At 41.2% G+C, this 547,466-nt stretch overlaps 9 protein-coding genes across 13 annotated transcripts; 4 read left to right on the forward strand and 5 right to left on the reverse strand.

The window, feature by feature from the left end:
- Nucleotides 1–50,430: 50,430 nt before the first annotated feature.
- Nucleotides 50,431–251,874, reverse strand: MSH3 (mutS homolog 3). Its single transcript, XM_067569218.1, has 24 exons — nt 251,698–251,874; nt 246,774–246,897; nt 244,235–244,455; nt 242,778–242,993; nt 239,613–239,729; nt 238,711–238,830; nt 237,734–237,877; nt 232,159–232,325; nt 182,922–183,034; nt 181,729–181,843; nt 167,044–167,128; nt 166,275–166,384; nt 153,537–153,669; nt 142,071–142,258; nt 129,093–129,261; nt 120,144–120,208; nt 118,574–118,690; nt 116,643–116,750; nt 111,723–111,837; nt 107,479–107,636; nt 66,945–67,131; nt 66,603–66,732; nt 60,760–60,934; nt 50,431–50,900 (listed from the first exon to the last, which is right to left on the reverse strand). The coding sequence occupies exons 1-24, from the start codon at nt 251,830–251,832 to the stop codon at nt 50,807–50,809; spliced, it is 3,306 nt and encodes a 1,101-aa protein (XP_067425319.1). The 5' UTR covers nt 251,833–251,874; the 3' UTR covers nt 50,431–50,806.
- Nucleotides 251,875–252,120: 246 nt separating this feature from the next.
- On the forward strand, nt 252,121–298,729 carry DHFR (dihydrofolate reductase). 2 transcript variants are annotated; one of them, XM_067569219.1, is made up of 6 exons: nt 252,121–252,329; nt 252,959–253,008; nt 266,971–267,076; nt 275,982–276,108; nt 294,515–294,630; nt 298,313–298,729. In XM_067569219.1, exons 1-6 carry the CDS (start codon nt 252,244–252,246, stop codon nt 298,389–298,391), a joined length of 564 nt encoding a protein of 187 aa, XP_067425320.1. In that variant the 5' UTR covers nt 252,121–252,243; the 3' UTR covers nt 298,392–298,729. The 2 variants fall into 2 exon arrangements, with proteins under 2 accessions (XP_067425320.1, XP_067425321.1); XM_067569220.1 differs by lacking the exons at nt 252,121–252,329; nt 252,959–253,008 and adding an exon at nt 261,212–261,249.
- Nucleotides 298,730–326,510: 27,781 nt separating this feature from the next.
- Nucleotides 326,511–334,273, forward strand: ANKRD34B (ankyrin repeat domain 34B). Its single transcript, XM_067568685.1, has 3 exons — nt 326,511–326,657; nt 331,125–331,263; nt 331,895–334,273. The coding sequence occupies exon 3, from the start codon at nt 331,941–331,943 to the stop codon at nt 333,495–333,497; it is 1,557 nt and encodes a 518-aa protein (XP_067424786.1). The 5' UTR covers nt 326,511–326,657; nt 331,125–331,263; nt 331,895–331,940; the 3' UTR covers nt 333,498–334,273.
- Nucleotides 334,274–358,410: 24,137 nt separating this feature from the next.
- FAM151B (family with sequence similarity 151 member B) lies at nt 358,411–388,998 on the reverse strand. The gene is made up of 6 exons (XM_067569008.1): nt 388,914–388,998; nt 376,779–376,904; nt 373,691–373,856; nt 366,227–366,444; nt 362,367–362,502; nt 358,411–358,620 (listed from the first exon to the last, which is right to left on the reverse strand). The coding sequence occupies exons 1-6, from the start codon at nt 388,996–388,998 to the stop codon at nt 358,467–358,469; spliced, it is 885 nt and encodes a 294-aa protein (XP_067425109.1). The 3' UTR covers nt 358,411–358,466.
- Nucleotides 388,802–449,985, reverse strand: ZFYVE16 (zinc finger FYVE-type containing 16). Its single transcript, XM_067569217.1, has 18 exons — nt 449,849–449,985; nt 431,484–431,592; nt 428,792–431,046; nt 415,544–415,640; nt 414,199–414,375; nt 412,952–413,094; nt 406,595–406,976; nt 405,010–405,129; nt 403,746–403,901; nt 402,688–402,912; nt 401,716–401,798; nt 399,605–399,709; nt 398,322–398,469; nt 393,536–393,616; nt 392,805–392,967; nt 391,117–391,222; nt 390,298–390,462; nt 388,802–389,654 (listed from the first exon to the last, which is right to left on the reverse strand). Exons 2-18 carry the CDS (start codon nt 431,551–431,553, stop codon nt 389,493–389,495), a joined length of 4,638 nt encoding a protein of 1,545 aa, XP_067425318.1. The 5' UTR covers nt 431,554–431,592; nt 449,849–449,985; the 3' UTR covers nt 388,802–389,492.
- Nucleotides 449,986–462,048: 12,063 nt separating this feature from the next.
- On the reverse strand, nt 462,049–496,709 carry CCDC125 (coiled-coil domain containing 125). 2 transcript variants are annotated; one of them, XM_067568906.1, is made up of 12 exons: nt 496,225–496,709; nt 492,761–493,118; nt 490,917–490,975; nt 489,102–489,188; nt 483,762–483,839; nt 480,877–480,962; nt 478,423–478,505; nt 476,163–476,278; nt 474,388–474,495; nt 471,572–471,746; nt 465,667–465,800; nt 462,049–465,510 (listed from the first exon to the last, which is right to left on the reverse strand). In XM_067568906.1, the coding sequence occupies exons 2-12, from the start codon at nt 493,077–493,079 to the stop codon at nt 465,124–465,126; spliced, it is 1,632 nt and encodes a 543-aa protein (XP_067425007.1). In that variant the 5' UTR covers nt 493,080–493,118; nt 496,225–496,709; the 3' UTR covers nt 462,049–465,123. The 2 variants fall into 2 exon arrangements, with proteins under 2 accessions (XP_067425007.1, XP_067425008.1); XM_067568907.1 differs by lacking the exon at nt 496,225–496,709 and adding an exon at nt 493,309–493,338.
- A 349-nt stretch (nt 496,710–497,058) lies between these two features.
- Nucleotides 497,059–503,833, reverse strand: AK6 (adenylate kinase 6). The gene is made up of 5 exons (XM_067568894.1): nt 503,747–503,833; nt 502,711–502,803; nt 499,694–499,752; nt 499,440–499,585; nt 497,059–499,288 (listed from the first exon to the last, which is right to left on the reverse strand). The coding sequence occupies exons 1-5, from the start codon at nt 503,772–503,774 to the stop codon at nt 499,099–499,101; spliced, it is 516 nt and encodes a 171-aa protein (XP_067424995.1). The 5' UTR covers nt 503,775–503,833; the 3' UTR covers nt 497,059–499,098.
- Nucleotides 503,834–504,002: 169 nt separating this feature from the next.
- Nucleotides 504,003–529,397, forward strand: RAD17 (RAD17 checkpoint clamp loader component). 2 transcript variants are annotated; one of them, XM_067569185.1, is made up of 17 exons: nt 504,003–504,021; nt 504,844–504,943; nt 506,867–507,136; nt 508,448–508,531; nt 511,565–511,721; nt 512,232–512,368; nt 515,043–515,095; nt 515,191–515,316; nt 515,408–515,477; nt 515,877–515,988; nt 519,039–519,233; nt 520,862–520,947; nt 521,171–521,317; nt 521,827–521,973; nt 522,892–523,012; nt 524,915–524,972; nt 527,663–529,397. In XM_067569185.1, exons 2-17 carry the CDS (start codon nt 504,902–504,904, stop codon nt 527,928–527,930), a joined length of 2,073 nt encoding a protein of 690 aa, XP_067425286.1. In that variant the 5' UTR covers nt 504,003–504,021; nt 504,844–504,901; the 3' UTR covers nt 527,931–529,397. The 2 variants fall into 2 exon arrangements, with proteins under 2 accessions (XP_067425286.1, XP_067425285.1); XM_067569184.1 differs by having other exon boundaries at nt 504,009–504,111.
- Nucleotides 529,398–529,600: 203 nt separating this feature from the next.
- Nucleotides 529,601–542,833, forward strand: MARVELD2 (MARVEL domain containing 2). Of its 2 annotated transcripts, XM_067569187.1 has the most exons (7): nt 529,601–529,977; nt 530,764–531,933; nt 534,859–534,891; nt 539,172–539,308; nt 539,910–540,081; nt 540,547–540,597; nt 541,679–542,833. In XM_067569187.1, the coding sequence occupies exons 2-7, from the start codon at nt 530,791–530,793 to the stop codon at nt 541,793–541,795; spliced, it is 1,653 nt and encodes a 550-aa protein (XP_067425288.1). In that variant the 5' UTR covers nt 529,601–529,977; nt 530,764–530,790; the 3' UTR covers nt 541,796–542,833. The 2 variants fall into 2 exon arrangements, with proteins under 2 accessions (XP_067425288.1, XP_067425287.1); XM_067569186.1 differs by lacking the exon at nt 529,601–529,977 and having other exon boundaries at nt 530,301–531,933.
- The last annotated feature ends 4,633 nt before the right edge of the window (nt 542,834–547,466 follow it).

Consider the following 547,466-nt stretch of genomic DNA (forward strand, 5'->3'; position numbering starts at 1 on the left):
CAGATTCTATGAACCAGTTAAATTGATTTGTCATTTAATTGAATGTGGTTCTGATATCTTACACAACTGAAAAGTCATTAATTAACTAAGGGTCAAAACCTGACATTTGGGGGGGGAAAAAACTGTGAAATGTGAAAATATCAGCATATAGCAGCTGGATTTATACAATATTGTAAATGTTTACATTTGTCTTTCAATTGGTGCAAATTTGTCTGCAGGAAAGTTTCTTCTTTGGGTGCTGTTGCCAATCCAGAACAAATACAATCTCACCCACATTTTCCCTTATGTTTTTCATACATTCTACAGACATAGTATGCCTTGTTCATCATCACCAACCGTTGCTGTTTTTTGTTTGTTATTTTAAGGGGGGGAACCTCTGGGCATCACAAAAAAACCTAAAGCCAAAGCCGGATTTAGGGGCAGGCGACCCAGACAACTGCCTGGCGTGCTGAGCTTGGTGTGCTGTTTTTATTATTAGCGACAAAAGGGAATATAGAATGTTTGAAGTAAAATGTTTCAGTATTCCATATGTGGATTAATTTTTCACTAACCTACTAGAAATGTTCTAGACCTTTGTAGAATCTCATGGAACCGTCCAGACTTTCTGAGAACTACATTTTCTACAAACCTCCTAAAATGTTGTCAGCCATGCCCTCACAGGTATATAAATGGCAGGTTGTCACCAGTCAGTCAATGAGATGCAAGAACGAACTGAAATGAAGTGAAAGCCCAGCTGCGATATTGTGAACCTTGTTTCATTGTGAAAGTGTACTTGTGTTTTAAGACTTGAAGAGTACAAGTAGTGACTAATATCTTTGGCTGTCTGTCATACTTGACTATGACTGTGGAGAAGGGAAATTTAGCACTTGTTAGCTCAGTGGTGAGAAGCAAGTCCAGCATTTGAAATAAAGCCTCTGACAGTTTGAGCAGGAGAAACTGGAAAGCTTGATATTATGCCATTGAAGATAGTGCTATTGATACGCTGCCTCTCTGTGCACGTCAACTGCCTGGATAGAATCATACATTACAGATCTCATTTACATCTCTCTGGCAACTTCTTCCCAGTTCTCTGTTTGCTTTTTTCAAATTGCGTTTCAAAATGTCCTTATAGCGCAGCTTTTGCCCTCTGTCATGTTTCCCTTCCTTGAGCTCACCATAGAGGAGAATAAGATGGTTACTTACCTTGTAACTGCTGTTTTTCGAAATGTGTTGGTTATGTCTAGTCCATTCTAGTTGTGTGCATGCCTCCATGCATGGTTACTGGAATTTTTTTCCCTTAGCAGTATTCATAGGGCTGGCTCTGGTGCCCTCTGGAAACCTGCACACGTTGCAGTATATCAGGCATCACTGGCCCTAACGCCTCCTCAGTTCTTTCTTGCCATCAACTCCAACAACGGGGACGGGAGGTGGGTAATGGAATAGACATGAGTAAACGCATGTCAAAGAACAGCAGTTACAAGGTGAGTAACCATCTTTTCTTCTTCAAGTGCTTGTTCATGTCGATTCCATTCTAGGTGATTCACAAGCAGTACCTTGGAGATGGGCCCAGAGCTCACAAATGAGCCGTTCGCAGCACCGCTCTGCTGAAGTTGGCGTTGTCCCATGTCTGTTGAACGATGGCATAGTGGGACATGAAGGTGTGCACCGATGACCAAGTAGAGGCCGTACAGATGTACTGCACAAGTACCTGGACCAGAAAGGCCTCTGAGGAAGCCTGCGCTCTGGTGGAATGGGCTGTGACAATCCCCAGAAGAGGCACATTTGCCTGCTAGTAACACAACTTGAAGCAGGAAGTAATCCAAGAGGAAAATTCGCTGGGATTCCTATCCGTCACCACAACAAAAAATTGTGAGGTCTTTCAGAACAATTTAGTTCGTTTGATGTAGAATGCTAAGGCACGCCTAACATTAAGCGTGTGCCACCTCTGTTCCTCTTCTGAGCCACGTGGTTTGGGAAAGAACACTGGAAGAAATGTATCCTGGTTGTTATGAAATTGAGACACTACCTTGGGTAAGAAAGCAGGATTAGGCTGCAACTGAACCTTGTCCTTATAGAAGATCATATAACGGTGGTCCTGAGGTGAGTGCCCTAATTTCAGATATCCTTCTTGCTGAGGTAATTGCTACTAGAAAGGATGTCTTCCAGGAGACCAACAGCAATGGACAGGTAGCTAAAGGTTTGAAGGGAGGGCCTGTGAACCTGGACAGAACTAGGTTCAGTTCCCAAGGGGGTATCAGGTCTCAAACTTGGGGATAGATCCTCTCTACTCCTCTCAGGAACCTGATTGATACAAGGGAAATCAGTTTTTTCCTACTATATGACAGAGGGTAAAATGCGGAGATGGCCACCGGGTGAACCTTCAATGAAGCAATAGCTAGGCCTTGAAGTTTAAGGTGCAGCAAGTAATCTGAAATGGCCTGAATCTATGACAGTTTGGGCAGAGTTCCTTGAGACACTGACCAAGAGGTGAACCTTCTCCACTTCACAAGGTACGAAGCCCTAGTGGAAGTTTTTCTGCTGCCCATCAGGATCTGCTGAACCTGCAACGAACATGCCTGTTGTTCAGAGTTCAGCCATGCAGTCTCCATGCCATCAGATGCAGAGACTCCAGATCTGGATGCAGGAGCTGACCCCAGTCCTGGGAGAGGAGATCATGCCAACAGGGCAACTCTGGGGGGTTGGGGGGAGCGCGATTGACAGTTCCAGCAGCGTGCTGAACCAATGTTGGCGGGGCCACACCGGTGCAGTCAGGGTAATATCTGCCTGTCCCTCTTGATCTTCAGCAGGACTTTGTGGATTAATGGAATGGGCAGGAATGCATACATCAGAGCTCCCGTCCATTGTAAGAGAAAGGCGTCTGACAGCAACTCCTCATTGACCCTGTGAATCGAATAGAACTGATGGCACTTCTTGCTCAGCTTGGATGCAAAAAGATCTACTTGGGAAGTACCCCACCTCTAGAAGCTAAAACTGGCCACCCTCAGGTGGAGCGACCACTCGTGGTGGGGTCAGAAGGACCTGCTGAGGCGGTCTGCTGTGTCGTTCTTGATGCCCGGGAGGTGGGAGGCTATGAGGTGAAAATCGTGGCTCACTGCAAGGTTCTCAAGACACACAGCCTCCAAGCAGAGAGCCAGTGAGTAAGCCCCCCCTTGCCTGTTATAGTACATAGTGCGGGTTTTGACAGACAATATTGCCACAACCTGTCCCAAGATGAAGGGAAGGAACACCCAGCAAGTTAGGCGTATCGCCTTTAGCTCTCATGTTTATGTGCATCTTCCGCTCTTCCTGCAATCAAATCCCTTGAGTGCTGAGGTTGGAATTGATATGGGCTCTCCATCCCAAGTCTGAAATATCGGACACCAAAGTGATCAAGGGAGCTAGCTGCTCGAACAGCATACCCTGCAGTTCTGAGTAAGGGTCTAGCCACCATTCCAGGAAGGACAACCACTCAGTCCAGAGAGGGCCCTAGGCCTTGATGCCACCCATGTCTAGAATGGTCTGAGCCCTAGGCATGTGAACTTCACCACGTATGTACAAGCCGCCATGTGGCCCAGCAGCTGCAGACAAGTTCTGGCTGTTGTGAGGGGACATACGTGAAGGCGCGTAATGAAGCCGGACGTGGCTTTGAAATGAGGCTGGGGTAGGAAAGCCTTGGCCCAAGTGGAGTCAAGAACCGCTCCAATAAACTCTATCTGCTGTACCGGCATTAACATTGATTTTTTTTTTCTTTTTATTAACAACAGTCCCAGACAGCAGCAGGTGACACATACCAGATCTAGGCTGCTCCGGACCTGAGACTGGGACCTGCCTTTGATCAGCCAGTCATCCAGATATGGATAGATCTGCTTGCCTTGGCACCTTAGGTGCGCAGCCACCACTGCCATGCACTTCTGTAAACACACTCAGGGCAGAAGAGAGACCAAAGGGTAAAGCCGCAGACTGGTAGTGGGAACGAGCCACCACAAAGCAGAGAAAACATCTGTGGCCAGGAAAGATAGCGATGTGGAAGTACACGTCCTTTAGGTCAAGAGCAGCATGCCAGTCTCCTGGATCCAAGAAAGGGATGATGGAAGCTAGGGAGACCATGTGGAATGTCAGTCTCTTGTGATATTTGTTGAGACAACACAGGTACAGAATGGGCCTGAACTGCCCTTTTTCCTTGGATGAGGCAGTACCGGGAGTGAAACCCTTTCCCCCTCATGTCTGGTGAAATTTCCTCTATTGCCCTCAGTCCGAAAAGACTTTCCACTTCCTGCACGAGAAGCTGCTTGTGAGAGGGGTTCCTGAAGAAGGACAGGGAGGGAAGGTTGTGAGGAGGGGGGAAGAAAATTGCAGGACATATCCCACTGAGATAATGCCAAGGACCCAACAGTCTGATGTTATTCTGGCCCATTCGGATAGGAAGGGAGCAAGTCAGTTGAAGAATGGAAGGGAGGGAGGATCCTGCTCCAAGACTGAAATGCTGTCCTCAGGCGCACCTTCAAAAGGATTGGCGCTGACCGTTCAAGCACCTTGACGGCCCCGGTTGGGTAGTGAAGCAGAAGCCGCAGTCGATCGGTGCCTCCTAAACCCTCTATCTTTGCCCTTTCTTCTGAAGGGGCAAAGTGTGGGGGCTGGTACCTTGGCAGCCCCTGCTGTTGAGGATGGAACTGCTGCCTCGAGGCCTAAGGTGTATAAAGGCCCAAGGAGCACAGCATGGCCCTCGAATCCTTCAGACCTTGGAGCTTAGCATCAGTTTAATCTGAAAACAGAGCATTCCCGTATAAGGGGAGGTCCTGTATGGACTGTTGTACTTCTTGGGGCAGACCGGAAGACTGCAGCCATGAGCCTCAGTCCATGCAGATAGCAGAGGTCATGGATCTCCCAGCTGAATCCTGCTTGTAGAGCAGCTCTGGCCACTGTCTTACCTTCCTCCAGGATGGCGGCAAAGTCAGGTGCCTGCTCCTGGGGCAGGGTCTCCCCAAAGCACTTGAGGGAGTCCCAAAGATTGCAATTGTACCTGCCTAGTAGCACTTGTTGGTTTGCAATACAAAATTGCAGGCTCACCATCGAATAAACTTTTCTCCCAAATAAGTCCAGTTTCTTGTTGTCCTTATTTTTGGGAGTTGAGCTAGGCTGGCCTTGTCTGACCTGCTCATTGGTGGCCACCACTACTAGGGAACCTGGAGGAGGGTGAGCGAACAAGTACTCGAAGCCCTTGGTGGGAACATACTTTTTTTCCCGCCCTCTTTGAAGTCAGTGGCAAGGAAGATGGCATCTGCCACAGGGCTTTAATCACCCCTTTGTGTACTGGAAGGGTGACTGGTGCCGCAGCTGCCAGTACATTGAAGAGGTTGTCCAGGGCCTCCTTGAGCTCTTCTGCCTCCAAGCCTAAATTTGAGGCCACCCTCTTAAGGAGCTCCTGGTGAACCTGAAAATCATCCAGAGGCATGGATGGCCTTGTTGCGACCACTTCGTTTGGGGATGACGACGAAGACTGTGCTGGTATGGGAGGTGGTGGCATGCCCTCCTGCTATCAGGTAACTGACGTAGATGTCCCCTCTTGGGGGTCAGAATCCTCTTCTGATGCCAAATTCTGAGCCCTGGAGTGGACTGCCTGCCACAGGACCTGTTAGAGTACGGTGCTGGGGCCACCAGAAACCCCCAGGGTCCCCAATACAGTCACTGTGCCAGCCACTGGCCCTGAGGCCAACCACGAGTAGAAGGGCAAGGACTTTGCTCCTGTGCCTTTGGGGGATGGCACTGCCCAGAGTGGATGGTAGTGTCTGTCCTCCCCTGAGGAAAACAACTTGCTGCCCAATGACCATGGGGGAGCAATGGCTGGCTTGCTTGCTGCGGTGTAGTGCCATGGAGAGGGGGACCAGTGCCCTGACACCTGAGTCCCTTGGCACTCCAATGAATGCTGTCTTGGCATCAGGGACAGAGACGACCAGCAGTGTTGCTCCCCCTATCAGTGTCAGGTCGACGAGGACCTGTGCCTGGAGGATGAGCAGGATAGGTGCTGTGTTGAAAATGGGCAACCCAGTGCCAGAGACCAATGGCATCACTGATCCTTTCTAGGCAAAAATTCTTGCACCAGCAACTGGGTTCTGTGCTGTGCAGGGACGGGTGAACGCCTCAGTGCCGGGGAATGGGAATGGTGCCAACTCCTTTCCAGTGAACGCTTGCAAGATGAGGAGCAGGATCGGTGCCATTCCTCTGAATATGAAGCCCTCCGTGCTGGATACCGTCTCTGTTGATGACACGGCCACCGTGGAACACATCCTCGGGGACCTGTGCCACAATGAGGACTCCCTCCGTGACAATTTGGTCTGAGGGGATATATCTGATTGAGGGAGTGGTGCAGCCATTGAGGAGGATCCTCGTGGGCGTCCCACAAGAGACTGGAGCCTTCTCCTTTGCCAGCACCAAGAGAGGCTTAGGAGTAGGAGGCAAAGGCAGATGTTGATACTGGACACTTAGTGCTCAGTGTGAATACCAGTGAGACGCAGTATGCCCGATTTGCAGATCAGTAAAGTTTAATGTGCAAGGTTTTCTATATATATACTAGTTGAATACAAAGCCTAAAATTAACTACAATATATCATACTCACTAAGCCTGGAGAACTAAGCAGTCACTCAGAAGGCTGTATACAGGAACAGCTTTCTTCAGGGGCCCCGCCAGGGAGTCAGTGGAGTCAGGTGTTGATGGGGTGTGCCCCTTTGTCTAAGTAGTGACTTCTTATACCATTTTATAAACAATTTTCACCTAATTAACTCTACTCATTATCATATATACTAATTACCTACATTGGGTTTTCATCCTTAACTGTATGTAAGAGAGCACTATGATTGCTCTGAGATCCAGTATGAAACTGGAGATAAGTCAGTTGAGTGTCTCTGGGTTAAGCTTAGAAGCAAGAACAATAAAGGTGATGTCATGGTGAGTGTCTGTTATAGACCACCAGACCAGGAGGATGAGGTAGATGAGGCTTTCTTTACTCAACTAGGGAAAGTTTCCAGTTCACAGCACCTGGTTCTCATGGGGGACTTCAATCACCCTGACATCTGCTGAAAGAGCAATACAGCAGAGCACAAACAATCCAGGAAGTTTTTGGAGAGCGTCACAGACAATTTCCTGGTGCAAGTGCTGGAGCAACCAACTAGGGGCCGTGCTTCTCTTGACCTGCTGCTCACAAACAGGGAAGATTTGGTAGGGGAAGTAGAAGTGGGTGGCAACCGAGGCAGCATTGACCATGAGATGGTCGAGTTCAGAATCCTGACAAAAGGAAGAAAGCAGAAGTGTAGGATATGGACCATGGACTTCAGAAAAGTGGACTTTGACTCCCTCAGGGAACTGATGGGCAGGATTCCCTGGGAGGCTAATATGAGGGGGAAAGGAATCCAAGAGAGCTGGCTGTATTTTAAAGAGACCTTATTGAGGGCACAGGAGCAAACCATCCCGATGTGCAGAAAGAATAGCAAATATGGTAGGTGTCCAGCTTGGCTTAACAAAGAAGTCTTTGGTGAACTTAAACACAAAAAAGAATCTTACAAGAAGTGGAAGCTTGGTCAGATGACTAGGGAGGATTATAAAAACACTGCTCGAACATGCAGGAATGAAATCAGGAAGGCCAAAGCACAATTGGAGTTGCAGCTAGCAAAGGACGTGAAGCGGAACAAGAAGGGTTTCTACAGGTATGTTGCCAACAAGAGGAAGATTAGGGAAAGTGTGGGCCCCTTACAGAATGGGGGAGGCAACCTAGTGACAGAGGATGTGGAGAAAGCTGAGGTACTCAATGCCTTTTTTGTCTCTGTCTTCACAGACAAGGTCAGCTCCCAGAATACTGTACTGGGTGGCACAGAATGGGAAGGAGGTGAACATCCCGCAGTGCTGAAGGAACAGGTCCAAGACTATTTAGAAGGATTGGACATACACAAGTCCATGGGGCCGGATACAATGCACCCGAGGGTGCTGAGGGAATTAGCTGAGGTGATTTCAGAGCCATTGGCTATTATCTTTGAAAGCTCATGGCAACAGGGGGAGGTCCCTGAGGACTGGAAAAAAGCAAATATAGTGCCCATCTTCAAAAAAAGGAGGAAAGAGGATCCAGGGAACTACAGACCGGTCAGCCTCACTTCAATCCCTAGAAAAATCATGGAGCAGGTCCTTAAGAAATCCATTTTAAGGCACTTGGAAGAGAGGAAGGTGATCAGGAACAGTCAACACGGATTCACCAAGGGAAAGCCATGCCTGACCAACCTGATTGCTTTCTATGATGAGGTGACTGGCTCTGTGATGTAGGGAAGGCAGTGGATGTGATATACCTTGACTTTAGCAAGCTTTTGATACTGTCTCTCACAGTATTCTTATCAGCAAGTTAAAGAAGTATCGGCTGGATGAATGGACTATAAAATGGATAGAGAACTGGCTAGAGCATAGGGCTCAACGAGTAGTGATCAATGGCTCCATGTCTAGCTGGCAACCGGTCACAAGCGGAGTTCCCCAGGGGTCGGTCCTGGGGCCGGTTTTGTTCAACATCTTCATTAATGATCTGGAGGATGGGGTAGATTGCACCCTCAGCAAGTTTGCGGATGACACTAAGCTGGGGGGAGTGGTAGATACCCTGGAAGGTAGGGATAGGATACAGAAGGACCTAAACAAACTGGAGGATTGGGCCAAAAGAAATCTAATGAGGTTCAACAAAGAAAAGTGCAGAGTCCTCCACTTAGGAAGGAAGAATCCCATGCACAGCTATAGACTGGGGACCGATGAGCTAGGCAGCAGTTCTACAGAAAAGGACCTGGGGGTAACAGTGGATAAAAAGCTGGATATGAGTCAGCAGTGTGCCCTGGTTGTCAAGAAGGCTAATAGCATATTGGGCTGCATTAGGAGGGGCATTGCCAGCAGGACGCGGGAAGTGATTATTCCCCTATATTCGGCATTGGTGAGGCTGCATTTAGAGTATTGTGTCCAGTTTTGGGCCCCCCACTTCAAAAAGGATGAAGACAAGTTGGAGAGAGTACAGTGGAGGGCGACAAAAATGGTTAGGGGGCTGGAGCACAGGACTTATGAGGAGAGGCTAAGGGAACTACGCTTGTTTAGTCTGCAAAAGAGAAGAATCAGGGGGGATTTGATAGCAGCCTTTAATTACCTGAAAGGGGGGGTCCAGGGAGGATGGGGCTAGGCTGTTCTCGGTGGTGGCAGATGACAGAACAAGGAGCAACGGTCTCAAGTTGCAGTGGGGGAGGTCCAGGTTGGACATTAGGAAAAAGTTTTTCACTAGGAGGGTGATGAAGCACTGGAATGGGTTACCTAGGAAGGTGGTGGAATCCCCATCTTTAGAGATTTTTAAGCTGAGGCTTGACAAAGCCCTGGGTGGGATGATATAGCTGAGGTTAGTCCTGCTTTGAGCAGTGGGTTGGACTAGATGACCTCCTGAGGTCCCTTCCAACTCTAATATTCTATGATTCTATAACTACATTCCAGTCTCACCATGATAATGCAGGTTGTCAAAACAACATCTGGTGATAGGAGGGGCAGTGTAAAAATATGCCCCTTGGCCATGAAAAAGCATACCCCCACATGTTCAAAGATTACTTCATGTTCCCATCACCGTTCTCTATGTGCAGCTGCAAGCATACATGTTGTGTATTTTGTCTTATGTGCCATGGTATGCAGAAACTGAGACATCTGCAAGGTTACTCAGTAATCCTATTCTTCCCTGCCAACTGCAAGATGTCATGCTACAGGGGTCAATATAGCCAAGCAAGCAACTGAAGCTATGCTAGGCCTCTAGGACAGGGGTTGTAGTGGGCCTCCAACATTCCCCTCCTTGGTGGTTGCCATAGCTTAATACATACCTCCAATTATGGCTCAAGGCACCCCATCTGGGGTCTGAACAATTAGCGTCTTCTCGTCGGCAGGGTATATTGCAGAGCACCACCTCACTCTTATATGGGGGTCTTTTAGTCCCTTGAGTTGCTTTAGGGATCTTCTAGTCCACCAAAAGAGTCCCACTGCAGCCATTATAGAAACTATCTGTAACACACACACAAGCACAAAGGGCTGCAATGCTAAGTTTAAAATCCCAGTAGCAGTGGAGGACCATTCCAGTAGGATTTCCTACCAACTGGGCTTTGTGGCAGCTTTTGCAACACCTAGGACTTCGATTATTTTAGTCCCATCATGTTTGACTATCAAATTTATGGTCTTCAAATTGTTCCTGAATGTGTGTAAGCAAGGTTATCATATTTGAATGTGTTAGCATGCGTTGTACCAAATCAGTATTGACTCCCAATATCACAACTTGAACGTACTCTACAACATTAATATCTACTACTAACTGAAATATATTATTTGATACTTCATAAACTACATCACACAACTCCAATACAACAACATTGCACTAACATTTGTTTTGGGCAAAATTAACATCTTTTTTATAAATTGCATCAATCACAATTTGGGTACATTGGGTGCATACATAAACACAACCTTGTCCAATGTACAAAATGGTAGAATTAATGCTATTATCGGGTAATGAAGCATATTGACAATTCCATATTCTTATAAGAAAGATGAATTGGATGTATGTAAATTGTGTCAGTGGTTCTTCACAAATATATCCCAATTCTGATCCCAAAATGGCTTCACGTGTGCAGCTTTGTAAACTAACCAATCGAGTTTAATTTCCTTCTTTCAATCCCCATGTCAGGTGTTCAATAAGCCATAACACTCCAGTTTTTACACTGAGGCCTAGGGAGACTATTCTGTTTATGTCTATGATGCGAACATCAGATATTGTCATTACATACACTGTAATCACTTGAGCCTAGGCATCTACTGTGAAATTTAACATCTTCCACCCATGACTTAAGGCCCTTTCTTGGGTGGTGGCATCATCCCAAATCAATTTCTTTATTTCCTCAGGTAGGAGTCCCCTAAGTCCTTGGCAGATGATACCTTGGCCTATTCTTGAGCCCAAAGCTGTGCTTGTATGCAACCAAAAGCTTTGGAGGTAGCATTTACCATAATTTTTGTGAGGCTTAATAGGCTCAGGCATGCTTTTTCATTGTTCATTTCCCAGACTACCAATATATCTCCAAGTTACTTTTTTCCATATCCCAAGGCTGAATGTATGTGTACTATGGGATCTGATAGGGATCCAAGGCTTCTGCCTAGGATATTTATTTGTCAAAACTTCTTCATTAATTGCATTCCTGCTGATGCTCCTATACCTCCCAAAATATCTCCTCCTATGTCTCGCTTGGGACATGCATGTGTGTTAGCGTTGTGTGTTACCCAGGTGTCCATGCAGTGCAGCCATTCTCGTACTAGGGGTGTTACAAACAGTGCGCAATGGGAATGTAGGTGGGATATGTTAATATTTTGTATGCCTACATGTACTTTCACACCATGTACCTTTGGGGGCTCCAGTACGTGGCTCTTATAACTTTCTTTTAACACCAAGTCCCCAACATTGTATTCTCTGGGCTTAGGAGCACAACATATAACTACTCTCAGATAGGTGTTTATGTATATCACTACACTTGCAGAGGGATTCACTAAAACCCGTTGTGGATAGTATACCTTCAGATCAGTAACAGTGTCTTTCGCTTTATTAGGTGGAATATCCCCAGGTAGTAATAGCTAAAATCAGCTTTGTTGTAAATTACTTTCAGACCGATTTTGACACCATAATAGTGTGTTGCTCTGTTCCTCTCGGGTCCAATTCACTTTGTGTAAATAAATCAAATCATCTGGGCCGGCTTCTTCTTAGGGGATACTCATTTTGGTGACATTAATTGAGAGTTGCCCCTCAAAATTACAGAAAGCCATTATCTTAAGCTCCAAAGCATCTTCCCCCAGCCACACGGTAGTGGGCAGGGGTACCACCCTGCAACATCTATCTGAGATTGCACCATCTTTCTCGTTCACACCAGCATAGCACAGCAAACACACACAGTAAAACAATAGCAAGAACACCATACAACTCTCCTTCTTATTGCATATCTTGACTTGTGCTTCCATGTGCTGGCATGGATCTGTATGATAACTATCTACAACCAAAACAAAAGCAGGATCTATAGACCCCATTATCAATTATTTACAACATATATTTAATTTCCATATCTGTTGTTATCCAGTGGCCTATCAAATCATATAGCATAACAGAGGAATTGTACTGTGGTATTCTATAATTCCCCTCACCTATAAACTCTATTGGTCCAGCTGAAAACCACGAGTTAACCATCATCACACTCACTTTGCCATTCGGATATGCAGCGGTCACTTTGCAAATAAATAAATCAAAATGGGCTGTGGCAAAAGGCTAGATATATTATAATAATGGGTTCTCCGAATTCAGGGTGGTTATCTATGGCATAATCAACAACATGATTCAAAAATATCAATAACAGGCGCTTTAAAGAATGCATCATAGGCCACAGGCTTCATCATCTTTGCCCATAATTTAGGTATTGCCTTTCCATGCCTTGAGCTGTGACGAATGAAACCAATACAATGTTTTCTTCTTTTTATTTTTAATCTCCACCTGATACACAGTGGGGCTGGCTTTATCCACTGTGAACACAGGTCTCATCCATTGTGGGCTCAAAGCATATGCAAAATTCTTTGCAACTCTGTACAGCACTCTATCTCCAATTTGCCATTCTTGGGGTTTTAATATGGGACCAAATTGCTGATCCATTTTCCTAATATTTGTACCAAGTGCATTAGCCACTTGCTGATGTATGCACGTAATATTTTGTAGCAACTGCAACACATACTGATCAGCTAACAATTTCGGTTGGAGCTCATCTGGGGGACCATTTGTCCACCAGTGCTCCAAGGATCTCATCTTATGTCCTGTCATAACTTCGAAGTGGGAATACCCATGGGCTGCTTCTGTTACTCTCAGAACCATGAGTATCAAGGGCAATTTGGCATCCCAATCTCTGCTGTGAGCATTGATTATTTTTTTCAAAGCCAATTTCAAAGTTCAATTAGTGTGTTCTACTGCTCCCAAACTTTGAGGATGGTATGGTATATGCCATCTTCATTTTATGCCTTAGGCTTCACAGGTGTATTTCAAAACTCCAGTAATGTGAGGACTATTATCACTATCAATCTCCTTTGGGAGCCCCCATCTGGAGAAGATGTGGTCTACCAGTATCTTAGCTGTGGTATGAGCAGTGTTGTTTCAAGTGGGAAAGGCCTCGACCCATTTGGTAAACAGATCAATAATCACTCATGTGGAAGATGGCTGGCTTCACCCTAGTGGGTCTCATGCTTTTTCCTCTCATAGTGGGCCAGGGCATCACCAGCTACCCGGTCTCCCCAGGGAGGGGAGTAGGGACCCAGGCCCACCCGCTCCTCTGGGTCCCAGCCCAGGGGCCCTATGAGCAGCTGCTATGTGCTGCTGGCACCCTGTACTCACAGCTGCAGTCTTTTCCCTGGTCTAATTTCCCCCCTCGGTCCTTCTGGCTTCTTGGGCTCAGTACCTTCCTCAGCACTCCTTCCTGCTCTTTCACACAATTCGACACTCCTACTCCTCCAGCTTGCGCACTGTCTGTCTGGCACAGAGGGGTTTTTATCAAGCACCTTGCTGGGCCTTAATTGGCCTCAGCTGCTCCTAATTGCCCCCTAATGACTTCTAGCTAGTCTGCAGGCAACAGAGCCCTGAGCATTCGGGGGCTTACATACCTCCCTTCGAGCACTCTCCTACTGCCCTCTGCCCTTGCTAGATCACACTAAACAGTAGTGATGGCCTGTTTTACTAGTGGGTAACTCAATGTAATCCATCTGGAGGCGACTCCAGGGTCCTTCAAGCCTTTGGTGGCCTAATGGGCTTTTCCTTTTAGAAATATCTGGGTTGTTTACTGCACAGGCTAGGCAATTATTTACCCAGGTTCCACCTCTCATTTCATCTCAGGCCACCATCCTACTGTTTTTAAGCAGCTGAGTTTTTTCTATACCAAAATGGCCATTTTCATGCACCGCTTGTATTTAAATAATCTGTTTTGGGAGATTGTTGTAAGAGGATCCATCCACAAACCAAACCTCTGGCTTTCCAGGTAGAGTTTCTATGGCTTCCCAGCCACTTCCAGGCTGAAAAGGATGGGAAAGGGCTGGTTCTATCGAAGGGAGAGGGTAATTATGCTCAGCACCCTCAATTATCAGGGCATAGGGGGCCTGCCAGGTGGCTGGATTTCCACATTTCTATTAATTAAAGCTATGATCCATTTAGCCAATCTACAGCTGGATACATGCCCTTCTTTGATTTTCCCAGACACTATGTACTTAAGAGGGTGTGGGTCATTCACAAAGTAATTGGGGCAGAACCAGTAAGGTATTGCCAGTTCCCCAAGGCCCATACCGAATCCAGCATTTCCTTTTCACAAGGGGTAAAGGTGATCTCTGGCCCTTCCAGTACTTGGGAAAAAAATGCCACTAGCTTTTGACCAGAGGGCCTCTCCTGGCTTAAAATAGCTCCTATTCCCTTGGGGGAATGAACTAACTGCAACACAAATAGTTTAGTGTTATCGGGGTATGCTAGTGCAGGGGCGGAGATTACCACTTGCTTCTGTTCTAATAGGGCCTAATCATGTTCTGGGCCCCAATTCCAGGGTACTCCAAAGATGCTCCTTGCTTGGGATGCCATTTGGTCTAGGGCCGGGCCCTCCTCAGAGGAGCCGTCCCCCACTGACATCTCCAACTGCTCCACCTCCCATCCTCTCTGGTCCCATCCTGGGTGCAAGGATAGAGCTGCGGGGATCCCAGCCACGCAGGGGCCAGGCAGCGAAAGATGGAGCTCCCATCATGCTCATGCAGAGCCCATCATGCTCCCACCCTGCCGCCGGGTGGCTTCCTCATATTTAAATTTGTGCTCCCCCCATTGGTGGCAGCAGTGGCAGTGCTCTGTGGGGGGAAGGGAGGTCTGCGGGCCCATTTCCTGCCCTCCCCCATTCCTGATCCCCGCTGCACTCGCTGCCCCCACAGTAGGGTATGGGGGAGTGTGGGAAATGGGCCCACAGACACCGCTCCCGTGGGGTGCCACTGCCGCTGACAGAGGCGGCACAAACGTAAGTACTGGGGCACCTGATACCCACGGTGTGCCATTGCAGACTACACTAAAAGTGCTCTTCCTCCTAGAGAAACCATCAAACAAAGTGATACTTACGCAGCACTGGAGGAATATCTTATGCTCCTGTTCATAGTAGCTTGAGAAGTTCTTTTCCTTCTTGCAATCCCCAGAGCTAGAGAAATTACTTTAGTCTCAAGATGTGAAAATGGATTTTTTTATCCCAAGAGAACGGAGCCTTTTCATTCTGCTTTATTTTACTCTCAAATAAAAAGAAAAGACAACAAGACTTTCAATAATGCCCATAACAAAATGGATTAAACTTCTCATTATTCAAACATTTTAGTTGATGGTGTATCCCATGTCCTCATAGGAGTAAGGACTCATTTATGGTGTGGAAAAAGAACTTTTTACTAATGTAAAAATCTGTAAAGCAATGGAATAAAGTACCTGACATGATTTTATTTTTCCAATCCAACAGAAGAGAAGCTATTTGAATCCTATTATATGAAGAATCCTATTGTGTACAGGGCCCTTTAAATAGTATTTTCATCATTTAAATGTTTTTTCTTCACTGATGATATGTTGCTGCTTTGCAAGTTCTTGAGACCATATCTGCACATTTGGTTTCAGCATGCCAACCAATCTGGATATTCTTCCCAAATTACTTTGTCTGGGAAGATGATACAGGAGTTATTTTCCTTTGCACTTTTAGGCTTCAGTTAAACACATCTAGGATTAAAACTAAGAAAAGAGATTTCACTGAGCATGTTTCAGCACAAAAATTGCATGAGATATACTGGTTCCTCCTGCCATAAACACACAGCAGCAGAAGGCAAATCCTGGAGTCTGGATTGGTAGAGTCAATCTGAAGAAAGAACTGGAAATGCCATTTCTTTATCTGAATTTTTATTAATCATGACTAGCTACTACATCCTCAATTCACTTTATCCTTTTATATTCCTTAGTTTTTGGTTAGAAGATGTTAAAAGAGAGACAGACTAGGACAAAACTGAAAGTCAGGGAGTCTGACTTGATGTTTCTTCACATCATTACAGTGCAGACTATGTTGTTCTCTATAATCCCATGCCACTCTTCTAAGACTGGTTTTTAGTCTTGGAGAAGAATATTTGTCCTCTAGGCTGCTAGATTGTGTAGCCATTGTGTATTGTAGCTGTTATACTTACAGGCAAAGAAAAAAGGAGAGAGGTTCTAACAGACCACATCATAATTCAAATTGAAGGAGACAGCATAAGCTAAAGAATCATTTTTGGATACCCGAGTCTTGGCCTTCCAGCAAGGGGGGCCTCATTGGCATAAACCTACACTTGGGTGGCTAGGGCTCCCACTACAATTATCATTCAGTACACAAATAATTCTGACATTGGAAAAATCAGACATCGGATAAAGATTTCCCTTAAATGATGCACAAAATATTCTGTGAAACATGTTCTTAACTAATCTAGTCTTAGCCTGAGATGTTCACCTGCTAATCCACTTCTTCAGAGAGAGAGACACACAGTTATCTTTATATAATAATATTTTTGCCTTTCATCTGAGGTTCTGAAAGCATTCTATCAACATTAACATATTAAGTATCATAACACCAATGTGAGGTAGGAAAGCATCATCATCTCTATTTTGTTGATGAGGAAACTAAAGCACAGCGAGGCCAAATATAACAGCAAGTCAAGGGCAGAGCTGAGAAGAGAATCCAGATTTCTGACTGTAACTTCTAGTTCTGGATTCTAAACAGTCTATATTTGCTCTTCATATTGATGTTTGAAACATTCATAGTATGTGGCTGAAAGAGTTACCCTGACAAGTTTGCACAAACATAAAATAGTGACCACTGCAATCCAAACAATATCTGCTGTTAAAGCAGATGATTGACAGAGATTGTTACCTATTATATATGTGTAAGGTGAAGGATTCTGCAAACTATTAACTTTTATTAAGCTGCAGACTATACAAATAACACTCTCCCCTATTACGAGTAAGATGCATTGGTTTTATAATTCTGTGAAGGTTACACTGAAGTGTCCTTATAAGAGCTCTCTTTGTGAATATAGCAACAGACTGCTGGCCATTCAGAGTGGAAGTTTCCAGAAGTATATTTCATTTACAGTGCAGTAAAGATTTCTGATGAATGGGAAAAATAGCATCCTTGGCAACAATCAAAACAAACAGCCAACCTTTCAGTGGGTATTATCGTTAGTCTTATTTCAGATGCAGCAGGGACCTTGGGCCTGTAAAGCCAAGGAATGAATATTGTCCATGATGGTGCTTAAAGCAGACAGCCTTGTTAAAAAATATTGTGCACCTGTGTACCATACACAGACACTGCTTAACAGTTTAAACAAGTGGTTTTCAACCTGTGTTCCTCAGACCCCTGCAGGTCCACAGACTAGGTCTAAGATTTCCACACCTCTGTTTGAAATTTCTTAGGGGTTTGCAAATGAAAAAAGGTTGAAAATTACTGGTTTAAACAGATAGTGATAAAGTTAATATGGTACCAAATTTGATTATTTGGGGGATGTTAAGTATTAACTGGGTACAGACCCTTCTGCCCCATCTCCTCCATGGTGACCCTATCCCAGTCCTCTCTCTTTCCCACCCCTTGGTTCCCTATCCTACTTCCATTCTCCTCACCTAATCAGTCCTAATCTCCACTCCTCTGGCTCACAGTTTCCTTCTCCGACTTCCACATCCAATCTTCCGTGTCCCAGTATCCTTGCCCAGCCAGTCCCAGTTCTCCCTCTGCATCCTGACTTCTCAGCAGTTGTCTCCTTTTCCCTGCTCCACTTGTTCAGTCCCAGTTTCCTTGCCCAGCCAGTCAATTTCCTTTCCATCTTGCCAGCCTCCAGTCCCAATTTATCATCATCTTGCAACCCCTCCATGTTCACTCCTTGTCCCAATCTGTTCTCCCCGCAGATCCAGCTCTTGCTGCCTCTGTATTGGGCATACTCCAGCAAGGGGCTGAACAGACGTTCCCTGCAATTGCAGTTCTGAGTAGCTGTGGACTATGCTTGATCCAGGCATCTGACCCTGAGCATCTGAACTCAGAGCAGGGAGACTGTCTCTCCTGTGTTGTCAGGGAGCCCCCTACTGGGCCGGACAGCATGGAGACACCTTCCCTCCCCCCGACTTCTCTCATATAGATCCCCATGGCAGAATCCAAGTTGGGCTCCAAACCTGGCCCATCCTGTGACAAACTCATCCCACTGAAGGATGGCCACAGCAGATCCTTTTCTGCCTGGGTGAATCCCACATCCCTAGAAGATGCTCTGTCTGTTTGCTATTCTCAGCTTGGACCGGGAAATTGTGCGACACACGACTCAGGCTCCCTTTCTTAGAACAGTTGATGAGAGCGGTGTCTTACCCAGAAAGTCTGGGACAAAGCACTCCAGTACTGCTGAGATCAACATCAGACACTTCATCATCGAGCAGAAGGGCTACATCCAAAATGGCATTGGGGAAGTCGGCACTGAGCAAACCACCCTCTGCCTCCACACCTGCTCTGGCACTAGAATTGCCTCAGCCATCCACACCAAGAGCAGCTGCTCAAGTACCACAGCAGGCTGAAAGGGAATCATCAGAGCACCAGCACCACGGCTCTGTGAAAAGGTCAGTGTTCTCCTATGCTGGAAAACATGGAAAGACCACTAAGGAGAAGTCCTCCAAGATGTGCCAGACCTCTTAAAGCAAGAAGGAGCAGTCTGTAATGTAGCACACTCCACCAGTACGATCACCAGAAGCATCGTCACTGATGACCATTTCAACCTCTGCACCAGCACTGGCCTTTGAAACAGTGCAAGCATTAGGGTTGATGGGCAGGCTATGGAAATAGCTTTGGCAGAGAGGTGTCTACCGGTACCGAGGAGGGCCCTGGTGCCTATGGAGGAGCCTCCATTGGCACTGCCTAAATAAGAGATATATCCCTCATCTCCATGGGGCACATTTTTTTTCTTGACATCCATCAGGGAACCATTTCCCATATGGTTCCTGGCCAGCACTAGATAACTGGAAGAATTCCTTGGCCCGCAGACACAAGAATGGCAATGGCCAGGCCAACACGCATACCCGCATGGGATGCCACTGTTGTCCTTTTGGGGGTACTTGTGGAACACAGGCTAAAGCTCTCGGGAACTGTGCAACCCCCAACAAGGGCAGCTGAGGCTCTACAGAAGGGTATGCACACCCGAGAGGTGGGAGTGGGGAGGATAAAGAGCAGCAGGAGCTGCAGCCACACAGAGTGCTGCAGGGATTTTCAGTTTGTTATATCATTTTAGTATACTATAGGGAGGCACGGTCATTTTTTTCATAGCTCCGGGAGGCTCACTATGACAAAGTTTGAGAACCCCTGGTAAAAGGGACTCAAACTTAGCAATCATGATTGGAATGTACTTTAATAAAAGCGATGACTATTAAATCTCCTCCACCTCTGGCTGATGTGACATATCACAACACCAGAACAAAGCTTAAGAGGCTGCTGGAATGAAAATGTGTTTTTAATATGTAACAAGTCCATCAATACAACATAATGTCATTTGTCACCTTTTGCACAAATATCCCCAGGCATTTTAAAAGATACATGAGCATTGCTAAAAGCAGCACTGGAAAGGAAAGTCAATCCTAAAGACATTTTGTAAGGGCTTCCTTGCATTTGTGTTCTAGAAGTAGCAGTGTGTGAATACTATATTTCCGTATTATAAAGGAAAGCCTTGGGGAACATAATATAAAACCTAGATCTAGAAGGCATAAGAGGTCTATTGGAAAGGGTGGTCTATTAAAGTGATATACAAAGAACATGACAGAAAAGGGTCAAAAGTTTAATAAAGCAAACAGACAATGCAAAGAGTGAAACACAGTGGAGAGATGATCAGAGAATCTAGCACTAACCAGGAAACTGGCTATCATCTTTTTTGCATCTGCTGAAATGGATTCAAAGCAGCTGCAAGAAGGCCGAGCTAGATAGTTTCTGTAATGTTAGAAAAGTTTTAAACATTAATTTAAAATTTGGTCTCATGTGAATAGGATAAAACTTTGTTGTTTTTTTTTTTAAATGTTCTTAAGACTAGTTAGTAACTTAAGAAGGGATTTAGTCTTAAGAATCTTTTTTTTTCCCCCCTAAAAAACCCAAACATGCCATCTCTACAACAATCAACACGTTTCCAGAAAACATTTCTCAGGGGGGAAATGTAGCATAAATGGGTCCATGAAGTCAAGTAGCTTGCTTATGTTGAATGAATAAATGAATGTCACAACATTGACCTGAGCAGGAGAATGCCATAGCCTGGCATGATTTATAAGGTGATAGAAAGCTGATGAAGATTTAACAGCAATCACTGTTTAAAAGAAATTTTGATTTCAAAAATGCAAAATCTTGCACACAGTATTAAAGACAAAGAGCCTAATTCTTATCTCAGTTACACCAACTTTACACCAGTATTATTCCATATATTTCAGTTGAATCACTCTAGACTTGCAAAGGTGTAAAATCATAGAATCATAGGCGTGTAGGACTGGAAGGGACCTCGAAAGATCATCTAGTCCAGTCCTTGACACTCAAGGCAGGACTAAGTATTACCTAGACCATCCCTGCCAAGTGTTTGTCTAACCTACTCCTAAAAATCTACAATGACGATAATTCTACGACCTCCCTAGGCAATTTATTCCAGTGCTTAACTACCCTGACAGTTAGGAAATTCTTCCTAATGTCCAACCTAAATCTCCCTTGTTGCAATTTAAACCCATTGCTTCTTATCCTTGTCGCTGCACCAATTCTGCCATGACTACCCCTCACCCCCCGCCACCCATTCGGTGCTAACAGTCAACCCACGACCTGGCCTTATTAGGATATGCCTATGCGATCAGCTGTGCCTTCGGCTCCCACGTCATATATGGGAAACGAAACTTAACTGACCATTATATGGGAAACGAAACTTAACATCAACCAGGAAACGAAACCTATTGCAAGTATCCCCCGGCCAATCTGGTGCTGGGCCGAAGCCCATAAAAGGGATCTTATCCAAGCCCCTGGTTGAGAGCCTTCCCAAACTACCAGCCTGATCACCTGGTCCGGACTCTCCCGCTCCCGCCCCCCCCCCCCCCCCCCCCCCCGAGCGCGAATCGTCTGTTAGCCAGCCGAGTTCAAGTATTTACATTTATTATGCTGTGTGTCTTTCTCGCCTGGACGGTAAGGAGTTAACTGTCCGTCTGTGTTGCAGCTTTACATTCCTTCCTCCGTATCAGTCTGTAACTTGCAGTTAACTGTTTGTTGTCTTTTTAAAATTAGTTTGTACCTGGCAGTTAACTGTCTGTTTAAAATCATTCTGTGTCTTGCAATTAACTGTCAGTTCAAATTCAGTTTATATTGTATAGTAATTGTCTGTTTCATATTCTATTGTATTAGTCTAGAAATGGTTAAAAATCTATATTATTCCTGTTGTTTTATAATACAATTCATTTAGTCATTAATCGACTCATTATTGACTCTCGGGGATCATTAACCTGTCGGAACAATCCTGTTCTCAGAGGTTAAGAAGAAGAATTTTTCTCCTTCCTCCTTGTAACAACCCTTTGTGTACTTGAAAACTGTTATGTCCCTCCTCAGTCTTCTCATCTCCAGACTAAACAAACCCAATTTTTCCATCTTCCCTCATAAGTCTTGTTTTCTAAACCTTTAATCATTTTTGTTGCTCTTCTGGACTTTCTCCAATTGTCCAGATCTTTCCTGAAAAGTGGCACCCAGAACTGACACAATATTCCAATTGAGGCCTAAACAACGCAGAGTAGAGTGGAAGAATTACGTCTCGCGTCTTGCTTACAACACTCCTGCTAATACATCCCAGAATTATGTTTGCTGTTTTTACAACAATGTTACACTGGTGATTCATATTTAGCTTGCGATTCACTATGACCCCCACATCCCTTTCCGCAATACTTCTTCCTAGGTGGTCATTTCCCATTTTGTATGTGTGGGAACTGCTTGTTCCTTCCTAAGTGGACTTTGCATTTGTACTTATTGAATTTCATCCTGTTTACTTCTGACCATTTCTCCAGTTTGTCCAGATCATTTTGATTTTTAATCCTATCCTCTAAAGCACTTGCAACCACTCCCAGTTTTGTATTGTCTGCAAACTTTATAAGTGTACTGTCTATGCCATTATCTAAATCATTGATGAAGATATTGAACAAAACCAACCTAGAAGTGATCCCTGCAGGACCCTACTCAATATGCCTTTGAATATGAACCACTGATAACTATTCTCTGGAAACGGTTTTCCCAACCAGTTGTGTACTCACCTTATAGTATCTCCATCTAGGTTGTATTTCCCTAGTTTGTTTATGAGAAGGTCATGTGAGACAGTATCAAAAGCCTTACTAAAGTCAAGATATACCACATCTACCACGTCCCGCCATCCACAAGGCTTGTTACTCTGTCAAAGAAAGCTATTAGGTTGGTTCTCATGAATTGTTTTCAACAAATCCATGCTGACTGTTACTTATCACTTTATTATCTTCTACATGTTTGCAAATTGATTGCTTAATTATTTCTTAATGAATTATTTCATAATTAGTTCATCTTTATTTAAATACCAGCTTCTTTATGAGGACAAAATGTGGGCCAGAGTAATTAAAAGTCAGTTACAGTTCTGCTAGTCAAAAATCCATAGCCCTCAGTTTCTAAAACAGAAGTGCAGTTAGCCCCCCAAAACCTCCAAACTGTGGGCAGTGACCAGGATCACTTCACTGTGTCTAAAAAATAAAATAGAAATAGAAATAAATATAAATATAAATGCAACTTCTTGCATTGAAACCTTCAAGAATTTAATGAAATCAGCTGTGAGCTACTGATGTATGGATCTCATCTTACCTTGATTCTAACAAATAACGAAACTGATTCTGAAGACCTCATTCAAAGGCTAATTTATTCATTTTTCTAAAATGTATGGTCTTTCCCTATTAGAAAAATGAAAAGAGGCACCTGCACAATCTGGGGAAGCCTCCATACCAGGAAAGGAATAAGGGCATCAGTACTATTTTGTCCAGTTAAATACTGCCAATACTCCCAGCAGCACTCTGCACTTTCTTCCAAAATCTCCCATCCAAACACTGGCCAGATCTAACCCTACTTAGCTTGTAACACACAGCCCAAGCTATTATGGCTGCAGGTACAACATCAATCCTTGAATCTGATTTGTCTGATATCTCTGTGTACTGTTATAGCATCTGCGTATAACCCCTCAATCAGGTGTTGTCAGTAACAACAAGGGTCAGGTTCAAATGAACAAACATCACAAGCTCAAGCCCCTACCCAGCAACCTGGGAAAAATTAAATACCTTCCCTGGGTGCCCTTAACAGGTAATACTTTCCTGTTCACAGTCATTGACTCTGGGTATAAAAGAAGGGAAGACTTTATTGGGGATACAGCATTAACATAGGAAAATTCAGCAATATATATAAATGAAAAAGTTAAATAGACGTACCTCACAGTATCTGGCAGTAGTCTTTTAACTCAGTTCCCCACCTGCCAGTGTGAACAGCCAATAAGCAAATGTCCTTTTAAGACGTGATTTCACCCTTTCATCTTCGGTACACCCCACTCACAGTTAGGGGTCAGAGGTTAGTGTAGTTGAAGGAGAGATGTTGGGCAGGCCTGTCTCTGGAAATTAAAAATGGGGGACTCAGAACTGTTGATAGCTAATAGAGACTTGTGAAACAGGCTAGGCAGAAGTAAACAGTTTCTGTGATATATTGTACCACTGACCATCAACAGTAATCCTGCCCTAAGAGTTCACAAATCTGAAACTGAGAGACCAATAGGACTGAGGCAAAAACAGAAATTCAATATTAAAAAGGAAGTTGCTCAAAGTGGGAGTCAGGGACTAAGTGAAATAGGAGCTGAACTATTTCTGACATTCAGATACCATGGTGATGAGCCCAATATAAATGACTACAGTAGAAAAATTGAACTGGAACCAAAAAAAGAACAGAAGAGAAGTGGGAAGCTACTAGAGGTGTGAATTAAAAATAAAAACTAAACAAACAACAGTAGCTTAGTTCTCAGTGAAGAGTTGGGAAAGTAAACAGCCAATCAGTAAATTAGTGTCAAAACAAAAAAACAAAAACAAAAAAGCAAGCAATTCCTACTGAAGTCAATAAAAATCTTTCCACTAACTTTAATGGGAGCTGTAACAGACCTTCAGAAACCATGTGGTGTTAGGAAAGATGCACATGGGCAGAAGCCTATACTTGTGGGAAGGAAATTCAGGCCCAGTCCAGCTTTATTGCATTTGCCACACTGCAGAAGAGAGCTTCAAACACTAACATGACTGATTCTATCAGTGTTGGATCTTATTCCGAGGCAAGTAGACAGCCAATTGTAGAAAGTTATGGGGAGAGTATTTGGTGATGGTACATACTGATACAAATGACATAAGGAACTGCAGAATACAAGACAGGTCCTAGACAGCATATTTAGATTAGAGTATTACGAATAAGGAAACTAGATCCTCTCCAGCAACTTTTTTGGAAATGTTCTCAATTCCACAGATAGTTTAGCTAGCAGAGAATTTAAGAGACTCAAGGAGTGGATGCGAAACTGGCATTCAGCAGGTAAGTTTAAGTTCCTTAGGGAAATTTTTTGAAGAAGAAATCTTTTACAGAAGGGAGGATCTCCACCTTTCCAAAAAAGGGAACCAAAATCAGAGATAAGGTTTTAGAGAATATAAGATGAAGAACAACTGGCAGATCATGAATTCTGCCAGAGACATCACAATGACAAGTGAAACTACATATACAGGAGTAGGATATAAAACAATGAGAGACTATTACTGAGGCAACAGGTAGCTTGGGGGAGATTGAAAGGAGGAGTAATTATCTGTAAAAATAAAAAGACAATGTATGGTTATATCTGGCAGGTTACAATGGTGAGAGCCATCAAGCCTCATGCACAAAATGATAACCAGCTAGGGATTAGGTGGTAATATCCTCCAATCATGCTGCAAAATGCATTTTTAGGCTTGCTGGCTTTGGCTACTTTTGCTGACAGGATACTGTATAAGACCAGATGGATTATTGGACTGGGCTAGTATGTTCAGGCCTATAGGTTATTTGTTTCTCAAAAATGTGTAAGAGGCTTATGTTTTAGCTAGCAAATTTAATGATAAACAAAAGGATTGAGAGTTTTGGTTCCTGTTTAAAAGCTTTCAAGAATAGGAATTTGAATGTATAGAGAAGTATGTCATTTAGCATAGTTATTCACTATATAAATATGGTATTTGATTAAATACAAACAAGATTTGCTTAAACTATATATGGAAATATTTGCACAGTGAGCCATCTGCAGTGAAATTAGATTCTTATTAATACAGGACATGTACAATTGTACATCTGGTGACAAAAAGGACACCACAAATACCAGCTGGGGGGGGGTAGCATAGTCAAAAGTAGTGAGTCTAAGAAAAAACAAGAGTTGTTGATGGATATTAAACCTCTTGTAAGTGTGATGGCAAAGGAAAAATAGCCTGTGAAATTCTCTGATACACAGGGAAGTTGCACATAAAACAAGGGAGGGTACAAGTGCCCCTGTAGATAGGTAACACTAGAAAACACTACAGTTACATTCTTAAGACCCTTTTCTCAAGGGACAACAATTATGCATTATTTATTAATTTGTCAAGATGCTGGTGCTGATAATGTGCTTGTTGGATAAGTCAACATAAAAGTCCCTCTCAGCCCCCAGCTCAAGAGGATTGCTGTCTGACCTCCTCAGATGTGCTCTCTTCCATCCTAACCCCACTGGGCTTTCTACTTTAAATTAGCTTTCCAGTTATTAACAGTGAGATGTTTTATACTTCAGGGCTGGCCAGTTACCCATGTTAAATCTGGGGAGCTAGGGGATGCTGTTCTTTAAACAATCAAAAGCAAATGGATGGGATCTCCCATCACTGTGATGGGATGAGTGTTCAGTTAGTATCAACTTGAGTTCTGGATTTATTTATTTTTATGGTTTCTCACAAGGGAAATGAGTCTGATCCTGGATTTGCAATTTTGGTTACATATCTTGCAAGTGTAGTTATTGTTGGGGAGAGGATTTGAGCCGTTGGCCTTACGATGTGCTTTCTCAAGCCACTCCTCAAAAGTGGATATGGCCTCATGGAACATACCTCTTCATCTGGGTCTGTCCAGTGCCATGAGTTCCCAGGTTTTAATTGCTATCTTGCATGCTTTGAAGTTAGCTTTCAAGGTGTCTTTAGAGCTTAGGGTGGATTGACCCCTAAAGTGGTACTCAGTTGTCTGTAGAGCACTGCGTTTGGTATAGAGGACCACATGTCCAACCCAGTAAAATTGAGCCCCAATGAGTACGCTCTCAGTGGCAAGAATTTGGCACCTCTCAAGGACTTCAGTGTTGGGGATCCTATCCTGCCACTTGATGTTGCAGACAGATCATAGGCAGTGAAGGTGGAAGCTCTCCAAGCTTTTTGAGGTGACATGGGTAGAGTGTCCATATCTCACAGCCGTAGAGGAGTGAGGTGAGTACAACAGTTTTTTTTATCTGATTTCCAAGATTTTTATCTTGGTTCTGAGGCAGACTTCACACTCCCTGCAGAGCTTGTGGGCCAGGCATCATCACATTGCTGAAAAGTATGCTAGCCATGTAGCAGGATTTCCTGACCAAGCTGAGGGGGAGTGTTGTCAGTTGTGATGATGGGAACATGTTGCTCATGATACTGATCTGGTGCTGGCTGGTACCATCTTTCTCAGGCTGATTGTGAAACCAAAGCATTTTGAGGCATAGGCAAAACAATCCACAATAAGGTGACTGTCTTTGAATGTGTGTGCAATGAGGGCACAGTCAGCAAACAGGAACTCTCTTAGTAGCTGTTTGATTACTTTGGTGGGGACCTTGAGTCACCGTAGACTGAACAGACCCCCATTCAATCTAAACTAGATGTGTTCACCTCTGTCAAAGTCCTGGAATGTGAACAAGAGCATGGCAGAAATGATAATGGCAAAAAGGCCTGGAGCCATTATGCATTCTTGTTTGGTGCCATTAGTGACAGTTGAGGCTTTTGATGAACCACCATACTCCATCTCCCTGGCCATCATGCCATCACAAAATGAGCGGATGACAGCAAATATCTTCTGTGGCCACCAAATTTATGAAGGGGTTGCCATATGCCCTTGTGATTCACCTTATTGAAGGCCTTGGTCAGGTCAACAAACATCACATACAGGTTCTTGTTCTGTTCACAAGCTCTCTCTCTTGTATTTGTTAGGCTGCAAAAATCGTGTCCATGATGCCACAGCCAGCATGAGAGCCACACTGTGGCTCTGGATACACCAAGTCCACTAGGTGAGAGATGAGCCTGTTGAAGACAACCCATGCATGGATCTTCCCCTCTACAGACAGAAGTAAAATACCATGATGGTTGTCATAGCTAGATATACTCCCCTTCCTTTTGTATAGATGGACTATGAAAGCATCCTTATACCCTGGGGACACAGTACCCTGTTCCTATATAGTCTTGAGAAGGCTTGTGAGTTTCCTGACCAGGTAGGCATCTTCACATTTGTACACTTCAGGTGGAATGCTGTTGAAGACTTTCTGTAGACAGCTGCTTGATGGCCTTAGCTACCTTGTCTAAAGAAGGGTCTACGGACAGCTCTTCCAGGACAGGATGATGCGGGAGTGAGTTGATGGCTTCATCAAACTTAGTAGATTGGTGGTTCAGGAGACTATTAAAGTGCTCTGCCCAAAGAGAGATAATATCACCTTTGTCCGTAAGCAGTCAGTAGCCATCTATTGTGATGTCAGGGGACATACTACTGGATTTTGGGCTATACACAGCACGGACACCTTTGTGAAAGGCCTTAATGTCATGCTTGTCAGCCACTTCATGCAGTTCTGCAGCCTTCTACTCCCACCAAAAGTTCTTCAAGGGCCTTAATTGGGTTTGTAGTGTATGTTTGACCTGATGGTACCTGGCCTTCCTCATTGCTGATTTCTTGTCCATGATGTAGGACTTGTGTGTGGTATGCATGTTCTCCAGTAACCAGTGTATCTTAGAGTCACTCTCATTGAACCAGTCTTGGTGTTTCTGCCTTACAAAGCCAAGAACTTTGGATGCCATATTACACATGACATCTCTGAGCTTCTGCAAGTTTGCCTCAATGTCTGTGGAGTTCTCTGGGACTGAGATCTCCATAAAAACTTCCTTGACCTCATCTGTCTGAGCCATTGTTGGCACATATTCACCGATAATGATGGTGGTACTGGGCTGTGGACAAGTTTTTGCAGAGCACCATAAGTTGGTCATTGAGTCCCTTGGGGAGTGAGACAATCTTGTGGGAAATGTCAGACCATATGACAAACCCTACCTGATTGTCTTGGTTCATCCTTAGCGTTGCCAATCCAGTAGTAGGTTGAGGCAAGGTCAGGGGCTGTACTATTGGGCCATACACAGAACCGAGACCGTTCCATCTCCTCAAGGTGGGACTTATCAGCAAGTCTGGTTTCACTGACTGGGCAGCAATGTCTATGTTATACCCCTTCAGTGTTTTGGTGATAGGACTGTTCTTCATTCCAGTCTTTGGTCATTGTCAAGAAGAGTTCTGATATGCCATGATCCACATGTCAGTCTGTGAATCTTTGTTTTATTTTGACCACTGAGTTGGATAACCAGCTAGGAGAAGTAGCCTGATAGGTATGGAAAAGGCAGGCTGTACATAGGGTTTCTTTTCAGTCCCTAGAGCAGCACTATTCCTAAAAAGGCCTGCTGTGTCACCTCAAGAGGATACAAGCTCCATATCTGCCCTGTCTGTGGGAACTGCCATCACCCTAAAGCCTCCTGTGTGCAGGGTTGTGACTAAGAACTGCCAGCAGCATATTTTGCCTGTTCCCGTCACCACAGGACTCTGGTAAGTTGATTGGGTTAAATGTTAAATGAATTGAGGCTGAACAATCTGCACTATGAATGTATTTAAGTGATTGTGGTTTGTGCAGAGCCTTTCCTACTCTTGCCCAAGCAGCTGAGCAGTAGTAGACCTGACGTGTCTGTACTGGAAGAGTGAGATGTTCCCACCGTCCAGTAGCCTTGGGTCACATCTTGGGTAAGTGTAAGTAACTCCTAAACCTCCCTACCAAAGTCATGATGAAGTCTTCAGTGGCAGATGATGTTGAAGAACACATTAGTGTCTTTGGAGAGGATGGTGATGACACATATGCCTTGTGATGACATATAAAGGCAACCTGCATTATATACACAGTCGTTGGCCAATCACTTCACCCATGGACAGATGAAGCTCTTTAGCTCCAGTCGGCAGCTCATCTAGGAGAAAGACAACTCTTAATGTAAATCTTGCACTCAGGTCAGCTGCTGTGCCTGTAGCATCTATTGCACCAGCACAATAATAGCTGCTTGGGTGAGAGAATAGGATAGGCTCTGCATCAACCTCTCTCATTTAAATCCATTCATAGTGCAGATTGTGACGCTTCAGTTCATTTTAAACAAGTATAAGTGGTATGAACAAATTCACTCTCACTTCAAGGCCACCTGAACCTGCCCAATTTTTCTTTCCTATGACTTAACCCAGTCAGTGGATCAATCCAAGCTAACTAGGGAATAGGTCTTTCTTTTTTTCCTCTCATCATCTCCACCCCACTGGGGATGACACCTGACTGACCAGGCACATCAAACCTTTCTGTAGGAGTGCTCCAGTCCCTCCATCTGCCAGGATCCTGCAACATCACAGTGCCCTTAGTCTAGCGAATAGTAGTGATCTTCTCTTTAAGAGTAGCACAGATCTCTATTATCACTAACAACACTACCTACTTGTGCCAGGCTGAGGAACTAGACACCTTTTTGGGGATTCAGACCCAGATTTCCTGCACAGCCATGTAAAGGCAACCACTGGACCATCATGCTGACAACCACTGGAGTGAAATGATGTTTAGTATATCTCTTGCCTCTGGTGATTTCTATTATGGCACAGTATAATTTTTGTCCTGTATGGGAAGAGCTATTAATAGGCTCTCAGACAGTATTTGAACTATTCTGAATGCTCCAAGATTATAGCAGTTTTCTAATGCTTCATGTGTAGAGGAGTAAATCTACTTCAATATGTAGGCAGAAGAAAAGGCTGAGCACTTCTCTGAAACTTTATTTTGTGTTACATAAGACTGGTAGATATTTATATCTAGTTATCTCTTGGGTATTGAAAATGCTATGAGTTTTAAGTCTTCCTAGATATTTGGATTATTACAAGGAAAAGCAACAATGATTTTGCTTCCTTATTAACAATTGCACATCTAGAATTTGATAAGCATTTATTTTTTCTGAGATTTTTCTTTTACAGGGGTTTTCACTTTTCTTGTAGAATTTGCAGATAGACGTAATAAATTGTTTGGTTCTTTAAAAATAAGTGTTTAACCTTTATACAACAAGATGATCTTCATTTACAGTTCTTTTAGGATATAACCATATTGCTGATCATAAAAAAATTGCTTCTGCTTTTTAACAGCTTTCACTTATTTTAACTATGATTAGCCACATGCTCCTAGAAAGAGGGGTCAGAATATAGGACAGTTCACCAACAGACTTCTTTAGCAACATAACACTATACGTGTGAATTTTTTAGAAACAAATATTTCTCCTAGAAACTGGTCTATATAATTGGTATTAACAAGATTAGCTAACTTCTAAGATCTACATTTATGGACTAATCTAGATTTTTACTGAACTTGTGTATGTGTGGGTCGGTGTGTGTGTGTGAAGGGACAGAAGTGAGGGTTCACCAAATCTTTTTCCCCTTAGTAATGAGTTATGGCAAAATACCTCTGTAGGACACACAGGTGGACTGGGAGTTGTGGTCAGGTAACTTGCCATCCTGCACACTATATTCCCAAGCAGGTGTGATGTGCAGGTTAGGAGGCATCTGGCCATCTATTGGGTTCTTGTGTTTACTAGCAAGTACTAACAGAGGGAGAATGCAAACAGTGGCTCCTATTTGGAGTGATGCCAAGTGTGCTGCTTAGTTCACCCCACAAAAGACTGCCTTGCAATGACAAGATTCCTATTCCAGGGAGTGCACCAGCTAACATCTTTGTTCTCCCTCACTGCACCAGGAGGCTCTCCTGGATCACATTTTCTAATGAAATATCTTGTATATATGATCTGAGTGATCTGCATGCAAGCTTGATGTTCAAAAACAATATATAATCTTAGCTTTGACAAACTCTTATTTCCCTGTATGTCCCCCATCTGCAGAGGAACAGAAAAAGTTAAGTAGTTTAGAATCTGCATATTTTTTCACTGTTATAAGACTTCCTGTTATAAGACCCTGGTTTCAGTTGCTTATAGCTTTATTTAATTTGGGCTGAAATCTTTTATGTTGGGTGTCTAACCCCATGCTGAATTTTTTTGAAAACTTCAGCTGAAACAGTTCAGCTGTTTTTGAAAATGAGGCTAAGAAACAAATGTTGTTTGCCCATGTTAAAAATTTCTGGCGACCTCTTCTTTGAGCAGCTCTAGTGCCCCCATGCTCTAGAGCAGGGACGTGAAATTTGGCCAGGGCAGCCTTTGTATCATGGATGTGCCTTTGCCATCCCTGTGAAAATCCATCCACATTTGTCCAAGTTATAAACCTCTGAAAAATTGAAGTTAGCACATGCTCAGCAGAAATTTGCTAGAGATTTACAACTAAATTCCCCAAAGATTCAAGCCTCGCTGAGGAAGACTTCCCCTGCAATTGTAGCTCTGGGCTAGTGCAGATTGGACTGGGGCCAGGCACTGGAACCAAAAGCAAGGAGTCTCTTTCTTCTGCCCTTTCAATGACACCCTTACCCCCAATGGGTGAAGGCAACGTGATGGAGGAAGGCATTTGATTCAAATGAAGCAGAGGCAAGTTCAGACTGGAGGTTGGCTCTTAGGGAGTAGATTGAGACAAGGAGCGTGGGGGTTGGGAGAGATGGGGAATGGTAGTTGGCAGAACAGATGGAGAAAGGGAAACAGGGAGTTGGGGTTTGAGGGGAGACTGGAACTAGCTGGACAAAGAGAATGGGAGCTGGGGTGGGGGAAAGACTGAGATTGGATGAGGAGCTGAGAGACCATGGGACTGACTGGGCAAGAAGACAGGTGTAAGAACCAGTAGGGGGTGAGGGGAAGAGGTGGTGGGGAGAGACATCTGACAAGGAGCTGGAGTACAGTGGGAAAATTGGGACTGGGGACCTGGAGCCAGGAGAATGGAGAGGAAACTGGAAATGACTGGGCAAGGAGTCTAGGACAAGGAGATGGGACATGGAGTGGGGAGAAAATAGACAGGACTGGGACACAGAGAGGTTGGAGACACACGGCAGAACGGGACAAGCCTATGTGCTGCTCATTGTCCCATAAGGCCATTCTGGTAGCTGGGTCATAGGAATGTGTCCTTTCTTCTGAGACTGTCCCTTGCCTTGGGAACTAAGAGGAATAGTAATGTTATATTTGCTACACTAATTCCATATTAACCAAGGATTTCTTTATGGATAACAATCCTAAGTGGGCTGATTAAGACAGCTTTACGGCTATTTTATGTCCCTTGAGCAACAGAGAGCACCAAAGGCAGTGTCCAGGATCAGAACCAGCAATAATGTCCTAATGCAACAAATAAGCAACAACTCTAGCAAAACCTGAGAAATGGAGTAGTTCATCAGACAGCAGCATCTTAGAGTCACAAATACACACAGAATGGATTGCAAATGTACATTCAAAGGAAGAAAATCATTGTAAGTCCACCAGTTTCTAGTTCTCCATCCTCAGGCAACAATTCAGAAACAGCAGCTGGGCCTCCAGTTTTCTTTGTTAAATAAACACCTTCATTATCTGCTGAAATTCACTTTCAGCTTTTGCTCTGTGTAACATAATACTATTCGTTCTTAACCCTCACAGTAGTTTCTAACCATGCAAAATGTTGGCATCACTTCATAGAAGGTGAAAATAATCTGGGAATATTCCATCTTTGGCAATCAGTACCTCTTGCAACAGTGAAAATTTTGTTTCTGATACCTAGTGATTCACACAATATGAGTGTAGTTCAGAAGCAGTAAATTTTCCCCCAATTAATGTTCCAGCTGAGAAAAATGTAATTGGTGCCCCTGATGGGGTATATAAACCCCACACTGGACCAGAAGGGGTTAAAGGCCAGTAACCCTGCCCCTCCAACTGGAGAAGGGGTTGAAAAGGGAGAAACCCAGATCAGAAGGGAGAATGCTGGGGGGGGAGGGCGACAGACCTACCCTGAAGGCTCCTGACAAAGGTGCTGCAGAAGCATCCCTGAGGGAAGTGAGACTATATGGTGAGCCCAGTTGAGGCTGATGGTTTGGTTACCTTTTCTTTTTCCCTTATCTGGGACTGAAAGCAGGAAGAGAAAAACAGCCATAGGAAGAGACCCAGGGAGGGTAACCCAGGGAGGCACCTTCAGGGGTCAGATACTGTTGACTCTCTAGGGTCCTGGGACAGAGCCCAGTGGAGGGAGCAGGCCCAGGCTCCCCACCTCTGTCCCTGCTACAAGAGAGACTAGTACTACCTGTACTCCTTGTCGCACCTCAGAGTAAAGGAGGACCAGGACTAAAAGACTGAACCACCAAAGGGGAGGTGGGGGGACTAGCTGAGCTAACCACTTAGCCACCTAACCCACCAAGGACTCTATACATTTGTTGGAAAATGGGGGCCCCAAAGTGTCTCAGGCTTGATAGTAAGCCAAGGGGGAAAAAACAGGGATGGATGTTGAGAAACTCCTAAAATGGGTTCTTAAGAAACAACAGCAGCAGGCCACCCAGAAACAGCAATAGCAGCAGATAATAGATAGATAACAGTGCAACAACAAGAACAGCAGCAGCAACTCATTCAACATATGACAATACTTCAACCACCTGGGGCGACCTCAAGCCTAACCCAGGAAGGGGAAACACCAATCCATGCCCACCCATTCTGGTAAAGTTGACCAAAATGGGGCCCACGGACAATCCTCAGGTGTCCCTTGTCACTTTTGAGATGGTGACAATCCTGGCCCAATGACCCAAGGAGAGCTATGCCACCCTACTGGCCCTCTACCTGACTGTACAGCCCTCAGCAACATATCAGGGACTCAGTGTGATGACTGCCCAAGACTACACGCAAAGCAGCCATCTTAGATGCCTTCAGCATCTCTCTGGAAATTTACCAATAACAGTTCCGCCTTAAGAAATTTCCTCTCAGCACGTGGTCTCAGGCAGTCACCCAGAGCATGAAGGAGCACTGATGGTGGTGGCCAGAGGGATGTACTGGGATTCAGATAGCTGAAAAGACAGTCATAGAACAATACAACCAAATCCTTCAGGGGGGAGGGGGCACAAGCGGGTAGTGAGACATCGACCAGAAAATTTGGCAGAGGCAGTGTCATTGGCAGAGAACTACCTGATGTCCCTTTGATGGGAGGCTTAAACACTGAAAGTTAATCCTGTGTGCCTCTTGTCCCTGCAGAGTGCTGATGTCCAAACCCCACCAAGGGTAACTAGTGGAGTTTGGACACCCAACTCTAATGGAGGGGGGTAGAAGGCCAAGCAAAGAACCTGGAAATCCACCCTCCACTGTCTAAGAGGGTTCACCAGGCCTGGCCAAATGACCTTATCTAATGGGATTTTCCCCTTGTGAGAACCAACCAAGAAACCCACTCCTCCCATCAGGAGCTGTTTCGTTTATGGTCAGCAAGGACATTTCAGAAAGGACTGCCTGTTCCTGGACTGTAGTTACAGGCAGGCCTGGACAGTCAATAATAGGGCTCAGAAGAAGGGTTCTGGGAAGATGTTGGTCCCAGTATAAGTGGATGAAGTAGCAGTAGAAGTCTTTAAATCATTATTTGAGGACTTCACTAACTTAGCCAGAGGTTATGGATCTATTACAGGAGTGAGTGGGTGTGGTTCTGTGGCCTGCAATGTGCAGGAGATCAGACTATATGATCATGATGGTCCCTTCCGGCCTTAAAGTCTGTGAGTCTACATGGGCTGATAGACTCAGGATCTGGCCAGATCCTAGTCCAGAAGCTGGTGGAGCAGGAGGTAAAGCTAGGGATATACTCTACCTCTGCATGACACAGGCCATAAGACTTCCCTGTATTAATTCCTTCAAGTCCAAGAACCATGATTGAACTACTAGACCATATATTTTAGAAAAACATCCAATCTTGATTTAAAAGTTTCCAGTGGTGGAGAATCAACCATAACACTTGCTAAATTGTTCCAATGATCAATCACCTTCACTATTAAAAATGTACCCCTTCTTTCTAGTCTCAATTTATCTAGTTTCAACTTCCAGCCATTAGATCTTGTTATACCTTTGTGTGCTAGACTGAAGTGCCCTTTATCATCAAATTATGTTCCTCATTTAGGTACTTACAGACTGTGATCAAGTCAAGTCTTTAACCTTCTCTTTGATAAGCTAAATAGATTGATCTCTAAGTCTTTCACAATATGGCATGATTTCCAATTCTTTAATTGCGTTCGTGGCTCTTCTCTGAACCCTCTCCAATTTTTAAGCATCCTTCTTGAAGTGTGGACACCAGACCTGGACACATTATACAATAGCAGTCACACCTGTGCCAAATACAGAAATAATGTAACATCTCTACTCCTATTCACCATTGCATTGTTTATAATCTTCATTCAATAGAACCAGGGGCAACATGTAGAAAAGTTCCTGCTCTTTTTTCAGGAAAGGAATTTAGTACTGATGCTAGCATCTACCTGCCTTTGGATCACAACCATAGTCAAGCATGTTATCCCTGTTGGGAAAGGACTTAATTGGTATTTACCCCACTTGTAGAAAAACACAAGAAGGAGCACTTGATGGAGTACTTGTACTGCTGAGTGAGAACTGTTCTCAAAGAGTCCGTCAATACCTCATCTTTCCCTAGATGAAACATTGGATCCATTCAGTCAGGTTACTAAACTTTAAAAACAGGAAATTTCTCTGAGAGAGAGATATGTGTAAACAGACACATGTGTGTCCAAGGCACAGAAGGGGGAGTATTACTGGAACTTTTAGAGATTAGAAAGAGCTCTGTCTCTGGAACCCAAAAGGTATGTACAATGTCTCTCAGAGTGTAGTACAGTCAGATAGTATTTGGCAGTCCTACTGTCCACATTGTATGACAAGTGGCAAACCTCAATTCACATTGTGCCAAGAAAATAAAGTTAATACACCATTAAGTGAAGGTGATCAATGTCTCAACCCTTATGTTAGTTGCTTCCAAGGTGGGACCTCAGAATCGATAGAGCTAAGGTGAGTGTAGTACTCTCACAACCTAAGGGAGTCTCTAATCCAGGAATCAGTTCTTAGCCTGTTAGAGCCTCAGCAACTCTATTCTTATAAATTTGGTCCCAGGCAGCTGAATTTCTGTTAGACTGCTAAGCCCAAGCGTAGCAAGGTGCTGTGGCCTTCCTTGGAGCCTGGGTCCGAGGAAGGGTTGCGATGCTCCTGCTGGGCAGAACAAGGCCCTACAGGCCAAACTACCTGGAAACAGAGGGGCAGAGCCAGGGCAGGAAAGGGAACTATAAAAGGCAGGCCTAGCAGCTCAGTAAGGGGGAAGCTGCCGCCGGAGGCACACGTGTCTTCCCAGAGACTGTGGCCTAGGCCTGACCCAGGCCCAGCGGCTGTTTGGAGAACCACCCCACTGACCGGAGCTTCCAAAGCATGCCCAGATTGCCGGGCCCGAGTCACTGGGGAGGGCCGCCGGGCCCGAGACTACTGGGTGAGAAAAACCCCGAGGCCGGCCCTGACTTGGAAGAGCTGCCTGACATCAGGGACCCCCTGGAACTGACTGAACCTTGTGGACAGGAGGAACCCCTGGAACCCTGTGACCTGGAGGAGCTGCCCTCTACTGACGACCCCGGGGAGTTTCTGGACCTGCCACTGGTTGACGGTGAGGGACTCATGGGACGCCCGCTCGCCAACTGCCCCAGCGATCCAGAGGGAGACGAGTGGAGACAGGTACCTGGGGAAAGGGTGGGAGGAATTAGCTCAGGGACAGCCAACTAGAGTGGCTGAGTCTAAGGCTAAACCCATCAGCGTGTTGTGACTGGATCCCCACTGATCCAGTGGCAAACTGCTTTGCCACTGATAGGGCCCTGGCCTGGGACGCAGTGGAGTTGGGTGGGCCTGCGTCCCCCTCCCCCCTTCCCTAACCATCCCAGGAGTGCCGGACACTGCTTTCCAGGTTGTTCCAGAGGGTCATGGCAGAGCATGCAGAGGCCACACATCAACTAAGTGCCAAGTATTCTCGGGGAGGCAGAGAAGGAGCATTCTTTCTTATGGATGTTCTGAAGAACTGAGCAGGATTTTGAAGTGGATACTCCCCAGGACATCATACATATATTCATGTAGAGTGCAAGAGTATGCAAGTTTGTCCAAAGCGCCATGGCTTGGAAGATAAAACATTTCTATTCCTGAAATAAAACTATGGTAAACTTTATTGATAAATTGTATACTCAATTGCTTAACCACACTTTTGAGTATATTTCATAACAAAATAATGAATCAGAGACCAAATAACCAAGGTCAGTCTTAATATGGTACAGGAAAAAGGTTCTATACAATACCAGCGTGAGGCAAACCCACAGCCAAACCAGGGCTGCTCGCTCAGCTGCTCCTCCAATAGAGCTGCAGTGAGTCACCTCTCAGGCATGTGGCAACAACTTATAGCTGCACTAATTTACTCTTCCCATGGGGCCTGCAATGACTCAGCCTTCAGGCATGTGGCAGCAGCCTATCCTGGAATAGAGCCTGGGTTCAGATGACCTCCAGGTTTAGGAATTTCTCTAACCCTGCCAGAAATGCAGATCAGTCTGTGCAGCAGAACTACCCAGCCAGGAATCCTCCTGTTGTCTTGCAGCATATCAAAGTCTCAAGACTCCCAGTCTTCTCTTAATCCTGTTCATGTTCCTGACTCAGCCTTGACCAAGCCCTACTCTGACCTTGCTCCAGCTTTGGCTCTGCTTCCTGATCCTCCCTGCACCCTAGGACTCTGAATACCCAGCTTTGACTTTTGTCCTGTATCTGGACCCCGGCTTGTCCCTGGACTTTGACCACCTGGCTTCCACCCGTGGCTTGCACCTGGACTTCAGCTATGGTACTGATGCTGGCTTGCCTTGATTCCAGTGCCACATTTGACCCAGTCCTGACCTGATATCCAGCTCCCACCTCCATTCCAACCACTAGGCCTGACTACTTGGAGGAAGCACCTGACAACCAGTCTCTGAAGAGCAGTTCCATGCAGTAATTACTAGTTACTTTTACCTTATGCAGAAGATGTGCTCCTCAAAGTTACATCCTTAAAGCCATTTTTTTATACCCTGCTTGTTTATCAGTAAAAAGTACTAAATACATCACATGAAACTGGACTCAATCAGCTTTTTACCTTGTTTGTTTCTGGTACCATGGTGTATCTATCCCTTTATCTTTTGTTCTGAATCCATGCATTCTACATTCTGATGCACCCTTATATTCTGAGCACATGCATTCCAGGTATTAAGGGGTGTGAAGACATCTCCTAGGCTGTAGTAGGATAAATAGGTTTGTGAGGGTAACTCCCATTCTGTTACAATGAGGAAACAATTATATGTCCTAATCCCACGAGTTTTCCTATTTACTTAAGGCAAAATTTACCTCAGCCAATACAAGGTGTTATGGCATAAGTAAACAGGATTATAATAAAAATACAGGCCAGTTGGGCTATATAACTGCTTAATAGTATGTATACTTAAATGCCTGGAATATATATTGCAGATAATATTATCAGCATAATACATATGTATGCTAGCCAGCATATATTAGTCAACAACTTAAAGCTCTGATAACAGGACCCTATTGCTGGATGTCTAAACACAACCATATATGAAAATTTTCTGAAATCCTGCATTTTGTCTTCCTAAAAGATGCATTCTGTTCAATATTTCTATTTTCCCTAAAATGCTTGCTTTTCATATCTGAGCTCTATCAGGCAGAAATTAAGAAAAATAATAAACATTTTTACTGTATTGTACATAGAGTGAAAATACTTGATGAGTTACTTTACAATAAATTTCAGCAAATAAATGTCACCTCCATTACAATGAATGTTCCTACAGCAGTAGCTAACTTTTCAACACTGTATTCTCTGCAGGCACTCAACTGTAAAATGTATAGGTTTTCAAGAAGATGGTATCCTTAATATGTGCACAAGGGTATTTTCCTAATGTTTCACAACTAAATACAGTAGAACCTCAGAGTTATGAACATCAGTGTTACAAACTGACCAGTCAACCACACACCTCATTTGGAACTAGAAGTATGCAACCAGGCAGCAGCAGAGACAAAAAAGAAAATCCCAAAACCAGTACAGTACTGTGTTAAACATAAACTACTAATAAAAAAAAGGCATTGTGGCGAGGGCCGCCTGTTCTGCTCTTTCGTGGGTCCTGCGCCCTCTTCGCCTATGCCAGCAATATTCCTGGGTGGGAACAGGGGGCGGCCCGGTCCTACCCTCTGCCCCAGGCCCCAACCCAGGGACCCTGTGTGGAGTAGTCTCAAAACTGCTCAGTCCGTGACTTACTCCCTTGCCTGGGTCGCCTGTCCTTGGCCCCATTGCTCGCGGTCCACTTCCTGGAACTGGGTGGGGAGGGGTTCTCCCTCAGGCCTGTGTGCCTTGGATCCCTGGCCGTGCCCGGACGGGCACCCCCTTGTCTCTGGTACCTTTTGGGGTTGTGGTAGCAACAGTGTTTGCTCCAAGTCCTGTAGCAACTCTCCTCCACTTCTCCTCTTAACTCCATTCCAGCTTCCCCCGTCTGCCTGACACGGAGGCTTTTGACTGCTGGGGCAAGCTCCTTGATCGGCCTCAGCTGGCCTAATTGCCCTGGAGTAGCCCCAGCTGGATCACCCAGGGAACAGGGATTTGTTGATCCTGGGGCTAATATAGATACCCTCCACTACTCTCCTGTAGCCATCCAAGTCTGGTCCTGTCACAGCATGTTTAAAAAAAGATTTGACAAGGTAAGGAAACTGTTTCTGTGCTTGTTTCATTTAAATTAGGATTGTTAAAAGCAGCATTTTTCTTCTGCATAGTAAAGTTTCAAAGCTGTATTAAGTCAATGTTCAGTTGTAAACTTTTGAAAGAACAATCATGTTTTGTTCAGAGTTATGAACATTTAAGAGGTATGAACAACCTCCATTCCCGAGGTATTTGACTCCGATGTTCTACTGTATCACATTGTATGAACTTTAATAGAATACCTTTGATACACATAGGCCACCTCCCTAGGCCAAGACTACCATAAAGAAAGTAAAATGTGGATACTCTCAAAAGATAAATTACAGATTTAGACAGCTTTCTTGGGGGCAAGCCCAATGCTGTGGAATGAATTCCTGCAGGAATTAAGGACCATTACAAACCTTACCACCTTCTGCTCCAAGTATAAAGTGCATTTCTTTGACCTTGCCTTCCCTAACAAACAAACAGCAACATTTGTGGGTGTGTACTGTTGCGACAATTGGTCTATAACTTTTGCCTGGTTAGGAATTTACCACAGAAAGTAGGTCAAGTTATTTTCAATAAAAAATGTTATAAAGAGATACAAGAGAACCAGACAGAGATACTAAATTAGTCCAAACAAAAAGGCATGTTGCTATAATTCAAGAACTAAGTTGAAATCATGCTTGGTAAAAACAGAAGATGTGGAAATTAAAGAACCAAAATTGGTGTGTCAAATATTAGGCCTAATTAGTGGACAAAATAATGAGGGGGTGAGCTATTCCACCCATCACTCCAATATTGATCCATAGAGAAAGAGACTTTGGGGAGAAAGAAAGAACAGATGGAGGCTACAGGAGAAAGCTTCACCATCATGACTGCCACCCCCACCATCTCCTGGGACCCCAGCCCTTGTTTGTCGTAGTCCTGAAAGATGTCCTGACCAGCTCAGTTTAGAGAGAGAGAGAGATCCAAATGACATCGCCACCTCTACCAGCTCAAGCTGAATCCCAAATACCACCTGAGATGAAATGTGATCAAACTTCAACAGCAGCTCCAACCCATCTCAACTCACTTTTTCTCTTTTCCCCAAAAGGACAGTTATTACCATCTTTGGTACCACCTGAGAGACTGTCAAACAAGGGGGTTTTCCTTCTAAAACTCTGTCCTGCTAAAGGGAAAGGGAACAAAACATTTTGTTAAGATAAAAGCCTTAATATTTTACATTTCAAATGCTTTAACTGTTTTTCCTTCTTTTCTCTATCTTTAATAAAAGGTTAAAAGGATTTTTAACGGTATGTTTGCCATGGTATAAGCACGCTGAGATCTCTGTACCAAACCCCAGACCTTGTTTAGCACAATTTAATGTTGGACAATGTCATACTGTCTGGAGTAGCTCATATGCGAGAATACCAACCTTGGGGCAGATTGTTAAGAAGCAGTTCACAAAGTCCAAACTGGTTGTGAGTTCTATAATTAAATATCACCAACCAAGTAACAAGAGTAAACTCCTCAGGCACTATACAGCCTTACCCTGGAGTTTCAGATAGACCTCTCCAATCTATCTTGCTACCCATACACGCTTGACTCTGTGATAGATGGTCACTTTACACCAAAGATCACAACATATTCAGATTAGTCCTAGCCTCAAGGGAGCTGTCACTTACCCCAGGTCAATTTTCACCTTAGATCTCACACCAAAGACAATGCTAACAGCCAATCCTTTAACAAACTAACAGTTTATTAAGTAGGAAAAAAATTGAGAGTTATTTACTAGATCAAAGTAGGTAAGCATACACAAAGATGAGATTCATTCTTAAGTTCAAAAGGAAATAAAAGTTTCTATAATAAGCAAGCTCTTATGTACTTTGAGGCTAAGCCAAGCCAAGCAGCTTGGCTATCTCATGCTTATGTTAAGGAATCTTTCCCCATTTAGAGTCCATACAGCATAAAAATACCCCAATTCCTTCTGGTGAGGGATTTTTATCACCACCTCCCTAGACTCCAAGATGATGGGATGGGCACTTCTGCATGTAACCTCTTCATGGGGGGTAGGTAGAGCAATCTACAAACTCTTTGTTCCACAATGACCCATTTGAATTCAATAGTCTTTCCTGATGGGCAGCAGATAACACCATCTGTAGGAATCCAGCATTTTGCATTAGTCAAAGTTGTTTTTCCTGTATGGTGAGTTAGAGAGTTTCAGAACAAACATTTTACAGTTATAGAGCAAACACTTAAGTATTACCTTATAGCACGGGATACAGATATTATAAGTAGAATTAATACATGCTGCATCATACAAGAATTCTATAAAGTCTAAACACATTCTTATAATGCTAATATATATTTTAAATATACTAATCCAGAGATAAACCAGACTGATTTCCGCTATGCATTTGTCAACGTTCAGTGAGGTCCGGGGCCTTGGCACGAGCTGGCACCTGGTTTGCCAGCATCACAGACAGTGACTGGGTAATGTTAACATCCTTGACCCATTCATTCCATCTAAATTAATACAACAGTACACACGCGCGCGCACACAAATATCCAAAACACTCCACTCCACACACTTCTCCTGGGGGGAGAGGATGAAAGAACAAACGTGACAGATGTTAGACTTGTTGCTTAATGCACTACTGCACAGCACTCAGATACTGTGAGGATGAGAGCAGTATAAGAAGCTAAAACAGAATAGGTATTCAACCCCTCTCCTCTGTTAATCCTCAAATCAAGAACTCAAATTGCAGATTCTATTTACAGTTCTTTAAGACTTAGCTTCCTGTCCCAGAAAGAGGTAGGGGCAGCTTTTCATCTTTTTTACTTAAAAAAGAATATAACTTAAATCAGTGTATTGTCTTTTATTGAAATTTTATTTTAATTTGTATTTAAAATTAAAATTGGTGAAGTGTACAGGGACTCAATGAATTGAAAATGCAAGTCCTGTGCATATCCTTAAAGCCTCTCCTCACTCAATCACTTGTAAAGGCTCCTGCCATGAGAACCACATCAGCCAAGTGTCTATGTCACCCAAACATTTTATCAAAGGAAAGGAAATAAACTCACTCATTCTAAATTAACACCTTCCTCTTTGTCTCCCAGTGTATCTGGTTTCTTTATCTGTCCTTTAGATTGTAAATTCTCAAAGGAAAGGGACAGGAAAATTCCTTACCCAATAATTGCCTGTCTGCTAGAAGTGTCTTCCATAATTCTGCTGCATATAAGCTATTCCTCACTGCCTGTAGTTTCCGGAGGCACTTCAAAGCTGTAGCACAGCTGTGCTAACCACACCGTCTCCTGCCTACTGCCAGATGATTCATTCCAAAACTGTGTAAAAACCTGCAGAAAATAATTAGTAACCAATTCCAATGCCAACCAAGTGGCCATATACAGTAGTTCTTGCTTTTATGGTAACTATTCAAATAAAGATATTGACCCTTGGCTGGAAAGCAGTCTAGGATGAACAGAATTGTAGAAGACACTGCTAGCAGACAGAAAATTACTGGATAAGAAATTTTCCATTTTGCAGCCCAGCATCTCCAACAATTCTGCTGTCTATGGGAAGTAGTGAGCAGGGGGACAAGAATAGAGAAGGATAAGAGAACAAACAGAAAGAAAAAGGAACCACTGGACCACCAACTGCAGCACCATCCTTCTGAAGGAAATCAGAAAGTCCACTCTGCAGAAATCAGAAAGTCCACTCCATGATGTCTCAGAAAGGTATTAGCCAATATCCATATTGCTGCTCTAAAGATCTCTGCAGCAGAAGCACATGCTCTTTCAGCCCATGACGTTGCCAAGGATCTTGTGGAATATACTTTGATTCCTTCTGATACAAACACACCAGATGCCTTCTGAGCCATCTAGCCAGTGGGGCAAAGCTCTTCCTCTATCTTGGTGGGTCCAGCACGTCCTTCACCCTTTAGTGTTCTTCCACCCTCTAGTGGAAGGGGAGGGTAATACAGCCTCTCTCAGATGGCTGCTTCCTGCCTGCTCCCAGTCCTGTCTCTGGTTCTCACAGGCCCTTGTCTCTTCTCTGGGGCTATTGCCCCTCCAGTGAATGGCTGGTACGGGGTGGGCAGGGGGCCCCAGTCACACCCTCAACAATGGGCCCAACCCAGGGACCCTACAAGTAGCAGCCCCGCACTGTGGCTTCAGGAAAGCTGCTAGCTTCCCTGGGTTACTTCCTCATGCCCTTTGACTTAATGTCTGTACCCTGCTCGGACAGGGGTCATTTCTGGCCTCCTTGCCAGGGAAGGCTCTTGACCCGACAGTTCCACTGGGCATGGTAGTGCCCAAACCAAATGTCCAGTTCAATCTTTCCCTTCTGGCAGGGTCTCTTCCCTTAGGCCTCCAGGCCTAGGAAAGGTCCTTTGCCCTCTTCGGGCAGGGTTTTTCTCTCCCTCAGTCTTTGTACCTGCAGGGTTCTCTCCTGCCAGCATTCTGCTCCTTCTCCTAAACCCTCCTGGCTCTTGACAGTGTACTGCCTGCTCAAACACTCTGATAGCTCACCCCACTCTCACAACTCCAGCCACACCCTTTCTCTGGAGGGGAGGCTTTTAACAAGTCCTAGGCGGGGCCTTGATTGGCTCCAGGTATGTTAATTAACCTGGAGTAACCCCTGCTTAGCTACCAGGGGAAAAGGGACTTGCTGAGCCTGGGGCTGATATATTGACTTTCTAGCACTCTCCGGTAGCCATCCGGTCTGACCCTGTCACACCAGGGATATTAGCTTGAATACTCGAAGGCCTGATAGCTTGGGTAAAACAAAATGAACGGAAAGCCATATCTCCTTGTGGATTCAGTATACTTAATATGTCTTTAGTGCTTTTCTGACATCCACTTCTCAATCAGTTGCTATGGCTTTGGACAGAATGAAGGGAGAACAATCTTCTGCCAGGCACAGAAACGAGAATTTACCTTAGGCAAGAATGTTTCTGGAGTTTTAAGCATCATTTTGTCCTCACTGAACACAGAGTAACGTTCCTGCATAAAAAGAGTGCCAGTTCTGAAACTTGTCTGGTGGACATAATAGCAACCAGAAAACAGATTTGACGGAGAGGTAAAATGGTGATCTAGATATCAGAAGTTCGAGGGGGTGGGTGGTTAAGGATTTCAACACCATTGGTAGGTCCACTTATGAAAGAACCATCTGACTGCTGGTCTGGCCAATCTAACTGCTCTGAGGAACCTGGATACCTGATGGTTCTCAGCCAGGGAACCCAAGGATCCTGCAATCAGTACACTATTGAGGGCAGACACCTTGAGTGCTATGTTGCTTGGCTGAAATTCCTTATCCATTCCTTCTTGAAAGAAGTCCAGAATAATTGGACTCCCAGGATCTCTTGGATTTTCGCTATGCTCTTGACACCAAACACTGAATTTGGTCCAGATGGAGGAATAAGCTTTTAGTGTGAAAGTTCTCCTAGAAGAGAGCAGAGTCCATAACACTTTGGAAGATACGTTAAATGCAGTTAATGTTTCCCTTTCAGCAGTCAGGTTTTAAAGATGAAGATGGTTTGGGCTTAGATGGAGGAATGGTCTTTGATAAAGGATGTATGGCCTTGCCAGTAGCTACAATGGTGGTTTCAGCTTCAGTGCTGTCAAGTTGAGAACCAGGGTCTCCTTGGCAATGAGGAGTTGGCACTATCACCCTTTACTTGCTTCTTCTCATCTTATCCTTTGAATCACTTTCCCTATGAGAGGGAAGAATGGAAACACATATACCAGCCCTTGAGATCACCTGTATGACAAAGCATCTGTCCCCATAGAGTTGGGGTCTATTTCCCTGGTGAAGTATTTTGGCTGCTTTTCATTCTTGTGATTGGCAAACAGGCTGACTGAAGGGAGACCAAATGTCTATGCAATCAGGTTGAAGACCTCTTGGTTTAGGTGCCATTCTGAGTTGTTGATGTTGCAACAGCTGAGCCAGGCTGCCATTTGGTTCAGCTCCCCTTTTATATAGATTGCCTTTAGGGAAGGGAGAGTCTTTTCTGTCCACTCTTCTATCTCCATGTCTTCTGCATGTAAAGATGTGCTCTTAGTCCCTCCCTAGTTGTTTATGTATGCAGCCATTGTTGTGTTGTTTGACTGGACCAGAATGTGATTGCCTTCCAAGTGGCTCTAGAATCTCAGAAGAGCTATTTTGACTGCTCTGAGCTGCAAGAAATTGATGCTGTGTTTCCTTTCCTTGGGGCTCCAGATGTGATCCTCATGCCTTTAGACTATCATCAGTAGTGAGAACCTGAGTAGTGAGAACCTGAAAGGCATATAGAGAGACCCTTGGGATTTTCCACCAAGGGAGTCAGTGATCTGATTTGGGACCAGTTCCTGATTTTGCATGCACCCAAGGGAGTGGTCCCATACCTTCAGAAGAAATACCTGGAGGCACCTGATGTGTGACATCACTCTTATTTTTACCTTTTATCCTTACCCAGAGACTTTCAACAGATCTGTCTCCCACTTCTATCTCACCCTCAGTACAAGCATATGCATCTTTGATATACAAGGCAACACCTCCCTTTTTTCCCTGCTTGTCCTTCTTGAACAAGCTGAACCCTTCTATACCAATATTCCAGTTACATGAATTATCCCGTTTCTGTGATGCCAATTCTGTCATATTTGTGATTTTTCACTAGTATTTCTAGTTGTTCTTTTTTATTCCCCATACTTCTTGCATTAGTATACAGACATCTAAAATGTTTGTTAGATTTCCCCTCTTTATTTCCTCGTCTCTGCTTTGTTCATGCTGAAATTTCCTATGTTCACCCCAGATTCCAACCCTTCACCCAGGTCTCCATGTTTTGGACTTATTTGTCAGCTTTTCTCTTCTGCCCCAGTTGAACCTAGTTTAAAGCCCACTTCACTTGGTCAGCCAATCTGTACCTAAAGATACTTTTCCTCTTCCTTGACAGGTGGACCTCATCTCTGCTCAGCAGTCCTCAGAATAGGAGCTCGTGGCTGAGGAAGCCAAAGCTCTCCTGGGAACACCATCCACACAGCTATGTAGTTACTTCCAGGATGTGTCTGTTTCTGTCTGGACCCCTCCCCTTAACTGGAATGATTGATGAGAACACCATCCGTGCCCCCAGCTCCTTCACCCTCAATCCCAGAACCTTATACTCACTTCTGATCTACCCAGGGTCATAATTTGCAGTATCATTAGTGCCCATGGATGAGCAGCATGGGGAAGTAGTCAGAGAGACGGATGATCCTCGGCAATCCTTCCATAATGTTTCAGATATGGGCTCCTGGCAGGCAGCACACCTCCCAAGAAGCCAGGTCAGACCTGCATCTAGATGCCTCATTCCCCCTTAGAATGGAGTCACCGATCACCACTACCCTTTGTTTCCTCTTGGAAGTGGTGGCTGCAATCCTCCCAGCCTTGGGGTACATGGTTTCTTGTCCTCCACCTTTGGGGAAGATTCCTCATCCCTTGTTGCAAAAGTGCACCATACTGTCTTTTATCTCTATGGACAATTAGGAGTAGGGGTGGAGCACTGCCTGCTGCAGAAGTAGCTAGCAACCAGATTCCTCCCTGTAAAGAAGCCATTTCCTCCTCCCCTGGTGGTGCTACTGCAGTCACTTGAGCTGGATTTCTTCCTCAGACTTGGGGGTCTCCATACACATTTTTCTCAATAAATTATTTTTGTGCATGGATGCTTTTTAGCCTAGCTACCTCCTCCTGTGGCATTTCCACCTGTCTCTTGAGAGTTCTACCAGTAGGCACCTATCACAACGGATGGTCCCCCTGCCTGGCTTTCTATAATGGGGAAATGCAGGCCACAGTCTCTGCAAATCCACAGTCAACTGCAAATGCCAGTCAACATTGTTTTATGGAAAACCGATTACAAGTTTTGGCTGACAGAGGTAACTGCACAGATGTAATACACTTAGACTTTGTAAGGCATTTGACTTTGTTCAGCACGACATTCTGATTAAAAAGTTAGCACCACATAATATTAATAAAGCGCACATTTAATGGATTAAGAAATGGCTTCATGAAAGATCTCAAAAAGTAGTCACCAATGAGGAATCATCCTCAAATAGGGGAGTTTCTAGTGGGGTTGCGCAGGGATCGATACTAGGCCTGAAGCTATTCAACATTTTCGTCAGTGATCTGGAGGTAAATATAAAATCACTGCTGATAAAATTTGAAAATGGGCACAGATTGCAGAATAGTAAATAATGATGAAGACAGGGCAGTCACACAGAGTAATCTAGACCACTTGGAAGCTGGGTCCATTCAAACAAAATGTGTTTTGATACAGTCAAATGCAAAGTTATATGTCTGGAATGCCACGTACAGTTCTGGTGTCCACATTTTTAAAATGATGTCGAAAAGTTGGTGAAGGTGCAGAAGAGAGCCACAAAAATGATTTGAGGGCTGGAGAAAATGCCTTACAGCGAAAGACTTTAAAAGTTCAATTTGTTTATCAAAAAGGAGGTTAAGGGGTGACTTGATTACTGTATACAAGTACCTTCAGAGGGAGAAAATAATAGATACTAAAAGGCTCTAATCTAATTGAGAAAGACATAAGAACCAATGGCTGGAAGCTGAAGCCAGGCAAATTCAAATTATAACTAAGTTACGCATTTAGCACTGAGGGTGAATAACGACTAGAAAAAAATATCATGAGAAGTGATGGGTTCTTTTGATATCTTCTAACAAGACCTGATGTCTTTTTGGAAGACATGCTTTAGCCAAATACAAGTTAGAGGACTCAACATGGGGGTAACTGGGTAAAATTTAATGGCCTGTGAGAAACAGGAGGTCAGACTAGATATCTAATTGTCCCTGCTGGCCCTGAACTCTATGAACAAGCTATTGATCCCAAGCACCTTCCTATGGCAAAAAGAGAGTATGTGGGCTGGTAGCAATCATTGCAAGGCTTCTATTCTGTGGTTCCTGAGATAGTCTACTCAGGGAGAACCACACCTTTCAATTCTCCTGTTCTATTTGGCCTTCTCTGCCACAATGGGGGACAAATAGAGAGAAGGATATTGATAGGTGGTGCTATTTGGGGACTGAAATTTCAGTCTTCTAAAGGAGAGAGGAATGAGAAAAATGGCTTTGCTCACTACTGCCCCTAAATCATCTCTGTTGGTAGGGTATGCCACAGTCCTGAGTCTGCTATTCAGAAGGTTGTTTTTCTGGCTTCCTGAAGTTTTTATCTCAATGCTATTAGTCAGTGTGTGCCCAATGATTTTAACTGTCATGATGGGTCCTAGATGGAGAAATGATCTTCGACATAGTATGAGTCTATCCATAAATCAGAATCCTGAAGTGGATCAAGAAGCCAAAAGGGAATCATGTACAGATTGCGGAACACTGGCACAAAGATACTTTCTTCAGCTCATACTGTTTCAAAGATGGGCTATAGTTCATGCTGTTATGCAACGCATGTAGCTTCCTTGTGAACAGCTTTATCCAGACCCAGGTAAAGTAATAAACAAACATGCCAATGTGGAAGTGATAAGTGAATGAACTATTGTAGCAATTGTTCATGAGCAAGGGATGGAATCTCCTTGTTAGCCAGAGATGAGAGTAGAAACTTATGTTGACTGCTTCTATTTCAGTAAGTAGACTCAGAAATGCTTTTGTAATATCTTTGGAGGATGCTTTGTAAGCTGCAGAATGATGGTGTATGCTGAAAAAAATCTTTCATGAATAAAGGTTGACAGTTGCTTTTAAATGTAAAAAAATATTTGTGCCATTCGGGATTATAGTCATTCTTCACACTGGAAAGGCCACAATGTTCATTGGCAAGATGTTACAATTTCAGTAATTTTAAGATCCATTTAAAATGTATTACTTAAAAAAAAAACTGAAATTTTTATTCTTATGAATATAATCAAGCAGGTTCTCATCAGCTGTTTCCTCAATAAAATGACCAAATGCATTTTGTTCTTTCCATCTCCAGCAAATGTCCAAAATAATGAGATGTCTAACAAAATGAGTAGAGGTTTATAAAAATAACATGGTTCTTCTGTAAGCATGATAAACATTTTACTAAATGTAAACACATATCAACTTTATCTGGATTATGCACTTTATTCTCATAGCTGCAATAAAACAAATTTTAAAAGGGACACCAATTCAAATCACATCTGCAAATTTATACTTGTACTAGAAACATCTAAGATCACTGAAACTCAAAAAAATTAAAGAAAATACTACTGAATCAAAGGTAAATATGAAATAATATCATGTGTGAATTTGAACAGCTGCATATCACTAATTCACAAATCCCTTAAATGAATCATTCAATAAAAATTTCCCAGCATAACACACACAAAGCAATATTTAATTTCTTCAGAAATCAAAGTACAATAATCTTTAAAGCCATTTTATTTTTAATAAAAGGATTGTCTAACAATTTACAGACATAATTATTCATATTTTCTAATCACACTGCAAACTTCATTGAATGGAAATAGTCACCTTGCATTTATTTATTTATTTAATAAACTAAGACAGTAGGGTAGAGAGATGCCATAAAATGAGCCTGCCTTTAGAAACTAAATATGGAGTATATTATAATGTTCCTTATTTTCAAAAAGTAAACTCCCAAGATGGTCCACTTAATGTACATGAAATTGTATATTATTCAAATACATTACTCTGTACAGTAGTATATTTTGAATTGCTCATATTCTGTAAATTACTGCAGTCTTCAATTAGGCAGGATCTGAAGCATTAAAAATGGTCTATTCATTCATCTACAGTTTCACACACACTACTCCATTTTTGTAGTTCCTGAGAATCATTTATATTCCATATTTTGGCAAAAGATTTTAGCCTTTTTCTGAAAAACAAAACCACAAAAATCAAAATTAGGACATTCATATATTTATAAATTAAATACATTAGCCATTGAAAACACTCAACTTGTTTTAAAATATTTTGCATTCAGCAAAAAAGGAGCAAGACTTATGAGCTCAAAGTAAAATCTTTAATAAGTCAAAAGCTATGTTAACTATGCCCACTATATGTGGGTGACATTTTCTACAATTATATTTAATATTTTGGTCACTATGATAAGCTCATGAAATGCAACAAATTATTTTCATGAGGTTGGTAAAGTACAGAAAGTAAACAAATTGAACAAAAGACTGTCTGAGCACAATATAAGTCAATGAAAAGATGAGAAATAGGAAAGTGATTTACCTAGACAAGAATATTAAAACAATACCAACATTAATTAATTCAATAACAGTACTACAAGTACATATTTTGGTAATGGAAGAGACTGGAAGAAATTTGAGATATTGGCTCATTTTGTATGTAAATGCACACATCCAATTCCCTTTTTGAGACCCAAGAAAGCTAGTTAGTTAGAGAAACTGATAAGCAGAAGCAAGATATTTAAAATGAGTTAGAACATATAATCTGATATTTCAAATGAATATGAAAAGCTAGTGAAGTCTTCAGTGCAAGGTCTGGATAGACATATCTAATTAATTTTCCCATATAACATGCAACGAGGTACAGAAAAAACTGACAAGTCAGCTAGCCTTGTAGGTCTAGGGGTAGCACAATATATTGGCTAAGTAAGGATCTAATTTTGATCCTCAAGATCACATTCACATTTCCAAATGGGAAGCAGCTGAGAGCATACTAAATTCCAGTTGGAAGGAGGCACTTTTTGTCAATTGCCCAGGACCCTATCTGGCAGGTAGGAGTCATGTTAATATAAGATGACGCATCTAGCAGCAAATAATAGATGCATATTACTAACTCACCATATTGCACTATTTTAATAAATCTTTCTATCTCAAACAGGAGTGCTTGTCTTTGATTACACATTTCATTTTAAAATGTTGTGAGGCAATGTAAATATTCACATATATTATTATTAAAACCGTTTGGGAATTTTTTGTCAGAAAATGCTGATTCATCAAAAGGTCTGATGATTTTGGTTCTGATGCAGAACCAGAAAAATTCTGAAATCTCAAAAATTCTCATAGGACAGGAAAACCATTTCCTATGCCCTAAATAAAGATGCTGCAGATTAATGGCATTTAATAGTAAATCAAATGCCATTAATCTGATAGCAATTTAATTTACTATTAATGCTGTAGATTAAAGAAATAGGGATATTTCAACGGGAAAGGTTTCTCAACTCCGACCAATAACCTGAACCTGGGTTTCTCACATCCTAGGTATATGCCCTAACAACTACGCTATAGAGTCAGTTGCTTTCTTTTTCTGGCCCAATTCATATTTAATTATTTATACAAACAAGGAACAGATCCAACAGGAGACACTGAGATACACCCATTCCAGAATGGCCAACAGTCTGGTAGTCAGGGCCATCAACCTAGGAAATCCTCAACATTTTTCATGGAATAGAAAAACCATTTCCCATGCTGTACTAATTACTATCAGTACAACAAAGCTTTTGTCTTTGACAAAGAGTATATCACAAATGAATGCTGCAGATTAAAGAAATGGGAATATTCTAGTGAATCACCAACTTTCTTAGAATTATAAGAGTCAAATACAAAGCAACATAACTAATTGTTATTTAAAAATGGAGAATGTCTCATTCTTTGGGCAGTAGCACCTGCAATATACTAGGATAGTAGTAAGATTGTAAAACTGAAATGAATGTCACTGAACTGATATATCTGGAATAACATGTTTTTATCAAAAGGTAAACAAAAACTGGAAGAAAGAATTAGGAGCTATACAGATGGAAAACTTCTTATGGTATGCAATCAAATGACATGTTTGATACTTTTGGACTAGATTACATACACAATACCTTCAGGCCCAGATTCTTGAAGGAATTGTGAATAAAAATAAGTTATCTGTCCCTATGGATTGTAGCAGGGCTTTGACATTTATCAGGGGAACAGTTCTGGAGTCAAGAAGGTGTCTTTTGCTGGCACCATGTAATTCCATACAGATAAGGCAGAGTGGTGAACTGTTGAAAATCACTATTTTCTATCTGTGGTTCCCATGGTCGACCTTGTTTTTGGCACCATGCCAAAATCCCATACTATTATGGTAGTATGCATGCAGTACCCTATTGTCTCACTTCAGCAATTACAGTTACTACAAAATCCAAACAGGGTGCTGGTGCTCATTTAAATACTCTTTGGCTTACAGGGGTGGGCACAGCACCTGAAGGCTCTCAGTTCAAGACTGACTACTGCTGATAATTTTGTACCCTTCACAATTCTTATTACACAAAACTTCATCCTCTACTGAACTGTTTCACAAGCTGGGAGCAGAAGCCTGATCTCTAATATGGGAACCCAACTTCCATCTACTTAGCCACATTATTAAGGGCACAACAGCAAACTATCCCACTGCAAAGGAAAGATAGGAGTCTGGCAAGAAACCACCTTGGCTTAACCAGGATTTCTTCATTGATCTGAAACTCAAAGAGTCCTATAAAAAGTGGAAAATAGGTCTAATTACAAAGGATGAATATAACCAAATAACACAAGTATGTAGGGACAAAATTAAAAAGGCCAAGGCACAAAATTAGATTAAATTAATTATGTTAGAGAAATAAAGGGTAACGAGAATACATTCTACAAATACATTAGAAGCAAGAGAAAGATCAAAGACAGTGTAGGCCTTCTACTCAACGTGGGCGAAAACAATAACAGAAAATGTGGAAATGGCAGAAGTGCCAAATGACTTTTTTTGTTTCAGTGTTCACCAAAAAGGTTAGTAGTGACTGGACATCTAACATAGTGAATGTCAGTGAAAATGAGAGAGGATCAGAGACTAAAATAGGGAAAGAACAAGTTCAAAAATACTTTGACAAGTTAGATGTCTTTAAGTCACCAGGGCCTGATGAAATACATCCTAGAATATTCAGGGAGCTAACTGAGGAGATATCTGAGTCATTAGCAATTATCTTTGAAAAGTCATGGAAGATGGGAGAGATTCCAGGGGACTGGAAAAGGTCAAATATAGTGTCAATCTATAAAAAAAGGGAATAAGGACAACTCAAAGAATTACAAACCGGTCAGCTTAATTTCAGTACCTGGAAAAATAATGGAGCAAATAATTAGGCAATCAATTTGCAAACACCTAGAAGATAAGAAGATGATAAATAACAGTCAGCATGGATCTGTCAAGAACAAATCATGTCAAACCAACACCTGATAGCTTTCTTTAACAGGGTAATAAGCCTTGTGAATGGGGGGAAGCGGTAGATGTAGTACATCTTGACTTTAGTAAAGCTTTTGGTACTGTCTCACATGACCTTCTCCTGAACAAATTAGGGAAATACTGATTGGAAAACCATTCCCAGATAGTGATCATCAGTTGTTCAGAGTCAAGTTAGAAGGGCATATTGAGTGGGGTTCTATAAGGATCAGTTCTGGGTCTGGTTCTATTCAATATCTCATCAATGATTTAGAAATTGGCATAGAGAGTATACTTATAAAGTTTGCACACAATACCAAACCGAAAAGGGTTGCGAGTGCTTTGGAGGATAGGATTAAAATTCAAATGATCTGGACAAACTGGAGGAATGGTCTTAAGTAAACAGGATGAAATTCAATAAGGACAAATGCAAAGTACTCCACTTAGGAAAGAATAATCAACTGCACACATACAATATAGCAAATGACTGCATAGAAGGGAATACTGTAGAAACCAATCTGGAGCTCACAGTGAATCACAAGCTAACTATGAGTCGATGGTGTAACACTGTTGCAAAAAAAGCAAAAATCATTCTGGGATGTATTAGCAGGAATGTTGTAAGCAAGACATGAGATACAATTCTTCCACTTTACTCCACGCTGATCAAGCCTCAATTGGAGTATTATGTAAAATTCTGGGCACTACATTTCAGGGGAGATGTGGACAAACTGGACAAAGTCCAGAGAAGAGCAACAAAAATTATTAAAGGTCTAAAAAACATGACCTATGAGGGAAGATTGAAAAAATTGGGTTTGTTTAGTCTGGAGAAGAGAAGACTGAGGGGGGAACATGATAACAGTTTTCCAGTACATAAAAGGTTGTTCCAAGGAGGGGGAAGAAAAATTGTTCTGTTTAACCTCTGAGGATAGGAGAAGAAAGAATGGGCTTAAATTGTAGCAAGGAAGGTTTAGGTTGTACATTAGGAAAAGCTTCCTAACTGTCAGGGTAGTTAAGCACTGGAATAAATTGCCTAGGGAGGCTGTGGAATATCCATCACTGGTGATTTTTAAGAGCAGGTTAGACAAACAACTGTCAGGGATGGTCTAGATAATGCTTGGTCCTGCCATAAGTGTAGGGGACTAGACTAGACCACAACCTGTGGTACACATACTCCTGGGGATACGCAAGACACAGGCAGGGGGTACCTGGGGAAAAACAGAGCAAAGGGGAGGCGAGCGGCAGCTGCCATCTTCTGGGGAAGCTGGGCGGCGGCAGCAGCCCACTTCCCATCTGGTCCCAGCTGTCAGCTGGGAAGTGAGTGGCAGCCACCAGCTCTTGGGGGAAGCAGGTGGCAGCTGCCCGTTTCCTGCCAGGTCCCAGCTCTGAGCTGGGAGGCAGGCGGCAGCCGCTAGATTCTGGGGAAATCAGGCAGCAGCCCCCCACTTTCTGCCAGGTCCCAGCTCCCAGGTAGGAGCCTAGTGGCAGCCTCCTGCGCCTTGTGAGCTCGGCTCACAGCTGGGTGGCAGCCACCCATGCCCTGGCTCCAAGCCGAGGGACAGACTCCAGCGCTCTGGCTTGAAGATGGGCAGCAGCCGCCTGCCCACATACCTGGGTCCCAGCCAACACGGAAGCCTCCTCTGCCCCAGCTCGGATTAGGTGGCAGTCGCCCACCTTCTGGGTTAGCAGCCAGGTGGCAGCTGCCTGCAACTTGCCCAGGTGGTGGCCCCCCTCCCTGGCTCAAAGCCCAGTGCCCAGAAAACTTGTCAGTTTCACTGCTCTATGACAGCCCCAGATTTTACCAGTTATCTTCTTTTCCTGTCTCTCTCTCACCCTCTTTCCCTGTCTCTTTCTCACCCCTTCCTCCTCTCAAAACTACGGCAAAACATTTGGCATGGCGCTTTATATTCTCCAGCATTGGCATGCCGCTCAAAGCCCGTAGCTTTGGCCAACATCACTTCTAGCCCAGGTACATACTTGAGTTGTGCACCTCTGGTGTAAAGGTGGTAACCCTACCTACACTATACTGACATCTGTCATATCATGGCCTTATATACTCAGCCCTTCTTCCAACATATGGCTCACATTAGTCTGTTAATATAAAATCCTATGAAAAATTGAGTGTTGGGGTACTTATTAAAATTTTCAGATGTTAGGGGGTACTTGCTTCTTAAAAGATTGAGAAACACTGATTAGATGACCTTTCGATGTTCCTTCCATTCCTACAATTCTATTATTGCCTCTTAGAAAGCACGAACCATGATTTTCTCTTCGTTTATGTTGTCTGTAAAAGAGGACACTCAAATATTTCAGTTTCTGATGTATTGTCTTCTAGTGGCTGGTCCTGCTGACAGCTAATGTAGTTAGTTCTGTAGCTCAGGTGGTAGCACCTGGTTCAAATCTTGGGGATGATTCATGGTGAGGAGTTTACTAAAGTTGCAGACAAATGAATTTTCTTTTGCAATTTCCCTTTTAAAAAAACCTAGAAAACTACATATAAAAAGCTATCTTAAAGAATGACTGTGTTAGCTTAAGAAGAACTGAAAAATTCAGACATGCCAAAATTAACATTACCTACTCTACCTTAGTTCTACCCCTTTGTGTGTTTGTAGTATGATCCAGTCTTTAATTACATGTTCACATACTATTTTATTCTACTTTGTTTTTGTATGTAATGAGCTTTATTTTTAAGAGTGGAATACATATTAGAATTCTGTATTTACCCTAGCAAAGTGATGTACTATCTTCCTTTGATCTGACAAAATATAATATTTTTTCTAAAGAGAAAAATCAAATTGTTATTTTTATTAGTCTACATAATCATTTATTAGATTAGGTTCTAACTCTGTCTTGCTAGTTTAAATTGTCTTCTCTTTGCAAAGTAAATTTTATTGACTTTAGAATGTCACACAGTAGACGACAGAATTAAGACATTTATAAGCACCTTCTGGTTTTACTTTTAGTGAATTATGAGCCAAATAATACTGACAAGTGTAAATTACTGTGTTTCTACAACCCATTATATATCCTCTATTTATATATTAAGGTTTTATTGTTTTATCTTTTAAAGAGGATAAGAATAGGTTTAATCTCTGTAGCCTGCTTAGCGTCAAAGGAATCATTTGTACGTAAAAATAATTACGACCTAAAAAATTTGCCCTGGAAATCCTTTTGCCAATATTATTTATGATCATCAAAAGCTTTTGATATGGTCTCTCACAGTATCCTTGTCAGCAAGTTAAAGAAGTATAGGTTGAATGAATGGACTATAAGGTGGACAGAAAGCTGCCTAGATCATCGGGCTTAACAGGTAGTGATCAATAGCTCAATGTCTAGTTGGCAGCCAGTAAAAAGCAGAGTACCCCAGGGTTCAGTACTGGAGCTGGTTTTGTTCAACGTCTTCATTAATGATCTCGAGGATGGGGTGGATTGCATCCTCAGCAAGTTTGCATATAACACTAAACTGGAGAGAGTGGTAGATACGCTGGAGAGTAGGGATAGGATACAGAGTGATCTAGACAAATTGGAAGACTGGGCCAAAAGAAATCTGATGAGGTTCAACAAGGACAAATGCAGAGTCCTGCACTTAGGACGGAAGAATCCCATGCACTGCTACAGATTGAGGACCAACTGGCTAGGCAACGGTTCTTCAGAAAAGGACCTGAGGGTTACAGAAGCTGGGTATGAGTCAACAGTGTGCCCTTATTTCCAAGAAGGCTAACCGCATATTGGGCTGCATTAGTGGGAGCATTGCCAGCAGATCGAGGGAGGAGATTATTCCCCTCTATTCAATATTGGTGAAGCCTCATTTGAAGTACTGTGTCCAGTTTTGGTTCCCCACTTCAAGAAGGATGTGGACAAATTGGAAAGAGTCCAGCAGAGGGCAACAAAAATTATTAGGGGACTGGAGCACATGACTTATGAGGAGAGGTTGAGGTAACTAGGCTAAGTTATTCTACTGAACAGAAGAGTGAGGGAGGATTTGATAGCAGCCTTCAACTACCTGAAGGGGGATTCCAGGGAGTATAAAGATAGGCTGTTCTCAGTGGTGGCACATAACAGAACAAGGAGTAATGGTCTTAAGTTGCAGTGGGGAGGTCTAGGTTGGATATTAGGATAAACTTTTTCACTAGGAGGGTGGTAAAGAACTGAATGGATTACCTAAGGATGTGGTGGAATCGCCATCCTTAGAGGTTTTTAAGGCCTGGCTTGACAAAGCCCTTCCTGGGATGATTTAGCTGGGGTTGGCCCTGCTTTGATCAGAGGGTTGGACTAGACGACCTCCTGAGGTCCCTTCCAACCCTAATCTTCTATGATTCTATGAAAAGAGCTTTACCTATATTACACTGTTAAGAGATGGTTTGAGTTGAAATTGCAGATGAGTCTCATGGAAAAAATCATTAATGTTAGCAGAAGTCATCTTACAGTGCAGATCTATTATGTACAAACCATCATAAACAGAAGAATCCTTCACAGACTTCAATATTTTATGAGTCTTTACACCAGACACAGAAATAAATGTTTACAGTACCTAGCTATACTTCTGCCTAAACTGTTTACATACAGTTGCTAAAATGTTATAAGATCGATAAGAAGTTATGCCAGCCCATACACTAGAGAATCCTCCATCACCTATTGGGACAGGACAGCCTCGACTGGGGCATCCTGTAGTGGCAGAATGGAGCATGAACAGCATGCCGTCCTCCGTTTACCTGCTTCAGAGGCCCCAGTAACTCCAGGCCAGATTTTCTTGCCTTAGTAATACTCTACTTTGGAACCAGTTTATTACCAAAACAGTGCAAAACATTCAATAAAAAAGACCCCCCACAGTCCATTTATCACGCCCTGTGCACATACTCCTTAAAATCACACATTCTCTTGTCCCTCAACATAACACATACCAAATTCTAACATCTTCCAACACACTTGGACTTCTTATCAGTCCTTTTCTGTCTTTCTCCCAGAACAGCCATCCCAGCCCTTCTAGCTGTTGCAGTGCAACCCGCTCTTCCCACTGGGAACCTCCACAGACCCTCCGCTGGGAGATCCTCCTCACCAAGGGAGCATTCCTCACTGTTCCACTGGGTCTCCTTTCCAACACGAAGGCATCAGTGTGTAAGCCCCTTTGTAGCTCCCCTGCTTTCAGCCCTCTCTGGCCTTTAGCTCCAGATTTTCATTTTAGCAGTCAGCAGACAACTCCCTCTGCTCCTCCCTGGTCTTCAGCCCTCTCTGACTTGGGGAAGTCAGCCAGCAAATCTCTCTTGCTGTTGTCCTGCCTTTGGCCTTCCCCCAGGAACCATGTATAGCAGTGATACTCATATCTCAGTGATTCAGGAGCCAAATTAGCAATCAGCATTATCCAAAAGAGCCATAGTAGTGTTAATTCATTGTTACATTTGCTATTTATATATATATATTATTCTCACAGTTATTCTCTCAGTAAAATGACTGACCAAGTATTATTTTATCAGCTACAATTGGTTAATGACATAGTAAAAGCATCCTGATTGATTAGTAACTAAATCTCACAGTGTTTTAATATGTGCTGCAAAGAGCTGCAGGAGACACATTAAAGAGCCACTTGTGGCTCCTGAGCCTCAGTCTGAGTATCACTGATGTACAGCTTCCTTCAGGAACTTCTTACAGTCTCCTAGACTCTGGCAGCTCTCCCCATCCAATCTCTCACTCCCAGGTAGTTCTCCCCTGCCTGTCACCTGACTGACTCCTCCATTGTCTGTCTATTCCCAATTATATGGCCCAGGTGCCTTCTCCTGAGCCTAATTGCGAAGCAGATGATTAGTCACAGGTGTACTGGCTTCTTCCTTCTTAAAGGGCCAGTGTCATGCTTTGACACCAACGTACAGTATAGTATACATAAGCACATATCTGAAGCTCAATATCAGTAAAAACCTTACATTTTTTCTGAAATTTAGGGATTTTAATTTGATCAAAGCTAATACAAAGTTTTATTCTTAATTAAATCGGAAACAAAACTTTCAAGGTCCTTCTCTATTCTTATAAATAGCTAGCAAACATAACTCTAAAGTCTTAAGTAAATAAGTTGAAATTACTTTCTAAATTAAATATATCTGTGCTAGGCATTTTAAGACATTAACTGATTAACTATTAATAAATAAAAAGTTATGTAAATAGACATCACATTTATATTTATTTTCTTCCAAAATATATATATTTTAGAAGAACAAATTAGCTTACTAAAAGTTGCTGTAAAAGGTTCAAAATTATTTCTGCTCACACTAGTTCATATTTAAAAAAAAAACCCAAACATACCACATATTTTAGTTTAAAACTCTGATACAGTGACTGATTATAAAACTAATTTCAATTATTTAATTTATAAAGCTTTGATTAAAAAGGACAGCATGATTTCATACACTTTTTCAAGAGCAGTTTTCATTTCATCTTAATTAAGTGTTTAAGTGTGTCTGGTATAGCTCTTAATGCTCTTTCGATACCTCATTTACTGGGAAAAGCTCTTCTAACTCGCATCTAAAAGTTTCACTACAAACAGAAAAATGCATCACAATTACTCTGACCTTTTCATGTTCACTAATCCCTCAAGCTCCTTTGATTTGTGAGCTGCCTTCTTTAAGATTTCTTCAGGAACATGTGCTAGTTTAGCAACATTTAATCCATAACTCCTTGCAGCAACTCCTCTAGTTATTTGATAAAGAAAAGTGATAAATTCAGGATTCTCTTCATCTTCAGATCCTAGAGAATAAATTAACAGATTAAGTTGACAGAACAACAACATATCATCACTACAATTCATGTTTCTTCCTTAATAACTATACCCTACAATAAACATTAAGCCAAAAAAAGAAGATAGATTATCTCAAGTGCCAAAATGCCTCCTAACTAGCTAATATACATTGCATAACCTCTTTCCAATAGCTTTATTCTCATCTGGGGCCTGATCATGGAGAAGTTGTGTGTGTGTGTGTACAGGATTGGGCCATATCTCTTTGTAAGACTGGCAAGGTTACTGACAATAACTACGCTACGTTTACACTGTATGGCGACATGTAGGGTAGGTTTGCAATGAAAAGCAGGCTTCATCCCTCTGTGATTTCTCTCTGCACACATAAGTGAAAGGCTGTGGCAGGGGGAAAGCAGTGGGAAAAGGCTCCAGCAGCAGGAAGCTGCCGGAGTTATTCTCCACTGCCTCCCCCATGCCAGAGCTTCTCCCAGCTGCCAGAGTCCTTTTCATATGGCAGAGAAAGGCTCCAGAAGTGAGGAGGCAGTGGGACACCACATTGCTAAAATAGCAGTGTAGATAGGGGATGCAATGTTTGGGCATGTAGAGAGTGGTGTACAATATGTATTCTAAAGGGTCAGGTGTGTTTTCACTCTTCTCAGTTAAGCAGTACCTCACCAGCTACACTGCTATATATACCCTGTTAGTTGGTGGGCAATGCATGTACTCTACACACTGCCATAAGGAGTAAGCAGTGTAGACATACCCTTAGTGTACAGTTTAAATATATAAAACTAATTAGTTTGCCAGAACCGTAATATCATGTCTCTCCAATATTCCTATACAGACATGGAGAAGTGGAGAAAGTGCCAGGACCCCTGCACATAGGGGTCTGCACACCTAGCACACCAAAAGGCTCTCTTGCCACCAGTGAATTAGTGCCTGGGCTTGATTTGAAAAAGAGCAGAGGGTGGAGGTGGTGGAGCTACAATTACAGTTAGAAGTTTCAAATAAGGGCTGTCTTCCTAAAGGTTCAGGTGGGAGCCTTTCAAGTGGGATATTGCAACCATGATGATTCCCTTCCTCTGTCTCTGTGGAGATCCCCAGTTCATACTCCACTTATTTAGTTTTTGCATTGAGAACAGACAAGAGAAATTAACTCCAATCATTGCCACTCAATCGACAAGCCTCTTTTCTTTGGAAAACAATGAGGAGCTCTCAGTGGTGAGGCTCAGGTTGACTCAGCATTTGAGTGCTGTTTTGAACTCAATGCAATGGCTTCAAGCCAGTGGAGCTGGCCTGTGCCATCCCAAAGCATGACAAAAAAAGGGACCCATGAACAAAGCAGGAGAGGCTAAAAAGAGCATAAAATATAAGCTGAGCCAAGCCAAAACTTCGCAAAATATACCAAAAAGGTCTAACTCTGCTGAAGTTATTTAAACCTGAAGATAAACAAAAGAAAGAGATATACAGGTAGCACTGCTGAGCTCCTATGCCTATGGTAGTGATGGGGAAATAGGACTGCACCCCTTGTATGTCCTCAGGAGAGGAAGAATTAAGATAGAGGCAGGGTGCATACTCAGACCAACTAACACTGCTATCTAGAAAGTTAATAGAGCATGCACACCATAGGGGTCTATGTTCAAAGAAGGGGAAACATTTAATATTAATTTTCTTCTCATCGCATTTACATAATGAGAATATCTCAAGCAGCCTGATTACCAGACTATTCCATTTAAATATGGACTTTTTTGTGATGAGATAGTTTGGTGGTCAGGGTGATTCCCTTCATTTGGAATGTCAGCATAGGTATAGCATCATAAAAAACATCAGTTAATTAGAGAATGACTTTAGAAAATCAAAGCTCAAAATGTTGTGATGGAGAGACTTGTGTGTCCCAATGACCCTGAGACTATGTCGTCTGGAGTTCTGTACTCCTGGTAGGGTCACCCATGGTGAATAGTTCTGAGGTGAGGTTCCAGATGAAGCACAGTCCAAACTTCTCAAGACCCCAATGGTGGAACAGGTGTATTTGAGGACATGTCAGTGCTCTGCAGGTGGATGAGGGCTGCAGCAGGATGGAGAACTCTGATTGTCTTGGACTTCCCTGCCACTTGGTCCAGGGCGCCTTTCTGTCAAGTGTCGTAAAGTTGCTCCCTGCACATGGCTTCCCCACGTTAGAAGATACCATGCATTGATCTCTGCCAAGGGTGTTAACATCTCCCACTAACAAAGTCCTATGGTGATGGATGAGTGGTGGTGGGGACAGAGGCAGTGATCTCTGGGAGACCCTAGTCACAAATCTGCATGCAGGCAGCAGGCATGCGTTGGTCATCTTGCACTTGGACTTGTGAGATGGAAGTGCAACTCGGCAGCTGTGGCCACGACGCAGCAGTCCTTTTCAAGATCCCGTCTGCTCACCCTGAATGGGGAAGGGGTTAGAAAAGGTGCCATAAACATAGGCTGTCTCAACCTCCCCTCCTCGACTGGATGGCCATGTCCAGTAGGATCACTCTACCTACGGTCAGAACATACGAAGAAATGAAGTTTGCCACTTGGAATGTTCGCATTCTCATGGATTTCCTGAACAGTGACAGTCCTGAAAGAAGACCTGCCATAATAGCTAGAGAACTTGCAAGATATGACATTGATATTGCTGCTCTAAATGAGACCTGTCGGGCAGATGAAGATTAACTGAAAGACGATGGAAGTGGCTACCCTTCTTTTGGGAAGGAAAGCCATCTGAAGAGAGGTGTATTCATGGGGTTGGTTTTGCCAACAAGAACAAGCTTTTAGAATTCCCTATGAATATTAAAGAATGTCTCATGGCTCTGTGTTGTAAGCTTAATAACAACCAGTTTGCCACAGTCCTTAGTGCATATGCTCCCACACTTGATGATGACCAAGACAATGAGGAGCAGTTTTACTGTGCTCTTGATGCAGTTCTCACTGTCACAGAAGACAAGCTTATCCTCATGGGTGACTTCAGTGCAAGAGATGGGCAACATCCCAAACTGTGGAAAGGCACCACTGGGAAACGAGGAGCGGGGAAAGTTAAGTCTAACGGCATTCTTCGCCTCCGTAAATGTGTGGAACATGATTTGCTTATCACAAATACCATTTTTAGACAGAAGGACAAATATAAGACCACTTGGAAACATCAATGTTCCGAACACTGGCATCTTCTTGACTATGTCATTGTCAGAGCCTGTGATCGTACTGATATCCATATTACATGAGCCATGAGAGGTTTGGATGACTGCTGGATAGACCAACATTTAGTCAAATCAATCAGAACATTTGGTTTGAATCTCAACACTGTAAACAACTAAAAGGAATTCAGAAGGGATTTAACATCAAGGCACTTCAAAATCACGCAAGTCAGGAGACTCTTCAACAATACATCATTGAAAGGCTCTCTGACCTACCTGACATCAATGACATCCAAACACATTGGGAGGTTGTAACGGGTCACTTTCCTCACTGCTGGACTGGCGCCTCCTGCTGGTCATTTGGGGATTAGCTCTAGGCATAGCCCATATGCATTGTCTATACGTGCTCACTCACTGCCGTTGGCCTGTAGCCCTTTCCACAGCCATTCAGGACCACAGCATCCTCTTCCTGACTCTGCCCTCTGGCTGACTCACAATCTATGTTCCCCCTTCTGGGGAAGGTTTGGCTCCTCAGGAGTCTGGCCACTTTCCTGGCATGTGCAGTCTCTTGTGAGCTGCCACCATCAAGTCCATTCCTTAGCATCCAGTACTAGAACCTCCTACCAATCCCTCAGCTTCTGAGGAAGTTTGGCATGCCATCACTCATACTAGAAACAAGATGCCAGGCCCAGTTGGCATCCCTGTGAGGTCTTCAAAGCTGATGGAATAGCACTCATGCAAAAACTTCATCAACTTCTGGTTAGAATTTGGGTTAATGAGGAAATTCCACCTGAATGCTAATACCGTAACCATTTTTAAGAAATGGGACAAGTCAATGTGTGGGAATTACTGAGGTATTGCCCTTCTCACCATTGCCAGGAAGATCCTTTCTTGCATCCTTTTGAACCATCTCCTTCCTCTTGCAAAGACGTACTTCTGCAATCCCAATGTGTTTTCAGACCATCTTGGGGCAACACAGACATGATTTTTGTTACACGACAGATCCAGGAGTAGTGTAGAGAATAACACCAGCCATTGTTTATGGCATTTATTTGTCTAATTAAGGCCTTTGATTCCATCAATTGGGAAGCATTATGGAAAGTGCTCTCTAGATTTGGTTGTCCATTGAAATTAATTTGGGTTCTCAGGCTACCTCATGATGGAATGACTGCCACCATCCTCTGTAATAGGTTAGAGATGGACCTGTTCACCATCCATACTGGTGTTAAGCAGGGCTGTGTTATTTCCCCAACTCTTTTCTCCATCTATCTTGCCGTAATCTTGATTCTTATTCATGACCGTATTTACTGACAGAGATCTGTGGATAGAAACTAAGATCCTGATCTATAATGTAGTAGTTATCCCAACTCTTTATGGGTGCGAGACATGGGTGACATATCAAAATCATCTTAAGGATCTGGAGTAGTACCAAGAGTGCTACCTTAGGAAGATTCTCTGTATCAGAGGGAAGACCATCACACCAATGCCAGCATTCTCTCTGCAGCTAACATCAGCGGTGTTGAGGTGAAGATTATGAAACATCAAGTTTGCTGGGCTGGTCATTGTGTGCGGATGGCTGATACTCATCTTCCGAAACCTGTCCTCTTTCTTCAACTTAGTTATGGTAAGAGGACCTGGGGGGACAGAGGAAACTCTACAAGGACACATTGAAAATACATTTTAAGAAGGGAGGCATTGACCCCACAAATTGGGAAGAGGTGGTTGGCAATAGACTGCAATGGGTCACATCATACTTCAAGCCTTAGACTGTTTTGAAGAGAATCGCCTTGCTCAAGAGGCTAAGAAACAACAGAGGAGGAAGGAAAGGGTACAGCATCCTGGTCAGCAGTTGTGCTCTCTCCAAGCAACCACCTGTCATATATGTGGAAAAATCTGTAGAGCACAAATTGGACTCCACAACCATCTTAAGTCTCATCAATGACTTTCCCCCTGGCAGACACCATCCTCATATTGAGGGATAGCTGACACTGCTGCTCAAAATGCATATATCCTCATTTCCTGTTATTTAAATTAAATACAGCACTAAAGCCAAATTCTCCCGATATGTGGGTTGATGGCTCCCACTGAAAGAAATGAAAGTTATGTGCATATATGCTAGTGTAAGTATTTGAAGTAATTACAATTATTTAAGCACATTTTAAACCAGTTAGCTTGAAAACACCATGTAAACAAAAATACATATTTTTAAACCTACTGTTCAAGGTGTGCTAGGTGCTGTATATACTGTACAAATAAGGAGACTGTTCTGTTGTATTTAAATATTTAAATTTAATGTATTTAAATGTTTAAATAAACAACAATATACCCTAAGGCTAATTAATCATGAAAAGAAATAAACATTTTTCAGTTTTCAAGCAAACAAGAGATTTAAGATATAGATTGAGACTCTTAAAGTAGTCTAGTGGATTCAGACATACATTTTCCTCATATTTTTATTTAAATACCCAAATCTCAATCTATATCTTTATATCTGTAATACTAATAATCTCAGACAAATTTCATACTGTACCTTTTTGTTGTTCACTTCCTTCTTCATTTACCAAGAAGGCCATGTGGTAGTTCCCAACCTGTTCTGGGTATATCTTTTCTAGATCACACACTGAGGGGTAGTGAGTGACAAACAGTGTCAACGATTCCACCTACAGCAACAACATACACATGTATGACTATTTTTTAAAACACACATTTAGTATTGATTTCCTCTCTTTCATAGTTCTTCACTCTGTGAAGCTGAACACATGCACACTGCTCCACAAAATATCCTTGCAGATGTGCTTAGTATAGCATGCAGAGTTCCCATGTAATGCAAATAAAAATACATTTGGAAATGTATGTCAGATTAAACACTTACATCTTTAATAAAATGTTCAAGTGTAGCATAAGCAATAGCGATTCCATCATGCGTGCTAGTTCCTCTTCCCAGTTCATCCAATATTACTAGTGAACACGAGGTCACTTTTCTTATGATCTCCGCTGTATCTTTCAGTTCCTCCATGAAAGTACTCCGACCTTTGTATATGTTGTCTGCAGCACCCATTCTGCAGCAGAAAACAAGACAATTTGTTTAGTTTATTAAATGCAAACTAAAACACCTTGGGCTTTGGAAAACAAGCATAAAAAATCAATACTTTTGAAAATCAGATCAGCTTCCAACAAAACGTTTCTTGTTGTTCCAAGTACATAGACACATGACTTGAATTATTATTGAACACCTGCAAAAACACAGCAAAGTCCATTTCAAACAATTCTAAACCTCTTGAAAAAAGTTACAATACACAGATCCAAAAGTAAAGATATATTAAAAGAAAGAAATATCCTTCATTATAATAATATGTAACTAACAAATGTGCCCTAAAGCGATGAGATGTATTCCCTACAGGATTCTGGAGAAGAACCTTTCCAGGTCAGCAGTAATCTGGCTGGTTCAAAGGCAGTCCCTGGAAAGTAAACCCATTATCCCTGTATCTGCTTCAGCGGTTCTATAAAACCAGCAAGGCTTTATTTAAACAAGTGAGTTTGCTTGGCATGTGATCCTTGTTGTTTTGTCAATAAACCATGCTGGAAGAGTATTATCTGCTTACTATCCCTTGAAAAGGCCCTGGGAACTCAAGAGACCATCTAGTCCACAATAAGGACACTAGCAAAGCTAAGCTGCAATGAAGACTGATTCTTCTATGCTTTGGACGGTTTGTTTCTCTTTCTTGTAAGCACTTTTATTAATGTCAAACAGAAGCAGCAGAGCTAGGACATGAGGTAGAGAGGTCTCTGATGGTGCTTTTTGGTTTTGTTTGTTCTGTTTTGCTAAGTGACTAAATTAAATGTCGCATTCCAGGAAAGGGAGAAGACTTCTTTAAGCAAAGTGTCTGAGTGCCTCATTTATAGCAGGGAAATCTAGGCTTTGTTACAGATCTTAATACTCAGAATAGAAGAGGAATCAAGGCATAACTGACAATGGCAGGTATTGGCATTCCCAAATGTAGGTGTAGAATCAATTTATGGTCTCTGGAATTTGTGCACCCAAGCAGTGTTTCACTCTGAAGAGCCCTCTGTTTGTTCTTGCAGTAACAGTAATACTTGGAGAATGGTAACTGATGTAGTAATTTCTCTCAGTTAAAAAAGCAATCTTGCTGATATCCTTTAAATCATTAGGAAAAAAAATTAACAAGCAAACGCTGTAGGGTACTGAAGAGCAGTCTCCCAGTATCTAGCATAAATTGATTGCCTAGGAAGGAGTACTGCAGAAAGGGAGCTGGGGGTCATAGTGGATCACAAGCAGTAAAAGTCAATAATGTAACACTGTTGCAAAAATAAATACAAAAAAAAAAAAAAGGCAAGCAAACATCATTCTGGGATGTATTAAAAGAAGTATAAGCAAGACAGGAAAAGAAATTCTTCTGCTATACTCCACACTGATTAGGCCCCAATTGGAGTATTGTGTCCTGTTCTGGGTGCCACATTTCAGGAAAGATGGGGATAGGACAAGAAGCAGTGGGCTTAAATTGCAGTGCTTTAGGTTGGACATTAAGAAAAACTTCCTAACTGTCAGGGTAGTTAAGCACTGAAATAAATTGCCTAGGGAGGTTGTGGAGTCTCCATCATTGGAGATTTTTAAGAGCAGGTTAGAGAAACACCTGGCAGGGATGGTCTAGATCAGCGGTTCTCAACCTTTTTTTCCCCGAGTACCACTTGGGGGAAAAAAAAAGGGGGGGGGGGGAGACTTGCGGCCGCAGCGGGGTTACATGGGGGGAACAACGCCCTCCGCCGAAATCCTGCCGCCGTTGGTGGGGGGGACTTTCGGCGGCAGTGGGGGTTTCGCGGCCGCGGTGGGGGGGGGGGGGGGGGGGGGGGCCGGGACTTTCAGCAGCAGATTCGGTGGCGCAGTACGGCTCACATACCACCCAGCCTTCTTCGAAGTACCACCGATGGTACACGTACCACCGGTTGAGAACCGCTGGTCTAGATAATACTTAGTCCTGCCTTGAGTGCAGGGGACTACACTAGAAGACCTCTTGAGGTCCTTGCAGTCCTGCAAGTCTGTGATTCTATGATGTCTCTCCATCCTGCCACACAACTGTTTCAGAACTGCTCACTTGTAACCAAGCATACCAGAATGGCCCCAATGAACTCTATTTTTTGTGTCGGGATCAGTATTGACTTGTGTTTGTTAATTTTCAGACATAATTGGGAGAATAGAAACAGAATCTTCAGGACAAAGTCTGCTACCTATTGCTACCAAGACTTCCCACAAATCATCCAGTCATGTCAGAATGGGAACACTAGGATTCCCAGCTTCCTGAGGTAAGCTGTCACTACTGCATGACATTTTGTGAACACAGCTGTGGACAGGCCGAATGGCAGTGCTCTATAATGGTAGTGGCAGCCTCCAGGAAAGGTGGAAGCTTAGATACCTGCTGTGGGCTGGGTGAATTGCAGTATGAAAAGAGGCATCCTGGAGACTAAAAGTGGTATACTAATTGTTGGGATCAAGGGACAGTAAAATAGACATAAATGACACTATCCTGAATTGCATTTTTTGATGAAGGTAATTAGCTATCTTAGTCCAGGATAGATCCTGGCTGTCCTCTCTTTTTGGGAATGAGAAAGTAATGCAAATAAAATCACTTTCCCCTGTACTGAAGCTGGATATCCTCTCCTGCTGCAAGAGTGAGAAGAAATTGTACCTCTTGATGTAGGACAGTCTCATGAATAAGGACAGGGAAGGCGGTTGAGGGTGGGGAAAAGAATGGAACTGGTTGGTATATCCAATCTCCACTATACCCAGAATTGATAAGTCAGTGGTGATGGTGTTCCAGAAATTGTGAAAATGGTATAATCAATTCCCAAAAGGATGGGATGGAAAGATCTGTAGGGATTGGTATCTTTTCTCAAGAAGTAGTCAAATCCACTGTCTGGAAGTTTAAGAAGACTGGTCAGTTGACACAACAGTAAAAGTGGAGGATTTCCTCCTAGGAAACTTGTCACTTTGTTGGTGGATCCAGCTGTTTCTGCTGTTGACAGAGGGAATGCCATTGGTAAGACTTTGGCTTATATTGCTTTCCTTTGGGAGAAGGCGTATAAACTTTCAAAAACCTCAATTTTGACCATTAGTCCTTAAAGGATGCAGTACCCCATGAGTCTTTGCACTGAACAAGTTACATCCCTTAAAGAGAAGGTCTCTGACTGTAATTTATATCTCTTTAGGAATTCTGAAGAAGAGGACCTTTGCATTATTATGGAGGTAGCCACTGACTTGGAGGCTCTCTGTGCCGCAGCAAAGGCTACCTGCAGAGATGTTACAGCCATAAACTGACCCTCGGCAATGATGGACTTGAACTCATCTAATTTCCAGTGGAATCTTTTCAGTGAATTTTGTCAAAGAACTCTAATTAATAAAAATCATATTTTACCAACAAGGCTTGGGAGTTGATCATTCTCATATGCAAACTAAAGTCAGAATAGCTTTTCCCGTGTAACAAGTCCAGTTTCCTGGGCTCTTTGTCTTTAGGTGTTGACCTTTGTTGCCCCATGAGTCTTCTTATTGGCTGCTGCACTATCAGTGAACCTAGTATGAATCAGCATAAAATTGTTTGAATCATTGAGAGAGGACCTGATAGCAGAATTCTTCTCTTTAAGATGTTGGAGCCAATGAGGCGGGGGTTTGCCACTGTAGTTGGGGGGCTTAATAAGTCTTCATTTATTGGGAATGCCAAATGACCTGATATAGAGGTATGGAGAATATCAAGAAGTTTGTCAGGTTTTGTCTTTGACTACCTTGACAGGAATCTTTAGGACAGAAGTGACTCTCTCAAGGTCTTGGAATGCTTTACAGTTCTGCTTGTAACCCCTCATCTGATCATGTGTTGGTGATATCTGGTTGTACCACTGAGGAGAGTGAGGAGAAAGTAATTTGGGACTGACGTGCAATACTGAAGCAGTTCTGAGCATAAGGAATGCTTCCTGTAGCTCTGGAGGTCAAGGGTATACATAAGCATAGGGGGCTGGTGGCTAATGGAGGGGCTACCAAGGATCTGTGTCCTTTCCTAGGCTCCTGTATCTTTGATAATCAGAATCCACCCTAGAAATCCTGCCCAGTGTGGGATATCCTGAATATCCTAACCCAAGGTATCTTGCTGGGGAAGCTTCCCTACTGTCCCTGGATTCAGCAGAGGAAAAAGAATATTCCTCATGCAGAGGAAGGGCTATACCAGTTGGTGCCTGCACTGACTGAGATTTAGTGGGTACCAAGGATGTATGAGGTACTGATGTACCAATGGAGATATTTTAAGGTTGCCAGCAGAGTTGAGTCTGAAGATATAAATAGGTCCTTAGCTGCTAAGCAAACCCTTGGCATTGCACATGTCAAAGTCTGTGATATTTACTGTCAATGATGATACGGATGAAGATGGTTGCAGACAACATGATCTTGAAAGAGTCGGTACCATCAGTACTGTAGTCATTGATACCAAGAGCCTCAACATCACAGGACCAATACCTGACAATCTCTGAGGCAACAGGGTATCAGTTCCTGAGGCACAGTGTCTGGAGCCTTAATGGACACCACAAGAAACCTTATTTGATCGTGAGCTATTAGACTCAGTCAGTTGAGAGGATTTATAGATCTTGGAAGTTGAAGGGCATGGAGAAGGAGACCTATGTCTCTTCTGTCTTAGTCAAATGCAATTTTTTCCCTCTCTCAAAAGTATTTCCCAGAGGTAGATAATAGGTACGCCTACAGTTTGAGCTGGGAGTGTGATTTCCAACTGGAGGACACTTAACTGTGCTAGCTCTGATCAGCAGTGTGAGTGCCAGGAGGTGCTAACTGCCCTCAGCAGATGCTCGTCAGAGATATTAGGTATGTACTTGGGATCGTTAGCTTCTCCTGCCACTCATATGGCCTCTCACAAAAGGCAGAAGATTTATGGCAGGAACATGAATTTTGGAGATTTATGTTCAGTCATGTCTACTAAAGTGGTACTGAGAGTATCACCCAGGTAAACAAAGAACAAGACAGTTTCCTCACAAAAGAAAAAGGAAACTACAGAAATTCCTAACAAGATTCTAAATTAATCTAATCAAAGGAATCCTGACCAAAAGAATCCGTCTCAAGATCACTGGGCACACACACACCGAAAGTGAAATGTATTAAATATGGACAAGCACTTTACTCAGGAAAAAAAAGGATATTTCTTCAGCTATCTTTGTCCCTTGGTGAATCTCCTATGTTTAAACTCAATTTCCAAATCTGGGATTATTTTTGATTTTTCCTTCTAATTATTTGGACTTTTCTTACTCGATTGGACACACGTGTCCTAAGTGTGTGATTTTTAACTAGGAAGACTCAATTCAAAACTCTCAGCTCTACTTATTAGTCTCTCTACCATTGTTTATGTAGTTTTCATGGAGCCAGCAAATTCATCTAGCAATTTTTAATCTAATCTACATCCACAGAAATAGAGATTTTTAGAATTTCCTGATTTGTGCTTGTATCTTCAGCTACAAGCAGAAGTGAAGGGGACATTATTTTTCCCCTCATTCTTAGCAATGGCAGTCAAAACATTGAAGTCTACCTCAACCAAATCCAACAGATGAAACAAAAACCTGATAAAGTTTAAAAATTCCATAAAAACTATCAATGTTACCAACAAAGCAGTATGGAGCTAATTTTCTGCAACTGTCCATGAACATAATACTTTTGGAACTCTTTAAGCTCATTAACAATCAGTAAAATCTCAAGAATGTTTAGAAACTAGTGTTATAAAAATGTTTGTGTTGGCAACCATTCATAATACTAAATGTTGGTATGTAAAATAAATCAAATAAAGCGTTGGTCCCTTAATGGAGACCTGGTCTACGCTGACTGGGAAATTCAGTGGCAGTGGACGGGAAAGTAATTTGCATATCTCCCGTATACATAGCATTATTCTTTTTTCAAGGGTGGATTTATTAAATCGACTTCTGGATCGATTGAGCAGGTCTCCACTTCCGCTCAATTGATCCCAAAGAATCGATCTGACAGCAGTGAATTTGCCACCGTCAGTGAAGACATACCCCTAGATTAAGTTAGTTTTGTAGTGTCACAAGAAGTTTAGTGTTGGGATAGTTGTCATATAAATTATTAATTTTAAATCAAATTTAGGTTAGTGATAAACTTTTTTTCAACTGAATCAAGTTCTAAAAGGCTCTATGTACAATCATTTTGATTTAATTTTTGAATCTGTTTTATCCCTTGTAAATTGTTCATTAAGCCATAAAATTATGCCTCTTTTGCATAGATTTAACTAATCTCTTTAATTAGAATCCAAATACCTCTAGCACAGTTGAGAGCAGTAGTAAATATTGGCTGGGCTACTATCATTATACAGGTTATGCACAGGAGAAATGTTACAGATATTCATTCAGGTCCTGATCCTGCAAAAATTTACACACGTTTACTACTGTGAGCAGTCCCATTAAAAGTTAGGCTTTTCTAGTTATTTTTATCTGGGTGCCCACAGCATTTTTATATTTAATAAGCAGAAAAACAATAAATACATCCAGCTATATGTTTATATACAAACTGCACCCATTACTGTGGTAGAAAATACTAGATAGACAGAAAGAAAAATGTTGTATGACTGAAGGGAACAATAGTGATATCAGAATTGAGGAGTCCAGATATCCTAAGGACTATCTAGAGTGGCCTTTACTTGAAGCCAGAGGCAGAGAAAGACCACCATGGTCAAATGATAGGAGAACACACAAAGGAAATACATTAAAGAGCAGGATGTAATATTCCAGAATACAATACAAACCTTACCAGCTCCATTTAGTTGCTGTTGGCAGGAGTATCACATTAATGTTAAACTTCCAATTCTGTAGAATTTGTTATTAAAAATATTTATAATATATAAACCCAGTAGTATTGTTATATTTTGTAAATGATATTGTGTAAACTTGTAATGTGATCATGAGCTCCTCTTAAGTGCTGGTGAGAGATTCATCAGTGCAGAGCAAATGTTTTTTGTCTAGAAACAAATTACTAGATAAGATCTGAGACAACCAAACAAAATAAAGCAATTTTTGTACAATTAAAAGCTCTTCATCTTGCTATATTCAATGTACAATGTAAGACTTTTTCAGTGGTTATTACTTTTTTGTCAGAAGTTTCAAATGGTAAAGATCTTAAGACACAGTCTGTAGCAGAAGAAAGAATATTTCAGAATATATTAGCTGATGTGCAATAGTTTGCAGTTCCACGTAAATCATTAGCACTGTGTGTTTAACTATGTGCTCTCCACCCAGCTAATAGATACCTGGAAGCCTACTGGAAGTATGATGTCCTTAAGACCAGGACTACATTCAGAACTTAAGTCAACCCAGCTACGATTCTCAGGGATGTGAGAATGGGGAACGGGGCGCATTCATAACTCAGGTTAGCTAAATGAACCCAGATTTTAACCCAGGTTAGTAGCTTCTCTCCAGGCTTTAACCTGAGCTGCTAATCTGAGTTAAAAGCCAAGTGGCCATTTCTTCATTATTATTTTAATCTGGGCTAGCTAACATGTGTTAAGAATTCTTTGTGTATTTGTCTTTTTGTGGTGAAAACATACCCTCAGGGTACATCTAGATGGCAATAAAGTGCTTGCGGCTGGCCTACGTTAGCTGACACAGGCTTGTGGGCTCAGGCTGGAGCCCAAGCTCTGGGATTCTCCCCGCCTTGCAGAGTTTCAGAACCTGGGCTCCCGCCTGAGCCCAAATATTTACACAGCAATTGTGTAGCCCCACAGCCTGAGCAAGCTGACAGAGGCCAGCTGTGGGTGTTTTATTACAGTGTAGACATACCCTTAGAGACAAACTGGTGGCTGCAGTCACATCTCGTTAATGAGAGTTTTCTCAGGACTAGTCTACACTTAAAATTTGCAGTGTAAGAGTGCTTGTGTAGCCACATTATGTCAACAGGAGAGCTCTCCTGCCAACATAATACAACTACCTAAACAAGTGATGGTAACTATGTTGGAGGGAGATGTTCTCCTTGTAATACTTGTACAACTTGTAATACAACAAGGGAATACCTTTCCTTGTCCCCTTTCTGGACGTTGTCCAATTATGCTGACCTCTGGGTGCCAGTCCTTCCCCAAAGAGTTCATTAGCTCAGTTATTTCCCTATAGGGAGGAGAGCAACCGTCTACCCAGAAGACTCTTCTCCCTGCAGGCACTAGCCCTGCTGCAGCTTCTCTCTTACCTCTCCTCTCTCTCTCTCTTACTTGAAGAGGGTTTTTTAAAGGTTACAGGCAGTCCTTAATTGGACTCAGGTGTCCCTAGTTGACCTGAGATAACCCCTTTTTCAGCTCATATGGAAAAGGGCCTGTAGCATTCTGTGGCTAGTATATCTGTCTTCAACCACTCTCTGGTGACTGTCCAGTCTGACTTTGTCAAACCAGGTTTTTTCTTGATGATTTAGGTCATCATTTATGTCCTTGGGCAGTTTTAACATTGTATACTCAGCAACATTATTCATCAGCAATGATTAGTATCGAAATAAATACTTTTCACCCTAAACACATCACCAATGTGATGTGCAGAGTTAATATTAAAGCCATGAAAAAAGAAAATGAGATCCTTTCCATGATCCAAAACAGGGAAATTGAGAAAAATGTACATAAAATACCCTTCTAAAGTAACCTAGCAATTCCTAGCCTTCCCCCACAAAAAAACCCCACCAGTGGAATAAAATGTCATTTCAAAAATCAATTTACTAAGGTAAATATAGGAAGTTACACTAAAATAACAGAATTAGTGAAGTAAACAAGGTGGATGAGGTGGTATCTTTAATTTGATCAACTTCTATTGGTGGAAGGGACAAGCTTTCGAGCTTCAGAGAGCTCTTCCTCAGGTCTGGAGAAGGTAACCGGAGTGTTCAAGCTAAATACAAGGTAGGACAGATTGTTTGAGACCACTGAAAATGAAGTAGCCAATCAACACCTCTGGAGCTGTAGGACAATGGTATCTTACAAATTGTTGTAATGAGCCATAAAACCTGTGTCTCAGTTACATCCATGGTTTTTAGTATCCAACCAAGTTATGAAATAAATTCCCAGGCTTGTCTTTTGAAGGTGTGCAGGTTTCTGTTGAAAACAAGGACTGAAAGGTCAGCTATGGAATGATCACTTTGTGAAAAGTGTTTGTCCATATGGATGATAGGGTGTTTTTTAAATCTTTTCTCATTTTTCTGTGAGAGTTCATTTGAGAGTGTAGTGATTGGCAGTATTCACTCATACAGATGCTGGAGCATTTGATGCACTGAATGAGGTACACCACATGTTGTGACAGGCATGTGTAGGACCCCCTAATCTCTGAGTCCCCATTATGCTATGTGAACACTTAGATACTGTGGTAGCCCTACAACACTCCCAACTTTCCCTTACAACAACAAAAGGAAAAATATGCTCCTCTCCATACATAAAACAATACATACTCAGACTCCCATTTCCAGTGGATATGCCAATTGGAAGGCTGAATTATTAACCTAACTGCCAAAAAAGTGATGCTCACCTGCCAAAAAAAGAACGATCTGGCAGTCCAGAGAAACAAAGTTGGAATCTAGGTATCCTAAACATTCCGCATCCTCTCCTACTGCCACCATAAATATCTGAGCACTACATTTATTTAAACAGAATTAGTCTTACTACTTTGTCCACAAAGGGGAGATGGAAGCTAGCATATATTAGGACATTTATATCTGATAGTTAACATGAATTTTTAAGAGTTTAAAATTAGGCGACCAGATGTGAAACTTCTTAGCCTCAGATAATTTTTAATATATAATGAACAATTATCAAGTTGGTAGCTGATTACAAAAGCCATCTCAAGAAATGAATACGTAATACCTCTCAAAAAATAAAGCAATACTTTAAACGAAAGATAAAGCATCTACAATTCAGTAAGTATTGCACTAATTATTCAATGGCAGAAAACACAAACTCCCTTGTACAGTACTGATAATTCAGCTACTTTATTTTCACTAAGCAATTTCTTCGCTGATTCAAATCCATACATTCATTACAAGAAAAACAGTTTACACAAGCAGAAAGTATAGAATTACAAAAATAATCCTTATCTTAAATATGACAGAATGCACTACTGTATTTTGAACAACACACTGTCAAAAGGTTTGTTATTTTTCTGTTATTCATGAACATGTCCTAACTATAAACATTTTTAGGTTACATAGATATGCACTCAAAGCAGACTTTCAATAAAACTGAAGAAAATCCCATTTATGAAAAACAAAGTTAACTGATGCTCATGTCATCAAAACTATTTATATGACTGCACTGAATCTGCAAATTCTAACTGAAGAAATATACAGCAAAGTAACTATTCTAAATGAATGGAGGTTCAGTGCAGCATAAGAGTTTCAACTTTCAATCTTTCACTGAAGTATTGTGGGCTTGTGCTAGTCTCAAGGACTGATGGTTTGATGTTACTCTTTTTATTATCTGAAATCATAAACCGCCAGCCAGCTAGATTTTGTATGCAATGTGCCCATGTCATTTTAACACCCACTCTTCTATTCCTATCTTTCAGTAAGTTTCTCTCATACCGCACAGATAAATTGAAATGGCAAGTGGAAGTCACTGCTTAAATTTATTACTCTATAGGTCTGGTCAAAAGAAACATACTAAAAAAGTGCAATATATCAGGTAAATTACAAGAAACTTATCTAATGATAAGCTGTAACCTTCAGGATGTGAATTACATTGATTTTTGCTGCAAACTACTGCTTCCTCTGTCTGTGGTCAAAATCCAGTATTTAAAAACCACAACGTAAATTGATAGACCTGGACAGGATTCTGTTACAAAACTGTAATACCATTCTAGTCAGTACAGTCACTGAATGAGAAGAGGTGCTAACTTTACAACATTCCTAGTTTTTTACATGGCAACAAAAAAGATTACAGTTCTCCCACCAGTACATCGACAACTTAAAAATACCTCATATCAACTACTCAAGGAAGCATAAGACTGAGTTCAAGTTTCCACATCTCAACAAAGGTAACTCAATAGCACAAACACAGCTTAAAATATTTGTTGCATCAACTTTGTGCAAATACATCACTTGTCATTAAAACAACGCTGTTGGAGCCCCATTCCTTTCAAAATTCAGTTCAAAATCATCCTCTGTTTTTTAAAACTCTGCATGGATTTGCTTAACTCTACATCCCAGACCACATCTCTTGCTATTCTCCTCTGAACTCTAGCTGGCCACCAACACCACCATGGGTGTGTGAAGACCCAAAAGCATGGACGCAAGACCAAAGGGAAAAAACAAGGACCAAGGGTACAGCTACACTGACGGTGGCAAAGTCGCCGCCATGAGCTCGACCCTATCTGGATCAATTGAGCGGTCAGTGAAGACCCGCTCAACTGATCCAGAAGTTGACACTGTTAATCCACCCCCTCAACTGGCGTAGCACTGCATCGATGGGAACACTGTTCCCATTGGTGCAGTGCAGTGAAGACGGCGCACAGAAGGGAAGCACAGCAGTCTACAGCTACTCTGCGTAGCTTGCGTAACTCCCATCGACTGCTGCCGAATCGCCGGGTAAGGGTACACCAAGCCGAAGTAGTCATAGGAATCCTTGCCCCCCCCCAGGAGAGAATGGAACAACAGCCCTTTTTTTCCTAAGCAATCATAAACCTCCCTGTCCCGAACTACAAATATCTCAGCACACTACAGCCAATCAGTGAAATGAAAGCAAATGTGGAAGGAATGAGCCACGAGATAAGCAAAACAGAAGAGATGTGAGTACCTGTCTGCTGAAGTGTGTTGGCCTAAAGTCCCGGTGGCCACAGGGACTCCCTCTTTCTTTGGCTCTAGTCATGGAAAACCTAAAGTGTGGCACTCCAACTCTAAGTTTTAGAGTTGTTCAACAATTGCAGCCCCCTTTCCTGTGTAAACATATGTAGAAAAAGTGACTTTAATGTGACCCAAAAGATTCTCTCTGTTGAGATTGTTTGAACAAAGAATCTAGCAAATACTGTTCAGTAGCACTAACCATAGTCACTAATCAAAGAAGTCACTATGCTTAGTGCTATTATATTTCTGTCAAAATGGACAGCCCACTTCAAAGTTTTCTGGAATGTTCAGGAATGAAAGAGTCTGATTGGCTACAAGTTCTTTGAGGTTTTAAAATATTTTAAATATTCACCAAGTTTTCAGAAACTTGACAGGACTAAATGCAATGATTTATAGACACAAGCAAAATTATAATAGGCACTTACAAGAACATTTCTGAGAACACTGCTTTTTATGCATATATGCATAGTTATCCAATATTGTCTTTTATTTTTAAGATTTTTAGCAGTATTTATAACTTGAAAATGATTTGATTAGAACAAATTAATCTGCATTCCTTCATCCTATTTCACAAAAATTGTGGACAGCAATTCAAGGATTTGAGATATATTCAGCTTACTTGGATTCTGCGTTAAAACAATTTTATAAGGCTATGTAACTAAAATGTGGATGGATTGCTTTATAACACTGTTTTGGTTTACATTTTATATTTATTTTGAAATTAAACACAAATTAAACATTTTTCTTTCTTGCCTCAGTGAAAAACTTATGATTTTTCTCTGTACAATACTGCTGGGCTTGAGTAATATTTTCACTGCAGTTCCTTGTCCTGGATGCTAGAGGTGTCAATTTGTGTACAATGTGTATATAAAAAAAAGTATGAGATGCAAGGGATGTTTTATGAAGTCTATATTAAGCTGTAGTTTTGGAGTTATGCTATCATCACCCTGATTTTCTATTTAAAAAGTGAATGACTAAATAAGCCATATAAATTGTGTAGATAGTATTGAAAAATAACTAATTAATATACAATTATCTTGCTATTTTTAAAGTTTTGGGTAATTGAATGTTTTTGCTGAGGAAATTACAATAAGCAAAAAAAATATTGCTTAGCTCCCAAATGAAAATTTTACTCTACTGAGTAAAATGTAGTTATTCTGACTAAGGTAGTGTCAAGGAAGAATGAAGCCATATTTTAGTAACGGAGTTCATTCGTCTAGAGTATAGTAACATTTTTATCCTAGAAGCATACTTAAAATAATGTTAAATTGAAAGGAAAGTTAAATAAAGGGTATGGTTCCAAACTGGATCAACTGAAGGAAGCTGTTCACTCTGGTATCCATCTGGCAGACCAGCAGCACCACTCTGGGTATGTCTACATTGCAATTAAAAACCCACAGCTGGCCTGTGCCATTTGATTGGGCTCCCAGGGTTCAAGCTAAGGAGCTGTTTAACTGTGGTGTAGATATTTGGTCTTGGGCTACAGCCCGAGTGTTAGGACACGGGCGAGCCAGAACATCTATATTGCAATTATCACAGCCCCTTAATTCGAGCCCCATGAGCCTGAATGAGCAGGACCAGGCCAGATATGGGTTTTTAATGGTAATGTAGACTTACCCTCTGAGAAAGCTGATTAACTTTATTACCATGAGTAGTCTCATAGAAGTCAGTATGACCAGTCCTGGCAATAAAGTTCAGTATGTGCTTAAGTGTCCAAGAACAAAGAAAGGATTAAAATACAGCAGCAGGGAGATAATTGGAATTTTCAGCATGAGAGATGAACCTTTCCCCTTTAAACTGGGCAAAGTGGTGGACTGTCAGAGAAGCCTAGTCCAAATGGTGGTTAGGTTAAATCAAGGATGAAAGAATTTCTGAAGACTGGGAAAAGGAAGGAGCATCACTTTAAGTGACTATTTCAAACGTATTGCAAATAAATTAATAAATAAATGTTAGCTCCCTAAGCAAGCATTTCTCTGCCTTAATGTTCTTCTCAACCCTCCTTTCCAGACACAGACCAACATATAGTAGGGTATTTTGTTATAAACTCACTGTACCTTGTGATAGCTGTGCACTTTCTGTGTATTATTCCTAATTCTAGTAACTAGTTTTTCAAGAATTTTTAAATATCTGGTTCTCTGGAGATACGATAAAAGATTTTATTTACACATTTCATCAAGTGCCTCATGTACTGTGCAACTTATAAGATGACCCAAGATTGTATAATTAAATATTACTTACGCTGTGCCAGCATCACTTTAATGCTGACTCCTGTTCCTTTTGAATGCAGCAGTGACAGTCAAACAAACATTAACAGTTGGACCCAATAGGAATATTCGAAACACTGCCACTTTGTGACCAAGTAGAAATATAATTGTGAGTACAATTTATTGTGTTTATATTACTGTGGGAATACCAGAAACAGCTACAGTTGAGATTGCCAAAACATTTCCATTATATAACCCTCTGTTTTTAGTCATTCATGACTTTCTGAAAAGGAAAGCACACTGAGCATGTGTGAACAATTAATCCAGCTTCACAGTGAAAATAAATATCTTGTAAGATATGTAATGAAGAGCTCTATATTCACTGCACAGTAAAGTGCACGTACAGCCTTACACTTAGCCCTTTATGTGTATGCATAATGACCTAAGTGGAGTTTCCAAGACTGAAAATGAAAAACAGATTGGCAGCACAAAGCAGTCTATTGCTTGCCAATCATTTAGGGACTGCCCAATGTAATAGTGATACTCAGGGCAGACATATCGCCTATATCATATACAGTTTGAAAAAATAAATTAAGAACAAAAACATGTAATGCTACTACAAATAAAATACTACAAGTGCCTTTGGTTTAAAATTCTGTGCAAATACTCTTTTGACTAAAACTATCTAAACTGAACACACAAATCTAAGAAAAACAGGGTTACTTACCAGTAACTGTTGTTCTTCAAGATGTGTTGCTCATATCCATTCCAGTATAGGTGTGTGCGCGCTCCGTGCACAGATTCCTGGAACTTTTTCCCTTAGCTAGCTCCGTAAGGCCGGCTCAGACGCCGCCTGGAGTACCGCGTTCATGCCGCGGTACATACGGCGCTGCTGACCCTGCAGCCCCTCAGTCCCTTCTTTCTGCCGACTCCGACAGTTGGGCGGAGGGTGGGTTTGGAATGGATATGAGCAACACATCTTGAAGAACAACAGTTACTGGTAAGTAACCCTGTTTTCTCTCTTCGAGTGATTGCTCATATCCATTCCAGTATAGGTGATTAAATAGCCATACCTTGGAGGTGGGTAGGAGTCAGCGTTGAGCTACTCTCACCAGTACTGCTCTGCCGAATCCTGCGTCCACTCTCGCCTGCTGCATGATGGTGTAGTGGGACGTGAAGGTGTGGACCGATGACCAGGTCGCTGCTCTGCAGATGTCCTGCAGGGGCACTCCTCCCAGGAAGGCCGCAGATGAGGCCTGGGCTCTGGTTGAATGCGCTGTCACAGCTCCTGGAAGCGGCACCTTCGCCCACTCATAGCAGGTTTTAATACAGGCGGTGATCCAGATGGAGATGCGCTGGGTGGAGACAGGTGAGCCCTTCATCCGGTCCGCCACTGCCACAAACAGCTGCGTTGACTTCCGGAACGGCCTGGTCCGCTCGATGTAGAAGGCCAGGGCTCGTCTGACGTCCAGCGAGTGCCATCTCCGCTCCTCCTCTGAACTGTGTGGTTTGGGGAAAAACATGGGGAGGAAGATATTCTGGTTATAGTGGAACTGAGACACCACCTTAGGCAGGAAGGCTGGGTGGGGCCTCATTTGGACCTTATCTTTATAGAAAACCGTGTATGGAGGCTCCGAGGTTAAAGCTCTGAGCTCGGAGACCCTCCTAGCCGATGTAATGGCCACGAGAAAGGCTACCTTCCAAGAGAGGACGAGCAGCGGACATGTTCTGTCAACATGGTGAGGACCAGGTTCAAATCCCAGGGAGGCACCGAGTCACGGACCTGGGGGTACAGCCTCTCCACCCCTTTGAGGAACCTGACTGACATGGGGTGGGAGAACAGGGAATGCCCTTCCATCGGCTGGTGGAAAGCCGAGATAGCTGCCAGGTGCACTTTCAGGGAAGCCAGTGCTAAACCCTGGAGCTTTAGATGGAGTAGGTACTCCAATATCGGCTGTATGGGCGAGCCGGACGGGACTCCGCCCAACAAGTAAAACGCTTCCACTTGGCCCAGTACACAACCTGGGTGGAAGGTTTTCTGCTGCCCAGCAGAATCTGTTGGACCTGCGCCGAGCAGGCTCTCTCTCCCTCCATCAGCCACAGAATCTCCATGCCGTCAGGTGGAGGGAGTCCAGGTCCGGGTGAAGCAGGCGACCCTGGGTCCTGTGAGAGCAGGTCATAGTGCCTCGGGAGCGGAAGCGGCGTATCGATTGACAGATCGAGCAGCATACTGTACCAGTGCTGCCATGGCCAAGCTGGCGCAATCAGTATCATATCCGCTCTGTCCCTCTTGATTTTCAAGAGGATCTTGGGTAGGAGCGGAATGGGGGGAAACACATACATGAGTGTCCCCGTCCAGTCTAGAAGGAACGCGTCGGAGAGGGAGCCCGGCTCGCGACCTCGGAGAGAACAGAACCTCGGGCACTTCCTGTTCGAGGACGACGCAAACAGGTCCAGTTGGGGAACCCCCCACTTCCGGAAGATTGAAGTCACCACCTCCAGGTGCAGTGACCAGTTGTGGCGGGGTAAGAACGACCTGCTGAGGCCGTCTGCCTCATCGTTCCTGACCCCTGGGAGGTGAGAGGCAGATATGTGGAAATTGTGCCTCCCGGCAAAGTCCCAAAGACACGTGGCCTCCTGGCAAAGGGCTGAGGAGCGCGCTCCCCCCTGTCTGTTTATATAAAACATGGCCACCGTGTTGTCTGTAAGGACCTGAATCGTCCTGCCCCTCAGGAATTTGATGAAGACTTTGCAGGCCAAGCGGACTGCCCTGAGCTCTCTGACATTTATATGGAGAGCCCTCTCGTCTAGTGACCATAGCCCCTGGATGCTCAGGTCCTTGCTGATGTGGGCCCCCCAACCCTCATCTGAGGCGTCTGTTATCAGGGTCACTGAGGGAGCCGAGTATCTGAAGGGAACGCCCCTCAGAACCTCCCCTGGGTCCCTCCACCAGAGAGGACAGTATCTGGGTGGGAACCGTGACCATCTTGTTCAGCCGGTGTCTGGCCGGTACATAGACTGAGGCCAGACACCCTTGGAGAGGCCTTAGCTTGAGGCGAGCCAGCCTCACCACATAAGTACATGCCACCATGTGTCCCAACAGCTGAAGGCAGTACCTGGCTGTCGTCGTGGGGGACCTGTGCAGATCGCTGATTATGGCGGTCATGGTCTCGAACCGAGTCTGAGGAAGGAAGGCTCTGGCCTGGGTGGCATCCAAGGTGGCCCCTATGAACTCTATGCGCTGCACCGGGGTGAGAGTGGACTTCTGCTCGTTGATGAGCAGCCCCAGTCTGGTGCATGTGGCACAGGTAAGAGCCAGGCTGTTCCTCACATGGACCCTGGACTTGCCCCGGATCACCCAGTCATCCAGGTATGGGAATATCTGAACCCCTCTGCAGCGCAGGTGGGCCTCTACCACTGCCATACATTTTGTAAATACCCTTGGTGCGAACGAACGGCCAAAGGGCAGGGCAGAAAACTGGTAGTGGTATCCAGCTACCATAAACCTTAAGAACCTTCGGTGACCTGGAAGGATAGTGATATGAAAGTACGCATCCTTCAGGTCGAGGGCAGCATACCAGTCCCCTGGATCTAGAGCAGGAATGATGGAGGCTAGGGAAACCATATGAAACCTGGTGCGCCTGACAAACTTGTTCAGGCAGTGGAAGTCCAGAATTGGCCTCAGACCCCCGTTGGCCTTGGGGATTAGGAAGTACCATGAGTAGAATCCCTTTCCCCGTTTCTGTGGAGGAACCTCCTCTATTGCACCGAGCGTGAGGAGGGAGTTGACCTCTTGTGTAAGGAGTTGGTCGTGAGAGGGGTCCCTGAAGAGGGACTGGGTAAGGGGAGAGTTGGGGGGGAAGGCCGTAAGCTATAAGGCATAGCCCTTGCGGACTATGCTAAGGACCCATTGGTCTATGGTAATGGCTTCCCATTCGGCGTGGTATGGCCGAAGCCTGTGGGAGAAAATTTTGGAGTGATCCAGTGGGAAGGGAGGAGTGCCACCCTCGTGCACCCCGTCGAAACCTCTTATGGGGCGCATTGCCCTTGTTAGTGCCTTGCTGTGACCCCGAAGGGGGCCCTTGCTGGTCGCGGCGGCTGGGCGCCTGGTACCTGTCCCTACGCATCCTGGGCTGAGTGGGTCTGGGGGGCAGCCTCAATGGAGGTTGCGGCTGCCTCTGTGCCTGAGACCGGGTCTGGCGCCTCAAGGCCTGAGGGGTGTATAGCCCTAGGGATCTCAAGGTAGCCCGTGAGTCCTTTAGGGCATGCAACTTCTCGACCGTCCTCTCAGAGAAGAGGCCAGTGTAGTCAAAGGGAAGGTCCTGAATTGACTGTTGGACCTCCTGAGACAGACCAGAAGCTTGGAGCCAGGAGCAGCGGCGCATGACGATGGCCGAAGCGATCGCCCTGATGGCTGCATCCGCTGCGTCGCTGGCCGACTGGAGTGCCGCCTTAGCCACCGCCACGCCCTCTTATGACACAGTGGCAAAGTCTGAGGCCTGGTCCGGGGGTAACCCCGAGGAGAACCTCTGCAGAGAGGACCAAAGGTTCAGGTTATATTTTCCCCATGAAGGCCTGATGATTCGCGACCCTCAGCTGCAGGGCCACAGTAGAGTACATCTTGCGCCCAAAAAGGTCCAGCTTCTTGCTGTCCTTATCTTTAGGAGTGTTGCCCTGGCCACCCTGGCGGTCCCGCTGGTTCACTGCGTCCACTACGAGTGAACCTGGGGCGGGATGCGTATATAAAAATTCAAACCCCTCCTTCGGTACATAGTATTTGCGCTCAGCGCCTTTCGAGGTGGGGGCCACTGAGGAGGGGGTTTGCCAGAGGGTTTTACCTATCTTCATAACCCTCTCATGAACAGGCAGGGCCAGGTGTGATGGGCCTGCTGCCTCAGAGACCCCAAAGAGGGGGTCCTCTTCCTCCGACAGCTCCTTAATCTCTAGACTGAGATTGTCAGCCACTTTCCTCAGAAGGTCCTGGTGGCCCCGGAAGTCAAAGAGGGGGGCCCTATTGTCCCTGGCCGCCGCCTCATCCAGAGAGGAGGAGGACGACTGTGGAAGGGCCCCTACAGAAGAGCCTTCCTCTGGGTCAGACCCCTCCTCAGAGTGGTGACCCTCCTGTGGACCAGTTGGTGGGGGCATTGGTTGGGCCACCGAAGAGTGAATAGAGGTGGTCCCTTGGCCCACCTCAGTACCTCATGGCCCTAATCTGGGTATTGTCCCTCATGGCCCCCAATATGGCCACTGCCAGGGAATAATCACTTCCCGTGACCTGCTGGGGGCAGCTGTGGCAGGCCATAGCTGTGCATGGCAGTTGCAGCTGTGGAGACCTGCTGGGTCTGGGGAATTTCTGGACAGGCATTCGTGAGCCCCTTGGATGCCTGTGAGCCACTTGACCGGCCTTCCCCACATCCACAGAGCCAGCTCATAGAAAGCAATCAGGTTGGTCAGGCATGACTTTCCCTTGGTGAATCCGTGACCTTCCTCTCTTCCAAGTGCCTTAAAATGGATTCCTTAAGGACCTGCTCCATGATCTTTCCAGGGATTGAGGTGAGGCTGACCGGTCTGTAGTTCCCCGGATCTTCTTTCCTCCCTTTTTTGAAGATGGGCACTATATTTGCTTTTTTCCAGTCCTCAGGGACCTCCCCCTGTTGCCACGAGCTTTCAAAGATAATAGCCAATGGCTCTGAAATCACCTCAGCCAACTCCCTCAGCACCCTCGGGTGCATTGCATCCGGCCCCATGGACTTGTGAATGTCCAATCCTTCTAAATAGTCTTGAACCTGTTCCTTCAGCACTGCGGGATGTTTGCCTCCTTCCCATTCTGTGCCACCCAGTACAGCAGTCTGGGAGCTGATCTTGTCTGTGAAGACAGAGGCAAAAAAGGCATTGAGTACCTCAGCTTTCTCCACATCCTCCGTCACTAGGTCGCCTCCCTCTTTCTTTAAGGGGCCTACACTTTCCCGAATCTTCCTCTTGTTGGCAACATGCCTGTAGAAACCCTTTTTGTTCCCCTTCACGTCCCTTGCTAGCTGCAACTCCAATTGTGCTTTGGCCTTCCTCATTTCATTCCTGCACGTTCGAGCAGTGTTTATATAATCCTCCCTAGTCATCTGACCAAGCTTCCACTTCTTGTAAGCTTCTTTTTTGCGTTTAAGTTTGCACATCGGGACCATATTAGCCTCCTCTGGGTCAGACCCCTCAGAGTGGTGTGCGAAGAGTGAATAGAGGTGGTCCCTTGGCCCATCTGAGTACCTCATGGCCCCCTGGCCACTGCCAGGGGCCTTGGGGCCATGCAGTTGAGCTGTGGAGCTGCTGGGTCTGGACGATGAAGACCTTCAGTGCTGACGCCTGCGGTGCCGATGAGGAGAGGAGCTGCTGGAGGAGCTATAGCTGGAACGACTCCTCCCTCTAAATGACTTGCGGAGACACTTCCCAGATCTAGAGCGGGAGCGGTGACGCCTGTGACGTTGCAACGCTGACCTGGAGTGCGACGTGTCACGCAGTGCCAAGGCGCTCGGTGCCGAGGCGGGCGGCGCTGAGGCGCTCGGTGGGAAGCTCAGCGCCGAGGCAGGCAGCGTCGGGGATTGGCGTTGAGCTTGGCTCCGCACCGGGGTGCCGGAGCGCACACTTAGGTTCCCACTCGAGGCGGAACTGTAGCGCCTTCGCCTTGAGCGTTTGTCCCTGGACCGCCCTTGGTGCCGGGGAGCTCAACGACCCGGAGTCGGAGCTAGGAGGGGAGCCCACACTCTCTACCCTCCTTGGCCGTCTGGGGGGAGACCTCGACTCCTGTCTCTTCCACCCAGTGGGGTAACCCAACGTGGGTTTACCCCGAGACACGGGTCCTGGAACCCTCAGCTGAGGGGGGGACGGAGGCATAGGCAGGCCCATGAGGGCGCGTGCCGCAGCGAAAGCCACCGGTGTCGACGGCCCTTGCAGAGGCGCTCCCCCACCCCCAGGAGTCGGGGGAGGCTCTCTGCGAGGAGATGCCCGTGCCCGAGTACTCTCCACGGCACGTGGCTGGGGCATCTCCTGTTGCACCCCCTGCTTTCCCGGTAGCAAGGGGGAGTCCATATGTGTGGCCTCATGCCGCTTCTTCTTTTTCGGTGCCGATGGTGCCAGTGCTGGCGCCGGTGCCGATGTCGGCGCCGGTGAAGCGCTCTGCACTAAGGAGACACTCAGTGCTGCAAGGGAACACGATGGCTCGGAGTCCGGGCAAAGCGCGGACTCCATCAGGATAGCTTTTAGTCTTGCCTCCCTCTCCTTCTGGGTCCTTGGTTTGAAGGACCTACAGATCTTATATTTTTCTTTCCTGTGTTGCTCCCCGAGGCATCAGAGGCAACGGTCGTGAGGGTCACTCACCGGAAAGGATTTTGCACACGCAGTGCAGGCTTTAAAGCCTGTGGAGCTGGGCATGGCTCCGCTCTAGCCCCTAAGGGCACTATTTACTTAACTACTTGCTAATTCTACTATTAGAAAACAATAAACTTGAACAATAAAGCTAACACTAAGGGATGCTACTTGCACTTGTATGCAAGAGGCAGACGTTCCGGTAACCGTCACAGGCGGAAAGAAGGAACTGAGGGGCCGCAGGGTCGGCAGCGCCCTATGTACCGCGGCATGAGCGCGGTACTCCAGGGGGTGCCTGAGTCAGCCCTACGGAGCTAGCTAAGGGAAAAAGTTCCAGGAATCTGTGCACGGAGCGCGCACACACCTATACTGCAATGGATATGAGCAATCACTCGAAGAGAGAATCTAATTTTCTATAAAATAAAAACCTGCAGCTCTTAACTGTAAGGTTTGGTTTTCAAAAGTTCACACAAACCTTAAAAGACAATAATCTATGTTCTGGCCAAAGATGTAAAACTTTCAGACAAATCATCTTATTAAAATAATAAAACTTAAGATATAAACACTTTTTTTCCTGCATGATCTCAAAATGATTTACATATGTACAATATGTATAAAGATCACCTCACCCACCAATGAAAGGTGGAAACCTGTGGAATGGCGTTATAGCACCTTAGATGTTATGATAAAGATTTGGAAAAGTTGGCTAGCTGAAGCTACGTGGCAGGTAAAAGTTGTACACATTTTTAAAAATTATATTTTTAGAACAGAAAGGCAGACTAAATCCTTATAATCCTCCTTTGTAGCTCCCAAAGACGTCAGCAAAGCTTAATAGTGCAATATATGGAACCAATGAATGTATTAGTTTCTGAACTGGTCTTTCTCGTTAAATTCATAAATAATATATAAACGTCAGTTTCTAAACTATTCTGGGAGAACAGTGCAGAGATTGTTCCCATACAGAAAGTGTGTTAATAACTGATGACCATTTCAAATTCTCTAAGAGAATCTGTTTCTGAACTAATTCTTTTTTTCCCCTTTGACACCTTCTATGCTAGCCCAGATGAAGATTATGGTTTTCCCATTAGCAGATGGAAACAGTACACTGAGGACTTTTGGTAAAGTCATTTCCTACTCATAGAGGGTTTGCCATTTTCCTGAACACAGCTAAATTTTCAAAAGCAATTTATATAATGTTTATCAACCTAGGAATATTCATACCAGATCAAACAAATGGTTCATCTAGACCACTACCCTGTCTACAGAACCAGATGATTCAAAGGAAGGCACAAGAAACCCTGGAATAAGAAATTATGGAATAACTGGAAGAACCAAGTAGGGGCTGTGCTCCTCTTGACCTGCTGCTCACAAACAGGGAAGAAATAGTAAGAGAAGTAGAAGTGGGTGGCAACCTGGGCAGTAAAGACCATGAAAATAGCAGAATACAAACCCTGGACTTCAGAAAAGCAGACTTTGACTTCCTCAGCGAGCTGATGGGCAGGGTCCCCTGGGAAGCTAATATGAGGAGGAAAGGAGTCTAAGAGAGCTGGCTGTATTTTAAAAAAAACCTTATTGAGGATGCAGAAATAAACCATTCCAATGTGCAGAAAGAATAGCAAATATGGCAGGCGACCAGCTTGACTTAAAAGAAAATTTTTTGGTGAGCCTAAACACAAAAAACACAGTTACTTACCAGTAACTGTTGTTCTTCGAGATGTGTTGCTCATATCCATTCCAATATAGGTGAGTGCGCGCCCCATGCACTGGTTCCTGGAAGTTTTTTGCCCTTAGCAAGCCCCGTAGGGCTGGCTCAGGCACCCCCTGGAGTGCCGCGCTCATGCCATGGTATATCAGGCGCCGCCGGCCCTGAGGGCCCCCAGTCCCTTCTTTCTGCCGACTCCGACAGTGGGGACGGAGGGTGGGTGTGGAATGGATATGAGCAACACATCTCTAAGAACAACAGTTACTGGTAAGTAACCGTGTTTTCCACTTCAAGTGATTGCTCATATCCATTCCAATATAGGTGATTAAATAGCCACACCTTGGAGGCGGGTAGGAGTCAGCGTCGAGCTACTCTCATCAAGACGGCCCTGCTAACTGCCGCATCCTCTCTCGCCTGCTGCACGATGGCATAGTGAGACATGAAGGTGTGGACCGACGACCAGGTCGCTGCTTTGCAGATGTCCTGCAGGGGCACTCTCTCCAGGAAGGCCGCTGACGAGGCCTGCGCTCTGGTTGAGTGTGCTGACACAGCTCCTGGAAGCGGCACCTTCGCCTGCTCGTAGCAGTACCTGATGCAGGCGGTGATCCAGGCAGAGATGCTCTGGGTGGAGACAGGTGAGCCCTTCATCCGGCCACGAACAGCTGCGTTGACTTCCGGAACGGCTTTGTATGCTCGATGTAGTAGGCCAGGGCTCGTCTCACATCCAGCGAGTACCATCTCCCTTCCTCCTCCAAGCCGTGCGGTTTCGGAAAAAACACTGTGAGGAAGATATCCTGGTTATAATGAACCTGGGACACCACCTTAGGCAGGAAGGCTGGGTGGGGTCGCAGTCGCACCTTGTTTTTATAAAAGACGGAGTAGGGGGGCTCCAAGGTCAAAGCTCTCAACTCAGAGACCCTCCTAGCCAATGTAATGGCCACGAGGAAGGCTACCTTCCACGACAGGACAAGCAGTGGGCATGCAGCCATGGGCTCGAAGGGCGGTCCCGTCAATCTGGCGAGGACCAGGTTCAAGTCCCAGGGAGACACCGGGTCACGGACTTGCGGGTACAGCCTCTCCATCCCCTTGAGGAACCTATCTGACATGGGGTGGGAAAATAGAGACCTCCCTTCCATCGGCTGGTGGAAAGCTGAAATGGCCACCAGGTGCACCTTCAGGGAGGCCAGTGCCAAACCTTGCAGCTTCAGATGGAGCAAGTACTCCAAAATCGCCTGTATGGGCAAACAGCTCGGTGGGATACCCCAGGACTTTGCCCAGCAGGAAAAACGCTTCCACTTGGCCCAGTACACCACCTGAGTGGAAGGTTTTCTGCTACCCAGCAGAACCCGTTGGACCTGCACCGAGCAAGCTCTCCCTCCCTCCGTCAGCCACGAAGTCTCCATGCTGTCAGGTGGAGGGAGTCCAGGTCTGGGTGCAGCAGGCAACCCTGGTCCTGGGAGAGCAGGTTGTAACGCCTCGGAAGTGGTATTGTCGTGGCGACAGACAGGTCCAGCATCACACTGAACCAATGCTGCCTCGGCCAGGCCGGGGCAATCAGTATCACATCCGCTTTGTCCCTCTTGATTTTCAAGAGGACTTTGGGCAGTAGCGGAATGGGGGGGAAACGCGTACATGAGAGTCCCTGTCCAATCCATGAGGAACGTATCAGAAATGGAGCCCGGCTCACGACCCCAGAGCGAGGAGAACCTCGGGCATTTCCTGTTCCAGGAGTGTTCCACTTGTGGAAGAGGAAAGTCATCACCTCTGGGTGCAACGACCAGTCGTGGTGGGGTAGAAAGAACCTGCTGAAGCGGTACACCTCGTCGTTCCTGACCCCCGGGAGGTGAGAGGCAGATATGTGGAAGTCATGCCTCACTGCAAAGCCCCAAAATCGAATGGCCTCCTGGCAAAGGGCCAAGAAGCGCGCTCCCCCAAGTCTGTACATATAAAAAATGGCTGCTGTGTTGTCCATGAGGACCTGCACCATCTGGCCCCTCAGAAATCTGAGGAACATCTTGCAAGCCAGGCGGACTGCCCTGAGCTCCCGGACGTTGATGTGAAGACCCCTCTCGTCGGCTGACCAGAGTCCCTGGGTACTCAGGTCACTGCTGATGTGGGCCCCCCCTCCCACATCTGAAGCGTCCGAGATAAGGGTGACCAAAGGGGCCAAGTCTCTGAAAGGGACTCCCCTCAATACCTCCCCGGGGGTCCTCCACCAGTTCAGGGAGATCAGGAGTTGTATGAGGACCGTGACCACCCTGTTCAAGGAGTGCCAGGCCGGCGCATACACCGAGGCTAACAACTCCTGGAGAGGCCTGAGCTTGAGGCGAGCCAGCCTCACCACGTACGTGCAAGCCGCCATGTATCCCAATAGCTGCAGGCAATGCCTGGCTGTCGTCGTGGGGGACCTCTGGAGGTCTTTGATCATAGCAGCCATCGCCTCAAAGCGAGGCTGTGGGAGGAAGGCCCTGGCTTGGTTGGCATCCAGGGTATCCCCAATGAAGTCTATGCGCTGCACCGGGGTGAGAGTGGACTTCTGCTCGTTGATAAGCAGCCCCAGTCTGGTGCATGTCGTGCAGGTAAGCTCCAGGCTGTTCCTCACATGAGCCCTAGACCTGCCCCAGATCAGCCAGTCATCCAGGTAGGCGAAGATCTGAATCCCTCTGAGGCGCAGGTGTGGTGCCACCACCGCCATACACTTCGCCAATAACCTGGGGGTGGACGAGAGGCCAAAGGGGAGGGCCGAGAACTGGTAGTGGCAGCCAGCTATCACAAACCGGAGGAACCGTCTGTGACCGCGAAGGATAGTAATATGAAAATAAGCATCCTTCAAGTCGAGGGTAGCGAACCAGTCCCATGAATCTAGAGCCGGAATGATGGAGGCTAGGGAAACCATACGGAACCTGAGGCGTCTGATGAACTTGTTCAGATGGCGGAGGACTAATATGGGCCTCAGACCGCCCTTTGACTTGGGAATGAGGAAATATCTTGAGTAGAATCCCTTTCCCCTTTCCTGTGGAGGAACCTCTTTCACAGCTCTGAGGAGGAGGAGAGAATCTACCTCCTATATGAGGAGGTGTCGTGAGAAGGGTCCCTGAAGAAAGACGGGGAGGAGAAGTTGGAGGGCGTAACCCCTGCAGACTACACCGAGGACCCAGTGGTCTGAGATGATATTTCGCCACTTGGTGTAGTACGGCCTGAGCCTGTGGGCAAATGATAGGGTCAGATCCATGGGGACGGGGAAAGTGCCACCCTCGGGCGCACCATCAAAATTGCCGCTTGGAATTATTCCCCTTGGCTTGGCCTTGCTGGGGACCTGCTGAGGGCCCCTGGCGGTCGCAGCGGTGAGGCGATCTGTATCTATCCCGACCCCTCTGGGGTGGAGCGAGTCTGGGAGGCGGCTGAGGGGCAGGCTGAGATTGGCATTGACCTTGTGGCCGAGACTGACGCTTCAAGGCCTGAGGGGTGTATAGCCCTAAGGATCTCAATGTAGCCCTGGAGTCCTTCAGGGCGTGCAGTTTGTCATTGGTCCTGTTCCGGAGAACAGGCCAGTGCCATCAAAAGGCAGGTCCCGGATGGACTGCTGGACCTCTTGTGAAAGTCCCGATGACTGTAGCCATGCCCAGCGCCGCCTCACAATGCCCGATGCCATGGCTCTGCTAGCGGCGTCTGCCACATCGCTGGCTGTTTCTAGGGCCGCTACTGCAGCGCCCTCTTCAATAACTGTATTGAAGTCCGCCGCTTGGTCCTGTGGCACCCCTTGTGCAAACCTCTGCAATGAGGACCAGAGGTTCAGGTTGTAGCGGCCGAGGAGCACCTGGTGGTTGGCGATCCTCAGCTGCAGGGCCCCTGTGGAGTAGACCTTGCGGCCGAAAAGGTCTAACTTTTTTCCATCCTTATTTTTAGGGGTATTGCTCTGGACCCCCTGCCTAGCTCGCTGGTTGGCGGCATCAACCACGAGAGTCCCGGGAGCTGGGTGGTTGTAGAGGAAATCAAACCCCTCCGCGGGAACATCATATTTCCTTTCGGCGCCCTTGGACGTAGGGGCCACCGATGCAGGGATTTGCCAGAGGGTCTTGGCCAGCTTCAAAACCCTCTCATGCACCGGCAGGCCGATTCTGGATGGCCCCGCTGACCCCGACACACCAAAGAGGGGGTCCTCCTCCTCAGAAAGCTCCTTGAGCTCCAAGTTCAAGTTGCTAGCCACCCTCTTAAGTAGTTCCTGATAAACCTTAAAGTCAGGAAGGGGTGCTCTACGGTCTCTGGTGGCCGCATCATCAGGGGAAGAGGAGGAGGACTGCGGGAGGGGTCCCATGGAGGGGCCCTCCTGAGGGTCCGATTCCTCCTCCGAGGAATGGCCCTTGTCTGGCTGGCTCGGAGGGGGAGCCGCTGGTTGTGCCCCTGAGGACTGGATCGACACCGTACACTGGCCCATCTGGGCACCCCAAAGCCCCTAGTAAGGCCACTGCCATGGACCTTGAGGCCCCGCCGGTGCCTGCCATGGTGCCGACTGGGAAGCCTCCTGAGGGGGGCGGGACCCGGAGCCGCTGGAGTGGTGCTCACGGTACTTGTGGCCCCGGCCAGCCCTTGACGACGACCTGCTCTGACAGGAGGAGGAACGGCAGTGCCGATGTCTGTGGTGCCGGCGGGGGGGGCGAGCGGCTGGAGGAGCTAGAATGTGATCTCCGCCTTGGCGCCAAGGTCTTAACAAAGGCGCTTGTCCCGAGGCAATCGGGAGCGGTGCCGGCTGTGACGTCTCCGCCCCTGCACCAACTGTGATCGGTGGCATGGTGTCAAGTCCCTCGGTACTGGGATCCTTGCCGGGCTACAGCCCGGGGATCAGGACTGGTGCCGCTGAGTCTCCGCTGGTGCCGGTAGTTGGCCGGGGATCGGGACCGGTGTCGCCTGACCTCATCACCCGGCACCGGGATCCACTCTGGGCTGTGACCCAGGGATCTGGACCTGCGCCACGCACCTTTGGTCTCCCTCGGTGATGGGACCCGCACTGGGCTGCGGGACCGGGATCATGATCGGTGCCAAGTGTCTTCCGGCACCAGGATTCGTGCTGGGCTGTGTGCCGGGGATCGAGACCAGTGCCAAGCGCGTTGGGTCTGGTCAGGCGCCGGGATCCACACCAGGCTGCGTGCCAGGGATCTGGACCAGTGCCAAGCGTGTCAGGTCTCGTCGGGCACCAGGATCTGCACCGGGAATCGAGACCCGTGCTGCACTGGGCTCGGTGCCGGGGTGCAAGATCCCAAAGTGCGATCCCCATAGGAAGCAGAACTGTAGTGATGTCGCCTCGCGTGTGAGCCTCTAGACCGCCCTCAGTGCCATGGTGTCAAGAAGCCCGACGACTCAGAATCGGAGCTGGGAGGAGAGCCCGCACACTCTACCCTCTGCGACCGTCTGGGGGAAGACCTGGACTCCTGCCTCAACCACCCACCGGGGCAACCCAGCACGGGTTTACCCCGAGACATTGGTCCCCGCGCCCTCGGCCAAGGGGGGGAAGGAGACGTGGGCATGCCCATCAGGGCCCGTGCCGCAGTGAACGCCTCCGGTGTCGACGGCCCATGCAGGGGCACTCCCCCACCCCCAGGAGTCGGGAGAGGTTCCCTGCAAGGAGATGCCGGTGCTGGAGTACTCTCCACGGCATGTGGCTGGGGCATCTCCTGAGTGGCCCCTGGTCCTACCGGCGCCGCGGGGGCAGTCCTTGTGGGCGGCCTCCTACCGCTTCTTCTTCCTCAGCACCGAAGTTTGCTGACCAGATGATGCCGGTGCCGGCAATGCGCTCCGCACCGAGGAGACACTCTGTGCTGCAGGTATCGTGTCGTTTCGGAGTCCGGCCGAAGCACCGACTCCATCAGGATGGCCTTCAAGCGGGCGTCTCTCTCCTTCGGGGTCTGCGGCCTGAAGGCCGTGCAAATTTTACATTTGTCCTTTCTGTGCTGCTCCCTGAGACAACGGAGGCAGTGGTCGTGAGGATCGCTCACAGAGAAGGCCTTGCCGCAAGTGGCGCAGGCCTTAAAACCGGTTGAGCCAGGCATGGCCCAACCTTAGACCCCTGAGGGCTAACTATCTATTGTTCTCTAACACTAATTAACTATTCAACTAAACTACTATACTTAACACTATCTCTAACAACAAACAACGATGAAACAGGGATTGCTACTTGCTGTTCAGCAAGGGGCAGACAAGCGGAAAGAAGGAACTGGGGGCCCTCAGGGCCGGCGGCACCTGATATACCGCGGCATGAGTATGGCACTGCAGGGGGGTGCCTGAGCTGGCCCTACGGGGCTTACTAAGGGCAAAAAAGTTCCAGGAACCAGTGCACAGGGCGCGCACTCACTTATATTGGAATGGATATAAGCAATCACTCGAAGTAGAAAGGAAGCTTACAAGAAGTGGAAGCTGGGTCAGATGACCAGGGAGGAGTATAAAGACACTGCTCAAGCATGCAGGAATGGAATCAGGAAGGCCAAAGCATAATTGGAGTTGCAGCTAGCAAGGGATGTGAAGGGTAACAAGAAGGGTTTCTACAGGTATGTTAGCAACAAGAAGGTCAGAGAAAGTGTGGGCTCCTTACAGAATGAGGAAGGTAACCCAGCGACAGATGATGTGGAAAAAGCTGAAGTACGCAATGCTTTTTTTGCCTCTGTCTTCACAGACAAGGTCAGCTCCCAGACTACTGCACAGGGCAGCACAGAATGGGGAAAAGGTGAGCAACCCTCAGTGCTAAAAGAACAGGTTCATTTCTATTTAGAAAGGTTGGACATGGACAAATCGATGGGGCTGGACGCAATGCATCCGAGGTTGCTGAGAGAGTTGGCTGATGTGATTGCAGAGCCATTGACCATTATCTTTGAAAACTCGTGGCAATGGGGGCGGTCCCGGATGATTGGAAAAAGGCAAATATAGTGCCCATCTTCAAAAAAGAAAAGGAGGAGGATCCAGGGAGCTACAGACCAGTCAGCCTCACCTCAGACCCTGTAGAAATCATGGATCAGGTCCTCAAGGAATCTATTTTGAATCACTTGGAAGAGAGGAAGGTGATCAAGAACAGCCAGCATGGATTCACAAAGGGCAAGTCATGTCTGACCAACCTGTTTGCCTTCTATGATGAGATAAAAGGCTTTGTGGATGTGGAGAAAGCAGTGGACGTGATATATCTTCACTTTAACAAAGCTTTTGATACGGTCTCCCACAGTATTCTTGTCAGCAAGTTAAAGAAGTATAGATTGGATGAATGGACTATAAAGTGGATAAAAAGCTGGCTAGATCATCGGGCTCAACGGATAGTGATTAATGGCTCCATGTCTAGTTGGCAACCGGTAACAAGCGGAGAGCCTCAGGCCTGGGGCCATTTTTGTTCAACATCTTCATTAATGATCTGGAGAATGGAGTGGATTGCATCCTCAGCAAGTTTGCAGATGACACTAAGCTGGAGGGAGTGGTAGATACTCTGGAGGGTAGGCATAGGATACAGAGTGACTTAGACAATGGAGGATTGGGCCAAAAGAAATCTGATGAGGTTCAACAAGGACAAGTGCAGAGTCCAGCACTGAGGATGGAAGAATCCTATGCACTACTACAGACTGGGGACTGACTGACTAGGCAGCAGTTCAGCAGAAAAGGACCTGAGGGTTACAGTGGACAAGAAGCTGGATATAAGTCACCTTATTGCCAGGAAGGCTAATGGCACATTGGGCTGCATTAGTAGGAACATTGCCAGCAGATCAAGGAAAGTGATTATTCCCTTTTGTTCAGTACTCGTGAGGCCACATCTGGAGTATTATGTCCAGTTTTGGGCACCCCACTACAGGAAGGATGTGGACAAATTGGAAAGAGTCCAGCAGAGGGCAACAAAAAGGATTAGGGGGCTGGAGCACATGATTTATGAGGAGAGGTTGAGGGAAGTAGGCTTGTTTAGTCTTGTAAAGTATGAAGGATTATTTCTTAAGAATCAGGCATCACAGATGGGATTGAAGAAGTTTATTCACGGTATCGGGAAGTCTGATAAATCAGCTTCAACTTCATGGTATTACAAAGATCACTTATATATGTTTTTTTTCTCACTTAAACAATTCATTTACATTTCTTTTATCTATTTATTTACAAATACAGACCTTGTTCTTCTCAGTAAGAACAGGGGTGATAAAGACAGACAGAACAGGATTTCTGACTATCCTTGGGGGGCAGGGGAGGAGGGGGGAATGGGTGGAATCTTTGCAGATAAGAGGGTACACCACAAGAGGGGTGAGTGGAGGTGTATGGAATGTGCTGTTCTCATGAAAAGGCAGAATCACTAAGTGGGCATCTGGTCTTCGAGTTATCAGGCATTTACACTAGCCATTGTCCTTGAGGTTTTGTTATGCATGCCTGTTAATTACTGTGGGTTTCGGTTGGGTTGAAAACTGCTTTCAGGTCTAACAGTTTGAAAGATTATAGACCGGGATTTTCAAACACACCTAAGGGATTTAAGCACTCACCTCTCATTGATATCAATGGAAGTTGGGCACCTAAATTTCCTGAGACCTCTCTGAAAATCTTACACCTAATACAACAGGTAGAGTTTTAAATTATGATCACTTTAAGGTATTCTCCTTTGCACTGCACAAGTGGAAAATTAAAAAGGAAATCAGTCATTAAAATATCCTGAAATTTTCATTTATTCACCTCCCCTCGGCAATAATAAAGCTATGTTAACTAATTCAGTAAAAATTAAAGTCATTGAAACTACATTTTAAATGTATCCTCATACTTTGGCTCATAAGCAAGTTGTGTGGGCATCCAAGTGAAGGCTGCTTTACACATGCACTTTAATAAATGTAAGACATAAAAGTCATATGTTCTATAAATAGTTTTAATATATAAGAAATGGTTTCTTTTTGAGGTCTCACTTCATGCAACCACTGATGCATAACCAGTAAGGTAAGTACACTAAAATATTGAGTATTCTTTCTGATCTGCACTTTCTGAGGCAAATGCTGCATCCTCCTCTGAGAACGAGGACCACACGATAGTAGTGGCAGTGGCACAGTTTTACTGCACAAAAGAAGGGAAAAGATTTTCAGAGACTACAAGGGGCATTTTCTCAGGGTGTTCCAGAACAGACATCTAAAAGAATAGATTATGGGTGAGGTAAAGCAGGGGAACTGAGGATATGCCAACTGGCTCTTGCTGACTGTGTTGAACAGCTTTACTCCTGATGTATGACCTGGAGGAAGGATTATTTCCCCTCCCCCTTCCAATGTGGAAATTCCCAGGATTTGTGTCTATACGCCTAATAATGCAGAAGAACTGCTCATATTTCCACCATACCTACAAATAAAATGTTTGCTTTATTGTATAATCCTCCCTCTACAGATTTACAATTTTGAATATAATGCAGTATTTAAAGTAAATTTAGAGAAGCTATAATACATAACTGCTAAATATAACTAAAAGAATAACTGTAGTAGCAACCTTTCAATTTCCATGGAAACACCACTTAGAATACAAGACAGGAAATCTAGGAATATGTTAATGTAATAAACCTGTATAAATTCACACATTGAAATTGAAGTCTACAAAAGGGATTATAATAAAAAGCACTGATTTTTAAGGATAGCTAAAGGCAGCAGTGTTGGTCCTCTTCTTGTATATTAATCTTCATAAAGTCATCCCACAAACAACGCCTCCCCCCAAAATTAGTTAATTTTTTCTAGCAGCATCACCTATTAAAGCAGACTAAACTAAGGCAGTCTCAAAAATAAATTTGAAACTGATATATTCCTATGGCAACAATTTTTCCTCCAAAAGATTAAAAATCTACCTAGTTAGCAAAATGACAAATTATATTTTCACTTTCCAGCTAATTTACTTTCTGTGGTTCAGTCGGTGATAGTGCAGACATAGGTTATGGATAGCAGCATTCTATGAGAAAACAGCTTAATGAGGAACAACAGAAGATCTGAGGCTGAACTAAAACAGAAAGACCGAAGGTGAGGTAGGGAAAGAAGATGGATCGAAATCTCTGACCCTTTCAACCAACCAATCCTTGTGAAGGCAGACCTTCTTGTGGAAGCCCAGTTCTAAGAAATTTGTTCTTACGTGATGTGTCCACAAATGCTTGCATGTTCAGTCACAATAATGCCTAATGAAAGAATGCAAGGAACACCAGGTGGCAGCTTTGCAAAGCCTGTCTGCCAATGGTTCCTCAAAATTGCAAACAACTGTTGGGAAGCATATCAGTCTCAACACTGACTCCTGCTAACATTTCAGGAAGTCAGTTGACACAGGCAACATTTTTTTTTTAGCTTAGCACTTCTAAAAACACTACCTGTGTAGCATAATAAGTAATAAGCCCAATTTTCAAACATATCCAAAGCTGCCTACAGGACATATTTAGAACACAGTTAAACCCCATCCACACTACAAATTGTAGCAGTATTGTACAAGATGATGAAACAACCATGTTTCTATTATTTAGCATTTATATTGTAGTAGGACCATAATCAGGTTAGGCCACATTGTGACAAGCACCATACCAACACATCATAAATGGACAGTCCTTGTCCTAAAAAGCTAACAGTATAACTGAGGGGTTTGGTTTGTGGAATATTGATCTACCTTCTATACTGGGAGAGAGGGCTGTACAGTTTGGATGGCCTCCCTCTCAGTAAAAGGGGAACAGGCTGACTAGGGTAGTCAGGAAGATGCTAACTAAATAATAACAAATGGCGAAGGTAAAAAAAGAAGAGATATGAGCACTCAGCACAGAATCAAGATGTTGAGAACAAAATTAATCAAGGAACCAAAGCACATGAAGAAAAGAAATTCTTTGTCATTACACCTATGCGTGGAGCCTGGATAAAAAACAAGAGGAATTGGAATTGCTCATTTATGAGATAAATCTGATCTAGTTGGCATTATTGAAACCTGGTGAGATGATCTGCACAACTGGAATGTTAAAATCAATGTTATAACCTATTTAGGATGGACTGAGTAGGCAAAAGGGGAGGGAGAGAGTAGCAATCTGTGTCAAAAACGAGAAGGCCTGTTTCTGAATCCTGATAATGCAGAAAAAAATCATCTTGAATTTTTATAGATTCCTAACACACAGAGCACAAGATGGGGTATCTGTTGGTGTCTACTACAGACCAACAAATCATAGTAGGGAACCTGGTGACTGGTTCCTTACACATCCATCTAAAATATATAGGGAAAAAATGCTGTGTGATCATGGGGAATTCAATTTTAGTGACATATGCTGGAGGTCTCATGCTCCCAGCACTAAAATATCCTTGGAATTTCTAAATATTATAGATGACAATTTCTTAACTCAGAAAGTATTGCATCCAACATATGGGAACTCTATATTAGATCTAGTTTTGACAGTTAAAGAGGAACCAATCACAGAACTAAAAATTAATGGCAAATTAGGTACAAGTGATCATGGCTTGATCACAGTTATAATGTGCAAACAGAATAAAGTCCAGACCAGTAATATGCATATTTGCTTTTAAAGACCAATTTCACAAAACTGAAAACAATTATGAGCCACATCAGCTGGGAGAAAGAATGTGAATGATAACTGGGAATTGTTTGAGAACATTTTACTATATGCCCCAAAGAGCCACAAGCCCAGAATCAAGGGAAAAGACTGTATTTGTTAAAAAAACTGACCTCATTTAGAGGGGAAGTGAAGGCAGATATAAAATATAAATATATATATAAATAACAAATGGAAGAAAGAGAAAGTTGATAATAATGAATATAAATTAGAAGTTAGGAAATGTAGAAAACTGACAAGGGAAGCAAAGGAACACAAGAAGAAATCTATGGCCAGTAAAGTTAAAGACAATAAAAAGATTTTTTAAAGTATATTAGGAATAAAAAGAATCCTGATAATAGCATTGTCTTTTATTAGGTGGAAATGGTAGAATTAACAATAAAGATGTAGAAAAGGCAGGAATGTTCAATAAATACTTTTGTTCTGTATTTGGGTAAAAATGATGCAGTCATACCATATGAAAATAATACTCTTCCCATTCCAGGAGGATGTCAAACCACAGCCACTAAAGTTTCATGTTTTAAAATCAGCAGGTCCAGATAACTTGTATCCGAGAGTTTAAAAAGAGCTGGCTAAGGAACTCACTGGGCCGTTAATGTTGATTTTTCAACAAGTCTTAGAAAATTGGGAAATTCCAGATGATTGGAAGAAAACTAATGTTGTGCCAGTATTTTAAAAGTATAAACAGGATGACCCAGATAATTACAGGCCTGTCAGTTAGACAGAGATCCCAGGCAAGATAATGGAGCAGCTGATACAGTACTTGATTAATAAAAAAATTAAAGGAGGGTAATATAAATAATGTCCATCAACATGGGTTTATGGAAAATATATCCTATTTTTTATGAGACTATAAGTTTGGTTGATAAAAGTAATAGCGTTTATATAATATACTTAGAATTCTGTAAGGTGATTACTTAGTACCGCACAACATTTTGATTAAAAAAATAGAACTATATAAAGTTAAGATGCCACACATTAAATGCATTAAAAGCTGGTTAACTGATAGTCTCAGAATATAATCATAATTGGAGAATCATCAAGTGGGTGTCCTTCTAAGAGATCGGTTCTTGGTCCTATGACATTTAACATTTTTATCAATGATATGGAAGAAAACATAAAATCATCACTGATAAAGTCTGCAGGTGACACAAAAATTGGGGGAGTGGTAAATAATGAAGAGGACAGATTGTTAATACAGAGCGATCTGGATCGCTTGGTAAACTGAGTACAAGCAAACAATATGTTTTAATATGGCTAAATGTAAACATATACATCTAGAAACAAAGAATATAAATCATACTTACAGGATTAGGGACTCTTATTCTGAGAAGCACTCACTCTGAAAAGAATTTGGGAATGGTGGTGGATAATCAATTGAACGTGAGATCCCAATCCAATGCTGTGGCCAAAAGGGCTAATGTGATCCTTGAATGCATAAGCAGGTGAATCTTGAGTAGGAACAAGGTTATTTTACTTCTGTTTTACTACTGCTGAAATATTGTGCCCAGTTCTGGCGTCTATAATTCAAGAAGGATGTTGAAAAGTTGGAGAGGGTTCAGAGATGAGCCACAAAAATGATTAAAGGGTTAGAAAACATGTCTTGTAGTAAGAGAATCAAGGAGCTCAATCTGTTTAGCTTAACAACGGGAAAGTGAAGGAGTGACCTGATTACAATCTATAAGTATCTACATGGGGAACAAATACTTAATAATGATACAACATGATCCAATAGCTGGAAGTTGAAAATAGACAAATTCAGAATGGAGATAAGGTATAAATTTTTTACAGCAACAGTTAACACTTAACCACACGTCACTGCAGATTCTCCATCACTGACAATTTTAAATTCAAGACTGCATGTTTTTCTAAGAGAGATGCTCTAGGAATTATTTTGGAGAAGTTTGATGTACTGAGTTATACTGGAGGTCAGACTACATGATCAAAATGGTCCCTTCTGACCTTGGAATCTATGAAACCCAGTCATATACTTTATGTAGTATATAAGGGTTCTAAAGCATATGGAGTCAAAACATTTTCATTCATGGTCTTTTTCAAATTGAAATGTCCACCTTGCAGTTTTGGATTCACAGAGTCTATTAAGCAAGTTTAGCTTTTTTATATGTTATGCTAATGTTAATTTCTTCCTGGGATTATCTGTAATGTTGATTTGTTTTAATGTTTTGCTTGATTAATTTTGACCTAGTTAGCTCTTAATTACCAACACCATGATAAGAACGTGAATAATTCTTTGAATGTATTCATCTGGTGTTCATATATCAGTTTTTGGCAAATTTCACAATAACTGAAGAATGCCATTTCCAACTGAATCTGCAAAACTAATTTAGTTAGGAAGAATATACAGTAATTGCGTGGATGGAATTTGATCAGGACACCAAATGACATCTCTAGTCTTACAAAAAGAGCTATGGAATTTGTAGTGGCTACAACTGGTCAGGACATCAAATGAATGTCTTATGTGAAAGACAGCATCTCCAATACCATGGTGTTCCCTAATACAATAATGGAGAATTGGTTCAGCACTGACTCAAGAGGGAAAAGAGCTACTAGTTCTGTAGCTTACAACATCTAAAGTCTTTCTCGGGGGCTGGCCAGCAAGGGACTGACACAAGTCCAATCCTGCTTAGCTTTAAAGATCTGATAGGAACCCAGCATATGGCATGGTTGGCTTGATTGTAGGTGAAAATTACTATAAAGATCTATGCAAAAACATATATTGTGCTAAAGAAACTATTTAGCGTCAGAGCAATGAATAATAAGAAAAACAGTTGAAACTCAGACACATTGAATGTGAGGAATTCAGACTGTGAAACTAAAGACACACAATATATGGATTCCCTAATGACCACATACCAAACGCTCACTAATAGAAACACTGATGAGATATAAATTTCACAGTAACTGCAGAAAGCTTTCACAATAGCAGCTGAATACAGGTGAAGGGATGGGAGTAAAAAAGCAGAGTAACAGGTGGAAAGTAGGAAAAAGAGAAAACTTTTCTGAACCAGTCTTTCAGTCATTGTCAAATGATAATCCAGTAACCAACCCAAACACACCAAAAGATTTGCTATCTACAGCCAGGCACTCAGTTATCAGAGAACATACTCTGAGGAGAAAGTCCAGCATATACACCTTCACACACTCAAAACTGTCTTCACCAAACAAGGACACTCCACCAGAAGTAGACCACATCATGGAATAGGCCATCAAAATACCCCGAGAGAACCTGTTTCAATACAGAAATAAAATCCCCTCTAACTGCACACCCATAGTCATCTATTACCCCACAATGGAACCCATATAGAGTATCATCAAACACCTACAATTCATACTTGATGGCCTTCAAGCAATCCTCAAACCTCATCATCAGAACAAGCTCCCCACACACCAGGAAACCAACTCAAAGCAGCACCAGATTCTGCAAGAACAGATGCAAAACTTGCAGACACATCTCCATGGCTACAACGATCAACACCTCCCACCACACACCTTTCAGGATCCATGAGTCCTACACATGATTATCACAACATGTGGTGTACCTCATGCAGTGCACTAAATGCCACAGTAACAACTATGTGGGTGAAGCCAGACAACCACTACACTGTCAAATGAACTCACAAAGGAAAATGATAGAAGCTAAAAACACCATATCACTTGCAGGTGAACATTTTCCACAGAGCAATCACTTTGTCTCAGTCCTCATCCTCAAAGGAAACCTGCACAACACTTTCAAAAGACGAGACCGAGAGCTTAAATTTGTAACTTTGTTAGACACTAAAAATTATGGACTGAACAGAGACACTAGATTTATGGCTTATTACAACAATCTATAATCCACTAACAACTCCCTCCCAAACTGTCTTCTCCCCCTCCATCTTCCTTTTCCCCCATGACTGGATGGGTGTTAATAGGCCACTTCACCTTGAATGATCCCTTGAAATATGAGTTAACTACCTATGCTACATAATCTGTTCCAATTTATATTTAGCTGTAACACTCCAGACAGGTCTACACTAGAGTTTTGTCCACAAAAGTCAGCTTTTGTCGACAAAACAGTGAAGATATACAGACTAAAATGCTCGTTCCACTGATGTAATTCCCCAGCTATGCCGACATAATAAAACCACCTCGACGAGAGGTGTAGGGCTTATGTCAGTTTAGTTAGGGTGATGCAGTGTCAATGTAGACACGGTGTCCCTTACACTGGCTGTAGTACTGTCATTCTTGTCAATTTCCACAGTAAAACTGGCAAGAAAGCACCCCTGAGAGCTGAGCAGCTAGTCTCTGCTCCCAGCTTGGAGCCGGACAAGAAGCCTGAGTGACTGGTTTCCACTCCTGGCTGGGAGGGGGGCCAGAAACCTGGCTGGTCTCTGCTTCCAGAAGCTGCAGTGGCTGTAAGTCAACCTATGTTAGGTATGATGTTCTAATGTAGATAAGGCCTCTGAGTACATTTCCCAGACCTGAAGAACAACTCTGAATATGCTCAAAGTTTGTCTCCCTGACCAACAGAAGTTGGTCCAAAAAAAAGAGTCACTTCACCCACCTTGTGTCTCTGATAAAACAGTTGTACATTCAGACACCACTATGCAGAAAACCAAAAATCATCTTTAAAACTTTGTCAAAGTGGAATGTTGTGACCAATGCAATAAATAACATACCTTACAAATCTCCATTTCCCATCAGCAAAGGCTTATTCAATTGATTACTAAAACAATTTGACCATAGGTTTCTAACAATGAGAGAACAGGTAGGAAAAAGACAATTAATAGATATTTTGACATTTCAATTCCAATTAACTTCTAGTAAGGTAACAAATTGTTTTCTAATTCATTAGATTACTTGGCATGAAGTATATTGTGAGGTCCTGCTCTTTCCAACTATGGAAACAATGAGATATAAAAACGCAAACATTTTATACAATAAAAAAATTAACAATGGACAACACATCAGACTCTTTTTTTTTTTTTTAACTCTAAAACTCATTCAAATACCACAGTGATGGGCACAGTAGGAAAATGTATATAGAAGAGATCTCAACCAGAGGAACATGTTCTTTGTGAAATTTAACTTCAAATGGCTTCAGAAATATGACCTTTTTGCAGTGAGGAAAGAGAACCAAAAAGAGAGAAAGAAACATGGGGAGAGAAGGAAAAAATCACAGCAGGATGTTTTCTAGAATCCATTACAGCTACAAAACACAAAACTTTAGGTGTTTGTTAAAATTCTTACAACTTTATTCAGCACTATTCTTTCAAAACAAATCTGTGACATATTGTGCAAACTGAACTGGAATGATTAATTTTTTAAAATGAGGTAAGGTACAGTAACTCAAAATACTCAAAAATAAGGCATAAAATATGGAGGCCAAAATTTTAAAACTTGAGTGTCTACAGTTAGACATCTCTCTACTTGGCGTGATTTTCAGATATACTGAGCATTTCCTGCAGTGCAAGTAGCAAATGCCTGTCACCTTTAAAAATTAAGCCACAAAGACTTTGTCTAAAGATTCAGATGCATAACTTTAGGCATTTAGGTTTAGACATTTTGGCCAGATGTTTATTGAGGGGGTAAGAAATCAGAAAGCCGAGAATTCATTTAAAAATAATAATTTTGAAAAATATAATTATTAAAAAATAAAACTGTACTCAGCCAGGCAAAAACTGTGCTACAGTAATTCTTCCACCTCCAAACATAAAAGAAGTTTTGATAGATTACCTGGTAAAAATGCCATCCACAACACCAACTGTGGACTCCTCTGCAGGCACATAGGAACCAATCTGTGCCATGATCGTGATCAGTGCAACTTGTTTTATGTAGGAGCTCTTTCCACCCATGTTGGGTCCAGTAATTATCATTACCCTTTCTTTGTCCGCCTGGAAAATGCAAAATAGCTGTTAATTATACACTACTGAGATGGAGTGCTTATTTAACCAACAGTGTGTTTTACAATGATGTATATATGAGATGTATGTACAAAGAGTATGTTCTCAGTATTTAATATGCCTTCTACATAATAAAGTTCTTTTCTTGAGGGAAAAAAAAAAGCTTAAAAAGATAATTATTTACTTGTAATAATAATTATTTGAAGAAACCATTTAAAAGGATATCCACTTTTGCTGCTCCATGTCCAGTGTGACACTAGTGGGAATTCCCCTATTCCATAAGAATGTTGACCCTCTGCTTGAAAGAGTTGTATTTTCTAATATGATTAGAAATGTATCCTTCCATCCCACACAAAAGTACTACAGTAATGGTACAAAACACTGTTTTACAAATCACTACTGCAGCGTTAGAATATAAGCACAGCCATAATGGGTCAGACCAATGGTCTTCCAACAGTGGCCAGTGCCAGATGCATCAGAGGAAATGAACAGAACAAGGCAATTATTAAGTGGTCCAGTCCTAGCTTCTGAAAGTCAGAGGTTTGGGGACACCCAGTGCATGGCCCTGACCATCTTAAAAACCACTGATGAATCTATTCTCCATGAACATATCTAAATCTTTTTTGAACCCAATTACACGTTTGGCCTTCACAACATCCCTTGGCAATGAGTTCCACAGGTTGACTGTGTGTTGTGTGAAGTAGTGCTTCCTTTTGTTTGTTTTAAACCTGCTGCCTATTAATTTCATTGGGTGACCTCTGTTTCTTGTTATGCCAAAGGGCAAACACTTCCTTATTCACTTTCTCAACACCATTCATGATTTCATAGACCTCTATCATATCCCCCCTTAATTGTCTACTTTTCAAGCTGAACAGCCCCAGTTTTTTAACTCTCTCCACGTATGGAAGCTGTTCCAAATCCCTAATAATTTTTGTTGCTCTTTTCTGTACCTTTCCCAAGTCTAACTTATCTTTTTTGAGATAGGTGACCAGAACTGCATGTAGTATTCCAGGTGTGGGCATATCATGGATTTATATACTAGCATTATGATATTTTCTGTCTCATTATCTATCCCTATCCTAATGGTTCCTAACGTTCTGTTACAGTTTTTTTGCTGCTACTGCACATTGAGTGGATGTTTTCAAAGAACTATCCACAATGACTCCAAGATCTTTTTCTTCAGTGGTAACAACTAATTTAGAACCCATTATTTTGTATGTACAATTGGGATAATGTTTTCCAATATGCATTACTTTGCACTTAACACTGAATTTTATCTGCTTGTTGTTGCCCAGTCACCCAGTTTTGTGAGATCCTTTTGTAACTCTTCACAGTCAGCTCTAGATTTAACTATCTTGAGTAATTTTGTATCTTCTGCAAACTTTGCCACTTCACTGTTTACCCCTTTTTCCAAATCATTTATGAATATGTTGAACAGCACTGTTCCCAGTACAGATCCTTGAGGACCACACTATTTACCTCTCTACACTATGAAAACTGACTGCTTATTCCTACCCATTGTTTCCAATCTTTTTAAACAGTTACTGATCCATGAGAGGACCTTTTCTCTTTATCCGTGACTGCTTACTTTACTTAACAGCCTTTTGTGTGGAACTTTGTCAAAGGCTTTTTGAAAGTCTACTGGATCCCCATGGTTCACATTCTTATTGACACCTTCAAAGAATTCTAATTAATTGGTGAAGCATAATTTCCCTTTACAAAAGCCATGTCGACTCTTCTCCAATGTATTGTGTTCATCTGGAATTTGTATACAAGCATTTATCAAATTTCTTAGTTGTCTGCCTTCATGTGATATAACTGAAGGGGACCCTTTTTTGTTTAGCAGTTTCTCTTCAGTTCCTACCTGTGCTTCTTCATCAAATTCTATCCTCTCCTCTTTACTAGGCTCTAGAGTATCCCCTTTAATAAACCTTCCACTAAGGAATATTTCTTTCTGATCTATCTACCCACCGGACCTGTCGACTTTCCCTTAGCCCTTAGTTTGGACTGACTATTATATAACACTAATATTTATTTTCTTTCATAAGGACTATCCTGACGACATTTTTATAAACTATTGCAAATGTACTTAATATTAACTGTCAATATTTTAAAGTATTCACAGTTTTCTATAACACTGTCAGTATTTTAAAATGGGTTCAGTGATTAACACTTAGATTTAATTCTTCTCCTCATACAGAGTCTAGAATTCTCACAAGTTCTATTTTTAATTCAGATAATTTAAGTGATATCATTGTTAATGTACATGGAGGAGGAATAAAGCAAATATAATATTTATCCTGGTACCTATAGGACTCCCATCATCATAATATCTGTCCACCATCCAAATATTTAAAAATGGAAATATCTTTATTTCTTACTTCCTGGCCTGTAAAATAAATAGCTTGATTACACAAATATGTTCTGAAGTAATAAAACCAACTTTTATGTTTGAAGTCCTACCAAACTTGATACATAGGAAGAATAGTCCATGAACATTTTTAAGAGGAAAACAAAGGAGAAGGGGAAATGTTCGTGTTATGGCCCTGACAGAAAGGCTCTAGCAAGTTTCAGAAGCTAAAAAAAAATAGTTGAAGACATTTCTGCAGGCTCATTCTTCTGATGATTAAAATTGTTTTATTTGAAACTAGAAGCATTTTGATGAACTAGGTTCCCACCCACCATCCACAGAAAAGAAAAGTGAGAACCGGACACAACACTAGAATCAACTTTGATTATACCAACATTACTTGGACTCTATCTATTGCTTCTCTAATATACGAGTTCTAAATTATAATATTAAACATGGCTAACAGAAAAATGCAAGAAGATTATTGAATAAAATATCAGATTTTTTTTGAAATACCATTTGTAATTAGTTCTGAGTTGCAGAATTTTTTAATGTTCATTTTGCACTGAAGTGATATACAATACTTTTATATCGACATTCTATAATAGCTTTTAAAAATAATTCATATGTTAATGTATGCAATACAAAGTAGAATATACTTTACCATAGCAACAGCTCCATATCAACACCTACAATAACCTTAGAAAAAGAAGGAATGCAAAGGTAGCTGATGTTCAGAAGTAGGCTGAACGTATATTTTTCTGTTTGTATAAAGTAGAAGTGTAATATTACAAAAAAAAATCTAGGTGAATATTTAGTGGCAAAGATTAAAAGACACTGTAATTCATGGGAGAGATTTCAGTGTCCCAGAACAACTTAACACCCCCCCTCCCGTACTCAATCATAATACATATATTTCTCAAAAATATGCATATAAAATAAAAATATGAGGTAATATTTTTCTGCATTAGCTTATGTTTATATAAATCTTTTGTAAGAATGCATATGCCATCTGAAGAATAATTCTGTACTATTACTGAGTGAACAGTAATCACAGCTCCAAGTTTGTAAGATGGGAACAATTAGCGCCATGCATTTTTAAAATACAAAATGCTTCTATTCTGGTAAGAGATAAAAAATTAAAGTAAAAAAAAATATTACCTAAAAGGACTGCCAACAAAATGAGAAAGCTGAGAATTCAATTTCTTTCTTTGTTACCTTTGTTATGTAATCAATGAGATTTTGTATATTGTCCACATTAAGCCTGTAAATAACAGTAATATGGGGAAAAACCCCACATAAACACAGTTTTGAAATGCAGCTACTCCCTCTATGTAGTCACTACTTATCCAATTTAAATACACTTGACTGTCATTAACTTTTAAGATAATTTGCAAATAGCCATCTTATGTTTCTTAGAATAGCCACTTCAGTTCCAGTTTTCCCAACCCTGATCCTATTGTCTTTTGAGGTCACCTATTTTTGATTTGTTTGTGCCACTAGCCTGAACGACGCTGTCAAACTGGCTGTTTGAAATCAGCCTAACATTGATATCAAGCAATACTGCAAAACAGATGTGGACATGGAGTCAAGCAATAGCCTTCTGAAATGCAAGCAAGCAGCCAACTGTATAATTAAATTATTTATTTAATTTCCTGGACCAGAAGCAAATTCTAGAATACTTTCCTAGATTGATATTCAGTCTTCCATTATAGCCCCATACTTACTGATAGGTTGGTGCTGTTTGGAACATACTGATCTTGTTCTCCTAGCAGTACATCTATCACAGGGTGTCTGCCATTTTTTATAATTATATTTTTCCCTTTATCTTGCACAAGTGGTCTGCACAAAGAAGTAGAAGTCAATACATTGACTAGTACATTTAATTATTTAGGCATATTACAATGAAATCTTAGGGAAGGCATTCTAAACAGCATACAGATATCCTTTTAATAAATCAAACAGATGAAAAATGAATTCTTAAGCTTTAAGGTTTTCATATAGAAATTTCCTCAAGACAGTGTGATGTATAAATGTAACTTTTTTATATAAAATAATTATTTTGTAGTCTTTCCTGCCTTTTTCCTTGGGATGAGGAAATGCCTTGGTCTGTATTATGCAATTTTATAAATACAGAAAGGACTTTAAAAAAACAACATGGGCCACAAGGGAGGAGAGCTCAAGTTTCATTTTCCAATCCACACATAGGCTCTGCAATGTTCCATGGTTTACTGCTTCATATAACATTTTTCTTATTAGCCTTAATTTTCAGGATGACCCATTTGATGAACAGGTCAATCTGTCACGAAGTGAAGGTCTGAGTAATAAGGAAAACAGCAAAAAAAATCATGACTGAGGTGCTCACACTTACACATACAAATCAGAGACTACAGTAAAACAATTTTGCTCCTAATATAAAAATTAGTAGTGGACATAGCTGAAAGCAGTTTCCAAACAGGTTTAATATTCATTATAACAAATAACTTTCTACCTATACAGGGAACTATGGTGATTATTTGAAAGGTCACTGTCAAAGGTAAGAAACCCTGAAACAAAATAAAAAAATATATAACCAAAACTCCCCAATCTATTTCTTTATGTTCTTTTTAACCTGGGGAGGCTTTTTTTTTTTTTTTTTTAAATAAAACAAGGTAATATATTTTATTGGACCAACTTCTGTTGGTGAAAAGGACAAGCTTTGGAGCTTACATAAAGCTCTCCTTCAGATCTAGGAAAGTTACTCTGCCCTGGTCTACGGTACAGAGCTAGCATAACACAGTTTACGTCAACCTAACTCTGTAAGTGTCTACACTAAAATATCACTCCCACCAATGTAACTTGTCCACTACACTGACTTAATAACTCCACCTCCGGAAGAGGCATAGTGCTTAGGTCGACACAGTATCAGTGTAGACACTGTGTTACTTACATTGATTTTAGTGTCCTGCAATGGCCCACCATGACCACTCTGGTCATCATTTTGAATTCCACTGCCCAGCAGCCAGGTGCACAGATATGCTCCCCTCTAAATGTCAGTCAAACGTCCCCAGTGATCCACCAGTGCTTGCAACACCATAGAAAAGTAGCCCTTTTTGTTGATGGACTCTGTGGCAAGGTGGTCTTGTGCCAAAATAGCAATCTGCACACCATCTATCGGCCCACTGTAATTTGGGAACTCTATTGTTGCAAAACCATCCACTATGACCTGCACACTGCCCAGATTCATAGTCCTTTTTAGCAGGATGTGATTAATGGCCCTGCACACTTGCATCACAGCAATCCCCACAATGGATTTCCCAACTCCAAATTGATTCCCAACAGATCGGTAGCAATCTGACACTGCAAGTTTCCATTCCGTGATTGCCACTCGCTTCTCCACTGTGTGCAGCTCCACTGCGTTGGAGGGCTGGGACAAGCGCCGCACATCCAGGAATGTGGCCTTGCATATCCGAAAATTTTGCAGCCACTGCTCGTCATCCACATCTGCATAACAATGTGATCCCACCAGTCACTGCATCTTTCCCAAGCCCAGAACCAGTGCTCCACCATCTGCAGCTGTCCATGAATGCCAATAAACACCTTGAATTGTTTCTTTTTATGTCCCACAGCAAGCTAGCCTCCAAGAAATCATTATGTTCCCCACAGCTCCACTGGTAGCTCTGCAAATACTGCAGGATAAAGTGGGCCATGCTCACAAAACTCATCACAATAGTCCAAAGATGTGCAGGATCCATGCTTCTCACACAGATGGTGAATGCACGGGTTTGCAGGGCTTTTGAAAAGAGTGCAAAACATGGGATGCAGATAAAGTTGTGGGATGGAGAAAACTGCATCATGGGATAATGAAATCATGTTCCCAGTGACCCCTGCGCGACTCATTTGCAATGAGGCATTGCTAACCCTTCTCAAAACACCTTGCATTAGATGGTGGCAGGCTTCCCAATAACCCACAGTGCACTGCCCTCTGCATCAATGGAAGCGCTGCTAGTGGGGATGTGCACCACTGACAAAAGGAGTGTAGTGTGGAAGTGCAAAAGTGATTTAATTACTGTGATGGCTGTTTGTCAACATAACCTAGGCCTGGTCTACCCTACGGAATTAGGTTAACATAAGGCAGCTAATGTTGACTTAACTCTGTAAGCGTCTACACTAAAATGTCTCTCCCGCTGATGTGAGTTGCCCACTACACTGACTTAATAATGCCACCTCCGAAAGAAGCATAGCGCTTAAGTCGATGTAGTTAGGTCAACATAGTGTCTGTGTCGACACTGCGTTGCTTACATCTCGTCTTGCCACCCAGTGTTGACAGCTGGGTGGTGGTGTTCCTACTGTCAGTGCCCCACGGTGACGGAGCTTCGGCTGTCAGTGCCCCACAATGCCCCACTTCTCAATGCAAGTGCTCCTGGTAAGGATGCACACCACCAACAGAAGGAGTGTAGTGTGGACACGAAGAGCTGATTTAATTTCTGCAGTGGCTGTATGTCGACCTAATTTAAGTCGACTTAATTTTATAGTGTAGACATGCCCTGATCAGAGTGTCACAGCTAAATACAATGTGGAACAGATGGTTTAGCATAAGGAGTTAATATGTTGTAAATGACTATTCAAGGTGAAGTGGACAGTTAACACCTCTGCAGTCATAAGAAAAAGGACATTCACATACATCTAATGAAATATTAACAGCTCAAAGTATACCATAGCAGCATTCAATGTCAAGAAAAGTTCACAGAGAACAGTGATAGGCTTGTCTATTATGCTAGATGTTTTCAGAGATTATTCATAAATGCTGATTCCCAGCTTGACAATGTACATTCAAATTACCATAACATTTTTAAATTTAAAAAAGTGTAAATCTGCCTAACAAACTGGAATTGGCTGAGATACTATGATACATTATTTTAGAAAAATTAATTCACTTCCTATACTTTTCTAGTCATTTTTTTTCACTTCTCTGTTAAACACAAAAATAAATAATATTACAAATCCATTGTAACAATTAGAAAATTATGATGCAGTTTTTAATAATTTGCAATGGAATGCAATATAATACCTTTATACCAACACTTATTAGAATTCTGAAAATTGACAGTCCCTGAAAATTGATATAGAAACACGAGATACATTATACCCAAAATATTCAAACTCAGAAATGCTAACGTGAATTGATGTGAAAGTCCAAATTCCAAACTTTCTGTTATAGTAGCCCTCAAAAATTAATTATTGACATTTTCCCTCTTGGTTAACACATTAGAGAATTGTCATAATTCCTTCTGAAGCTTAACTGATAGGCCTGCTCCCTGCCAGTTTAAAAGTTGTAGCCACTGTTTAATATTTGATGAATTATTTAAATTTCCCATAGTGAATTAATCAGATTTCAGTTTGTTTTCTCATCTGAGTATACAAGAGTAAGATATCAATTCTCTGTAGACCTTGACAGAGATGAGCAAAGTTCTCAAGGTCCAAAAGTGATCAACATATGAGAGAGAGAGAGAGAGAGTTGGCTTCACTTACACCACAAATATTTAAATACGCTTCCAAAGGATTCTACTTTGTTCTCAAGCAATTTTCTGATACCTTGTAGGTGAAGCCAACTCACAATTTATCCATTTAGCTATAATTCATTGCAGTCTAATAATATTAAGTAAAATATATCTTAATTGTTTAATATTTCCAACTGTTACAATATTTCCCAAAACCATTATTATTTATTCCCTCAGTATGACTTTGGAAATGTATTCTATTAATTAGTAGATTAGTAACCTTTAGTAAATTTGTAGAATATGTTTAGAATATTTTGCAAATCAAGACAAATTATGTAACGATAGAAAATGATTTAGCTAAATACATTTTTGTTTTACTGTTATTGTTTCCACTAAGCTTTGTATTTACTTGTGCATAGGAAAGGCATTTGAGAAAAACTTTACGTGACTATACAAACAACAAGCCATCAATGGAAGGGAAAATATGTGGGGTGATAAATATTAGGACTAACAGGTTGAACCACTTAAAGCTCTCATATAGTTTGTGGAAAAACAGATACTAAAGGATCATCTGCAAAGATTAATTTCTTTTTGTAGAAATTTTAGTACCTAAAAGGGAAAACACAATATCCGTGTATTCTAAACATAATAAAATAGTCTTATCAGAACAAGTGAACAAAAATTCTCTCTCTCCATATTTACTCAGCTTTACACCAATATCGAGAGTTTTACCAGAGGTGTTATTTGGTAGGTTAGCTGAGAACTACTAAATTGAAACAGACTGAAAATTGATCAGCACTGCAGACATTTCAGACCTACTTCCTGGAAGCACAAAGCTTTGGCCCCATCCTGCACAGATTTACACACGTTTAATTTAAAACACAGTAAGCAGTCCCTTTGAAGACAAAGGAAGACATGTATGTGTATGATTTACAAAATACAAGTTTTTCTAAAAACTTGTTTTTGTCTTTGTATTATGTAACTTTGATTGTAATCTCATCAGGGTTGAGACCCTGCCTTAATCTATATTTGTAAAGCAATGCTGAAATTTACAGTACTATCAACATATTTAACAATATATTTTATTGTACTAAGTACATCAAATCAAAGCTTATTTTAATATTTTGCCTTTTAAATCAGTAAACAAAACCATTTAAAACTGATTACCTGCAATAGTCTCCTTGTTTAGCAACCTTGGCCAATGAGAAAATGCAGTCAACCGTTGCTAGGTGACCAATCGCCTTCAACACAGAGTGATAATATTCACTAAAATGACTATATATGTATAGAAGGGGGAAAATAACGAATAAATAAATAAATAACTTCATATGGATCTACATGTATTGTCAAATGTAGCCTTTGCTTGGCTGTGACAGGGCTCTTATGGTATTCAAATTACACTGGGTTCAAACCTCCCAACAGTTTGTCAAATTTATAATGTGAGAACTTAATCTTAATTATGATAGACTTCATATTCACAGGGCAGCCCCATCTTTTTTTCTGCACATTAAAAGGCAGGCAAAATGAAATTAATTAGCTTGTATATAAAGGGTCTGAGGCTGATCCCAGCTGCCTAATGGGTTCTACACAAATGCCACTGTTTATCACAGTGGCCAGCTGAATCTGACTGTCACTCACTTCAATTATAAGTAAGTTATTGTAAGGAAAATTTCAAAAAAGTGCCCTTACACAGGAACTCTCCATGATCTCTTAAAAAACAGGGCTCTTCACCATGGAAAGATCATAATTTCACTTCCCTTTCTGAGTAATGGTCCCTCAATATGTGTATGAAGTTAACTTTCTTTTTTGCCTATGTTTTCAGCAGACACACTCCCTCAGTCTTAACAAATTTCTTCCCTTTCCTGTTAGTTAATTTAGAATAGGAAAATTGAAAGGTATCTACAATTCTACTTGTAAAATCAGAAACATAAGGGAAATACAAAAAATTCTGAGGGAACAAAACTCAAAAAATGAAAGAGGGTCTCTTACAGAGTACTCTCACTTTCCCTTCCCTACACTGCACTAGCAGCAAAGGTCGGAAATTCACCAAGGTGGAAGACAATTTGAAGGGGAAGAACTCAAAAAATTAAAAATGGGTCATAAAAGAAAATACTTAAAGCAAAGATGAGAACCAAAGTTATTGAATTCAATCACTGTCTAAACAAGTTTAAGCCAGAAAGTTGGGAAAATAACTTTTAAACTGCTATGAAATTCAAAGCCCATTTTTGATAAAGAGCCAAAGAACAATTTGCGTAAATTGTACTTAGACACAAACTTCCACAATATGCAAGTAGTGAGGGGCAATATTACCGAAATAATTTTTCTAATGAAAGCACAGTTATAGATAATAAGATGGTTAACATCCAAGATGTATGCCTGCAGAGAATCTGAACAATTATCTGAGACACTGACTGGATATTCTGAACACCCTCAACACAAAATGTACCAGTATTATTATATATTACAGCAAATTATGCCTTAATTCTTCAGTAATGAAACACTTAATGATGAACTCATACAGTATTTTAATATACTACAATTTTTAAAAGGACATTCAACTTAAAAATCATACATTACAAACGTCTATCTATGTCACTAAAATATTTGACTATTAAAAGTGACAAAATTTTAAAAATTCAATTTGCTTGTTACAATGGATGACCTTTGTTTTCTTGTTCAGTTACTTTGAGCTTAAACAATAAAATCACTGAAGTCAGTCTCACTTTCTTTAATAATTAGTTGCATCTTTCAGGTTATTAGTGCTGTAATATTTCAATTTAAACATAGCTCTCCAGTATTTGATTTGTTTAACAACTGATTTCATTGGAATTTTAAAATAGTGAGGAAACATTCCTGTTGTCTTAGGTTTTATAAAATCTTATTTTTAAGAGCTTTAAATTAAGGACCACATTTTAGTTTTAGTTTCTCATAAGGTAGTCCCACAAGAAATCTAATCAGCAATTTCTTCTTTTCATTTTGATAAACATTTTCTTCTCTTGCTTTCATAGCTAGCAAAAAAACCACACATCCCCAAACCAAACCAAATCAAACCAAACCAAAAAACCCACATCAGATTCTACCTTCCATTGTAAACTCACTCTAAAAATTTTAGCCATTCAGTATTACAGTCAAGGACTAGCTGCTCCCGGAGCTGATTCAGATGTCTGTAATTTTCTACAATAAAAGGAGAGTGGAAACGGCTGACAGCTTTTGTGCTATAAGAGAGAAAAAAGCCAAATAGGAAATCAAGGTTACTAAGCAATCAGTTATGCCATCAACATAGAAAATTAGACTAGTTTTCTTATTCTCTGTGAGCCTTGAAAATAAACAGATGTAAAAAATGAATGTTCTATTATTGTAGTGCTGAACTCTGTTGATTCCAATAATCTTTATTGTAAATGAAGTACTTGGTTACAATGGCACTGTCAGTGCAGAAAGCTTCTGAAATGCATTTCAGAGTGTAATATATATGGCCAAAGAGCATGGCATACAATATTCAACTTAGCAATAGAGGTTTATCATCTTTAAAAATGCACAAACGTGTGACTTTTTGTGACTAATAGGGATTGTGCATAAAACATAAACATCAAATAATTTCACCATGATGACCTCACTGTAGAAGACTTACTGGTAGCTTAAGTTAGTAAACGCAGGCTCTGTCTTGCATGAATGCTAGTTTGGTTTGGGACACTTTTTTTTTTTAATTGAAATCTCTTTTTTGACATTAGTACACATTATCTTGAAATTACAGAGCAATTATAATTTATTGTTTAAGAACTTTGTTATGGGCTACAGTATATACTTTTTTTTTTTTTTTATTGTTGCACTTCCATAAACCAATAGCCAAACAGTTAGTAGCTGGAGCATGCCTTTATTGTGACTATTACTGGGTTAGATTATATTAAAGAATATTATTCCTTTCTCAGTTGCCTTGACCATTCAAGTGCTAAGTGACCTTCCTAGTCATCTGTGCGGTTGTGACCGCATATTAAATTTTTCATTTTTAAGGTGCTCAAAAGACTATTCAAATAATAAATCAGAAGTCAGAGAAGGAAAAAGCCAGTTAGATCATCTAAGTCCATCCTCATTCCATCTACCAGAAAAAAACCCAACAACTCTAAAATATCTAAAGCAATTCTTATGCAACAATCAACAAAGCAAGCAAAGTTTGTATGCATGAGAGTAAAATGACATTCTAATGACAAGACTTTATCCAGCTACAGAAATGTTGCTTTAGATGGCTAAGTTTATAGCCCTAAATAAATAAATAAATATAACAACCATGATTATGTGAGTAGGGTACTGTGTGTGCATGTAAGTTTATACAGACACACAATATATATTATGGAATACAAATTGATTAAGAAAAATAATTTGGACACAAATTTCTATTGAGATTTTTTTCAGGGTCAGTTATAATATTGTAGTTAAGGAAGGATCTATCCTGTTAAACATTTCTTCCAGGAACTCAACTTCTGAATGTTTTACGACTTTACTGTAACAGTATTAATGAGAGGGCTTTTTTGTTTAATTGCTTTTTAAAACTGTTTAAACATTGGGCAAACAGAAAAATATATACTACCTATATTTTAATCATGAAAGAAGAATTATATTATAGTTCTGTCTATGTGCTAGAATAAAACAAAAATTGAAGACATTTTTACATACCCACCAACCTTAACCCAATCAGAGGGTACAGAAGATATAAGCGAATTCTTGACTTCTATCAGAAACTAAAATACACAAAAAACATTACACATTAAGGATGTAATAACTAGATTATAAAATCAAGTTCTTCATACACAAAAAAAAGTCTATGTGCAAGGAACATTATTTGACTCCTGGTAGTATTCACAATATGATAAGCTATGTCCACATGTTTAGGAAGACATAGCCAGCCACAAACACATTCAAACTGTGGAGATTTTGAAGAAAACTTCCTGCATGCCTGTGGTCTGCACAAGCAAATTATCTTTTTTCGTTCTCCTCCCACTACTATGATATATACTGAATATATATTAAGACAGGTGATAGTTGGAAATTAAATAAATGTCCCATGCAGAAAAACCTTTTGGGTTACTTTCCAGTAACAAAATTAATTTCAGTTGTTATACTGATATGGAATTCTCTTAGCCAGAGTGCCAGCTCTGTTTGCAAAGAGCCCATACAGTAAACAGATCCCTTTTCTCTGAACACCTGATGCCTAATGATAAGATTTTGTCACAGTTATGTTTTAACAGAAGTCTCAGACAGGTCGCGGACAATAAATAGAAATTCACAGGAGCCTGTGATCTATCTGTGCCTTTTACTAAAAATAACTGGGAGATGTGGATATGACAGCTGGAGCCCCGCTGCAGGGGGTGAGGGGCACTAACAGCCAGAGCCTAACCGCTACGGAGGGGAGCACAGCTATGGCTCCAGCCTGGCCAAAGCTGCGGGGTGGGAACACATAGCCCTCGCCGCAGCCCAAGCAGCCAGGGGGGAGGTTGCACAGCTACTTTCATAGTCAACAGAAGACAACTTGAATGTATGTCTTCATAGATTCGGAAGCACAAGAGGTCAGTTCAATTAAGGGGTAATGTATCTCAAAACCGGTCTCTGTCTTTGAACTTTGAGGAATAAAGGACAGAAGCAAAAGTCTACTGGGCCTCTGAAGGTCAAGACAGCAAAAACCAGAACTCAGAAAGTTCAGACTCAAGTTGAACCTCGCTAAAAGAAACTCTGTCTTGTCGTAGGGAACAATGGAAGGGTGCATGCTTATCAATTAGAAAAGGTCATCAAGACCTATGATCAATCTCCTTGAGTGAGGACTTGAGGGTAAAGCCTATCTCTGTATCTACTTCACTCATTTTTCAGGACATAATGTTCTGGGAGATGGAACTGAATAAGAGAACTAGGCCCCGGAGAAGATCATGAATGATTAGGTGGGCCCCAACATGTGCTACACTGCAAGAGCTTGGCGTTTGGAGGACAGAGCTTCTGACATCACTTGAGACAACTAGGATGGATCATAGAATATAAACTTCTTCTCCCAGCCCCGGAAGGAATCCTGACAACAGGCTGAAGAGAGAGAATGAAGATGCTTCTCCTCATTGGATTTATGGGGCTTTGGAAGGAACACCGGCAGGAATATGTCCTGGTTGATATGGAAGTGGGAGATGACTTTTGGCAGAAAGGATGGGTGAGGATGAAGCTACACCTTGTCCTTAAAGAAAACTGTGTGTGGCGATCTGAGGTCACGGCTTTTAACTCAGGGACCCTCCATACTGAGGTGATCGCCACCAGGAATGCCACCTTCCAGGACAGACGCACTAGGGAGCAAGAGGCCAACAGCTCAAACCGCAGTGCCGTAAGTCTTGAGAGGATGAGGTTTAGATCTCACTGAGGGAAGGGTCTTGTATCAGCGGAAAAAGCCTCTTCAGGCCCTTGCAGAATCTGGACGCCATCCCATGGGAGAAGACTGACCTGCCCTGGATCGGAGGGTGAAAGGCCGAGATCGCCGCCAGATGCATCTTGTTAAATGAGAAGGCCAGGGTCTCCTGTTTCAGATGAAGTAGATAGTCCAGAATCATCTAAATAGGGGATTTTGTGGGTGAGACGTTTTGAGCCGTTGCCCAGCAGACAAATCATTTCCATTAGGCTAAATAAGATACCCTCATGGACAGCTTCCTGCTCTCCAACAGTATCCTCTGAACTTGGGCCAAGCAGTGATGCTCATCCATGCTCAACCACGAAGCATCCACGCTGTAAGGCACAGAGTGATTAGATCGGGTTGCGGCAGCTGACCTTGGTCTTGAGAGATAAGGTCCAGTTTCAGAGGGGGTGACCATGGCCTGGTCATTGAGAGTTCTGACAGCATCCCGAATCAATGTTGCCTGAACCATGCCGAGGCTTCCAGGATGACCCACACTCTGTCCCGCTTGAGGACTCTGTGTATGAGAGGTATTGGGGAAAAAGCGTACAGTAGATCCTTCAACCATGACAGGAGAAAAGCGTCTGGCAGGGAGGCATCTTCCGCCCCCAAGAGGGAGCAGTATCAGGCGCACTTCCTGTTCTCCCTGGTCACAAATAGGTCCACCTGTAGAGTTACCCACCTCTGGAAAATGCTGTGGGCTACCTCCTGGTGGAGAGACCACTCGTGGTGAGAGCAAAAGGCCCTGCTCAGACGATCTGCCAGAGTATTTTTCAGACCAGTTAGGTACACTGCTTCCACGAGGATGTTGTGGCTCACGCAGAACTCCTAGAATCTCAGGGCCTCATGACAGAGCATTGAAGATCTGGCCCCCCCCTTGCCTGTGGATATAGTACATGGTAGCTGTATTATCCAGGAGGACTCTCACCACTTTGTTGGCGAGGTGCGACAGGAATACCTTGCAGGCCAGGCAAAACACCCTGAGCTCTCTGACACTGATGTGGAGAGATGATTCTTCCCCCTGGACCAGAGACCTTGGGTCCGTACGGAAGCGAGGGGGGCACCCCAGCCCACATCTGAAGCATCTGACACTAACAACAAAGTTGGTCGGGGGGCCACGAAAGGTACCCCTGCCATTACGTGCCAAGTTTGCAGTCACCATGACAGGGAGGTAAGAACATGGGGGGAAAGGAGGGAACTGTAAACACTTTGTCCAAGGCATGTTTGGCCGGGGAGTAAACTGTGGCAAGCCAAGACTGGAGTGGCCGAAGTCACATATTGGCGTGCCGGACCACGTATGTACATGCCACCATGTGCCCCAGGAGACTGAAGCATACTCTTGCTGTGGTGAGGGGGTAGGCCATCAATTGGGCTATGAGCTCTGACATTGTCAAGAATCTGTCCATGGGCAAGAGAACTTTGGTTTGCGTAGAGTCCAAGAGTGCCCCTCTGAACTCGAACCTTTGAACCAGTGTAAAAATCAATTTTCACTCATTTATTAGCAGGCCCGGTGACCAGCATGTGACCATGATTTTGATGCTGCGCTGGACCTGTCCCTGCAACCAACCTCTGATCAGCCAGTAGTCCAGGTAAAAAAAACCTGTACTCCCTTGCGTCTGAGGTGGGCCACCACCACCATGCATTTGGTGAGTACCTGTGGTGCGGTGGAGAGGCCAAATGGGAGGACTACAGACTGGTAGTGCTGGGTGACTACAGTAAATCGCATGAATCTCCTGTGTCCCGGGAAAACTGCAATATGGAAGTAGGCATCCTTTAAATCGAGAGCGGCGTACCAGTCACCCAGATCCAGGGAGGGAATGATAGCTACCAGAGTGACCATACAGAATTTTAGCTATTTGAGGAATTTGTTCAATGCACGCAGATCTAGAATGGGTCTCAGCCCTCCTTTGGCTTTTGGGATCAGAAAGTAGCGGTAATAGAAACCCTTTCCTTTCAATGCTTGAGGGACCTCTTCCACTGCTGCCACATGCAGTAGGGTCTGCATCTCGTGAATGAGAAGTTGCTCATGAGAAGGGTCCTTGAAGAGGGACGGGGAGGGAGGGTGGGAAGGCGGGAGCAAAAGAAACTGGAGGGTATAGCCAAAAGCCACTGTGTTTAGCACCCAATGGTCCACAGTTATGGCCCACCAAGTGGGGAGGAAAGGCCCTAGGCAGGAAGAAAATAACTGTGAATCTGGATCCTGAGTAAAGTCTAGTAGGCCGCTCTTGGGCGCACCTTCAAAAGCCTCGCTTTCCCTTTGAGGGGTGGCAACTGGGCCCTGATCTCAAATTCGAGGCCGGGGAATTGCCCCGACTTCGTTATAGTTTTTATGCCTCCTTCTGTAGGACTCAGTCCAGGTCTGACCCCCAAAGCACTGCTGAGGAGAGGGCCTAAGGTGTCTCCTGGAAGATGATGCGGGGTAGAGGCCCAATGATCTCATAGTGACCTTTGAATCTTTCAGCCAATGCAGCCTGGAGTCAGTCTGATCTTCAAAGAGGGCAGAACCATCCAACAGGAAATAGTGTTATCACTGACAGAAGTGCTGTGAAAGTTTTCAAAAAAATCACCTCAGTGCCTAGAAGTATGTCTCGACAGCACCCTAGATCCAGGTCTGCATGACCCGCTTCTGCAGACTTCACATTTCCAAGCCCATCCACAGTGCATTGGAAACCCAGGCCTCACTGCCTTGCTGGGACATCCATACTGCACTACACAGACCTGAATCAGTCTTCAGCTTCTGTGGGAATGTACCAACATATCCCAGGGTTCCTAGCACCCTTGCCACCAGAAATCACTCTAGGGCTTCATTCATTGTGGGCTGTGGGAAAACTTGTCTGTTCATACCACAGGAGTCGACTAAAACATTTTGGGTCATTTTAGCCACCAACACATCTAATCGAGCCACTGTATGTCCACATGCTCCCAGAAGCCAGCACCATCAACATGGATTCTGAATTAGTAGAACTTCTCCACCTCACACTGTCAGTCCTATTTCAGGAATCAGTCATATCACCTGCAATACACTGGTGGACACTTCATCAGCAGCTTTTAAACTGACAAAGGCGCCTTTCAGAGGGGAATACTGATGTGCCAGCTGCAACCCAGCTAATGCTGCTCAGGCCTGTTGCCTTAGCCACAGATTCCCTACAGGCAGATTAGTGTTTCTGGAGCAGAGCCACAAGCACAGACTGGTCAGATCACATTGTCATCGGGACCTGAGATGACCAACAGTGGGTCCAACACTTTCACTTGAAGAAGTAGATATTCCTGCAGGTTTGTGACCAGCTTGCCCCAATATTCCAGCACCAGGATACCCACACAAGGGAGGCCATACCAGTCCAGGCACGGGTTGCTATAACTATTTGGAAACTGGCTACCCCAGAATGCTACAATTCCATGGCTAACCAGTTTGGAGTTGGCAAATCAACTGAGGACGTTGTTGTGGCAGAGCTTTGTGAGGCAATCAGAACTATGATGTACCCAAGAGGGTGGGCACTATAAGTGTTCCTGAAATAATAGTTTTGAGAGAATGGGCTTTCTAAACTGCATCAGGGACTTTGAGATTCACATGTCTATAGTTTGGCCTCCACAAGGAGCACATAAATCACAAAGGTTATTGCTGCATGATTATGCAGGCTCTGGTTAACCACAGGGGTTGATTCACGGACACTAACATGGGATGCACTGAAAGGGTGAATGATGCAAAGATGTTCCAGTGATCAGGATTTTACCTTCATAGAGAATCTGAGACATTACTCCCACCAAATGACATTGTTATAAATGAAGTCACTGTCCACACTGTTATATTAGATGACCTGCTTACACGGCTTATGAGAACCTGGCAAAAGAAGATTCAACTACATACACAGTGCATTTGGCACTGAAACCCTGTTGGAGCTGCCTTCAAAACCGTTTGGATGCCAGTGTCGTCAATGCAATCTGCATGATTGTGACTTCCTGTATTCTGCATAATGTCTGCAAGGACACTCCTTTCGCCAGGAGTGGACTCAAGATACTGCTGGATTTCTGAACCAGGACACACAGCCAGACAGGGAACCTGTCATGACAGTGCTAGATTCACACGCGCAATAGAAATCAGGGATGCTTTGAGTGTCCATATAATGAGTACCCATGCCTGAAGAGGAATGAATGGTATTTGAGATTGTGCTGCGCAGTTGTGGGATGCTTTTTTAAGTATGTATGGTTTTATGCATTATGAATTTTGTAGACACTTTCATGAAATGTATGGGGATGTGTTACACATTTTATCTATATTGGCCATGTACTGCAACACACAGTTTATGGATTCCCGTGATAACAGTTTGTCTCATTGTTTCCTTGTATTACAGCAAAACATAATATGTTCTGCAAATTCCTAACATGTGCAGGAGACAACTTTCTGATTCAGAAAGTTCAGGAAACAACTAGAGGATCATTCATTTTGACCAACAGGGATGAATTAGTCGCAAACGTGAAGGTGCTTGGGAACTTGAGTGGAAGTGATCGTGATCTGATAGAATTCAAGATCCTATGGAAAGGAGGACATGAAAACAGCAAAACAAAGACACTGGACTTCAGAAAGGTAGATTTCAACCAACTCAAGAGAAGTAGTGGACAAGGTCTCATGGGAAGATCAATTAGGAAGAAACAGAGTTGAATGGGGCTAGCAGTTCCTAAAAGATGTAATACTAGAGGCTCAACATCAAGCAATTCCAATGCAGAAGAAAAATAAGAAAAATTACAGGAGGCCAATGTGGCTGCACAAAGAGCTTTTTAACTATCTAAAACCAAAAAGGAAACAAAGGAATTGGAAAGAGGGGCGTGTCACCAAGGAAGTATACATGGGAATAGTGCAAGCGGGTAGGGATAAAATCAGAAAAGCCAAGGAAAAGAATGAGTTACAGCTGGCAAGGAATGTTAGAGACAAGAAGAAGTTCTTCAAATATGTCAGACAAAAAAAAAACAAGGGCTTGTGTGGGTCCGCTGTGCAATGGAGAAGCTACTCAATGTCTACAACAGGTAACCAGGCGACTAGTGAAGTTACAGACAATAAAGGGGAAGGGATGCAGATTGGGATAAGTAATGTCAGAGATCTTGTGACCAATTTGAATGATACTATTCAAGCCAGGGGGAAGGAATTAACTGAAGAAATCTTGGAGTCACTGGCAATATTATTTGCTAAATCATGGATAACAGGAGAGGTCCCAGAAGACTGGAGAAGAGCTAACATGCCCATCTTTAAAAGGGGGAAAATGAGGATTTGGGGAACCAGAGACTAATGAAGCCTAACTTTGATACCTGGGAAGCTATTAGAGCAATATATAATACATTCAATTTGCGAATATCTGGATGATGAAGAGGTAATCACCAGCAGCCAGCATGGATTTACTAAGAACAAATCATGCCAAACCAGCTTGATTTCCTTCTTTGACAGGGTAACTGGTTCGATGGACAGGGGAATGTGGTGGATATAATACACTTGGACTTCAGCAAGGCTTTTGACACAGTCCCACATTGTATTCTGATAATTTCAACTGCAGAAATTCAGGCTTGGCAGAACTACTATTAAGTGGAAATATAATTAATTAAGCAGCCATAAACAAAGAGTAAGAATTAATCGAATGACATCAGATTGGAGGGAAGTATGAAGTGGGATTCCACAGGGATCTCTTCTGGGTCCGGTGTTGTTTAACATATTTATTAATGATCTGGATATAGGAATAAAAAGCATACTGATAAAATTTTCAATGACACAAACCTGGGGGAGGAGGTTGCCAACACTTTGGAGGACAGAGCTAAAACTGGAGAACTGGGCTATAGACAACAAACTGAAATTCAACATGCTATACTTAAGGAAGAAAAACCAAATGCACAAATGAAAGGGGGATAACTGGCTTGGTAGCAGAACTGCTTAGAAGGATATGGGAGTTGTGGTGGATCACAACTTCAACATGAGTGAGCAATGCAATGCTGCTGCAAAAAAAGCAAAGCAATTTTAGGTTGCATTAACAGAGGCATAGCATGCAAGTCACAGGTGATAGTACCACTCTACTCAGCACTGGTTAGGCCTCTGCTGAAGTACTGTGTCCAATTTTGGTCACCAATTTATAGAAAGGATGTAGAGAAACTGGAAAAATATCAGAGGCGAGCAACAAATATGATCAAAGGGATGAAATGCAAGCCATATGAGCAAAGGCTGAAGGAACTGGGTATGTTTAGTTTGGAAAAACGATTAAGGGGGGATATGATAGCGGTCTTCAAATACTTGAAAGGCTGCCATGAAAAAGTTGGAGAAAAGTTACTCTATCTTGCCACAGAAGGCAGAACAAGGGACTATGGGTTCAAACTACATCATAGCAGATTTAGATTAAATCTCAGGAAAAACTTCCTAACTATAAGATCAGTAGGACAATGGAATAGACTGCCTAGGGCGGTTGTGGAAGCTTCTTCATTGGAGATTTTCAAAAGAAGGCTGGATAGCTATCTGTCTTGGATGGTTTAGACAACAAATCCTGCATCTAGATAACCCTTGCAGTTCCTTCTAACGCTACTCCCCCATTGGTCTGTGTAAATCCCTCTGTTGTCTTCTACTTAGACTGCAGGATCTCTGGATCAGAGATTACCTTTTTGTTCTCTGTTTATACTGCACCTAATACAATGAGGTTCTGGTCCATAGCTAGGACTCCTAAGAACTATAGTAATAGAAATAATAAAGAATAAAGAATGAGAGAAGAGAGGGATAAATTACAAATTTTAACCAGTTCCTTAAAAGATTATTTTTCCTTTCTGTAAAATTATTTTAATGCTGTGTTTCCTGGTTCAATAAAAATATCCCAGAATATAACATCAGAAATATTTTATCAAAAGCCTCAATTCAACCATGTTAACAGTCTCTGGAAGCAAAGTATTGACGGAAGCAAAATATTGATGAACCAAACTGAACTTCACTAAAACAAATTCCAACACCCTTAAAAACCTAAGGAAACTGCACAGACAGATACCCATGGTGAATTAAACAAAAAAGCAGTGAGAACAATATTATTGAAAATAACAAGACAATGCATCCCAGCAGACATCTTCTGAAAGCCAGAACTGTTTTCATCTACTGACATAGTTTAATTAATCTTTCAGGTAAATTTAAGTTATTTTGTTCGTATGCACTGGTAGGCGCATACACAGAAAGACCTAAGTGATATTTATGTTACCTCTTGTCCTGATACTGTAACATACTCTGCATAAGGATTCTTTATCATTCTTCGTATATCTTGCAGATTAAATTGGATCTGGGAAATCACCTTCTGAATCTCATCCTTCTGCTTTCTAATAGTAGGGAAGTCTGTAAGATCCTTGAACAATTGGGTTTTATCTCCAGTTCTATTTATAGTAAACAGAAAAAAGCATATTACATAATTCTACAGTTTCGGTACAAATGTTTATTTCCATCAATAAACACAAGTTATCTGGTGCTCTCATATTTTGTGAGTGTACCATATTACTTATTTGCCTCTCTCTCAAAATGCACAAAACATGTAACTTTACAAGGAGAAAAACATGCATTCCACAGATATGGTCTCACTGAAAGAGTATACTACACTTATAAATTATACACAGAAAAAAAGCCCCCGAGGTTAGTGTTTTTAAGGCAAGCACTCAAAAGTTAGAAAATGCCAGAATTAAGGAAGCTGCCTGTGCAACTTTATTTTGGCCCACTTGTGCATATGCATTATAAGATAGTATGTGATCACATAATCAAAGACTATTTTTCCAACTTAATAATGAGGTACCACCATCCCCACCAATAATACAAATATTTCTATTTTAGAACAAAAATATAACCTTCTGATTATGTCATAGCATAGATGCCATGTTTGTAATTGGGTTAGCAATAGAAACTAACACAATAATTTTATAGACCTAGAAAAGGCATATATAATAAAGTGAACAGAAGGATGCTCAAACCAGTACTGAGGAAATATGGAGTTTCTGAGGATTTAATAACTATGGTGAATGCCCCATACGGATCACCTACAACAGTGATCATCAGGGCCTGCTTTGGGACAACAAACCCCTTTGAAGTGAAAGTCAGACTGCACCAGAGATTGGCGCAATACGGCTGAAGTTCCTTATTCTGGTACCAGCTCCTTATTTGTGGGTCCCAGGTCCTTATTTGAAAGTCAAAATTATTTAAGAGTACATCAATGTAAGATTAAACTTTTAGAAATTTCATCAAATAAATAACTGACACTGATAAAAATTTAATTGGCAATTACATTGTCAATCAAACAAGGGTTTTGACTGGCTATACATGACAAAATAAGTTTCAGATCACCCCAACCCACATCCCTGTGACCATTAGACTGTTCTGAAGAAGCTGGGACATGCCACTCAGCAACCTGAAGTTTTGTTCATTTTTGAGGAGCTGGATTTTGACAGACTGTACAGGACAAAATGTGTCAGGTCACTCCAAGTGATGTATCCCCACAACCAATGAACTGTTATATTTACCTGAGACATGGAACTCCTTTACTGAAACATTTTTCTTTGTAAAAAATTGTGACCCATGTCATCAGCGCCCCTGCTCCCTCGCCCACACACAACCAAACACATACACTCCCATTAGCAAATAACAGAAAACACAAGAGGGGAATTTCAGAGGGTGAAGCTGTGTTTGCAGATAGAGGAACTTAGCGAGTGTTATGTTTGTTCCATCTGTTGTTTGTTCTCCCTGAGTGGTGTGTGGCTGCACCTGGCAGGTCTGTCTGTTTCTCAGTGACAGCCTTGTTGCTGAGAACTTGGGGGCTTTGAACAGAACCAGTTTTTGAAGTCTCTAAGTGGAGTGCATTCCCTGTTTGAAAGGGAGGGAGCTCAGCATTGAGGAGTGGCAAACTGAATGAGTTTCAGTGGGAGTTCATAGAGGGAGTGAGATTCTTATTTTAGGTATGGCTCTACACCAAGCATCAGTTATGGATGATGAGAGAACAACTGCTGTAACCTGCCTTGGATGTGCTATGTTTTCTTTTCAGCTGGACAGAATAAATTTCTCATGTCTGAAATGCAAGCTGGTGGCCATACTGGAAGAGAAGAGATGTGGTCTGGAAGCTTAAGTTGCAACATTGTGTAGCATTTGAGAAAACAAAGACTTTTTGGACATCAGATTTGGAAATCATTCACAGATGCCATATGAGGAAGGACTAGTAATACAGGAATTGGAGAGAGTAGAAACCAAAGAGGCAGACAGGCGATTTGTGACCAAATGAGTAAAGAAAGCCAGGAGACATTTAACTCAACTAAGACTTTCAAAACATGTTCAGATACTCAGGAAGCCAACTATAGAAGACTCTGTCTCTGGAGGAATGGAACAGAAAGCTACAGGGGACATACCTGATGGCTATTCTTGTGGTTTGCAATAAGCAGCAGTCAACATAGGTTCTTCAACCATCCTAAAAACGCAAACAATCATCATTGGTGACTCCATATTAAAAAGTTAGGACTGAAAATTCTGCAAGGGAATAAAGGACAATAGGACAGTGTGCTGTCTTCCTGGAATTAAGATACAAGATGTAATCACAGGATTATGACGTTGTCTGTCAAGCCTCCACTGATGATGATACACATTGGAACCAATGACACAGCATCACATGGACCTATACAGATTATAGAAGACTTCAGGCAGCTTGGGAGGGAGCAGAAGAAAAGGAAAATCCAAGTAATTTTCTCAGAGATCCTACAAGTCCAATGAACAGCAGAAGGTAGAAAATACTGGAGATGAACTATTGGCTGCAAAAATTGTGAGAGTCTGAAGGTTTTGATTTTGTTGGCCACTGGACCATATTCCAGTGGGAGAGAGAGAAACATGACAGCATGCATCTCACAGATAAAGAGAGCTTCTTGGTTGGAGACTAGCTGAAGCAGCTAGGCAGGCATGAAACTAATAATTCTAGAGGATGGTGCTAAGGAGGCAAATGTGGTGTCATGATGTCATGAACAAATTGAACTGATGGGGCAAAAAAATGTGATGACATTTTTCTATTGCTTTTATACCCATGCTAAGAGTCTGGATAACAAGAGGAATCAGAAAGTCTCACTGATGACAAATTTTTTACTGCAGCCTGGTGGGACAATTCCGGATTGGTTATATAACCTGTTTATTGGTTATATAACCTGTTTAGGACACAGTGATTGTCGCCATTCTACAGATCTCTGAGATGGAGACATCTTTAAAGATGTCTCCAAATGAATACATCGATCTTGTGGAACGTGTACGGATTGAATATGGAGGGGTCATGTTATAAATTTGGTAGCACTGCCAGATGCAATTTGAGACCCATTTAGAGAGCCTTTGGGGTGATAATGCTGAGCCCTTAGACCTTTCTGCCATCAAAAGGAACAATCTAGGGGATTTCCTAAAGGTTTTTGTCCTATCAAGGTAGAATGTAAGGGTTCACCTAACATCTAAGGTGTATAGCATGTCCTCCATAATGTCTCAGTGAGGCTTGGGGTAGAAGGCGGGAAGGTGGATAAACTGATTCATGTGAAAGGAAGAGGTTACTTTAGAGGTAAACCTTGCACATGGCCTGAGTGTAACCTTATCTGGAAAGAACACTGCATTTGGGGGATGCACCATCAAAGTTGCTATCTCCTGTATTTGTCTAGTCGAGGTAATTGCTATCAGAAAAACAGCTTTCACTGATAGGTATGTTAATGAACAGGTGGCCATAGGTTTGAAGATGGGCCTGGTCAGCGCTTTCAATACTAGGTTTAGGTCCCACAAGCAGGTAGGAAGCCAAGGTTGGGGAAAGAGGTTTGTTATTTCCTTAAGGAACCTCTTAGTGATTGGGTGCAATAGTACTGAGTACCCCTCTACGGGTTGCTGAAATGCTGTAATAGCTGCTAGGTGGACCAAGAGAGCTCAGGGATAACCCCAATTTTTTAAGGGTCAGAGCACATTCCAGAATATGTGGAAGAGTTGCTGATACCGGAGAGACTTGTTGGGACGTGAACCAAATCTGAAAACTGGACCATTTCTGCAGGTAAGTGCATCGTATGGAGGACTTCCAACAGTGTAGTAGGACCTCTTGCACGTTCTTTGACCATGAGTTTTCCAGGTGCTGGAACCACGTAGGAGCCATGCTTTGAGACAGAGGATCCCCAAGTTGGGATGTATGGTATGTCCCTTTGTCTTGTGAGAGGAGGTGTGGAGTGGCCGGAAGGGAGATCGATGGGCACATTGTGAGCTGCATCAAATAAGAGTACCAGGTCTGTCTCAACCAAGTAGAAGCAATCAGGCAATCCTGATCTCTCTCAGTTTGAGGAGGTTGATGTGTAGGAAATCTCCACAGATGGCCATCTGCCTTGCACTGTGAGACCGTTTACGTGTGCACCCATCCTCTGAGGGATGTGTCAGTGGTAAGGAGCAGCGAAGGTGATCCCATGAAAAGGGGGTCCCCCTTTGCATGCATTGGCTGGGTTCTTCCAGCAGTCAAGGGACTTTGTGATCCTGGTAGGCTAATGATAGGGGTTTCCCCAAATTGTGTCTGTTTGGTCTGTAAACCAAACTGAACCACAGCTGGAGGCATCGCATGTGGAGTTTGGTATGCAGAATCACTGCAATGCTCGCTGCCATATGCCTCAGGAGTTGGAGGCAGATTCTGACTGGCACTTGATGACTGTATTGAGCTGTTTCTATGAGTGAGACCAGGGACAAGAACCTGTCTTGAGGTACGAAGGCCTTGGCCTGTAGCACATCTAGGTTGGCTCCTATGAATTCCAGGCATTGCACTAGTGTGAGGAACAACTTCTGGGAACTCATCTGTGGGCCCAGTTCCATGAACAAGCGTATTGTGGCCTCGGTGTCTCGACAAGCCTCCTGAAGTGATCGGGCTCTGAGGAGACAATTGTCCAGGTAAGGGTAGAACATTGTCCTTTCTGATCGTAGATGAGCAGCCACCACTGAGGGAACTTTGGAAAAAACTCTTGGGGCTGATGAAAGTCTGCAGGGGAGGACTCTGTATTGGTAGTGGTCATGTCCCAGAGGGAGCCTGAGACAATGTCTGTGAGCCGGTAATATTGAAATAGAAAAGCAGGCATCCTGTTGGTTGAGGGCCAAATATCAGGGGCAGACGGCTGCAAAATATGCAACTATTTATGGGTATTCTCCTTCAGGAACTCCACTTGAATACCCAGGGAAACAGCCATGCACCGCAAAAGGTCCTGGTACGCCTTGAAATCCTCCAGTACCAAAGGAAAGGAAGAGCCACTGCAGCAATGTCCGGGGACTAAGATGAAGCAGTTAACCGTGCTATGGCTGAATCCTGCTGACTGATCTATATGGGACAACTCAGGAAGCTCCAGAACGGGCAGGTCCAACAGTTCCTGGGCCTGCGGCGAATTGACAGTCACCGCCACAGGTCTGCTCAGTGATATCACAAGATGGGGAGTGGGACCAAGGAGCACCCCACGGGTTACATGGAAGCCATCGGTATGGATAGGGCATTGGTGGCCAGTAGGCACCGGACCAGGGGCCCCCAGAGCTGACCGTGAGATGAGTACCAAGCCTGGTACCCATTGTGCTCCATGAATGATCCCCTATGCAGATCAGGAGATGGAGAACAGGAGGAGGAAGATCCCGACCTGGATACCGAGGAGTCCCAGGATTCAGGGGATAAATGTGGAGTGAATCCTGATGGTGCAAGCAACCGATCTAACTCATCTGTACCACAGAACGAAGAAGGGACAGGCACCAACTGTGGAAATGGCACCACCGGCACGGAAGATGCCTCCGTCATTTCTGGTTCTGGAAGCGGCATCAATCCCAAAGTCCGCAGGAGTACCGAGCTGACTGCTGGTGCCAAAGTGAAGGGCAGACAGTGCTGCCACAGTAATGTCAGAGGCACCAACAGCAGGGTTGCCGAAGATGTCCCCGGTGCCAAAGAGGTCCCTTGTGCTGAGCCTGACATCAGCCCCATTTCCACTGAAAGTGGAAGGGGAATACTGGGGTTAAGTGCTGAGAGACCCACAGGTTCAGCAGCCCACCCAGCCAACAAGGCTATGAACAATGCAGCCATGGCAAAGTCCTGGATCAAGGGAGAGGTCAGGAAATAAAGGCAGAGGAGGTCCGTTGCCACCTGATATGCTGCCAGCACAGAAACAGCCAATGCCAGATTTATCCTCATCATACCAGACTCAATGGATGCTCCAGGGCCAGAATTGGAGTCGATGGTACAGGGTTTCTGACCTCCCTGCACAGTACCAGAGAGTGGTTGACAGCCTCTGCTCCATCTTGCACCCCAGAATTCACACCATGCCAACCTGCACTCCTCCTGTAGGACTCAGAAGATAGCCCCGTGACCTGTGGCAGCCTCAGTCAGTCTTAGGAGACCTTTTCCTTGGCAAACTCAATGCGGAGGTACTCCTCTATATCTCTGTGGAGAGGTGCCAGCTCCCAGAAGTGAAGTGGCAGCACTCTCAGAATCCGAGGGTGAACTCTGATCCAATGCAGACCTCGGTCCCAAAGCAGGCCACATGGTGTTTTCGAGCATGTGCTGCTTTAGGCAAAGATCCTTCACCATCTGAGTCCATTTTGTGAACAATTTGCAAATTGAATAACACTCCTTGATGTGCCTAATCACAGCAAGCACCCCATGGGGGATTGTTGATGGGAATCGCTCCCCCACACAACAGACAACATTTAAATCACAAGAAAATCTTTAAATTAAAGCTAACACTAAATCTAACTAATAATATATTAACTATATATAATGTACAACTAGGAAAGTCACTACGAAATAAGGAGGAACCACACAGACTTCTGCCTCCAGCCACAGCAGGTAAAAAGGACCTGAGGGGAGGTTGTGGTGGTGCCTCCTCATATAGCTAGGGGAGATGCTGTGGCCACTTCTCTATGGGCCAACTCAGGCAAAATTCTTCAGCTCTGGTGCGCTGGCCGTGCACACACCTAAGTGGAATACACAGCTGCATCTACTCGAAGAAGAAACGGGAGTAACAAGTAGGAGTAGTGAGGTGATTTTACCTCTATTTATGGCATTGGTGAGACTGATAACAGATACTATATCCAGCTCTGGTGTCCACTTTTAAAGAGAATGTTGAAAAATTGGAGAGGGCACAGAAAGGAGAGATAACAATAGTTTGGCAGCTGGAGAATATGCCTTACAGTGAGAGATTTAAAGAGCTCAATGTGGTTAGTTTATTAAAACAAAGATTGAGACATGACTTGATTATAACGTATAAAGGAACTTCATGTGAACAAAACACTGGGTGCTAATGGGCTATTTAATCTAGCAGAGAATGGCAGGACAAGAATCAATAGTTGGAAGCTGAAACTAGAAAAATTCAAGTTAGAAATTAGGCACAAATTTTTAAGTGAGGGTTATTTACCACTGGAATAAACGCTCAAGGGAAGTGATGGATTCTCTTCATGTCTTCAAATCAAGAATTAATGCTATTCTAAAAGAAGTATTTTAGTCAAACAGATGTTGTTACTATGCTCAATACATGGGTAACTAGATAAAATTCTATGGTAATATACAGGAAGTCATACTAGAAGATCTAATGGTCCTCCTTGGCCCGAAAATTTCTGAATCTATGAAACCCTGTTACTGGCCCTGCTGTACACACACCTTTATCAAAGTTTCCCCTCTATATTGGTTTGGTGAGGTAGTTGGTTGTGTCAGGATTACAAACAATAAAAACTTCCTTATGGAGAGGCAAATAGCACCAAATTATTAGCAATTCTATGAAGAAATTTATGAAGAAACTTCTCTTCTGCACAAAGTAGGGCCTTATAAAAAATCCTTAAGAATGCTTAAATATAAGTGTCATCAGTGATCAGCGCTAACAGCAGCAACAATTGCTCAATTAATTAAAATATTTTATTATAATAAATAGCAACTTCTTTACTTATTTTACAATTTCACAGTCAAAGTGAACAAGTGTAACAGATCAATTGATTATGACATTTCATTAAAAGGTGAAGCATGCATCTTTCTATTATACTTGCAATAAAATCTGATTACAGAAAGATTTAAAAATGTGACCTTCCGCTATTTCCATCAAAGATTTCTGTTCACGAGAGAAAGTAAGTTGAAGAAAACAAAATGCATTTTGGTGGATTCATCTCAAAGCAACAAACTCCCTCTTCAACTACCATTCAGTGACTATTCAGGCAAAAGTGTATATTGTATGTTTACTAAACAAGAAAACACAAAATAAAATTGGAGTAATATATCTGTCAGACCAGAAATAAAGATTCACCTGTGCAACTGGCATATCCTCATCTCTTCATAGAGAAATAATGGTTGCAGGGACGTGTCACTGGGGTGACAATAATATTTTGTCACATTCAGATGGTCAAACGGTAGATACTTGTGCATAAAGTTTAAATAATATGGAAGTTGGTGGGGATATGATATTTGGCAGCATATTGCACAGAAACAAAGCTTTGGGCTGGGGAGTGACTTACTCCAGGTCCTTCAGAACAGTCTGAAAGTCACAGGGGCATGTCACTTGGGTTGACCCAAGACGTATTTTATCATGTATTCAGTCAGTCAGTCAAAACAAAGCTCCTTATTCAAACTCCATATACAACAGTGGAAATGCGGTGGTAGAGTGACATGTTGCAGCATATTGCCAAGGAATGAGTTTTGAGCTGGTGAGCAGCATATTCCAACTCTTGCAGAATAGTCTGAGAGTCGCTGGGATGTGTTACTGGGGGGTGACCAAAGACTTATTTTGTCATGTTCAACCAGTCAAAACACAGCGCCTTATTCAAGCCCTATGAACAAAATGGAAATGGGATGAGACAATGACACATGGCGGCATCTTGCTCAAGAATGAAGTTTTGGGTCAGCAAGTGGCATATCCCAGCTCCTTCAGAACAGTCTGATAGTCACAGAGAATGACACTTGGGGTGACCCGAGACTTACTCTGTAATACAAAGTCAGTCAAAACCCAGCTCCTAACTCAATCACCATTTATAAATAATGGCAGTGGAGTGCAAGCATGATATTTAGCAGCATACTGCATAGGAACGAAGCTTTGGGTCGATGAGTGACACATGTACAACCAGCTCCTTCACAACAGTCTGTCAGTTGCAGAGACGTGTCACTTGAGGTGATCTGAAACTCATTTTGTCATGAACAGCCAGTCAAATCCATATTCAAACTCTAAATACCATATGGAAATGGAGTGGGGGCATGACATGCATCAGGATATCACCCAAGACCAAAGCTTCAGGTTGGCAAGTGGCATGTCCCAGCTCCTTCAGAACAGTCTGTTGGTCACACAGACATGTCACTTAGGCTGACCTGAAACTTATTTTGTCATGTACATCTAATCAAAACCCAGCTCTCTATTTGATTATTTAATTAATAAATAAGTAAATACAAGTTAAATTTTCATCAAATACAAGCATATTAATTTGATGAGACGTCTAAAAACTTAATCTTACACATGTATTTTAAAATAATTTTGACCTTTGAATTAAGAACTGGGAAACATAAATAAAGAACAGGTACCAAAAGTAAGGAATTGGGAATAAGGAACAAACTTCAGCCTCATGGTCAGCCCTCAGTACAATCCTGTTTATCATATTGATGGACTATGTCAGCAGAAAGATCTCAAATGGAAAAGGTGAGAAACTTGTATCTGGAGATGACATCAGGCATTCCCAAAAGAAAACCCTAGATGAAACAGTAAATCAGTGGTATGACCAGCTAGATAGGCATGAGAGGAAAATGAGCATGACTCAGATACTGGTCAGTACAGGTGCCACAAGGAAACTGGACATAGAAATTAAGTAGCAAGACTAAATCAGACTGACCAGCTCATGTACCTTGGTGGCTGGGTTATGGAAGATGGTGAGCTAGAAAATGAGATACAGTTCAGACTGGGGAGTGCTGGAAGAGCGTGGAATAATGTCTCAGGTGTTGTGCATGACAAGCATATGCCACTGAGACTTAAAGAACTACTATACAGAACAATGGTGTGCCCCGGAGTGTTGTATGGTGCACTAGCATGGGCGACTAAGAGACAGCAGGTTCAACTCCCACAGGTGTTCAAGATGAGATGTCTTTGTGCCATAAAAGGAGTTATATGAAGAGACAAATTCTGAAATGAAAGTATTAGGATGGAAGCCAAAGTCCCTGATGTAGCTGATAAAATCCAAGAAGTGCAACTTTGCTGGTTTGGATACATAGAGAATGAATGAAGGGGACCTGGTGAAAGCCAGGAGAGAGCCCAAGGAAAGCCAAAGAATTAATGGATGGATTGAATCAAAGAAGATGGGAAGCAGATGGACTTTAGTGACATTGAGGACAAACGAAGATGATGGATGCTTGTATGACAACCTGACTCCAGTCAACAGGATAAGGGGAGGAGAGGATTATGATGTCATAGCTGTGAAATCTGATATCTGAAGAGAAAATAAATCCAGGCATGTTAGAATGCTAAAAGTAAGCAAAATAAAAACCCCTATTTATTGTTTCCAGTCCAACATCCCTTTTCACAGAAACAAAACTTGAACCAGAGCCAGTAGCCAATGGGATAATACTGAGATGAGCTCTCACTCTGAGATCTGAATATAGATATTATACAGTAAAAAGTAAAGTCAGCATTTTATACTACTATATTTTTCAGAAACAATTTTACCACTGATTAGACCTATTTCCAGGGCAATGGTAAGAGAAAGACAGCTGCTAGCTAGCAGCTGACTGTAAAAACTCAGTCATGGCCATGGGCTAGCCACCTACTGAAAACAAAAAGTGCAAATTTCCAAAAACATCAACTGCAGATATTTATGTATTTTTAGGATTTTAAAGTCAGAACTACTTTTCAAAAGAATTGTTATGAATATTCTAATATTAAATAATAATATAAAAATAACACAGCAGCATCTATATATAGTTCATCATGTACACACACACACACACACACACACACACACGATGAACTATGGTAAAATAAGGGTTCACTGACACAAGTATGAAACTCCTGCACAAGTCTGAAATGCATAACAAAGCCATGAGTTAGATATCGTGCTTAACCCAAACAAATTCAAATAAAACATTTACGTTATGGTATGTGGTGATATTTTCTTATATATTTTATTTTAGAGGTAACTTTGAATTTAGAAAAAAATTAGGCTAACATTTTTATTGTTACTATATTTTGTATTACTCCACTTACAACATCAAGTTGTTTTAGTTACCATGTACATAGTGATAGAAAAAAGCCTGTATTTTTATACCGTCTAAAAAGTAGCTGCAGTATCTTTTCCATAAATCAGGTTTCATTATGATAAGGTCTGCTATCTGAAAACCTGCCAGACCTATAAATGGATGCTATATATCAATAGAAAACCTATAATCCCAGTTATCCAACTGGACACAGCAAATGTTTCTAACCTTTCAATGCTCTAATTAAATAGCCCTTAAATCTGTCACTGGTCCAAGAGCAAATATTGGCAGTTCTAGATGTTGGCTCAGTTAATTTTTCAATCCCTGCTAAGGAGAAAGATGAAAACATTTTTCTGTCAATTATTTTAAAATAAATATCTATTTTAAAAGTGCTCAGAAATTTGGAATATAAAATGTAATCCTGTTAAAGATGGATTGGGGAGCAGATTAAGAGACACAAGGTGCAAAATAAATAAAATTAATTTCATGGCAACTGATTTTGTTTGAACAAACAGATTTATTGTGTTACTATTCTGCCCAAATATGGTGTAAATAATTATATAGCACCTTTCATCAGAAGATCTCAAAGCATTTCAAAAGCTAAGTTTCATAACACCCCTACGAAGTAAGTGGTATCATGTCCATTTTACAGATATAGAACCTTTACGAAAAGGTTTAGTGAAACTTGCTCAGGGACACACAGGAAGTTTTGGCAGAGCTGGACACAAAGCCTGAAGGATACACAATTCCAAGCTCATAATATCCATTCTATAAACATATTATACACAAAAAAACAACACGAAGAATATTAAAGTTACAAAGTCAAATTCTCAAAACTGGTGAGGAGCACAAATGGAGAGCATTGAGAACACAGTCCAGACTGTTTCCCTTCTCTCTGTTCCTGTGCCTAGCATCACAGTGCCCTTTGGAAGTCAGAATGAGCAATTCCAGGGAAAATCCTACTTAGTCCCTGCAGCCCTAAACTGGAGCATGCTCAGTTGTTGTATGGGGCTGGTGCATGAACAGTCAGCATACAGGAGCTGTGAAGGGATGCAGCACACTTAGCACAGGCAGTTTTCTTCCAAGAATTTAGCTGCTGCCATAGAAGAACTCCCTACTGAGCACTTATGAACTGAGATTTTTCAAAGGCTGACCTAATTTGGACAGATTTTCACAAGGATGGGAAAAGGCACATCCTTGACTCCATGTCACACTCCCTCCCTCTTTCCCCCCAAAAACTTCAAGTCCCTGCTCTAATGTATGAAGCTTCTCAGCAAAATGGTTGTAAGGATTTTTTTTAAACATGGGCAAACAACATATTTTTCCCTAACCACATTCTCAGAAACAGCTGAACCATTCTAGCTGAAACTTTCCCACAATACGCAGCCTGAAACATTTGCCCAGCATGGAAAATTTCAGCCTGAATGGTGGGTGAGGTGATATCTTTTATTGGACCAACTTCTGTTGGTGAGAGAGACAAGCTTTCGGCTTACACAGAGCTCTTCTTCAGGTCTGGGAAATGTACTCAGAGTGTCCCAGCTCAATGTAAAATGAAACAGATTGTGTAGCATGAGTATTTAACACGTCAATCTGTTCGATCTTGTACTGAGCTGGGACACTCTGAGTACATTTCCCAGACCTGAAGAAGAGCTTGAAAGCTTGTCTCTCTCACCAACAGAAGTTGGTCCAATAAAAGGTATCACCTCACCCAATTTGTCTCTCTACTATGCTGGGACCTACACAGCTACAGCACTGCATATGTAGCCTGAATGGTTTAAGTTTGGCAAAATTATAAGCAACTGAAAACAGGTCTTTTAATGGAAAGTGTCAAGCAACCTTAAATATACGTGAATCTACCCGTGCATCTATAATGTACATTTTGTATTAATGTATTACATAAATAAGATAGATTAACTAACACATACAATTCATATATCAAGTAAATTCATTAAGAAAGGTTACAAGTATGAAAGAGCTGTTTTCTTGACTTACTTGGCTGCTTCTTCATTAAGTATCTTTAAGTAATGTTTCACTGGACAGAGGAGTTCAGGAATTTCCAAGAGGGCCATCTTCAATAAGGGAGCTTTCACTTGGGAACATATAGCTGGAACCAATGCTTGGAGTTCTGTCTCCAACCGAGACAGAGTGCTAACTATCAAGAAGAACTCTTGAGTTGAACACTGAAAGCGAAAAAGGTTTTAGTTTAAATTGTTACAATGCATTGTATGTTCCATGATTCCCATATTACACCCTGCTTACATTAGTCAAAGTACATAATATAATTCTCTCCCTTTCTCTCCTTAAGCAGAGAGATACTAGTGTGAGAAAATGTTACATGATTCAATGTAGATCACAAATCAAATGACTTTATATAGTGGATTCACTTTACCTGCACTACTAAATCTATTGGACAACAGCTAACTTGGAATGTATTTAATCAGTACTAAAATAATTTATGAAATCATCAAAGAATGGGAAGATATTTTCTTATCATTATGCGATGTATCAAATTAGACTTTGTTAAGAAGTATGTAACAGAGTGTGTAATATAAGAAGGAACGTGGAATAGGCAAAGTCAGCAAAGGCAATTACAGCACTGAGGAGAGAAGCTTTGCAAAGAGCTGCAGAGCTACAAATATAAATATTAGAGATACCAGAAGATGATGCTCATAAACTGTCCATAAGTTTCTTAAACAGATAAAATTTCACCAGCAGAACTAGAATATCCCAAGGCATTTGCATGTAAACATTTATGAACTCTGATTTCATAGAGACAACTAACTATACATATAAAACCACAAAAGAAATGCTCTATATTCATATCGTTCTATGAAAAGATGATATATGAGACAACTCATATTCTCATCGGATCATTTGTAGCTCTCTGTATGAAGCAAGGATTACATTCTGATTGGTCCATATCAGCTTTTCAGAAAGGGGAAGCATCAACAGACCTCCCATAAAAATTGCATAAAATAATTCCTAGCGCTTTCAACAAATTGCTTCCTACAAACTAAGCACAGGATGAAAGACAGGATAATCAATATTTTAAGATGGCTTCTGAGGCACATTCCTACTGGAAACAAAAACTTATCACTGAGAACTTCCTTGCTCTTTCTTTTATGTGTTAGTGACACCAGAATGAGATTACAGCTATACCACCACCATGATCTAAAATTATCTTAAAGGAAATTTCTACCTCTCTCTCAAGACCAGTCATTACAAAATGTTATACAGTTCAGTTTATCTATCTATATATTTTTATTTCCGTTTACCCTGAGAGCCATTAGGTCATCCTAAATTAATACTTCTCAAAGTATATATCCAAGTCATAAAACTCTGTAAATTAACTATATGCATAATTTGTACCTATATTTCATTAACAAGTTTCAATTTAACTGTCTACAAAGAATCATTCTTAGTAAGTGAGTAAAAGTGCTGAGACTGGAAAATTCATTATGCTCATTTATCATAAATATGTAATAAGAATCTTTACATGTCACGTAAGAGTGATAGCTTCTTAGACAATGAATATAAGATTGAATTAATAAATAATTAATAGTTCATCTTTTCTTTAATATTTGGTCTATTAGTTATATTTTTACATGATCTTTTTTATTTGATACATTTTCTGAATGTATAGTTTTAATACCCCTTACTATGTGATATATTGTATGTAATTTACACAAGTCATCTTCTTTGGGTTTTTATTCGTTTGTTTTTAAATAACTTCCCAAGTTCCCTCACATCGTTTCCTTTTCTTTAACCTTTCTACATATCTGCATGGCCCAGACAGACAAAATAAAATAAAATTGTATCTATCCACTTGAAATTTGTTCTATCAGGTGAGTCAAAAAAATACAGGATTTCTGTACAGGATACCCCCAAGAGAGGCAGGGGTCTGTTAGATGCTCTCCTTGGGTACATCTACACAGCAATTAAACACCTGCAGCTGGCCTGGGTCAGCAGGCTCAGGTTGAAGGGCTATAAAATTGATTTATAGACTTTTAGGCTCGAGCTCTGGGACCTCCAGCCTGAGCCCAAACATCTACACAGCAATTTTTAGCTCCACAGCCTGAACCCCCTGAGCCTGAGTCAGCTGACCTGGGCCAGTCACGTGAATTTTATTTCATTGTAGACATATCCCTTGCATCTTGATGGTATGGTACAATACAAGTTAGAGATGGAAAAGACCTATTAGATCATCTCCATGCAACTGCCAGATTGCTCTCTGTGGCACATTTCTTAGTGTTTTTGTGTAGTCCTATGTTTTGTCCAGATTTTGTCCAGCCTTGGCATACTAAAAGACCCAAGAAATGGGTGTTTTTGCCAATAACCTTAGAAGCCTAATGCACAGCCTACTAAATCTCACTGAGGCTATGTCTACACTACAGAGTTTAAGTCGACTTTCAGCAGCCAATTTTTAGAAGTCACAGTAGCATGTATACACTATGCTGTTTGCACAAGTCTCCTGCGTTTACACTGACCACTCTTAATTCAAATCGCAAAGCAGTGCAATGTGGGTAGCTATCCCACAGTGCAACTAGCCACAGTGGCTGTTGGGACGAGAATCATCATCCCATAATGCAATGCTGCTTCCCCCTTCCTTCCTTCCCCCTCCCCCTCAATAAACAGGAAAAGTATTTTCAAGCTTTTTTTTTTTTTACAGCGATGCCACCAAGGCTGCCCTACTACAAGCCATCGAGCAGAACAATTCCTGATTGCTGCAGGCTGTAACGAATCATCTGCACTCAGTGATTCAAGTATGCAGAACCATCAATAGAAGCACGAAGGATAGTGTCTTTGGGAAATGTGCAGGACACAGTGGAGGGGTTTGCCATGATGGGGCTCCCAAACTGCGGGGGGGCCACTGATGGGACGCACATCCCTATCTTACTTTCTGTCCACCTAGCAACCAAGTACATAAACCACAAGGGATACTTTTCCATGGTCCTGCAGGGGCTTGTGGATAACACAGGTCGTTTCCCCGACATGTATGTGGGATAGTCTGGGAAGGTGCATGACGTGTGTGTATCTCATAATTCGGGGCTGTTCTCTAATATGCAGGCAGGCACTTTTTTCCCAGACCAAAAAATTCAACTTGGGGGTGTGGAAATGCCCATCGTGATCCTGGAGGATCCTGTTTACCCCTTGCTCCCTTGGCTAACGAAGCTGTACACTGGGCACCTTGACAGCAACAAGGAGTGTTTTAATAACAGGTTAAGCAGTTGCAGAATGGTTATAGAATTTGCCTTTGGGTGTTTAAAGGCTAGATGGAGGAGTCTTCTCACTAGGCTGTACATGACTGAGAAGAACCTCCCTTCTGTGATATCTGGGTGCTGAGTTCTTCATAACGTGTGTGAAGCGAAGGGTGAGAGGTTTCCCCAGGGTTGGGCTGTGGAGGCAGAAACACTGGCAGCCAATTATGAGCAGCCAGATGTCAGCACTACGCGGCGAGCTAACCGCGGAGCGCTTTGCATTAGGGAAGCTTTGAAAACCAGGTTCTGCAATGAGATGCAGAACTGATTTCTGTTCCTGTATGTTGTTTGCCTTTGGTGAACTCCCCTCCCAATCTATATCTGTACCCGCCAAATCCCTCCAGAACAAGATATGATTTAATAAAGAAACATGTTGAAATGATGCAAAAGTTTATTTATGAACATTCAAGTCATGGGGGAAGGAGGGTGTGTTCATTCACTGTCTCAAGGGGTAGGGTAGCTGGGGGCGGCTGGGGGCAAGGAGGGGGCAGGCATCAAAGCCCTTGGTTGAGGAGCATTATGGAGGGGCTGCAGTGGGATTTTTTCCTGCCTCTGCTCATCCTGAAGCTCCACAAGCCTCTGCAGCATGTCTGCCTGGTCCCACGTGATTCGCAGCATCTCATGCACGAGCATGATCATGCACCACCATTTCTCTATGAGTCTCCCCATCCATATCCAAATTCTGGGACAAGGTGAGCCGCCATGTTCTTTGTTCTGCCTCTGTGGCCGCTGAGACGTTCATGAGCTCGATGAACATGTCATCTTTTTTCCCCCCTCTTTGTAATCTGCGATAGTCCTTCTTGACGGTGTGGCCAAGGCAGAGGTTTTCTACAGAAAGAAACAAAAAAATAACAAGGTTGCCACTGTTAGCATAGTGAAGAAAATGATACAAGTGCTACAATGTAGCAAAATGCTCCCCTATCTGCATCAATGTAGCAAAAAAACTATCCTGTCTGCAAGAATGTAGCAAAAGATGTAACAATTTAACCAATAATGTAGCCAATAATCCCCATGCAGTGCACAGGGCAAACGCAGAGCCTCATTCCATTCCTGAGGTCCCAAAAGGGTCTGCTCGCTGTGCCCTTACCGAGGCACTCAGGAGAGGGAGGGGAAGGTGGAATCCCTGCTTGTGTTTGAAACCAGCACACAGACGAACCATGGACAGCGCGCGCGCGCGCGGGGGGGAGAGGGGGGCGGGGGGGGACGACAACGGACGGACGACTCAAGGTTTTTTAAACGTGCAAGGTGTACCCTTACAGAGAGGCACTCAGGAGGGGGGGGGTGGAATCCTTGCTTGAATTTGAAACCAGCACACAGACGAACCGCGGCGAGCGGCCGGGGGGGTGGGGGAGGGGGTGCAGCTTAAAACACAGATTTGCTGCACGCAGCAGGGTACCAGCAGTGTTCCGCCATGATGCAGGCTCCCTTGACTGAAGCAAAGTATCCTACCGTGGGGGGAGGAACAAGGCAACCCTCCCCTGAAAACTTTGGCAAATGATAAGAGATTACATACATGAAAGTTTCTGTGTGATATCACCTAATGATAAACGTAGCATTTTTCATCACAGAAATAAACTGTCCCCTGAATAACACCCCAGTACAGTCACCGAAACGGCTGAAATCCCCTTCCTGATCCCCCCCCTCCCCCTCAATGTAAAAGGACAGAACTGCTAAGAAGAAAAAAAATAAAAAAAACTCACCAGATGTGCCTTCCACGGGATCATTAGTGCTGTCCTGTGTGCTGCTTGACTGCTCTGGGCTCAGGAATATGTCCTGACTTTCAGGGAGAATGGACACCCCACTCTCCGCACTCTGATTTCCTCAACCGCCGCCTCCTCCTCCTTGTCCACGGAGTCCCTTCTCCAGCATGCCCTCTCCAGATTCCTTTGCTGGCTCTGAGTTGAGCCAGAACGGACTCCTCTCCCTACAGACCGATGAGATCTAAGACCTCTGGTTGACTCCATGCTGGAGTGCGTTTGGGCTTTACAGTAGCCATGTGCAATTCAGTGACAAAGCTCTCTCCACGCTGGCAACACAGGAAATGAAAATTCATTCTTCCCGGGGCTTGAGGGGAGGGAACATTTCCTGGTAGTGTGACCACAGAGCAACACGCTGCGACTTCCAGAGCGGTCAAAACGGGTCATTGTGGAATAGGTCCCGGAGGCCAATGAAGTTGAATTAAGAGAATTTGCGTCTACACTGACACTAAATCGAATTAACAAATTCGATTTATGCACTACACCACTTGCAGAGGTGGTCTTAAGTCGATTTACAAGGCGACTTAATTCAAATTAACTGTAGTGCCAGTGTAGACGCAGGTGTACATAGGTCGACTTAAGTGACTTTAAGTCGACCTAAGTCACCAGTGTAGACCAGGCCTGAGTGGAAATGTTGTGTGATATTCAGCCTAAATTTTCCTTTTCTAAAATAAATACTTCTAGTCATGCCCCTTTGCATTCACACTAAATAGCTCCTTTGCCTCCTTGCTGTTCATCTTCAAATACATATAGCCTTATGTCTTCCTCTAGCCATCATTTAACCAAGTTAATAATCTTTTAATCTTTCGTCAAAGCAATCCACCCTGCCTCCTGAAGACATCTGTTGATCTTTGCACTCACTGCAATTTATCAACATCTTTCTGATAACGTGGTATTGTCTTACTCCATCATATAAACACAGTGACAACAAAATAAAACTAACAATGAAATGACCCTTGGTACACTTGGTAAACTGGGTGCAAACACACAATATGCATTTTATTACAGCTAATTGTAAATGTATGCCTCTAGGAACAAAGAATGTAGGTCATTCTCATAGGATGGGAGACAAGGTGGACAAAAAAAAAAGATTTTTTTTTAAATTTAAATCAGATTTTTAAATTTTGTTATTTAAATTATAATTTATTCTTTTACAGAATAAACCCATTTAAAATGAAATCTTAATTTAATTCAAAATATATTAAGTCCTAAACTTATTATAATTTAGCTGTAAATGTGAAACATGTTTATGTATCCAAAATATTTAAGGTTGTTTTGTTTAATAAAAATAAATTTTATAGGCTGTTTTGTTTGTTTAATTAATTTCCAGTTATCATCCTAATGCAGCTTGACACAAACCGTGAGCAAAAAGTTAATTATCTAGTAAATAAAGCAATATATCATTCACCATTTTCTAACATACTAAAAATGTACTAGTAATAAGAATATGAAAATATTAAGCCATACAATTGCTTAAATAAATGTATACAGTTACAGTGTACCCTCCAAGGTAGCAAAAAGATGTATCAAATCAAGTGTAAAGGCTCTATTCAGCTGTAAATCAACATGTTTTCATGGTTATATAAAGCAATGAAAATTCACCTTTCTTTAGAAAATAACTGATATAGAATGAAAAATTATTTAAATTGTGGCTTTCCACTTGGTGATTTAAAGCATGATTAGGACGGCTGTGATTTAAACCAATCCACCCTGATGGAAGAGACTATCTCAGGAAGCAGTGAGACTGAAAAAGATTTGGGGGTTGTGCTGAACATGAGCTTCCAATGTGGCACTGTGGCCAAAAGAGCTAATGCAATTGTGGGATGTATAAATAGGGAACTCTTTAGAAGGAATAAAGTGGTTATTGTATCTCTTTTTGGCACTGGTGCTACTCTGCTTGAATTCTGTGTCCAGTCCTGGTGCCTCCAATTTAAGAAGGATGTTGATAAATTGATGAGGGTTCAGAGAAGAGCCACAAGAATGATAAAAGAATCAGAAAACAAGCCTTATAGTCAGAGACTCAAAGAGCTCAATCTACTTAGTTTAACAAAGAGAAGGTGAAGGGGTTTGTTGATTGCATCTATAAGTATCTACACAGGGGTAACAAATATTTAACAATAGGCCCTTCAATATAACAGAGAAAGGTATAAGATGATACAATGGCTAGAAGTTGAAGCTAGACAAATTCAGACTGAAAATAAGATGTAATTTTTGACAGTGAGGGTAATTAACCATTGGAAAAATTTACCAAGGCCATGGTGGTTTCTCAACACTGACTATTTTTAAATCAAGATTAGATGTTTTTCTAAAAGGTATGCTGTAAGAATTATTTTGGGGAAGTTTTAAGGCCTGTGTTATACGGGAGGTCAGATTACATGGTCACAATGGTCCCTTCTTACCTGGGAATCTATGTAACTAGAGTCCTGCCTGGTCACACACAGTTCAAAAGTGTGAATCCATTGGGATCAGCATATTTGGAGAACTGAGCTTTTAGAGACTATTTGACTGCTAGCCAGCTCATTAAGGGAATAGGTGAATAGTTTCTGAGAGAGAATGAAAATATTCCTTATTTACTTATTCTGGCTATTACTACATGCTCTGGTTTGATTTATCAACAATGCTGAAAACTGACAGCTAAATTTGATATCTTTGAAAAACTGGTTCATTTAGATTATAATTTGGAACAGAAATGTAAAAGTAACACTGGAAAAATTGGGCTCCATGTAAGTGGGATTAAATCTTCAACAGTATTTTTCCATTAAAGATAAGACTTAGCTTTGAAAAACAGTAAAAATAATCATAATTTACATGAAGCAGATTTGGTGGGGGTCAGCGTCTGTTAAAGCTCCTAACTTTGAACCACCTTTAGTATTAACTACAAATCCATTCAACACTAGAACAATAACTCATAGCTGAATGGCAGTGGACAATGGCAACCTCTCCAGCAATGCTGAAAATGATTTGGCTGCTATTGTGCAGGAAGCATGCAAGACACCATATTGATGTGCAAGGTCCAGTGCTCTTTCTTGAATACTGCTGAGAACAATTTGGCTTTGTTTACGCTAGCAGCCAAATTGTTTTCAGCAAACCCTGAAAGGGGGTTAGGGAGATCCATTGCTCACAGCCACTGTCAGCTATAGGTTATCATCCAATAAAAAGCTTTTCAAATGAGAAAATGGGAATTAAAAAATGCTCTTTATGTGACTATACAATATCACCCCTCTTGAATTCTAATTGCCACCTTTGACTCTCTTAATGATGGTGTATTATTTTTGGTTTAGAAAATATGAGGTATTTCATTGTAAGGCCATTGCGTCCAATTTTTTCCCTGTGACTGCTTATGCCGGGCTAGAAGGGAACAATTTATTTAAATCTGTATTTAATAGTGTTGGCCTAAAATCTGTGATGCAAATTCAATTTTAAGAGTGTACTAATACATGTTATTTTCAGTTACTGGTAAAACACCATTAAGCAGCCAAAAAATATCAAGATATACTTTAGCTGAAGCCAAAATTTATTAGGTTATTGGGAGGATGTATTTAAAATACCTACAAAACTGTAATTTTATATATGGACAGTTTTTGATCTCATAAAATACTAACTATATGCAGATTTTATAAAAAAGAATGTTTAAAAACTAAAATTTATTTTTGCCTAATAAGTATTTTATAGAGTAAGCCACTTGGTTGTACTCGATGACATTGCTTTTATGTGACTGTATTTTCTTATACTGTGATAAATATTTACACTACACTATTAGATAAAGGAAGTGGGCCACCTTTTAAATTATTCCTCTTTTTCCTTTGTATGTATCTATGTGTTGGTAATCTCTACTTACTTTATATTTTATTGAGGATTATAGTATAAAGCAGTTGTGGAGGTTCACTATAAAAATATCAATCTATTTCACAGAGTTTTATTTGATGTATTCTAATGGTTTCTGCTGGGTTTTTCGTGTGATTCAATGTGTAGTAAGCTACATGGCAATTTCTTAAACCAATAAATAACATTAAAAATTATTTTACACCCCTTGGGTGTGCTGTTGAAATTTTAAAAAGAAAATATGTTCTTTTGTATTATAAGATTTTGAAATTCAAATACACTTCTACAATCATTACTCTATCTCTTTTAATGTATCAGGAAAAGCTGTTGTGCCATCTATACTGCTTTCTGCTGTTGGGGTACCATTAAAATCACCTAAATATCAAGGCCCTAAAACTTTGAGGTATCTCAAAATGCATTCATAGGAAAATTTCTGAGGAAGTTTCTTTGTAATGATTCACAAACTTAACTGGACTTTGAATGAAAAACCAAATTTAAAGAAAATGGGAAATGTTGACATTAAAGAATCACAATGTGCTCTCCAAACTCCCCTCCCCAAATGATTAAGAGGATAACATATATGACATGAAATATAAAGATGAAGAATTGCTAAATGGTAAGATTAAGCTATATGTTAGTTATGTGTTAATGATTTGTAATTGTGGGTAGTGAATGTGCCCAGATGAAGTAACACTTAGGCCAAGGCCTTGCTGGCATTCATGATTTTGCCAATTCTTCTTTTAAGTAAAATTGTTGATCTGCTTAAAATGATGTTATTCCTGACAGAACAAAGGTAACATATTATGTTGGAAGTTTTGAGGTAAAAACACAAATGTCTATCAACAAAAAAACATTTTTCTGTGAAGACCCAAAGCAGGGTAACATAAAATGACATGACCCAGAAACTGCAAAATTAGCAGGAAAAATACAGAAGTTGGGAAACCTGAGCATTTGTAATGTACAGGGTTACCTAAACCCCAAAGGATTCATGAGTTAAAAGCCAATCGGCTAAAGATTAAGTGATCTGTAATGTAGAAGTGTATAAAAGACCTAAATGAACATGGGCCCAAACTGCAGAAACACCCAGACCAAAAACTAAAGGACAGGACTGAAGGATCAGACCAAGGGATCAGAGAAGGCAATGATTATCATGGAAGGTGGAAGGACATCCCAGTATCCCAAATTGTGATAACTTGGGCCCATTTACCAATTCAATGTTGTCAAAAGTATGTCCAGACTCCATAAGTGACAATAATTCTCTCTGAAATGGTATAAATAAAGGCAAAAATTGATTAAGCCTAAATTAGATGGACTTGTGACTCAGTTTCCCATCTTTTACCCCCCAATACTACCACCGAACTTTTGCAGTTTGAGCCAAAAGTGTCTGTCACTAGCTGGCATATAGACAGATAATTTTAGAGAACTCTGATTCTGAGGGACAGATATTTGATTGATTGGCTTCAAGAATTCTTTTGGTCTACTGAAAATAAGTTCAGTAAGGGCAAATTGTTTCAATACAGAGATAGTACAAAACATTTGTTTTTGCCTTGGATAAATGCAGTTGCTACTCAAACTTCTGCACATTTATAAGAGACTGAGTTAATTTGATCCAAGAACAGCTGGATATGAACTAGCTTTCTCCAGTGAATTAGAAATTTTTCCTGCAATGTATTCAACGAATCTAGAAATAAGAGAAGTGCCTTGCACTCTTATGATTTAGACTCAACCATGCAGAGCACTGCATATGGGTGGTCATCTGCAGTCACCCATTGAAGTCCACTTGTCTCTGCATGGGCATAACACATTGCAGGATTGAGGCATTAAATAGTTATTCAAGTACTATCAAATTTTGAAAAAGACCAATCTTTTTTACCACACCATCTACTAAAATTATAACTTAGTTATCCATCTGACCACCTATTTTTTAATCCAAAACAAATTGCCAACATCTCTAAATATAACTATAACAGGGAAATAAAAGGACATGAAGTACAGCACACGTGCAATTAGCACATTAATCTCCTTCAGCTAAGAATCAGCAGTGTCTCATTACAAGTAATTTTTATTAAAATGTTCAAGCAAGAGCTAAATTACAGAATTTATAAACATATTAACATTCAACTGAAAACATTAACAGTTAACTACAGCAAAGTGGTTTTCATTTATTGATGTGATTTTAGATAAATACACACCATTTAAATGTGTTGCTTTAGGGTACAACAACTGAATATATATCAATCTACATGATTCCTCACCTGCTAATGTACCCGACAGATATTATATGACCAAAGAAATCTATATATTTTGCAACAGTGACATGACCAAAATTTGTGTTATCTAATATTGCTATGGCATTTCTACTTAAAACAATATATTATTGATCCAACTGGTGTCCAACTAGACTCTACGGATCTAAAAAGGAAAGAATGTTTGTTATTTTATCTTTTGTCCTGTTATTATGTGAACCTTAACTTTTGTTAAAGTTAAGAAAAAGCAAATTGAAGTAGATGTGTTTCCTTTAAAACATTTCCTGTAAAACCTATGAAAACACATTGAAATAGACTGATAAATATTTCAAAAACAAGAGTTGGTGACAAAAGATTTGACAGATAACTATTTACCTTTTTGTGATAAATACTACAGAGTCCTCTCTCTATGTCTGGCATCTTACACAGATGATTTTGAATCTGACCAAACACACTGGATTCTGACAGAAGAATTTCAGACACAGCATCAAGTCGGGCATTTATTTCACTGTAAAAACAACAACAATCATGAGATTTGTAACAAAAATTCCAATTTTCTTTAAGGGAGGGAACATGTTTGTCTAACACTTTGGACTATGGCCAAGCCCATGCTACCATATATAAAGTTACATAAAATGTTTAAGACATTACTTTTATGAGCATGATTAAAATTATCAAAAATCTCAAACACATTCTGGAAATAATTTTCTCAGATTGCATTGACAAGGTTGCCTACACACTTCTAGGGCCTTCACTGTTCTTGCTACATTGAATAGTGTAGAATCAGTGGTTCCCATTGGGCTCTCTGTATTCTGATTTGAATTGTGCCATACATTCTTACAACCATGGCAAGCCCCACAGGATACAGTGGTAGAGTTTATAACTTTAGCGAGACCTAAAATCTGGAGTTTACAGACCCTGCAAACCACATAGACTTTATCAATATATCTATCTTATTACTTCAATGAAGCCTCTAATATGGTACTTCTCAAACTGGATAAAAGCTTGTTATCCTCCCCACCACTCAAGAACCACATCTGAGGCTTTCCATGGAAGAGTTAGGTTCCCCCAACAAAACCTACAGAAGTTGTGATTCTCTGTAGTAGTAGCAAAGAAATACAGGTCTCATAGAAGTTACACACAAACTCTGTTCGTACCATTGAGTGTTCAGAGCATGAAAATTTTGTTCATACTTTAACCAACAAGGAAACTCTCAAGAAAAATAAATTTAATACTGACAACTGATTCCCTTACTTATAATTCCCTTTAAAACAATTTTTCTATATGTTTATTTAAAAAAAATGCTAGAAACTAAAGAAAGTTGTTTTCAGGTTTCCAGCTGCAACTCTGTTCCCATATCCTCAACTATTCACCATATTTATGTCATACATCTCATTGCCCTATTCACCCTACCCCATTCACATTTCCAAAACAGATCAGACTGCACCACAATCCATATCCACATTTTATATCAGTGGTGCAGAACCTCTGCAACACCATGGGCACATTGACAACTTGTCAGGATCCTAAAGGTTCCACCTAATTTGCATAAAATCCCGGTCCGATTACGATAAAGGTGTTTAAAAACAAAACAAAAACATGCTAGCTAACATGTTTTAGTTTATTGGTGTTTAAACACTTACTAGCATCTCATCTCTAGGGTTCACCGCAACCAGTGTTCCACAATTATACTATACAGAATAATGATATGGGGGGAGGGAGTTAAGAATGGATGTAAACCTTTATGTTTCATGGCATAAATCTAATTAATGGGGATTAGGGACAAACTTCCCCAGTAGGCAAGATATTCTATATTTATCCACGTTGTGGTTTTTGCATCTTCCTCCAAATCACCTTATACTTGTCATTGTCAGAGATAGAATGGTTACTTACCTCGTAACAGTTATTCTTCGAGATGTGCTGCTCATGTCCATTCTGAATTAGGTTGTGCGCACTGCATGCACAGTGCCAGAAATTTTTCCCCCAGTGACATCCGTAGGGCCGACTCTAGCACCCTTTGTAGTGGCACGCTATGCATTCATACATAAGGCGCTACTGACCCGCCTCCCTCTCAGTTCTTTCTTGCCGGAACTCCCATAAAGAAGAAGGAAGTGGGTTGTGAATGGACTTGAGCAATACATCTCGAAGAACAACAGTTACGAGGTAAGTAGTCGTCGTTCTTTCTTCTTCGAATGCTTGCTCGTGTCCATTCAGAATTAGCTGACATGCCAGCAGTAGCTCTGGAGGCCGGCAGGAGACGTGATGATTGCAGCACCGCTTTGCCAAACCCAGCATCGTTCTGTGCTTCCTGCCTAATGGCATAAGAGGGATTTAAACGTGTATATCAAGGACCACGTAGTGGCTCTACAGACGTCCTGAATAAGTACACGTGCCAGAAAGGCCATTGAAGATGCCTGCACCCTTGTAGAGTGGGCAGACAGGAAAGGCAGGGGAATGACTCCAGCCTGTTTGTAACAGGCCTGAATACATACCGTAATCCAGGAGGAAATTCGCTGAGATGACACCAAACGTCCCTTCATCTGATTGGCAATCGCAGTGAAGAGCTGAGTGGAGCGGCAGAAGGACCTGGTCCTGTCAATGTAAAAGGTCAATGCCTTCTTCACATCGAGAGAGTGAAGACGCCTCTCCTCATTGGATTTTTGGGGCTTAAGAAAGAAAACCGGCAGGAATATGTCCTGATTGACGTGGAAGTGGGAGATTTCTTTTGGCAGAAAGGATGGGTGAGGATGAAGATGTACCTTGTCCTTAAAGAAAACTGTGTATTGGGGCTTGGACTCCAGGGCTTTTAACTCAGAGACCCTCCGTGCCGAGCTGATTGCCACCAGGAATGCTACCTTCCAGGAGAGATGCGTGATGGAGGAAGAGGCCAACGGCTTAAACCACAGTGCCATAAGTCTTGAGAAGATGAAGTTCAGATCACACTGAGGAACCAGGTCTCGTATCAGCAGAAAAAGTCTCTCCTGGCCCTTGAGGAATCTGGATGCCATCAGGTGGGAGAAAACTAACCTGCCTTGGATCAGTGGGTGAAAGTCTGAAATTGCTGCCAGGTGTACCTTGATAGACGAGAAAGCCAAGCCCTCCCACTTCAGATAAATCAGATAGTCCAGGATCATCTGAATAGGGGATTTCATTGGCAAAACGCTTTGAACCATCACCCAACAGGTAAAGCATTTCCATTTGGCTAAATAAGATGCCCCCATGGACGGATTCCTGCTCTCCAACAGGATCCTCTAAACTTGGACCGAGCAGTGGCGCTCATCCCTGCTTAACCATGAAGCAGCCACACCGTCAGGCGCAGAGTGGTCAGATTCGGGTGCAGCAACCAACCCTGGTCTTGAGAGAGGAGGTCCAGTCTCAGCAGTAGTGACCATGGCCTGGCCATCGAGAGTTCCGACAACATCCAAAACCAAAGCTGCCTGAGCCATGCCAGGGCTATCAGGATGACTCTCGCTCTGTCCCACTTGATTTTCACGAGGACTCTGTGTATGAGAAGTATCGGAGGCAAAGCATACAACAGACCCCTTGTCCAGGACAAGAGAAAGGCGTCCAGCAGGGATGCATCCTCCGATCCCAGGATGGAACAGTATTGTGCGCACTTCCTGTTCTCCCTGGTCGCAAATAGGTCTCCCTGGGGAGTTCCCCACATCTGGAAAATGCTGTCAGCTACCTCCTGGTGGAGGGACCACTCGTGGTGAGAGCAAAAGATCCTGCTCAGACAATCTGCCAGAATATTTTTCAGACCAGGTAGGTGAACCGCCTCCAGGAAGACATTGTGGCTCTCGCAAAACTCCCAGAGACACAGGGCTTCGCAACACAACAATGAAGACCCGCACCCCCTTGCCTGTTGATATAGTACATGGTAGCCATGTTGTCCATCAAGACTCTCACCACTTTGTTGGAGAGGTGCGTTAGGAATACCTTGCAGGCCAGGCGAGTCACCCTGAGCTCCCTGAGGTTGATGTGGAGAGACAACTCTTCCCTGGACCAGCGATCTTAGGTCTGTAGGGCACCAACGTGGGCACCCCAGCACACATCAAAGCAGTTGACACTAACGACAGAGTTAGTCTGGGGGCCACAAAAGGCACCCCTGCCATTACATTCCGAGGTTCCAGCTACCATGACAGTGAGGTAAGGACATGGGGAGGGATCGTGACACTCTGTCCAAGGCATGTCTGGCTGGGGAGTAAACTGTGACAAGCCACAACTGTAGTGGCTGAAGTCGCAACCTGGCATGCCGGATCACATATGTAAACGCCACCAGCATACTCTTGCTGTGGTGAGTAGGAAGGCCATTAGTCAGGCTATGAGCCCTGACATTATCAAGAATTTGTCCTTGGGCAAGAGCGCCCTCGCTTGTGTAGAGTCCAGTATTGCCCAAATGAACTCAATCCTTTGAACTGGTGTAAATATTGATTTCTGCTAATTTTTTAGCAGGCCCATTGACTAGCAGGTGGCCTTCATGATTTCGATGCTGCGTTGGACCCACCCCTTTGACTGACCTTGGATCAACCAGTCGCCCAGGTAAGGAAAAACCTGCACTCTGCTGCGCCTGATATGGGCCGCTACCACCACCATGCGTTTAGTGAATATCCACGGCCCAATGGAGAGGCTGAACAGGAGGACTGCAAACTGGTAGTTCTGGGTTCCCACAATAAATCGCAGGAATCTCCTGTTGCCAGGGAAGATTGCAATATGGAAATAAACATCCTTTAAATCAAAAACAGCGTACCAGTTGTCCGGATCCAAGGAGGGAATGATAGTTGCCAGAGTGACCATATGGAATTTTAAATTTTTGAGGAATTTGTTCAAAGTATGCAGGTCTAGAATGGGCCTTAGCCCTCCTTTGGCTTTTGGGATCAGAAACTAACGGGAGTAAAAGCCCTTTCCTTTTAATGCTTGAGGGGCCTCTTCCACCGCTCCCACATGCAGCAGGGCCTGTACCTCTTGAACAAGGAGTTGCTGATGAGAGGGGTCTCTGAAGAGGGACGGGGAGGAAGGTCGGGAAGGCAGGAGCAAAGTAACTGGAGGGTATAGCCAAAAGCCACTGTGTTTAGCACCCAGCGGTCTGTAGTTATGGCCTTCCAACCACGGAGGAAAGGTGCTTGGCGGGAAGAAAATAATCAGGAATGTGGATCCTGACTGGAGTCCAGTAGGCTGCTCTCAGGCACACCTTCAAAAGCCTCGCTTTCCCTTTGAGGGGTGGCGTCTTGGCCCTGATCTTGAGGTCGGAGAATTGCCAGACTGCGCTTATAGTTTTGGTATGTTCTCCTGTAGAGCTCCGTCCGGGTCTGACCCCCAAAGCGCTGATGATGAGAGAGCCTGAAGTGTCTCCTGGACTAAAACAGGGTGTAGAGCTCCAACAATCTCAGAGTGACCCTCGAATCTTTCAGCCAATGCAGACAGGAGTCAATCTGATCTGCAGAGAGGGTGGAACCATCAAACGGGAGGTGCTGGCTGGATTGCTGGACCTCTGTCAAAAGACCGGATGATTACTGCCATGATGCCCTCCTCATCGACATCGCTGAAGCCATCGCTCACGCCGCCAATTCTGCTGCCTCTGATGCCACCTGCCGGGAGGCTCTGGCTACTGCCTTTCCCTCTTTCAGGACTGCTTCAAACTCCTGCTTATAGGACTGTGGGAGGGAGCTGGCAAACTTCTCCAGTGACTGCCAGATGTTATAATGGTAATAGTTTAAGAGTGCTGGCAGATTGGACACTCTCAGCTGCAGGCATGCTGTTCAATAGACCTTGCAGCCAAATAAATCAAATTTTTTTGCTTCTTTATTTTTGGGTATAGAGCTCATTTGTCCCTGCCTGTCATGCTCATTAGCCGCTGCCATGACCAGCAAACCCGGGGATGGGTGCGTGTACAAGTATTCTAACCCCTTGGTGGGCACATAATATTTCTTCTCTGCAGGTTTAGATGTGGGGGACAGGGAGGCCGGGGTCTGCCACAATGCTTTGGTGAGCTACAGCAGCCTTTTGTGCACCAGGAGGGCTACTCTGGAAGGCGCCGCGGATGCCAGGACTCCAAAGAGTTCATCCATTGGCTCAGAAAGCTCCACTATTTTGAGGCCCAAGTTAGCCCCTACCCACTTTAACAGGTCTTGTTATGCCCTATAATCGTCCACAGGGGCGGCGTGAGAGGGGCCCACCACAGCCTCATCCAGCGAGGAGGCAGAAATCTGATGGGTGGCTGGATCTTCCTCTCTGGTCAGGATGATTACCAAAGGGCTGGCCGAAAGAGAATCTTCCCAGTCCGACCTGATAGTTGCCTCTGGTGCTGCGGCCCAGCCTTTAGATGACTGCGCTACCGAGGTGCTCACCGACGACTCAGTGTATGGCTTCATGGCCTGAGGGAACCCCCATCGGTTCCAATATTGCCAGGAACCTGGCCACTGTCCTTGCGGCCAGCCTCTGATCTGCGGCGGCATGAGAAACCCAGTGGGTTGCATGGGGGTTTGTCCTTTCAGGGGGAGGACCACCTCTTACACTATATTGCCAAAATAACTTGGGCTCTTTTGGCATAGAAAAGATAGAAAACTATGTACAGTGGGATGTATTAAACTAGGATCTGCCATATCACAGCCAATTAGAAAAAAATTCAATCAATCAATCAGTACAATTCAATGCACAAGAAGTTCAATACACATAAATTTATAAAACATTGCTTGCTGCTTTCCACAGATGATGACATATTGGTAAAAGACTAGCAATTTTAAAAACAATTCAAGAAAAAACAAAAACTCTTTTTTTTTTTTTTTTTGAAATCACATATTTGAATTAGGCGAAGAAAATACCTGAATTTAAAATCCACTTAACTGAACAGTTAGAAATGAACAGTAAAACAAAAGAAAATATTTCTGTGTGGACATTATGATTTACCGCGTAAAGACTCAGGACTGAGGGTCTGCAGCTGAGCCTGGGATCAGCTAACTAACTGTAGCTGAAATCCCTAACTGACCAGATTGCCTGATTGGCAGTGCAGCATTGCCAGGACTGCTCTTAAACTCAGCAGTAGCAGCTGGCCAGCAGGTACTCAAAACACTTGCCCACAGCTTTGATCTCTCCTGAGTCTGCCTTGTCCCCCACTGCGCTCCTGCCCTGCCTCCACCCTGTCCCAGCCCCTCCCTCTTGGTTCCTGACTCCAGCTCCGACTGCCATTGCTCTAACCATGAGGCCTGGGCCCCCATTATTTCAAACAATAGGCCTGGCCACCAACATTCCATCCGTGACAAAGATGGTCTTAAAGGTTTTCTGTTTTTACATAGACAACAAGTGTTACATTCATTCCCTCTTTCTGGTGAATAAATTAGAAAAATCTAATATTCAGTATCTCATTTCCTTAAAATAGGGGATTGGGAGAGGTGAAATTCAAGTTTTGGTCTTGATCTGTAATTGGTCAGTCTTCCAGTAAAAAGAGCAAAGTCAGGACCTGGTAATTCTAATTCCCTTTTGGGGAGGGCTAAAAAAAAATGGGGTCTTTAAGGCCTTTTTTTTTTTTTTTTTTTAATACATCAGAAAGGAGCACCAAATAACAAAAAATATATATTTAGTTTGTCTGTCCTCAGACTTAGCTTGATTGTAGGAGAACCTGTTTCCTCACTTTGAATCTCTGGTCTTACACACAAAGATTTTCCATATCTTAATTTGTTAGTGACTTAACTTTACAATTTTTTGACTAATTATTTCACATCTTTTTTTCAGCTTACCCTTTGTTTTTTTCTTGACATTTCTTCAGAACATAGTTCACTGATTAAGACAGCATACTAGTTTGTAGGGTTAAAGATAGTGGGATATTAACCTTTCTGTTTCAGAAGGAAATAAGGAAAAAATGTTTCCCAAAAACACATTGTCATAGTGGAAGAAAACTAGTTCAATTGTCCTGCGATTTATTCTGTTTCTGGTTTGCGCAAAATTGGTTTGTTTTTTTCTTGTATGAAGTTTCATTTCTTTCACAAAATGAGTTTGCTTTTCATTTAAGACATAGTTTGAAGTCAAACATCTAAAACATTTTTGGGTGCTATGAGCATAGCAAATAATAATAGATTTATAATACAGTGACTAATTACACTGTAGCTACACAGCAATTCCAATGTAATTACAATGTGATTATGATTTTTGATATTTGTAATTATCACTAATTGAAACAACTAGGTATTTAATCATGTGAGTGAATTGCTATTACCACCTCTCTGGTTTCGTACTTAATACAAGTGTCTTTAGAACTCAGGAACATTCATTATATTGCATTTATGCTGTAATTACTTTAAGTTATTAGCGAACATCTAGATTATATGCATTAGTAACCATGTCAGGTATCAAGAAGTATAACAAAGGTGATATCACATCATAATTACTATGTATCTGAAGTGTAATTACAGTGTAATCAAATAATAAATTTCTCTCTTTCTGATTCTGTTCACCCATTCTTTCTACACAGTAAGACAAACTAATGAATCTCTCAATCTTATAACTATACTTTTTAAAAACACACTTTTACCCTAAATAATTAAAACTTGCAGCCATATAAAATGCAGTATTCTTGAATGGCTCTAAAAATGATTACTAATAATATGCAAGTTTTATGAATTTCTATCTCCACATCTGTTAAAAGAATGTGCAACACATACAAATGATAATCAAGCACTTTTGTTTATATTCAAAAACAATGTATTTCAGCCAGTTGTGCCAAAAAAGGGTATTGTTAGCTGTTAGCTTACATGAATGAATGACTGATTACTGCATTTATATAGAGCTAGAAACAGCGTACAATGGTACCAAAAACACAGCTAGCAAACTGAATAAAGTCATGTTAGTAGAGAAAATGGTTACACCATGCTAAGAGACTTTAAGATCTCAGAAATATGTTATAACTTTCACATATGTATTTAATATTGATAGTGATGCTACAGAATCTATTTATGAAGAGGAAAATTAAGTCCATTAAATCCTATGGCAGGATGGATAGTATTATTCCTAAATCATTCCTGTAGAATGAGAATCTAGTATTGAAATGGGTATCTAGAGAGCTTTGAATTAAGGTGATTCTCAAAGTCCCTGAGATAAGAACAGCTGGGCAGCAGAGCAAGTTATGATGGAGTCATGGGAGCAATGAGGCAGTTAAGCTTGAAAAAATATTTCCATTCTAAATTTGGACTCCCACTTTACCTTCTTCCTTTCTACTCACTCAATAAATGTAGTTTGAAAAGTCTCAGTTTTAGTGTGTTGGATCACGTTGTAATTTTGGGTGGGAGGAATTTGAATTTGATCTGTTAATCAATTTTTGAGCTAGGGAACCTTGAAAACTACAAGGTTTTCCTTTTAGGGAAAATTCTTCTTACCATTTCTACAGTATGTCTCTTCAAATAAAAGTAATCTTGTTTACCAACAAGATTTACCAAATTTGTTCGATGCATTGGTGTTTGATAAAGACTTGTATATATTTCTGATTTTGCTAACCTTCAAAAATCAGGGCATTAGTGTTATCAACACACAAGTAATTTCTCCCTCCAGTCTGGTCACTAGTACCAACAGTATTCAGGTACAGTTCTCATTAATTCCAAAATATCCAGGCAGTATTCTCAACTCAGATGACAAAATTTGTGAATGTCACATTTATGAAATTCAGACACCACAATAATGTATACTTTACAATTTCCATCCACTTATGCCAACATACCCTATGAAACTTGTAAATCTTACAACTACCATAGTGAAAAAAATAGAGGGATCACTACAGATTAAAAACAAAACAAAACAGTGGTTTGGGCCACTGTGAAAACCCCCTATGTGCTTGGTTCCTCACCTAGCTTGCAGTCCAGTTCTGCCAGTCTGAGACCTTGATTCTGATTTAATTCTGGCTACATTAAAGACTGCATTCTCCATCTATTTCCAAATCAAAAACCCAGACCAAAGCACATTATAGTCAAACATAAATCATGCTCAGTCAAGAAGATCCAGATGTGGAACAAACTTCCAAAAGATATTAGACTAATCCAGAGATTCTGGACACCTTGAGTTCATGTAGCAAGATCATCCTCTTTGATGGAGCTTTCCTACCATAACAGAATGGTATTTAAAACAAACCCCAGCACTCCCTCAGAAAAACTCTATCCAAACTTCCTATAACTCAGGCAGAGAGAAGAACCAAAGACTTGACAAAGTCCACTAGGGACCCACCTATGTCAATCTATTAACCTGGTAAGTACTTGGGTGCTATGGTAATGGGCACTAATACAAAACCCTTAGATAAATAATGAGACTATATCTTAGTTATGTTTCTGACATTAATCATACCTATAATTTTCCCACTCTTCATCTACACACCAAACCAGATCTATTCCTCATCCATCATCCTCTTCCACTTTTGCATAAAAATTCTGTTTTTATAACTTCTATAACTATAACTCTATAATCATCACACACATTTATGGTATGGGCCTGAAACCAGCATCTTGCAACTCACCCTCCATTTACATATGAAAGACATTACCTTTCCTCTGCCCATATCCTGGACCACTTTAACATGTACGTAGACTTGATATCCAGAACTCCTTCAATTCTTCCAGAATCAGACCAAACAACCACTTTAATGGAATGCTCTCCACACATATGGGCCAGAGAGTCTATACTACCCCATAAAATAGTCACATAGAGCTAGAAATCACTTGAAAGGGTACGCTTACCTTAATTTCTAGTTTAAGCACATATTCACAACTCTAAGATACATTTAAATTATACAACTACAATAATATAATCACCATATACAATATAATAGACCTCTGCACAAAATATGCCAACTACTTTTGTAGACTTAGAAGAGTATAGTAGCTATAATGGTCAATTACCAAAAAAGCAAAAAGATCACAGTGAGGTACCATGAGGTTCCATTCTAAAACCTGGAAAGGGAGGTAAATTGAAGGAAAATCTTTCAGATAAAATAAAATTATTTAGATTAGCCAAGTCAAAACAGATCAATGAAGGCCACTGTTGAATTTTCAGCTGCAGTCAAAAAAGCATGCAGTATGTTAAGGTTGTATAAATAATGGGATAGAAAATAGTGACATTATATGGATGGTAGGACTTCAGCTGGAATACCAAGTTCACTTCCAATTACCCTACTCTCTCATCAGATATAAAAGAAACAGAAAAGTACAAAGAGAGGCAATGAAAATACTTAAGGCATGGAAAGATTTCGTTATTATTATTTATAGTCCAGTATTGCTATAGAGGCTCCACACAGGATCTATGAAGAGAAATGAGAAAGATCAACATTGTTCAGTTCAAAGAGGAAAGGAATAACAGGTAACACAATAGAGGTATTACAAAAAAATTATTTTCAGAGATGTTAAATCAGGTGTTCCCATTTACTCTGTCATATACTACAAGAACAAGAAAACTTTCAATGAAATTAAAGGCAACAAATTTAAAACAGATAAAAGGAAAAGCTTTTCTATACAACACATGATTTAGAGAGAGAATGAAAATATCCAGTTATATTAAATAGAATAAAATAAATGAGGGATATAAACCTCACATTTTAAGGCATAACCAAGCACTGAGTAGCAGGGCTAGGAAGAAATTTTCCCTGTGAGTAGCTCATTCTTTGAAGCATTTGGTATTGGCCACTGTCAGAGAAAATGATACTGGGCTAGATGGACCAATAATCTGATTCTGTATGCAATTTCTAAATTCCTTCCACTGTTACCAGAACCTTATGTAACCCCCTTCTTTTTCTGGGTTACTTGGGAGCAGGCAACACTCACAGGTGTGCAAGGGCGCCTAAGGTTGCTAACAACAAAGGAGATCCTGAGTATCCCAGTGATGATGTAGGATAGGTGGGAATCCTCTATCCACTCCTCTGCTGCTGTCCCTTTACTCGTAAAGGGATTTAAAATTGGCGGTGCCTCCACCAGGCTGGCCCCTGTACATGCTCAATAGCGTACCTTGGGAGCTTCCAGAACTAAACCTAGTCTAATAATAATAATAATCTGTGACATAGGTCCAACTCAACAATTGCAATTATGCAAAGTAAACATCCAATATACTTAAATTAGAGTTAACACACTTTTACTTAACCAATTAAGGAAATATGGCATAACAGACTGAAATTAAACATCACTACTATTATAAATCCACAGGGGCAGTTGAATAAATCAATTAATAAAAATAGTATACAGTAATACATGAAACTTATCTAGCTGGCATTTACACTGCCATTATTTACCCCACATCCAGAGTGTACACTCCCCTAGAATTTAGAACCCTAAACCCTTGCTTGTGTGGGCGCGCTTGAAGATCTGAAGCAGACAGCACTCTGTTGGTTCCGTGTATCCGTTCAGCCAAGGTACCAAGCTGAAGATTTGGAGTTGGCCTAACCAAATGTCAGCAGTCCTGGCCCTGCTTGAAGGGACTCTCTCTCTGCCTCTTCTCAGGCCCAGTCAAAGTCTCTCTGCTGTGCCCCTTCCTTTACAAGCCCTGCCCCAAACAAAAAAGAAGAGGGGGGGCACTCACGCCACCTTCACTGCAGGCCCACCTCAGTCAGCTCCAGGCTCAGTCCCTGCCCTGGCTTGGACAATGCCACCAACCTCCGAAGCTCCCTGCTTAATCAAAACTTCAGCAGCAGCTTTGGGACCCCAGGAGCAGTCAGCAGCAGCTCTGGGACTCTGACAGCAGGCAGCAGTCAGACAGCAGCTTCCAGCCTTGACCACACTCCACCCCAGCACCAAAATGGAGTCCCCACATGCTTTTCTCTGACTCTCTAGAAGGGGAACAGTCTCTCTCCTTTTTCCCCAAGGCATCATGGGAGTTGTAGTCCCCCAGGATCTTCCCAAATGTAAAACTTCCAATTAAGTCCCAAGACCCCTGAAGTACAGGGTGCCTACATTTATTATGTATGCTGTGGCAAAATAGAAATTGAGATTTATAATGTTCAGAATTTAACATAATATGAAGACCACACTTTTACCACTTAATTACCTGTCCTAAGTTTGCTATGGACCTCAGATCTTATGAAAAAATAAAGCTATGCTTAGCAAGCATTAGGATTCATAAAGTGCAAATTAATTCTAAGATAAAGACTTACTTTACCTGGATTTCATGAGAGGTTGTGTCACCCATTTCTTTAGTTTCCGACGTCCAAAGGAAGTTCTGGTATGATCCAAGACCCAAAATAGGCTGCCTTTTGTTTTCATATCAGTCTAAGTAACAGTAGCAAGACTGGTTTTTATTAATTGAATATTGCACATACACATAAAATAATTACACCAATCCAAGTATTACATAAAAAGCATTAGTCTAGTTTTATAATACTGGAATTAAACAAGATTCTCTATTTTTACTCATATGCAAAAGTGTTATGTAAAATATCTTCAGCAGCAGTGAGTCATAAGATATTTAAGAATTTTTTCCCTCTTTTATCAAGCATGCTTTCTCACAAGACAGCCTCACAAAATGATTGGGATGAATTCTACAAATTAAACGATGTTTGTAAGCATGAGCCAGTGATATAGAGCTAGTGCCAAAAAAAAAAAACCACACACACTAAGATGACCTGAATGAAGTTGCTCAAGAACGTCCAGATTTTGGGGGAGATTTTCAAAGGCACACAAGGCAGTGCGGTCCTTGACTCCCACTGAAAGTCAATGGAAGTTGAGGCCTAACTTCCATTTGTGCCTCTGAAAATTCTCTTCCTTTACTATTTATTCCCATTTAAAAGCATTTAAACTTTCTGGGTGAGATTTTCAAACACACTTAAGTGATTTAGATGCACAACTTACATTAATTTCAATGAATCTAAATCATATTGACAGTTTTGAAAACGTCAGTCTGTGTCAATAAACTATTACATTTTCCTCACCTGATTCTGTAAGATTTCCAGATTTTTCAGTGTTGTCCCATTCATTGTCATGTATTCAGCTTCACTTGATAATTGTTTAAAATTACTGGGGAAAAAACATTTCAGACATCATATTATAAGTGTAGAAAGAGACATCAGTGAAACTCAAACATCAGCTGTGTGGTGCAAAATCAAGTAAAAATAAAAAGCATATCAAATGAACTATACTAATAAAATGACTGCATTTTTAAATAATATCTTTCAAATAAGTATCTCAAGCATTTGGACTGATAGGGAAAATAGGTACAGATCATCTGAGTGCACACAATGATCTAGTGACAGAGCTCGAAATAAACCCAGTTCTCAGATTCCTAGTCCAGCATACTAGCCCCTAGCCAGCAGTTAAAAAGCAATTCACAGAATGAAGCTCAGCTTAAAAAGTAATCAAATAAGATGTGAAAATAATTTCTTATACTCAGGTGCATGTGTGTGGTTGTTGGGACAGAAAAGGAAGTGCAAAGTATTCACTAACGTGTTTTGACAAATGAAGTCACGATTGTCTAGCTTAGTCATACCGCTGACTGCTTGTTGTACAAAATCTAGTCCTTGTTAGTCCTCTTAGTTTGGAGAGAATGACTTTTTGGGTAGGATTTACAAAATAATTGTTCCGTACACACCCATTAGACCATAAGCTCTTTGGGGCAGGAATTGTGTTTTTTAACTTGTCTGTAAAATGCATACCTTTGTGTTAATGCTGCTGAATAAAAAAATTATTACTAATAATCATTATTCTGGACTAGTATGCCTTTCCATTGGTAAAGTCAGGTAAAGTCAACTACCAAAAAAATCTTGTATGCAAAATAACTGCATCCTCCATGAGATATAATATTCTGAGCAGCAAAACAAAACAATGCTATTCTTTTATTATCTTCAACCACAAACTACTGGTATTAGCAAAGCATTAAGTAGGGGCTCTCTTTATTTGGTTCTAAATACCTTTATCCAAAACTGAATCATACTAAACTTTTCAAAAACATCACAGAACATCTCCTTAAGATCCAGTAGGTGAATAACCTACAAACATAATTTTTTATTTCCATTTGATGTGTTCAGATTTGTCATAGTATGCTGTTCAACTCTGTCACCACTCAAGCACATCTGTGCAGGGATTTTGTTTCTTTAATTGTTCCTTAAAACATATAGGATGTATTTGGATATCACATAAATATATTTATAAACAAACAGTTGTAGTACTTTGTTCTCATTTCGGTCACTGGGCCTAGTGTGTAGGTGCTGGGTGGTTGGTATGGGTGACCTGTGACTAGATGACCTGGTGGTCCCTTCTGGTCTTAAACTCTATGACTGAAAATACAAAGTATGTCCAGCCAGCAGTAATAGCAAATTCCAGAACTAACATAACTGAAAGTACCCTGCCTCCACCTCATGAAGTTTAGATCCAGAATCGGCTAGGTCAACCCCCTCCATTGCCTGGGATGAACATGGGAAGGGAGATAATTTGTAAGGCAATCAAGACCTAAAGAATAAAAAGGCTTTAAACAAACTGGAAGTCAGTGCAGACTATGGAGCAAGAGTGCAATATACTCCTTGCAAGAAACTCTATTAAATTGCTGACAGCCATCTTCTGCTCTAATTGAGATGATCATCAAGAGTAGTTCTAACAGAGCACATGGTAGTAATCTATTTTGGAGGTGACAAAGGCATGGATAACTTTGGCAAGTTTTGCACCGAACAGATTTGCAATGTTCTTAAGCAGCATGGCGAGGAGGAGCGGGGGGGCACTAGTTAGTAATGATGATGATGCACCAGCCAGGGTAGAACCTTGCTGTTTGGGCTCTGCACTGTTAACAGAAATAAAACACAAGACAAAATTCTATCACAAAGTAAATGGATATGACTTGGAATAAACATAGGGAGCAGATCTGTTGGGTAAGATGCTGCTATGTTTACATTTATTTTTCAGAAAAGAACTGCACTTTAAAATAAAAGCATGTGAAAATAAGTGTCAAAGGGCAGCTATGATTGCTTAGAGGTACTTGTCAGGATTTGGGTCACCCTTAAAATCATATTTCCATGGTCAGTCCTCACATAAGACACCTAGTGAGTAAAGGACATTTTCCAGATAATGCTCACTGTTCCCTTTCTTCACAGGGACAGTTTTCATGTACTTTTATACTTGCTAACTGTGATAAAGCAGCTTCAGCTGCAGCAACCTCTTGCAGCAAGCCACAGCACAACAGGCACAACTGTCTCAGTTTCCCATTTCAGAGTCCCCAGGAGTAGGCCAAACACCCTTCCCAAGTATAAATTTAGCCCCTATGTGGTTCATTTATTATAAAAGTCCCATAAACATAAACTGTAAGAAAACAAATCCTAACACCAAGTCCCACAACCATAGTCCAGACAGTATATCAAGTAGAGCCCCAGCATTCCTGACCACGACCTAGCTCACCACAGCTTCCCCAGCCTTCAGCCTTCTCTGGCCCTCTAGGTTCAGCTCTCCGCTCTGACAGCCAGTAGGCATCACCCTCTGCTGCTCTCAGCCTGCAGTCCTCTCCAGCCTTCTCTAGTCATGACACTCCAGCTCAGAAAGGACAGCCAGCTATAGCCCCTCTGCTGGCTTCCTGATAAATCTTTTATCTTTCCAGGTAGGGCTTGCAGAGAGCTTTCTGTTTTCTGCAGCCTTTCCTGGAGACCTCGTCCAGTCTCCTGACTCTGGCAGCCCTAACTCACCAGATCTTCCTCCTCAGGAAGGATCCTCAGATCTTCCCTAGCCCTTTCTAGCTCACAGGTGCTGCTCTGCCCTCTTAACTGGCAGACTGGTACTGGTACAAAGGAGCTGGACCCTGCTTCATTTACATAGTTTAAATGTATTTCACATTAATCAGTTTGGTTTAGATAGATGTTGCAGAAGCCATTGTAAACTCTGAGAAAAAAATGGTTCTAATCTGTTCTGTAACTGTTGTTCTTAGAGATGTGCCGCTCATGTCCATATTAAACAAAGGATGGTATAAAGGGGGGAGCCACTCCCTCTCACCCCCCACTGCCCTCTCCCCCCAAAGTTCCTTCTTACCAGACATATTCCAATACACAGAGAAAGAAGGGTGGATCGTGGAATGCTTATGCTAGGCTTATGAGAAGAGGCTGAGGGAACTGGGCTTGTTTAGTCTGCAGAAGAGAAGAATCAGGGGGGATTTGATAGCAGCCTTTAACTACCTGAAAGGAGGTTCCAGGGAAGATGGAGCTAGGCTGTTCTCAATGGTAGTAGATGACAGAACAAGGAGCAACAGTCTCAAGTTGCAGTGGGGGAGATATAGGTTGGATATTAGGAAAAAGTTTTTCACTAGGAGGGTGGTGAAGCATTGGAATAGGTTACCTAGGGAGGTGGTGGAATCTCCACCTTTAGAGGTGTTTAAGCTGTGGCTTGACGAAGCCCTGGCTGGGATGATTTAGCTGAGGTTAGTCCTGCTTTGAGCAGGAGGTTGGACTAGATGACCTCCTGAGGTCCCTTCCAACTCTAATATTCTATGATTCTATGAATGCACGTGTAACACTTCTCAACAAAATCAGTGACAGAACAGGTTAGAAACTATTTCTTCTTCAAGTGACTGCACGTGTCCATTTCACTTGAGGTGACTAACAAGCAGTTCAATCCAGAGGTGGAGTCCAAGTCTACCTAAATAATGACTGAAGAACTACACATCCAAATCTGGCATTCTCTCTAGATATTTTAGAGATGACATAATGAGATGCAGAAGTATGTACTGATGACCAAGCTGCAGCTACAAATGTCCTGTATAGGCACTTGAGCTAGAAATGCTACAGAAGCTGCTTGCTATCTTGTCAAGGGTGCTAACACTCAGCTTGGAGGAATTACACTGGCAATGTCATAGCACATGCATATGCAAGAGGAAATCCATGACGAGATTTTCATACATTCTAAGGCCAGAAGGGACCACTGTGATCCCCTAGTCTGAACTCCTGTGTAACACAGGCCCTAAAACTTTCCCCAAAATAATTCCTCAAGCATCTTTTTGAAGAAACATCCAAACTAGATTTAAAAATTGTCAGTGATAGAGAATCCACCATGACCCATTGTAAACTGTTCCAGTGGTTAATTACTCTCACCATTTTGCATCTCCCTTGAACAGACCTCCTGCTGAGGTGTTAACTATAGCGCATCCAGTTTGTAAGACAAAGAGCAATCAGAAAGGGGAAGGAAGCGACTGTGGTCCTGTGAGATCAGGTTTTGTTCTGGTGCTAATGTCAATGGAGTCCTGGTTGAAAGGCTCAGCAGTGTGGCAAACCTGAGCTGATGAGGCCACGCCGATGCTATGAAAATCACGTGAGCATGATCCTGACTGATTTGTAGCAACAGTCTGGGGAGGAGCAGAACCAGAAGGTAAGCATACATGAGAGTTTGTCTTTCCAGGACAGGAGGAAAACGTCCATCAGACACCTTGGACTGCAACCTGCACATGAACAAAACTGATGACACTTCCTGTTGTGATGAGCTGCAAAAGAGTGGGGGAGACACGGGGATGGGACCCACCCCTCCTCCCCTGTCTTGAAAAATGAGTGACTATAACTGGCCAGAGAGATCACTTGTGATGACTAGTGAAAGTTCTGCTCAATCAGTCTGTCAGATTATTCTGGAGACCCAGAAGGTAATAGGCTTTGAAGTGAATTGTGTTGGCAATGCAACACTCCCAAAGCAGTATTGCTTCCTGGCACAGAAGAGTCCAAAGGGCAGGACTGTAAACTGATGATGGGATTGGTTGACCATCACTCTGAGGAATCTCCTGTAGCTATGACAGATTGCCATGTGGCACATGCGTCTCTCAAATTAGGGGTAGCATATTAGTCACTGGTATGTCCATCGGTTGGTGGTAATATGGATCCAAGAATATAGGAAGTGGGATAACATGTTGGAAAAACAGGAGGAGAAAGAGAAACTGGCATAGCACATACAAGTAAATTATCCTTGACATGGCAATGATACCGACTGCTTGGTATTCCCAGGCTTCAATGCTAGCAGAGGATTGACAGTGAGGAGGTGGATCCTCCTATGAATCTCCTATGCCTAGGCATAAAAAAGCGTTATCACAGGTAAGTCTGAAAGTGGAACTGCTTATTTTTAGGAAGAGAAGCATCGATCCCTAAGGACTTTAACATAGATCTGGAATCTTTAAGACTGGTAAGCTTTTCATCAGTCTGTTGAGGGAAGAGGGACAGACAATACATTCAAAAGGGAGATGCCAGTCAGCCTGTTGGACCTTGAGTAGAAGGCCTGATGACTGAAGCCACAAACACCTACGCATCATAATCGCAGATGCCATAGCTCTAGCTGCTGGATCTGCCCCATCTGACGGCGCTTGGAGAGAAGTTCTAGCAACTAGCTTCCCCTCATCCAACACAACCTGATACTTCTGCCTTGTCTCCTCAGGCAACTTGTCCATGAACTTGTCCCACAGGGAGAAATCTCATGCCAGCAAAGCTTGCTGGTTCGAAAATGCAGGCCAGCAAAAAGGTTGAGTCGTTTTTATTCCTTTCCCTTTGAGATAGACAAGGATTGACCTCGGCATTTCCCACTCATTACCTGCCAAGACAACCAACGAACTGGGGGTGGCAATGGGGGTAGGTATAAAAATGCTCATGACCATGAACGGGAAGATGTATATCCATTTGGTCTTCTTGGCTGTCAGAGACAGAAATGAGGGTGTCTGCCACAATACTTTTGTGGACTCCAGTAAGACCTCATTTACAGGCAGGGCCACCAAGAAAGGTCCTGCCAATTGCAATGTGTCCACCAGTTTATGGGAAGAGTCTTGTGCTACCTCCACTTGAATGTCCAGAGAGGATGCCACCCTCTTTAACAGGTCCTGCATATGCCCTGGAGCCATCCTACACTGGGGAGGACTCCCCAGACATCACCACCTCATCCAGCGACAATGAAGGGGCTCACACTAGTGATTGAGAAGGAGACTCCTGAATCTCTTCCACAGGAGGCTTTAGTGGACTAAACTGGTGTTAGTAGATGCTGACATCAGCACCAGCAGCGACGTCCTGGGTCTCTTCCTAAGAACTATGATGGTGCCTGCTCAAGAATCTAGAGAGAGGAGGAACCGGTGAGGACCTGGAGGTGGGAGGAAACCCCCACAAGTTTCCAGAAGAATATGGGGCTCCATGGGTCCAGGTTTCTAGACCAGTGTGGACCCTCTGATAGGTACCAGGGGCACAACCTTCTCAGTGAAGAAGAACGATGCCTTCTATCTCAAGTGCTAGGGGCACAGGAGCCTATTTCTAATTCCAAGGAAGAATCCGAATCTCCAAACCAGGGATGCACCATATCATTCAGTGCCGAGGTCCAAAGGTGAACCCCGGAGACACAGGCACTTGGGAGAACATGTTGGCTATGCTTCTTAATGGTGCCATGTAAGGTACTGGACAACCTGAAGCACAGTGCAGTACCAGCAATTGAACTACATGCATAGGCTGCCTCATGAACACCAGATGAGTCGACTCCTGCACCACCAGGAAATCCGGCACTGAAAGGCACAAAGGTCTTGAACTGTTGCATATGGCTCTATTGCCACTGGTACCAAGAGGGTCCCCGATACTGCTGTTATTGTATTGAAGGGGGCAGCACCTGGGGCTGGGATGGTACCCCAGCAGCAGTCTGTCTCAATCGTACCAGCCTGGGTGCTGGAGTTGACAACCACATATGAGATTATATTAGCTCTGGGGAATGCCTCCTCTCCGAGGACCTTTTATCCCTTTTTCCAGCATGTTTGCTGGTTGACGGCACTGAAGACTTCAATCTTTCTGAGGAGTTCTTGGAAACCCATTACCGGTTTTTCTTTTGTGACACCAGGGAAGGAGAATGACACCATGACTTTGCAACATCTGGAAGAGCACTCCTAACCAAAGTTAATGGGCTTTATACCCACTCCGAGTGGGAAGGCTCTGAAGACAGGCACAGGGCAGCTTCCATGAGAAAGTGATGAAGTCTGATCCCATCTCTATCCTTCTTTGTTCTGAACTTAATGTCCTTGCAGATCTGACACCTGTCAAAGATGTAACCTTTGTAGTGGCACGTTAAACACAAAGAATGAGGGTCAGTCACTGGCATAGATTTTCAGCAGCCCCTGCAAGGTTTCAAGTCCGGAGACCAAAGCGTTTCCCACTACTGGGCATCAGTACCCAGAACAACCATAAACTGACTGAACTACCAACCATATTAACTAAACTATTAAGATTAGAAAAATACAAAAATAAATACCAACTATATACAAGAAAACAATTTCCCTTTCCTGCTACATGGGGTAGGAATGCAGAGCAGGCTAGATGTACTGCCCTTAAATCCCTGACATTTAAATGTGTCTTGAGATTTTGAGGTGACCAGAGACCCTGAGTCTGCAGGAACCCCAGATGAGCTTCCCAACCCAGGGATGATGCATCTGTGACTAGAGTGAGGGTTAGTAGTGGGGGAATAAAGGAGACCCGCACACAAATTTTCAGAAGGTCAACCCATCAATCCAGAGATGACAAAACTAATGTTGGCACTCGAACCACTTTGCCTACATGATGATGATGATGATTTGGGGCATTCACCATACTAGCCCTACCTGCAGCTTTTTGAGATGCAGTCTGCCATACTGAACTATATAGGTACATGCTGCCATGTGGCCCAGAAGATTGAAGCAGCTGTGAGCATGGTGAGAAGGCATGCTTTCAGCCACAGTACTAGGTCCCACAATGTTTCAAACCTGGTTTGTGGTAGAAAGGCCTTGGCCTTCATGGAGTTTCAGACTGCTCTTATGAACTCTATTGATTGTGCTGGTTTCAGGATTGATTTGTCCCAATTTACTAGAAGCCCCAGTGTGTTGAACAGCAGATACACAGGATAGCACATAGGCCTTGCACCAACCTCTGATCATCTAGGTACATGAACACGTGGACACCTAATTTTTGTAGATGAACTGCCGCCACCACCACCACGCATTTCATGAACACTTTCATGCTGAAACATGCAATGGAAGTTCCATGAACTGATAATGGCACCCATACATCATGAATTTGAGAAACTTCCGATGGCTGTGATGTATTTCAACATGGAAGTAATCATCCTTTAAGTCAAGGGCAGCGTACCAGTCCCCCTGTTACACAGAAGGAATAACCGAAACTAGGATAATGATCCAGAATTTTTTCTTCAGGAATATATTCAACTATCTTTGATCTAAAATAGGCCTGAGACCCACTTTGGCTTTGGGAATAAGGAAGTAGCAGGAATAGAAACCTTTCTCCCTGAGATACAAAGGGACTGACTCTGTGACCCCTGTCTGAAGAAGAGACTAGACTGCCTATTGAAGGGCAATCTTGTGAGAATGGTCCCTGAAGAGGAACAGAGAAGGGAGATGGGAAAGGGGATAGGGATTAATTGGAGAGCATGCTTAAGCATGCAATACCACCTGAGGTTGAAATGAGGGTGCAGCTGAACTTTATCTTTTAAAACACAGTATAGAGAGGTTTCGATGTTAGGGCCTTGATTTCGGAGGAGACTTGCCTCACCAATGTAATTGCCACCAGAAAGGCAACTTTCTACAACAAGTGAAGAAGCAAACAGGTCACCATGGGCTCAAAAGGAAGTCCAGTGAATCTGGACAAAACTAGGCTGAGGTCCCATGGGGGGGAGCGGGTCTCTGACCAGCAGAAAGAGCCTTTCCAAGCCTTTCAGGAATCTGACCATCATCTCATAGGAGAAAACTGATCTGCATTAGATATGTGGGCGAAAGGCCAAGATGGCTGCCAGGTGTATCCTGATTGACAATAACACCAGGCCTTGATGTTTCAAGTGGAGTAAGTACTCCAGAATGGAGTGTAACAGTACCTGAGTCAGGGAGAGGTTTCATTCCACCACCCAGCAGGAGAAGCATTTCCACTTCACCAAGCAAGTCGCTCTAGTAGAGGGTTTTCTGCTTTCCATGAGGACTTTCTGAACCTTAACTGGACCAAGCCTGCTCCTCAAGGCTTAATCATGCAGCATCCATGCCCTCAGATGTAAAGAGGTGAGGTCCAGATATAACAGCTGATTATGATCCTTTGAAATCAAGTCCAAATGGTCTGGGAGTGTCCACGAGGCTTCCACTACCAGGTGCAACAACATGCCGAATCAGTGTTGACGGGGCCATGCCAGAGCGATCATTATGACCCGCGCCTTGTCCCTCTCGATCTGTATGAGGACTTTGTGGATGAGAGGGATCGGTGGAAAAGCATACATCAGGCCTCCCAACCACGGCTAGAGGAATGCATCGGGCAGTGAATCGCTGTCAGTTCCTTGCAGGGAACAGAAACAGTGCCATTTCCTGTTCTGTTTGGTTGAGAATAGTTCCACCTGGGGAGTTTCCCACTTCTGGAAGATACCATGCATCCAGAGGTAGTCAAAGTTAAGAAGAGAAGGACCAGCTGAGGTGATCTACCAACTTGTTCTTGACCCCCAGGAGGTGTGAGGCTTCAAGGTGGATAGCATGTTCCACAAAGAAGTCCCAAAGACTTCCTGACCCAAAAGAATATCTTTTTTATCCAAATCTGCTTCCATTAGATCTATAAACTTCTTAGACTGAAAGTTGTCTCTCACAACAGACATCATGCTCACTGACTCATCAGTATATGCTTCTTGACTTGAATTCTCTCAGCAATTTTAATGTCTGTCAGAAGCATTTAATGTCTGTGGCAGGAGTATTTATTTTATCTGTTTCACATAGAATTGCAGAAAATGACTTAATCTGATACCAGCTGCATAAAATGCTTTCCCTCTCCAGAAATTAACCCTGTCAAATATTTTACTGACCTCTTGAATGGTTATTTTTAATATGACTGAAGTTGTCGTTGGCCCAATATTTCTAAATATGTGACATGTTACAAAAAATGAGCAGAGCTCCAAGATACAAACTGCTACTAGAAGGCAGTCCCCATATCAGATAGTCAAAGGAGTACAGGTTACCAGTATCACTTCTTTCAAAATAAAGTACAACAGAACACAAGTTCCTGAGTACAATATAACCAGTTATCTCAACACTATGCATTTTCTTTGTAGTGTAATACCAGGGTGAGTGAGTCAGTTCAGCTGTTTGATTTTTGGCTGTTGTGTTTTTCTCTTTCGGGTTATTTAAAATTATAGGGTCAGGTGGGATTGTCTGGAGACTGTTTGAGCCTTTGTTCCCTAATAAGACTTGATCATCCTGATCACCCTCAATCAGCCTTGTGCCCTTCCCCCTGTGTGATTAACGAGGGGGAAGTGTTTACCTAGGAGAGAAGGCCTTAAAAACCAAAGGTAAAGCAACCAATGGGAGCTAGCGAACAGGGGAGTTTGTACGAGGGAGTCATAACATAGTCCCTAGGGTTAGGAAGGGCTGCATCGCCAGTGCCAACACTGCTCCTGTCTCCTCCACCTGCACCTGTATCCAGACAGAGAATCTGACCATGGATGCCTCTACCCAGCTCCTGCTGTGGATTTCCAGAGACTGTGGCCTGCATTTCCCACTCTCAGAAAGCCAGGCTGGGGAGACCGTCCAGTGTGAAAGGTGTCTGCTGGTGGAATCTCTCAGGAAGCAGATGGGAGAGCTATCGGAGGAGGTGGCTAGGCAGAAGAGCATCCGTGCCCACAAGGAATTCATTGAGAGTATTGCATATGAAGACGTACACGGCTGAGGACGCTACCAGTTAGAGAGGGCTGAGCTGGGGAGGAGGATATGGCTCTGTCACAGGGAGGACACTTGCTGCTGTTACTTCTGGCAGCGGGCAGTGCTCCACCCTTACACCCAACCCACCCACCATAGTGATGAAGAAGCGTTATGCTGCCCTGGCAACAAGTGATGAGGAATGCCCCCCAAAGGTGGAAGAGGAGAAGTCAGGTACCCCAAAAGCTGGGACGATCACAGCCACCACCCACAAGAGGAAATGTAAGGTAGTGTGATTGGTGACCCTCTTCCGAGGGGGGACGGAGGGACCCATTTGACAGCATGACATGGCATCCTGGGAGATTTGAGACGTTACAGAAGGATGGTCAATGATCATCTGGCCCTCTGATTACTAAACCATGCTACTTATCCATGTAGGCACTAATGATACTGAGAGATATGACCCTAAGCAGATCAGAAGTGACTACAGGACTCTGGGAATAAGGGTGAAGAAGCTGGGGGCGCAGGTAGTGTTCTCTTTGATCCTTCTGGTCCAGGGCAGGGGTCCAGGCAGAGACAGATGCATCCTGGAGGTGAATGCCTGGCTGTGAGGATGGTGTTGCCAGGATGACTTCAGCTTCTTTGATCATGGGATGCTGTTCCAGGAAGAACTGCTAAGCAGAGATGAGATCCATCTATTGAGTAGGGGAAGAGCATACCTGGATACAGACTAGCTACCCTAGTGAGGAGGGCTTCAAACTAGGTTTGATGGGGCAGATGACAAAAGTCCACGGGTAAGTCAAAAACATAGGGAGACCTGGGAGAAGGGTTGAAAACAAAGGGGCAAAGGAGGGAACAAGCATGGGCCAATATAGCAGGGATAAGGGAGGGACAAGAGAGAACACATGGGAGAAATCAAAGCAGTATCTTAGGTGTCTGTATAGTAATGTGACAAGTATGGGGAATAAGCAAGAAGAACCCAAAATGCTAGTTAATAAACACAACTATGACATAGTTACCATCGCAGAGACTTGGTGGGATAATACTCATGACTGGAATATTGATATAGAAGGGTACAGCTTGCTCAGGAAGGACAGGCAGGGAAAAAAGAGGAGGTGTTGCCTTATATATCAAAAACGTATACACTTGGACTGAGGTTGAGATGGTAATAGGCGACAGACTTGTTGAAAGACTCTGGGTGAGGTTAAAAGGGGTTTTAAAAAAAAGGGTGATGTCATGATAGAGATCTATCACAGACCACCTAACCAGGAAGAAGAGGTGGATAAGGCTTTTTTAAAACAACTAACAAAATCATCCAAAGCACAGGATTTAGTGGTGATGGGGGACTTCAACTACGCAGACATATGTTGAAAAATAACACGGCAGGGCACAGATTATCCAAGAAGTTCTTGGAATGTATTGGAGACCACTTTTTATTTCAGAAGGTGGAGAAAGCTACTAGGGAAGAGGCTGTTCTACATTTGATTTTAACAAAGAGGAATGAACTGGTTGAGAATTTGAAAGTGAAAAGCAGCTTGGGTGAAAGTGATCATGAAATGGTAGAGTTCATGATTCTAAGGAAAGGTAGGAAGGAAAACAGCACAATAAAGATAAGATTTCAAGAAGGCCGACTTTAGCAAACTCAGGGAGTTGGTATATAAGATCCCATGAGTAGCAAGTCTAAGGGGAAAAACAGTTCAAGAGAGTTGACAGTTTTTCAGAGAGACATTATTAAGGGCACAAGAGCAGACTATCCCACTGTGTAGGAAATATAAGTCTCTTGCCAAATAAAGCAAGAGACCAGACTGGCTTAATTAGTCAATTTGAACACACATTCAAGTCAGGCCTGTTATGTCACCCTCCAGGAGGCAAGTGTCACCTATTACATTAATACTTTTCCTTCCCATTCTGTAGTTATACTCAATTTGGAAATTGTAGCTAGTGGCAATGTGGCAAGTGGCAGCCCGCTTGTTAAGCAAGGTCTTACATTGAGAGTATACTGCACCTGCATTACTGAATGATTTCTAGGGGAAATTTAAGGTGTTTTAAGTACTAATACATTTGGGTCCCACTATCTCATGCCTGTGTGTGTGTTTCTGAAGCAGTGGAAATCATCCAAGGCACTTCAGCCAACACTGTCCATGGTAATACAACACTTTTCAGGAATGACAGGTCTTTGGCTTTATAATTCATTCTGCTCCCTTGTTTATGAGAACTCATATTTGGTGATCTTCTGCACACAACAAGACCTACCTGTTCACCAGGCTTTTTCCAAGTTAATCTGATTTGTGGGATGGACTGGAGTGCTACAATTGAGGTGCTGCTTGAGGAATTGGCCATATTGGTGTGGGAGATGATGTTTAGAGTTGGGGGGCTATCATAGGAATTTTTTTTTCTTGTAAGATCTACAAGTCTCATTTAGTGTTCCGGTGTTAATATTTTGTTTATTTTTTGGATGGAGGAAAAAGGTGGATTTTATAGAAACAAACCAATTGCCCAAATATGTCCTTCTACTCCAGGTATATTTTATAAGCTTAAGTAGTTTAGAATCAACACAATATTAGAAAAATGTTAGAGACTGACAAACCCCAATATCACCTCTTCTAAAATTTAGTTTTTAAAAATTTTCAGTAATTCATAAAAATTCTAAGTTCTCCAAAACAAGGTCTGCAATAGTGAAAAGGATATTTGTCAGCTGTGGGATCTACCAGCTAACCTAAATATTTTGTGCGTTTTGGTTTATTGTCCACGACTGCTGTCCACCTGCTCAAATCATTTTTACAAGACAGTGAGGTAGTGAAACTAGATTTTTGTAAGAGATCAGAGTTGGCAGGGGGAATGGATAGTCAATGAGGAAAATGCAACCTCAAAGTCACCTGAATGCTCCTTTTAATACATTTGAGTAATCCAGTTAGGTGTTTTCAAATAATGGCATATACAGATCTATAACATAATCCATACACAGGACTTTTTGAAGTGAAATCAAGTAGATTTCAGTAGCCATGTATCTTTTGAGGAACTCTGAAAGATGCATTTAATGTCTTGTTTCCAGGGGAAATAAAACAACATCGGTGAGGCTCATTGCCATGTAAAAATCTTTTAAAAGCAACAGCAGATTTTTGTCCACAAAACAAAACAAAAGTTGAAGTTGAGATAAGATGTCTAGTCTTTATTAACAAGCTTATTCATTTCCCCTGACAGTGTCTGTTTCTGCTGCTTGTTTGTTTTTAATTACATTTGGCTGTAGTACAAGCCAATTTAAATATTGTTAGTACTGACAACAAGTGAATACTTTCCTATTTCTAAAGATTTTTATTGAATATCACTTTATGTTTTGTTAGCGTTAATTGGGAACACAACTGTAGAACATCGTGTTTACAAAGACTAAGTTTCTCACAGAAGCAGATGCATTACTTTGTGGAAGAGAAGTTGCCAGCTAGCGTTTACAAAATGGCAGATGGCTAAAGACTCAACTTCCTTCGCGATATTGAGGAAATTGCAGATCCTGCAATATTAGGCTTCTACCTTAATTTTGATTTTAATTAGCTTACTTTCCACAGTCCCCAATTTTGCATACATTTTGAGTATGCAGTTAGTACTACACTAACATTCAATGCCTGTAAAACGTAAAAAGCTCAAGTGACTGCACTCTATTTCTACAGCACTTGTGTTAACCTTTTAGTCTTCTGAACTTTATATTGTACTTTTTTAAAATAATGCAATATACTTGCAAAAAATGTCTGGTTATCAAAAAATTTGCAGGCATAAAATAATACTTGAAAGTTTATATTGCTCCAGCAAATTTTTCTTAACAAATATGTCTACTCTAGCTTTTCCAAATTATCACTGTTAATTTAATTAAATTAATTCATTTTCTGCAGTTTTCCACGTCTTGTCTGCAACTCAGACGCAATTATTTGAAGATGATTCCGCGATTCAAGTAGGGCCTTACAGATGATACATTTTTATCGTTATTTTGATTTTCTGAGATTTATATAAAATAACTTACCTAGGATTGTAAAGTATCTTTTCCAAATTAAATTCTTGGAGGTACATAATTACTGCTGCCAAAGAGCAAATCACAGGCTTATCCAAGTTTAGGATTAGAGACATTTTTTGAGAACCTGCAAAATATGATTTCTTTTGTTATATAACTGTTTGCCACTCAACCTTTAGAGAAGATTATCTATATTTCAATTCAGCCAAGAAGAAACAGAAGATTTTATTATGAAAGTGTTAAAAATATTGTTTATAAAATAACAAAAATGATCTTTTAAAATAACATTTACAAACTAGAACAATGCAGTTTATGAATTTTTGTGTTGTTCCAATGCAAATAGGGATATAAAATACTGGAATTTGCATTCCGTTCCCCACACCATCCCCTAGAAATTGCTGATTATCAGGCCAGATGATTTATAGATTTACAGACTAAGGTCTCAATCCTGCAGTCTGATAGGTGAAGGTAACACTGGCATCCATAGAGAGCCCTCCTAACTTCAATAGGGCTCTGCATGGGTGCACATGGTTGCCCAAGCAGATCAGGTCTTATTTTGTAAGATTGCTAATGAAGATGGAATTTTTGTTTTTAAACTATCACTCTCTACTATAACCGCTACCCCAGTACCAACAGTATCAAACTTTGCAGTATAATACCTCAACATAAAAAGTAACATATTTACCAGACTTTACTACAGAGAAACTGAAACAAGTACAAGTGCGCTTTTTACACTTTCCTGTTACCAGAGTGTTAGCAAAGAAACATTTTCATAGGTTTTTGCCTAATTTTCTTCATTTTTTACACAATATGTGAGTTTAAGTTTTCAGAATAAATCCCTTCAGATGGGGAAAAATATTAAGAATTCTTTACAACTAGCCTGCTCATTTCTCTTAATCACATCACCATTCTTGAAATTTGTGAAATTCTACATCTCTCATTCTTCTCCAATTTGGTCAGAGGCATAACAGAGGTAACTCCTCAGAAATATCTACATTACTACATAGTCTTTACATTTCTGCCTTTTTCCGGCAACTTTACTTGTTTTGCAACTATGTACCAGTTCAGAGGTCAGTTATTATTAAATATCTGCATTAATCACACCTAGAGGTCCAAGCTTTATTGTATTAGCCACCAATTCCTTATTTGTCTATATAAGAAGCTAACCAGCACTACAAATTTTAAAGCCTTTATGAATCATGTACCTGTGGAATCAAGTATTCCTCTTGCATAAAAATCAGTAATCAGCTGGAAAGCATGGCTGTATTCAAAATAAATGCTTTCCATCCTTTCTATTCGAATTCTGTCATCTTGTAAACTGCAAAGAAAAAACAATGCTCATTGGTTTTCAATTCTTAACTTCCTTTTAGGAACAGGACTAAAGGAGGCTCAGATTTCAGCTCACTGTTTTTTTATTTCCCCTCTTTTCATTGTTAAGAAGCCAGTGGATAATAAATAAAGACATAAATTATGACATCTAATCTAAGAGGGATTGTAAAACAATTTTAACTTTTTTTAAATTTAAAATCCACCTTTTCTCAGTATGACTAACGTGCTAATTCCAAAAGTGACTACATAAAAACACCTTCCTACTCACCAGATCAGTTTTCTGTGTGTTTTCAAAACTGTATCTGCTGATTTTAGGGATAAAACCAATTTTTACTGTTTTTTACAACTCTTAGAGTTGTAAAAACTCTCAGAGTAAACACCGCTAAACGGGAAGGAGCTGATCTCTTCCTGGCTAAGAGCTTCTCTACACATGAAACTTAATGTGGAATAAGTTAAGGTGTGAATTTCAAGCAGATTAGCTATTCCTGACTAACTACATTTGTGGACGCTCATATTCCAGAATAAGAATGCCTTATTCTGAATTAGTTCAATCCACAATTAAACTAATTTGGAATAAACCACTCATTCTGGAGTAAGAGCATCCACACAAAATCAGGAATAGTTAATCAGGAATGGCTATTGTGACACCGTGTACAAACCCTACACCAGGCAAGAAGACGTTCAAGAGCAGTTTTAGGTTCAGGCAACCCTGCTGCATCTGGAAGACATAACAGTTTGGAGAAGGAGCCTTAAAAGGCAGAAGCCCAGTTCAAAAGAACCCATCACTGGGAGATGGACAGACCTCTCCCCATAGTTTCCAGCAAGAAGCACTGTGGAGAATGAAACTGGAAGAGTGCTCTTACATGATAGCCCTTAGGAAAACTGAGTTAGGCTATGGCTCATCAGGTATCTCCCAGAAAGGAGAGAGGCCATTCTCCCCCAACATATTTCTGTTTTGTTCACCTGTTCACTTCTATCTGACATCTATCTGGGGAAGGAAGCATCCTTTTTATTGGTCTGCACCACACCTGGCACAATGGGATCTTGATGCTTCAGTGGAGTTCCTAGGTGTTACAGTACTATAAAATATATATAATAGGAATAGAATGCTTTTCAGACTAATAGGAGGGCCCTTCTTTTTGTGTAGCTAATGGGTCCCATATATTGAAAGAAGGAGGGGTTATTCACCTTGTGCAGCAACTAAAGTTCTCCAAGATGTGTCCCCCTGTGGGTACAACACTTCAGGTACACCTGCGCCCTGCATCTCTGATTAGAGATTTTTGGTAGTGGTGCCCATTCAGCCCGTGCTTGCATCGCACACATCCTCATGCCCGTGTCAAGGCTATATTGGACTACATGGGCAAACCACTCTCAGTTCCTCCTCCACCGCAAAGTCCCACAAGGGAGACTCCAAAGCAGAGGCGAAGGAGCGCAGGTAGTGGAGCATCCACAGGGACAAATATCACAAAAAACTCCAGTTATTGCACAGAATGAGTAATTTCTCCTTCTTCTTGGAGCAATGACCCTGTAGTTGCATAGATTAGTTTGCTTTGTTCATAAACCATCCAAAGCCATCCCTGTAGACTTCAGAAATGTAGTCTGACATGCTGCACCACAAAGACACAAGCCGACATGTGTCCCAGCAGCTGAATGCAACCATAGATGTCTCTGTCTGTCACTGCATCCAGGGAAGCTCATATGAAGTCTAGATGCTGTAGCTGAGTCAGAAAAGACTTTTCAAGGTTGATTTGAAGGCTTAGGTAACTGAGTCAGTGGTGCCAGCTTCTGCGGTGCTGAAACAAAGAAGTACTTAGGCTTAGACAGCACTCTATTCTTAGCCTCATGGCCTAGCTGACTTTGGTGTCGGAGATCTTCCCCTCTCAGCAGTCTGCTTAGAAGTCTTATGCCTCTTCTTAGGCACTGAGGATGGTGAGCAATTTTGGAACTCAAGCATGGTAGGAGGCACACTCCTGACCAACATTGAGGCGCTTGGTGCAGAGACCAACCTAGCTCTAATGGAGGTCTAAAGGCCACCTCCATGAGTAGAAACTTCAGCTTGGCTTCACAGTCTTCCTTTGTGCAAGACTGAAAGTCCCCACAAATTGTCCCCACAAATTTGGCAATGCTCCTGATACGAGCACCCAAGGTACCTGAAGCAATTTGAGTGTGGGTCACTCACAGGCATAGGCTTATTGCAGGAAAATACAGGCTTCAAGCCAAGTGAGCAAGGCATCCCCTGGCACCAGGAATCAGCCAAAACTCTGAGGTGGGATAAAACCCAACTAGATATATCAAAAACAGTAAAAACACTAAACTATTTAAAATAAAATACAAGTATAAACAGTACAAAGAGTCCACTGAGAGTACTTGCAAAAGCAAGAAGAGCAGTTCCAGCAACCATCACAGGTGATAAGAAGGAAACGAGGTGGCTTGGGGCCAGCCAAGCCATTTTTATCAGCACTAATGGCATGTGGCAACAAAGGGCACTCAAGATGCCCTGATGTGTACCACTAAGGGAAAACTGTCTAGCAATACTGCACAGGGCTCATGCACATCAAGAGTGGAATACACATATGCAATTTGATTCCTTTAACATACTTAGCAAACTTGGCTTGAAAAAATTAAATGCTTTTTTCCCCCAGTTTAATTTACACTAGTGTTAGCTTCCATTTGCTTCATCTTTGATTTTTCTTCATTTTTAAACTTATCGAAGGTAGACGTGTGACCTTTAATCTGCAGAAAACAATATTTTTTTAAAAAGATTCACATCATTTAAAACTTCAGCTCAGATAACTAAATATTAGACAAAAAAACTGCACTGACATTGACTAAAAAGCAAAAGCCAGATTCTCAATCAACTCATTGTTTATAATAAAATTAAATATGTATTTTTAAAGTAACTAACAACACTTGTCTGTCATTTTATGCATAGATATATACTAGTGAACATATATTGTAGTGTATCTCTGATATTAGGTTAGAATATTATAAAAATAAAGTGCATACTGTAATATAACACTTCAGGCTTTTTCTCTGCTAAAACCAAATCACATAATGCAAACAGGCAAAACACAAGAAAAGACCTCACTAAGTGAGGAACTATAGTCCACAGCAAAGTAATACAGAAAGAACTGTTACTTACCTCGTAATTGTTGTTCTTCGAAATGTTTTGCTCATATCCATACAGAATTAGGTGTGTGTGCTCTGCATGCACCAGTGCTGGAAATTTTTCTCCTAGCAGTATCCGAAGGTCTGGCTCTAGTGCCCTCTACAGTGGTGTGCTTATGTGCTTGTATATAGGATGCTATCGGTCCGGTCCCCCTCCCTGTCAGTTCCATCTCGCCGGAACTCCGACAAAGAGGAAGGAGGGTGGGTTGTGAATGGACATGAGCAACACATCTCAAAGAACAACAGTTACAAGGTAAGTAATTGTTCTTCTTCTCCGAGTGCTTGCTCATGTCCATTCAGAATTAACTGACTTACCATCAGTGTCTCTGGAGTCAGGCAGGAGTTCATAGACATGATGATTACAGCACTGCTCTGCCAAACCCAGCATCGTCCTGTGCTTGCTTCATGATGGCATAGTGGGACATAAACATGTCTATCGAGGACCACATAGCAGCTCTACGGACGTCCTGAATGGGTACACATACCGGACGCTGAAGACCCCTGTGCCCTTGTGGAGTGGGCGGACAGGGAAGAAAGGGGCGTGACTCCCACTTGCTCATAATAGGTCTGAATACAGGCTGTAATCCAGGAGAAAATCCACAGAGACGACAGCAGACTTCCCTTCATCCAATCGGCGATCGCAATGAAGAGCTGTGGGGAGCAGTGGAAGGGCCAGGTCCTGTCAATGGAAAAAGTCAATGCCCTCTTCACATCGAGAGAGTGAAGACGCTTCTCCTCATTGGATTTGTGAGGCTTCGGAAAGAACAGTGGCAGGAATATGTCCTGATTAACATGGAAGTGAGAGACGACCTTTGGCAGAAAGGATGGATAAGGGCGAAGCTGCACCTTGTCCTTAAAGAAAACTGTATATGGGGACTCTGAGGTCAGGGCTTTTAACTCAGAGACCCTCCGTGCCAAGCTGATTGCCACCAGGAACGCCACCTTCCAGGAGAGATGTGCGAGGGAGCAAGAGGCCAACAACTCAAACTGCAGTGCCGTAAGTCTTGAGAGGATGATGTTCAGGTCCCACTGAGGGGATGGATCTCATATCAGTGGAAAAAGTCTTTCCAGGCCCTTGAGGAATCTGGACGCCATCCTGTGGGGAAAAAAAACAAACTGCCTTCAATCAGAGGGTGAAAGGCTGAAATCGCCGCCAGATGCATCTTCATAGACAAGAAAGCCACGCCCTCCTACTTCAGATGAAGCAGATAGTTCAGAATTATCTGAATAGGGGATTTCATTGGTGAGACTTTTTGAGCCGTCGCCCAGCAGGGAAAGCATTTCCATTTGGCTAAATAAAATGCCCTCGTGGACAGCTTCCTGCTCTCCAACAGGATCCTTTGAAATTGAACCAAGCAGTGGCGCTCATCCCTGCTCAACCACAAAGCATCCACGCTGTCAGGCACAGAATGGTCAGATCTGGATGCAGCACCCGACCTTGGTCTTGAAAAAGAAGGTCCAGTCTCAGCGGGAGTGACCATGGCCTGGCCATTGAGAGTTTCGACAGCATCCCAAACCAATGCTCCCTGGGCCATGCCAGGGCTAACAGGATGACTCATGCTCTGTCCCGCTTGATCTTCACGAGGACTCTGTGTATGAGAGGTATCGGGGGGAAAGTGTACAAAAGACCCCTCGTCCAGGACAGGAGAAAAGCATCCAACAGGGAGGCATCCTTCAATCTCAGGAAAGCAGTAGTATTGGGCGACTTCCTGTTCTCCTTGGTCACAAATAGGTCTACTTGGAGTTCCCCACATCTGGAAAATGCTGTGGGCTACCTCTGGGTGGAGAAACCACTCGTGGTGATAGCAAAAGGTCCTGCTCAGACGATCCACCAGAGTATTTTTCAGACCAGGTAGGTGAACCATTTCCAGGTACATGTTGTGGCTCTCATAAAATTCCCAGAGACGCAAGGCCTCGCGAAATAGCATTGAAGATCTGCCCCCCTCTTGCCTTTTGATATAGTACATGGTAGCTGTGTTGTTCGTCAGGCCTCTCACCACTTTGTTGGAGAGGTGCGGTAGGAATACCTTGCAGGACAAGTAAGTCGCCCTGAGCTCCCTGATGTTGATGTGGAGAGATGAATCTTCCCTCAACCAGAGACGTTGGGTCCATATGGCACCGAGGTGGGCACCCCAGCCCACATCCAAAGTACCTGATACTAATGACAGGGTCGCTCTGGGGGCCACAAAAGACACCCCTGCCATTACATGCCGAGGTTCAAACCACCATGACAGGTAGGTAAGGACATGAGGCGGGGGGGATTGTGAGCACTCTGTCCAACGAATGTCTGGCAAGCCACAACTGAGGTGGCCAAAGTCACATCCTGGCGTGCCAGACCACGTACGTACACACCGCCATGTGCTCCAAGAGACTGAGGCATACTCTTGCCATGGTGAGAGGGTAGGCCATTAGTCGGCTATTAGTCCTGACATTGTCAAGAATCTGTCCTAGGGCAAGAGTGCTCTGGCTTGCGTAGAGTCCAGGATTGCCCCTCTGAACTCGATCCTTTGAACCAGTGTAAGTATCAATTTTTGCTCTTTTATTTGCAGTTGACCCTCACGATTTCGATGCTGTGTTGGACCTGCCCCTGCGACTGACCTTGGATCAGCCAGTCTTCCAGGCAGGAAAAACCTGCACTCTCCTGTGCCTGATGGGGGCTGCTACCACTGCCATGCATTTGGTGAATACCTTAGGCACAGTGGAGAAGCCAAACGGGAGGACCGCAAACTGCTGGTGCTGGGTGCCTACAGTAAATCGCAGGAATCGCCTGTGGCCTGGGAAGACTGCAATATGGAAATAGGCATCCTTTAAATCGAGAGCGGCATACCAGATCCAGGGAGGGAATGATAGCTGCCAGAGTGACCGTACAGAATTTTAGTTTTTTGAAGAATTTGTTCAAAGCACACAGGTGTGGGATGGGCCTCAGCCCTCCTTTGACTTTTCAGATCAGAAAGTAATGGGAGTAAAAGCCCTCTCCTTTCAATGCTTGAGGGACCTCTTCCACCTCTCCCACACAGCAGAATCTGTACGTCCTGAACAAGGAGTTGCTCGTGAGAAGGATCCCGGAAAAGGGATAGAGAGGGAGAGTGGGAAGGTGGGAGCAAAAGAAATTGGAGGGTATAGCCAAAAGCCACTGTGTTTAGCACCCAGTGGTCCGTAGTTATGGCCCTCCAAACGGGGAGGAAAGATGCCAGGTGGGAAGCAATCGGGAATGTGGAACTTGACTGTAGTCCATTAGACTGTTCTTGGGCGCACTTTCAAAAGTCTCGCTTTCCCTTTGAGGAGTGGCAGCATGGCTCTGATCTCAAGGTTGAGACTGGCAAATTGCCCCAACTGCGCTTATAGTTTTTGTGACTCCTTCTGTAGGGTTCATTCCAGGTCTGACCCCCGAAGCGCTGCTGGTCAGAGAGCCTGAAGTGTCTCCTGGACTAAAACACGGAGTAGAGCCCCAATGATCTCAGAGTGACCCTGGAATCGTTCAGCCCATGCAGCCTGGCAACAATCTGGTCTACAAAGAGGGCAGAACCATCAAATAGGAGGTCCTGGATAGATTGCTGGACCTCTCTTGAAGGACTGGACGATTGCAGCCACGATGCTCTTTTCATCCACACCACTGAAGCCATCGCTCGCATCGCCGAATCTGCTGTGTCCGATGCTGTCTGCAAGAAAGCTCTGGCTACTGCCCTCCCCATTTTCAGAAATGCTTCAAACTCCTGTTTGGAGGACTGTGGGAGGGAGCTGGCAAACTTCTCCAGCGACTGCCAGATATTATAGTGGTAATGGCCTATGAGTGCTTGTTAGTTGGACACCCTCAGCTGCAGGATCCCTGTTGAATACACCTTGAGGCCAAATTAATCTAATTTTTTGTCCTCTTTATTCATGGGTGTAGAGCTTTATTCTTGTTAGCCACCGCCATGACCAGCAAACCCGGGGCTGGGTGTGTGTAGAAGTATTCTAACCTGTTGCTGGGCACATACTATTTCTTCTCTGCTCGCTTAGATGTGGGGGACAGGGAGCCCGGGGTCTGCCACAATGCTTTGGCAAGCTTCAACACCCCTTTGTGCACTGGGAGGGCTACTCTGGAAGGTGCCACGGATGCCAGGACTCCAAAGAGTTCATCCACTGGCTCAGAAAGCTCCTCTATTTTGAGGCTCAAGTTAGCCCCTACCTGCTTTAACAGGTCTTGGTGCTCCCTGTAATCATCCAGAGGGGCAGCATGAGAGAAGCCCGCCACAGCCTCGTCCGGCAAGAAGGATGAGGAGACAGAAATCTGAGGGGGGCCGGATCTTCCTCTCTGGCCAGGGTGGATACCGAAGGGCTGGCCAAAGGGGAATCTTCTCGGTCCGACCCGAACATTGTCTCCGATGCAGCAGCCCAGCTGTTAGATGACTGTGGTACCAAGGTGCTCACAGAACACTGAGCATCTGGTATTGTGGCCTGAGGAACCCCGATAGGTTCCAATATTGCCAGGGACCTGGTCATTGTCCTTGTGGCCAACCTCCGATTTGTGGCGGCATGGGAAACCCAGTGAGTTGCTTGGGGCCTTGTCCTTTCGGGGGAAGGACCACCTTTTCTCCTGACTTCAAAGAGCTAAAAGCTGGCGACCAAGGGGGCGCCAACACTGCATGCTTCTCCACACCGCTTCTTGAGCGTCTGGGCTCTGGAGATGGGGAGTGGTGCCGACAGCCCGAGTGCTGTTCACACCTTGACCACGTCTTGTCCTTAGGCTTCCTATAGGGAATTTCACACTGCCGGGGCTCCAGAGATTCCCTGCAGGGGCTTGCGAAGCAGTGCCATGGGCTCGGGGACTGACGGCATTCCAGAGATCGACTCCGGCGTTCTTCGGATTGGTACCGATGATCCGTTGACCGGTGCCTGGTGACCGAAGACTCAACCCCTACACATGCTGATGCGGCACCGGGGAGTGGTGCTGAGATCCTGGTGACCGCTGCGAAGCTGGCGAGGAAGGGAGAGGCTGTGGTGGAACCAGCGCTGGCTTCCCCTTTGACTGACCTCCAGCCTGGGTATCCGAGCTTTGGTGCCCTGCTCTACCCTCTTGCGGTGTATGCAGCACCGGTAGGGCCAATAGGTCTTTCACTGCCTGAAACGTCGCAGGTGTAGAAGGGATCAGTAAATGTTGCAGGCCTCTGCCACTCCCAGGAGTGACTTCAGCTGACTTCAGCTCCTCCTTAGCATGCGCCTTCCTCTTTTTTGGTGCTGGCGATGTTGAACGATGCAATGAGGGCACCAACACTGGAGGAGCATTTCTAATCGATGATGCCATATGGGGCGTCGAGTCCGAGCGCGGCTCCGACACTGGTCTAACTGCTGACTCCATGAGAAGGGCCTTGAGCCTAATGTCCCGGTCCTTCCAACACTTTGCAGATCTTTCACTTCCTGCGAAAGTGGGCTTCCCCCAGGCATTCAAATAGCTCTGGTGTGGGTCACTCAATGACATAGGCTTCTTGCACGAAGTGTAGGGTTTAAACCCCGGGGACCAGGGCATGCTCTGACCCTTGGTAAGCTACTAACTAATCAACTACTAAGTAATAAACACTGCAACAACAACTATGTACACTATATAAAACAAAGAACCACTAGGAATACTAAAGCTTGCAGGAGCAAGAGAGTGTTCCAGCACCGTCACGGACTGTAAGAAGGAACTGAGAGGGAGGGGGGCTGGCAGCGCCCTATATACAAGTGCATACGCGCACCACCACAGAGGGCACTAGAGCTGGCCCTACGATACCACTAGGGGAAAAATTTCCAGCACCAGTGCATGCAGCGCACACACACCTAATTCTGAATGGACATGAGCAAGACTCAAAGAAGAACGATCATTTATGGAAAACAGCCTTTATTCACAAAAGTAATGTGAGGGTCAAAATAAAATGTCTCATTTACACAACTATTTGACAAGTGTGGAACTTACTGCCAGGGGATGTAGTGAAGGCCAAAAGTATATCTGCGTTAAAAAAAAGAACTGGATAAGCTGATGGAGGATACTGGCTATTACCCAAGATGACCACGGATGCAACCCCATGTTCTGGGTGTCCCTAAGCCTCTGACTGCCAGATGCTGGGACTGGACAACAGGGCCCAGTTTGATGATTGCCCTGTTCTGTTCATTCCCCTTAAAGCATATGGCATTAGTAATGTTGGAAGTCAGGATACTGGGCTGACGGACTAGTGGTCTGGCCCAGTATAGCCATTCTTATGTTGTTCATGTTATGTTTGGAAGAGAAAGAAACTGAAAATGCAATCAAGGAATTATATAATCATTTTAATCAGCTTTTGATTTTTTTTCCCCTCAGGGCCAGTTATAACTAATACTAACAGTTAAAAAAAAAAAAAAAAAAGACTTATTACAGAGATTATGTCCTATTGCAAAACACTGTAGGATCAGCTCAATTAGTGAAATTAATAAGAAATGGTCAATATCTCAGTTCCACAGCCATAATATCAACAGTAAACAGTGTCAGCTGTAAATCATATTTTATATTCCTGGTATATTCAGCTCTAGATTTTGAGACAGTTATGTTGTGGTTTGTTAATATAACTGATTCAATATTTTCAAAAGAAATCTTAACACAAAATCAATTCTTAATAAACACAACTAAATCTGTTTACAGGGTGTTTGTAGCTGTGTTGGTCGAGTTTATATAACCTGAAGAAGAGCTCCGTGTAAGCATATAAGCTTATCTATTTCACCAACAGACACTGGTCCAATAAATTATATAATTTATAATATACAATTATATAAGAAGTTATTACCTCATCCACCTTCTCTCACAACTACATCTGTACCAAGTAAGCAAACGGTTTTTAAACAATGCCTCATAATAAGCGACAAAACTGAAAATACAATATAATTTATTTTTATGCAGCATTTTTCACATTAAAAAATGTCAAGCTACTTTAGAAAGCTTAACAGACAAACAGCATTGAAGATGCCTATTAGGACAGAGGAGAAGGAAATATACATCGGCATGGATATAAAATGAGATGTTTAACAGCAACTGGAGATGGGCACTTGGGACCTTTGGTTAATGTCTCATTCAAAGCACAATACCTCTAATACTTCTACATATCCTCACTTCTTGTCCATAGCGCTGCAATGAAGAATCTGCATCAGGTACAAGTCCAAATCTTGGTTTGAAATTTGAACTTACAACTTTTTGGCCCAAAAGACTGAATTATCAGAACATACATGTTTTATTAGACAAGGACCTGAAACTGGCAAAGATCTCTATTAGAAAGGATATCTGAACCAAAAGCAGTTTTCTTTGCCTCTGTTCTTCTATGGTATATTACCCTTATAATTTTTAAAGATGTGTCTCTTGAAAAAAGCTTCCCTCCTGCCAGATCCTGCAGTGAAGCCATAATCATGTGTTTCTGTCACATCACAGTCTGTTGCCATAGAAAGACTGCATCAACAAACTTAGTATTATGACTTAACTGTAGGAAGGAATACACTTCATTCAAATAAACACTTTTGCTACAGTAAATAAACAAGAAAAGGTACACCTAAAACAAGCCCATAAAAGGTGAACAGATTCAATATTTAAGAATGTTTCCCATCCCATACTAAAGTCCCCCTATATAAACAGAGTATAAGTTGATCTCTTGGGTATTTATTGTTATATAAATTATGAAAAATATCATTGGCCCTCAGAACACATTCAAAATTATTTGGAACCTATATGCACATATGAAAAATATTTAATACTTTCTCACAGAAACAAACCTTTTCTTAGGTGAGGCTGCTGAAGTAAAATATGTAAAATTAAACACATAGCTACAAAACACAACATTTTTCTGGAAAGGGTCACAATTTAAGGTGAGTGAACTCCTAGAATCCAAAAGTTAAAGCATACAATGCACAATCTAGTAGCTACAAGTTTTTATACTGAAGCATGGAACCAACATTTTCGAAGGATATGGACAAAAGGAGAGTCTAGACACCTACTCTCAGAACCAGAGGGTAAATGGGAAGCTGCCAGGAGTCTAGTGTCTGCTCCTGAAATGAATGTAATAAGAGAAATACTTTTGATGAGTAAGTAAAAACACAAGTGAAGAGGTTCCTCCATGTCTGTTAAAACTTGGAGTAATTGCCTCCATTCTTTCTGCTTTAATTCCCTACGCTTTGGCTACAATCCTACTCGTCAAGGATTAAATTCCCCATCAAAGACATACATGTTGCTCTTTCATTAACCTGGTCAAATAATAAGAATTCCAAATTCTCAGTTACCCCACTATATAAGTATGCTGTTTGCACAAACAGCAAAACAGAAATTGGATCTCCTGCATGGTGATGTAAATTATCTGTTTACATTGATAGCTCTCAACTGGAGTCCAGGGTCCACAGTGTTTGTGGTCTGTAGAGAGATGGCAGATTATATAATGCTTGAGCCTTCTTGTTTTCAGCTGTTTCTGAGCAGCCAGCCTATCTGCTTCTAATAGGGGGCGCTGCTATGCTAGAGGAGGAAGAGAGAAACTATGAACCCCCAAAAGGGGACAAGAGTCCAGGAGAGCAGCAAATGAGGCAAGCATGGCAGTTTCTCCAGTTGAGCAGATGGTTGTAATTTCCACAGATCCCAAATGAAGGCAAAAGCAGTCTAAGAGGCACTTGGTCTATGTCATCTACAGGAGGAAAACCAATGTTCTAACCACTATTTGGAAATAGATAGTACATTTAAGTAGTAAAAATTAAATGTCATTAATAAAAAATTCTGCACACAGATCCACTAAACTGGGTTAAGGAACAGCAGCAAGCAAACCTACCCTGAAGGACACTGATGGAAAATGGATTTGGACAAAAGGCACATTCCAATTCTGATTTTACTACAAAAGAAATGCCATAGTTAAGAACAAGACCAGCTGTCCAGGAATTTCTCCCACATGTGCCTGGTACAGATTCTATCAGAAGAAACTCAGTCAGTTCTCATAAGTGGCAGATATCACCTTACAAATACTCATCTGAAGCAAAATCTTCTGCTTTAATAATGCTGTTACAAAATGATGGACTCTATTTAGCTGATATTGCATAAGACTGTCTGGGATTCCATGCAAGTCTAAAACAACGAGCTAAACAGAAAAGCTGGAAGGTCAAAATAGTTGATGATCAAAACATCTGATTTTAATTTAAATCTGAAACGAAGGCTTCTGCTTTCAGATTACAGTGACAGGTCATTATGCTTGGCAATCAGGCAGAAAATTTGCAATCATTCTTGAATTTCTTGCTTAAAATAGCTTGTTATTCGAACTAGTTAAAAAGAAAATATAACTGTCGAACATTCAGGTAGGTTTTTTGCATTTTGATGTCTAAATCTTAACATTTCTTATTAAAACCATTACTTCATGTTCTTTTCTTGGCAATTTATATCTCTTGTTGTAAAAAGTTTTCAGAGTTACTTCCTTTGCAAACTGCATGGACACTGAACTTTCTTATTTTCAAAAATCGGTTATTTGTTGAGTGTCAGTTAACAATTTAGCAGCAGTTTTTTTTATGTCAACCATGTTGAAAGCCTGAGAAGTCATCAGTAGCAAGACTAAACTTTAAAAAGCTCTTACTGAAATTTCAATAAGCATATAATATAGCATACTATTTTAGAGATCTGTGTGTAAATTCCCCACAGAAATGTCACACAAATCATTAATGAAAGGTGACAGAAATACACAGTCGACAGTCCAGCTGTGGGGGAAAAGGTATGGCAATATATTAGTGCTGATATACAAGACAAAATTCTACATTAAGAGCCACATAACAGCTTTTGGAACCGACGCTGTTCTTCCTTCACATGTAGGACACCTAATGACATCAGTAAGAATTCTGTAACAAAGAGCAAAATATCAGGAGAGAATTTCACTATGGAAATCTGAAAGCAAAATTTTGTATGATGGGCAAATCCTGCAGCGCCATCTCTGTAGGCGTGAAAATCCACTTATACAGTATAACCAGTTGTAGTTCAGCTGCACTGGGCCACTGAAGGACAAGATTGGTAAGGCCCGCACAGAGGACATATATGCTTGCACTCCATAAAGTACAGTTCCACAGCAGCAACTTTTGTGCTGTTGAAAAAGGTGGGAGAAGAGATACAAAGTGGGCCAGTGGATCCACTGCTACACAGTCCACTAGCAAAATAGGAAATGGAGGTGCTGTTAGGGAAACTGAAGTCTCCACAGCTGTCATTGAGTTTTTGTGCAACCACTTCATAGACTTCCCCACAACACACTTCTCAGGCTGTGCATACCTCATATACTCAGGTTGTGTTCTGGGGGCAGGATTTGTGCCTTAGAAAATGAATTCTGGAGAGGAATTCACCATGCGAGGGTTCTAATGAGAAGTGACTGGTTTATAAAACTTCAGCGGATTAATCAACAGGCTGGGGAAGGGGTAGGACTGCTGATCGTTTGTCCACAGGGAGCTAAGAATCAAATCTGGTTGCCCAGCAAGGAACAATAGTTGTCTGAATTTTTGAGCTGAGATCTCATTCTCTCAAGAAAATGAAATATTCTTGCTGCTGTGATTATCTAATAGCATTTCTCTGTTTAGCACTATCACAAAAATGTCTCATTCTTTGATGTGCCTAACCCTCATCTGATCTTTAACTCAGTTTTATCCTCATTTTAACATAAAATGCCACTGGCAGAACCCGTTTGAGACTGTCAGAACTGAGACTATGTAATGTTTACCTCAAATTCAAGTAAGAATCCAAAAACTTACTTAGTATTATGGACAACTCCGTAAGCGGTTTGGGACAGGAACTGTCTTTGTTTATGTGCATACAGTGCCTGTACTGGGGTGTCTAGGTGCTTTCATAATAAAATATTAAGTAATAAGATGTCATACCTGACAACTTCAGCAACAGTTAAGCCTGCAATTCCAAAAGGCTGTAAAAATAAGCATGAGATGCTATATCCATCCTAAAATCAAATCCTGTTGTGTAGAGCAGAGACATCAAGTAATTAAAGTGTACTTTATTTCACTATGAAGTTAACCCTACCTTGAGGAGAATTTAAAACTAATGCTTGTCTTTTTAGTAAAAACAACAGCCTTTGAACTATGTGGCCTGTATCTCACAACCTTATTCAACCTTTTAAAATAAAATCCAGCTCTTTGTTGCAACAGTAACTGGTTGCAAAGTTCTAAAAATTGTTATACAGTCTTCTCTATCTTGGCTGGAAAATTAAACTATTCCTTGCCTTTTTACAAAGGATAACTGGCACTGAGCTATACAACTTTAGCTAAAAAATCAGACACCCAAACTCTAACTTCTCTTGTCACAATAAGACTCTGACTAGAGCACAGACCAACACATTTAAACTAAGGCTTAGCTTCAAGAATGCTCAAGGAAAAGTTCTTCCTGGACTCATTCCCTCCTTCTAAGTTATTACTCCTGACTGCTGACAATCAGCCAGGGCAGAGGAGACTTAGGTCCCCTCCGCCCTGGCTACTGCTCTGCTTCTACTGGTTCTTGGGCGGAAGTGCTCTCAGTTCTCCCAGTTGCTGTCCAGACCCATCTTGCATTGTTATCCACACCCCACATGTCACACTAACTTTCACAATCACACAATCAAAGTGAGGGAGAGGGTTATGGGATGGAGAGGAGAGGGAAAGTGAAAAGGAAAGAGTGACTGATGAAGAAGAGGCAATAATGAATGTAGGGTATGGAATCAACAAGAACAAAGTGAGTCAAGGGAGAGGAAGCAGAAGTGCATTAAGAGGTAAATTAAGCGACGGAGGGAATGGAAGTGAGAGAGCCTGCACTCATAGCTTCTAAACTTGAACTCTGGCACCCATGCATTACACACACACAAAACTGGATTGATTATTATTAGTTTTAGGTCATTTGAAATCTACAGGCAGCTGTGATACCTTTTTTTTTTTTTTTTTATTGTTACCACAAAATAAAAATACAAAGATGAAAATGGGATAAAAATTGTCAAGACTTCTGCAATTAAAGCTGGGTGGTGCTCCTTCAGAGATGGCCAACATCTGCTGAGTTTCTGGCTAGCGAAAGACAATGACAGAGTCTGGTCACAATGTGTCTTGCAGACTCAACAGGTTGAAAGGGTTGTAGGCCACCTCTTTTCCCTTTGTGGGTTATCAGGAAAACAGTCCTGAAACTGCATATAACGTCTCTAAGACACTAACTTAGTGGTGCTTGATGGTTCCCAGCTAGGTCCTCATTCCATGAAGTCTGAAACAAGAGGTGCTTCCAAGCTTCTCCTTTGCACTTCAGGAAACTAATTTCCAAGTTTTTGGATGAGTACTACAGCCCTATCACAGATGGACAGAACTTTCATATTCTGCCCTTGGAAAGAAAACTTCAGCTCATTAAAGTGCTCAAATATGTCACCTAGACAGTCTAAGTGTGCCACTGGAGGTAAACTACTGAAAGTGTCACTTCAATACAAGCCCATCTATCTCTGTCAGTATGTGGGACAGGATTGGGAGTGAGCCACTCCTGCTTCAGCAGCCATCTCTGAAGTACTCACTGAGAAAGCATTCCTGCTGCAGCTGTGAAGGGAAAAATGCCACCATTCATCAAAACTGGCTTAAGAGTTTTGCACAGTATTTTAAAAACTTAAAACTTTTTGGGGTGGTGGGAAGGGAGAGAAGTACTACCGTTGGGTCCCCAAAAGACACACTCATCTTTAGTTACATAGCACTCCCAACTCCTGGAGCAGGACATTCTGGCTTACTGACTATTGGTGTTATGTTCTAAAGAGACCTCACAGCTAGTTGACAGCTTAGCCTATCTCTATCCTAGACAGAGAAAGGATATGCCCACATGTACTGATTGCCCAGTATGCCTTGGACTGAGAATTTATAATTTAAAACAAACTTGCTTGAGAAGAATCTGGCAAAGGGTGTTTTCAGCTGTTGAAAAAAATGTTTACCTTACATTTATTTTACATGTTTTTAACAGAATTGTCTGGACAGAAACAAGGGGACAGCTGGTGACTCAATTACGGTTCTAATTTATGTTTCCTTTGATAAGCGGATACAGATTTAAAAACCCATTAAATGTGATGAAAATGGACTTGTTGATATTCCAACTAATTATTTTAGGCTTTACTAGAAGATTTACAAAAATAATAAAATATATTGACTTTTCTAATTTAATTATTAAATATTCATAAGAAGTTTTTCAGTAATTGTGCAAATTTATATAACACATTTATATTTTTCCTATAAATAACTCCCATAATTAAAAATACTTTAAATCAAGGTCAAAAGTAGCACATCTTAACAATGACAAGCTACCCAACTTTATTTCAGATTCTATGAATAACTGACACAGTGAAAAGGGGGAGCTTTCACAGCACGTCATTTCTCAAAGTCTAACATAGTGTGCAGCAATCCAGAGACTACAATAGATGTACTTTCCATATTACTGCTTTGCCAATTTATTGATATTTTGTGATTGAAGAGCTGATAGATTTAACTCAGCAGAGAACATTTGAGAAATTATTTCACAAATAAAGAATACATTTCATGTAAGTAGATGAAGGCAGATTCAGCTTGATGGTTTGTTTGGTCGTGCATCATCATAAACATGGACCAAGTTTCAGAATTGACCTGATATTTCTGCCTAGTGCATTTTGAGAAGCTGAGGCCTCACTTAAAAGGAACACTGTCTCTGGCAAGAGATCAGTTCAACTCATATTTCCAACACGTCCTGACGGTGTACCAGAGCTGTAGGGCTTTACATTGGGGAAGGAAGAAAAAATGGTGAAGTGTGAATGGAAAAATCTCATGACCCTCATTCTTGTTTTTAGCCACTTTTCTTCATAGTCATACAAGAAAGATCACTGAAAATCTATACACTGAGTCCTTGAGCTTGCCTGCCCCCAAGTGTGCGGAAGAGGTAGAGGAGAAACAAATGTTAACTATCAATACAAAATATTAATCAATGTCCCTTCTTTCTCACACACCTGCCTTTATTATGTGACTAAGAAAGGAGCTATCATCAGCAAGCTCTAATGCACAGAAAGCATTTTAGTCATCTGTGTTTCCCCACCATGGTTTGAATGTTCATCAAAGTTCAGGAAACCTAACTGAGTGATGGTTCCTAGAAATGATCAAGATTCAGAGTAGGATAAACCACTAGAGAAACATCTGATAGATAAGATAACTCCACTGTTACACATCTGTTTCTTTCCATGATTTTCATTTTAAACGAATATAGCAACAGATTTATGGTTTCTATAGTAATGAGAATCTCTTCTACAACGTTAAACAATTAAGATATCATTTTTAATTAACCAATCAACTTGTTAACAAGTTAACTACACAGTAGATAGTGCAAGTTGGCAGGTCAAATCCAGCTCAGCCTCATAGTGGCTGAAAACTACGATCTAATGATTATTGGTGGCTTAGGCCTGGTCTACACTGGCAGCCGAGGTCAATGTAATGTCACTTATGTCGATCTCCTAAAGCCTGCATCTACACTGGCACAGTAGTTACGTCGACTTAAAGCATGGCAAAAGTCAACATAATAAAAAAACCTCTGCAAGTGGCGTAGCGCATAATTCGAAGTTCATGGGTCGATTTTGCATCACTGTAGACAGAGCGTAACGTAATTCGACGTTAATCGCCTCCGGGAAGTATCCCACAATGCCCCGTTGTGACTGCTCTGGACATTTGCGCTCTGCTGTTACGTGGCCATGCAAACCGGAAATGGCCCCTCCCCTCATGCCCCAGGAAAATTTGAATTTTCATTTCCTGTGCAGCCAGCGTAGAGAGAGCTTTGTAGCTGAACTCGTCATGGCTACTGCAAGGCCCAAATGCGCTCCAGCATGGAGTCGACGAGAGGTCTTAGATCTCATCGGTCTGTGGAGCGAGGAGTCTGTTATGGCTCAGCTCAGAGCCAGCAAAAGAAATTTAGACATTTACAGGAAGATATCCCAGGGCATGTTGGAGAAGGGGCATAACAGGGACGTGCAGCAGTGCCGCGTGAAGATCAAGGAGCTACGGCAGGCATATCAAAAAGTCAGGGAAACGAACAGCTGTTTTGGCTCCTTGCCCAAAACATGCCACTTCTACGAGGAGCTGCATGCAATTCTCGGCAGTGAACCCACCACGGTGCTGCCACGCAGCATCGATACCTCCGCTGCATTCCACTCTAGGGACATTGATGAGGACTCCGTGGACGAGGAGAGTCAGGACCTATTCCTGACTCCAGAGCAATCCAGCAACACACAGGACAGCAATAATGATCCCGGGGAAGGCACATCTGGTGAGGTTTTTTTTCTGTTACTCCCAAAACAGATTATTTATGTGCACTGGTATAGTCCAAGAATCATTCGTTGATATCTCAAGGAAACTTTCATGTAGGTAAGCTGTTATCCTTTGCACAAGGTTTTGGGGGAGGGCAGTCTTGTTTCTTCCTCCATGGTAGGATACTTTGCTGCGCCACACTGCAATCAAGTGAGCCTGAATCAAGGCAGAACACAGCATAGCAGCATAAGGGCCAGCCCAGTATCCCGCTGCATGCAGCAAATCTTTCCTTTCCTCATGCGTTACCCTCAGGAGCCTGATATCGCTCATGGTCACCTAGGGAAGACAGTGCATGTTTAAAGTACCCCAGCTATAAAGCTGATACCCTCTATCTCTCTAGTCCTCTTTGCATTGTCCTACTGAGACACTTAATTATTTTTGAAAGGTATCTGACGAAATTATCAACCCACCCGCACTGTCCTCAGATCCTCATCACAAAACGGTCACCCTAATTAAACCGTGGCGCCCGGTCAGCCCTCTCATACAGGACAGTTTAAATGAGCTTTTTAGAGATAATTAATCCTCTCTATAGCAGAGTAAAGTGCCCCTGGCTTACCATCTCTGTAACGGCACAGCAAGCCGACCCTTCTGAGATTCTCGTAATGGAATGCAGGTCTGGCTTTGCCTTGTGCACACTAAGGGGAGTATTTTATATATTGTTGCAGTTGCTTTAGTTTTCTGGGTCTGCTAACAATGACAACGTTGTGCATTTCTTTTAGTTCTGCAGATACCTCAAGCCTTTGCTCCGCCCCCCAGAAGGGCCACAGAAAGACTATCGCAGACCAAAAAGAGGGGGAAAAAATCACGTGATGACATGTTTCGTGAGCTCATGAATGCCTCTGCGGCCACTGAGACAGAGCTCCAAGCATGGCGGTTGACCTTGTCCCAGAACGTAGACATGGACAGGGAGAATCAAAGAGCCATGCAGGCGCATAATCGCAGTACCCAGCAGGAGATGCTGAGAATCATGCGGGATCAGGTAGACGTGCTCAGGCGACTTGTGGAGCTTCAGGAGAAGCAGTGGCTGGACATGGTCCCACTGCAGCCCCTCCAGAATGCTCCTTCGCCTATGGCTTTGCTGCCCTCCCTCACCGCCACTCCCAAGCAGTCTCGAAGGAGATTGGCCAGGCTGCAGTACCTCGTGCACTCCATCCCGGTGGAGGCAAGCAGAAAGCTGTGGCAGCCCTGCTGACAACTGTCCTGCAAGCAACCATGCTACCCCTTGAGACTGTTAATGAACACTTGACTTCTGCCCCCACTGACTTGAATGTTCATAAATAAAAGTTTGCATCATTTCAATATATGTCTCTTTATTAATTCTTAACTTGTTTGGGGAGGGCTTTGGAGGGTACTGATACTGATGATAGGGGGGATGGAAAGGAAAGGCACAAAACATACAACAGAAAACATTACTGCGTCTCATTGCAGAACCTGATTTTCAATGCTTCCCGAAAGCGAAGTGCTCCGCAGTTGGCATCTGGCTGCTCAAAACTGGCGGCCAGTCTTTCTGCCTCCACAGCCCAACCCTGGGGGAAATTTTCCCCCTTCGCTTCACACCATTATGAAGAACACAGCACACAGATATAACTGATGGGATGTTCTTTTTACTCATGTCCAGCCTAGTAAGGAGACTTCTCCATCTACCCTTTAAACGCCCAAACACAAATTCCACCACTATTCTGCAAGTGCTTAGCCTGTTATTAAAACGCTCTTTGCTGCTGTCAAAGTGCCCGGTGTATGGCTTCATTAGCCAAGGGAGGAAGGGATAAGCAGGATCCCCCAGGATCACTATTGGCATTTCCACATCCCCGATGTGAATTTTTTGGTCTGGGAAGAAAGTGCCCGCCTGTATGTTAGAGAACAGCCCAGAGTTCCTAAATATGTGCGCGTCCAGACCACCCCACATAGATGTCAGTAAACCGACCCCTGTGATCCACAAGGGCCTGCAGCACCATGGAAAAGTAACCCTTGCGGTTAACGTACTCTGTTGCTAAGTGGGCAGGTGCTAAGATAGGGATGTACGTGCCATCAATGGCCCCCCCACAGTTTGGAAACCCCATCGCGGCAAACCCGTCTACTATGTCCTACACATTTCCCAAAGTCACTATCCTTCGTAGCAGAAGTCTATTGATGGCTCTGCACACTTGATCACAGCAGCTCCCACTATAGATTTACCGACTCCAAACTGATTCCCAACCGAGCAGTAACAGCTGGGGGTTGCCAGCTTCCACAGTGCGATGGCCACTCGCTTCTCCACCATCAGAGCTTGTCTCAAGCAAGTATTCACGCACTTCAGGGTCGGGGCCAGCTCCACGCAAAGTCCAAGGAAAGTGGCCTTTCGCACAAGAAAGTTCTGCAGCCACTGGTCGTCATCCCACAGCTGCATAACAATGCGGTCCCATCAGTCTGTGCTTGTTTCCCGGGACCAGAACTGGCGGACTGCAGATGATGCGTAACGGCCTTCAGCAATCAGGAATTGTTCCACTCAATGGCTTGTAGCAGAGCAGCCTCGGGGACATTGCTGTTGCCTGTGCTTTGGGTTCTCCTTTGCAAATACTCCAGGATAAGCCACGATGTACTTGTGATGCTCAAATAATAGTGCAGAGTTGACCTGGCTCCATGTCTCCACAGCAGTGTCAAGTACACAGCATAAACAAACGGCGCGAAAATCGATTTCCTGTTTGTTTGGGGCAAGAAGGGAGGGGGAAGAAGCGTTGCATCATGGGACAATGAAACTCGTCCCAACAGCCCCCGTGGCTAGTTGCACTGTGGGATAGCAACCCACAGTGCACTGCTTTGACTGTCGACACAAGCATGGCGAGTGTGGACACATGAGCCCGATGCAAAGAGCATGGTGTGGACACGCTCCAGCGACTTCTAAAAATCAGCAGGTCAAAATCAATTTTAGGTAAGTTGACTTCACCCTGCAGTGTAGACATAGCTTTAGTCCAACACCCTCAAAATCCCTCCTGAAGATCCATTTCTACTGATCCATTTCATACAAGAAGCGAGACCAAAAAAAAAAAAAAAAAAAATCTAACTTTTGTAATCACTTTAGTTTTATTTATATTTTGAGAACTAGTGTGGACATGCCTTCACCATGTAGCCATGTAATCCTTTAATTATAATTCCTGATTTTCCTCTCATTGTTCCCACTTGTGTTATGTTTAATTTAAACTGTCAGTCCTTCAGGACAGGTACTTTGTCTTTTTATCCGTATTATGAGTAGTCTAGCACACCTCTGGGCATTGTAATACAAAATAATTGTGTACAATATTATTGTAAAATACAATAATATTAATAAGCTAACCAAAACATGCTAGTCACCTTGGTCCACTTCCCAGTAAAGAAGTGACTGCATCAAATACCACCACCACATTTGACCACCTTGCTGCAGCTTCAGCAAACGGACAAAGGACTGAATTGACACGGGTATTTAATTATCCTTCCAAGTAACAGCTGAGAAACTAGTACCATTGTCGCCTTTTCACACCTGTCCAGTACAGAACTTCAGCCTCAAGGGCTCCCTCCAGCATTTTTTACAAGCACTACATTTACACTTGCTTAACGCTACAGAGCTCTATTCTGCATTCTTTGCACACACAAGATTCCCACTAACTTCAAGGTTGCTGCTGAAAACTAGCCCAGTTCAATGGTGACAAAGTTAGCATCTGGTGACTATAAAGAATGCAAGACCACACTGGTAATTAATGTAGATTGTGATCCTACCTAAGTGCACATTTAGAGCACAGCCAAGCCCAGTAAGTGAGGTGCATTTATTTTTTCAACTCTGGAAACCTAAATTGGACTCAAAACAGAGTAACTCTGATAATCTTAGCCAACTGTTGCCTCCATCTATCTGAATCACAAAAACGCCACGTTGTTTGGTATAGTTGCCAGCTTCTACTTTGCCTGCCTCAAGCCAGGGCTATTTGTCACTCACTGTCATAAGCACTAAATCCACTCATAAATTTAATTTAAATAACTCAAAATATATACAGATTCCAAATAATATTTTAACATGATTAAATTATAACTGCATTTTAATATAGCCATTACAATTTATCTGTAGTTAGGCAAGCTCAAGCACCAACAGTCATACTCTGATGCCAGCTATAATTCATGATTTATCCTGGCTGTGTCTGAAATCTATTGGGCCAAATTTAATTCCATAACCAGATTAGACAACTCAAAATTTAAAATACCATGTGTGTATTATTTTTCAGTCCTTTACAGCTCAGGCTTGAAGTCTCATTGTCTACATGTTAATTCTAGAACTTTGTACCAATAATATGGTGCCAAAATTTTACCAAGGAGTGCCCTCAAAACTTTTCTGCACCTGTGGGCAATACATGACTTGATATTGGTAGTCAGTTAGGAAATGTGTCCCTTTTAGTTCTTGAGACGTACAAGCCTCCACTAACTCCTGGCAGTCTCTTCAGGCTGGTATGAGGGGCCACATATGGGGGAGCAAGGCCCCTTGACTTGTGGGAGACGTTGACAGTGGGATAGTACTCTGAACCCCCTGTAAGTACTAGCTCTTCAAAATCCCATGCTAGGGATAGGGGCAGGCAGTCAGGGCTGAAGCTGGCTGCAGGACACACATTTGGCACAGGAGCAGATGATCTATGGCATTTTCAGGTGGCACCGCCATTTCTGTTGCCCATTCCAAACACAACAGTTTCCTCCATAACAGAAACACATCACTGTGCACAAGTCTGGATTTTCAGTGACTCTTTGGGCACACCTTAAGCTTAACCAATTTACTATACATTAAAGAATTGAGTATGGGGAAGCAGGGGTTTCTTCAGATTCACCAGCCTTCTGAAGAAGTGGAATCCAGCTACATGTTCTTTTCAACTGTAGCAATCAATTAACATTGATTTACATAGGTTAATATCTTCCAGGCTCTCTGTGCAAGTCAAAGAGCTAGCAGCTCAGCTTCTTGGTTTGATTTTTTACATAAAAGCTAAGATTTTTCTTCATGGAGACTAAAGGCCATTGCTAACAAGAAACTTACAAAAATTCCCTGAAGCCCATCAGTATATTCCTTGCAGTATACACAAAGTTAAAAACTGTTATATTACCCCTGTATATATGTATGCACCCAGTCTAGCATGGTAATCGGTATCAAGAAAACAGTTGTCATGTCACAAGGTAACAACATTCCACCTAACATCTACGTCAATTCTGAAGCTCTGGATAACGTGAATCACTTCTGCTCTCTTGGATCTATTCTTATCAGCTCACTTAACCTCGATAAGGAACTTGTTGCTAGAATCAGCAAAGCTTCTGTCATTTTTGGTAAACTTACCTCATGTGTTTGGAACAATAAGTTGCTTACCTCGAACATAAAGGTGTCCGTCTATCAGGCTTGTGTCCTTAGTGTCCTCCTTTATGGTCATGTAAGCTGGGTGACGTAACTCCAAGGAGGAGTGGAGACTGAACAGTTTCCACCTCCACTGTCTTAGAAAAATACTTGGAAATACTTGGGACCAACAGATCACCAATATCGAGATCCTTCAGAGAACCAGCCTACAGTCTATGCAGTCTACGCTGGACATTTGCAGGCTTCGCTAGTTGGGACATGTGGAGCGCATGCCTCAAAGGCTGAGCTCTATGGCCAACTTAAGAACTGCCCGTGATGCAGAGGAAGGCCAAAGCTCCATACACTGACAAGGTCAAGCAAGGCCCCAAGAAATTCAGCATTCCCACTGACAACTGGGGAAATCCTGCCCACAATCACTCAATTTGGAGAAGGCGGGTCAAGGCTGGTGCAGTTACTGCAGAGAGCCCAGGCTGAGGCCCCCAGGCGAAGCCAGGAAGCAGAATATGCTTAAACCTCCATCTCATAAGTCTTAAAAAATAAACCAACTATTATTTTGTTAGGGGAATGAGGAAAAATAATTAAGCTGTATATGCATGCATATGTAAAGCATGTTTTACGAAGTATCTTAACTTCTTCAGTTTTGTAAATAATCCATTTGGTATCTATCCAAATCCTTCTGGCCTTCTCAGAAAATTAGAACAGCTTAACACATCAATTCGTGCTGCAAATCTGGGTTTTAGGTATTAACACAATTGATTACATTCTTCGGTTGCCCTTAAATTAAAGGTTTGATTTCTATCAACTTCCTCTTAACCCATATCCTTTTCTCCCCTCTTAAACACAACTAGATTTTATTTTAAATGCACAATTCAACATATACGAATTTGCTCTTTATGGTGTTTTCCTGCTCTGTCCCAATGCTTGGCAAGAGGGTTTTTAGCAGCAAGTGAATCACAAGGCTCAGGAGAAGCAGATCTGGCATGTGAACCCTGCTACCTTGCAAATGTGAGCTGGGGAGTTCAAAACCTGCATGGGACCAAAGCATTGGGAGCCTGGAGGGAGGCTAATGGAGTCCCTTCATTCTCCCAAACCCCTGCAGAAGGTCAAGGAACACTGGGAACCTAAGCTAGATGGGCTGGGAGTCCCCTTCCCTCCCCAAACTTGAGAGTACAAGGGAGCACATGGCAGCAGAGACAGGGGCATAAGAACCGAGGGGAGCTAGAGCTAGACCACTAAAAATAGAATGTAACCACAGCATCACAAGCAGCAGGATGAGCTAGCTGCCCCAAGTACATGACTAGGGTTTTGCACACCTACATACACAAAAGTAATAAGCCCCTCCCACCGCTGGTGCTGCCACAGTTACACTCTGTTATAAGTGCAATAGCTCAATCAGAGGCAGTGCAGGTATGTCTCCTCAAGCTAGGGATTACACCTCTAGATCCAAATGCAGGCAGTTAGGTTCACCAAGCTTTCAGGCTGAAAGGCTCTTAAAAGCAATAGGGAAGCAATAAGACCTTTGTGAAACCATTTTTTGGGGTTTTTTGCATTTAAAAATACTACTGAGCATAGGACTGAAAGAGTACCCTATTAGAATATTGATTATTTTAAATTAGCATGTTAAAAAAATTCAAATGTGTCCCTATAAATATCTGAATTTAGAAGCAAATAACTAATTACACATTTCTAACAGAGGTTCTAAGTTATTATTCTAAATGATGTCCAGAAGGGAAAGTCCACACCTGACAACAGAATTTGCTGAAAGCCTCTTACCATCACCACAGATGGGATACAACAACTTGTAAACTAGAGACAAACATTATAAGCCTGCCAAGGACAAAAATTAATATTACAAAAACTAAACTATTAAGGTGACCTTTCAAAAATAAATAAATAAATAAATAAAGCCCTCATGTTTGTTTACTTTTTTGATTTATGAGATTTGTGGGCCATGAAAACCCACTTCTGCTTTGTATTTGTCAAAACCTATTTTCATGATTTCTTATTAAAAATAATGGATCTGAACTAAAGTGGCAGGTAATCTTCAGCCAACATCAGACAAGTTCGGAGCACATATTAAATGTATTCACAGCAAACAAAACAGACAACCCAGAAATGCCACAACACTTGTTTAGCGCACAAGCTGATGAACCCTGTATTATGTATGGTATTTGCACTGGCTTATCAGCAAAGCAAACTTCATTAGTAAGCATTCACTCCATAGATTTTATAATGGCATGATGTGTACACAGGAGATTAAATTATCAAGGATAGCATCAGGGTAACCAAGCCATTAAGGTTCTTCTTTAATCCTAAAGCAGTGACCTCTCTCAGAAGTTCAAACATTTCTAATATAAAAAAGTTGTGACTCCAAATTATTACTACTGAAGTCAGCATTTATTTCTATTCACTATGAGTCACATAATGGACCACAATTTTACAATTTATGATTACAAAGGGAAAATTACTTAGTAGTTATTCCATTTCTCCCATACCATGATAGCTGATTGGGGATAGAAAGCATTATGGTGCCACCTATTGAAAGCAAGGAGACAAAGAATTCCTAAATCCCAACACCTGCGTACATAAGCCTCAACCTATACACCCTCCCTCAGATTAGAAAAACTTCTAGAGCGAAGTAAACAGTACACAAGATAGCAAAAGTACAACTAAACAAGCAAGCAAGAGCGCATTAGCTAGAAAGGAGGGGGGATGCAGGATGGGAGAAGAGATTACAGCAAACAGAATTATTGGTAAATTATCTTACTTTGTCTCTCACTTCTCCCCTTTCACAATGGATTAATGGACAGATAGCAGGTATAGCAAGCAGTACAATTTACCTTCTTGTGCTGCTAGCAGAAACACAGCAAAAGAAGGTAATCTGAGAAGCAGAGAGGTTAACTGATAATGACAGATAAAGGAGCAAGGAGACACCCACGTTGCCAGTTTACACACCTTGAAAATCAATGTTTCAATGCACACAGTCCATGAAGCAGAGCCTTCTCTGGCCAAATGTCATCTCTCAAACTCAGAACAAGACATCTTGATCACCTTGATCATAGACCACAAGAACATACCATTGAATCCTTCTAGCATAGCGATTTTAGCTGTTGCTTTGCCATTGCTGTAACCCTCAAACCAGACACTCAGTTGCTTTGATTTTCAAAACATTTGAGAACAAGAAAGATAAAACTTGAGAATAAATTTAATATTCAGAAAGTGTAGCTTGTCACATAGTAAGGGGGAATACCAAGTGTGGACTGAAAGATAAAGAACAATGCATTAGCTCAGATAGAATTTGGTATCCACCTTGGGAACAAATTCCAAACGAAGCTGAAAAGCTAACTGTCTTGAAAGAACTGAAGAGGAGATGAGATGGAAGAGAGAAGATACTTTACTCACACGTTAGGCCACTGTAACTGCGATAAAGACCATTCAAATCTGCCCTAAGCACTCAAACAAACAAAGAAAAAACACGTTATGTTAGAATCTTCAAGTTGAACACAAGTCCCACTTAGGGATCCTCAGATCAATCACTAGTTTTTCAGACCCTTCTGGAACACCGACACAAGCAAATTCAAAACCCCTGGGATGTACTGCACTAGGGAGGCCACAAACACAAAAGCTAAGAGGTGAATACTACAGCAGAAAGGCCACTGAGTACACTGCAGAGACCCCTCTGCTGTGAGGGGAAGAGTGCAACACAAAGCACTTGTAGAGAATGGGAAGGGAGAAATGAGCCCCACAAGAAAATAAAGATTCCACTGAACCTATGACTGCCGAGGCTCCCTGACCAATGCAGAAAAATTGAGGGAAAACATGCCACTGGTGAGAGGCAGGGGAAATTAACCTTAACCAGTGACAAAGAAACAGAAGTGCTTGCTAGTGCACTCACTGCTTGGTGAGGGAAGGTAAAGACTGCAGAGCTAGGAAAGGACTGAGGAATGGGTCTTCGATTGTGAAGTGCTTGTGAGATTTTATAGCAGCAGCCAGATCCTTGGTTTTACATCTCAAGGAGGAGCACGGGCAGGATAAGTATTTGCTAAAGGAGGACTTACAAGCAGAGAGATCAACCGAAGATCAGATCCAGGAACCCCTGAACAGCATGGAGAAAGCAAAGCTGGATAGACTGAGGAGCAGAACTGCAAGTCTACGTCTAGTTTAATTATATTTTCTCTGTATATTCAAAAACAACCCTTGCTTATAAAACAGATTCACTTTAAAAAAAAAAAAAAGTCAAAGGATGTGATTTCACTGAAATGTATTTTTCAAAGATTTAACCTTTACTGCCATTCAGCATGCTATCATTTGCTGTCACTACTAGTTCATGTTGGCATAAGCCATCAAAGTTCTCCTAGACAACATTGTAACTAAAAATTTTGTGAAAGGATTTTGTTTCCACTATAAATCAGATAAACTTTATTTTTTCGTAAAATCTCAATATATATATTTGAGAGATGGGACTCAAAAATGTATTAGGTAATACTTCGTATTTCCCCTCCCAGGAGAAGTGATAGTTAACTACACCTTTTTCAGCCCTACAATTACTCAAAGGTTTAACTTTTTTACATATATTCATTCAGACAAATATGTAGCTAAAAGTAACAATTCCATCTAACTTTCTTTCAATTAATATTTCACTTTCAATAAATCTAACTGAAATCCCAAAAAAGGGACAAAATCAGGGCCACAAAATAAGTCATAACATTCCAGGAAGGCAGTTTTTGTAAGGAAAAAGCTAGAAAACACATTTCAATCTATCTGCTCCTTGAAAGTTAGTTTTACTTGAAAGTGAATAGTGGTGGTGGTAATTTGTTTGTTTTTCTTTAAAACACTTATTAACATCCTTTAAAAAAGGAAATAAGCTAATTAAAGTCTATTTTTGAAATTCTCAATATACATTAACTAGAAGAATAGCTTTCCTTTGGGCACAATTTCTGTAAATAGACACACGTTAATCAGATAATATGCTAACTACACTGAAAAATTAAGCCACAGAGGTCTCAAATTGGACACCCAAAATTAGTGGACACTTTGAACTTAATCTCTCTGTGCCTCAGTTCCCCATCTATAAAATGGGGATAATACTCATCTCACAAGAATGTTCCAAAAATAATCTGATTTAATATTTGTGAAGCTCTCTGATACTACAGAGAGAAGAATCACAGAAAAGCCCATGAGGAAATTAATAATAGTGTGCAGTCAATAAGGCATAGGGCCACACATTAAAAAAGAAAAAGAAAACAGAATATTGAAAAGGTCCTCATTCAGTATCCTTCATCCTGTGCATTGGATGAGGCAGGATTCCTTTGGGGGAGGGAAAAGTGTGCAATCATGTAATTAAAAGACTGTATTATAATGCACACATACAAGGGAGCCAAATTTCAAGTTACATAGGCAACCTTAATTCTGGCATTTCCTAATTTGAATGCTTGACTTTGCGACCTTACGAATGTTCTTTTAACTGGTTTTTGTTTTATTTGTATGTATTATAAATACAAATACACACACAGAATTTCAGCTTCTACTGTTTCCTGGAGAACAAAACAGTTAATTACTATGCAACAAAACAGACATTTAAAGCAGCTACAAACAAATTCTTAACTATAATTCACATTATGGAAAGACAGTTGATTAAATAGAATCCACTGAAAAATCATTACAATTATTTCTCTGTAGATCATCCTGTACGTACACACAAACCAGGGTACCAAATTCAGAAACCTAAGTAAAATTGAATGATTTGATGTTAAGTTATTCTCACAGAAACACTTATGCTGTATTTTAAGTGCAAGGTCTGTTGGCATTGATAGAGAAAATGTACTCTGACTTTACAGTTTATAACAATGGTGTGCTTTACTTTCACAGCAGGAGAAAGCTGAAGTTGTCCCTGTCCTGTTCTGCTCCCTTTGTACCACTCAGGAACAACAAAGAGCGGAAATTACTCATGACTTGTTAGTGATTCCCCCAGCTTGGGAAAGTCCAAGAGAAGAATATTGCTGCAATTTAAGCTCACTCCTCACAGATCCTGGCACACGAGGCACATTAAGTGGGTGGGGGGATGAAAAACAGCAGGAAAATCCTGTGTTCTAGCTATTCCCAGATGGTCCTGTGGGAACTGCAGCCAGCTGACACAACAACTAACAGCAATTTCCAGCTGCTCAACCCTGCATTAGGCTGGTGCAGAGAATCATAGAGCCATAACTGGATGTTGATTCTCAGCTTCTTTTTTTTCCTCCTCTTTTGGACTGTCCTGTGTGCAGAGAGGTGCCTCCCTTTGCTAGGTGTTCCTCTAGGCTCAGGCAGAGACAGCCGAACTCTGTCCTGCCCTCCCTGAGGCCTGTGTGGCCCAGCAGGTAAACAGGCTTGTTGATCCTGCTGGCAGGACTGGAAAAAAAAAGAGATGTCTGTGTTTAGTTCTTGCTGAAAGCACTCTGTTACCACAGTGATGGACAACCTTACAAAAACCTAAATAGGTAGTGTGACTCTTCCGTTCCTTGCACTACAGCAGGTGGCCTTAGAAGATCCAGCAGGAAGGTACCAAAAACTGCTCAGAGTTCTCCTTGCTCACATCAGACGTGTTCCTGGGACTGCAAGGATGGTTGTAGAAAGCCATGCTTCTTACCACCTCCCCACATTGACAGGGTGGATTCAAATATTTCAGTTGAACAACCATATGGTGAAGCTCAGGGAACACAACTTCAGTTCGTAATCAAATACAATTTTCCTTTTCAACACTGTCACCGTCAAGGGCCACAAGTTAGACACCAATGCTCTAGTGCATTCTTGGCACAGTGGAAGTTGTGCATCACTTATGATTCACTGAGGAGTATTTAGCTTCTCACATTTAGCAATTAATAGCATTTTAGTTCAGAGTACACAATACTTTTAGTGAAGCTACACACCTCTACTTTTCACAATTCATTCATCCAAGTACTTGCAGTTCCCATTTTAAGGCAGGTAAAATAACAAAATGCTGAGAAAAGAAGAAAAGTTTGTATACAGTACATCTAAATTATTTGAAATGAATCACAAATATGTTTTCTCCTGCCAACTGCTCATGCAGGCATGGATAGATCATTGAGAATGACAAGTGTGCTACCCCAGACCTGCCAACTAGAATTTTTTTTTTTAAATCAACATAATACTCTTATGTGATGTCTCCGGCTCATTCCTTACATTTCCTTTGCTCATGCCAACTTCTACCAGCTGATTGAAACACAGTGTTTGTCATCTACTCCCACACCAGCATTGGGCACCAGCTATTTGCCTCTACTTTCAAGAATAAATTCAAGTAATATCTTCCATTTCTTAAACAAGGTACCTATGAAATCGCATATTTAACAGTGCTGATACTCATCCAATCAGTGCTCCTACTTATGGAAACTCAAGACCTTTAGAGTCACATGTCTGTACACTCAAACCAATATGTTATTTTCAGTAGCACATAGAGAGCCCAAGCAGAACCCCATTCTGCTAGTACACTCACAATTATGAAATAAAAAGCCAGTACTAGCCCCAATGAGTTTTACAATCTTGGTGCTTGGTAAGAAACAAAAGGTGGGAGAAACAAACAGATGAAAAGGAAGGGTACTGGTGAAACAAGCACATTTTGTGTTATAAGCCGTACTCATTGATCACCTCCTACATACTATAGTCACAGGATTTAAAGGGACAGGACAATCTGAAAGCGGTATTTGGGAGAAAACAAAGTAATTGTTTTACTGATTTTTTCCTGAGAGTTTTTCCCATGTTTCAGGGACAGCATGTGCAGAACAAAGAAGGTGTCTGAGAGACTGCCATTGGTGGGAGGTAAAGGCTAAGACGGTTGTTGAAGTGAAGGGGACATTTAGTACTGCAGTGACTGTAACAGGTCTTAAAAAGTAAAGATAACAAGCCTGTGTTTGATGCAATGGAGAAGGAGAAGGAGCTAATGAGAGGTGATTTGGTCAGAGCTATGAGCCATAAAACATGGTCTTAGCAGCTGCATTTTAAATGGATTTGAGTGGGACATGGTTACAGTAGTTCAAGCCAGAGAAGACAAAGATTCAATAGTCAAGACAAGATGACAACGACCTGGATAACACTTTTGGTAATGTGACCAGAGAAAATGTCTCACAGCCTATATGGATACAGAGAGAGGGCTGAGTCAAAGATGACTCCCAGATTACAGACTCAAATAACTAAGAGAATGATGATGGTGTCCAAAGTGATGGAGAAAGGGGGGAAATTTCAGGGCTTAGGCAGAGGAAAAGACCAAGAACTTAGCTTTGGCCTTGTTGAATTTAAGTTGACAGCTGGATATCCACAAGAACGTATCAAAGAAACAGGCCAAGATGTGGGTTTGGACACAATTAGAAAGGCTTGGAGTGAAGAGGCAGACTTATGAGTCATCAGTATAAAATGATAGTTAATGCCATGTGAGGGGGATAGCACATTACTCTGTGATAGAAGGAGAAAAGAAATTAACCAGGGAAGAAGCCCTGCGGGATCCCTACCAAGAGTTGGGGATACCTCTCTTAGGGAAACACTGAAGGTACCATTAAAGAATAATGAGAACGGTGAGAGGAGGGAATCATTAAAGTCAAGGGAGGACAAGATTTCAAGAGGAGCCTCAGATTTGGCCAAAGAGGGTTCACAGACTGTTCAGAGCATAAAACAGTGTCCACATTTCTGCAAAAAGGCTCTCTAGTACAGAAAATTATTTTCTCAGTCTACTGGATCAGAGAAATGAGTCACAGCTCTCTGCTATATCTGAACCAATACAATACTTGTCAGCAGGAACCATGCTCTCATCTGCCCAATGGGAGCAGTATGCTTCTGGTAAAATGGTTCTTTCTGAAGACATTTTTTGTTTGTTTCTTTGAAGAAATGTGTTGCTTTTAAAAGCAAACTGTTCTCATTTCTGACCTTCAGGAAATGCTGTGTTTACCTGATAAAATATTAAAAACAAAACAAAAAAAAACTGCTGGGAAAAAATGAAACCACATTAAATCAATTTTTACATGGATTTCTATATATTTACTGCAGTGAGTTTCTGAGAAATACTAAGGGATATAGTTTACCAAGAAAAAACATTAACCAGTAATGAAAATCTGGGTAGCTAAAGTACTGCACCCAGTAATTCAACAATAAATAGATACCACAATTCAATGAAACTGGATAACTCTTTTGAAGATTGTAGGGTGAAATCCTGTCTTAACTGAAGTCAATGGCAAAACTTCTACTCACTTCAATGGGGTCAGCATTTCACCCCAATATTCCGAAGATGCAACCTTAACTATTTTGCTGCTGTCATGTCCCCATATTAAAACAATCAAGTAACCGTTTCGATAACATACATACTAAGCAACCAAGTAATTTTATTTCTGTAAAACTCTTCTTTCTTTACCCTGCCCACTCATTTACTGTTTGTTACTACCACTGTTTTGTCATGCCTAAATTTACACTTTAAGCTCTTTAGGGCTGGGACCATGTCTTCCTGCTTATTCTGCAGTTTTCACCAGGTTAATGAGGAATTGTAAGAATTTCTTTTTTAAGATGCTCTAGTGCCTCCATGTTTTGGAGCAAGGACTTAATATTTAGCAGGGGCATCATGCTAGAGTCTGAGACATGCCTTTTGCTGTTTCTGTGGGAAAATGTCAAGTTATGAGCCCTCTGAAAAATCTCAATTTGCACATCAGCAGAGATTTCTAGTTTGGCATCTAAATTCTCCAGAGACTTCCTCTGCATTAAGCATGCAGTATCGCCTCAGAGTCTGACCAGACTGCACTGTATCATAATGCCTGAGCATAATGGAGCTCGATTAAGTTTGCACGGGCAAAATTCGGCCTGTCATTTCTTAACTTTTGAGTGCTTGACTTTAAAAAAATCTACATTAAAACTGTGTTAAGATTGTAATGTAATTACTAATAATGCTTAGCTTAAAACAGAAAGAATTTTTAAAATGTAATATAATCAACATTTTTTCTGTTTATCTTTCATACTTCATTCATCTTAGAAAATAAAAAAAGACTAGCCAGTTTAAAGGGAGTTTCATTTTCTGATTTAAATGCACTAACATAGTAATTTAAATTAATGTGTGGAAATGCTTGTTACAACCATGAAACATCAGTCTTCAAACAGTAGTGCTTTTTGCTGATTGTAGGCCAGTCTAAGACTCTAGTAAGAATTTTCAGTGACTTGTTTGTTTGTTTTTTGAGAAACTAACTGTAAAAAAACAAGTACCTCTCTGTACAGTGGCTTTATGTCCTTGTAGAGCATCTTTGCAGTAAATTCAACTGTGATAAAATTTGTGGGTGTAATAGGGTGGCCTGTCCCTTTAAGGCAGGAAGTCCTGTATCTAGCCAGACCTAATAGTACTGAACTATTAGGAAAGGAATAGAAAATAAGACTGAATGTCATAATGCCACTATATAAATCCATATAGCGGAACTGGAAAAGGTTCTGAGAAGGGCAACAAAGATGATCAAGGGTATGGAATGACTTCCATATGAAGAGAGGTGAAAAAGATTAGGGCTGTTCAGTTTGGAAAACGGGCAGGGAGGAATACGAGAGAGGTCTATAAAATCATGAAAGTTATAGAAAAAGTAAATAGAAAAGTGTTATTTATCCTTTCCCACAATAGAAAAAACAGGATCAACCAATGAAATTAATAGGCAGTAAAGTTTACTACAAAGAAAATTCATTGCCAGCTATAACTGGATTCAAAGAAATGCTAGATACATTCACAGAGAATAGGTCCATCAAGGGCTATTAGCCACAGTGATCAGGGATGCAACCCCATGCTCAGGGTGACCCTAAACCTGACTACCAGAAGCCAGAAGGAGAAGATAGGTAGTTCACTCTGACTGCCCTGTACACTCCCCCTGAAGTTTTGGTATGGGCCACTGTTAGAGACAGGACACCGGGCTAGATGGATCATTGATCTGACCCAGTGCGGCAGGCATAAATACTGGGTAAGGAGGAGCTGATTCCTTTATAAAGAGCAGCAAGAAGGTGCAGAAAGGGGATGTTCAAGGGGAGGGGAAGGAGAAGAGAGAGAACACAAAGTCTACCAGGAATGATTAGGCTCCAGTAGATAACCCTGAGTTTTGAGGGAAAAGGCTCTAGGAAAGGAAGGCTTAGAATATTCTCATCAGGAAGACTGGGAGTAGGGACTTGATGGGGATTTGAGAACTTTTATTTTGAATATTTTATTGTTAATAAATCCAGTCCTACGGAGAGGTACTGCTGAAGTTAAGAGTTTATGTGTGGAGTGCTTAAAGGACCTGTGATGCTGGCTGATCAGGTCATGCTACAGTGTATTCAGGTCAATTCACTTGTGTAGATCAAAGTAATCGTTAGATGAATAAGTGTGTATTCAGATGTTTAAACTTCATTAAAGCCAGTGGAATGTTACTTATATTGTTTTCACTTATCTGTTCCTGTCATAATGTAATAGCAAACATTTACATGGTAAATACCCTTGTAACTAAATTACCCATCAAAGAAATCTTGTGAAATGCTAATGAAGAATTTAAGGACTAACAGAAAATGCTAATTTCAAAGCAAATGGCCATTATGTATATGGTGGGAGGTCAAAAGTCTAAGTGCATTCCTCACTAACCATCAAAGGAAAAGCCCATGAGGATAGAAACTCTTGTCAGCTAACTTTCTGCGTGAAGACACTACAAATATGGATTCAAGGAAAGATCCTTTATCTCTGAACTGTTTGGATTCCAACAGGGCAGAATAACTGAATGAGAGGATGGAGATCCCCAGAGTTATTCTGGGTAGTGCCGAAAGACTTTTGGGAAACTGACAGTTTATTAAATCACTGCCACCATTTGGAGTTACCAGTTTGTGATTTACCTGTTATTATATTTTATCTGCTTTAATCTCTCAATAACTATCATTCTTTTTTCTTAGCTAATAAATCTTTATTTAGTTTACTATAGAATTGGCTGCCAGCCTTTTTTTTGGTGTAAGATCAGGAGTACCAACTGATCTGGTTCAAGTGTCTGGTCCCTTGGGACTGGGAGCAACCTAATATAGTGTGATTTTTGGTTTTAATAATCTTATATCACAAAGTTCAGTATGTCTGGGTGGCAAGATAGACTGGAGAGGCTAAGGGGACTGTCTGTGACTCCATGGTAAGACTGGTATAATGATCCAGGAGTTCACATTTGTTACTGGCTTGGTGAAATCTTACTATAGAACATAATACCAGTTTGGGGTGTCTGCCCTTGTTTTATGACAGTCTGCCCTGAGATAGGCACTCTCAGTTGAGAGTCACTCTAGATAGCATGCCAGGGCCCTGAGGAGGGAAATAAACACTGAACGCCACAAAGCCACCCCAGCCATAAAAGGGTATGCAAAAAGTGGCCTGCCCTGTGACAGTGAGCAACATCAAAATTAAATGGGTAGTAAACACTGAGTAGATCAGAACCAAATTGTACAATGGCCTAGAAATATTATAGCTATGATAACTACAGGCAGAAAGGGAAGATGAAGTACTCACCTGCAAAATGAGACATCCTTCATCAAGCAAAGGGGTGGTGGGGGTGGGAAGAGCACATATGCTGCACCCATAACATTAAAGTGAATTTATTTTCATCACTCCAATGTTGTCCTATTTCTTTTTTCATGTATCCAAATAAATAAATAAATAACTTACGCTAAATCAACATTAGCAAGAGTTAGACCAGTTTAGGTGCATCTAAATAAGGGGATTGCATCAGTTTAAGTAGATGAGTCTTTCAGTTTAGTTCCTTAATAAGCGCACTTTTCTCGACAAGTCCTAAATTATATCATCTCGATGCTTCAGTACAGTAGTTTTAACATGAGAAAGCCACAAATTCAGACAGAAGACGTTCATTTGAGTAACAAGAGAAACCAAAGGTCTGGTTCATTCCCTTGTCTCTAAAGCAGCAGCTCTCACAAGAATATTATAATCACTGGACTGATCCTTATCATTGTAATACTGTGTCAGCAAATATAACACACACAGAAAGAGGGATCTCAGGTGGCAGTATAAGAAAAAAAGCACAAGCAGTTCTTAAGGCAAAGGGCAAGTAAATGTGGTAGAGAAAAATCCCTCTCTGAAATTCTCACTCTTATGAATTAACTACCATAAAATAACCCAAATCTGCACTAGTGTAATATGTACATAATATTTAGAGAAGCCTGCAGTGTAAAATTGCCACCTTTCTAATTATTGTTAACCAGAACCCTGGGACCCACCCCCACTCCGCCTCTTCTCCCCAAAGCCTCACCCCTGCTCTGCCTGTTCCTCAAGGCTCCACCTCCATCATTCACTCTTCTCCTTCCTTCCCCCCTCACTTCCTGGATCATCACCACCTTTCTCCACTCCTCTCCCCCCAGTTTGGCTCCCTCTGTTTCAGGGCTGGGATGGGAGCTGCTGCAGCCTGACAAGGAGCCTGCATGCAGGTAGAAGGTGTCCTCAGCTGAGCAGGGGCTGGAGCAGGTTAATGACCTGGCACCTCCCCCACTCCACAGTAGCCACTCTTTTACTGTCCAGTCAGTACATCTGCCGGGTCCCCTTTTTGACTGGACTTTCCAGTTGAAAACCAGATATCTGGCAACCCTAAATAGCACCTGGACATAAAAGCCAAAACCTGGACAGGTGGCAACCCTACTACAGTGTGACCCTTTCCCACACCCTGTCAGCCCCTAACTGGAGAAGCTTCATTTTACCATTCAATAATCTCAGCTCTTTTGCTATATTTTCCTCTCTACCACGTATTCTGTCTGAAAAAGTTCTTATTAGTGGTTTTCATATATTGCGCCACGCAAACATATTTTGGGAGAGTGATCTTCCATAGTATACAAAGGCAAACAGATTGCAGTTTCTATGGCCTACCTACCAAGCAATGATCTTGTACCAAAAAAAAAAAAAGGCAGCATAGGGTGCATGAAAAAGATTGTGTCTCACCAAGGAATATCAGCAAAGCAATAGACATAGAGCATGGCATTGTTAGATATTGCATAACAACATTAAATAAAATGAATGCTTAAAGAATGCTTAAAAAACTATTAAATTACATAAAAAGCTGGAACTTGAGAAAACAAGGGGGCAGCATACTGGAAATATGAACAATAAGGAATACTGTGGGGCCCTCTAGTGATTAAATCCTTAGAATAAGAAAATATTATTGAAATTTGTTTGGTTTTTAAAAAAAGAGGCTGCTGAAATAAACTGAAGCCACGGATTTTATTTCCACCACTCTGAAATAATTAAGTGCACTTAGTCTGGAGAGCTGCCTAGTTAATACTCTTTTAGCTACCAGAAGGTGAAAAATATAATTACCGTCTGTTCATGAAATCAGCCAATGTCAAATTATATGCATTTTTTAAAATATAAACAGTAAGCTATTGACGTCAGATGTGTACATAAAGAAAAATAAAACTGGTTTTATGAAGCCGTCTCCCAGCTTCTTTAATACATTAACTAAGGTCACATTTTTTGTAAAATGCATTTATTTTGCTAATTGATTACTGCTACAAACTCAAAACCAATTTTTAGTTGGCCATCACTTTTGACAAATTCTGTTTAAGCAAGGGGCACTGAACTAGCTTCTTTATTTGCAGTGCCTAAGTGCACTAGACAATTTATAAACAAATAATAAAATAGATACCTTCCCTGTCTCAAAGTGTTTACAGCCTAAAAGTTGACACAACACAAATGCTGTCAACAAGTAAAAAAGAAAGAAATAGATGAGGGGGAAGAAGATCATATTGTTTTTTTTAAATGGATATCATGATCTATTCTATAATTATTTTTATAAATACACACAGTCTCCCTGTCAAAACAAGAAAGAAAATTACCAGTTAAGAATCGAAGAATAGTTGTACAAAAAACGGAATTTACTTTTCTGGCAAGTGGAAATTTCTAGGAATTTGTAAATCACTAATTCTATTTCTCTTAGTCCTAGCAAACCAGTTTTACATCAAGGAACACACTGGCATCAGTTATTGAATACTAAGTGTATTTTTGATTCCCGATTTCTAAACACTTCCTCAAACACACTGTTTTAACTGAAGAATCTAATACATTATAAGACTTCATAATATAGGAAGTATTTGTGTTCAAAATACTTAATACGCTGAAACCCTAATAATCACATTCAACTTCTCAACTTAAAAATGCTGAATGTGCTCTTTAATGAAGCTAAACTTTAAAAAAAAATCCCTAGAACATGAACAGAAGTTTTCAATCTCTGTTCTGAGAATCCTGCTTCTCTAAAGGTATGTCTACACTGCAGCTCAGGGCCTGCTCAAGCTAATGTGCTAAAAACAGCTGTGTAGCCAGGGTAGTACAGGCAGCAGCTAGCTGCCCGAGTACAAACTCGCCTGGAATCCCCAACACCTGTGCTACTCTGGTTACAGCTACACGGCTGTACAACTTAGCTCGAGCAGAACTAGTGCATGTCTTTCTACCCACACCCCAAGCTGCAGTTTAGACATAATGTAACATATTGCCTTTGGAAACCTGATACTTGAGTACAGCATCTTTTGAGCCACTGTCTGAAAACCCATTACCCTGATGGGTCATATTAGATTTTCAAATTTTCTACCGCCCAAGTGAGTTAACTGCCTACCCTGTCTCTCAGACCAATGTAATTTGTGGGGGGGAAGGAGGGGAGATGGAAGGACGCCCCTTTTGGGGTAAAGAAAGAATCATTTCTCTGGCAGATTGATTTTTTTTTTTTAATGGCAGATGTTTGAAGCTCCTTATGGTTTGGAAAGTCAGAATAAGCCATAAGGAGATGTATAAGTAGGCAGAGTTCAGGTGAGGTGGTCAAAAGTGCAAGATAAATGCAATTTACCAGAAAGATATCACCACCATGTATGTAATAGATTTAGGCTAGAAGAGATCAGAGAGATTAAAGAGATATTTCCTTGGTATTTTTTATTTTAATGTAGGTTTCAAAAGGATCTTTAGATTTTTCTGGTTATGTATGTTAGTGTATTTTTGCTTTTTCCTTTTGTATATACAAATGCACACCTCAAGAAAAATTACTAAACATATACAAAAGAAAAGTTTTAATTACAATAAAAATTCAAGTAAAGAACTGGGTTTTTTTGTTTTTGTTTTTTTAAAGCATTCCTCTGCAGAATTTGTGTGACCCAAATACTCTGCTGATACGTGAAAATCTTTAAATGCAACACAGATTTGTTTAACAAATTTAAACTAACCAGCGTGGATACAATTTGATTATTTAAATAAAGGGGGAGATATATTATTAGATTTTTTATATAAATGCATTGTTCTTTTTAAAAATAAATCTGTTTAAAATTAAATTTGAAATTATGACAACCTATGTTAAGGACTAATCTATTAAAATAATTTAAATAAAGAGAATATGCTTCATAAGCGTGACATCGAATTTTAATAAGTTAAATAGTGCTGCTTTTTAATTATATACATAATTATGTAGAGAATATCTAACTTTTCAGGTCAACTAAAGCTTTATAAATACATTACAATGTTATTTACTGCATTAAATATATTATTTTCAGTCTTTACAATGAAGTGAATGCTGGTATTTACATTTTTCTAAATATAAGTATGACAGATCTTTTGGCAAAGGGCCCCTGTTCTTTGCAAACAACTCACCTCAGACCTGACAAACTCACTACACAAAACATGTCTTACAGGAGATTTATCCTTAAATAGCATGTAACATATGTACAGAAATATCACAACTTGTCAAGATTCATGACATGAATGTAAGGAAATATTTATGGAATAATGTATTTATATTGAAAGTATACTTTATGGTCCTGGAGTAAAAATTATTCATCAGGGGCCATATGTCTCAGTAATGACCCATTCAAGGAAGAGGAAGTTGTTTCTCCTCTTTCTTCAGCTGGATAGGTAATACAAAGTTCTCATCTTCCCTTGCCACATCCCAGAACAGTCAATGGAAAACCAACAAAGACAACTGCAAACTATCAAAACCACTTGGAAGTGAGAAGGAACTTTACAGAAGACAGGAGATCACTCTGGCATAAAGCCAAAAGATTGTTTTCAGTACAACAGAGTGTAGGGAAAGGTATTCTGGATCCATTCACTGAGGAAAACTCCTGGTCAAGGAGGGGCTTTCATGAATGTCTGTATCTTGGTTCTTGAGAAACCAGCCAACTCTACAATAGACTGAACTTGTGGGAAGAAATCTACTGTATTAGATAGGAAAGGCAGCGATTGGTAAGTATAGACCCAAGTTCAAGTTTTATGATTTTGTCTTATAACCATTGTAACCTCTCTCATTTCTAGTTAAATCCTTATTCTTTCTTAAAAAAAAGGAGAAGACGAGCAGACCCCAAAGGCTGGAGAAGAGGAACTACCTGACCCGAAGACTGGGAGGCTCACAGCCATCACCCCCAAGAGAAAGAAGTGAAGATGGCAGAAGTCAGGGATTCCCTTCTGCAGGGGTTGGAGGCATCCATCTGCCAACCTGACCTGACATCCTGGGAGGTGTACTGGCACCCATATCCGGAACATTCTGGGAAGGCTACCAATGCTCACCTAACCCTCTGACCACCCCATGCTGCTCATCCACATGGGCACTAATGATACTGGTAGATGTGACCCTGAGTAGGTGTGTGGTGTCTACAGGGCTCTGGGAGTGCAGGTGAAGGGGTCAGGGGCTTACAGTTTCCTCATCCCTCCTGTAGGTTGATGGTACAGGATTGTGCAGGGATAGACACTTCCTAGAGATGAATGCATAGCTGCACAGTTGGTATCAACAGGAGGGCACTGGCATCCTTGAGCATGGGATCTTGTTCATGGAACAGCAACTGCTAAGAAGAGATGGGTTCCACCTCACAAAGAACATCAAGAGCTTCTTGGGACACCTGCTCACCAACTAGTGAGGAAGGCTTTAAAAGGGGGGAGCTGGCAAAAGACCACAGGTAAGTATTTTTTAAAAAGGTGACCTTGGCGAGAGTGCTGGAAGTAGGGGAGAAGAATAGATGGAAAAATTACAACAGGGTCATAGAAGGAATCTGCTCAACATCTTAGATGTCCATACAACAAAAGGAGTATGAGGAATGAACAGAAAGAACTGGGAGTTTTGGTAAACAAGTAAAATTATGACATAATTAGCATCACAGAGATTTAGTCAAATAAATCTCATGACTGGAATATTGGTATAGAGGGGTATAGCTTATTCAGGAAGGCTAGGAAGGGGAAAATATCAAGAATATATGAATTTGTTCTGAGGTTCAGAAATATGAGAGAGGGAGACTAGTTGAAAGTCTCTAGCTGAAGATAAAAGGGAAAAAACAGGGACAACATCATGGTAGGCGTCTACTATGAACCACCAAATCAGGGGATGGAGGTAAATGAAGCATTTCTAGAACAAATAATAAGATCATGAACTACACAGATAGGCAAGGAACGCCTGACAAGCCAGGCATATCACCCTGAGCTCCCTGACATTTATGTGGAGGGAGCAATCCTCCTGCACCCAAAGTCCTTGTGTACTGAGTTTGTTGAAGTGGGCTACCCACCCCAGATCTGAAGCATTGGAGACCAGCTTCACTGAGGGAGAAAGCCCTTCAAAGGACACTCCCGGTAACACCAAGTTAGGGATGACTAGACGTGCAGTGGCACTGTGACCACAAGAATCGCTCCTATGAACTTTATCCGTTGAACAGGGGACAGAATTGATTTTTGCTCATTCACGAGCAAGCCCAGATTTTGACAAGTAGCTCTCATGAGGCTGAGGCCAAGCTAGACCTGAGACTGTGACTTGCCCTTGATGAGCCAGTCATCAAGGTATGGGTAAATCTGCACCTCTCAAGGCCTCAGGTAAGCAGCCACAACTGCCATACATTTTGTGAAAATCCTGGGATGAGAGGCCGAAGGGCAGCGCCATGAATTGGTGGTGTCATTGGCCCACCACAAACCAGAGGAATCTCCTGTGGCCTTGGAAAATGGAAACAGGCATCCTTTAAGTCGAGGACAGCGTACTAGTCCCCTGGATCCAGAGAAGGGATGATGGAGACTAGAGAAACCATGCGGAACGTCTTCTTGAGATATCTGTCAAGGCAATGCAGGTCCAGGATGGGTCTGAGGCCTCTTTTGGCCTTCTGTATAAGGAAGTATCAGGAATAAAACCCTTTCCCTCTCATGTCTTGAGGGACTTCCTCCACAGACCTTACCCATAAGAGGGTTTCCACCTCTTGAACAAGAAGTTGCTCATGATAAGGGTCCCTGAAGAGGCACAGGGGAGGAAGGGTGGGAGGGAGATACTGAAGAAAACTTCAGAGTGTAACTATCTGATATGATATTGAGGACCCACCAGTCCGATATAATCTGGACCCATTCAGAAAGGAAAGGGAAGAGTCAGTTAAAAATAAATGCCAGGGGGTGGATCTTAAGGCCAGACTGGGATCCCATTCTTGGGCGCACCTCAAAACATCTGTTGTGGGCAGCATAGATGGATAGTGTGGGATTATGGCACTTAAATCCTTTATCTCTGTCCCTTCTCTTATAGGTTCCTTGCCGCAGCTGACCCAAATATCCAGGCGATGGCTCTGACAGCTGCAACGTTCTCCAAGACCCCTGCAGTGCATACAGGCCCAGGGATCATAAAGTGGCCCTGGAGTCTTTCAGGCCATGAAACCTGGTATCGGTCTGCTCCAAAAATAGAGCCTTCCCCTCCACTGGGAGGTCCTGTATAGACTACTGCATCTCCTGAGACAATCCTGAGGATTACAGTCAGGAACACTGCCACATAGATACCGCCGAGGTCACTGAACTGTCTGCGAAATCAGCAGTGTCCAGCACCATTTGCAGGGAGACTCTAGCCACCATCTTGCCTTCTTCCATGATGGCTCCCTCATAGGTCCAGTGTGGCCACTATACAGGCCATTGTCCTTGAGGCCAGGAACCCGCTACCGGGTCGGCACTGAACAGTGGTATGCTCACTAACCTACGTTTTTGAGGCTGGTGACTGGGCTCTCCCTCCAATTCTGAGAAGCACAGTTCTTCCCTTGGGGACCCTGGTGGAGCGGCCATGATGGGGCCTGTGATCCATCCATGCCTAGGGTAGCCATCTGAAAATGCCAAGGTCAGGGCAGGCTGTAAAAGGACAGCAGATTCTCCCAGCACTGGTGGGTGACACTGAGGTCAGACTTCCCAACCAGCCACAAACAGTGCTTCTGATTCCCCACACTGGTTATCAAGAACCCAAAATAAAAATATACACAGCCCTCTTTACTGCATTCCAGTCTCTGGCTCCCAATTGGCCACTAGGTCCAGTAAAGAGATCAGTTATTTAAAACTCTATGCTCTTTACCAAAAAGGTTTCTCCTGGCACCAAAGGGTCAGCCACAGTACCACATCAATATCAGTTTAGATTTTACCCAAAATACCACGCTGCCAGCCAATCCTTAGTAAATAAAACTGAAGGTTTATTATAAAAAGAAACAAACTATAAGAGAAATGTTAAAGGATTAAATTAATCAAATACATACAATTGATTTGAAAGTCCATATATATCAGGTTTCTAGTAGAATTGTGGAGTTTGCAGGCTTGTATAGTCCCTCTGGTATACATCCAGTACCTGGATGGGTCTCAGTCCTTTGTTTCACAGCTTCAGTTCAGATCAACTGTAGATGAGTTGATCCAGAGGTAGGTGAAGACAGAAGATAGACTAAAAGACAAAATGGATCTTGGGCAGCTGCCTTTTATGTCCTTTGGTCTTTGCCATGCTGATTGTAGAATTTTACAGGAACAAGATGGAGTCCAGAGTCACATGAGTAAGTCCTAGTGACTCATCGGGTATATCCCTGGCTTCTCCCCCTGGGCCCATTGTACCTGTGAATTTCCTTAATGGGCCATTAAGCAGTGCTGCAGCCATCCTGTCTGGGGTGTCGCCAAGACACAGCACAATTTGAAATACAGATGTATCAAACATATCCGTAACTTCCATTACACATATAACACAGGAACATAAACATCATCATCTTACTTAGCACATTATAGCCTTTCTAACAGTACCTGACATGGCAGATCTCATATGAATTATGATGATTTTGACACACTGATGTTAAATAATATAATAAATCCCCCCCCCAAATCCAGCCGGCATGACAGAGCCGACAGAGGCTCCTCCTGTCAGGGGCAGTACAGAATCAGAGAGGTGCTGGGGAGATGGTGACCGGCAATAGGATTCTCCTAAGTGGTGTCACGTTGGAGAGGAGTGGTGCCAAGATGGCAGCATGCAATGAGGTGTCGGGCCATGGGGTTCTGGGACTCTGATGACCGTTGCCATGCTACCAATGACCAGTGCCTTGAGAGTGATGTATCGAGGAGACCAAGACCAGCAATACATAGCTGGTGAATCCTTCCTCTGGGTCGGAGACCAGGAGTGTGGTGCCAGGGACTGGGATTGAGATGGTAGATATCTTCAACATGGCACTGGAGATCTTGACCGAGGTGTTGTGGACTGGTGCCAAGATGGGGAATGGCACCGGTCGACTGACCACTGTGGTGGCCCCATGGCAGGTTTACCCCTGGAGACAGGTGCCTTTACCAGCTCCGGTGCCAAGTGTAAGGCCAGAGGAGTGGAAGGCACTCCATCAAGTCCCTAGCCCCTTGAAAGGCCTCCAGGTCGAGGGAGCTCCCTCAAAGGGCTTTCAGCCCTGGGTGGAGAGGCTGGCACTAGCCTAGCAGGGGCAGGTGATTGGCCCAACTCAAGTCCTTTGCCCGACCGCACCTTCTTATCCCTCTTTGTCACTGGGGGACAGCCTTCATCGGCACAATGTTTCTTTTACCGCTTCTTCGGCACCGGAGAAGGTAAGTGACATCAAGATGGGCTTGGTGCTGGCGGGCGCTCCACACTGACACTGAAGTACTCGGTGCCGAATCCGAGCAGGAGGGTTCTGAGACCAGTCTGAGTGCCCCCTCCATTAACAGGGCTTTCAGGCAATGTCCCTGTCTTTCTTAGTCCATGGCCTGAAGCCCTTGCAAATCTTGCACTTACCCCTCACATGTTTCCCGTAAACACTTTAAACAACTGTCGTGAGAGTCATTAAGCGGGAAGGGCTTGTGGCAAACAGAATATGGTTTGAAGCCTGGGGACCAGGACATGCCCATTGCTGTGCAAATGTTCCTGACAGGACCACTATCTCTAATTTATTAACTAACTTACTAACTAACCCACTAACAACTATTTACAAGAACTATCAACAACTCTCTATAAAAGAACCACTAGGCGCTTGCGAACTTAAGAGAGAAAGCCATTCCAACAACCATCATGGGCGGAAAGAAGGAACTGAGAGGGCACAGGACCATGGCACCTCATACACCACTGCATGAGTGCGGGGCTCCTGAGGGCACCAGAGCCGGCCCTATGGATACCACTAAGGCAAAAAATATCTGACAGCCATGCACTAGGGTACGCACACGCCTAACATGGAATCGACATAAGCAAGCACTCGAAGAAGAATAGATGTCTGAGATCCTCTTTTGTACTCTCAAAGGCAAAGCTGGAATCTGAGCCAGTTCTACATAGTCCATTGCATTGGGAAGGTTTGAGGATGGGCCAGACTGTGGACATTAAGCACAAAGTTATGTAAATCCAGAGTCCATAAATCCTACCACCTAAGGGATGTGAAGGACTGAGGCCTTTATTTCAGTCTAAGACTTCGAACAGCCAGTGCACTTCTCCTGTGCCCTGCCTGCAATTTGGGGGTGGATTCTATCTCCCAGCTTCCATTAACTTCTCCACACAAAGCCTGTTTATTTTGGCTTTCTACAGGTGAATGTGAATTTTAACCTTCATATTTCTGAAGCAAGCCAGCCATTCTTCGCAGAATATCATCTATTTTACACAACTTTAAAGAGAGTAATATTGTTCATCCTACAGTCTATTACGTGCAGTATCGTCTTCCATACTAGCTATATACATAGCAACAGGTCACACTCAATCTCACAACTGTCTACTTGACACCTCCAACATAAATTATCTTCGAAAAATCTCTGACAAAATAATCAAGTATAATTCCAGCATATTCAATAAAAATGTAAGTACTAAATTACACATGGTTTGGCCAGAAAATCCAATTTATGAGGTATGTATGGCATTTTATTCTATTTTTTATTGTAAAGTACATTTAAAGCTGTCTCCCGCCATGTTTTCTAATTAGCTAACTCTGGCATTGGACATGCCAATTGCAAGTATGTAATACAAGACTCCACAGTAGTCACAGTAGCATTTTTCTACAGTGGCAATGCCTTTGAAGGAAATCCTATATTAATGGTAATACACTGGTATATCTGCAACTCCATCCATGCTGAGCAAGTATATTATACCTTTTGTCAGCATAGGCAATGAACATTCAATCTCCTTTTTTTAAAATGAAAAAGGACCCTATATCAGCAGTCAAATTTGACTCAGTGTCTTTTACTGAATAGGATGGGTGGGTGGGTAGGTAGGTAGGTAGGTAGAGATATATATTAAATCTACCTAATGCTACCCATATGTTTCTAAGCATGAGGAGAAGCAGCATTTTCTCCAATTCATATCTGACTAGTACAAAGGACTATGAGAAGTCTCTCATATCTCTAATCAAATAATAATCAGATGCACTTTGTAAATGTGGAAAATATAATTGGATATGCTGGCTGCCTTAACACACAAGGATGAAATTTTTGCAGATAACATGAAGTATCACTTTCTCTTAGACAGTTCAGTAGCATGCTCCTAAAGAATGACAAGCCTGTTCATTTTAGCTGCCTGCTAAATAATGTTTAGGACACCCTTTTTGCCAAATTATACATATAGGTAACATCCTAAAATAACTATCTGAAAAAAAGTATGGTAACCAAATCTGAATCTGAACACTTCCAAACACATATTGAAACATTTGGAAAAAACCTGAAGACCAACTATCTGCAAAATATAGAGAGTCTTCCTTAATTTTGAAGAATTTTCCTGAGCTTGCATCTCACCTTAACAACTGTGTCAACATTCAGCCAACTGAAGAATTTGCTATCCAAAATATGTAATAAAAGCTTAAAATGTTACTAACGAGACTAGCTTCTGCATTATTTTAAACCAAAAGTATTTTCCCTAGAACAGTAAGTCTATCATTTTACAAATTGGCAGCATGTAAATTGCTAAAAGCTGTCAGTGTCAATAAGCCCTTCTGAAGAGAGAGAGAGAGAAATCAATCAATCAGGATATTGTTTTCAAGATAGAGATATAGATGCAACTGTTTTTCCCCATAGTCAAAGCAATTGCTAATCAATTTTTCCATTTGGATGAAGAGCAAGTCTTGTTGTACCTGGCTGCCAGCAATTCCAAACTCTAAGTTGGCTACTTTGTCATCTAATATTCAGATACACCTCTTTCTCATAATTAGGCAACTGTCATAGGATTTCTGTATTGTCTGGGAATGTAGATTGCATACAAGCAATGATTTTTAAATTTAGAAAAGCAGAGGTACATTTCATATATTCCTATTCCTCCAATTCCTGTATAAATACAGGAGAACTACCGCTATAAACCAGTCAGTTTCAAAATATGGCAGTCCTGCAGGATGAACTTCAGAAACTCATGGGATCTGCCGAATTCCAGCATCGTCTTCACTTCCCTCTGTGAAAGGCAAAAATCCCTATGGCTTTCTTAAAAGCTAAGAAAACAGTTCTTTGAACATCTGTACACTTAATTTAAACAATTACAAAAATTAACACTCTATTCTCGGAGAAAAATGGCAACCATAAAGTGTGAGCAGAACTTCGCAAGCTCATAAGGCACATCTAGAAGGATGAGGCACTCTTGTCCTTTGGCCCTGTAGCTATATAGTTACAACTTTATAGTCTATTTTTATCCCAGAATGAATTCCACAATAAATTTGCTATTGAAAAGGAGCATCCAGCCTTCTTTTGAAGCATCTGTCATTAAAAATATAAGGGAGATGTTGAAATGTAAATGATGGAATGGCCATACTACTTCTAGCCCACTAGTTTTAAAAGAATCCAATAGGACAGGAAATACCAAAACTCTCCAACTCTATTTAATTCTCCATGTCTAATTAACAAAGAGTGCTGTAGAGTAAAATGCCTCACATCATTCAGAGATCTTAAGGGTATAAGATATACAAGCGGCACAACATGACATTCAGATACAACGGAGTTGGGCACATCAGAATGACTTATATTAAACAGATAGATCACGTCAGTTAAGGGGATATTTATGCAAACAGTGTAACAGTGAACTGTGAAAGTTTCACAGGTCTTACTTTAGAAAACTACGTATCACTGCTAGCTTCCCGATCCAAAATTGCAACATAATGTAACAACATACCTTACAGAGGTGATACTGCTGATGAGCCTCTCAGAATGATCTGACAAGTCTGATGGAAGTAGTAGTTCAACTGGCTGCAGGCGCAAAACTCGACTCTCTAATTCTAAGCGAGATGCGGAGTCCTGAAAACTGTCAAAAACGACTTCCCCAGTAGTGGGTTGGACTGCCTGTCAAATACAAAAGAGTTTTTGCCTTGTCATTGACAAACATCGTATTTTGCTAGGGTAGCAGAAGCCAAAATGGATCACTTATGCTTGCTTCTCAAAGTACACGACAATCATTGGACATCTGCCAGCAGGCACATGTAAAGCTCTGAGAATAGTTTTGGTTAGTCAACCATTATTGGTTTTAACAAATTGGCAAGGAAATTTCACACACACTTAAAGGCATGTTACACAAAAATTATGGCTTCACCAGTCCCACAATTTCTTGGTAACAGTGGAAGATTACATAAGTAGTACATATTTCAAATGCAGAAAACATAGGTCCTATCCTAACAATTTTGAAAGCCCAAATGTTAGTCTAAATAGCATGATGTTTTAAAAAATGATAAGATGTTTTAATAGCATTGGTTCATTTTACATGTCACTGCTCAAATTCTGTCACTATTAAGGGGTAATGCAAATCCACCTAATTGAAAACCTATGGAATTTAGATAGAAGTCTCCCTAAATGAGATGTCTTTCTAAAATGCGCTTTTATAATTCAGGGGGGAGGGAGAGGTAAGGGAGGGACACAACAACACCAGGTGGGTGAAATAATATCTTTTATTGGCCCAACTTCTGTTGGTGAGAGACAAGCTTTCGAGCTAATATCTCTCAAATAGCCTCAGATTGACATGGCTACAACACCACTTATAACTGGGACAGATACACAATGGGGTGGTCATACATCACAATGGTAAGTACAGTCAAAAAGCCTATAAATAAAATAGATGAATGAACTATCAGTAGACAGCACGTCAGTTCTCATTTTAGTCATTTCTATTTTCCCAGTTATATAGTTCTTATTTCAGAATCTCCACCAAAGAAAATCGGAAGTTAAAGTCTAAGAAGACTGTGAATCTTTCATTACTAAACTTCAGTGAAGGAAGGGCAGTTTACCGAGGAAACAGATGCAGTCAGCAACAAGTGTAAGTGTTTTGATCACTTACAGGGGATAACATTTTAAATATAATTTACAAAATATACTTTAACACTGTCTTCTTTTTATTTGTTTAAAACACTGCTATGCTTTCAAGCAATTATGCATGAACAAAAGTGATAGCCCTTGTATACCTGATATATAAAACAAGGTTACTTACCAGTAACTCATGTTCTTCAAGATGCGTTGCTCATGTCCATTCCACCATAGGTGAGTGCACGGCTACCGGAACTTTGTTCCCCTTAGCAGATCCCGTAGGGTGGGCTCTGGAGCCCCGTGGAGTCCTGCGCACATGCCGCAGTATATGAGGCACTGCCGGCCCTACGCCCCCTCAGTCCCTTCTTTCTGCCAACTCCGGCGGTGGGGACGGGGGTGGGTTGTGGAATGGACATGAGCAACACATCTCGAAGAACATCAGTTACTGGTAAGTAACCTTGTTTTCTTCTTCGAGTGCTTGCTCATGTCCATTCCACTACAGGTGACTAACAAGCAGTACCTTGGAGGTGGGCCGGAGTTAGCAGTGAGCTGCCTGCAGCCCAGCTTTGCTGAAGCCCATGTCTTCCCGCGCCTGTTGGACAGAGGCGTGGTGGGATATGCAGGTTTGTACTGCCAGCCTGGCAGCTGCTCTGCAGATGCCCTGCCCTGGCACTTCCGCTAGGAAGGCTGTAGATGGAGCTTGAGCTCTGTTGAGTGAGCCGTGGTGGCGCCCGGGAGCGGCACCTTCACCTGCTCATAGCCGAACGTGATGCAGGAAGCTATTCACAAGGAAAATGCACTGGGTGAAGACCAGTGAACCTTTCATCCGGTCAGCTGCTGCACCGAAGAGCTGCATCGCTCACCGGAACGGCTTCATACATCTAATGTAGAAACCAGGGCCACTCATGTTTTCAATGAGTACCGCCTTCTTCTCTCCTCCGAACTGTGTGGTTCGGGGAAACCTAGGGAGACTATATGATTGGTCACAATGAAACTGGGCAACCACCTTGGGCCAGAAGGCCCGGTGCAGTCTCAACTGAACCTTATCTTATAGACTATAGTATGAGGTGGGAGCTCCGAGGTCAGAGCCCTGATCCTGGAGACTTCCTTGTCGAGGGAAACTGCCCCAGGAAGGCCACCTTCCCGGAAGGCCAGAGTAGAGGGCATGACGCCATGGGTGTGCGTGTCTGTGTCCGGCCAGCCGGCCGGCCAGCCAGGAAAGGACCAGGTCGAGATCCCAGGGGGGCACTGGGTCGCGAGCCTACGGATAGGGCCTGCCACCTCCTTCTGGGACCAAACCAACATCAGACAGGAAAACCGCAATCCCCGCTCCCAGCGACAGATGAAGGCTGATATGGCTGCTAGGTGGGCCTTCAGGGAGGCCAGAGCCAGTCCCTGAAGCTTTAACTGTGGCAAGTGTTTCCCGGATCGCCTGCACTGGCGAGAGGCTGGGCAAAATATCCCGGGACTTCTCCCGGCAGGCAATAGCCACTTCCACTTCACACGGTACATGACCTGCATAGAGGGCTTCCTGCTACCAGCAGGACTCACTGCACTTGTTCTGAGTGGCTCACTCATCGTCTCTTAGCCACCGCTCCATCACTCCCTGAGGTGTCGAGGGTCCAGGTTTGGGCACCATAGGAGACAGCGATCCTGGGAGCTGGGTTCACGCTGAATTGGAGGCTCCCGAGGCAGGTGATTGAGAAGTCCAGCGGTATGCTGAACCCATGCTGGCGTGGTCAGGCCAGGACAGTCGAGATGGCATCTGTTTAACCCCTCTTCGTCTTTAGCAGGACCGTATGCAGGAGGGGAAAGGTGGGAAGTGAATATGAAGCTCTCTGACCGCTACAGATGGAAGGCATTGGCGATCGCCCCCACCCCTTGACAACAGAGAGAGCAGCATTGTGGACACCTCATGCTCCAGTCCAATATGGACAGATTTCCCTTGGAGGAACGCCCCTTTCAGACGGTCGTAGACGCCCTCTGTGGCACTGCTGCCTATCGTGGTGAGGGAGAGCGACCCCTTGACGCAGTGTGCCTCGTCGTTCACCCCCGGAAGGTGACCACCGCCAGGTCCTAAGGACCAATAGCCTCCCTTCATAAGGCTGATGAAAAGGCTCCCCCCATCTGTGGATGTAGTACATGGTCACTGCACTGCCTGTTGGCACCTGTATTGCCCTGCCCTCGATAAGGCGGAGGAACATTTTGCAAGCCCTGCGAGCGTTTCGCGGTTCTTTACACTGGTGCGCCGACTCCTCTACTTTCTTGGCTAGACTCCTTGTGAGCTGAGGTCAGCACTGATATGACACCTTACCTTCTGCTCGAGGTTGCCGATATCAGGGTAACTGAAGGAGTCTGTTCCGTGAATGGAACACCCCTTCACACATCCCGAGGAGTCATTTACCAGGCTAGGGCTTGCTGCTGTTGGGGTTATTTATTTTTTTTGTTTGTTTGTTTTTTTTGGGGGGTGGGGGGGGGAGGAGGAGGAGAGGGGACCGTAGTCTCCCGGGGCAGAAGCTACCTGCTTGGACTGTATCCCGCGGCCATGACTGAAGCGGACAAGGCATCGGGCTAGTTAGCCTCACTCCATAGATGCAGGCCCCCTGTGACCTATCAGCTGTTGGCAACATTTGGCTGTTGTCGTAGGGTATTTGTGCAGGTGGGCCATCCTGAGGGACACTGTCTCACAGCACGGCTGGGGCAAGAAGGTCTGGTCCCAGGGCCACTGGTCACGCCGATGCATTCCGTAGGCTGCACCTGAGCTAACATGAACTTTTGTGTGTTTACCAGCAAATGACCGGCTCATACTGCTCTGGACTTGGGACCTGGACCTTCTCGGCTCATTTAGGCATCGGGCTACGGAGGAGAGGGTTTGCTATGAGACCCTGACTACGTTAAGTGCCCCGCTGCAGACCAGGAGGGCTACCACTCTGTGGAGCCCACCAGTAGCATTTTAAGATTGTCTGATGTCCCTTTTGCTCTTTCGCCTCCAGCCCCAAGACAGAGGCCACCTCTTGAGCAGTTCCCAGTATGCCCTAGAATCAACCAGGGCTCAGGAGTGTGCTTCGTCTGGTGGGGAGGAGAGAAAGGAGGGGACGGGGATGAATTCCTCAGTACTGAGACTGTCTCCAGTGAGCAGGATCAGCGCCACGTCCTTGTGGGTGAACTCTTCGTTGTCAGAGCAGCAGGATGGACCTCACACAGTGCCATGGGGGTCGAGACCGGTGTCGGGTGGGTGACTTCGCTCTCCGCCTCGATGCAGGTCAGTCCAGCGACCGCAACCTGGGATGACTTCTAGGGGAGTGTCCCTGCTCTACCCTAGGAAACTGGTCTGCAGGAGATCTTCCTCCCCATACCGGGTATCTCCTGAGCCATTCAGGGGGTCCCAATGCAGGCTTCCCCGTAATGCCAGCCCCTTCTCTCTCATGGAGGTATGGGTGATGGTGGCGTATGCAAGGCCAAAAAGGCTCTTGCTGCCCTTCGGCCACCGAAAACAACGGTGCTGGTAGGTGCCGAGGGGCTCCCCCAGTCCCCCCAAGTCAGGGGAGGCTCCTTGGCTGGAGACACTGGCTCAGCCAGCGGGTCTCCGTGATCCGACCTCAGTGCAGATCGGTGCTCCACCCCGCCTGCTCCGATGATGCGGAGGAGTATCCACGCTCCAAGTGCTGATTCTGTCCTTGCGGTGTCGAGTCGGATCAGTGCCGATGGTACCCTCTGCACCGATGGCACGCTGGGTTCTGCAGCGGAGCGGGTTGGCTCGGAGCCAGCTCGGGGCTCCATGAGCCAGGCTTTCAGGCAGATTTTCTGGAGGTCTGAAAGCCTTAACAATCCATTCTCTTCTCACAAAGGGCTTCAGGCAGCGGGGGGGTCACTTAGTAGGAAAGCCTTCCCACTGGAAGCGCACGTTTTGAAGCCATGACACCAGAACGTACCCGCTCCTTGTAAAGTCTCAGCTAAACTATCTCAAAGTCTCTAATTACCACTACAACAGTTATTAATGTAACTAACTAATTAACACAAAAAATCCTTATTTAAAGTTTAAAACACAGGGAATTAAGTGCAAGCGCAGGCAATTCTAGTAACCATCACGGGCAGAAAGAAGGAACTGAGGGGGCATAGGGTCGGCAGCGCCTCATATACTACGGCATGTGTGCGGGACTCCAGGGGGCACCAGGGCCGGCCCTACGGGATCTGCTAAGGGGAAAAAAGTTCTGGTAGCCATGCACGGAGGCATGCACTCACCTATAGTGGAATGGACATGAGCAAGCACTCGGAGAAGAATTCAGGCTATCAACTCAAGTGTTTCTGAATATTTTTTTAAATATAAAATAAGCTACTCAATTTACAAATTAATTGAAAGACATAAATAGCATTAATTAAAAACTTTGCATTATGTTTAATAAACATCACTATTGGCCTTAGCCATAAACACAGATTCCTCATGGAAGACCACTTACCACTATGCCTATGACAGCATCCCCTTTCTTCTTGCCTCTTAAGCTTTCTTTATTTTCACAGATACAAAGGAGATAGTTATCGGAGACATCAGTTGTTATTTCTTCAACATCTACAGGATCATCTAGCTTCAGCAAAGGGTTCACATTTGATAAATATTAAAAAAAACAACTAATAGTTCATATGGATAAAAAAAAATGAAGCTTGCTGCAACAATTTTCTTTCTAGGATAAACATACTCCACCTAACCAACACAAAAGCCAACTGGACAGAGGACAGCCTCTTTCCTACATCAAACTGACTCAGGTGGTATGATACTGGTCAATTTCAAATTGTTGACAGCACCAAAATCAAAGTCAGTGGTAGCTTTAAGCCCATGCCCAGTCACAGAACCTCAGCCTCACAGCTGTATGCATATACACGATTATCCCAACAGTTCTTATCCCAAGTCTGCAGTCTGCCATTCAAACAATTGAAGGCTGTGGCAGAAATAAAATTCCCTACTGTCTTTGCACTACCCCTGCTCAGTAAGTGGCACTTTGACTCAGTAGCCAACTAGCCTGCTTGTAAAATGTGTGCAATTGACAGTAAAGAGCAAAATTTGCTGATGAGCATCACTGGCCAGCAAACTAGGACCTGATGTAGTAGCAACAGTCTGCAGTGGGGAGCACTAGTGCCCTAGCAGTAGCAGTGGAGTTTTAACATTTCACCATCCTCTTATTTCCCATTCCTATTGAATAAATTTTTGCTGTAAATACAGAAGCAACAACAGGTGCAATGCAACCAGAACCCTCCCAATGCAGAGGAAAAAAAGAGCACTTCCTACCCACCCCCATTACTTAACAGGAACACGCTATCTTATACTGAAGGACTACGGCAAGAAACTTCAAACACACACAACACATACTGAACATTACATAACACAGAGCACCATGAAGGTTAGTATAAAAGCAAAATAATTAATGCATCAAAAAAAGATATCTTCTCCAATAAGTGTAGATTTGGTATACAGAGCAGTCAGTTTTCGAGTAAATAGAGAGTTTTTGTTTTCTCCAGCAGCCTTCAATGCTGCAGTTTCCATTTGTTTTACAACTCCCACCTGTAATATACACAAACAGAAAATATTAACTGATGAATGTAAAAAGGATAACCAAGTTTAACAACAACAACAAACTAATTTAAGAGAGACAAATTTAAATTAAACAATTATGTGTTGGTGAGGTACAAAGGGTTAGAACCAACCTTACTAATTCAGCCCATCAAGTATGACAGAATTGCTCTTCCCTTTTGCCCCTACTGCCTCCCATTCTGTACTGAAACAACTTAGCTTGAGAGATTGCTCACCTATCAGAGAAGAATTGCTGCAGCAATTCTCTTTCACTGCAGACAGTAAAGCTCACCAGAAATATCAGGCAATAAGAGGTACAAAAAAGACTGGCATGAGCAGAAAGGGAAAAGAAAGAGGTTAGCAATGGAGAGATTAACAAGGGGAAAGGAAAGAGAAAAAACCTTGGGCTGGGAAGAAAAAGAGAGGAAAACAGAAAGGAGAGAGAGTGCGATGGAGAAAGTGCTTTCTATCCTACTTCCTAACTCTCACTGACAGGCAGACCTGCTTCCAGAAAAGTCAAATGGACCCTGAAATGTTGTAAGATCAACGGAGGAGGCCTTAATCCACATACCTAAAAATTCCAAGACATTGTATATAGAAAGCACTGAATGAATGGGAGTCTATCATACGTTTTTCTGGTAAAATACTAAAAAGTTCCATATTTTGTATCTTTAAAAAAAATGAGACAACACCCATATGACAGCAACAAATTCTTTCAACAAAGAATGAGACTATTTTGGTTTAAACAATATCTAATTAAAGCCAAAGATGACCTTATATCCTTTTGCTACAAGTCGCCGTACATGAACAAACAGTCTGTGCGTCGGTATACTGGCCGTCATAAAATTGTGATCCTGATGACAGTAAATGTTTAGTTCCCTAGCTGCAATCTACAAAGTACGAAAAGAATAATCAGTCAACAATTCAGGTCACTTTTACATCACATTCCCTCTCTAGCTTCCCTGGTAATTATGACAGCGCCCTGTGAATACAAACTTGCCAAAAAGTGGTAATGGAAACCAGCTATTAACCAAAGCAATGGAAAAACGTTGTGGAATGCTAAGCAACAGAATTGAGGTACTAGAGGACTAAGCCTGGAGCAAGAGCTCAGAATCTCAGTCTCCTAACAGGAACAGAGGGATCCATTCCCAGACACTTTACTTGTCAACTTATCAGGGTGGATAAAAATCAACGATTTTTTTTTTAAATCAGATTATTTTTATTTAAATCAGCTATTTTTATTTACATTAAATGCATTTTTCTGTTTTAAAATAAACCCATTTAAAATTAAATTTGAAATTATAACAGGCTGCATTAAGGCCTAAACTTACTATAATCTATTAAAATAATTTAAATAAAATACAAACAATAATAAGCAGTACATATTTGCTGCTGCAGTTTTAAAGAACATCAAACCACTGACCTGATGGATGTGACCAGCTAAGCACTTGTAACCAGAGTGAGCTGAAGTGCTAAATGAGCTTTTGACAGCAGAAGGAATATTTTCCTCATACTTATTTCACTAATTTCAGTTAAATGACCAGTTCATTTTAAGTTAAGTTGAAAAAAAAGGTAGGAAAGCTTGTTTTCCTCTTCTAATCAATGAATAAAAACTAGGTCTGAGAGGACGAGATCTACTTGTCTTGAAGGACAGTCACCAGAACCTATCAGTTCAATTCACTAAATACAGAAAATACTTGATTTGTTTAATAAATCAGTTAGCTTTAAATGCAAGACATGTTTTGATAAACTCTGCTAAACATTCTTCTGATGTATCCAGTACATTAAGGGTATTTTATTGAACTAATAAAAACAATTTTAAAATGCTTGTGCATTTTAACTGAATTCTAATTTCTACCTAGAGATCTTCACTCAAAACATAATTTAAAAAAATCAATCTACTAACTAAGATATGCATCATTCACTTTTTTACATAATAAAAAAAATTAAAATTAAGAATCTGCATAAATGTATGTTAAACTATATAATTGCTCAAATAAATATGTGAAGATATAATGTATTCTCCTAGTTAACAAAAGGAAGTATCAAATTTAATTGGCTATATTTAGTTGCAAATCAACCTGTTTAAATGGTTACCAACCAAAGAGAATAAACATTTCTTTACAAAGGTAACTAAAAAGTACAGAAGCAAAACAAGATTAAAATTGTTAATTTAAATCAAGGTTTTCTGCTTGCCGATTTAAAATCATGCTGAAAATCAGTGATTGAAACCACTGATTTAAATCAATCCACCCTGCAACTTATCCCATGATACTCTGAATGAATACCAAGTTTCCATTCAAGTCCAATGCAAGAAGGCAATGTAAGTTATGTTACCTTGATAAGCCTAAGTAACTATGTAGCCCTTTAAACTGCACTCTTCACAGTAGCATCCAAGCACCCTCAAAGGAACAGAATCATAGCAGCTGCTAGAAACATGACATTACCCAAAGACTCAAAGACATTTTTCTTTCCAGATGCCTGCCCTGTGTTCTGGACAAGCAAATGGGTGTTAACCAAGCTGAATGGGTAGTTCATGATAGAGACCACAGTCCTACACCTATCAAAGCTCTGAATCACCACACAAGGATAACACATTTCTATTTCAGGACATTAGAGAGACAAGGTGGGTGAGATAGTATCTTTTAGTGGACCAACTAATGTTGGTGAGAGAAACAAGCTTTTGTGCATCCCTAGTATCCTGAGACCAACACAGCTACAAGTACACTGCATATTTCGGGATAGTAAATCTGCTAGCCAATTGATAGACCAAATGCACAGTACAAAGACAACTGGGAAAATGAAGCTTCCAATGGCTAAGCAAAAGTAATAGTCCCTTTGCTCCTAATTAAATATGAAAATGGATCAGAATAAAGGCTAAATCAGTATTAATGATTTAGAAACAGATGAGAAAAAGATTATTTATGGGCCATTTTGTAGTTTGCAGATTTGTAAGACATGTTCCTTTGAAATTTTTGCCTATTCATATAGATTACAGCCATGCAGATAAGGCAACAGATACAATTTCACAACTAATTGCATCAAATATCCCGTTAATTTCTATATAACTACTCCCCTCATTAACAGAGGGCTATCTGCACAAATGTAAGTAATTAGGGCACTTAGACATTGCATTTTTCAAAAATCATCAAGTTTTAATTCTTAGCATTAGTTCTATGCCATAATACGCTGTTCACCCTTAATTTCTTCAGTTTAACTTTAGTAAACAAACTTTAATAAACTACATGTTATTGTAGTATCTAATACAGTAGAACCTCAGAGTTATGAACATGAGAGTTACGAATGGACCCGTCAACCACACACCTCATTTGGAACCAGAAGTACACAATCAGGCAGCAGCAGAGACCCAAAAAATAAAAAAGGCAAATATAGTACAGTACTGTGTTAAAAGTAAACTACTAGAAAAATAAAGGGAAAGTTTTAAAAAAATTTGACAAGGTAAGGAAACTTTCTGTGCTTGTTTCATTTAAATTAAGATGGTTAAAAGCAGCATATTTCTTATGCATAATAAAGCTTCAAAGCTGTATTAAGTCAATGTTAAGTTGTAAACTTTTAAAAGAACAACCGTAACATTTTGTTCAGAGTTACAAACGTTTCAGAGTTCTGAACAGCCTCCATTCCCAAGGTGTTCGTAACTCTGAGGTTCTACTGTATTTGCTAATTTGTTAATATTTCAAATAAGGACTACTGCAAATATTGATGTACCTTTGTTTTGGTCCAGACAACTTGTAATTGACAAAATTACAAATTTATAATTGACTCTTTAAATTAAAAGAGTATAGAACTTCCATATCTTGATTACAAGTGTTAGAAAAAGTTTTTTAAATTGAGGCTATTAATGGTAGTGGCCCTGCACACAATGTAACAAAGTAATGCAAGGTGAGCAACATTAAGTGATCTGGGTAAAAGTTACTTACCTCTGCATCTTCTCCAAAGAATCTATACTTATATCCACATTCCACACACAAAATAGCATCTTTATACTGTTCTTTCATTTCTATGACCTGAAGTTCTAGTGGAGTGTAAATGCTTTTGGTTCTTTTTCTAAAGAGGCTTGTATCAGAAGTATTTTGAGAGCCTTCATAACTCTTAGGTGATACTGAAAATTGACTAAGATTGAAGCATGACTGTTCCTGTAAACAAAAGAGGTATTACAATAATTATGAAGAAGCACTCAATTACTGAATATTTAAATTATGCTTTTAAAAAAAACAAAAACAAAACAAACAAACAAAAAACAGTTTGAGCATCCAGAACAGGCTGTCATACAACTGTGCAGAATATTGAAGCATTATATAAGGCTAAAATAACAATTCTGTACTTACTGTCAACTAGCCCCATATATTTGGATAAACAATAGCCCAACAGAACAGAACAGAGTTCATGAAAGGAAAACAAAGGATAGAAAGGGAATAAATTCTGTGACTGATTACATGACTGCACAATCCCAATCCCATCCACACAATCCCCTTCAAACAGTTCTTAAATTGGCTTCACCCCCTTATAATTTGGTATCTTTCCTTCGGCCAAAAATGCAAGTTAACTGGTCTAAACTGGATAAAATAAATATGGAAGATAACATAGAGGTGCTGGAAGTAACACTCTCCTCTGCTGAACAACAGCCAGCCAATCCATGATAAGCAGCGTATCAACCAAGTAGTTTGGCCCAACTTCAATCAGATTGCAGGATCAGGGCTCAAATACTTAGTGAAAACTCCTATTACAGTCTGTTTTTGAAATCACAGGGACACTACATTCAACAATCTAAACAGTTTAGATGTCATTTCAATGTTTTCTCAATATAAGCCTATCTCCAAAATATGTTCTGGTCTAACCACATCTTCTCCAGGGGAACATGATAGACTGTTCTAACAACCCTGAATTCCGCTGGGATACGTTATATTCCAGTAATAATTTTGTATTAGTTTCTACAGCAGAAAGTGATGAGAATTCTTGCAATCCTTATGATTAAACAACACCTGAAGTGACCAAGAACTCAGCTGGATGTCGCAAGAGAAAGGATGTGTAAGCGAATAAGCTCAACTTGTCCAAAGTACAGGCTACACCGTTTTCTATTTTCTAATCTGTAAGTATTTTTTACTTAAAACAAATTTAATTAAAACTTCAGTTGCATTGTTTAAGAATGTCACTGAAGAATATCAAGAGCTGTTTTGCTTATATTAAGAGTTCAGTAAAATGCCTGACTATGAATGTCAAAATTCTATCATTGGTATGGGTATTGCATAATTTCACATTGCATTCTGTCATATTGAAATGTAAGAGAAATCCAACAACACAGCCTGTACTTTAATCATAAAAAGCAATCCAAACTGCATTATTATTCGATGATCTCTGGAACAGAAGCACTGCTTACCTTTTGACTGATCTGAGAGCCTGTGTCCTGAGAATGAAGAGCACTATTCATTTCCAAGGCTCTTTCCGCAAAACTAGGAGATTTTTCCAAGTGCACAGATCGACTCCCTTGTAAAGTATCCACCTGGACTCTGTTAAATGGGTGCTTTGAATCACTGCAGAATTCTCTCAGTTTGTCTAATGTTTTCACACATATGCGGGGCCTTGCACATTTCTTAGGCTCTTTTTCGTTAGTAAAAATACACAAGGAAAATGTATTAGCAAATTACCTTGTAATTAGGATTTCAATGAGATTGACATCAAAGATGAGAGAAATAAGGTAGATGAGGTAATATATTTTATTCGACCAATTATTGTTGGTGGAAAGTACAAGTTTTTGAGCTACACAGAACTTTACTTCAGATCTGGGGAAGGATGCATAGTGTCTGTACTAAATATACAATGGGACAGATCCTTAAGTAGGTAGACTAATGCATGTTGGAGGCAATCACTTGAAATGAAATAGACAACAGAGTAGATTGTTATGCATAAAGGGTCTGAAGTGGGCAATTAAGGGTACCAGGCAGTGTGGTGCATTACAAAAGAAAACACCCATTACCATATCCAACCTCATTAATCTAGCAATCTAACATAAATAGGCTTCTAAATAACTTGAATTGTAAATTAGAACAATTATTTGTTTAACTGCAGTAAAGATTACACTCACATTAACATTAAACCATAATCATAGTCTAAAACAACTAATATTTACATGGATACGTAAAGAGACAGGATCAACTTAAAAATCACACTTCTGCTTCTTTTTAATCTACTATTTCTACAATTAACATCTATCTGAAGGCTGGTCTATACTGAAAGCTTACATAGGCATAGCTATCTACACTCCTGAGATGCAACTATGCCAACGTAACCTTCTTCAATAGATGAAGTCTTCTGTTGGCCTAGTTACTCACCTCTCCAGGAGATGGATTAATTACAGCAACGGGAGAACCCCTCCTGCTGTTGTAGTGAATATCTTCACGGAAGTGCTACAGTGACACAACTGCATATGTGCCACTATAGCGTTTTAAGTGTAGACACAGCCTTAGGGCAGCAGTTCTCAAACTGTGGGTTGGGACCTCAAAGTGGGTCACGACCCCGTTTTAATGGGGTCACCAAGGCAAGAGTTGGACTTCTAGGGCAAAGCCCAAGAGCTTCAGCCCTGGGTGGCGGAGCTCAGGTTACAGCCCCCGCCAAGGGCTGAAGCCCTCAAGCTTGGGCTTTGGCCCCCCCGCCTGGAGGATGGGGCTCAGGCTTCGGTTCCCCCTCCCAGGGCCACATAGTAATTTTTGTTGTCCGAAGGGGGTTATGGTGCAATGAAGTTTGAGAACTGCTGCCTTAGGCTACAACTGCATCACTGCAGCACTTCAGTGTAGACACTACACATGTTGATAGGAGGAGCTCTCCCATGAGTGTAGGTAATCCACCTCCCTGACAGGTGTAGGTAAGTCAATGGAAGAGCTCCTAGCATAGTCTATGCCAGGGCTTAGGCTGGCTTTTTCATACCCCTAAGTAATGTAGCCAGCTAATTAGCTTTTTAGTTTAGACCAGGCCTTAGGGTTAGTCTGCACTTAAAACTTACAGCAGCACAGCTGTATTGGTACAGCTGTGCTGCTATAAGAGCGTTTGTGTAGCTGCGTTATGTCGATAGGAGTGAGCTCTCCTGCCAACATAATAAAACCACCTAAACAAGCGGTAGTATCTATGTCAGCGGGACAGTGTCTCCTGCCAACATAATGCTGTCTACACAACTGCTTACGCCAGCAAAATTTACGTTGCTCGAGAGGAGGGGGAGGAGGGTGGGCGCATCACACCCATTAGCTACAAAAGTTTTGCCAGAATAAGTGCTAGTGTAGACAAGGCCTTAGATGATGTCTTAAAAGACATTAGAGAAAAAGCTTTCCAATTTATTTTGTGAATGTGACAGAAGCTCATATGTAATCAGCTTCACTATTTCCCCTGTATAATTTGTGAGGCCCAGGTCCACAAAGCGACTAACTTTTAGGCACCTAAAAAATCACTGGAACAACAATGGGATCACAAAGCATGAATTAGGTGCTAGCCTTCCTATACAATGAATGGGGAGAGACAAGCACTATATTTCAAGTTGACATTTTTTCACTCTTATTTCTCATGCATTTTCAAGAACTATGAAAGTGTTGTTTCTCTATAAATACAGTCCCTTTCTATTTTGAAAATAATGATTCTTTCCCCAAAATCTTTAATGGAGTTAATGAACCTTTTTATTCACTGCCTTATTTCTCTACCAACATTAATTTGTTAGTTAAATGTTTGGTGTGGAAACATGGAGCAGTCTTTTTCTTGAATCAGTTCATCATAATTAGCTATGATTTCTCAACAACTAATGGAACTTTCAAATATATATATGGAATTCAAAAGCCAATCCCTAAACTATATGACAATGTAATTTTAACTTTTGATAATTAAAAACTATTTACTCAGTTTAAATGCCTTCAAGTGTTTGTTTACCATGAACTCACCAACATCAAGAATCTTCACTGCATCATGGCCTTCCTTTCTATTACTTTTTGTTGGTGGTGTCCTCTTTTTACTAGGCTCATTGTTTTCAACAGCTCTTCTCTTACTTCTGTCAGACTTAGAAGTCTAAAACATTAATTTTTTAAAAGTTAGTTTATTCTTTTCCCTTGTCATATGCTGGAAGAATGAAAAATAGACACCCAAAGAACAAAACTTTACCTCTGCACAATAAAATAAAAACACCAATTTAATTTACTGTGTAACACTTAGAACTGCTATTTTCACTCTCTGTATACGTATGTATATAAATAGTTTTTATAATTGGCTAGATTTCTTCAAAACAGAAACAAAAATTAGTGTATTCTACAAACAGTAGACAGATCAAGGTATTATCGCAACATAGTTCCAATCTCCAGGTCACTGGCTTGACTATGATCTACATGTTGGACAAAATCCTTATCCCAATAGTATAACCAACAAAACTTCCACTGACTTCAAGGGGATTGGGATTTGATCCTTTGTGACCAATATCACCATTATAAAACTTTTCACAGCCCTACTTGAAATGACTTGGGCCTTCACCCGGCAATGAGTTCTGCACAGGCAAACCCACAGGCTTGCAGAGAGCTCACTGCAGACTGGGACTTTGGTGGCCTAAATTATAGTGCCATAAGTGTTCTTAACACTAACAAGCAGATAAAAAGGTGAAGTCCTTGACACAAACACCCCAAAGCTCACAATGAACAGACATTCACAGTGAATGAATGTCACCACATGTGGTACAATTATTCATTCTTTGGCAGAGAGATCAAGAATTAATACTGCATATAAACTGAACAGATTTGAGGGACGTTAGTTTGGGTGATGTTGCATCTGCTATCTGGAGAGAAAAGGTTTCAGTTACTAGGACTATCCATCTAGGATCTTCCATTTATAACTAATTCACTTACAAAATTATCTTTTCTGTATGCATAGCACTTTGTACATAGAAAGTGTGAAGAATACATATTTCAATGTTAATTTATCCAAAAGGATTTTAACTATTTGTTGTTACTCATACCAATGATTTTCCCTATGCACTCATATTAATATATCTTTAGAAGATATTAGTAACTTTTTTTTTTTGGCGTCTGGACTTTGAGAACTTGCCTAATATATGAAGGCAGAGCTGAAACTTTCAAAAGGCTTATTACCACAGTCTATTTTAGTATGATTTTCTGTTTTTTTCCTTTAAAAAATATTTTTGACTTACTGACTCTTAAATGATGTATTCAGACAAAATGATTATCTTTAACTTTCTGTGGTTGGTAAATAGATCTAATATTATAACTTCATCATTAAAATATTCTGACTGCATGCTCACTGCATGTGTGTACAGCTGTCAGCTATTTCTTTATATTTGACTATTTCTTGTAATATACAACATGTGCATTCAGTCATTCTATATCTAATCCTGCACCTAGTTCAAGGTCTGCTATAAAAAAAAGACACTTGCCCATAATAACTGTGGCTCTATGAAAACATTGCCTGTGTAGGATGTGCCCCTTCTCTCTCTGCAGAGCTGAGCTTCTAGTATTTTTTAATAAGTACTGCCCAGTGAGGCTGCATGAACACCATTTTATGAATTATTCTACGTAAAGGTTATATCACAGCCATATAGCAGTTGCCTCATTTCTTCTTGCTAAATTTCAGAGTCCTATAAGAAAGGAAATCCAAGGAAAGGGGAGAGTGGACTGGTAGTGTCACTTCTGCATATTCACACACTCAAAATAAATTTTTTTCTTCATTAAGTAGAACTCTACATAGTTCCACTAGTGGGAGTCCAGCAAACAAGACAACTCTAAGATAGGTTGAGGGGATCTAGTTAAAAAGATTGTAAAACTGACTTCCCAAACTAAACATTGGTTCTAGGTGTCATGTAAAGAGTACAGCTATGTAAATGTGTATACAACACAAGATAGCAGCCCTGCAAATTTTTATGGTGGAAACATTATGGAGGCAACAATATGGACGCATAAATGTTGTCTTAGCTCTGACATCACTGAGACTCTCAGCACTCACTCTGACACCTTAGCTAATGCATAACATGTCTAAATGGACAGCCTAATCCACTTAGACAGAAGTAGAAATAGCATTCCCCTTACACAGATTTCCTAAATCCCTTAGAATGATCTAAATAAAAAGCCTCTACATGAAGGATAAGGAAATTAGATTCCCCAAGGAAGAATTAAGCATAAGGTTAATGATCTGATTCACATGGAACTTGGATATCACTTTTTATTTAAATTTGGGATCAGAACACAGAACAACATTGTCTCTGTAGAACAAAGCTAAAGAAGGATCACCCATTAAAGCCTGCAACTCACTCACTCTTCTCACAGATGTAACTCAGATTAAAAATGCTGTCTTTAGTGACAAAAAGAATAAAAAATACTTCCTCAAAGGTCAAAAGGTGAATATAAAATCTTGGTAGCAACAGATTGATGTTAATTGTAGAACAAGATGTCTGATTGCTAGGAAGGTGATAACCACATCTTTCAAGAATCTTTTGAGGGCGGGAGGACTAAGAACAGCAGAAAAGCTGACTGGCAGATATGTTGAAAACATTTTGACATATAAGGAAGCTCAAAGACTAAAATACAATAAAGACTCTAAAATACATTATATGGGCATGGAACACTAATGCCCACAAATTAAATATTTTCCCCTGATGAGTAGTGTAAATGTTTTTCTAGACTGCCCCAGAAATCACCTAGACTTCTACAGAGCATGCCACAAGGTAAAGTGATTTTACATCTGAAAACAAGACTTTAGAGAGAGAGTCTTACGATATTTGAAGAAATGGAGAGGGTGAGAGATAGAGAGAGATCTGTACACAAATACAGTCAGGCCCATGTTTGATCAACACCAGTTTACACTAACTTTCTTTTCAATGATAAAGGACCTGCTCTGGTTGTTCCTTAAAAGCCTAAACCTCCCTCTGCATTAGTAAAGTTCCATCTCCATAAGTCTCAATTCTCAGAGCTGATATTGTCATTGCAAGTAAGCCACTGACCCCACTCTATCTGGCACTGACTTGGGTGTTAGGTCATTTCCTGATTTGCCTTAAAGCTGAAAGCAGCCTACTCTGTCCCTTCACAGGGACAGCAAGCTCTTCAGATGTTCTTTCCAAATACTGAGCTTGAAAGGTCTCCTCATCAAGGAAAGCACTGAGCCAGTGCTGTTTGTTGATGCAGGTTTAACAATGCAAAGGTCCTTCAAAATGAACAGCAATCAGAGAAATGGGTAGGGCAAAACAAGAACTCCTGCTTCCAGATACATGGAAAGACAAAATGTTCATCACTTAAATCTGCCTTTCTGTATTCTTGAAGGTCTGATCAGCAATGACCAGAAATGTCCCAGGACAGTGGGTCAAGAACAGAAATATAATTGTGCAGTGGAGCAAACTGTCTAACACTTATTAGCTATAATACAATTAATAAAATTAGGGAAATTTGGATTTATTATTTTTATAGACTCTAAAATCACTCCAGACACAAAGATCCTCATATGCTCACCTGACTCTGGAAAGTGAAAAAAATTAGGCACTTGGGGGCACACAGTGGTTTTATAATCTGAGCTGCAAATATCAGATGCTGCAAAAGATAGTACTTGTGTGGACCCAAAAAGCATTGCTTTCCAAAAAAAAATGTATAAAACTCAGAGGAACTGGAGTAGAGGGATGCAAATCACTGAGTGGAAATATGTAGCCACTGCAAAGACTCTTGAGTTTTACATAGTATAACTTTCAGAAAAAATCCTTAAAACAACCTTGTCAAATCCTGAACACCCACTCAGCCAGGGCAAATCATTTTTCTTAATAGATTTTTTTAAATTATCATTAATCACCAAGATACAGAGCTTGGTAAAAAGATATTTTGCCTAAACTGATGGATTTGCATAATAATTTTGCAAAGATTATTTTAAATTTAGTTCTTTTTAATTTTCAGCTTTATAAAAACTAAATATAAGCAAACACATGACATGGGGTCTCCCAGAAGCTTGAGTTCATCTTACTCTTCAATATTGTGTGTGCACGCAATATCTCAGCACACAAACAAATGGGGATAAAGGTAGACTTTCTACTTAACCACATTTCCTGGCTATTTTGAATTATCTCACAAACCCTGTATTATTTGGATTTAAAAGAGGGAGAAGAGAGTGAGATGTTACTATTTCCTCTGCCCTAGATAATCTTATATACAGAGAGAAGGGAGTTTCAACTATTTTGGGTTCACCAAGTAAATATTGTAAGTGGGGAGCTCAGAAAGAAGTTCAATTCAGGTGACGTCTACACTACAAATTACTTTGGTATAATACATGTCACTCAGCGGTGTGAATAATAGCTAAATTATAGGGACCTAAGGGCCAGTGTGGACACGCTATTTCAGTGGGAGAGGGAGAGTTTCCTGACATATATTAAACCAGTGGGGCGCCCATCAGCCTAGAGCATCTTCACCAGAAGCACTGCAGACAGAAGCTAAGACCATCAGCTGCTGACGGCAACCAGACAGCTCTGGCCGTGAGTGGTGTGGCGGCCGGGATGGGTCAGGGAGTAGCTAGCCCAGCAGTTATAAGGGCAATCACTGGGCATCACAGCTGTTACAGGAGGCGAGGTGCTCTGAGAACAGGGCTCAGATCCGAGGGCTCGGGAGACGCACGGTAGGACAGTGCCCAGCGTGGCGCGGGGACAGGGTTTATTACAACGTGCGCGGTTCTCCACAAGGGAGCGGGGCGGGCTCGGGGCCCCACGCACCGACTCGGTGTCCCACAGCGCGTTAAGAAAAACCAGCCCCAGGACTGCAGCCCCGCACCCTCCCGGAGCCGCCGGCTGAGGCCTCTCCGGCTCCCTACACCCGTCACGCCGGCCGCCTCTTCCCCGCGCACCGTGTGCGAAGCCGCAGCCTGGCACCCCTCCCCATCGCTCCCTGCGGGGCCGGCTACGCGCAGGGATCCCGCCGACGGGAAAAATTTACTCAGCACCGACTGTCCGGGACCGCTGGGCTTCCGCCCCCGCGGCATCAGGAATGCAGGAACCGGCAGCCTAGAGCGGTAACATGCACGCCGAGCATAACAGCGTGTGACGTAATCACGGCACCATCACGTGTAGGCTAGAAAGGGGCGGAGCTAGAGGGAAAAGGCGTTGAATGGTGGCCGGGGGGGAGGCTGAGAGAGGGGCGGGGTTCTAGACTGGCGCTACCGCCTGTCACGTGATACTTTACAAGGCTCGCGCGGGCTGTTATCCCTGTCTTCTTCCCCTTCGTCCGGGAGGCAAGCAAGGCAAAGACAGGCAGGTGCGCTCGTGTGTGTCTCGCTCTGCGCATGCTCACTTTGCTCAGCGCTCTGAGGCTGGCTGTAGTGGCGCGCTAATTCCAAAACCCGAAAGAAGCGGGAAGCTGAGCAGACGGGAGGTGACGGCAGAAAGAAAGCATCATGGTCCGCTCCTTAAACTCCATAGCCGCCGTGTGCCAGAACATGGGCATCGGGAGGAACGGAGACCTCCCTTGGCCCCCACTCAGGTACTGTGACCGAGCCCCTATATTCTCCGCCGGCGAGCGTTGCGCGAGTAGACTACGAATCCCATCATGTAATGCTGCCCATGGCTATGGGTTCATCTCCTCGAGAGGGAGCGTTGCATGCCGGGATGTGTAGTCTGCGTGGGACTGGCGGGGGCTGCGGGCGCCCCGAGGGGCAGTAGGAGGTAGAGGAGGCCGCTGTCGGTGGTTTATCCGGACTGGCCCCTTTGCGGCCTTTCACCCTTAGTGTCTAAATCTCTGAAACCCGTCGGGTTAGTAGTAGCAAAACGGGCCGTCTGAAGGGCTGTGTGGTGTCCTGTAGGAAAGGAGCATGGTGTGTCTCTGGTTTCAGGCACGGAATGGATTGAGGTCGCAAAGGTCAGGTTTCTTTCAGGCATGTTATCTGTACGCAGCCTTGCACTGTTGCTTTCTATGCAGCAAACATCTGTCATAAATAAACCTAGATGAATCGAGGCCTTTTTGGCTCCCGGGCATTTAGCATGGCACCTCAGGAGCAATAAATTGTGCTTACATGTATTTAAAATTCACATTTATGTTATCAACAAAAGAAATCCAAACACATTTTTCCTAGTAAATCTACATTATGATTTCTTTTCTTGTTTTGTTGCTAGGAATGAGTTTAAGTATTTTCAGAGAATGACCATGACAACCACTGTAGAAGGTAATGTACAGATTTTCACTTTGTATGCTTGTACTTATTACAGTTAGTTTCTGTGATGTCACTAAATAGAAAAGATAGTAACTTTCCTCTGTCTTTACTGACTTTTTGTTTTAGTATAAAAATAAGTTGATACATCTTTTCATGTTACTGTTACAAAGCTATTTACATTGGAAGAGCTTTGTTAAGCATGTAAAATCACAAAGTCTGAGTCTGTCTACTCTGTGGCTATGTCTACAGTGCAGACTGAAGTCGATTTATGTTAAATAGACTTTCACCCACCGAATTTTAGAAGCCACAGGAGCATGATCACACCACTCTCCTTGCACTGGGTTCTTCCATCCCCACTCGCCATGCTTGGGTTGATATTGAAGGCAGTGCACTGTGGGCAGCTATCTCACAGTGCAACTAGCCACAGAGGCTTTTGGGAAGCTTGTCGTCCTCCCATGATGCAACGTGCTCCCTCCCCCTCCCTTCTTGTCCCAAACAAACTGCAAACACTTTTTCGTGCCGTTTTTCTATGCCATGCGCACTGTGTTGCCAGAGAGACATGGAGTCCGCTCAGTTCTGCACTATCATTGTGAGCATCACAAATACCTCACAGCTTCTACTGCAGTATTTTCAAAGGCAAGACAGCCACAGCACAGACGTTACTGAGGCCACCCTGCTTCAAGCCATAGAGTGGAACAATTCCCATTTGCTGCAGGCTGTCACGCATCATCTTCAATCCGTGGAGCACCAGCTCTGGTCCCGGGAAACAAGCACAGATTGGTGCAATCGCATCATCATGAAGGTGTGGGAAGATGAGCAGTGGCTGCAGAACTTTCATATGCAAAAGGCCACTTTCTTTGAACTCTGCGCGGAGCTGTCTCCAGCCCTGAAGCGCTTGAATACTTGCTTGAGACCAGCTTTGACAGTGGAAAAGTGAGTGGCCACTGCATTGTGGAACTCCAGATTGCTACCGGTCAGTTGGGAATCAATTCGGAGTCGGTAAATCCACCGTTGGAGCTGCTGTGATGCAAGTGTGCAGGGCCATCAATAGGCTTCTGCTAAGAAGGGAAGTGACTTTGGGAAATGTGCAGGACATAGTGGATGGGTTTGCTGCAGTGGGGTTCCCAAACTGCGGGGTGGGGGGCAATAGATGGCACACACATCCCTATCCTAGCACCTGACCATCTTGCCACAGAGCACATAAACCGGAAAGGATACTTCTCAATGGTGTTGCAGGCCCTTGTGGATCACAGGGGACATTTCACTGACATCAGTGTGGGGTGGTCTGGCAAGGTGCATGATGCGTGCATCTTTAAAAACTCTGGTCTGTTAAATAAGATGCAGGTGGGCACTTTCTTCCCAGACCAAAAAATAAACATTGGTGATGTGGAAATGCCAATAGTGACCCTGGGGGATTCTGCCTACCCCTTGCTCCGTTGGCTAATGAAGTCATACACTGGCCCTGGACAGCAAGAAGGAGCGTTTCAATAACAGGCTCAGCAAGTGCAGAATGGTGGTGGAATGTGCATTTGTCCATTTAAAAGGCAGATGGAGATGTCTACTTACTAGGCTTAACATCAGTGAAAAGAACATCCCATCAGTTATATCTGCGTGCTGTGTGCTCCATAATTTGTGTGAAACAAAGGGGGAAAAGTTCCCCCAGGGCTGGGCCATGGAGGCTGATAGGCTGGCTGCAAATTTTGAGCAGCCAAATTCCAGCACAATGCTCAGCGCCAACGGCGGAGCGCTTTGGCTTTGGGAAGCATTGAAAAACCAGTTTTGCAATGAACTGCAATAATGTATGTCTGTGCTGTGCCTTTCTTTCCCATCCCCCACCCTCGCTCCAGCGGCCCCTGCCCCTTTTCTCCCCGCTCAAGCTATGAATGAATAAAGACAGATGTTTTTTAATGCTACAAAGTTTTATTTGTGACCCATTATAATGGGGGGAAAGGAAGATAACTTTACATTGTAAAGTGTCACTCTGCAAGCAACTGTGGTTGCATGCAGTTCTTAAAGGGTCCGTTGTGTCCTTCTGCTCACCTCCCAGCGTGGAGTGCAGCATGTACTGCACTCCGCTCGGTCTCCTCCTAGATCGCTTGGGAGTGGGGGCTGATAACAAAGCGGTAGGCGGCAGAGTATTTTGGAGGGGCTGCAGAGGGAGTCTGTCCTGCCACTGCTCTTCCTGGAGCTCTACCAGACGCCTCAGCGTGTCAGACTGGTCCTTCGTAATACGCAACATCTCCTGTTGCATATCACGCTCCTGCTTCTGTGCAGATCTTCTTGTCTGAAAAACTAGAGATGGACATGGAACACAGGACATCCTCTAGGCTCTGAGCTCTGTGTCAGAAGCCATGGAGGCATTCATTAGTTCGCTTAACATGTCATCCCGCCTTCTTTTTTCCCCGCTTCCTAATCTGGGAAAGTCTTTCAGCTGGAGTTCAGCAAGGCGGGTCAAAGGCCAAGGTGTCTACTGTAAGATAAACAAAGCACAAAGTTGCCATTGTTAGCTGACCCAAAGTAGTAAAGGAAATGTTACAATGTAAAAAGAACTCCCCTTCATGTTGACAAGGCTAAGCCAGACCTGCATTCCATTCTGTACATCTCGGAAGGGTCGGACTGGCGTTACAGACAGGGTAAGCAAGGGTCCCTTGCACCTGTTAGAGAGAGAGGCTTCATTAGCACAAAAATCCATAGTCCACACTTAAGCAAGGAGAGGGATCACTGGGCTCTCCTGTAACATGCCAAGGACCAGTTTGGGAGGAGGTGGCAGAACAGATTAGAGGACACTGTGCATGATTTGTAGCAGCAGAAAACATAGGGCAACCAGTGTCTGGACCCATAATGCCCATTGCAACAGGACTAGGACTAGTCTTGAGGAGGCACCAAGGGACCCTGTCCAGAACAGAGGAATAAAACAGAGTGACTGTATTGGTCAGGTACTTTAAACTTGCACCATCTTCCCTAGGTGACCATGCGTGATCAGTCCTCTGAGGGTAACGTAAGCAGAAATGGAAGATTTGCTGCAAGCACAGGCCTGGCCCTTATGATGCTCTGTTGTGTTCCACAGTGATGCTTGCTCATTTAACAGCAGAGTAGCGAGGAAAAGTATCCTACCGTGGCGGAAGAAATAAGGCTGCCCTCCCCAGAAACCTTCTGCAAAGGTTAACAGATTACCTACCTGAAAGTTTCCTTGAGATATGCTTCCTTGAGATATGCTCTGTGGATACGTCTGCACAAAAATAGTCTGTTCCAGGAGTAACTCCACTGAAGTTTGCCACCACACTGTAAGACCCTCCCCTCAAAAACATAAACTCCTTTTAAGAAGCTGGACTGGGGACATAACTGCAAAATAAAGATTTGCTACGCACTCACCAGATATGCCTTCCCCTGCATTTTGATCAGTCCCGCTGACTTGTGTGTGGCTGGACTACTCTGGGGTAATGAACAGATCCTTGCTCTCAGGGAGAATGGATACCTCGTTATCCTGCACCCTGCTCACCTCATCTTCATCCTCCTCGTCCACAGAGTCCTCCTCATTCATCCTGGATTGAGATTCTTCGGAGGTATCGATGCCGTGCGGTGGCACAGTGGTGGGGTCACCACTGAGAATTGCATGCAGCTCCTCGTAAAAGCAGCATATTTTGGGCAAGGAGCCAGAATGGCTGTTAGCTTCCCTAGTTTTCTGATATGCCTGCCTCAGCTCTTTGATCTTAATGTGGCACTGCTGCGCATCCCTGTTGTGCCCCTTCTCCAACATGCTGCAAGAGATCTTCTCATAGATATCAAAATTTCTTTTGCTGGCTCGCAACTGAGTCAGGATAGACTCTTCGTCCCACAGACAGATGAAATCCACAACTTCTGGTCAACTCCAAGCTGGAGCGTGTTTGCACTGTGCAGTTGCTATGAGCGGTTCAGCTACAAATCTCTCTCCATGCTGTCTAAATTGGAAATGGAAATGCAAAATTTCCCGGAGCTTGAGTGGAGGAGCTATTTCCTGTTTACGTGGCCATGTTATAGCAGAGCATGAATGTCCAGAGCGGTCTCAGTGGGGCATTATGGGATGCCATTGGCCTCCGGGAGGTGTCTATTTACATTGCACTCTGCCTACACTGACGCAAATTCGACCCATGGAATTAGAATTCAGCGCTACGCCACTTGCAGAGGTGGTTTTTATTAGGTCGACTCTTAACGCACTTTAAATCGACGGAACTTAGGTGCCAGTGGAGATGCATACTTTAGGAGGTTTCCGTAAGCAGCATTACGTTGAACTCCATTGCCAATGTAGACCAGGCCTGTGTCTTGCACTGAACCAAGTATAGTAGAATGTTGGTACTTAACAAATAAGTATGTCTGTCTATTTAGTACACGTTCTGTATTGAGACGTTTTCATAATGGGTTTTTTGGAGAAAGTAATTTGACTGGCTGAGTGAAATTCTAATAATTTGCAAATTATGTAAACACGATTAAGATATAGATATATGTAGCTTTTTTATCTTGCTTTTACCTGTTAAAAGTAGAAATTGAACTATTTAGTTTATTGCAGACAGTAACACTTTCTACTTTGAAAAAGTTGGTTTTATTTTCTCTAAATCAAAGGTAAAACTTTAAATTGAATGTTTAAAAAAGTTCTATTCACCACTGGGGTGAATATCAAACATATGAGTTTCAGAATGAATGCAAACTGCATTATTAAGTTGTGGCACAGCTTTTATTTAAAAAAAAAAAAAAAAAATTTTTTAAGCTTAATTTTAAAAAAGTTCTACTTAGAATCATAGAATATTAGAGTTGGAAGGGACCTCAGGAGGTCATCTAGTCCAACCCTCTGCTCAAAGCAGGACTAACCTCAGCTATATCATCCCAGTCAGGGCTTTGTCAAGCCGCAGCTTAAAAACCTCTAAGGATGGAGATTCCACCACCTCCCTAGGTAACCCATTCCAATGCTTCACCACCCTCCTAGTGAAAAACGTTTTCCTAATGTCCAACCTAGACCTCCCCCCTTGCAACTTGAGACCATTGCTCCTTGTTCTGTCATCTGCCACCACCGAGAACAGCCTAGCCCCATTCTCCCTGGAACCCCCTTTCAGGTAGTTAAAGGCCGCTATCAAATCCCCCCTCACTCTTCTCTTCTGCAGACTAAACAAGCCCAGTTTCCTTAGCCTCTCCTCATAAGTCCTGTGCTCCAGCCCCCTAATCATTTTTGTTGCCCTCCACTGGACTCTCTCTGACTTGTCTACATCCTTTTTGTAGTGGGGGGCCCAAAACTGGACACAATACTCTAAATGCGGCCTCACCAATGCCAAATAGAGGGGAATCATCACTTCCTGCGACCTGCTGGCAATGCTCCTCCTAATGCAGCCCAATATGCTATTAGCCTTCTTGCCAACCAAGGCACACTGCTGACTCATATCCAGCTTCTTATCCACTGTTACCCCCAGGTCCTTTTCTGTAGAACTGCTGCCTAGCTCGTTGGTCCCCAGTCTATAGCTGTGCATGGGATTCTTCCTTCCTAAGTGGAGGACTCTGCACTTTTCTTTGTTGAACCTCATTAGATTTCTTTTGGCCCAATCCTCCAGTTTGTTTAGGTCCTTCTGTATCCTATCCCTACCTTCCAGAGTATCTACCACTCCCCCCAGCTTAGTGTCATCCGTAAACTTGACCCCACTACTCCAGTGTGTCATCACATTTAGGAATGTTGGTTCAGATATGACCTTGAATAACTCTGGCTCTTCTGGAGTATTTATACTAGGACCATATTAGAGGCAGCATTTGTGACTCCTGGAGAGGTTGTGGAAAAATCATATGGCTCTATGAGCAATGCCGGCTATCTTGTTATGGGGCAACTTTCAACCTTAACCTTATTATTTATTTAATATATATTTATTAATATATAAATGTGTTAGCATATGTCTTAACATACACTAGATAATTTTATTGCAGGTCACTTATGTATTTTTGTATTTCTCATAGAAAGTGATTTTGTAGACTACTGTACCCAATCTGACAGTGCAAGTTATGTATGTATATAACCTTTCTTATGAAGTTACAGTTGCATGGCTAAGCTTTCAAAAGTCTGTCATTTAAGCTTTATACTTATACTTATTTCTTTAATTTATAGTCCTAACCACCTTTTTTTTTTAAATGGTTTGGATTGTATGAACAATTGAATGAGAAGTATTTTGCAATTTATCTAATCCCTTTTTTGAAAAAGATCTTATTCCCATAGATCATTTTCCCTTTGAGAGACTTTCTTTTCATCATTGTAATACATTTCCTTCTGGAATAAGGGCTTGTCTACGCAAGGGGGGGTTAATGTGAAGCTTTTGCTGTGCATCTGGTAAAGCACTGTATGAAAACTACACCAATAGCATGCACATGGAAAGCCTGTTCCATTTTAGTTTGCATCATGTGTTCTTATGGTGCATGCTTCTTGCAAACTGAGGTTGTGTTCTCAGAGGGCATCCCATGGTCTATTGCTTCATTGCACAGCAGCAGCAAACATCTTGGGATTGTTTTTGCTGAGTGGTGGGAAGCTTTAAATTTTTGAAAAATCCATTTCTCCGCCCTCTGTTTACTTTATGGATGGGATACCGCCATTTTGAAATTGCTGTTGACAAGCATGGACCCAGCAATGTTCTGCTCCAGTATAGTGGTAGCTACAAATACACAGAGGCTGCTTGGAGTGTATTTCGGCACTCAAAGCCAGACAAATCTGGTTTTGGAGACCACCCATTGCACTGTTAATTATATGATGTGGTGGTGGCAGCAGCTGCTTTGTTACCCGCACACAAGGGCACCCCACCTTTACTCCAATCCGTAGGGTTCAAGGCGTAACTCAGTTAAGACCCCCCCCCCCTTTTCCCAATCCGTAGGGCTCCGGGGGAAAGGCACCTACCCTTACCCAGTTCACACTCTAGGGCTCAGGGTCACCCATTCCCAGTCCATAGGGCTCCGGGTGTAACCTGGTTAATTGAAATACTCCCCCTTTCCCAAATCATAGGGCTCCGGGAGTAATTCTCTGCGGGATTCCAGGATCTTTTACCAGGGAAGGAGCCTTACACAGTAATAGCCTTATTCTCTATTTATTAACAATTGCCAAAACAGAATACACACACTAAGCATACAATGCTCACTACTTCCAATAAGGCAGACAAACTTCTCCTGGTGGCCAATGAAGATTAGATCATTTGGGGACTCCACCTTACCAACCATACTGTACAGAAGCTGTTGAGACCTGGCAGCTCTGATCATCTTGAGCTGTGTCCTGGAGTTAGGTTCCAAAATATTTCCTTTTGGACCTCAGTTTATATAGTTAAAACTTGAGTCCTGCTTAGCTGTACCTTAACCAATCATTTTAAACTAAAGTACTACAAAACACCAACCCTAGCCCATTACGAAACAGTTCTTTAACCAATCATATCCCACCACCTCAATTGATTTAAATAGTACACACTTTGTTTCTGTCTGTTGCATAACTATCAAAGAATCAGACAGAAATCTTTCAGATAAACAATAGAAAAGCGGGTACCATTAAAAAAAACAAGAAGAGTAGGTTTTACAACCACAATTGTTAAGTGATTCCTTTCCAGACAGAATGCTATTTTAAAAAAAAAAAAAAAAGTTTTCTTTAAGCATCTTAAGATTGGTTTCTTTATCTGATGGTGGTAGGTATTATTAGGACAGTATCACCTTCTTAACAGCCTGATATTACGTTGTCTTGAAGTAGTTTCAGGAATGTGAAGATGTGACTACCTGCTACTTAGTTTATGGCTGCTGCCTCTCCTGATATAGCTGCTACTGCTTAGCTCAAGAACAAGGCCTAACCAAAAAAACCAAAGCCTCAGATGTTACAGTTCCAGCAACAGGAGGAGATTCAGTGGTAGTGAAAGTGGGACAAGGGTGAGGAAGCAGCAGAGGACACTGAACAGTTGGTACGAGAGAATCGGTTCCTGGATCACCATGCAATGCTGTTTCTGGACTCAGGAGACCAGCATACATTTGTGGGAAAGGATTATACTACAGACTTGGTATGACCAGCAGTGGCAAGAGCATTTCAGGATGGGAAAAGCTATCTTTCTTGACAGAGGTGCTGAACTGAGCCCAGAGCTGCATCAGCAGCCATACCGACGTGCACTGCCCCTACCCATGGGGAAGCAGGTTACCATTGCCATCTGGAAGATAGCCACACTAGAATGCTGCCAATCAACTTGGCATGGGAAGATCAACCGTTGGGGCCATTGTCATGCCATGGAAAAGGTATTGTTTCATTGGGTCATACAGCAAAGTAATGCTCAGGAAACTGATGGCTTTGCACACATGGTGTTTCTGAACTGTATTGGGGCAATTAATAGGTAAACATGGGTTCCATCATTTGGCCCCCACACCAGGGCACAGAATTTATAAACAGAAAGATGTATTTCTCTTTGGTGCTCCAAGAGCTGTTTGACCATCATGGTCAAGACCTAGGATATTTTGGAACTCTGCTCTATTTGCATTAATGGAGAAAAGAGTGTTTGGCCCCACTATGGACATTAACGGTTTTAAGATTGTTTTGGGAGACCCAGCTTATTGTTGATATTGGATGCTTAGTGATTAGTGTGAATACTAGTGAGACATGGTATGCTTGATTTGCAGATTAATAAGGTTTAATGTATAATGCTTTTTATAGATATTATTTGAATATAAAGCTTAAAATGAATTATAATTATATTTATTAAGCTTGGAGGGCTAAGCAGTTACTTAGAAAGCTGTATACAGGAATGGGGTTTTTTTTAGGGGTTTTGCTAGGGATTTAGTGGATTTTTTTGGTCCGACCAGCAGCATTTTTTGCAGTTAGGTGTTGATGGAATGTGGGGGGTTTTTGTTTTTGTTTAAGTAGCGATTTAAAAAAAAAAAATTTATAAATTTTTATGTAATAAATGTTATTTATATTGGGTTTTTATTTTTTTATTATATTTTATTTATTATGATGATTGGGGTTGTTAAAATATTTGGTGATAGGAGGGTGGTGTAAAACTATGCCCCTTGGCAATAAAAAAAGAGGACCCTCAGACGTTTAAGGATAACTTCTTGTTTTTATTACAGTTATTTATGTGCAGATGCAAGCATACATGTTGTGTATTTTGTTTTATGTGCTGTGGTATGCAGAAACTGAGACATCTGCAGGGTTACTTAGTAGTCCAACTCATTTATGTCAGCCAGAAGATGTCATGCTACAGGGGTCAGAATAGCTAAGTAAGCAACTGAAGCTATGCTAGGCCTGTAGGACAGGGGTCAGGCAACTCAGATTGCACTGGCCCTCCAACATTCCCCTTCTTGGTGGCCGCCATAGCTTAATAGGCCCTACAACGACTTTTTGATACACTTTTGAGTATGACTTAAGGCATCCCAGCCGAGGTTTGAGCAATTAGGGTTTTTTTGCCGGTAGGGTATATTGCAGAGCACTGCCTTACTTGTATGCGGGGGTTTTTTAGTTTTTTGAGTTGCTTTAGGGATCTTTTAGTTCACCAAAAGAGTCCCAGTGTAGCCACTGTAGAAACTATTTTCAACACACACACTAGCATGATGAGATGCAATGCTAGATTTAAAATTTTAGTGACAGTGAGGGATTATTTTAGTAGGGTTTTTTACTAACTGCTTTGTAGCAGCTTTTGCAGCATTTAGTATTTTGATTATTTTAGTTTCATTATGTTTATGGTTTTAATTGTTTTTTTTGAATGTGTGTAAGCAGGCTATAATGTTTGAGTGTTAGCATGCATTGTACTAGATTAGTATTGATTTTTAATATTATGGGTTGAATGTACTTTATAATATTTGTTAACAAATATATTTTGGTATTATAAATTATATTATATAATTTTAATATAGCAACATTAACATTGGTTTTGGGTAGGATTAACTTTTTTTTAATAAATTTTATTTATTACAACTTGGGTACATTGCTTGTGTACACAAACAACTTTGTTCAATGTACACAATGGTAGAAATTAATGCTATTATTGGGTAACAAAGCATATTGACAATTTTATACATTTTTTTTACAAGGGTATGTAAATTGTATTAGTGGTTTTTATAAATATATTTTAATTTTGATTTTTAATATGGCTTTGTGTGCAGCTTTATAAACAAATTGAATTTATTTTTAATTTTTATGTTGGGTGTTTAGTAGGTTATAACATTTTGGTTTTTATATTGAAGCCTAGGGTGATTACTTTGTGTGTTTATAATGCGAACATTATATATGGTTATTACATACGCTGTAATTACTTGAGCCTAGGCATTTACTGTGAAATTTAACATTTTTATTAATGACTTAAGGTTGTGTTTTTTTGGGTTTTTTTGGGTGGTGACATTTTAAATTATTTTATTAGGTAGGACTTTATTAGGAGGAGGTGTACAGTAATGACTCAACCTTTCCAGACTACTGTATCCCTTTCAGGAATCTGATTTGTCTTGCATACCCCCGAGTTTCACCTAATTTAAAAACTACTTGCTTACACAATCAGACATAAATATACAAAAGTGTCACAGCACACTATTACTGAAAAATTGCTTACTTCCTTATTTTCACCATATAATTATAAATCAATTGGAATATAAATATTGTATTTGCATTTCAGTGTATAGTATTTAGAGTAGTATAAACAAGTCATTGTCTATATGAAATTTTAGCTTGTACTGATTTAGCTAGTGCTTTTTATGTGGACTGTTGCAAAACTAGGCAAATATCTAGATGAGTTGATGTACCCCCGGAAGATGTCTGCGTATCCCCAGGGGTATGCATACCCCTGGTTGAGAACCAGAGGCACAGAGACTATGGCTACAGCATGCTGCTGGTTGCCATATTTGAAGCAGTGAATGAAGGTAGGAGGTTCAATAGGAAGAACACCTAAGGGAAGGGGAGAGGCAAGTGGGTGTGTCCCCTCTGGTGTGGGCCTGTCCCCTCTGTGGTGTGGGCCTGAAAGTAGATAATGGTAAGGGCTTTAATGTGTAACAGTGGCCACACAGTGCCTGGAGAGTTCAGCTGCAATTTTGTGAACATGGATAGGGGGCCGAGTGGAGATGGTGGGCAGAAGGAGGGAAGGAAACTCAGAAAGGCTCCTAGCTCACATCTGCGTAAAATGGCTGCTGCTGTGGGTCACCCAGAACAGAAGCTAGCATACTTAACACAATAATAATTAATTAATTCTAAAAATACAAGTTCCCTTCAAGGGGATTTGCCTCTTCAGTGCTGGCTTGAGTTTCTGGCTGGGACTTGGGCTTGGCCAGTACAGGGCAAGAATCAGGTTGGCTTTCAACGTGCTGTGCATCAGAGTCCTGAGTCCCAAACAGATCCTAGCTTTCAAGGGACAACTCTTCTCCAGCCTCGTCCCACTCATCCTTCACTGGGTATTGGCAGTCATCCCTAGGTGGGGGGTGAAGAAGAGAGCTAGTAGCAGGATCCACAAAGTAACTGGGTTGGTAGGTTGTATAATTGTGTGAAATCTTATCCATTCATAAAATTGACACATCAGATGTCCTGTCTAATGTGTTCCTTGCATCCCTCATTTTAATGTAGACCCTCCTGAACTGCTTGCTCTTTATTCAGCACTGGAAGGCACCCTAGTCATGATCCCTCACAGATATCTACGTTGCAATGTCCACCAACAGTTCTTTGTTACAATAGCTGGCCACAAGAGCTTCCAGCACTGATGCTTCTCCCCAGATAGCTGTGCTGGGGCCCTGGATCTCAGCCATAAGCAGCAGCACATTGTTGGCTTTGTGGAATAGAATCACTGTAGTATCACAATAATGCTGAAATACTCGAACCCAGGAGTAAATGGGTAAAATCTGGCCCCATGCATCAGTTTTTAAATGGGGGAGTTGGTTATCCTGGGAATGTCACAGCAGAGCAGGTGGGGGCACACATGTATGCAGACAGATCAGTAACATTAAACCTCAAAGCAATGTGGAATAGCCATTGGAGGCATGCAAAAAGTGATGTGCAGCTGTTGTGTGCACACAAACAATAAACCAAACTGACTCCATTTGCAGCAGACTTACTCCACTTTGCAAGAGGATTCCAGGTGCGGTAAGTGCAGAGTTAATGCACTGTGATGCATTGTGCCACATGTACACTAGTGTTTTAGATGCAGATTAACTAGACTTGAACCAGTGCAAGCAGGGCCGTTTTAAGACCTTCATAGACCCTAGGCACACTTGCCTTCGTAGGACCCCAACCGAAATAACTAATTTGATTTTAAGCTATTATTAAATAGTTTTTTAAATAAAAATAAATAATTATATATGAAAATATTTTTCGTAGGCCCTGAAAGTTTCATAGGCTCTAGGCACTGTGCCTATTGTGCCTAATGGATAATACGGCCCTGAGTGCAAGACTCTCATGTAGTTAAACTCTAATTTACTGCTAATCTACTAATTTACTAAGCTAATACTAATTAAGAGAGGTTTCCCTGATGTAAATCTAATTGAAACATATAGCAACAATTTTTGGGTGTTACAAGAATGAAAGTAAAGTTGCCCAACTATGACAGAATGTTCTTGAACACTGTTCCTTTTAAAGTCATAAATACTTGACCACAAGCCTAAATCCACTCACTTTCACCTCCTCGTGCAATAATTGCACATCTTGGCATGACAATTCAGGTGTATATTGAAATGTATCTCTTTTTATTGTTGTATGGGGAAACCTCGGAAAGTAAAATGAATGGCTTATTAAATGAGATGTCAAAATGAAAGTATTACCTACAAGAACAGGGAATGCAGAATAGTTCAAGAGTTTATAGAAAATAGCATTATTATTTTATAGATGGGGTCCCAGATCTTAAAAAAAGAAGGCTTCCAAAGAAGTAGAAGTTTTATCTTTGCCCGCATTATTGTACCTGTGTGTAGCTTTAATTTACACCAAATTCTATGCATAACTGTCAGCACTTTCACATGTACACTTTGGTTTTACACAATGCATTGTTGAGTGGTGGTGTTCTACTAAACTAGTATATTAAATGGTAGTGTGAATATTCTCATTTTTGCTGCTAACATTTTAAAATGGTGAAGTTAAGTTTGAGACAAAGTCCAGTTTTGTAAAATTGTCCCATTTAGTTTCATGTTGTAGGTGAGTTTGTCTTCTGGATTTGCACTAACTTACTAGAAATATTTGTGGTGGCAAAATTGTTTTTTATACTTTCATGGGTTGTAGGTCCCAAATGTTTAGGGGGAGATTTTAAAATGCTTTTGAGTTTAAATATCACAAATGGAACATGTTGTTGTTGTGTTTCTAGTGAAAAGAACCAGGGTTCCAGGGAGTTAGGGCCAGATCACAGCATCTATGAAGCTGTTCTTTTGGGTAGTATGGATACTCTATTGTAAGTTATGTAGTTATATTTAAAACTTAAGTTTTTGTTTGACTTTTTTAAAAAGTGCATTCCAAGACCCTGATATGGCAAACACTTACGTATGTGTGTTACTTTATTCACATGAGCAATCCCATAATCAGGGCCTAAATTTGGTCTTTTATTTACAGTTAGTCTAGGGGTATGTCTACACTGACAGCGGCAAAGTCGCCACCATCAGATCGACCTTTCTGAATTGATTGAGCCGTCAGTGAAGACCCGCTCAATCGATCCAGAAGTCGACACTGTAAAACCACCCCCTCAAGTGACATAGCGCTGCGTCGATGGGAACATGGTTCCCATTGGCACCGTGCAGTGAAGAAGCCGTGCAGAAGAGAAGCACAGCAGTCGACAGGAGTTACGCAAGCTACTCTGCGTAGCTTACATAACTCACGTCGACTGCCACTGAATTGCCAGGTAAGTGTAGACCAGGCCTAGCTAATGTTTAAAATTTGCACATATTAGCTGGTTAAATAGAATTCAAAGGAGGTTGGGGAGGAGGTAAATCCACTAGATGTCACTAAACCATCACCTCTAATTCTGTACTAAGTTGAAACTTTTTTAAAAAAATGTTTTGTATATTATTCAGGTAAACAGAATGTGGTGATAATGGGTAAGAGGACCTGGTTCTCAATTCCTGAGAAGAATCGGCCTTTAAAAGACAGAATTAATATAGTGCTTAGCACAGAGCTCAAGTAAGTACTAACCCTGATGATTTCATAAGTTTTTAAATTTGATTACTATTTATTTAGTGAGTTAGTGTTTCATAACTTTAGAGTACTATAACTATGAAGCGTCTGTCTTAAATTACCTGGAATCGTTTGTAAAATAACATTTTAGTGGAGGGGGGGGGCGTTTAAATAGAACATGCATCTGTCTCTTATGTCCCTCATAAAACCCACTTTTGCTAAGTTTCCTATAGTCAGTCTTGTTTTGTATAGAAAATCCTTTGTTTGCCTATCTTGTCTGTCCATTCAAAGACTCTGAGCTTCTTGAGGCAGAGACCATCCTTTCTTGTATGTCTGGAAAGAACTTAGTACATGCGGGCACTACTTACTCTATTCTATATAGGTTTTCATACCATAGTAGCTCAGATAAATAACTCTGCCTGATAAAGTAATTTTAAGAATGGTAGTTTTGATATTCAGTTATCCATATGAAAGGAGTTTCTCTGTAGCTGTTGTTGATTCTTAAGTACTATCACTGTGTTCCTGTTCCAAAAGGTGCTAGCAAAAGTTGAAAGATTTCTCCAGTTTTTTGTGTCTAATGACTGAAATTTGTTAAGTGCAAGATTTGATCAAGCTTCAGACTTAGTTTGTTGGTACAATGAGAACAAAATAGCATATCAATATCAAGAGTTTGAAAATCTTACTTGGTCCGTAAAGTTCAACAATATTCCACCACCTGAACCTGACTTGTTTTAAAAATGTGACTCTCATACTTTTCCTTCAATCAGCTTTCTGATATTGGTATTAAGATTAGTTCTTTGAGTGATTGCACATGTCCATTCCACTGTAGCTCTTTAATCTGGTCAGTTTTAAATTTCAGTACTGGAGTCATTTCTCCATCTCTGGGATTTAAATCATGTCATTCATGAAGCAAACTGATAGTGAGTGACGCACACACCAGCTGCCTCAAATACTTGGGGAAATCCCAGGTGAGTGACAAGTATCACATTTGCAAAGGATGTAAGCCTCACTCAGAGAAGGACAGAGTTGCCATCCTTAAGTGTCTTCATATGGAGTCAGTATTCCATCCACCTGTGAAGCTGTGCCATTCAGAGCAGGCACCAGGTACATCAGATTCCATCCAGAGTACCTTGCCTGAGTTGTCTGTCACTGGTGCTGAGAAAGAGACACAAGATTTCTAGGGACTTGGTATTTCTCTCAGCAAGGTCATCAGTACTGAAGCCCCTCTAAAGGCAAGAATTCCTGGAGAGACTCTAAGAGGAGGCACTTCCCAGAATACTCTTGGTCTAAGAAGAAGGGGTCAGTGACTCTGGAACCTGTGCAAGGTCCATTAAAACTGACTCTTGAAGTAGCCTGAAGAAGCTAAAGTGGATATTTTCTGGAGAAACAGCAATTCCAAGAGACCATGCTGGTACCGTCAATACTGCAGTGGCATACAGCTGCTAGAGAGCTACTTAACTTCTCCGTACATGTTTCCTCAGTAGTGCAGGAAGCCTTCCAGCAGGTTTTGGTAATTAGGTTTCCAGCCATTACCGTGGCCCCTCTGGAGCTTGCAGTACTATTGCAATTGACTCTTTCCTTGCTTTAGAAAACGGTACTGTCGAGATAGAAGCCAGCTATGATGTCTCTGGTACTACCATCTCGAGGGTCAGGCTCTCTCTCCGGTGCCAATAGGTTCTGTTCTCCCATTATTAGAGATCAGAGTCTTGTCCTCTTCATACTCCAAAGGTTGAGTCCTGTGTGTCTCAACCTAGGCACAGCGTGCATCCTCTGTCAGAGACGTATGGGCCATGGGTCTCACAGCAGCCTCAGCAGTGGCCACCTGTGAGGGGGCAATGGCCTAGTCAAGAATGGGCCCCAGGACCATGTCAGTCCGCTTTCTGGACCCCATGTGTTTTCCCCCCAACCTGCCAGGTCATCCCCTTCATCCACCTCAGTTTATCAGTGCCAGAGACAATACCTTTCTGTAGTTGATACCACGTCTGATACTGAGCAAGTGGAAGCCATTCCGGCAGTTCCTCCAGCACATGAGATTGATGCTGAGAAAGCATTTGCTCTATCTGCATCCTCTTCCTCCTCACCAGATGAGGCTGTAGAGGCAGTGAGTGACTCTTCCACACCAGAAGATTATAGAGCTCACCAGGACTTATTAAAAAGATTAGACACAGTCCTAGATATCCAGGAGGAAGAGGTCTGTGACAAATCCCACAAACTGATGGATATTTTGGTTTCAGCAGGACCCAACAGGGTAACTGACTGGCTCCAAAATTGCCTCATCAATCAGTAAAGTAGTGTAATAGACCCCATCTTCCCTCCCTGCACCCTAGTGAAGAGGGTGGAGAGGAGATACTGTGTCCCTTCTAAAGGTTTTGAACATCTGTACACATACACCTCTCCAAACGCCTTAGAAGTGCAACACCTAATGTATTGGAAAGGCAAAGATGCCAGGCATTGACACCAAAAGGGAAAGACTCAAAGAGGCTAGACCTTTCTAGTTGAAAACTGTATTCTACAGAGAGTCTGCAGTTTAGGATTGCTAACCAACAGCTTGCCTGGGTGCCAAGATAGTCCCCTTAGACACTTCAGTCTGTGATTCCATTACAAGACTATTGTAGTACTTTGGATGTTCACATTTGGTACTGGGTTGGTGAATTCTAATTATAGAACATACCACCAGTTTGGGGTGTCTGCTCTGCTTTTGACAGTCTGCCCTGATGTAGGCACTTATTGATGTGAGCCACTCCAGAGAGTGTAACTATTTGTTCGCTGGAGCTAAGGGACTGGTATGTTGCCCTCAACTTGAAAGATACTTAATTCCACATAGCAAACCACCAGAAGTCATTCAGGTTAGTGTTACATGTGATCCACTACCAATTTACAGTGCTTCCATATGGTCTATTGGCAGCTCCTTGCATTTTCACAAAATGCATGGAAGTGGTAGCAGCATGCCTTCAAAAGTCAGGGGTCCATGTTTTCCATTACCTGGACAGTTGGCTGGAGAGAGGCTAGTCCAAATTTCAGGTACTGTTCAATGTAGCCATTATCCAGTCTACCTTTGATGCACTGAGGCTCCTAGTCAATGTGGACAAATAAATTCTGTTCTTTGTACTGGATTCAGAATTGATCAGAGGACTCCTGGACTCTACAAAGGCTAAAGCTTGTCTACTGCAATCAGGGTTTGAAACCCAGCTAGCTTCAGTGTATTTCCCCAAGCCGTCATAGCTTAGACATAGTGGTTCTAGTACCACTGCTAATCTTGTCCTCTCCGGATTGGTGGACAGACCCTCTGAAAGTTTGTATCTGGGGGGGTCCCCTTACTCCCTTGCAATCAGCACTTAATTTAGTCAGAAATGCATCATCCCTGGCTTGGGGAGCACACGTGGAGGGAGGTGTCCCTACACATTCAGGGTCTTTGGTCTTCCAAAGACTTGAAGGCTCATATAAAGATAGGAGTATTAGAAGCAGTCCATCTTGCATGTTCAGCCTTCCTTCCACATTTAGAGGGACAAAATCTGCTAGTATTAACAGACAACACAGCAACTATGTTTCATGTGATTAAATGAGGAGCATATTCTACTCTCTTGTGCCAGGAGGTTATCCTCTGGTGGGAGTTTTGCATAGCCAACTCCATTCACCTCTGAGAAGCTTACTTTCCAATACCACAATACGCTTGCAGACCAGATAAGCAGGTCATTCTCCAATCACTGTGAGTGGCCACTACATCTGGACATGGCCAGATCAATCTTCCGACCATATGTGACGCACCAAGTAGACCTGTTTGCAACACAGACCAACAGAAATGTCCATCAGTTCTGTTCCCGTGGTGTGGGGGGAGGGTCATAGCCCAGGTTTATTGATGGGTATATTCCTGCTGCCCAGGAGGAACACCTTACTGTATGCTTTCCTTGTGATCCTGTTACTGCCCAAAGTCTTGTCTGAGATCAAACAGGACCATGCGCGCCTTTACTTATAGCATCAGTGTGGTCTTGGCAGCACTGGTTCTTGATCCTGCTAACCTTGTCAGTCAGAGCTTCATGGTCTCTTCCACTGGATCCAGACATGATTTCCCAAGACCATGGCCACCTCCGCCACCCCAGCCTGCAGGCTCTCCACTTGACAGTATGGATGCTTCATGGCTAACACCTTTAGAAAAGGCTTGCAAGAAATACCTTTAAGCAGTAGAAAGACTTCAACTAGGAGTACTCATCTGTTTAAAAGGAAGCATTTTTCCATCTGGTCCCACCAGAAAAGTGTTTCTCTGGAGCGAGCTGGCACCCATCATGTGTTGGACTATCTTCTTACCTAGGACATCAAGGTCAAGCAGTTAACTCTATCAAGGTTCATCGGGCAGCTATTTCAGCTTTCTATCTCTTAATGAACAACAGATCTTTTTTTTTTTTTCCAATCCCATCGCTATCAGATTTTTGAAAGGGCTGGACAGAATATACCCACAGGTACAAGAATGTATTCCTCCATGGGATCTGAACCTGGTATTAGCAAACTTAATGGGACCATCCTTTAAACCACTCGTGACTCATTCTCTACTCCACCTCTCTGTGAATGTGGTGCTTTTGATCACAATTACCTTGGCAAGAAGAGTGGCCTAGTTGAGAGTTCTGTATTAGAACCTCTTCTATAAGGACAAGATTTACCTTCAGTTTCATGTGTAGCTCCTGACAAAAGTGGTTTCCAACTTTCACATTAGTCAGGCAGTCTATTTGCCAACTTTCTTCTGAAAGCCTCATGCTCATAAAGATGAAGAAAAGTTTCACTCTTTATACATCAGAAGTGTTTTAGCCTTTTAGCTGGACCAGACTAAATCGTTCAGGTCATCACAGTTGTTAATCACAATGGTGGACAGAAGGAAAGGCTAAACTATATCTGCTCAGAGGATTTCCTCCTAGATTTCTTTGTGTATTCATTTGTTTTACCAGTTGGCTAACGTCACTCTGCCAGCTAGAGTGCTAGTCCGTTCAACTAGGTCACATGAAGCATCTGTAGTTTTTCTGGCACAAGTTCCTGTTCGGGGCATTTGCAAAGTGGCAACTTGGTCATCTTTGCTTCTCATTACACTATAGCCCATCAATTCGGGAACAATACTAGATTCTGGCCTGCTGTTCTACAATCTCTGTTCAAATAGGCTGCAGGCCCACCTCCAGATCGATCTGCTTGTGAGTCACTTAAAGTGTGACGAACATGTGTAATCAGTCGAAAAAATGGTTACCTACCTTCCTATAACTGTTGTTCTGTTGAAATATGTTGCACATATCCATTTCATGACCTACCTTCCTTCCCCTGTGTTGGAGTCTATACGGCAAAAAGAAATTGAGGGAGGTTCAGGGCAGCTCTACCCTTTATATCTTCTTGCAGAGATACGCAGCAGCAGAGGGCACTCAAGCCATCCTGATGGGTACCACTGGGGCGGGGAAAAAAAGAAATCTGACAACCATGCAGTGGACACACATTCACCTGGAGTGGAATGGATATGTGCAACACATCTCAAAGAACAACAATTAGTAACCATTTATTACCCCACATAACATCATTACTCTAATTCTAACACACAAGAGTACAGCCTAATTGTTGTCCATAATATTACTTTATATAAAAGAGAGAGGTTAGGGTATTTCTAGGAAACAGGGAAACCGATTTAACTCCCTGTCACCTATGAATCTTCATAATAAAAACTACTGGATTGCTTAATGATATAGAGATTAAATGCTTGCCTATGCCACCAGTTCAAATCCAGCTCAGATCAACTACAAAGGACCCCATGCTGCAGTATGTAATATACAGACAGACCGCTGTACATTGAAATGCTGTACAGTGGATATCCAGATGGGTTCAGCAGTCCATCCTCACACTACAGTACCATCCTGGGGGAATTTTGTGACACTGCGCATGTGCAGAATTCGTGTTCCCCTGCAGAAAATAGATTCTGCTGGAGAGGCACTACAATTACACCTTTTGCCCACTAGGGGTTGCTGTGGCACTAGAAGAGAGGGCAGCCGGCTTACGGGGCTGAAGCAGCCAGCCACGGATAGGGAGGGAGCAGTGGCTATATTCCTCACAGCGTCCTGCCCACAGCGCCTGGAGGGGATGGGCAGAGCGGGGGCACATGAGGCTGCTGAGGGGTCACATAGACTAGGATTCAGAAGGGCTAATTTGGAGGGACAGACGGGGGCAAGGCACAGGAGCTACTGGGTGACAGCATTGAGCCAGGGGCTAAATGGGAGTGGTGGTGCAGGGACACATGGGGGCGGCGGCACATGTGCCTGACTGAATGGGAGAGGCTAGGAAACACAGACTCAAAATCAGAAGGGACCATTATGATCATCTAGTCTGACCTCTTGCACAACACAGGCCACAGAACCTCACCCACCCAATTACTGTAATAGACCACAACCTAAGACTGAGTTACTGAAGCCCTGAAATAATGATTTAAAGACTTCAAGGTAAAGAGAATCCAGCAGCAAGTGACCCATTCCCAATGCTACAGAGGAAGGCGAAAAACCCCTAGGGCCTGCGCCAATCTGCCCTGGGGGAAAATTCCCTCCCGACCCCAAATATGGCAATCAGCTAAACCTTGAACATGTGGGCAAGACTCACCAGCCAGCCACCCATAAAAATTCTCTGTAGTAACTCAGATCCACCCTACCTGAACCTGTTCTGTAGATGACTAAAAGACCTCAATATTCAGGGCAATCAATTCAGTGCTCTTCATATGTGCATTCTTGAATTCACATTAAAATATTTATAGATATGTGTCAAATCTACATGCAGACATTTTGAGCCTTCTCATACTCTCCCTAATTCCTGCATTTAACACATTTCTGTAGTGTCTTTACGGCTTTGTAATTTGATTGTTGCTTTCCGGGTTGTTCCCTTCCCCTCCCCAGTTTAGTTTTGTTTCATTTTGGGTAGTAATAGCCTTTAAAGAAAAAAATTCTTCCAGTTTCTTAGAGTCTTGCTCCATGCTTCTCTTAAGCTACCACACTGCCTAGTCACAAACAATGCTCCTTTTAACAAAAAATGTTAACTTGTAAACATCCATACCAAAAGCCAATAAATGTAAATGTCTTGTAGGTTGGATAATTCTTCATGACTTCCTCTACTCTCCCCACTTTTGAGATATTCTATTAATTTATTCTCCTATCCTGCTCAATAGAGCCAAATAAAAGTAAGCTGTAACATGTCCAAAGACTCTTGAAATTATGCACTTCCACATGCTAAAAGCTATTCATAATAAACTGAAGCCAAATAAAGTAGAAAGGAATCTCACTTGGGAAATGTGTAATGCAGATTAGTGCTTTTCCTAAAGTGAGGAGGATGTTTATTCGTTTTACATATAGCAGTCAGTGAAGTTAATTTTTGCAGCTGCTAGAACCATGCTCTGTTATGCTTTTCTATGCAAGGATTGTTGTTGTTTTGGGGTTTTTAATTCCTAAGGAGACAGGAAGTGCACAAACAAGAAAAGAGTCAGAAATCTTTTCATTCGACCAAAATTGTAAACAGCTCAAGAGACAGGACTGTGTATTAATTTTTGAGAGAACATATTGTGTATAGGAAATCTGGAAGATAGACCACCCAAACTATAAAGAGTAGCAGCAGGGAGAAGTACCTTTTGATCTAATTATAGCTATATTACGCTGTGCTGTCCATAATTGGGTTAAGCAGTGTCACACATCTGCTCCTAGATCTACAGCATTTAAAAATTTCAGCAATCCTCCAAAATTTTAACTTTCCTCAAGAGAATACCCTATTCAGTATTACATCTCCAACAGCCATTGTATCAGTCTACAAAGGGAGTGCTCAATCCTGCTCCTCTTAACAAAACAAGCGCGCACGCACACACACACACACACACAGACAACCCTAGTGTGTTATACATAATACTGTGGAAGATTTGTTTTGTTAATTTGACTAGAACATAAAAACTGGCTAAAAACATTGCAAGAGAATATATTTTACATTGAAATAAATTGTACAAATCTTTTTCCTAAAATAGCCAAAGACTGACCGCTGGTCCATACTCACCTGGAGATTCGGAGGCAGTCGACAGGAGTTACGTAAACTACGCAGAGTAGCTTGCGTAACTCACGTCAACTGCTCTGCTTCCCTTCTGCGCACTGTCTACACTGCGCTGCGCTTTAGGGGGTGGTTTTACTCAGTCAACTTCCTGATTGATTGAGCGGGTCTATGCTGACCGCTCAATCAATCCAGAAAGATCAATCTGGCAGCGGTGAATTTGCTGCCGTCAGTATAGACATGGCCTTAGTTATACATGCCCAGACCTCATTTCAATTAATAGAGTTGCATGCACTGACAGAAGTTTGTAGTACCTAAAGTACTTTAAAAGCTGAATTGTTTAGGCAAGTTTCAAATCTGCAGGTAATGACTGCACATCCAGTCAAATGGAAGTTCAAACTGTCACCTTTGGGGAGTGGGAAAAATTAAAATAACGGGATTTTTGGCAGGAAGTAGAGAGGGAATTGTTGTTTTTCTAGCTTCATTCTGAAAAGCGTTATTTGTAGTAGGAGTCAGGTTGAAACTGAAGTCTGATAGTTTAATTAGATCTATCAATCTTAATCCCTTGTGGTGTTTAAACAAATATCCAATACAAAATTTAAACCCTGTAATTTATAATACAACTTAATTAGTTTGTTTGATAGAATAAAATGCTGATTTGTAATGCAGAATATTCTATTCCACTGTGTGATGGAACTTTTAGTTAGACTTTGTTTTAAATAAGTTTATCTTGTTGCTAAAGATTGTGCTAACCTGAAATGTATTTGGACATGTTTATAAACAGAAATTTAGACAAAATACAGAATATCTACCTATATTACACTGACTATCATGGTGAACACACTCTACAGATATTAAGCAATAAAACTTTTTATTTTTCTAGGGAAACCCCAAAAGGAGCTCATTATCTCACCAAAAGTCTGGATGATGCTTTAGTTCTTCTGGACTCACCAGAGTTAAAAAGTAAGACAGACATGGTTTGGATAGTCGGAGGCAGTTCCGTTTATAAGGTACAGTTGGAACACTAAATTAATACTCTTAAAATGGTATTGTGGAATTCTGATGGGCAGCAGCTAGATGGCTCAGCAGTTATCACACCCACACAATAACATGCAGTTGTAAGTATTGATCACGTAATTATGACAGGACTAGTGCCAGGAATGCTCAATCCCATATTGGCTGGCTCCAACCGGAAAGGCAGGCACTAGCAACAAATTCTCTAAGAGTTGACCCTTTTATACCTTATTTATCAGAACTATGACTATGGCCACTATTTCTTGAATCCTTTTCTTTGCTAAAACTGTTTAGAGCCATCTTCAAAGACTTTCCTAACTTATCAGCCACATTCCAGGGCCAATATTTCTAATCAAGCCACATTCCAAGCTCAGTATTTCCAGTCAAGCATCCCATATTTCAAGACCTTCACATAACTGCTAAGCATCCACACTTTATACAAACTGTAAAGCATATATACATTTTTAGCTAAGCTAATTTAACCCTTTACATATACTTACCTAAGACTACAGCTGGGCTGCAAGAATGACCCTGCAATTGCAGCTCCTGGCCACTAGAACGTACTATGGAGTTGTTTGGGAGCAAAAGGGAATCTGGGAGAAGCAGGAAAGCAGTGGGGTGGCAGCAGCAGCAGCAGCAGCAAGTAGAGGTAGTGGAGACAGAAGTGAGGGGTACCTAGTGTTGGCCCTAAGCTGTACACCTAGCAGCCAGCCATGCCCCCTGCAGAAACTCCCATCCCAAACCACTCAATCTCCCCTCACCCACACAACACTTTCCAGCTGTCCCGACACCATTCCTATCCCCACAAAGCCTCCTTTTTAACCATCCTCAGCTTCCCCTAAACACACACACACTCCACACACACCCATCCTCTGCTTCTCACCAAAGTTATCCAACCACCCCAGTGGACATCCCTGTAAACCTAGCTACTCCATAACCATTGAGCTTTCCCCCTATTTTCTCCCCTCTTCCTTGTCATCCCCTTCCACAAATCTAGCTTTCCCATAACTATTTTATAGCCCCCCCCAACAGCCCTGTTACCCCATTTTTCATCTATCACCCCCACAAATACATCTATCCCAGCTTCCCACCCAAACACCGTTACTCTCCAGATGCCCTTCAGTACCCACCCATTACCTCCTGAGGTCCCTTCCAACCTAATCTTCTATGATTCTATGACAGCTTCCTGGTAAGAATCACAACATCCTTCCCTTTCCCAGCAGCTAAGATTAATGGGGAGCTGGGCTTCCCACAAGGTCTAGGCCTCAGGATTTCTGATAGCTTACAAGCATTTACTTTTTTGTTTTTATGCCTAGCTAGTAGATTAACTCTGGTAATTTTTTCCATGCTCAAAATGTTATGACAGATCATCAATTCTAGATCAATATCTTACCAATTGCAATGTGTACTTTACAAAAATATAATTTACTTGAACCCCGTTGTTATAACTCAAAGTACATTTATATCTTTTCCTGGTAAGGGACAATAAGGTGCATTAAGTTCTTATTCAATCACAAGTTCATTTTATAGTTATGAGAAACAGTTTTTAAAAATATTTTCATCTTTTACCTTATTATCACTAATTTGCAATCCTGAAATCATTTAGTGCAGGTTCTCCCCCCCCCCCCCCCCCCCAAGTTGCTTACCTAGCTTTATGCCCAACTGTCTTGAACAACTAGTAAAGGAAATTGTAGACATAGTAGTTACCCTTCATTATCCAACATCTGAGCCATCTGCTTCTGTTTTTAGAGGGTATACCTTTTTGATGGTGAATTCTCTTCAGATTTGGCATAATTACAAAAAGGGAATGAGATAGTAGACTTGGCTTCTGTCTGCAGTTCAGAGGGAAGGGCAAGCTAAGCAGAAGTAAATTTCTTCTTGCACATCCAGTGGCTCAAAATGTGTATTTTAATGTTCCCTCTTCTTAAAGTGAATTAATTCTGAACTGTAGTCTTCTAACCTAGTTAACTATTTTTATCTTGTGCATTATTTTTGCTGCTTTGCAGACAACAGTGCCATTTGGAACCACAGTACACCTACCCCATTGTTTAGAAAAATAATAAATTGCAAGGTTGATACAATAAGAAGAGTTGATCAAAAGTGGCTTCAGCATCTTGGCTGTACTGATCAGCATAATAGAATTTGATTTTACATTTTGTAACTGTTTCAAGTATCTAATCAAGGCATTTTGTGAAAGCTTGTAACTTACTGGGGAAAATCTGACCGTTTTGTACTGAACTGTGCATTTAAACTAGAATTATAATTTTAATTAGAAGGGTTTGATGAAAAGTTCAGGTAATATTTTTAGTGCTTACATCAGGCATTTACTGTACTTGGGTGATAAGGATTTCTGGAAGATCATCATGTAGAGCTGTGTAGGTAGCAAATTCTGTGGATACTAAATATTTATCCAGCGATAGTAGGTATCTGCTTTTTAAAGCTATATTGTGATCTTTTTACTTTTGTGGGACTCTTCTCTGCCTCTTTTGGTGTAGGGTCACTTAGGTGAGCTCATGGACTACAGTTGTTTCTGTTCTCTGAATGAGTGTGCAAGCAAGAGAGAGGAAGGGTTAGGAGAGGTCTCATGACCAAGGTGGCTTAAAAAACATAGACACCAAAAGAAATATTGTCCAGAGTACTCTGGCTTGCCCCCTCTTCACTTCAGTGGAGCCTTAAAGCAGCAAGATCTTTCACATTACTATAGACACCAGCTCAGCAGTGTACAAAAAAAACAGGGAGGAAGCTGGCAGAATCTGCTTCTGATCCAATCATCTTTGACTTTGTCAGAGAATCACTCTGCAGGAAAAACTATCACCATAAATGAGTTAATTTTACAGCCAGATTCATCCAGATAAGTGGGAATTTCATCCTTTTACTTCATTGATCATACATTACACTTCCTCAGATGCACTTTGTGGCCTTGGCTTCAAAATTACTGTTCAGCAGGTTCAAGGATCTCTGGTTCAAGGATCCCGTTTAATAACTGGACTTTAAACCTGGGGTAAGTGTCCGCTAATGACTTCAGTCCTTTCCAACCCTAATTTCCTGAAATACTGAAAAGACTAGTGTAGCAATAATCAGGATATTTTTGGTATCCCAGACTGACCTTTGCTATCTTGGTATCCAGAACATGGAATGAGTGAACTGGCTTCCCCTTTAATCCTTCCTCTCTGGAATAAGCTGTCACGCTATCTAAGGTTTCTTGAGAAATCTGTTCATCTGTGTCTCGTGGCCTGGCCACCAAGAGATTGAGAGTTGTGTTGGGTTTTTATTTTGTTTTTTATCTCTGGAAAGGGGTTATAGTTGTTAGAATGCAACTGGACATCCAGCAGGCCCCAAAATGTAGGCCTAGTGTCTTCAGAACTTTGTCTTCCTCTCTCTCTGCCAGCAGGATGGGAGGTGTAAACCCACCTTCTAGGTTGGTTCAGGAGTTTTCCAAGAAACTTAATGAAGTCACCGTTATCCCGTAAAATATTTTATAATTCTAGGTTGACTACATCAAGCCTTAAATCCAGTGAGAAATCACCCTATGATTAAAATGTTTTACTGCATGATATATATTATTTTGTTTAGGGGAAGGAATGGGGCAGCTGGGGAAAATGCTGGGTATGGTTTTGTTTTTTTTGTTTTTTTTGGTGAATATACTTCAGAGATGTATTCTGGCTAATGTATATATTGGAGTTTCTGCACTTGTATTTTCCTATACACAAATATACTTTTAATGATGACCTACAGCAAATGTACATTTCTGATGAAACCGCTTCTTAAATGTTATCTTTTCTCGTTAGTCCCAAATACACTAGTTGGTGATAGTTAGTTATTCTGGAGATTCCCAATTTGTTGTCTTCTTTCTTTGTGGAAGGCTCCTGTTCTTGCTGTGAATGAAAAACAGTATAGGGTATATTGTGGAGTCGCTTGTTCTTAGTCAGTTTCACCAGGACCTCTGAAGGAGCAAGATGGTTCAGGTTAAATTTCTTGAAAGTTAAAGCAATTTCTAGAATGGGTTCCATACATGATAAACTGAGAAGTTTTATTTGAAGAGTGGATAACCATTTTTAAAATGAGGACACTGGCACTCTTGTTTGATTTTGTTGAAGACAACAGCAACAATTTGACTCTATTTCAATTATTTTTTAAAAAGCTTCAAATGCTAAATTGCACTGTAAAAGTCTAACTAAATGATTTACACAGTAAGAAACTCGATTTCAGAAGTAAGTATATTTTTTATTGGCAGCAGCTAAAGCCCTGGGCAAAGAGTTCGGGATATACCCTATTCCCACTTATGTTAATCTGTGCATTACCACTAATCACCCCGTCACATATTTTCCCTTATTTTAAGTAACAATATCTGACATTGTTCATGGAGCAGTTTCCTTTCTCAACCTTATGACTGAATCTTATTTGGTACATTTAATTACAAACAGTATTTGGTATAACAGTGGTTCTCAACCTTTGCTGTGCTAGGACCCTCCATTCTTCCAACCACAACCCCCTCCAGTTTAGCAGTGTGGAAAGGGTAGGTCCGTGGCTCATTCAGCTAGAAAAATCCTTGTGTTCTCTGAATTCAAACAAGCAATTCAAAATTTTGCCACATAAAAAAAGTCAAATTTCAGTATGCAAAAGGATCTGTCAATGTTGGGTGTCTGTTTCTTCACCTAAAATGGTGAAGTATTGGTGGCCTTACATAATACTGCAAAAACTGTGACTTTATTAAAGGTATCTTTCAGTTCTGCTGGAATCCACTTTGGGTCCAAAGCTTCCAGGTGGAGTGCATAATGTGCCTAAATGACTTGGGATACAATAGATTGGATTCTAGTGACCTGATCACTGTGTTTTCCTATCATAACTCAGGCATAATCAGTGCAAATACCAATGCAGCAATACCAACCTAATTCAGCTGCAAAAATAGATTGCTAGAAAGCTTCATATCTCTCTCTGAAATTTCCTCCCCCCATAGCACATCTTGTCAGTGGGCTGCAAAAAAACAGGAAGTCTTCACATATGGATCCTTCCCACTTACACTGGGCAAATGATAAAGTTGGTCTGCAGATATCTGTGGTTTCATTCATTTCTATTGAGAAGTGATGGCACTGCTCACCTGAACCCCTATGAACCGCTGTTGTGAACACTGGCAGTCATGTCCTGAATTTGTCAGTTGATTGCATCATTGGAGGGGAATTGCTTTGACTTGACTGACAGCTGCAGATCCCATATTAATTACATTGAGACACAGGGTGCAGTCAATGTTCCCCTCTTTATGCGGCATGGCAGCTTTTTACTATTCAGAATGATACCAAGTCTGATGGTTAAAGGATTTTGTATTTACAGGATAGCCACTTACTAAAACAGTAGTCTGCTTTTGTGAACCCATAAGCTTTCAGTTGAGGAATTCAGTGGATTCTTTTCATGAACATGGATGTTTGATCTCCTCATGGCTCAAGACTCCCTTTTTTTCAATGGCTGTATGCACATCCAGAATCATTTGTCCACTACTATAGCAGACCTTTGAAGCTTATCAGCTACTGTGATACATTCTAGTGTATGCTTTGGTATGTGTCCAATGGAGAAGAATGTCAAGTTGCAAGCAGCACATACATAGAAGGAGGGGGAAATGTCAGAAAAGTGGGGGAGAGGGGAAAGAGGGTGGGGTAAGAGACAACTGCAGATAGCTTTCAGCAGGACACGGAGACAAACTGAAGTGTCAGATACCTGGCTGCAGCAAAATAGCAAATTCTGAGGAAAAATGCTATACCATATTGGTAGAATGCCAGTTTCCAGAACTGCAGAATTTGCAGAGTTCATAGGGCTTTGAACAGAACGTGGCGGTCCACACTTAACGTATTGTTTCAGGCTACCTGCTAATCCAGGAAGGCACTACTGCATCAGTTTGTGTTGTTTTATTGTTGAAGTTCTCATCTATCATGAAAGATAGAAATAAAAACATTTTTAAAATGGAGGAAAAGGTAGGGTGATTGTGATGCCTCTGAAATCTGTTCATGTCCCGTAGGGGTTTGTCACACACATGGTGATAACCCCTAGTTTATGAAGCTACAGTGGTTTTCACAATTTGCTTAGCAGATCATTGGTTAACCAGTAGACCTAAAGACTAAATGGGAGGAGTTGGTCAAGCTTTTTAGGTTGACTGGCTAATAACCATTCAGGTCCCTAAGGGTTCTGAAGCAGTGTTACTTATTGAAAGATACATGACTCCATGTCTTTATAAATTGTATTTAACACACTTAAATCAAAAATAAAATCAAGAAAATATCACCAGAGTTAAAATAATAATAATAAACTAAGACTAAAGCAACATAGTTATCAAATCAAGGTCAAATCAACAAATTAGTCAACATCGGAATGGAATTAAATCATAAAATGAGTTATGTCATCAAATTAGTTTTAGAAATAATCAATCTTTAAGTTCTAAAGGGGATTCTAAGAAGAGGAATAAACATTTGGTTAAAAAACCCAGCTAAAGAATTTTACCAACCTCAGTCAAATCTGTGATTTAAAACTGATTAAAAGCTTAAATACTGAAACCAGATTAGGTAATATCTAAACCACAGCCTCAAAGCCAGTAAAATTTCCTTCTTAGAATTCTGTTTTTTTGTGGTGATTAATCTTTTCCTTCACCTCAAACAGAGATGATAAAATTGTGATGCTTCTGAGTAGTAACCAGGGTTGTGAGGCAGCTCACTACCACTTGCCTTTAGCATGAGGAACCTTGTCTGTGCCTCCTGCAGATCAGCTCCCGAACTCAACCAGCCACAGGCAACACAAGCTCTCCCCTCTATGTCTACACAGGCCTCGCTCTCTCTCTCTCTGCAATTTAGCAATAGGTACGCTCCAACCCTTGAGCCCACGAATCATCTCTCTGGAGCGTCTAGCCCCTGTTCCACTGGACACTGACAGTATTCACAGATTCGCTGCTTCCAATGAAGCAGTACGCACCAGCTTACCAGTTACACATCCAATCACTGCTCTGCTTAACACACAGCACTTAAATAAGTTTATAGTGAAAATAAGTGAAAGTTTATTTAACAAAGTATAGATAGTCAAGTGATAGCAAGTGAAAATATTGGAAACAAATGGTTGCATATGTTTTTATTTCATAACAAGCATTCTAGAGCCAAAACCTAATTAAAAGATACTCTCAAATCTAATAAAGTATTACATACCACAAGAGACTAAAAACCCACTACCCTGCCAAAATATAAAAAATCCAAACATAAAACAACTTTTCAGAAAGCAGACAATCTTCTGTGGGTGAAAGGTCTTATGATGGCATTACATAACCAGTTTATGAAAATTTTGATACAAATATCCTATAAAAATAACTGGTGAGAAAAATCCCTAGCAACAGAATCATTCACTCAACCAATCATTCACCCAGTAACCACACTAAAAACACTGAATATATGACTAACGTCCTCGCTTGTCTTGCATACAAGACTTTAGCCCAGTTTCTATTATTGTATAGGTCAAACAGCTTATCTCCTGAAGTTTTTACCTTGATAGAGGGAAGTTACTTTAAAGCCTTTTAAGATTAAATATTCTGGTTTTTAAGTTTATGTAGGGGTCTGTACTAAGGCTATTTCTCTCACAAAACCACAGCAGCAAACAGTCAAGGTTGTTTCTACACTTAAGCTACATAACTTTCATTATTTATTTGATTACATTTTGGAAAATGAACTATTAGTTTGGCAACAGAATCATAAAATTATAGAATCATAGCACTGGAAGGGACCTCAAGCCTTCCAGTCCCCTGCACTTATGGGAGGACCAAACATTATCTAGACCATCCCTGACAGGTGTTTGTCTAACCTGCTCTTAAAAATCTCAAATGATGGAGTTCCACAGCCTCCCCAGGCAATTTATTCCAGTGCTTAACTACCCTGGCAGTTAGGAAGTTTTTTTCTGATGTCCAACCTAAACTGCCCTTGCTGCAGGTTAAGCTCATTGTGTCTTCTCCTATGCTCAGAGGTTAAGGTGAACAAGTTTTCTCCCTGTAACTACCTTTTTATATAGTTGAAAACGGTTATGTCCCTCCTCATCTTCTCCAGATGAAAATCTAATTTTTTCAATCTTTCTTGATATATCATGTTTTCTAGACCTTTACTAATTTTTGTTGCTGTTCTCTGGACTTTCTCCAATTTGTCCACATCTTTCCTGAAATGTGGTGTGCAGAACTGGACACAATTCTCCAGCTGAGGCCTAATCAGCATGGAGTAGAGTGGAAGAATTACTTCTCATGTCTTGCTTACAACACTCCTGGTAATACATCCCAGAATCATGTTTGCTTTTTTTTGCAGCAGTGTACACTGTTGACTCATATTTAGCTTGTGATCCACTATCAACCCCAGATCCATTTCTGAAGTACTCTTTCCTAGGGAGTCACTTTCCATTTTGTATGTGTGCAGCTGATTGTTCCTTCCTAAGTGGAGTACTTTGCATTTATCCCTATTAAATTTCATCCTATTTACTTAAGCCCATTTCTCCAGTTTGTCCAGATCAAATGCAACCCCTCCCAGCTTGGTGTCATATACAAACTTTATAAGTGTACTTTCTATCTCATTATCTAAATGATAGATGAAGATATTGAACAGAACTGATCCCTGAGGGACCCCACTTAATATGCCCTTCCAGCTTGACTCTGAACCACTGATAACTACTCTCTGGCAACGGTTTTCCAACCAGTTCTGCACCCACTTTATAGTAGTACCATCTAGGTTGTATTTTCCAATTCATTTATGAGAAGGTCATGCGAGACAGTATCAAAAGCCTTCCTAAAAAGTCAAGATATACCACATCTACCATTTTTCTCCAATCCACAAGGCTTGTTATCCTGCCAAAGAAAGCTATCAAGTTGGTTTGACATAATTTGTTCTTGAAAAATCCATGCTGTCTGTTACTTTTCAACTTATTATCTTCTAGGTATTTGCAAACTGATTACTTAATTATTTGCTCCAGTATCTTTCTAAGTACTGAAGTTAAGCTGATTGCTCTGTAATTCCCAGAGTAATTTCCTTATTTCCCTTTTAATAGATGGGCACTATATTTGCCCTTTTATGGTCCTCTGCAATCTCTCCTGCCTTCCATGACTTTTTTAAGATGATCGCTAATGTCGCAGATATCTCCTGTCAGCTCCTTTTAGTATTCTAGGATGTATTTCATCAGGCCCTGGTGACTCGAAGACGTTTAACTTGTTTAACTTGTTCTTTCCCTATTTTAACCTCATATCCTACCTCATTTTCACTGGCATTCACTATGTTAGACATCCAATCGCTACTAATCTTGTTGGTGAAAACGGAAACAAAAGTGTCATTTAACACTTCTGCTATGTCCACATTTTCAGTTGTTGTTTTCCCCCCCTCATTGAGTAACAGACCTACCCTGTACTTCGTCTTCCTTTTGCCTCTAATGTATTCAGAATAAAATAGGAAGGCTTATGATGAGGAGATTTGGTGGGGGGTTTTTTGTTTTTTTTTAATTTGGCTGTGAATAATGGAAAACAAGTGTTTTAGTATATAACACCTTTGGCAACAGTGGATATTTTTCTGCAATGAGCTTTGAACAGGGAAACACTAAATCTCTGCATATTTCTTGTATCTATTTTAGACTAGAAAATGAATCAATTATTTTTGTTTGGTTTTAATTAAAGATTCTCTTTTTGTAATGCTCTAAGGCTTGAGTCCTGTTCACACTCTACAGTGGCTTCTAAAAGGATTTGTTATTACCCAATATTCAGATATCCAGGTGTCTAATGTAAATATTTATGTAATAAGTAATTCACAATGGCGAATATATTCATGTGTTTGCTGTGTCTTTTCTCCTGGTCTTATTTTTCCTTTAATTAAGAAGCATCCATTCACGCTTTCTTATTGTAGCAAGACTCTTGTATATGATTAAATACCCTCTTTAACGGAGCACTTGTTGACTAGCTATACAGGTCGGGAGGTTCTGAAACCCTTGTGTGTTGACATTTAGCAAATGTGGCATTTACAAGTTTCGATATGCAATAAGGCTCTTCTTTCCCTTGGGGGAGAAAAAAGGCTTAATAATCTGCATCACTAGCTTTACAGATACTTTAGAGGGTTTTTTTTCCACTAGCCTACTAAAATTTTAAAATGAACATAAGCTTTTCTTTCTAGGGTTTTATACCACATAGCACCGTAATATCTGAGCATTTTATAGATTTTAAAAGAAATACATAGCATCTCAGTTTCTCTCTCTATTCCCTGTGTAGAGAGAAACTTGTTTAGCCTCTGTGCTTATTGTGAGGGAAAACTAGGTTATAAAAGTGTGGTTTGCCGGTCCCCAAGGTAGGTTGAGCCATTTTCAAAGAGGGCTTCAAAACTCAAGACTGAAGTCTCAGCCTTGACACTACTTAGTGGGGAGCCAGTATAACAAGCAGAGCATTGAGTTGTTGTGTGCTCAATAGACTCTGTTGCTAAGCAGGTGGACTGGTGTAGCTTGAACTCCTTGCATTCTTTTTAAGACTGGCAATTCCATCCTTAGGTATATTGCATTGTAGTAATCAACCCATAGATCATGAATATGTGGTTCACAGTAGACCGTCTGATAAAGGATTTTGCCCTTCTCATCTAGGCATAGATGGAAGAGTGTGTTTTTCATAAGTATGGCTATTTGTGTATCCATCACTGGTGAGGATGGAATTTATATGTTCTGTGTAATACATAACCTATCAGGAAAGATTGAAAAAATTGGATTTGTTTAGTCTGGAGAAGAGAAGACCAAGGGGGGGGGAGACATGTAGCAGTTTTTAAGTACATAGAAAGTTGTTACAAGGAGGAGGGAGAAAACTTGTTCTCCTTAACCTCTGAGGATAGGAGAAGCAACAATTGGCTTAACGTGCAAGCAGGGGCAGTTTAGGCTGGATATAAGGAAAACTTTCCTTACTGCCAGGGGAGTTAAGCATTAGACTAAATTGTCCAGGGAGGTTGTGGACTCTCCACCAGTTGAGATTTTTAAGAGCATCTGTCAGGGATGGTCTAGATAATACTTAGTCCTGCCTTAAGTGTTGGGGACTGGACTAGATGACCTCTCAAGGTCCCTTCCAGTCCTACAATTCTATAACCCCTCCCTGTGTAGTCTGAGAGAAGGGATTGGAGCCATTTTAATGCAACCCCCTTACATTTCTTCTACATAAAGTATGAGCGATTCATTCCAGCTGATGGCATTAAATGCCACAGAGAGATCCAGTATTTTAAGAATGGATTTGTACCCCTAGTCCATACACAAGAGTAGTTCATCTATCAGCATGATTAGTGCCTCAAACTAGATTGGGGGAGGGATTCACAATATTAACAGTGGACAGATGAAGTTATTTATTACTTATTAAAAGCTATATTTTATTTTGTAGGCCAGTTTGTTACAATAGTTGAGATTTGTCTAGTATTCTTTGGTGGTGGGTTTTAGATTAGTAATGGTATCTTTTCACACACTTCAGAGAGACAGTGAAACCTTTCAGTATATTCTTTAAAACAAGGCAGAAAGGCAACATTTTAGCATGGGAAAAAATGATAGAAATAGAAGACTGGAAGGGACCTTGATAAAAATGTATTTATATATTCATGTTAGCCCAGAACAACCTGCCAGTGCTTATTCTTATGAATGAACATATTGGTTTGACATTCTCCTGGAAAAAATGATGAAGGCCAAGGTTAGTATGAGTCAGAGATGCAATCACAAATCATGTAAATATAAAAGGCTTTTTAAGTTCCTTTCAAAGGTGCTTGCTGAGAGGGGGAGTATTTAGAAGACTGTTCTTTGAAGAGTGATGGGGAGAGACTTGAATGAGTAATTGTAGCAATTTTTTTGTTGGGGCAGAATGAGCAGCTTTCTAACAATAGAATTTATAGAATCTTTAGGTGATAGAGCATTGGTTCTTGAACGGGGGGTCACAACATGGTTATATGGGGGTCGTGAGCTGTGAGCCCCGACCCCAGCCAGGTGTGGGACTGTGAGCCTCCCTGCTTCCTCCCAGCAGAGGAATGGGGGGGACACAAATACTGCTCATCCCTTCCTCCCCATTCCTCCGCACCCCCTTAGGGGACTGTGACGGGAGGGAGTGAGGAGCAGTACCAAGGTTCCCTACATCCAGGTCACTTTCCCCACCTGGACAGTGCTGTGAGGCGAGAATCGGGTGCTGCTACTCTCTGCCCTCCCCTTATACAGCCCAGCTGGGGAAAGTGACCTGGATGCAGGAAGCCCTGACACTGCTCCTCACTCCACCCCCCCCCCCACACACACACACACACACACCACCCTTACCGGTGTGCAGAGGAGCAGTGTTTGAGCAGGGTGCAATACCAGCCACGCTGTGCATGCAGATCAGTTTCCCCAGGTAGGCACAGTGGGTAGTGCAGGGGTTAGGGACAAAGGGGGCACAGTGCAGGAGTTGGGGGCAAAGGGAGAGTGACGAGCCCCTGGGGGTCACATTCAGAGGCTTGCTGTGAGAAAGGGGTCACCAATACAAAAAGTTTGAGAACCACTGTGATAGAGGAGTCTAGCTGTTGATGGCATACATTGTGGAACTAGTGCAGGTTTGCTGTGCAGGGTGAGTGGACGAGGGTAAGGCTGGTGTATATGCTACTGTGCACCGTCTTTTTTTGTCCCTAGTGGACCAAACAAAGAGGAGCTAGTGCAGAATTCCACCTCTCACTAAACTCAGTTACTACAACTTGCTGGAAGGATTTTGTGGTGCCAACTCTCACATTTGTTATCACAAGTGTTGTGGTATTGATAGTTTACTAAAAGTTCCAGCTTTTTGCAGACAAATGCTTACATGAGAATCTGAGCTTCCATGTATTTTTTAAAGTTAGTTTCAAGCCCTTATTGGTGCAGAGAACAGCTTGAAAATGTGACCCAACTAGACCTTACAGGCTATAGAGGCAGTTGGGAGTGGAGCCCATGAGGGACCTAGCCTACACCTTTGGAAGAGGCAGTGGAGCCCAGAAGTGAAAAATATAGTCTGGTTCTTAATGCAAAGAGGAAAAAAAAAACCCTCTGCACTGGGGGGAAGATTGTGGGACCCAGGATTAAAGCCAAAAGGAAGTTCTGATACAAAGGTGAAGGATTTTATTGAATAATAATAAACCTAACCCCAGATGGGGAGACTAACTTGGAAAGCTGTTTGTGTAGCTTGCATTTACACCAGTGGTACAGAAAGAGGGGAAACTGAAGCCAAGCAGTGCTTCCAGATGGGGACAGTATCTGACTGGGACACATGGATTGCCTAAAACACATACAGAGGATGATGTACTTTATCTGAAACTTCATTCTTTTATTTTGATGGCCTGCCAATCTCTTCCTACTCCCCTCATACAGCAGTCATTGACAACAAGAGATCCTAACAATTCCTCACTGCCATGTGATCTTTCCAACACCCTCTCTCCTAATATTTGCAAAAAATACACACAACAGCCAAAATAAGTTTAGATTATAAAATTTCATTTTATATTCCAGGGACAATCCATTTCCAGTGAAACATAGCATTAATATACTACAATATTGCCAAATAAGTACAAAAGCCTGTTAGTTACTACACAATATAGTTAAAGATTCAAGATCTACTTACGTTTAGGTGGTGGCCTACACCACCACATAAAATGAAACAATCATCCCAATTCTGTTCATAAAAATAGTCACTTATTCATGACACTGAGAAATTGTTCAGAACTCTGACATGGCTGAGAGTACCCTGGGACTATATTTCCTTTGAAAACTTTACTATATACTAAACTATATTCAATCAACAGTAGGCATCCAACAGCATATTTCCATTACAAAATAAGGAGGTAAAATTAAGGCTATAGCAGGGAGGTAAATTGGCAAGGTGATGGTAATGAGTATATGGAAATGGAAAATGAGTCCCAAAGTTATGTAAAGGTCTCCCAAAAGGGAACTCTGCTCCACAGGTCTTATGATTTCTGCAGATTTTATCAACACCATAAGAACAGGTGTTAGTGGAGGATTTATGCCTGGGTGGGATATGAGAGCAGTGGGTGCTTTTTTCTATCTAGAAAATATTAAGTATTAGAAGTTTTATAATAGGACTGTATTTTTTCCCCCCTTAACTCCTTTGAAACTTTATACTCCCTCCATGTGCTGCCACTTCTGTGTGCCTTCACTCCACATCCTGTCTGACACTGTGAGGATCATGTCTCGTGCCCAGTTTGTGCCTCTTCATTTTCTCCACTCCCTTCCCACCATGCCCCTATATCTGGCTTAGTTCAGCAGCTCCATAAGTGCAGCCTAGATTAAGCAGTTTCAGCCTTATGTGCTGGTAACAGAAAAGGGGGAAAAGCAGGGAATGGGGATGGGGGCAGGAAGGAATGCTTCATCCTGCCACTTTAAGGTCCATGCACCCTAGAGCTTTCCTCTGTCCTGCCCCTGTATACAGCAAGTCAGTAATAGGGCTTTCTCCTTGAACTAAACCCTCCCACCAATAAAGACAAAAAGGAGAGTGTGTTACAGTCCAGGGCAACTGCACCCGTATTTCCAGCTTGTGGCCTAGCAACGGCACCCATGCTAGTCTTCCAGCTCCTCAGCCATCACCTCTTTTGAGCAGAGACACATGTCTCTCTTTTCCTCCTGACCAGGATCTCCTCCAGGGTGCACAGTTCCCTGCCCACACTGCAAGTTCCCCAGCAAATCAGACTGCCTAAGCAGGCCTGCTTTGCCTTCTCCGTAGAGGCTATAAACAGAATAATTTCCCACAGTGCTTCCTAAATAAGTAATTTATTCTTAAGGTGAAAGCATTACTGAGAAAACTTGAAAGACAACAGAACAGGTGGCTCTTTTACAGTTAAAGTGCAGCTCGTGGAGCCCTCAAAGTTATCCCCCCACCTATTCTCTGCCTAATAGATTGGGGTGGGGAGTTCAGGGCTTCTGCCATGCAATAGGGTGGTGGGGCTAGAGGTTTCTGCCCAGCAGGGAAAGGGTCGGAGGGATTCAGCACCAGGGGGCACATCTGTCAGGGCTTAGGGCTTTAGCCCCACGGTGGAGTGATGGAGCTAGGGGCTTCTGCCCCAGGGCGGCGCCTGCCGGGCCTCCGGGCTTCCACCGTGTGGCAGGGTGGTGGTGGGGCTTGGGGTTTCTTCCCTGTGGGGCACTCCTGCCATGCCCTAAGCCCCATCACCACGCCCCAGGGCTGAAGCTTGAAGTCCTGGAAAGCACATCACAGCTCTCAAACTTCTGAAGATTGTTTTATGCGGCTCCAAGGGTCAGTAAGTTTGGCCAGTAGAAGAACCTACATGTTAATAAATTTACTAGAGATCATCCCAACTCCAACAAAAGCTCTGGTAGAGTTAGTCCTTCAAACCCTACCACGGAGTTTTCTATTGTTACAAATTCATAGCCACTCTGGCTCAGAATGAATCTGAGAGTCACTCCTCTATACAGTTTGCATCTCTGATCTCGTCCTCATGTAACAGATGATCAGCAGACAAAGGTCCCTCAGGGCAAAGCTTCAAAAGGCTGAGTTCTTGCATAACCAGACAGGATACATTTGCATACTCCCCATCCCCTAGAGATTTCCAGGCAACCCACTGAACTTTACAAATTCATGCCTGTCTGGCACATTGTTTCAAAGAGTCCTTTGAAGCTCATAACACTTCCCAGAATTTACATTAGTTGTGTCTGCCCCGTAGAGATGTTACATACAGTCCCTCGATAATACATTTGCATTTTAATATAACTAACCCCTAAAATACTTGAATGAATTTTAATACGGTTTGTCTAGGATATTGCAGGAAAATGCCATATCGGTCACAGAGAGTGATAAAGTAGTAGTCCTTCACTTACCAAGTCTCTTGTGAGCCGTAGTGCCTCTGAGCAAGATGGTCAGTTTCCCATTTCCTCCTTCCTTCTAGGCTTGTAAGAAGGGGGAGAAAATCTGTTTTCATTGCCTCCTCTTTATTTCTCTGCTCTAATGATCCCTAGTTAATCCCTTCCCTGCCTAATTAAGTGTGGAATTTGTACACACAAATGATAAACACTATATTAAGTTATTAAATATCTTTGTAATTCCCTGCACACACTAACCAACATAACTTTAAAATTCATCTTATTTCCAGTCGTCCTTCAAAAAGATACTACACTGGGACAAGATATGTCAAATGATGTTTTAGGGTATTAGTTTTTCCTTCAAGAGGTTTCTGGGAGGGGTTGAAAGTTACAATTAAGGTATAGAAGCTATAGACACTCTACAATATGCAATACTAAAAATAAATCCAACATAATTTTGATTTGAGTATGTGTGAGTTCTCTAGGCATTGTTCAGAGCTTCAGTTTCATCACTCACTATCACCCCATCTGATTTACTCTCTCTCTAAATCTTCCATGAGCTGCTTAATAGTTTGCTGTGGAGGAACAGGCTTTATAGCTGATCATTTGAGGCTAGGCTAATAAGGAATTCTAACATTGGTTGGAATTTGCAGTTGAAGAGCCTCTTTTGGAAAATTAAGTAGTAAAAGGCAAGGAGAGAAAAGTTACTGGAATAAGGCTGAAGATTCTCTGTATTCCATGCTGGACTATAAAAGACTTAAGTCACAGTGCAACATTGTCATTTTCCACCAGAGGGTATAAGACTGACAGTGTTTCCAGTGAAACAATAGGACAATCTTTGGGGTAGGCAGATAGTGCTAGTAGGATTTATCTTGGGGATATCCTGAAATAGCGGCAAAACTGCTACTGAGTTAAAACAGGAAGATGACTGATCCCTTTATCTGCGAAACAAAATATATGCAGTGTAGTTGTAGCCATGTCAGTCCCAGGATATTAGATACTACCTCACCCACCTTGTATCTCTAAACAAAATATAAGCAATAGTGTTTATGAAATTAGGTCAATTTTACTAGTGAACCAAACTTCTTGATTTGCACTGGTTTACAACTGAAAAAATGTTATTTCCCCTCCCTCCCCCCTTATTTTTTAAAAACTATTGGTATTTACATAAATCCCAGAAGAATTCCAGCTCACTGTTGATGACTGACAGTGTACTGTGATTTATCCGTTTCACTTTAAGGCATTCACTAGCGATGGAGCGGTTTCTCTAGAAACTAATTCCCCAGCAGTACTACTAGTTAAAAGTAGTGGATTAAATTTGCATAAGCAGGTTAACATAGGCATTTGTAAAAGCCAAAGCACAGTGCAATATGAATGACCTTTAGAAATGGAGTATTGTCCAGTGAAAAGATTAGAAGAGGAAGACAATTGTAAACGTTTAGATATGTATACTGTATCTACGCAATGATGTAGCTTTTAACAGTGTAAGTCCAAGGAAATCAGAAAGATGTAATTTTTCTATATAACCCTCAGGGCAAGTTCATCCTTGGTATAGCTCTAGTTTGTGTGAATTTGTCTGGGATGAATTTGACCCTTTAGGCCTTCTTGTAACCTTGGTCATGCAAGAACCATGACGCTTACAAGAAAAAATTAAAAATCAAATTCTTACTTTATATTCCTTGCACGTTGCTCTGTGGACTATCCTGATGTCACAACCAAAAAGGCTATATTTCTCATTATGATAAATGGCTTAACAACTTGAACACCGGGGTTGGAATAAGGAATACAGAATAGAAATTAAATGCAAATTTTAACAATGAGGGTAATTAACCATTGGAGCAACTTACCTAGAGATAAAACAACGAGATGTGGAGGATTCTCCATAACTTGAAATCTTTATATCAAGTCTGGATGGCTTTCTAAAAGACATGCTCTAGCTCAGCCATAAATTATAGTCTTGATGAAGGAATCATCTAGTGAAATTCAATGATCTGTATTATGCAGGAGGTTGAACTACATGATCACAACAGTCCCTTCTAGCCTTAATCTATAAATACTTTGCACTTCTATAAACACCTATCAGAGGACATAAAAATTCTTAGTAAGCCTGTGAGGTAGGTATTATCATGATTTAAAAGACGAGATTGAGACAAAAATTAAATTACTTGCCCAAGATCACACTATAAATGGGTGGAGCCGGAAATAGAATCAAAATCTCTTGACTACCAGTCACATACGATCATCAAATACATAGAAGATTCTTAACTGTCAGCTGTATACATAATGCCTGAATTTGTCACAATAACTGTATAAGGAACCATAAATGTTGCCATCCTAAAACTTTGCTCTCTTGATTCTTTTTGGACATTACACTGGGAATGTTTGGTGCAGATACTCAGGACAAGAATGTGGGAAAATGGCAAAGAAAAGTTGCATTTGAAATGAGAAATCTATTGGCTACTTTTTTTTTTTGTTTGACTAAAAATATTTCTCAATCTAACTCTCCATGACAAAAATAATCCTCAATTTTGCTTAGTTATGGTGTTGTAAAAAGAAACCAACCAATTTTAACCCTTTGTTTTGATTTTTAAGACTGCGATGGAGAAGCCACTTCACCAGCGACTGTTTCTGACAAGAATTTTGCATGAGTTTGAAAGTGACACATTTTTTCCAGAAATTGATTTAGATAAGTACAAACTTCTCACAGAGTAAGTATCAAGATGAGTTATTAATCTGATATGCTGGGCTGTGGTTTACCTTCAAACAACAGAAAAATGAACCATTTCATAATCAACTTTGAATTATTTTTAATCCCATTTAGGGCCACATTCTGCTCTCATTTACTTCTGTGTAAGTTTTCAAGAAAATTATTTTGATTTGAGAAGTATGGCCCAGAGATATGTCATGTCTTCAATGAAAAAGTAGTTTAATTCAAAAGAATTAATTGAGTCCTCATTCAATGTAGTAAAAAAAAAATGTAAGCCTAATGAGACTACTCACCTGTGTAAAATTACACATGTGTAAATCTTTGCAGAATCAGGACCTTAATTGTTTCATCACATTTGACAGAAAAACACACCTACATTTGTCTCTAAGGATTTGTCTTCACTGCAGTGTTAGCTCCTGCTGTAACTCAGGTTTTGCTCCTTACCCAACTCCTGTCCACAGGCACAAATCTCTAGCTCAAGTTAAGTGGTTCTTTAAGATTGATCTATCTGGCCTGTTTTGGGGTGGGGAGAGGAGCTGGGGAATTGGTTTAAACTCAAATGCTGCTGATGCTGGAGCTAATAATGAGGATGGGATGCAGCATTTTGAATTTATCAGCTGCTAAATCCAATCATTCTTCTGCTAATCAAATCACTCTTTGTAACTTGAGTGTTGTATTACAGTGTGGTGGTTCTCTCTTGAGCTAGGCTATCTTGAGTGGAGAAATTCAAGCTGTTGCAGTTAAAACAACTCCCCTACAGTTCCTACTGTTAGCCTCCAGGAGTGTTGTGGTACTGGTTTTAGAGTCAGCAGCCTACCTCTTCCTCTACTCACTGGTCCCACTTCTACATCCCAGCTAATATAGAGCAGCTGGCAGAGGGAAAAGGATTAACTGCTGTCAACCCCAGTGCCTGCTACCAAAAAGAGGGAGAGGCAGAAGGGGACACAGCAATGAATTGGAGTCAAAAGGGGGACTGAATGGACAGGGACTGAAAGGAGACAAAGATAGAAGGCAGAAACACTAATGGTTTCTTTAGGAGCAAGGTGGAGAGGCTGCCCCATCCTCCCCACTCAAGCTTCTCCAGGTTTTTCTAATCCCTTCTGAATAACTCCACACCCTGAACCAAATGCCAATACTCTCCAACATCCCAGTTTTCTCTGACTCAGTGCAGGCATCTGTTCCCCCTGTCATCTCCCTTGACTGCTTCCCAAGGTGCTGGCAAATAGGTATCTACCTCCTGTCACGCATTCTCCCACCACTCTCTGGATCCTTGGGGGCAAGTTAGTGATTTAGTTCTCTCTAGTGAGAAATGCCATATGCAGACCAGCAAAATATTTGGCAACTAAATAAGTACATTTGCCATGTTTTAACATTTAATGCTTCTGTGGGAAGAAACAGTAGTTTTGTTAACATTAGATCCATGCTCCTTTAAAGAAAATGCATACAGTATGTCAGGTGTTGGGATTCTGTTCAATTCAATTTTGTAGATTTTAATTAGATTTTCTCTTAGAAAATGGTCTAAGTATTTTACCATGATATGCATTTATGTTTTTCTTCAGTCCAAAATAGGTTTACTTTAGTTAGCTTAGTGTCCTAAATGGACAATTAAAGTACTACATGTGACTGATTGCAGAAACTGATTATACTGATGTTAGAATAATTTACAGAGGTGTCATAAAACATACAGAAATTCTATCTTCATATAAATGTAACCAAAAAGCTATTTGGCTAATATTTGCATACCTGTGGGTTTAACCTAGAGAGCAGAAGTACTTAGTTTACTACTAAGAACTCTATTATTGCCCCCTTGCCACAAGAGATACAAACTGCACCCCCTATCCTCCCAGGACTACAGGGGCTGCGGCAGCCCAGGGGAGCACAGGTGGTGCTTCCACAGCTACCTTTCCTTGTGGAGTTTGGTTTAGGAAGCACAGCTTTGAAGTGCAGCTGGGACTCCCTAGGATCCCTCCCAGCAGAGGCCACCCAGGGATGTGATGGATCAGTGCAACAATCATTCCACATCCACTTCCTGTTCAGTAGTGATTATATCTGGGACTGGACTAGCTGCCTATAGGCCCCTTACCAAAAGAAGACGGTTGAAATCACCTTGCACCATTACATTCCCCCCCACCACCACCCTCCTTGAAGACTTTCCACCAGTCCTGCATCCTGAAATACAAAGATCAAAGCTAGCATAAACCAGGGCTGAATGAACCCCAGGTTGTTCAGATATTGGCCTAAATTAAGGACATTTTCTAAACTGTTCTAGTGAAGAGGAGTTTGCACTTTAGTGAAAATTATCTGTTGCAGCAGAGTCTATATCTAGGTTCTGAATAGCATTAATCTGTAACCATGATAAATAATTATCCACTGTTCTGAAAATTATGAAGGAGTTTCACCCTACCAAAATGCTAGTTGGAAAAGATAAACTTGCTGGGGATTAAGACTCAAGTGAACATAACAGATAAAACAAATCTCAGGACACTTCTAAAGTAATGAAAAAGTGTCTCTAATGCCAGTTTGAAAGACTGTAAACTCTGCTTGAGTGAAGAACTGACTTCTTTGGAAGAGATTGTGTTCCTGTGTGTCTGGGACATCATGTGAATTGAAGTCCAAAACAAGAGTGAAGTTTCTGTGGCTATAAAATTAGACACTTTTCTTCAGTAATCCTTGTAAACCACTCCAGCAACAAAGTATGGGATCCTGTACTAGGAATGTTTTTCCAAACATTCTGTATGGTGTAATTTTTAAAAAAAAAAAGGGAAGACCTCACAGAAGGCTGGGATCTCTTTGTTGATTGGAAAACATTAAATACTTTAATTCATTAGTAAATAAAAAATAATCTAAACAACAAATCTTGTTCTCTGCATTGGTATTGAAGACTTGACTGGCTGCAGAAATGGCACAGTCCTGCTGCAGGGAGAAGCAAGATACAGTCTGAATCAGAGGATTCCATCCTCCTGCAAACCTCCCCAGTGTACATCTCTTGCTTTCAAGCTGCACTGTGTGATCAGGGTTTGGCCTTTAAACATGAATTTACAATATAGTGGATTTTTTTCCCCACAGAAATTGTTCTTATTAGAATACTGTCCTAGCAAGTAACATTTAAAAAGGTGTCATCCTTGTTTTATTTTTCTTGAAGATTGATTTTACATTCATGGATGTTCTTTACTCGACTCATGAAGTGTAAAGGCTTAAGCTCACTATGATTATTAATTCCTTAAAAATGGTGGTACAATTAGAATATGGGGGAACATTTTGAAAGATCACAATACCCTCCTGCTATGTTGGAAACTGCCATAAAACTAGTAAAAAATGCAAGAAGCCTTTATAATTGTAATTCTTTCTGACCTTCTGAGTAACTCACAGTGACCCCTGGCTAGGTATCTTCTGCTTTAAAAAAGTGACTTTTAAACAATCAAAATTTGTCAGAATGCGTTTAAAAGCTTGTGAATATAGTCATTTTTAATTGATCCGACTCTTCTTGTGATATGTTTACTTGATAATGACAGACAACTGGGGTTAACTGTTATTGCACACACTTGCTAAAAAATTGATATGAAATCAGCTTTCCCATGTTATGGATGGTGTTTTGGTTTTCACACTTTTCCAATTTGTTAGACATGTTGCAGATGATAATCTATTAAATTATGGGGTTTTGTTCTTTTTCCTCACCTCCCCAGATACCCAGGAGTCCCTGCTGATGTCCAGGAAGAGAATGGCATCCGGTACAAATATGAAGTGTATGAAAAAACTGTTTAGACATAGTTAATATGAGGTTTATTGTACTAATGCATACTGTGGCTATACATTAAAGTTTCATTTTTTATACATTTTGCATAATTACCAGAGAAACCAAAATTATTTCCTAGTCTAGGCAGCTAATCGAAAGCACATTCAAGTTAATGGAAGGACTCCCATTGACCTCAAGGGGCTTTGATCTGGCCCAAAGTATAGGGAAATAATTATGGCATCTCCTACCTTGAGTGGTAACTAAAAATAAATCTTAACTTTTTAAATGGGGGTCACAGTGCTGTTTTACATACTAAAAAAAAAATATACTTTATCTGTTCAAAAACCTTCTGGTCTGGAAAGGGATGCTTTCTGCCATAGCCATATCTTACTTGAAGGTGGCTGCAAGAGGTGGACAATATAACCCTCTATGAATTAGCATTCATCAGCGGAGGAGCAACTGACAATTATCTGTAGTAGCAGTAAATAATTCCATCGTAATACTTTACTGTAGGGTCTGAAAAGACAATTAGGGGTCCTGTGCAGCCCTCCTTACTTTGAAGTTAATGGGAGTTTTGCCTAAGTAAGGAATACTAACTAAAGGCCTGATCCAAAACCCACTAGAGTCTATGGAAAGACTCCATTGATTTCAGTGGACTTTGGCTCAGGTCCTATCACCCTTCGAGATAAAACTTAAATCACAAACACACATGCTAAGTACCATATATATTCCTTGGTAAATAGGATCTTACTATGAAGGTAGTGAGTTCAGGAATGAATTTTTGAGATCTCTGTTTTCCAAGGTGACAGGTCTTTAATGTAGGCGAACATATCTTAGCAGGTGATCAATAGAAAAGCACTGAAAAGACTTGAGTCTGAAAAGAAAATTTACATACCAAAACCAGTATGGGTGACAGTCCCAGAAACTAATTTGAAATTGCCTAATAAAAATATCATTTCACTAGAGGTCTGAATGTAAAGTATGTTAGGAAAGGCTATATTTGTTTTAAAACACTCAAGTCCTTTCTCAGTGACAGAGGTGGCATACATCCTTATCTGTTGTAAGTCAGTTGACAGTGTCTCCAGCTCAATAATGTTATGAACCCTGATAATCTTCAAATATGTGGTGAACATACCACTATCAATTGAAAAAACATGCCCATCTCTATTAGATAGTGGCTTACATATCAACGCCACAGAAGCAATGTGTATACACCATTCTTTTCACTCATGATTTAACTATACTAACATAAGTCCTACCTGTCTCGTGGAGGTGAAGTTATGTTGTTGTAGTAAGACACTTACATTAGCAGGACCAAGGCTGTAGTGTGTACACCAACATAATTAGGCTGACGTAAAATGCCTTACATATACCTAACTTTGTAGTGTAGACGAAGCTTAACTGAACATTTATTCTGGATCACTTGAATTGTGTTTAAAATTTACAAGTATTAAACTTTGAGAACCTATTGAATCAAAAAGGTCAGTTATGAAGTCAAAGTTTCTGAGGTTGATTATGTACATTATATAACTTAAAGATGTGGTGGAGGGAAGTGGGGTAATTTAAGTCTAAAATCATAACATGCTGAGAAAATACAAGCATGCTTAATAAGTCATGCTGATATGTAAGTGGGAGTCCGCAGGAAGCAGCCCAAAAATACAAGGATTCTGCATGAATAGCCTGTGTGCCCCCCTTCCCCAAGCATCATGTGTTTATAGGCTGGAACTGGGTGACAGATGTGCCTCTTCCCCCACACTGAAAAGTTCCAAGGAAACTGCAAGTACCTATCCTGTTGCCCACTCCTTTCCATTTACAGAAGTGATCTGACCCTTTATGTCTTTAATTGAAAGCATAGCAAACCTATACTCATTCATTTTACTGTACTCTGTTGGCTTATTTCCCCCTTAATAGAAAATACTCTACTGTAAATGAAGCTAAGAACGAAGATTATCATTTCCAGTGACTTAACTCGTGTAAATATTTTTGATCATTATTGTTTCTGTAGAAATTGCATTGTCAATTTGCCTCTGATCATTTGGACTTTCCTTAATATTACTAAAAAAAAATCAATTTTTAATAGATGATAAAGTTTAATACTTTGTTTTATGTTCTTGGACCTTGTTTTCATTAATAAATTTGACTTTTGAATTTATTTGACCACTTCAGACTGTTAGTGTGGAACAGAAGTCCTGTCAAAAACAGACACGTATGCTGCTTCTTGTATTAAACATAGATAGTGAGACAACAGTGTGTTATGCCTTAACATTCTAGGATGTAACAGCTTTGCACTGCAGTACGGTTAAGGCCCAATCCTAATACCATTGACTTCCATGGGAAGCAAGATCACCATTAGTCCATTTTACTGCATATACTGAATATTATAGTTGCACAGAAGTGCCTCTCTAAGTCCTCTAAGTGGGATTTCTTTTAATATAATATGGTGCACCAGTAACTGCCCTATAGTTAAGGTTGTGCTACAAAGTTCAGTTTTAACAGCATTAAACAGCATTAAACTTCTTATTTTGTAAAGTCTAATTGAAATGCCAAAAACCAAAATATAGAATATAAACTTTGAGCACTATTTCAATTGTCATGGTGGCTTGATAAAAAAGAATTGATACAGAGAGGAGAAGAGTTTAGGCAATTTTCTCCACTGGATTGTCTTTCTTTTCTTTGTACCTTTTTGCAAGAAGTTTAAAGTACTCTGAGCTCTGTCCTTCGGCCACATTGTTGCTCCTTATGTGCAAATTTCTAGAACCAGTATTTATCTACAGAATATTTTCTAACAGGATGCCTGCATGCCAAGGCAGACCCACTGAAATTTGATTACAAGTCTATCACAGAGCAAACTTCAAGAGTGATATAAAACTGATATAAAACCACACAAGGTCACTGTTAAAAGTTTTGCATTGAAGTGAAAGTTTGAAGTTGGGGCACATATTGCTTTGGGATATTTGTTGGAGATGAAAATGGACTGTGTTATCTGTGTTGTAGTTGATAAGAAGATGGAAAGCAATGCATGAGTGTTCTGCCTTAAACTACTGATTTCCATACTTTAAAGGTTCAGGGTGGATGGGTTGCATTGTGCTGCAACCTTAACAGTCACTAAACCCAGTTTTTGTATGCTATGTAATGGATTATATTATTGCAAAAGAAATAGTTCCAGGACAAAGATAGCAAACTCAAAAGAAAGTTCATCTGTCCCAGACCTAAGCTAGGTCCAGCTTTCCTACACATGGTCTGTCTTTTTTAGCCAACATGCACCCAGGCTCCCTACTTCAGGCCTACCCTCCCTCAAAGAGGCCCTAACTGGCAGTAGTCTGGCTCAACTTTCAGGCTTTTCTCACCAAGCAGGATCTGTATATCTGTTTCTCTTCCTCTCAGCCACCAACTGAGCTAGGTTCAAGCCTCCAGGACTGACATCTTCTGCAGGTGTAGCAGGGCAGGGTTTATTTGAGCCCACAGAGCTTTCATTAACCCCTTCTTGGCCAACATGGGGTTTATATTTTGTGTTTGATTGATTCTGGTAGATTTTACAGTAAAAGGATCACTTACTGATTAATAGATATGAGAGTTTAAAATTTGTATATTTACACATCAAGGAACTGAAAGAAGGCATAGTTATATTTAACTCACACTCAGTTACTTTTCTTATTAAACACCTCCATCTGACCATTGATATGTGATATTAAACCATGTTAGATTCCTTAAACTCATGTGCCAAATTACACATTAAGTGGATGCAAGTCTGTCACTTTTGAGGCAGCCTAAATTAAATGTAACTTCCATATTCTTCCAGTCCTATAAATATTAAGTTACTGTTCCCCGTATATTGATGGAGATTTGCCTTTAAATTGAGCCGAGTAACTACTTTTGTCAAACATCATTCATAACAATAACACAAAGGTTATCAGCAGTTGAGATTTGTCTGAAAAGTTGCACTGTATTCTTCCACACCATATTCATGCTGCTCCACTTAGTTTTGGAGATTCAAAAGCTATGCAAAGATTCTGATGAACCAGATTTAGAACTGGAGAGCGAACATAAGGAGCATAAATCCAGCCTGAACACATGAAAGAAACCAAAGGTGGTTACGCTCAGCAGTCCAATCCAGCATCCACTTAAATAGTACAAGTGATTTGCCATAAGCTTAATTTGAAATCAGGATCAGGCCCTAAATTCTTGAAGCCCACCAATGGAGACACAAGTCCAAATTCACTAAAGTTAATGGGCGTGCAAGGACCTAACTAGGTCAGAATGTGGCATCTAAATATGAAGTCAACCAGCAAATTTCAGAAATTGGAATTTGTGATCTAGCCACTCTTCATTTAAGTTCAAGTGCTGAGAAGATGGAAAAATGGAATGAAACGGGGCTCTGTTCTTCAATTATAGTAATCTCTTAGCAGTGAGTTGCCGACAAATTTACTTTTACTCAGGTAGGACATGGAACATTTTAATTGGCTTTATTTAATTGCCTTATTTTAGTTTCAGTTGACACTGAAGATTGCATATTTAGTCAGCTCTGTAAAAGATAAAGTCAACTCTGTAAAATATAAAGCACATATCTACTAGTATAGCATTAGCAACACTGTCAGAAGCAAATGATAAGCAGTTTTATTCTAGTGACCTCAAGCTGAGGAAAAAACACCTCTTCATTACAAGCAGATCAAGAAATGATAGTTTTATTGTGGCCATTTTTAACTTTGCATTTGTTTTCTATGCTCCACTTAGAAAATTCACCATAGATTGAATAATGCCCATAGGTTTATACTGTTTTAATTGTTTTTAAAATTAAATTACTAAATTTATTTTAAGAAACTGGAAAACATTCTGCCTGACTTTCCAGAGATGCTGAGCACCACAGTTTGCATTGACTTCAGCAGGAGTTATGAGTATTCATAACCTCTGAAAATCAAGCCAGGTTGGTGTGTCTTACTGGACTACTCTGAATGACACTGAAGAAATGTTCGCATTCCTCAGCTCCCTTACCCACATAGTTAAATTCAAAAACCACTAAAAGCTATATCAAATTTGCCCACAGGACAACATGTTAATTATATTTTCATATTCTTACTTAGGTTGAACCAGTATCTCTCATGCAGATCTACAGAATGAACTAAGAAATTAGCATTGAATGCATGACTGTGCAGAGTTAACATTTTGACAATTATTCATCTGACTTAGACCATGTAGAAAATGCTGCCAATCTCAAGGTTAATGTGTTCATCTGTAACCTACTACCTATGAAAATTTGGTAACTGGAACCTATGACTTATGGATGGATTTTTTTTAAAAATAGTTTTAGGGCTAGATTGTACTACCCCTTATTCATGTTGAATAGTATATTAATACAAAAGAAACCAAGGTACTACATAACACAAGTGAGGATGACACAATCTGGCCCTTACTGCTGAAATACATGATGATATTAGTTGTTTCCTCATTGCTGATGGTACACACAGGGAGTTTTTGCTCAGCTGTACTACATAAGGAATTTAAGATTAATATTGGAATGGAGGGGATTTTTTTATCAATTTTTTCTGCCATCATTGCCTTCATGTTTGGATCCATGGGGGAATGGCAGGTGGTTTATGCTTTGTTTGTTAGATTTATGTACTTTGTTAAGAGAACTGAATACCAAGATAATTTCAGGATGGTAGGTAAATGAGGCTAATGTCCAGTTTCTGTATTTGAGAATATTTCTTTACTCTGCTATTTTAATGAAAAATTCCAGACTTCAAAAGTAATTTCCACAATATCCATGCCCTAATGAACCAGGATTTTTCAAATGACAGTATATACAGAGTATTTCATTTTTGGATGTTTTAGTGTTCTTTCCCAGATATTTTAAGAGATTTATCCTCTGGAAATCAGTCTTTAAGACAGGTCTTCTGAACATTTACCATGAACAATTATTTTCTTAGCTACAAGACTGACCAAAAAACCCAAAACCCTGAATGGCTCTTCACCCCATTCCTAGTTTTTTTCAATTTAACGGATTGTTCACAAGCAATTTGCACATCAGATTTCTTGTCCATGTGAATCAGAAGAAATTAAGTGGAAAAAGGCTTTTTTAATTAATTTGTTTTTTTTCCCCAAAAAAATAAGGGGAGAACAGAAAAAAAAGACAAAAGAACAAAAAGGCAAAGGAATATGAAGGGAGGGAAAGGAGAAGGAAGAGGGTTGGGGGAAAAGGAGAATGACATCTCAGTTTCCTTCTGCTACGAATTAATCAAATGTTTCTAAAAATGTAGATCAAATCTTTTCAAATTTGTCTGAGGTCCTTTTTCTCCAAAATATTGCCTGCTTTTCAGATGCCAGGTCAGCATCTTCTATCCATGGAGGCAGTCTGCACTTCCATCTAACTAATAGTCATTTGGATATAAGCACTGCTTTAGCGAACTAAGCTTTCCATGAGTTTGAGAGTTTCCAAGGCAGTAAGATATATCCCAAAACACAGTTCTGGGAAGTAATTTTTAAGGAGGGATCTATTATATTAATCTTCCAATTTACTTCTACTCAAAAGGATTATATCCTGGGACAGGCCCAATACGTGAGCCAGAATGACTCCAGAAGACCCATATCACCAGCAGCAGTTTGTTTTTGGAAGGCCCATGCACTGTAACCTATGCCTAGACCAGTGTGAACAAAATATAATTTTCTGCTGGATCAGCCTTCCCCATAGATCAATAATAGAGGTTTTTTATGATTTACAAGGCACTTCTCCATTGGCTAGGGTTCAGGGATATCCACAAATCTTTGTTTCAAGCCTGGCCCAGGCAATCTAAATTAGAGCGGGTCTTTTTGGGTCAGGAGATTGTAACAAGCTACAACTGATTGGGTGAACCTACAGCATTCGCTCCACATCAGCAACAATTCTGGAGTCTCTGGTGCTTCTACCACATTGGGACCAAATGTATCCTTCAAGAGATGCTTAAAGAAAGAGTGTCATTCTTGTAAAAGTCATTTAAAGTATTCAGGTCTGAACACTCAGTACAACTAAGGGTTTGTGCAATTCCCCTGCTCATGTACACAAATGCTAGAGCTAGCATAAATAAAAATAGCACTATAACCATGGTAGCATTGGTAGCAGCAACAGAGGCATGGCTGAGCCATGCCAAGCACTTACCTGTCTGAAATTGATGGGTATGTACTCAGGACAGCTCAGATATCATTCTGCTGCTATGGCTTTACAGAAATTTATACTCACGCTAGCTCGATTAGAGGTAGCGCAACTATGTTTACACAAGCAGGGGAAATCACACTGAGCTTGCAGTGTAGAGGTAGCCTAGCAGAATAAAATATGGTTTTTTGATCAAAAGAGCAGCCCTTTTGAGAGCTTGGGTAAAATTGGTTGTAGAAAAACATTGTGTATTTACTACCCTGAGGACTGAAAGTACATAACTATAACTACTAAAAAAGAGCGCAACATTTCCATTTTGAACTAATAAGTGTACCATTTTAATTATGTCTTGATAGCTTTAGAACAAATGCAAACAAAAAGTGAAAACAATAGATCCTCTTATAACGAACACGTATTGTTTAAAGCTTGTGCTGTTTAGTCAGCTAATAAAAAAAAAATCAGTAGACTTTAGAAAGCTTACTTTAATGATTTAATCATCAGACTTGCAACATAACCTAGAAATTTCCATTGTGCTTTCAGAAATATATTCTGAAAGCCATGTGTGGTTGCACTTATCTTCCTCCATTTGTTAACTCTACCTCCCAGTGACCATCTGGTGATAAGTGTATACTGGTCACCATGAAAAAGCCAGTTTACTGGAAAGTGATAGCAAAGAGAGCTTGGGTAAAAAGGAGTAAACTTTGGTGTTTACATTTTTTAATGAATTATTATTATAATACGGAAACACAGGAAACTGTCCCAACTCTATCAATGATCTCTCAGCAATTGATAGCTGGCTTCAGCTAATGAACAATAATATTTCATTAAAAACTTCCATCTTAAAGGAATCAGATTCTTAACCTAAATAATTGAAAATAAGGTTATTTTCAAAATGTATATTTTGTCCCAGCTGATTGCAATGCCTGTGCTAACAGCTGTTCTAATAAAATCACTGGGACCAATTCTACACTGGCTGAAGTGAATTATATGAGCTGAGGGAGAGGTAATTGTTGAAACCATACTGTAATTCCCCATTAATAATACATTCAGTAAAGATGATGTTTAATGAGTTTCTCTATTATGTGCCACTCTGCAAAAATATAAAGTTGTTTTAATTAAAAAAAAATTATATTTGGGTAGCACCTTTCATATTAGAGGACCTCTCTGTGTTCTCCAAATCCTTAGTAAGGCTCACAACAGCTCTGTAAGGTAAGTAAGTATCTCCATTTTATAGACTCAGATACAGAGGTTAATGCATTACCGAGGCTCACAAAGTAAATCAGTAGCAGAGCCGAGAATAGAAACCAGGTTTCTTAGACACCTAATGTAATGCTTTAACCATTTAACTATCCTCCCTCATTGTGCTGCTAAGGTTTTGTGTGTGCTGTGTTGTCCTATGCAGCTTTTTCTGCTGTTCACAAAGAACATTTTTAATTTGATATTTTGGTGATGCTTTTTTCTTGTTGACAAAAAATTAGATGTACCAACATATTAAATTAGTAAAATAAGGGATCTTTTGATCATATTTCTTTAATTAATCTTGTGGGAGGAGGGATATGCATGGTTTATGAAAATGTATCCTTCCTGTGAACTGAATTTTAATAATTTGTACATCTGCCTTGTTTATTTCAATTTAGTAGGAGTACTACTTATTTGTATAATGCACTTTAAGTGTAAGTACTCAACAATACCTCAGATAGCTGTCACTTTATGCTGTTCGAACAATGTGTGGTGGGAAAAATGATACATTTGCATTTTAATTGTTTTTAAACAAACATTTAAACTGTAGGTCACCGGGTCCTATCCAACCATTCTCCAACATCAAAGACCATTGTTACACATTCCAAGCAAAGTATAAATTTTACTTCAGATATATTTCACCACTGCAGTCTCCACCTTTCTGGTATAGAAGACTCACTTCAACACACCTGTTTTAATCTGCTCAACATGCTGCTGAAAAATAATAATCTGACCCACTCTTCTGATTACATCTAGCCCCTCTTTCCTTCCCATCACTGGCTTCTCCTTCACTTTGTATCATAGTCTTCAAGTCTTGCTTAGTCTTGCTTCTGCCTCTGTCTTGCCTTGTCTCCTTGACCCCCTTCACTCTGCTTAATGAACACAAACAACTGAATCCTTCGTGATTTCTTTTACTCATCTCCAGGCCTTGTTCCATGCAACCTGGAACATCGTCCCATGAGCTGGTCTGCCTTTCTCTTTTTGAGTCAGCTTTAAAACACACTTCCTAAAGGCCTTGTGATGTTGCCCTCTGCAATCTGGACTGGTGAATCGCTGTGTCACCTCAATCCCCCAGTCCTGGAGCCTGTCTTACTCAGTTTTGCTGTGTGAATTCCCCCTCCTAGGCAGATCACACAGCTTCCAGAAAGCAAGTTGCTCCCAACTCAGTGAGTGAGTGCCTCTAGCCAGCCACTCATAGGATTATGCAATGCTATGACCTCAGCCACTATCCCCAGTCCCAGATGCAATCCTAGGAACTGCCGTTTTACAGTGTTCATTGTTGCCTATTGAACACTGCAAGCTCATATGTTCATCAGTTTGTCAAGGAAATTGATATGCACCAGCCTTATCACTTCAAATGGAGCCTCTAACACACCTTAAACCAAATGCACTGCTTTAGATAAAACAAACAAATGTATTAAGTACAGAAAGATTTTAAGTGATATAAGTCAGAGGAAAAGAAGTCAGATTTGATCAAGAGAAAATAAAAGGTAAATTGCATGCTAACTGAGCTTAACACTTTCAGCAACCTTACAAACTCAGATGATTCTCACCATAGGCTGGCCGGTTTGTCTCCAGCCAAGCCCTGCCCCTGTGATCAGCACTTCAGTTGCTTGATGGTGTTTGTAGGCGGAGGTGGAAGAGAGAGAGAGAGAGCAGCAAAATCTCTCCTTTTTAAAATGTTCCTTCTCCCCTCTTTCAGGGTCAAGTGACAAACAGTGTCCGTGTATGGTTCCCTCCCTTTGTGGCCTGAGTCACTGTGGTCCTTTGTGGATTTGTTTGTTGACATCTAGGCCAGTCCTTTGTTCCTGGAATGTTGTTCTATACAAGTCCTAATGAGGTGTGAACTGCCCCTCTGCTCAGAGTCTTGCTTCAGTATGTTTTAAGCCATGAAACACATCTTTGGGCATATTGCATAGCGAAGCCTCATAGCCATAACATGACATTGCAACAAATATATTACTATAACAATAATGTTCAGTATGCCATGAGCATTCCAAAAACATCCTATATGACCTACTTTGCATTAAACAATACACAATTACACTATAAGGGTAACCATGGTGGGGTGCAGTGTGTCACAGGCCTATATAAGCTTTACTGCCGTCCTGCTACACCCAGAGAGAAATATTGGCTAATCAATCTGAGAACAGATAAGCAAAATGTTATAGCTAGAATAATTACATACACCCAATCAAGAAACTAACAAGACTCATGCGGTGTATGGTGGTAAACTATCTACAGGGCTTTTAAGATGCAGGATTTTAATCTTTTGTGATTAGAACACCATCTTCCTCATCCAGCCAAGGTATGGCATACAATGTGAGAGAGTCTCAAAGTGAAGGATGTGACCTGTCCCGTGCCCAGGGTAGCCACCTGATAATGCCAAGGTCAGGGCAGGCTGTAAAAGGAGAGCAGATTCTCCTAACACTGGTGGGTGACACTGAAGTCAGACTTCCCATCCAGCCACAAACTGCATCTGAATCCACACAGAAACTAGTATACAAATGCACACAGCCCCCTTTACTGAAGTTCAGCCTCTGGCTCCCAGTCAGCCACTAGGTCCAGAAAAGAGACCAGTTATTTAAACTCTATTCTCTTTACTAAATAAATTCCCTCTGACCCCAAGGGGTCAGCCACAGTACCAGTTCAATATAAGTTTGGATCTTACCTAAAATACCATGCTGCCAGCCAATCCTTTAGTAACTAAAACTAAAGGTTTATTGTAAAAACAAAGAAACAAACCATAAGAGAAATGTTAAAGGGTCAAAGCAAATCAGATACATACAAATGATTCAAAGTCCATATACATCAGGTTTCTAGAAGAATTGTGGAGTTGCAGGTTTGTATCGTTCCTTTGGTATACATCCAGTACCTGGATGGGTCTTAGTCCTTCGGTTCAGTTGCAAGTGAATTGATCCAGAGGCAGGTATATGTCTGTAGCTGAACAGGAACAAAGACAAAATGGTTTCTGTGGCTTGGCCTTATATACCCTCTGGCCCTGGCCATGCGGTCTTGTGGAATATTACAAGAATTAAAATGGAGTCCAGAGTCACATGGGCCAATCCTGGTAACTCTTCAGGTATGCCTTTAGTTTCTTTCTGGGCCCCTTGCATCGCTGAGTGTCTTAATGGGCCATTAAGCAGGCTATTGTTCTGCCGCCATCCTATCTGGGGTGTTGCCCAGGCAGCACAATTTGAAATACAGATATCTCAAATATATCTGTAACTTCCATTTCACATATTACACATGAACATAAGTATTATCATCTGACTTAGCATATTATAACCTTTCTAACAGTACCTGACATGGTATATCTCACATGAATTATTATGATTTTGACATATTGATGTCAAACAATATAACAAATGTTCCCCCCCCCCCCCCCCATCTACCAGCATGACAAAGGACACCAGAGTAAAAGATGTACAGAAAATGTCAAATGATTTGTAGATCTTCTTTAACTCCAGCACCCCCTCCTCCATTCATGAATAAAAATTTTATGTAAATAACACACCAATGAAAGGAGCAGAGTTCGTCTGTATGTGATAGGTGAATGCCTATCACAATGAAGGACAGAATGAATAATCTACAAATTTTTCTACTTAACTGTTCAGAGAAGGTGGTTGGGTAAATGTGGGTCTGTTCAAAAAGCCTGTTCAGAGAATAGATAAGTTGCCCAGTTCTTTGACAGATTTCATTTTTAGAGAGTAGGTGCTTCTAAAATCAGGGCCTTTTAAGAAGTCTTAAATAGGTAGCAAAAAAAATCAAGGTACACTAAATTCACAAGTCTCTTTGGAAAATTTGGAAAATGGACTAGCCCATAGTTGGAATTTACATGGGTTAGTCTTCAAGTTTGTACCTGTAGCTACATTTTACTGTTTTCTCCAGAAAGCGATAGAATACAATTGCTACTTTTGTCAGGTACACTCAAGCAGTGCCTTACTCCCATAACTCTCCCATTCCACCAAATTGGGAAACAGTTTTTATTTTGTTGCTTGAAGGAAAAATAACTTATCCCAAATACAACTTTCCCATATTGTTTACTCTTGTATATTATTCTCTGGATTGCTATGTGATGCTGTAAGAAGCCATAGATTTTCATTGTGTTCTAATACATGGGGGGAAAAATTCTTTTCCCCTGAGCTATATGCAGTTAAGTGCAATGAATAGCGTAGCACGGTGATTGACAGTATAATTGCCAGTCACCAAGAACAGTATAGTACAGATATAATTTAATCCCCCTCATTCATGCTTTCCTGAGAACAAAGTGTTCTAAACAGGTTAAAAATTAAATATCAAAGAATAATAATTGCTAGCAAGAGACCTAAAACCCAAGGTGAAAAAAGCAGACCATTGACATTACCGTAACTTGCCTGTTTCTATTAAAACTTTAGAATTGAGTTGTGTGGCAATTTTCACATCCAAAATGGAAAACTAGTCATTTTAAAAAACTTTTTTTTGTGGGTCACAACTTTAATGCACTGCCAACAATCAGACTGCCCTCATGAGCAACATCAGGAACATTCTAACAACAGACTTCCATAAAGTATGTGTGTGTGTGTGAATGAAGGAGATATCTAGACTATATTTTGTATGACTTATAAGTGCCTCAGTTTATCTGCTTGATATTATTCTGTATGACTCCTTGGAGTTAAATCTAAAGAGGCTGTTAGGAGAAAACAAACAGGAAACAAAACAATGACAAAAAAGGTATCTCCAGAGAAAATAACAAGAGTCCTTGGGACCAATAAATGAGCTATTAATTGCAATATACCTAACTGTCTGGCTCTAGCTGGGTTAAGAGGCTGTTTTTTCAAGCCCAAGTCTAAAATAAAAAACATGTTAAAAGCCCTTCCCTGGACAAGGGGTGTGAGTAGGCAACAGCTGCTCAGAGAGGGGGAGAGACTGCAGGAGAGCTGTTGGTTTCTCCCAGCCCAGACATAAAGGTAGGTGGACTAAGTGGTGCTTACTAAAATTTACCAGGAAAGGATTAAATTCAAGTGAGACCAGATGCATATTCTTTGTTATTTTAACCCTTTTCTCTGCTTGCTATGAACCTTTGTTTTGAAGTAGAAAAGTTATAGTATTTGTTAAATTGCATAGGCCTTTTCCATACAAGTATCATCAGAAGCCCAGTAGTAAATTTTTTTAAAAGTTGGTCTTTTAACATGACCACAAAAAAAAACCTTCTGTTTTCTACTCAAATAAAGTATATCAGGCTTCAGGTAGAGGAGTAAAAACATATCAGGAAATTATCTGACAGCACAGTAGTATTAAAGATCTGAGACAAAAGAAATAGCATGCCAGCTGGGCTCCTCTGGGGAAATCTTACTGTAACTCCAGTTTTCATTTGTATCTCTCTCTTTAGAACCTTTCTTTAAAATATTTTTAGAACTAAATTGTACTTTTTGTAAAACTTTTCCACTTTCAACATTTAATTTAAGGAATATGTATTTATGAACCATTAGCAATGACAGTCACAATTTCAAGTAACTAACAAGTGACCAGGCCTGCTGATAGAAGAGTTCAATTCTATTCATCAACTGACTTGTTAGCAATTTAAATTTGAAAAAATTCACTTAAGCATTTTATTTCAAGGATATTCTAGCAAAATAATAGCCACACATCTGTCATACAACAATCTAATACGTGTGAGCCATAATTTCAGGTACTGTAAAAGGGGAAAGAGGAAGAGGGATAGACTAAGGAGCATAAAAATATATACTCTTAATATTAGGTGCCACAGGAACTGAAATAATTGGTTATAAAAGTACCTAAACAATTTAATGACAATATAATTATGACTATCTTTGAGAACTTGTGAAGGATGGGAGTGATACCAGAGGACTGAAAAAGGGCAAACATAATACCTATAAAAAGGGTAATAAGGACAACCCAGGGAATTACAGACCAATCAGCTTAACTTCAGTACCCAGAAAGATAATGGAGCAAATAATCAATTTGTAAGCATCAAGAAGAAAATAAGGTAATAAGTAACAATCAACACAGATTTGTCGAAAACAAATCATGTCAAACCAACCTAATATCTTTCTTTGACAGAGTAAAAAGCTTTGGGGATAGGGGCAAGCAGTAGATGTCATATATCTTGACTTTAGTAAGGCTTTTCATACTGTCTCAAATGACCTTCTCAAACACATTAGATAAATGTAACCTAGAGGAACTACTATAAAGGTAGGTACACAATTGGCTGTAAAACCATACTCAAAAAGTAGTTATCAAGGACTCAGAATTGATCTGGAAGGGCTCATCGAGTGGTGTCCTATATGGATCTATCCTGAGTCTGGTTTTATTCAATATGTTCATAAATGAGTTGGCTCATGGCATAGAGAGTACACTTACAAAGTTTGTGGATGGTACCAAGATCACAGGGGTTATAAGCGCTTTGGAGGACGGGGACTAAAATTCAAAATGAATTTGACAAAGTGAAGACACAGTCTGAAGTAAATAGGATGAAATTCACTATGTACAAATGCAAAGTACTACACTTAGGAAGGAATAATTAATTGCACAAATACAAAATGAGAATTGACTAACTAGGAAGGAGTACTGCAGAAAAGGATCTGGGGTTATAGTAGATCACAAACTAAATATGGGTCAGCAATGGTTCAAAAAAATACTGGTTCCAAAAAAAAAAAAGTGAACATCATTCTGGAATGTATCTTCAGGAGTGTTGTAAGTAAGATACAAGAAGTAATTCTTCCACTCTACTCAGCATTGATAAAGCCTCAACTGGAATATTGCATCCAGGTGTGGGCACCACACTCCAGTAAAGATGTGGACAAATTGGAGAAAGTCCAGAAAAGAGCAACAAAAATTGTTAAAAAACATGTTAGAAATGTTAGAAAACATGACCTATAAGGAAAGATTGGAGAAAAATGGGTTTGTTTAGCCTGGAGAAGGGAAGACTGAGGGGAACACGATAACAGTCTTCAAAATACATATAAGGTTGTTATAAAGAGGAGAGTGATACATTGTTCACCTTAGCCACTGAGGACAGGACCAGAAGTAATGGTCTTAAATTGCAGCAAGCAAGATTTAGGCTAGCTATTAGAAAAACTTCCTAAGTGTAATGGTAGTTAAGCACTGGAACAAGCTCCCTAGAGAGGCTGCAGAATCTCTATTACTGGAGGTTTTTAAGATCAGGTGAGACAAAGACATGCCAAGTATGATTTGGATAATTCTTAGTCCTTCCTCAATGCAGGGCAGACCTCTGCCTAAAAACAAGCTTTTCTAGTGGACTGAGTCTTTCTTCATTACAGTAAGCCTCTGCCTGTGGTAAACTCCCAGTTTAGCCTGAGCCTTTCATAACTACAACAGACCTCCACCAGGCTTTTCAAATGACCTCATCCTTTGAATTCTGGAGCAGGCCTCTTTCTAAACTAAGCGTCTAGACTAGAGTATATCAGCTGAAGCAAACCTCTGATTAAGCTAAGCCCACAATTTAGACAGCCTTTCATGGCTAGAACAAATCCTTCAAAACTGGAGCAGGCCTGTCAACCCTATATTCCCAGAAGTGCTGTAACTAGACATTTTAGCACCTGGGGTGAGCAAGCATATTTGCACCCTGTACTTTTTTTTTCTTTTCTTTTTTTTCCCACCTCTGCAGCTTTGCACCCTGGGAAGCGGCCCTGGTTACAGCCCTGATTCCCAGGCTTGACTGACTCTTTCAAAGCTAAAGTAAACTTTATAGCTTATGACCATGGACCCCCATTATTTAATTGTTTTAAAGCACTTTGGTCTCTGCAGGGATGAGTGTGTTATAAGTGTAAGTAATAGTACTTATTATTATTACTGTTATGTAAACCTCCAAGAGTTGAACTATGAATCCAACCAGAATCTATTGTTTATTAGCTTCATTATTTTATCCAGTTATTGACTATTTTATCCAGTTATTGATGGATCCGTTAAGCTTCAGCCCTACTTCAGGATTAAAAAGGCCTGTCCTCAGTAGTGGCTCCAAGAGTTGTTCAGGAACAATATATGATAATATTAATAATAATTCAAATTGATTTTAGAAACATTTTAATATTCAGGATATCATTTTAGTAGAAGAGATTAATCAAAACAAGAAAAAATTCAACAAATGAGAAAGGAAAATTAACTCAGGTGTGAAGGACTAGATGATGGCACTAGATGCAATGTTTTACTCAGCTTGTACAGTTTTCAAAATATACCAGACATTTTGAAACCACTCTGATAAAAAGTATACAGTAACCAGTAGAATAAGGAGGTTTATTCAGTCAGTCAATAAAGAACAAAACTAATTAGCTATGTTCTATTATTAAAATACATAACTCAGTTACTGAAAGAAGCAGATGTGATTAAAATCCAAAAATATATAGCTAAAATTAATGTTATAATTCACCTCAAAGTAGGAGTTAAGTGGTGCGTAGGCCTTGTATTTTACTCAATGAAATGTGCAATTCATATAGTAAAAGTATGCAAAATTTCTTCCATGACGCATATTTAGCTACTGAATGGCTGTGTAATGACTAGTGTCATGCAGGGGCGATTTGTTTACTTTTCCTGATTGCTACCATCAGAGAGGTTTTTATATACCTACACTTATATACCCTATACCAACCTTTCCCTGACCAAGTGGAAGAATTGTGTTTATGATTGACATGATTAGGATACCTCAATAGATGGACAAACAACTCAAATATTTACAGGATTTATGTTTCTTTTCTTATGTAAAATCTGTAACAAGAGAAATGTATTACTAAGTACAGATTACTTACCACTACCTTTAATAAGGAGTATGTAACACAAGATCTTAAAAATGGTGTATTTGACATGAGCACAGGACTTAAATCATCCTCTGCTTCACAAGACACTTTCAGATGGGGAAAGGTTACATTTAATGATGTACTAGATTCAAAAGGCACAGAACCTGATGCATTGCTATTCACTTAGGAAATGAGCTAATGGCCACACCTTCATACTAGTAAACTATATGTTTTATATATGTACACACACACACACACACACACATACACGTGTGGAAGGAGGTGTAAGTGTGTCCAGAGCCTTGGATGGCAGTCCTGTTGTGTAGCGTCTTTAAAATAAAAAATAAAAAAATTTAAAAAGTAACCTATCTTTTATAACTCTTGTTCTTCGAGATGTGTTGCTCATGTCCATTCCAAGAATGTGTGTACACAGTCATCAGAAGATTTGTTTTTTTTTTCCTTAGTGGTATCCATCAGGTCAGTGCAGGCGCCCCCTGGAGTGGCGCCTCTATGCACTGTATATAGACCCTGCCAACCCACCACCTCCTGCTCCTAGGGTGAAAGCTCCTGTAGATCATGCAGCAATCTGTCTGGTGCAACTCCCCTAAGTACTTTAAGCAGGAGTCGTGGGGCTCGCCCTTGGACATAGGTTTGTGGCAGGATCCGCAGGGCTTGAAACCTTGGGCCTGAGGCATGCCCCAGTACCCCAGGAGGGGAAAGTTCAAAGAAGGGGGAAACTCTGTAGGATTACTCTAACTAAGAATAACTAATCTGTTTATTTCTAACTATTTACAGGAACCGCAGTAAACATCTAAAGGAAGAATGCTTGCAAAAGCAAGACAACTAAAGCTCCAAAAACTGTCACAGGCAGTAAGAGGGAACTGAGGAGGCAGCAGGTCGGCAGGGCCGTATATACAACTCCATAAAAACACCACTCCAGGAAAAACCTTCAGGTGACTGTGCACGTGGCATGCACACACCTACTTGGAATTGACCTGAGCAAGCCCTCAAAGAAGAATCTAAATAAATGGAAGGGAGAGGGTGAAGACCTTCTAAATCTGAGGAACCTGAAGCTAGGTGAGCAAAGTCTGATCCAAACCCATGGTTTCCAGATCATCCTCATAGTATGGCAATCCCTCTGCATGCCCTGGACTATGATATTCCACTTGGCAATATACCCTTGCCCCACTTCTGAGGGGGATAAAATCAATGGTTAATGCTGTTCACCAGAAACCCAGGGTCAAGTACAGAGCGAAGCATGCAGGATCAGATATCACAGCGCTGGGCATGGTATAGAAGTCTTAATATTTAGATAGAGCTGCTGCTCCAACCTCCAGCCAGCCACTCCCCATGAAATCCTGTGGAACCCCAAAAGTGATGGCTACTGGTGGATCAGAGACAATAAGTAGTTCTGTACCTGTGAAATCACAAAAATTCAAACAGGATGCCTTACACTGGAACAGTGATAGAAATCAAGATGCCTTAGACAAACTGGTGATAGAAATGCTAAATTTGGGCAGGATGTCTTAGAACTACAATAGAAATGCAAAATCGTTGGTCTATGTTGTAAGACATTAACTACCTTTGTAACAGCACCCAGCCATACCCTGTCAGATAGATAAGAAGTGACTATATGTGACTGGGGACTCACTGGCACCAAAAGAATTAGTGGGACATGCTGGCACCGTGAGACCCCCACTGTGTGTTATAAGTACCCTGTGTGCGGTAAATGACCTGTTAAGTATCAGAAACTCCACTATACGATCTGTATGTAAAAAGGAATCTTAAAAAACCTATATAAGCCATCTGTATTTTGTACCAAGGTGAAGTTCCAGAGATCAGCACGGGGACGTACTGTCTGGGCTTCCCTATAGCTATAGCTGTCTGTGTGTATGTCACAATTAAAGTTCTGCTCGATCCAACCCTAAAAGAGAAGCTGCGTGATCTTTTCCACGACATACCCTTTCTTCTGAAATTTTCAGATCCCTTCCATATCTTGCAGTAAAGGCAAGAGGAGGGCTACAATATTTATCTTGATCTATCACATCAAAAATAGAAAACAGAAGATTAGAGCAAGAAAGTTCAGTAGAAAATAACAGACATAGAACCACCACTCACTACAGTGGTTTATCCACAGGTGACCCAGACCTCTAACAGGTCAGGCGGGATTGTACTTAGGTGGTGAGCCTGAGCCGTCACCCATACTACCACAGTCACATGGGTGCTTTTAAGCATTAGCTCAAGCAGAGCTAATGTGTATACATCTCCCCAAGCTGTGAATTACACCTCCCAATTGTTATGTAGATATACAGCGATTAAAGAATCTTCCCCTTTTAAGATTACCTTTTTAACTCCACCTTATTAATTAAAACAATGCTTGAAATTTATAGATATTTAGAGGGATTGCTCTGCTTAAACAAACAGAATACAGTAATTTAGACCCCCTACTCAGGAATGTGCTTAACTCTCATTGACTACATTGAATGCAAGCACATGCATGTGCTTGAATGCATTCCTGAATAAAGATGCTTTCCTGAAATGGGAGTAAGTACTTTACTGAACAGAAATTGATTTAAGCATATGCTTAAGTACAGTGCTGAGTTAGGACTGGATTGAAAAGGCAGGTGGCATGCAAAATCTAAAATATGTAAATCAGGATGGAAGAATTTGGAAAGTGCAATGAATGATTTAGCAAAGCATTTTACTTTAGCAATTAAACTTAATGAGCTACTGATACCAAATTAAAGACTTTTTAAAAAACCAAACAAACCATTATTTCAAAACTATTCTGTCTAAAAAGTAGGTCAGTGATTTTCTGTGTTTTCTTCTTTAGTTTTTATTACCAAAGACATTTGTATGAAAACCGGATATTTGATCCTTAGACGTTCATCTATTCTTACTGGTTTTTCTTCCCCTAGAGTCACAAAACCATTTTTCCCCATAGATAAAACTTCTGGTGGGGGAAAAAGGTACTTAAAAATACAAGTGTTAGTTACCTTGAATTGCAGCCTCATGGAAAGAGAACCACAGGAAACTGACACCCTTTCCCATACACCCTCAACCTTTCCAGCTGCTGAACTGTGCTACCACTGATTCCTTAATTGTGCCTTAGCACTGGGGTTCCCTTTTCAGAGAGTAATGTTGTGATGAGGAATTTAATGCTGGTCTGAGTAGCATAAACACCTGTAACAATGTGGTATGGACTTTCTATTTTTAAGTACTTTTTAACAACTGCTGCTTCTCTTTGGCAGTCAACGATCTTCAGTATTCATGGATCTCACAATAGAATACATGCCTAGAGGCTGCTATTGTGTTCAATAGAGTGGAGAGTCACTTCCTCTTACGTGTGGTGCTGGAGTGCACAATTAGAAGATTGGAAGGTGGACCACCATGTTCAGCCATCTAACTACTGCACTAATCTAGATATTGACTTGTAACACATACAAAAAATAAAGGAAGACTCCCTCTCACAGAGTCCTACCAGGGGGTGACTATGTAGAAGGAGGTCCACTATAACATTGGTCCCACAATCCCTTGAATACAATGTTGTAAGCATCTTCTAGCTACTAATAGTGATGTCAGCAAACAAAAGACTAGCTTGTGACTTCAGGTGAAGAAAAAACAGCAGGAGCAGATGAACTCTTAAGAAATTAAACTTCTAGGTAAATGCAAATAGTAATTAAAAACAAAGTGAAAAATATGAACCATGGATATGCACTTCATATAAGCACAGCTGTCTCTAAATAGAATGGACCAGTTTAATCCCTAGACTAACTTAATTCATACCAGTGGAGTTATATTGGGCTAAACTAATCCCCAATGTATGTCAATTGTGAGGCAGCAGCAAGTCCTTAAAATGTTGCCCGGAATCTCCAATAAATTATTTTTGTAAAGCCTGCTTGAAAGAAATTCCCAATTTTGTGAAGTACATGGATACAAGATACAGCAATCTAATCTGTATTGTGGATGATTCCAAGATGGGAGGAGGTGCAAGTGTTTTGGAGAATAGGATTAAAATTCAAAATGATCTGGATAAACTGGAGAAATGGTCTGAAGTAAATAGAATGAAATTCTATAAGGACAAATGCAAAGTATTCCACTGAAGAAGGAACAATCAGCTGCACACATAGAAAATGGGAAATGACTGCCTAGGAAGGAGTATTGCAGAAAGGGATCTGGGGGTCATAGTGGATCACAATTTAATTATGAGTCAACGGTGTAATGCTGTTGCCAAAAAAAAAAGCAAACATGATTTTGGGATGTATTAGCAAGAGTGTTGTAAGCAGGACACAAGAAATAGTTCTTCCGCTCTACTCCACACTGATTAGGCCTCAGCTGGAGTATTGTGTCCAGTTGCAGGTGCCACATTTCAGAAAAGATGTGGACAAATTGGAGAAAGTCCAGAGAAGAGAAACAAAAATTATTAAAGGTCTAGAAAACACGATCTATGAGGGAAGACTGAAAAAATTGAGTTTGTTTAGTCTGGAGAAGAGAAGACAGAGGAAGAGAATGATAACAGTTTTCAAGTACATAAAAAAATCTTACAAGGAGGAGGGAAAAAAATTGTTCTCCTTAACCTCAGATAGGAAAAGCAGCAATGGACTTACATTGCAGCAAGGGTGGTTTCACTTGGACATTAGGAAAAACTTCCTAATTGTAAGGGTAGTTAAGCCCTGGAATAAATTGCCTAGGGAGTTTGTGGAATCTCCATCATTTGAGATTTTTAAGAGCAGGTTAAACAAACACCTTTCAGGGTTGGCCTTGATTATGGTCCTGCCATAAGTGCATAAGTACTGGAGTAGATGATCGTGTGAGGTCCTTTCCAGTTCTACAATTCTATGATTCTCTTTGCTTAGCCTTCTTGTTATTTTTTGCTGTTTAGAAATTCTCAAGTGTAGACCAGCATCCTCTTTCAAGGAAGAGTTCAAGATATCAAGAAAATGCTTATCAGTTTAAAGATATTCCACTTAAAAAGGAACATAGACTCATAGAATATTAGAGTTGGAAGGGACCTCAGGAGGTCATCTAGTCCAACCCCCTGCTCAAAGCAGGACTAACCTCAGCTATATCATCCCAACCAGGGCTTTGTCAAGCCTCAGCTTAAAAACCTCTAAGGATGGAGATTCCACCACCTCCCTAGGTAACCTATTCCAGTGCTTCACCACCCTCCTAGTAAAAAACTTTTTCCTAATGTCCAACCTAGACCTCCCGCCCTGCAACTTGAGACCGTTGCTCCTTGTTCTGTCATCTGCCACCACCGAGAACAGCCTGGCCCCATCCTCCCTGGAACCCCCTTTCAGGTAGTTAAAGGCCGCTATCAAATCCCCCCTCACTCTTCTCTTTTGCAGACTAAACAAGCCTAGTTCCCTCAGCCTCTCCTCATAAGTCCTGTGCTTCAGCCCCCTAATCATTTTTGTTGCCCTCCGCTGCACTCTCTCCAACTTGTCCACATCCTTTTTGTAGTGGGGGGCCCAAAACTGGACACAATATTCTAAATGCGGCCTCACCAATGCCGAATAGAGGGGAACAATCACTTCCCGTGACCTGCTGGCAATGCCCCTCCTAATGCAGCCCAATATGCTATTAGCCTTCTTTGCAATCAGGGCACACTGCTGACTCATATCCAGCTTTTTATCCACCATTACCCCCAGGTCCCTTTCTGCAGAGCTGCTGCCCAGTTCATCGGTCCCCAGTCTATAGCTGTGCATGGGATTCTTCCTTCCTAAGTGGAGGACTCTGCACTTATCTTTGTTGAACCTGAGTGTTTCCAATTTTTGGTTTCTGATTAGATCATTAACCACACAGAGTGTTATCTTGCAACTGACTGATTGTTTTATTAAAAAATACTTTGGGGCTTGCTAGTATTTCAGTCAATTAAATTGACTTGTACACAGTATTGAGACTCAATGTCTTTCATCAAACAATTGTTTTGCTTCAAGTGGGCTCATATACAACTTATTAATTTTCCCTTACTAATTCTATTCTTTTTAATGTTAGCAGTTACACTATCTGTTGCACAATTGATTATTCACTTTTTTACTACACATTTTCAGATTTCTTTAGAAAGTCTTGAAGTGTGCTAAGAGCACAAACAGATGTATTTCTGTTATAATTTAAATAATAATTCCTTTCACTCAATATTTTATTTTCCTTCATATGAAAAAAAAATCCATATCCTTCATTTGTTCATTCAACCATTCAACAAGATGGCTATGGTGGCTGAATGCAGATCAATAAAAATAACTTTTGAGAAAAAACAGCTTTACAATATAATCTTGAGCATGTGTTTGTGTATGAATTTCAATAATGAACCTTTAAACACAGAAGGTAACTGCTGACATCTTGACATAGTATATACACTTTTTATCTTCATCAAAAAACAGAATCCTTTACCAGAATTTATTATCTATGAACAGGTGTTTTATAACATAGGATAGGAGGAGTTCTTTGCTACAGTCTGATTATACCAATATGCCTAGTGCTATAATATCATATTGTCTAGGAATGTATTCTTTCACAATCTTTAGTTTTGGTGCCACTGCACACACGTGAGGGAACAAAAATAAACTCTAGACATTCCTAAACTATATTGGTACCATATGGTTCACTCTACAAGAAGCAAAATGCCGACAAAGAATTAATTAATGCTATGAGCCAGATACTTAACTAGTGTAAAGCCACGTAACTCCAGTGAGCTAGCTTAGGTTCTAGCTCTATCACGACTTATAGAACAAGAAATTTAAATGTAAATTCTACTGATATGTCAATGGAGCAAGATTTTTATTTATTGATTTGTTTGTTTGTGCAACATACTCTATATAATATTGTTTGAAAGACCCATGTGCTCTCACTTGTGGCTATTACTCATGCAAGTAATCCCACTGTCTTCAATAGGACAAGAGATACAAGATGGGTGAGGCATTATCTTTTATTGGACTAACTTCCGTTGATGAGAGACAAACTTTCAAGCTTATACAGAGCTCTTCTTCAGGTCTAGGAAATGTACTCACAGTGGCCTAGTTCTTTAAGTGTTGTAGGCTTGGTTTTGTTTTGTTTTGTTTTGTTTTTATGTAAGCTACAAAAAAAATACACCATACACCAGAGAGAAAATATTGGTCCTGAAAGCCTAAAGTATAAGCTAAAAATGTTACATTTATTTAAAAGACACAGTGGATGAAGTTCATGCCTTGTATTACTCCACTGAAATAAATGAAGTAACACCAGTCTAAATGACAAGAGAATCAGGCCCAAAAGTTTCACTTGATGCAATCAACATTACAAAAACAGTGTAATTAAAGACAGTAGAGCATAGCTACATAAATTACATGGTGAATGGAGAACTATAAATAGACAAATAGAAAGTACCACTATAATTCCATATAGAAGTTCTAATGACTCTGTACTCTAGACAGAGTGGTGGCTTATCAGCAGGACCCCAACAGAGCTTTATTACCTTTTACTATGTTTTGATTCTTTTTGTACAAAATACATCTTTACTCTACTCTGCTACTGCTCTTCTCTGTTTAGCCTTCTCAGTTAGTGTCTATAGTTCTTTAGACATCCTTTCCTTTTAATTTTTTTTAAACAAGCAAGTTAATTCTGTGTAAAAACTGATTACTGAAAATAAAACTGTTTATTAACAGTTTATTGATTCATTACCATCATCAAATTGTTCTATTACAGTAAAATGTGTATATTTATACATAAAATTTTGAAGTGTATTATTCTAAGCAAAAAGTAATTAACCTTCTTTCAATGTTAACTTCAGATCATCTTTTTATTCACCATAACTAAGCCAAAATAAGGAACAGTATTAATAATGTATTTCTTTAAATAAATTATATATGTGTGTTTATATACATGTTTCTAAAGTATGATAAGTGGAAATAATGCAAAAATGACTATTTTTTGTGTAACTTTAATAGTTATTTATAAATTCTTTAACTATACAAAAGAAGAATGGCTCTGCTTTTCCTTTGAAAAAGCTCGTGGTATTGTGTGGGGTAATATTAAAAAGAACTAAAAGAGATAGGCGTGATATGGATCCTCCAAAAGACATAAGTGGAATGGGCTGATAATAAAAATTGACATCACCTTTATAATATGTATACTTACAGTAACTTAACTAATACTTCCTCAGTGCTGATATATTCCCTTTGATATGTCACCCTCTCTAGGTTTTGATATAACAAATAACATCCTGTCAATAATTATGTTTATATTTATTAAAAAGTAGCAAAAAGGAAACAAATATGCAACATGAATTTCTAACAAATCTAACGCTATTCCTAAAAGTTCACTTTTCTGAACTGTTGAGCTAGATTCTTTCTTTCTTTTGAAAAGACTCTGCTATCCTAAGCATACTAATTTAATGAGCAAGGCATACAAGGAAGGACATGAGCCAGAACAAGTGGGTGTGTATAAGAGCTACAGTGGGAAAATGCTACCAGCAGCAGCATTGATGAACCATCCAGAAGTGTACACCGCCCCCGGATCTTACATAATGCACACAATAACAGGTCTGAGAAGAGAAGTAACCTTTCTAAAGAGTGAGCGTTCTGTGCCTATGCTTTTCCCAGCCTGTTCAATAAAGAGGTGGTATTAACAATGGGGGAACAGGTGGGAGGATAGAGAGGAAAAAGTAAGCAGAGATCTTTAAAGAGCCAGCGCACAACAGCAAGCATGTTGTCCTTGGACAGTCTTAAAACTTGGGTTTTCAGATGTCAAGATTACAAAGCAACTAACCTCCCCCCCGCCCAGCCTTGAGATGTTTGTTAGCGCGGTGCGGTATTCACAACAATGCACGCAGGTCTTAGTCATGCGGCTGAACTGACCTCAGCCTGCGCTGTAAAAGGTGACATAACACGATTCTCCTACAAAGCCCTCCTCAAAACTCACCTCCGGCGATGCCTCAGCGGGCGCTTGACATCAGCGGGGCAGCTGGGCGCCGCGCCTGCACCGCTTGTGTCGCTGTTCCCTCGCCTCCCACGTGTGCTTGCTGTATTCACCGGTTGGCTTTCCTCCTCTCCTGGGGCTGTGGCTGCCTTTGCCAGGAAAGAGGCGCCCGGGGCCTCGAGCCCCCGTCGGGCCCCTCCAGTGCCCAGAAATCAGAGCCACGAGAGAGGCCTGACCCAGAGCTCTGCTCTGTGGGAAACAAAGGCTCCCCGTTTGTGTCTCTGTAGCGGGCCACCCGCGAGGTGCCGTGCGGTGCCAGGGTCTGTGGCGGGAGGCCCCGGGGGCTGGAGGAGCTGTTTAGACCGTGGAAGGGAAACCAGGCGCTACCCCGCAGCAGGCCGGGGTAGCCATTAAGTAGGGAGGGGAGGCGGCCAGCAGAAGGGCTGGCAGGTGGCTCTGAGTAGGAAGCGTTGCCAGGTAGTTGCGGGCAGCCTGGCTGGGACAGCGAGGCGGGAGGGGGCAGTTTAACGGAGCAGAGCGGGGGCAGGGAGCGGTGAAGGGTGGCCACGCCGGGGGGCCTTTGCTCACGCCGGGGGCAGCCGCCGCTTCGAAGGCGGCGGGGTGAAAGCTGGGCCTTTAAAATTGGCGGGAGGGTGACAGGAGCCCGCGGGGTCAGTGACGGGCTGGCCCGGCCCGGCCCGGCCCCGAGGCGTTTAGCCGCCAGGGGTGGGTAGGTCACCGGTGCCCCTGTAGCGGCGAAGGGGCGGCCGACGGGTGTTCGTTCAGGGGGCAGGGCCGCTTACCCCGCCGGGGGAGCGGGCAGCGCCCTTAGGACGCTACGGGGGCGGCGATGGTGGCCGGTTCTCTCTGCGCGCTGCCTCCCAGCTCCCCGCCCAGGTCTGAACCTCGGGCCGCTGAGGGGTTAGCACTGCCTCCGGCACCTGCTCGCAGCCCAGCCCAGCACGCAGACAGCGCTCCTGGCTGTGCCCCCGCCACCGGGCGCCTGTGGGGGGGACTCGGCAGCCCGGGCTGGGACGCGCTGCCCCTGGTCCCCTTGCTCAGGGCTGGGCGCGCCGCACACAGCGCGGGGGCGGCAGCCGCGGAGACGGCGAGGGGCAGGGGGAGGGCAACCGGCGGAGCAGCAGCGTGTGGAGTCTCCCGTGCAGGGGCTCTGCCTCCGCAGCGCCGCGCTGAATTCCTATGCACACGGGCTCCTGCAGGAACCGGCGGCTCGGCTCGGCTCATCATCTGCTGTGTCCCGGGGGCTGAGACGCGCCTGCTCCGCAGGTAAGAGCCCTGCTGATGCGCCGCTCCCTCCCTGGGGCCAAGCTCTCCTCTCACCGACCCACTGGCCCGCGCCGGGCGTTGTTGCTCTGCTGCGTACTGGGGGTTGCGGGCACTAAGGGCTGCCTCTGTCTGGGCATTTGACCTGCTGGGACCATTCCCTTCCCCAGCGCATCTGCAGCGCTCGCCCTTTCTCTCCGGTGTCTCAGTTACTCTGCTGGTGGCGCAGGAAGGAAATAGCCGAAAGTTAGTGCACGGCCGCTCCCCCTGCCCAGCTGCGCTGCGGAAAGTGGCTGGGATAAAGCATCAGATTCGAAACTGCTCGGACCGTGAAAGGCTTCCCTCGCCCCCCTCCGTAGCAGCTGTTGGAGACAACTCCCCATTTCCTAGCTGGCCCTTGACATAAGACTCCACCACGTTCATTATTTTGTTCTGCGCCCAAAATGCGTAGCCCTAAGGAATTGCCTCACTATTTGCATTGTCTATTTGTAAATCTAGATGAATCCTACCCTTCAGCTCAAGGCCACTTAATTTGCTGCCCGTATTAGAACCGTGCTCCTCGCTTCGGAGCATCTTTCTCCCCGCCACCGCTTCGCTGACTTTACCAAAAGCATTACGGGTGACAGGATATTTTGTCGTTACTCTTAAAAATAAAATCGGGTTTGTTCCCATGTTAATTACATTGTGTGATCCAGTGGCGAAATGAAGCTAATGCAGGAGTGAAATAAATGAGATGGTTTTTCACACGTTTTAGCTGGGTTTTCAGGCGAAATTCACCTTTACATTTTTCTTCCAGTACCAAGATAGAGGTCTATGCTCTGCGGCTGGGAAGGATATATGTGGAATTTATTCAAAGTAGATCAGTTTGCAATACAATGTGGACGTCCACTCCGGTTGTTTCTGCAGCGTTCTGTTGACTCAAGTGATGAAGAATGGAAATGCTATTCAGGAGCCCACACAGCTACCATTGTAGCCTGCAGGCTCTTATCGAAGAAAGCATGGTACGTTAGTCCAAATATCTCAGTTGCTAAAGGATCTGCAAGTGCATTACCTTTATCTCTTTCAGCATAAGGTAATAGGGAAAAATCAAGAATTGCAACATTATAAAGTAGAAACGCTGTTCTCACACTCCCAAATAAGAAATGTTTTGGTTTGGTTTTTTTGGCGGGGGATACAATTAGTTTTATTTAATACTTCAAAATGTTGTTAGGTATGGTAATTTATAATAAATGTGGTCACAAACCTGAAGAACGGTTCCAGTTAGACTGTACTGATTTTTACCTTGCCTTGTTAGCTCATCTTGCAGCTGCCTGTGTCTAAAGGTTACTGGGATTAAAGAAGCCAGCATGCTTTGGGATGTTTTTGTTGGATCAAGATTGTTAGGCACTTCAAAGATTAAGAGCGAATTCTGATCATTGGCCTTTCAGGGGGGAGGCAAAATATGGTAATGGAAGGATTTAAAATGTGTTTGTTGTTGTAGGCTTGCTTTATACCTTTCAGGCATATTCTCTGTGGCTTTTTAAAGATACATTTAATTTTCTTTGAGTAGGGAGATCTGGAAAAACAGGAAAAGGAGTAAAGTGGTTAGGTCACAAGCCAGGATGCTATGCTACAAGCACAAACCACAGCAAGCATATCATACTGCAGCCCCCCCAGACCACCTACTCTCTCCAGTGCAGATTTTCTCACCCACTGCTCCACTCAACACCCCAACCACCGTTCTCAGAGAATTCATTGCAGTTATATAAAACAAATTCCAGAAAACTCAAGTTGTGACTCAAATTATATACAGAAAACACAAAGATTGTGATGGAGGAGACTCTTCAATAAGATGGCTGGAGCACCCCGAGCTTTCTTAAACAGTAAAAGACAAGCAAACTTTAGGCCTGGTCTTCACAACAGAGTTAGGTTGAACAAGGAAGCTTATGTCAACCTAACTCTGTAAGTGTCTACAGTACAATGGTGCTTCCACTGATGTAAGTTGCCTACTGCATCCACTTGGGCTATGGCTACACTGCAGAGTTTACAGCAGCACCCGGCTGACAGCTCAGGCTGTCAAAGTCGGGGTGGAGGTTCCAGCTGTGAGCCGCACAGTGCCCCCGTTCAGTTGGTGGAAGTCCTTCTTGGGAGGATGTACATCCCCGACAGAAGGAGCATAATGTGGACGTGAACCATTGCTTTAATTACTGTGGTGGCTGTATGTCAAGTTAAATCGACTTACTTTTGTAGTATAGACAAGCCCTTAGACTAGAATGATTAGAAACAAAGAAAATCTTGACTAGCTATGCTGAAATGACTGAAGGAATTCTTATTGGAGGATATGTGTTAAGGGGTTAAGGCCTAGGATTCCCAAATCAGAATTACAACTGAGGACTCCATGAAAGACAACTGTTGTTGCTGTTGGTTCACTGGGCAAATTCTGACATGCATCCTCAAAAAGATAGGATCTAGAGTACATAAAAGCTGCAATTAACAAGATTTAGGAATATTTTATTGTTATGGGATAGGTAATGCCAGTTTAACTTTCCAATATATGATGAATTACAGTATCATGAATTCATCTTTTGGTTTCTTTTGGAAATGTGGTCTTTGGGTACAAACAAACATATTTATACATCTATTCTTGAGCACAGGGCTCCTCGTGGTATGAAATGTACCTAAGAGGGTATAACAGCAACACAAAAATCTCCTCTTTGCCAGGGGACTCAGAGCTAACCAATGCAGCCTCAAATGGTGTGCCAATGGCTAGGGAAGGGTGTGCTCAGTGCAGCCAGGAGATGCATGTTCCCATAGAGCCTCTGTCACTGTGGATCCTCTGCCAGCTGCACTTTAAAGCTTCCTCCCTTAGTGGAACATTTTGGGTGGGTAGCACCTTATGGAAGATGCTTATGTTCCCCTAGGAGTAAGGCCTCTCCAAACCACAGCTGCCCCATAACATCATGAGTGAATCAAGACTCATTCCATATTATATAGTTCACAGTATATCACTGTAGCAGTTTCTTTATATTACATTGTGCTTGATTTTGAAGTTCTAGGTGCTCATCACATCTCATGCTCAGGCCTCATACTTCCTTTTTATTTATTTTTTTCCTGAGTGAAAAATGTAATTGTAGTTTTCTTTAGGTCAAATCCTGCTTTTTTTACTCATGTGAGTAGTCCAAATGACCTATAATGAAGCAATGTGTTCCAGTGGGTAGAAGACTAGATTGTGAGTCAGGGGACCTGGCTGTTGTTCCTGCCTCTGACAACTGACCTGCTGTGTGACTTTGACCAGGCTGCTTTGTCTGTCTCTGCTTCAATTTGATGCTGTAGTAGAGTACAAATAAGTGCTACATATTTTTACTCATGTAAGTAAGGCAAGCAGTTCAGGCCCTATTATTTATATGTTGATGTGAGATAAATGTTAAATCATCTATATTTATTTAGATCCTCACATACTATGGATGCCAAAGAAATATAAAATAACTTTAAACCAAAAAAATAAAAATTCTAACCTTTGTTACCTAAAATATATTCCTATTAAATTTGTTTTGAAAACCTAAGCTTAAGTTTTTATTGGATGGTATTTAATTTAAGAATAGACCTGATGGGTGTATCTATCAAAAATACACCTTTCATAACAATGAAAATTAAGATACTTTCATTATCAACTGGAGCAATACACAACTACAGTACTCTGGAATGCTTTTTCATCCCAGTTTTTGCCAATGAGCTCATGGAGGAGAGGAAATTTACCCCTGTGTAGAGGGCCAGCACAAGACCTATGTATTGCTTAAGTCCTCAGAATAGGGCTTCTGTGGGATATATGTGGTGAACAAATCTTGTGCTGGCCCTCGGTGCAGAAGTGAATGTCATTCCAAAATGAACACTTGGTTTCTTGCTTTTTTCCCCCTATCATGAAGAACATTGGAGGACAGCTCCTTTTTCAAAGACTACTACTATATATGACTGCATCCTATTATTGACCTTGTCACAAAACACTGAATGTAATGTTAAGGAGGCAGCACAGCATGCACCTGCATTAACACTAATGCTTTAAACTATCTAACTGAAAGCTCTCATTGTATATGATGATACTGGATTTTGCCACTTACTAAAACCAGATAATTTACATTTATATTGTATGCTGAAGTAGAATTAATTCAACTGAACAAGAACATTCCTGCAATAGAAGTTCCATGATGTTTATTTAAATTGATTTTTATTGAAACTTGCATTTTGGAAGTGTTATTAAAAATTCATCCTTTGATTCTCAGGATTCAGAGTAAAGTTTCAATGGGATAAAAATGAGTGAAAATTGCTTCTTTCTTCAATTATGTTCTGAAACATTACTAGCATCTTCATTGTTTGGGTCATACTAGACATTAAAATATGAGTTGTTGAACTTTAATGTTGTTTCTTGAAGTTTTGTATGAAAAATAGCATTTTATCTGTCCAATACTACAAATTACAATGTTATGTCTATATAGTGAAAAGTCTACTAGAAGAACCACTATTTAAGTATACTTGAAATAGAACTCAGTTTCATCTTTACTAGAACAACATGGTAAAATTATTAAGAATATTGTTGTAGTCCAAAAAGTTACTAATTTTGGTATTCAGCAGTAATCAAGAGTATTGTAACTAGAATAAAGAATAACCAGAGTCCTATAGCACTTTAAAGACTAACACATTTAATTTCTGCAGGCATAAACTTTCGTGGGCTGCAACCCACTTCGTCAGATACAAGAAACAGAAATCAGAGAGGGGGTATACATTCAAGGGTAAGGAACAACAATGGGGAGCGTAGGTGTTAGCAAAGTCCATTCAGTTAGAGTAGATGAGGCCTATTCCCAACCATTGATTAGAAGATGAGAATGTGTGAACAGTGACAATTACTTCTTGTAATGAGAGAACCATTCCAACTCCCTATTCAGACCCAGTTTGATTGTGTCAAGTTTGCATATGTAGTTGACTTGAAAGTTGCCATACTTCTACAAAAGAACTTCAAAAACAGACGTCAGCGAGAAACTGCAGAGCTGGAACTCATATGCCTAGACACCTGTTGACTTCAAATGACCTTTAAAAAGAAGCACACACAACTGGACGTTGGTCCTAGCATTAGGAGCTAGTTTATGGTCCTACTGTAATTAAAATTACTTCCAAATTAATACATCAGTTAAGACCATAATATATGGTGCTATTATATAAAAAAAGTAACAGTGTTCATGTCATCTGCAACAAAACAAATCCATTATTTTAAAAATGAAAAGTTATTTGAGACTATTCCTCTTAAATTGTAAACACTATTTTTTCAATAGTTTTTTAAATTGTTTGATTTTGTGTTTAATCTATATTGATACTTTAATATTTCTGGGTTTTTTGGGAAGTAATTTACTTCTCCTTAGTTAAACATAACATTAAAATACTTTTATTTATATCTTTAATCTGAATAAAACATTTTTCATTCACGGTAGACATTGTTTTAGTTTGTATTACAGTGAATTCCTACTCCATGAGTTTGCCTTGTCAGCCCAGTGAGCCCCAAGATGAGTGAGACATACTTTATGTTACCCAATTACTGCTATTTCAGCCTAAGGAGTGTATTTTCAAAACAGCACAAGGAAGGTAATGTACACTCCAAATTATTGTTATTTTGTTATTTATTGATTTTTCCAAATAGTCTTTAATGTATATTTCTTAAGGTAGAAATAGTTTTAATATTTGATTTTGTTCTTCCATTATTGCCCAGATTTGTTTATATGTTTTCTTGATTCATGTATAGATTTTTGCATTGTGGTTTTCCTAAAAAGAGTGGGTGATTGTGATATAGTATCTAATGCTGATGTGAGAAAATACTGTAGGATTACTTCTGACCTTGCTTCCGCTGGTGTACACTAAGAGTAGTTCCAGTCTGAATGGAATTATACCAAACCTCAAATGTGTTAAATCAGTGTAAAGCTAGTGTAAGTGAGTTTAGAATCTCTTTGTGTATACCATAGGGGGTGGAATATAGGCTACTGAATAAGCATGAACATTAAAAAGGGAACAATTGTTCCTTAAAAATCTACATCTTGTAGATGTACAATGATAATTAATATGACAATGCAATTTAATATTTAAAAACTTTGAATGTGTTTGTTCATGAAAATGGTGAGATTATTATATTACATTTTAATATACTTTTCACAAATTACTATTAAATAGGGAAATTATAGGCTGGTTAATCTTTTTCCTATTCACTTTCTCCAAAAATTAGGCGTTATTTTCAACAGCTAGGAAAGTACAAGGGCAAGACGGGTGGTATGATGGATGAAGCTATAGAGGTATCAACTGATGGGAACTCCCTGATAAAAGCTGTCTATCAAAGCAGACTTCGCCTCACAAGACTTTTATTAGAAGGTGGAGCATACATTAATGAGAGTAATGACCGAGGTGAAACCCCTTTGATGATTTCTTGTAAGACACAGCATGTGGACCAGCAGAGTGTCAGCAAAGCAAAAATGGTTAAATATCTGCTGGAAAATAAGGCAGATCCAAATATACAGGACAAGTCTGGAAAGACAGCCTTGATGCATGCATGCTTGGAAAAGGCTGGCCCTGAAGTGGTTTCTTTGTTGCTGAAAAATGGAGCTGACCTAAGTCTGCAAGACCATTCTGGTTACTCTGCACTTGTTTATGCAGTAAACTCTGAAGACAAAGAGACCCTGAAAGTTCTCCTAAATGCTTGTAAAGCAAGAGGAAAAGAAGTAATTATCATTACAACAGACAAGTCTCCATCTGGAAGGCAGACAACTAAACAGTACTTAAATGTGCCTCCTACTGACATTGAGGAATGCCATTCTCCAACTGCCTGCACATCTCCATCAGAAATAGAACTTAAAACATCTTTATCTCCACTTTCAAATTCATGTGAAACAGAAAACCCTCTTTTTAGCTTTAAAGAGCCAGATCAGTCTGGAAGCATGGAAAATATATCGGAGCCAGTCTCTCCTACTAGAAAACCCAATTTAACACATGCAGGACCCAAGCTTGCACAAGTGCAGCGTCTACATTCTGAGTCTTGGATAAAAAGTTCTTCTTCATTGTTCCATCAGAACAAAATTTCCTCTTTACAAGAACTCCAGGATATAACTCCAGAGGAAGAACTGTCTCTGAAAATCAATGGTCTACCCTTATCGAAGAGATATATTAGTAGACACCAAAGCATTGATGTAAAAGACACTGCTCATTTGTTGAAAATCTTTGATCAAACTGGCTCAAGAAAGTTATCATATGAGGAGATAAATTCTCAGTCACTTTATGCTGAGGGAAACCATAGCCAGAGTGAAATTCCTGTGGATCAGGATTCAGATTCAGTCCAAATGAGATTTGTTTCAACTCTGAAAAGTATTATTCAAAAAAGAAGTTTAGGGGCAAATCACTACAGATCTGATTCTCAGTTAACTACTAGTTTGAGTCCTGCTACCACAGAAGATAGCAAGTCACTTCTAGGAAAGAAAAAGATTCTCTCTCCTTCTCCATCCTTGTTATCAAGTTCCAGAGAATTGCTAGAGAACATGCCTCCTGGTCCTCTGAACAGGAGAAACCATGCTGTTTTAGAGAGACGAGGTTCAGGAGCCCTCTCGTTAGATCATATTGCCCAAACTAGGCCAGGTTTCCTTCCACCTTTAAATGTGAGTCCTCATCCTCCAATTCCAGATATTAGTTTTAGCAACAAGATTTCTGGAATTGTTTCTTTTGGACAAAAGACCCTAATTCCAACAGCACCTGCTTTTCCCAAGGAGTTCAAAAGTAACAAAATGTTGGTAAGGAGGCAGTCATTACAAACTGAACAGATTAAGCAACTAGTGAATTTTTAACGTGTCACTGAAGTATTAACAAATCTATACAACATGCACATATTTGCAGCTTGATTCATTTGGAATAAATATACCCCAAGCAGAGAGCCCACGCAAAGCCTTCTGCACCACATAAGCACTCAAAGCCTTCTGCACCACACCACCTTAACATGGGGCTCTTGGATGGACTCTGGGATGAATTTAATCTCATAGTTTTAGCAGATAAGTGTGTTCACCTAAATTTACATTGATGCTATAATCTGCAAATTGACAAATATTTATTTTATTATTTTCACCACAGACTTCAAAATAGAAAACTAAAACACTATGGACCTGATTCTCCATGACCCCACACCTTGTGAGTCATTGACACAAAACACTTCTATTCTGATTTGATAGCATTTTACACCCAGTTTGTACACACTTTGCACAGTTGTAAATGACTACATAAAGTGCAGGGCAATGAAGAATTAGGCTGTATGATAGCTATTCTCCTCTACCTACATTGATAGAACTATTATCAGGAGCTCATTAGTAGTAGTTACAACCCCTAAGGAGCAGAGAACAGGCTTAATATGGGGAAATTATACAAAATAGCTACAATTCTAAAGTAAAACAGACTACAAAACTGATACAAAAAATATATATAATTAATGTTTTTTGTAAGCAACAGCTTCAATTTAATTCTATTGATTAGTTTTAAATACTGCATATTAAAGAATGGAGTCATTTATTAAACAAAGAAATGGATAACTTTCATCATGAGCTGGACTAAAATGTCATACTTTAAGATTTCCAACATGTATGTTTCTTTCCCACTTCTTAAGACATATATATATATATATATATATATATATATATATATAAATTTTATGGATACTCTAGGATTTGGCTCTCATGGCATTTTTATCACCTCACTTCTAAAAGTCTATAAATGTTTCATTTGTTTCATTTTCACACCGTTTATACAAATTAATATTTTATTCATATTAACATAGTGGTTGTGAATTATACTGAAACTAGATACTTGCTTCTAGAAATATTCAGTAGATATTTGTGGTGTTGCATCTTTAGTCCTAATCCAACTAATATTACAAAATGTTTTCTAATAAAAAAATGAATGTTAGTTATTTAGTTGTGCCATCAGTATAATTAAGTTTCAAATAGATGATAAACATACAGTCCCTATCATCCCTTTTGATAAAAAATATAAAGTAGTCCTGGAGCTCACAATACTTCTTCCCTTGTAGGAAGGATAAGGAAAGGAAAGGAAAGGAAAGGGGCGGGGCATGGTTTGCATTCATGCAGAACTTAAGGATCTATTGCCATATGCGATGTGTGGGGTGGGATGCACAGGGGTCACGTGCACCTCCAAATGTGCTTCTTGGCTTGTATTAAGCTTGCTCACATGGACTGAGCATGTCAGTTACACTACTGAAGCCAGCTGCCCTCACTCAACCCTCCTACTGTCAGCAGGTATGGGTTGTCTAGGTCTTTAGCAAATGCTGGCTTCAAACCCCACAGATTTTAGGGCATGGAATCAGCTCTTCTACACAGAGTTGGACCCCCTAATCCATGGTAGCATGACTGGCTGGGTGGCCAGGTGATATTGTGATGGGTTCCTAGTTCCTGGCTGTCCCCCAGCTCTTTTGGGACAGTTAGGATGAGCACTGAAGCCACTGATGTTAATGTAGTGCATTAACTTCAAAAGGATTTTCCACAAGAAAATATGGGTTTTAAAGGTGATTGTGTCATCTAAAGTGATTTCTCCCTGACCACTCCACTTAAAATCCCATGGAACCTCAAATACACAGGGACTGTTGTTGATTGAGGGAAGTGTACCCGGTAGAGAGCTGCTTCCCTCTTTCTACCATATTTGACTCCCTTCAACCATAATTATCACATTTTTCCTTAACTTTGTATCATGCAGGGGCCATAGACTTCTGCTCTGAAAAATGTATTTGTGCTTTTTTTGTGTTTTTCTGAACAGCTTTATCAAAGCCAGCTTTTTGATCCAGACCATAGTTTCAATGAAAAGCTCTTGTCACTTGAAGTTTGGTAGGAAAACTATCTTCTATAAACACAAAAAATAATAAAAGAATAAATTGGCAAGTCAAACACTCAAAAGATAGGAAATTCCAGAATTAAAGTTGCCTATGGGTTTCATAGTATTGGCTGACAGCAGAGGAATGTTCAGACTCAGGAATCTTGGGACTTCCAGTCCAGTCCCCTGAACTCAGACAGGACCAAGCATTATCTAGACCATCCCAAACAGGTGTCGGTCCAACTTATTCTTAATCTCAAATGATGGAGATTCCACAACCTCTCTTGGCAGTTTATTCTCTGACAGTTACAAAGTTTTTCCTACTGTCCAACCTAAACCACCGTTGCTGCAATTTAGCCCATTGCTTCTTGTCCCATCCTCAGAGGTTAATGTATTTATTATCATGTCCCCACTCAGTCTTCTCTTCACCAGACTAAACAAAACCAGTTTTTTTTCAATATTCCCTCATACTCATGTTTTCTAGACCTTGAATTGCTTCTGTTGCTCTTCTCTGGACCTTCTCTAATTTGTCCACATCTTTTCCTTTAATATGGTGCCCAGAACTGGACATTACTCCAGTTGAGACCAAAGCAGTGTGGAATAGAATGAAAGAATTACTTTTTGTTTCTTGCTTACAACATGCTTGGTAATACATCCCAGAATCATGTTTGCTTTTTTTGCAGCCACTGTTGACTCATATTTAGCTTGTGCTTTACTATGACCCCCAGATCCTTTCCACAGTACTCCTCCCTAGGCAGTCATTTCCCATTTTGTATGTTTACAACTGATTTTTCCATCCTACTTGGAGTACTTTGCATTTGTCCTTATAGAATTTCATACCATTTACTTCAGCCCATTTCTCCAGTTTGTCCAGATCATTTTGAATTTTAATCCTATCCTCCAAAGCACTTGCACCTCCTCCCAGCTTGGTGTCATCTGCAAACTTTGTAAGTATACTCTCTCTGCCATTATCTAAATCATTGATGAAGCTATTGAACAGAACTGGACCCAGAATTAGTACTCTGTGGGACATCACTTGATAAACCCTTCCAGCTTGACTGTGAACCACTGATAACTACTCTCTGTGAATGGTTTTCCAACCAGCTATGCACCCACCCTCTAGTAGCTCCATCTAGGTTGTATTCCCCTAGTTTGTTTATGAGAAAGTCATGCGAGACAGTATCAAAAGCCTTAATCATAATCAAAATATACACATCTATTATTTTCACCCCTAGCCACAAGGCTTGTTACCCTGTCGAAGTTATTAAGTTGGTTTGACATGAATTATTTTCAACAAATCTATGCTGTTACTTATCTTATTATCTTCTTGGTGTTTTCAAATGGATTGCTTAATTATTTGCTCAATTATGTTTCTGACTGAAGTACTGAAATTAAGCTGACTGAGCTGTAATTCATTGAGTTGTCTTTATTCCCCTTTTCATAGATGGGCAAATATAGTGCCATTTTCCAGTCCTCTGGAATCTTTCCCTCCTTCCATGTCTTCTCAAAGATAATCACTAATAGTTCAGATATTTCCTCAGTCAGTTCCTTGAGTATTCTAGGATGTCTTTTATCAGGCCCTGATGACTTGAAGATAGGGTGACCGTTTTGGCCAGGACAGTCCCCTTTTTCAGCTCTGTCCTGGCTGTGCCTACTTTTTTGCCAAAACTGGGCATTTGTCTCTGACTTGTGCAGGCAGCACTGTCCTCCAGCAACAGCAAAGTAGTAATCTTCTCCATTGCTACTGGCGGGCAGTGCTGCCTTCAGAGCAGTCTCCTCTGGCAGCAGCTCCTGCTCTCTGGCTGCAAGGCAGGGCAGAGAGCAGTGGCTGTTGCCCCAGGGGTCAGCTCTGCTAGGGCATTCCTGGGCTCTTGATACTAGCTGCTGAGCTGGGGATTTTCGGTAATCTAGAGAGAGGAGAGAAAGCTTGGGGAATAAATAATTTTTACAGTTGGCTTATAGGAAGAAATTGTATGTCCTTAGCACTTCAGAAACTGGCTAGAAGGAACCTGAGGTACTGGTACCTGTAACTGAACTGCTATTGTGTCTTCTACTGAGCTACTTCAGGCAGTCAAAAGTCTTTCATGTTAGGGGAGTTCATCCCTGTACCTACCACGCTGGGAGCACAAGACCCAAGAGTAAGATTCCAATGAGATGGTATTTTTGGTGATGGGTAAGTAATTTTCTATTTTATTAATCAGCTAGTTATCTTCATAGGACAACATTAGGTCCAATTCTCAACTTAGTTCAATGGTGTAAAAAACCAAAAACCAAGAGTGATCCTATTTAAGTAAATGAAATTACACTGCCATTAAATCTCTGGAAGGCAGAGGAGAATTAGCCCATTTTTTCAGTCATTTTAATGGAATGTACACAGAAAGAGGAAAGTTATTTTATTTTAATACATTATAACCATTTGTTTTTAAATGCTGGAGAGCGGGGGGAAAAAATCACTATTTGGGGATTTTGCAATGTACCTAACTCTTTAAATATTGGATTCAATTCTGTATGCAAGTCTAACCAATAAATGAATGTTCCATTTTAAAACCTGTTTCTCAAATTGGTTCTTGTCTTCAGATTTCCTTCATGTTTAAGGGCATTTAAATATCATGGAATTACTAAAATGCTTTTGACTTTAACAAGTTACAGTTACTTGAGCTGTGCTATAAACTTGCCAAGTGTACTTTCTTGCAAAATGTGAACATTTATTAAAATATTTTAATAACAGATCATACAATAAATTAAATTAAGTAGTTAAGTGTCTAATTTCTTTTTTGCTTTTATCAGTATACAAGAGTCTGTACAAAGTGTGACCAAAATGCATCCATTGCCTGTTTCATTTAGGCCAAGTACTGAAATTTCTTGCACGAGTTCTTATATCTCAATTTCAATCTGAAATGTAATATGGCATTTGTAAAATGTCAATAACTTCTCTGACCAACAGGTCATGAGTATTTTCTTCCCATTCTGAATATGTGAAACAAATTGTATTCTGTGCAAAAAGGCCTGATTTAAAGCTCATTTAAGACAATGAAAATACTCCACTGATTTCAGTGGCCTTTGGATCAGCCCTTTTATGCCCCAGAAAAACTGGAGAGACTGCATGGCAATTAGTTTTACAGAGATGAACTGACATAGGAAGAACATCACAATATAACTCTCCTTTTTGTACAATAAGTTAGGAGAGGTGTTTTTCCAAACAGCTTCGGTATTGCACTTGCCTCAACTGTACTGACACGTCTCACCAGTAGACAGCTTAACCACTTGTGGTAAATGTACCATACAGGGCAACTCCAACCTTATTGGAGTGGGTGAAGCCCACACCAGGGTTCTCATGTCTTCTTCCAGGAGCCAGATCTAGGGTCAGATGAGTTAATGACCATTTCCTCTTCCTGCTCCTCCCCCCTCCAAATGCATTTGCCTCACATCAACTTCATTCAGCACATTCACTGGGTACGTGGACCCTATAAAGGCCCCAACAAGAACAGGAAGCTCTCTGCACAACAGACTAATGACTACTGGTTCCTCCCCAGACTGACTCACCTGACCCTGCTTTGTTGCCTCATCCAACCTTGCCTCCCTAACCCACGAACCTGGTCCCTTGGATTGGATCTTCTGGCTACTGAACACTGCCCCAGGCTGCTTCTGATATGGACCGTCCTGCAGGCTATCCAGTCCCCTGTGCACACTTGATTACTGTTCTGGACTGCCCCCAGTCCACCTCAGACACTGGGCATTACAGGATATTAAACTATAGTTCAGGGAGTCGATGGGTTTTCACCAGGTTCTGCGCATGAATGTTCAACCTTTTCTTCTGCACAACAGGACACAGTCATCTGACACCGCAAAAGAGTACCTTGGCCTTTTTGCAAGGAGCTTGCACTGCACAGCTACCCGGTGCTGGGCTTGGATGGGAGGACAAGACAAAACCACCTGGAAATTTTTGAAAGCTTTTGAATTGCCTTCTAGGCAATGGCATTATTCTCTCTCTCTTTCCCCCCTCTCAGTTCTGTCACTATAAGTTAGAGGATAATTTATGATAGCAGGATGGACAGGATAAAAGCAAAGGACAATAGGACAAGAAAAATAATGGTATAGTTTCACCTTAACATAGTTTGGATTGGTAACGACAATGATTGTGTTAGCAGAATTTATACCCTAAAGCAGCGGTTCTCAACTTTTTTCCCTCGGGAAAAAAAGGGGGGGGGGGACTTGCGGCCGGGGGAGGAGGCATTTGCAGCGGTGGCGGGTTACATGGGGGGAACAATGCCCTCCACCGAAACCCTTCCGCCGTTTGCCCCTTTTCGCGTACCACCAGTTGAGAACCGCTGCCCTAAAGCAATGTAACATATCAATTCTAGAAAGATCTGTTTCAAAGACATACAGAGAAAAGGATCTCAAAGTGCTTTAAACATTAAGCCTCAAAACAACCATATAATATAGGTATAAATAAGGCAATATATAGGATAAGTTGAGGTAAAAAATGGTGTTTCAAGTTGCTGAGCACCAAGTAATTTTATCTCCAAAATTACTACAAAATTATTAAAAATGGATAGTCTAAAGAAATAAGAAATTGTAGGCCAAATCTTAATAATTGTCTTCAGTGTCAATTCAGGGATGGAGACTCTCACTATTTTAGTTACATGTGATTCTTTCCATGCCTTTTGGGACACCACAAATAAAGACAAGCAAAGTAATCACTATTACTATGACTATTTTATTATTAAAAATATATGAAAAAATAAACATGGTTACATCACTTACAATTTTTTCTGTGTGGAGAGCTTTCAGTACAGAGTACACCTTTGATCGTGGGTCCTCGTTTGGTAGGACACTCTTCTCTAGGTAAATTAATTATAGTATTATTAGTATACTAAAGTATATTATTCCCCAAATCAGTAGTGAGTCCTGTCTCAGTATATATTACAAGCCTTGTTCATAAACGGCAAGCAGCTCATAAGATTCAGAATTTAAGACCAGAAGAGACTATCGTGATCATCTAGTCTGACTTCCTGCATAAACTCATAACCTCTGGCTGAGTTACCCTCCTCAAATCATGATTTAAAGACTTTAAATGGTGGATTCTTTGCAACTTGCTCTAATTTATACCAGCAAGTGACCCATGCTGCAGAGGAAGGCAACAACAAGAAAACCCAGGATGTCAGGATTTTACTTTTTTCCTACCAACTTTTTAATTGAATGCGCACGTGCGCATACACACAAACTTCTCCTATATATTAACCATTTGTTACCTAACCTTAGCTACAGTTGAAACATTTAATTATATATATGGTTAAAATAAATGTTTGTATTACACCATTTACAAATGAAGAAAGTTTATAAAAGTCCAGCTAGTTAAAAAAATATTAACATAATAGAAGCAAAATTCAAAGGAGGAGGGATAGAGATAGCAAGGCAAGGAAGTGAGTAGAGAGGAGAGCTCCTTGAGTTTAACAGAATCATTTCAGATATCTCCAGGAAAGCATCCCATATTGCTAAGAATTTTTCTTGGGTACTGGTTACAGTATACTAATTCTTTTCATGGTGGCAAAGCTTACAATGTTGCACCAGTCTTTAATTGGTGGTTGCTTTTTGGATTTCCATTTAGTAGTACTAGTCTTTTAGCAATTATTAGTGCTCTGCTGAGCTGAAGTTTCAGAATTATTCCGCTTCCAATTAATATCCATTAGGTTTAATGTTAATTTTTTTCCTATAAAATTGTTACAAGCTAAATGTAACTCTGCAATGAAGTTCTGCCCAAAACAGAAGTATAGGAGAGTATGGATTAAATTAGCACCTGCAGAATCACAGCACCAAATTAATCTGATTTAGTAGCCCCTATTTCTGAACAGTCAGAGAGGGGTCCAGTGCAGCCTCCATATGATTTTTTTGCTGGATTAATTTTAAATGGAAATCTAAGGAATGGTTTGGACACTGGCTGAAATTTGTTTCCATTGGTTAGTAGAGAAAAACTGGCCTGGTTCCTCCTCCTATATCTTTTTTAGGGAATCCATGTTTAATTCAAATTTGCTGGCCAAGTGTGCATGGAGTGTTGCCATAGGTCTTGGCAATCTGGATAATATTTGGAGAAATGAAAGCAGGTCAGCTGGATCAAGGATAGTGAAAGCAGTGGGCCAAACAGCTGAGAGATGGAATGTTTAAATTGAATATATTGCCATTGCTTCTTAGTCTCTAGATTGAACTTGTCTTTTAATATTGTAAAAGGAGAAAGATATCATTTTCAGCAAGTTGACTGATGGTCAAAATCCCTTTCCTGATCCTATCTGGCTAAATGATGCAGTTGTCTGCTATACAAAGTTTTGAGTTATCCCAGCTAAAGGCCTTGTTATATAGAAGGGGGTGATTTTAAATTTAGTAGCCATCATATGCCAAATATTTCTGACTGCCATAATAGCTGAAGTTGTTTGATTGGGAATTGATAGTAATCAGAGTGCAGCACATTGGAAAGGGGTGAAGGAACAACCATTTCTGCTTCCAGATGGAGCCAGTCAGAGCCTCTGCAGCATGAGAGAATGAGTCCCGGTGCTGCTTGGCTAAGAATTATTGCCTGATAGTGAAGTTTAAAATTGGGAAATCTAAAACCTGCTGTTTTGATAGGGAGCTGCCATCTTGTAAGGGAATTTTGGGTTGTTACCAGCACCCCACAAAAAGGACTTAAACGTTTTGTCAATTTTGGTCAAATAAGGAGGAATAGGGATATGAAGGGAATTGAGAATAAAAAGGTTTCATTTTAATTATGTTTATTTGTCCCCACAGGAAGAGAGGTAGTGCCTGCCATCTATTTAAATAATTTGCTAATTGCATGATTCATGAGGCTAGGTTTTTAAATTTCCTTGAGTAACAGGATGCCAAAATAGCTGAGATTTTCCAGTTGTCATCTAAATGTCACTATGAAAAAGCCACTTTCAACTAAATCCAATGAGATCTTTGTTTCTATCAATTTCTCCTAATTTTTTTAGCCAGAGAGTTTGCCAAACTTATCTATTGTTTCTAGGATAGATTGACCCTGATTTTTTTATTAAATAGGAGTAGGTCATCTGCATACAGAAAGATTTTTGTCTGCAGAGTCCCTGATTTGATCCCTTGAATACTTTGGTGTTCATTCCCTAATTAGTGCTGCCAATGGTTCTAATGCTAGACTAAACAGCAAGAAGAGAAAGGGTATCCTTGTCTAGTTCCCCAAAACAGATCAAAACGGGCAGGGATGAGAGAGAGGGAGAGCGAGAGAGAGATAGATTGTGCTATGTGTTATGGTATGAGAGTTAAGTTTGGAATATAACAGCTTTATCCATGAAAGGAAGGATTTCCTCAACCCAAATGTATCTAGGGTAAGAAGCATATCACCAGTTCACTCTTGTCAAAGGCGCTTCTATGGATCGAATGAAATGATTGCATGGGAATTTCTAGAATATTGATGGAATGCCATAACTTTCATCAACTGATGTATGTTATCTGACCCATGCCATCTTAAAATAAATCCCTCTTGATTAGGGTGAAGTATATCACTCTTTACTTTTTCAAGCCTCTTGGCCAGTATTTTTATATCTATATTGATTAAAGAGATGGGTAGCTGTTATACTTTTGCACATCCTTACCCAATTTTAGTAGTATACTAGTTAGGATTTCCCACACAGAAAGAGGTAACATACCTTTCTTTAAGGCATCTTCATAAACGTATAACAGTTTAGGGGTCAGAACATCTTTGAAACTTTGATGGAATTCGATCAATAGTCCATCAGGGCTGAGAGTCTTGCCCAGACTAATTTCCTCCAGGACCTTGATTATTTCCTCGGATTACAAGGGAGAGGCCAATGCCAGCCTGGCCTGCTATTCTTCTGAGATTTATGGGAGGTTAAGAGTTTTAACAAAATTATTCAGTTCTTTTGGGTCAGGTGGTGAATCATTATTTTAAAGAAATTGAGAGAATTTCAAAAACTGATCACTGATTAGTAAGAACCTGCCCTTGTTCTTTGACATTTCACTTTCAATCTGTATGTGAGAATTTTCCTCACATTGTCCGGACTCCCAGTACGGGTGTTGAGTATCAAAAGAGCAAAATTCAGCTTGTGCTAAAGTAAGCCAATTTACTTCATACCAAAAGATAAGTTACTTTAAGATTTTCTTGACACGGGTAGTTTGCACATTCTAAATCCATAGCTTTGAATTGTTTGGTTAATTCCAGGAACTAAGCCTAGCTAGCCCTCTTCCTATCTGCTGAGTAGGAAATGATCCTGCCCTTAATAAAAGCTATTAGTGTAGCCTAAAGGGTGGATCAGGAGCTTTCTGGTGTCATTTGTTTAGAAGAAAACACTTCTTCTGTGACATAGTTCTGAAAATGTTTATTTTTCATAAGAGGAGTGTAGCCGGGAGGGGTGGTCCCCCTCTGAGAAGGACCCAGAAAGGGAGCCAGACCCACCCTGGCTGACAGAGGCCTGCCCCAGGGAAACCCCTGACTGGAAGCAAGGGGGCGGGTCTAGGCCTTTAAAGGCCCCAGTGGCCCCACCTGACTGGAAGCAGGGGGGGGCGGAGCTAGGCCTTTAAGAGCCAGGCCGGTGAGCTCAGTTGGCAGGAGACGGCCGTGTCTCCTCTGGAGCTCCTAGTGAAGGCTGGGCTGGGGAGCTGCGCTGAGAGAGAGTGGTCGGCCTTAAACCCAGCCTGGGGATTGACCGAGGCCTCCCCCAGGTACCCTACGGCCTGGGAGTTGGAGGGCCCACCAGAGACCCCCACGGCCTGGAAGCCGGAAGAAGGCCCGTCGGGGCTCCCTGCGGACTACGAGCCTGAGGAGAACCCCCCGGAGACACCCGGGGCTTGTGAGCCGGAAGCGGACCTGCCAGAGCAGTGCTGAGCCTGGGACCCCGAGAACCTACCGGCCCTGCCCCAGGCATGGGGACCGCAGGACCTGGAGGAGCTACCCTCCAAAGATGAGCCGATGGAGCTACCTGAGCTGCTGCCTGTGGACGAGGAGGGCCTAGCAGGTCTATCAAACCTCAGCGACCCAGAGGAGGCAGGTACCGGGGGTTTCGGGGAGGAAGAAGCCCAGGGATCACCACACATTAGTGGCTGAGTCGGGGCAACCCGGGCGGTGTGTTGCGGCCGGAGCCCTGCCGACCCAGTGGCAAACGCCGTTGCCACTGCAAGGGCCCTGGGCTGGGACACAGTGGAGACGGGCGGGCCTGCGTCCCCCTCCCCCCTTCCCTATCCTCCGCGAGGAAGCCTTCCCCGCCGTGCTGTTCCAGAGAGCGGCTTGCTCGCCTGCTTTGCCAGCCGGGCCTGGTGCATAAACTGCCTGCTTTGTCAGCCCGGCCTGGGGGCCTGGTGCATAAACTGCTTGCCCTGAAAGGGGCACAAGACTGCTCCCGGTGGGAGGTAGCCGGGAGGGGTAGCCCCCCCTCTGAGGAGGACCCAGAGAAGGGAAAACCCGGACGCTGCTCCCCGGTTCCAGGGGTACGTCCACAAGGAGTTCAGTCTCCATCTTTCACAAGTCCAATTTGTATCAGGAGGGGAAAATTGTACTATCATTAGGCATGATGAGAGATAATAAATTTGTTTTTATTATTAAGCATGAAGTCTACCAAATTCCTAGAAATCAGAAAAATCTATTTGTGAATGTGCATAGGGGAAGAGGGAAAACAAAGTAAGATCCTTTTCACAAACCCCAGTTCTACAACTGCCATACTTTTAACCCCAGTTCTACAACTGCCATACTTCTTTTAACCCAGTTCTTCTATATAACCTTTTATAATCTTCCTAGCATGTGACTGTGTATAGTGAGGCCAGCCTGATTTGTCCCCCCCACCCAAACAAAAGTCCAATGCCCCATTAAAATCTCCTGGTATGATGATTTATTCTAGTAGCATAGTAATTAATTTTGAAAAAACTTGGATAACTTTTTGTTGGTCCATATAGATTAAGGTACACAGAGTGAGATCTTAGTCTTCACCAGCAAAAAAAACAAAAAAATCAAAACCATCTACCTTCCTCATCTTTATTTACATCTAGACTGTGTCATCTTTTGTAAAACAATATCTCTATACTTTTGGCTGCGGAGAAGAAATTGTTAAACACTCCTCCCCTATCCATCCCTCCTAAATTTCTCTGCCTGCAAGTCATTAAGATGGGTCTCCTATAGGAAGATACCTGCTTTCAGTATTTTCAGATGAGTGATACTTATTCTTTTTAGTCAGTGATTCACCCCTTTAGTGTTCCAGGGAACACAATTTAGATATTAGCTAGAAGGAGTTCTTAGGTCAAATATCTCTTTATCAAGTGTCTCCATAGAGTCATTGCTTGGGCCAATGTTAGTTCCAGATCCAGGAAAAGTGTATCTGGTTTCCCACGCACTGTTCCGGGGACATGAGAGGGAGGGAAAGGGGAGAGGGTAAGGCACACCAGAAAAAGGAAAAAAGGTTGGTATAATGTGGGCAATAGAAAAACTGAGAAAAAGATAGTGATGAAAACTGACTAAAGATCACAAACCTACATAACCTGTTGTGGCGAGGTGGGCCTGTTTGGCCCTGTGAGTCTGCGCTCCCTACAGCTATGCCGGTGGTGTGACTGGGTGGGAGTGGGGGGAAGACGGGGGAGGCCGGTCCCGCCCTCTACCCTGGGCCCCAACCCAGGGACCCTGCGAGGAGTAGCCTCAAACAGCTTAGTCCAGGGGCTACTACCTTCCCTGGGTCGCTCATCTGTAGCCCCCCTGGCTTGTGGTCCTCCTTCAGTCTCTTTGGGGCCGGCGTCCTCTGGTCTTGCCTGGACAGGCTCCTTCTTAACTCCCGTGGCTGGGTGCTCTCGCCACATCCACACTAGCTCTTCCACCAGCTCCACACCTAGCAGCAGCTCTGCTCCGCTCCTCCACTGACTCCATGCCTTGTAGCAGCTCTACTCTGCTCCTCCACTCAACTCCCTCTCAGCTGCCCCCATCTGCCTGACTGGGAGGCTTTTAACTGCTGGGGCAAGCTCCTTGATTGGCCTCAGCTGGCCTAATTGGCCTAATTGCCCTGGAGTAGACCCAGCTGGATTACCCAGGGAACAGGGATTTGCTATGCCTGGGGCTGATATATATGCCTTCCAGCACCCTCCTATAGCCGTCAGGGCTGGCCCCGTCACACTATCCAAACTGAAAGAAGACCAAAGTCCAGGAGTTTTACAAGGAGTGGCCTCATCACTCACTCTTTTCTCCTCCTCCATTCCAAAAAAACCACCCAAATGGTTTCCGTTTAACTTTATGAAGCAGAAATAGTCTATCAAGGGAAAGCATGGTTTCTGCACTAGTCACAAAAAAGAAAAAGGGTGTGGAAGGGGGAAGAAGGCTGGCATCTAATCTTAAATCTACAGTGGATATATAAGAAAGTTACACACATTGTTTAAAATATCCTTATTCCAACACTAGTGGATCATTTGCAGATAAGGGTTCATTAGCAGAACAGTTCTGCCTAAACTTTGCTTCCTAGAGCCTTGTCCACACTGGATTATATGAATGCTATTGCCCAATAAAGTCAACCCCATCACAGTCAGCATAACATTTATTTCAACTCATTTAAGAACCTGAACGAACATTGAGAAAATACCTGACAGTCTCATAACACATTCTCAGTAATTTAGTGACTCATAACCAATAATTATTTTTGGATAGGATTTTAGAAGATCAGATTTCTTTACAGGGGAATTGAAAAGATTCATCACTAAACTGAAATTGTCATTACATTGTTTAGATCGGTATAAGTGTACCTTTAGGGCAAACAGATTGATTTCAATCAAATGGATTGAATTCCAGATTTATTATAAACTTGGAAATTAGATGGGGATGAAACAAAAAGGGGTGGTGGTGGTTAGAAAAGGTACTAGTTGGGAGAGAGTCTCAGACAGGAAAACACAAAAACACACACTTCCCTGTTGAACCATACCACTCCATGGGTTTAAAAAGTCCCCAGGTTTATTTCAATGACTTGCTTAGAGAGAGAGGCTCAAAGGTAGTTGTCCTCTTGGTGACTGGAATCACAGAGAGATAGGGTGGATGCAGGCAAAGCAGGTACATCCATATTGTAAGCACTCCAGGCTGCTAACCACAGTAGTAGCCAGAGCCCATAGCTGCTTCCTGAATTTGGATGGAAGGTCAAAAATACAACAAGAGATAAGATCCTTCCCTCCATCTACTTGCTCTTTTGCTGGCTCCCTCTGGTGCTGAAACCCAAGAAGTTCAAAAAATGAAACTAAGGGGAAGAGAGGGACAAAATAAATGGTGGATTTGCCCTGTACAGTTTGTTCCTAGATTGAAAAACTGAATTCCAACACTGCAGTGACTGATCTCGTAAAAATTTTTAAAGCATCTTGTCTATCTTCTGCAGGGGTCTTTTGCTGTAGTGAGATTAGTTATCTTTCATCTTATTCTACTGTCATAAAACTAAGTATCTTGTCTTCCTTTTTAACTTTGGAAGTAGCATGGAAGGAATTGAAGTAGTCCAACCCCAATCCTCCTTTGGCTAGGGCTCTTGGTCTATTGAATTTAGCCCTTTTTCCCCACAGGTCCTTGGTGTAATCCTGGAAAATTGTCAGCCTTTCATGTTTGATTTTTAAGTTCATGAGCCTTTTAAAGAATGAGTTCCTTAAAACTGTATTTTAAAAATCTTACAATTATGGCCCTGGGCTATCTGGGGGTAGTTTTGGTGCAAGGAGGCAGTGAGCATTCCCAATATCTAAGTTTGAATGGGGGGACAGACAAAAGTCCTGGCAGCATGGTGGATAAAAATTTCCCACAGTTTTCAGTTTTTTCTCCTCCATCTCCCCTCACAACCATTAACCTTCTCCTGCAGTGCTTCTATAGCCCTATTCTGTTGCTCTGAGATTATATTCATAGTACTCACTGTCTTCTAGCAAAGAGATTATCTTCAGATATTTTTCTGAAGATAGGTCTGCTCCTTTGAGATTTGTTTTAGTCAGTCCCTGATTTTATCTAGTCTCAGAGGGGCTGCCCCTCCCTGGGCAACCATCTTGGCTTCAAGAGGGCTGTCAACAGCTTCTGCTTTTTAGGATTTTGTAGAAATATGAAGATGGAACACCATCCATAATGTTACTACATTAAGAGCATTTTAGAATAATATTTGATGAATATTAAAGTGATGCAATTGCTGATTATTGTGGATTTTATGAAGTGGACACAGGAGCTGTAAAACTTGGCAGCCACCATCCCCCTAGTGGCTCCTGGAAGTCATCTCAGGAGGACTAACATTCAGGAATGCCAGGAAAAAGACTGAAAGTAGAAACGTAAATTATGCATTGTTTGAGGAACTGGACAGGAGTTTGATTACTTACATCACTATTAAATCCAAGGAAGTTATGAACCCTGCTTACCCCCTTTTCAGCCTCTTCACCCAACAAGGATAAGCAGCAAGAGTCATTGGAGAAGGAAAATGAAGTGGGGCAGTGAAGAGTTCTCCCCAGAAAGCCATGATCTCGTCAGGAATCAGGACCTTGATTGGAGCTGTTTAGAAAGTGAGCCCAATTCCCAGCCAGAAACCGAGGTTGGGAGTGAGGCGTCAGATCCTGTAGAGGGAACCTCAACATATAGCTATCTTCATTGTTCCAGGTGCCCCGTGACCACTGCCATATTTTGGCAACAAGCTAGTAGCCTTTCCAAGTCTCCAGCCCCTGGCTCCCGCCCTTAATCCAGTGTCCATTCACGCCTCCTCCCTCTGCACACATTTTCAAAATAGCATCTGCTCTGTCCAAATAATTGGCTTTTATCTCATGCTAAAGGCCCAACTAGTGACTCTATTCAAGTCCACGCCACAAAGGATATATGCCCATATACCTCTTTTCCCTCCCTGCATCTGTGCTGCCTGGCAAACATCCACAAACACCACACACCTGCTCAAAATGGTAACTGGCAGAATGGTGCGGCTGCAACTTCTCCTCTTCTCTCCCACACAGCATATTTGAATAATGAAAACATTCAATTGTGTGAAATTCAACAGTTTATTGAAACGATGGTTACAAGAAAAGAAGTTTGGTTAGTATTCTCAGTTTACATGAGATAGACATTGGCAACACATGCCTGTAAAGATACTGAGCATACAGCTCCTGCGGAGGTATAAGTGCCCTGTAATAGGCACAGGAAAAGAGGTTAACCTTCAGGAAAGCAAAGGCAAACAGCTCTCCATGGCCTTTCATAAGCTTACACAGAAAAAGACTAGGAGCAGCTAAAGCTTCAGAATCAGTATAGAACCCTATCTATTGTTCTCTGCCCTTTCAGCAGGTCTGCAGGGGAGATAAAGCAGAATCTAAGAACTGAGAAATTGCTCAATTTTGAGCCAAACATTATGAGAGACAGCTGCACAATCAATGCCACTAGTATAGTTTCCAGTTTCCTTCCACACCTGCAGCACTTCTGAGGGGACCATCTCGGTGAATTACTACACAGTGTATCTTGCTGGTCTGTCCTTTGCCTTTTAATAAGGACATTCTCTGCCTCCTATTCACCTGCCTCAGTGAAATGTCATTGAGTCAGGACAGCCAAAAGAGGATGTAGAGGGGTGTAACAGCTTGGGGTCGACCCAGGGTGTCGGCCTTGGAGGGAGGCCACACCGCTTTGCTACCCAGCCCTTCAGGGTCTAGGAGCCCAGGTCCTCAGGTAGGGCAGGGCAACAACTAGTCTATGGCCCAGGTCCTCGGGTAGGGTGGGGCAGGCAAAGCAAACAGTCTATTGCCCAGTAGGCTTGGCAGGGCAAGGTGAAGTTACCACACCAGAAGTGGGGTAGCAAGGGGGGAGGAGGACAACAGAGGCCCAACCAACTCCACTGCATCCCAGCCCAGGGTTCTACCAGTGGCACAGTATTCTGTCACTGGGTCAGCGGGACTCCAGCCAAAACTCGCTGACCATTGTCCAGGCTTGAACACAGCCAGCCTGAGGTCAGCTATCCCTGGGCTTCTTCCTCCACCCCTGATCCCAGGTACCTGGAGCCCCAGTTGTGGGCCACCTCCTGTGGGTAAATCACAAGGGGCAGTCCCAGCAAGCCCTCAGCATTGCTAGCATCTGGCAGCAACTCCAAGTCATTGGTGGCCAGCAAATCGCAGGCAGCTCTGGTCAGCCGCCTAGGCTCCAGACAGTTTGGGTGGCCCTTTAATGGGCCTGGGGTCAGGCTCAAATCCCAGCCCTGAGGGAGAGAGCGCCTTTTCCTCCAGCAGCTTCCCCCTGAGTGAGCTGCAAGGCCTGGCTTTTATACTTCCTCTTCCTGTCCCACCCCTGCGCTTCCAGCTTGCAAGTTATATAGTATCTGGGCCTGCCCACCAGATGGAGTGCCTCAGCCCCTCAGTGTCTGCCTGGGAGGGAGGCCACAGGCTTCCCTACAAGGGGATACTATCCAATTCACCCCCACATGTCCCCTGCTAACCTTTCCAACACCATATAAGCACCTCCAAGGAACAGCAAATCTGCAAAGCCAAACAGGGAACATAATTCTCAGTGCACACACACACACCCATATGCAGGCTCCAACACACAATGGCAAAGTCAAACAGCATAACAGCCAAAAATCCTAACCTAGCCCTCCTCATGCATACACCACTTACCATCTCAGAAGCCCCCAAAAATGGGAAAAATCTCAGTGAAGGGAAAATCAAAAATACATATTTAAAAAATGCTATTGTAGCCTCTCTGGAATATGAACAATAACAGCTTGTGTTTTTCCTACTTCCCCAACAGTGGCACCTGCAGCAGCCAGACCATCAAAGAGAGGGCCTTTATCAAAGGCTTAGTGACTGGATAACCCGAGGGGAAAGAATGGAAAACTTGGGATGAAATGTTCAGACCTCATTGCAGACTCATCCCCAAAACTGAAAACAACAGAGAGGGAGAGGTTACATTTGAAGTTAGAGTGGGGAAAAAAGACAGGGACATTGCCATGGCAAAATACACTGTGGAGAAAGACAGGGTCATGCAGAGGCAACAGAGAAGAACGCTCTGCTACAGCGCATGCCGACAATTAAGTGCCTTCAACCAGGACCCAGCCATGTTCTGTAGCCCCGGGCAATATGGGATGCTGGGAACACTAATATATGTTTCCCACTGTACTCCTGCAGCAATGATCCGCAGCCCAAGTTCAAGGCAGCAAAACCAATCAACTTCAAGCCCCAAGATTCAGCACCAGAAGGTGCAAGAACAAGAGGGAGGCAGAGGCAAGGCAGACAGTGTCCTGTGAACTGGAGTCTTCTCCACATTGTTGTGTTCTGCCTTCCACTGTACTGGGTCATTTTGGTTTGAATAAAAGTTTATTTCTAGTTAAATAATAGATTGTTCTTTAATCATAAAACCCATTAACATTCATCCATAAATTCTGTATAAAATGATTTGTCGACTCTATGAATTTTGTGTGTAAATCATAGGTTTTTTTTACAAAAGTATCAAGGCATAGACCCAAGATAAAATACAAAATGCCACAATGTGCCACAGCTACCACCCAGAAAAGAGACTGTACTTCTCAATCAATTCCCTCCTCCCCCAGGATAACAGCCATCCCACCCATCATTAAGGCTTTCTCCTTATTCTGTTACCAGATTTGTCCATCACCTTGGGGTGTGCTCATTTATTAGGATTATGTTACTTTGGGGGTGGAGGGGAGATGTTCTGGAATTCTATCAATATACTGCTTGTGTTTCCATACAGAGCTCTGCTTCTCCCTTCTGCAAGTCTCCTCCCAATGGAGCTCCCCTGCAGGACCTAGGTTTCCCAGGGCTGAGTTCCTCCAGCCCCAGAATCAGATGAACATACACACAGATTAACAGTGTGTGTCTGAGCGGACCAGGTCAATCAGCACTCCCAAGATGATCCCTTATATGTCTCTGGACTCAGTAGGCTGGGTCGAGCAGCACTTTTAAGCTGTCACCCTCATATGCCAAAGGCACTGCACTGGAATAGAGTGTGTTTGAGCAGGTTACATCAAACAACACTGCCACCCTCATATGCCCCTGGACTCCACAGGCTGGGTTGAGCAGCATTTTCAAGCTGCCACTCTTATATATCACAGGTTCAACATGTCCCTATCCCCACTTTCACGTTATAATTTTTCTGACAGTAACCCCCTTGATCAGCAAACCCCACAGGATTTTTCAGCATTACAAGGATCTTTGGTTTAGGTAAGAGGAGCGTTGCTGAAGAGCAAATGGGAAAGCCAAGAACACTCAAGAGTAAACGAAGTTTGGTGGGAGTCTGGCAACCAGCTTGATTATAAAAGTTATTTTATTGCCAGATATATAAAACTTATGATACTAATAGTAATAGCCATACAAGGAGAGAAACAGTCAAACCAGTTACAATATTACACGATTTCAATGGGGGCACTGGGGAAATCTAGCTCAAATTTGATTACAAAAGTCAGGTTTAAAAAGCCATATCTGGAATAAAAAGAGAGAGAGAGAGAGAGAGAGAGAGAGAGAGTTGGAGTCTCACCATTCTGTGAAGCTTGAATCAGTCGAGGCGCCCAGGTGATTGCGTCAGCTGAAAATCCAGAGTGCTGGAGACAGGCAGAGCCCCCAACATGATCAGTCAGGAAAAGGTAAAGTCCCGGTGGAACTGATGCAGCTTTTGGATCCAGGCACCTGAACAGAAACCTGAGCTTGTGTAGGGGTTTTTATAGGGAAACAATAATGGTTCAATGGAGAACACTAGATTTGTTTATGGGTAAATGATGATGCAAGGGAGTATACCAGAGTTGTTCTGTTTAGGCTGGACAATAGGAACTGGTCATTCCTGGCTATGGGCAGTGTTCCTTTGGGGGAGCTCACAATGCAATTAGGCTGATTCAGTATGTGAATGCCAATAGAGGGTTCGTTACTAGAATTGGTCTGATAATTGCTGAGCTGGGTGTGTGCAGGCATGGGTTCATTAAAATCAGAAGCAGAGATCCCCCATCATGCAGTGCTTCCCTGCTTCTCTGGTCACAGAGTTCATGCGGTCCGTGCCTTGGAATCTCTGTTCTCCATTTTGTATGCTAATAGAGATGCCTCCCTATCCCATCTTTGATGTAAATGAGACTAGGGGAGGTGCCTTAATCCTTTCACCCTTGTCCAGAAGGATTTAGGTGTGCTCCCACTGCCTTTTCATTGTTTTTTCTAAGTCTTCCTTCTGATCAGTTCTGGGTCAAGCAGAAGGGCAGGGGGAGGAAGAGTCCTTCAGTACTGCGCCCTGGTTCCCCAAGAACACAAAGCTGAGAGGTAACAATTCTCACAAATATTGTGCAAAATGCTGCTACAATCTTAGGTGAGTTTTGTTCTGCAGCTTCCAACCTATTCCACAAACCCATTCCTCCTTCTTTTCAGATTGTCAAATGAATGCTCCTCTGTCATTCTGCAACTACTGAGACAATAGTTAAACAGTTCCTTCCTTCTGGCTTGGTTTTATTAACCAAGGAAGCAGAGGATAAGCCAAGTTCCTCAGGATAACCAGAACAATCTCCATACCATTACTGTCCATAGTGATCATGGGGACAAACTGTCCTTTACTCATTAAGATAAAGAAAGCTGAGTTCTGAAAGATCTTAGCATTGTGGACCTTTCTGCAAACCTGCATTTGTGTTTGTAAATCTTCTACAATGGCTGGTCAGGCATGTAGGTCCCATCAATTGCCCCAATATAGTTTGGAAACTCTATGACTGCAAAGACATCAATAATCTCCTAAACATTATCAAGCTTTTTAATCTGGTGCAACAGTACCTTATGCATTGTAGCACATACCTACACGACAATGACCCCAACAGTCAATCTCCCTATGCAGAATTTGTTGGCTATGGACCAGTAACATTCAGGGGTGGCCAACTTTCTAATGGCAATGGCGACATGGTTCCTGCTGGTATGGGCACTGCATGTTGATACACTGCTACTGCAACTCAGGGCTAATTGAACACAGATCTCATAAAAGGTCAACTTTGCCATCCTAAAATTCTCTTGCAACTGCTCATCATCCCAGGCCTGCAGAACAATTCTTTTCCACCAATTGACACTGGTTTTCCAAGCACAGAAATGGTGATGCACTATGTGCAGCTATTCCAGAAACAACTCTTGTAATAAAGCAGTTGCTCAGTGTCCATCCTCCTCCTCCTCCTGCTGCTGGAACAGCTGCTGTTGCAGCCACACCATCTGTTTGGCGCTGTGGCAGGCAAAGTCCAAAACTGAAGCTACATGGCTCCAAGAGCCAAAATACAGTCCAAGAAGCCTCTGCGTGTTTTAAGTTGCCAACATAGCGGTGCGGAGTATTGTTGTGTCATGCTGGTTGACAGCAATTAAAAATGGGGCTAGTCCATCCAGAGAGAGAAGTAGCATGGAACAGAAAGAGCGGAATCATGGGATTTTTTTAATGCCTTCTGTAAAACATTTCTCAATCCTAAATGTTCTCCTTAAAGTTTAAAGAATTAAGACAGTGTTTATAAAACAAATCATTTTCAACAAGGATATTTCTGGAGTTCTTTGTGTGGGTTTAAACTAACATTTAAATGAATGAAAAGGACCATTTTATGACAATTTATTGCTCTGATAACACATCCTAAAGCATTACGCCTCTGGAATAGAGAATAGTCTTACGTTATTTTACACAACTGGGTCTTTTTTTTAAGATATGAGTATTTTACAAAGTTTGGTTTTTTAAAAAAAATAAAGATATTCCCTCTACCAGACTAGTACAGACTTGGGACTTGGTGCTTATCACAGGTTGACAGAAAGCAAAGATCTCATAGAAACTCCTTAGCTTGAACATTACATATAATTAAATAAGCAACTAATACATAAGCATGTAAGCTGTTTTCTCCAAGCATCATAGTAATGAGACTAGTTGTATCTCTTCAAATTCAATAAAGGCACAGACAAGTTTGTAATAAATCAAGGTTATTCACTTATAGTAACTGGAGTTCTTCAAGTGGCCTCTGCACATTCACATTCTTGAGATGCACCAGTCCCTGTGCAGCTCAGATGGTGGAACTTAATAGTGCTCATTGGAGTGCTCACACACCTCTCCTATCTCCAGTGTGTTTCTGAACATTCTAAGAGAGTGGCTATACAAGGGGCACAACAGCTGCCTCAGTTCCTTCCTATTGCCTCCTTGAAATGAATCATACTTAAGACTTCGACAAAGACGGGAAGATGATCAAGGCATGTGCCTGTGCAGAAGCACATCATGAAGAACTCCAATGATAGATAAGTGACCTCTATTTCTTCAAGTGGCCTCTGCATATGCCCATTATTGGGATAGGAGTAACAAGCAGTTCTATACAGGAATGTGGGATGAGAAGTGTTAATTTAAAAATGATTGCAATACTGGTCTACAATACTGAGCATCTGATCTGGATTGCAGGTCTAATGAGTAATATACTTGATCAAACCCATCTCACTAATGACTGTGGTGACACTGTCTGACCATTACTATTACATGCATAAGATACAAATAGTTTTCATAAATGTCTAAAATCTTTAGTCCTATCATGGTAATAGGCTAAAGTTCTTTTTATGTCTGGAGTATGTTAATTTGTCTTCCACTTATGTTTATGAGGCATGGGGGATAAAACGGACTGACTGATATGGAAATCTGTGACCACTTTTAGAAGAAATCTTGGGTGAGGACGTAAAACTACCTTATCCTTATGAAGCACTGTGAATGAAAGACTAATCATAAGAGCCTGTAACTCACTTATTCTCCTTGCAGATGTAATATCAATAAGAAAAATATTGTCTTAAGATAAATGAAATGAAGAATATTGTTTCAACGGCTCAAATGGGTGTCTAATTAACTTTTTGAGGACTTAATTAAGAGCCCAATTAGGGGTTAGGGCTCTCAATGGAGGATACAAATTAAGACCTTTCAAGAATCTCTCAACTGTTTCATGACCAAAATCAGACTTATTATTGAACCTGGGGTGATGTTGAAATAGCTGGCAATTGTATCCAAATCAAAGAAACAGACAAACCTAACAATTTAAGATGAAGTAAGTGTTCTAATATACACTGTATTGAAGCAGATAGTGGTAATGTATGCTTGTTTGCCCACATGCTAAATCTTTTCCATTTTTCTTAACACTTTTTAGAAAACTCAAGAAGGAAGTCTATTAGAATGTTCTGAACTGCTGCTTAGCAGATAAGTTCAAAGTCTTTCAGAAACCTATCCACCAATGCAATAAGGTGGAGTGTTTAGGTTTGGGGATGCACAATTCCATCCTTTTGAGTTAATCACTCATGAAGAATAGTTTCTTGTACAATTCCAAGCAGATTGTCTGGGCCAAGCAGGTGCTATCAAGATAATCTTATCCTGATTCTATCTTATCTTGTCTGTATCAGAGACTTGTTGGTAAGTTTCAGAAATACATGTTGTATATCCAGTGGCTGAGGAAAGTCACTATGAAGCATGAGACTGCACAAAGGCACCTGAAAGATTCTAATATGGCCTGCTGTTGCAAAAACATTCTTGATATGAAACAGATAACATGCAACAGTAGTTGGAATTAAATTCTCTAGTTTCTAAACATAGCACAATAAAATCACAAGTGAACGCTTTGTGTGCATGAGCTTGATAAGATAACATCAAACAGGTTTAATGGAAAGTTAAGTGCAGAAACAAATCTATTACAACCTTAACAAAGGGCCTGTGATTATAGACAGCTGGGTGATAAAGAGAATAAAAAAGGCTATAATTAAGCTGGAAGAAAATTACATTTTGAAATATATTAAATAAATTCAGCAGCTGAATACTGAAGGTGACCTTAGGGGAATACTGTTTTTTAAAATGTGGTGGGTGGCATTTGCTTTCATTCAAAAATAAATTTTGACCAGCGGCAAGCTCAGAAAATCTGTTTCAGTTTTGCTTTAATTATAATACTCACCTCCTACAATGGGACATTTATTATTTGAATGGTTGTAAAAGATACAGTACACTAGCTCTAAGATGCAAAGTATTGTATTATTTGTTGTGAAAGTTTTATTGAGTTCATATAAAATATGAATAAAAAATTGTGCAACATTTGCAATGTACCTCTTTTAAAAATGTATAAATCAAAGATTATTCATCAGTCTGTTACTTCATGTGAATATCTCCCAGAGTTTTAAATGGAGTCATTAAACTCAAAAGAACATGGGTGAAAGCCTAGTTCCATTGAAGTCAATGGAAAAACTCCGTTTGACTTCAATGGAGCCAGGACTTCACCCACTATGTCTAAATAGAAAGGACAAGTAAAAGTCCTAAGATTTGGTTGAAACTTAGCAACAGACACAGAGCAATATAATACAAGAAAAGGATTCCACAAAAGAGGAGGCATAGCATACAAAGAGATCCACTCCCAAATACATAATCTTAGTACACACAAATCCTTGACACAGGAGAGAATGGCTATTAGCAGAACAGAAGACAGGTAGCAAAGAAGTAGACTATTAGGACTGGTCTACACACAAGTTTCCACCAACATAACTAAATTGGCTTTAATTCACACCTTTTATTATGTCAATGAAAGTCTGTGTCTGAACATAGGAATAAGTGCCTTATTTTGGAATAAGCATTGAAATAGGAGTGTCCACATGCAGACTTGCACTGAAATAACAAAAGAAGTAAATTACAGTAGATTTAATTATTATGGTGTAACACTGTTTAGATAAGCCCTTAAAATAAAACCACTGCTTCACAGAAAGCTAGTGGAGATCAATGTGTAGGAAGAAGACACGAAGAAATTTTGATTTACGTGATCGGCCTATAGAATTATAGAATCACAGAAATGTAGATCTGAAAGGAACCTTGAGAGCTCATTTAATCCAGTCCCCTGAGCTGAGGCACCTAGACAAGTGATACTCAGACCTAAGTAGTTCAGGAGCCAAATTAGCAATCAACATTACCCAAAAAAGCCACAGTAGTGTGAATTCATTGTTTAATTTATAATTTATAGTGCCAGTGGCTATTTCCTTTATATTCATACTTCTATTCCTATGGCTTTTCTGAATTCAGAGTTTTGTGGTTCCAAAATATCATAGTAAACCCTACTTTTATCAAAGTTTTCTCTGATGTAGAGCAGGTCTTCTACAGGGTACTCATCTTGTCTTCCTGTCCAAACAGTCAGGCTGTACCTGTATTAACAGAGTTATTAAAAGTACATATTTTTATCTTAATAGAAAGCATCAGACACACAGAAAGTTACAATACTAATAGGCTTCTAAAATAATTAGGACTGTTGAATCTTAATTTCAGACAAAATTACATATAAAAAACTAAAAGAATGTTAAGGTTGGAAAGTCAAGCAATCAAAAGTTAGGAAATAACAGAATTAAGGTTGCCCTGTGCACTATTAATTCAGCATCCTTGTGCATGTGCATTATGATACAATCTTTAATTATATGATCACATACTATTTTTTCCCCACAGGTCCACAAGATGGATGATGCTCAATGGCAGCTATTCAATATTACTTTTTTGTTCTCACCATTCTATCCCTGCCTCTTCGATGCTAAGCAAATCACTTAAACCATATATTTCATAGGTGGTCACGGACTGTGTTCCCACAGTTTCTGGATGTCCACCTTGAGATACCTGGGGCCATATTTGCCATAGTACTGAATTCTCATTGGGGCTACTGAAGTCAATTGGAGCTATACACTAAACATCTGAAGTACTATAAAATGCTAAGTACTTTGAAAAAAAAATCAGACCCTAGGCTTCTCAAATTGGACACCCCAAATTAGTAGACACTTGACAATTTTGCCCTTCATCTCTGTGTCTCAGATCTTCCCTGTAAATGGGAATAACACCACCATCTTACCTCATAAGGTACATTTTTTTAAAGTTTGTGAACTACTCATACAATGGTAAGTGCTATGAGAAAAGCCCACGAGGAAGTTAACAATTCTGTATTCTGTGCAGTGTTTCAACAGAGTGTAGTAAATAAGGCCCTAGCCACATACTGAATGATGAGGGTACAAAGAAATATTGAACATCTACCCCATTCAGTGAGCACCACCCATCATGTGCACTGAATAAAAAGGTTCTGTCGGAAAAAGTAGTATGTGATCATGTAAGTAAAGATTATATCATAATGCTCATGCACAAGGAGAATGACTGAAGGTTCCACCTTAGTTCTGGCATTTCCTAATTTTGAGTGCTTGATTTTGCATGTTTACTGTTTTTTTTTAAATGTAGTTCTTTTGTATATAATTTTATAAGTGTTTAAACAGCAACCTGAAAAAAACAGAAATTCTATTAAGAACAATCACATTGACCCTGAATGGGTTATCGGTAGGGTTGGAACCTTTACATTCACAGCAAAAACCTCTACTACTTAAGCTAACAGAGTAACTGGTAACAGTAATAGGTTGTTACCCTTTATGTGGGCCAGCCACTTGAGAGGGATGAGAGACACAATTTGCCAGTAGGTTTTGCTGCCATTTGCTATGAGCAGAAGAATGTTAGGACTCAAGAATTTTGAATTCTATTCCATGTTCTTGAAGGGAGTGTGCTCTACTGGTTACAAAGTCTTTTACTCATTGTCCACCAATTTGCCTCCTTCCGCCCACTCCTTTGCATATCCTCAGTCTGTCTCCTTCTGTCCCTATCTGCCTTTCTTTCCATCACTCACATCCTGCCCCATCCCTCTCCCATCACCCTCCTCAACCTGCCCATGTCCATCCCAGTCAGTTCCTTCTTCCTCTCCTCTCTGCATTCAAGCATGTCAGGCTTGCCTCCTCCATTCTGCGTTGGTACCAGTAGGAGAAGCATAAAAGAGAGTCTCTCTGCTCTCAATTCTGGAGGCTGGTACCATAATGGCCTCCAGCTGCCGAGAAGAGCAATTGCTGGAAACCCCCCAATCAGAATCTGCATACGCTGCCAGGAAAAACATGCTCAGGCGCTCTATGGGGTTGGTGCATGCACAATCTAGCTGGCACACAGGAGCTGAGTGTGGGGGGTAAAATGGAGTATGTTCAGTGCTAGCAGAATCTTTGAAGAATAATGCTGCAAGCCTCTGCTGAACATGTGAAAATTAAGATTTTCAGAGGCTCATACCTTGGCCAAATTAGTGTTCAATTTTCATGGGGAGGGGCACAAAAAGCACATTCTTCACACCATGGCAACCCCTCTCAGCCAATTTTCAAGTCCTTGCTCCAAAGCATGAAGACACCAAAGCTTCTTGATGAAACAGTTGTAAGACTTTTTAAAAAGAATAGGAGCAAAACATATTTTTCCCTTAACCTCATTTATGGAAGAAGCAGAACTATTTTTGCTGAAGCTTTCACAAAAAGAAAATTCAGCCTGAGGCAGAATTTTATTGGCATAAAAAAAATTCAGATTGAATGGTTAAAGTTTGGCAAAGCAATAAATAACTAAAAACAGGGTGTTATAGTGGAAAATGCTATGCAATCTTAAATATAGGAGGCATTACCACACAAGAATTGCAGAGTTATGTTATTAATTGAAATTATCATCAACCTTGACCACCTCACCTTCACTCATCACTAATTAATCTGCCCCAAATTTATTCTAACATTCCAAAAAACACTGACACACACCACACCACTATATTAAAAAAAAAAAAAGTGAATTTTTTTTCTACACCCACTAATGTGGAAATCTCCACTGTCTGCTCCTTCCAAAATTATATTGAATATTGTCCATCTTGGGCCATAAGCCAATCAAGATAAATGACAGATGTAAGATCAGTTATCATCATGTGACCTTACAGAGCTAGAAACAGGAGCTTTATGCCATTGAAAAGGGAGACTCCCAGCCCCTCAATTAAATTCAACACTTATGTCTACCCTGGGAGATTAAAAAATAGCACAATTTAGAAGTAATCTGAAAAAGCATTTCTATACATAAGAATGTGATTTTTAGAAGTTTTTTTTTTTAATGTAGTTATAATTTCTTTATCTCAGTTTTCTATCTGTAAAATGAGGACAATAGTATCTTTTTTGATTGTTGTCTCTTGTACAATGTTTGTACAATGCCAAGCACACTGAGGCCCTGATCATGGTTGGAGTTTCTAGGAACTACTATAATAAACTAAAATAGCAAGTGTACATCAATAGATTATGTATAGGCCTACCTAGGATTAGATTAAAAGGGAAAGTAATTGAAAAGAAAATCTTCTCTTCAGAAGTCTTGACATGGAGTCATTCTACTATATTTCTTTTCCTATAAACTTACTATGAGTTTTTAAGAACCAGTTTGTAATGGAAATATGAATCAGTGTTTCAGAAACAACACACATAATCTCTCTCCAGTATCTAAGCAAAATTTCATAGCAATCTTATTAACTGACATTTAAGCAACCTCACTTTTGAAGTATTTGAATCACAGAACTGCATGAAATGTAAACACTGAATCTGATACAAAGTATACAAAAATGTGGCTGTTTAAATTGGTTTGAATTCATTCCAAATTGTGAGATTAAACTATTAAGTCTATTTGACTAAATTAGAGTTGAGAAGTCTTTGTGATGGAATTTAGTGCAATGTGCCTCAGTTTTGAGCCTTTGCAAGATCAGTTATTAAATAATTTGAAAAATAAGTTCTGTAGAATTTTAATATATTGCACCACATAAATTGCCCCACTTTAATACATCAGGCAGAATATCTTTAAACCGTATATTTTATGGGGAAAATTCACATTTAAAAAAATAATTTCATTTTGCACTGTTATTAATAATGTAGTAGCTATCTTGAATGCAAATTAATATATGACAAACCAAATTTAAAAACTGAGTAATTTCAGAAAAAGCTTTTCAACATGGTTTGTAACATGTTTGCACATAATAAATGTGTAATATCTGACTAGTATCTATTTTTACCATGCAAATGACTAAATTAGAAGTCCTCAAACTTACCTGTTTGACTTCTGTAATAACCAAAGCAACTCAGATTTTGACTGTCGTACCAAAGCTGCTCTTACAGGGAACGTTACAGGCTGAGTAAGTGCATCACATATCTGGGCCATCTCTAACACCATCGCCCAACTGTATCCTATTGGAAAGATCATTTGATGCAGTATTAAGAAACTTTCCACATTCCTGTCAGAATATAAAGGGTATCGTGATTTATAAAATAGTTAGGTTTAAAGATATATCATTGTTCCATACTGTCAACATGTGGATTTTGTGAAAATGTACTATTTCTAAAAATGATCAAAACATGACTATGAACAAAAATGAAATGGACTACTCATTTTCACTATCCAAGTTCAGAAAAATACCAGAAGTAAATATCAGCATAAATAGTGAAAAATTAACTTATATTTGTAAATTATGCATTTCAATTACTTATGTGTTATTTGTAATATAGTCAAAGAAATATTGGATATGGTAAAATCCTGGCCCCATTGAAGTCAGTGGGTGTTCTGCCTAGGGTGACCAGGTGTTCCCCAAACAATGGGGAACCTCAACCCATCAGAAGATTGCAGGAAGGATCTAGGCCCAGAGACGCTCCACCCACCCACATTCTCATTTCCCCTGGGCAGTGACGTGTGAGCAGGATTCAGGCAGAAGCGCAAAGGAAGCAGCCAGAGTTAGCAAGTGGACAGTCAGCAGCCTGTCCTGCCCTGCACATGCCTTGGAGACACTGCATGTTGCTGCCGCCTGGTGCCCAAGGGAAGTGAGAGCATCCGACTGGGGGTAAGCTTGTCCCCCTTCCTGCTCTTATCCTCTCTGGCAGTTCCACCCCATATTCCCTTTCCATGCCATGTTTCTATCCCTCCCTATTCCATATATCCTGCCTATCCCTCCCACCCCCTCCTATCCCTCCACATCCCCAGATCCTGCACCACCACTCCTTCCTATTCCACATCTTCAACTCCTCTCCCGCTGCAAACTCTTATGCCCTTTCTCCTGTTCCTCACCCCTCTGCAGTTGAGTCAGCATGTTTCCTCCTCTCCTCCACACCGCCTGGGCAACAGAAGGGGAAAACACTGAGAATATGGGAAAGCCAGTGTAAGAACCTGCAGAACTGGAACCTGGGACAATGGGGGTTCTGTGCCGCTGATGCCACTGAAAGCTTAGGCTGGGCTCCCAGAGGGGGACCCAGTGAGGCTGGGCTTGGTAGGACACAGCCGGACATTAGTGGCAGAATATCTGCCTGTTTCTGCCCCAGACCTTGCTCACAACAAACCCTAGACCAGGGGTTCTCAAACACAAGGTTATTATGTGGGGGTCACAAGTGGTCAGCCCCCGCGCATGCCGGTTAAGGGTGTCATGGCATGGAAGGGTCATCACTTTTTTGGGGGGAGGGGTCACCACAGCCTGGCATATTTTCAAAGGGGGACCCAGCAAAAAAAGTTTGAGAACCCCTGCCTTAGACTATGGTTTCTGACCTGGCTTGTCATTGGCTTTGTTCTTCAATTGCTTTCTGCAACCTGGCACCTGACCTCCTGGTAACCTGACCCTGCCAGACTCCTGAAGCCTGACTCTCGGTTTGCCCTCTGGGCTGTCTTGGTCTCTGACCTCTCAATAATTGACCATGCCAGACACCCAACTCCTGCTCTGACCACTAGGTCTGATTACCCTCATCCCAGTCGTGACAGCTAGTCTCCCTGCTCTTAGTTCCTATGCCCAGCAACACAATACCTCCCCAGTAAACGGAAGTGCAGTTAAAGTCCTGATCAGGCCTGCCAACCCCAGTATGCAGCATCCTCAATCATTTTGTATGGATGGCACATGCTGGAATCTAGAGAATCTAGAGAATTTAGTTGCCAAACTCTAAACACATCTCTACTGAGCATGTGCAACCAGTGATTTTTCAAAAGCTTATAACTTGGCCAAATTTGGGTGAATTTTCACAGGGACAGCCAAAGGCATATCCTTTACACAAGTCACCCCTATGCCAAAGTTCAAGTCTATGCTCCAAAGCATAGAGGTACTGACCAGGCATCGTAGTTAAAACTTTCCCCCCAAAAAAATTAGCCTGAGGCAGACACCTAGCATGGAAAAGTTCAGCTTGAATGACTTAAGTTTGGCAAAGTTATAAGCAACTGAAAACAGTTATAATGGAAAGTGTCAAGTAAACTTAACTACAGGTATTGCTACCTGTGCAACCTATAACATCACAGTGGTAAAAACGCTGTGCCAGCAGCATCTTATTTACACCTGTGCTGCACCAGTGAAGCTGCACCACTGTTAACGTAGTGCAATTTTTTTCGGGGAAAAGACTAATATAGACCCAGCCTATATGTAGAACTGTAATTTAATATGCAGATAATAACCACCTCATATATCCAGTTACAGTAAGTGCAGTTGCATTGTGTCCATACAGTCACATTTTGCACAACAGCCATGCATCAATTGTGTGCATTCACACCAACCACATTGTTTTTCTGTTTGTATCAAGGCATTCTGGGAAAAAGTCTGGGCTGATATCACTAGTGCCTCAGCAGAGAATTTAGTGCCCAGGTAATAGAGTACCAACATCACTACCTGGGGCAATGCACTCTGGAATGTTGTATTGCACAGAGAGCTGGGAGAAAGGAGGACCAGACAGCCCTGTTACCCAAATATCATTGGCTGCTCCTGCCTAAAACAGCACAACAACAGTGTTACAACTTGATTACAGAAAGACAAAAACTAACCTAGGAAAGGTAGTACATAGTTAATTATCACCTTATCTTACAAACAGTCTTCTTACTTACATGCTACACTAGCTTCTTCTGAGAAGACAGTTACATGAAAACCAGATGCTAGTTTATTTTCCCAGCTACATGTAATATCTTCTCAAAAGCAGAAATAATCAATCAGAATCTGTGTGTCTACTACTAGTGATGTTATACCTAACTCCTGTATCTGTTTGAAGTTTTAAACTGGAAAGTGTCAGAATGAAATTTTATATCTTTGGTGCCTTTGGCTGCTAAATATTATTTTGCTGTCTTTTACAAGTGCACACATCATAAGCTTTCACTTTCTGTTTCTCAGCTTATAAAAGTCTTCATACAATCTCTTTGATGGAAAGGCGATTGGGTGTGAAAATGCAATAGATGCAACCACAGATCATCTGCTTTTTATATTCATTATACAGTGAGATAAGGGTGAAACAAAAGCTCCTGTCCTAATAATATCCAGTATAGATAAATGAAATGAACTGTAATTAAATATTTAACCCTTTTTTACACTTCCTTGGATAGTCAGATTTGTTTTCACTTTTAAAAATTTCATGAATAATCAGCATGCAGGAGTGAACATGGCCAGATTTACAAAACCCTTGCAAAAGATTCAGATTCACAAATTTCAAATAAAACAAAACACTAAGACATTAAGAACCTTGTCTGAACTAACAAACTGCCTTGAATCATCTCATTGTTCCTAATTATTGCAGAAGTCTGAATAAGGATTAATTTCACAGAGCCTTCATACTAAGGGCCTGATTTTGCAGTCATTCAGTGGGAGTTTTGCCCAAGATGGGACTGAAATATTGACAGCTGGAAGGATTGACAGCAGCACTGTAAAAGCCCTGATACCTAAGGAACTGGTTAAATAAATAAATACAGGATCTATATACATTCATAAACCCTATTTTCCAATTCTATACTAAATAAGTTGCAAGATGACAAATTTAACGACATTATTTTCTTCTACTCTATTTTATTTATATTCATTACAGTTTTTTTAAACTGACACTGATGTATGCAAAAGTAACTGCATGCATGTAATTGAAATGAATGAAGAGGAAATTTTAGCCTTGCAGCATGTATATTTTCCATCTTTACCTTTATTGCATTGTTGAGGCTTCCACCCAGTTGTCCAGCCCAGCGATAAGGTCACATCCGGGAAGAATGAAGTTACAGTGTCTAGAAATCTTTTTGCATCCACCACAGTGTTACTTCCATTAGGTCCAGGGAGAATGTCTGCATTAATCCACACAGGTCGCTTCAGATGCAACTTTATGCCTTCAAGAATCATCATAGAGGACTGCACTGCTGCTAGACTGTAAAAATAAACACACTATCAGTAAGACAATACATTCCTAGTATTCCTTGTCATATCACAATACAAACACACACACACTTACTCTCTTTATTTAAGCTGTTTCTATAAGCCAGAGCTAATTCAGGCAATGCTGTTAACCAACTGCAGGGGACCCCCTGGTTTATGGGGCCCCATCCCAACCATATCCAGGTGACAATGCTCATATGGGTAAAGCTTATGCCTCACTGTTGCATGGTATGAAGTATGAAATGCTTCATGCTCACTGAAACTCTGGTTGAGCTGCCTGATAAATCAAGATGTCTTCCTCTTCACCGTGCCCTGGTTGAGGTTCCCACCTTCTCTGTTTAATAGGAAACCTCCATCTACTATTCCCCTTTCTCGCTCACAAACACATATACCATTTATGCAAACTCTTCCTCTCCCCACCTAGCATATTTAAAACAGATGGGTGAGAAATGTCATGGTACTGCAGCTGGGAATCTATTTGAATGCCTTTGCTGAGGCTCCAGATGTCCCCAAACGAACGTTGCTACAAGCCACTGAATCCAAAAGATATCAGGCAACTCAGAATATACTTTAAAAGCTTGTAGATTTCCCTAGATAAAAGGAAAAAAAATATTTCTCCCCAGAAACAGTTCACAGATGAAATTTCTGCTACCTGTTCCTGTTCTTACCTTAATATTCCAAGCTCTTGGAATTAAACGGCACAAAAGGCCCAAACTGATAGTATTTGTATTATTGTAGTGCCTAGGAGCCCTAGTCATGAACTAGCACCCCCATTGTGCTAGGTGCTGTACAAAAAAAGAACAAAAAGACATTCCAAACAGCTTACAATCTACATATATTATAAGAAAACAGATGGACCAATGGGGGAGTACAAGAAAACAATGAGACAATATTGGTCAGCACAATAAACAGTGGTCTCAGCTTACCAGCAGCCTAACCATTGTCAAACTTTTTGGAAGCATCATGGCAAAGGAGAGCTTTAAGGAGGAATTTGAAGGAGGAAAAATAGTTAATTTTGTGGATGCTTACAGGGAGTGTCTCCCAAGTGTGAGGGCCAGCAGGGAAAAAAGCAGGAAGGTGCTTGTTTGAAAATTTTACAAGTGGGCAGTGGAGGTTGGCATTATGGGAAGGATTCTTCCATCAACCTAGCTACTGCCTCTTGGAGAGGTGGATTAATTGCATCTACAGAAAAACCCCTTCCATTGACATAAGAGGCATCTACACTCCGGCACTCCGGCAGCACAGCTGCAGCGCAGACATACTCTCAACATACAACTGAGAAACTCATCAAAACCAGAGGAGAGTGTATCATTTTGCTTCCTAATGAAAGTACTTGCTATGAAAGCAGGAAAGAAAAAGAAAAGCTAAAAATATTAACCATGAAAGAAAATCTATATCCACTAAAGACACAGAGATGCTCTTCAGGGACCCAAAGCAGCTGCTCTTAAGGCAACTAAGCATATTACAGCATGTTTTTATTACATAAATAGTAGGTAAATTAAAAAAACCCTTCCTGACTAGGATGAGAATCTGTCCCACCACAATGCCAATGTCCAAAGCCAGCATAAAAAGTGTCATTATATGGTCAATCATGCTGATGGAGTGAATTAAAGATAACCAACAGGAGTAATATGCAAAAGACTCCTGTATTTATATGGTACATATTTCTAATATTTGAACAATTTTATCCAAGAGCTTCTGTACAAAACAGCTTCTCTCATATTACTCTCCAGGCTGTGCTTGTACTATATGCTTGTACTGTATTTTTTAAATGCTTTTATACTATTTTTTTTTTACTGCAACATTATTTTAAAACTTTTTTATAAAACATTGTATTTGGCTGGAAACTTGTCTTAGCAAGGAAAAAGAAGAGGGGGGTGTTTTTTAAATGAGTTTCAACAATTTTTTTTAAACTACTGCACTTTTTTCTTCCCTCTTGCTTCATGGCTGACACCTACAGAATCTATAGCAATAAAAGGATTTAGCCTACCCACATATTCTGTATTTTCAAAAACACATAAAATCTGTAAGGTAAGGGATATACTTCTTAAGGACAACAGATATAAATGGCAATTTACAACTGTTATTAAGTTCTGCATTTCTATTGTACATTCGATTATGCCTTTCAAAACGTGGGGGCGGAATCTCTGTAGATTGTAAAACAGCTACTGTGCATGCATATTCAGGCCCAAGTATAGGGAATTTTCCAACAGAAAATTATTCCAATGGAAAATTTCCAGCCAGCTCTATTGATTATTACTCCCATTTTTCCCTTCCTTTCCTCCAGTGCCAGGGTTTTCGGTCTTTGCTTGCATGTTAGTTGAGCTGACACTTAGAAGAGCTATGTCAGCTCTATATCTTCTAGGTCACTTTTGTTGATACAACACAGGCATTACATGGTTTAATCTACACTTTTCCTCATAATGAAATCAATAGGAATATCAACAGGAGAGGTGAAAGAATGACACCAGTTTCTATGTTGTGACATTTGCTCAAGTCATTGTTTACTCTAACTGTGCATGCTGCACCTTGCTACAAAGCCATGATGATATTATTAATGTTTTTGGTATACCACAACACTTCAAGATATGTCAGCCAACCAGGACAATGGTGGTCCAGCCTAGTGGTCAGAGAAAGCATCAGGGGTAGCGGTTGGAGCAGGTATCAGGCACCAAGGAACAGGGTCAGGGCTATAGTTGGAAGCTGGAGCCAAGTTCAAACCAGAGAGCAGGAACTGAAGGCCAGAGTCAAAGGTCAATTTGGAGTTGGTCAGAAGCCAAAGCCATGGGTCAAGCCGGAATTCAGGAACTGCAGCTAGCAGGATAGCAGGCAAGGAGGGGTTAAAGGCAGGGGCAGGACAGAAACAAAGCTGGGGAAACAGGAACAAGGTAACACAGGAGCAGATACATTGGTGGGTATGAGCACTGAGCCGCCGAGCAGGCCTGCTGGCCCCTAAAGCCAATCAGGCAGTGTGGCCAATCAGGCAACCTGTACTGATGAGGCTGCCTGGAGGTTAGCTCTGCTGCAAGTCCTGATTCCTGACAAGATGTTCCAGAGTGAATTACAATGGAAACTGTTGAATGCTTTCTTAAAATCTATGTAGTGTATGAGGAGGAGTTTTTGCCATTTGATGCTCTCGTCAATTAATCTAGGGTGAAAATCTGGTCTACACATGATCTTCTGAATCAAAATCCAGCTTGTCTTTCCCTTAGCCTTAGCTGTTTCCTTTAGTCTGCTTAAAAGATACTACGAAAGACTTTGCCTATCACTGGAAAGAGTGTAATACCTCATAAGTTATTGCAGTTGTCTTGGTCACCTTTCTTTGGTATGTTGACAACAATGCCATTTTCCCATGGTTCTGCAGGTGAGCCCAAACTTTACTGAAAAGTTTGGTGATTTTATCAACTCTCTCATCATCCCAAACTTTCTACATTTCCCCAGTGATTTGATGTTCACCTGCATCTTCTCCAGTTTTTAACTTTTGTATTACATCTTTTACTTCTTTGTGATGTGAGATGTTACAACATTTCATTCTGGTTATTTAATGTTTTCCCAAAGTAAACAAATTCTTGTGATGGTCTGATTTTTTCAGAGCACTCAGCATTTTATAACACATTAAATATTCACCTTCAACAGACTTCACTTGCAGTTGAGAGTACTCAGTGTAACAATCCCTGGGTATGCTGCCCTTTCCAAAACCCTTTTCCAGGCCCCCAAGTGCACCCTCTTTTAAGTGGCAAGCTCTTGCCTTTACTTACCTTTGGGGTGGGATCCCATAATCCAACCACTCTCTCTCTCATAGATTACACTCCCCTGGTTGAAACCATGTTAATTAGCAGGCTCAATGGACTTGACACCTGCATGAGTGTCTCTCCAGAAGCCTGTAACCACTCAGGGTCTTTTCATCTTCAGAGCTTCAGCAAAAGACTTGTCACCAGAGTTGGATCTGAGGAGATCCACTTCACAGCCAAAAAACTGACTACTGTGTTTGAGGGTAGGCTCCTTATCCAGGCCATTGTTTTACCTTTCCTGCCTGGTTTTTTTACAACTCCTTTTGATCTAACTGTGCATTCAGCCAGAGTAATATCCCATAGATACACTGAGGAGCACATATTTCTAACAAATAATACAAATATACTTCAGTTCTCCACCCTCAGTACTTTTGAAAATCCAGCACCATGTGTCTGAAGATGGGCACCCAGAAAATGAGGAACACACAATTAGTGGCCACCTGGAAAAAGTCTTGTTTAAGTGACTTGCCTAGCATCACATGGGAACTCTGTAGAATTGTAGCAGAGGCAGTAATAAAATCCAACTCTCAAGAGTGGCATTCCACTGTCTTAATCATTAGACCATCCTTGGTCCTTTGTCTTCCTGTAATCCCCAGTCTCATTCACTACACACCTTCCATCTTCTACAACAAATGAGGTAAGGATTCTACAGTTAAGCTCATTCCTCACACAACCAGGATTCAGTCCCAATACATAGTTCACTATGGGCACTGCATTAGGCAAGGGTTCTGTAGGAAAAAAATTACATGCGATCATCATAATGTATTGGCATCAGGGGGTCTGAATTAAGGTTACACAAGTAACCTTTATTCTAGCATTCCCTAATTTTTGATTACTTGACTTTGCAACCTTAATGTAGTTTTCATATGTAATTTCCTAAGCTTTTTTAAAAGCAAAATGAAAAAATAGATATTCAATCACATGGAAGTATATCAACCCTATATGAGTCATTAACAGGGTAGGGATATTTAAATCCACAGCATGGACCTCTACCTCTTGAGCTAACAAAGTAACTGAAGAAGACAAAAGACTACCATTGTTATGTGGACCATTCACTAGAGAGAGATAAGACAAACACTTTGTCAGTGGGTTTCACAGCTGTTTGCTGACAGCAGAAAAATGTAGAAACTCAGAAATCCTGAATTAGATCCCAGGTTCTGAAGGGGAATGTTTTTAGTGGTTATTTATCCTTCTGCCCTTCACCCCAGCCTCCCTCTATGTATGTCTGTTCCTAGCCAATCTCTCCAGCTCCCCAATCCCCTCCCACACTCTCTGCTCATTCACCCACCCCCTTGACTCTTGCACCCCACCTCCTCTGCTCCTATACATCCCCATGGGTACTGCCCCCTTCTGCTCTTATCCAACCTCCTGCCTCTGCACCATCACCTGCCTCCTGCCTCCTGCAACCCTCTCTCCATTCTCCTTGCCTATCTGTAGAGCCATGTGAAATTATTTTTTGTAATAGTTTTTGTTTGATTTTGGGTGAATTTCTTGACATTTTATATTATCCATTAAAAATATTGGGTTTTTTTTTATTATATTTAAATTAATGGAATACCACAAATGACTATATATAAATAAAAACAGTGTAAATCCCAGTTTATCCATACTAACATCATATTATTGTTCCATGCCTTGAGACATTCACCAACCCCCACCACAGTTAGCTACTACAAAACACCATGCACAGTTCCTTAGGAGTCCCCCTTGAAATGTACCCAGTACTACAGCCCCCAAATAACCCTCACTTCTACATTCAGTGACACAAACACCATGAGGAACCATGAATCTTCCCAACTCCTATGCTTCCTTCTCTAGCTCACTCATTCCAGTCCTCCCCCATATTCTCAGGGATCTCCCTCAGGTGCTTCCAGCCCTTCTTATATACTTCCCTCTCTTATTAAATCTCACCACGCAATATCCCTATTAGCCCCAGGAACTCCTTCCTTACACCCCCACCAAATATTGCCCCCCTTTGAGACCCAGGACCCCAGCTCTCCCCCATCAGTCTCAGTGGCCCCTCCCCAAACATTCCCCCAACCGCCATCTAGCCCTTCTCCCCCAGAGGGATAGGAGGTCTTGAGGTGGGGAGTCAGGTCCTAACACTGGGTGGGTGGCCTTTGGTGACATTGGATGATGGAGGGGTGACCAGGTCAAATTTGAATGAGCAGTGCTGTGACCCTGTGGACTCAGTTGCAACGCCCAGAGCAGGGAACATGGGACAGGAGCTGCTGTTGCTTGGAGAGTTTTTAAATCTTATGTTATTTTTCAAGGTTCTTTTCCTTGTGTGTGTTACTTTGCATTTGTGAAATACACAGAGCTTTACCAATCTGTATTTGTACCAGGCTAGCTATTCCTTCACCTTCATGCTGCCTGAATGCCAGTGGAGTGGGGGGGCTGCTTTGAGACCCCTGGAGAAAGAGTCTCCCTAATCTCAGTTCCACTGCCTGATGTCACAGTGACCCCAAGTAGCAGAAGGATAAATTTCAGGGAAAGTCATGCACTTGCATCCCTAGGTTGGAGCATGCTCACTACAGATAGAATCTTTGTAGAATAATACCAGTCTAACAAACCACTGAGCATGTGCAAACTGCAATTTCCAGAAGCGTACAACTTGACCAAATTTGGATGGATTTTCACAGGAACAATAAAAGGTACATCCTTCACATAAAAGCACTCTCTTAAATTGCAAATCCCTGTTCCAAAGAATAAAGGCACTAGAGCTTCTTAAATAATTCTTACCAAATTTTAATCAACAGAGTCAAAACAACTTCTTTTTCCCTAATCTGATTCTCAGAAACAGCTAAACTATTTTTTCTGAAACAAACAAAAACAAATGTAGCCTAAACCACATACGCAGTATTAAAATTTTCAGTCGGAACAGTTACAGTTTGGCAAAGTTACAAGCAACTGAAAACTAGGCATTATAATAGACAGTGTTAGGCAACCTTACCTATGGGTGATGCTACCTACCAGCTTTGCCATATGCAATAATTACTATACAGCAATATTTTAAAATGCAGTAACTGTTTATTGCATATGCAATATTATTAGTAGCCTACAATATTTTAAAGCCTTGGGACCAATAGCTTCACTGCATCCATTAATAAAAATAAGTTGTGTTTGAAAAATACCTCTGTGGTGCACATTTATTCATAAAAGAAATTATAAAAACCCCAATATTCCCACAACCAATCAAAAAACAACAGACTTTGGGTACTGTTTAGGATCATTCATTTCTGATGGTACTGTATTTCAGTACCATTTATTATGTTTGATTGTATTTCACCATTCAGTAATACATACATTACAATAAAATGTACTATTAATAAAAGTTCTGTAAACAGAATTTTGTCCTACAATGGACAGCACCAACACACAACCAGTCAGTGGTAACTATTAATAAATAATAATAATGCTGAGTTCTTGTGAATCTTTTCTACATACCTCTTAAAATCCAGCTTGATGCCTTTTTTAGTGTTCACAATCTCATTTAGCCAATCCTGCAAGGTGTTGTCACTGTCTGTTTCAGGAGGATGAGCCATGATTGGTTCACCATTTCCTTCTTCCTCACCACAAAGAAGAATATCTGCTTCTACCATATGAGCAGCACCTGTTCATTTAAAACATTAATATTATTACATGTCCAGGTCCAATTTTTCAGATTTTGTGCATGTGTATTATATATTACACACAAAAACTACATTAAAAAACCATTATAAAGTTGCAAAGTCAAGGACTCCAAAGTTAGGAAATGCCAAATTAAGGTTGCCTGTACAACCTTAATTCAACCTCCTCTTGCATATGCATTATGATAGTTATTAATTATATGATCACATACTATTTTTCCACAAGATCCTGCCTGATTCGGTGCACAGGATGTACAGTGTTCACTTGATGAACAACTAGTCAATATTGTGTTTTATTCCCATTGTTCAACATGGCTTCATTTAAAGGCTTTAAAAAGGCTTTATTTACTTTATGCTATTCAAACTGTGCTCTGAATACAGAATTATTAATTCCCCCAGGGGCTTTTCTCCAGCACTCATCACTACAGTATCCAAGTGCACAAACATTAACAGATAACTGATTTATCTTCACAACACTCCTGTCAGATGAGACAGGCGGTATTATCCCCATTTTACAGATGGAGAGCTCAGGCAGAGAGAGATTAAGATAAAAAACTAATTCCGAGTGCCCAATTTGAGATGTGCAGGACCTGATTTTTCAGAATATCTAGCATTATATAGCATTTTATATGTTCAATGCACAGCATTCATTGACTTCATTTGCAGCTGTAAGTATGCAGAACTTCTGCAAATCAAACCCCACGTCTCAAATTAGGCACACAGAAATGAAGAACACACAATTAGTAGCTACCTATGAATAGTGGGATTTAAGCACTTTGACTACTATCACAAAGCTAGAGAGGATGGAGCATGCTCAGTAAGGACAGAATTTTGGGAGATTTTAACTGTTAAACTTTAAGAAGTCGCTACTACACATGTGAACTGCAGTTTTTCAGAGACTTATAATTTGGCCAAATTCGGATGGATTTTCACTCAGGAACAGAAAAGGCCTCATAAGGCCATTCTCCTACCAAATTTCAAGCTCTTTCTCCAAAGTGCCAGAGTTTCTCAAAGAAAAGGTCTCCCATTTTTTTTAATATGGCCAAAATAACTTGTTTTTCCCTAGTCCCATTCTCGTAATTGACTGAACCATGTTGGATGAAACTTTTCAAAACAATTCAGCCTGAGGCAGAAACCCAGCATGGAGAATTTCAGCCCAAATGGTTAAAGTACAGCAAAGTTATAAGAAAAGGAAACAGGCTTTTATAAAGGAAAGTGCTGGGCAATCTTAATAGGCAGTCCTACCAGCCCTACCTATAATACATATATGAATATATATATATATATATACACACACACACACACACACACACACACAAACACACATTTTACTTAGATTTAAAGACTTGAGACATAACACAAGACATAACTGTACTTTCAGAAGGAAGCGGGGTAACTAAGTAACCTGTTTTCCCAATTCCTTCACAAATCAAACTAAATTTCACTGTAAACAAAATCTAACAATTTGAATTAAATCATCATGAAAGGAAAAAACAAAAACAAAAAAATATATAGTGCAGAGCTTCTAAGAAAGATTATCCAATATATTCACATTAAAATATTATAAACCTTTATTTTCAAAAGCAATGAATAGAAGATGATCTGTTAATAAGATTGTTTTGAGAATGTGGAACCAACAGATTCTGCAATATAATTGATTAATAGATCACAGTCATCACAACCGAGACAGAAGACCAAGATTACCACTGTCACTCCAGAAAAATGAATGATGCCTATTGGCAGATGTTTTTGTATTCTCCAATATCTTGATGGGAATGACAGATTTTGGTGACATTTTGGATCGTTAGCTGCATGTGTGTATCATAGAATGGCCTACACAAGTTCAATTCAAATGCGCAAAATCAAATTTCTTCACTCATTGCACTTCATTGTTGGCAGATATCAAGTGAATTCAGCAGTGGACTCAATATTAAGGTTGTGGAACTATTCACATAGCTACAGAAATGCCTCACTTTAGTCAGATCTTCCTGGACATGTACAAATCTGTCACCACAAAAGGAACATTGGACTTGTGTCATTTGATTTCACCTGAATGCACTGTTCACATCGTAAGTGGAATTCTGGGCAGTGGCTTATTTGCCAGCAGTGAGGACTGACCAGTTTGCACTTTGAATGTTCCATTCAAGATCTATTAATCAATGACACCTTAAACTGGATAGGGACAAAAACAGGGCAAGGACAACAGAGAGTAGTTGTTGATTTAGTGAGACAAAAAATAACTAGTTAGCAATTATTATTAAAAATCAAGCAGAAAAAGTCAGGTGAACAGTCACAGTCAATCTCATCTTGAAATGTACTATGCTACTTCATCTCATGACAATAATACTGGTTATTTTTGGATGCAGAGTTCACCAGCTGTTCACCTGCAAGATTTTTAAGTTTGTGACTTCAACAGAAGTGACTACACTACCTATGAAGATTGCTAAGGTGACAGAATGAACAAAACTATTAATTGCCATATCCATATTTGTGCTTTGTCAATAAGGGTGACAGCACAACTAAGCTAACTATTATGGTCACAACAGAAAAACATTCTACATTTAATAGCCATAGTCTCAACATCCTTAAAAACATAAACTGCAATTCAGTATTTGGGTTAACGATAACACTTAAATCAAATATTTGCATTTGGCTGATGTGCTTCTTGGGGGTGTACAAATATCCAAGTATTTATTTTGGAGTCAAATAAAGATTGTTTATCCCCAAAAGAACCAAACTGAGTACACGCTTTCCACAAATCCATATGGAATTTAATTACATCTTAACTTTGGACTCTGCAAAATAATACTCTATGTTATGTTATCGAACTAAGATTATAGCATCATAAAAATATTGTATGTGAAAACAGTGACACTGATAGATCCGTTGTCCCTTACAGTACTTACTTTGTATTGCCTCTTTCATTTGTAACTTATTGTTTGCTGCATGATACCAGATGATTTCAGCTCCATCTCTGGTTTTAATCTGGTTAGTGTTCAGAAAATAATCCAATATATTTTCACTCCAAGATCCTATGTCAATAATATTTAAAGTAAACGAGGGATACATGAAGAAAAGTTTTAAATACTTTCTTACCATTACTAGTAACTCAAAATAATTTAAAAATAAACATAGAAAGGAGTTAAGGAGATGCCAACTACTTTGGGGAGCAAAGGAATGACATGAGAAAGGAAGGAGACAGACACAAAATAGATGTAGGGCAAAGAAAAATGCATAACAAAGGGTGAGAGATGACAATTGGAAAAGGGAGAAAGACATCAAACAAGAAGAGGGTAAGCAGATATCTTTCCCATCCTGCTATAAAAACATAGTCCACACACCACATGAAGTCTAAATTCAATTTCTTTCTGGGGATTTGGTTTACTAGCAAAGCAAATAAGATAAAAACCTTCTCCTGGTCTTGCCTGTTTCTAAGGTTCCTCCCAAAAGACTACTCAGCCCTCATTCTTGATCTTCTCTTTCCATCGTGTCGTTTGTACTGCTCTTGTAAACCAGTTAGGTATCATGTAGCTTGCTAACTTCGCTCAATAGGTCAACAGAACTCAATCCTTTCTCAGCAGGATCAACACCTACTAACAGAAGGGTGTGAGACAGATTGATAGTATCCTGCAATATCTTGGACAAACCTTATTGTATTTAGTATCTTGGGAGTCTATTGCATTAAAAATGCTATTGTCTGTAGGTTACTGAAGGATTGTATGTATTTCCATGGGAAGGGTAAACAGGATAACAGCAGGGGATGATCAGGCAAATTCATTCAGGTTGTAACAGCTCCAGAGAACTGCCTCTCCCTTACCCCCTTGGTAAGGTCTGCATTCAAATTGAATTCTCCAGGGACCAACAAAGAAAGGATTTTTGGATAAACACCCTGGTTTTAAACTGACTCAGTCTGATCCAACAGACAGATTAAGACATCTGGTCCAAGGTGGGCTGCACTCATTAGGGAAAGACTATGAGGATTTTGACTTACTGAGGCCCCATAAGACTGAGTGCTTGTTTTGAGCTAAAGCTGTGATCAACGTACGACCACAGGGAACATCATTATATGGGGTCTGAAGGACTAATTGCCAACCAGAGCCCTTGTTGAAGTGAGGGGGTGATCTCTGGTATGTTTATTACCATGCCTGTAGATTCTTTTATTTTTTGTTTTCTCTGTAATGCTTTCTATCTTAAGACTAAAACTGCTTGCTTAGAAAATGCTTTGGGTAACTTATGACTGTGGCAATCACACTATGTACCATCTCTGAGGAGAGAAATGAAGCAGGCCTGCTTAGGCAGTCTGTCTTTTGCTAGGAAGAAATCACAATATAGTCAGGGAACCGTGCAGCCTATAAACACCCTGGTCAGGAGGGGGAGAAAGAATCAGGTTTCCACCCAAGAAAGGCAATGGCTGGGGAGCCAGAAGCCTGAAAGTAGATGCCCTTGTTGAACCATTAAGGAGAAATACTAGTGCAGTTCCCCTGAACTGTGAGAAGGTATTTCAGTAAATACTGCCAGTTTGTTACAGGTAGGAAAGTAGAGAGAGGTTAAAACATACATAGAGAGAGAGAGAGAGAAAAAGAGAGAGTGAGGGAGGAAGAAATCCCTACTGAAACAAAAATTCCCATTTATGCATAATTCTATAATCCTCTTTAATCTGTTGTAGTCGCTTCTTCTGCTTTCTGTAGAAGGCACATTTCTCTCAACTATTGGCAGGAAAATGCTAAAATAATGGGTTCCATACTACAGAGATTTTAAAGTCTCCCTGGTTTTATAAGTGCTTCGGCTATCCTTATGACTCTCACCATTATGACATCTTCCTTCCATTCATGTGAGCTGTGTTAATCTATTCTTCCAGCATCACGCTGGGGGCATCAGGTATTAAATGCTGATTGTTGTTGTCCCATTGTTAGAATGTACTTCTCATTAGAGCTCTGAATAGGACTATTTTTAATCCCGCTCCCACCATTATGGCAGTAGGTCCCATGGGATCCCAGTCCCTCTGCAGGGCTCTACTTCTCATACAGAACACAAAAATCTGATAATTTAACCTGAAATAAGTTTTCTGTGTTTAAGGTGGCAGTCTTCCAGTCTGAGTGCATGTTATCTTTCAAGCATGAGAGTTTTTATAATCACAAATGTAGATGACAGAACTAAGAGCAATGGTTTCAAGTTGCAGTGGAAGAGATGGTTGGATATTAGGAAAAACTTTTTCACTAAGAGGGTGGTGGAATCTCCATCCTTAGAAGTTGTTGAGGTGTGGCTTGACAAAGTCCTGGTTAGGATGATTTAGTTGGGGTTGATCCTGCTTTGAGCAGGGGGTGGATTAGACTGACCTCCAGAGGTCCCTTCCAACCCTAATCTTCTATGAAAATATATCAGATGTAGCATGTAGGTTGCATTTCTCAATTAAGGCACCCAAACTAAGTTTATGTTGCCACTTGGAAATACCAGCCCACCAACTTCCTGTTGTAGATCTAATTTGTCTGATCACTAATAAAATTAAACTGTTATGGAGTGGTCAGATAGTTTGAATGCCTCGTTTGAGATCTGCAACCTTCACGAGGCAGTTCCTCAGTTTATATTTTCCTCAAGATCTCAATATTCATACAATGTGCCCCAAACTCACACTGCTGAGCTACCTCCAAAACTTCACTTCATCTTGACAAAAAGTCTGAAAGGTAATTTTTTTAGTTTAGCTAGTCATAGCATGGAAATAGGGAGCAAAGAAAGCTGGGAGGAGGACATTTTCTCCTTCTTGAGGTTGGCTGAAGCAGAACTTCATTAACACACAACTTTTAACATCCTTAGGAGAAGAATAGGCATATGAGGCTCACCAGGGGCCTCCCAATTCCTAGGAATAGAAGGGACACTATGAGGGACCCTCTCACACCCCACAGGATCTATGCTCATGGACCCCGCACAGGCAGGAGGGCCCCTAGCAACAGCGGGTCACAGCTAGGGGCTGAGGTAGGGAGCAGAGGCCGGCCTGAGGAGCAAAGGAGCAGCTCACTGAAGAGACAGGGTCGTTTCCGCGCCCTCAGCGCGGCCCGCGGGTTTTTTCCGCTCGTCTCGTTGTGGCCCGCGAGCTTTTTTTAAAAAAAACCTATGGCTCGCGGGCGGCACGCCACAAACCCCGCCCCGCGTCAGACGTCACGCCACAAACCCCGCCCAGCGTCAGACGTCATGCCACAAACTCCGCCCAGCGTCACGGAACACATTCGAAACCCTGCCCGCCACGTTTATGCTCCTCGGCCGCTCGGCGCTTGCTGCTAGTGCTAACGTGGGGGAGGGGTCGGATTTCTGGCCCGCCGGCGCCGCTCCGACAGCAAGTGCTGTTCCGCTGGCCGGGCAGCCGCACGCTGTAGCCCCGAGACCGGCGCGCCTCAGCACAGCCTCCTACCCGCGCGCCGGCCGGCCGGCCTGCCTGCCTCCTGCTCCAAGAGGATCGTGGCTCGGGGAGGGGTTTGCCTTGTCAGGGGAGGGGGGATGTCACCGCCAGCAGAGCAACGTGCGCAGCGAGCGCCAGGTGGTCGGAAGCTGGCGCTGTGCTGACCCCCTCAGCGGGTGGTGGCGGAGCCCGGGGACAAGCCGAGCCGTGTAACGGGGTGTTGAGGACAGAGAAGCAGAGCTAAGGCGCAGATGATGCCTCCAATAGCGGCACCGCTCCCTCACCCCAACCCCCCCTGACCAGCGCGTCCCACCCCCACACCGGCCAGTAGTGGCAGAGCAGGGGAAAACTCGACTCTTACCGCGCCCCCCTTCCTCCATGGCCGCCAGGCGCAGGCGCCTCGCGGGGCCAATCAATCATGCTGGCCTGTCTTAGCCACGCCTCCTGCGCCCGGGACTCCATTCAGATGGAACTCGGGAGGGCGCAAAAATCCGGAAACAGCGCCTAACAACGGTTGCTGTTGCTTCGGCTAAGGGAGCGCGGTGTCCCGTGACGTGCGGCGCCGCGTGACTGACTGCTCCCTTCCCCCCCCCCCAGCTGCTGTAAATGGGGGCGGGCCGGAAACTGAAGGGACTTTTGTTAGTCTTTGAAGTGCTGCAGGGCGCTCCTCGCTCAGACTGAGAGGGCTCTGACGTCCCTCTGAAGGGACTTTGTTGAGAGTCTCTGCCCCCGCGGGAGCAGTAGTAGGCGGTGGAGTGCCGCTAGCCTGCCAGTACTAGCCCGGCCGGTCTTAGGGGAAGGAGGCGGGAGCGTGCGCGGGATGCTAGAGAGGGGTCGCAGGGCAGGAAACGCAGTCGCGCGGTTCAGTACAGTAAGGCCGGGAGAGGCCATGTCCGTGTGTGGAGGGGCGGGCGGGTGCTGTTGGGCCAGGCCCGTGGCAGCAGAGTCACTCTGAGGTAGGAGAGGCGGCGGCGGGCCGGGGGTGGTGGAAGGATTTAACATCCCCCGCCGGGGCAATTCAGGTAAAAGATCTTAACCAATCAACGTGCGGCCAGCGCCAGCGCGTGCTGCCTTCCTGCTACCACCGAGCTGTGCGCCCGCCTGCGCCTGCGCAACCGACGCCCCGCGTGACTGTCCCCTCCTGGAGTGGGCTGCTTAGTGCAGCAGCTGGACAGACTCAGAGCTGCCTGCTGTAGGCAGCCCAGGGCCTACCTCTCCCGTGTTAATTCAAACGGGAGATTTAACTCCATTGACTCACAGCTGCTTTTTGGCTGGTATAAACAGTGCTACGGTTTTGTCACAGAAATCATGAATTTGAATAAAGTCTGTGGAAACCTTGGAAATTGTAAAAATATATTTGATTAGGCCCCCAACGTGAGTGGCTGGGTGATGAGTGGGAGGTTGCAGTGCCACTCACGCTCCTAATCCAATATGGTGATAGTCTCTCTGGAGCTGTTGACAACGGGAGTGATTCACCTTAATCATCACCCACTGTTAGTTTCTGTCAGCAAAGAAATACTGTATGCCCAGCATTGAGAGGTAGAGTTGTTCTCTGAGAGACAATATTTGAAATCGTGAAGTTTTTGCTCCACCATTAAGGGCTGAAGAATTTTATCCTGAACAGAAATCTATATAAACTATTGTAACTCCTAAAAAGATAATTATATACAGTAAATTTGTTTCAGCTGTGCAAATGCACAAACCACCAAAGGTAGAGATGCTGCTTGCAGTACCACTTCACAGCCCTGGGCTGTAAGAAGGAACTGAGGGATGTTTGGCCCTGCTGTGCCCTTTTTGCCCCCAGGTGTGTTATGGGGTGGAAAGGCACTCAATATGTGAATGCAGCCCCAGTTAACACTGCTAGCCAGAAAAGGAGATAGGTATTCTGTGGTATGGGGGACAGGTGCATTGGAGGGGGAAAAGCCACTTTTTCTTAAGTTGGTCCTGTGGAGCTCAGCAGAAGGGGGAGTGGGTGGCAGGAAAGAAATCTCTGAGCCTAATGCTGAGACACAAAGTGGGAGTAGCAGAGGGAAGAAGCTCCTGAGGGTGGAAGAGTGACTGAAGAAGAGTTGCTGTTGCCTATGCCCAATTAAACATGAGTTTCACCTTTCAGCACCTTCCACTCTGATTCCCTCCTGGTCCCTTTCAACTGTAGCAGGCAAGTAACTGCATGATGGATGCCTTTGTAAATTGAAGGAGCAGTGGGGCAGTGTCCTCTGGGCCAGAACTAAGGCATATTCAGAAAGATGGTCAGTTTTCATGTAAAGACCAAGTGATGGAAAATCAACTACATCCCTTACTAAATTGTTCTAATGGTTAGTTACCTGTTAAAAATTTGCACTTTATTTCCAGTTTTAATTTGAGCTTTGATTTCCAGCTATTGGATTCTATTAATCTACTCCTGTTTTGGGAACTGAAACTTCCTTAGTAAACACTCTTCAGCTGCAAATAAAGTGATGTTTATCATTGGTTCAAATTATACCTGACCCTCATCAGTTACAGCTGATACTCATTTTCCTGCTGTTGACAAAACTTTATTCTGTAAATTGTGAGGCTTGCACTATACCTTCCACATTTATACAACACCTATCATAAGTTACCTAAATCAGTTGTACAAATTAACAGCTGAATTTTCCTGTTCTGATACCTCTTAGATTCTAAAATAAGGGGGGGGGGGTCATGCTCAGCACCCTCTCCCTTTAAGAGCTGGTCTACACTCAAACTTGCACTGACCACTAAACTCAAATTCAGCCATATTTGCACTATGAAGTTTGGCTAACATGTTACATCAGGAGTGGTTAGGTTGATGCACAGTGGTGCACCATTGGTAAGTCTCCCACTTTGTGACTTGCAATCATCCAGTGTGCACAGTATTTGGAAAATTTTGGTAATGAATGGTGGGGCAAAAATGAGTTGTGCAGCAGTGAGTGTGAGCAAGCAGTCAATCTCCCATCCTGCAACATTCTCCATCTCATTATGCCATCCATGGCCCGTAATTTTCACTTTTTTTTAACCCACAAACCCATGCAGCTCTTCTCACTGCCTGCCATCTCTAACAGAAGCATAGAGCCCTGCAAAGACAGGACAAACTATACTCTGGCATTTGCAGAGCCACAGGAAGAACTGCAGCAACCAGGGGCATGATAGACTTCTGGAGGGACACAGCAAAAAACAATGTAATGTTGGTGGTAGTCACGGTTCAGCTGCAGATGTAATGCTGCTTATGAGCTCAAGAAACAGGGTCTGATTGGTGGAATCACATCATAAAGCAGGTTTGGGACACGGAGCAGTGGCTGCAGAAGTTTTGGATGTGAAAGGTAGCATTCCTGGATCTGTGTGCTGAGGTCACAACAGCCCTCCAGTGCAGAGACCCCAAAATGAGAACTGCACTGAGAGTTGAGAAGGGAGTGCACTAGGGAAGCTTACGACACTATTGCTACTGGTCAGTGAGCAATCATTCTGGAATTAGAAAATCCAATGCAGGGGCCATTTTCATGCAAGTGTGTAGGGCCATTAATAGTCTCCTGCTATGCAGAACTCTTGACTCTCAGTAACATGCAGGACATAGTAGATGGATTTCCAAGCAATAGGGTTCCTGAACTGTGGAAGCATTAGATGTCCTTATTGTGGTACCAGCCCACCTTGCCAAAGAGTACATCAACAGAAAGGTGGTGTAAGCATTGGTAAATGACCAGGGATGCTTCATTAATATCAGTGAAGGCTGGTCACGACCCTTCCCTGACACGCGCATCTGAAAGAACACAGGACTAGTCAGAAAACTGCAAGCAGGGACAGTCTGTCCCAGCCATTGGATTACCCCTAGCCATACTGAAAGGCCCATAGTGATTCTATGGGAATGTAGCCTAAACCCTTTGCTCATGATGTTATATACTGACCCCCTTAGCTGCAAGGAAAGATTTGACCAGCAGCTCCAGCATGACAGTTGAATGTATGGTAAATTGAAGGGATGCTGGAGGTGTATACTCTCAAGACTGACTCTGGGTAGAGGCACCTGTTTTGTCCTGCATAATATCTGTGAGGAAGAGGTGCTGAAGAGCAGTAGTAGAACAGCTGAGTTTGAAAAGTCAGAGACTAAGGCCACTAGAAGAGCTCCATACCGAACTATGGAGCTGAGGGAGGGCTTGAAACAGCACTTGAGTCAGCCATTGTAATGTGTGCTGGACTGTGCTCTACCTGGCCCAGAAATTTGGAAGTGTTAGGAATTGTATGGTACTTGGTGTACATCTATGAATATAACTGTAAATGCACCTTTAAATTGTTTGCTATACATTTATAATTATCACTGTTTCTCACTGAATATGAGTTCTGTAGCCCTGCACACTAACAAGTAGTGGGTGTTTAGGGTAATGCTAGGCTTTGTGCTGCATCTGTCATAATCAAGATGAATTTCCAAAAAATATACATTTATTACAATCCAAAACCAGTAAAGAAACTGTTTAGTGTATTTATTTTTAACAAGCAAACAAATTGAGAACTTTACAAGGAGAGAGCATTCCTGTCAGTTCAGTCCACGTTGGCTATATACACAGACCTGAGAGACCCACACTTGCTGCATGTGTGAAACTGTGGCTATCTTTACTGTCCCCTGGTGGGAGTGGCAGGGGTAGGACAGTGGCCTCTGAAGCCACATGGAATGTTGGAGAGCTGCAGGGAGGTGCTAAAATGGGAGTTCTCCATTGACTGCAACAGGAGACGGATCCTTGATTGTTGAACCTGTAGGTCAACAAAAATCTACAGCATTTAGTTGCTGCCAGAGAAGCCCCATTGTGTCCAGGTGCATCTCCTTTGCTCTTCTGCTGGGACTTTTTCCTGTCTGCTCTTTCCTTCTCCATGTTGTCTATTGTATTGACCCTCTAAGCCCTGTTCAGTCCAATGCAGCACTGGCTTGCAGGATCTCACTGAATACATCCTCTTTTCTCCTCAAGGTTTGGCATTCCATGGGAGTGGAGAAGTACCCGCTCAAGGCTGCAATGGCAGTAGCTATAGATAAAACACAGATGTATCACTGTATCTATAATCAAAATGGAACGTGAAAGCCAAGTTTCAGAACTCCCTTCCCTTACTCCTGAAAGGGTTTTAAGTAAGACATGCTTATTGATTCTTCACCTTTGGAGCACCTCTGCACACCCGAGTTGTCTGGTCCCAACCAGGACAGGGGGTAGGGTGAGGAATAAGGGAATTGTTCAGTTGCATAAAACTGAATTTCGGCTCTTATTTCCATGGGTATGAATACAGGGCAATGGCACTATTTTCCCCAGAAGGTGGCTATTTTAGCAGCGCTCTCACTCCTGAGATTAACACACACAGATAGCACAGTGTAAACTGGTTGTATGCTGCTAGCCAGTTTTCTGCAACAGTGCCTGCCAAAGTCATCACAGAATGGGGTGGGAAAGTATCCTACTACGGAGGAAGAAATAAGGCTGCCATCCCTAGAAACTGTCAGGAGAGGACTGCAGAGTACCTCCATGAAAATTTCATCAAGATCACTAAAGGATATAAGAAAACCTGTGTACATGAACAAATTACTCTGCACCTCCCACCCCCAAATCTACAAGGGAATGAAAGGCAGATACCAACTCTACCTCTTTTTGTTGTATTGCTGTCTTGTCTAGTACAACAACGAAAAGTCAATACCTGTGTCCTGCTAAGTGTGGCCAAGCACCATCTATACATAAGCAAATACATACAGTGAGGAAGGGTACATAGACTGAGGAAAAATGCATGCACAAACTTACCCACCGTTCCTTTCACTGCATTGGACTGGTCTGTGCTTGGCTGATAGGACTGGCTAGACTTTGGTGGTGTCTTGCCAGTTCTTAGCTCATAGCATAGGTATAGTTGGAACCTCACCCTGATGCAGGTACCCGGTCCTCCTCCTCATTGCTGTTAACAGCAGGGGTCTTTGTCTCAGGTTCCTCAGCGATATCCCCAGTAGTCTGTAGGGTGCTGGCTGGGTCTCTGCCAAGTATGGCATGCATATTTTTGTAAAAAGTGGCAGGTCTGTGACTTGGGAGCAGATCGCCTGTTAGCCTTCCTGGCCTTGTGGTATGCCCACAACAGTTCCTTTACTTTCATGCAGCACTGCTGCTGTTCAGTTTAACTCCTCACCTGTTTCACCTGTGAAATCTTTAAATAAATGTCCATGCTTTTACAACTGTTCCCTATCTGTGCTTGCACAGCCTCTTCTTCCCACTGGCCCAGGAGATCCAATACCCCCTACTTGCTGCAGACAGGAGTGCATCTAGAGCATGGAACTGGCCTGGTCAGTTCAGCTCTCTCTTGTATGCACGTGCTCGTTAGGTGTGCTCTCCAAGCCCGCCAATCAGGAAAAGGCATTTCAAAATACAGGTTTTTAAAGAACAGGGTGTGGTTTCTGCTCTCTGACTCCTGGGCAATGGAGTTCACAACTATGACCAGAGCATTCAATGTTGGGCATTGTGGGACAGCTGTTGGAGGATTGTTAAGGTTGATATAGATCATGCAGTATCTACACTTGCACTGCATCAACTGAAGTTGGTTGCTATTTGGGGAGGTGGTGTTACTGTGTTACTGAAATTGAGTGCTTACGTTAGCCAGGGACAAATTTCAGCGTACAAATACAGCTAGGTTGATGCAAGATGACTTACGTCAACATAACTCCCTCGCTTAGACGAGGACTTCGTTACTTTGGTGTAAATCTGTGGACTGTCTTATTTTAAAATGTGTGTCCACAAAGAGACTTATACAAAATAATTAAGTTGGGTTTTATTCATAGCTTTTGTTATTTTGGTGCAAGTTTACATTTAGAGGAGCCTGACAAATTGTAAATATTGATATTTTTCCAGCCTGCAGCAGCAGCCGCCGCCTACGTTGACACCCAATAAAGATAAAGTGATTTTTTTTGTTCAGTAGTTGAGGGAAGGGAAGTTCACACTCATACAGTCTGCAGTAGACTCCTCAGAGCTTCAGTTTGTATTCAGTTACCATTTGGTAGGTGTTTTTCAGAGCCATTAGAGCTAAAAACTGAAAAAGTTAAAGCACTGATGAATCTGCTGTGGGAGTGCAGGTGGCTCCCTTTGCTCCATCCTTTTATGTCCATCAACTATACTACTGCATCCCTCTTTAAAAAAATCTCTGTTTTTGGCCAGGAACCAGAAATGTTTGGTTTGTCTTCCAAACCTGGAAAATAACTATGAAACATTTCATGCTGGTCCGTTTATTTGTGCATAGGTATTGCCTAAAGTTGTATTTTGGAATAAATACAGCAATTCCCATGGTAAGAACAATCTACAGCTCCAAGTGCAATAGCAGAACTAAGCAAAGAGACAAACTTTGAAGACAGAATAAAAACCTGACAAAAAATCTTTGATAAATGTTTCTTATTTTGTTTATAACAGAAGAATGTTATTTTATCTTATCTGTTAAGCACTTAGGTCAGTTTTATTTGTTAGTGATCGTTATTAAACTAAATTGAAACATTAAATGGCAAGAGTTTAAGACGGGTCTAACTCATTTCCCAAGTGACCAGTACAAGGCAACACAAAAGACAGAAAATAGGCTGCAAATTGCTTTCATCTGGTATAACTGTACTTAACATTGACAAAGGACATGACAATGGTCATTTGACTATTGTTCATGTTTCAAACACTATTTGCCCCGCTGTCTGTCCTCTTGTTAACTATTTTCAGAAGACTGGACATCCATCTTGTTCATGCTGTCTATGTTAATGTCTTTGGCTGGTCCGCAGAACTGCAATTCATCTCTGAAGAAAAACTGTGTGAGTAGTACAGTGAAATAACCAATTTCTTCGAGCCTAACACCTTAAATCCTGAACCTTTCCATTAATATGGGTCTTCAAGTTGTGGGTAATAGGGCTGATGACTTTTTTTTTTTTTTTTTAAAGTTACAAGCTGTTTTTGATACAAAAACCATATAAATATCCCCTAAGAGAATCAAGAAGGCATCCAGATTTTTAGGTTTTTAATGATCTCAGTCTAAAATGCTAATGACATTTTACTCAAATGATTTAGGTCTTGGATATAGCATGTTCTGATTCTCTTCAAAGTGAACAGGTAAGTTATGCAATAGTTATACCTGATCAGTGTTCACTGAACCTCAGTACTCAGGCACAAATTATAAGCATCATCTTAGCTCTTAATTGCTAATACCCCAGTATCAAAAATATGTATTATACAAAGAACCTCAAATATGCCGAAGCAATCTGATCATGAAAATTCACACTTAATACATTTTCTCCCTGAAAATAAAACAGGGCTACCAAGAGGTCTCAGAAAGTTAGAAATGGGAGCAGAAAACATATTACAGGCTTCATGCCTGACTTATTGCTACATGACGACTACCTTAAGAGTAATTTGGCCTGTTCTTAATCACTCTTGGAAGTCCCAAATTACAAAGGTACATTTAAGCACATGAAAAAAGAGGATCCGTGTAATACAAAAATGGTACCCAGCAAAATTAGATAAGTTATTATAAATACAGTACATAAGGAAATCATCAGCTACTCTATAAAGAGACCCAGTTTAGAAGCACAAGTTACAAAAATACCAACAAACATGTCAAGTGTCTTGATTTTTAAGTCAGGACAAGTCCAAGTACGAAATCTTAAAAAACCCCAAAACCCACAACATACCTGGCAGCTTTTTGCTCTTTATTCTTCTCACACAATCAATATCTGATTGTGCAGGCAGATTCCACATGTTACAGGTACACACCATCCGCTGTTTGCAGTCAACCCTCAGAGATTTTATATTTCAATCTCAATAGCAAGAAAAGATTTTTTTTAAATTTATATATAGTTGATTTGCACATGCACATGGAGTGTCCCAGATTTAGGTTACATCTAATCATAAGGACTACTAAAATATTTGCTTGGGTTTAAGAGGTATATGGCTTAACCTTACAACTCACATAGTAAATGCTACAGTTTGCTTAGAGGTAACAAGTCCTTGCCTTTTTTCAGTGACTGTATTAAGTGTAAAGTTTCAGAACCTTAGGAAATCTTAAACACTACAATTCTGCTTTTATGCTGGGGCTTGAGGGGAGTTGGTTCTTCTTTTAGAAACAAACCAATTTTAAAATCTATTACTAAACTTAATTTGTTTTTTAATAAACAATAACATTTTGTAGTGTTTGTAGCACAACTTTGGTGTTAGGTTAGTTCTAGCAATTCAGAACATTATACATAGTATAATAATCATTGTAATTTATATTAAAAGAGGTATTCTGTAAGAAAAAATATTAATTCCATTTCCAGTGGTAAACTTGTGGGGTCTGATGTCCCACCATGGATCACAGGAATCAGAGCACTGTCTAGATCATTTAGATAATGCTGTGGAAGAAGCTGGCCTCCAGATCCCAACTGATACTCAACCTGAAAGAAAAATAGTTATATTAATTTGATATATTAAATATTAGATATTAATACAAGCCAAAGGTGGAGGTGCAGTAGATGCATTCTGCAAACATCACCATCAGTATAAACCAAATTTCAGCTCAAGTTTTCTATTATAAAAAATTATAGTGACCAGGGATTGGAGACTGAAGAGACTGGGCAAGTCAACACATTCACTGGCCAGAAGGTTTTCTGTTTAGAAATGTGAGAGACAGCCTTCTGCTCATAGAGTAACCTATATTCAACACTTCAAGGTGCTGCTAGATCAGGGTGCAAGCAAAGAGAAATATTGTGAATTAGTTACTTAATGACACACCACCGAAAACTATCAAACTTTCAACTTTAAAAAAAAAGAACAGAAATGTAAACTGAGCTACTGTAAATAAACTTCTGCCTGTCTCTCAGCTAACATTGTGAAACATGACCCAGAATAGTTTCTCAAAAAGCAACAGGACTGAGTTAAGCTTGTGTTCCGAATTCTTTCCAGGTACATCCACTGCTGGTAACGTACTTTGCATTTGGTGATTTTAAATGGGCTAGAGAAGTTATCCCTAAATACCATTATTTTAAGGTGGCTATATTAAATAATGTTATATGTCTGCAATGAACATTCAAAGATTACCATATCAGTATCAATGGAGACTCTGAGGCCTATCTTATTCATTCCATTATTTTTCAGCGTTTTGAGATGAGGGCAAAGAGCAGCACTGCAAGCTACAGCAATCTCTTTTGCAAACTGATAGGGCATTGCACTGGATAACTCATTTTCCTTTAGGATATAAAACACCTGAAAGTATAGGAAGGATAAGACATGATTAGTGACTTTTGTTATAAGATTTTCAAAGTTGTCAACATGGCTCAATTTATTGCATCTTAAGCAGTGGTACTGTACAAATACCTACACTTGTTTATTAGCAAAAGACTTTCAACTTTGGAATTGGGTAATTTATCAGTAGCAAGGCAGTTCTGATATAATTGTCCATTTTTATTTATATTTATATACTATTAATTATGATAGTGCCCAAATGCGTTAGGTACTTTCCAAAATGAGGAACAGACAAGAAGTGCCCAAACAGCAAATGCTGTGTTGGTACGGGTGGAAATTATCCTCACAATCAAAACACTTAGTGAATTAACAAATAGCCATGAGAATAGCTGGATTAGAAGTTTCATAAATGCATCAGAATTTTTTTAAAAAGGAAAATATATCACCCTATTTAAAAAAAAAAAATCACTCCCATCCACGCATTTGATGAAGTCAGAAAGAACTGCAGTAATGTAGTTGGCATGTTCACTTTTGGCATGCAGTCAAAGGAACTAGTTTCTGTGGTAGTGCCTTCCCTTTATCAGCATTATCAATGCTATCTATAACAGTGATTGGTATAATTAAATCTGATACTTTAACATATAACAAGCTATTTACTAATATTTATTTACTTACTTCTGTACATTTCATAAGTTTTTCCTCAGTTTCAAAATCTCCTCCCTGTAGTATTTTTTCACTTTGAATTCCTTCCATTGACTTTCCATCTATTGGACTTATAACTCTACAGAATAAGTGTATAATAAATTGCAACTGAACCAGAGCATTCTTTTATCTAAAAATCAATTGTTAAAGCAATAGGTTTTCAAGTTTAAGTTAAATCAAACATCAAAGAGTTAATTACAGCTCTTCTGTAATGATCTCTCTAGATAAATAAAATTCGTAGTATCAAAATACATAGAGAAGAGAGGCTATGGTACATGTATGTTTTAGACTGTAAACATCTGCTATTTCCATTCAATATAAATTTAACTCCTACCTCAGCTCTAAATAAATGCACACACACTCTACATAAAAGTACCTAACAGACTAAAATTAACCAGGTCAATAGATCTCAAACTTTTCCTTCTATTTCCTAAAAGAAGCTCTTGTACACCACTTCCATATGGCGCTGTGTGTATATTTAGGTTGGTCCTATAAGGCACTAGAAAAAGGACTAAGTCAACACCATAATTTTAGAACCACTGTTTGATGGCATTTAATTATAATGCAAGACAGTAATTTTGAACATTAATTTCAAACATTCATGATTTACTCAAACACAGTATAACAAAAGGTTTTCTAAGCCAGTGGTTCTCAACCAGAAGTCTGTGTACTCCTGGGGATACACTGAGTTCTTCCAGGGGGTACAACAACTCATCTAGGTATTTACCTTGTTTTACAACAAGCTACATAAAAAGCAGTAGTGAAGTCAGTACAAATAAAATTTCATACAGAGAATGACTTGTATACTGCTCTATATACTATAAATTGAAATGTAAATATAATATTTATATTCCAATCAATTCATTTTATAATTATATGGTAAAAATGAAAAAGTAAGCAATTTTTCAGTAATAGTGTGCTGTGACACTTGTATTTTTATGTCTGATTGTGTAAAAGCAAGTCGTTTTTAAGTGAGTGAAACTTGGACTATGCAAGACAAATCAGATTCTTCAAAGGGGTACAGTAGTCTGGAAAGGTTGAGAGTCACTTCTCTAAACCACCTAAAATGCCACTCTGAAACCAGTGGTTTTGAACCAGTGCTCTGCGGACCCACAGGTCTAAGATTTCCAAAGGGGTCCAAACCTCCATTCAAAAATTTTTAGGGGTCCACAAATGAAACAAGATTGAAAACAACTGTCTTAAAGCAATTCATTTGTTATAGTACTAATAATGCCCTGACATTCACAGCCACAGGTGTGTGTGGAATCTTGTAGTGCTCACTGCGCATCCCCTCTATCTAATGAATGACATTGTTGAGCTTTGAAGGAGCCAACCAGTCCTCCTCAGACAGATGGACTGTGGCTAAAAACAGGGGGAATCATAAAGACGACCCTCTTCCAACCACTCCTAAGCCAGACAGAAGACATTATAATCTAACATTGGTCTCATAGTGACATCTAGAGGATCTCAGACAGTTTTCACTCCTATTTCCTCAGCAGCTTTATAGAGTAAAATGTTAGTTTTAATTACAATACTTGATTTTGCATTCTTTAAATATCTACCCTTCATTTCAAAGTAGGTGGGAAGAAGAGAAAATGCCAACACACCTCCCCCCCCACCCACACACACACACAGAGCTTTAATAACAAACATTCACATACCCTTGGTTTACTTTTTCTTCACTGTCTACCCAGCAAATATCTACATATTCTTTCAGTTCTCCTGCATCCATTTTGCCACATGTAATTTTAAAATCCTTTTTGTCCCTTAAAGCTTGACGTAGGCCTTCCATTGTCTCTGGAGTTATTTGTACCATTAGTCCATCTAAAAGAGAAACAGTAAAAGTTGCCACTTTCCTTTAAAAGGGAAGAATATTTTAATAGAACCTTGGCTGGTCAGTTGATCTTGAATTGTTTATGTAATATTGAGTATAATATTGACTTTTTTCCTCAACACAATGTGAAATGCTCTATGAAAAATTGTTAGTTCAATTTACAAAGCTTTTTTGGTGAACAAAAAGGTAGACTAATGGAGCTGACATTCCATTTGGTCAAAGTTTATTTCATGAAGCTTGAACAACTTAGTGAGGCACAAAATGTCACACAAAAGTAGTAGGTAAATATTTAAGCATACAGGAAACAATTGAATTAAATTCTTTACAAAATGACAGGTGGTGTTAAATGAAGAGGTCCAAAAAAGCCACACAGTAAGTGTCCTAAAATAAAATACATCCCAGCCTGTAAATTTACATATTGTGATTCATTCACAAATGGGTTTTCTTCAGTTACAAACAGAGAAAAAGCTTAGTTTACAATGGGACAGACTCTTAACCACATCAGTATATTACACAGAGTAATGTTCCAACAGCAATTCTTTAAGATGCAATTCTTACCTTCAACTATACTTGATTTAGCAAGAAATCCTGAAGATGTTTTTAGGGCTCCATTGAACACTACAAAACTTGCACCTGTAACTAAACACAAAAGTAAATACATCAGGTACCTCACATTGTCCACCTTTATACTTAGTGAGTTAATAGTCACTTTGAAAATATAAAGCACTATATATCAAGTGCTAAATATTTTGCTACATTGAAAGGGCTGATAAAACTTCCTTAATTATAGGAAGATATGCTGATGTGGCTCTTGTTAGAGTCAAGAGAATTCATTCCTTGAAATCAGGCCCAGAAAAATGCATTATTTTGCTAACTTTTCAAGTTTTAGGAAGACATGCAGCAGCCTTATAGGAAACTGACAGTTGTATAACACAGGCAGCCAAAAAGGCACAGCAGCCAAAGGAGAAAACTGTGAAGGAATAGAGAACACATACAGTAGAACCTCAGAGTTAGGAACACCTCAGGAATGAAGGTTGTTCGTAACTATGCACAAAATGTTATGGTTGTTCTTTCAAAAGTTTAAAACCGAGCATTGACCTTAATACAGCTTTGAAACATTACTATGAAGAAGAAAAATGCTGCTTTCCCTTTATTTTTTTTTAGTAGTTTACATTTAACACGGAACTGTACTATATTTGCTTTTTTTTCCCCTCTCTTTCTTTCAGGTTGCTTGATTGTGTTCTTCTGGTTCCAAATGAGGTGTGTGGTTGACTGGTCAGTTCGTAACTCTGGTGTTCATAACTCTGAGGTTCTACTGTAGTACCTAAAACTTGTTTCTTATTTATACATGAAGTTACCTCTAAAATTAGGTTTTAATTTTTGGAACATTCCATTAAAGTAAAATAATGAATCAAGTTGTAAATGGCACAAACATGGAGAAACTCATTTAGGCTCACACTCAGACTTTAAGGTGAGAAGGGACCGTTATGATCATCTAGTCTGACCTCCTGCACGATGCAGGCCACAGAACCTCACCCACCTGCTCCTGTAATAGACTCCTAACCTATGAATGAGTTATTGAAGTCCTCAAATAATGGTTTAAAGATTTCAAGGTACAGAGAACCCACCAACAAGTGACCCATGCCCCATGCTGCAGAGGAAGGGGAAAAACCCCAAGGGCCTCTGCCAATCTGCCCTGGGGGAAAATTCCTTCCTGACCCCAAATATGGCAATCAGCTAAACACTGAGCATGTGGGCAAGACTCACCAGTCAGACACCTGGGAAAGAATTCTCTGTAGTAACTTAGAACCCACCCCATCTAACATCCCATCACAGGCCATTGGGCATATTTACCCCTAGTAGTCAAAGATCAGTTAGTGTCCAAAATTAGGCTGTCCCATCATACCATCCCCTCCATAAACGTATCAAACTCAGTCTTGAAGCCAGTTAGGTTTTTTTGCCCCCTCTGCTCCCCTTGGAAGGCTGTTCCAGAACTTCACTTCTCTGATGGTTAGAAACCTTTGTCTAATATCAAGTCTAAACTTCCTGATGGCCAGTTTATAGCCATTTGTTCGTGTCCACATTGGCGCTGAACTTAAATAATTCCTCTCCCTGCCTGGTATATATCCCTCTGATGTATTTATAGAGAGCAATCCTATCTCCCCTCAGGCTTCTTTTGGTTAGATAAACAAGCCAAGCTTTCTGAGTCTCCTCTCATAAGGCGGGTTTTCCATTCCTCGGATCATCCTAGTAGCCCTTCTCTGCAGCTGTTTGAATTTATCTTTCTTAAACATGGAGGACCAGAACTGCACACGGTTTTCCAGATGAGGTCTCACCAGCGCCTTGTATAATGGTATTAACATCTCCCTATCTCTACTGGAAGTACCCTGCCTGATGCATTCGAGGACCGCATTAGCTTTTTTTTTTTTTAAAAACAGCCACATCACATTGGGAGTTCAGTCATCTTGTGATCAAATAATACATCCAGGTCCTTCTCCTCCTCCGTCACTTTCAATTGATGTGTCCCCAGTTTATAGCAAAAATTCTTGTTATTAGTCCCTTAATGCATGACCTTGCACTTTCCACTATTAAATTTCATCCTATTTCTATTACTCCAGTTTACAAGGTCATCTAGATATTCTTGTATGACATCCCGGTCTGTCTCCATATTGGCAATACCTCCCAACTTTGTGTCATCCGCAAACTTTATTAGCACACACCCACTCTTTGTGCCAAAGTCAGTAATAAAAAGGTTAAAGAAGATTGGTCCCAAGACCGATCCCTGAAGAACTCTAGTAGTAACCTCCCTCCAGCCTGATACTTCATCTTTCAGGGTGACCCGCTGTAGTCTCCCTTTAACCAGTTTCTTATCCACCTTTCCATTTTCATATTAATCCCCATCTTTTCCAATGTAACTAATAATTCCCCATGTGGAACCATATCAAATGCCTTACTGAAATCTAGGTAAATTAGATCCATTGCATTCCCTTTGACTAAAAAAAAAAAAAAATCCTATCTTTTCACAGAAGGAGACAAGGTTGGTCTTTAACTACTTTCTTTTTCCAAGTTTTTTCCAAGATCTTGCATACTACTGAGGTCAAACTAACAGGCCTGTAGTTATCCGGATCGCTTTTTTTCCCCTTTCTTAAAAATAGGAACTGTTAGCAATTCTCCAGTCATACAGTACAACCATGAGTTTACAGATTCATTAAAAATCCTTGCTAATGGGCTTGCAATTTCATGTGCTTGTTCCTTTAATATTCTTGGATGGAGATTATCTGGGCCCCCAGATTTAGTCCCATTGAGTTGTTCAAGTTTGGCTTCTATCTCGGATGTAGTAATTTCTACCTCCATATCCTCATTCCCATTAGCCGCCTTACCACTATGCCTAGGCTCTTCATTAGCTTCATTAAAAACTGAGGCAAGGTATTTGTTTAAATATTGGGCCACGCCTAGATTACTCTTAACCTCCACACCATCCTCAGTGCTTAGTGGTACCACTTTTTCATTGCTTCTCTTATTTATATGGCTAGAGAACCTTTTACTATTGATTTCAGTTCCTTTGAAAGGTCCCACTCTAGTTGGATTTTGGCATTTCTCACTTTATCCCTATATGTTCTCACCTCCAAGAGGTATCTTTCCTTGCTGATCCCTTCCATCTTCCACTCCTTGCAGGCTTTCTTTCTTTCTCTTAATCACCTGTCTGAGATGCTAGCTCATCCATCTTGGTCTACAACTCTTGCTTATACATTTTCCCTTTCCTTTGGATGAAGGCTTCAGATAGTTCCTGCAACTTTGACTTGAAGTAATGCCAAGCCTCCTCTTCCTTTAGATCCAGGAGTTCTTCAGTCCAGTCAACTTCCCTAACTAATTTCCTTAATTTTTTTAAGTTAGCCCTTTTGAAATGAAAGATCCTAGTCACAGATCTAATTTTTTTTTATCCTTCCATTGAGTTTGAACTGAATTAGCTCATGGTTCCTCAAACCAAGGTTGTCCCCTACAACCAGTTGTTCTATGAGATCCTCACTATTCACCATTACCAAATCTAAAATGGTATCCCCTCTTGTTGGTTCAGCAACTATTTGGTGAAGGAATCCATCAGCTATCACATCCAGGAAAATCTGTGCCCTATTATTACTACTAGTACTTGTTCTCCAGTCTATATTTGAGAAGTTAAAGTCTTCCATAATGACACAATTCCCAGTACTATTTACTTAATTAAAAACATTAAAGAATTCTCTATCCATATCCAAATCAGATCCCGGTAGTTTGTAGCACATCCCAACCACTATCCCAGGGAAAGCTCTAGTAGCTTTCTTCCCTAATATGATTTTCACACAGATCAACTCGGTCTTATCCATTCCATCACTTCTAAATTTCATTACAGTCTACCTCATCGATATACAATATTACTCCACCATCTTTGCCTTTATTTCAGTCTTTCCTAAATGGCACATACCATTCAATGCCTGTACACCAGTCATGACTACTATTCCATCATGTTTCTGTTGTCCCTATAATATCTGGTTTCACTTCCTGAACCATTAGCTCTAGTTCCTCCATTTTGTTACCCACGCTCCTCACATTGGTGTACCTACAGCTTAATTTTTGCTGTTTGACTTCATTCACATTCCTTACCCAGTTTGGCACAATCATTCTCCTGCCAGTATCGCCTATTAGACTGGTATCTGCGCTACCCTTCCTCTTAATGTCCAATCTCCTACCATTAATTCCTCCCTTTGTCACTACAGACTTTATCTGTGATAGCTGGCTAGGCATTGGTTAATGTTTTCAAAGCACTATACAAACAAGTATTTTACTAGCGTTAATTATTCTTATTAGTCTCTAGTTTAGGTTGTAACTAGACAGATGTAAAATATATGTAGCCATCTAGAATCTGAAACTTTCTGCAATTTATAGCAATTTTAAGAGTGTCAAAGTAATGGACCAAAAGCTATTCAACAGCACCCCTCTAAATATAATCTGAATTAATCTAAGGACTGATGCTGTCGTAAAATACAAAAAGCTTCTGAAAAGGGACAAGTAACAGATCAAAAGTTTAGTGAAAGATGAATAATTTAGTGTAAATGGAATGTTAAGTGAAGATTGTCAAACAAGGCTTTATGTAATTAAAATATTTTTTCTAAACATTGAACGTCATACATGTCATACACTTCTATATTGCTTAGCTGCTCTATAGTACATTTGGAATAATACTGCATCTTCTGCCCACACAAACTACAGGAATATACATCTTTTGTTCCTTGTAACCACCTAAAACATTTGAGTGCACATACCAGTTTCAGACGTTTGATAGGACACTACAAATGTACTAGCCTCTTACCTCTCCTAGGGTGACCAGTAGCACTGTTTGCTTGTGTCTGATAGACTCCATCTTGCTGTACACAAACTAAGTGAGAATCTGCTTCAGTGCTAAAACTGGCTCCAATGCTAATAACATGCTCATTAGAAGAATTTATTACTTTCATAACCTGCAAATAAAAAATGTTCATTTAGAAACTGACATTTTGTGCAACAAAACCTTGCTCTGTTTTGATGAATTCTCTGTGGACTCTGGTTGTGTAACAGTTAAGTAGCATTTTTCAGGTAAAATGCTACTATTAAGAAAGTAACTGCCTCTATATGTGAGCATTAGCCTTCTCTATAAAAAGCGAAAGTATAATTTACATTTAAAAATCAGTTCTAAAACAAGATTTAACATGGAACTTGCAATAGCTGATCAGGGGTAATTTCTATGAACTTGTGATCGTAACTTCACTTTCTACCAATTGGGAAAAGCATTTCCGAGTACTACCTGACAAAAGTATAATGCCAAACACTAAGGACTTCCCAAGAGAACTTCATATTTTACTTATAGGACAATCGAAAACAGTCTTCAAAACCTGACAGGAGTCTAAAGCTTCATAGCCTATATAGGCGCCCTAAAAATAGAACAAGTGTTTATTGTTTCCTTCTATCATAGTTCCAAGCACATCTACTGTAAATGTGCAAAAACAGTATGAATTTTGAGAAGACTACAGTTTGTAAAAACTGATTTGAAATAACACAGCAAAAAAAATCCTTGTACTGCTTTGAGTATATATATTTTTACCCTTATGTCAAGTCACCTTTTAAACCAGTACAAACTTTACAGAAGAAGGCGGTCTAAACATCCTTAGAAGATATTTCAGTGAAATGTTTCTCCTCCTCATTTCTATTACCAGTTAGCATCTATACTAATCACCAATCTTCCTGCTTAACATTAACATCCCAGCATGACCTAGGCATTATCACTTACCTATTATTAGTAACAAAGCAGGAAGTCAATCCATAGAGAAAGTGTTGTTTGGGTTTTTTTTTCTTAGACACTCAAGTTTAAGAACTGAAATATTAGTCCACGGAATAGTGAACAAAAACAACAATCATAGAGGCCAGTGGAACAGTCTCTCAGATTTGGAGAAGACAATACCCTCTAATGGGGCATTTGACATTTTGCAGCTTCTAGCCAAACTGGCCCACAGTATTCTTGACAACTTCTCATCTTTAAGATTTCAGAGGTATTATAGGAGGAAATGGAAAGGTTAGATTTCTTGAACAAATTAGTATGATCTACAGAATTATACTCACTTCATTATATTTCCTCAGAGGGATTTTAATGCAGCTTTTACCCATTTCCATATGAATAAATAAATTATCTATGGTATGCAAGGTATATTGATAATTTCTAAGGTCCTGTAACATACAAAAATATTTTATTAACTGATTGTTTAAGCAGCATAAAGTCTTAACCACTGACATACCATCTTCTAAAAAACAAACACACTGCATCACTTAAAATATATCCATAAGAGATCTTTGCACCAGACCTCAGAAGTTTACTTGAGATAAAGGAATTTCAGCTGCAGTAGTAGTTACTGGCAAGTGTGCCCATACTAGGAAAAACAAAGTGATTTTTTTTAAGCCTGTGTTAACACATGGTCACACACATGGTAAAATCCTATTTGGTTAAAGGCAGTTATAGTTTTATTTGCATTTGTTAGTGTTTACCTTGACCTGTTAAGATGTTAAAACTATAACTGCCTCATCCACAGTAGGATTTTACCACGTATTAGTTAACACATGATAAAAAACTCTTTTTTCCTAGTAAACACAAGACCTGTGGGCCAGTGACTACAAGGCAACAATCATAATTAGCCACCTAATATACCATAATCTTCAACTGGACTAGAATTGATAATTTTAGCATTAAGGATGTGCATATCAAATGATATCTTTAAACAGAAAAAACAACGAGAGTTCTGTGGCACTTTAAAGACTAACAAATTTAATATTTGCAGACATAAGCTTCTGAGAGACTTCAGCTCTCTTCTTCAGATGCAGTAATACAGAAAATAGGTAACACAGTGGCATCTTATAGATATCTGGATACTGGATACTGAAAATAGGTAACACAGTATCCAGATATCTATAAGATGCCACTGTGTTACCTATTTTCTGTATTACTGCATCTGAAGAAGAGAGCTGAAGTCTCTCGAAAGCTTATGCCTGCAAATATTAAATTTGTTAGTCTTTAAAGTGCCACAGAACTCTCATTGTTTTTGCTGTATACAGACTAACACGGCTACCCCTCTGGGAACTATTTAAACAGAAAGCTAGTCATCACTTTAACTAAGGATATTGTCATCTCTGCATAATATTGAGTTTTACAGTAAAGTTGTTTAAATATAGTACTCTGTAATTCTAATCATAATTTTTTGTCCTCAGGGCACTCTTATGAGGCAAGTATTCTTCTTATTTCCATTTTACAGAGAGGGAAACATGCTAAGTGACTTGCCAGACAGGTACCACAGTCTAATGAATTGAGCAGGTGTAACAGAAAGCAATAAGTAATCTAATATGCTAGTCAAAGGCTTCAGATTTTGTCAAAACCAACAGATTAAGACAAAGATGGTATTTACAACAAACCAAAAAAAGGGGTAGGAAAGATTTCTAAAATGGGATCTTTGTCCAAAACAATTGTTCTTATTTCAGCTTTCCAGAAAACTTTGTCCCTGGACCAAGAAACTGAAATTTCACATGCTTCAAAACTGAACCAATTTGGCATGTTAAAGAGTGTCAAGACAGCATCAACCTGAACTACAGAGACTATTGTCTACATAAAAATCTTGCCAGCAATCGTTATCATCATTCAACTGAAAAAGTTGTTGGCCCTTATGTCTATTAAATATTAGATTTAACCCTGCAAGATATAGTCTGGACATCTCATAATGGAAAATAGTCCAGTGCTATATGTTGTTACGGAAGACAAAAGGTTTAATAATGATCAAGTTCAAGTAAGGCCTTATTAGAGAATGCTCATAATCTTAAATCAAGTAGTTTTTAAGTCTCCAACTTGTTCACATTTCTCTAAAAATGTGTGTAAGTGAGCAGTTTGCTGTAAAGCATACAGCAAGCCAGTGTGCTGTAACAAGCAATTAAATTTGGATCATGTCACATTACTGCTGCAACAGCCTGGAGAGCAGAAGTTCTATTATCACTCATCATTCACTGTGTGAATAGAAACAACTCTACTGTGTCCTTCCACACCCAACTAAATTAAATCTTGTTAGGACATTTTTTGCAGAAGGACAAATAGTTCAACTTCAAGGAGCCATGTCAAAGTTGTAAGGGTAACTTCACACTCATCTGAAGTATAATCAGGAAGGCAAAGAAAACTATGTCAAACAATGTTTACTCACAACAAGTAAGTTCATGATTGTGTGTCCTATCTCCCCAAAGAGAGGCTTTCTGTGTCTGATACTGGTTACAGGAGTTGGGTATGCTTTCAGAGGAAAAAAAGAACATTGTTACACAAAGACCACAGCAAACGTCTAACCCAATTAAAATACGTGACTTTTTTTAAAATGTCAGCTGCAGCCTTTTCATTCTTTACCTTATGCAAAATGATAGGTTTCAGCACTCATTGCAGGGAAATGGCATCAGGAAACATACAATATCTGTGCTTACTCTGATTCAGCAGCACAAGTCATTTCACATTTGCTATATAGGCGTCAACAGCCCCTAAAAGCAGGAAGGTGTGCCACAGAAGGGCTACATTGCAGTGGCACAGCCAGCCAATAAACTGGGGTGAACTCCATTCCCCACTTAGCTGAGAGAAAGGTGGTCACTTTCACCCTAAAATTTCCACAAGTTTGTGAGGAATTAAACACAACTAATTATCAGTGCAATTTGTACACCTTGTTCCTTCCATCCCATTTTGAACATCCAGAAGCCGTATTTTTATAGAATAACTGACATTGAAAAAGTTTTTCCACTTTATGGAGTAACTTGACTACTAATGACGAATATTGGACATGGAGCTGAAAAATGTAATCCACAATATGTTAGACACTAGTATTAGGTTTACATTAATAAAGCTCATAAAACTCTGTTTCCAGAACACTTCACAAATATTAAAACTGATAATTCAGAAAGGATCTCGCACTCTCACACACACACACACACACACACACACACACACACACACACACACACACACACACACACACACACACACACACACACACACACACACAAAGCCCAAGCCTTTGCAGGAACACACTCATGTTTAATCTTTAAAGGCAATGGAATTCACAGTGCATAAAGTTACACATGTACATAAGTATTTACAGGACTGGGCCTTAAAATACATCCTTAGTGTTAAAACTCACCCCTATATTCTGCTCCTAATCTCAACATTAAGCGAATTGGAAAAACCTTTGCCCATGGTATTTCCAGTTTCTGAATGAGAATGCCACAAAGGAAAGGATTATTTGGTAACAGGAGATTGTCAAGTTTCTGAAAAGTTGGTGTAACGAACAGGAATCCTCCATGATCCTTGCTACCAAGAAAGCTTTCAGTAAAGGTAAAATTTTCCAAGTTTCCTATGAATTTTCCTGGTGAAAGAGAGGTATAAGTTAAAATCTTTACCATAAAAAAGTTTAAGATGTCTAGTATGCATTGTTATACATGTTGGTACCTGGAAGAAATTCACCCCTTACTATGTGAACACTGTCTCCCTTGCGCACTTTTAAAGCAACAGGGTGCATATATTGCAGCTTTTCAGGCCAAATACAGACCTTTGCCCCCCACTATCAAAATCCTTCATAGTTTTGCACAATGTGTTCTTGAAATGCTTGTACATTAAAAGATTGCTGTTTTTAGAATCCAAATGTGCTAAAAATATTCTCAAACTTTGAACTTTTGGTACTATTGATATGGTATTGCATTTTGTTCTATCACTTTATAAGTCAATAGAACCCAGTTTCACAAACACTTTTTTCAACTCAGATATATCTTTTTAATAAAACTAATTCACAAAACGACCAATTAACACTTCATAAAAATTCTGTTGGGTAAGTCTATGTACATACAATTAGTACAGTTTTGCAAATTAAGATCTAATTCAGGAAAGCATTTAAGCATATCCACTTGTCTTCCTGAACCAGGGTTCAAAGGATTTACATCTAGGACCCAACATACCAAAGTATTAGATTAAAAAAGGGGGATGAGACAAAAATGCAGTTTACAGGAGAATTAATATGAAAAAATGACATTCCTAAATTAAATCCCCTTTATCACTGACAGAATCTGTGGAAAGAGCACTGAGAACTTTTAAACAAAATTAGTAGAAACCCTGTAAGAATGCACCACCACCATGCATTTTTTGCTTTGTGTTAAAGTCAGCAATAAGACACTAATCTTAAAGCTACAAATTAAAACTCCATACCTTTCACTGCATCTTTATATATGTCAACAAACAACTTGAAGATTTCTTTAGGAATAGCATCTTCATTTGGCAAACATAGCAACATAATGATAATTTCTGCCTGACCCAAGCCATGTAATCCATTTGTTGAGAAGTACCAGCACTTTTCTGAAGAATCTTAGTGATAAAAAAAATTATTTTTTTTAAAGATTCACCTATATGGTACTCGGTCTTGGAATCAATATTGCAGTGGTAAGATTAAAGGAACAGATCGTTAATTAACAGGCATCAACAAAACACGGATAGGATACAGGTTCTGCAGGCATTGTACACTCTTGCCTCCTCATTGAATCAAGGTGCTAGACTGGAAAGCCCACATTTAAGATTTGTTCCCTAAATAAGTTTTTTTAGACTGTATTTTAATTCACCAATGAATCTTCTCTGTTACGCTAAATAAATGGAGCGCATTGAGAGAGTCTCACTATAAGGCATGCTTTTTAATCTTTTAATCATTCTTGTGACTCTTCTCTGAACCCTCTCCAATTTATGAACATCCTTCTTGAATTGTGGACACTGGAACTGAGCAATATTCCAGCAGCAGTCACACCAGCTCCAAATACAGAGGTAAAACAACTTCTCCATTCCTATTTGAGATGCCCCTATTTATACATTCCCCCAGATTCACATGAGCTCTTTTGGCCACAGTGCCACACTATAAGCTCACATTCAGCTGACTATTCATCACAACCCCCAAATCTTTTAAACAGATATCTGAAGTTGCTGTAATATGAACAGAAGCATCCTTTCATTATTTACACAGCGGGGTCTCCAGAGCTTTATTAAAAAACTTAACAGAAAATCCCATTTAGGCAGCATCTTACAGAAATAAGCATAAAATCTGTGTACAATATGCTTCAAAAATGCAGCACACATTGCTAGGAAAGCATACTTATAAGAGTATTCTTATTTCTTCCCAAATACATACATTGTTATGGTGGATATAGCCCTGGGTTGATCCTACAAAGAATATGACGACGAAGTATGCACATATATAAATTACAAAAGGGATTAAAAGTTGCTTTGAAGCACACTGAAAAAGTTATTTGGAAAAACCTTAAATTTACCGATTGGATTAAGACAGACAGCACATATCTCACAATTATGAAAAAGTATGAATTTTATCTGCTCAACCACCAAGATCAGTGAAATGTATAAACATTAAATTCAAACAATGAACCATGGAAGGTATGTAAATAAAGGGAACCAATGTATACTACCTACTTACAAGATACTAACTTGACATTCACAAGGAGGTTTGCATTTAGAATAAATGTTAATGGATTAGGTCCTCCTTCTGCAAGAAGCAAGGTGACCTGCTGATGAGATGGTCTTTCCACCAGAGGACCTAAATAAGAGAAGGTCTGAATTAATTCCATTTACCAGCCAATATCCATTTCCTCTCTATTTACAAAAGACATTACAGACTACAGTGTATGAAATATGGTACTTGAAACTTCCATCTTTCTATTGAAGGAAGCCACTAAAAACATTCTTGAATTTAAGGCAGCCATATAGCAACCAATGAATAACTGTCACTTTTGTTTAAAGATGAATAGACCATATCACATAAGCCAAGACAGACAGTAGTATGTTCTGAAGTCATGTATAAAATACAGCAACAAGGAACAAATTGTTATCTTGCCAGGAGCTTCATGGCCACAATTAGTTTGCTAAATATAGGTAAAGCTTGTCATGGAGAACATGAGTGAAGCCTCATTTCTTGGGAGACAGGATTAGAGAGGTAAATGGATCAGCAGACTGTAAACAGAATGTCTGTACTAGCTAAGATAAGAGGGAACACCCAGGGAACCATTTATGGACAAGATCACAATATATTAGAGAAGCATAGAACATAAGTCGTGGATGAACAGTGCATGCTGTACAGCAGGGGTGGGGAACGTCCGGCCCGCAGGCCGTGAAATGATTTGGTCCGGCCCACGGCGGGCTGTATAAGGCCCGCGAAATCAATTGTTCTGGACCTGGCGGTGGGGGGGAATTTGGCGGCGGCGCGGTTTCACGGTGGCGGCAGGGTTCCGGGGGTGGGGGGGGGGGAAGAGAGGGTGAGTGGCCGCCGCCGAAAACCCTGCTGCCGTTTGTCCGTTTTCGGCGGCGGGGGGACTTCGGCGGCGGGCACTGCCCCCTCCCCCTACAGAACCCCGCTGCTGCCGTGAAACTGCGCCGCCGCCGAATTCTTCCCCGCCGCCAGGGCCACCATCAGGCCCTTGACATAAAAAAGGTTCCCCACCCCTGCTGTACAGGGATTGGTTCCTACAAAGTGATCAAACCAAACCCAAAACATGTACTGCAATGTATAGTAAATGTAATGTGTAAATATATATAAAGGAAAGGTATGCTGTATAACTTTGGATGTGTGGTAGGCCCTATACCCACCCCATGTTTGCATCCCATCATATCAGCGTAGCTTTGCTGTATGACAAATGAATGAACTGGAATAATAAGACTGGAGTCAAACAGAGTGGAAGAGGTCCTGAGAGAACCCCAAACACTAAATAGTACTAATAAACTTCCCAGCACCACATGTGGTTTGCAGCTTGTGCACCAGTACTATACTTCATATGCAAACATACTGGGGCTCAGATTGTTGTTGCTGTTATGTTTGTGTATTTTTTCATATTACACAAGTTCATATTTTATAATGTAGGTTCAGCTACCAAGCTGGATCCAAAATACAGCAACATTTTGAAACAATGTTAATATGGCTTCTGGAATTTCAGTGTGTACATGAAGGCCCATATATTTTTAGAAAACTTGCGTCCAGTAAATATTAATATCCCCAACCCAGATTTTACCTTTTCCTCCTTCTCCAGTTGCAAGTAAGAGAGGTGGCAGTCCATCATCATCAGGAATAAGGCTGAACTCTTTGCTAATTGAGTTTTCAATACCACACAGCATTCTGTAGTCTGAAGGACTAAGAGGTGAATCATCATTAGTTTGGTTAACTGTGCCAAGACTAGGAGACTTCTCAACTTTAGAATTAAAGGGTAATTCAGCAGCAGCTGGAATTATAGAATCAGGATCATGCAACATCTCGGTTTGCCCTGCAGTGGCCAACTGGTCATCATCTGGAGCAACATGTAAGGAACAATGCAATTTCTCAGTTCCTGCAGTAATGTGCATCTCATCCTTTGGTTTTACATCAGTTACAGAGATGTCTTCTACTGGACTTGCAGCCTATGAGAAACAAAAATAGATCATTGATTAGATCTGTGATTCATCATCCCTTTAACAGCACTAGTATTCTCCTATATTACTGTTTCAAACGCAAAAGCCGCCAACAAAGTATACAGTTGTAAAGAGAATCTTAAAGGGTATTTTCCTAAAACAGAAAGCAAGCCACATCTCTGAAAGTCACAGCACTTTTGCATATTTAATGATATACTGGTCTCTAATATAGAACAGAAACATATCTGAGCCTAAAATAATTAGTATAATATTTAGTCTAATATTAACCTGTTCTGTAGTAATTCATACCTAAAAACAGAACATCTGTCATTTTAGAGTGTGATAGAGTCAGTAGGCACAACACAACCAAAGATTACATTATTAGTCATGAAGACCCCGAACAAATGTGCAGTTACCAGTATAACTATATTTTCAAGATTCTTGAGTATGGTAAATGTTGTAATTTGGACCTCAAGTTCAGTATCTGAAGAGAGTTTTTATATCTTTACATGATTTACTAATAGTAGCTTACTCCAGTATTTAATAGCACAGTTCACGCCTAGTCTAGGGGTCGCATCTGCGTTGACCTCAGTGATTGTATATGGAAAGCTGACAAGGTGCGGAGATACAAAGCAGCACAAAAAGGATATCAGTTTTTCCCATATGACTAAAGTAAAACTAAAATCCCAAACCATCAGTCCAGGCAGTTCCCGCCTCGTTTCTTTTTCCATCTCATCAATACAGCTCTCCTGGAATTGGCAGCTTCCCAATGTGTACTGGGTTGTGACAGAAATGCTATTTGTTTCAGGACTGATACTGGGAATATGCAAATAGGAAATAATTTTTTGGTGTTCAATTTTCTAGAGGTTTGTTATTTTGTGAGCAGATGAAAGTAACTGACATTCCTTATCGTTTTTAAGCTTGCAAATTTATACAACATTTGTATATATTAAGTTGTATCCCTCTCTTGCCATTGCTGCTGCTCTTGCGCTTTCTTGAACTATAAGTTCTTTGGAGAAGACCACATGTCTTTTTACAACAGTTGGCACAAAGGCAGACAACTGCAATGCAAGTAATAAACAGTTTTTGAATTATAAAGAAAAAAGTGTTGGTATGATATGGCAGGGCAGGAAGGGAGAGAAAGGCTCTGGACTTTCTCAGTCCCAGCAGAAATAATCAAGGGACCAATCCCCGCACCAGTATCATAAAAATAAGGCATGTCAGTGCAACATACAAAATATTTATTTAAACTGAATTTTAATTGTTATTTCAATTTAAGTTTTTTCTTTTTAAAAACAAAACTGTTTAAAATGAAAGCTGAATTTAGTACAAAATATGTTAAGTCCTAAATTTATTATAATCTCTTAAACATTACATTAAAAAAATAAATATGCTGAGTACATAAGCCTCTATCAAAAGCTTTAAGTTAAAGGCTGCTTTTCTACACCTGGAAAGAGTAAGGGGAAAACTAACTTTTCAAGCCAAGCTTTATAAATATGGCACAGTAAGTCATGCAGTACCTTAAGGGCTTAATCCTGTGTGGGACCCAGAGGCTGTGCTAGTGGGTGCAAGAGACTGTCTAAGTCATCACAAATGCTGGCACCCAATCTCTGACTCCAGGAAACATCATCATGTATCTCATCAGGATCAGCTGCTGAGCCCACCTGGCTCCTATTTTATAGTTTCTCCCTACCTGAGCTCTGATTGGCTCAGTTCTCATATTATCAATATTTATGACTGCACCCACCATGGAAACTTACTCTCTAGTTCAAGGAAAAACACTCATCTGCCCAGTAACTACCAGACCTTGTTTCTGTATGGTTCTGGGCACTTCAATTAAATGGCCTTGGTCTGTTTCCTTGCATGTATACATGAACAAAAATTCCTCTCATTCTCTAAATAAACAAAATACTGCAATGCAAAAGGCATGCGGGTTACATAGACTGGATTGTTATTAGTTCTTTCATTTTTCTGGGGTTGGAGTAGTTACTTAGCAAAGGAGAAGGAGCAGGGTGTGCAACCAAAAAGGAGCAACACTGGTGTCAAAACAGGACACTGTGGGAAGAAAGGACAATTTTCTTTGGAGTGTAGCCTTTAGTATTTATTTCTACATCTGGGAACTGGAGGAAAAACTGCCCTGGCTGCATGTTGTAAAAAAAAAAAAGACTATTTGGGAATATTTTCAAGAAATTCAGTACCTCTGGATAAAAAAGGAAACAGTGCAACAAAAAGCAAGGCCCACACATGGGGGGAAAAAGAGTCCCAGAGGCCCTGGGGGCCTGGCACAGGCTGCAATCCCCATTACCATGAGGAAAAAATTGAGGCTAAATTGTAGATCATGCCTGAGGATACCATGTTCTACCATCTCTGAAAATGAACCAGAGTCTTTATTCAGAAGGAATGTTTTCGATGCAACTTTGGACAATGTTATCTGCGGATCAGAGCACAGATTCAAAGCAACCAATCACATTTGTTTGACATTCCATTCGGTCCTAAAATATGTGACACTAGAGCCTGGAAACTGAAAGAACCTTTTAAATGTCTACTTCACAAGTATCCTACAGATCTTTGAGAATTTTCCTTGTGAAATGTTGCACCTGAAAAAAATCTTCGTCCACTTTTGGAAAAGAATATGAACTACCCCCACTGATCGTATTAAAGGAGATCTACAAAACACAACTGCAACTAATTTTCAGTGAAGTGTGCATAGCCCTACGGATTTTTTGCACACTGCCAATGACTGTGGCAGAAGCTAAAAGAAGTTTCAGCAAGCTAGCACTCATCAAAAACTGCAGGCGTTCTACAATTAGGCAAGAATGGTTAAGCCACCTAGCTATCTGGTCTATTGAGTGTGAACTTGCAAGAGAAATTTACTTTGGGGGGCTAATTCATGATTTTGCAATGAAAAAGGCCAGAAAAATAAATCTTTAAAGTTAACTGGCCTAATTATAAAATGTTTGCAGCCACATTGGTCCATTAGAATAAAAAATCAAGACATTGACAGAATACAATATCTTTATAATGACCAAAGAGTTACAAAGTAGTCAGCAAACTTGTAGGACTCTCAGGCTAGGTGTTATGTTAAACAAAAATAGCAAAGGGGGGAGGGGCATTTTTCAGAAATGTAGAATATGTAACAGTAATTTCAGAATTCAAACTTTTTTCATGGCTTATGAGATTGTATGTATGGGATGAGGGATTGCGGTATTTGTGTGGGAGGGGGCCCGTGTTATAAGTTTGTACTAGGCCCGAAAAAATTATGCTTGGGCCCTGAGAAAAGAGATGCAGGGCCTGGTTATCAGAATGAAGCACCATGAAAAATGCTCCTCAGAAGGCAGTGACTTTGAAGATGATGATGTGAACATGTGTGAACAATCTGGATCAACTGGTTACTCAACTTATTTTTGTACCATTCTTATGGACTGCCTACCATATCTTAATATGCTAGTAAATGATAATTTAAATTATTGTCATATATTTGTGTTTTGGGTGGATTACTTAGTTACGAATTTCAAACCGTCTGTTCAAAATATAATTGGTATGCCATGGCAGTGTTTATCAAATACATTTTTACTGTTACTGCTGGAGTTCTGGAATGATTTTTTGATTGCTTAATATAATCAGACATCCTAGGTGAAGATTTCCTGTTTAAATTCATATATAAAAGGGATTATGAACATCTATCATCTGCAATATCCGCTGGTACCACCAGCAGTGTTGCAACTAAACATACATCAGAGAGTAAATTACCTGTTTAAAAAAAAAAAAAAAAAAAAAAGATTTTCTTCAACATCATCAACCATGGATGAGTTTGTAAATTAGCACCAGCAAGACTCCATAGATGAAAAGATTGTTCGGTACATTTAGGCAACAAATTCTCCCTTTCATCTTGTTCAGAACAAGCATTCCATTGACATAATTCAGTCATTACGACCAGGCTATCCTCTACCCAGCAGAGCAGACATTATTGGGATGTTGCCAGATGCAGTGTGAGAAGGAAATTGAACAGCGTGCAAAAAAAACATTGATGGGAAATTCGTTAATCTGAGTCTTGATAGATGGAGCAACATACACAATGATCCAGTATTAAGTGCTCATGTGACAACAGAGGATAGGGTTGTCTATCTTACAGAAACAACTGACATCAGGAAATGCTCATATAGCAGACTACTTAAAGAAAGTAGCATTAAAAGCTATAACAAGCTGAGCAAAAATTGAAGTGTCAAGTGTGTAGCTTTGTAACAGATAATTCTTCAAATGTAGCAAAAATGAGAAGAAATCTAGAAGACGCTAATGAAGGGAACCTGAAACTTATATATGGGTGCTGTGCTCATTAGATGTATCTTTTAGCCAAAAACCTAAGTACAATAAAGGAAAATGTTGAAATTGCAAGATACTTCCGTAACAACCACTTTGCTTCAACTTCACTGAATAGAGCTGAAGGATCCAAACTAATTCTCCCCCAAGGTGTACGATGGAATACAGTGGTTGACTATTTTGAGCTATTTATTAAAAACTAGACTATTCTGATGACAAATTGTGAAGGATTTCATGACAAAATAGATGGAACTATCACAGCCAAAGCAGTCAACTTCAAACTAAAGTGAAATGTAGACAATATGCTGAATATACTAAGCCTATTTCAATAGCCTTGGACAAATCAGCAGAAAGATTGCTACCGTACTGCTGGTACTGTTGAAATTTGGAAAGAATCTAAAAGACATTGCAAAAAGAAATACCCAACAACAAAGTTTAATTGAAACAGATGGATCAGACATTCACTCCACCTCATTTTCTTGCCAGTATTCTCAACTCCAGGTCCTATGATAGATGCCTAACTCCTGAAGAAGGAGATGCTGCTAAGACATGGACATCTAATAATCACCCATCAATCATGCCAGCCAGGATAAGTTTCCAGGCTGGAGGTGAACCATTCAAGCAGCACATGTTTGCTGATGATGTTTTAAAGAAAGTCACACCACCGAACTAGTGGAAGTCACTAAACACCTGGAACCAGAGTTTGCTGAAGTGCTAAACCAGCGTTTGATAGCAGTAGGCACAGAAAGAATATCCTTTTTTTTACTTGGACTAATTAATTCAAAGTTGAGAAATCTACCGGGAGTTGAAAAAGCAGGAAAACTTGTCTCTCTCTTGATCTATGACTAAAAACAAGGAAGGAGGGGTGGTGAGATTTACTAATTTTAAAAGTCTGAAGGACAACCTAAGTCATTAGGAGGGTGTTATCTCATTTTCAAGAGACTTCGGTGAGTAAGAACTTAAGCTCCAGTCAGTCACTTTCACTTAGGCATATTTGAAAATTTTCCCAGGATGACCTGAAATAACCAATTTCATTCACTGACAACAGTTAATTCCTCTGTTCCTTTAATGAATCATTCAGTTGTAAATGTGAAACCTGTTTTGATGAGAAATTTAAGTATACAAAATATTTAACATTGTTTTGTTTAATAAGTTTTATATGCTCTTTTGTGTTTAATTAAATTCCAATTACCATCGTAATGCAGCTTGACGCAAGTCATGAGCAAAAAGTTAATTATCTAACAAATAAGCAATATATAATTCACCATGTTCTAACATATAAGAAGTGTACAATTAAAAATCATTGAAAACATTAAGCTAAATAACTGCTTAAATGTATATAATTATAATGTACCTCCAAGATAATAAAAAGATGTACCAAATCTAGTGTAAAAGGTTCTATTTGGCTGTAATTCAACATGTTTGAATGGTTATACCAACCAGTGAGAATGTACCTTTCTTTAGAAAATAAAGGATATACAAATGAAAAAGTTGATTAAAACCAGATTTAAATCAATGCACCCTGACAGAAAGGAATCAAGGCCACATAATACTGCATTTAGGAGGGAGTCATCTTAATGGGCAAATAAACCTGTTTAAAGACCATCAACTTTTTATTTGTGAAAATCATGAATCAGTGTATACTTTTGAGAATATACCATATGCACCTCTGGTAAATCAGGGCTTACTGGACTCAGGTCTTGAGAAGACCTCTTGACTCCAGATGATAGTTTTGTTGTGTCTGCAACTTCACCATTAGGCAAAATACCATCTGCAAACCAGACTCTCCTCTGTTCTTTGGGGCAGAGCCCTAGAATGGGTTAAAAAAAAAACACTAATTTGGTATTAACACAGTTTTCCAGCAGCAAAAGGGGTTGTATAACATTTGAGGCTTTTTTCCAAATTAAGATTTTACATCAAGCATTGCTGGATTTAGTATGAGCCACAGTGATAGTTCAGAGATTTCTGGAGTGCATGTGATGCATCTTTCTATACATATTTCTCCAAAATATGGGACTTTTCTGACTATTTAAAAGTAGTAAAAGTTACTGGAACTAAGTCACCGTACACATGAAACCGGTATTCTCTCCAGTCAGTCACACAGACTTGTGGGCAAAGATATTCCTACACTAGCAGTGGAAGTTACCAAGATATACCTAATGAGTCAATTCCTATTTAGTTAAAAACAGACTGCTATTTACTTAATCTGGAGTACCACAAGAATCGCAACATATCATGGACGCACGTCAATAGTGTGTCAACAAAACAAAATTCATATCAACCTACCGCTTTTTATTTTAAAGATACTCTAAGTACATCTAATCTTTTATCAAGGATATTTTTGTATTAAGCAGAAAAAATTCAGAAGTATAGTTGACATAAATGGGATGAAGTGGTATTTATCCATCATCACTTGACTTCTAGTCAGAGAATGATTTGTCACCTAGCTACTTGTTTTGTTTCAGTATTATTTATATTACAGTACCACCTTGGGGCCCCATCTGAGATCACAGTCCCTTGTGCTATACATTGGGCACAGTAAGAGCCGGTTTCTCCCCTTAAAAGATTACAATCTAAATAGACAAGACAGGGGTAATATTTCCTTTAGCTATTTTACAGATGGAGAACTAAGGCAAAGAGACCAAGCGGCTGGCCCAGGCTCACAGAGGGAGCCTGAGTTCATGGAGGACCTCAGAACTGAACGCAGGTTTCCCTGGGTCCAGTCCAGTATCTTAGCCATAAGGACATCCTTTTTCTCAACCCACAGGCTTTTTCTGAACGGCTACATTGATCAATCGATTAAAGAAACATAGCCATTCTACAAAATCATCTATGTATATGTTGAAAGTGTATATGCTGAATAGTTTAGAAAATTTAGATAACAGATTGAAATTCATAAAATTCCTTAACTTACCATCAGCACCTGGTTGTTTAAGTACAGAGATAGGTAGCAAAATAGAAGATGAAGGAGAATTAGGTGTGCCAGGTGTCTGGGCTTCCTGCAAAGGTGGAACAGTAGAACAACATTCAAAGGAGATACTGGAATTAGGGATAGGACCAGTTGGACTCATCATCCTTTCAAATGCCTGTGCTAAAAGGAAAAATAAGCACTTAGTGTTGAAGATACTGCCATTTATTAAATGTTTACGGCTGCCTCAAATTTTAAGTTGAATATTCCTGTCTGCTATTTTTCTTCAAAATGTAGAAATGGACACGCATTGTACAGCCTTTTGCTTCAGCAGTGACCATTATCAAACCATGTAATTCCTGCAACCACCTGTGCCTCATTTACAACAGTAATCAAACCAAAGATATTCATAGAGACTGTACAAAAAATAGATGTATAAATAACTAATTTAAAGAGTAAGGATTTCCCATTTTAAGTAGTGACACTTTGTTTTCACGCCTATTAATCACTAGTCACACTAGCTTGATTTCATTCTCCGATGTGGCAATGGTTATAAAATACTGACAAATCCTATATTCTCCACATTGGGAAAAGGTTAAAAAAAAGAGTCTATGGTGGAGTTTCAGTACTAAGCACATTTAGGTGCTTAAGTCTATTACAGGCAGGAGAATATTACAAGTAAAAACAAGCTTTAACTGGATAATCAAAAGGAAGAAATTCATCTGATTCATGATTACAAAAACCATGGTAAAAAAACCAAACAAACCAGGAACGCACTACTCTTATCTTTGTTAAATGTTACAAAACAAGAAATTAGGGCTTCAGTTTGTCACTGTCGTTCCCAGTACTACTACTGTCACATTGCTGCACAATTTAACCTTCCTTCAAAAGGACTGCAGTCTTTTATGACACAAGTGGAGGCATAACAGAGTGGAGCTAGGGTACACTGGTGGAAACAGTCTTCTGAACAACCTGAGGAAGACTTCTTCAGCTAAGACACGGATGAAAACATGGTCTGCCTCAAAACACTCAACTTTGGGAAAGGAATAACATGCAATATTTTTGCAATTTAGACTCCACAACAGCCAAACAGCAGCACTCTAGCTACATTAGAAATATTATGCGTTTCCATCAAGTATATGCATAATTACCATGGCTGTGGCAGAGAATGAAGGCGCTCTACCAGCCAGACAAATTTTAATCAACATTTCAATCATTGTTTTAGGAAGGAAATGCTTCCTTCTAGGTGCACAGATTCATCCTTCAGTCTTAAAATAACAATTTTGCTTAACCTTTTTCCTTTGATGGAAGTAGTAATTACAAGCAAATAACCACGATCACAACTTTTTACCTTTATTAATAGATTGGTAGCAGTCAGTACAGACTCTTGCTTCCTTTTCAGTGTACTGCAGCTTGCACTTCCGATTGCAACAGACACCACAGAACACCTGGATCAGAACAAAATCTAGTTTAAATATTTTAAACTTAAGTAGTGACACTTTACATGGAGATGATCTCCATGTATAGTTAAGGTTGCCTGACATTTCTCATTATAAGACTATTTTTACTTATATCATTACCAAGCTAACCATTTGAGCTGAAATTTTCCATTCTGTGTATGGGGTACATGCCTCATGTTGAAATTTATGAATTTCAGCACAAATGGTTTAGACATCTCTCAAAATGAGGTTGGTGGAGGAAAAAAAAAATCACCTTTTTCATAAAACATTCTCACAATTATTTCTCATTGAGAAGCTCTACATCCTCATGCTTTGGAGCAGGAATTTGAAGTTTAGAAGGGATTGCCTTCATGCTCAGGATGCACCTTCTGCTGTTCCCATGAAAATGTACCTAAATGTGGCCAAGCTATAAGCCTCTGAAAGAAAAAGATTACTTGCTAATAACTTTTCTTTGAAAAATGCCTCTATTCTAGAGATATGGACATCCTAGCATCTATCTATCTACAGAACCTTTGAAAAGCCATATTCATTGGGAGGGGCATGAGAGATCTTGCACAAGGGTGATGTCATCACCTACCTCTACTAGGAATGCATCCACCCATCTCAGGTCTTTTTCCTTTTCCCTAACTGGAGAGTCCTGACATTATACAGAATTGCAAGGTAAAGGGAAGGTGAACAGATCCTGTCAAACACATACACGCAACTCTTAGGAACAGTTACCAGTAGGTAACCTCCTCCTCCAAGATCCACTTTCTCCCCCACCTAGTTCCTAACTAAATACAGACTATAGCACCATTCTCCCAAAATGGCAATCAGAGCACAATGCTAATAAATTCAAAGAGTAGTGTCCGGTGGAAGTGTGCATCAAATTCCAAGTTGCTGCTTGATATATTTCCACCCACACACATTCCTAAGATGCATCACCAATGCTGCAATGGCTCTTGGTGAATGGGTTTTTAAAACCAGGGATATTGGTTTTCTGGCTAAAAGATGACCATGTTTTAACATCTCCTAATCCAGCGTGAAGGTCTCTGTTTGGTAATGGGCATCTCTTCCTGTAAACTGAAAACAATGTATTAAATCTTTCTAAGGACCTGGTCTTTTTCAGCTAAGTCAAGAACACGCTTTCTACCTTTAGGATATGGAGAAGAGTTTTCTTTGTTTGGGAATAGGGTCCAGAGAAGAACACAGTTAGAGAAATACATTGCCGTAGGTTGAAATCTGAAATCACCTTAAGCATGACTGGCATGGGGCTTCCTGACCACAGTATAAAGTGCGGGGTGTCAGGGCTCCAGGCTTCAGTTGCTGGGTAGGGAGGCCCTTGGGCATAGACATAGTTTGACTTCTATTCTGGGGGACAGTCAGGGTGCTGGAGGGTAGAGGGGGTGAAAGGGAGGCACCTCAGGCCAGCTCTGCACAGTGGGACATGGGGAGTGCCACCTCCACCCCCTGACTCACCTCAGCAGGCCATCCAGCCTGTCTTGGGGCGGGGCAGGGAGGGGGAGTGTGGCACAACCAAAAATTATAACTCAAAGGGGACTGGGAGCTGAGGAGCAGTTGTAGCCATGGGCACGAGCTGGAAACAGGGAAACAACGCAGCTGCCTGCTCCATAGCACCAGCCAGAGCAACAGCCACTCCACATTACCTCGCTCCCCACCTCTGACCTGGCTGGGGGAAGAGCCGGGGGGAGGGGGGAGAAGAGGAGGAGGAGGAAGAGGTAGGGGTGTGTGTGTGTGTGTGTGTGGAGCTAACCAGAGTTAGCTAACCAGGCGCAAGGTAGTGCAGTTTTGGGGGGTAATGTCACCCCATGTCTTCCAATTCCACCCATGGGCTCGGGGCTTCTGCCCCACAGGGCGACAGGGATTGGGGATCCCCTGAAACCAGCTCACAGACACCCAGCTGAGACCCACTGATTTAAGGCATAGAAAACATTGTAGGACAGCAGGGATTCCAGCATAAGACTGAGCAAACCTCTTATCTAGTGGCTCAGATAAACCCACTTCCTTTTTTCTTTTTTGGTAGCACTTTAGTCTTCCTGGATTTTAAGAAGATGGTCTCAATCCCCAGAGAATAGGAACTTCACAATTGTCCAAGCAGGTTATCCTCCATACTGCAAGGTCAAATGTATCTAGATTGAGTGGCAGAATCCCTCCCCTTGATATTGAGACCTGTCTGAGACAAAGGCAGCAAGCACGGATATTCTCTGGCCACCTGCAGAAGACCTGGATATCAGTGCTGACAAGGCCACATAATGTTGGCTCTGTCAAGCCTGATCTTCCTTATGACCCTGGTGTAGGGGGTTCGCACAGGGCTCTCCTACGATCAGGTCCTCTGCGCCCACAAATCACTCACAGATGTCGGCTTTGTACTCCCATCAGTGCGATTTATTTACAAGTTGCTCACCCACTACTTTCTATGCACAAACAGTCCGGCTTACCAGCCTTAGGGGCCTCACAGTTTCAGCCACCAACCTATGGGAGCTTATTCTCCTCCATCCTCTGTGGCTTCTCCCTTTCTGGCTTTTTCCCTCCCCCTGCACTTCCTTTCTGTGAGCCTTTATAGCGCCTTGTTAACGAGCCCGGCAGCTTCTCCCTGTTGCCCACTCCATACAGGCTTAGCCAGCTCCAGTTCTCCCTCAATTAGGGCTCTAGTGGCAGAAGGCTGGCTCAGGCTGTTTTCACCCAGCATCCTGTCACACCTGGGAATGAGGGGAATGGGATGGAAGGCATACAATAGATGTTGGTTCTAGTCCAGCAGAAATGCATCTGAAAAGGAGCTTTTGTTTGTGTGCTCTTGTGTAACACACTCTGATGCGCTGTCCCAATTCAAAGAGATCTATTACTGGGTAGCTCCATTCACAAAAAACTGCAATGGCCACCACCAGTTTCAAGGACCACATCTGTTGAAGGATGATCCAGAGTCCTCTTGCTGAGCAAGTCTGCCTTCACATTCACCCCTTTCCCCTGGAGCAAGAAGAACTACAAGTGGATTTGGTTCTGGATGTACTACGTTCAAAGTTTTCTTGCCTCTGCAGAAATGTACTTCTCCCTGTTTGCTGATTTAATACATGGAAAAGGTGTTGTCAAGCACCTGTATACATAGCTGCGGGAATGGGCAAAAGGCTTTAATAGCCCATTACACTGCCCTGAGATTCAGTGCTCCGCTATGGTGTCTGGACTCCCAGATGTTCCTTAGATTATGTATTTTGAAGTCTTGGTGATGTACAAACCAGCCCAGATTGGAAGCATCCAAGAACACTGTGATGGCTGGAAAAGGAAGAGCAAAGGGTCTCCTCTGAAGATTTTGTCTGTTTTCTCCATAACTAAACTGTTGGAGCACGCACTTGAGAAGGGATGATCAATCTCCTCTGTGTATATTTAGTGTGTAATAGCCTGCCACCCAGTGCTACAAGCATTTTGTGTTCTAATGAGCAAAGGCCATGGTATAGGTTGATGAAGTATCAAGCCCACTAATCTATGAACTGCTTGGTCTATACCAGTTTTTCTGCAGGAGTATTGGGAGTCTCAAGTTACGAAAGCTTCTTCTGAAAGAGAGGCTTTGACCTACATGGAGTCCAGTATTTCTCCAATTAAGATGATCCTTTATGCAAACTGAAGCAAGAATTTCTCTTAGTTGATTAACAGTGCTAAAAACTAGAAGAGGTTGCACATGCATTGTATCATTAAGCTGGACTTTTGGAGCCAGTTGTCAGGGATGGGTAGACAGATATTTGAGGGGTACAATAACCATCTCCAGGCCTTTTGCAAAGACTCACATGGCTATATACAAGCTGAAAGGACTCTGAATTGGTAGTTTTTTGTCCCCACCCAAAGAGAGTCAGGTACTTTATGCAAGAATCTTTGATTACCACATGAAAGTAAGTGTCCTGTAAGTCAAGAGCCCCATACCAATACCCTTCGGATAAAGAAGAGGGGAAAGGGGATGATTCCACCCCCAGTGAGCATCCTGAACTTGAATATTCTTCTAGACCTGATTGAGGTCCAGCATGAGTCTTAGGGAAATCAGGGAAAGTTCCTATGGAATCTCCTGTATGGCTCCAATCTTGAGAAGTGAATCTAATTCTTCCAGTAGGACTCTTCGGAGATGGGTCTCTAAAAGTAGGGGTGGGGGAAATGGTAAGGTGGTACAGAACTGGATGGAGTATCCACCAGAGATTGTGTCCAGAACCTGGCAATCAGACCTAATCATACACCACATGCTGTAGGACAGACAGAGGATCAAAGGGAGGGAAGTCAAGAGGTGATGTAAATCTGTTCATGGCCCTCAACTACACCATCAAAATTGCTCTTTAAAAGCTGGTTCCGAGTGCTGCAAAGATGTATGGCAAAGAACCCTGCTATGTACTAATTATGTCGGTCAGTGGTAGACAGACTAAGGGTATGTCTACACTGCAGAGTGAAGTTGATTTAAAGTAAATCGACTTTCACCCGCTGAACTGCAGAAGTCGCAGGAGCGTGATCACACCTCACTCCTTGCATCGGGCTCTTGCATCCCCACTTACCACGCTTGGATCAACATTCAAAGCAGTGCACTGTGAGTAGCTATCCCACAGTGCAACTAGCCACAGAGGCTTTTGGGAAGCTTGTTGTCCTCCCCTTCCCTTCTTGTCCCAAACAAACTGCAAATGTTTTTTTGCGCCGTTTTTCTATGCTGCGCATACGCTGTTGCCAGAGAGGCATGGAGCCCACTCAACTCTGCACCATCATTGTGAGCATCACAAATACCTCATGGCTTATCCTGCAGTATTTTCAAAGGTCAGACAGGAGCCACAGCACGGAAAATAGCGATGTTACTGAGGCCGCCCTGCTACAAGCCATAGAGCGAAGCAATTCCCGTTTGCTGCAGGGTCTCACACCATCTTCAGTCTGTGGAGTGCCATTTCTGGTCCCAGAAAACAAGCACAGATTGGTGGGATCGCATCATCATGAAGGTGTGGGATGATGAGCAGTGGCTGCAGAACTTTCGTATGCAAAAGACCACTTTCTTTTAACTTTGCGCAGAACTGTCCCCAGCCCTGAAGCACGTGAATACTCGCTTGAGGCCAGCTCTGACAGTGGAGAAGTAAGTGGCCATTGCTCTGTGGAAGTTGGCAACCCCAGACTGCTACCAGTCAGCTGGGAATCAATTCGGAGTTGGTAAATCCACCATTGGAGCTGCTGTGACGCAAGTGTGTAGGGCCATTAATAGACTTCTGTTACGAAGGACAGTGACTTTGGGAAACGTGGAGGACATAGTGGACAGGTTTGAGGCAATGGGATTTCCAAACTGGAGGAGAGGGGGCAATAGATGGCACGTGTATCCCTCTCCTAGCACCTGACCACCTTGCCATAGAGTACATAAACCGGAAGGGATACTTCTCAATGGTGCTGCAGGACCTTGTGGATCACAAGGGATGTTTCACCGACATCAGTGTGGGGTGGTCTGGAAAGATGCATGACGCGCGCATCTTTAGGAACTCTGGTCTGTTCAATAAGATTCAAGCAGGCACTTTTTTCCCTGACCAAAAAATAAATATTGAGGATGGTGAAATGCCAATAATGATCCTGGGGGATCCTGCCTACCCCTTGCTCTCTTGGCTACTACCAGGCACCTGGACAGTGAGAAGGAGCGTTTCAATAACAGGCTCAGCAAGTGCAGAATGGTGATGGAATGTGCATTTGGGCGTTTCAAGGCCAGATGGAGATGTCTACTCATCAGTAAAAAGAACATCCCAGCAGTTATATCTGCATGCTGTGTGCTCCATAATTTGTGTGAAACAAAGGGTGAAAAATTCCCCCAGGGTTGGGTCGTGGAGGTTGATAGACTAGCGGCAAATTCTGAGCAGCCAGATTCCAGCGCTACGCTCAGAGCCAAATCACAGAGCACTTTGCCTACAGGAAGCACTGAAAAATTAGTTCTGCAATGAACCGCAGTAATGTATGTCTCTGCTGTGCCGTTCTTTCCCTTCCCCCATCCTTGTGACAGCAGCCCCCTCCCCTTCTTTCCCCACCCAAGCTATGAATAAATAAAGACAGATGTTTTTTAAGCTGCACATTTTTATTTGTGACCCGTTTCAGTGGAAAAGGAGATAAGTTAACTCTGTAAAGTGTCACTGTGCAAGCAACTGTGGTTGCGTGCATTTCTTATAGAGGCCGTCACATCTTTCTGCTTGCCTCCACTAGTGTGGAGTGCAGCACATACTGCACTCTGCTCAGCCTCCTCCTAGAGTACTTGGGGGTGGGGGCTGATAAAGTGGTAGGCGGTGGAGCGTTTTGGAGGGGCTACAGAGGGAGTCTGTCCTGCCGCTGCTCTTCCTAAAGCTTTACCAGACGCCTCAGTATGTCGGACTAATCCCTCGCAATACGCAACATCTCCTGTTGCGTATCACGCTCCTGTGCTGATGTTCTGTGTTCCATGTCTATATCTAGTTTTTCAGACAAGGACATCCTCCAGGCTCTGAGCTCTGTCTCAGCAACCGTGGAGGCGTTCATTAATTCACTGAACATGCCATCCCGCGTTTTTTTTTCCCCCGCTTCCTAATCTGAGAAAGTCTTTCAGCAGAAGTTCTGAAAGGGGGCTGAAGGCTGAAGTGTCGACTGTAAGACAAGCAAAGCATAAGGTTGCCATTGTTAGCTGACCCAAAGTAGTAAAAGAAACATTACAATATAAAAAGAACTCCCCTTCATGTTCACAAGGCAAAGTCAGATCCACATTCCAATCTGTATGTAGCAGACGAGTCGGAGAGGCGTTCCAGACATGGTAAGCAAGGGGCCCTTGCATCAATTATGGAGAGGTTTCATTAGTACTAAAATCCACAATCCACAATTGAGCAAGGAAAGGGATCACCGGGAGCTGGAGAAAACATATTAGAAGACATTGCGGGTGAAGCGTAGCAGCAGAAAACGTAGGGCAACCAGTGTCCCAACCCATAACACCCACAGCAACAATATCAGTACTAGGAATTGTCTTCAGGAGGCACCCAGGGACACCGGCCACAGCAGAGGAACAACACGGAGTGACTGTATTGGTCGGGTATTTTAAATTTGCACTATCTTCCCTAGGTGACGATGTATGATATCAGTCTCCTGAGGGTAATGCAGGCGGAAAAGGAAGATTTACTGCAAGTATCAGGGTACAGGCCTGGCCCTTATGCTGTGTTCCGCGATGATGCTTCCTCATTTAATAGCAGAGCGGCAGGGTAAAATCTCCTACCGGGGCAGAAGAAATAAGGCTGCCCTCCCCAGAAACCTTCTGCAAAGGATTACAGATTACCTACATGAAAGTTTCCTTGTGATATCCACAGTGGATTCTTGGAGCATACCTCTGCACATAAACAGTCTGTTCCGGGAGTAACCCTCCACTGAAATTTGCCAACACCCAGGAAGCCTGTCCCCTCAAAATCCCAAACTCCTTTTAAGAAGCTGGACTGGGGACATCACTGCAAAAATTAGATTTGCCACACACACTCACCAGATGTGCCTTCCCCGGCATCTCAATCAGTCCCACTGTCCTGCGTGTGGCAGGGCTGCTCTGGGGTAACAAACAAGTCCTGGCTCTCAGGGAGAATGGATACCCCACTCTCCTGCACCCTGCTCTCCTCATCCTCATCGTCCAGAGAGTCCTCCTCATTCGTTCTGGACTGGGATTCTGCAGATATCGATGCTGCATGGTGGCACAGTGGTGAGGTCACCACCGAGAATCACATGCAGCTCCTCATAAAAGCAACATGTTTTGGGCGAGAAGCCAGAATGGTTGTTAGCTTCCCTAGTTTTCTGATTAGCCTGCCCCAGCTCTTTGATCTTAACGTGGCACTCCTGCGCATCCCTGTTGTGCCCCTTCTCCAACGTGCTGCGAGATTTCTTCTCGTAGATATCTAAATTTCTTTTTCTGGCTCGGAGCTGAGCCAGAACAGACTCTTCGCCCCACAGACTCACGAAATCCAAGACCTCTGGTCGACTCCATGCTGGAGCGCGTTTGGGCCACGCAGTTGCCATGAGCGGTTCAGCTACAAAGCTCTCTCCATGCTGTCCAAACCGGAAATAGGAATTGGAAATTTCCCAGGGCTTGAAGGGAGGAGCTATTTCCTGTTTACGTGGCCATGTTACAGCAGAGTGTGAATATCCAGAGCGGTCACAACAGAGCATTATGATATCGCCCAGAGGCCAATGGCATTGATTTACCTTGTGCTCTGCCTACACTGATGCAAATGCAACCAACGGAATTCGAATTCAGTGCTACGCCACTTTCGGAGGTGGTTTTATTAGGTCAACTTTTACCACAATTTAGATCAGTGGAACTTACGTGCCAATGGAAATGCATACTTTAGGGGGTCAACGTAAGCAGCATTATGTTGACCTCCACTGCCAGTGTAGACCAGGCCTAAGAGGTGGCTGATATCGCCTCTGGGACTGCATCCCTTGGCACTGAGAGGGAGGGAAATGGTAAAGTGTTAATCTCAAGGAGCAGGAAGTGGCTTGAATTTCTCTAGGGCCTCAGTTTTGCCACTGAAGAGGCCAGTGCACTAAAAAGGGAAGTCATTTCTCATTGGGATTCAGGAGTGACCTGATCATATCCTGGGGCCATGGCTCTTGCACTGTTGTCCAAGACATCATATGCTGCTTTCAGGAAGTGCCTACCAAGCATATGACCCTCAGTGACCAAGGTCCTGGTTGCTTCCTTCTGTTCATCAGGCCAGAAGTCCAGGATGTGGCTCATGGCATCCTTTAGGGCATAACTGTAATAGGACATGATGGCTTGATAGCTGACCACTCATAAGGCCTACTGATCCAGACAAATAGGCTCTCTTGTCAAATGTTCTATATCCCTCTGTCAGAAAGGATAGGAACAAAGTCTCTGAGATAGTTCCAGATCAAAACCAGAGAATTTGGTACAGGAATAGAGTAAAGCAGCAGAAAAGCAAGTGAAAGGTAGGAGGAGCATCTAGTAACCTCAATTACAGACCCCCACTCAGGTCTGGAGAAATCGAAGACCTTACCAGCATCCAAATTAATGAGTGGTCACAAAATTAGTTGATGGCAACACACTGGCTCCAGAAAAACTTAAAAAGATGACAGCTGTGTCATTTGAGAGTTTCCAAGGCCTTCATGAGTCAGGAAGTACGAAGAATAGTGCTTGTTCTCTTCTGCTTTTATCCTCTTATAGTGAGATTCCTCATCTTACTCCTTTAACCCAAAAAGCCATCTGCATGCACTTACTGTGCCAAGACAAAAGTGTCATGGCTGGAGAAAAGGTGTGGCATGAGCACCAAGATGAGTGCTTCCTACATCACTGCCCAGGCTATTGAAGCCTTGATAGGCCCTGTTGATTTGTCCTTTGGTACTGCTCTTGAGTTACCCAACACCGTTGGTGCTAGCTAAGGCATTTGTCCCCAGCATAAAGCCAAGGAGATTATGTTTTCAGGCCTGTAATACAAGATGCTCAAAGGACAGTGTTGCAAAATGCATCTTGGGGTACTGCATCAAAGAACACTGGCATAGAAGCTGGTCTCATTCTTCACCACCCCATGGAAACATCCAACAGAGAAGGCTCAAGTATTTATTTTCTAGTCCAGGGAATGAAGGCACAGCCAACTATGCATTAGGTTACCAAGCAGGTTTCCATCTAGACACAGAAGGCACCAGATGTGGGCATCAGTCTCCAGTATAACTGCAAACAGCATACCTTTTGTAGCCCTTACAAGGCTCTGTGCTGGATATGGACCCAATAAGGGCTCCGAAGGCTCCTGTGACAAGTCAGGCTTCATAAACTAAGTTTTCCTACGCTACTCTTAACTACAAGAAATGAGTAAGTTAGACTAAGAAAAGATCTAGCCTGACTGGATGGAAGCAGGTTCCATTCATGTTTTGCAGTAACAGTAGAAGAACTGAATACATTGTGGGAGTCTACACCCTTATAAAAAGTAGGACTATGACATCACCCTCACACAAGATCTCATACCACAGAAGGGGGCAACGGATATGGTTTTCCAAGGTGCTTTCACAGCTCAAAACCAGGGGCTATATATCCCACACCTGGGAATACACAGAAGCCTCTGAAGGTCCCAGTTTGCGCATGCTCAGTAGAGACTTGTTGGAGTTCGGAAGCTAAGTTTTCTGAAAATGCCATCTGTACTGGACATGCTGTAGCCCAGGGCTGCAAGAGCTTTGCTGGAATTTAGCCTGGAACACCAACTGCGGGTAATGTAGCAAAAGGCATCAAAACTAAGAGCAGGAAAACTCTCTCTCCTGTGCTCTCAATGCTCCCCCTGCTAGCTCTCAGGCAACATGGATGAAGAAACAGCTAACTCCAATGCGGAAGCCACAAGAGCCAGGCATGGATGGGGGAAGAGGGAGTAAATTGGGATAACCAGCTGTGGGGAAGGAGAAAGACTGGGATGGGACTTTGATGAGGAATATTGAGGGGAAAAGACTGAAACTAGCTAGGCAAAGAGAGTGGTATGAGGAGTCGGTGGGAGAAGACTACTGGGACAGGAGTAGGCTGGAAGGGACAGGCACAGAAGGGGTCAATCTTGGGGGAAAGAACAGGGCAGGAGGATCAGTGACCACTAGAGAACACAATCCTCCAAAACCTCAAATGGAACCCAACATTCCAAAAACTCAACATACTTCTGTCATCTGCAAAATAGCTATGAAACTTACCACCAAAATGTGTTTTCATCTTCATCTGCACTGGATCTCCAACTGCAGGTTGCGAGCTGACAGCCCTCCCCCAAGCCCTGCCAAGCGCTGGGCTATCAGCCCTCCCCAAACCCCATCAAAATCAGTGGGGAAAAGGCAAATTCATTTTAAGTAACAGGGTGTAAATTTAGCATTTAACATAGTGTTAAATATAAAAAAAAGTGTTTTAATTTAATTTAATATAAACATTTAATTTAATTTAATATAAAAATGTGTTTTAATTTCTAAGGAGTTTTCTAAGGTGTTTTAATTTCTAAGGAGAGGCTTGCTGTGTGAAAGGGGTCACCAATATAAAAAGTTTGAGAACCACTGTTTTTGTGTCTGGTCCACATACAGGATGACAACCTACTGCTGCTATCAGTGAGCAGTTACCATGAGTTCAAGTGGCAGATGTCTGTGCTGTGCATCTAAAGGTTCCAACCCTCTTACTCAGCCCTGTGGTGTAAATATAAATCGATGCAGTAACATTTTTTTCAGATTTCCTTTTTTAAAAAGCTACAAACAAAATAATACACAAAAAAATGAAAAAATTAAGGTTGTAAAGTCAAGTACTCAAAAGTTAGGCAATGTCAGAATTAATATTGCCCATAAACCCTTAATACGGTCCCCCTTCAAGTATGCATTATGACAGTCTCCGTTACATAATCATATACTATTTTTTCCATAGGATCCCTGCCTCACTCAGAGCATAGGATGGACATACTCCAATGATGGAACAAGATTGCATAATGCAGAAGATGTGTGTAAGACCTTTGCCTCATGTGTTGCTGAAGTTAGGTGTGTAGTGAATAAAGCTCGGGACAGCAGGAACAGAAAGAGTGGTCTCATGGTTAAGGCAATTGAATGATCCTCTGGAGAACTGGAGTCTATCCCTGCCTCTGCCACAGTTTCTGTGTGATTCTGGACAACTTGCTTAAATCAAACTTCTCACAGGTGGTCACAAACTGGATGTTCCTCATTTTCTGGAGACCTGACCTGAAACACCTGGGGTATGATATCCAGAAGTGCTGAGCGCTCAAGTTCTAACTGGAATCTATGGGAGATGTGCTTTAAACATATGAAATGGTAAAAGAAAAAGAAAAAAGAAAAGAAAAAGTTAGTATTCTGGCCCTAGGCATCTTAAATTGGGCACCCAAAATTAGTGTACGGTCGTTGACCTTAATTTCTGTGCTACAGCTTCCAGTGTGTAAAACAGGGATAATACCATCACTTCACAGGAGTGAGGTGAAAATAAAATGTATTAACATTTGTGAAGCATTCAGATACTTATAGTGGAGTGCCACAGAAAAGCCTATGAGAAAATAATTTATGTATTCAGAGCAGGCTTTAAATGATGTGCAGTAAACAAGGTATGAGGCCACACACTGAACAAAGAGGATAAAATAAAATATTAAAAAGTTGCTTGCTGCTCATTAAGTGAGCACTATTCATTCTGTGCACTGAATGAGGCAGGAGTCCTAGAGAAAAAATAGTATGTGATCATATAATTGAAGACTATTGTAATGTTTATGTACTAGGGCCCAAATTTATGCTGCACAGGCTTAGACTAGGCTCTTTGGGGCAGGGATCCCTTGTTGTGTGTGTTTGTAAAGCACCTAGCATAGTGGGGTCCTCATCCACAACTAGGGCTCCTAGGTGTTATATAATCCTTAATTCTAGCATTTCTTAACTTTGGAGTGTTTGACTTTGTAGTCTTAATGTTCTTTTAACTTAGTGTTTTTTGTGTAATATATTTAGCTACATAGCACACTGCTGATATATGGTGGAAAACAAATAGCAAATCTTATTCATTATATCAACCACTTTACAGATTATCATGATCAAAAGTAGTTATGAGTTGTCCTCCCCACATTCCCTGCAGTTTCTCAGATTTTATTAAGATTTTATATACTAAGATTTACTATTCCATCATTTAGAAATTCAAGAAAACTTAAGATATCCAAAGAGCAAACTCCAAAAACTCCTTGGTTATCAGCTTAAGTTGGTCAATAATAGGTCATAAGGTGAGAAGATTCCCCCTCCCCCCCACACACACAATAACTGTATTTTCACAGTAAAATCTTATATCTTTGCTTAATATTGAGTACTTGACAATATGATAGAGTCTAGAATATCACACAAAGGATTAATGGAAGGAAACACTAAGTCAGAGTGATCTTATTTTATGATGCTGTAACACTATGGTTTTCAACCTTTTTTCATGTGCGGACCCCTAAAACCTTTCAAATGGAGGTGCTCTTTGGAAATCTTAGTCTGCGGACCCCCAGGAATCTGCAAACCACAGGTTGAAAACCACTGTTCTATGGTAACAACAACCTTTTACGGATCCCTTAGTCTGCAAACACCATGGGGTCCACGGACCACAGGTTAAAAACCACTGCCATAACACAATACATTCATTGTCAAAAGCAATTAATGCAAAGCATTTTTTCATAACTTACTTTCCCACAGGCACGACAGTGGTGTCTTCTTTTTGTAAATGTGAACTTGACTTGGCAGTTCATGCAGTTGGGTGCCTCTGAATCGGGAACCCAAGGTGGCTGTTTCTGTCCCAGAACTAGAGGTGCTTTAACAGGTTCTATGCTTGCAGGTAGTTCTGCTTCCAAGTAGTTTTCTGTATCAGACCGACTACATTTGGAGTTTATGTCAGTACTAGTTTTGGTTTCTGAGAGAGGGGCCTTTGAGGGTATAGAATCCACTTCCTGGAATTCAGTCCTATGCATATTTGGTTTACTGAGCTCTCTCTCACTTACAGTTCTTTGAGAAAGATTAAGCAACTGTTTAGGTCTAGCACCTCCAATATGTACATTCTGATGGCTAAAAGCAGGGACTGGTACTTCAATACTAGTCTCAGTTACATGGTTAGAGGCCTCTTGTTGAATAGGATATGTACTTTTTTCTGGTGGAGGCGCCAATTTATATTCAATATCAGCTATTCTACAAGTACTATTAATACTGGAAATCTCCCCAATCTCCTCCAGTTTTGCTTTTGTTTCTGAATCACTGACCTTTTTTAAATCTAGGTTGTCCACATTTACTAAATTAACTTGATTAGCATCAAACTCCAGCAGATCATCCATATCTTCAAAGTGTTTTGAATTATTGGGCTGAAGATACTGTCCAGATAAGAAGGCATCAAGCTCAGCATCACTAATCAGTGCATCACTTTCAATAAAATCTTCCTCAATAGTTAAGTCAGCTAAAACTGGACAAGTAATACTTTGATCATGACTGTCAACTATCTGAATACCATCAGCACACAGCTCAATTTTAGACTCTGCAACAGGGACAGCAGCAGCCATGTGGATTTGGGGAGAGTCACCTTTATTAATTTTGTTGTCAGATTCCCCCTTCTCTCCAGCTATAGTTATAGCTTCTTCTACAAAGCAGTGACTGATTTGATTTAGATAGCCTTCCTGTTCAGAAGATTCCATCTTTCCATACAATTCCTTATTGGGGAATCCACTCTTAAAGTTTCCTGCATGCATAGTCACAGTATCACTGATAACATCTGCTCTTTCATTTTGAGGTATATGACCACTTTTGTCTTCTGTTACAACTAATGAACCACATATGGATACAGCAAGTGGAAAACATGACAATGAGGTTTGGATATCTTCAGCAGTTACATGTGAAGCTGAAACACTGTGTAATATTTCATTGGTATTAAGTTCTGGACTCCATACCTTTTCTTCTGCACTTTTTATCTTATCTAATACTACCCTATCCTCTATTTGAGATGAAGAGTCTGGTAAAACACATTTTCCAGATAATTTTAAATTGCTTTTGTTTAACTCAGAACTCTTTGGCAGATCAGAAGGCAAGGATTCCACACTACCTTTATCTTTTGAAACTACATTTTCATTAACACTCTCTCCAGGTGCCTCTTGACTTATCACACAGCTCAGACTTTCATCTTTTAATGATTCGGAAGGCAGCTTTTCAAGTATTGCATCATCTTTGGAACTGAATGCATATGGGGTCTGTGATGTTACAAAGGCAGATATAACGTTAAGGCCTGTAATTTGTTCCAGCTGATTCAATACCTGATTATCCTTTAAAGTTTCTGTCCTATTTTGACCACCACATGAGTCTGAGACCTTTGCTTTACCATGATTGTGTGTTTTAAAATCCAACTGGCTCAACTCTTTTGTTGCAACGTGTCCCGCATCTTGTAATGTTGAGTCCCCACCATTCTGTTGCTCTGTGCTTGAAACACCATTGAAACCTACTGACATACTACAAACTGTAGCTGGTACTAAAGATAAATCAAAGCCAACTAAGGAGTCCTTGTTGCACTGGAAGTCATCTGGCTGCAGCTTCTGAATATCTTCATGACTACTTGTTGCATGGATCAAATTACCTGTGTCACTGATGAGATCACATACAGGTATACTACACCTCCCCAGGCTCGAAGGCTGAATTTCATCTGAAGCACCACCATCCACAGTAGACAGAAGATCGAGTCCAGTGACATTTTTCTCATTTTGTGCTAAGGAATTCAGTTCAAAATTTCCTTTGTTTGCTGTAACCTGACTGGCTAGAGAGAATTCTTCTGATGTAGTGCAACTGCTAACATAGTCTTGCACTTTTGATACTAGGGATGATACAGGTTGTAAGGAATCCAATTCTGAAGAGACTGAATGCTGTTTTGAATCGCACTGGTTTGCAGCTGTTCTGTAGCAGTCAAGTTCATCTAATTAAAAAACAAAAAGATCAAAAGTAAAACTGGTTCCTCATGCTGCACTCCCACCTCACAAAAGCTTTCTTCAAACTAAAGACAACATTTATGAAGAACAGACCAAATTACCTTCACTTCCTCTTAATCTTAACCAGGGGCGTGTGCATATATTTAAATTTGACCCCTTTTGGAGGGGCATGTTCTGTGTACCCTCCTCTCCTCCTACCCCCAGAACTCACTCTTTCTGCCCCCCTCCCCTCCAGCCGCAGCAGGAGCTCACTCTTTCGCCCTCTCCTCCTGTGGCCAGAGTTGTTCTGTGTCCCAGACAATTATTTAGGAGGGAGGCATGTCCCTATTTGCCCCCCTGTGCATGTCCCTGGTATTAACCATTTAAGTTTGTTTTCCCCATACAAAAAAAAAAAAAAAAAAAGTAGCACAAAGATCTAACTAACCTGTATTTTGCTCAAATTCATCAAGTAGTTTGTCCAAGTCACAGACTGCTGCTTTAAAATAACTGTCCATTCTAGTTATGGCTCTAGAGAACCTTTAGTCCTCTTGTACCTATAAAGAAGAATGTGATGTTTCATTTATTGAAAGAATTGGGTGGCAAACTGCTTACTGAATCACCATTAAAAATGCTCTTTTGAGAATGAGAACAGTTTTATATTTTACAATGAAATATTTTCTTGCAAATTTTAGAGAGTAGCCCCTTCCCTTCTCCCCATATACACAGTCCAAATCTATAAACACTGCAATGAAAAATCCTTTATTTCAATATGTTGTCAAGACAGAAAGAAACAAAGGGATTTAATTGGCCTTGCCAAAACTGAATCATTTGAAGGCAACTGCTGTAGCATCACAATTTCATAGATTCAAAGACTTTAGCGTCGGAAGGAACCACTAAGAACAGACCCCACTAGATCATCTAGTCTGATCTCCTGTGTATCACAGGTCATTAAATTTCACCTAGTAACCCCTATACCGAACTCAAAAACTTCAGATCAAACCATGTAAGTCCTCAGGAAACTAAACTGAGGTGTGACACAGGCAGAAGACAGTAGAAACTGAGGTGCCACCAATGCCCCAAGGAAGGCAAAAAACCCAGAACACAATTAGCCAATTGTATTGGGTGGAAAAATTCCCTCCTGATCCCTGCAAGCGACCAGCTGAAACCCTGAAGCATGAGATTTGATTACAGTCAAAGTCTTCATGCAGGCTGCAAGTGTTATGAGAATGCAGAGGGCAATGCAAAACTTCTTGTTCTCTCCATGGCACATTAAGGGAAGGCATGAACAGTGGGAGTCACAGACTGCAATGCCTGACTCCTGACCCCCTACAGAATATAGAATTCCTCCCAGAACTGGATTAAAGCGTATTTTTAGAAAGATTTCTAATCTCATTTTAAAGATTCCAGGTAAGGTTGAATCCACTATCTCCCCTGGCAAACAGTTCCAATGCTAGGAATTGCATCTTATTTCAAGGATGAATTTGTCCAACTTCAACATCCAGCCACTAGATCTTGTTATGCCTTCGTCTGCAAGACTGAAAATCCGCTTACTATCAGATATCTTTTCCATGTGTATATACCTATACACAGTGATTATGTCACCTTTCAACCTTCTTCTCAATCAACTGAGTAAATTGAGCTCCTTCAGCTTTGTGTTGTAAGACTTGTTTGCCAGGCCTGGATTATTTTTATAGCCCTCCTTCTAATTCTTTCAGTACTTCCATAACCTTTTCTTGAAATGTGGACACCAGAACTGTGCACAGTATTCTAGTAGCAGTCTTACCTATGCTGTGTACAGAACCAAGACCACTTCCCTACTTCTCCCTGATATTCCCTTTTTATAAATCCAGAGATCACACTGGCCCTTTTTTTGCTCATGCTGAGGTGGTGATCTACGATTGCTAAGTCTTTCAGTGAGTTACTGCGTTCAATACAGAGTTGTAGCCAGCTTTCTATGTTCCCAGATGTATTACTTGCATTTGGCTGTATTAAAAATGAAGTTTGTTGGATTGTGACCATTGAACCAAGCTATACATGTCATTCTTTAACAGTAACCTACCCTGTTTGTTGTTCAATATTCTACCAATCTACCAACTTTACCAGCAAAGATTTTATAATTAAATGTATTAGATGCAGGAAGAAAATGAAATGCAACTGTTATTTAGATTTATTACCTTCAGTGCCTCCTGCAAACGTATACATGCACAGGCAAGACTCACCAACTCAATTATACTTGAGCACAATAGCTAAGAAACTTTTTGAATAGTGTCTCCTTTGGGTTACTATCCTCCCAGCAATGCATTAGTCACTGCACTGACATGCAGTATTCTTTTAGTGGGCTGTGTGACTTGTCAACCCTCTAGCATAGACAGCAGTAGTGCAAATTTCCCAAATTGTTTTAACCCCATTCCTTTCATGTCATCTTTCCTTGCCCATTCAATCATCTGCTTCTGTGTCTAACACGGCAAAACATGACAATCGGTATCAAATGCAGTGGTTATTTTGTTATGTGGTCTGTGACAAGTGGGAACTTGATTGAGACCACAAATTCATTTCATATAGGCAATGAAGAGTCTTCAGATGGCAACAACTTTCAGCTGTTACTCATTTGATCTAATCTGAACTAATGACATGGGGCACAAAGCTTATCATTTCTATTAATATCTTGAGAAACATAGTCCAAGACAAAGCTATTTTCAGTAAATATTTCTATTTTAATGTTTTATCTGCTTTAGTTATTTTATACATAAAGACAGTTACAAGCATTGAGCGAAAAATGATAGTACCAATACTAGACAGATGGGCCTAGAGTAGACACAGTGCCTTCTTCTAGCCTCAAGTCAGTCTTCAGTAATGACTATTAACTTATTCCTTTTCATGATAAAATATTTCACAAGGTCACTGTGCACAAATAAGATTTTTAGAAACATTACACTACAGTTTTCTTTTTATGTAAACATTCATTTTAGAAGTTACCACTTCATGTTCAGAACTTGTATGAGTTGAGCACCTGTACACTTGGTTTTAGTCTTATCACAATTTTGTCCTCTTATAAGAAGGAATATAAATGCTCATACCTCCAGCATGAGCCAACCATAACTGATGGGGGTTAGGCACAAACTTCTCCCGAGGGTAGTTATTCTACAGTTGTCCATTGTGGGGTTTTTTGTACCTTACTCTGAAACACCTCATACTGGTCACTATGAAACAGGATACTGAACCAGAACTCTGATCTGACACAACATGGCAATTCTTATGTTTCTATACTACTAAATATTCAAAAATAAAATACCAACACTGCCTTAATAAGTGCGTAGATTTTGTTCCAATTGTTGTATTATCTTTCTTTTTATTTTACTGAGTCTAGGAATAACTTCAACTCTGTCACTTCCACATTCATGAAAAAAACCCACTACTTAAAAATTGACATGCACACTAATAAAAATCACTGAACAGCTTTATGAACATTGACTTTCAATATCAAAGCTTTCAGTGTTGTTATATAATGTACGATTTGCAGCACTGAACACTGCAACCCACCTACAAAAACCTTGTAATTGAGACATATGATATCACCTATGAATTATGAGAAAAGTAATGCTGTCAGACTGCAGAATGAAGAAGCTCATAGAGAAAGAAGTTAAATTATCTGAATTTTGAATCTCTTATTTTCTTTTGGGGCTCCAGCACAGTGGTTCTCGCAACTATTTTTTTGGTGGCCTCACAGTGCAGCCACAAACCCTTGCTGGTGGCCGCATTGACAATTTTTCCTAATATACTCAGTTAATGTTAGGAAAAATTAAATAAATATGCACATATACATGTGCAAATAATAAGTTCTGGGTTTTGATGCATCAATTGTGTGGATCAGAATATTAGCAAAAGTTGAGGTCTTTGAATGGAAAGGCTACCTCACTTAAAGGTAAGTGGGGTGCATGAAGAACTGCAGCTCCTGCCAGGTGGCTGGAGGGAGTTACTTGTCTTTCCCTGCAAAGTAGCCAATCTGGCTACATGTGCAGCAATTGCCCTGAGCCACCTGGCAGGAGGCGGGGGGGTTGCTTTGGGGGGGGGGGGAGAACTGCAGCTTAGGCAGGGGGCTGCTGGGGGTCACTTGCACGGTTGCAGAGAGGGGGATGAGTGAGTGAATGCAAAGACCCTGGAGGCAATTGAGCTGCTGGCAGGGAGGGAGGGAGGAAAGGGGGGGTGGATGCCAGAATGGCAGGGAAGGAAGCGGGTGGAAGTCGGGAACCAGAGGCATTGGCGTGGCCGGCGGGGGGGAGTGAGTGAATGAATGCAAGGAGTCAGACCCTCAGGCGGAGACAATAGAGTGGCTGGCAGGGAAGAAAGGGGGCAGGAGGGTGCCAAAATGGCAGGGAGGGGGAGTGGGAGTCGGGACTCAAGGCAGCTGGGGGAGTCGGGACTCAAGGCACTGGCGGGCAGCCAGTGGCTGGCAGGGAGGGGTGCAGACCCTGAGGCAGACACACCGGTGGGGGGGCACCTACCTTGGCACTGCAGTCCGGCAGCTGAAGCTGCTTCTGGGAACCAAGGGTTGGGGATTATTCACCCTGCAGGGGCTGCTCCCAACAAGTCCCGGCTTGTGGTCAGGTGAAACCTGGCTGGGACAGGTGGACCCTTGCCCCTCCCTCCCCAGCTGCTCATGGCGGCACAGAAACCGCCTGGTGGCCACATTTGAGAACCATTGCTCTAGCCAATATATTAGCCACTCAGGTTTCAGTCTCCAGAATTAAGCTCTGGAAAACCCTGTCAGTGGAATTACAGCCCTAAGTTACCCATTTACTGTAACTGACTACTTGAACAGCTTTTATTAGAATAATTAAAAATACAGTAAGTATCTAATTGCACACCTCCTGATGTTTAACGTTTAAAAAACTTATGTTTAGAGTATTTAAACAGACAAGATAGGACTAGATAGCTTTAAACAACTGTTTTATCTTTATTAGAGCTTGAATTTGTGCATCTGTGACAAAATAAAGATATAAGATTTTAGTTATTTTTTCTAAATAACTGAACTGTTTACTGCTCAGCCCAATATTTACATTAAAATAGAAAGGAAACAACAGATAAGATGTTTTTCATTAATAGCTGCTCACCTCTTGAAGATTCATGGGATTTATACATTTTACTGATTGAAAAAAAATGTTAAGGGGTATTATGGCAGAGTGAAGAGGACGACAAAGATTTGCATGAGAACTCCTTTAATCTCACATTCAATCCACATCTTTTCTTAGTGCATAAACCTCTCTGGAGAAAGAACTGTCCTTTGTATTTGGAAGCAGCAGGCATAACAAGGACTTGACCTTTAATTATGTTCCTTGACAACAGAAACTAACATTTATCCTTAATTGGCTGTAGAACACAAAGAAGGAGGTTACTTACTGTAACTGATTGTGCTTCAAGAGGTGTGGTCCCTATCTGGACTCCAAACGTGGGTGTGCATCTGCACCATGCGCCAGAGTCGAACCTATTTGAAGTAGTTTGTCTTCCAGTGCGTGTGTCATACGTTCACCACGTGGTGCGTCCGAAGAGTTACAAGACCACATGGGTCGATGCCCCCTCGGTTTCCTCTTACCGATGGACACAGAACCCACAGCAGAGTGGATGGAGGGTGGGATTGGAATCCAGAGAGGGACCATACCTCTTGAAGAACCATCAGTTACAGTAAGTAACCTCGCTTTCTTCTTCGAGTTCTGGTCCCTACGTGCATTCCAGACGTTGGTAGCATAGCGAGCAGTAATCAGGTGTCAGTCTTTGCAGTCCTCCAAACTGCCATGTCCATTGCCGCCGAAGTGGCTATAGCGTAATGAGCTGTGAATGTGGATAGAGGACCACATCATGGCTTTACAAATGTTCTGCCATGGGACATCTGCGAGGAGGGTGGATGTGATGGCGTGTGCTCTTGTGGAGTGAGCTGTTATGCCCAAAAGTGGATCATCTTTGGCGATAGTGTAACATTTGGTGATACAGCAAGAAATCCACTTAGAGAAGTGTTGAGAGGAGAGGGCATGGCCTTGAGTGCGTTCAGCTATTGTAACAGAAAATTTGGGAGAAACTTGAAAGGCATCGGTGCAATGGATATAAAAGACAAGCATGCAACGGACACTGAGGGATTGCAATATGCTCTTTCTGTTAGAGGAGTGTGGTTTTGGATAAAAGGTTGGAAGATAGATTAGTTAGTTGAAGTGGAAGGGAGAGGCTACCTTTGGGAGAAACTTGGGATGGAGTCACAGAGAGACCTTATCCTTGTGAAATACAGTAAAAGGTGTGTTCGCCATAATGGCTGCAAGTTCACTGACCCTACGGGCGGACATGACGGCCACTAGAAATATCAGTTTCATGGACAGGTAAGTAAGCGAGCAGGTGGCCAGGGATGCGAAGGGCAGTTTCATGAGGCTAGAAAGGACAAGGTTGCGGTCCCAAGGAAGACTAGGTTTCTTGACCTGAGGGAAGGTGTTGAGGAGACCACAGAGGAATCGAGACATAGTTGGATGGCTGAAGATTGAGAAGCCATCTACAGGCAGAAGAAAGGTGCTGAGTGCCACCAGGTGGACCTAAATCGAGGAGTGGGCAAGGCCTGAGCAGCGAAGGTGAAGTAGGTAATCCAAGATGACTGGTATGGACACACGTTCATCTGATTGCTCGTAATTTGACGCCCACCCCATGAATGGTAGTAATTTGGCCTGGTAGCAGGCTCTGGTAGTGTGGTGTCAGCTGCAGGTGAGAATGTACCTCACTGGCGTGAAGCACGCAATGTCTATCCGCGAGTCCCATCCAAATACCAGGCCATGAGATGTAGAGGGTATTGATTGGGGTGGTGGATTTGGCCCTGTTGTTGCATGAGGAGTTCCAGAAAAAGGGTGAGACATATTAAAGCATGAGTGGAAAGGCAAAAGAGCTCTGTGAACCAGTATTGACAGGGCTAGAAAGGGCTATGAGCATGAGGATTGTATGGTCCCTCTTTACTTTGCTGAGGACTTGTTGGAGAAGTGGGATGGGTTGAAATGTGTAACAAAGTCCTGATGCCCATGGGAGGAGAAAGGCGTCTCCCTGTGAGTTCTACCCGAGGGCTGCCCTGGAACAGAAGAGGGAAGCTTGCAGTTGGTTGGTGTTGCAAAGTCGTCCCATGTCGGCATGCCCCACGACTGGAATGTGGAATAAAGAGTGGGATCATGGATCTCCATTCATGACTCCAGTAGAAGGAGCAGCTGAGCATGTCTGCTAGGGTGTTGTTCGTGCCTGGTATGTGGATTGCACGTAATGTGATGTTGCATCGTAGACACCGGTTCCACAGGCGGAGTTCCTCTCTGCAGAGTTGGCAATCTGGCTCCTCCCTGTTTATATATACAACTGGCATCATGTTGTCTGAGAGAAGTTGCACATGTTTGGAGCAGACAATTAGAAGAAGTGCCCGACAGGCCCATATGACTACTCATAGCTGTAGGATGCTGCTTCTCTGGGTGTCCATAGCTCCTGTGATGATTGACCACATATGTGGGCACCCCAGCCGACAAGTGAAGCGCTCATAGTTAGAGTAATTTTGGGCATAAGGGGCTTGAACGGGGTACCCACCATTACTTTGGTTTGGTTGTGCCACCATGCTAGGGAAGTTACCACCATGGGTGGAAGGGTGATTCATTTATTTACGTGGTCCCTCTGTGGGTCGTACACTAGGCGTAGCCACAACTGCAGGCATCTCTCATTGAGTCATGCATGTGGGGTGACAGCAGTGCATGCTATCCTGTGTCTCAGGAGTGAAAGGCAATATTCGACATGTGTGCAGGGACAGTGCCGTAGGTGTGCAATGAGGGCCTTGAGATTGGTAAAGCGGTCTTTTGGTAAGAAGGCACAGGCCTTCCCAAACTGTAGGCAAGCTCCAATGAACATGAGTTCTCTCGTAGGGATGGAAGTGGACTTCTCATTGATACAGATGCCCAGACTGGCGAGAAGTTGTCATAAGGTTCAGATACTGTCAATAAGGTGTTTGCAGAATGATGCCAACAGGAGCCAAACATCTAGATATGGGAAGAGCGAGTGACCCAGGCGTCGCACATAGGATGCGACCAGTATGAAAACCTTTTTGAAGATAAGTGGTGCAGTGGCTATGACAAATGGGAGGACATGGAATTGGTAATGGGTATGCCCCACCATGAAGCAGAGGAACTTGCGGTGGTCAGGGTGAATGTTCACATGAAAATATGCATCCTTCATATCGAGAGCTGTGAACCAGGCCTCAAAGGAAAGGGAGGGGATGATTTGTTGAAGGGTGACCATATGGAAGTGGAATTTTCGGATATATCTGTTCAAAGCCCTTAGAGCCAAGGTGGGGCAAAGGTTCCTATTTTTCTTTGGTATTAAGGAAATAAAGGGAGTAGAATCCATGGTCCCGATAATGATACAGGATGTTTTCTATGGCTCCTTTTGTGAGGAGTGCATTTGTTTCCTTCCGTAAAGGGTTCATGGGGGATGGATCTGTAGATCTATGTTGGTGGGGGTGGCAGAGAGGGGAAGTGGAACTCTATGTGGCATCCCCAGTGCATGATGTCTAATATCCACCAATTGGTGGTAATCTAACTCCAATCATGCGCAAATTGAGCAAAATGGCGTCCAAAAGGTGTCTGGAAGGCCAGAGGAAGGTGGTGAGGTTTGCAGTTCTGTGTTAAGGAGTCAAAAAAGGGCTGTCTTTGGGGTTGCTGGTGGAAGGTAGAAATGGTGGTGGAAAAGGTGGCGGCAGAGAACCTAGGTCTCTGGGAGCATTAGTGGCAGAAAGGTTGTTCTTGTCGTGCGGGGGGGGGTGGGTATAGGTAGCGCTGGGAGGAGGCTCGGGCAGGATATCAAGGCCTGAAAACCGGCCTGTTTTGATATTGAGCTGGGGCCGGTGTGTAAAGGTCCAGTGATTGGAGTGTGGCTCTTGAGTCCTTCAGTGAATGTAGACTTTCATCTGTCTTATTACTGACCAGCTTAATGTTGTCAGAAAAGGCAAGTCCTCCAAGGTCGTTTGGACTTCCTTGGGGAACCGAATGTCTGGAGCCAGGAGTCCCTCCAAAGTACCACTCCTGAAGCAAGGGGGCGTGCTGCTATTTCTGCAGCATCCACTGCCACTTGGAGAGAGATCTTAGCCACCAATTAACCCTCATCTATGAGGGCTTTGAACTCAGCATGTCTGTCGTCAGGTAAGGGGGCCTGAAAAATCCAAAAATTTAGCATTAAATTTAAAGTCATAGTTTGCCAGTATAGTCTGATAACTGGTGACATGGAATTGGAGGCCTGCTGAGGAATAGACCTTTCATCCGATCAGATCCAGTTTCTTAGCTGCCTGGTCCAATTGGGTGGTCCTAGGATGTTGCTGTCTCACCCACTGAATAGCCACTTGAACCACAAAGGAATGAAGCAGGGATGTAAGAAAAGGAAGTTTGTTTTCTTAAACGACACAAAATAATGCCTCTCAGCCCTTTTGGGTGTTGGGGTGCACAATGCTGGAGTATGGCAAATCATCTGGGCTGGTTGTAAGATCGCACTAGGATTGACAATGCCACCTGTGAAGGGCACGTTGGCTGAAGAATATCCAGGAATTCATCCTGGGGGGTCTGTGATATTTTCAGCCTGTAAGCTGAGGGCCGCAGCCATCCTCTGCAGGAGGTTCTGGTACTGTCCGTGATCATCTGGTGGAGAGAATGATGGAGGGATGAGAGCCTCATCCAAAGGATGATGCACCAGTCAGGAAGAGTTGCTCTGATGGTTCCTGATGCACTGGTGGTACCAGCGGTGCCAACGGTGCTCTGAGGTTCATTGTACACAGAGGGAGGTGCCGTATATTTCGATGGGGGCCTGTAACATACAGGGGGAGGTGGCACTCTCCAATCATAGTATGGGTCCCAACCATACCCATAGAGTCAATGTTCTGCATGGGTAGATGGTCCCTGTGCATACTGTGACCAATGCCCATGCGTTGATGCATACATCTATGGACTATATGATCTCACCAGTGAGAAAGTTTGGCCTAGGTCTAAAGACCAATCTGACTCAGATTGTTCTGGAAAGGGCGGTGCCATCAGATCAGGTGGAACTGGCGGTGTATGTTGATGCGGAGGCTGGCAGTAGAGAAGCAACGATTCATTGGCCTGGGATAGTTGTGTGATGCCAGACAAGGCTTGCTGTCGCAAGGAGTCCTCCAAGGGCAGGAATAGCTCCACTGTCTGTGTCAGAGACGATAACCTCATTAGATGGACATGGCAGTGCTTGGGGCTCCCGAGGAATGCCTGTGGTTGAGGTGGTTGGCACCGATTTGTCAATGTGCTTGGTCTTACATTCCATTTTGGATCTTTTCAGTACTGGTGCTCTGACATCCATCCACAACCTTTCTTCCTGTTATTCCTAGCTCGAGGAGTGAGCACCGTGTTTCTATATGGTCCCTCTCAGAGAAGCACTCTTACGCACACGGCTGTGTTTCTTATGTGGTGGAGTTTGCACAGTATCATTCTGGCAGGAGATGCGCTCATTGCTGATGCAGATGGGCGCTGCGGCAGCTCCACCTCTTGGTGCGCATGTGGACGCATAGCATGCTCCATGAGATGTTTCCTGATTTTGAGTTCCCGCACCTCAAAGTCCAAGTTGGAAAGGAATGGCAAATAGAACAGCAGGCTACTATATGAGTTTCGTTGAGACAGTGCAGGCAACGCTGATGGTTGTTCCTTACCAAAAACAATCTCAGGCATGTAACAGTTCTTAAACCCAACTTGTTTGGGCATAATCCCCCTGAACGGTTCAGACGTCCCAAGGTAAAACTTGAATAAGTACTATCTAACTACTACAACTAACTAAAAGACTACTAAGTTCTAATTACTAAATTCTACGTATGTAGACCACCTAAATTCTACGTATGTAGAACATCACAATTTTTTTTTTCTATGCAGCATGAAAGGTGAAGAGGAATGGTCTGACTCTGGCCATGTGGCGGTAAGAGGGAACTGAGGGAGTATTGACTCACACTGTCTCATAACACCTCGGATATACCACGTGGCAAAGGCACAATGCACACGCAGGCCAATGGAGACTATTTCAAACAGTTTTGGCTCCAGCGCATGGCATACATGCATATCCATCTCTGGAATCCACACAGGGACCAGCACTCAAAGAAGAACAAACCCCTCCCTCAGAGGGCTGAATGCATTACAACTTTGGATCACTCCTAGCCTCTACCAGAACGTGAGCAGAAAAAAAAATGCATTGCAAGAGGCATGACTTACATGGTTGGAGAAAGAGGCAGAAAGAATCTGGGAGGAGGAAAGGCTGCTTGTGATGGGAAGGCGAGATTTGCAGTAAGCAACCATGTGGAATTTTTTTTGTGTGTGTGTGTGTGGTGAGGGAAGCTTGTGTAACAAGTCCCACTTGAATTGAAGTTGTGAGGAGCCTGCATATGTAGGTGAATTCTGCCTGTGTTTGTGCACTTGCTTGATTATGAAAGGAACACTGTAGAGAAAGATTCTGTGAGCATGCAGTAGAAAAGCATGTGTAATTTATGACTCGGAAAGAAGCGTATGAATGTTTTTGGTGGGGGAGACAGATAGCAAGTGAGACAAGATAAAACTCGGGATAGTACAGAGAAATCAGGAATTGAGAATACAAGATAAGAAAAGAGTACAAGAGGGTGAGGGAAGAGACTGGAAACTTGGGGGAAGGAAGATGAGAGCACAACATAGGAGAAGACAGACAAGAAGGAGAAAACATAGAAAAATGACATCAAAGGAGGAAAATAGACTGAAAAGAGAAAATATCAGCCAGCAGAAGAAAGGAAAAACTAGAGTTAAGGGAAAAGAACATGTAAAGGAGATAAAGTCAATTTTTACTTAACAAAGGGTAGGTGCAAAGTGAGACGATAACCAACCAAGTTTTATTTATTTATTTTAAGGGATTGCTAAAATATGCTATAGGAACAGAAATTCACCTACAGCCAGATCCAGCTGTTCAAGCTGCCCATCTCCCAATTTTATCTTTAGGTGAAACAAAATTCTCCCCCACTAGTTTCCCCACTTTTTTCTGTGGTTGCCTGCCTCCACAAATGTCCCAGTTTTTGAAAGATATGGTCATTTGTAGATGACTGTCCCCAAAGAAAACCCAGCCATTGCAGAAAGTTGTGCTGGCAATTCAGTATTGGATGCTCTTTCCTTTCAGCCAGTACTGAACTCCCGGCATGATACTGGGGAAGAGGATGTGGGGGCAAAAGGCAGATCTATATGGTTGGAGTTATCAATCCATTCATTTTGTAGGTGAAGCACTGTTATAATTAGGCCTACAAATTTACCCTAATACAGCTGTAAGCAGTAAGCAAAAGTTTATAAAATGTCACAATAACCTGTAACAACAAATGTTGATGGGAAAAGGTATGAAAGGGAGACAAACACTGAATTAGGCCCAACGAAAAAGGCCTACTAATATTACTCAAGAACTTGTTTTAAGATCATACAAGGTAAATAAAAGAAGTGTGTGATCAGAAGTCAGTGAATAAAAATTGATGTCAGAAATTAAGACTAATTGTTTGAAAAAATAGGGGATGGGCTATTCCACCCATCACTCTCCTTTTGGAGTCCTTAAAGAAAAGCTCTGGGGAGAAAAACTGTCTACTAACGTGAGTTTGATCATCATGGCTGTCACCCCCATCATTTCTGGGGCCTTTGTTATTTTACTTCTGAGAGACATCCTCACCAGATCAGGCCAGAGAGAGAGAGATCCAGATGACATCACACCCTCCACCAGAGCTGGCTGAATCCCAATCACCACCTGGGATGTGAGACTGTGTCAAACTCCCCACCTTTCTACCTCTTTGTGTGTTCTTTTCCTTCCCCCCCTTACTACTTCTCTTTTCTAACCCTCTCATTTTTCCTTTTGTTTACTAGGAGTCTGGTTTAGCTGGCCAAGACCATATATTTTGCAACACTGTTGTGACCAGAAAGCAGCAACTAAAAGCAGTGCTCTAAGCTCTTACCAGCATTGGGCTGTTTGCCAGGTCTCAGAGTGGCTGATAAGACCACGTGCTGTGCCTGTTTTTCCAGCAGTAAGATTGCAAGTGAGAGAGTCAACACCAGAGAGAGAAGCTGCATTTTCTCTTGTGGGTTTTTCACATTTTGTCTTAAAGAAAATGGGATCATACTTAACAGCAACAACAACTCTAGTCATCTCAACTAACTTCTCTTTTCCTCAACAAGATAATTATTCCCATCTATACTACCATCTAATAGACAGTTAAACAATGGGTTTTTTCATTCTAAAAATCTCTCTCCAGTTAAAAGGCAAGAAAGGATGTTGTTAAAAGTAAGCCTTAATACCTTGCAGGTCAAGCATTTGAAATGCTTTTCCTTCTTTTCTTTATCTTTAGTAAATGGTTACAAGGATTTTTAATGGTGTTTCTGCCATGGTATTACACAGGCAGAGGTCTCTCTATACCAAACCTTGAACTTTGTTTAAAACTGTTTAATGTTGGAACGTGATTGGGTTATGCTAACACTTTTCATTCCCTGGGCCTATTTATTCCATCTAAATCAGTGGTGCTCAAACTTTTCCTGTCATTGCCCCCCTTACCGCTAATGAAATCTGTCCACGGGATCCGCCTTCATTACTGCAGAGTTGGCTCAGTCAGCAGAGGAACTTGGCTGAAGGCAGAGCAGGGGACAGAACTGGGAATGGAGGCAGAGAAAGGAGGAGGGTGCAGCGGAACTGTGGTTGGGGAGTGGCTGTAGTGGGAGGGAGAAAAAGGGGGGCAGAGAGGGGCTGAGGGAAGAGTAGGGGGCAGAGCCACGGCTGAGGGCGGAGCTGGGCTGAGTGGAGCTCCTTCCCCATCTCCTGGACAGGCTGGCTTGGCCCCACCACGCGGAACCCCCCGCCCACATTCCTTCACCTCCCTTGTGGGTGCACCCCACAGTTTGGGGACCACTGATCTAGATTAATACAACAGTACAACATATGGGAGATAAGGGTGCTTGCTAATGTATTACAGAAAAAGTGTACCATTTTTCTAGGTAAACGTTTGTTCTACTTGAAAACAAACCCACCTTAAAACCCATACTCTTTGTTTTAACTTACCCTATCACCTTAGGACTATCCCCAATTTACTATCTTACCCAAATTATGTATTAGAAAATAAATCATACAAAAACAACTGCAAAATCAGCTAGTATACGTGATATGTACTAGTAATACACCTATAAGCCAGAAAGTCAGTACATGTAAAACAACATGTATGAACTACAGAATTGAAATAAGTTATATCTTTAAGAAAAGCCTTTGGAAACAGTATATCTTAGAATATACTAGAAAAGCTGGTCAAGAACCCTTAATTCCAACCAAAATTTTTAAAGCTTGATAAGCAAAAAGCTTAAGTAGAAAACAACACAAGCACTGTGAATCTGATCAGTCATATCACATGACAAAGCCAGACCTCAAGAAACTCCTGCTACAGCACTTTACATTCCACAAACAAAGACTTTACCTAGTTCAAGCTGACATCTGAGGAACTGTACATACTCTGTCCACAGGATTGCATTCCTCTGAAGCAGTGGTTCCCAACCTTTTTGGCTTGAGGGCTACAGAGAACACTTTTACAACCCTGAAGGGCCACCAGTCTCCGCCCCCTCCCCCCCTTGCATTGCAGCCAGATGGAAGGAGATCAACAGGGAGGCTGCCTTCCTCCTTGCTGATCTCCGGTCCCTTTAGCTGCAGCAGTGAAACCACACCAGTCCTGTAGCCCCGTGCACTCTACCTGGGTCCCTAGACAGTAGCTCCCGTCTGCAGCCAGGGGGATGGGAGATCAGTGCTCCCCTCCTTCTGGCTCCAGCATGGATTCCAGCACCTAGGGACCCAGGCAGAGCGCTTTGCTCTCTGCTGGAACTGGGGGAGGGGGCGTTCATCTCCCCTCCCTCCGGCTCCAGCAGGGACGCCACCAGTTACGGACACAGGCAGAGCGCTTTGCCATGCTCCCTGCTACAGCCAGGGGAGGGGAGCGCTTATCTCCTGTCCCCTTTGCTTCAGCAAAGAACCTGCACCAGTCGTTTAGCCCCGCAGCAATGTGCTCCACCTGGGTCCTTAGGCAGCAGCTCCTTCTGCAGCCAGTGGGAAGGGAGCAGTAGTCCACAGGCCACGGGTTGGGAACCACTGATCTGAAGTATAAAGCATGTTAACACTTGAAAAATAGCTGTAAACAGCAACTTTAAATTGTAATAACTGATTTTATATTTTATAGAAGACAGGTACATGATGACAGTTCAGTTTTCAGAAAGTAGCCTCTCTTAAGGGCTTCCCAGTCCATCTTTTTTTTTAAAAAAGGAAATAATGTTTTTGGAGGCAAGACCCACCTTCCTTTTGAGTTTTGTAAATTTATAGACTAGCCATAGGTCAAAATGACAAATATCTATCCACTCAATCTAGGGACCAAAATAGTATTTTAGTGTTTAATATTAGTTAACATTTATGAAGGCCTTTTTTTGGGGGGGGGGAAGACGACACGACACACTATGGCCCTGATCCAGAGACCCATCTTTGTGGGCCCCACTGGCTTGCTTCAGTAGGGTTCCATATTTTCACAAAGGCCCATCCCGAAGATCCACCTGCAAGATCAAGAACTATATTATTTAACAGAGCATGCTAACCCAGCTGTAATCCAGGTTTAAATGGATGGAAGAGCATTCATACACAAATGCTATGCCTTCACTGCAAAAAATGTGTTTTTAACATCAAGTTAGCTATCTGGATACAAAAATCTTACTGAAGACAAGGCAGGGAGGGAAGAGCTACCTGTCCTCTGTCTCAACAATAATTTTACAACAAGATTGTTCTCTAAATCTGTGCAACATCGCACTGTTAAACCAGTGCAACTCTGTGTTTAGACCAGATCATTTTCAAACTTTCTTCACTAATTTTTATGGTGAAATAAAAATAAAATGTCAAGAATGGTATCAAGAATGGGCTGTTTTTCCTCCCATCCCTAAGAGTCCCAACAATTCCCTTATGGATCACTTCTTCTCAAGTATTCCCACACTTCAGTAACTGTCATGCAGGACTTCAAACATGGAGGTACACAAAGTTCTGTTTGTCAACTGCCTTTGGAGCTCATTAATACTGCTATTTATTTCACAAAAGTTGGTCTAATTCACTACTATCAGATTACTAATTCAAAATCTCCAGATATAAGTGTTAAGAGCCGGCTAGCGCAATCCTTGTTGAGCAATACAAGATATTACCCTTCCCCACAGGTGTGGTGCTTGCTTTCTCTGTAAAGTTACTGGCTGAGTTAGGAAAAAGAGGTAGAAGATGTGGAGATGTTTTCAAACATACAGGAAGCAGGACACACGAACACTTTTAACTGCAAGAAAATGTTTGGAAGTAATGTCTTCATGCTTAAACTAGAGTGTACAATTTCCACTGACAAAGGTTTAATTAAATTATACAAAATACTATAGTTCATGAGATAAAATAATCTGACATCTTTGGCCTCTTAGCACTTATTATATGGTAAGAGAAATGAACCCAGAAATATAATGCCTGAGACCTGGTCTACACCCAAAACTTAAGTTGACCTAGCTATGTCAATCAATGATGCAGTTAAGCTGACCTAAATTCCAGTGTAGATACCATTAAGTTGATGGAAGAAACCTAGATACTGCCTCTCCAGGGAGTGGATTTACTACAGTGACAGAGAAACCCATTCCATCACTGCAGTATCTACACTACATCAGTGTTGCTGCAGCACAGTCACTGTAGCACTCACAGCATAGACATACCTTCTGTATTTTCCCCTTTCCCAATACCAAAAAATTTGTGAAAGTCTTTTGAACATACAGAATAGAAAATGGTACAAAGTAAGCAATGCAGTGGGAAGAAATCAACCATCCAAGGCAGATCACTTGTTTTCAATTTCATTGTTGCAGGACCCCAACAGAACAGCTGCACCATCAATAGCCAGTCCAACAACTGAAAAATGCATTTGCTGACAGAACAATTAAGTCTCTTACTGACTGTGTCTATTGCTCCAATATTCCTATCCGCATCAGCTTTCATTACTCAGACTTGGAAAACAAGTCATAGGAGTACTATTATTTCAACAATTCTGACAGATGACCAACAACTCCTCAAACAATCTAATAGCTAAATGTTCTCCTGCTGTTGCAGATTCCCATCTTTTGTGATAAAATATGACTACTTACCATCATGTGTAACAATTTTGTATTCGAAAATGTCTGTATGACCCAACCCTAGAAGTTAATAATTAGGCAATTTTAGACACTGTTGGGAACCTTTAACTGAAATATTCATTCTTCTACAATAATACACTATTAAGAATCATCTGGGTGCTAACCCTGCAGTTTCAGAAATTAAGATACATGTATTTTAAGATAGAAACTGATAATAGAATGAATTTTTATAGACTTAAAAAAATACTTATGCCACTTCTCTACCAAAAAACTATCATGTACTCTACAAGCTAAGCTGCTTTACATATGCATTCTTAATTAAAATCACTCAACTGTTGGTCAACTGTACTCACTAATCTATTTTGAACAAAATAGAGCATGAAAATAGAGCAAAACATCAGTTTATACTTCTCCAATAAAGCAATTGAAAACCAACGTTCTGCTTTCTATGGTATATTTGTAACACAATTCAACAACCTCAATTCAGGAGAGTAATCACCTATTAAGCAGCCTGTGGAATGCAAATTGCTTCAATCCAAATTAAACATAACCAAAAAAATAGCTAGTCTCCACAGTAACAATTTGCAAACCAAGTTCCAGCTGCAATATTTAAGGGTGGTGTTGGGTTTGCCAACTCATTTTACTCCACTCCACCCACAAATTTTCAAAGGATGTAATTAATCATTTACATTATATCTGCCTAGATTAAATGGTAAATTCCTTATAGTAGAAACTCTCTTTTTACATTTCTAAAATTTTCTATTTTATAAAATACTTTGCACATCTAGCAAGCTACATAGATCATTCATGACTACTCATGAATCTTTGTTACTAAACTATAAGAAACACGGAGCATAGACTAGAATAAACTACCCAGTCTCTAAAGGTTTTCAGTCTGAAACAGGAACAGCCAACAAGAAATTAAATGTGTTCAGAGACCACTCATTTTTACACCCCCGCTGGACATAAAGTTACAGTGTCTAAAAATACCGTAAGAAAGAGAAGCCAGCTGCTGACACGCAGAAGGAACAGAAAGAAGAAAAAGCAGGAAACATTATACTATGATCCTGCAGCAGTGGGGTCTCCCTGTACTGGAAACATTATTAGAGCTTCCTCAAATGAGGAAGAAAGAGCCGTGGGGCAGGGTGGGAGGGCCTGGTGAGAGCTGGGGGCTGCCTAACACACACCAGAGAGGGACAATGAAGCCCCATGGCTCCCACAAACTGGGAAAGCTTTCTCGGGCCCTTTGTCGAACAACTGAAGCCCAGTGGATCCTCCGCCCTCACCCCCCCCCCCCGACACTCCTCATCTCAGGAACGGGGGGAACTAAACCACCCCTCCCCCAACGCCCTTCATGCCGGGAACGGGGGAGGAGATAAAACACCCCTCCCCCCAGTAGCCCCAATCCCGGCAGGCAGGGGGCTAGGGCGGACTCCCCTCTCCTCCCCCCATTACTCGGACGGGGAGACAGGGGCACCGAGCCCATCGGACGCTGCGCGTCTCCGCGATGGGCTTCTACCCCGCGCCTCGGGGCAAAGGGCTGGATCCCAGCCGCCCACCCCTTGGGGTCCCCCCTGTTAGGAGCCTGAACCCCCTCCGGCGCCAGCTCGCTCACCTCATAGGCGCCCCTCGCCCGCTGGCTCCGGGTCGGGGACAGCCGCCTCACAGAGAGCGACCCCCCGCCGCCGCCGCCGCTGCTGCTGCTTTCCGCTTGTTTGCGTTTCCACGGGACTCGCTCAGATTTCTCCGCGCATGCGCAGATCCTGGTTCTCCTTGGCCGGGCGGAGGCTGCGACCATTCCTACGAACTTCCTTTTTGCGCCTGCGCAGAATCCTCCCTTTCCCTCTTGAGAGGGGTCTTGGCTGCTGGAGGGTGAATTCCTGGAGAGTATCTTGCTGTGTGGCGCAAGGCGGCGTCCGCAGATCCCCGCCAGCCCCATTCACAGCAGAGCGGAAGACCGGAGGCGCTGCAGAGGAAAGACTGGAATTGGAATCCATTTATTTTGCAAAATCACCTTTCCAGTTCCACATCTGCTCCTGGTAGCTGACTCCAGATGGGTCCAGGCACAAATCTTACACCCGTTTAGTTAAAATAGCATTAATCTGTTTAGGGACACACACAGACAAACTGATTTAAGTGTGGCCACACAGCAGCCAGCCCAGGTTCGGCTAAATCAGTTTGAAAAATGTCAGTGCAAGTTTTGTGTGAAGACCAGTCCTGGGTTCTTGTCCCACCTCCTTAGATTCCTTGGAGTGCAACAGTTTCAGTATAAATTATGCACCAAAAACGACATTAAAAGACTATTTCGGTTGCAAAGTCAAAGCACTCAGAAGTTAGGAAGTGCCAGAATTCAGGTTGTCTGTGCACTTCTAATTTGGTCACCTTGTGTGTATGCATTATGAGACAGGCTTTAATTACATGATCACATGCTATTTTTTCAGTGGGATCCCCTATCCTTGGGCAAGGCGACTGAGTTGAGAACACTGGCGGGTGGAGGTTAGGACTGGCTGAATGAAGAGACTAGGACTGGGCTTTAGCCCCAGAATGTGAAGGAGACTAGGCTGAGGGGAAGGAGAACAAGAAGAATGGACAAGGATGGGACACAAGGATTGGCTGGAGGGACAAAGCCTGGAAAAGTCTGAACCATAGCTCATGCTACCCTCCAAAATCTGCTGTGGAACCCGATGATTCCTAAATCTCACCATTCCTCTCCATTCATGGCTGCAAGTGAAGTCAATAAGAGTTGTGCTTTGTATATATCAAGGATACATGAAAAATCAGGCACTAGGTGACTCAAATTGGGCACCCAAAATAAGTGGACTCTTCTGAGCTTCATCTCTCCTTGCCGCCGTTCCTCATCTGTAAAATTAGGGTAATAATAGCCTGTCACCTCAAAGGAGTGTTATTAAGAAAAAATCATTAATGTTTATGAAGCACTCAGATGCTACAGTGATGAGTGTCACAGTTTCAGGGCAACTACATGTAGTTTTCTCCCTCCATTGTCCGTGGAGGGCATCCACTTAAAGGTTTCTGGCTCCGAGCCATCACTTCTCCTGGGTCGAGACCCACATCTCACTACCTCCAGACTAAGGGTTTTAAGGTTGCACAGTTCCTGCCTTACAATGTGATATCCCCAGCAAGCCAAACTGCTTAAACAGGCCAGCATCTGCACTATGCTTTCTCTCTGAAGGCTGTGACCAGTGTATTACCCACAGTTATAAGTTACCACACAGTTCCTTCTAAGTAAGCATGTTTATTCTTATGGTAAAAGCATTACAGAGAAAACATATTAAAACAATAACAATTCTTACATACATGCTAAAAAGCTTGTCAATGGTCACCCTCAGCTCCAACCTAGGGTTCTGATAGGTTTTAGTCCTTCAAAACATACAACTGGGTTTTCTCTGTGTTACAAATACATCTCTGTCTTAAATCCAGTGCAGAACAAAGGTTAGGCAGATCACTTGTTTCTTTAAATAGCTGGTGCCTTTGATCTTGGCCTTCCGTAACAGGTAATCAGCAGACAAAGACCTTCTCCTCAGGGCGTAGCCTCTAAGGCTGGATTTTCCATAACTGGATCGGTATCTTCTCCCTAGCAATTCCTCAGGAGATCCACTTCACACTTATTGTCCCAAAAGTCCATACTTGTCTAGCACATTTTCAGTATAGTTTTTGGAACTCCCCGGTCTCATATCTGTCACATCTCTCCACTAGAGAGGTCACATACAATCCTGACTTGCAATAATACATAAAAGATTAGTACAATGAGATCTTCCAAAACATTGCAGGAAATTGCCATATCCGTTACAGTAAGCACCATAGAAAAGCCCATGAGGAAATCAATAATTCTGTCTTCAGAACAGTGTTTGAATAATATTCAGCAAAAAAGCCATGAGGTCACCCATTGAATAACAAGGAGAAAACAAAATATTGAATAGCTGAACATTGAGTATACATCCATTCTGTGTGCTGAATACGGCCAGGGTCCTGTAGAAAAAAAAATGTGACCACAGAATTAAATTATCATCATGTATACACACAAGCAGGATGAATTAAGGTTGCACAGATAACCTTACATCACCAGCTTCCTTATACCACCATGTCTTAACTTTATTTTGAAGCAAACATCTTACAAAATAAGAATATTTTTCTCAGGAGAAAGGCTATTAAATGGACAGTTGGTAATGGTGTCAATTATGATGCTTTTAAAAAGTAGTAATTTGGCCAATAGTAATTACTGAGACCAGAGTCACTACTGACACACACAAACCTGCAGTCCAGTCAGTTACCTTAACACCTTTCATTCATAATGGCCCTGTTCTGCATTTGGGATTGTATCCTTGAGTTGTAAGGCTCTGCATCTGAATGCCACCATCTCCTCTCCCCCACCAAGAATTATCATTTATATTTTAGCTATTGTAACCAAATCTTAGCAAAATAATATTCTACAACCATAAGACTGAATTTTGTCAAAGCATCTGAACATATTTTCTTATTTTTAAAGCCCTTTAGCAGAAGGCACCACGCTGTATGCCATCTGCTTGCAGCCTACACTCTTGTGGAGCTAAGATCTGTACATTTAGTATTTGTTGTGAGATCTACTTTGCAATGCTTCAAGGCCAGAAATACTTTTGTACTACTTATAAACAATGTCATTTTGATTTATATAGTACTTTCAATCTGCATGGAACTTTACAAGCAGATTTAAAAAAACTACAAAGGGCAGGAATTTTACAAGATAAACTAGATAAAGCATAACATAAAAATGACAAGATCTAGCTAGACTAGCATGAAAGACCTCAGTAAGCAGAAAGAACTATTATTGAGGAAGGGTAGTTATTTTTGTAAAGAAAGGGTCATTTTAGTTTGACATGTTTATTGGTTATTTAGGTTTTAATTGTGCGTGATTCAAATTCTTTATTTCTTTCAGATTAGACATTTATACATCCATCAAAAAGCAGATCAATATGATTTGTATAACAACAGCACCTAAAGGCGCATGATTGAAGATCCTGTAATGAGTGATCTGTCCCTTTTAAGAACAGCTGAGACTATGGATTAACGAACCTGTTCCTGATTCCTTGGCATGGATCTTTTAAGGTTCTAAGAATTTTTGGCAGGGCTCCCCTCTCTCATGATCAACAAGGAGCCATAGGAAGGATGGAAACATATATACTGCCTCTTCTCACATAACAGGAGAGACATTAATAGTGGAAAGATGCCTGCCCACCTGCCTCTGTGTGCTAAGCTTTTCCAATGCAGGGAACTGAAAAAAGAGCTACCTGAGTGAAACTGTTTTAAGGCTAGACCTGGCCTGAAATAGCATAGCCCCAGAAGGAGGCTGTGGGTCCCCTGATTCTAGGAGGACACTGTGATGCTTCCTGAGGACTGTGGGGCATCTCACTACATCCACCCTTAGCATGATGAAGCCCTGGCTGTTCCTGCTAAGGGTCAGCTCCCTGACTTCACCAGCCACTGGGAGCACAAGCAGTGTCCCCTCTGCCCATGTGGGCTCCAGTCCACAGTCCTTCTGCAGGCTAGCACTGGGCCCACTTAAACTCCAGAGCACTCTGAGTGTCTCCCTGGAGTGCTCAGTCTCTGTTCCACAGGCCACTCAGGGAAATCCAGATCCTTTCTTCCCAAAGGAACTATACACCACAGCTTACCAGTTAGACCTAGAACATAACTCCACATAGCACACAGCACTTATATTTGTTTATAGAGAAAGTAAGTATACTTTTATTTAATGAAGACCAAAGATTTAAATTATATCAAATAGAAATATGGAAACAAAGGGTTACAAATAAAATAAAATAAAATCATAACACACATACATACTAGAGCCTAAACTTAACTAATAGGACATTATGATGTCATAAAAGCAAAAGTTCACACCAAATCCTTCTAATGTACTACAGTCAGGTGTGGCTGTGGTCTTTCATTCATGAAGCAAGCCCCTCAATCAGCTTATTTCCTAAGTGAAAGCTACCAGGGTGTCCCTTTGCTGCCCCAGATATATCAAAACAGTCCTTTGATCTTTATTCATAAATTGGACACCCTTCTGCTGTGTGTTCCTTCCTGTAGGTTCTGTGCTGTTTTGATAATTTCTTAATCTTGATTAACTGGTGTGTTAGTATGAAGATACGTATCCATTGCAAAGTATACAATACTCAATTTGCATATAAACAGGCAGATAGTAAGTGTCTCCTGCCTGTATGAAAGGAACCTCCTGGTGACCTGCTTTAACTCACAGGCCTTAAGAACATAATTTCCAGCATAACTCTTTAAATATTACCCTTACACATATTTTTGTTATGGTTATGATAACCAGTGGGTTACTGGTTCTCAGCAGAGACCTCACATGCCACCCTTCCCAAATTGTTATGCATATGACTGGCCCAGCTATGCACCACCTATGCCCTTTGCCACTTGGCATCAAGAGGTTCCTGGATCATACACACAGGCCTTGGAAAGAGGGATACAGAATTCTTGAATACAAAGATAGAAAATCTACCTGAATGATAGTAGCACAGCAGTGCCACTATAGTTAAGATTGTGTCATGACTTGCATTTAAAAATTGACCATTTTAAGTTCTCCAAAACTGACATACTCAGTTGCTTTTCTTTGAAATGTGGTATGCCTCAGGGAGGGTTCAGGATAGTTTAGTGACAGAAATGTAGGGTAATTTGAGCTACGGGTTATGGAGATATAATGCCTGAGAAAAATAGCCATTTTTCAAAAATTTTCTAGGGTGTTTTTTTTTTTTTTTTTTACACAGAGCTAGAAACTATTGATGTGATATGGGTCAAAATGGTCACAATCTGTTGAGTTTTACCCAAGGTAGTGCATGGAACCCATTAAATCTTTGGGGCACCCAAATTGAGTACAATATTTAAGAAAATATACATTTTTACAGTGTGTATGGGTCAATACTGAAAAACAGCTAGAGGGTTTCCTCCCATTTTAAAACTTGATTCTTGTAAGTGCTTTAAAATCCAAATGGTTACTTTCAAGTCCAAATTGTTACTTCGATTACTTTAAAATTTGATGAGACTTATGAAGGCATGGGGTAATGTTAGTGATCCAAATTTGGGGTAATTTGACTAAGAGGTTCCTGAGTTACAGGCCCCTCCCCCCCCACACCAATTTCTTTGCTGTCTTATACTGTTAAACTCTGGCCTGGTTTGCACCTGAAACTTAGGTTGACCTAGCTACGTTGCTCAGGGCTGTGAAAAAATCATGGCCTCTGAAGTAGTTAGCTTTACCTAACCCCCACTGTAGACGCAGCTACATCAACAGAAGAATTCTTCTACTGCCTCTCAGGGGCTGGATTTACTACAGAAACAGAAAAATCCCTTCTGTTGCTGTAATGTCTGCACTACAGTACGATGCTGCTGCAGTGACTGTAACGTAGACATACCCTGTGAGGTACTTATGACTTGATGATTCACAGATCTCACTGAGATTGATGGCTGTGAACTCACCCTTCAATAAACATAATGAAGGAAAAGTTCATTACAAGCCCCCACCTATGATAAAAGGTGTTTTGGACTGAGTGGCAGGAGGTTGCTACAATTTGTGTCCCCTGGGTGGCAATTTTATTTTTTGGGGAATGTAATCAAAGTATTTTGGGGAAAAACACATGTGAATGCTTCTTGGGAATGGGAGGGGCATTAGGGGACATAGGGGTATGGAAATAGGGGGAGAAAGCTTTGGACTGAAGTGAAGAGAGGTTATGAAGATGGGGCGGGGGAAGAGATTGGTGGCTCAGCTGAGGAAGGCAAGTGGATTGGGGGAGACACTGAAAAGTGAGACATGGAGATGAAAGGCAGGGGGACTGTGAGAGAATAGTGGCAGAGGCACCTATCAGACCCACATTGTCCCCTCATCTGTGTGTACCTAGATCTTGGTGGATCTGAGATCTTCTCCGTCCCCCCATATAAAATGGGATGTGGGGAGGCCTTGTACTTCTTGGGGTGTCTAGGCCCCCCTTGCAGCCACTCAGGTGTGTGCCAGGAGCTGGGGGGTGTGTTTCCTGCCCATCTACAGGGGTTGGACCACCCTCATGTGAGCTGGGTTCAGGAGGGGACTTGCCTGTTTGGAGAGTCTGAGGCCTCTCCCTGATCCCAATGGGAACAAGGATCTGGGCTTGCCCCTTTGCAAGGAGCCATTGGTGATGGTTCATATTGGCATGAATGTCACTGCATCTCAGGACAGCTCACAGATCACAGGCGGCGGGTATAAGAGGCTTGGCAAGGCTCAGCCTCCCCAACAGCCACCGCCATCAGAGGCTCCCATTGGCCTCTGCCCACATGGCCCCACCCACACTGCTCCTCTTCCCGCCCCCATTCTGCCTCTTCCCCTGAGCTCCCTCTCCCACACTTGCTTGAGCGAGCAGCGTGGGCAGGTGGCCCAAAAGAAGCAACTGGCAGGCAGCGGGGAAGAGGTGGAGCAGGGGGCGGAAAGAAGTGGAGTGAGAGTGTGTGTGTGTCGGGGGGAGGAGGGGCAGAGAGCAGCAAGGGTGGGGGGGCAAGTGGGGCTGGAGCCTTAGGTGGAGCATGGGTGGGGCCTTGGGGTGGAGCCAGCTTTCCCAAACGCAAGAGGTATGCACTGCTTATGTCATAGATATTAGGAAACTTGGAAGTGTGCTGAAGTAGAAGAATGTCAAAGTGATCTTCTCTGGGATTGTTCCTGTCCCACAAGTGAAAGAAGACAGAAGATCCTGGAAGTGAACCACAGTCTAGATAAGTGGTATCGGGTGGAAGGTTTTGGTTTTATGGAACATTGGTCCAACTTCTATGGAGTGAAGGGGCTGTACAGATTGGATGGCCTCCACACCAGTAGAAAGGGAACCAATCGCCTGAGGGACAGACTGGCTAGAGAAATCAGAAGGGCATTAAACTAATATCAAAAGGGGAAGAGGGAAGATATGAGCATTTAGTTTACTCAAAAATCAAGATATTGAAAACAAAATTAATCAAAGAATCAAAGGACATGAAGAGAAGAAATTCTTTGTCTATACACCAAATGCTAGGAGCCTGGGTAACAAACAAGACGAATTGGAATTGCTCATTTATGAGTATAAATTTGATCTAGTTTGCCTTACTGAAATCTGGTGGAGGATGATCGCACAATTGGAATGTTAAAATCAATCTATACAGCAGCGGCTCTCAACCTTTTTTTCCCCCGAGTACCAGTCGGATCAAGTCAAGTACCACTAGTCCTGACCCGAGTGGTACTCGACTAAAAAAAGGGGGGAGCAGTACTCTCTGCCGAATCCTGGCCGCCGTTACCCAGATTTCAGCGGCAGGGTATCCACCATAGGGACATGCGGAGCTGGCCGGGTTGCGTGCACGAGGCGAAACCCACCGCCGAAACCCTGCAGCTGTTTACCACTTTTAGACGGCAGGGTTTACGGCGGTAAGGAATTTCAGCGGAAGCAGGGGGGAAGCCGCCGGTATGATACGCGTCTTCGGCAGGGGGGAGGGGTTCGGCGGCGGCGGGGGGAATTCGGTGGCGGCAGCAGTGTACGCCTCGCGTACCACCAAGCCGTCCTCCGCGTACCACCGGTGGTATGCGTACCACCGGTTGAGAACCCCTGCTATACAGGAAGGATCAACTGGGCAAAAGGGGAGGAGGAGTGGAACTCTATGTCAAAAATGACATTATCTGTTTCTGAGTTACTGTCAACTCAGAAGAAAATGATCCTGAATGCTTATGGAACAATGTCCGAACAGATAAAGCACAAGATGGAATACTAGTTGGTGTCTGCTACAGCCCACCAAATCATACTAGGGAACAAGGTAACTGGTTCTTTACACACCTATGTGTAATGTCTAGGGAAAAAAGGTGTGGTCCTGGGGGACGTTAATTTGAGCACTATATGCTGGAAGTCTCATGTTACTCAGTACTAAACATCCTTGGAATTTCTAAACGTTACAGATGACAATTTCCTAATTCAAAACGTATTGCCTCTAACATGGGAGAATTCTATATTAGACTTTGTCTTAACAGTTAAAGAGGAACGGATAACTGAACTAAAAATTAATGGTAGCTTACATATGTGACCCTAAAAGCATCCCAATGCCAGATGGCAAGGGGCCCCTTGGTACGTAACAGTAAAACTCAGCTGCTCTGACCAGCTCAATGTATCTCACACTACTGTCATGATATTTATTTAAAAGGTATCTTGTAATATATCATCTGAAAACTACCACCACGTTGGTCATTAACAATGCTCTGAAATATATGTAGTAATGCTGTATGTGAAATTATGGATACTCTGATACCATATTTTGGACTCTGCAGATAGACCAAGAAGGCAAAATAGGTGTTTTTGAACAAAGGAGAATGACCAACACTTTTTGGCACAATTGCAAATCAAATCAGATGTGGCTAAGAACAATGGGTTATTAGTTTGCATGTGGATTCCAGAAAGATTATTTGCATTGTAAAATCACAGGAGACTGCAAACAGTAACATTGCATCAGTTCCCTAGTGGACACAGAAACTTGAGGCCCCTGGAGGGCTTCCTGACTTTGAAAACAAAGATAAACTTTGAGGATATAAAGAACTGCTGAAAGAGTGTGGGAATCTATCACAGAAGGGATGGAGAGCCACACCCTTTGAGGTCATGAAAAGTGGAGTCTCTTAGCCCAGAAGGCAAGAGTAGCTGGAAACAGCGTAGACCAGTGGTTCCCAACCTTTTTGGCTCAAGGGCCACCACTCTATCAACTCATAAACAATGTATCGATGTATAACGCCATTAAGCACTACAAATCACTACATATTTACAGTAAACATTTTGATGTTACTGTGCTCATTTTTACATTCACTATTTTACACCTACAAATTACTCACAGTGTGTCACGCACTCACAAAGCACTAGTGTAGATGCGTGACTGTCACTACACACTGAAGCACATGGCCTGGCCGCTAAGTCATGGTGTGTGGCCTGCTAAGTGCACGCCAAACTGGAAGGCACTGACTTTCAGAGTCCTGCCCCTCCTCAAGCATGGTGGGTCCTGGCTGCTCCTCCAGAAGCTCTCCCCTCCCCCACTATAACCAGACAGAAGGAGTTCAGTGAGGAGGCTGCTGATCTTCCATTCCCCTGGCTGCAGCAGGGAAACAGCATGCACCCTGTACCCCTGTGAGCTCCACTTGGGTCCCTAGGCAGTGGCTCCCTTCTGCAGCCAAGGGGACAAGAGATCTGTGCTTCTCTCCCTCTGGCTCCAGCAGGCACCCAGCGCCTAGGGACCCAGGCGGAGTACTTTGCCATGGCCCCTGCTACAGCCAGGGAGTGGGGAGCACTGATCTCCCATCCGCTTGGGTGCAGCGAGGAGCCTGCACCTGTCTTGTAGCCCCACAGCAATGTGCTCCGCCTGGGTCCTTACACAGCTGGCCACTTTTTGGCCCCCGGGCCATGGATTGGGAACCACTGGCGTGGACAAAGATTATATCTTGCTGAAATTAAGTTTTAATCACTCAACAGCATGTTTGGTTTTGTTTTACTTGTAACAATACCTGTCTCTTCTATTTGTACTTATTATCAGTCAAATAGCTATTCTTTGTTCATCAATTTATTTTTGTTTTATTACAAAAATATCTCAGTGCTGTTTTAAACTGAAAGGTAAAATCTTCAGCCAAGATACCAAACTGGTGCGTGCTGTCTGTGTGGGGGCAGTGAACTTAATTTCTGTGAGGGTCCAATGAGAGAGATTGGACACTGCAGGGGAGATGGTTTGGGAAGACTTGGGATTGGAAGGGCTGTTAGTGTCACCCTGTAAGGAGTAATGAGGCTGGTGGAAGCCAGGATGAAGTCTGCAGTGAGCAGACTGCTGGGATCAGGGCTCTGACTCAAAGCAGCATAACACAGACACATCCAGGGCAACAAGGCAGGCAGTGACACAACCCCTGACTGGTCTGGGTGAACCCCCAGCATCACAAGGTACAAGTGATCACATTTGTAATAAATTTTGATATATATAGATAGATATACTTGGTGATGTAACAGAGCCAGTTTCTCAAAGCTGAAAACAATATATGAAATGTGAATGATAATTGCAAATCATTAAAAAACACCTTCCAAGATGCTCAAAATAACCACAATCTCCCACTCAAGAAGCCCATGCTGGTTAAAAACCTGACCTGGTGTTACAGGGAAAGTGAAGGAAGCTATAAAAAAAACCCAAACACAAAAAATGAAAGAAAGGGGAAGTTGATAGTAATGAATATAAATCAGAAGTTAGGAGTTGTAGAAAATTGATAAGGGAAGCAAAGGGACACAATAAGCCCCCCCAAAGAGGGAATATTGGTCTAAGAACTCTGGTCTGATAGGAAATCATTGCTAGACCCAAGAGGAAGAGGGCAGATGGCCTGCAAGGAGAGGCTCTGCCACAAGCATGCGTGTGTGCAGGGACAGAGGCTATCATTGGCTATTGCAACAGAAGTTGTATAAACACTTAAATAAGACTCATGACTGGAGCTGGGCAAATAACTGATTTTTCACTGTCAGATCCAAATTAAACAGAATTTTGTTTTGGTTTGGATGGAACTGAAACAGCAGTATTTTGTGAATCAGAAATAGGAAAAAATGTCATTTAGCCAGCAGTTAGGGCACTCAACTAGATGGGAGAAGACCTGGATTCAAGTCCCTATTCTATAGTACAGAGTCAAACCTGCATCTCCTACATTCTAGGTTGAGTACCCTAACCCCAAGGCTACAGGGTATACTTGAATAGTTGTTAGTCCAGAGAGGAAGTGACACTAAGTCCAGTGTTTAGGGCATTCACCTGGGAACGATGGGACACCCAGATTCCAGTCCCTTCTCCACTGAATATTTATGTATGTGTACAAAGTGGGACAGGTTGATGAGAAGTTGAGAAAGACCCCTCACCAGGCTAGCTCCCAGCTTGGTGCTTCAGGTACTCACCAAAGAAAGGAAAACCGGGTTCAAGTCCCTGCGTTACTCAAATCTCAGATGAATGCCTGAGTCTAACATTATAAGAAGGATCAGTATCCACCACAACCAAGTCTCCTTGTGAACCCAGACTGAAAAAAATCAAAACAAGATGTTTCACCAGTGTCAAAACTGTTCATTTTGAGATCTCTAACTTGGACTGAAACAATTTACTGAAATTGACACAAATTTGCAAAATGTTTTGGTTGACACAAATTTGCCTTGTTTTAAAAAAGCTTGACAAAAAATGTCACCCAGCTTTAGTACCTACCCGGGAGTTTACAGTCTTAGATAATGAAAAGATGCAAAAATGGAAGAAACAGACAAAAAGGAGGGTGCAAAAAGCACAGAAGGATGAAGTAACAGTAAAATGAAAATATCATGCACAACGAACACCAGTTCCCAAGACCCACTGAGATTGCTGTCCCAACCTCTCCAGGCAGAAATACAAAATGCCATTAAAAACCTTTTTGAGGTGCTTTCCTCCCACTTCAGAGGTAGAGCTGGAGGCCAAAAGTAAACTTGAGCTACTGGTGTTTAAGGCTGGCATTTTTCTTTCTATTGTCCTGTCATACAGTCCAACAGATGGGTCTCAAAGGGAGAGATTTGCTCTGTTGGCCCTTCATTCCATCAAAGGCAAGCCTTATGACACCACAACGTGCAATAGCTTCTGCCTCCCCTCTCCCCCCATGTAAGATGATCACATTCAGAGATTGAGAAATGGATGTTTTGTCTATTCTACAGTATTGCCTTCCCCCCCGATAAATGGCAGAACTCCATGTATTCTGATTCTATGGTCACACAAGTTGCTGCTGACTCCATTCCTTGCTTTAGTAATCCAGCACCGAGACATCACTTCAAATAAGTACTTAGGCTTTATTATGAGGATAACTTCCCAAATGTGAATTAAGTGTAAACCAATGCAGTACTGTGTTAACAGTCAGCTTGAAACAAATGTCTCCCACTCTTTTGAAGGGACTGTAAATTACATTTTCATTTGTTGGTGGATACACTTGAGTAGCTTTGTTAGCAGTTCCAGTCACCTCTGCCTCTGACCACTATTTCCTTGGGAGGCAAACACGTTCTCCTATTCAGAATGTTGTAATAGGTATCACCGGTGCACTAACGGATGATATTATGGAGCATGTGTGGTTTTTTTTTTAAAAACACATGCATGTGGAAGCAACCTTTGTAGGAATATTTTTATAAACCTGGAAAATATATAATGAATATATGTTAAACTTAGTCACTATAGAATGAGTAATTAGGGGGGAAATGTAAACATTCTGATTTGATAAACTTGCTACACAAGAAAAAAAAGGTTTTATGATCTGTTGTTTAGAGATGCTCAGCAACCCAATCTTGTCAATAAAAGCACCTTTGTAAAGTTAGGCCACTACCGGATGAGGACTCCACCTAATATACACATGTATGTATTGCCTGAATCATAACAACGACTGATATAATACAGAATTTCATACTCAAATTAAAAATATATTCATTTTTGTAAACATTACAATAATTTTACAGTACATGAAATGTTTGTGCCAGCATGTAAAACAATTTTAGAGAGAAAAAAAGATGGATAAAGAACTACAGCATTATTTAATGCTATTGCATTCCACATTTGGGACTAATGAAAGTTTTTTATTTCACATGCAGTTGATGTGCAGCATAAAGTCACCACTGATCTGTCCAGAAAGTACCATTTTTGTGTTGACTCAGCAACTAAACTTTTCTATAGCTTTCCTGATTTAGGAAATATAGTTAAGACAGTACTCCTGTAGAATTGAAGATGTAAAGATAAATACAGCGGGGAATTAACTGACAAGGAACACAGTACATTCAAAAAGCAAGTTTTTTTTTCCTTATATTCACAGATCCCATTGACAACTATGTAATTCTCAAGTTAATAAAAAAATTCCAATAAATCCAGTAACAATTATAATAAAAATACAGCAAAGTCTTTGCTTAGTATAGTCATAGATATAAAGACCTATATTCCTAAATAAAAGAATTAGGGATGTTGTAACTACAAGTAGTCCAACAGTAGTAAAACATTTAACAAATATTTTCGCTAACATTTTATTTATATAAAATATCAATATATTTGTGGGTTTCAAAAAATATTATTCCCTTTGGTTAAATTAAATAATTTATTGTTTGTATTGTGCTAGCACCTTGAAGCCCTAGTCAGGGATCAAGGCCATACTTGCACTAGTTGAAATCCCCACCAAATTCCAAGGAAAACAGCATTGGACCCAGCATCTTTTAACTTATAAGGAAATGAAGTGCTCATAAAACAGTGACTAACAACCATGGCATCAGCCAGGAATAGTGTGGGCAGGTGATTTGAAAGATTTCACAGCTCTGCTAATGTATCTTAGGGACCATAAGCACTATGAAACTGGCTGTGTTAAAACATGTTTGGGGATCACCATGATACAATTCTGCTTTGCTCCTGGCCTTTGTGGACAGGACCAATGTTATCATCAGGCTAAAACACAAAACAACTAACCTGTTTTGAACTTAGTCTTTATCAAGTTGGTCCCCAGCTGTATTAATCCATCATGCTTTAAAATAGTCACTTTCATAATGTAGATAGGTCACAGGCCCAAATCCTGTTCTCAATTAATTAACAGCAAAATTTACATACCCTTCAATGAGACAAGACTGGTCCTTTCTGTAGTCCCTCAGTATACTAGTCATGGGCTTCCCTTGAGCAGAAACTACTGATCATTCCAAATTTCCTGAATTGCCAACAGAGCTGAAATCCTAAAAAGTACATCTTTTTTTTTTTTACTAGTTCCCTGTTTGCACATGAGCATCCTTAATTACATCAGAATTGGTCTGATGGTTAAATACTATTTAATGAACTTTTACATCAGCAAACTTTGCTGTTTTCTCAAACATTTACACTGGTCAAATAATATTAATTGAATAGATTTTACTCTAAGAATAGCAACAGTATCTGTCAAAAATATTCAACATTTTTTCTGATATTCAGCCTGTTCAAGCTACAAATAGAGTTTATTACATAACTACTTGCTGCAAAAGCAGCTAAATACAAATAATGTTTGAAGAAATGACAAGTATTTGCAAATATTAAAGAAAGCCATGGAGTGATAGATTTTTTTAAAAATGAACAAGACAAAACCAACTTGGAACTGGAAGGCTGTTTCCCAGAAAGTCTCATTTTAGGTTAACTTTTGGACTGTGTCCAAACAGCTGATAAAAATTCTGTTTAACTATAGTCTCAGGAACTTAATACCTTATCATAAAGTACATAAAAACACTGGCATAATTATAACTTACATAATAATAAAACAAAACAAACACTGAAACCATGATGCTATTTGTTGGGACTTCAGTCTGGTAAGGTCTTTGCTGCTGTGTGTTACAAACAGGATTTTGAAGTGCATCCAGCATTGCTAATGTTAATTAATGTACTACAGATACAGTACAGCATGACTCTTGTTTTTCCACGCATTTCTTATATCTTCTTTTTAAGCACATGGCAGAGTTGGAAGATAATCAAGTGGCTTTTTAACTTATTCTGATAACCAAAATAAAGAACAGAAAAGAACAGGTAAAAGTCAAAACCATTCCCACAGCAAAAACAAGCCATCTTGATTAAATCATAGACCAACCTTTCCAAAACCTTTTGGCCCTGACTTTTTCATAGTAGCAGGAGCACACAGAAACTGCAGGCAGTTTACAAAGCCTAAAAAGGCTTATACAGTATGCTAAAAACATGATTAAAAAAAAAAAAAGTATCTTAATGCTTTTAACCTGAGTGTTGAAATACTTCTTTAGAGAAGTAGTTCATAAAACAGATTTCCCTGGAATTTTATTACAGAATTAGAGTTTAAATTTAAATTTAGGGCTGCCTAGGATGTGCCCTGCAAGGCTTCCTTGTGCCTTGGCACTATCACAAGTTATTTTTTTCTTCTGAGTGCTCTTGATATGCACAATTCATATCTGAAGTTTCAGCTATTCCTTGCACATCATTTTCTTTACAATTCCTGGATGGCCAGGAATGTGATTTTTTAAGTGCTCTTGCAGAATTTTGATATATATTTGTGTTGAGAATTGAGTAAGTGTTGTCCTGAGAGCCAGGATTTTGGCAACAAGAATACGCAGGATCAGTTGACTCTTGGGATTCTGAAGCTGTATACTGATGATTCTTCAGAGTAATGCTCTCTCCTGAAAGATTGTTTTCTTTACTCTGTTTTGATGCATCTTTTTCCTCCATTGCACGAGCCAGCATATAACTAACCTTTCTTTGATGAGCTAAAGCCTCCTCTTTATCATTCAGCTGTATGCATATTAAAAAAAAAAAAAAAAAAAGAAAACTAGTTTATAAACAATTCCTTAGAACATCATCATACAAAAGTCAACAATATTTGTTTGTTCAAGGAAACAAAGCCAACTTTGATCAATATGTCCTTTCAAGATTTTTTAAGATACTAACCAAATCTATTAGCATCCTAAGGATTTCATGAGGATTATCAAATTCTTCCATTTTCCTACAATCAGCATCAGAAATGAGCATGCCTGTCAACTTTTGTCCCAGACTTTTCTTGTTCCCTTGCAATGTAACAAGTCCTGAGAAAAAGAATACACTTCATTTGACATGAAAACTAGTATTCTTAAAGCAAAGAAAAGATTGACTTTGGGATAAAATATATATTTACAAAGTAAGGTATGGAAGGAACTACTAACTTATGAAGTGGTAATCCAAATTTACAGATGACTTTAATTGGACATAATATGGCATATGGTTTTCCATGCAATGTTACCCTTGCCCACACCAATGATAATAAACTCTTGTTATTGCAAACATGGGTCAACAAAATGGAAACTTCTGAAACTGCATGAGAAATACACTTTTGTTCTTGCACAAAGACTGTGAAGTCCTTTGAGATCTACTGATGAAAAACACCATGTAAGAGCTAAGTATTATTATAACAATCCCTTCTTGTTTTGTTTTATAAAAGAGTCACTAAATGTTTGGTTCAAAAAGATTTTGTGAAAGAAATGTAAAAGGTTTGTAAGGATTAAACTGCCTAACTGATTTAGAGGACACAGGGTGAGTAGATACAGAAAATTCCTCGAGTAGGGAATGAAATGCTGATATTTCAGCCAGATAAACCTTGAGAGATAATTGATAACCCTGATCTCTTCAAGTTCAGCCAGTAATCCAAGATGGCTGAGAGCAAAGAAGACTTAGGCACAGGGTGGTGACAGTGACACTAGTTGCTTAACCTTTTCCATTTCAGAAGGTAAGTAATTCGAGTTGACTTCTTTCTATTGTTTAGTAATACCTGTTGTACTTCTGACGAGCAGGTGGATTCTAATCCCGTGAACCATCTAGGAGCCAGCCTTGGAGATGGAGGATCTCTAGGTTACGGCGAAGCACACAACCTGCATCCTTAGAGAAGAGATGAGGGATGGTCAGAAGCTTGAATGCTGGTTGGACACACAGGTGAAGCAGGACACTGATTTTGCCTCAACCAGGTTGGTACTATAAAGATAATTCTGGCTTTGTCCTGTTTGATCTTGTTCATCACTCTTAAAATTAGTGGTGTTGGAGGGAATGCATAAAACAAGCCCTTTGTCGAGGGAAGGAGAAAGGCATCTCCCAAAGAGTGGTGACCTATGCCTCCTCTTGAGCAGAATAAGGGACACTTCCTGTTGCTGGATGTGGCAAATAGATCCACCTTTGGAAGTCCCTGCTTCTGGAATATTCCATGAAGAATTTGAGAGTCCAACTCTCATTTGTAGTCCTGGGAGAAGTGCCTGCTGAGTATGTAGTCTGTTGACATTCTGGACTCCAAGACACTAAATAACAGAGATCTGAATCTGATGGGCTATATATAATTTCTGTAACTTTATAGTTTTTGCACACAAGGACAGGGATCCAACTCCTCCCAGTTTGTTGATATAGATAGAACATACAAACCACACTGTCTGTCATGATCTTGATTGATTTGCCTCTGATAAGGGGTAGAAACTGAAGGCAGACGTTCCCTGACTACCCTGAGTTCCAACAGGTTGATATGGAGGACCAGTTTCCTGAGGTGACCATCTGCTCAGAGTTGTGAGGGTATTGAGGTATACTCCACACCCTAACAATGATGCATCTGTTATCACAGATATTGTTGGAACTGGGTGGACAAAAGGGACACGCAGACACAGAATTGATTTTTCCACCAGTCTAGTGAGTTCTTCACCCAGAGGTGAACCGTGACCTGTTTGTCCAAGTTGTCTCTGGTTGAGGAATAGATCCTTCTGAACTAGCACTGAAAGCAGTGGAGGTATAGTCTTCTACACTCTGTCATGAAAGTGCAAGCTGCCATACGACCCAGGAGCTGCAAACAGTTCCTTACTGTAGTACAGGGCCTTCCTTGAATTGTCCCTACCAGGTTCACCAAAGTTATGCATCTGTCTGTGGGAAGGAAGGGCCTGGCTGCCACTGAATCCAAATGTGCCTCTATGAATGGTATTCTCTATACAGGGCCCAACATGGATTTTTGTAAGTTTAGCTGGAGACCCAATTTCTGGGGGGGAGAGAGAGAGAGAGAGAGAGACGCTGTCTGGGTGGAAGTTGGTACTGGTTCAGAAGATCGGCCCTTGAGTAGCTAGTTGTCAAGATATGGGGAGACTAAAGTTGTTTCTCATATAAGATAAGTGGCTACTATCACTAGCACCTTTGAGAACACCCTTGGAGCTGAAGAGAGGCCAAAGTACTCGACATTGAAAATAATCCAGGCCCCTGGTGAAACATAGGTATTTTCTGTGTGCAGAATGTGTTGCTATATGGAAATAGGTGTCCTGTTATGGTATGGTATTGTTTAGAAGCAATGGAACCAGTCCCATCCCCTTCTATTGCTTCTATATGAAGGACAGCATATACCTCTTAACTCAGTATAGTCTCATGAGAGGTGTCCCTTAAAAGATATGGGGAAAGAGAGAGTGGGAGAGATAAAGTGGATCATGTAGCCAATGCTAAAATGTCCATGATCCACTCCTCTGTTGTAGTAAGCCGCCAGCAGGCCTGTTGGAAATGGGAAAGGTGATCTCAAAAAGTGGGTAGGTTGGTGAAAGTTCACAGTTTGCAAACTAGAGGTAAGGAGGGAGTTGAACCCTTGACCTACCCATCAAAACTATTGTTTTGACAATTACTGAATATTTGCTGAAGGAGGGTGAGAAGCTCTTTTCCTTTGGAATTTTTCTCTCTTTCTAGCAGGTTTGGTAGTTCAGTGAAATACAGAGAACTGGGCCAGGCACAATCCCTGTTTAAGAACTGCTAGATGTCTTCTTGTTCATAGAGGTGTACGTACCTAGATACTTCACTGTGGCCCTGAAGTCTTTCAGCATGTGCTGGGACTCATCCATAGTCCCTAAGAAGACTTCTGACCATCAAACAGAAGGTCCTCAGTAGTATTCTGAACCTCTCTCAGGAACCCCAACAGCTGGAGCCACAACGTCTTGCACATGACAACTGCTGTAGAGATGGATCTATCTGCGGTATCTGCAGCATCTAAGGATGTTTGAAAAGAGGTTCTGACCCTTCATAATGATGGCCTAGAAGTGCTCTCTATGCTCCTGTGGAAGACATTAAATAAAGGTTGTAAAACTTGTTGTAATTCATGAAGTCATAGTTGGCCATGATTGCCTGCTAGTTTGTGATCCAAAACTGGAGGGTCACAGATGAGAATGCCTTTTATAAGGCATACTGCCTGTTCCTTATCATAAGAGGTAGACCTGGCATAACACTGTTTACCCGCTTGTTTATGGCATCCACCACTAGGGATTTGGGGGAGGAAGAGAACAAAAATTCTGAGTCCCTACAGAAAACATATTTCTTATCTGCCCATTTTCAAGTTGGTGACATGATAGCAGGAGTTTATCACACAGTCTTTCCTGGATCCTGGGGCACTTCATTAATGGACAGTGCAACCTGGGTGGGTGTGCCAACTGCAAAATGTCCAGGAGCTTGTATTGTGAGTCTTCAATCTTCTCAAGAGGGTGTCAGCCACTCTCTTCACAAGGTGATAGAATTGGTGAAAACTGTCAGATGTTAGTGGTAGTGGAGGAATGACTGCCTCATCTGGGGACAAAACAGGAGTTTGAGGGGTGGCCTCTTTGTTCGCCCGACCCTACTGTTCTTCAAAGATCTCCTCATGTTGCAGGCTTGTTGGAGGAGTCTGTGAAAACCTTGTGTCCCAGTGCAATGGACCCAGAAGTCTGAAAATTGCTGCCAATATGCTGCCCAAAGATCTCAGTATTGTTACTGGGGAGGCCACTACAGGAGAGGGGGTGGTACCCAGGACTGATCCCATCATACCTGATATGCACAAGGATGTCTATCAAAGTATGGGTTCCTGTAATGATGCAGAGGAGAACTCTGCACTAATAAATAGGAGACCGAGTGAAAGTCTCTTTCATCCTCCTCAATGTCCTCCAATGCGGAGGAGGGACCCAGTAGAAAAGGGCAGAGAATCCTGCAAGGTAGCAATGGTAATCCAGGAACTGGGGTCTCAGTATGGAGAGTCAGTCGGCAACCAGGAGCAGTGAGGACTCCAGCTCGTCTAACACTGACAAGTCCATGGAGTAGCACAACTCCTCTGGTACAGAGTGGATTAATACCAACGCAGCAGGTGAGGTGTAGAGTACTGCTGATCTGGAGCACTTAGATGCCAGATCCAAAGGTGTCTGGTGATTTGATTTTGTTGGTACTGATGGACCAGAACATGAAGGCACTGTTGGTAAGTCTGATATAGGTGGTGCTGTTCTACTGGAGTGTATGTCCTGGGCCACCCTGTCCTTCCCAGATGGTACTGAGGAGCTTTGATACCAGTGGGGTGAGGAGATCCTGGAGCACTTTGGAGAAGCAGAGGAAGAGTCCTTCACCTCCACAGTACCGAGTCAAGAAGGCAAGGCCTCTGACACAGCAGACTTAGCAGGAGATTGGGGCCTTTTTGGAACTGGCTCTTGATGTGGGAGACCAAGGTCCTTTTCTTCAGTACCTTTCCCGAGTCCTCAAAGTCTTCCTTCCTCTTAGGGGAGACATTGGACAAGGTCAAAGGGGCACTGGATCTGCCTGGCGATAGATGTACAGAGGGCAGTCCCCTGACCTGACTCAGAAGTTGGTCGAAGGGAATGCTCCATCACCAGAAGCTTCAATTTGGTCTCCTGATTCTTTCGTGATCAAGATTTTAGAACCAGACAAAAAAGTTACACTTTTGGGAAACATGGGACTCTCACAAGCAACAGAAGCACTTTGATGGGAGTCTTTCTGGTCAGTGACAGCCAAACAAGAGAAACAACATTTGAAACCTGGGAAGCCAGGCATGCCCAGCCAAGCCAAATAAGCTCCCCAGAAAAAAAAAAAGGAGGAGAGGAAAAGAAAAAAATCCAAACCTCTCACTACTATCTAACAACAAACAACACTAACTAGACACCCTAAACTAATAACAGAACAACTACAAAACAGGTAAGGAATGAACAACGTAGACACACACGAGTTCCACCTCTGGCCGACGTAGTAAAGAAGGAATTGAGGGTGGTTTGCTGGTGCAGCCTATATAACCTCAGTGTGCAGCATGAGGTTGTATAGAGGGCATGCGTGAGCTGAACGGACCCTGCCTTTGGAAAATCTGGGCTCAAGGGCTCAAGAGGCACATGCACATCTCAAGTAATTAAAGTGGAGCATCCACAGGGACACTACTCGAAGAAGAACAAACATTCCCTCTGCAGTACTCAGAATCCAAAATGTAATACACTGTGCTACTACGGGATAACCTAAAAATGAGATTGACTAAAGAGACCAGTCTCTTTTCACAGTCCAACCTGAGTGCAAAAAGATAAACACCATAAATGGTGTCAAGTATGTTTGATTTTGAAGATCCCTGCAATTTTAATATCCAATACGTTGTAAGTTCCATACTTAAGGATTTTTTTCAGCAAACTTTACTCAGACCGTATCCTTTAAGTGCAGAATAAAAAACCCTAGATTAATAAACTTAGACTGATAGATCCAATATACTGTCACGATTATTGTTAATGATTACAATCATGTTCTATTTATGTACAGAAGTCCTAGAATAGAAGATGTGAACCTTCAGCAGAAAACCCCTAACTAGATGAAACAGTACTGTGATGTATTTGCAGTTTTCACATCACTTTTCTCACGTTTTCTTAATTCTCAGGATTCCTAGGTCAATAACTGGATCACAGCTGTAAATGAACCAGAGTGTTGTGTGTATGCACATGTATAAGGAACTCTTCAATAAACCTATCTTCTTTTCTACTGATATTTATTAATTTTAGTTACATTCCAACAATAAAAAATGACAAAACATCTTAGTTACCATCCTCTTTCAGGCGTTTCCAGTTTATAAGTTTTGTTTCTTTTTTACAGATCTTATTCACTTGTGTGAGCCTCAGAGCCTGGTCCTTCCTCTGCATTAACTGCTGCTCAAACGCAATTCTGAAAGCATCTGCCATTATATATGCTTCTTCTTTACTCTTCTTCAGAGCGTCACACTATTTTTAATTAAGGGAAAATTAGAATGTATCACATAATATGCCAACACAGACACGCTCACACCAGGCCTCCATGGGTGAATGGAGATAGAGGAAGAGCTATCCAGATACATTTAGGGAAGTGGTGACATCAGTCTTTTCCACAAAACAATCTTTTTTTCCTTTTTAAAAGGAAAATGGACTAAATGCTAGCTTGCTAAAATATAAAAAAATGTGAAGTAGGGATTTGAAATCCTTACCCCTGCAGAGTGTGTGTATACGTGCACATGCTGTGCACTAACTGGCTCTACTGCAGTGCTATTTAACTCTGCCACTCCAGAAGACCTTGAAGAGAAGCAGGAGAGTCCCATGCCAGTTGTGCTCAGCACTGCTGCCGCAAGCGGTTGTGAACATGTTCAAGAGAGTTCTATGTTACTAGAAGGTGAGGTACTAGTGTCAAGGAGAACAACCCATGTACAGTAGTGCCATGACAGCAGTCATTTCCAAAACTGTGCTGCTATTTGAAAAGAGAACTGTTGTCCTATGGCTGCAGGACATTGAGGAAAGATACCATGCTTATAAAAGAAATAAAATTAAATTAAAAAATGCACTACACAAATTATGTTTTTAACTAAATCTATTCTTTAAGAGAGGTAGACTGGAAATGCTTTTTCAGACTAATACATGATATAAGTGATGGAAGAAAGTCACAGTTGTGTCTTTAAAAAAAGAAAAAAAGATTGCAGGACTTGCTTCTTTGAACAGACAAGCTATTTCCCCCCCACATGTTCTTGTTTGGTGTGCATTAATGACTCCATTGTGCTAGGAGCTGTACAAATACAAGGGAAAACATGGTCCTTAACCCAAGGGACTTAAAATATACTTTGAGAAGATGCAACAAGTAAATGTGGCAAACAACAGCAGGACAAAAGGAAGATGGATGTGAGGGAACGATAAGGAGTTCATGTAGTTTATATAGCTCTGTGCACAACTTCTGAATAATTTCAACGTACCATACATGTGGGTTGTGTCTGTCATTTTATTATATTTTCACTCACCACATATATACATAAATAAAAGTGTGGTCACAACTGGATATCTGCAAAAGGCAGCACTCTTAAATTAGTGGGGGAGGGGTGTTTACATACCTACACACTTACACCAGCTAATCAATGCAACAGATTAGTTTAGGCTTTAAAGTTGTAACATCCATTCAAAACAAATTAATCATGCCTCTTAATAGTTATGACTATTATATGATTACATACTCAGGATCACCTATCTTTAGCTTTAAAATAAGGACCTCATGCAGCAAATCTTTTTTGGACAGTCAAATTCCAAGAACATCCTTGTAAAGGAGCAGCACCGGATACTCAGGACTGCTCCCCTATCAATTAAATATAATTCCACAATATATATTTTATTGGGTCATAAAGTATCCATTCACTGTATGTTGTGAGGCACTCAAAAGGATTAAATGGGATTCAGCAACTGAACATAAGATTAATAAAATCAAAGCAATCTAATCTCATTTTATAAATCCCTTTCTCAGTCCTGCAAGCTTTTTAGATCATATAAAAATTAACTTATGTTAACAGATTACATTAGGGCTCCAATACAGCAAGGAACAGTTGCTGCTATTTTCAAATCCTCTTTGAATCTTAGGAATGATGATAATGTGCTATACTGTATGGTGCATTTACACTAGAAAAATGAAAAAAGGTTATGCAGCTGTGTATGTGTTTCACGTTCTTGGCTTTTTTCCCCTTTTTCGATCAGTAAGAGTTTAAAACTATTCATTTGCTTAAAAAAAAACCATAAGTGTACTGATTAAGTATAATTTGGAGAAAATTTAGGCTCTGGTTTAAAGGTTGCTGAATCTTGAACATAATCAATTGTGGTAAAAATTATAAGAAAAATAAAGGGAGCAATCCATCTCAGTTCCACAGCAAGAGGAGAGATATACCATGCCAGCAACTTGGATTTAAGATGAAAATTATGCCTGGACTACAGAAGATTGTTTGAGTTGCAAAAGTGATATTCCTGATCTCTAGGGCACTGTCTTCCTCTATTGAAAACTGCCACACTTAATACTGGGTGCTAAACTCTACAGTCCACCCCTGAAGTTAGTGCTGAAAAATTGATTTGGAGGCAAAAAGAAGATTTCCCTGCCTCTCACAGAGTTCAAACCTCCTCCTTCTGGGAACTGCTAAACCCTCCCTACCAAGGGTGACTTAAACCTAGTAAAAATGCCTAGATAGAGAAGTTTGCTGGTATAAATATGCTGGCAAACCCTCCTAGTATAGACACAGCTTATACTAGCAAGAGTGCTTTTGCTAGTATAACTTATACTGGTTTCCCAAACAAAATATGCTACTCTGGCCAGAGTGTTTTTTGCCAATATAACTCCATCTACAGTGAGGCTTTTGCCAGTATAGAAATGTTGTACAACAAAAAATTACTACACAAGCAAAGTTTTTAGTGTGTTATACCTACTTCTTATTTGTATTACCATAGCATTTTATAAAGTTTGCAGAGATTTTTGAAAAGCACTATTTTGTTTTTTTTAAATGTACTAGATTGTCCAAATAGCAAGTATTCTCTCAGCTTTTTCATGAAAAAGACATCTATGCTGCTCCACATCCACATTAGACTACATTACCTCTTGTCTGAGCTGTAGAAGCTGCTTTCGAGTTACAGCTGACATTTTAGCACAGGAACAGGGCTCTCCTCCAGGAGCATTACAGGTGCAGGCTCCAAGTACTGCCAGCTTCAAATTCAAGAGCATTTACACATCCGTTACTCAAACAATTCTATGTGCGTACACAAAGTAAGTTAAAGAATCTAGAGTTTTACCAATAAAAATACCCTGAAATCATGTGGAACGGGGGTTAGGGAAACCCAAATTATCTATACATACATGCCATTTATTTTTAATTAAAATAAAAAAGTGATAAATACTATTCAAACTTTACAACATTCATCTCATGGAGGTTCCTGAGTTCCTTCTCAACCTCCCCTCCCACCTCCTTCACAATATTTTCTATGTTACTAATCATTCCAGTTTGGTATTTGGTTTGAAGACCTGCAGCAATATCTTGGGCAGGGGAAGTAAACCCTGATGGAGAATATCAACATAGGAGTTTAGTGTGCTTTAACTTCACAAGTTTAGTTAATTCTTGAGTGTCCCCATGAAAACAAGCCCTAAACAGAAAAGAATTTCAAAGCCAGAGAGAGAGATTATTTGCTATATTAGAATCTAATTTTATTTAGGACATGTGCATGGATAACAAGTTCACCTGTTCCTATTATTTTTATACTCAAGTGTTCAGAGAGTTCCATTTAGGACCCACACAACAGAATGCTGACTTCAATTGTTTGTGGAGTACATAAAATCTGGAAAGATGCTTTCTGCATAATGCATTAAACCTCTTCTTTTTTCAATTAAAGATGCCAAGCTATTCCCTGAATAAATGTGTAGACAAGGTATTACTGAGTTGCTCAGCCTACGAATAAGTAGCAGTCAGATATTCAACAAATGTGTACATACCCACACCTATTGGATATTATGAGTTTGTTAAAAGATTTAGGTGCAGATTTGCAAAAATGCTTTAGTGATGCTTAACTAATTTTCAATGGGATTTGTGCTCCTAAATCCCTTAAAAGCTTTTGAAAATATTCCCTCTAGTTGAAATTGAATACCAAAGTAATAAAAAGACCATTACAGTATAATCTTGCTAGAATGAACACTTCCAGGAATGTAGATTCAACCTGTCATGTAATATTATTTGCCCTTGTGAATACGATTCTCCTTTTAGACTGGAAAGTTAAGAAAGCCTTGGATATATTCCAGACTGCTCTCTGGAAATCTGTCAGACCTTGTATCACATAAACTGAATTCTTAGTCATCCACCACCATTTTTGCCATATTTACAGCATGACAGACAGGATAGTGGGATAGCTTCCACTGACCATGAGCCAGCTAGAAGAGTGGCTTCCACCATCCAGGAGAAGGACAGGCAGAAGAATCGTCAGCATGTTTATGCTGCTCCCTGAAGACCACATAAGAAGTCTTCTCTCATTAGAGAAAAGTGTAGAGCAGAGCTTGAGGAGATAGTGGTAAACATGTTGACATTAGTAGGATATCCTGATGCTTTTTCAGTCTGCTCTTCCTTTCCCCAACAGTAGCAAAGCTGATAATTACCCAACAGGTTAAGAGACCTTTACTGCAAGCACTCAGTTAATAACAGGAGGTATACTTCTCGTTTGCTATACAAGATACACTGCCTTCTAATACATTATCAAAATGAATTTTTGGATGGAAATATGTTTCATGAAACGTCATTATTTGGTTAGTTAACAAAACGTAAAAAAAGATACTTCTCTTTCAACCAACCATACTTACTGAAATAAAGAAAACAAACTTCTCAAACTTACTTCAAGACCTGTAATTTCTGTAAAGCCACTTTTATTAATGGACATATTTTCCTGAATAATCTTCTGTTGTTTTACATCAAGCATTGCAAGAAACTCCAAGCGCTGTTGATTCAAAACTATGAAATTCAACATTGAAAAATATTAGTTTTTTCATGCTTCTAATCTCTCAATAACTGACTTTGTTTACCAGAAAATTACAGCAGAATGATAGCTCTCCTACAGTTAAGGTTAAAACCAGCTTTCTGTTCAAAGCTTGACTCTTCTGAGTGCTCTAAAATCTACACGATTATCCAGATTGCTTTGTAATTTGGTGTGCTAGGCATGGGGTTCTGTTAGTGATCCAAATTCGGGGCCATTTGACCAAAACATTCCCAAGATACAGCCACCGAAAAAATGCAGCTTCTCTTAAAGTTGAGAGTTTCTGTCAACCTTTTTTTTTTTCTTTTTTGCTTACAGATAGAAATCAAAACAGGGCTCAGATCATTGCATCAGGGTCTCCAACATTCAAGTTATCCCCAACAAAGTGCATGGCATCTACCCAAACTTTGGGGGAAATCAATTTAAAACATTATTTGAAAAAAGATTTTGCTACTCCAGTTAGGTTCATTGCAAGCCTCATGTGCTTATTCTCATTTCTAATAGATTATGCTAGGAAGGCACAGACATAGGAATTAACAGGATGGTTAGTTTCACACCAGCTGGATAGCTCAAGGAGATTAGTAGTAGTCTGTTCAAGCCCCACTGTGGGCAGAAATCTGGAAAAAGCTGGATGGCATATTGTTAAAATCTGTCTATCAGAGGATTTACTTTGGGGTGATGTATTTTTGTATTTAAAAAAGTAGACATGAATGCTTGCCAAGAGGAGAGGCGAAAGAGGTTTGCTACCGCATCAAGGAGAGGGGGATAAGTGGAGATGGATAGCAGGGGAGCTGAGAGGGGTTGGGGGCTGAAGTGAGAGTCATTGGAGAAGAACTGGGACAGTGGCATCTGTCAATCCCACATTCTCCCCTTTTGTGTGCGCATGGCAGGATCTGGGAGGTCTAAGCCCCTCTTCCTACCCTCCATGTGAGATGAGGTTTGGGGTGAAGCGACTGAAGATAACAAATTTAAACATCTAGAAGAAACTACCATAAGTGAATGCAAAAAAGAGGAGGGGGAGCTGGAAAAGTTTGAGAGAGACCCACGAGTCTTCTCTTACACATTTAAAGTTATGGTAACAACCAGGTAATAAAACTGTCAAGGCTTTGTGACACAGACCATAAGATTTTTCTCATTGGGTGTTAGCCATTACACATTACGAACATTTCAAAGTACGACCACTACCCCATCCCGCTATTACAAAATGTACAGGAGTGGGGAGGAGCACTGAACATAGCAACTGTGTGGCCCAGTGGAAAGACCACTGGACAAGGACTATTCCTAGTCCTGCCACTGGCCTGGGATTTTCCTTCTAAAAGGATGTTTAATGGTGTGTTTGCCATGGTACTAAGCAGGCTGAGGTTTCTGTATAACAAACCCTGAACCCTGTTTAACATTGGACAATGACTGGGTTTATCATCACTTTTGGCCCATATATTCCAACTAAATTAATACAATAAACCCCTTATGCTTAACAGTCTGTCCCAACTTTTATTTAGACACTGATTGCATTCCCCAGACCTGAAGAAGAGCTCTGTGAAGCTCAAAAGCTTGTCCCTTCCATTGAGAAAAGTTGGTCCAATAAAATATTACCTCACCTACCTTGTGTCTCATATAGACTTTAAGGTCAGAAGGGACCATTATGATCATCTAGTTTGATCTCCTGCATAACGCAGGCCACAGAACCTCACCCACCCACTGCTGTAATACACCCTAATCTACGACTGAGTTACTGAAATCCTCAAATAATGGTTTAAAGATTTCAAGTACAGAGAATCCACCAGCAAGTGATCCATGCCTCATGCTGCAGAGGAAGGGGAAACCCCACTCCAGGGTCTCTACCAATCTGCCCTGGGAGAAAATTCCTTCCCAGCCCCAAATATGGCAATCAGCTAAGCTCTGAGCATGTGGGCAAGACTCACCAGCCACACACCTGGAAAGAATTTTCTGTAGTAACTCAGAACTCACCCCATCTAACATCCTGTCACAGGCCATTGGGCATATTTACCAATAGTAGTTAAAGATAAAAAAATAGTAATTTTATTTTGAAAAATAAAATGAAAAATTGAAAAATAGTAATTTTAAAAAAGTAGTAGTATTGCAGAAGGCAGTGATTGCTTACTTGCATTTTCAGATTTAAGAGTTCTAACTTCATCTGTTCTGAGTTTCAATGTTTCCTTAAGCGCTGCATTTTCATAATATACTCTGCAGAATTTGGAAATAAACAGTCTATTAGCTTTGAAATAGTTATTTAAAACTGAATCTCAAGTTAAAATCACTTGTGTCATACAATGTTTTCCTTAGCTTTTTTGTAAGTATCTATTAGAATTACTGAAAGATTAGAGAAAAAAATTCCCCCACCCTATTTTATTCAGTTTGCTTACTCTGTGCTTTTAACAAGACTGCGTGTATAACCAGTTTCCTCTTTGTTTGTGAAGATTTCCCAGAGCAATAAGAGAGAGAAAAAAATATGTTCAAAAGTGGGAAATACTGTATCATAGAACTACAAAAATTGGCAGAGGGTTGGAGCCAGTAGCAAATATAGAACTTGAAACTACTTTTAACTCTTTTTTAAAAATATACTAGATATCAAGTTGAAAATATCTCTTCAACATTCAATGATTCTTCATGGGAGATTCTGCTAATAATATTTAGTGTACTGCTCATTATAAAAAACACAAAAAGAAACATTTTAAATATATGCAGAAGTGCATATTCAAAGCCTTTGCAAATAAACATTTTGAAAATTGCAAACAAGCAAAATGGAATATAAGATGCCTGAAAAACCCCTGAACTTGAGAGAAAAATGGAAGATACTACATTGTCACTGGCAACAGTCATTAAAAAAGATATGTAAAAAATACATAATTTTGGTACTTTGAAATATTTGTTAGACAATCCATAATGTCCTTTGAAAGTTAAAAAACAGTGATTTTATTGGGCACATTTGTCTGTTACAATATGGCTTTATCCTCAGCATACAGTGCAAACTTCCTGTATCCTTAAGTACAATTCTAAAGCACACCTGTACTTCTAATTCTTGAGTACATCAAAAGGTAATGCACTTCACCTTGCATTTAAATATTTCCTGTTCCTGGAAGAGGAAGGGACACAAGTCTTGTTTTCATATAATTTGTTCTGATGTTGTATTAATGAGACATCTCCTGGCACATCTCTGGAGGTTTTTATTAAAATACATTTAATTACATCTCATGGTTTTGGTATTTTAAACAGTTAACAGATCAACTGAAATCTCTTCCTTTAAATTTATATCTTAAAGACAAAAGACCCACACTTCTCATCTTGTTCCCTCGGGTATCAGAAAACCTAAACTGATTGAGTTCTTGAATTATTGCAGCTTTCAGAATCTGTTTCCCAATTTCCTTTTCCAACTGAACTTTGTTCTGGGCTACTCAGCAACACTTGCTAGCCAGCACACAAGTTCCTCTTATTTGCAACTATAAGCGTTAACAGAGTACTGATATACCGGTGTTTTTTCTGGCTCTCTCTTTGTGTGGTTCTACATGTGAAATCGGCTGAGGTGCTCAAGTTAACTCATTCATGATTTAAATGGAAAGGGTCTGGCAGCAAGTCCTTATATGAGAAGACCTTAATTCTGGAACTTCTTTCCTCAGTAGCTGGACAAAGGCAGAGTATGACCGTTAGGACATACTAAAAGGCCTATATGTTATATCCAAGCTTTTTCGAGAAGAGAGGATGAATTAGGAGGGTGTAGATGTTTTTAAAGAGTATTTGTTGATAATCCTGAGAGGTTAGAGGAGTAGGAAACAGCTGATAATTACAAAACAAACAAATACATAACTAATTTACATGACTTTATCCCTTGGTTCTGTGTGTGTTTTTAAAAAAATCTAAAAATCTTCACTGAAATAATTGAAATTCTGCTGTTTGGACTTCAGAGAAGTTACTCATCTTTAAATAATCCCCAAAAAATGTCTGTTGGAAGACTGCTTGTTAGTGCTCTAAGTGTCTGTTACTGCGTTACTAATTTAGTGGTTGGGTATGCAGGACAAACCAAAAACAAGTAACAGCTGCTGTCTGTCAAAAACCAAGTTTTATTTAAATGCAGGGTAAATGGTAGTATCACATTCCACTTGAGCACATTCTTATTCATGGCTATAGTGAAGAAAATAAAACTATTAACCACTGTGTGACATTACTATATACATGCATACATATACCAGCATTATTTTCTACACCTAATTAAATATAATGTTAACTTATAAATAGTCATGTACCAGCTGGTTAGCATAAGGAAGCAGAAAGATTGAACTGGAAGCTCTAACAAGAAAGTCACTTAACATATACTCTTCAAACAAGAGTAAAGAATTGCGAATTATCAGCTTTAGTGCTCATTACTTAAAAATCAGACATGTCTAGCGTATTGATGAATGTTAAATATTTTCTGAAACCCACAAGAAAATTAGAAAATAACAACATGAAGAACGAGAAAATCTGGTATGTTGGGGCAGGCAGATGACATTAGAAAGACTTCACACAACAGTCAGTAAGATATTTAAAAATTAAAAGAGATTCCATAATTGCATTCTAATACCTGTCATATTTTTCTGTCCACATTTTTTCTATGTTTTTGTATCTTTCATGATCAAATTCAATTTCCCATTGCAAAGCATTTATTTCCTAAGAAGGAAAAACAGCAACAGTTAATCACAGGAATGACAGTCTAAAAGCACCACAATATTTAGTTTAAAAAAAAAAAAAAAAAAAAAAAAAAGTCTCCATGTTCCAGACTTTTTACCCAAGGAAGCTCTTGATTCTGCTTCCTCTAATGTCAGAGTTCAGTTTCACTCTCCAAGGCACCATCAGTTGCTGAGCCAATTAACAGTTCTCTTTCAATTTAAGCTCTTTAAAAGAAATACTTAATTGGTTAAAAAATAACTATACTGGATATTTAAAAATAAACACACCTAGACAAAAAAAAAAAAAGACTGTAGAAAGCATCTCTAGGTAGCCTCCAGATTTGGTTATAAAGTACTGGAATATTTACCAGGATTTACAACATGGTATTGTCCTTTTCTCTAGACATTGTCAGAAGACAATGTGACAGACTAAAAGGTTGTCTGTACAGAGTTGCATCGGTTTAAGGTGTGATTTTAAATGGATTTAGTTGAACTGGTACAAAAGTCTGGTTTAAACCAGGTTTATTTTGGTTTAGTTTAAGATTAGGAACAAGTTTAAAATAAAATAAACTGAAATAAACCACTCAAACGGGACAGTTTAATTGAATTTAATTGAACAAGTGAAAGTTTATGTGATGACAAGTGCTCACAAAAAGTGAAATCCTGGCTCCAATGAAGTTAGTGGGAGTTTTGCTATTGAATTCAGTGGGACCAGGATTTCACTCAAAGTTTAAGAGGGGGTCCTCCAAAGAGTTTAAAAGAAGATTATAATTTGCTAGGGCTTCTGAAGTCCATGTGTCACAAGTCCCTATTACCTTTTTTGGGTTAAGACATCCTGTACGGTTATTTTCCTTGGGGGATGCCCACTATTTGAGAGGTTGGGGAGAACAAAACAAAAACCTAACAGATTCCTCTTCAGACACAAGGTTAAACTAACTAATAGTTTGGGCTGTCCAAAAATGCATGGATATTATGCCATGGTTCCTTTATATACACCTTTCACTTCACAATAAGTGTTCTTTTCAATATTCATATCTAAGATGGACCTTTTTGACATATTAGATAGTATGAGAAATTCCCATAGGAGAAACTAACAGTAAGTTTCTATCTGTACAAAGAATATAAAGTTGAAATTATTTATATAAAGAATATCAGTATGTTTAGACATCAGACCGAAGTCTAGATATAGCAGTTAAAATTAATACTTGATAGACGGTATGCTGTTAGATACAGACTGAAAAATTCCCCACTCTGCTTTAATCCTTGTACAGTGAAACTTTGTCACAGTTTCTCTGCAGAGGTGGTAGTTAGCAGCATTCTTTCACTGAGGACACAGGAAGTGTGTTTTGCCCAAATACATTACCATTATCTATTTGAGTGCAGCCTAAAGTTCTCCAGTGTCAAAGTGACATTATCTCCTGGCAACACTGGAGTTCTACACTCCCTTTTTGAAGAAAAATTCTCCAGAACGTCAGAGTAATGGAGAAACTGATGGTGTTCACTCCTTTTTAAGTAGTGGTTCCATATTGGGAGAGGGATCAAGTGATTATTCTCCTTCTAACATGCTATCATTCCAAGAACCCCCTTGCTTCACAACACAACAGTATACAGTAGACAAAGGGGAGCAGCAGTTTTTCTCTGTATTAGAAGTGGCACTATCAACAGCTTTAGGGCCCAAGTATAATTGAGTCAGAGAACCTGTTTATTACATGGTTTACTCCTAGCCCAACAACAATTATAGTTTATAAGAAAGCTTCACTGTATTCAATAACTGTACTAACGCCTTAGATATTTCCAAGGTTCTGCCTATACTACCAATAGTAAGTGTTGCAGCCAGGTGCTACTAATCAGTTTTATTTGCAGTGTGGACAGGTCTTTAGGATGGATACTATGTGTTGAGGCAGTTAAGCCAGCCATATTCCACATGTATTCATGTAATCCCTATGCATTATTCATCAGGAAAAGATGCCTCTTTGTGGCATATTACTATATAAATTCACGGTGAGTGTTCACTTATGCAGTACTTAATTGTCAGATAAAAAGGAATATTGTGTCCATATTTGAATGTAATCTTTTGTACTTGTCTAATCCCACTTGTATATCTGGACAATGCCTATGTATTTGATACGTTAAAGGCTCAGTACCAGGCCTAATATCCCAGTAATGTTCCTTAGAAAGACAGAGAGCTGACAGTCTAACATTTCAAGTTCAAGTCTTTAAAAAATGAGCTAAAGTAGTTTCAGTTACTATACTTTCCCTCACACCACTCCACCAATTTCTAAAGGATCTACATTTATATTCCTGTTCTCAGAATGTCTCTTTCCTCCTTGCTGCTGTGTGTGAAAAAGCCACCCCCACCCACTCACAAAAAAATGAGGGAGAAAATGACTAAAACTGGAGAGTTGGACACCTAACTCTCTCAAGCACCTTTGAAAATCCCAGCCTATAAACAAAGTGCTGTCAAATGCACAAAGTGAACAAATTGAAAAACATTAAGTATTTTTTCTACTGTCTTTTCAATATAGTAATCTTAAGAATTATTTGTAAACAGTAGGTAAAAATGTTCAGACATAAATGTTATAAGTTAACACCGTCTCCTTAAAGCTGAGTGGGATGAGACTACTATCAGCAAAATCCAAAAGTGAAATAAAGTCAGGTATGTATTATATTCAAAAAGAGAGGGACCACCTTTGTAACTTCAGAATAAACCTTAAATTATTGGTTTAGCCTCAAATTACAAGGAATAAAGCCACAATGATTTTAGCATGATTTTGCACAGATGAAAAGTTTGCACCCTTACCTTTTCCAAAGCTCTCTTTTGTTCCTCAGTTTTTTGAAACACTGCTTTTGTATGACTAGTGGCTTTATTAAACACTGTCTGTGAAAAAGACAAACAACAAAAAGATGATATAGTCAAGTCTGACAGTATTATATAACTAAATTAAGTCAACGTACCATTTTACATCATGTGGAAGCTGCAGTTCTAGGTTTCAGAGTGGTATAAAGAATTAAAAGCTATAGCAGCTATCGGAAGAAGGAAAGGCAGGAGAAACAAGATAGAAATTAGAATAAAACAATTTTAAGGTTTGATATCTCACAACCTGTAAAGGTTAGAAGTCACCAGTATATACTTTTGGAAAGCTGGGTTATGTAGCCCTGACTATTTTTGAAAGACCAAACTTTAAATCTGTCATTAATCCCTCAGTGTAGCTGTTCTTTCTGGCACTAGTTAAGGATAGAAGGTAGAAAGTCCAGAACCTCAGACTTGTTTTCAGTTCCCAAAACACATGTGCGTGGAGACTCTTGGAGAGATTTGGTATTTAACTCCCCAAATTAACTTGCTCACTAATGATAAATATGGGCACCTGTGAATCAAAGGGAGCGCTTCTTGGACATAGGTTTTATAGAATTCAAAAGCCACTACTTAAGAATTTAAGTAGCATTAACTATCATTTTATGGCATTAACTATTAAAAAAAAAAAAAAAAAAAAAAAGAGTGAGTCTGAGTTGTGTGTGATTACTGACGGGTTAAATCATATCCACTTCCTCATATCAAAAGACTCATAAGGAAGATAAAGAAAACTCTTTAGATTAAATTTACATGTAAAGTGACTACAAAAATCCTTGTGGTTTTAGTATTCAGGATGTTAAGTTTTTCAGTAGCTGGGTTGCAAACCACAGCTGTGTTTCAACTCCTGCTAGTCTTTGCTATTTTTGAAGTTTAGCAGCATTTCAAGAACATAAGAACGGCCATACAGGGTCAGACCAATGATCCAACTAAGCCCAGTATCCTGTGTTCTGATAATGGCCAGTGCCAGATGCTTCAGAGGGAATGAACAGAAGAGGATAATTTCAAATGATCCAGCCCGTCATGCAGTCCCAGCTTCTGGCAGTTGACGATTTAGGGACACTCAGAGCACGTGGTTCTGTCCCTGACTATCTTGGCTAACAGCCACTAAGGGACATATTCTCCATGATCTTAACTAATTCTTTTTTTAAACCAGTTATACTTTTGGCCTTTACTACATCCCAGTCAATGAGCTCCACAAGTTTACTGTGTATTGTGTGAAGTAATATTTCCTCATGTTTATTTTAAACCTGTTGCATATTAATTTAATTGGGTGACCTCCATTTTTTGTATTATATGCAAGGGTAAATAACACTTCCCCATTCACTTTCTCCATGCCATTCATGATTTTATAGACCTCTATTGTATCCCCCCTTAGTCATTTCTTTTCTAAAACAAATAGCCATAGTCTTCTTAATCTCAATCTGTATGGAAGCTGTTCCATACCACTAATAATTTTTGCTGCCCTTCTTTGTACCTTTTCCAATTTGAATATATCATTTTTTAGGTAGGGCAACCAGTACTGCATGCAATATTTAAGGTATGTGCATACCGTGGATTTATATAGTGGTATTATGATATTTTCTGTTTTATCATCTCTTTCCCAGTGGTTCCCTACATTGTGTTAGTTTTTTGACTGCTGCTGCACATTGAATAGATGTTTTCAGAGAACTATCCATGATGACTCTAAGATCTTTCTTGAGTGGTAACAGCTAATTTAGAACCCATCATTTTGAATGTATAGTTGGGATTATTTTTTCCATTGTGCATTACTTTGCACTTACCAACATTGAGTTTCACCTGCCATTTTGTTGTCCAATCACTCAGTTTTGTGAGAACTCTATGCAACTCTTCAGTCAGTTTTAGACTTAACTATCTTGAGTAAATTTGTATTATCTGCAAATTTTGCCACCTCACTGTTCACCGCCTTTTCCAGATTATTTATGAATATGTTGAACTGTACTAGTCCCAGAACAGATTCTTGGCGGACTTCACTATTTATCTCTCCTAATTGTGAAAACTGACCATTTATTCCTACCCTTTGTTTCCTATCTTTTAACCATTTACTGATCCATAAGAGAACCTTCTGTCTTAGCCCATGACTGCTTAGTTTGCTTAAGAGCCTTTGTTGAGGGACCTTCTCAAAAGGCTTTCTGAAATTTCAAGTACTCTATATCGACAGGATCACCTTTGTCCACATGCTTGTTGACACCATCAAATAATTCTAAAGATTGGTGACTTTACAAAAGTCATGGTGACTCTTCCCAACATATCAACGTTATCTGTGTCTGATAACTCTGTTCTTTACTATTGTTTCAACCAATCTGCCTGGTATTGAAGTTAGACTTACCATCTGTAATTGCCAGGATCACCTCTAGAACCTTTTTTAAAAATTGGCGTCACATTAGCTACCCACCAGTCATCTGGTGCAGAGGTTGCTTTAAATGATAGGCTTATATACCACAATTAGCAGTTCTGCAATTTCATATTTGAGTTCCTTCAGAACTCTTGGGTGAATACCAGCTGCTCCTGGTGACTAATTACTGTTTAATTTATCCATTTGCTCCAAAACCTCTTCTACTGACCTCAATCTGGGACAGTACTTCAGATTTGTCACCTAAAAAGAATGGCTCAGGTTTGGGAATCTCCCTCACATCCTCAGCCATGGAGACCAATGCAAAGAATTAATTTAACTTCTCTGCAATGGCCTTGTCTTTCTAGAGTGCTACTTTACCACCTCAATCATCCAGTAACCTCACTGACTGTTGGGTAGGCTTCCTGCATCTGATGTACTTTAAAAAAAGAAAAGGTGTGCTGTTAATTTGTGTCTTTTGCTAGTTGGTCTTCAAATTCTCTCCTGGCCTGCCTTCTCATACTTTTGCACTTGCTTGCCAGAGTTTATGCTTCTTTCTATTTTCCTCACTAGGATTTTACTTCCAATTTTTAAAGAATACCTATTTGCCTCTCCTACCTCTTTTACTCTGCTGTTTAGCCATGGTGGCATTTTTTGGTCCTCTTACTGTTTGTTTGGTTTTTTTTATATGGAGTATACATTTATTTTGAGCCTCTATTATGGTATTTTTAAATAGTCTCCATGCAGTTTGCAGGCATTTCACCCTTGTGACTGCTCCTTTAAATTTCTATTTAACTGGCTTCCTCATTTTTCAGTAGTTCCCCTTTTTGAAGTTAAATGCTACTGTGATGGGTTTCTTTGGCATTTTTCCCTCTACAAGGATGTTAAATTTAATTACATTACGGTCATTATTACTGATTTGGTCAGCAATATTCACGCTTCTTGGACCAGATCCTGTATGCCACTTAAGGACTAAATCAAGAATTGCCTCTCCCTTTGTGGGTTCCAGGACAAGCTAGTCCAAGAAACATCATTTATGGTGACTAGAGTTTTTATTTCTGCATCCCTTCCTGAGGTAATATATGCCCTGTCAATTTGAGGATAGTTGAAATCCCCCTTTATTATTGCATTTTCTGCCTTTTTAACCTCTTTAATCTCCCTGATCTTTCACAATCACTGTCAACATCCTGGTCAGGTGGTCGAAGGTACATTCCTATTGCCATACTCTTATTGTTCAATCATGGAATTTCTACTCACAGAGATTCTGTGATACAGTTTGCTTCATTTATGATGTTTACTTTATTTGGCTACACTTTCTTTCACATACAGTGCCACTCCCTCACCAGCATGAGCTATTCTGTCATTCCTGTATGGTACCCTGGTATTACTGTGTCCCATTGATTAATCTCATTCATCCAAGTTTCTGAAATGCCTAATATATCAATATCCTCATTTAATGCCAGGCACTATATTAGCATTTAGACTTCTAGCATTTGTACATAAGCACTTGTATATTTTGTCAACATTCAGTTGCTTTTCTTCGTGTGTTATATTTAAATGAGATTCTTTTACATTTGATTGTTCCTCACTAGCTCCTACGTGAGCTTTACCAACTTCTTTCCTATCCTCTTTGTTAGAATATAGAGTTACCCCCTTTCATAAACTGATCCTTAAGGGATGTCTCTCCCTGAACCATGTGCTCCGCAGCACCAGTCAGCTTTCCCCAACCGTTAGTTTAAAAAACTCTCTACAACCTTTTAAATTTTACATGCTAACAGTTTGGTTGTTTTGGTTTCAAAGGAGCCCATCCTTCCTGTATAGGCTCCTCCTTCCCCAAGAGGTTTCCCAGTTCCTAATAAACCTAAAGCCCTTCTTGCTACATGACTGTCTCATCCATACACTGAGACCCTTCAGCTCTACCTGTCTTTCTGGCCCTGTGCGTGGAACTAGAAGGATTTCAGAGAATGCTACCATGGAGGTCCTGCACTTTAATTTCTTACCAAGCTACTTAAATTTGGCCTACAGGACCTCTTACGTACATTTCCCTATGTCACTGGTACCTATATGTACCATAACCACTGGCTGCTCCCCAGGACTACACATACATGTCTAGATGTCTCATGAGATTCATAACCTTCGCACCCGGAAAGCAATTTCCCATGCGGTTCTCCCAGTCAACACAAACCCAACTGTCTATATTTCTAATAATTAAATCCCCCATTACTATTACCTGGCTTTTCCTAGTAACTGTGGGCTCCTCCCCAGGAGAGGTATTCTCAGTGTGAGGATACCATGACATCATCCAGAAGGAGGATCCCAACTATGGGATTGTTTCTCTCTGCTCCAACTTGAAAAGAAGATTTAAAAACAATAAAAAAGATCCTTTTTTCTTTTAGGGCCTGTCTATGTTACAAAAGTAACTATCAAGGGACCTGGATACTATATGGATGACCCTTGAACCAGGTACAATGCAGATTCACTTTTAAGTCGATGGGACCTAACAGTACTGTAAATGGGTTGCATAACCAAACTAAATCCTTGGAAACAGATTATGGTATCTTTAACTTCAATAGTAAACAAAAACATCATAACACATACAAAAAGGGATACCCTAATAGTTAATAGGTATTGTCTTTTATTGTGACAGATCAGGGAATGAACTGAGCGGAACCTCTGATTTGTGATGAAAGAAACAGCATAGGAAGCCACACTAGCTAAAGGAGTCAAAGGAAGGTAGCATTCATTGAATAAAGTGGATAGATCCTATAAGATCACACTACCAGTGTGCTACTATAGTGGAGCCTCTTTCATTAATAGTTGTGAAACCATGTGCAAATAGTAATAAAATCATAATTGCCAGTTCTTTAGTATTCATGTAGCGTTAATACTTTAAATTAAAACCCTATTAAATAAACTATTGATTTAAAAGCAATTCATACCATACTTTGCAGAATTTTAAGTGCTTCATCTTTTCCTTCAAGTTGTCTCTGTGATGCTTCAAGCTCAACTTTTAAAATCTCTACTTCCTGGAGTGCAAAAAACCAAAAACATAAAAACCAAAGTAAAAGCCAGAACATTCCTGTTATGTCTCAACTAGTTATGTCACTGAATGTGCTTCCTTCAGAAGATAATAATCTTTTCCTATTAATATAATTTACATCTTGTTTCTGATATGACATGCTAATGAGAATGCATATTAAACAAAATGTATAATCAAGCATACATACAAATTACTATTTCTTCTCATTCTCTGCAAGTGTTTTTAAAACAAATGATTGGATTATGCAGTTCTCTTGTTCATGATAACTGTTTATTCTGGCACAGGTTTTTGAACACTATGCCTTGTTCTGCTCTTTTATTTTAATTTTGCTACAACTGTATATAGATATTATACATTTACTTCATATTATATAATATATGGATACTATTCTAGTATTATTTGGTATATCAAGAGAATTAAGCAGCTGTCCAAGAAAAAAAGCTCTTATCCAACTGTATCCCCATTTGGGTGCCTGGGTCACCTTCCATTCTCCCCTTACAAAGGAGTCAGTTTGCAATTTCCAAGAGCTAAAAAGAAAAACCACTCACTCCCTGCATCCTCAATCGATTTCTGGTGACAAGTAATAGTTACCTGCACAAATGTTCTGTCTTGGAACTTTAAATGAGTGAGAGCAGAAAAGCAACGTTAAGGACAAGATCTCAGACAAAAATGTCCCAGATTCTTTTAACTGAAGTTCATATTAAAAATAAGAAGTTGATCATGTTAATAGCTGAAATTTGTTTACCAGACTATAGGTAGTAGATATCTGACTGGCAGCTAGAATTAGACTGCTTCAAATTCAACTCTGATAATCAGCATTTGTTACAGTTCCACTAATTCAGCAGCTGATATTGAAATGTGCTTGTATTTGGAATACTGAGTTGAGTGTACAAATTGAGACATTCAGATGAGTATCTCAAAACAAATGGACAAAAATAAACTTTGATTGAATTCAATTGATTCATTCAATATAGAACATGGTTGTACGTGCCCTACACAATCAAGAGTTGAAGTATTTTACAGTTTCAAAGTAGTTCTTTTCCTAGAAAATGACAATTTTCTTATCCTATGATTTTACCTTTCCAGACTAGGCACATACACTTTGTATTTAATTTCTACCTTACATTCAGTCTCTAGAAGCAGCACATACCAAGTATTTGGCAAATCATTTCTTTGCCGTATTTCATGTTTAAACTGCAAAATTAAGTGGAGAATTTCAATAAAATATGGACGCCCTCTCTCAGACAGATTCTCAGATGAATGACATAGAGCAATCTATTGAGTACAGAGTGCCTCCTAGGAGTTGCTGAACATCTTCAACTCCCACTAAATTTAGTGGAAGATGAGGGCACTCAGCAAACCCCCGGTGGTGTTGGACTGGACCCAAATCTTATGCTGTCTATTCAATTAATAGAATGCCTTCTGACTTGCATATTCTTTCTATGCCAAAGCTTTATGCTCTTATCCACATACCCAGGCCCTCTGCAGCAATTCCAGGCCCCAGAATTGGAAAATCGAGAGGATACAGTGACCTTCAGGCTTCTAGATCCTAAGGCACAGAATTTTTTGTCTCCCAACTAACTCTCGGATTGACAGAACCCATGTTGGCCCAAAAGTTTTGAGTGATCTAAGAATTTCCGATGAAATAACATTGTACATATTTTATTACATTGTAATAAACATTTCAAAAGAAGCCATTAGGCCTAGTACTAACCTCTATTGCCTCTCGAAGTTGTTGCTTTAATTCTTCATTTGACACTTCAGAATTAGACTCTGTATAAAATTGATAAGATTAAAAAAAACAAAACACACATTCACAAAACTCCCAATTTTTTTAGTTTTCTTTACCTTTACATTGATAAGGGGACCTGTTTAGACACTTGATATCATCCTTGTAATTTTATACTGCTAAACAACACAGAATTACTAAATATTCTAAAACAGTATCTAATCTGGTCTGCAATATTTCTCATGTAAAGAAGCCAAAGTAAGAAAAAAGAAAAAGTTCAGCCACACAGAGATTAAATTAATTTCAAGTGTTCCTTTTTTCCAAAAAATGTTTCCCTCCAAATGCATTTTCATTGTGTTTATTTATGAAAAATGTGTTTCTAAATTTTCAAGACAACAACTAGCTACCAAGTGTTTAAGAACTCTAGTTTCATAGAATGTGGATGGCTTGCATGAGGCCTTGCAGGAGTACATATAGGGGAGCACTACATTGGATCCACTCATTCAACTTATATAGCTGGTTATTATGGACAACTGCTTTTTCTGATCCTGCAATGTGCTCCACTAGATATAGGTAGACCCCTGTGCAGAGGCCCAATGAATTCAGCACGGCTCCATGTGGGCTCAAGCTCTGCTTGCACGGAGCTCACTGCACAGACCCTTATCACTTAGAGTGCAAGCAGAAGCACTGTGAGATTGACTAGGAGTGCACAAGTCCTATAAATTTCACACTGATCCTTGCTGATCCCAACAAAAGAGCATTTATGTTGGACAGTTTGTCCCTCTGTGTTGGACGGGGCAGGAATGAGCCAGAGTGATTTTAGAACAAAGAAGTACCACTCAGTTGGAGGTAGTTAAGAATGACTAAAAAGAAGTTGGGGGGGAGGGAAGCATTAACTAGCTTACTATATTCACAGCATTGCCATCTTTACATAAAATTCAACACCCAATAATGAGGAAACAGAGAGCCGGAAACTCTTTAGAGCAACGTTTTAACTATGAGATTGTTCCTGAACTACAATTTCAACGAAATATCAAGCACAGATGTTCAATATTTAGCTGGAAATTAAAGTTCAGATACAATTTCAGGGATGATACACTTAAGCACCTTACAGGAACAAGGAAGTGGAATAGGACTGTCATTCCAATTCCTCCATAAACAAAAAATTATTCTGTCCCACCCCACACACACATCCTTATCATTTCCTGATCTCTTTGTCAAACCTCACTTTCAAAAGCAAAGCCCATTCCATGAAAGAAGGGCCAAAGGACTAGTAGCTGGAAGGGAAAAATCCAATATAGTTTCAACCCCTAACATTTGAAGAGTCTGGAGGGAGAGACCTGAGACCATCCCAACAAACTAAACTGAAATTACAGTCCAACGCATTTGGCTGCATTTATACAATATTTTGGTGTTTAATTAACTCCCAAAAGTCTAATGTAAATTAACATTTTTATTCAACAATTCATATAATCTACACATTCATCATTCCATTAATCATAAAAATATCTCAGCACTGAAAAGCAGTATCAGAAAATATAAGCAGCATAACTAAAAAGAATTCTTAAGCATTTATAGACTTCTGTGGGGGACATTAACTTTACAGTGATATGACATGAGCCTGAAAGACTGTACAACACTAATGTTGAAGATTGTATCAGTTAATGTAACGTGCTAACATTACAGGCACATAAAAATATTTCATTAGAGGTTCTCAAAATGTTTTAAATACAATTTAAATGACAACACCCTTGTGAGGTAGATTATCATCTCAATTTCACAAACAGAGAAATTTTTGGGGCAAATAATTAACTAGAAGTTAGTCTTACCAGAACTATTTTGTCGGCTGCATCTAGTAACGCCACTTATTCCAAGCTTTTTGGATGACACATCATACAAACCATTGCATTTTGAACAGTGAAAAACTGCAGCGTCACTTTCTTCCCCTTTCTTTAGCAGAAGCGGGGTGAAGATCTTATCAGACCCTTTTCTAGATCTGAATGTGTGCACATTTAAACTTTCCATTTCATAGACACCACCAGGTCTTCTACCAAGTCCATTTCCTAAGTCTCCATATGTCATGTCATCCTCTTCACCTTCTGAGTCTTTCTCCTCCTGTTTGCTCTGTAATGTGAACACCTCACTCATTGGCAATGCAAACAGTATCTTCTTCAGAACTCTATATGCCTATTTTGAAAAGGGAAATAGCCTCAGACAAAGTACCAGTACAGAAAGGAATGCAGTAATTTGTCTAAGATTAAATGAAAAATCTTGAGTTCTTAAAGCACCAATGTTTTCTGGATCCCAGAAGATGTCTACTGTGCACATGAACAAAACACACTAAGAATCATTCTAAGCCATTTGTCCATAAAATTACCTGTGAGGTATGCAAAACTGATTCCAGTAACTTGAATCTAAGATTAAACAAAGAGATTGGTTTTAACTGACTCAAAAGCAGCAGTTAGTTTGAGTTTGTTCAAAGTAGGTTTCTAATAACATAAATGCATATCAGTGTTCCTTTTTCTGCCAACGAGGCACAAGGGAACATGTCTAACTACCTACTCCCTAGGTTTCTTTACTTTAAAAAAAAAAAAAAAAAAAAAGTAGTAAAGAGGAAGTATCGTTATGTTTACAATTCACTACTTACAAGAGTCACATCAAGTACTGTGAAGTGGGTAATGTTTACTTCATGTAGAAGTGTAAGAAAAATTATTCCCTTCTGAACTTTCTTGAATGTAATGGATTCAGTTTTAATCAATTTAATACTATTTTCAGTTGAGGCTTGTTCAGTGCTAGATATTTGATTTGTAAAAATAATTAAACCTTTATAAAGAGGAAACGTTTTATATCCTTTCCTTAGTCACAGATCACCTTCATCTTGTGAACATTGGCTGACCTGGTAATACTTTTGCTACTACAATAGTTGCAAGCTGATGTAAACATTTCTAATCATATCCCATTCATTTGGACTTTACCCCTCAATTTTCAATGATTGATTTAGAATCAGTAATATGATTCTAAATAAATATGACTGATTTAGAATCAATTCATACACTATCCAGTAGGCTCTTTGTATAAATATTGACTCTTTATATTATTTATTAGAAAATGTAATTAAATTTCTAGTCACAGTAATTTTTTGAGAAAATAATGGATTGTTTTTTCCAGTAATGTTAGTTGAATGGCCTTCTGAACAAGTTTAACATTGCACCACGCTGCTTAGAAATTCATCTATGTATTGAATAAGAAACTCAACACACGCCTGGCTGTTTGAAAGTGACTTTGGGCCAAGAGGATAAACAGAAAAGTCTGTGTCTAATAAGTTATTTCTTATTAGACTCAAATTTATAAGTGTATGTCTTCACTGCCGTCAGATCGATCTATCCGGATCGATTGAGCGGGTCTTCACTGACTGCTCAATTGATCCAGAAGTCGACGCATTAAAACCACTCCCTCAAGTGGAGTAACACTGCATCGACGGGAATGCATTTCCCATCAGCGCAGCACAGTGAAGACACCATGTAGAAGAGGAGCTATGAAATCGAGGGGAGTTACGCAAGCTACTCTGTGTAGCATGTGTAACACCTGTCGACTGCTGCCGAATTTCCAGGTAAGTGTAGACCTGGCCTAAGACTAGAGCAGATACTCCATATGGGGTAAATTCCTACTGTTTAAACAAGGACACCTAGAAAGACGATATGATACTTAGTTATTATGGTGAAGTGAAGGGCATATTAGAAGTACCATAGTAATGAATAAAGTGTTGTGACTGTGCTGTGATGAGGTCCAGAACAGGATGTACCACAGAACTGAAACTGCCCAATAATGACAATTGAATACTTTAGCTGGCTACAAACCATGGTCTATAACTTCTTTAGAACGTAAGAACACAACCTCTGAGAGCCATTCATAGGCAGCCCCTGATGTATAAGCAGCTATGTTAAGAACATAGTAGCTCATTTTTCTACCATATTGAATAAAAATATTAAAGCTCTCAGATCACTGTAAATCTTGTAGCCAGTTACTGTTCAATTAGTGCTTGTGTGCTGTAGCAAGTTTCACAAGAGGGACAAACAGCTAAAAGACTTTTTTTAAAACTAGGTTTCTGCTGTTTTTTCCACTTTATAGTTTATAAAGATCAAAAAAGGGGTTTTAGGATTCTCTCCCCTGCCCATTTTTACACTAAAAATACAAGTCATGTCTAGCCTATATGGCTTTGTTTACATTGGGAATTAAAGGTCTGAAAAATCCTAACTGTGAAGCTCTACCACCAGTGGAATGGATGGAGATTGCAGCATTGACAAGGCTTGAGCATTTTTACTACATGGAGCCCATTTTTAGTGCCTAAGTCTATGTAAGCTTTGTCTACAATCCAGCCTCCTCTGTTGCACCTGATGGAAACCACATGTGTGTGTGTATTTATATTTTAAAAATCCGCCTATAAACAAAGGACAGAGAGTCTTCCAATCTAAACAAGTCCTGAATTTCTAATTTAAAAATACATAGACAAGTGTTAACCCTTTTAAGTCTTCTTTATATACTATAACACCAAAAAAGGATTAAGAAACCCATTTTTCTCCTTCTGCAGGGCACCTTTAAATAGCAGCCCGATGCAGAAAGTCAGGGCCAAAAAAGGTATTCTGGTCAACATGCAGGAGTGAAAAAAGCAGGTGGCTGTAGTGATGAAGCACTGAATCCTAGCAAGTGCGCTGTGCAATGAACGAACGCCCAAGAAACCAAACCCTCTGCGCTCCCCTGTGCGTGCACGCGGGTGATTTCCTGGGAGGGGTGGGGGGAGCGAGGAAAGAAATCACACCTGTGCGCAGAGGAGCGCGGCTCCGCACTCAAACTCGGCAGCATCCCTCAGGCTACCCAGCAGCCCAGAACGCTCGGCAGCACCCGACCCCGAGCCCTGCGCGCGCACACCCACACATCAGCACCCACTGGGTGTTGCCGCTTCATACTGTGCAAACTCTGTTTCATTCACACCTACCCGGCCCGGCTGCAGCACCCACGCAAAGGCCTCTCCGGCCTTCCTCCTCCCGCCCCCAAGTCCCCAGCCTCCCTGGAGCGCCCACCCGTGCAGCCCACCGCACCCCTCGGGGGCTCCGAGTCCCGCCGCCTGCTGACTCCCAGCCCAGGGCCTGGTGAACCGAACCGCCCCAGGCGGCGCCCCTGCTGCACCTTCCCGCCGAGGGCCCCGAGCCCGGCGACGGGAATCCCCGCGGAGTTTCCCCTCCACCCACCGGCAAAGGCCCGACAGCGACCACCTCGCTGCCCACCTTCAACCAACCTGGGTCTTAGTGCGCGCTGTCTCCACTCCGCACCTGCAGTCGTCCTCGCTTCCTCCTCTGCGCCGGTGGCGGCCCCTCCTCCCCCGGGGGCAGGGCTTCAGTCAGTGTCCGGCTCGGCCAGGGCCACCCCCAGGCGGGCCAGTGCCGCGCGCAGGGGCGGCGCTCCTAGCGCTTGGCGGGGTGCTTCAGCTTGGGTCTGAGTGGGGCAGGGCGGCACAGAGAGAGCACGAGGCAGGGCAAGGCGGAAGACTGCCCCTCAACCGTGGGCAAAAAGCAGGCAGAAAGTAGCCAGCAGATTGCTGCAGTACGGGCAGGGGCAGAGCTGGGCCTGTCCCCGAACTGCCCCATTAGCATTTATTACCTGCTATGCCAGAGACACAAAGAGCTCTATAGGCACAGATGAGATATAAGCAATTACTTATGCTTCAGCTGAAGGCCAAAAACTAGCCCATGAGGTTAGAAGTTCCCCATGGAGAGTGGAGTCCAGAACAGACACCTAGTTGTGCTTTCTTGCAACTTCTGATGCATCTGCTGCTGGCCACTTTCAGAACCAGGATTCTACATGAGATATGCCCTGCACTGATGTCCTATGACAATACTTGTAAGACAGGAGCCCTAGACAGAGCATCTAACCAAGTTCAAAATATTCAAAGAGCTAGGGAGTGGCTGATGATATTTGCAATGAAGAGTGAAATGCAGTACAGGAAAAGCTAAAATAGATGCAGAGGTATACAAGTTACATCTCTGTACCAATCCATTGTCTTTTCCCTTGAAAATATAGTTCTGGATGTTACATTCCACAAATCTGATGTAAGTAAAATAGACCCAGTTAATTCTTTTTATGTTAATGTACTTTAATTTTCATGTTCTGAAAAATACTTTACCAAAACAAAAACAAAAAAACAGCCCCAATTTCCAGAAAGGACCAGTACTAAAATGTAGTTTCAGAAGCTATACATTATAATACAACTTTTACGTACTGGCGACACCCAAAACTGACACCGTTTATAGAGACAAACTTTCTTAAAACAATTCTTATGCAATATTAAATTCTTTGCTTCAAAAAAGCAAACATGAAACTAGATATTTAGAACATTCCTTAAAAAAAAAAAAAAAACTTGACATAGCACATGTACAGTAAACAATATTAGATTCTGGATGACTTCTAAATTTCTTTATACCCACATACTTTTCCATTGCTGAAAATTAAGAATGTCAATATCAATCTCTAATAACTAAACCACTGCAAGGTTTGGCCCCAATTCCGTAAATGAAGCTTCATGTGGGCAGACATTGCTTGTTCTTCTCTGTGGGTGGACCACTATTGAAGGCAAGGACCTTTGTCTAGAACACTGATTGCCCAGAATGATGCTTTCCCATAAGCTCGCAATACTCTACTGTAACGCAGCAATAGTTGATGCAGTGGTTATTTTTCAAAATTGTAATTGAAAACATAGACCCTTAGATATTTAACCATAATATTTTCACAAGAAAACTCCCAAGTAAATATACCATATTCTTGGGAAGTTTAGCAGTGAATAAAATAATAAAACTTTACACTTCTATAGAACCTTTCCATAATGCATTACACTATCCCTGTGAGTGAAGGAAGTCTAACTCCCATTTTACATATGGGAAACTGAAGTGTAGCAAAGTACACAGACTTGCCTAAAGTTACACAGGAAGCCTCCAGTAGAGGTAAAAACAACCCAGAAACTATGACAGCAATAGTCACTTACTCTATCTAAAAAAAAAAAAAAAAAAATCTCTTTATGAAAGCACACAAACTTGTTTGTTCAGATTGCTTTGAAGGACCACAATGCAATCAGTTAAGACATTTTTCCTCTTCTAGTGGATGCTAAATGTAAGCCACTCTGTGGCAGTTTCTTAGCTTGTAAGAGTTTGCTTGAATAAGGAACCTTGTGTTCGATGGGAATGTAACTTTCAGGATCTGACTCAAAGGCTTCACACTCCACTATGAACAAACAAGATAAACCCACCCAAATTAAAAACTATCCTTTCACACAGATCCAATCAGATCATTTCCATGCACAGAGGCCCCTCAAAACAGTTACAGTGAAACCTATGAATAATAGCCAGCAAAGGTCCTATTAGTTTTCTAGCTGTAACAACAGCTAAATGCATAATGCAGCACAATTAATAAAGAGGAATTCTTACAGAGACTGAGATTTAAGTGGCCATTAGGACAGGTGACCACAGGCAGTTAGCTCAGGTTTCACTGGAGTCACTTAGACCTGTCCTCAAACAGTAATTCACATTCCCCTTTCCACAAAATTTTGTACTGCAGCTTCTTTAAACTTTACATTCACAAAAACTTTAACATTCTCCCAAAGGGAATAAAATAAACCATTGATCATTTTAGGTTATGGTATAGAGAAATATTTGAAGATATGCTTCCCTGTGTCATGAAGAAGCTTCTGTTTTAAAACATCTATGCATTTGAAAACAGGTCACAAAAGTCATGCATTTCACATATCTACAATGAACACAAGCCTTCAAATATATACTCAAAGCTTCACTCCAGTATAGCTTGGAGCATTCTCTAATGTTAGAATAGTCTGTGTGTGCTCTTGACTTCCCTCTAAAACCATTTTATAATATAAATCCTAGCTTTTCTCAGTACAAAATCCATCCTTCAAGTGGTTGGCATTAACTATGTCAGATTCCAAAATATGATCAATCACTATTAGGATTCCTCTGTTTTTCTCAGATTAAAAAATTCTCATTGTTTGATTGCCCTTCAGTGATTAAAAAAAGGTTAATTTACCATGCAACAATTATGAATTTCATTTATTGAATAGCCAGAATATCCAGAATAAAAAAGGTCCAACATGTTCCTTTTTCCTCAGATTTCAGTTGTTGTCTTTCACCCACTGCTCAAACCACTGTATAATCTGATCTAAATTCCGTTCCAGGTCCTCTGGCGTGTTACTAGGCAACTGGTGTACAATTTCTTCTTTATAAGATGACATCGCCTCTTCATAAATAGTCTGAAAAATCTCACATTGAATGTTGTCCTGGAGTTTTTTCCCTTTGTACCCTCTAAACACACACAAAAAAAACACTTAAATAAGCAAATATAAAAAAAAAGAGGACTTGTATCATCATTTTATATAAATTCAAGGTTTTGTACTCTTGAAAAGCTCTTGTGAAGCTGCATGACAATTCACCTTCACTTACTCCACTGATTTACCTGCTTTCAAGTCTGTCATACAGAAATGAATTTTCAGTGCGAAGTACAAATACTATATGAAACCAGCGTTCTGGGAAGAAGTCACAGCCATGATAATCAACAATAACTCCACCGTCACTTATCTTATCTTCTAGTTCATCAATTACCTACAGAAAAGTCAGACAAAGGCACAAGAAAATTAGAGGCAGCTTCTTTGTAATTAAAAGAAAAATCCCAAACCCTCCCAATATGCTAAAAGTTCAAGTTGGACTCACTCGGTCTTCATCCAAAATTGGGCATTCATATTCCTCATCAAAACCTTCATACAATTCCCCTATAGAAAAATGAGTCCACATTATTTTGTGAGTTAATGGTAGTCATTTGATAACATATTTTCTATTGGTTATCAATGTGTGATTAACATTAATTGTTTATTGTTCAGATTCTTTAATATCTATTGTATAGAATTTTTTCAATAAAATATAAATACCATGGATAAAAGCATTAGCTTGAACATTAAAGCAGGGTGGATTGATTTAAATCAAAGCAATTTAAATCACTGATTTTAATCAAGATTTAAATCAGCAAGCAAGAAACCTTGTTTTAAATAACTGATTTTAATCGTGTTTTGCATTTGAACTTTAGTTATTTCCCTAAAGAAAAAGTTAATTGGTACCAACCAAGAAGAATCAACATACTGATTTGCAACTAAATATGGCCTATACACTAAATTTGGTGCTTCTTTTTTGCTTATTAGGAGACCCACCTCTTCTGTACACATGTATTTAAGCATTTATATAACTTAATTTACATTTATCCAAAGTCTTAAGTTTTACAGTTATTATGTTAGAATATGGTTAAACATGCATTTCTTATTTACTAGATGATTAATTTATTTGTGATTTGCGTCAGGCTCTCTAGACTAAATTTCAATTAAAAATGCACAAAACCAGCATTTTTTTTTTTTAATTAAATGAAGTACCTTAAATGTGTTGGCTATATAAGAAAAAGGTTTATCAAAACATGTTTTGCATTTAAAACTAACTAATGTATTAAACAAAGGAAGTACTCTCTGTAGTTAGTGAATTGAACGGATTATTTCTGGTCTCCATGTCCTTCAAGATTTTAGAACTGGTAGATCTCATCTTGTTGCAGCTAGTTTTTGATTCTTAGCTTGGAAGAGGAAAACAATCTTTCCTCCCTTTTCAGCTTCCAAATAGTTTCTTAATTTTGAATGAACACTGACTAGTGGTAAATATGCCAATGGCCTGTGTTGGGATGTTTGATGGGTTGGGTTCTGAGTTACTACAGAGAATTCTTTCTTGGGTGTCTGCCTGGAGATTCTTGCCTACGTGCTCAGGGTTTAACTGATTGCCAGATTTGGGGTTGGGAAGGAATTTTTCTCCAGGGCAGATTGGCAGAGGCACTGGGGGTTTTCCACCTTCCTCTGTAGCAAGGGGCACGGGTCACTTGCTGGTGCATTCTCTGTACCTTGGAGGCTTTAAACCATGATTCGAGGACTTCAGTAACTCAGTCATAGGTTAGGAGTCTATTAAAGGAGTGGGTGAGTGAGGTTTTGTGGCCTGCATTGTGCAGGAGGTCAGACTACATGACCATACTGGTCCCTTCTGACCAAAAGTCTATGAGTTGAATAAACTGAAATGAAGAAAATATTCTCTCTGCACCTCAGAAGAGGCTACTGCTGTCGAAAGCTGGCTTAGCACTTCAGTGAATTCTGGTTCTAGGTGCTCAGCCAATGACATCCACCAGTTCAGTGGTCTGGCTTTTTTTAAAACTTGTCACAAGTATTAACTGCTTAATATTATTTCTGGTATTTAATTTAAATGATTTTAATGGATCATAGTAAGTTTAGGCCTTAACATAGGTTGTCAATTTAAACAGAGTTTATTTTTTAAAAAATCCTGTTATTAATTTAATTAAAAAATCCAATTCACTTTTAAAATAATAGATTTTTATCCACCCTTCATTAAAACATCTATCATGCCACAAGCCTTTTAGCACTAAATTATGCCTCTACATGACACAGCTGCTCAGGGAAACAAGAACAAGAGGTGAACTTGTACAAGGGGAGGAAATATGGTGAGCAGCTGCTCTTATTATACCTTTAAAAAGGTTTGGTTAACACTTTCCCAAGTTCCAAAGGGGTAGCCCTGTTAGTCTGTGTACAGCAAAAACAATGAGAGTCCTGTAGCACATTAAAGACTAACAAATTTCTGCAGGCATAAGCTTTCGTGGGCTACAACCCACTTTTTGCAGCCCACAAAAGCTTTATACCCACAGAAATTTGTTAGTCTTTAAAGGTACTACAGGACTCGTTTTTACTTTCCCAAGTGTTTATCTTTCAGTTGTCACTGGGCCTCATCCTGCAACCCTCACTCCTGTAAGCAGTTATCACTAATGCAAGTAGTCCCACTGATTAAAAAAGCTCAATCCTGCATCTCAATCTGCACAGGACTGGGGCCAGAGGGACTATTTGCATGAATGAGGAATGCAAGACAGAGTCCTGAATTTGTAGAAAACTTTTACATTTGAGAAATAGTGCATCACATAATTAGACTGTAAAGTAACACCTATGCTCAAGAGAGCAGGTTAAAATTATGCACAAGAACTTGGCTTTAGCATCTCTTGATCTGAGTGCCTTACTGTGCAACCTTAATTTTCTCTTAATATAGTTCTTTGAATAGAATAAATACATACATTACTAAGCACTAAATCCCATCTTCCATTTATACTGGTGAGGAAGATAAATAAAAAGATGGGAGAGGAGAATAGGCTGCCAAAAAAAAAGGCATTTGCTAATATACCTATTCTCCTACCCTGGCACTTGTCAGCACTTAGGAAGGATTTTGCCCTAAAATGCCATCAAGAAACATTTGGAGGGATTGAGGGAAGGAAGAAAACAAGGGAAAGAGTAGCAAACATTCTTTATAATGGACATTGGTCTGAATTGCATTTTGTAAATGAACTCAGTGCGATTGATAGATACACGGTCAAGACGGTAGCATCCTATCAGACTATTTATTTAACAAGGAATACTTATTATTTTAACAAGGTTAACGTGAACACAAGTCTGGTATTTATCGCAAAAGAAATGATTACAAGCTCTCCTAAGTGCATCACCTCCATCAACCCACTCCCCAAAAATGTATAGTTGTGATTAAGCAACAATAATGTACATTTAATATGTACCTACCTACTGTTTTCATGTCGGTCTTATACAAAGTTAATATGTTCTAAATTCTCCAAGAGAGTATTCTGTTATACAGCCTACCTTCTTTTGCCAAATCACCCACATTAATGTAGGTCATCCCTAATCTTGCTGCAAGCTCTTTGCCCAATGTAGTCTTCCCGACACCAGGAGTACCTATAAAACAAGTTATATAAAGTGATATTTTATTTAATTCAATGTCATTCATATAATTTATTTGTATCATACCTAATGTAAGTACTTTAGCAAATAAATACATTATGGTACATCACACTCAAACTCATTGATAAACAGAAACACAATTATGTTAAAATTACTTAAAAGAAAAAATAAAGTTTAGATTTAAAGGAACCAAGTCAGCTGTGCAGACTTTAAAGGGCACAAATGTCTCTTTAAATAAGTCAGTCAAATAAGTACACCAAAAACCTTCCACAACAAAATAACCACCACCCTACACCACACCAACATCTTATAGCATAGGGAAAGGAGAAACTTTCACAAGCAAATATAAATCTGAATGACATTAGCAAATAAAAGCAAAATCTGCTTTACGCTATGCAATTAGACCCCAAACCGAATCTAGTATCATTTGGTCATGGAAAACTCCTAGCAACCGTCTGCCGAAACCCTGAGCTTGAAAGTCAGCTGTCAGACTACTTGTGCGAATGCCATTCACGGAAAACAACTGATGAGGGGAAAATTCCTCGGTCAGACGTATCAAAAGCTGATAATGGAGCTAACACAATTAAAAAATAGGTAACAGGTCACTAGCCTTTGCAACCATTAAGCCACTCAACCCAAGGCAGTTCCCTAGTTTCACGACCCCTCCGATGCCCGCTGGCAGGGCCAGAGGACGGACGGACACTAACGTTTTCAGACTCGCCTGCGCAGCTTCGCTGTGGATCTTGCACTGACTGCTCAGACCAACAGCGAAACCGTCTTCACTCAATGACCGCGGGCAACGTGGCGACCCGCGCCCTCGGCCAGCCCGGCGCAGGCGGCGGGGCAATTCTGCGCTGCCCCTGGATGTCAGATCACTGCTCCGGCAACGCGGGCACAGCGCCCGCTCCCCTCTGAGCTTCCCCCCAGGGTCCCTTACCCGTCAGCAGGATGTTGGGCCGCCGCATGTTTGCTGTCTCCGAAGGCTCGGACCAAGCGGACGAGTCACCTAGGAGACACGTGAGCACTTTCCCAGCCGGGGCCTTTTACCAGAGCCTCCCGGCTCGGCGCACACTAATGACGTCAGCAGGTGCTCATTCGTCGCTTGATGTGTTGTTGTTGTTGGGACGCCCGGCGGCGGCGGCGGCGAGGCGCAGGCAGCTAAGTGTGCCGCGGAGCGTGGCAGGGCCCCTTCCTGAGGGCTGGCGCGTGGGGGTAGGAGAAGGGGTGGGGGCTGGATCGGGTTCCCCTGCGCCGCCCTTCTCCGCCAAGGAGCGGCCTCGGAGGCTGCGCGCCTCACGCCCGGTCAGTGTCTCCCCTTCACCGGGTGCGGGTGGCCCAGGGGCTGAAGCGCGCTGTGCCCAGGTGCTTGTGGCGCAGAGTCTCGCGGTCCCGGGGTGGGAGCTTGATCTCCGCCCGTGCCCCCGCGCCGGGTCCGGGCTGCAGGGGGAGCGAGTGCCTCTGTCAGCCCGCCCGCCGCCCCAGCACCTGCATGAGACCGTGACCCGCTCGAGGTGATCACAGCGGCGTGGAGGGGGCCCTCTGAGCCTGGGTGGGCCCCTAGCGTGGCCCAAGCGGGGCCCCTGATTGGCCACGGATGGGCCCGTCTACGCTACAGCGAGTAGCGGCGCGACTCGGGAGCTAATGTAGACAGCAAGACTGCGCCCGCCGGCCCCGGTTACAGCCAATGCCAGGGAAAGCTTTACTCTCCGTGTGTGTGTCTGTAACCGGTCACTGCCCTTGGCAGTGCCGGGCATAACCCAGTTACAGGGATGCCTCCTAGTCCCGCCCTTATTACAGCTGGGTTGTACCCGGGCCCCCTCGTTCGGTCACGTTTGCAGAGCAGACAGGATATAACTTATTTTTAAACCTTATATTTGTGTGTACGTTTACTTAAATATCGCTTAGTAATTCACACAGATTTCAGTTAGAAGTATACTTAATATTTAACGGTTATAAATGCTTTAGTTTCCTTTTCCTCAAGATGGAAAGGATTATGCTTAAAATCTGTTTCACCCTTACCCCTTTCCGTTTCAGGTCACTTTCTTTAACGTGCTCCAGGGTCCTACACTGCAGATGAGAAGAATAAAGGTTGATGATGTCAAAAAAATCTAGAAGAAACATAGTGTCAACTAAAGTAGGTAATTGATAATTAAAAATATTTTTAAAAGTTGCTTTGAATTACATATTTGAGATGGAGCTTGATTTTTGCTACATTAGAATGTTCACAAGAACATCTTGATACAAATGTGTGTAATTAAATATAATTTTACCATATAGCGTCCCTATCCTAATATCTTAACCAGAAACTGAAGAGGGGTGAGAAGATTATTTGTACTATATTTTTTGTTTTTATGTTGAGTTTTATTTCAGTGTTCTCTTGGAATGGCTTCTGGATTTTATTTTGTTTTTCATATTATATGACAGTTTGTGTTAAATCTGAGATTGATTCAGGTACTGATAGCTTTGTATCATCTTTCTCAATAATGGCAAAACAAAATTCAGACTTAAAATGAGCCATTTAAAGGAAGACAAATTGAAAGCTCACCTTTAAAAAAATAAAAAGAATGGAAAACAAACATTGGCAAAGATATTAAAGAGCATCTAAAGTACTTGGAAATACTTTACAATCACATTTTCCTATACAAAAAGGTTTTTTCCACTCACTGATACAATGTGAAAAATCCACATAAACTGAAGAGAATCCTGACTATTAATTCACATGATGCTGTCAAGTGCACACATTTATCTGAAAAAAAAATCAGTTCTGGTAATCTTAGATTTTACTTGTGTTATAAAAATGACTTGAAGCTTAAAATAAAGACAAGACTGATTTTTTTCCCTCCCCCCAGTTGATGGTGTCCCTTTCACTCAGTATAGCACATCTAACTCCTTTGCAAATGTGTGTTGGTTTTGTAAAGTGTGCAGAGTACTGAGTGTGCAGGAACTCCTCTTGATGGGGATGATTTTGATTAATTAATTCTTATTAGGTTCTTACAGGCAGGGCTCTGTGTACTATGCTGCTGCACACTATGTGATGAATTCCACCCCTGTCCACGGAATTGTACTTTAGAATTTGTTTTCATTTTAAAAAATGGTTCTAGCCCAGTTTGAAGATTACATTCTGTCCATGTTTTTAAGGTTAACTGTGTTGAATGTGAATAGAGAGTGAATAGAGTCTGAAATATAGCTCAGTGATATGTAAACTTCCCCACCTTTGTTAATGGACTATTAACTCTAAAAGCTAAAGATAAACATTTTAATGTTAACTGTGTTAGCTATTTCATTGCTGATCGCTGTAGGAGAAAATTTAGGTAAATGTGCTTGACTCACAAATTAGTTTCCATGTCTCTTTTTACCAAAGCCCAACTAATTTCTATTTAGATGCCAAAACCTTGTTTCCCCTCCCCTCCCCTCACCTGCCATCTATTTAAATTTGTGCATTGTAAATAGAAAAATCTTCAGCAGATCAAAGATTCAAAATATAGAGGCAATGGAAAATAAACTGAATAATATAAAAATATTACAGAGGCTATTGCATTCTTTATTTTCATATTTAACTTATTTTATACCTTAGCTTTTTAATTAATAACAGACGCTGCCCCAGAATTTCCAATGTGCTGCACTAGAGAGTTGCAATACAGGGTTCTCGGCATGGAATTTAGGTCCAGCTTCTTGTGGGGGTTTCCATTATAGAACTTTAATTAAGGGTGAACAAGCCAATATTTGTTTATAATTATCAGTACCTGCTAGGACTTCCAAGAGCATTTTTTCAGATATTAGAGAGACAAGGTGGACGAGGTAATATATCTTATTGGATCAACTTCTGTTGATGAAAGAGACAAGCTTTCAAGCCTACTCTTCAAATATTTTTCAAATATGGCATTTCATTATATTTTCATAACTCAAAATGATTGATTATTACTGAAAATATTCTAGATGTAAATTTATATATTTGATAAGTAATACCAAGTTATCTACAGTCAATTGTAGTTGAATATAGAGCAAAAAAAGTAAGATTGTGTGTGGCATTAACCTTCACAAGTTTGTATTTTGTCAGGTAACAGATTGGGTGGCACCTTCATTTGATGATTTCTTTGAGAACAGAAATATCTTATCTAGTACCCTTCTTGTGAAGTCATCTGAGGACGCTAAACAGCATCAGAAGAGAAAAGATCATTTTTCTGTGCCAGAAAGTAGCAAAAGCAAGGTTCTGGCCAGAATCAAGGGAAAATCATCATCAGTAGATCAGATTTCTGATGGCTCTAAACAAAATCAAAACCAGTCTCAAAATGAACCCTGGGTGGATAAATACAAACCAGGAACTCAGGTATGAGAACTATTCCAAGTGTTAGATGTGGTCAGGGACATAAAATCATTTTTGTGTAACTTATAAATTGTTCAGTTTCTTCAAATTAGTCCTACCCAGACTGCAACTTCTAAATGTTAGATTGTCTTGCACCTGTGTAAAATCTGAATTATTAGTTGACTCTGCCAACTATCTTAGAGAAGACCCTGAACAAACTTAGGTTTTAACAGCTATTCATCCACAGAACTTGCATTTTTGCTGGTGCATTTCAAAAGTGTTACTGTATATTAACTTTTACTCTCAGAATGGGGAACCTTGTGGTATGAACAGTTATTACAGTAAGTTCTTAAAGGTATTTAATTTTTGCATACTGCATCTACGCAGCAGAATTGAATGGGAAGGTGAATAATTAGGGTAGCTGCAAACCTGCAGAAAAGCTTGGCAAAATCTGTGGAATATTAAATTAACATTCTTTTAAAATAATCCACCTCTGAAATTACTTTGTAGGCATATTTGTAAATGACAAACATAACTTTACTTCCAGGGTTGTTTCAGGGCTCATCTTTTTTCCTTGACATTTTAAAAATTGGTGGGAATTGGAGTTGTTAGAAAAGGGGATTTGTGATGGATTACTTTTAATTGCTGCGCTTAGGATGTATTTAAGTCAGTGGTTCCCAACCTTTTTGGCTCAAGGACCACAGATATAATTTTTACTATTCTGAAGGTCCACCATCTCAGCCAGCAATCTCTAGCAGTCCCTTCCCTCATAGCCAGACAGAAAGAGTTCAGCAAGGAGGCTCTCCCATCTCCCTGGCTGCAGCAGGGAAACTGCATGCGTCCTGTAGCTCCATGCACTCCACCTGGGTCCCTAGGCAGTGGCTCCCTTCTGCAGCCAGGGAGATGGGAGATCAGCGCTCCCCTCCTTCTGGCTCTAGGGGGGACCCCAACACCTATGGACCCAGGCAGAACACTTTGCTGTGCTCCCTGCTATAGCCAGGGGGAAGGGAGTGCTGATCTCCCATCCCCTTGGCTGCAGCAAGGAGCCTGCACCGGTCTTGTAGGCCCTCAGCAACACGCTCCACCTGGGGCCTTAGACAGTGGCTCCCTTCTGCAGCCAGCAGGAGGGGAGCGGCGGGACACTTCGAAAGTCCCCCCGGGCCACAGGTTGGGAACCATTGATTTAAATTATTTTAAGGGTAGCTAGATCATTCTCATATATAGGCACCTTGTTTAGCATTTTTACAAACATAAATAATAATCTTGAACTGTATCAATAAAATCTCATAAATCAGAAATTATGTGTATTTCTTAAATTCTTTCTCATCATTCTAGAATGAGCTAGCTGTCCATAAGAAGAAGATTGAAGAAGTTGAAACATGGTTAAAAACTCATATATTTCAAAGGGAACCAAAGCAGGTAGCCCATATATTTTCTTTTTTTAAAAAAAAATAATTAAGTTGTAAGAAGCTAAACTTACCAGTAATTATACAAATGACACCACATCTTTTATAGCTTATATAGAGTAGATTCCCCATCACTGGAATAGAATGAATGATGTGGGATTTGTATGAATAAACAGGATGTTTCTTAATGCACATCTGAAGACAAATCCAAAATCAGGTTAATGAGGTTTGAAGTAAGAGATAAGCCATTGTAGTTTGTTTGGGAGATACCATGTTTGTTATATTTTTAATGAAAAAATAGACCCATATGTCTGAGCATTGCAATCTGAAGGAGCTCCTGGTGAGAAGAGCATTTCACCATAAACAATGACATATATTTGAAAATAAAACTTCTAACTCAAACTGCTGTTTACAGAGATTTAGAAATGCTTGTCTTGATGTGGTTGAAAATTGGTAATACGAGCAGTTGGGAGTTTAATATTATACATAAGGTGGTTTGCATCCTTGTTGTTGGCAATCCCTCAAGTCGAGGATGATTTTTTTCACAGGTTTTATTTTATATGCGTCCTTTGGAGTCTGTAATCTCAATGTTGTTGTCAAACCATTCCCAGTGGGGGCGAGTAACAAGGCTAATAGATTCCTCACAAGCCTTATGGATAGTATAGTCTGTTTTAGGGCTTCCCAATTTTCTTCGACACTTGTCATTTCCAGGTGTTCATATGGTCAGTTTTTCACTGAAGTGTGCTTGGAAGTACTCTTGGTACACTGAGGATTGAAATCTTTGGGTATTGTATTGCCATTTGAGTGATTTGGATTGCTTTTTGGAGCAATCCTTATAAACATGACTGATCTCACGAGCAATCGTCGGCTTTTCTAATAGTACGGGTGATTTGAACGTCTGTTAGATCCTGTGTTCTTACAATGACATAGTCCAAAAGGTGCCATTGTTTTGAATGGGGTGTTGCCAAGTTGTTTTATACTTACTGCTTTATCTGAAGATTGTGTTTGTGATCACAAGGCCATGCTCTGCACATTTGCTGAGTAGAAGGATGCCATTGGAATTGGACTTGTCCACTCCTTCCTTCTCTATGGTGCCACTCCATCTGTTAGAGTCTTGGCCAACTCTTGAGTTAAAGTCCCATAAGACGATTAACTTGTCTATATAATAAATAAGGTGATTTGCATTCTATTTTAATATTGAAAGGACTGTGCTCCTGTTTTAATATTGGTATAAAACTTATTCTAACAATGTAGGCAAGAGCTTTACTTTTCACATTTATCTATTGCTATATCCCTTCAGAACCTGTATTGGTAAGAAAAACAAAACTGGATTCTAGTCCTTCTTCACCAACAGAATTGTTTGATAACTTCTGATCAGTTTACACCTATGCAACACCAGTGAAGGTAATGGGGTTGCACAGGTGTCATTGAGGGCCTTATTTATTCCATAGAAATTCTGTTGTTGATGATATATTAATGTGAAGGAGCCAGCCTTGAATTGTATAATACAAATTGATTTTGTAGAATGGTACTTGGAAAAGGATGGCTTTTCTTCATAAATGAAGCATATTGATGAAGAATCATTGAGACAGACAGAATTAACATATAAAATCAGATGTTGTTTCTGGTCCCTTTTCAGAACAGAAAAAACTATAAATGTACTACCATTTCCTTAAAGGAAATCCCAAAATGAAATGTTTAATACTAAGCTAGGTGAAGCTCTAGACATGGATACAGCAGGGGGATGATTTGATATTGTCAGGGGGATGGTCTTCTAGAGAATCTGAAAAAGGCCCTATCCTGCTTTCCTTGGATACTTAACATTCCCTCTGAAGCCAAAAGGAGTTTTGGTAGTGCATGGAATGGGAGACTGGGCCTCTACTAGGTAATTTTTCTATCTCTAATTTCTAAAATTCTTCTGTGAAAACCGTTTTTAAAGCATGACTGATGTGCAGCATCCTATTGTGGGGATCTTAAATTGTATGTCTTATTTGCAAAATAGTATTGCAAACAATGGGTTCTGTAATGCAGATTATAACTTTATCATAGGTAAAATGTGAAATAAATTTGAAAAATAAACTTCTACTAGGCATGTGAACTTTCAGATTCCCTAACTATGGGCCATTTTGCTCAGTCCACACCTCCTTTCTTACTGTCACGAACCAGAGATAAATATGTAGAATATATTTAAGATGAATTGTCATTTCTCCTCTATCCTTTAATTATGTATTGTGGTGAATATTGGGGGAGTATAAGAGACATATGCATATAGATGCTTACTGATGGTCTTCACAAGGTGGAAACTGAATGCCTGTTCACTAGATCAGTGCTCTATCAATGTATTATTAGAAAATTAACTTGATGAAAATAATTTTAACACTGAAAATAGGACTGCAAAACCTGTCATATCAGACCAGACCAGTGGTTCAACTAGTCTGGTAACCTGCCTTTGCCAGTTATAAATACTTGAGACTTTAAATGAAGGCAAAATAAAATTCCTTCTAAAGCATTGAGTCAGCGTGTTCTAGCAAAGTGTTAAAACTCAGTCTAGTTTGAATTTATCTAAAATGTAAGGCGTTGGAATTATTAATAATATCTGAAATTATTAATATGGGAAATCACCAAACCCTAATTTAACTATAAATTCCTTTATTAAATCTAAAGGCCAAATGGTACTTTATGCAGTTGCTCTAAATTGCCTAAATAATAAACAGCATACTACATCCAACCAGTAACAAAATATTTATAAGTATTTGATCAAGATACTTACAAATGGGCTAAACCTGGGGTGCTTAGACCCATATATGTCATTCCAATGTCAGGCAGGTATTACTTATGAGCCGTTTAAGAGTTTACTTTTTATGCCCTTTAAGAAACAAGTGATGTCATTGCCACTTACTGACTTCAGATAAAAACCAATTGGAGACGGTTCACCCTTATTTCCAGTCTTAATTTAGATAAGATTTACAACCTCCTTTTTCTCCAGTGCCTTTTTTCCCCTCCTTCTTGATGTGCATCTGTTTTCCCATTGCCCTTTTTGTTACAGGATGGCTCTGTTTTAGTGTTAACTGGACCCCCTGGTTGTGGAAAGACTGCAACTGTACAAATATTAGCTAAGGAACTTAACGTTCATGTGCAAGAATGGATCAACCCAGTATCTCTAGACTTTAGGAAAGAAGATTTCAAGGATGCTTTTAACTATGGTAATTTTCCCCAAGTATTTTTTATTGTTTCTTAACTGTAAATATTTTTAACATCTAAAAACCATTAAATAAGGATTAACTTTAAATTTCTTTCTAAGAGATTTGATGCTAGAAAATATGCTTGGCAAAAAATGGTTTTATGCATTTGTTTGATGTACAATGTCAAATTAAGGCCACAATGCTACAATCTGTTTTTAAGCTTTTGTTGGAAATGAAAATGTATGTTTTAAAGAGATTGTTCAACTGATGGGTGAAATTCACTTCAGTATAGAGGGTCTGTATAATATCCTGAGCACCATGTAAGTCCTCTAAGTGAGACTTAAATGTGTCAGAGGACTGTTGTCAGACCCATTGCACTGGAGTGGACTTTATCCTTTTAAAAGAGATTTGGAATGTATTTGACAATGGACTGTTAAATAGTTGTTAACAGAAAATATCAGTGGGATATGATGGTTTTTGTATGTATTTATAATTGATATGAGAAGTTTTTAAATACATTTTTCTCTTTAGAATCAAGTTCTCAGATGCTTCCCAGTCAGGCCCAGACTGCTCTCTTTCAAGACTTTCTGTTAAGAGCAAATAAGTATAACAAACTTCAGATGCTAGGGGAATCCACAGAAGCTGATGATAAACTTATTCTCATCGAAGTAAGTAAAAACTCTTGAAATTGTTATTTACTTACCATAACATCTAGAGGCCTTCATCATGGATCAGTATCTCCTTGTGCTAGATGCTGTAGTAAAAACACAGGTCAAAAAAGACAGTCCTTTGCCTCAGAAAGCTTACATCCTAAGAGTAAGACAGGAGATAAAAGATGATTCAATACAGACAGTACAAAGAAACAGCATTGGTCAGGTTGAAAGGTTCCCAGCACATTAGCAGCCTAACCATTGTCATGTTTTTGTAGACATCACAGCAGAGAGGTTGAAGGAGGATAATGAGGTAGCTTTGTGGATGCTTATGAGAGCTTCTCCCAAGCACAATGGGCAGCATGGGAAGAAGCACGGAACTGCTTGTTTGAAAATTTAACGAGTGGGTGATGGAGGCTGATATTATTGGCCAATATAAGGCAGAAGTCAGCAGGTTGATAGTGAATGAGAGATGATGCATGGGATAGGTAGGGTATATGGGCCTTGAAAATTAAGCAGGTAGCTTATGTTTGATGCAATAGAGGAGGAGGAGCTAGTGGAAGTATACAAAGAGAGAGGAGATATGGTCAAAATAAAAAGACAGGAAAATTATCTTTGCAGCAGCATTCTGAATGGATATGTTTGGGGTAAAAGATGTTGTTGTAATTGAGTTATGAGATGAGAGCCTGGATGACAGTTTTAGCTATGTAGATGGATAGGATAGGTTATGACCAGATTATGGGCCTAAGTGACAGGCAGAGTGGTGGTGTTGTCCACAGTAACTGAGAAAGAAGGTAGCAGGGAGGACTTGTGGGGAAAGGTAAGATTAAGGGCTCGTTTTAGCTATGTTGAGCTTGAAGCTGATGGGTAGACATCTGTAAGGAGATATCAGAGCAACAGACTGAGATTTTAGTTGGGGCAGAGAGAGAGATCTGTGAAAAGGCAGCGTAGGGAAGAAGTTGAATATGTGTTTGCAATGAGATTATCAAGAGAACAGGTGTTGAGGGAAGAGACAGGAACCAAGGACAGATCTGTATAGAACCCTCACAGAAATCTGGAGGAGGATAAGAAGACTTCTGTGAAGGACATGCTGAAGGAGCTATTAGAGAGGTGAACCAGGAAAGGAAGCTGAGGGAGGGCAAAATTTCAAGAAGAGTGTAGCCAACTGTGTCAAAGGTGGCTGACAGGTTAAGAAGGATGAAGATTGCAGTGCAAAGGGTGGAAAGTTGAGTTGGCAAGGGTCTAGGATGGAATTGGAGGAGAGGAACTCCAGACACTGATTGTAGTCAGTGTGTTCAATGAATTTAGAGATGGAAGGGAAAAAGGGCAGTAGTTGGAGAAGCAAGTGGCCAACTGGAATTTTTAAGATGGGAGAGTCTAAAGCATGCTTGTATTATGAAGGGAAAGAGCCAAAGGAGAGTGAGAAAAGTAAGGGAGGAGATGAGAGTGAGTGCAAGGGAGATCAGTAAATGGGATGGGGTTAAGGGGGAAGTTGTGGGGTTGGACGGGAGCAGACAGGAAACTTCTGTGTTGTAGGAGGGGAAGGGAAGACAAGCTGAGGGGAGGAAGAAAGTTATTTGTATTTGTCAATTTTCTCTTGGAAGAAATGTGGGAAGATGTGGAGGCGGGAGGAGGGGTGGTTTTGAGGAGTGAGTCAAAGGTGGCAAAAGGTGCTATGATTCATGATCATTTATGTTTACTTGGTAAATATATTATGTTTCTAAAAGGTTAATGTACCACAGACTAGAGTTCTGCAGTCTTCCTTGGACCTGTATAATTGGCTTTAGTTATACCCACGTGAGTTGATTGGAAGGCAGAAATTGCTTTAAACTGTGGCCATAGAAGTGTGATATACTACCAAAAGATAGCTCAAGACAATGTTGAAGAGCAGTGCTCAGACCCACGTGTAACTAGGTTCCCATTTATAGCTTGAAATATGGCCTGAAAAGTAAAATTATTTTGTTTGTACCCTCTTTTTTCTGCTTTATGATGTATGAAAAGAGCCTGAAAGATTTGTTTTTTGAACGCTTTAATTCTGCTTGCTTTTGTCCTTAGAAATATCAAGGATGTGAAGTCTAGTCTTCCTTGTTTTCTTGCAGGACTTTCTTGGAGAGCTAAGATATCTGAGTTTGGATCTTTCACAGCCCTCAATTGACAGGGTCAGGAGAATAGTCTTTCCTTCCAGTTATTTGTTCAGGAATTTTTGTTTAACACCTATTTAAATCAATTTTAAACAGTCTAAATGAAAATCAGCTCCCTTGTCAGGCAAGTTTCTCTGACATGATCTTTATGAGATCATAACCTCCTAGTTCTCTGGTCCTCCATAATCTTCCAGGAAAAACAAAGTAGACAAGATTTGAATTCCTAATTTAAAAAACAAGAAAACATATTTTTGGAAAGCAGGGAACTTTTCAGGCCTCTTAATTCATAACAAAGGAGAAAAAGGGCACAGAGCCCTTATTTTCTTTTGCTGGTTATCTCTAATATTAAAGTTAAAACTCTGTTCCTATATTAAGTTTATTTGAAAAATTATTTAACTACACATTTATGCAGCTTACCTAGCCACCTGTTGAATTTTGGTTGAAGTCAATGTGGACTGGAGGAAAAACCATCTTGAGAGAGGACTTAACCTTCAGTCAATTAGCAGAGAACAAACACACTTGAATTACAATACTTCGTTTGTTTTCAATAGGATATGCCTAACCAGTTTTATCGTGACCCTGACAGTTTACATGAAATTCTAAGGTGAGTTCTAAGTAATCTGTTTATGGGCTAAAGTCTTAACAACTGCCAGTAAACTACAGTTTGTGACCCTTGTTATGCTTATTTTTGTGTTTTAGGAAATTTGTGCGGACAAGTAGATGTCCCCTTGTATTTATACTCTCAGACAGTCTCCGTGGAGACAGCAACCAAAGGTTATTATTTCCAAAGGAAATTCAGGAAGAACTGTGTATATCTAATATTAGGTAAGAGATCATTCACTCCATAAAAATTGATCAGAAGATTAAGTATGGAACCAATAGTTTAACAAAAACAATTTCTTCTTGAATTTGATAGTTTCAACCCTGTGGCTCCCACAATGATGATGAAAGTTCTTAATCGAATAGCTACAGCAGAAGCAAGTATGGTAAGCCATCAAAAACTGCTTGACTTCCACATGGTGCTAGGATCACAGCAAAGCATTTCAGGTTAAATCTAGAATATTACTTTTTGATCATGTTGTGGTTTGATCCCTTGATTACAAGAAAACAGGGATGAAATTTTCAGAAGTGGCTTGTTTGCCAAAAACGGTGACTTTGGGTCCACAGAGAAGGGTCTTGTCCAATTCCTGAGTTGACTTTTGAAAATTCTTTTGTATGCTACAAAAACACTTGCTAATGCATATGAAGCAAATTATTTTCACAGTGATGATGTTGCACATGGACTCCATGCTGGCGGCAATAGGCCTTTCACTACTGGTGTGCAGTAAAAATGTGAAAGTTGTTTTTACTTCGGAAATTGCAATTATTTTTCTTTATCTTTGTAGAACGCAGAAAAATTTGTTGTCCTTGATAAAACCTCTTTAGAATTGATTTGTAAAGGCTGTTCGGGTGATATTAGAAGTGCAATAAACAGCCTTCAGTTTTCATCTTTGAAAGGTAAATATATAGAACTTTTTCAGCTAAAGTATATAGGGTAGTATCTAACCAATTCTGTGGCAGACACACACATTTTTTTCTTTAACCCATTTATGTCAGCCTTGCAGAAAACCCTCTCTAGACCTACATTGCCTGTACGGATAGGAGGGAGAATTAGTTGAATGCAATGGATGAGTGTCTTTCTTCGATGTCTTAACTTAATATTAGCAAAATATCAGTAACTTTTCTTAATATTAGCCAACTAGACTTTGAGGTTAATACATAGCTTTGGAGAAGAGAGGATGGAGTTCGATTTTTAAATTAGTATGCTCTTTCTTCTTCCTGACTCCTGATGTGCATTCCTTTTGTTGATGATTTTACCAAGCTTTCATGACATGCTATTTGATCTGGAAACAGATGTTTTCTCTGCCTTGTCATCCTTGACATTTTCCTTTTATTTTCTATTCTCCATTCTTATAGCAGTTATGAAGTAGCACGTCATCTGTAGTGTATGGGTTGGGCAAGTGATTGTGCTTTTTAATATGGTTGCAAGCTATTCCACAAAGGCAGTGCTATGAGGCAATAAGGCCTGCTCCCCACTCACTGAGGGTGATCGTATAATCTTTCAATATCCAGTCTTTTGCTGGCTAAGGGACGGAAATACTAGGCCTGACTTAAGCTAAGGGTTGCCAAGTTTTATTTTAAATATGCCATTTACTTAAGAGATCTTCCAGGAGGTAATGTACCACTTTCTACCACACACTTAATTTAAAACAAAAACTTGTACTTAAAGGAGACCCAACACACACACATTTCTGTATCTCAATGGAATATCTCTTTCTCTCTCTCTGTGAAAATGTAGGAGTTGCAGTTCACTTTAAGAACCCATAGATGGTGCAACATAACCCTTCAAATTAAAAATAGGATCTGGCCTGGTAGTCAAGAGGTGGTTTATCTGTATATAATAAATATAGTAATAGACCAGACCTGAAGAAGAGATCTTTGTAAACACAAAATTTGTTTCTCTAAGCAACAGAAGTTGGTTCAATGAAAGATATTACTACAGAGACAAGGTGGGTGAGGTAATAGACTTGTCACCCTCTATTCAGTTATTTCCTCCCCATCCCAAATTTAAAATGCATGTCACTTCATGTGTGTTCAGCGACTGAGATGGGCCAGTCAAAGTTACAGCACATGCCACAAGTTGGGTCTTTCAAAAGCTTTCAGCGTTGGAGGCCAATGCTGAATGCTTTTGAAATTCCCTCCCATAACAAACAGCAAGAAAAGAATTGTGATAGTTCAGGTTTTAGTGCACATTAATTTGTTTTTGTTATTTATCCTTTTTGAATGATTTGCATAACTGCTTAAACATATGATTTTGTAATTTTGTCCCTAGGTTGATAACTTAGAGTTTACATTTTCTTCTTTTCCCCTTCTGGATATTATTGATTTTCATATTAAAAGTTAATGTTTTTGCCTCTAATATATTCAGTTTGATTGTGGTTGTTTGTGTAGAGTGTATATATTTTAATACAAAAATATAAACAAAAAATATAAAAGGAAGGACAGAAGGTAATTTTCCAATATAAAGTTACCCTGATTATGACCAGCTAATAGTTTGAGATTAGTAGCGTTACCAATAAGTGGGTGAGAATAAGTATTTAGAGAATACCAGAAAAATGTCACTAAAGTTCTGAGATTCAGGAATAGGTTGCAAGAGTTGGTGCTGAAATATGTAATGCAGATTATTTAAATCTTCTTAAAATTACAAGATGTGTATGTATATAAAACTTTAAATGCAATGGACTCTGCATACAAATGTACCTTTATGAAAAAATGAGAGAGGGTTACAAAGAGAATTTAGGAGAAATGATAGAAAATGTGGCACAAGGCATGACCACTTTTATTTGTTGTTCAGTACAAGAAAAGTACTTCAAAATCCTTTCTCAAAGGTATCCCACACGAGTTGTTATATAGTTTCACTAATCTTTGTTGTAAAGAATATGAAGAGAAGAGCAATTGTTTGTGTTTAGTGGGAGTTTTTCAACCATTCAGGTATATTGGCTTAAAATTAGATTGAACAGATGACAGCCGCCCTTCAATGACTTTATGGGGACTACAGCTCCATGTTAAATTCTTCATGGCATCCAGAATTCTGTAACAAATAAACTTAGTGGAAACACATCATACCCATAAAATTGGAATAATAAAATTTGTGAAGTAATAGTAATGGATATATTGATACACCTGGGAAAAAATAGACAAGAAGCAGCAGATAGTACTTACAAATCTGGCTCTCCTTTATTGTTTGGATACAGAATGTTCACCTGCCACCAAAGTGAATCATCTATGCAACTACTGACTATTAGATAATTTGAATAAGAGGCAGAAATATTGTATCTGGTTCAGTTCATTGCAGAAGCTGTAGACTGTTGGAAGACATACCGAAAACCGAAAGTGCAGAGTCTGTCTCGACTTGTTGGACTAGGATGTTACACAGAAGATTCAAATATAAGAAACATTGATAACTGAACTGTGACTGACATTGCAAATGAGATTCATGTGACATGTTAACAAGGAGATAACGTCAAGTAGTGTGTCTGAGAGGGATTTTGTCCTTTTTGTTTTTTATTCTAATAAAAGGTTCTAGTAAAATAATTACCAAAATAAAAAAAGCAAGCCAGGTAACTTGGGCACATTTTTCAGAACTTGAGTTGGGTAAGATTGAGTGCTTAATGTTTTGCAGGGAATTCATAGTGACACTGAAAAAAGCATTTTGGCTCTTCGATGTTAGCCTTGAAGTACAAATATGAAACAGGACACTGACTTAGGTGCTTTATGTACCCTCAGAGTAAATGAGCTTGCTGCTTGTGTCCATTACTTATTAATAAATAGGAAACACACAAAAATCTGTGAAATAGAAGACTTATTTGTTTGGATATGAAAATAAGTCAGTTAATGAATAAGGGGGCTAATATTGTTATAAACAGTGACTGTTCAGCAGCTCCTTTTTTATTTCATTAATGTTAATATTTGCTTTATTCTAATTGTTTTATTGCTTTGATTATTAGAGTACTCATCAGAAAACAACTTATGGTCAAGGAAAAAAGGGAACTCTACATTAAAATGTAATACAGAAGGATCCAGAACCAAGAAGAAAAAGAAAGCCGATAAGACCTTAGAAAATCAGGAGATACAAGCAATTGGTGGCAAAGATGCTTCCATCTTTCTTTTCCATGCTTTGGGGAAAATACTTTACTGCAAAAGTAAGAGGACATTATTTACCTATTATTCATTGTCTAAATGTGAAACAATTAATGATCTGTAGATGGTCATTGGATTTGCAAATCCAATTTCCTAGAATTACCTGCAACTCAACTGTTGGTTTGCTCATTAGTGATCGTATAAAGAGGTTAACAGTTGCCAGTAGCAATTGTTTCTTGGACTGATGCTGGCTGTTCACATCTGGTGGGTAAATAATGCACACTTCAGAAAAGTTTTACTGAGTGTATATCGTAAAATTATATGGCTTATAGTTCCATCCAGCGGTTCAGATGTCTTCATAAGCTCTGAGGGATAATTTAGATGTGTAGCCTTCAGAACCCTGATGAGATTGTTGCCTTATAATGTAAAAACTACTTTTTCATGTGATATAAGATATGGATCACAGTTCTGGATGTATGCTCCTTGTAGTGTGTTTCCCATTTTCTCTTAATACTGCCTCTTTTCCTACTCTTACAGAAGGATCCTGCTACCTCCAGTCCACTGCTGTTTCTCTCCCTCTTATGCTATTGCTGCTACCTTTCCCTGCCCACTTCCCCCTTGGCTCTTCTCTGCTACCTTTTCCTTTCCTTTTTCAAAGATCTGATTTGCTGCATCCTCCCTGGGCTGTTACCCTTTTCCTCACCCTCTCATTACTTTTTCTGCCTTACTACTATTGAGGCTTTTGCCTTCCATACATGCATGCTCACTCAAGCTTATTTTTTCTCTGGTTTCTACACTTAACACTCACTGATCTTTTTCTTCTTTGCTACCTAATGCAGTTCCCTGCTGCCAGAATAGCTTTCCTTTACTGTTATGGTGGCTCCTCTTTAACCTCATGAGAGCAACTGTGACATTGCAGATTGGTTTGACATATTTAAAAAGCTATAATTTTTTATATATTATTATTTAACACTTTTATACCGTGGTAGTCCCTAGACATCTACTTGGTTAGAACCCTGTTGTGCTGAGTGCTGTACAGACATAGAAAATAAGTCCCTGTCCCAGAGATGAAAAAATGGTGTAAGTGGCTGATGACATCACAAATAACCCATTATGTAACTAATTCCATATTGCTGACTGTCTAGTATAGGTTAATTAGCAATAATCTTTGGATCAAGTGTTTTCTGGCAATTAAAGCCAATGGTTCTTAACCTAGCCAGTAATTAGCTGCCAGGAAATGCCTGATGAAGAAGAGGCTATTGTTATAAATCATGAAAATGTAAAGCAACTTTAATGTTCTAGTTTAGTTGTTAAAGTTAACAGTTGTATTGCCAGTTGCCATGGGTATATTTAGTTTACTGGGGCCTATTCACTAAAACTTTAAGGGCGTGCAGCTCTGCTTATCCCAGCAGTGACTTTGGCTCTAGGCTTTTCCTAGCAATTAAGAAACCAACACAGGAACCAGTAGGAAAATAAGACTTCAGCCTCAGTATTCGATTAAGCTGATAATTGCACTTTATTATTATTCATCTCTAGCCTTACCCTCCCACCCCTTAATTCCCAATATAAATTTAAATATGAAGTATGAGACTTGATTTTATTTCTGTTTTTTTGTTAATGTACACTACAAATATAACATTGTTTTTATATTTAATATTAAAGACTATGGCATTATTTAAATTGCTTATAGGAGAACCAGTATCTGATTCAGAAGTTCCTCGGCTACCTTCTCACCTATCTGAATATGAAAGAGATACCTTACTTGTTCAACCTGAGGTAAAGGCCTTTATTAGTCATTTGATACCAATTAATAAGACTTACTGGTATTTAAGCAACTTGATGGACACAGCAGTTTTGTCATTTACTGTGTGTATAATTGTATATAAAATAAATGTATTAATAGTAATGAACATTACAAGAAGAAACTTCTCTTTTCACATTGTGCTGAACATAGACTAATTTGTGTGTGTGGTTTTTTGTTTTGTTTTTTATTAAATAGGATGTTCTAGAAAAGTCACACATGCCTGGGGACCTATTTAATTTATATCTTCACCAAAACTATGTAGATTTTTTCACTGATATAGATGATCTTGTGAGAGCCAGTGAATACTTGAGTACTGCTGACTTCCTCTGTAGTAACTGGAATGTAAGTTTCATTCATTTTCATTTTTAATTTTCATTCCCTGCAGCCACATATCTGTGCATTCCTACTGATTATAATAAAAGAAAATGAACCTAGGTTTTTACCATTTATAAACATTTTAGTTTTATCTACAACTATGCAAGTCTAACTCCTTCCCTGAGAGTTTAGGTACTGCATCCAAAACTGTTAAATATGGAAAAGGTACATGTTAACCAGCTGTACACATTTTTGGTATGCTTTTGTATTAATATTTTCCACAATATACAATAGTGTGTACAAAATACTTGCCTGAAATGCTGTCCTTGTAGGATTGTAGTAAATACATTATAAAAATTGGTTCAGAAAATATGCCTTTCATTTGAAATAATTGAACCAATTTACGCTTTCATCTTCTAATGGGTGTTCTAGGCATGGATGAGTAGCTGCAAATTTACAGCAGTATTTGCTCACATTTGTAATTTTCTACTCTCACTCAGCAAACTTCACAATTTGCATGTCATGTTTTGTTTTAGTCACGACCTACACTCAGGGAGTACAGTGCTTCTGTGGCCACAAGAGGTGTGATACATTCAAATACTGCTAGAGCCTTTGCCCATTGCCAAGGAGGAATGGGTTTTCGGCCTTTTCATAAACCCCAATGGTTCCTAATCAATAAAAAGGTAAATACTTCACATTTTGAGGAGAGATATTTTTGTTAAACTTGGAAATGTAACTGCTATGACCCCCAGTGTTGTTTATGGGGACTATTCATGTTAGAAACTGTATACTAGACAAATATAGCAGTGTATGCAAATACCTTTTTAAAAAAAAATTCAGTAACAGTTTTCAGATATGGACCTAAATACTTATTTTCTACTAATTAGAAAATAACCAGGGGTTCCAGAAAACAGCCTGTTTCCACCCAAAATTAATATATTTGAGATCCTTGAAATCCAAGTTAATACAGTGCAAAATTAGCACAAAAGATATATAGTGAAGTATATTGTAAATGAAGTCAGACTCATGCCCCTTAAACCATCTTAGACTGATGTATAACATGAACAATTATGGATTCCCTTACTATTACATGGCCTTACATGTTTGTAATTAAAAAGGTCAACTCTAAAATTACAAGGCTCTGGAAAAAATTGGTACTTCATACCTTATATCCTGTCTGGCAAGCAGATTGTTGGCCTGAATGAAACATCCTGTAATTCAGTTGTAAGAATCCTCAGGAAACTTGAGACAGAAACACAAGACAGAGCTGAAGGAAATAAACTTTGTGGTGGGTTGGTGGTTTTTTGGTTTTTTTTTAAATTAGACCTGATTGCTAATCTTCTGTCTGAACCCCCATCCCATAATGGCTGTTTGAAGAACCATCCATTAGGGTAGGGTAAGGCTCATTATGCTGTTTTGTATGGTGTGGAAGGAATGTCTGACTGAACACTCATTAAAGCTTATGACATATCACAGTAACTGACATAATTATACTAACAAAATAACAAAGAGCCAAAACAGGGATTCAATTATTTCTTTTTACCTTAATTAAGCTTTTAGGTAGTATGTTTTTTCACTTGTGTTTTTTCCAATTCTTATAGTATCAAGAAAACTGCCTTGCTGCAAAATCTCTATTTTCAACTTTCTGTTTGCCACCCTTATGTCTTCAGACCCAGCTATTGCCCTTTCTTGCTCTGCTGACAAATCCAATGAGAAACCAAGGTAGTGTCAACATAACTTTTTAAATGGAAAAAAAGTTTAAATTTCTATCCATAATTCATATGGAAGATCCTTATGAGCCAAAATGAGAACACAATCTGCATTGTTGCCTAGATAAGAAAACAGGACATTGTGGAATAAATACATATGTCTAAGACGCCCGTATCTATTTTTAGCAACACCATTTCAAGCTCACTGTGTTCTATTGGCTTAAGGTTACTTAAAAGCTATTTTTAAAATATTATTTTACACTAAAAGGATTAAAACAAACATCAGTTTACATATGTGAGACAGTTAGTTTACAGTGCACCATAAATATTCATGGTGCTTTACAAACACATAAGACAGTAACCATGTACTGAAAAGTCTATAGTTGAAGGGCCTGATCCTTCTTCTTGTGGGTATTCCCTCTGATTTCAAGCACTAGGGAGTAACCGTTTGCAGGATCAGGCCCTATATGTCCCATTCTATTTCACAATTTAGGTCTCATTCGAACACATTGTAAGTAATTACTTGGATTGTAAGCCGTTTGGGAGAGGGACCATCTTTTTGTATTGTTCATACAATGTTAGGCACAATGGGATCCTGGTCCATGATCGGGGATCCTAGGTATTACATGTATTTATATATAATATAAATAATTGATAAATACTAAGCTATTTTGGTGCTGCACAGTCTTTGTCAATGTTACACATTTTCTGAGGTGGGTCAATTAAACACGGACAACTTAACAGAAATTATTGAATTCTCTGTAGGAGAGGCCAATAAATATATTTAACTAGATTAAATCCTACTGTACCTTTTACTTCAGATGTTTGTAGAAGACTGATGTACCTAAATCATTCACTTAAATTTAAAAAGTTATATCAATGGTATACAGAACTGTCACAGGGATGATCATATACCAATAAAATTTTATATTATAAATTTAATTCCAGTATACTTCCCTATGTGAGTAGGTAGTTTGAGTACATCCCAAATGTTTGTTAAATGACAAGAGATGTGGGTCTCTTTCTTGTGCAGTATTTACCTATGAAGAAACAAGCTGACTCTTTTTAACAGGAATTCCTTACTTTTGTATGGCATCTCCAGATTATTTATTGTTGTTGAGGGCCCAATTAGATATGTTTTAGTTGTTTTCATTGCCCCTCAGTATTCTTTGACAATACTTCCATTTCCTAATGTGTAAGCCAAAAAGCCAAAGGCAGAGTATCTTATTGCAGTGTAAAAATCTGATTATAACTGAGGAGATCAGAGAGGGTCATGATACTGCTGTTACTGTAGATGTTTAGCTGCCCACCTTGTTTAAGGGTTAGACAAAATAAGTTGCATCTTCAACAATTCCATTTTTTTCCTTTTCTGGCAGTTTTAGGAAACAAAATGGGTTTTTTCCATTTATATGTAGAGTGTATGGGAAATAAGAGGCACTCAATTCAGGAGGTTGATAGCAATTTCAATCATTTTATTTAGAATAAAAAAAATTGTATTCTAAATAAAATGACTCTTATGACATGTTATAACAATGTACATTGTTTGGACAACAGGGTCCACTTATTTAGATGTTAAACGAATTGCCTTTAGGCATACATAAGCCTGAAATAAGGTCTTTCCAATTTCAAGATTACTTCATCCTGAAGGCTATCTGAACTGGTTACTACAACATATTTACAGTTGCATAGACAAGATAAATATCCCAGCCACTTTATTCACTGCTGTTGCCTAGTTTGATGTAGAGTTGTATGGCACAATACATTGTGAAAATTCATGATAGGGTAACTTTAACGACTATACCAGAAAATCTTAGACATTTACAAGATTAGTGAATTACATTTATTTTCTCGTATGCTTTATTTTATGTGCATTATGACTAGTGCAAGATGACAACGATTCTATCTTTGTTCTCAGCTCAAATTGCTTTTATCCAGGATGTTGGAAAGCTTCCCTTGAAGAGACACTTTGGAAGGTAAACTTAAGTCTTACTTGTTTTAAAAAAGCACCATACATGTTTATTTATAGAAAATCAAAGATATTCTACAGTGCATCATCTTTCCTGCACAACCTCTCTAAGATGAGATCTTTCCTTTCTGCTCACACTGCCAAAACTCTTATCCAAACCCTCATCATCTCATGCCTTGACTGTTGCAACCTCCTCCTCCCTAGCCTTGATGTCTGCAACCTGTCACTACTCAAGTCCATTCTAAATGTTGCTAAGATCACTTTGGCTGCTGGCTTATCACTCTGACTACATCTTCCCTCCATTGGCTCCCTCTATTCCACTGCATCATATGCAACCTTTTTGTCTTATCGCTTACTATATGCTTGTGCAGTGCCTAGTACATTGTGGCCCTGACCTGGTTTGACACCTGTGTGTTGTTAGAATTTAAATGTTTTCTGAGTACAAATGAACTTACAACAGCCAGAAAGAACAGTACAAATTTTTCTGTCCTTTTATTCATCACATACGAGACCCTGTCTACACTTACCTCCGAGATTCGGCGGCAGTCGATGGGAGTTACGCAAGCTACGCAAAAAACTTGCGTAACTCCCGTTGACTTCTCTGCTCCTCTTCTGCGTGCCTTCTTCACTGCACTGTGCCACTTGCGAAGGTGGTCTTAGTATGTCGATTTCTGGATCGACTGAGCAGGTCTTCACTGACCACTCAGTCGTTCCAGAGAAATCCTGAGAGATCACCCCTGGCATTTTGATGGAGCACTATATTAGATGCAATATTAGATGAGCAAGAAATATGACATAAAGCAGAAACTGTTCTTAGCTCCTTTGAAACAGTTATACATTTTTTCAATTATAAAATTATGAATTATGTTCTATTGAGAATTATGCTGAAGTAAAAAACTTGATTTTTTTTGTCTCATGGAATTTTAGACTACTGCTCTGTGCATACTTGGAGACTGTTTTTATTTAGTATATAAAATGGACAACATAGACAGAAGTTAATTTATAGAAGGTTTATGATTTGTACTACATATGCAGTTTTTATAAATTTCCACTGTCTTCTAAAAATCCTTACAGAAGGGTGCCAGATTGACAGTCATGGAAACCAAAGTCTTCTCCAAAGAACATATAGAGCTCAGACAGTGACATTGCAGCCTATCTCCCATACTTTGATACCAGTGGGCCTCAACCCTGAACTAGTAGAACCATTTCTAGGGATGACAGTTAAGTTTCCATAACCTCAGTCCTGAAGCAGACTTTTAAAAGAGTGATATCCATTAATACCTGCATTTTGGGTACTGCTGTAGTATTTTGAGAAGGGTTTCACTTGCTGGACCACTTCTCTTGAGAAAGAAACTGCATATTATAGCTCATTAATATTTTTAGAGATGGAGCAAGGGGAAAAAACCTTGGTTTTACAGTTTTAATGCCATTTTATTTATATATATATTATTTATATATATAATACACACACACACACACACACACACACACAAGTATTGTTGTAGCCTTGTTTGGTCCCAAGATATGAGATAGACAAGGTGGGTAAGGTAATATCTTTTATTGAACCTTCTGTTGGTGGAAGGAATAAGCTTTCATCTTTTCCACCAACAGAAGTCGGTCCAATAAAAGATATTACCTGACCCATCTTGTGTGTCTCATTAAATATATATTGACATTGGTAACTTATTTGGTACTGTCATGAAATCCTAACCTAAAAAGAAAACCAATTTATGATGCCTGGGATAGGAGCACTGTCATGGGTAAAAGACTGTAAACAAAGAGTGACGACAGATGATAGTTTATCAATTGGGAGGAAGTGTCTGGTGGGTAACTACGGAGATCAGCGTTAGGACCAGTCTTGTCAACATTTTTAATTATCTGGAAGAGGTTAAAAATGTCACATTAATTAAAGGTGGAGATATTAATTGGGGAAAGTTATGAACATCAATCTGACAAAGTAGTAATAGAAAGAGACTTAGGTAGATTAAAAACATGATCAGAAAAGCAAAATGAGAAATAGTAAACTCTTTCACTTCCCCTTTGTCTGTTTACTTTCTTTTTTATATTGCAAGTCCTTCAGGGGCAGGGAACAATGCTGTCTTTTATGTTTGGAAAGTGTCTAGCACAGTGTGGGCACTGCTAGAAATAAATCAACTTACTTGTAACAGTTTACATTTTTCTAAGGCAAAGTAATTCAACCACACATGCTTCATGGCAAGGAGAAATCTAGAAGCAGTAATGCTAAAAGAGATTTACAGTGATAGTGAACAGCAAATGTGACATGAAGTGACAATGTGATATGGCTTTAAAACCAGCCACTGTAGTTTTGGGCTGCATACACAAATGAAACTTAAAAAGAGCAGGGAGCAAATACTCCTATACAGCTCTGGTGTAAGTGCACTTGTAATGTTGTGTTTAGTTCTGGGTGCCAAATTTCTGTACTTGGAGGATGCACAAAGAGCAATACAAATTATTAGCAGAAGTGGAGGGACTGATTTAGGAAGAAAGATGTTGTATATCTTAGCTATGGTTATAACATTACTCATATTTTTAAAGCTGCAAATACCAAAGAAGGAAAGGGATTATTTAGTGTGATACATGGGTGACTTACTCCATTTCAACTTCCATGATATTGTGAAAGAGAATGCTTCATTTTATTTTTTCTTATTGCTGATGGTTGTTACAATGATTTTGCAGGTTAAAGCTTGAAACTCTTACTGATAAAGATCCTGGAATGATAGGCTTTGAAAGTATTGACGAAGGGGACCTTGCTGCCATGCAGCCTCTGGAGATGCTTGTCCAGTTGGAGAAAAACAAAATAAATGAGAGTGACACAGATGAATCTCCTCTTACTTCCAGCCAGGCTAGTGGAAGTGAACTACCAGGTAGTCAACCTCAATCTATTGCAGCACAAGCAATCATGGAGGAAGATGAATTAAAAATAGAGGAATATGATAGTGACTGAATGCAACAAAACATCAGTGGCATTGGTTTAACACTGTTTAACAGATTCATTTTTTTTATTTTGTGGTAAGATTCTTCCTTGAAGAGATTCTAACAAAAGCATCAAAGGTGTATTAAAGAGTGAGCCAGTTCTATAGCAATTCTACATGAATACTCCTGTGACTATTCACATGAGAATATGCTGCAGGCTCAAGCCAAGTGTGTACTGGGGCAAGGTGTGAAGTTTCTTCAATTTCCGTTGACATTGTAGTATGAAGCCCTAAGTGTGTGTATTTAATCAAAGATATTGCTCCCTGCCTTTTCTGAGCCATCAAAGTAATCTATATGGTTTAAACAAAATTAAAATAAAGTTATAAATGATGAGCCGAAATATTTGAAAGAAAACTAATGGTGAATGTTAAATCACATTTATTTTTCTATTTTACACTTTTTAATTTCATTTTACATATTTCTGGGTATAGAATACTTTTGTCAGCATTTGGAGGTTTTACTAAATCTCAAATTTTTCAAGACATTTACTACTGTTTGGAAGCTTAAAACTTTTGAGGAGAAAAAGAATAAAATGTAAATTGTAAAAAGTTAGTTGTCTTTATGTAAATAATAAGCCTCTTTCTGTTACTTATTACAGTTTTGTACTTTTGGCCATATATATGTTTTATGTATGTTTATAAACAAAAGCTTATGTTGTATAGATTATTTTAGATATTTTTTGGAAATATTTGCATAATTTATCAAGGAATACACCATTAAACTAAAGTGCTACTTGTCCTTTGTACTCTTTAGGAAATTAATAGTTTATCCTGAAGCCATTTTTTCCTAAATCTAAATTCAGATACACTTTGTGGAAGGGGTGGGTGTGTGAGTGAGGGTGTGTTTAAATGAATAAAAGGTAATGGTATTGATAAATGATGATGGGATTATAGGAATGTAAGTATTGTCAATGAATAGACTATAAAATAGCATATGAAAACTAAAAAACTTTATAGATCCATAGCATGGCAGTAACAAATAGAGTTGCTTGATCTTTTCTTTCTTATAGTGAAACTTTAGATGGCCATCCCCTATAATCCTAATAGTAAACCTAATCCTCCTGTACGCATACGCCCTGGAAGTTGTGCCTGAGTTAGGACTACAGGATCGGGCTCACTGGCAGCAGGGCAAAGTTTATAGCTCCAGCAATAAACATAGAGCATCTCAAGATTATATATACATTCATGGTGTTCAAATATTTCCTATTGTCTTACCTAGCCGAATCATAGAAAATGAAGGATTTCAAGCAGCAAGTCGAAAGCTACTGTAACCCCTTTTTAAGTGTTTTGGCTGTCTTTAAATGGTGGAAATATGCTAGACGTTTTTATCCTAAATAGGAGAATAGGAATGAGTGTGCTACACTTGCCAATTTTCTGTTTGAACAGAAAAAGGCAGCTTTTCAGAATGTCTGCGAACTTCAGCCTGCTTGGTTCTTCAATATTTATTATTTTCCAGGGTCTACTTTTTCTAATTCTGTGCCTTAGAAAACCGACCTACTGAGCCATTACCTCGCCGCAGCTTGCTGTTGGGCAGTAGCGTAAGGAACCTGAAGGCAATCGTTTATTATATTCTACTCCGTCCAGTAGACTTCCAGTACCGGCGCGGAACGGGATACTATCCCGCAGGGCTGACTGGGGGCGCCGCTGATCCGCCCGGTGCAGAAGACAGGTTGTTGCCGAGATGGCGCGTGTTCGGCTGTGTCTAATGGGCGGCCCGGGGCTATGTCGTGGCTCAGGCGCCCTGGCCTCGCCCTCTAGCCCGTGGGATTTGTTGCCCGAGGCTGGAGTGACGCACGGTCCCCGCTCTTTCTCGCTGCAGCCGCGCTCCGGAGCCTGGCACGGTCGCACAGCGCTGCCGTTCGGGGTCAGTCGGGGCGGCCTGGGCTCGGCCCTTCGCCAGCCCGTCTGACCGATTCTGCCCGCCGGGCGCAGGGCCGGCCAGGCCAGCCGCTGAGGGCCCGCTGCGGAGCGGCGCAGGTGTCTGCGAGGCCCCGGCTGGCGGCGGGGCGGGGCCGACAGGTAAGTTCCGGGGGGCGGCCGCGCGACTCGCGGGCGGCGAGAGTAGCGCCCTCCTCCGTCGAGCGCGGCTGCTGGGCGTTGTCTGCCGGTGCCCTGCGGGGAGCTGAGACTAGAAGAGCCCCGGGCCTGGCGGGACGCGGACGGAGGCCCACGGTGAGCGAGGCGGCCCTTTGTCTGGGCGGGACGTGTGGGGACACGCGGAGCCGGGCCGGGGGCGTCTCTTTAGAGCCCGTTGCAGGATCGGGGCCCAAGAGCCCTCCCCTTGCTGCCCCCTTCCTCCTGGGGTCGGGACGGCTGATAGGGCGGTAAGACGTGCGGTGCGGTGCGGTGCGGGTCGGGTCTCTCTCTGCACGTCACTTGGTCGAGACGGGCTCGGTATAAAATCCCTTGAGCGTCTTAGTTTTATAAACAATTAAACAAACTTGTGAGACTTCGCTCATCGCGCTGGTTTTGTCGGCCTGGAATGGCTGCGCTCGGTCATAGTTAGTTTCTCTGCGCTGCCCTCGCGGTGCGTAACACGGGAGAGGAAAGCACGAAGCATGGCTGTCTCCAGTGGAATGGGTTTATTTTAAAAGGGTCGGTTGTTTTCTTTCTTTCTTTCTTTCAGGGGAGTAGCAGTTTTGGTGGGGTTGTAACTAAGCTTGTCCAGGCAGCAGCTGTTTTCGCTTTTGGCTTGTTCAGTGCTAAGTGTGTTGTTGGTATTTAGCCATTTTTTTTCTGATGTTTGGGAGAAATACAAATAAAGCGGGAAGGGGATAATTATCAATATTCATATAATTGTTTTAGTTCCTAAAACAGGAGATTGAATCACAAATGTCTTCGAGGAGTACGTTGTTGGAGCAGAGATCGAGGCAGCGTGGCAGATCTATGCAATATGATGAAGTATATGTGGATTCTTCTTTTCTAGAAGATACAGCAAGTCATCCTCAAAGTTTGCAAAATGCTGACCTGATACTGAATGTGGATCCCTTGCCACCACCGCCTCTCCCACTGCAACCGCCTCTTGGCCCTGAATTTTACCCCAGTGATAGTGAAGAACTGTCTAGTCTCAAACCAGTAAGACGGTTCATTCCAGACTCCTGGAAGAACTTCTTCAAAGGGAAAATAAATGATCCAAATTTGGATAAGCTAGCATCGGATATAAAATTAACTTCTGATGGAGTTGAGTGTTCTCCACCAGCATCTCCAGTACAGCCAGATCACAAGTCAGCTACTAGTTCCTATAAAGATCCATATGGTGGGTCAGGTGGAAGCTACAATTCACGCAAACAAGCTGAAGCCATGCTTCCCCGAGATCCTTATGCCTCCCTAGAACGACATACTCAAACAGCTCTAACTTACAGTGAGAAGGTGGAAGCTTATAATCTGAGATACTCCTACATGAAATCATGGGCAGGTTTACTCAGAATTCTGTGTGTTGTAGAGCTGCTTTTAGGGGCAGCTGTCTTTGCTTGTGTCACAGCCTACATACACAAAGATAATGAATGGTACAACATGTTTGGGTACTCGCAGCCATATGGTTTTACAGCAAACAGTATATATGGAGGCTATTATTATAGTGGCCCCAAAACCCCTTTTATACTTGTAGTAGCAGGCTTGGCTTGGGTTGTGACTATAGCCCTTCTAGTCCTTGGCATGTCAATGTACTATCGAACCATTCTTCTGGACTCAAATTGGTGGCCTTTAACTGAATTTGGAATGAACGTTGCATTATTCATTCTGTATATGGCTGCTGCGATAGTCTATGTGAATGATGCTAACCGTGGTGGACTCTGTTATTATCAATTATTTAAAACACCAATGAATGCATCGTTTTGCCGCATAGAAGGGGGACAGACAGCAGCAATGATCTTTTTGTTTGTCACAGTGATTGTCTATCTTATTAGTGCAGTAGTTTGCCTAAAGCTATGGAGACATGAAGGAGCAAGGAGGCAAAGAGAATTAATGGAACAAGAGGTAAGTCAAAAACTATCAGACCAAACTGATTGCATCGATTTTTCTGCGTGTATTTAGTGTGCACATCACAAGGTGTGATGAAGTAGTAAGCATAGGGTTTTAGTTCTCACTGTGCCTTGGGTTAACTCAGTCATGTTAGGCAAGTCGTCTTGGCACCAGTTTTTCAAACTATACAACAGGAATATTTACCCATCTTTGTAATAGTCTGAGCTCACTGACGGAAAATGTCACATTCTGGGGTGCATTCCAGACCAGTGCAGGGTTGTTTCTGCGTGCCCTGTAACTTTGGGTGCCTCATGGTGCTTTGCTGCTTTAGCTCCCTACCAAGGCAGCTCCCAAACAGCCTAAAAGCATGCAGGTCACACCCTCAGTGTCTGTGTGTATCTGCAGTCCATCAGCTCTGACCCCAGCAGTCAGTCAGCAACATCCAGTCATACTCTGGCTTCCATCAGTCTTGGTTACTACTTGCATGGTAACCCCAATGCATTTCCAGTCTCAAATTTTCCCAGAAATGTGTGTTCTGCATTGTCCATCCCCTTCCCTGTAAAGGGTCAATATTCAACAATTTGTTACTTCAACTGGAGTTACCAAACAGTTCAGTTTAAACACAACATTGGTTTAGTTTAGATTAAAAATAAAACAAGTTTATTTTACTTCAAAAAGAAATATTTTAAGTGAGTACAAGTACAAGGTATTAAAGTCAGAAATAGTTACAAGACAATTAAAGATAAAATGCTTTCCAGTAGCTAAAACGTAATAGCCCAAACTTGGTTCAAAATAAAATCCTTACCACATGTTCCCAGCAAAATGGCTGGTCAAATTCTAGGCCAGGGTCTCTCCCATCCGCCGCCCCCTAAATTCAAAGGGCTGGTTGCTGGTTCCTTTGTCGTCTTAAGTGACAGAGATGAGGGTGTTTTTGCCCCTCATCTTTTATAGTCCAGTAATCTCAGGAAAATGCATTTCAAAGGGGTTACCCCTAGATAAAGTTCATTCCAGCTGTGAGGAAGGAGACATGAGTCTAGTGGTGAGAGAAATACCCTGCTGCTGTTTGTCAAAATGTAGGTGGATCTGTTCCTGAACCCCTTGTTTGCAGAATAATAGCCACTTAACAGATGATGGACAATCAACTATGATAACACTTGGCTAGAGGTGTCACCTCGTTTTTTGTCTTTGAGAAACAAACTTACCTGAGATTTGTATTGTAAGCACATTGTAGTCATAATTTCAGTTTATGTTCATAACTCTTACTATGCATTTCATACATACTCTTTACACAAGAATATTGATAATCAGTGTTTTATAAGTTTTTAAATGATATTTACAAGGTATATTTTGCACAAAGATTATTATAATAGTGTGTAGGGTATACTTGACCCAACATCCATTGAAGTCAATGGTAGACTTTCCACTGACTTCAGCAGACCTTGGATCAGGTAGTTACATAGAAAATGTGTAAGTACTTTCCCTAAATTAGCTGGTCAATTACTTCTTAGTACATACTCTCCTCTGAACAAAAGATAGGGAAGAATATAGTATAAACTGACATATTTTAACACTTTAGTAGGAGGCCTTAAAGTAAAGGAGCCTTTGGAGACAACTTTCAATTTAGAAGTTAGTCAGATCCACTCTAGGGATATAAGAAACTGATTTTGTAAAGTGCAGAATACCAGACCACCTCCACTGACTTGTCTATGCATTTTCGGCTTTCCTCATACTAGTAATTTAACACTAGCTCTGAGAAACCAAAGCCAAGCCTAAGTATATGTCACTTGTATAATGACATTTCTCTGATATTTAGAGTAATAAAAGTTGCCAACTTTTTAAATACAGAAAGATAGATAACTGAGTGCTGTTTTTTTCTGGTTTCCTACATTCTGGATATTATGTGTGTGGGGGGGAGGGAACTGCTTAAATTCTGAAATTCTAAATCAGTATTCAGTTATGTTCTTGCAGATCCTTTCTCATGAGAGTATTTCCACGGACATTGTATGCCTTGTAGCTTTTTTGTTTAAAAAGAAAAAAAAATCTTAGTGAGTAGCTGTGTGATTGCTTCAAAGTATTCTAGTTCAGTGATTAATTTTATATTATAAAAATCTGAAAAATAATTTTATTGAAGTTTGTATATAAAATTATTCCCACCCAACCTCCAACATTCTTCTACTCTGTTTACTTGAAAATATTCCTAAATGGATTATTTTTACAGTGGTTAGTTAGACTGAACTGAGTACAATGGGAACTTATTGGTGACAGAGTTATTTCCCAAAACTGATAAAGAATGATTGCTGCCCCTAAAGAGCACATGGGTTAATATTGGACAAAATATAAGAGAGTAACAAAAATGGTAGGGAGGAGATTGAAGTATGTTATCTAAAAGTAGTAACTGAAAGACTGTGCTGTTACACGGTTGTAATTCGTAATGTTGTGTGGGTTTTTTGTTTGTTTGGGGGTTTTGGTTTTGTTTTGGTTTTTTAAAGTAAAGGCCAAAAATGGCTGAGAACTAAACTGGATGGTAACAAACTGTGAATCCCAGTGATGGTTCATCCTGGTGATATTTGAACATAAAACTTCTCAACCATGCTTTCAGCTGTTCCCATCACTTCTCATTGACTCAACAGACATCCTGGGCTGCAGAACTACAATTCTGGAATCTTATTAAATATACTGCAAACAAACTGGTCTAAATTGTTTACAATATTTTGTGCGTTAATGGTTTCTCTCTTTAAAACTTTCTTTAATTATACCATTCTGCCATCATAACTTTCCTGAAAATAATAAATTTACTCATACTTCAACATTAATTGATCACAAATACCATGTGTAGTATGACTTTTATGGTGTTTAAGATTTTAAGAGTTAGTGCTTTTGCAGAATATATGCATGCTTTAAACTTTATATTAAACAATAAATTGTCCCTTCTTTTTTTAGATGAAAACACAGTCTTTTCCACCGAAAAGAATGGTAAGAACCAAATTTATTCTTGTGTATCTCTCTCTCATTTTCTGACTGACGTAGGCTGGGAAGAGGTAAAGCTTTCCAAAGTGCTGGCCAGAAGAGGTTAATTCTTTAATAGTAACTCTGCTAGATTCTTACTTTAGGTCTTAGCTCTTTAACACAAGACCAGTACTATTTTGCAACCTTTTTTGATCCTTAAGGAAAAGTAGTGATGAGGTAGAACTCAAGTCATACCCCCTCTGGAGTATATCAGTGTTGGCTTCTGAATATTCTGGTTAACTTTCTTGACCATGGTAAACAAAGAAACTACCTGCAGGAGCAAGCAGCACCCATTGCTCCAGCTCTCCTCTAAATCCTAGTGATGCTCTTCAAGTGGCCTTTCTTGGTTTCAGCCTTATTTTCCAGTTGGATCTGGTTCAGTGCTCTAAATTCTAATTCTTTGCCACAAGTGCTTAATGCACCTGTGGTGCCTTTATTTTTTCCCCCCTTCGTGTGTCAGTTTCTTAAGTTTTCAGCAGATTTATGACCATTTGGTGTGTCAGTACTTGCTCTGTTACTTTTTTGAATATGCTTGGGCTCAATACTGTTACCTGCACACTAGGGCACCTCACCTTTTACCCCAATCCATAGGGTTTAAGGCATAACCTGGTTAAGGCTCCCCCACCCTTTCCCAATCCGTAGGGTTTTGGGGGAAAGGCATTTCTGCCCTTACCCAATTCACACTCTAGGGCTCAGGGTCACCCATTCCCAATCCGTAAGGCTCCGGGAGTAACCTAGTTAATTGAAGTACCTCTCCCCCCTTTCCCAATTCGTAGGGCTCCAGGAGTAATTCTCAGCGGGTTTGCAGGATCTTTTGTCAGTGACGGAGCCTCACAGAGTAATATCCGTATTCTCTATTTATTAACAATTGCCAAAACAGAATACACACGTTAGCATACAGTGCTCACCACTCTTAGTAAGGGAGACAAACTTCTCCTAGTGGCCAGTCAGGATTAGATCATCTGGGGACACCAGCTTCTTCTGCACAGTATGGCTGGCAGGGTGTTGAGGTCTGGCAGCTCTGATCTTCTTGAGCTATGTCCTGGAGTTAGGTTCCAAAGAACTTCCTTTTGGACCTCAGTTTATATAGTTAAAACTTGGGTCCTGCTTAGCTGCACCTTAACCAATCATTTTAAACTAAATTACTACAAAACACCAATCCTAGCCATTACGAAACAATCCTTCAGCTAATCATATCCCACCACCTTAATTGATTTAAATAGTGCACACTTAGTTATGCAACAGACAGAAACAATTAAAGAACCAGACAGAAAGGCAGAAATCTTTCAGATAAATAATAGAAGATTGGGTATCATAAAGACAAAAGAATAAGAAGTGTAGATTTTACAACAAAAAACTGTCGATAAGTGATTCCTTGCCAGACAGAATGCTTTCAAACAAATTTTTCTTTAAGCATCTTAAGATCTGTTTCATTATCTGGTGGTGGTAGGTACTATTAGGACAGTAGCAGCTTCTTAACAGCCTCATATTACATTGTCTTGAAGTAATTTCAGGAATTTGAAGATGTGACTACCTGCTACTTAGTTTATGGCTGCTCTTCTCCTGATATGGCTGCTACTGCTTAGTCCAAGAACAAGGCCTAAGCTTATCTAAAAAAACAAGGCCTCGGACCTTACAGTACTTCTTGGCACACATCTCTCTTGTTGATCTGGTGCTTCCCTTGACAGGTCAGAACCTGACCCCTTCCTTCCTCCCCCTTGTTTTTTTGACAAACATGACACTTAATGAGGAAGAAAGACAGTTCATTGTCTTCGCTTCTTGGACACTTGATAGGAAGATACCTAATATCTAGGACTGATGACCATGTTTGTTATGTACATTGGAATCAAGCATGATATGTAGAAGTGCCCGATATATCTGCACATGTAATCTGAAGGAGCAAAAGGTTTGGGAAGCGCCTCCAAACCCTCACTGAGGCATCCCAGAGAGAAAAGGCTAACCCAGAGCAGTTTTAAGAGTAAATCCTTCAAGCTAAAGCCTGAGTTAACTAAGACCACTGTGCATTGGGATTCACTACCTTCACTGCTCAAACCCTTACCCAGTTTGGTAAGAACAGGGCAGCTTTACCACAAAATGCCTTGTGTAATCATTAGCAGACCTCTGCCAAGTTTTGGCATTTGAAGTCCAGGGTATTGAGCTGTGTCTCATCAGATGAGGCAGAGCCTCTGAGCAAGTGTTTGAATAAGGAGACTGAGAGAAACCCCGTTACTCTCCAGCATGTCTGAATTGAAGCTTTCTACTTCAGATAGCTCCACACTGTGACTTCTGGATTTCCCCTCTTGCATGCCTAAAGCAGAGAAGCCAGTGATTTTGGGTAACCACATGTGCTCAGTGATCTAATCATTGACTCCTGGATCTCTCAGTGGAAGCCCCAAAATCCACAATACCAATCTTTAGACATGCCTCTAATCCTGCATCAGCAAGGGCAGGATCTCTTGGGGCAACCGATCGCAAGCGGAGTTCCCCAGGGGTCGGTCCTGGGGCCAGTTTTGTTCAACATCTTTATTAATGATCTGGAAGATGGGGTAGATTGCACCCTCAGCAAGTTTGCGGATGACACTGAGCTGGGGGGAGTGGTAGATACCCTGGAAGGTAGGGATAGGATACAGAGTGACCTAAATAAACTGGAGGATTGGGCCAAAAGAAATCTAATGAGGGTCAACAAAGATAAGTGCAGAGTCCTCCACTTAGGAAGGAAGAATCCCATGCACAGCTATAGACTGGGGACCGACGAGCTGGGCAGCAGCTCTGCAGAAAAGGACCTGGGGGTAACAGTGGATAAAAAGCTGGATATGAGTCAGCAGTGTGCCCTGGTTGTCAAGAAGGCTAATAGCATATTGGGCTGCATTAGGAGGGGCATTGCCAGCAGGTCACGGGAAGTGATTATTCCCCTCTATTCGGCATTGGTGAGGCCGCATTTAGAATATTGTGTCCAGTTTTGGGCCCCCCATTACAAAAAGGATGTGGACAAGTTAGAGAGAGTGCAGCGGAGGGCAACAAAAATGATTAGGGGGCTGGAGCACAGGACTTATGAGGAGAGGCTGAGGGAACTGGGCTTGTTTAGTCTGCAAAAGAGAAGAGTGAGGGGGGATTTGATAGCGGCCTTTAACTACCTGAAAGGGGGTTCCAGGGAGGATGAAGCTAGGCTGTTCTTGGTGGTGGTAGATGACAGAACAAGGAGCAACGGTCTCAAGTTGCAGGGCGGGAGGTCTAGGTTGGACATTAGGAAAAAGTTTTTTACTAGGAGGGTGGTGAAGCACTGGAATGGGTTACCTAGGGAGGTGGTGGAATCTCCATCCTTAGAGGTTTTTAAGCTGAGGCTTGACAAAGCCCTGGCTGGGATGATATAGCTGAGGTTAGTCCTGCTTTGAGCAGGGGTTTGGACTAGATGACCTCCTGAGGTCCCTTCCAACTCTAATATTCTATGATTCTATGATTTTTGGACTGAGGCAGATGCTCATGCCCCGGGAAGCTTTGGCTTAGACACCAGTGCCCACAGCTCTTCTTGTGTAGGCGCACCAGTGCAGCCAGTACTGATGATGCCCCAAGAAGTACTTAAGACGATACTTCCTACACAATCTGAACTCTGCCCCCATAAAATCTGGGAACTTCAATGCCTTTCTCCTGCCTAACAGAATTACCAGTTTCTCTGTGCCCAGCACAATACCAAATAAGGATACTTCAGTGTGATATGTGTAACACCCTTGATCCAGAGAAGAATTGTTGCTGATTGACAGAGATCCAACTAGACCCTCTGAGCTACCTTTCTTCCTAATTTCCTTGTTGCACAGTTGCAGTTAGTCTAGTAATACCTTAGACTTAGAGAATTTTCTTAAACTGTCCTGTACTTCATTCAAGTCACACAAGATAAATTTTACCAAGCCCCAAAAGAATGATCTATAAAGGAACTGCTATCTCTGCTGGGGCAGATTTAAAGTTGCTTTGTGTGAGAAATGTCACTTTATATTTCTGTATGCAGTGTTGTTGTACCCATGTTGGTCCCAGTATATTAGAGACACAAGGTGGGTTGGTCCAGTAAAAGATACCACCTCACCCTCTTTATGTTTACCAATTTTCTATTTCATGCTTTGTTTTTCACTCTAATTGAAAGAGATTTAGGAATTAAAATTGCATTCAGGAAGGCACATGAAACTGTTTAATACCTGCAACTTTAATTCCACATTGACAATTATTTTATGTTTATCATTTTTACTTTTAAAAATCAGTATGAAAGTGAAGACAGACCAAGAGAAGAAGTCAATTACAGACAATTTAAATCAGTGGAAATGAAACCTGAGCTACTTAATGGCCACATACCATCAGGCCACATTCCTAAGCCTATAGTGATGCCAGACTACTTAGCGTGAGTGTTTTTGTAACTTCCCATTAAGTTTGTTTCATCAAAGAGGTGGTATTTTTTCTATTGTCTTAGTATCTAACAACTTTTTCATACTTCATACTCTACTGGTCTCTAATTTCTTAATGAAATTAATTTTAAATAAAAGAATGGTTGCTAGTGGACTTAGCATGTAAATATTTAATATAAATGCATAATTATTCAAAAAAATTTAATAGATTAAATGGTTAATTAAAATATCTAACAGAATAATTACCAAGGGGATGAGGAAAGGACATACAGGAATACCAATGTAATAAAGAAAAGAATAAATGTACAAGCAATTCTCTGAACCTTTCTAGAACCTCTAACACTTGTTCTTAAACTGTCTGACAAGCAAAATCAGAATTAAAGCTTAGCAAAGGACACAAGTAAAATTCACAAAACATAATAGTCTTTGCAAGGCAATAGAGCTTGATAGTTCCATAAGGACATGTTTCAAATAATGTTAACTCAGATTTCAAAGTCTTATGTATAATCTGCTGAAGTTTGAATGTGCTCAAAAAGCCAACTTCACAGCTTTTATGGAAAGTCATAACTCTGGCATTAATGATAGTTTTTCTTAAAGGAAATACCCAGCGATTCAGACAGATGATGAGCGAGATCGCTATAAAGCTGTGTTTAACGATCAGTTTGCTGAATATAAAGAGCTCTCTGCTGAAGTTCAGATGGTCTTAAAAAAATTTGATGACCTGGATGCATTGATGAGCAAGTTGTCTTTTCATCCTGGAAACACACTTGTAAGTGGCTAATTAGATATGTTTGTTTTAAAAAAATAATTGCAAAAACAAACTAATCTGTGTTTGTGCTCAATTTTTTAAAACAATCTTAGTCTGCCTCTGGGAAGAGAGAGACCTTATAATGCTAAAGATGGACAACCAAGATGGAATTGATTTCCTGAAAACCAATTATTACCTTCATATTTCATTCTATCTGTAATACTTCATCATAACTAGCTTCCACCCATTTTTTTCATCAGTGTTTATTTTAGTTGTTTTCAATTTGTTTCCATCTTAATTGAAAGTTTTGACTAATTTCAGTTGTTAGTGTTGACAAATTCAAACTAATGCTTTCAATCAAAATAAAAACTAAAATGTATCTCAGTTCTCACTTTTGACAGAAGTCTTGGTAGAACTTATGGGAGAACACTAACAATAAACATAAGGTTTTTAAAATGCTTTTTTTTTTTTTTTTTAATTTAATAGGAACATGACAGAATTTCAAAAGTTCTGCAAGAGTACAAAAAGAAGAAGAATGTGAGTATTTGCAGCTTCACATCCTAATAATAGTTTGCAATAATAATACAATGGGTGGTTAAGAGGATGTAAGTAAACAAAAGCAGCCTTAACAGTAGGCACAATCTGTTGATAAGGCTGGGAATACCCTTATGCATGTTCTATGTATCTGTCACTTAAAATGCTGGACACTTGAGGAAGTAGGTAAAGTTTGGTGCCCAACCCATTCCAGTGTTCATGTTGGTTGCATCTTGTGATAGCATTAAATATATATATAACTGAAACAGCAGCACAACATACTTATTTCAAATACAAATCAAATTGTATTACTTTACTAAATGGCTAAACTATATCAAAACCACAGCCCCTTTTCCACCCACCAAGAAAGCAGGAGAAGAGCAGATAGAAGAATTATGTTCAGGGAAGAACAGCATGTGCTTGGAGGCATGACCCATACATATCTGCTGTCCTCAGCCAACTGCCTTAATGATTGTTAGGGACTTTATCACAGAGGTTACGGAAATCATAGGTTCTGTGACTTCCAGGGACCTCCGTTAAATTAGTCTTTTCAGTTTCCACCCTGTGACCTCGGCCACAGGGCGAAAGCTCTCAGCTTCTGGGGGCTGCGGAGCTCTCAGGGGCTGGCGCTCTCGGGGGCAGCAGCAGGAATCTCCAGCTTCGAACCCGTCCCCTCGGGCTGGCAGGAGGGATTCCATGGTCCTGAGCAGTGGTAGTGACCCCACAGCGGAGCTGGGGTGGGTGGCAGGGACCCCAAGGCTCTGAACCACTGCCCCCGCTGTTGTTGGCGGGGGCCCTGCGGCTCTGAGCTGCTGCCGCCGTTGGCTTGAAGCAGCTACTGGCGCTGGCAGGCGACAGGAACCTGGGGGCTCAAAGCCTGCCTTTTTTTTTTTTTTTTTTTTTTTTAAAGTAAAAGTCATGGGGAGGTCATGGCTTCTGTGAATTTTTATATCTTGCCCATGACCTGTCTGTGACTTTTACTAAAAATAAATGACAAAATCTTAACCTTAATGATTGTTCTTGGAGGAAACAGAAAAATATATTGTATTAATGAGTTGTTGATTTGCTTGTATATTTCTTGCAGGATCCTACATTTCTGGAGAAGAAGGAGCGTTGTGAATACCTAAAGAACAAACTTTCTCACATAAAACAAAGAATTCAGGATTACGATAAAGTTATGAATTGGAACATACAGACTTAATATCACTCTAACTTTATGTGGAAGCTATGTAGTATTTTTCAACAGAAATGATTATTTTAAAATATTTATCTTCAAAATTGTAAACTTTAATGTGAAACCAATTGCTTCCTGAATCAATGTATATATGTAGCCTATCTAAATCTTGTGCATTTCTGACAGGTTTTGTACACAATCATATTTTAAATCCATTATAACAAAGAATGCGGTTAAAAAGCTATTTTATGGCATCTACATTAATTGTATGCTTTATTGATAGATAAATGCCTAAGTCTGTTCCTTTTATGGAATCATAGGTATAATATTTTTACTCATCTTTTCTCCCTTTCTTTTCTCTCTTTTGAAATGTGTGCATCTTCTCTACCAGATCTAATTCTTCTAGATCTGGTCAAGAATGTGTGCAGTAGTGCTGTAACAACCTCAGAGAATGAGTTGTTGTATTCCCGGAATGATGTTGGATATAGCTGGGCTGTTTGTCCTTATGTGCTCGCAGAATCAGAGCATCTGAAACTCTATCCTTGCCCAGTTTTTTCTGACTCTGAAGATTGTTCCTTTCTTATGGGGTGAACACACAGATCTCTCATAAACCACTGAGTGGCATCTGCCTGACAAGAAGGAGAGAGAGGTGGTACAAGCCTCCTTACCGTTCAATCCTGAATATTTATCTAGTTCTTATATCTTTCTTTTCTCATGCATAAGGTCTAAAGAAATCAGAGTTTTGGCTGAATAAGAACTGCAGAACAAGATCCTATATTAGCATCCATAGCATAGCTTAATTCTGACCTTTGCCTTGCAGAGGTGAGGTAACTTAACCACATTCTTAAACCATAGTAACATGGGAATGAAGAGATTATAGAACTCATGTCAAGGCTCAGCTAGTGCTGCTACGGGTCTAGCACCCTCTGCAAACCTCTCTTGGGTGTTGTAGGTAAAACTGCATGTGTTTAAATTATGTGAAGAGAACACACGAAGGAATATAACTTTCTTGTTTGAGGAAAACTGGAGATAGTTGCTAGATGCAGTTAATTGTAAACACTAGGAGTCAAATGAATTTTCAGAGTAAATTTAAAAGTTAATCCTCAGGATCAGACCTCCCAAGAATTTTATGGTGTATAAACCATAAGCATCTGTGTAAATTCAAGGGCAATGTTCACGGATGAGACAAAATCCTCTAGCGATTCAGTGTACCTTTAAACTAAACCTTACAATGTGGTTTTAATTTGTAGAACTATCTTATATCACAGTTGTAAATACTTACAAATCTATGAAAACAATGTCATTTTCTTATATTAGTTTTCATATCTTTATGAATTTTTTTTACTTATTAAAATAAAATTATAAAAATAAAATTGTTAGTCACTTTCTCATTGGTAGTAACCTATTTGCTGAACAGTTTTCTAGAACTAGTATGTTACTGGACATTTTGTTTGGAAATATGTTATTTAAATGTCCAAAACAGTACATAAACATAATACGTTTTGTCTTGTAATTATTGCTTGGAACCAATTGCTTTTGTTAGGGTTACATCACAGCTTTTGAGAGAGATTTTTTTTAATGAAACTTTCCATGCTTGGTCTCAGCTTAGGCATCATGTTTTCTTCCTTCTATCTCCAAGCTATAATCTGTTATTAACTAGGGTAGGTTTTCAAGTGTAGAGGGATATGTGTTACCCAAATAACAAATATTACAGGATCTTATTAGGGGATAAGGCAACAAGCCGGATTTATTGTGAACACAGAAACTTCTGTAGATAGTATCAAAGAAAAGAAAAGTATCAACACTGTAATAATATCAATATTGTGCTTTACCAATGAAATTACATTATTAGTAATGTAAACACTAGGAAAACAGTTAACATTATATCAATACTACAAATTACAGAGACACGTTTCAATTGATGCTTTCATTCACATTCACACACACTGACAGGCACACACAGATAGAGACAGACAAACATACATAGGGATCTTCCAGATGTCATAGTTACCAGCTTCTTGGTGCTCATGATAGTCACTGGCCAGGTGACTAGAGCATGAGGATGAGGAGCAAGGTTCTGCCGATGCGCATCGGTTCTCCTGGCTGATGTGATGTTGTAGACCCGAACCTCCAGCCTTCATCTTCTTGTCCCATTTTATAGGGAAAGGACCCCATGTCAGTCTATGGGTTTTGCATTGTCATGCTGCAACTGCGTTCTTGGTGTGATCCTCAATCACCCACATTGTTGCAAGCCTGATCAGATTTTGTTCTTTGAAATATGCTGGCTCCAAAGTCATCAGGGTGGGTTCCTCTTCGGCCATTTGATCATCTTTGCTTCTTTCTTCTTCCCTCAAGCGTTTTAGGTGAGGCTGGTGTTTTCTTCATGTCTGTTTCGATATCCCTTACTCAGACCAATTGTTCAATCACTCTTTTTGTCTACACCCAACTCAATTGCTCAGCCATTCACACTTCAGTCACTCAGGGCCAACTCCTAGCTGAAGAACTTACATATTATTTTTAGAGCAAGCCTTATTTCATTTTTGACAGTGTCTTTCACAATTAGATAGATACATTACATTGCACAGTGTGGCTTTTGTACTTAGAATAGGATTTTTACAAATATATTAGAAGCAGGTAAAATTAACAGATAAACTGGCCAGTGGACATAGTACAGACATTTACAGATAATCTTAAAATTATACAAAGTGCAGACAGACTTGAATTAACATTTAAAAGGGTAGAACGGTAAGAGTCAGTTTGAGGTTTTAGCTTTTGATTCAGACTGATGTGCCTTTTGGTAGGACGCGGGGGGTGTTGTGGCTCTGTTCTTACATATATTTCAAAAACAAGATTTTGGCCAACATATGTTCATTGCTTCTAGTGTGGTGTTTCCATGTGATTTTACACCACTGTTCTTAAGCACTGCAAGTGCCTGTAACTCAAAGCCACTTCTAGCTTTTCCCACTACTTTTAAAAGAAAAAGGAAAAACTTAAACTGAAAAGAATTATCGCTATAATATCACAGTAATGGGTTTCAATACTCAAGATATGAAATAGGGTTCTTGAAGTTCCCAGCATGCTGTTCACTAGGTCACATTGCTTATCCCATATGTTTATAAGAGCTGTATTATGCTACACACACAGATTTTTATTCCTGGTTATCTTTTTATGTGCCATATGACCAAATGAAATTTAGTTCAAGAACCTAAATTCATGTTCTGACAGCTGAGAATTTAAACTTGTAAACGTAAGTTTACAAAACATACGTGTGTGCTTTTAGGGATATTGCAGGTAATCTCTTGTTAGTTTTAACAGCTGCTCTTAAAATGTGTGCCCAACCAACCAACCAGTACATCTATAAAATACTTGTCACAAGGTTCATATGAGCTAGATTTAACACTTTTGGGGTACTATGAATTGAGCCATGTGAAGGATATTTTAAATAATTTGTATTGTATTTTTTGGGAATGTTGGTTTTCGTGTTATTCCTTGGGGAACAGGGTGCCTGGTCCTGCACCGAAGGGATGAGAGGTCCTGGAGGGGGGTTGCAGAATGAACCTATCCCGCAGTGGCGGCTCCTGACCCTCAGGGCTGGGCATGGCTCCCTGCTCTGGGTGCTGTGACCTGGTAGCATGATGCCAGAAGGGTGGCTGGGCCAAATTTGAGTGTGATCTGGCGCCTGAGGTCACAATTACCCCTCTCTCAAATTTGGCCCCACAGAACAGAAGTTGCTAGTTTGGGGTGAGATTTTTGTTTTCGTTTTGTGGTGTTTTGCATTTGTTTAAAAACATGAGAACTAGCATGGAATGGACATGAGCAACACATCTCAAAGAACAACAGTTACGGAAGGTTAGTAACCATTTTTTTTATCACCTGGATTTAGTTCTAATGAATGAGCCCCTTGAAATAAAGAGGGTATTACGGTTTACTTACTAGGTTCATTCTTCACTATGCTCCTAAATGCTCTATGAAGGACCTGATCCAACAAACTCAAACATGTTTAACTTCACATATATGAATAATCCCACTGAGGTCAGTGGGACTGTTCATGCTGAAAGTTAAGCATGTGCATGAGTATTTGCAGACGTATAGTCCAAGTTTACTATGCAAAATACACCTGAAAGAGGTGTTAAAATATACCGCCAAGCCATTATAATTTGTAAAACAGCCAGAGCTATCTGAACCACCTTAGTTATGGAACTGTAAACAACTAATAAATATTAACATCTAAATGAGTTTAAAGAATGATTTTATTTTTACAGTACTTACATTATAGCTCCATAGTCCAGCAGATTTTGTACTTGTAACTAGTGCCTAAGTACTGGTATAAGTTGATACTTGAGAAATTCCATAATAGAAGTGGGAGAGGCTGCTTTGATGGTGTGTGCAGTACTGTGTAATCTGCTCTGCAACACTCTATTTTGAATCATGTGATTATGTTCTGAATTTTAAACAGGAAATATCTGCTGGGAGTTTTAGACAAAAGATCCTTCATTTTGAGGAAACTAGATTAGAAGTTAGGATCTGACTATTATAGTCACAGAAAAATATTAACTTATCTCTGCATCAATAAAGAAATATTAGACTTGACTATGTGTTTTTGGCTGAACTACTCCAAGGCACTCTACTCAAATGAGATGTGAGAAATCAAGTTACAGCAGGAAAATAAAAGAGATGCTGCTCTTCAAGCTTTCTCTAAAAATATATATATATACACACACACACACACTTACGCCTTGATCCCACAAGTAGAAGCATATGGATGTATCCCTGTGCCCCTACACAGCCCCACTCAAATAAATGGGACTGCGCGTGGGCATGTGGCTCTGCCCATGCATTGTAATTTGTAGGATCAGCCTTGTGATTGTTTCCTAGGGCCAAGATTTTCAAAAACAGGAGCCTAAAGTTAGGTTCCTAAGTTAATTTTGGCACCTAAATTAGTGGCCTGATTTTTTTGAAAATGTGGAGCAGCCAGCAACTCGCATTTGAGGTTTTACCTGTAATGAGACTAGAAGCCACTTTAAGGTCCTGGGTTTTTTTAATTCAATTTTGAGGGTGCTCTTGTTTATTAACTTAGTTTTACATGTCCTAGAAATACAGTAGGTGCTTAACAGAAACAAATGTTGTTCTTGGTGTTTTTTCAGGCATTAGAGTATTAAGTACCGGGGTGATTCAGTACTGAACCAATGTCCCTCGTGGGATTATCTGTGTTAGCGGCATGGTGCCATTGCAAGTACTGTTTTTCAGCCAAAGCATAAAACCGTTGTGATCATTGATAAATTGGTAACTTTTTAAAAAGCCAAATGTCCTGTCTAAATTCTAATTTGGATAATTACATTTTGTTTAGGTTCTTATAATGTACCTATCACTATGCTATCTTAAGTACCTATTCTGCCTACCTCGATTTCCCCTTGCAGTTTTAACTGCACAGGGTGTATTAAAATCCTAGAGAATGAAAGGCACTGTCTACTTTTAAATACCATTTATTTATAACCCACTGGTAGTGATAATATGCACATTTATCCTGTGATCCAATCCATTCTAGTCCATTAAAAAAGTTATCTATACACAAAAATAAGTTCCACTCAGATATGTACACCCTCTGATCACTAAGTGCACCATTTTTGCGTTCTGTTCTGTCTACTTTTTAATATAAGGTCATTGAGGGCACTTGTCTAATCTTTCTTCTCTACAACAC

This window comes from Emydura macquarii, unplaced genomic scaffold (genome assembly GCF_026122565.2).
Source record: "Emydura macquarii macquarii isolate MOO-44397 ecotype Brisbane River unplaced genomic scaffold, CSIRO-AGI_Emac_v2 contig_2897, whole genome shotgun sequence".
Taxonomy (NCBI): Eukaryota; Metazoa; Chordata; order Testudines; family Chelidae; genus Emydura; species Emydura macquarii.

What these genes read in the sequence shown, in the direction of transcription:
- MSH3 (XM_067569218.1), bottom strand. Translation starts at nt 251,832, where the DNA reads ATGCCGCGGGGGCGGAAGCCCAGCGGTCCCGGACAGTCGGTGCTGAGT. An exon ending in AGTGAAGATTCTTGATGTTG is followed by an intron (nt 244,456 to 246,773) that starts GTGAGTTCATGG and finishes CTAACGAAAAAG; the next exon opens with AGCCTAAGAAATGTGCAAGG. An exon ending in TCTTTGGAGAAGATGCAGAG is followed by an intron (nt 239,730 to 242,777) that starts GTAAGTAACTTT and finishes CGTACTTTGTAG; the next exon opens with ATTGCAGCTAGGGAACTAAA.
- DHFR (XM_067569219.1), top strand. Translation starts at nt 252,244, where the DNA reads ATGGTCCGCTCCTTAAACTCCATAGCCGCCGTGTGCCAGAACATGGGC. An exon ending in CATGACAACCACTGTAGAAG is followed by an intron (nt 253,009 to 266,970) that starts GTAATGTACAGA and finishes TATATTATTCAG; the next exon opens with GTAAACAGAATGTGGTGATA. An exon ending in GAGGCAGTTCCGTTTATAAG is followed by an intron (nt 276,109 to 294,514) that starts GTACAGTTGGAA and finishes TTGATTTTTAAG; the next exon opens with ACTGCGATGGAGAAGCCACT.
- ANKRD34B (XM_067568685.1), top strand. Translation starts at nt 331,941, where the DNA reads ATGATGGATGAAGCTATAGAGGTATCAACTGATGGGAACTCCCTGATA.
- FAM151B (XM_067569008.1), bottom strand. Translation starts at nt 388,998, where the DNA reads ATGGTGTGTACCTGTAACATGTGGAATCTGCCTGCACAATCAGATATT. An exon ending in AAAGAGCAAAAAGCTGCCAG is followed by an intron (nt 376,905 to 388,913) that starts GTATGTTGTGGG and finishes TTATTGACATAG; the next exon opens with GATCTTGGAGTGAAAATATA. An exon ending in TTATTACAGAAGTCAAACAG is followed by an intron (nt 358,621 to 362,366) that starts GTAAGTTTGAGG and finishes CTGTTAATACAG; the next exon opens with GTACAGCCTGACTGTTTGGA.
- ZFYVE16 (XM_067569217.1), bottom strand. Translation starts at nt 431,553, where the DNA reads ATGGACAGTTATTTTAAAGCAGCAGTCTGTGACTTGGACAAACTACTT. An exon ending in TAAACAACCAGGTGCTGATG is followed by an intron (nt 413,095 to 414,198) that starts GTAAGTTAAGGA and finishes AACCCATTCTAG; the next exon opens with GGCTCTGCCCCAAAGAACAG. An exon ending in GAAGAAAAAGTAAACCAAGG is followed by an intron (nt 391,223 to 392,804) that starts GTATGTGAATGT and finishes CTTATTCTGTAG; the next exon opens with AGTTATAAGTCCAATAGATG.
- CCDC125 (XM_067568906.1), bottom strand. Translation starts at nt 493,079, where the DNA reads ATGAGTGAGGTGTTCACATTACAGAGCAAACAGGAGGAGAAAGACTCA. An exon ending in AACTTCGAGAGGCAATAGAG is followed by an intron (nt 489,189 to 490,916) that starts GTTAGTACTAGG and finishes TTTGCACTCCAG; the next exon opens with GAAGTAGAGATTTTAAAAGT. An exon ending in TGGACAGAAAAATATGACAG is followed by an intron (nt 478,506 to 480,876) that starts GTATTAGAATGC and finishes CAAATTCTGCAG; the next exon opens with AGTATATTATGAAAATGCAG.
- AK6 (XM_067568894.1), bottom strand. Translation starts at nt 503,774, where the DNA reads ATGCGGCGGCCCAACATCCTGCTGACGG. An exon ending in GGGTGATTTGGCAAAAGAAG is followed by an intron (nt 499,753 to 502,710) that starts GTAGGCTGTATA and finishes ATTTTTCTATAG; the next exon opens with GGGAATTGTATGAAGGTTTT. An exon ending in TATGACAGACTTGAAAGCAG is followed by an intron (nt 499,289 to 499,439) that starts GTAAATCAGTGG and finishes GTGTGTGTTTAG; the next exon opens with AGGGTACAAAGGGAAAAAAC.
- RAD17 (XM_067569185.1), top strand. Translation starts at nt 504,902, where the DNA reads ATGATGTCAAAAAAATCTAGAAGAAACATAGTGTCAACTAAA. An exon ending in TTCAAAGGGAACCAAAGCAG is followed by an intron (nt 508,532 to 511,564) that starts GTAGCCCATATA and finishes TTTTTGTTACAG; the next exon opens with GATGGCTCTGTTTTAGTGTT. An exon ending in TCAGTTTTCATCTTTGAAAG is followed by an intron (nt 515,989 to 519,038) that starts GTAAATATATAG and finishes TTTGATTATTAG; the next exon opens with AGTACTCATCAGAAAACAAC.
- MARVELD2 (XM_067569187.1), top strand. Translation starts at nt 530,791, where the DNA reads ATGTCTTCGAGGAGTACGTTGTTGGAGCAGAGATCGAGGCAGCGTGGC. An exon ending in GAGAATTAATGGAACAAGAG is followed by an intron (nt 531,934 to 534,858) that starts GTAAGTCAAAAA and finishes TTCTTTTTTTAG; the next exon opens with ATGAAAACACAGTCTTTTCC. An exon ending in GTGATGCCAGACTACTTAGC is followed by an intron (nt 539,309 to 539,909) that starts GTGAGTGTTTTT and finishes TTTTTCTTAAAG; the next exon opens with GAAATACCCAGCGATTCAGA.